This window comes from Pongo abelii, chromosome 19, assembly GCF_028885655.2.
Source record: "Pongo abelii isolate AG06213 chromosome 19, NHGRI_mPonAbe1-v2.0_pri, whole genome shotgun sequence".
NCBI lineage: Eukaryota > Metazoa > Chordata > Mammalia > Primates > Hominidae > Pongo > Pongo abelii.
Window position 1 is genome coordinate 47,024,292 of NC_072004.2, and position 550,923 is coordinate 47,575,214.

At 45.0% G+C, this 550,923-nt stretch overlaps 1 protein-coding gene and 1 long non-coding RNA gene across 5 annotated transcripts; both read right to left on the reverse strand.

The window, feature by feature from the left end:
* Nucleotides 1–969: 969 nt before the first annotated feature.
* On the reverse strand, nucleotides 970–278,156 carry LOC100450915 (acid-sensing ion channel 2). The gene is made up of 10 exons (XM_024235627.3): nucleotides 277,252–278,156; nucleotides 97,611–97,761; nucleotides 74,747–74,874; nucleotides 15,966–16,116; nucleotides 13,491–13,547; nucleotides 10,805–10,958; nucleotides 8,174–8,265; nucleotides 4,524–4,603; nucleotides 2,895–2,963; nucleotides 970–1,166 (listed from the first exon to the last, which is right to left on the reverse strand). The coding sequence occupies exons 1-10, from the start codon at nucleotides 277,957–277,959 to the stop codon at nucleotides 1,065–1,067; spliced, it is 1,692 nt and encodes a 563-aa protein (XP_024091395.2). The 5' UTR covers nucleotides 277,960–278,156; the 3' UTR covers nucleotides 970–1,064.
* Nucleotides 278,157–517,969: 239,813 nt separating this feature from the next.
* Nucleotides 517,970–536,197, reverse strand: LOC100937682 (uncharacterized). Of its 4 annotated transcripts, XR_151499.5 has the most exons (5): nucleotides 535,173–535,640; nucleotides 534,665–534,798; nucleotides 530,351–530,918; nucleotides 520,123–520,186; nucleotides 517,970–518,310 (listed from the first exon to the last, which is right to left on the reverse strand). It is a non-coding gene; the product is annotated as an uncharacterized LOC100937682 (long non-coding RNA). The 4 variants fall into 4 exon arrangements; XR_008515114.2 differs by lacking the exons at nucleotides 517,970–518,310; nucleotides 520,123–520,186 and having other exon boundaries at nucleotides 529,297–530,913; nucleotides 535,173–535,533; XR_008515113.2 differs by lacking the exons at nucleotides 517,970–518,310; nucleotides 520,123–520,186 and having other exon boundaries at nucleotides 529,302–530,918; nucleotides 535,173–535,530.
* Nucleotides 536,198–550,923: the final 14,726 nt, after the last annotated feature.

Sequence of the window (550,923 nt, forward strand, 5' to 3'; positions counted from 1 at the left end):
TTTAGAATAAACATATAGAGTATGCACATTTTGTAAAGGTAAGTGTTGTTGCGTAAAACTTTACAGATATACAGTCTGCAGTTTTGACCTGGCAGTTCCGACCCTTTCCTAGGCCCCGGAGGGAGAGAGACTTGGATGTGGAGAAAAGGTGGAAATAACTCAGCCATTTCCACAAGACCAGCTTTTAATATGACTGTGATTTGAAGCACGAATAAATAAACGCCAAAGAAAATGGAAAAACCAAACCAATCTCAGAACATCAAAACTAAAAAAAAAAAGCATAAAATGAAGCAAAACAAAACAAATCTTCATCGGACAAACATAAAAGACCCCTATCCCGGATAAAAAGAATCAGACTGTACAAGCTGTGTCAGAGGGAGGGAAGAACGACATGGGCACCATGGGTGAACACAGGAGGCCCCTGCCCGCTGGCTGCTGTGCCGCCGTCACAGGCGCTGGGGCGGGAGGGAGGTTGGCGCAGGTCACCTTTGGCGCCGAAGCCCCATGGGCCAGCTTGGGGAAAAGGGGGTTTGTGGGCAGGTTAAGAACCTTCACAAACGACACAAGAACTGAATGTAGCAGAGAGTCCCACGGGTTCCCTCTTGATTGTGCAGTTCTGATTCCGGGGTGGCCGTTCTGATTCCGGGGTGGCCTCATGGTGACTTTGGACCTGGAATCTGGTCCCACTGCACGGGCAGCAGTGTGGACACTGGAAACCACGTGGAGGAGTGTCATGTACAAGACAGACGTGGAGGTGGCGCCATAAGAAGTCTGAGCATGCAGGTGCTTTATACATCTGGCAGTGAGATGTGATGGCAGGTTCATTCTTGGACAGTTCCAGAGTGTGACTCATCTCTCCTAAGAGGGACGCACGGCGGGGCCCAAGGACGCGTCGTGTTGGACGTGGCCGGAGCGAGGTCTAGGCAGCTAGTCTGCAATGTGTGCATAGGGGGCTCTTGCTTCTTTCCAGCATCGGGGCCATCCCACCTGAGCTTGCTGTTCCTTGTCCTGGGTCTTGGGCCTCAAGGTCTGTTTGGAGGGGGTGCTGGGTGGCTCGAGGGGTGTCAGCAGGCAATCTCCTCCAAGGTCCCCAGGGTTGTCTGCAGGGGCACGTTCACAGTGTGGCTGATGGTTTCAGAGTGGTTTGGCATTGTGTCACAAGTACTCTGGAAGGGAAGGGTTGGTGGGACTTTATTATTCGCTCAGCAAAAATTCTTCGTGATGCCACCAGCGGCCCTGCCTAGGCCCTGGGGAAGGTGCTCCCCACTTGTGGGCTGCTTCTGCTCCAGACATCTGATAGGCTAGTTTACCATCTTGGGGGCATAAGGCTGAATGGAATCCTTACCACTGCACACCTGGGTGCCCCCTATGGCGGTGAGAAGGCTCCCTGGTTTGATCGGCAGCTGGTTTGATCCCTCCTAGAGGTGCCCCTCATGTAACTGGACCTATATCTGAGTGGGTCTCTAGCTTTGGGGCAGGATGGTCCTGAGTCCTGACCTCTTCCTTGGGGGCCTCCCTCGGGGCTATGGTGCAGGAAGTGCAGCCCATGGCTAGGCCCGGGGCAGGGAGGACCCATGGCTGAGGCCAAGCAGGAAGGGTAGAAGGCCTTAGAGCTCAGAACCAGAGCTGGTCAGAGCTGCCCCAAGGACTTTTAGGGTTAAGCTGGACCCAGGAGAAACAGGATGGAGAAGAGGCTGTGATGCCGAGTCCTTCTAAAGCAAGGAGGGCTCTGGGGGTGCAAAGGGAACCACTTTCTGAGCACTTACTATTAACTAGGTGCTGTGCTGACTGCTTTGCCGGCAGGATCTCACTTAACTCGGATGACAGCCCCCTGCAGTCTGATCTGATGCAGATGCTTAGAGAAGTTTAATATGTAACTTGCCCCCAGGCACACAGCCGGGAAGCCGGAGCCTTGGGATCCAGCCAGGCCAGATGAGGCCAGACCGTGGGCCCCTTCCACACTGCCTTCCCCTTCCCCTCTTCCGTTCCACAGAGGCTGCACGGGACCAGAGACTCAAAGCATGACTTGTAGACAGTGTGTGGAACAGAAATGGAATCCATTTAGGGGGAAGGGGCTGGGATCCATTTTGGATTTGTTGATATTAAGTGGGCGGTGGTCACTCAATGGGTACCATTTTCCAGGGTTGGAGGTGCTGATTTGGGGCCCAAGGCTGGATGGGGAAAGCTGGCGACACCTGCACCCATCAGTGAAGGCCTGAGCCCAGGAGTAGACTGAGTTTGGGAAGCAGAATGACCAACAGCCACAGAGGGGCTGCCCTGGGGCTATAGGAAAGAGAGGCAGAGTAGGGCAGTGGTTAGAAGTGCTTGGAGGGCAACTCTGACACTCAGCAGCTGTGGGACTTTGGTCTCGGGGCCTCAACTGCCTCAAATACAAAGTGCCTGATAGTGCCTGACACGTACCAGGCATACAATAGTCAGTAGCTATAACGGGCACTATTGCTACTACCAACTTCATGGGGCTCCATACTCTATCCCTTTCGAATGGGATGGAGGACCAGTGACTCTTTGCTCGTACTTTGCCACCACTGGGGAATAAGGGGGTAGATGTACAGAGCCTGTCCAGTTCTCCCCCTGCTGTGAGATGAGGGGAGCAGCTGTCTGCCCAGGAGAAGCTGGATTGGGCCAGGCAGGTCCTACGCTTGGAAGCACCTCCTGGTGTCTGCTGCATCCATACTGGCTTCTGGGATGAGTCTCAGAGAGAGGCTCGAGGCTCAGCTGGAGTGTCCTTGGATTTGGGAACTGACAGCATGTCCCAAGCCATGGAAAGGTGTGCAGTAAGTCACATCTTTCCTGCCCGGCCCCAGTGTCTGGTTTCGTACTGCCGGTACAAGCCAGAGCAGCAAAACAACTTCCAATCAGTGAGCTGCTCTTACCACATTCTCATCATGGCTCCCTTCGTCCTCCTCTTTGCCAAGCAGGTCTAATAGCTTCTCTTTGATCAGCTGCAAGAAAAGCAGGAAGGGGTTGGTCAGGCCGGGAGGAGGGGGCAGAGGTAGAAGGATCCTCCCTCCATTGGCCCCACTGGGGCTGGCAGCTGCTCGGGGTGTGGCTGGACATACTGTAGCACAAGCCCAGCCTGGCAGCCAGCTCCAGGTGCCTATCTGTCTCAACCCAGCCTTTTGGCTGAAATGGGATTTTGTTGCAGGAGATGGAGCTTGGAATAGGTAATGGAAGGCCCTGCTTCACAGTGTGGACTGCTGTCTTTGTGGCTGGCGAGTGTTAATAAGTGGTGTGTGCTGGTACGCTGGCTCCCTGTCTGTCCTCAGGAGCAGCCTGGGACCCCCTTTCTGTGGCTGGGGCTGGGGGACAAGATTATTATTCACTTTCTAGGCCTGACACTGTGCACAATTCAGAAGACCAGGACATGCCTGAGTTCATAACATTTTACTCCTAGCAGTAAAGGGTAGTTCTTAAATCTGTTACCTGGTGTGATTCAATTGGTATAACTGTGTACAGTTTTCCACAAAAGTCAATAAACAAAGCAGAATAAAATCTGGCCATGGGAACTGATGCGGTTTTGGGGTCACTGTGCTGAGAGGTATGAGATTCTCCAGAGAAGCCTGGTCACTGGGGCACGACAGGTCCCTACTGTGGTTCCGAGCAGCCTTTGGTCATGAACAGCCCCCTCCAAGAGGCAGAACATGGTTCTGCAGGCTCCTGTCTACTGCTCCTGTTTGGGGAACTTCATAGGTCCAGGCATTCTTTGGAAGTTCTGGAGCCGTTGCCATTTTCAGGGGCACACGTTGGAGGTGAAGTGCATTGCCCATCTCACAGCCAGGGGGATGGAGGCCTCCAAGGGAACACCGATCAAAACAGAGCCTGGGATAGTGGCATCCACAGGCTCGCTCTCAGAGAGAGATGCAGGTGAGAAGGCTGACCAGCTCCGGGAACCCTCAGTGTCAGAGAAGCTTTCAGAGGCCTCGTTCCAGCTGCCTCTTGAGGGAGACATCTCCCCAGACTGTCAGCAGCCGGGGCGGCTGGGTGCCCTGCTGTCTTCTCACTCAGGATTGGTGAGGACTGCTGGGAAGTGCCTCTTCCCTAAGACTGGCTGGGCCACAGAGGACATGGCTCAGGTGATGGGCCACCTAGAGGGCAGGTGTGTGTGGGTGGGGGGAGTATGCGTGCAGGTGTGGACATGCCCATGGATGAAGCCACCACCTCTAGCCCAGCTGCAGGAGGGGCTCGGAGCTGGCCTCAGCACAGTCTGGCCCCCTTCCCCTCATCCCTCCCCGTCCTTCCCTGCCAGTGTAGACGGCCCAGTGCTGTTCCAGCTCCCAGAGGATAGGCCTGTGCTTCTCTTACATCCACCGCCCCCCAAAAACCTCCCATCCCCTTGCCCCACGGAGCCTGGGCTTCAGTGATCGACTCTATTCGTGGACAGGAAGGGAAGCAGGCTCTGCATGGAGAGAGGCACTGCCTTCCCTCTACCATGATTCTGAACCTGGGGCACGATGAGGGCACCAGCATGCAGTCATTTCCCTGTGGGGAATCCCAAATCTTACCTCATAAATATAATCAAAGAGCTCTAGTATTGTAAGGATACTAGCACCAATGAACAATCCCATCTGACCACCAATATCACCTGGAGAGAGAGGGAAAAGACCAAAGCTTTGCTTTTATGCAGCTTCCAGGAAGGGTGAACAGACTGAGATGCAACCCAGACCTTCTGAATGGCGCCCCCTCCACGGGGAGCCTGGGCCTTGCTGTGGGAGGTCCAGGCCTTTGGCAGCTCCTTCCCTCACTGCAGAGCTCTGAGAGCTACTGTTTTTCAGCATTCAGTGGGGTCTGAGACTAAGCTGATGGCTTATTGGAAGGGCTTAGACTAGATCTCATGACCCACAGGGCTAATGGGGTTGTTTGGTTACATTCAAAACCACACTGATTGGGTCCTGCTTTGACTCTGGGCTGGGAGTAGGGAGAATAGAGAGCTAGGATGTGTGTGGACTGGTGACAGGTGCCCTGGGTGGGAGTCTTGGGAGGAGATGCTCCCCTAACCCAATCACGGCATGGGCTTCAGGGCCACCTTGGGGCACCTCCCACCCTTGGGATAAGGTCATAGGTGTCTCCTCTCTCCCCCATCCAAAAGTTAGTGTGCAATTTTGACTCTTTCTAGAGCTGAGGTTCTTACTCTGGGGTTTATAGGCCCACATTGTTCAAAGTTTTTCTGGATTTGTCTTCAGATACCCCTGCATCCAACTCTCCTGGAAGAATTGTAATTAGTGTTGCTGCCTGGATACACCTAGGCCAATAGAATCAGAGCCTCTGCGGTTGGGGTCTGGATGTCGGGATTTTTAAGTTCCTGCTGGGGGTAAGGTGCATTCTCAGGCCCACCAGAGTTTGAGAACCACTCTTCTAGGAGGACTTCAGATGGCTGGAGACTCTCCTGAAATTGAATGCAAAATGTGTGTGTGCCTGGGCATTTGTAGCAGGAGAGTCCACAGCTATTATCAGTTTTTAACAGGGGTTCTGAGTCCTCAAAAGCTTAAGATGCTTTGCTGCATAGGCAGTGTGGCAGGGCTGAGGGTTCTGAGGCTCTGAGTCCAGAGAGTGGCCACCAGCTGGTTGTGTGGATTTCATAAGCCCTGACCTTCTCAGGAGCTTTGTCTCCAAAGGATATTTGGTGGTGGCGGCAGGATGGAGGGGGTTGGATGAGATGAACTATGAAGTTCTTTGCAGCCCTAATCTCTAAGACTCTCAGTCTCTGGAAAGAGGGGTGGGAATTGGGGTTGGGGGGCACAGTTGGGGGTGGCTAGACAGTTCTCTTGGAGATGCCAGGTTGACCTCTTGGCCTGAGAACTCTCTGGTGGGCAGATCTGCCCCGCTCCTTCTCAGCTTATGGCTGGGTGGGGTCCAGCACCTACATGCCCAGGTGAACAACAGAGTTGGTGGGGAGAGGGCTCTTCCCAGTGGAACTTGGTGCTGGGCTCAAATTGGCTCTCCCTCATTCCTTTCCCATCACCGCTCCCTCTCATGTCTTTAATGGAGGCTTCTTGGGGACTGTGTTCTAATGGATATGTATGTCTGGGGAGGTGTGTGATGTATGTGTGCAGTGTGAGTCTGTAGTGGTATACTGCGGGGTATGTGCCAGGGTCTGGGGTCTGTGCATGTATTTGTATAAAAGCAGGCAGGGGGTCTGGCTGTCTATGGTTTTATGTAGGTGGCTTTCCCGGTCTAGTGTGTGTGACACACTCCCTGAGTGTGTCTAAGTGTGTGTGAGTGTGGATCTGTGGAGGTGAGCAGAGTGTGTCTGAGTGTGTAGAGCATGTGTAGTGTGGGTGTGCTTGTGTGTGTATATGGGGGTGTGTGGGGGCTGTGTGCATGGGTGTGTCTCTGCAGCTGTGTGATTGGCACGTGGGGCTGTAGAGGTGTGCATTTGTGTGTGTGGTCCTGGACCACTGTGGGTGCATGAACCTGTAGGTTTGGTGCATGTGTGTGCAGATTGGGGTGGGGTATGCTGTGGGTAGTGTGAGTGCTGTGTAGCGTGCACGTGCATGGACACCAGGAGGTGAGAAAGGGCCGCGCGGTGCTGAGAGAAGGGCCTGATGGGGCCTGATGGCCGAGGGTTTGCAAGCGGCACACACTTTCATCACAGGAGGTCCAGATGGCAGCATGAGCTCCTCAGCCAGCTATTCTGGGAGGGAACACGATCGATGCTGAACAAGCTCGTCCTCATATCTGATGCAGACATGACAAATTCAGAGCTCAGGCCCTTCTTTACTCTTTATGTCTCTCTCTCTCTCTCTGTGTGTGTGTGTGTGTGTGTGTGAGAGAGAGAGGGGTCTGTGAGAGAGAGAGAGAGAAAGAAAGAGATGCACATAGAGAGAGCAGAGAGACAGAGAAAGACTGTGAGCCTATGCTGGGGGAGGACAGGGGGTAGGAAGAGGCCTGTCCTGGGTCCTCTTTATGGAAATAAAGGGCAAGCCCAACACAGGGGTGAGTGAGGGGTCTATGTCTCTGGTGGGGCGAAGGGCATGAGTCTCTTGGCTCAGTACCTTTGGCCACAATGACTTCTGAGGCTGACTGACAGCCACTTTAACCCAGCTGGGACCGAGCTTTGGTGGGGAGTCCCCAGCCTCCTGGAGAAAGTGTAGAAATGCTTAGCCAGCCCCTGGACACACCAGCTGAGCCCTGGGTCCCTGGCATAGTGATTGTCCAGGTGCCAGAAACTACTATTTATGGACCTTTTCTGGGCTAGGGGCTTATCATGTTTAACCATCACAACAAGCTCATAAAGTGGGTTTTATTGAACCCATCTTGCAGATGAAGAACCTGAGGTTCAGCAAGGTAAAGCTACTTGTCTGTATTCTCATAGCTGGTGTGAGAAGCCAGGTAGGAGGCACCTGCCCCTTCCAAAATGCTAACGTCACCTGGTTCAGCTCAGGGAGACAACAGCTATTTCTTTCTCTTTCTGGGGCATAGGCATCAGATCCATTCTTGAGAGTGAGTGGGAGCTGAGAGAAGGGCTTTAGAGTCAAGTCCTTTAACTGTGCACTCTCAGGGGTCTTGTGAGTTTTGGGTTGGGCTGGGGTAGGATGGAAATTAGCTGCCTGTATCCACCATATGCCACTGGGGCTGGGGAGCTCATGTGAACTTGTGTGGGGTGGCAGCAGGTTTGTAGATACCTGGGGAGAGTGGCCCTTCATTTGTGTTTGACACAGGGGGCAACACCTGGCCTTCTGGATGCAGCAATGTTGCTTTTGGGGTGAAGCTCCATCAGGGCCCTCACCTCCCAGGTCCTGCCTGGGACCACCCACAGTTTAGCCTTCCGTCCTTCTCTCCTTCTGATACCTCTTCCCTCTCTCCATGGCCCCAGGATCCTGACTGCAAGTTGGGGCAGAAGACCATCAATTCCAACAGTGCAGGGCTAGAAAGGCCCAGAGAGACCTTTAGGCTGACCCTCCTCATTGCATAGATGGGGAAAATGAAGCCAAGATTGGGGAATAAATTGAGCCTGAAATTCCACCCCACTGGGGTTCTTTCCATTCTGGGAGAGGAGCAGTGCAAGGAAACAGGGAGTAATTATTAGTAAATCAAAAGGTTAGACTCCTCTGAGGCTATGTGTCTGTCTGCTTGCCTCCCATCCACCTGTGCATCCTCCCTCCCTCCCACCCTCTATGAGATGTGGAAATTTGTGCGATAGACACCGACTTACCAAGTAAGGCAGCAACTTCATACGCCTTCTTCTGTTCAATTGTCTCATAATTGAGAGCTTCAAAAAATATATCCAGAACAAGGATGTTCTCTCTGCAGAGAGAATAGTCAGTACCATACATGGTTAGAGCTATCAGCATTCACAGGGAGCATCTAATACAGCTTTCCCATGGAAAGATGGAGAAACGGAGGCCCAGGAAGCGAGGCAGCTTGCCCCAAGTTAGAGCTGGTTAGTGGCAGAGCTGCGGCTTCAAGCCAAGAAGCCTGACTCCCAGCCCAGGTCTGGAGGCCTACATCAGCTGCCTCCTTTTGTTGCTTATTTCTGTCTCCCTGCTTTCTCTTTGCACCCTTTGCAGGAGTCCTGCCTGGCTTCCAGGCCTCTGCGCCTCCAAAGGGCCTGCCTGGTCCTCAGCATGAAGGTGAGTTTCAGTAATCTTCTGACAAGGCTTGTCTTGGCTAGGGTGCCTGCTCCAGCTGACCTCATGGGCAGCCCCTGCCCACTCCTGAGGCCCCCTAAATTCCCACTGGTATTTATAACAAGCTCCTCCTGGTGGGAGGCCCTGCTCTGGCATTGCCAAGTCAATTGCTGAAGTCAGGGAAGGTTTGTAGGGAGCAAACTTACATCTGGATGGGGGGTGTTCTGGCAGAAGCACCGTGGCTTGCTTTGCTCCTTTGGGCAGGTGTGTGAGTGAGACACATCTTGGCAGTAAAAGTCATTACTGCCTGCAGACTGTCTGCCAAGCAGCAGGGCCTGGCATCCCCTACAATTCCCGTCTCCTCCAATGTGCTCACAATGCCTCCAGTGCCCCTTGTTCTCAACCCGCTGAGCAAAAGCTGGTCCAGGATGGGGTCTGGGGATGGTGTTGGCAAGAGGGAGGGGCTGGCGGAAGAGAGGAGCAGATTCTTCTTTCTGTGAGCAGGGCTCGCAGGGCAGCTGTTCAAAGTATCACCTTCTCTTGCTTGGCTTGCCACAGCTGCTTCCTAACAGTTCCCTTCTTCCCATCTGCCTTTCCCCGTCTTCTCTATCGCCGCCTGAAGGATCTTTCTAAAACTGCTAACTTGATTCAAATTAAATAAAACTACATTTCCACTCCCCAGTCACAGGCTGCATTTCAAATGCTCGTTGGCCACCTGTGGCTAGCAGCTACCCCGCTGGGCATTGCAGACACAGAACATTTCCATCATCGCACAGCATTTGTCCCATTGGGGAGCAGTGGGCGAAAATGCAAATTTGAGTCTGTCACTCACCTCTGAAAGCTCTTCAGTGGATCCCTATTCTGTTAGGATAAAGCCCACCCTCTGTACCCGCTCTGCTCAGCCTACAAGACCCTCTTGCTCTGACATATCCATGTTCCCCTTTGAAGTTTTCTCTTCTGCCCTGTGCTGATGGTCTCTGCTGGGCCTCTGCCTAGGACACCCACTTCTCCCATGCTTCCATTAATTTATTCTGTTAAAACACATTTTTTTGAGTACCAACTCTGTGCCATATGCTCCACTAGTACTTGGCAGACAACAGAGAACAAAAAAGAGAGTTTCCTGCCCTCAGGGGCTTTCAGTCTAGTGGGGCAGACAGGTAATAAACAAGGAAACACAGCATGAATATGTAATTACACACTGTGGTGTTATAAAGGAAAACACCACAGGACTTTGAGAGAAAAATAACAGGAGAGCACCTCATCTAGATGCCTGAGATAACCTCAATTTTATTTTTATTTTTATTTTTTATTTGTTTTAGAGACAGGGTCTAACCATATTGCCCAGGCTGAGCTTGAACTCCTGGCCTGAAGTAATCCTCCTGCCTTGGCCTCCCAAAGCATTGGGATTACAGGCATGAGCCACCATGTCTGGCTGGAGATGACATTTAAATGGAGACCTGCTTAAGGAGGAACCAGTTAGGTGGAGGGTGGGAGGAAAAGAATTCTAGGCAGAGGGAATAGAACGTGCAAGGTCTGCCTGGAAAACTATACATCCTTTAAAAAAATCTCTGGGCCAGGTGCGGTGGCTCACACCTGTAATCCCAGCACTTTAGGAGGCCGAGGTGGGTGGATCACGAGGTCAGGAGATTGAGACCATTCTGGCTAACACATGGTGAAACCCCGTCTCTACTAAAAATACAAAAAAACTAGCCGGGCGTGGTGGTGGGCGCCTGTAGTTCCAGCTGCTTGTGAAGCTGAGGCAGGAGAATGGCTTGAACCCGGGAGGTGGACCTTGCAGTGAGGCCGAGATTGTGCCACTGCACTCCAGCCTGGGCGTCAGAGCGAGACTCTGTCTCAAAAAAAAAAAAAAAATCTCTTAAACTTTCCCTGATGTCACCCCATTGCAAGCTGCAGCTAACCCATCATTCTCTCCTTCCCTATGCATCTCCCTGTGATAGCCAAAGTCACCCTATATACCATTCAGTGTGTGCTTGTCTCTCCATAAGACTGCAAGCTCCTTAAGGACGGGCTGTGTCTTACTCATCTTTGTCTTTGTATTCTGAGCATGGAGCACAGAGCGTGACACACAGAGGGTGCTCAATTAATGTTTGCTAACTTGAACCAAATGCTTATCTTTGCTTTCCTCCTTGATTGCCTCCAATTTCCTCCTTATCCATTTCCCCCTTCCCCCTGCACACCATGCCCACTAAACTTACGAGATGTATTTTTCTGATTTGTTAAATTTCTTCTCAAGGTACTTGGCTGATGTCTTGCTGGGGATCTTCACCATGGAGAGCTCTTTGTTGTAGCGGGTTAGGTTGCAGGGTGTCCTGCAGAGACAGTAATTGCTGTCCTTTTCCGCCAACAGACCTGGAGGGGAGAGTGAGGTGGGGCTTAGTCAGGTGTGGGGACTGGGATTTCTAAGGGTCCAGAGTAGCTGGATTCTAGCAGCTGAGAAGTGAGCTGGGAAGGGGCGCTGGTCTGGGGAAAGTGAGGGGCAGGGATTGTGGACAGAGGGGAACTGGGCTTTTGCTGTAGGTTGATCTTGTTTTCCTTCTGCTTCTTTTTATTATTATTATTATTATTATACTTTAGGTTTTAGGGTACATGTGCGCAATGTGCAGGTTAGTTACACATGTATACATGTGCCATGCTGGTGCACTGCACCCACTAACTCGTCATCTAGCATTAGGTATATCTCCCAGTGCTATCCCTCCCCCCTCCCCCCACCCCACAGCAGCCCCCAGAGTGTGATGATCCCCTTCCTGTGTCCATGTGTTCTCATTGTTCAATTCCCACCTATGAGTGAGAATATGCGATGTTTGGTTTTTTGTTCTTGCGATAGTTTACTGAGAACGATGATTTCCAATTTCATCCATGTCCCTACAAAGGACATGAACTCATCATTTTTTATGGCGGCATAGTATTCCATGGTGTATATGTGCCACATTTTCTTAATCCAGTCTATCATTGTTGGACATTTGGGTTGGTTCCAAGTCTTTGCTATTGTGAATAATGCCGCAATAAACATACGTGTGCATGTGTCTTTATAGCAGCATGATTTATAGTCCTTTGGGTATATACCTAGTAATGGGATGGCTGGGTCAAATGGAATTTCTAGTTCTAGATCCCCGAGGAATAGTTCAACCCTTGTGGAAGTCAGTGTGGCGATTCCTTCTGCTTCTTTTAACTGTCAAGTCACTCTTTAGAAATTGTTGAAATGGGATCACTTTTGCAGAGGTCTCCAAGAGAGTCCTGGTGTCCTCAGCTTCTCATGGCTTTCTTCCCTGCTCCTATCCTCAGTATTCTCATCCACAGAGAATGATCCACCATCAAAGCAAATGGGGGAGACCATTTTATCTGAAACCCAAGGCTCTGTGCTCTTCCTGCTGGGGCTCCCTCATAGCCAGTGCCTACCTTCTCTGCCTGGTGGGTTAGGATGCAGGCAAAGATCCTTCATTCCTTTTCCTGGAGGCAACTCCCTGCATCTGGAACCCTTCCTGCCCTCTCCTCTCTTCTTCCAATTATACATAAAGTTTAAGGCATCATTTCCCTCTGACAAAGACTTTCTCCCTGATCAAACTTAGCCAGGCTCTTCAGAGCCCTGGTCTCGACTAGGCCTTGACCTTGGCCCCCATCCATGCTAGGCCGGCCTAGCCCAGTTTTAGCAAGAATCCTGCTAAAGTCAGTTTAGAGAGAATCCCCCACCCTTGACATCTGATCACCCTGGCCTGCCTTCAGCAGATTTCCTCCTAACTTTGATGTTTTCTCTGGGTAATTTTCCATCTACTGAGCCCTTGCTCTGCTTGATGGCTATGAATCTCCAGCTGTCTTGGCTGAATTCTCAGTTGAGTCCCATCTGTTTCCCCTATTGTGATACTCTTGACACCTGTTGCAATTGCCCTGAATAAAGACTTCCTTACCATTTTAACTAGCGTCAGAGTGATTTTTTCTTTAACACCTCCCTCCCTTTTTCCTCTAGCCACCTCAGTGTTTCCAGCTACCCTGGGTTTTGCTGAGTCTTTGCACACATCAAAAGTCACTCCCTCTCCTCTCAGCCTGCCCTCCCTCTCTAGTCCTCCTTGAGGTATCTGGACCTGAGGCCAGCACTGCCTCACTTAGCTCCAGCAAGTGCAGATGCTGAACGAACTTGAGTGCACATTGTTTAAAAAGTCTGCTTGTCTTGATTATAAGCCATTTCCTGGGTCCAGAGAGAGGCGAGCATGCAGAGTGGGCCTAGCTTTGGGGCTGCAGCTTGTTTGTGCACTCTCCCTCCCTCCTAGTTTTCCAGCTGGGGAACCAGCAGAGTTATTCTAACTGGCAGACCCCCAGCAGGCCCCTCGGGCAGGAGGAAGAAGTGTGCTTTGTGTTTTCCATTTGCACGCATGGAATGCAAACCTGACTTTACCTCTCCAGCCCTCCTCCACCTCCCCTAGGCTCAATGGAGCAGAAGAAAGATGGGAATTCAGAATCACCTTGGCCTCCCCATGTAGACACCATCAGAGTGTGTGAGGGGAGGTATTGCCAAGCTCCTCTGATGCCTACCTGGCTGCCCACTGTCTATCCTCTCTCCACCTCTGTCCTCTCCCCTGCATTACTCAGCACCCTCTGTTTCCTCTGAAACCCACTCCTTCTCCATCTCCACCTTCCATATCTCTTTCTCTCCCCAGTCCCATTTCCAGCCCTCATCCTCTTGCACCAGTTCCCTTCCCAACTTTCTCTTCTTCCTCCTCTCCATCTCCCTCTCCCATCCCTGCAGCAACTCCACCCGACCAGCCCCTTTCTTCTCATCCTCTCTCCATTCCTTCTTCCACTTAATCTTTCCCCACACCCAGATGATCTCCGTGATCTCAGTCTCAGGCCCCCGGCCCCCACGATTCCATCTGTCCCCTGAGTACTGACCTAGGGCAGGCTCTGCACACTCCTTGTGCTGCTCAGGGGTACAGAAAGGGGCATCCCCTGCAAAGAAGAAACACCAGACAGAGTTACTCAGGCAGGAACATTCATGTCAGCAACATCTCTGCTTTGGGCTTAGGGAAGGGGGTGCCTCCTGGCAGTTGAAGGGGCAGCGGCCTGCCAGTGGGCAGTTCAAAGGGAGCCTTGGATCACAGTGCACCCCAGAGCTGGAAGGCTGGCTTCTGATCTGCTATGTAAGCTTGGGCAGGCTGTTCACCTCGCTGAGCAGGAGACAGTAGGATCTATATGGCTAACTTCTCCCATGTTTCTCTGTAGGTCCAGCCAGCTCCCATAGGTGACAGGTGAGCTCGCCTTGAGGATTGAGACTAGGGAGGTGGTGGTAAGCACCTTGTAAGCCTGGCTATACATCATCTTCTTTAACCCATACAGGCACCCTTTGAAGTCAGAAGTACTGTGTCTGTTTTACCCATGAGAATTTTGAGGCTTAAGCATCCTGCCTTCCCAGGACACCAAGGCTAGTAGTGATGGAAGTGGGCTTTGAATAGAGGTCAGTCTGATCCAGAGCCTAGAGCTCTTCTCAGCACAACCACACTGCTGTATGGGAACAAGGGTTGTTTTGTGTTTCTTCATTGCTTTGTTCATAATTCCACATTAGTAACTGAGATGTCAGTATTAGTGTTATGGGTGTGATTGACACCTCTACTGCTTGCCTTTGGCTAAGGGTTGGTGGGGAAAACCTCACTGGCTGGTGGCCTAGTCTGAGCATCAGGTGAGTAATATTCCCCAGTGCTGGATTCTCCTTGCTGGGATCTCTTTGTGGAAACCCAGGATCTTTTCTTTTCTTTTACCAAGCACTAAAGTTAAAGTCCACCATAATGTTTTCTTCCTTATCATTTTCCCCAAATCCTTTTTCAGAGCTGAAGAGTCAATATGCTTTCTCCTTTCCAAAAACAGCAGATTAAATGCATGTTTCCCTGTTTGCTCTGTTTTCTAGGAAGCTCAGAGGCCATTTTATTATTATTTGTATTTAAAACATACAAATTTATTATTATGTTACAGTTTAGCAGGTCAGAAGTTAGATATAGGTCTCACTGGTCCAGAATCAAGGTGTTGGGTGAGAGGCCGATGTTCTTTTTGAAGGCTGTAGGGGAGAATTCATTTCCTCGCCTTTCCCAGCTTCCAGAGGCCACCCCCACATTCATTAGCAACCCACATGCATCGACTACCCACATTCTTCCATCTTCAAAGTGAACAAGTTTGCATCTCTCTGACCCTTCTTTCATAGTCACATCTCCCTCTGACTCTGGCTGGAAAAGGGGGATTGATTTTGAGGACTCTGATTAGATTTGGGCCCACCTAGATAATCTCCCCCACTTAAAGTTGGTAACCTTAATCATTTTGGCAAAGTCCCTTTTGACAGAGGCATTTTTAAAGATCAGTAATTTAAATCTTAGGTTACTAAGGAAATTGCTGATAACTAATGAAATAATTCAGAATGTAGCAATGAGGATGTCCATTTCAGCACAGATTATCACAGAATACAATTGCTAAGGAACCAAATGTCCAGTATAAGGATTTAGTTAAGTAGAATTGAATAAAGTATGATACAACCATGAAATAACAGCTACTAAATATAATAACAACATTCCCGGCACATAGTAGGTCTTTAGTCAGCATGACTTTTGGTTTCCTCTTCCCATACGCTAAATAACAACCACTGACTTTTATAGTTTTCAAAACATTTTTATATCCTAGCCTAATTTTCATCTTATAACAGCTACTGATTGTGTTTTAAATATCATAAATGTGAGAACAGAGAGGTTTAGTAACCAGGTCATACAGTAAATGAGTGGAAGAGCCTGAATTAGAAACCAAGGCCCCACTCATGTGTCCTTGCTGCAACACCGCACTCTTCCTCCCCAGATCAGCTTTCCACTCTGCACTTCAGCCTCTGATATGCCAACTGTGTGAGATGGCCACATGTATTGTTAGTCTGACAACAGAGGTGTCATTACGTGCACATTTATTTGCTGGCTAATAGACTTTTGCCTCATTTGAAGGAGTGCTAGACATTTGGACACAAAAAGTGAAACATCTGGATGAAAGAAACATCTGGATGCTCAAACATGTACTACACGGGCTGCAAGAATGGCAAGCATCCAGTTATCTGGACGCTAAACTCTCAGAGGTAAGAACAGCAGACAATTGGCAAACATTGAACACTGGGATGAACATTCCCCAAACACTGGATGCTTCTGGATACCAGGATGCTGCCTTGGTTGCTGGACCAGAAATTTCCACCTGCCCTCTAAATAGGCACAAAATAACAGAGTCTTCCCAGAACATCATCCTTTTGGATCCCAGCGAAGTGGGTGAAGTGTTTCCCATTAGGATGAGAAATGCAAGGCGGGTCCCAGGGAGATCCCAGGGGCCCTGTGGCCACCCTGCCCTGGCACTGACCTGGCATGTGAACCATGCGGCAGTTGCAATTTTCCACAATGTAGCGGGTCTCACAGTCGATCCTACAGGCGGTGATGCTGTAAACAGGAAAAAAGTCGAGGCCCATCTCTGAGGATCGGCACTCACCCCACGGTGGGGGCAGGTATGTGAGCTGCAAGACAGGAAGGAGGGGGCGGCAGTCAGCCTCAACAGACTCAGTAACTCATTCATTTACTTACTCAATCAACAAACAATTATTGAACATTTAAATACCATTAACTTTATAGACCTTCAACATCTGGCTCCAATACTAGTTTTCTTACCTTACCTTAATTTTTTCTTTTTTCTCAGAGACAAAGTTTCACTATATTGCCCAGGCTGGTTTTGAACTCCTGGCTCAAGCCATCCCTCCTGTCTCGGCCTCTCTAGTAGCTGGGACTACAGGTGCGCACCATCAAGCCCACCCTGACTTATCTTTTATAATCTTCCCATAAATGCAGTTCTCCTCAGAGTCTCTTACCCCTACCATGTCTTCCCACTCCCACATTTTGCCATCTTGAATCTCTTGGAAAGACCCAACTAAATTCCCCCCTCTTGGTTTGAGGCATTGGAATCCCAGACCTAGACCTGGAGGACAAAACCCAGAGGAAGATTCAGAATGAAATGGCTCTAGGCACTATCCTTGTTATTTATAGTCCTGGGCCCGGACTAGAGAGACTTTCCAAGTCATGCTGTAGATGGCACCTTTTCCCTTTGAAGAAAATTACACTCCTATTTTCAGAGGTCCAGTGATCATAAATGCTCTTGTAGCATCTATGGTACTTGCCTAGTGGGAAGGGTGAAGGATGAGGGAACTAATGGTTGTTGAGCATTTTCTAGGTGTTGAGTCCTTTATATCCATTTTTCAAGATTAAAGAATAAAAACACAATACAGTGTACAAATATTAAGTGCACTATTCAATATATTCTAACAAATGTGTTCACCCGTGTAACCAGCACACCAACCAAGATAGAGGACATTTTAAAACACCCTAGAAAGTTCATTTCTGTCCCTGTCCAATCAGTCCCCAACCTACCTGGGTAATCACAGTTATGAATTCTCTCACCATAGGTTGTCTTTGCCTGTTCTCAAACTTCACATAAATGAAAGCTTACACTATGTGCTCTTTTGCATCTAGCTTCTTTCACTCAACATAATGTCTTTGAGGTTCATCTACATGGTTGTTTGCACCAGGAGTTCTTTCCTTTTAATTATTGAATAGTTTTCCAGCATTATGTATGACTACACTAAAATTTGCTTATCCATTCACTTGATGATGGGCATTTGGATTGTTTCCAGTTTTTGGTAATCATGAAAAAACTCCTATGAATATTTACACATAAGTCATTTTGTGGACATACGTTTTAATTTCTCTTGAGTAAATGGCTAGCAGTGGAACAGCTGGTTTGTAAGGTAGGTATAGGCACAACTTTATAAGAAACTGCCCAACTGTTATCCAAAGTGGTTCTTCTATTTTATATTTCCACCAGTAGTGTCTGAGAATTCTCATTACTTTACATCCATGCCAAATCTTGACTTCGTCCACCTTTTTGATTTTAGCCATTTTTGTAGGTATATAGTTGCGTCTCGTTTGTATTTGTGGTTCCCTGACGGATGATTTTGAGCACAATTTTATGTGTTTATTGGTCATTCATATATAATCTTTTGTGAAATGTCTGTTTGAGATTTTTGTCCATTAAAAATTATTATTTTTTAACTTTTACTTTTGGGTTGTAAGAGTTGTTCGTATATTCTGGATTCAAGTCCTTTGTCAGATACATGTATTGTAAATATTTTGTCTATACCGCCTATAGTCTGTGGCTTACTTTTTCATTTCCTTAATGGTATCTACTTTTAAAAATCAACTTCAGAAGATATAATTTATATACAATAAAATGCATCCATTTTAATGTTCAATTTAATAAATTTTTAGAAGTGTATACACCCTTGTAACAACTACCCTAATCAGATATAGAATATTTCCATGAACCCCCAGAATTTCCTATTTGCAGTCATTGCCTCCCTGCCAACCCTCAGGCAACCCCCAATATGCTTTCTGTTGTTATAAACTAGGTTTGCCTGTGTTAGTATTGTATATAAATAGAATCAGACAGTATGCATTATTTTGTGTTTGGCTTCTTTCTCTCAGCATAATGTTTTTGAGATTCATTCATGCTTTTGCACGTATCGGTAGTTCATTCTTTTTTATTGCCAAGTTTTACTTCTTCCTTTCTAGTCTTTATTATTATTTTTATTTCTTTTTCTTACCTTGCTGTATTAACTAGAAACTCCAGTATCATGTTGGAATAAAACTGGAGAGAGAGGATATCTTCCCTTGTTCCATCTTAGGAAGGAGGGTTCATTGTCACACCATAATATATTAGGAATATATTTTTCTTAGATGTGCTTGTCACATTGAGAAAGTTCTGTCTTATTTCTCATTTGCTGAGAGTTTTTATCATCAATGATATATATTTTGGCAAATATACTTTCTACTTCTATTGAGATGATCACATGATTTTTCTCCTTCATTCTATTAACACAGTGAATGGTATTAATTGATCTGAAGAAGCTGAACCCAACTTACATTCCTGGGATAAACTCCACTTAGTCATAATTTATTATCCTCCTTATATGTTGCTCTATTTAATTTGCTAATATCTTGTGGAGGTTTTTTGCATCTATGTTTATGAGGCATATTGTATTTAATTTACTTTTCTTATAACCTCCTTGTCAAGTTTTGGTATTGAGAGTGTGCTGACCTCATAAAATTAGTTATCAAGTGTTTCCTCTTTCTCAATTTTTTGAATTTGTATGGACTTGGTACCATTTCTAACTTAAATGTTTGATAGAATTTGCCAGTGAAGCCATCTGGACCTGGTGATTGTGTGTATGTGTGTGAAGACTTTAAATTATGAATTCAATTCCTTTAATAGATATAGAGACATTCAGATTTTCTATTTTTGTTCTTGTGCTAGTTTTGGTAAGTTGCGTTTTTTTCCCAAGGAATTTGTTCATTTCATCTAGATTTTTGAATTTGTGGGCATAAAGTTGTATATAATATTCTCATCATTTTTTAATGTCTGTAGGATCTACAGTTATGTCTTTTCATGCCTGATTATTGGTAATTTGCATTCTATTTTTCCTTATTGTTAATAATTTCTAATTTCATTATACTTTGGTCAGAAAACATCCTCCCCATGGTTTCATTTCTTAAACATTTATTGAGATGTTTTTATGATACTGGACAAGAAAAATAAATCAATGTTCGATTTTGTTGAATGTTCCACGTGCACCTGAAAAGTATATGCATTCTGTAACTGTTGGCGTACTGTTTTACAAAAGGCAATTAGGTTTAGTTGTTTAATAGTGTTGCTCGGATCTTCTATATCTTTACTAACTTTTTCGTCTGCTTATTCATCAGTTATGAGAGAGGAGTATTAAAATGTCTAACTATGACTATGTCTGTTTCTCCCTTTAGTTTTCTCAATTTTTGCTTTGGATATATCTGAAACTTATTAGGTATATACATATTTAGGATTGCTACATCTTCTGGATGACTTGATCCTGTCATCATTGTGAATAATCATCTCATACAAAGTCCCTGTTTTGAAGTTTACTTTGCACGATAACAGACATGGCAGCTTTATTCTCCTACTATTTATCTTTTTCCATCTATTATTTTGTTTTCATCCTTCTACTTTTAACTGTCAGAATCTTTATATATTTAAGGTACATCTCTTTTTGAGTGTGTTTTTAAGGTACAGCTATTTGAGTGTTGTATTTTATCCTGTCTGACAATCTCTCTGCCTTTTAATTGGAGGGTTTGATCTATTTACACTTAATGCAATTTTTGATATAGTTCAGTTGAAGTTATCATGTTGTTCTTTGTTTCCTATTTGTACCCATTTCTAGTTCTTCTTTTGTTCTCTCTCTTCTGACTCTTTTTGGGTTAACTGAATATTGTTTTAGTAGTTCATTCTGTTTTCTCCACTGAGTTTCAATTTATACCTCTGTATTATTATTCTTAGTTGTTGCTCTAGGATTTACAATATTCATCCTTAACATCACAATATACCTTAAATTAATATTATGCCAGTTCACATATAATTCTATTTATATTGCTTCTGTGTCATATATTCTACTTCTACATCTGTTATAAGCACTATAATACACTTTTTTTTTTTTTTTTTGAGACAAAGTCTCACTCTCTTACCCACGCTGGAGTGCAGTGGTACGATCTCTGCTCTCTGCAATCTCTGTCTCCAGGGTTTAAGCAATTCTCCAGCCTCAGCCTCCCGAGTAGCTGGGACTACAGGGATGCACCACCATGCCCAGCTAATTTTTGTATTTTTAGTAGAGCCAGACTTTCACCATGTTGTCCAGGCTGGTCTCAAACTCCTGACCTCAAATGACCTACCTGCCTTAGCCTCCCAAGTGCTGGGATTACAGGCATGAGCCACTGTGACTGGTCACACTGTTAATACTATTTTTGTCTTAAGCAGCCAGTTGACTTTTAAAGAAGAAAGAAAGTTACGTTTTATATTTATCCACATATATACCATTTTCATTGTTCATCATGCTTCTTACAGATCTGAATTTTCCATTTAATATCATTTCCCATCATGCTGAAGAATCTCTTTTAACTTTTTTTTTTTTAGAATGAGTTTACTTGTGGCAAAATTTCTCAGTTTTCATTTAAATATACAATGTTGGGCTGGGCATGGTGGCTCATGCCTGTAATCCCAACACTTTGGGAGGCAAGGCAGAAGGATTCCTTAAGGCGAGGAGTTCAAGACCAGCCTAGGCAACATAGTGATACCGATGGCAGTGGCTGCTTCCATTATGCCGGCTGCAGCTGTGCAGCTGGGGCTGCACACTCCGTGGAGCCAGTGGGAGCCCTGACCCTTCTGAGTTAAGACTGGAGCTCCCCATGCCACTGCACCCACAGCTGCAGACCCAGGTCTCCTGTAGCTCCTGGGCGGGGTTACAGCCGCCCAAACTGCAGCTGTGGATCTGAGCCTCCCTGTGCTCTTCTGGGAGCTGGCAACAGGCAGGATCTGCCTTCCTGGGGGTGCAGCTGCAACTGCAGCACCCACGGCTGCAGACCTGGGCCTCTCACTCCAGGAAGCAGGCAGGAGCAGGCGACAAGTGGGAGCCCTGCCCCTTCCAAGTTGGCAGGTGGGAGCTCCCAGGTACAGCTGCAGCTGCCCTCCCAGGCGCAGGACCTGGGCATCTTTGCAGCCTGCACCCTCAGTGGCCCCAGAAGGGACCACCCCAACCCATCCCTGCAGGCTGATGGGTGTCTGCTCCCATTGCCTGGCCTCTCTGTGCTCTTGGAGCCTCCTCTGAACTTGGAGCAGGGTTGGGGCCATGAATGATAGCAGGAGGCAGATTGATTCCTGGCAGGAAGGGGATGGGTCCCCAGTAAGGCCCCACCTTCAGACCAGGGAAGGCCTGAAGGCTGTAGGACGGACTGCCCGTCTTGCCCACTGGAGTTGGGACTCAGGGTGCCCCTTCTAGGCCCACCCATAGGTGCCCATGCATGAATTGGCACACACTTCCTCCCCTCTGAGGTCCATAAAAGCCCTGGGCTCAGCCAGAGCAGAACAGAAGATGGCCAGAGGACCAAGAGGTCAGAGAGACAAGGGGACAGGATGACCAGCTGCAGAGAGGAGTACTCTCTCTGCTGATAGCTGGAGATGATGGGATGATCAGCTGCAGAGAGGAGTACCCTCTCCACTGAGAGCTGCAGAGATGACCTGCCAGCAGAGAGGAGCTACCCTCCAGGGCCTCCTTGCTGCTGAGAGCTGAACACTTGATGGGGTGAGCTGCCTGCAGAGAGGAGATACCCACTTCTCTGAGCTGTTCTAACACTAAATAAAACTCCTCTCCTTCTCCTTCTTCTTCTTTTTCTTATTCTCCCTTCACTTGTCTGCATCCTTCATTCTTCCTGGATGCAGGATAAGAACTCAGGCAAAGGCACCATGGCCACAGAGGTTTCCAGCCAGAAAAATCGGCACCCTAGAGATGCTGTAACAACACCCTGTCTCTAGCAAGTAAAAAAAATAGTCAGGTGTGGTAGTGCACCCCTGTAGTATCAGCTACTCATGAGGCTGAGGTGGGAGGATCGCTTGAGCCCAGGAGTTCAAGGCTACAGTGAGCTATGATTGTGCCACTGCACTCCAGCCTGGGTGACAGAGAGTGAGACTCCTCTAAAACAAACAAACAAATAAACAAACACCCAAAACCAACTTAAAAAACCAATAATGTCTTAGTTTTTTTTGTTATTTTTGAAACATTTTGGCTGTAGATAGAATTCTAGGTTGATAAGTGTTTTCTTCCAGAATTTCAAAGGCGTTATTCCTCTGTCTTCTGGCCTCCATTGTTTCTGATGAAAATCAGTCATATTCTTTTTATTGTTCCCTGCAGGTATTATGCCCCCTTTTCTCCCTCTGGCTGCCTTTGTGCTTTTCTTGCCATCTTTGCTTCTCAGGATTTAAACTACATTATGCTTAAGTGTGGCTTTCTTTGTAGCTATCCTGCTTGGAGATTCTTGAGAATCCTGGATCTGTGAAATGATGCTTTTGAACAAATTTGAAAAAATATTAGCCAGTATTTCTTCAACTGTTTTTCTGCCTTATTCTGTCTCTCCTTTCAGGGATACCACATATATGCATGTTGGAATACTTGACACTGTTCACAAGTCATTGGCCCTCTATTCCCTTCCATTAGTCTTTTTTCTCTTTATGTATTATTTTAATAATTTTTATTAACCTGTGCTCAAGGTTGGCATTCATTTATTATTTTGTAACCAATCTTCTATTGATTCCATACAACAATTTGTAAATTTCAGATGGTATGTTTTTCAGTTCTAGGGCTTTCATTTTTTTTAAAGGTTTCCATATCTTGACTAAAAGTTTCTCATTATTTACATCTTTTTCTGCAATTATTTAATATGTTTATGATTGTTATTATAAAGTTGCTGTTTTCTAATTCTAACATTGGGGTTATATGTAGATCTATTTCTACTGGTGGTTTATTTTTCTTTTCATGTTTTCCCTCTTTCTTCATGTGTCTAGGAGTTTTTGATTATATACTAGGAGACAGTCATTTTTATTATATACTGAACATTTCAGATAACTATTTTTGGTGACTCTGGGTAGATTATCTTTCTCTGAATACTGTTGAGTTTTGTTCTAGTAGGTGGTTAAATTAATGGTGAACTACTTTGATTTCATGGAGACATTATTTAAGGCTTTGTTTAGAGATAGGTATATTTTAGTTTTGTCTTTAGTCTTGGGGTTTAGCCCCTGGTCTTGGGATGTGATCTTAACTCCTAAGGGACAACACTTCTGGGTTTAATGGAAAGGCTGAGTTGTTCATCAAGATTTTCTAATTTGGTGAGACTTATATTGTAGCCTATCTCCCCATGCAATGGCAGCAGCTGAAATTACTGCTCAGCTCTTTCAACTGTTGTCATCCCCCTGGGCTTTTTAGATTCTCTCCCTATCCACATACAGTTCAAAGTTCAACCTAGATTTGTGTAAAAATTTGAGGGCTGCCCCTCTGTGGGTTCCTCTTTTCTAGGATTTTCCCTTCCAATTTTCAGCCTTTCTGGCAACCCTGAATACTGATTTCTGGTTTCTTAATGCCTGCTGATTTCTGGTTGAGCTCCATCCCCAGTATTCCCTTAGAACTTTGAAATGCCCTCAAGGGAGAACTCAGGTAAATAAACGTGTGCTGTCCAGTTTGTGCCTGGTTTTGGTCTTTCTCCAGTGCTGTCAATTAGTAGTTTTAAAATATTTTGTCCACAGTTTATGATTGCTATTTCCAGGAGAGTTAGTCTGATATTAGCTTCTCCGCCATTACTGAAAACCAAAAGGCTTTATACTTACTTGAATATTTGCAGGGCTTTTTTTAAGGTAGATGTTCCTATTATCATGTTATTGATGAGGAAACTGAGTTTCAGGAAGGTTAAGTAGCCTGTGCAAGATCACATACCTTGTGAGGGGCAGTCAGCAGATTTCAGATCCTAAACTTGTGCTTGCTAGTGACCCAGTGCCACAATGCCCCATAGGTCAAGGAAATCGATGGTAGGGATGGGGAAACCCTCCATGGAGCACTTTTCAGACCTTACTTATTTATTTAATTAGTTAGTTTTAGAGACAGAGTCTTGCTTTATTGTCCAGGCTGGAGTGCAGTGCCATGATCATAGCTCACTGCAGCCTTGAACTCCCGGACTCAAGTGATCCTCCCGCCTCAGCCTCCCAAGGACTTAGGACTACAGGGATGTGCCACCACAGCCAGCTAATTTTTTGAACTTTTTTTTGGTAGAGATGGATTGTTGTTAGGGCCTCAATCCTCCTGCCTCTGCCTCCTAAAGCACTGGGGTTACAGGTGTGAGTCATCGTGCCCAGCCTTTCTTTTGTTTTTCTCTAACTGCCCTGTTCTTCCTTTCCCATGAAGCCTTGCTCTACTTTGTCACGTTCCTCTTTCTTTTCAGTTTGTGAGCTGAACAGGCTTTCACAGAGATTTCCTGTATGACCTTGAATAAGTCACTGCTCCCCCCTGGACCTTAGTTTCTCATCTGTAAATAAGAAGGAATTGGGGGCTAGACACCACCAAGTCCCATTCAAGTGTTGATATTCTATGATTTAGAATCAGAGGGAGAAGGGTGGGAGGAGGGAGAGGAGCAGAAAAGATAACTATTGGGTATTGAGCTTAATACTAGGTGATGTAATAACATGTGCAACAAACACCTGTGACATGTTTATCTATGTAACAAACCTTCATATGTACCCTCAAACCTCAAATTTAAAAAAATTAGCCAGTTGTGGTGGCAAAAAAAAAAAAAAAAGAATTGGTTGGGTCCCGTACATTGCTCAATATTCGATCCATGAACACACAATCTGGATTTTGGAAGGACTAATTAATCATGCCTTTTGGGCAGGGACTGGGGGTCTAAAATGATGTAGATTAACTTTGGGGGAAACTCGTTTCTTTCTCTTCTACTAAAATGGGTTCTTACAATGGGTGGACAATGAATGTAGCTGGTGAAGCTCTGGAGATGGGCCAAGGTTTGTTCAGAGTCAGCCACTTCTCCCACATTTTTTTTTCTTTTGCAGAGGTCATGATTCAGATACCCTGCCAGCCCTACTGTGGCTGGTTCATCATTTGCTCCATCAGCGTCTCTGAAGCCTCACACACAACAGCAGCTGGAAAATTACTGTGTGCACAGCACCAACTCTTGCTTACCAACGAGTGTCTGAAAGTGGGTTGGAGTATTTGTTTATCCGGGTAAGCAAAGCCTCAGGAGGACCCTGAAGCACCATCTTCAAATATCTGAAGAACTGTCTCAGGGAAGAATTAGATTTGTTTTCTGTCTATCCCAAGGGAAAGACAGACACAAGGATAGTTGTAATACGGAACGTGGGATGATGATAATGTTTATTTTTGTTGCAGGCACAGTGGTAGGCACATTATAAGCATTGGACACATTCTGGCTCAACATAAGGAAGAACTTTCTAATCCACTGGTATAATTCAATAATAAAATCACTGTCTTGGGAGTGAGTTCTTCATCACCAGGGCTGTTCAAGCAGAAACTATACAACTATTTGGCTGGGATGGGAAGAGAGAGAGATTCAAGCATTGGGTGTACAGTTAGATGACATGACTTCCACGATCTCTTAAGCCCCTGTGTCTAATCATAGACTTTAAATCTATTATTCTAATTTGAGAATCAGAGATAGCAGAATGACCCATGCAGAACCTTGAACTCCACTCTTTCATGAGACAGCTGCGTGACTTTGGGTAAGCTACATAGCCCCATCCCTCAGCCCCAACTTTTAGTTTCCTTATCTGATTAAATAAGTTCAGTGCCCAGATGCTAGTAGGTACTTGCCAAGACTTAGTTCTCATCACTTTCTCTTAATAAACTCCTTCATGTTTTTCTATCCTTTCATTTATGCAACAAATATCCTAGCTCCACCTTGGCTCTCTTTACAATTTGGCTAAACAGGCCAGCAAATCTCTGCCTTTTTGGCTTAAGTTATTTTGAGTTGAGTTTCTTGTGACTCCTGCCCAGTTCAGACATCCAAGTCAAGATGTCACCAGGAAGATGGATCTATGGGAGTGGAGCTTGGAGAGAGATCTGGGCTACAGACATGAATGTGGGAGTCATTAGTGTATAATGAAGATGTAGGGTGGATGAGCTAGCCCAGAGATCGAGGAGAGACACCTAGGATTGAGATGCTCTTGCATGTACTTGACAACTCATCCTCCGCCACTCTTTCTCCACTGTGCTATGGAACTGGAGGCTTTGATTATTGCTTAAATTTGCGAACAGAGCAGGAATGCAGAACTTTTGTGATTAAATACCCTGGTGCATGTCTTTCATGGTTCCACCGTCTGGAGCTTCCCTCAACTGTCGCTTTCATTTTGTAGAGAGAAGCTGATGTTTGCCCTTAACCTGCCTGGGGACTTCCTTATGCTGTTCTTCAATCATTGACTTTTCCAGCCTCTCCCAGACCAAAGATCCCAAGGCACAGCAGTAGGTGGCGCTGCAGCAAGCACAGCTGCCCAAGGCCCTCTCCGCAGCCCTCGCAGCCCTAAGGGGAGTCCAGCCAATCTCCCAGGACCTTGCTAAGCTCCCTGGGTCCTTCCCTCCTTTGTGTCTGCAGCCCACACTCTGAGGCTTTGACTCAGATGCTGCTGTGAGTGGATGCTGAGAAGATGATGAAACTGCCTAAGAGTATGTGGTTTCTGCTCCTGGAAAGGGCAGGAAAGCATGTATGAGGAGAGAGGAAAAAGGAGGGAGACAGGGAGAGATATCCACCCGGCTCACCTGATACCCACCTGGCTCTTCTGTTATGTCAGTCACTAGGCCTTCTGCAGCAGGGATTGGACACGGTGCTCACAGGGCTGTTCCATGGTGCTACAGGGATTGGACATTTGCTCACTTGGACCAAATTCCATTAGGCTTGGGGGTATCCCTGAGGGTTCCTGCCCAGGCAGAGGTCAGGATCTTCAGCCTTGCCTGGCCTGGCCTCCTCCCTTTCCTCACTGACGCGTGTGTCTGAGATCCTGGCTCGTCTTCTGCTGGGAATGACCATTTAAGAGCCTGTGCTCCGTGGTCAAGACTAAGCTGGCTTTGAATCTTGGCCCTGACACCACCTTAGCTGGGGGACATTGGACAAATGGTTGAGCCTCTCTGACCTTCCCTTCTGCATGAGATCAATCCTGAGATATTGGCTACTTCAGAAGATGCTGTGATTTTTGAACATGTTAAAGTATGTGTAACCCAGATGTTACCCTTGGCTGACATCTGCTCTCTGTTCTGCATAATAGGACCTGACATAAAAAGCAGCCCCTTGTTAAGTTGTATAGAATGCCCACTCACCCAAGGCATTAGAACATACAGAGGGAGTTGGAGGAGGGGGCTACCTCAGAGCAAAGCAAAACCTTTGACTGGAAGAGAGGATTCTACTCCTCCTTCACCTGCCTGATCCTGCTCCCTCCCCATCTTTTTCTCTCTTTCTTCTCCCTCCTCCTTTCTCTCTCACTCATGTGCTCTTACCCTTTTCCAGGAGCAGAATCAACATGTTCCTAAGCGGTTTCATCCTATTCTGAAGTCTTGGCACATGGCAACATCCTTTCCCACAGAGTCTCACTATATCATAGTATTTTCCCAAGGAAAGGAAGTTCCCTCCCTAAGAGGAATTCCAAGGCTAGATGTTAAGATATTTTTCTGCCTTGTTGTGTAACAAGATGGAACATCTCCAAGAGTGTCTGATGTATACAGATGGTGAATAAACGGCAGCCATGGTTTCACCATGAGTCAGTATTGCCCTTCTATCTCCCTAGTTAGGAGGTTGGCTCAGGGAGTGCAGTGAGCGATGGCTGGAGCCCACCTGGCCATGCCTTTGCATCAGTCATGAAGAGACACACTCCTATGACCTGTGGTTCCAATGAAGTCTCCTCTCTGGGATCTCTGTCTGTATATTATTGGCTGGGAAGTTAGCATCCAACAGTTTTGACCACTTCTTCACAATTGTGTCAGCAATGCAATGTAGTGGGTGATGGTGTGAGAAGAGCACTATTGGGGCAGGAATTATAACCTCTCAGCCTAACTTATCTGCTCCACTGAATCAGGGGTCTGGACCAGATAGTTGCTAAGCTCCAGGTTCTTCAAAGTCTTTGAGTCTACATATCTCACTTACTGCCATCCAGGACGGAGGGTGGTAGGTGGATGGGCTACTCTCAGATGATTAGAGTGGTCTAAATGTTTAGGTCAGAACATGTTTCCTTCCTTTTCTTTGTCTGGAGAAACTGATCAAGACGAGGCCAGCATGACCCTGGCTTAGAGCCAGCAGAAAGCCTTCTCTCTGGGAAAAACTCCCTTGGGAGTGGAGGCAAAAAGTCTCCTTTGAAATCTGTTTTTTAGACAGCATAGTCAAAAGGAGTGTTCAGCTTGCTCAGCAAGGCTCTATCATTGACAAAATAGGCTCAACCTGATGGATGTGTCCTTTGAGAGTGCGGGAGACAGGAGTGGGGGTGCGCCCTGGGCTGTTACCTTGTTGGGGGCCTCAGAAAGGCTTTTGTTAGCCCAACCAGCTGAGTGGTCCAACCTAATCGTATAAAGACTTCATTAATTCCTAGGATGTGTCAGGCACAGGGCCAGACACTGGGGCTACAGAGATGAGTAAAACAGGGTACTTGCTCTCAAGGGGCCCCTGTTTGCCTGAGCCCCTCCTGCTACCATCTTGAGGCACATCTCCAGAGCCCTGGAGCCTGTTCTCTCCCTCCTCCTCCTGCCCACATAGCTGAGGGGTGGTGGGAAGAACTGATGAGCTGTGTGGTCTTGGTCAAGTTACCTAACTACTCTGGGCCTCAGTTTCCTTATCTGTAAAACAGAGATAATAATTTGCAACTCCTAGGACTTCCTGAGAGTTAAATTAGACAATAGACATGGATGCACCTTGCACAGTGTTTACATGCGTTTGTTGGGTCTGAGTCTTTAGGTTAGGAAAGCACTTATGAAAGTCCTTCATTCAAGGTGGCAGTATGGTGGCTGGTCCGTTTGCCTGTCCTAATTGCCATCCTCCTCTCAGAACATCCCCATATCTCTTCTTGCTCACTGGATCTCAGACTTTGACACATAGTGGGTGCTTGATGCTTGCTTGTTGAATGAATGAATGAGCAAATGAATGAATTTCCCTATCCTACTTTCTCCCAGCCCCAGACCAGAGGATAAGTACAAGAGACTGCCTCCTCTAAGCCAGAACTCAGGTTCTAACCACTGGAATTGACAATGCCCCTTTGGCTAGGGCTGGCCTAAATGCTCCTTCTGTGGGTGTCTGCTGAGTTCTGCACTCTGCTGAACCAGTCTGAAGCCAGGCAGGAGCAGAATGTCCATGCTGGTCCTCATGGGCTCTACAATGAGGTAGGCTTAGCACCAAATCACATCTGAGTCCAGGACTAGCCGATGGTCAGGATTTCCAGTGTGATCTTGGGCATGACACTCAACCTTTCTGGGCCTCTGTGCCCCATCTGTAAGGGGCACTATGCTCCGAGAGGCCCTAGGTTCTAGGATCAGGTGGCCCTGCAAGGTCCCCCTGTTTCTAGCCTTGTGCCTTGTGAGCTCCCCTCTTTTTCCTGCCTCCCACTATAAGTGCAAATTTCTGTCTTGCCCACCCAGATGGAGGGCAAATCAGAGCCTGCTTTTTGAGCCACAATGTTCAGTTTGATGTTTTTATTGCATCCTGCTGCATGATTTAAGTGTGTTTGTATATGATTATTATTGTGCACCTTTTAAACAATTTGGAAATCAAATCAAATACTAAAATCAAATCCACCAATCAGCAGGTAACAGAGGCAGCAAAGGGGTATCAGGGGAGACATGTCCTTGTAGGCAGCACAGAAGCAGTGAGACACCCTCCTGCTGCCTCTGCCTGGCTTCAGTAAGGGTTCAACCCAGAAGGTCAAAGCAGAAAGGATGAGATCAAGAATAAGCAAAAGTCACTGTTAAGAGATGGAGCAATAACACCTGCCAGTTGGTGTCTGTGGATTAAAAGGGATTTAAGAATATTATCTCTTTTAATCCCCATAATAACCCTGTGAGACTGGGTACTACTTGCCCAAAAGACTGACTGTAGATTAACTGATGGTACAAATATAGCTGATATTTGTTGAATCTTTACCATGTGCCAGGCACTGTTCTAAGCATTTTACTAGAACCATCTTATTGCATCCTCATAACAGCCTTATGGAATTGAAACTTTGATTGTCTCTGTTGGATACCTGGTGAGACTGGAGCCCAGAGAGGTTAAATGACCTGGTCACATTGGACAGTAGGTGGCCTAGCTGGGATTGGAACCCAGCAGATCATACTTTTTGCAACCACCTGAGACTGCTTTGTCTAAAGAAAGAATATACCACAGCAGGGTGGGGTCCACAGGAAGCAGAGGTAATTACTGAGTGAGTGGCTGGAGGCCATTGCAGAGATTTTTGAGATAGGGATATGAGTTCTTCAGACCCCAATATGGGAAATATTGCATAGATGCATCAAACAGCTTAGTTCTCACAACAACCTTGCCAATTAAATATTATCCCCGTTTTTTTTTTTTCTTTTTGAGACGGAGTCTCTTCTGTCGCCCAGGCTGGAGTGCAGTGGCGCGATCTTGGCTCACCTCAAGCTCCGCCTCCCAAGTAGCTGGGACTACAGGCACCTGCCACCACGCCCGGCTAATTTTTGTATTTTTAGTAGAGACAGGGTTTCACCGTGTTAGCCAGAATGGCCTCGATCTCCTGACCTTGTGATCTGCCTGCCTCAACCTCCCAAAGTGCTGGGATTACAGGCGTGAGCCACCGCACCCGGCACATCTCCGTTTTACTGATGAGCAAACTTCAGTCACTTGCCACACTGCTAAGAAGTGGCAGAGGCAGGATTCAGAAGCAAGTTGGTGTGACCACAAGGCTACTGATTGGGAGTCAGGGGACATCCTAATCTTGGCTCTGCTATTAACCAGCTCTTGTCTCTAGGAGACTTAGCATTTTCATCTGCAGCATGTAGGTTCAGAATAGATAACCTGTTGTGTAGTACAGGTGGTGGGTGCTCTATAAGGCAAACCAGGTGACTGCTCCCCATTCCCTCCAATCCTGGGCATATGGCAGACATCACCAATCAATCACAGACACGGTCTTAGAACTTATCTAAACACTGCCATTTGATTGCAATTGGAACTGAGAGGAAATGTTCCATTTTGGGAGGCTTCATATGTAGAAACCATCAAACCACACATTGCTAAATATTCACAGAGAACAGACAAAACTTATTATGTATTATATAAAATACAGAATGTGCTCAGCATGACTTCCCCACAAGAACAGTAACCACAACCTGCCTGCTTGTGAAGAAGTGTCCCTGACTGGCGTTTGGACAATCAGACCACACAGGGAATCACCCCATCAGAATCTGGGGATGCCCTGCTCCTGCCCTGGAATCACACACAGCTGATTGTTGTGCTGGCTGGAAGCGAAGTTGCAGTAGTAGCTGATATAGCACTTTGATGAGCAACAAAAATCAATTTAAAAAGTGAACTACCCATGGTTTGTGATGAATAAAATAATAAGCTCATATCCATTGCAAAAATGTCTATGAGTGGGAGAGAATGTGATAAGAGCAGAAAATGTGAATTGGTTATGCAAAAAAGCAACAGGATTTTTTTTTGAAAGACTATAACTTGAATCATTCTAACACGGCTTTTATCTTGGGCCTTGCTGGCTCTAGATATGCCTCTGGAGCTCTGCGAGAATCCTTTAAGCTTTGATGTCATAAGAGCCTCTGCAGTTTTGTTTCCATCTGTCCATCCATCCACCCACCCACCCACCCATTATCTGTCCATCTGTTCATCCAGCCATCCAGCCATCCATCCATCCATCCATCCAACCATCCATCCATCCATCTTCCCATGCTCCCCACCCATCCACCTTCTATGTGCCCAATAAACATTTTTTATTTTTTTATTTTTTTTGAGAGTGAGCCTTGCTCTGTCACCCAGGCTGGAATGCAATGGCAAGATCTTGGCTCACTGCAACCTCCGCCTCCTGGCTTCAAGCGATTCTCCTGCCTCAACCTCCCAAGTAGCTGAGATTACAGGCACCCAAAACCACGCCCAGCTAATTTTTGTATTTTTGTAGAGATGGGGTTTCACCATGTTGGTCAGGCTGGCCTCAAACTCCTGACCTCAAATGATCTGTCTGCCTTGGCCTCCCAAAGGTTGGGATTACAGGCACGAACCACCACACCTGGCCCCAATAAACATTTATTAAGCACCTAATCTGTTCCAGAAACACTGCTAGGAATTGAGGCTATGAAGATGAATAAGATATGATTCCTACACCCATGGGGTTTAGTCTAAAAGAACAGACATGCACATAACCAAGCAAATGCTATAGTGGGGTCATAATGTCCAGGCACAGTGGGGGCACTGAGGAGGGCATGGTCCAACTAATTGGGGGTGCCATCCGGAAAAGACTTTATGGAGGGAGTGGTCACCTTTGAGCTGAGTCTAGAAAGACTATGGTTTTTTAGGCAGATCAGGAGTGGGAAGGGTGTTCTGGGTAGAGGATACTGCATGTGCAAAGACACAGAAGTATGAAGAGGTATAAAGAGGTAGGGAAGCCTCAGGCAATACAGCAAGGCCGGCACGTGGGTGAGTGTTGGGCAGGGGTGCAATGCTCGGTGCCTATGGAGCAGCCCCAACACTGTACCAGCCGAGGGCCTGAACAGTTCTCCATAATTGTTAATGTGAATCCTACACATGCACTAGAAGGTATCACCCCGTTAAATGATACTGTGAATCCTACGTAACACTAGCAGGTATCGCCCCTGTTAAATCCGTGCCCTCCCTTCCTCTCCCCAGCGTAAGAGCCGCCTCAGCAAGAAGAGTGTTTTCAGTGTGCCTGTGCATGCTGATGCACCATTATAATCACATCTTCATCGGGACACAATTTCTTGGGCGAGTGCTGTCAGCGGCGCCGGAAGCATGTTCCCAGCAAATTGCCTCTGTGTGTGATTTGTTGATTGAAACAGGGAGAGGAGAAGTGTTCTAGGGATGCGGGTGGGGAGGTGGACTCGCCCACAGGAAGGAGCCTGGGCTTTGGAGTTACGCAGGCGTGGCTTGGCTAATGGGGGGCTGGCCAGGGACTTTACCTCTCAGAGCTCAGCTTTTCTTCAGCCCCTCCAGCCACAGGATAGGCTATCAGCTTTGTCTTTTCTGGGCCAGGGTCATGGGGAGGGCCACCATCTGACCTGCCAGTGCTGTTGGGATCCTCAAGACATAGTACTGAGGGGGAGAGTACTGACTCCTCTGTAAGCTGGAAAGGGGCAATTTTCATTCCAGATTGCATCTCTGCCTGCATTTTCTCCCCACACTGCCTTCTCCTCCTCCGTTTCCTCTTTTTCTTTTTATGGTTGCATTTCCATCTTTCTAAGAAAATTCCTGAGTCCAACTTCCACCCTCAGCTGAAGAATCTGAAGAGGTCAGGAGAAGTGACCTTTCTCTATGTGAATTGGACTATCTCAGAGCTGCCGTGTACAGCTATGCAGAGCATGCACTGCGCAACTGCAAGAGGGTCTACTCACATGGACTAAGGTGTGAATGAAGCCTCCAGAGAGTGCACAGGCACAGCTGTGAACTGTTTGTTTCCCTGTACTGTGGTGCCATCTGGGGCTTGACTCTGCTCTTTAGCTAGTCATCCATCTTCAATTCCCATCATCCCACTCTTCCCCTTAACGTAGATTACACATATTACATTTACATGGCAATGGAGACATTCCTGGATAAGTGAGCAGGGCAGGGGATTGGGGTGGGGTCAGGAGTGTGCTTGTCAGGGTATAAATTGGCTTCCATTCACTATCTCTTTTGGAATAGCGGCCTTTTATTTCCTTGCTTTTTTTCAATGGGTGTATTTGAAATGGAAGTTGGATCCAGGTTGGAATATTTGCTTAATGGGTTTTCTTAAAGTAGAGCACACCTCAATGCATTTGCTGCAATTGTGGCTTTTGCCCTATTCAAAATCCACTTTCCCCCACCTGAGTGGGGAATGAAGGAGTTTCTCTTGTCCCAGGGTGGCTTTTGCCCAGGCTGGGAGTGTGAGTGAGTGGGTGCTGGGTGTGTGTGTGTGGGGAGCTGAATACAGGGGAAGCCTGCCCAGCTCTGGCCTCTGCAGCCCACCTGTCCTCCCCTCCAGCCATGCTCCCCAACCCCAACCTTAGCCCTCCATAGCCTCAGAACAGATTTGTTTTCAGCTGACCCAGCACCAAGCTTCAGGGCTTAGCCCTGAATAAAAAAGGAAGGGGATATCTGTTGAGCCCCTGCATGGGTGGCAACGTGTCAGGGTCTCTGTGTGTGCAGCCTCAGTTAATCCTCATTAATAATTCTCCCTTGAGTGGCAGCTGCAGCAGATTGACAACTCCACGCCCGACACTCCACCAGGGGGGCCGCTGGAGGCCGGGCAGAGGCGTCAGAATGAGCCCCAGTCACCTTCTCCTTTTGGGACACTACTGCAGGGGCAGGGGGCCCATAGGGCAGACCAAACCCCAGAGCCCAGGCTCAAGAGCTGGATGAGTTTCTTCCCTGCGCTCATGATGCCGCATGATTAAGGCTCTGCTGCATCCCTCAGCGCCTGAGATGGCCTCACAGGAAGCTCTGTGCGCACCAAGCAGTTGCCATAAAATTCATCTTTTATTGTCCTCTTTCTGGATCTTTTCAGTGGGGGAATAGTGGATGCTTACAGGCATAAAACATGTGTGGCTTTTACAGGATTCTGCCAGGGTGAAATGTGGGATCCAAACTTTATGTTCTTGACCCCCTTCCCTCTCAGAGGTGAGGGTGAATTCCCTGTCCTCATCCCTAGAAATGCTGCAATCCTTGGCATACTGGGGCACATGTCTCACATGGGGCGGAGCTACTGTACAGATCCCTCCCCCCACTTTTTGTTTTTTTTTAGAGACAGGGTCTCTCTGTCACCCAGGCTGTAGTGCAGCAGCACCATCATAGCTCACTGTACCCTCTGTCTCCTAGGCTCAAGCAACCCTCCCACCTCAGCCTCTGAGGTAGCTAGGACTACAGGCACATGCCACCCATGCCTGGCTAATTTTGTTATTTTTTGTAGAGACAGGGTCTCCCTGTATTGCTCAGGCTGGTCTCGAACTCCTGGGCTCAAGCAATTCTCCCACCTCAGCCTCCAAAGTGCTGGGATTACAGGCATGAGCCACTATGCCTGGCCTTACTTTACAGCAAGTAAAGTACTTTCTTTTCCACTAAGTGATTTCAGTTGTATATGGCTGAGCCAGTGGTCTGGCCAGCATTGGTTTTAAAGTCTCTGGGGTACATTATGAAAACTTTGAATGGGAATTGGGCAGATGCTGCCCTTCATAGATGTAATCTTGAATGCTTTGACAATTTGGAAGGACTGTGATGGAAAGATAAATACACCATCTACCTCAGGAGTTCAAAGTCATTTGTATTTGTGATGGACTGAATTGTCTGTCTATCCTCCCCAAAATTCATATATTGAAGCCCTAACCCTCAATGTCACAATTTTTGGAGACAGATCCTTTAAGGAGGTAATTAAGGTTAAGCGAGATGATAAGGTTGGAGTCCCTGGTGTCTGTTGAAGAGGAAGACATAGCAGAGCTCTTTCTCTCTCCACGTGAGCACTGAGGAAAGGCCATGTGAGGACACAGCAAGAAGGTGGCTGTTTGCAAGCCTGGAAGAGAGTCCTCACCAGAAACCAACTCTGGCACCCTGATCTCAGACTTTCAGCCTCCAGAAATAAGAGAAGGTAAGTGTCCGTTGTTTAAGGCACTCAACCTGTGGCATTTTGCTATGGCAACCCAAGCTGACTAAGACAGAATCTCTCATCTCTCTCATGGACAGGCACACTTCAGTTTGTGAACCAGTAAAGCCCCATAGCTTCTTGATCACTGCTCACTAGGGCCTCTCATCCCTGAGGATCATGCCTTAGGAAACTGGGGATGGCCAGCGAGCTCACACTTGAATGTATCTCTCAAGATCAACCTACAGCTAGGAAGAATTTTGATTGTAAAATCCAGGTAAGGGGCTCAATTTCTGGATGGGCCTTGTATGTCCTAATGCATGTTATGGTTATTACTCTCATTTTCCAGAAGAGGAAATTCAGTCAAGAGAGACCATGTCACCTGCTACAGATTACACAGGTAGTGCAGTCTAGTCCTTGAAATCTGCTCCAGGTCTGGAGACCTGGGCCTTAAAAACCTGACTAGTTTCCCCAGCACTCCCTGGATGGGAGTTCTCCCTGGGTCCTGTGGGCCCATCCCAGGGCCTGGAGTTCCAGGTTGGGTTTGGATCTTTGTCCCTGGTACAGGGGTCTCCCTATCTGCCTGGACTGTGGGGTGTGGCTGCAAAGAGTGGACTCCCTGTCAATTTCACATGATAGAGAGGGTCTGGTCTTACGTATTATTTTCTTCCAGGTGTCCCTGCCCTCCTTGCTGGTCCCCAAGAAGCACATGCACTCTCACCTTTTCATCAGGGGCTCAACAAGTGACATCAGTGTCCACACAGGATGCCATGTGGGCTTCCAGAAGAGGTCATTTGGGGATCACAGAGGCAGGAAGGGGCAGGTGGTGTACCATGTTGTGAAAAGAGCGTGGACTTCGGTATTGGGCAGGTCTGGATTCTAATTCTCAGCTGTCCCTTTGTCTGTAGAAGGGGGACAGCAGTACTGCCCCACAGATTTGCTGTTCAGACTGAATGGAATGTCCTAGGAGAGTGTCGGCACAATGGAACACAGTGAGTTCTTTGTCAATATTTGGGATAGCTGTGTGCCAAAGGTAGACAGTTTGGGGCTGGCTGTCTCATTTATTGGCCCAGTTTCCCTGTCTATAAGCTGGGAATAATAGCTCATATCTCACTGTTTGAGAATTTCTATGTTTCATCATTTTAAGATGCATAATTTTCTATATCCGAACATGTCTATAACCTCTTACCATTAATGGCCTCTTAGCATTGTGTTTAGTTTAATTAGTAGTGTTTTTCTTTCCTACTGTCACATGAAATAATATTGACTCTTACAGTTGTAGTTGTTACCTTAGATTTGATGAGATACACAGCAAATGGACTCATGATTACAAACGGCTCAGTACAGTGCCTGGAACACAGCCAGTGCTCAGTCAATGGCAGCTGTTGTTATTATTGCCTGTGGACCATGGGTAAGTTTTAAAAATGTTGTTGAGCCTCAGTTTCCTCATCTGTACAATGGGAATACTTAGCTTTACTTTACAGGGTTACAGGGAATATTAAATGAGATTAACATATAGACTGAGGCATCTACCACAGCATTTTGCATAAAACAGGTGCTCCAAAGTGTCCTCCTCTTCCCCAGGACTGCACCAAGAGAAATCCCCCATGCCCCTCACCATTTTGGAATTATGGCAAGGTGGGTGGGACAGGGAAGGGAGGAAGGGGAAAGAGACTCCTCATGCCTGTGCTCTTTTGTGCCACTGGACAATGCGTCTCTTGCTCACTGTTGCCCCCTAGTGGTCCCAATGATCAGGGCAAGGCTTTTTGAACCAGATGGGAATGTTAGGAAAGAAAATGCTGTCAGGTAAGCCTGCTCAGCCTGAGGAAGACCTCAACGGAAGACCTGAGCCCATCCTCAGGAACTTCAACTGAGACAATGTAACCTGCTGAGCCTTCTGCCTGAGGTTTTCTTTATACCTGAACGTGGCCGCTGGGAAAATTTTCCAGATCTCAGATCTAAACTGAGAGGTCATTCCTCAGCTCCCACCTGCGTCTCAAAACACACCTCTATGCTGGAGACGTAGTAACAGAGGGCAAGTTTGGTTGACAAAATGTATTGGCAGCACCCCTTCTCTTGTATGCCTAAGAGACCACAGTCTGGATTGGGATCAGTCAGCCCCAGTATCAAATCCTGGCTCTGGATGACCATGGCCTGTGACATCCTCTCTATAGGCCTCAGTGTCTTTATTGCAGGTACAGGGTCTGCCATATAGTCTGTGCTCGAAAATGTTAGGTTGCCTACCCCACTTCCCTCTTCCCTAACTCAGGGGCGTTGGAAAGAACATTGGAAGAAATCATAAGCAATATTGACTTTAACTACAAAATGCTCAATGTCTTTCCTGCTGCTCTGATGAAGTGGTCTTTGAAGTGAAACATCCCCTGCAAGTCTGTAACATCATAGATGAGCAGATGCAAACTGTTAGACCATGAAGAAATCCCGGGTGCTCACTTTTCAAAGAGGAACAAATAACCCTCATTCAAGCCTGGCTCCTTGAGATTGTTCCATGGCCCATGGCCCTCCTGCTTGGTGGTGGGGAGACTGGCATATGGAAACACCATGAGAAAGTGTGGGAGAGTAGGGGTGCAGGGATGGTTGGACTGACACCCTCTGGTCCTGGTGCTTTGCACAGATAGGTGTGAGGTAGGTACTGTTGTTACCCCAGCTATGCAGATGAAGAAACTAAGATGGAGACATGAAGAAACTTGCCCATGGTCTCACTGTTGGCTAGTCATGGAGTCAGGATTTAGATTTCAACAGTCTAATGTTGAAGCCCTGCACCGCTATCCTATAGTCCCCATACCAAGGTACCCCTCCTTGTCTAATACCAGTTGGTGCCCATTGCCGCTGTATAGACCTTCTTTTCAGAGACCCATTGAGAGATTTCTGTATGTCTCAGGATGATCTGCCTAGGGTCTCTTTCCCTTTCATTGGAGGACAAGCATATCATCACTATTTTACAGATTGAAGACAGACTCGCAAAGGCAAAGTGATTTTCTAGAGATAATTTAGCAGGTCAGAGGCACAGTCTGAATGAGAACCCAAGTCTTTTGAATCCTGGTCCTACCGCACACTGAACCAGCTGTCTCCCCATCCTGAGCCCTGCCCAACTCTCTTTCTGGGTTACCATGTGAGGAAGAAGATGATCCCATACACTGCAAGCTAGACCCCTGAATTGACAATTACACCATCCACAGCCCTGTGAATTCAAGTTTTGTCATTTCCTGGAAGCTTTACAAAATATTAATAAGCTGATTTACTCCCTGGCATCTTCTTGAGACTCCTGTAGGCAGGCACTTCATTTGGGGACTGGGTTGAGGTTGGAGTCAGACGTTCTAAGCTTGAAATTCATCCTTGCCACCTGCTAGCTTGGTGATCTTGGGCAACTTAGTGAACCTCTTTGAGTATCAGTTACCTGTGTGTGAAATAGGAATACCATTCTTCATCTTGGAGGGGTTATATGAGATATAAGAACAGAATCTAGTGCACTGCCTATATGACATATAGCAGGTGGTCAATATAGCAGAGATCCTCATTGGCAAAAGAGGACAGAAAAACTTTGTCTGCCTTAAGAAAATCCAGTCTGTAAAATTCACCCACCCTTGGGTCAGGGGAGACATTATTTCAATTATTCAAGGATCCATGATTTTCACAAAGGGTTTATCCAGGGCCCTTTACGTGGCAGCTACACGTGCAAGCTGCCATGCCTGTTTACGAATCGTTAGCTTCTTGACGGTGACGGTAGCGGGAAGAGAAAAAGAGCAAGGCCCACATTATGGAAAGCCAGTGCTAGGAGCCACTGACTGCTAGAAATCAAATGGGACTGCAGAAAAAATAGGTCTGAAAAGAGGAACCCATGGAAAAGATTTCATTTATAAATACCTATCTTACCCTTGTTCTCAGAAACCCATCTTTCAGTTGTTGAAAGCAAGATATAAACACACAGAGTCAGGCACCCCCAAATGCTTCCCCCTAAACTTTAAAAGCTCGGTGACAGGTGACTGGAATGAGCCTTCACAATGTAGGATGCCAAGGTTGTAATTGTTAATTCTTCTGGCTGTAATTTATCCTGCTATCCCTTTGGGTAGCTAAACAGCTTTGATCATGAGTTGCCCAATCAGCTTATAAGTCTTCTTGATGAATCACTCTCATTCTCCCAGTCCTTTCTCTGGGCTGCAGTAATTCTTGACAACTGCCTTAGAGCCTCTGTCTCCTGTGGATGCGAGAGGGAAGAGCCATCTATTATGAGGAGCATGTGGAGAACAGGAAGCTCCTGGCATTGAGGAGCTTAGCAGGTGGAGGGTAAAACTCTGTCTTCGGGATAGATAGGGCAGAGGACAGGATGACGGACACAGCCTCTGCCCAGTGACCTCCAGGGTATGAGGTTCCTGCTTATTTGGGGTCTTTGGGTTGCGGGTGGCTAGGCAAATCATGCCCACTGAGCTCTAGGGGGTATCCAGAGCATCTTCAGTAAGAAAATGCCATGTGCTAACTTGTGAGTTCACTGCACAGATAAATTAGGGCAGTTCTCCAGTATTGGAGTTCTCACCTTCTTCCTAGGCTGACTGCTTTTCCCAGCTCTCCTTGAATCTAGGAGAGGCACGTGACTAGTTCTCACCATTGAGATGCAGTAAAATAGAAGGGATGTGGGATCCCTTGACTGAGGCAGTCGAATAGATGTGCTCTCTCTTTTACCAGCTGATAGCTAAAGAGAGATGAGCCTGAAAACCTAGAGCGAGGACAGAGACACCAGTTGAGAGAAGGCTGGGTCCCTGAATGGCAGCATGGAGAACAGCCCCAATGCCAACTGCACTGGATTGCAACGTGAGTGAGAAACACATTCTTATTGCATTAGTGTTAAACCACTCAGAAATAAGGGTTGATTGTCACAACAGTTAGCCTCCCCTGCCTAATACAGGCATTTTTTTATTAGTTTTATTTGTAAACAATACTTTATTTAACAGAACTCAAATTATCCAACTCAACAAAATCCCAGGCGGCCGTCTGTTCTGAGTTAGCATGATGGCTTCTATTAACTAGATAGCACATTGCAATTCACCTCTGATATCTGTTGTACGGAAATTTAGCTTATAACTTGAAGAGCACTAACTACATGGATTCTTAATTTTTAGACCTGAAAAATTATTCTCGTTGGGGGTTGGAGGGAAGAACACAGTCTCTTTTAAAAAGGACCTTGGCCCCTTTTCCTTCTCCCTTAGCCTCCACTGGAGGTGTGAAAAGGACCTACAGATTCCATTTTCTCAAGTCAATGCAAGCATCCCTTCTTCTCTAAGTTGAGGCTCATCATTTCTCTCCAGGACTATTGCAAGAGCTTCTTAACTGGCCTCTGTCTCGCGTATACCCTCCTCCAATCTGACTCCCACCTGATCTTACTAAAATGCAGACTCAATTATATCATCATCCTCTCTGGTAAAATCCAAAATCCTTTTCTTCAGAAGACCCTCTCTGATGGGCCTTCCTACCTCCAGTCTCATCTTCCTGCAAACCATCAGGCTGTTGTAGCCGCTCTGCCTTTACTCTTTTTTTTTTTGCCTTTATAAGAGGAAGCTTTATTGTTAATTATTTACCTTAATAGTTTCAGAAGAAGGGACATATTAATTCAGTTCAACATGATTGGCAGTTAGCAAAATCTAGTGAAGCAAGTGTTTCTGATTGCTAGGATTTAATTTGGATGCTTTTAATACTTAGCCATCTAACACTTCAAACATCCAGAATAAACGCATCATCTCCTTCCCTTTCACCACAATGCCGTACCTACCTTTGCTCTCCTGTATCCCTGCCGGGATTGTTCTTTCTGCTTGTCAGCCTGCAACCATCTACCCAGCTTTCAAGGCTCAGTTTGTGCCCTTCTGCCAAGATGCCTTCTCCACCCATTCCCTCTGCTTTTGGATCTTGGTGTTCAGCCTGAGTTTTATCCCAGCACCTGCAACACCACATTGTATTTATTGCCTGACATGCCCATCTCCTGCCAGCCTTTAAGCTTTTTGGGGAGGTAGGTAGGTGACTGATTACTGTTTCCCAGGGCTGGCCCAAATCTGGGGCTCAAATGACTAGACTTCTGGACTCTGTCTCTGCCAAACCAGTTACCAAGGTAACTTTCCCTCCCTGGGCCTCAGTTTCCCCATAAGTAAAATTGGGAGCTTGCTTAGCAAGTGATAGTCCTTGATGGCCTGCCTCTAAAGACTTTTCCAGTTTCAGCATCCCAGGATTCTATGATTTTGCCACTAACATTGTGCAGTCATGTGAGGGAAATCGATACTCAGAGTTTTTCCTGTGTGCGAGCCACAATTCTTCAGAAGACTGTCCTTGGGGGTGCATGTGGCTCTCAGCTTTGCCTGACACCAGAGAGAATTTATCATTAGAGAAAAGCTTATGGTGCAGGTTTAGCAAATGTGGCGTCTCGGGCATTCCAGCACTTCATTTATCAAGTAAACACGGCTTCGTTATTTAGACTTCAGTCACTTGGCTCATAAACCATCACTCAGATATAAAAACTGGGGCAAGATGTCCTCTTTTATTGATCCTGATGAGAAATGGGCATGATCAGTTATGCCACGGCATGGGAAGAAAAGGCTTTTGCAGGCTTGCAACTTGTTACACGGTTGCTTTTATTTCAGGGCGTGATGTAGGGCGGGCAGGAGGAATTCTCAACACATTTCATGCCACGCCATTAGCAGGTTCAAGGAGCTCCATCACCATTGGCCACATGGCCTTGGGTCAGTTCTCTCCCCTCCCACTCAGCCCATGTCAGCTCCTGGGTCACAGCTCTCCTATATGCATTTCCCAGGGTTGACATTGGGGTGGTTTACCCCTTTCCCAGCACTCCAGGAATACAATGCAGGACAGTCTGTTGTATCTAATGGAGTTACATTCATAGGTTTCACAAGCTCAAAACAGTGAGAATTCATGGTTGTTATGATTCGGGCAACCCCTCCTTGCCAAATGCCTGGCCTGGGGTATGTTCAATTTGGCCCTGATGGCTGCATGTGCAGGAATTCCTTGGGTGTCCCCCACTCAGTGCTGGCCACCCAACTGACTCTGACTCCAGGGAAGCGCTTCACCTCTTAGCTCAGTTGCCACCTTTTCCTCTCCTGCTCCAGGACTCATCATTCCTCAACTGTCACTTCTGGTTACCAAGGGCCTCTGGGGTCAGCCAGCCTTCCGAGAACTTCCCGCTCCCCCGTCTGCTTCATATTCCTATGTTATGGCTGAATTTTCTGATGAGCCTCTCATGCTCTGCCTCTTCCCGGAAGCTTTTCTGACTTGTCCTTCCACTTGTCCTGCTCTGTCAGTCAGGCTGGAGTGTAGTGGCATGATCATAGCTCACTGTAAGCTCAAACTCCAGGGCTTACGCGATCTTTCCTTTGGCAGTGTATTTCTACTAAGAAACCTCGAGTCCAGGGCTTGGCGTCTGATTTTTGTATTCAGGACACCGTTTCTTTTTTTATTCAGGAAATTCGCAAGTTAAATTGAATCCCAGATGGCACCATTTGAGCCTTTCTGCCCTTGGCCTCTCTTCATGGGAATCATAAGAAAAGCGACTGTGCCATGTTCTCTTGGTCTTGTCTCCTCCGTGGTAAATGGTGGAATTAATTGAATAGCAGAGCTGGATCACCCAGGGCAGTGGTTCTCAACCACACTCTGCGTCAGAATCACCTGGGAATACTTTTGTAAATCACAGAAAGCCCTGGACTCAGCCCTAAGATTAGAATTCAGTTGTTTCTGGCATGGACTCCAAGTACTAGTATTTTTCGAAAACTCCCTAGAGGATTCTCATGCTGGAGCTAGGTTGAGAACCGTTCATCTAGTCCAACCTGTTTGACAGATGGGAAAACTGAGGTCCAGAAAAGCCAAGTGATTTGCCTCTGGTCATGCAGTTGGCTGCAGGGGTGGGGCTAGGCTTCAGTTTTCTGGGGTATCTTTGGATTCCTCATTCAAAGACCCAATCAGCCCACTCCACCGAGATTTTGCTGTAGCCACAGGTGGACACACCAACACACCCAAAGATACACAGCTGAGTGTGTGTGTATGAAATTCACTCTGTATTGGAAAATCCAGGCAGAAATTAACAATAGAACTTAGAAATGAATTGAAGTGAAAGTGTCCAAGTTAAAAATGGAAATGCATAATGCTGTTTGCCTGATCATAACCCCTGACGGTTTGGGGTGGGGGGAAGATAGCCCCTTCCTAGCCACCCCCCTCCCTGGCCCAATAGGATTCAGCCTTCTTTAGGGAATGGGCACAGGTTGAGCCATGTTGGGATTCTCTGTGAACCTTTTCCAAGCTCCTTATACCCTGATGTCAGAGAGCCTGACATCCCCACTGTAATGTGCTGGGTGTTCAGGGCTGGTCACCTAGGATGCTCTATAAAGTTTACTGGCCAATGAATGAATGACTTACCAGGAATCGATACAATTCCCATCTGGGATTGCTCTTAGAAAGACATTAATGAGCAGAATAGGCTATTAAATTATGTAGGAATGTAATACCCCATTGAACTGGTGTCTTCAAGCAGGTAAGCTGCTGTCATCAGAAGGAGCTGAGCACGTTTTCAGCTCTTCTCCAGCCACCCAGGGTTTCCTTCTGAAGCCAGAGAGGGGTTCACATATGCTGTCACTTGCATTATCTCCCAAAGCTACTGACCATCTGTTGAGAGGCCCAGGCCACATTGTACTTTGGTCTCTCTAGATTTTGAACTTGCCTATTTACTTCCACAACATCAACAGGCCCAGTGTGAATGGTGTGTGTATGTATGTGTGTGAGTGTGTGTGTTTAAGGAGATGGGAAGGGAGTGGAAGCTGCAGCATAGATGAGCTAAATTAGAGTTGTCTGCTATAATATTAGGGCCCTGGGCACTGAATGGCAAGAGGATCTGCATTACATGGAGGCTTGTTAGAAATGCAGATTCCTGGGCCTCACCTTGAGAGAGTCCCATGCAGTTGGTGTGGGGTGAGGTCCAGGGATGCATTTAACCTGCTTCCCGGCTGCCTCTAACACACACTGGAATTGGAGTATAACTAGCTTAGGAAAACTTCATTCTATACTTCAAATATTATTGTGGTAAGGAGCAGTGTGAACCTCCATACCTGAGCTATAAATCAAGGGGAAGGACTTGATGATCTTTAGGTCTCTTCTATCTCTATGTGCTTGTCATTTTCCTAACTGCCCAGGGAGGTGGACATGAACATGATGGCTGGAAGCCAGTGCAAGAGTTTTAAGACGCTGGATAACATCTTTGCAGGGCTGGCTTTGTTGTGACGACTGACTACCAAACCCCAGAGTCTTCCAAGGTTTTTCTGGGCAGAGGAACTGCCCTTTCTGGAACAACCCTCCAGAGAATGGAAGAAAGAACATTTCCAAGCAGAAGCCCAGTGATTCTGGGTTGAACCGCGTGGAATGGTTCTGGTTGAGGCTTTGCCTCCAGGGCTGACCTCCAGGGCAGGAAGTTCTGGGGAGGAGCTATGGCTGAGATCCTCAGTGGTTAAATCAGCCCAGTCACATAGAACAGTCATATAGTAATAGGCCAGCCCAACTCCAGAGGCCATCAGAGTCAGCACACTTCTACTGGCATTAGAGGTGGGGCATTTTGAAGGGCACAGAGGACTGAGGCTGAATCTGCACAGATTCTGGATGAAGTTGGGTGTGCCTCCCTTTACAAATTCGAGTTTCCCAGTAAAACTTAAGCATACATCTTTTTAATACATTGATGAAAGTCTATTTTCAGGGAACTACATATTAAAAAAAGGTATGTATGCCAGATGTCCTCTGTATAGCCATGAAAGTCCCTGTTCCATTCCATGGAATGGCAATTAACGAGGAAATTAATTTTGACCAGGAGATAATAGAAGTGATTGAACTTTTACAGAGTGTTTTCATATACACAAGCTTATTTATCCTGATAATAACCTCTGGGAGGTAGGTAAGGCAGGCTGGTAAACTGAGGCATAGCTGTTCAATGACAGACCTGAAATTGGAACTTGGGCCTCCTTTGTCAATGCTCAGAGGCGAGGCCGACTGGAAAAGGATGGGAGATTTGTTTGGTAAGAGTAGATTTCCATGGATTGTTATTTTGTAGCAAGCCAACTCTTAGAGTGATTGAAAATACCTTTACTTCATTAATCTACATGCAATTTTCTACCACTGTTTTTTCTCCCTTCTGAGAAGTCAAAAAAAAAAAAATGAAACCCCCAAAACAACAACAAAAAACACCAAACATCTTTTTGCTTCTTACCACTTCACTTTGACGGAGCTCAGCTCATAATACAGTTCTACTGCTGGCAGGCCCTGGTTTTTCTTGTCTATGGCTGTCAGCTGTCCAGTAACAATCTATCTTCCTTTTGGCCCCTACTCTCTCTTCTCTTTTTTACATGAAAATCTTTGGGAAAATACATTTGGCAATATTTTTTTCAAGAGCCTTGCAAATGCTCAGTACCCCTGATGCAGTCATCTCACCCTTCCAGAAACCAGTGTAAGGAAATAATTAAAATGAGCCTAAGAAAATAATCTCAAAGCTCTATGCACAAAGATGTTCAGCAGAATATTATTTATAATAGCAAAAACAGATAAAGCAATTAAAGTGTTCAACAATAGAGAGATGATAAGTAAATTATATGGCTGTTTGATAGAAATATTATGCAATCGTTAAAATGATGGATATGGAGAGTATGTTAGATCAAGGAAATGACACTTCCAACATAATGTTGAACAGAGAGGAGCACCTGCTTATACTGTATGGTTATGGCTCTAAAAAAACCAAAAACCAAAAACCAAACCCACAAAACTATATGCAGAAAAAGATAACTGAAAAACTGTTTCGAAGTATTAAACTCAGGATGTCTTTATATATATATATATTTTTAAATTATACTTTAAGTTCTAGGGTACATGTGCACAACGTGCAGGTTTGTTACATATGTATACATGTGCCATGTTGGCGTGCTGCACCCATTAACTTATCATTTATATTAGGTATCTCTCCTAATGCTATCCCTCGCTGCTCCCCCAACCCCACAACAGGCCCCGGTGTGTGATGTTCCCCTTCCTGTGTCCAAGTGTTCTCATTATTCAATTCCCACCTAAGATTGAGAACATGTGGTGTTTGGTTTTTTTGTCCTTGCAATAGTTTGCTGAGAATGATGGTTTCCAGCTTTATCCATGTCCCTACAAAGGACATGAACTCATCCTTTTTTATGGCTGCATAGTATTCCATGGTGTATATATGCCACATTTTCTTAATCCAGTCTACCATTGATGGACATTTGGGATGGTTCCAAGTCTTTGCTATTGTGAGTAGTGCCACAATAAACATATGTGTGCATGTATCTTTATAGCAGCATGATTTATATTCCTTTGGGTATATACCCAGTAATGGGATGGCTGGGTCAAATGGTATTTCTAGCTCTAGATCCCTGAGGAATCGCCACACTGTCTTCCACAATGGTTGAACTAGTTTACAGTCCCATCAACAGTGTAAAAGTGTTTCTATTTCTCCACATCCTCTCCAGCACCTGTTGTTTCCTGACTTTTTAATGATCACCATTCTAACTGGTGTGAGATGATATCTGATTGTGGTTTTGATTTGCATTTCTCTGATGGCCAGTGATGATGAGCATTTTTTCATGTGTCTGTTGGCAGCATCAATGTCTTCTTCTGAGAAGTGTCTGTTCATATCCTTTGCCTACTTTTTGATGGGTTTGTTTGTTTTTTTCTTGTAAATTTGTTTGAGTTCTTTATAGATTCTGAATATTAGCCCTTTGTCAGATGAGTAGATTGCAAAAATTTCCTCCCATTCTGTAGGTTGCCTGTTCACTCTGATGGTAGTTTCTTTTGCTGTGCAGAAGCTCTTTAGTTTAATTAGATCCCATTTGTCAATTTTGGCTTTTGTAGCCATTGCTTTTGGTGTTTTAGACATGAAGTCCTTGCCCATGCCTATGTCCTGAATGGTATTGCCTAGATTTTCTTCTAGGGTTTTTATGGTTTTAGGTCTAACATTTAAGTCTTTAATCCATCTTGAATTAATTTTGTATAAGGTGTAAGGAAGGGATCCAGTTTCAGCTTTCTACATAAGGCTAGCCAGTTTTCCCAGCACCATTTGTTAAATAGGGAATCCTTTTCCCATTTCTTGTTTTTGTCAGGTTTGTCAAAGATGAGATAGTCGTAGATGTGTGGTATTATTTCTGAGGGCTCTGTTCTGTTCCATTGGTCTATATGTCTGTTTTGGTAACAGTACCATGCTGTTTTGGTTACTGTAGCTTTGTAGTATAGTTTGAAGTCAGGTAGCGTGATGTCTCCAGCTTTGTTCTTTTGGTTTAGGATTGACTTGGCAATGCGGGCTCTTTTTTGGTTCCATATGAACTTTAAAGTAGTTTTTTCCAATTCTGTGAAGAAAGTCATTGGTAGCTTGATGGGGGTGGCAGTGAATCTATAAATTACCTTGGGCAGTATGGCCATTTTCACGATATTGATTCTTCCTATCCATGAGCATGGAATGTTCTTCCATTTGTTTTTGTCCTCTTTTATTTCATTGAGCAGTGGTTTGTAGTTCTCCCTGAAAAGGTCCTTCTCATCCCTTGTAAGTTGGATTCCTAGGTATTTTATTGTCTTTGAAGCAACTGTGAATGGGAGTTCATTCACGATCTGGCTCTCTGTTTGTCTGTTATTGGTGTATAAGAATGCTTGTGATTTTTGCACATTGATTTTGTATCCTGAGACTTTGCTGAAATTGCTTATCAGCTTAAGGAGATTTTGGTCAGAGACGATGGGGTTTTCTAGATATACAATCATGTCATCTGCAAACAGGGACAATTTGACTTCCTCTTTTCCTAATTGAATACCCTTTATTTCTTTATCTTGCCTGATTGCCCTGGCCAGAACTTCCAACACTATGTTGAATAGGAGTGGTGAGAGAGGGCATCCTTGTCTTGTGCCAGTTTTCAAAGGGAATGCTTCCAGTTTTTGCCCATTGAGTATGACATTGGCTGTGGGTTTGTCATAGATAGCTCTTTATTATTTTTAGACATGTCCCATCAATACCTAATTTATAGAGAATTTTTAGCATGAAGGTTGTTGAATTTTGTCAAAGGCCTTGTCTGCATCTATTGAGATAATCATGTGGTTTTTGTCTTTGGTTCTGTTTATATGCTGGATTACGTTTATTGATTTGTGTATGTTGAACCAGCCTTGCATCCCAGGGATGAAGCCAACTTGATCATGGTGGATAAGCCTTTTGATGTGCTGCTGGATTTGGTTTGCCAGTATTTTATTGAGGATTTTTGCACTGATGTTCATCAGGGATATTGGTCTAAAATTCTCTTTTTTTGTTGTGTCTCTGCCAGGCTTTGGTATCAGGATGATGCTGGCCTCATAAAATGAGTTAGGGAGGATTCCCTCTTTTCCTATTGATTGGAATAGTTTCAGAAGGAATGGTACCACCTCCTCCTTGTACTCTGGTAGATTTCGGCTGTGAATCCATCTGGTCTTGGACTTTTTTTGGTTGGTAAGCTATTAATTATTGCCTCAATTTCAGAGCCTGTTATTGGTTTATTCAGAGATTCAACTTCTTCCTGGTTTAGTCTCAGAAGGCTGTATGTATTGAGGAATTTATCCATTTCTTCTAGATTTTCTAGTTTATTTGCATAGAGGTGTTTATAGTATTCTCTGATGGTAGTTTGTATTTCTGTGGGATCAGTGGTGATATCCCCTTTATCATTTTTTATTGGGTCTATTTGATTCTTCTCTCTTTTCTTCTTTATTAGTCTTGCTAGTGGTCTATCCATTTTGTTGATCTTTTCAAAAAACCAGCGCCTGGATTCATTGATTTTTTGAAGGGTTTTTCTGTCTCTATCTCCTTCAGTTCTGCTCTGATCTTAGTTATTTCTTGCCTTCTGCTAACTTTTGAATGTGTTTGCTGTTGCTTCTCTAGTTCTTTTAATTGTGATGTTAGGGTGTCAATTTTAGATCTTTCCTGCTTTCTCTTGTGGGCATTTAGTGCTATAAATTTCCCTCTACACACTGCTTTAAATGTGTCCCAGAGATTCTGGTATGTTGTGTCTTTGTTCTCGTTGGTTTCAAAGAACATCTTTATTTCTGCCTTCATTTCATTACGTACCCAGTAGTCATTCAGGAGCAGGTTGTTCAGTTTCCATGTAGTTGAGCAGTTTTGAGTGAGTTTCTTAATCCTGAGTTCTAGTTTGATTGCACTGTGGTCTGAGAGACAGTTTGTTATAATTTCTGTTCTTTTACATTTGCTGAGGAGTGCTTTACTTCCAAGTATGTGGTCAATTTTGGAATAGGTGTGTTGTGGTGCTGAGAAGAATGTATATTCTGTTGATTTGGGGTGGAGAGTTCTGTAGATGTCTGTTAGGTCCACTTGGTGCAGAGCTGAATTCAATTCCTGGATATCCTTGTTAACTTTCTGTCTCGTTGATGTGTCTAATGTTGACAGTGGGGTGTTAAAGTTTCCCATTATTATTGTGTGGGAGTCTAAGTCTCTTTGTAGGTCTCTAAGGACTTGCTTTATGAATCTGGGTGCTCCTGTATTGGGTACATATATATTTAGGACAGTTAGCTCTTCTTGTTGAATTGATCCCTTTACCATTATGTAATGGCCTTATTTGTCTCTTTGGATCTTTGTTGGTTTAAAGTCTCTTTTATCAGAGACTAGGATTGCAACCCCTGCCTTTTTTTGTTTTCCATTTGCTTGGCAGATCTTTCTCCATCCCTTTATTTTGAGCCCACGTGTGTCTCTGCACATGAGATGGGTTTCCTGAATACAGCACACTGATGGGTCTTGACTCTTTATCCAATTTGCCAGTTTGTGTTTTTTAATTGGAGCATTTAGCACATTTACATTTAAGGTTAATAGTGTTATGTGTGAATTTGATCCTGTCATTATGATGTTAGCTGGTTATTTTGCTCGTTAGTTGATGCAGTTTCTTCCTAGCATCGATGGTCTTTACAATTTGGTATGTTTTTGCAGTGGCTGGTACCAGTTGTTCCTTTCCACGTTTAGTGCTTCCTTCAGGAGCTCTTGTAGGGTAGGCCTGGTGGTGACAAAATCTCTCAGCATTTGCTTGTCTGTAAAGTATTTTATTTCTCCTTCACTTATGAAGCTTAGTTTGGCTGGATATGAAATTCTGGGTTGAAAATTCTTTCCTTTAAGAATGTTGAATATTGGCACCCACTCTCTTCTGGCTTGTAGAGCTTCTGCTGAGAGATCAGCTATTAGTCTGATGGGCTTCCCTTTGTGGGTAACCCAACCTTTCTCTCTGGCTGCTCTTAACATTTTTTCCTCCATTTCAACTTTGGTGAGTCTGACAACTATGTGTCTTGGAGTTGCTCTTCTCAAGGAATATCTTTGTAACGTTCTCTGTATTTCCTGAATTTGAATGTTGGCCTGCCTTGCTAGGTTGGGGAAGTTCTCCTGAATAATATCCTGCAGAGTGTTTTCCAGCTTGGTTCCATTCTCCCCGTCACTTTCAGGTACACCAATCAGATGGAGATTTGGTCTTTTCACATAGTCCCATATTTCTTGGAGGCTTTGTTCGTTTCTTTTTATTCTTTTTTCTCTAAACGTCTCTTCTTGCTTCATTTCATTCATTCGAACTTCAATCACTGATACCCTTTCTTCCAGTTGATCGAATCGGTTACTGAAGCTTGTGCATTTGTCACGTAGTTCTCGAGCCATGGTTTTCAGCTCCATCAGGTCCTTTAAGGACTTCTCTGCATTGGTTATTCTAGTTAGCCATTCGTCTAGTATTTTTTCAAGGTTTTTAACTTCTTTGCAATGGGTTCAAACTTCCTCCTTTAGCTCGGAGAAGTTTGATCATCTGAAGCCTTCTTCTCTCAACTCGTCAAAGTCATTCTCTGTCCAGCTTTGTTCCGTTGCTGTTGAAGAGTTGCGTTCCTTTGGAGGAGGAGAGGTGCTCTGATTTTTAGAAATTTCAGTTTTTCTGTTCTGTTTTTTCCCCATCTTTGTGGTTTTATCTACCTTTGGTCTTTGATGATGGTGACGTACAGATGGGGTTTTGGTGTGGATGTCCTTTCTGTTTGTTAGTTTTCCTTCTAACTGTCAGGACCCTCAGCTGCAGGACCCTCAGTTGGAGTTTTCTGGAGGTCCACTCCAGACCCTGTTTGCCTGGGTAACAGCAGCGGAGGCTGCAGAACACCGAACATTGCTGAACAGCAAACGTTGCTGTCTGATCGTTCCTCTGGATGTTTCGTCTCAGAGGGTACCCGGCTGTGTGAGGTGTCAGTCTGCCCCTACTGGGGGGTGCCTCCCAGTTAGGCTACTCGGGCGTCAGGGACCCACTGAGAAGGCAGTCTGTCGGTTCTCAGATCTCAAACTCCGTGCTGGGAGAACCACTACTCTCTTCAAAGCTCAGTAGAAATGCAGAAATCACCCGTCTTTTGCGTCACTCATGCTGGGAGCTTTAGACTGGAGCTGTTCCTATTTGGCCATCTTGGAACCCCCAATTCAAACTCAGGATGTCTTTTGGTGGTCCACATTTTATTCTTAACTTTTCTGTGTTTTCCAAGTTTACAGTCATGCACATGCAGAGCTTCTGAAATGGAAAGATGATATGTCCTTTGCACAGTACTGTGGGGAATGATTAAGAACATGGAGTTACAGAGAGGCTTGGGCTTGAATTAGAACCCAGTCACGTAGAAGGTTTGTGGCTTGGGGAAGGTCATTAAATTCTCTTATTGTCAGTTTCCCCAGCTGGAAAATGGGGACATATCACACTTAATAAGCAGGTTTTTTTTTGAGAGTGTGTTTAATTTACTGAAATTAATGGCACATAATAGGGGCTCTGTATTTATTGAAAATGATTGAACATATATATTTTTTGAGACAAAGTCTTGGTCTGTCACCCAGGCTGGAGTGCAGTCGTATAGTCACAGCTAACTGCAGCCTCGAACTCCTGGGCACAAGTGATCCTCCCATCTCAGCCACCTGAGTAGCTGGGACTACAGCTGCTCAGTCACCACTTCCTGCTATTTTTTTTTTTTTTGAGAATTGGGGTCTCACTATGATGCCCAGGCAGTCCTCAGAATCCTGAGCTCAAGCAATTCTCCCACCTCAGCCTCTCAAATAGCTAGGACTACAGGTGCACACCACCACATCTGGCTAATTTTTATTTTTTATTTTGTTGTAGAGTTGGGGGTCTTGCTTTGTTGCCCAGGCTGGCCTTGAACTCCTGGCCTGAAGCCATCCTCCTGCCATGGCCTCCCAAATGATTGAATGGCCAAGCTTAGGCAAGGGTTGAAAGATGGGGATTCTGCTTTCAAGGAAGGATTGGAATCCGAGTCAAGAGACATCTGTGGATGAATAACTCGTGTACCAAGGGCCACAGACAAAGTTGATTCAGAGGAAAAGACCTCTGTGGGCATCTGAGAAGGCTTCCTGGAGGAGGTGGCATGGAAGGAAGTGTTGGATTTGTATATGAGTAGCTAGAGGAGATGGTAGCATGGAAGAAAGTGTTGGATTTGTATATGAGGAGCTAGAGGAGATGGAATTCTGAGAAAGATAAAAGGGCAGGCAAGGTTCAGAGACAAGAACCTGCAGGGCACACTGAGTAGCTCTTTTTGACAGAGCATCACATCAAGTATGAAACTGGATCACAGGAGGCCTTGAACTTTGGCTTCAAGAAACCACACTTTATTCTTTAGAGTGCAGTTCAGCCACTTCAGTAGGGAGCCACCAAGGGTGTCTAAGTGAGGGTGGAGCAGGTTTAGGGATGCCTGTAAAGTCTGACTTTCCAGAATGTCTCAATTGCCTGAAATATACCTGAACTCTCATCAAGGTAGAGAGAAACAGAAGCTTTACAAAGTTAAAAAAGAAGAGAAGTGAATCCTCATGGCTAATGAGAGGATGGAGGTGGGCCAGGATGAGGCGAATTGTTCCTTCAAAGCCACTTTGCCTTGGCTGTTGGGAATGATTTCTTTAATGCATCATTAAGCAACTTTTTCTGAGTAGTCCACAACCCCTGCAGAGCAGCCTGGGCCCAAAGCAAGGGGAGGATTAACTAGGTGTATTTGCTGCATGGGGCCCTAGAGAGAGAGGGTTCCATGCAAGACCTTGTCTCTGACCTGGGGGAGCCAGTACCGAGAGGAGGTCAAATAAAGATGCTTGCCCACTCAGACAACCCAGAGAGTGCAAGGGCAGGGGAAAACCTGGTAAGTAAGATCCCTTTGTGGGCTTCTAGGTGACTGGACTGGGGGGTGGAAGGGTGGAATTATCAGAGGGATGCAGGCCTAGGTTGACCAATAATTTCAGTTTTAGAATTGAAAGTCTCACTTCCCCAAAGACCCTCAGTCATGAGCAAGCCAGGATGGTTGGTCACTGTAGAGGCAACACCCAGAGGCAATAGAAAATAAGTGATTGTGCCTGAGGTCAGGAGTTCGAGACCATCCTGACCAACATGGAGAAACCATGTCTCTACTAAAAATACAAAATTAGCTGGGCGTGGTGGCGCATGCCTGTAATCTCAGCTGCTCGGGAGGCTGAGGCAGAATTGCTTGAACCTGGGAGGCAGAGGTTGCGGTGAGAAAGCCGAGACTGTGCTATTGCCTGGGCAACAAGAGCGAAACTCCGTCTCAAAACAAAACAAAACAAAACAAACCCAAAATAAGTGATTGTGAATTTAAGCAGTTGCAACTCAGTGCCAAGCCCTAAATTGGTAAATATATTGGCATACAGTTATTTATAGTTTTCTTATATCACCCTTTGTACACACGGAGTCTGCTGCGTTGCCTCTCACTTTTAATGATAACTTGTGTTTTTTCTTTTTCTGATCATTCTGGTTAGAAGTTTATCAATTTTATTCACAGCAAAAAAAATCTTTTGACCTCCTTGTTTTTCTATTTCATTGATTTCGGCTGGAATCATCATCATTTTCCTTGCCATGCTTAGTGTTGGTTCAATTTGCTCTTCTTTTTTTTTAGTTTTTTAATGCAGAAGCTGAGGTCATTGATTTAAGACTTTTCTTCTTTTCCTAATATAGGTATTTAATTCTGTAAATTTACCTCTTGGTATTGTGCTACTGGCATCCCATAAATTTTTATATGATAGGTTTTCATTTTAACCACTTCAAAATTCTTTTTAATTTCACTTTTGATTTCTTCTTTCACCCATGGATTATTTAGAAGTGTGTTATTTTGCTTCTGAATATTTGGAGATTTTCCAGCTATCTTTCTGTTATTGTTTTAATTTAATTTCATTATGATCACAGGACATACTTTCTATGACTTGAATCCTTTTAAATGTATTGAGGCTTGTTTTATGGCCCAGAATATGGTCTATGTTGGTAAGTGTGCTGTGTGTACTTGCAAAGAATGTGTATTTTGCTGTTGTTCTATGGAGTGCTGTATAAATGGTCATTGGGTCAACTTGGTTGACAGTGTTGTTCAAATCTTCTATATCCTTGCTGGTTTTCTGTCTACTTGTCCTATCAATTATTGAGAGAGGGGTTTTGAAGTCTCCAGCCATAATTGTGGATTTGTTGATTTTTTTTTTTTGCAGTTCTATCAGTTTTTGCTTTCTGTATTTTGAAACTCTGCTATTAGGTGCATAAATATTTAGGTTTGCTCTGTCCTCTTGGTGACTTGACCTTTTTATGATTATGAAATGACCTTCTTTATCCCTGGTGATATTACTTGTTCTGAAGCATACTTTGTCTGATACTAGCATAGCCATTTCAACTTTTTTTTTGATCACGGTAAGTATGGTATATATGTTTCCATCCTTTAAAAAAAACTATTTGTATCTTTATATTTAAAATACATTTTTTCTGGGTAATCAGCATATAGTTGAAACTTTCTTTTTTTTATCCAGTTTGGCAATTCCTTAAATTGTTGTGCTTAAACCATTTGCATTAAATGTGATTATTGATGTGTTAGATTTAAGCCTATTATTTTGTTATATGTATTCTACTAGTCCCATTTGTTCTCTTTCCTCCCTTCCATCATTTTCTGCCTCCAACTGGAGTAAATGAAGACAAAATATTTTTGGACTAAAATTGGACATTTTTGTGATTTCATTTATACCCTTTGTTGGACTATAAACTAAAACTTTTAGTTTGCTCTTTTAGTGGCTGTTGTAGAGTTTATAGTATAAATCTTTAACTCATCATAGTCTACCTTCAATTACAGCACTTCGGGCAGAGTAGAAGAATTTTCCAATGGTATTCTCCCATTTTTTCCCTCTTGTCCTTTATGATATTGCTGTCATTTATTTTACTTATACATATGTTTTAAAGTCCATAATATGTTGTTATTATTTAAGCATTCAACTACCTTTTAAGTAAATGTAAATAACAAGGAAAATATATTTACCATTGTAGTTATAGGTTGGTGCAAAAGTAACCACAGTTTTCGCCATTACTTTTTTTTTTTTTTTTTTTGAGACAGAGTCTCACTCTGTCACCCAGGCTGGAGTGCAGTGGCATGATCTCAGCTCACTGCAACCTCTGCCTCCTGGGTTCAAGCGATTCTTCTGCCTTAGCCTCCTGATAGCTGGGACTACAGGTGCACATCACCATGTCCAGCTAATTTTTACATTTTTAGTAGAGACAAAGTTTCACCATGTTGGCCAGGATAGTCTCGATCTCTTGACCTTGTGATCGATCCACCCACCTCAGCCTCCCAAAGTGCTGGGATTACAGGCATGAGCCACCATGCTCAGCCTTTCACCATTACTTTTAATGGCAAAAACCACAATTAATACAATTTCTGGTGCTCCTCATTCCTTTTGTGTGAACCCATATTTCCATCTGATGTCATTTTCCTTTTCCTTGAAGAAAAATCTCTTGGAATACAGATCTGCTGGTGATAGATATGCTGGAGTAAGGATCTGCTGGCTCTTCCACTTCTATATGTCTGAGAAGACTTCTTTTGCTTACTTTTTGGAGATATTTTTACTAGATACAGATTTCTAGACTGACAGCTTTTTTTCTTCTTCCAGTACTTGACAGATGTTGCTCCACTGTCTTCTCTGTTGCATTGTTTCTGGTGAGAAATCTACTGTCTTCCTTATCTTTATTCCTCTGTAGATAATAAGTTATTTTTCTCTGGATGCTTTTAACTTTTTCTTTTATTACTGGCTTTGAGCAATTTCGGTATGGCTTTGCTGTAGTTTTCTTCATGCTTCTTGTGCTTGTGGTTCTTTGAGCTTTTTTATGTGGATTTATAATTTTCATCAAATTTGGAAGGGATTTGGCCATCATTTTATAAAATTTTTGTTTCTGCCCTCCCACCTGCCCCATACGTCTTAAAAGACTCTAAACACCAGTATGTTAGGCCACTGGAAGTTGTCTCATTGCTACATTCTTCATTTTAAAAATCCTTCTTTTTCTATTTCATTTCCATTTCCTCAAGTTAACTAATCTTTTCCTCTGCAATGTTTAATTTGCTGTTAATCTTATCCAGTGTATTTTTAAAATCAAAGACATTGTAGTTTTTAATCTCTGGAAGTTCATCTTGGCTTTTTAACAAATGTATTCCATGTCCATCCTTTGAACTTATGAGATTTAGCTATAAATGTTTTAATGTCCTTGCTGGCAATTTCTATTATGTGTTCATTCTGGGTTATTTTAATTGATTAATTATTCTCATCATAGGTCATATTTTCCTGCTTCTTTGCATGCCTGGTAATATTTGATTGGATGCCAGACATTATGAATTTTAACATGTTGGGTATTGGATTTTTTATATCCCTATAAATATTCTTGAGCTTTGTTCTGGAACACATTTAAGTTACTTGGAAAGAGTTTGACCCATTTGGGTTTTGCTTGAAGATTTGTTAGGCAGAAACAAAGCAGCTTTTAGTTTAGGGCTAATTATTTCCTGTTACTTTTGCAAGACCCTTGTGGATACTTTACCAAGTGTTCCATGAATTATGAGGGTTTCCAGTTTGACTAGTAGGAATAGGCACTATTCCCAGCTCTGTGTGAGTACTGCCAGGCACTGTTTCCTCTCATCTTCTCAAATCACTCTTTCCCTGGTTTTGGGTAGTTTTCTCACATAACTACCCCAGTGAGGAATATGCTGAATTTTCAAGGTGGATTTTTCAGATCTCTGGAGTTCTGTCTCTGTGAAGTCCTCTCCTCTCTGGTGCTCTGTCCTGTGAACTCTGGTTGGCTTGGTCTTTCTGGATTCATAGCTCTGTGTCCTTGACTCAGGGAGTCACTGGGCTCAAGTTGGGTCCCCCTCCCTGTGCAGGGCTGGAAAGTCTCTCAAGGGCATAAGCTGGGACAATCATATTGCTCACCTTTGCTTGTTTCTCATCTCTCTGGGGTCACCATCCCTTGTTGCCTAATATTCAATGTCTTGAAAATTGTTTTTCATATATTTTGTTTTTGGTGTTACTGTTGAGGGTAAGTCCACAAGCTGTACCTACATCTTGGCTGGAAACAGAAGTCTCTGAAGTGGAAGCAGAAGGCTCCATTGCTATCACTGGTCCAGGCCATCTCAATAACAGGCTAATTTTAATACCAATAACAATAACAATAAATGCCAATGCCTAACACTAAATGTGTCAGGTGGCCCATCTCTATTATGTGTCATTGCTTCTCCATTCAGAAAAGAGTGACATAGCTACTTCACAACTGAAGTACTTTCATAGCTATTGCCAAATCTGATTCTCTCAACAGTCAGGTGACGTACGTAGGCAGGCATTCGGCCATTTGATGGGGAGAGAGTTTGAGGCCAAAAGAGGTATAGTGATCTGCTCATGGCTACCTAGACAGCAAATGGGAGTCAGAACTATAACCAGGGCCTCTGTCCTAGACTCTAGGGCTGGATTTGCTGCTTCCTCTCTCCTGCATATCAAGGCACCAGGCAGGGGCCTTAGCTTTCACTCCTGATCAGTAATGAGACATTCATTTCCCCACTGGGAAGAAGGAGGATGAATAATCCAGCCCCCCTGCTAGAAAACACATGGGGAAGTGATGCAACAATCAACGCCATCCCAGGCGAGCCTCTGTGCTGCCTGAATTCACGGCACGCAGGGCACAATGCTGTATTTTTCTGACCGTTGCCATGGTGTGTGGACAAAATATGAGCATGTTTCCTTGGAAAACTTCAACAGTGACTCACCCTCATTTCTACCGGGATCAACTGAAGAATGGGCAAGCTGGGAGTGGGGGGGGGGAAGGAATAGCCAGGAGCAAAATCAGGACACAGATAACAGCAATGTTTGCTACCTATCAGCAAGTGGGTTGCTAATGCAAAGTGGTTTCTTAAAAGCTTGGAAAATAAAAACAACAGCCATTACATTAGAAAAGAAGTTAGCATTAGAAAAAGATGTGTAGCTCCGAAGTGAATTCTCTTTAATCAAGGATCCCATTTCCTCTTAGTTACCAAAAGTTCTGTCCACATGGACTGGTCAGAAGGCTCTGGTCCCTTTGGTGGCCTGCGAGCTCAGAAGCAGCATGGGGTGGTGAAAAGAGCACAGGCTTTGGAATCTGAAAGGTCGGGGTTTGAATTGTATCTCTCCCTTACCAAGCCTTAGTTTCCCCATCTATAAGATGGGCACAGGGAAGCCTATCTTGCAAGGTGGCCGTGATGAGGCAGCCTGGATAAAGGAGCTGGTGCATGGTGCTCACTCATTGCGACCATCACACTGGGGATCCTAGGAGACTAAGAACAGGGAACAATGGGGTTGATATTGGCAGCTCCACTCAGTGAACTGTGATGGAATGCTAAGACTCATTTACAGAGACCTCATCATGGCGGGAGAAGATGTTTATGGGAAACAATGTTGAGGGACAAGTGGAGAAAACAATATCAAAGTCCAATGGACAAACTGGGTTAGAGATGATCATCGGAAGCTGCTTTACCCAGAACCCTACTGAGAGGGCCCAGCCGCTATGGGCTGTGGGTAAGGGGAGGTTTTGAGGAAGTGGAACCTTGTGTAAGCAGGGTTAGGAGACCTGCCAACAGAGGGACAGAGGAGGGAGAGGGGAGAGAGGACAAGGGAGAGGGACCTGAGGAGAGAGAACAACAGAGAGAATAGCTCCCTAGCTCTCAGTCTCAGTATCAGCAGGTGTGTGTGTTTGCTTTTCAGTGAGCTCTTCCCAGCCTTCAGTAACCATTGCCCTTGGCTGGCTCTAGCCTCTGAGGCTCTCTACTCCTTGTATCTCCAGGAGCCCTAACTGAGGCAGAAACAGAGAGAGTTATACAGAGAGAAAATTGCAAGGAAAGATACCAAAATCATAACCATTACTTTCAATAGATGGAGGTGCTACGGGTTATGTTTTTCTATTTTTCTGTTCCCTCCCTGGCATTTTCTACAGTAGCCATATAGTAAAATCTTCAAGGAAAAACAAAACAAAAGCATGGTCCACAGGCCTCTGGGGCTGCTGTTGCCCACCCTCCCTTCTGTGTTGGCCCTGCCCCTTGTCATGCCCTCTCCCTGCCTTTTTTGGAGGTGCTGTGTGCCTTTACTGGTTGCAGGTCTGCGTGGTCCTCCTCCCCTTTCCCCAGGCCTGGTAATTTCCACTTCCATTTGCTGAGCTGACCTTCCTTCCTGAGCACCTGGGGTTCCTCACAGCATCTGCCCAGGAAAAGGCCTTTGGGTTCCATGTCTAGGTTCCGCTATCTCTGAGTTCCTCAGAGCCTGCCTTGTTCTCCTGGGCAGAATAAAAGCAGAACACCTGAGGGCAACTGCAGGCAGTATTGCTCAATGGTTAGAGCCAGGCGTTGGTATCAAGCTGATTCCAGTTCTAGGCTGTACCACTTTCTAGCTGCGTGTCCTTTAGCAGGTTTCTTAACCTCTCAGTGCTCCAGTTGTATTTTCTGTAAGATGGTTTCCAGTCATTGCTACCTAATTAGATTTGGGAGGTACACCTGAGATACTGGGTATGCTGCATTTAGAAAGGTTCTGGACTTTATAGATAAGACTTTCAAGGAATTGTACCAGTTATGATGGTGAGCGTGGTGGCGCCACTCAATGAACTGTGATGGCATGCGAAGATGGATGTTACAGAGGCCTCCTCACGACAGGTCTGATACCAGTTATGATTCCTTGAAAGTCTTCTGCAGAGTGAGGTCACCTCCACTGCCATGTCCCCTCTGAGAGGTGGTAATATGGTTTGGCTGTGTCCCCACCCAAATTTAATCTTGAATTGTAACTCCCATAATTCCCACGTGTTGTGGGAGGGACCAGGTGGGAGGTAATTGAATCATGGGAGTGGTTTCCTCCATGCTGTTCTCATGGTAGTGAATAAGGCTCATGAGATCTGATGGTTTTATAAGGGGTTTCCCCTTTTGTTTGGCTCTCATTCTCTCTTGTCTGCTGCCACATAAGACGTGCCTTTCACCTTCTGTCATGATTGTGAGGCCTCCCTAGCCACATGGAACTGTGAGTCCATTAAACCTCTTTTTCTTTATAAAGTACCCAGTCTCGGGTATGTCTTTATCAGCAGTGAGAAATGGACTAATACAGGTGGGAAGCCCTGCTTGTCTTCCTCCTCACTGAGGTTCTGAATATAGCTAAGCCCAGATTCCTCTCCCCGCTCTGCCATCAGTAAGCACCAGAAATGTGTTCAGGAAAGGGGCGAGACAGTCTTCATTATCACCCCTTCAGGTCACAGAAGCAGCTGCCTCAGTGATGAGGCTGTTTTGATGCTTGACATCAGGGCAGCCTGACACCCCAGGTAAAATCCCCTCCCCTGCTGGTCTGCTCTTTCTGCTGGTTCCCATCAGGGCTTTTGGGAGAAACTTGGGGGCTCACTTCAATTCCACAAACACCAGCTGAGCCCCTACTATGTCCTGAGCACTGGGACAGGTGCTGGGCATGGATGAGAATAAGTCTCATTCCCAGTAACAGACACAGAACAAGCAAAAGGCATGGAAGTGAAGGACCCATTCTCTTTACAGTGGAGAAGGGAGATGTGACTTCCTAAAACCGAGAGCAGGACATCCCAGTGGTACAGCCCAGAAACTGAGGGCTCAGTTGAGTAGGGAAGAGGAGAATGTGATTTTAGGAGCTAAGGAACAGTTAAAAACGGCTGTCAATCTAATGCAACTAATCAATCCAATTCAAATTAATTGAATATCATTTAATCCACTGAGCTAATTAAATCCATCCTACACGGATGGAAGAATAGCATGGTGACTGGCACTGCTAGAACCTATGCCCTGCCCTCTTCAATGATTTGGGGGAACTGTGGTCTCTAATCCCAGGTAATTTTTAAAAAAAGTTCTAACTTCAAAAACAGACAAAAATCTTTCAAACGCTGCTTTTCCAAAAAGGGAAACTTCTGAGCCATAGGCCTCTTGCTATGTCCTTGCAAGTGCTGGGAGCAGAAGTGGGGTCTGATGGAGGCTGTCCACTAAGGAAGGTATTACAGGGGCAGTCCAGGTAGGAGGCTGTGCCTGGCTACACGGAGCAGGCCGGACCCCTCCTCCTTTATGTGAACTTGTCTGTCTATTAGGGGTCGGGTCCAAACCATAAAACATATTTGTAAGTAGCTGCACTATGCACATCCTTAAAAATTGCACAATTAATATATGAATACATAAATTCACACTTATAAATATGCCAGGGATCCAGTAAAAGTGAAGAGTCTTCCTGCACACTCAATTGTGTGCTCTTCCTCTGAGCAGCAATCAGTATGGTAGGCACCACTCTAGACTTCTTCTGTGTGCTGATATGCATACATGCGCATTTATATAGTTTAGGGTGTGGGAATTTGAAATTATATAGTTTAGGGTGTGGGTATTTTTAATACAAACGGGACCACCTTGTATGTATTGTTCCGCAACTTGCTTTTTTCACCTACCAATATGTCTTAGAAATTTTCCCCAAGGGATCTCCAAATCTTCCTTATCCAGTTTAACTGTTGCAGGGGGTGGGGGAAATGCATAGGCATCTTCTCTCCTTAGTGTAATCATCCTTCTATTGATGAACATTTAAGTTGTGTCTAAATTTCTGCTCATACAAACAGTGCTGCAGGAAAGATCTTTATCTATGTTGCTTGGTGTACATGAGTATGTATTTCTTTAGGGCAGATTCTAAGAAGTAAAACCACCAGGTTGAAGGGAATGCATGCTTTTTTATTTTATGGATGTGTTGTGCCACATCCCCACCCATCTCCCCAGCCCAGAGGCTCTACCAGTTTATATTCCCTTCAACGGCTGTCCCAGCTGCCCTCTCTAAGAGATGGGTGGCTTCTTTGCTGAGATGCAGCTCCCCTTCTGCTTGTCCCTTCTGTGGTCCCCTTGGCTCTCCTGCAGACCTTGGCCCAAGGCCATCTTCCTGTCCTTTGTCACCCAAATGCATCAAAGGCCCTATTTTAAGGACTCTGAGTGCTATTTCAAAACACACAGCACATAAATTGGGGAGTGATGACTCTCATTTCAGAATGATTTCTTCTTCCACAAGAGGATCTGCTTCAGGGTTTGGAGCAATCGATGAACCAGTATTGATTATGCCTGCCATTTATTCATTCATTGATTTACAATGTTAGGCTTGTGCTAGCTGCTGCAGAACACTTGCCTTCAAAGGGTATTCTCTCATTGGATGGAGCAAGACATGCAAATACCTTGTGTTATTAGGTAAATTTATATTAATAGACAATTGACTGCTATTAAAACATTTTAATTACTCAAAGAGGGAGAGAGAGAGGGAGAGAGATAGAAAGATCTCAGTAGGTGAGGGACCAGAGGTATTTTGGGGATGGAGCAGTCTAACAGATAAGCACTATGATTTACTAGCCCACAGAGAATGATTACCGGGGCTGTCCAGCCCGTTTGTCACAACATAAACAAATGCAGGGACTTCTCCAGTTGTGATGGCTGGGCAATAGTTGTTTTCAAGCCTGAAGGAGGAGGGGAGAACAGGAAAGAGATGTCTTTTTCAGACCCCTCCTTCCCTTACCCTTGTCAAGGGAGTGTGACAGTCAGTAAGACTGTTCATATTCAGTCATTCATTATAGTTGATATTTCTAAAAGACGTGTCGGTGATTCTTTAAACTTCTCAGTCGCCAAGAAAAAGATACAACAGCTTTTAGCCTATACATGGAAGTGTCCTCTACAGGCCATTTTTCCCCCTTTAAAAAAAAGTCAGAAACCAAGGCCACACCATTTGGAGTTCAGACAGTGAGCTGCCCATGAATCAAAAGATAATGTGACACTGGGCAGCAGGACCAACCAAAGCATGGTCTGATTTATTAACTTGTCCCTTGAGTAAGATAAAGTAGGTGAGTCCATAGACATTAGGGCTCCTTTCCTCTGCCTGGGTCCAAGGAGGAAATAAGCCACCGAGAGATAAGCAGCCGGCTTTTGATGTCAGATCCAGTGCCGAGTGGGTGCGGGAGCAGCCAGTTCTCTCTGGCGATGCTAGTGAGGGTGGGCACCACCAAGGGTCTGCACCATGGACCCAGGCTGGGGCTGCCATGTCAGCACCATTTCTAGCTTATCCTTTCTTCCAGGTCTCAATAAAAAGACTTATTTTTTAGTTCCTAGTGTTCAAAGAGTATTTAAGTTACACCATATTTGAAGGCTAAGAACTTAAATGGACTGTAAATTATTTAAGTTAGCCCTCAGAGATCATTGCACAATATTCAATCCATCCTTTGTTCCATCTAAGAATTGTAAGACCTAATCTTTTCCCTTAAGAGTTTACAGTATACTGGGGGCATACTACCAGACAAATAATAGTTCTTTTATTTGATTGATTGATTGTAGAAATGGTGTCTTGCTATGTTGCCCAGGCTGGTCTCCAACTCCTGATCCTCCCTCTTCAGCTTACCAAAGTGCTGGGATTATAAGTATGAGCCACCACACCCAGCCAGCTATGGCCCTTACTCCATGATTGATTGGTTGATTGATTGGCTACCTCTCCTGCTGGCCTGTAAGCTCTAAGAAGAACCAGGCTAGTCTTGTCCACTGGTAACCTAACACCTAACACAGTGCCTGGCACATAGTAGGTGATCAATAAATGTCAATATGAAATGATGAGAGAGTAGGACAAGAAGAAGGATCAAGGCCTAAGTGCGGCAGTGTGTAGATGAGAGGGGGCTGCGTGCTGGAGGGCAGTGAGATATAACCACTGGGAAAAGTGACGGCGGGAGCCAGGAGGTAGAATTTGGGCTTTATTTTATGGGTTGGGAAAGACATTAATGGGTCTCAAGCAGGCTGTGACATGATAAAGTCCTCTCTCTCACATTTATTTATTCATTCATTTCATCCAATGCAATTTATTGAACATCTTGTATATGTAAGGCACCACGTAAAATATAAAGAATAGAAGTATGATAGAATCATATCCCCAAAGAGTTCACAGTTTGGCAGGGGAGATAGATAAGTAAACAGACGGTTATAATGTGTACATTTTTTGCTGGAGATTTCCACATAATACTCTGGTATGGCCATGTTTGCACTGAATCTTGGAGGAAGGACACATACAAGTGAGGTGATGAAAGGGTGGGAAGGGTGTTGCTGGCAGAGGAAGCAAGGAAAGAGTGTGCGATGCTGGGAGGAGGGCTCTGTTTAATATGGCTGGGGTGTTGTGTGGGAGGCTGGGGGAGTAGAGTGAAAGGCCACTGAAAGAGAGGCAGGAGCCAGACTGGAGAGGTCTGTGAAGAGATTCTTGGACTTCATCCTGTGGTTCATGAGGGAGGAAGATGAGCAGGGCTATATTTTAGAATGGTCATGTTGATGCAGAGAATGGGTTGGGGAGGGACAGAGTGAGCACTAGGGAGGCCAGTGAGGCAGTTGTTGTTCTTATCTGGGTGAAAAAAACATAAGGAACTGAACTAAAGTAGTGTCTGGGGTGGGGGATAATAACAGCTAGCATCAATTGGGCACTTACGGTATGCCAACTGTTCTATGGGTATTACATGTATGAACCCACTTAGTTTTCCAATCCCCCTATGAGGTAGGAACCAGCATTATCCCCATTTTGTAGATGAAGAGAATGAGGAACAAGGTTCCACAACTAGCAAATGGGGATTTGCATTCTGGCCATTTAAAGAGTTTTGAATCTAGGGGAGCATCAATTATGGGGTGCAGGTGTGGGGACAGGGAGAAGATGAATTTAGTTTTGCCTGTTGATTTGGGATGCCCATGGGACTTTAAGCAAGGAGTTCAGCAGCCCCTGGAATGTTGGGTCTGGAGCTCAGGAAAGAGGTCCAGGCTGGGGTGGCAGTCTGGGAATTATGGGAAAGGATGCTGTAACCTGGGAGAGGACAATACAGCAACCTGGAGTGCCACTAGGTAAGGGGTGGCAGGGGAAGAATTGCTTATGAAGGGGGCCAAGGCAGAGTGGGCAGGGAGGTGAAAGGAAGCCAGGCAGGAGTGAAGAGGAGTGTTTCAGGGAGGGTGTGGTCCACAGTCCACATGCTGGTGAGAAACCAGGTGGTATAAAGACTGAGGAGTATCCCTGTCAACAAAGGCTGGGTTTAGCCAAAGAGATCTCATGAACAACCTTGACAAAGAAAAGTTTCAGCGGCATGCTGGAGGTGGACTGGCAAGAAAAAGGGAAATGAAGAAGCAGGGATAAGCGAGTACTGCGGGCCCCCCTTATCCACGGGGATACGTTCCAAGACCACCAGTGGATGCCTGAAACTGCAGATAGTACCCACCCCATATGTATCATGTTTTTTTTCCCTATACGTACATACATACATACCTCTGATAAAGTTTAATTTATAAATTAGGCACAGTAAGAGATAAACAAAAATAACTAATAACAAAATAGAACAATTATAACAATATGCCAGCATCATGACTCTTGCTCCTTGGGGCCATGATTAAGTAAAATAAGGGTGACTTGAACACAAGCACTGCCAAACCTTGATGGTAAATCTGATCACTGAGATGGCTGCTAAGTGACCAGCAGGCGGGCAGTGTATGTATGCAGCATGGATATGCTGGACAAAGGGCTGATTCACGTCCTGGGTGGGATGAAGTGGGATGGTGCGAGATTTCATCACGCTACTCAGAATGGTGCACAACTGAAAACTGATTATTTCTGGAATTTTCCATTTAATGTTTTCAGGTTGCAGTTGACTGTGTGTAACTGACATCGGGGACCGAGAACTTTTTGGTGACTCTTTGTCAGGAAGGCAAGGAGAGGAAGAGGCTGCAAGGTAGTGGGGAGGTAAAATAAAGAATAATTTTATCTCCTCCTAAGACTGGAGTATATTTTTATGGGATTCAGTTTTTGATTCCCTAACAGTGCTAAGCACAATACCTAGCTCATCCTAGCCAATCAGCAATTCTTTGAAGAATCCTTCTAATTCCTCCCCCATCCTCTGCTGTCAAGTCCACCTTGAGAAAATCAAGCTTATATTGTGCAGGAAAAAATGGTGAAAACTTGACTCTTGGCAAAATCGTCTAGGGATTTGAAGATATTTCTACTTTAGATGCTGAGTGGCAACAAGTGATTAAGTAGCTAAACTAGCAGATGCTTAATTGATTCTTACTCTTGGGCTGTTCATGGGAAACAGTGTACCCTGTTGATGGTGAAGGCAATGTCTACACAGCGGACCATCTCATCTAGTGGCACCTCTCCAGTGCTTTGATGGGGTGGAAATAGATGCTTCCATATTTATGTGGCTCCATCTTTGGCCATTTGGAAGTCACTAATGGCATGTGTAATAAATTCTCTCTTCTGCCTTGAAAAAAACCAACTGGGCAAGCTTCCATTTCTAATGGGGTCCGTGAAACATGGATATTAAGGACCATGGATCTGGCTGTCAGGTTGACAAATGAGTCTTCCCTATTGAAAGGCACTTAGGAAGTTATAATTGGAAGCTTGAGAGGAGTTGTCAAAAGCAGACAGTGGGCATCCCACCAAGCTGCTGGGCCTTTTTATTTAGGGGTGGGGTGAGGGATACCGTTTCTTCTTGTGAGCCATGGTGGGATTCCCTCCAAATGGTGGAAATGTGGCCAACTTACACCAGAGGCAGAGGCTTAGGCTTCTGTAGGAGCCAACTGGTCCTGCCAAAGACCAAACTAGGGCTGGCAAGACCTAAGTATTCTTATTTGCCATTATTATAGTCTAAACAGGCTAGAGAGGCAGTGGTTAGATGCAAGGTGTTGAGTGATGGTAGGCATTCTCAGGGCACTTTAGATACAGCTCAAGTGATATAAAGTCTAGGTTGTGGAATGGAAACCTTCTCATTCCTGATGGTTTCCAGCTGGTAGTGAAAGAGGTTCTTGGTGAGAGTGGGAAGTCTCTGGGAAGTGACACCTGGCTCCCCAAGGTGTTTCCGAGGCTGTCAAATATAAACCCAGGGCCATGATTTCCAGGAAATTTCCCGAACAATAATGTTGGTGGGCCAACTAATTGCCCAGAATCTCTAGATTCATTCCCAGGACCACCAAGAAGTACAAGCAAGGTGGTTGAATAAATATTTGATGAATACATGGATCAACACTTAGAAAACAAGAATCACTACCAGGCTCTTTGAGGAGAGGGTGGGAGATGATGAAAGGCTTCTGATATCAACTCATGACTTGGAAGTCCAGGCATGGTGGCTCACACCTATAATCCCAGCACTTTGGAAGGCAGATGTGGGTGGATCACTTGAGGCCAGGAGTTCGAGACCAGTCTGGTCAGAGTGGTGAAACCACATCTCTACTAAAAATACAAAAATTAGCCAGGCATGGTGGCACAAGCCTGTAATTCCAGCTACTCCAGAGGCTGAGGCACGAGATTTGCTTGAACTCAGGAGGTGGAGGTTGCAGTGAGTAGAGATCGCACCACTGCACTCCAGCCTGGGCGACAGAGTGAGACTCTGTCTCCAAAAATAAATAAATAAATAAATAATCATGATTTGAGCAAAGAGTCTGATTGGTGATGTCAATGTTGAAGACAGCTTAGTGCTGTCCCCATACCACATGAATATCCCAGCTTTGCAGTTTCACATATATTTACTCACTCATTTAATTTTTCCCGAATTCCAGAATTCTATGCTGGCTCTCTTATCTGTTCATCCACTCTTATCTACACAGATGGCTTCCAGATCTATATCCCTAGCCCTGACCCCTTTCATGAGCTTTTGCTTTGATTAGCTTGTCTAAGCCAGAAACGATATGAATATATCATCCATCACAGCCTGGCTTCATAACCTCAGGAAGAAGGGCTTTCAGGGCAGATTTTTAATGGGACAGTTGGCAGAGGTGAGTTGAGGAGGCAGCAGAGAGCATTAGAGTAGAACATTGGATTGATTATCCAGTTGTACTTCCAACAACTCACATTTATGGATCTTATCTATAAGCAAGGCACTGGGGCCACAGAATCCAAAAGACACAATCCTTGCTCTCAGAGGGCTCCCAGACTATAAGAGACAAGGGCTGAGAGAGGCAAAAGAAGGCAGTTCTGGAGAGGTAGGTGTCAGGAGCAGTGATCCACATGAAGTAAGCCTACATGGGAATGTTGTATCCTTAGGAGTGTGACAAAAAATGCCAAATCCCCCACTTCATTCTGTGAGTGCTCCAAGGCAGGGGCCAGGTCTTGCTTATCTTAATTTTTCCAGCACGTTCAGCGCTCAGGGAATATTTGCTGAGGGAATAAATGAATGTACAAAATATTGTATGGAGCAGCTAACTATTCCTAGGAAGGTGGCAGGATAAGACAGCAAAGGTCTTCTTAAAGGCCATGACCTTTGGGTGGTATCTGGAAGTGTGAATAGGCCTTTGCCAGGTAGATGAAACAAGGAAGGGCAGATAGAACAGAGGGAGCGATGCACAGAGGCAGCCATCAAAGAGCATGGGGTGTTTGGTGGATGGTTCTGCGTCATTGGGATGTAGGGTCCATGCTAGTCAACCACAGGCAGATGAGGAGGCTGGAGAGGTGAGCCGTGGCCAGGCTGGGCAGGGACTCCAGAGCCATTCTAAGGGGTTTAGATTTTTGTAAGTTACAGAAATCCCTGGAATGTAAGGGTGTTATGTTGGGTAGTGCTGTGACCACTGTGGATGTGGGTTGAGGAAGGGGTACTACCAAGGAGGGTGACCAGAGCCTCTCTCCTAGAGTTTTAGGCTACTCCACCCCAGCTCCCGCTTCTCACTAGCAGGAGCCCAGATTCTGCCTCCCAGAGCTGGGGAGAGCATTTATCTCACAACCTTATCATAATTTACCTTATAAGCATCCCATGCCAGCTGGCAGAGCAGGGAGTGGGTGCGGAACTGCTGTCAGCCAAACTTCCTGGTGATCCTTGTGTCCTTGAGTGAGCAGGGGCAGGGACTCCCAGGTGGTGAATGCTAGAGGTCATTTGAAGTCATCTCATGGAATCCTCTCATTTTACAGATGGAAAAACTGAGACCCAGAGAGGGCAGTGACGTATGCAAAGTCCCATGACACAGCAGGACTAGAATCCAGGCCTCTGGACTCCTAGGCTTATTTGTTCTCCACAGTACTGAGTAGCCTCATTTCTTTGGGCTCATGGTAGGAAAAGACCAGCTTGCCAGCCAGTCCCTCCCTGGATTAGCTCCCTGTGTGCTCTCTCCAGAGAGTCTTTCTGAGTTACAACTGTGTAGTGCGGCAGAGCAGAAAGAGCATGGGTGCGGGAACCTGGTAGATTCAGGCTTGAAGCCCAACCCTGCTGCTCCCCTAGCTACGCAACCTTGAACAAGTTACTTAACCACGCAGTTTTGTCATCTGCAAAGTGCAGATATCAGTACCTCCCTTGCAGGGTTGTTGTGGGAGATTAAATGAGATAATGTGCCTCAAGTGTCCCTACAGCATAATGCCTGGCAGATAGCATGTGCTCCATTGATAGGAACTGTTGTTATTCTTCTACCTCTCCAAGGGTTCTTTTTCTGCTTCCAGCATATTATCCCGCTGCCTGTCTCTGGTGGTCCTGGGATTGTGCAGAGGCTTTTACAGCAACTGAGTTAACCAGGGCACTTCTTAAGGTTGTCTAGGAAGGCAGCCAAGGCATATCTTGGCTTATTTGTTTTTAGGGCAAATGCAGGTTAAGAAAGCAATCCTTGGACTGGGTTGTAGCCAAAGAGTATATTCTTTAGGACAATAAAATAAAATTTAAAACATTTGGAAAGGCGTGGTGTGTGTGTAGTTATGCATGGGTGAGATAATTTTCACTATGCAAAAAGACTTTCCCATTTATACAAAGATTCATGGTAGGATTTCTCTAAGTCACTAGTTCCTCTTAGGGCTCTTACTCTGGAGTCAATTTTCCTAGCATAATTCACACCAACCTTCCAGGAAAGGACTTTCTACTTCCTACTACTTGTCCCCATGGCCTTCCTGCAAAGTTTCCTTAAACTTTGAGCCAAAGCAGCAGAATCTTGGATTGATAGCAATGTAGCTGCCACATTTTATGGATATACCATATACTATAAGATGCACCATGATTTTATGTATCACCAAGAAAGAAGAACAAACACTGCTTATTGTAATTTTAAGACTTAATTGATTGTAAAACAAATCCTTATTTCAGAAATGTTAAAATGTGAACACAAATATGCCTCTTAACAATCATGAAATGAAGTGTTTGAGGATCAGGATCAACTGGATAGATCTGCGTACTCGCAGAATGAGAGCATACAGCTGGGGCTAAATCCCCAAAATATACTTGGCTTAACATTATTTTTTCCTTTGTTAAAGAAACCACTAATCTACAGGCTTTGTGAGGGCAGAGACTGCGTCTCTTTTGTTTACCACTGTATCTCTACCACTTCACTCATAGTAGGTATTCAGCAAATATTTGCTGTATGAATTAATAGAACAAAGCCACAACATGAAAGAGATGGAAAGCCCACAGAAGAAAATAAATCATTCATAATTCCCCCAGTGTGGGTATTTTGGCTGATTTCCTTCAAGTCTTATTTCCTATGAATATGCTCTTTTATATACATGTAAATATAATGTATTATTAGATTTAGCTCTGGGATGTGTTTTTGTATTTCTCTATTAATATAAATGAAACGATGAAATGAGATGATGCGGAAATGCTTTGAAGACTGTAAAATGTTTAACAAATATCTTATTAGTTGTAATAATCATGAAAATACAGACATGAATGGGGCTGATTTTCTGAGAACACACTTTAAAGCTAACAGCAAATTTGCCCTCCAAAGCTGGGAATATGTTCTATTTCTCATCCTACTCACCATGGGGAGTCCTTCTGTTTCATATTGGGAAGGGAAACAGAAACTTAAGGCTTCCTAGAAGTCATAGCTCCAACTTTCCACCCAGCCCAGAAATTTCTTCCATCTTACTAATGGAAGATCAGCCAGGGCTAGGGGAGGAAAAAGCACATCTCTCAGGCTGATGAAAAATAGCAGCCTACAGAGAACTTCCTCCTCTCCACCCTTTACTAGCGGTGGGGAGAAGTTACACACTGTATTCCAAGGAATGTTGTTCACTTATTCTGCTGCTAATAACAATGTAGATAGCAAAGAGATGTCAACATAAGTAAGTAATTCATCATAGTAAGGGTAGGTACATTCAACAAGCCACAAAGTCAGATTTGCCACGGACAACTAATTAAAAATTTACTTTCAGAAAGTCACAGAATTTATACACATATTGATGAGTATAACCTGTGCCTTGTTCTTTGAAGGGATGTGGGTTTACTCATACAACAGAAGGGAGTGCTGACTGATTTTCTCTCCTTGACCAAACTCTAGCCAGGCTCTTCTGAGCCCTCTTCTCTTCTAAGCCTCGCCCTTAGTTGACCTATGAAGAGTTGAACAAACACTATCATAGTTTCTAACAGCTCAAGGTCACATCCCTAGAATGCCTCTATCCCCTCTTAAAGTGCCTGCCTGAGAAAACCCGAGGCTGCCAAGAGAATTTACTGTTTGCTCCAGCCAACACCTGAATATAGGGCCCCTGTCTCTCCGTCTCTGTGGGAGGGTAGGAGCCTAACTAACTTCAATAAGCACCAGTTAGCAAACCCAGATGCTTTTCACAGGGACCGGCACCCAAGCTCCTTCCTATTTTTTATGATTTTTTACTTCTCTGACTCTGCTGCTCAAGCCCTTGCTGTTCCCTCTGCCTACTCCCTCATTCTCTCTTTGAAACACCCAGGCCCTCTCTATGAATTGGGGTTGAGTTCAGTTCATGCTGCACCCTCTTCCCTACTGCAAAAGTAAATAATTGATTAAAATCTGCCCTCACCATGTCAACCCATGTCCAGCTTTGTTTATTTTTGACAGTACTCAGGAGCTCATCTAGTCTAGTAGCTCAGGCACTCAGCTCATCTAGGCTGCCGGTCAGTCTGCATGCCTTTACTGGATAATCCTTGTTCTCACTCTTCTTGACTCTCAAATCCTTAGCCTTGAACTTTGCCCCTGCCATCCTCATGCCCTCCTTTGTCCTCAAGGATATGTTTTCCTGGTTGCACCATTTGGTTTCTACCTTGCATACCCTTGGATATTCCCTTTTCTGCTTGCATCACTTGTCTCCGTCTCTGGGAGCCCATAGAGACCAGGCTAACCTTCCAGCACCTCCTGCTCCTGCATCAAAGCTGCAATCCCATTCCCTATGTGCTTCAGTGAAGGTTGACCTTGGCCTTCATTAACTGCCCAGGCATTGTGTACAGGGCACAGTTTGTGAGGCCTGTGCCATCAACACGTTCCCAGAGAGTAAAAAATAATATAGCTCACGTATAGATTTACAACCAGTGTTTTTTTTTTTTTTTTTTTTTGAGACAGGATCTAGCTCTGTCTCCTAGGCTTGAGGGCAGTGGTGCAATCTCAGCTCAGTCAGCTCAAGTGATCCTCCCACCTCCACTGCCCAAGTAGCTGGGATCACAGGCATGCACCACCATGCCTAATTTTTTTTTTTTTTTTTTGTAGAGATAAGGTCTCATGATGTTGTCCAGGCTGGTCTTGAATTTCTGGGCTCAGGCAATCCTCCTGCCTTGGCCTCTCAAAGTGCTGGGATTACAGGCGTGAACCACTGTGCCCGGCCCTACAACCAGTTTTTAATGTAGAATATCATTTTATAAAATGGCTAAACAGCTGTGATCAGTACCAGATGAAAGATGACAATTGAGCCAAATTTTAAAAGCAAGCTGAGCTCATCCATTACATGCATGTATCTTTCCTTGCTCTTCCGTCGTGGTTCTCCCTGAGTCTCCTTTTCCCACACCCCAGAGTGGGTGCCTTCGCTACTCACTGACTTAGCTATGCCTAAGGTCTTCCCCAGAAACTTGTCTTAGATGATCTGGTTTAGGATTCCCTCCCAGTCACTGTCTCTTCAGCTTTTATTCTGGGAAAACCAGGCAACAAGTATTCAGGAGATAAGAGAAAGAAATGGAGTCCGTGTCTCTCCGCAGTCCTGCTTTGAGACTGCCTCCCTACTGAGAGTTTGCGAAGGTCTCCCTTTTGAGATGTAAGACTCGCTTCAGACGTGAGGCTGTGCCTGTCCTCCCTCCACCCACAGACAGAATTGATGCAGCAGTCCCAGCTGGCCAGCTGAGGTCCCCTCCCCAGCGCTATATCAAAGAGAGCAGGCAGGAGCCTGTGTAACAAGGGCTCGCTCCACTTAAACTCTGTGATGGGAGAGGGACGCCTCCATCCCTTTTCTTTTTGTAGGCTGCTTTGAATTGTATTAACGCAAGTGATGAAACATATCAAACCCTGGTTAGCAGTTTCCCTTAGCATCCCCTGGCCAAAAAAAAAAATTTTTTTTAAATTAACTTGTACAAAAAGTCAACTGTAACAGAATGGTCTAGAAAAGAAAAAACCCAACCAGTTTGGCGAAAAGAAAAATGAGCTGGGTTTCCTTCATGACCAATTTTAGGGACCAACAGGTGGTACAGGAGAACTGGTGAAGAAGGTTAGCCAACATCTTTCTCTAGTTTCACAGTAAAGCCCTTGACCGAGTGGGAATTCCATTTCTCCTCCTTGTGCCTCTGCAGGGGGTCGGGGGAGGCTGAGGACCATCAATCCTGGGAGCCCAGGGAACTTACCCTCTGCTCCTGTGTGGCCACAAAGGTCTGGAACCCTGGAGCCACCCCAAAGCCCAGCTCTTGGATGAAAGGTGGCTCAGACTGACTGTGGATCTGAACTTTCACTCCTGCTTCAAATGTCGTTTCCTCTGAAAGAACAAAGACGGACAGAGCCATGGGTCAGTAACAACAGATGCTCACGGAGTCCTGGGATTGAAAAGCTCAAAGGGATGCTGAAAAGACCCTGTGATAAGCAGAATAATGGCCCCCAAAGGTGTCCACGTCCCCACCTCCGGAAACTGTGACTAGGTTGCCTTACATGGCAAAAGGGACATTGCAGGTGTGATTGAGTTAAAGTTCTTGAGATGGAGAGACTATCCTAAATTATGCAAGTAGGACCCAATGCAATCACAGAGGTTCCTATGAAAGGGAGGCAGGAGGATCAAGGTCAGAGAGAGAATGGAAAAATGCTATGCTGCTAGCTTTGAAGACAGAGGAAGGAGCCATGAGCCCAGGGATGCAGGTAGCTTCTAGAAGCAGGAAAAGGCGGGGGAATGAATTTTCCCCTAGAGCTGCCAAAAGGAACACAGCCCTGCCAACAACCTTGATTTTATTGAGCCTAGGGAAATCCATTTTGGACTTCTGACCTCCAGAATTTTAAGATAACGAATTTGTGTTGTTTTCAGCCACTAAATTTGTGGTAATCTGTTGCAGCAGCAATGGGAAACAAATTCAGGTCAGTTTGCCAGGTCAACTCTGCCTCAGTTGCCAAATCTGTAGAATGAGATTATAACATAAGTCAAACTCCTTTATTTTATTGACTAACTTTTCTTCTGGGTCATGAACTGAAGGTGAGGATATCAGGAGGAGGAAAACATGATGCAGCAGTGGAAATAAAAATGCAAGGCTTTCTTGTATGCCAAGGTGTTTGCCCCTCGGGGCTGCAATGGCCAAGTAGAAGAGAAGCTTCCCTCCTTTTTTCCTTTGGCAGAAGAAATGGGCCTTGGCAGTGGGAGGTTGGGGGCAGTGCAGAGCCATCATCTTAAATGTTTAGTGCTCACAGTCAGTGGAAAATGAACTTATGGGACTGTATAAGCCTTTACCAGATCCCCCCTCTGTCTTATCTTCTCCAAACAGTCTACAGAATGAGCTTTCCAAATGTAAACTGCGTAACTCCCTCCCATGTTTCCAAGGATCCCAGGCTCCTTACCCATCCCTTCCCTAGCCTTGTTCTGAGTAGCCTCTGCCTCGCAGCACCATGCGGGGCTGCCTGGATTGGGCATCACTGGTACCCACTCTGCAGAAATGCATCTCCTTCTGCCCAGAATGTCTTTCTACCTTGTCCACCTGACCATCTTCCCACTTGTCACTGAAGATTCAGCTCTCCATCCCCACCCAAAGCAACTCTTTCTCTTGCTCTGTTGTATCTTCCACATCTGCCTGCTGGAGCCCCTGCCATAGCACGTCGTGATGAGGCTTTAACTGTTTCCTCCAGCAGGCTGGAGTATCCTGAGGCCAAGTTCTGGGCTGTCTCTCTGGACCTCAAAGGTCCTGCACAGGGCTAGGCATACGCCAGGCACTCAGGAGATGCCTAATGAATGAATAAATGGGAGATTTGTGGGTCAAGCCTCAATCATTTATGAATGGACAAGGCCAACCTGGAGTCCAAATCAAGGAATGTTCTCAAATTAAAAAATGGACAGAGAATGAATAAATGCAGGAATGAGAGAAGATAATGATGGGGTTGGGGGTCAGGGATGGAGAGGGGGAGGACATGTCAGCACTCAGGCTGTGGCTTGGGGAGGGTTTGGGGACAAACTAAAGCTGGCACAGAAGAGAGTGGCTGGGAAGGAAGGGCTGGGTCCAGCCACAGGAAAGGCATGACCCATGGAAAATGTGGGGGCTATTGACTGAGGTAGGCCCAGGGGTCTGGAGCAGGGCAAGAATTCCAAGGCCAGGGGCTACGTGGAAAGAAAGGGCTAGCAGGCAGACAGGACCCCAGGGAAGGGTAGGCAGGGCTTTCATCATTTAGACAAGGAGACCCTCAGCCAGGAAGCCTTTTGGATATGGTTCATGGAGTGGGAGAGAGTCCAGGCAATCTACAAACACATCCCACTTCCCTCCAGTACAGTCATTGTTCTGTGGTTTCTGTACAGCATCACCCTGTCCAAACTCCTATCCATATGCTCCTGGAAGCCTGTGGCTTTGTGTCAATCTCTCCTATTGATGGTGAATTCCTCAAGAAAGGAGATCATATCTTATTCAGTCCAGGGCTCCATCACCTAACCCAGGGCCTGGCCCTCAGGTGGAGCCTCAAGGAAGGTTTTTAGATCTGGGAGGAGGACTTCAGGAAAGGGAGGACTGGATGGAACGAGGGGGTTGAATAGTCATCTTTCAGTGGCTGTGTTTTCAAAAGTCTGCCCAAGATGGGGTTGAGGAGAGAGTGTGGAGCCTGAGAAACAGACTCAGATGGGGAAGAAGGGTGAGTGTGGAGGGCTGTTGGGATGACAGGGATGCCCCTGCTGGGAGGAACTGAAGGCTCCTTCAGTGAGCCGTGGGAGGGAACAGGAGAGATGCCAGAACTTGTTTTCAAGAGCTAGCTGAAGCCGTGTGTGCCTGCTATACAATCGAGCTTAAGAAATCAAGACAGGCTCAAAGGAGAGGACCTGTGGTTTACAGGAGAAATGAGAAATGAAGGCTTCCTGTCAGAAATGCCATGAGTAATGGGCAAAACAGACAGGCCTGGTGTGCCTCTCTTAGTGAGAACCGCCCAAGGCTAATTGAACTGGGTTCGGATTTGGAAGAGGTGCTAGCTTATTCTGAAAGCAGCAGTAGCTGCAGCCAAGAGTAAAATCCTAAAGTAGCCTCAGTTTTTAAAAACATCCAGTGGCTGGATGGACATGAGCGGGAGCAGGTGATAGGTAAGGTTTCTGCTCTCTTTAGAGCACTGCGGACCAGTGGAACTTTCTGCAAAGATGGGAACGTGCTATTCCCTCTGCTGCTGCCCAACATGGTAGGCTCCAGTTACGAAAGGTGGCTTGTGTGACTGAGGAACTGAATTTTTCATTTTATTTAATGTTAATTAATTAAAACTTAAGTTTAAATAGCCCCACGTGGCTAGTGGAAACATTGCTGGATAGCACAGTTCTAGAATATCCAGCTATGAGCAGACTACAGCCCTCCCAGAGCTGAGGAGGTGACAAGAACTCCGCCATCTTGCCTTCCTAAGCAGGTGCTCTGGAGAGGCCCTTGTCTGGAGTCCTGGGTAGTTTGGGCAGGGTTCTGAGCAGCAGATCAGTGTGTCTTCATGGTCAAACCATGACCATAGTTCCAGATCCTCTACCCTGCTTTCCCCAAAGCCCTATTTGTACATCTACAGATGCATTTCTTTCTATTTCTTACCAGAATTGCCCTTGGCTTCCCTTTGAAGATTGCTTTCCAGGTTGGTAGTGAAGAGCAGCTCCCTCTAGTCCCTGCCCTCACTCTCTTCCCTTTCCTGGGCATGGTACAGTGTTGAGTTGAAGACCCAATTTGAGAGCTGAAGTTACCAAATGTAGACTATTAGGGCCAAGGCAACCTCACACCATCCACTTTGGAGGTTCCCAAGCTAGAATGCAAGTTAAAATTTCCTAGATGGCTTGGGTGATGCTTCCTGGGGTCCACTCCCAGAAATTCTGATTCAGTCACTCTGGAGTGGAGAGCAGGAATCTGCATTTCCAGAAATTCTGATATAGGTCTGAGGTCATCTACATTTGGGCAGTGATCTAGTCCAGGGAAGAGAAGTGACTTGCCCAAGGTCAGACAGCAAGTCAAGAGCAGAGCAGGGGCTAGAAGCCAGGTCTCCTGAGTTCTAATGTGGTACTCTTTCTACTCCACCAGGAGTGTGGTTTATTTAGTGTGAGCAGATGCCTTAATTCATAGCTCTGGAGTTCTGAATGGGGGCTGAGGGCATGGGATATCTTTTTCTTTGTAATCACCCCTAATGTCCCTAGCACAGTAGCTGGCACAAAGCAGGGCTCAATAAATGTTTGTTGAATGGAACAAATGAGTGAGGAAGTATCCCTTGCTTGTGTCTGCTGTTCCCTGCTGTATCTGGTCAGCTGTGAGTCTGCCTGGGTTCTGGAGGACACTGGTAAACGCCAGCACCGCATAATTCAGGAGGGCTCACCTGCTGGCATGCAGGTGGGGCTGCACACACAGCAACAACACAGCAACAATAACAGTAACAATAACTGGGACTGCACTCATAGTCTGTGGGTCCCAGTGCCAAATGAAAATGCAGGACCCCCTGTTAAAAAATGTTGTTAAAAATTTATAAAAGTAAGCATTGTTATTAAAAAATAAAAGAATTTCAAGACAGCAATCTCAAGAACATTAAACCAAGTGAGTGGCCCTTCTGATTGTGGGCCCTGTGTGACCGCCCTGATAGTAGCATCTCAAATTGGTGCTGGACAGAATTGTTCACATCCTCATATTTGTCTTATCGGCAACTGATTCAACGCTAAGCTCCTTCAAAGAGTGTAGGTCTCTGGACAGTGAATGATTTGTTTACACATCATGAACACCAGGATTCAAGGACAGAAAGAGAGAGAGAGAGAGAGACAGAGAGAGCACAGAGAGAAAGGGAAAGCTACTACACACATAGTATGTAGACAGTGTGTACATGGGAATTCTTGTTAATTGGCACCGAGCTGAAACCCAGACAGTGTAACATGAAAGATAATGCTGAACCAAGAGGAGTGTGGCAAGATGGAGTTCAGCCTGCAGAAGCCACAGTCTCCCAGCATTTTCCAAGAGCTTGGCCATAGATGGCACAGGTGAGATCAACCTGGCCAGGGAGGGAGTTGCATTTTCTGAATATGCAGAAAGGATATGGGAGCCCTGTAGAAGGAGGCAGGAGCAATAGGCAGAATGCATAATGGGGCAGGGAAAGTGCATCACGATAAAAGAAGCTAAAATCTTTCATCTTGGCAAATTACAGAAAACATGCCAAGGAAATAAACACTAGAGAGAAGTAGGAAGAAAAGTTTATCTGAATAGCTAGGGGGAGTTTCCAGAGCTCAGAAAGTGAACGTGCTGATACAAAGCAATCTTGCTTTGGACAAAAATTACTTTGTAACAGTGGCTGAGTGAGGGAACCCTAGCCCAGATAGCTTCAGAGGAGAGGGGGGACAAAGGCCAGCCATAGAAGGGGCATCTCACAGTGCAGCAAGAGCCTTGTGTGGGTATGGGATAGCTTCTGTTTGCACGTCCTTCCCCAGTGCTTCTCCACCCTGCTCTCTGTGCTATGGGTTTGAGTTGCAGAGACTGTGTTGATGGACTCCCTTGCCCTCTGGCTTGGGATCAGTTAATGGTGGGCCAGGTAGGAAACTGGAGGGAGAGAGGAGAGTCAGGCTGGGGTGTCCAGTCTCTCAACCCCATTTGCTGGGTCCCTGTGGGTTAGCTGCATGTCACTTTGGAAGGCCACAGCTCCGGACTGGGGGCTGGAGGGAGAGCTCTTCAGTGTCTCTCTCTGGGTTTTGACACCAGCTTCTTTCCTTCTTTCTGAGGGGTGGTAATGGCTCTCCCTGCTACCAGTCCCAGGATGCTGCACCCTCCTGTATTGCTTTCCCAAGCCTTGCCCATGCCTTTGTTAACAGTCCTTGATTAATTTCTCCTTTTAGTATTCAATTTGAGAGTGCTGTTGATTTCCCTGCTTGGGTCCTGATTGGTGGATCTCCCATGGGCTCTCACTTAACTCCTGATAGATAGCAGGAGTCCCCTCTGTGGTACCACACAGGGAAGGATGGCTATTGTGTTTGAGCGAGTGCATAGGGATGGAGACTTCACTCCCTGCAGGGGCAGCCCATGGTTTTGAAAGTTCACCTTTATTTTGGTTGAAAACTGCCTGCTTATAGATTTTGTCCCCTAGTCCTAGCTCCGCCCCTTCTACTCGACACCTCTTTAAAGATCTCCCCAGAGATAGAGGGCCTGTTTCCCAGACAAGTGAGTCGGACTTTCTGAGAGAGGCAGAAATGCAGACCTCTTGTACCTGGAGCGTCAGAACCAGAGAGCGCCTAGGACAAATTGATTAAATGCTTGGGGCTGCGGGGTCAGGCAAGTTGAAGTCTAGTTCAGTTCTGTGAACTATAACAAGTTATTTAATCTCTTAGAGCCTAATTTTTCTCATTTTTAAAATGGGTATGAACATAAAAATGGATTGTTCTTCATAGGGCTGTTGTGAGGCTTAAATGAGCCATTGCATGGAAAGTTCTTAGCACAGAGTTTAGCTTAAGAACTCAACAATTTGCAGTGTCATCATCACCATCATCATCAGGAATTCAGTATTTCTGGCTTTTTACAAGATCCAAGGGGATCAGTTGCTGTTTTATGTTCCTCTTTGATCATGCTAGTCTCTCCATGTAGACTGGCCCTTCCTCTTATCTTCCATTTGGTTACCCTCTACCCACCTTTGCACTCACCACCTCCTTGACATTTTCCCTCCATTCGGTGCCCCAATGTCTAGTACTTACCATGTTCACACTTGATCCCAACTCCCTCTCTATTAAGACTGAGAGATCTCTTGGGGACAGGGTCAATGTTCATTTATGTTTATAATCACAGTGCCTGGCATGCAGTAGGAACTCAAAAATGCTTGGTGAAGTGAACAAATGTGCACAACTCACCTCTGAGACACAGGATCCCACCCTCCTTGTTTTACAGATGTGCCACCGAGGTGCTGAAAGGTGGGTTGAACTGTGCGGATCTCACAGGGAGTTTGTGGCCAAGCTGGGTCCATATGAAACCTGAGCCAGCTCAGAACTCCTGCTGCAGTCCAGTGAGTGGGCAGCTGTGTAGGGACTTCAGGCCAGAGGCTGACAAGTGCATGGGGGCTGGGCAGGGGCAGCAAAGCCTGCCTGGGCCATCCCCTGAAGGGCCGTGGTTGGCAGTCCTGTCTTGGGTGGCTGATATCTTTCTGGTCTCTGCTGCTTATTTAATCATGTGGCTTAATCCCTGGGGACCTGTCTATTAAGGCCCATCCTTTGGGCCTCCCTGCTACCTATGATGAGACAAATGGGCCTGGAGTGTCCCTGAGTCACCCAGGCATGGGGAGCGGCTTGGCCCATCAGCAGCTGGGTCACTCACAGCCGGCAGTGGCATCTCTGGCTGCCATTGTCAAGCAGCTGCTGTGGCACTGCTCTGCATTACCCAGGGGACTGTAAAGTGTGTGTGTGCCTGTGTGTGTGCAGACGTGTACTAGTGTATGTGTGTGTGTGAGAGAGAAAGCAAGAAAGAGAGAAACTCTCTCTGAAATATAACATTGTTCTTATTTCTTCTTATTTTCCTAAAGCATTTCCTGAGATGCTGCTTTGGAGTTCAAAGAAACAGAAAGGAAGGACTGACTCTCTTAAGGACAAGACCCAGAGCTGGATGCTTCATAGCAGTCCACATTTGTTCCCTCACTCCCTGGACAGTTATGCATCGAATGCCTACCATGAGCACGTGCCACCGGCCTTGGACCCTTGCCTGGCTGGCTTGGAGTTTTAACTAGATCATGTATATTTTCTGCATCACACTTAGCCTGTGCATGAAGCACATCTTCCCAGAATGAAAAAGTCAGGCTGCTTCTAGCTGCTAAATGGATACCTGCCTCCAAGCATGTTTCTGATTTATGGCATCATTTCTCCAGAGTCCTCGGACAGCTGTGGAGACCCCTATCCAGCACAGTGAAACCAACAGCACGGTGAAGTCTCTGTCCTCCTGGAGCTCATGTTCTGATGGGGGAGGTGGATGACAACAAACAGGTACACGTGTGACATCAGGCTGGCGATGGAAAGTGCCAGGAGAAGTGACGCAGAGGAAGGGCAGGGCAGGTGTGGCTCTCTTGGTTGGGAGTCAGGAAAGGCCTGTTCAAGGTGATAATGTTTGTGTAGTAACCAGAATGAAGTGAGCAATGAGCCACAGGACCACCTGGGAGAAAGTATTCCAGGTGGAGGGAACAGCAAGTGCCAAGGCTCTGGAACAGGTGTACACTGGGCCCACTTCAAGAACAGCAAGGAGGCCAGAGTGGCAGGGACATGGTCAGAGGGCAGCTGACCATTTTGTTAACTCCTCACAGTTAACCTTAGAGGCAGGTGCCCCCATTTTACAGACAGGGAAACAGGCTCAGAGAGGTCAGCTGGCCCTAGCCGCACAAAATAGATCCAGAATCCAACCCTTGTCTGCTAGGCTCCGAGGCCTGTGCTTTTTGTCCCCTGCCATGTGGCCTCGCTCAAATACTTTGTGCCTTTCTAGCATCACTGATCGCATTCTTCATTGGTTTGGGTCCTGTGGAGCTTTGCAGGCTGGGACCCTGAGCTACTGAGCTTTGCATCCCCTCTGGGTCATGGTGAAAGACAATCTTGGCACATGTACGGTAAGCTTTGGGGTTTTCACAGACTTGATCCTGCTGGCTCCTCCCAGATGTCCTGAGGCAGGTGTCAATATCTCCATTGCATTACATTTTATTTTATTTTTTTACATCATGCTCATTTTTCAGATGAAGAAACCAAAGCTCACAGAAAGTAAAGAATAGACCCGGGGCCAATGACTCACAGCTGCGTAGAATTTTGGAGCCAGGAGACCCCTTGAAAATTTAGCTAACTTTTCACCTTTCAGATGAAAAAATGGAAGCTCGCAGAGAAGACAGTGGCCAAAGGCCACAAGGCAAGTGGCAGGTGGGCAGTGGCTGGGATCCAGGTCTCTAGATTCCTCACCCTCCCCTGCCTTTTGTTAGTGGGCTAGAAGCCACATTGGTGCCAGATGGCAAGCTGATAAATTTCCAAGCTGGACAGGGAAGGATGGGGAAGAAGAGTTTAATTTGCAGTAGGCTCAGCAGCCTTTGTTCTTTCATCTTAGAAGCTCAGTGAGTGTGGGACGGCGACAGTAACAGGGACCAGAGTTGCAGCCCCAGCCTTGAGATCCTGGTGGAAAGGGCATGCTGATGCTGTTTGAAATCAACCAGAGGTGTCATTTTAGACCCTGCTCCCCTGCTCACACCAGAGAAATCCAGGAAAGCCCAAGGCCAGGGAAGAGAGGCAGAGAAGTGCATCAAGAAAAACACGGGCTCTGAAATCACAGAGACCTGGGTTTGACTCTTAGTCCCACCACTTAATTGCCGGGTGACCTCAGGCACGTTAAATTGCCCCTCTGAGCTTTAGTTTCCTCTGTTCAAATGAAGTAGGGGCTGATCTCTCAGGTTACTTTTAGCTCTAAAATTCTACAAGCTGAGGGCCATGTGCAAATGTCTTTACCTCACTGCATCTCATTTTAATCTCCTGCAAAATAGATTATAAAAAAATAGATGTGGCTGTTCAGAGCTCACATCAAGTCAGAAGAGGCTGATTTTTCTAAAGACAGCACAAAGAATCCACAAATTGCTGCCTATCTAAAATTGGGCAATGTGTATCTTGTCCTTCCTCTCCAACCCTTCCCTGACAGATAGGCACTGTAAGGCAGCATCTCTAGCTAAGGAGATCTGAAATCAGCACAAAGACGGGCAAGCTCACGCTTGATTGCTCACAGGTGATATTTTGAAGCTAGGCAAGCTTCTGGAGGAAGAAAAAAATATCAACATTGTGTCCCCATGCGGGATGGGCTGCAATTACGTCTGTTCTGGGTGGCAGTGTGATGCAGCAGTGTTCTTACCAATGGCTGGTGATCCAGGAGCTGTTATCAAGTGTCCACAAGAGTTTGGCGAAGGCTGCAAACTTCAGCCCCTCCTGCAAAGCCATGGAGCACACTAGTATTTTAAAGACGCTATGACGTCCTGCAGCAAAAACATGTTATACTTTGTTGATCCGAGTGTTACCCAAAGCAATCTTTTTTTTTTCATTTTTCATTTTTAAGGAACACTAGCTCTGCGTGGAAAAAACCAAGGAGGACCAAACCAGAAGATGTGGATTCAAATCCTGTTCTAATACTTCTTAGCCATGAGGTTGTGGGAAAGTCACTCAATGTCTCTGCTTACAGTATATATATATTTACTTAGATGCAGTCTCACTTTGTCACCCAGGCGGGAGCGCAGTGGCGCGATCTTGGCTCACTGCAACCTCTGCCTCTCGGGTTCAAGCGACTCTCCTGCATCAACTGCCTGAGTAGCTGGGATTACAGGCATGCACCACCATGCCCGGCTAGTGTTTTTTTTTTTTTTGTTGTTTTGTTTTGTTTTGTTATTTTTAGTGGAGACGGGGTTTCTCCATGTTGGCCAGGCTGGTCTCGAACTCTTGACCTCAGGCGATCCACCTGCCTCAGCCTCCCAAAGTGCTGGGATTGTAGTCATGAGCCACCGCACCCAGCCGCTTACTGCATTTTAAAATGAGTTAATCTGTTAAACGACTAGAACTGCCTCGTCTACATCATAGGAGTGTATGAGGATCAGTGGATGGAATGTGGGAAAGCACCTTATACACTGTGGGGTGATGCGCCCATGTTGGAGAAGGAGATAGTTAATGTTAGGTCTTGGTTATGCAACTGAGAAATGTAGCTACACTTTCATTCCTGCTAAACAGAATATTTGCAAAACATATATTTATGAAAGCATCACATGTGTAGTTGGGACTAGTCTCATTACCAAAAGATTTATCTCAAGGATTCTTTAAATAATGAGTTTTCCTAGTGCATTCAGCCTCAGAGACTATAAATTACTTGATAAGAAGGCTGATGATTCTGGGTGGGTAACTGGTGTTCAGGAGATTATCACCCTTGAAATGCCATCAGAAAGTGTCTAAAATTATAGGGAAAGTTAGTGGATGATTAAGATTCCATTTGTAAAAATTCTGTTTACACACACCGATGGTGGAAGTTAGGTACAACCAGACTGCTGAGTGGCTCATGTATATAGATTGTGATGTGATTATAGAATTCAAAATCATCCAAAGCATTACTGGATTCATAGCAACTTTTTGTTATACAATATTCTCTCAGTGAATTAAAAAAGCACCAGAGCTTTCATGTGGGATACTGGCTGAGAAATATTTTGATGTTAAGAAGACATCCTCATTCTTCCAAATGGTGGGGAACAGTGGTCTGGATCAGAGCTTCTTACACTTGGATGTGCACACAAATCTCCCGGAGGATCCTGTTGCAACACAGACTTGGGGGTGGGGGAAGGCAGAGATCCTATGCATCTAACAAGCTCCCAGGTGATGCTGATGCTGCTGGTCAGAGGATTACACTTTAGCAGGACTCCCAAGAGAACATCTACATTTTTGCAGAACACATAGGCCCCTGGTGATCTGGCCTCTACCTATCTCTCCAACCCCAAGTCTCATCCTTAGATGCAGATGCCGTTGCACACTCTAGGCTGTTCTTGGCCTCTGGTCCTCATTCCCCTCCCTCTGCTCAGGACCTCAGCTCTCCAGGTCCTCAGATTTTCCTCTAACTCCCACACGCTGCCCAGCAACCTGGCAAACAGGCCTGAGACTAAAACCAAAGGTCAACTTCTCTCTAAAGCCTCCCTTTAGATACGCTTGTCCCCTCCCTTCTGGAACTGACTATCTCCTCCTAGATTCTCAATCTATCTTCTATCACAGCACTTGGTGACACTTAATAGTTGACACGTTCCCCAAACAGACTGAAAATGCTTGGCACTCCTTGGACACTTTACATGAAAGTTGTTGGGTGAATAAATTTCCATCTACCATCTAAAAAGAGCCCTTCAGATATTCCCTAGATTATAAACTTCGAAAACCTGGACTGGGCCCTTCATCTGTATCACTGAGATGCCTGGCACACAGTAGGTGTGCAGTTGAGATTTACTAAATTGGGGACATGAGGTCTGCGGTTGGGGCTGTCTCGTCTTCTTCCTAGCTGTTCTCCTCAGACCCTTGCACCATCTGGGAGTTTTAACTAGAACACATGTATTTTCTGCATCACACTTAGCAAGTGCATTAAGCACATCTTTCCAGAATGAAAAAGTCAGGCTGCTTCTGGTGCTAAATGGATACCTGCCTCCAGTGGTGTTTCTGATTTATGGCATCATTTCTTTAGAGTCCTCAGACACCTGTGGAGACCCTGTATCCAGCACAGAGGCCCAATCTGAGAGTGAGCCTAACATCTCAGCTGGCTACTGTAGGTCCCTGTGCCCTGGACACTCAGAATTCAGGCCAGAGCCTGCTCCTCTCATTCTGGGGAGGTCCTTAGGCCCTGGCACCATGACAAGAGGTTTTCCTAGGAGCAGAGATATCGGAGAAACCATAGCAACCATCATCACCCACTCTTGTTCTGCCCCATTTGTAAAGGGGGATAAGAAACGTGCTACCCATGATAGCTGCTCAGGCCTTCCAGCTATGCTAAAAATTTATGATGATTTTAAATTTAATTATTATTTTTATCAAAGCAATATATGTACATAATTTAAAAATCAAGTGGTATTGCAAGGCTTCTAATGAAAACCAGCAGTTTCCTGCTCCACCTCTTCCTACCCCCGAATCCTACTTCTCAGAAGCAGCAACTTTCAACTGTTTTAGCTGTTTCTTCTGGTATTTACTTTCATATTTCCATGAATGTCAACTGCTTGAGAGTTATTTCTTGGTTTTAAAAAATTTTAGATCCTGTCTACCAAATTCCTACCACGTAGGAATCATCTACAATCATATTATATTATCTGCACGATTCCTACCTAATCACAGAAGATGAAGATGTAGGCTTCTTAGATGATGTGTTCCACGATGCTGCCTTTCCTTTCACCCTCCAAATATAGTGATATGATATTTTGGTTAAATCAGTATCCAGCTTTTACATAACCATGACTCTGTAAATATTGTGCACAGCCCAGCCTTGCAGTATATAATGTTTTTGATCTCTTTCTTGCGAAATAAATATTTTGTTTTTCCTGTTTTTTTCCTTCCATTTTGTTTTGTTTTACCTTGCTTTTTCCTTGTTGGTTTGTATGGCTTGCTAGTACCCATCACTAGAAATCCCAGACTCTATGGCAGAGCTGTAAAATGCCTCTCAGGACAGCCAGCCAGACCCACAAGGGCCATCCCTTGTGGATCCAACATCTTCCTGCTCCAGTTTGGATGGAATGCTCTCTAGGCCTCCTGCGCAACTGTCATCCTGGTTCTTCTCTTCATCCTCATCAGGAAATTCTCTTAGGCCAGATCCTTGTCTCTGTAATCTTATGCAACCCTTGATTTAGCTTCTCATCCTCCAATAACTTCCTGAAAAAGTCTACATTTTTTGGGAAACCAAATTCTACTCTCACACTTCATTTGTAGTTTGCTGGGTATAGAATTCTATTTAGAAAAGAAAGTGTCTCCCTCCAGAAACCGGAAAACATTTTGCCATTGTCACTTTGCTTTGGCTGCTTCTGTTGAGAAGTCCTAGGCTGTTCTCATTCCGGATCTCAGGTATGTGACTGTTTTTCTCTCCAGAAACTGTAAAGATTTTTTTGTTTATTTCTGTTAGCCTGAATTTCACCAGGATGTGTCTTGGTCTGGTTTTTTGTTTTTGCCGCTATTGGGGACAGGACTTGGTGAGCTTTTTCCATCTGGACAATCATGTAGTTCAGTTGAGTATTATTGTTATATTAGTCCTTTGACAATGTCCTCTTCTCCATTCTCTTGGTTTTATTACTCTAAAACTCCTAGTAATAGGATGTTCTAGAATAGCTTCCTGGATGGACCCTCTGATTTTCTTATTTTTCTCTCACTTTCTACCTGTTTGTCTTTTTGTTTTACCTTTTTGGGAGATGTCCTCAGTTCCAATCCTTCTATGGATTAAAAAAAGTTTGCAATCATATTTTAAATTTATTTGTTTGTTTGTTTATTTATTTATTTGAGACGGAGTCTCACTCTGTCGCCCAGGCTGGAGTGCAATGGTATGATCTCGGCTCACTGCAAGCTCCGCCTTCCGGGTTCACACCATTCTCCTGCCTCAGCCTCCCGAGTAGCTAGGGCTACAGGCGCCCACCACCACGCCCAGCTAATTTTTTGTATTTTTAGTAGAGACAGTGTTCACCATGTTAGCTAGGATGGTCTTGATCTCCTGACCTTGTGATCCACCCGCCTTGGCCTCCCAAAGTGCTGGGATTACAGGCGTGAGCCACAGCACCCGGCCTAAACATATTTTAAATTTAATTTATTCTTCTCTGAAAGTTCCTTTTTAATAGCATCCTATGATTGTGGTTATGGATGCAGTATCATCTCTTATCTCTCTTGAGAATTTTAATTAACGTGTTTTGATGTTTTCTCCTGCTTCCTTCATTTATTTTTTATTTATCAAAAGGCTTATATGGTGTCTGATATTATCCAGGCACTTTTCTAAGCACTTCATAAATATTAACGCACTTCAATTCTCCCAACAACCCTATAAATGTAGATAATATTATTATTTTCATTTCAGAGGTAACACAGGTCACACAGCTGGTGTTACAGCTGGGATTTGAACCCAAGCAGCCTGGCTCTATATCTTATGCTGTTAGCCAATGTGTCTATTTCCTCAATATTTCTTTTTGGTTTGATTTGGGTTCATTGCCTTTTAGTGGGTCCCCTCAAATGCTTGGCTCTTTGGTGGCTCATTCAGGGGTAAAAGGTCCTTAAAGGCTTCCTTGTGTTGAGGGGGCACTCCTCAAGGGACTTCATTCTAGGGTGACCTAACTAGGCCTTTTAAGGCTTCCTGACTGTCATTGTCTGTGGATCTTTTATCTTGAGCTTGTCAGTCTCCAGGAAGGGATCGCCTCAAACTTCTGCTCAGGTGTGGGTGGGGTAAATTAGTCTGGCCGAGGGTCCCACCACTCAGGAAGTAGAATTTCCCTCACCTCCCTGTTTTTCTGCATAGCACCTCACCCATGCCCTCAGCTGTGCCTGATTTCCCCAAGTCCAGAGTCTGTAAGAGGGATATTTGTATGGCTGCTTCTGGCCATGGGAGGATGTGTGGGGGGCCTAATAGTTCCTTTTGTAGACTTTCAACTCTTCTTCCTAGTTTTACCTCCACCTCTCAAACCTGTCTTCAGCAGTATCTTATGCCTCTAATTCCTGATCTTGTCTGGGGGTTCTCAGATGATGTCTATTGGCCTTTGCTGGCTTCCTCAGTGCAGGCCCTCAGTTCTCAGCCTCGTGTAATCTGCCAAGTCGATTGCCACTCATCCATCTGCTTTACATCTTCCAAAAATTGGCTGGCATCTATTTACGGTTGTCTTTTCTCCCATCCTCTTTGTCCTGTGGGTTTACACTTACATATATTAAAAAAACCCTTTGATTGCCATTTAGGTGGGGTCTAGGAAGGGGGCCTCCCATAAACACATATGTTCAACCTACCATGTTTAATCAGAAGTCTAGAATGTCAGCTTCCCTGCAGTGCTGGTGTGCTGCAGAAAGGTCATGAGCTTCTTTCACCACCCCAGGAAAAGGGAGAGGGAGCTTCTTTCACCACCCCAGGAAAAGGGAGAGGTCTCTGGGATGGACACAACCATGGAACCAACCAGCACTTTTAATCCCAATGACATCTGCCTCCCATTCAGGGGTTTTCAAACAGGGCATCCTCAGTAGTGCCTCAGGGCTGGTCACAGGGACCAAGAGAGAAAGCAAACGGGGGTTTCCATCTCCAGTGGGACAAGAGCCATGCTGCTTTTGTCTGTTTTCTACGTGGGACTGTGCTAAAGCTCTCATTCAGTATAATGACTCTGCAAGAAAAGAGGAAAAAATAGACAAGGAGGATAGCAGCAGACCTATCATTATATGCCATTCTCTCTTCAGAGATGCTGCCTAAACCTCTTTCCCTGTGCTATTTTCATGGCAGGGCTTTTATGACCACATTGTGAACATTAAAGGAATTTAGTGGAGGGAGCATCCCTTTTGGGTGCGGATGTGGGTTTTAAGCTTGGTTCAACTGCTTAACTACGTATGTGCCCTTGGGAAGCTTACAACCTCTCTGGGCTCTGTGTCCTCATCCTGCAATGAGGATTATAATACCTTGTTAGCAAGTGATTGGGAAGGTTCATGGCACAGAGTAGCTAGTCACTAATGTGGGCTTCTCCCTCACCCTGGCCCTGCAGTGTACACAATTTCAGCATTGTATTTCCTCTCAACAAATATGTAGTGTCCTGATATACATCTGTGAGCCAGACAGTCCAAGGTCTCTGACTTCCTGGGACTTGTGTTTAGTGGAAGGGGCAGACAAGGAAATGAAGGTGATATAGTTTGGCTTTGTCCCCACCCAAATCTCATATTGAACTGTAGCTCCCATAATCCCCACGTGTCAAGGAAGGGACCCAGTGGGAGGTAACTGAATCATGGGGGTAGGTTTTACTGTGCTGTTTTTGTGATAGTGAATAAGTCTCATGAGATCTGATGGTTTCATGAAGGGGAGTTCCCCTGCACACACTCTCTTGCCTGCTGCCATGTAAGATGTGCCTTTGCTCCTCCTTTGCCTTCTGCCATGATTGTGAGGCCTCTCCAGCTATGTGGAACTGTGAGTCCATTAACCTTCTTTTTATTTATAAATTACCCAGTCTTGGTTATTTCTTCATAGCAGTATGAAAATGGACTAATACAGTAAATAGGTACCAGTAAAGTGGGATATTGCTATAAAGATACTTGAAAATGTGGAAAACACTTTGGAACTGGGTAACAGGCAGCAGTTGGACAAGTTTGGAGGGCTCAGAAGAAGACACGAAAATGTGGGAAAGTTTGGAACTTTCTAGAGACTTGAAGGGCTCAGAAGACAGGAAGATGTGGGAAGTTTGGAAATTCCTAGAGACTTGTTGAATGGCTTTGACCAAAATGCTGACAGTGACATGGACAATGAAGTCCAGGCTGAGGTGGTCTCAGATGGAGATGAGGAATTTGTTGAAAGCTGGAGCAAAGGTCACTCTTGCTAGGCTTTAGCAAAGAGACTGGTGGCATTTTGTCCCCACCCTAGAGATCTGTGGAACTTTGAACTTGAGAGAGATGATTTAGGGTATCTGGTGGAAGAAATTTCTAAGCAGCAAAGCATTCAAAGATGAGGGATGAAGAGCAGGGGTGAGGGTGGCAATTTTAAACAGGGTAGTCAGAGGAGACCTCATTGAGAAGGTAATATCTGAGCGAAGAGTGTATGCAGGGAGGCAGTGAGTCATGTGGATATGCGAGCAAGGAGAATTCTCATAGCGGTTAATAGCAAATGCAGATGCTCCAAAGTGAGGGTGTTCCTGGAATATTCAAGAAGCAGCAGGGAAGCCTGTGTGACTAGAGCCAGGTTAACAAGGTGAGGGGAGGGCAGTAGGAGCTGAGGAAGCTGGAGGGATAATGGGGTCCAAATCTTTACCCCTAGAACAGCATAGCTTTAAAAAAATTATTCCTAAGCATACTTGACATATTATCATGTTAACACTAATTAACACTAGGATTTGGGGAAATCAGGGCAGATTATATTTGATAAAGTGTTTTTCATTGGAGTGCATGAAGGATAGAAGGAGATGAGAAAGGGAGGTGCCTATTGTGGTCTTTCTGACACTCGAACCCTTTTAGAATTTGTTAGAAAACTCCCTGTACACGGATTCCGGTTTTCTCAGACGTAACCCACCCTCAATTCTCACCCTCACCCCCACTCACTCAGTGTGGCCATCCACAGGGCTGTCTGCCTAGCAGTTCTCTTGGGAGCGCCTTCCGCAACCACCATCGGCCCAACTTCTTTAGGACTATTACAGGGTCTCAGGTGAACTAACTCCCCTGCCCACTGCTGATTGGTCCAGGGGCGGGCACCTGACTGGAGCTGAGCCAATGATTCCCTTCCCTGTATTTTTTTTCCCCCCTAAACAGGACGTCTGTGAGAGTCAAAACAGTCTTTTGCCGGGGGCAGGATCTGTAAAATATAAAACTCAGGCTCTGTTGGGAGCCATGTGTGAAAAAATATGTGTGTGGGAAAAATAAGCCTGTTTCTAGTGAGAGAATGAAAAGAATTCAGAGAGAGGAGGAGTGAGAGATCTGAGGATTTAGGAGCCTTTGGTTCCACTCATTCCTGACGCTGTATCCCTGCCCCGCCTGCTGGCTGGTTGTCGAAGCTTGCCTTGGATTCTGAGAACAATATAATTTCTTTTATGCCTAAGCTTGTTTGATTCAGGTTTCTTATGTGCAACCTAGATAACCCACTGCCTATTCCTTTTATCTTTGAAGTTACTTAGAGGTATCTACACAGAATTTCATTTTTAACAACCTCCCCTTCTGCCTTCAATTTAATTTCCGTTAGAAAACCCTGGCCATGAAATCTGCACTTCTACAGTCTAGGACAGCTTTTTCAAGACTATATTTTGTGAGCTTTTCCATGAAAACGAAGGTTTCTGTGGTCAAAGGCATTTGGGAAATAAATGCTGCATGGGCTATTCCTATCTTGGAGATTCATGATGTATTATATTAAAGAATTCCTGCAACGAATAAATGTGTTTAATATTTTTTAACCAGAATTCCCTAAATTCTTTTTGGGCCCTGCATCCTTTTTGTTCATAAAACATGTTATATCCCAAACTCCTGATGTTCCATAGGGCTCATTTTGGGGCATACTCTCTAGGGCCACATGCAACTGAAACTCTTCCTTTAAAATGGCATATTACCAGGGTGCCCCACATGAAGATGCGTGACCAAGGGGAGCACCCTGGTGTGGGGCATTGTCAGCCTGGAGGAAGGGACATTTTTGATAATTTTCATAGAGTCACTGTCTACTCACTAAGCATGAGCCCATAGGGCTGGGTCTACTCAAAGAGGGTGTCTTTTGTTAACTTACTCTTTGGTGTTCTCTGTGTTTATGATGGTCAACACCATCACCACCTCCCCAAAAGGTCCTTCCTGTTAGTTAGAATTATCCCCAGAAGAGTGGTTCCCTCCCTGCTTCCTGACATTCCTGAGAAGTGGAGCCATCCACAAGGCAAGGCAAAAGTGTTCCAGAGGCTCTGCTTTGAGCCGAATGGGAGTTCCAGATGTTGAGGTGCTGCAGAGCTCTGTCTCAGGTGTGGGGTATTTGGAATAATCTCTGCCTCTGGAGTTTTTTTTTGACCATCTTCCCACCTGCTGGTGGGCATGATCACCCTCTCATTGCTTACAGTTTGCAGAGAACTCTCGTTTGAGCCCTTCAGCCCTCCTGTAAAGCCAGTGGGTTTTATTTGTCTGTATTTTACAAACGAGGAAACAGAGGCTCATTCACTTGGCCTGAATCACACAGTTAGGAAAGGAAGAGCTGGGATGGGGTCTTGGGTCTGCTTGACCTGGTCATGCCATTTGCTCTGTCTTCCTACACTGCCTCCATCATCAAACTGCTTGGGCACACATCAAACTGCCACAGGCACATTTCAATTCCTTTCCTCTCCATCACCACCCAAATATCTCCTGGCCTCCTGGGCCTGGCCTCCTTCCTCTGGGGATTGAGAGGTGGGAATGTTAAGGAAGGGAGATGGCATCTGTGGGGCCGCATGGTTCGGCAGGGCAGGAAGGCTGCTTCCTGATGACTGTGGCAGGGATAGGCCTGGCTGCGTCCATCATCCTTGGGATCAACGACCAAGCAGCCATGTGTGTCTGCGCCTCCTCAGGTGGCTTTACAGACAAGAATCTCTCACCTGCCAGAGCCCACCTCCCATCCTTCAACAGATGTGCTGGCTTCTCTCTCACCCACATGGGACTCACCTCCCACTGGCCTAGGAAATAAGCAGCTTTGAGGTGACCAGCATCTGCAAGAGGCAGCACATTGCTCAGGGCCTTCTCAGCCTGAAGAAAGGTACGATGGAGGGAGCCTTAATGCAGGAATTCAAGGGTCTGGCTGGGGGGTCTGGGGGAAGTGACCAAACCTCAGCTTCCTTTTCTAGAAAATGGGGACAAGGAGTTCTGCCTGACACTCAAGGTCATGGTGAGGGGATAGTCAGGAATATGGAATATTATGACCCCAGGAATAAGGGAGGTGGCTGCAAAAGCTAAAATCCATGAAGTCAACCAGAGTTGTCAGAAGCTGTTTTCAAATATACTACCTGTTCTCCAATATGGTAGCCACTAGCCCCCTGCAGCTAGCTAATTTAAATGAATAAAAATGAAATTATATTAAAAATTCAATTCCTCTGCAAAGGCATAAGGATGATACAATGGACTTTGGGGATTTGGGGAAAAGGGTGGGTATGGGGTGAGGGATAAAAGACTACACATTGGGTACAGTGTACACTGCTTGGGTGATGGGTGCAATAAAATCTCAGAAATCACCACTAAAGGACTTATTCATGTAAGCAAACACCACCTGTTCCCCAAAAATCTATTGAAATTATAAAAAAGTTCCATTCCTCATTATCCTAGCCACCTTGCAAATACTTGATTGCCAAAAGGGGTTAGTGACTAATGTATTGGACAGAGCAGACAGACAACATTTTCATCAGCCCAGAAGGGTCTATAGGACAGCACTGATCAGATTTTTCTCTAACCTGTTTCTTCTGCCCCATCCATCCCCTGCCCCTGCTTTAAACCCGTTCTTCACACGCCTGCTTCCCCAGGTCCCCAGTCTCAAAGGAAATCGTCTAAGTGAGTGTACTGGTCCATCTCCCAGGGATGACTCAAACTCTCGGCAGCAACGAGACTGGAGTTCTCTTGCAGAAACTGTGTGCACGTCTGGCGCCCCGAGTGAGATAATAAGATCCTGAAAGGTGGGGTCTTTTCTCATGCCTCCTGCACCCCTGATGATGATCTGCACAGTGTTAGCATGTGACAAGTCCTTAATCAAGATCATGAATTTTCTCCGAATTGGTATAGCTCATCGTCCAGTCATGTTGACTGAGGGTCCAAAAACTTGGGTCAGAACAGTCTTGGTTCAGCTATGAACTCACTGCATGACTTCAAAGACATCATTACTTCAAGCTAGGCCTCAGGGGAAAGAGAAGGTTGGCCTGGAAGAGATGACCTCAGAGGTTTCCTGCTCTGACCGTCTGTGGCTTTGGGTGGCAGAACACAGACTTTTTGGGTAGCCTTGTAGTCTGCAGCCAGTGCTCAGACCAAGGCCATAGCCCACAGGGAACTGTGCTGTGTGAAGATGTCTGTGATGGGGGCCTGGTACCGAGAGTGCGTGTGTGTGTCTGTGTGTGTGTGTACATGTGCTTTTGCTCCTGAATCAAGATAACAGGCTAGGAAACCTACCATTATCATGGAAGGACATAACTAACTTCTGTTTAGGCTTTGAGTGTGGGGTCTCCATGACTTATTTTATTTCCTTATTTCTCTCTTCTACCACACAGATTAGATAATCATATATGTTCTGGTGTCTGCAAGAAGGGCCTCTCTTTGGGGACCAAGACTCCACCCCCTGTACTCCTGGTTGTCTACAGGCCCCCATGATTCCAGGGCCTGGTTGGCCTCAATATGCCCTGTCCACCAGCCCTCAGGGATGCCAGAGATCAGAACGGACACAAACCTTTGTCCCTCTGCATCTGGAAGGGCATTGAGTTGAGAAAAGTACACAGGATCAACAAAGTGTCTCCTCAGCGAGTGGCTGATGGGGCTTGGGGTGCCCTGGTGCCTGAGGTGAGCTTCCAGATGGCACTGGCACAGTGACATGTGTGTGGCCATTTTATCTTTCAGTTGGAGAAGCAGAGGACTGGCTGTGATGGGAGGTAAATGGCCACACTCCCGTCCCTGCATCAGGGTGTTCTTGAGAGAGGGGTGGTGGGAGAGAGCCTGGAGTTTGCAGTCAGTCCTCCTGGGGTGGAAGCCCTTGCTGTCTCAGCAGCCTGATAAGCCTGGGTATGGTGAGTGCCAGACTCTAGAGTCCAAAGTCGATGAACTCAAGGCACAGGGGTGGCAAGAGGTAGGGGCTGGGCTGCTGGGGCTCCACCCCTTCCTCAGCCCCAACTTGAGGGCCCGAGGCCTCCCTCCTGCTGGAATCTTCCCTCCCCTCCCACTCCCCTTCAGGCTTCTCCCCACGCTCCTCTCTTGACCCACCTCTGCAGTCCTTCCCGTTATGCCCTGAACACAGCATTAATCTTACTTTGGGTCCCCCTTAAATCCATGGTTCCCAGTCTTGGTCACCTCTTTACTTTCTCTTCCTGGTGAAATTCTAGAGGCTGCCATCACTCCTTGGCTTGTGGCTGTATCACTCCAGTCTTTGCCTCCATCATCACACTGCCTTCTCCTCTGTCTGACCTTCCTGAGCCCCTCTTATGAAGACTTCTGTGATTACATCAGGCCCATCTGGATGATCCAAGACCATCTCAAGACCCTGCTCAAATACCCTTGGTGCTTTCCCTGACCCTGTCCTCTGTGATTGTGTCTCTTCCTCTGGGCTGTGATCAAGGACTTGATCTTTTTCATCATAATGTCCTTACTTGGGTGCAAAGCCTGAGATAGTATACATAGTTCACGAATAGTTTGCTGAAGAAATAAATTAATAAATGAATGCATGAAATAAGCTTTATGGTCTATACACATGGGTCTCCCAGGGGCTCACACAGGCACAGTGCCAGGTCCCTGAGCCCACGTCCTTTGGTATTCCAACACTTCCCAGCCCCTCCAGCTTCCCCCAGTGGGCGGCAGCCTGCTTTCCTTTCAGATCTTCTAATTGGGTCAGGATATTCAGGATGACTGAGAGAGAAAGAGGCTGGTCCATCTTTTCCGCCTCTCCTGAAATCAAGCCACTCACCTGACCAACCACACCTGCTACTTCAAACCTTCCCCCATACCTTCCCTCTCCCTACCTACCTTACCTCTCCAGTATTCCCATCCTCTGTCCCTCTCTCACATAGTAAAATGTGAGGAAACCCAAGGCATCCCAGCCCAAGCCAGGGACATCTTTATGATTTAGCAGCATGTCACCAACCCCCTGCTGGAGAGCAGTCCCTCACAGGGTGGGCCAAGAGAGCTCACCAGCCTTTCAGAGTCAGGCCTGCAGGCCTCCACCATCACCCAATGCCCGGTCCCTGTGCCCAGCTCACCTGTCTCTCCCCAGATGGGCAGGTACTCATCTTGCTGAATGTCCAGCATGATCTCCAGCCCGTTGCCTGTCCCCCCCTTGACCGTGGTGAGCAGAGGTTTGCCATCCTCGCCTGAGTTAAACATGTAACACTTCCCATATTTTGTAAACACCTGAAGGAGAGAAGAGAGAGAGAGAAGCACATGGGTAACTTCAGACGGGGGTCCAGAGATTGGCGAGACCCCAGAAATCTGACAGTAGTTCAGAGTCCCCACAGCCCATCACCATCATCCCTCTCGGGAACCAGTGGTTTTTCATCCTGGCTGTGGGCCTGACTTTTACCAAGTGAAATTTTGGCATCAAAGAGCAAATCTGGATGCCCTTTGGGGTTTGTTGCAGTAGGATCTGGTCTCTTCTTCCTCTGAGCACTACCTCTGGGAGGTCCTGTTCACTTCCAGGCATTAAATATCATCTGTAAACTCCTGACCCTTCAGTCCACACCTCCAGCCCTGGGCTCTCTTCTGGCCTCCAGACACACTGGTTTCACTCATTGTCTTATAAGCATACCTTTGAGGTGTGCTTCAAACAGACCCTGGGCACTCAGCTTGTCCAGAGGGAACTGATCTTCCTTAGCTTCCCCACCCCATTGGACAATTCTCTTGCACTTCTGTCCCAGGGAACAGCTTCGCCATCTGCCAAGGGGTTCAAGTCAGGCCCTCAGAGTTGCTGCCCACTCTTCTTATTCCTTACCCTGAGGACCAATCAGGCAGCAGAGCCTATCAATAACCTCTCTACATCTGTCCTGAATTTAGCCTTTTGTCTTCCTTAATGCTGAAATTTAGGACCCAAGCGTTTTTTGACTGCATCACTCTGGTTTCCCGGCTGGACTTCAGGATTCTAGGTGACCTTCTCCAGCCCATCCTCTAAGGTAACTGTGAGTCACTCTGGAATGCAAACCCTATCACATTAATCCTGTGCTGAAAACCCATCAGGACTCCCTACGCTCTCTAGGCTAGAATTCAGACTTGCCACGCCCAGTCTTTTGCAATGCCCTCCACCTATTTCTCTTGCCTTTCACTGTGCTGCTTCCCACCTGAGTCCAGCAGCATCCACTGGAAGGTAGATTCCAGGGGCTCAGGAACTACGTCTGCTTACTCATGCTTAGTACATTGCTGGCACACAATAGGGGCTCAGTCAACTTTTGCTTGATGAAAGTATGATTACAAAGAGGCAGCGTGATGGTGTAGAAAAAGCCCAGGGAAAGGAATGCAGAGACCTTGTCCAAGTTTTGACATTGCCACTTCTTAGTAGTGTGACTTTAAGTGAACCAAATAAACCCTCCCAGCCTCAATGTCTCCATCTATAAAATGGGGGTTCTGGTCTTTGGCTTTGCTACCTCTCAAGGTTATTGAGAGGATCAAATGAGGTAATGCATGCAAAAGTGCTTTAAAACTGTAAAAGCTTTATACAAATGCTATGGGTTGTGATGATTATATAACTGCTTTCAAACCTCAAGCTGAAGCCAAATTACATCTGGCAAAATTGGCTGGAAGAGAGCCAGGCTGACTGTATTGGATTCCTGCAGCCACAGAGATTTGGGTCTGGGCCACTTTCCTGAGCATGCTCCACTGCACTGTCCCATCTTACAGCATGGAGGCCACTGGCAGGCTCTTTGGCTTCCCAGCTTTCAGTGCATGGGCTAGTAAATAACAGAGGTGGCTGTTGCAGGCTGCCTTTCTTATGTAAATCTTTATGGCTAGTTAGACGAAAGGAAGAGGGGCTTCCGCCTTGTGCCAGGAACTGTGCTAGATGCTTATCTATGTTATCTCATTTAACTCTTACAACTGTGACCATTGGCAATTATTGCTTTACCTATTGTGCGGAGGAGGAAACCAAGGCCCAGAGAGGTTAAGTGACTTGCCTAAGGTCACATAGCTAGTAATAGAAAAACTGAGATTCAAATCTACATCTGTCTGATTCTAACACATGTGCCCTTTCTGCTGTGCTGTTCTGGGAGGGACATGAGGGTTTTCGTCATTGGGACACTTCCTAGCCACATACTGCTCTTTTCTGCCTTGCTTTTCTCATCAGTCCATCAATATTCATATGCATATATTCCTACTATGTGCAAGGATTATGGGGACTGCAAAAAAGTACAAGCTCTACTGTTCGCCTTGAAGACCTGTAGGAAGGGTTAGTGAAACATCCATGTTTTTCCTCACTATACGAAACAGCTCTGAGTCCCTGGCCAGCTGCACTATTTCAGGACAGCAAATCCCTACTCTTTCAGCTTCATGGTAGAGGAGAACAGCTGGAATTAATGCAAAGTCCAAAGCAAACATGCTTTTTCAAAGAACCAAGTTTTTTCATAACTATTGCATATAACAATCGAACTCGGCAAATGAACCTATCCCATGGAGACATGTTCTTGGGGATCACTGTAATGAACAGATAAGAGCATTTCACAGCACATCCATTGCAAGGCATTGAACACACCTGGAGTGAATTCTGGGGTGCTCCAATAGAGCTTTTCTTTGTAGACACTCTAAATATCCTCTCTGTCTCTTCAAAATTGCTTATAATATTCATTTGCCTATCTGTATGAAGGGATTTGCAAGCAAAAGTAAATTTCAGCTTAGCATCAGATTATTGCACATTCCAACTCCTTCACCTTTTAGTCCTTGAACTTCAGAATCTGGGCTGGGGTTAGAGAGTGGTGTGGACTTCTGAAATCAGCTGTGATCTTGGCCCTGCCAAAGCATGCCCTGTGCCATTGGTGAAGGTGTTGACCCTCCCTAAGCAACTGAAGATGATGACAAGGTGTAAGAACTGAAAAGGGTCTTAGAGATCATCTTGTTAATTCACCTTACTTTGCGTATTAGGAGACAGAGACCCAGGAGAGAGGAAATGACTTGCTAAATGTTACACAGCAAGAAAGTGTCCAACTGGGACCCTTTCCTTCCTTTATACCAGCCTCTCTCAGTTTTTCCACTTACAAAAAGAGGTGGAGGGTCAAGCAGGGTGCTAAGATCCCCCCATCTCTGAACTTCAATTGATCATTGACTGAGTGTCTGCTTTGAGCAGATACAGTGGGAACGGAAGCCTCATGAATTGAAGGCTTTCCCTGTCAAAGAGGGAGCAGAGAGGTCTTTATAGTGGGAGTGAGTAGAGACTTGTTCCCCATCCTTGACTGCCTCCTTGCTAGGGCTGGTACCCATCCTAGCCCAGGCAGCAGCTCCTGCAGCTGCCCTTGGTGTCAATGTAATCTTTCCTGCTCCTTCTTCTGGGGGCAGTGTGCTGGGGCAAGTTCGCAAACATGCCAGGTGTGAGCTGACATAGCTTAGAGCTTGGTCAAGGGTGGCGGTCACCAGAGTAGCAGGGGTGGGGAGCCAGAGGGAGACTGCAGCCAAATCAGAGAGGTGGCCAAGTGACAATCTATGACAGCTAAATTCTTTATCAAGTCAAGACCACCAGCAGAGGCCTAAAATCCTTGTGTGACTTCCTGTTGCATTTAGGATGAAGCCCCCAGTCCCCACTGGGGCCCTGTATAGTTGAGCCCCTGAAACACTTTCTCCCTGCTCTCACAGGCTTCAAACATACTGGCCTCTTCAGTCCCCAGGATGTGCAGCAAGCTCTTCCCTGCCAGGCATTTCCACATGCCTAGAGTGTTCTCTGCCTAGAATGTTCCGGTGCGCTTTGCCTGGCCAACTCCTCCTGATCAGGCCTCAGCTTGAAAGCCACTTTCTCAGAGAGGTGCTTGGCTTCTCCAGGCTCTCAGCCTTCATTCATATCGGGACTTCTTGTTTTACAACCTCATACCCCTTATATTTTTCCATTATAGTGTCTATCAAAGTGTGTAACTGGATGGTTATTTATGTGATTATTTGTTGGATGTGTTTTCTACCAGACTGTCACCTTTGAGAGGCCAGGAACTGTGTCTGTTTTATTGAATAAATGAGTGAATGAATGAATGAGAGTAAAGGTGCTGCTGCCACACATTTCCTTGTGCACCTCTAGGAAATGCCCTTCTGTGTTGGCTGGCCTCACTTCGTTCTGGCTGGAGCTCATGCTGTCATCTTGCCCAGCTCCCCTTCCCTCCCATTCTCTGCTGGAGCCTTCTCACTTCCCACCTAATTGGACCTAAGCGTTTTTGCTTGCATCTCCATGAAGGCATTAGAGGAAATAATCCTTTTGGGAACTAAGATGACTGGGGACAGTTTACCTTCCTAGGTGCCGGCGGAGAGGCTCAAGGAAAGCGAAGCGCCCGCTCCCTGGCTGCATGCCTTTGCTGGTCTCCCCGCCTGGGCTGCTGAGCCTCCCGCTCCTGCCTGGCTTTTTTCAGAGGATTATTTTCCTCTCTGCTCAACATCAAAAGCCAGAGAGCTATTTACACACAGCGCAATTTTGCTACAAACTTGGAACAAGATGCAGCTCTTTCTGCATTTTGGGGCATCATGACGTGTAAGAACACACGCTTCAAATTTATGCCTTATCGCCCCCAGCCAGAAAATATAATTTATTTAAGTCCAGACTGTCAGGTTGAGCTTTCTGCTTCTTCAGACCTGCTATTCTGCCAGGCATTTCTCTGCTTTCCTGGTAACTGCTGACAGGCCCACTGTGGATGGCAGGGCTGGATTTGCCGGGTTGCTGAGAGTCTAGAATTGCACTTAGTTGGATTGGTCTGTAAGAATTAATTATGAATTAAGAAAGATGCATGTTTCAAAGCTGGATCTCCAGGAATGGTGGGGGGAGGGGGCTCCTGAGATAAAAGTAAGTCCCACAACTATCATTTTCATTCCTAATGCTTGCACAGTGTGTTACTGTTTAGAGATTGAGATTGCATATACATAGAACTTCAACTTTCTCAATGGCCCTTTGAAGATGGAGGAAAGGAAACTAACAATTCCTTAGCTTCTACATTGTGCTGACCCCTGATTGGCACAGTCATAGTTTTATATAATTTTTTTTTTTTTTTTGAGACAGGGCCTTGCTTTGTCACCCAGGCTGGAATGCAGTGGCACGATCACAGCTCACTGTAATCTCAAACTCCTGGGCTCAAGCAATCCTCCCACCTCAGCCTCTTGAGTAGCTAGGAGTACAGGTGCACACCACCATGCCTGGCTCATTTTAAACATTTTCTTTGTGGAGATGAGGGTTTCACTATGTTGCCCAGGCTGGTCTCGAACTCCTGGGCTCAAGCAATCATCCCACCTTGGCTTCCTAAAACAGTGGGATTACAGGCATGAGCCACAGTGCCTGACCTCATTCCTCATTCTTCTTCTTCTTCTTTTTTTTTTTTTTGAGACAGAGTCTCACTTTGTCACCCAGGCTGGAGTGCAGTGGCATGATCTTGGCTCACTACAACCTCCGCCTCCTGGGGTCAAGCAATTCTCTTGCCTCAGCCTCCTGAGTAGTAGCTGGGATTACGGGCGTGCACCGCCATGCCCGCCTAATGTTTGTATTTTTAGTAGAGACAGGGTTTCACCATGTTGGCCAGGCTGGTCTCAAACTCCTGACCTCAGGGATTCATCTGCCTCAGCCTCCCAAAGTGCTGGGATTACAGGCATGAGCCACTGCACCTGGCCCTCCTCATTCTTGATTATGGTCCCAACCACCCGGAAGTAAAGGCATTTTATATTCACTTCCAGAAATGGAGAATCTGAGGCTGCTTAAGGCCACAGTGCCAAGGGGTAGCAGAGCTGAGACTCATGGGTGAGACTTTCCCATCAGAGACATTAAAAGGAAGGGACAGTAGGCTAAAGGCAGCTCACTGACAGCTAGTCAAGTCTGTGGCCATTCTCAATTCCAGTGTTCTCTTTTGCAAACTGGGCAAGGTAATCATGCCATGTAGTAGATTTGTTTGGGAGGTTACATAGTGGACATCTTTACTTCTATACTTGAAGGAAGTACTATGTGTCTGCTTTTCGGAGGAAGAGAGATGAGTTATTTAAGTTATGAAGATGGGGTCAGAGGTGAATTGAAAAATAGGGGTTTGGGGGTTCCTGTGCTCTCTGCTTATGTCCACACAATACCAAGCTCATCTTAAAGTAGTTAGAGGGGAAGAAAACAGCCACATGCCCCTGCTTATCTATTCTCTAATGATGTTAAGCCTGCTGCTGGAAGCCCAGGGTAGCCAATGGGATTACTGGGGGCCAAGAAGTTCTGTAGAGAGGGAGATGCTTCCATGCACACAGCCCACTTTGAAGATCTACATATGAGTTCCAGCAGCTGAATTGTAACTAGCTATTGGTACAGTGGATACCACCAATCTGAAGTTGGCACATTCTAAATCAAAGAAACATAGAATAAAGTGTAGAATAAGGAGAGAGTCTCATTGGTCCTCCAGTAACTCTTAAAGTAGCTCTGAAATCACAGGCTGGCTTTGCTACCCTCCCTGGAGTGCCTTCAGTGCTAGCCACTTTATATCTGCTGTCATTAACTTTTGCAACAGCCCTGTGAAGATAATATTATCATCCCCATTTTACAGATAAGGAAACTGAGGCACAGAGAGGCTGAGCCAGGTCACAGAGCTGGAGAAGCCAGGGCGAAATCACTCTTGGCCTAATTCCAAAGTCTATATTCTTTGCCTCCATCCCTCATAGCCACGACTCGTATCCTTACCCCTCTCCCAGCCTACTTTGTTCCTGGCAAACTAGTGAGGCTGGTGCTTTGCTGACATTAGAGCTCTCCCACCTGGTAGTGGGGGAGGCACATCTCAGAGTCAGAGGAATCCGAGCAAAGTGCCAGACACCAAAAATCTTCGCCTCCAAACTTCTTATTTTGCATCTGGGAAGTCTAAGGTTCAGAGGGGTGAAATGACTTGTCCCAGGTCACACAGCTAATCTGGAGGGAGAGTAGAGATCTGACCTGGGCTTCATGTCTTGAACCTCTGCTCTTCCTCGAAGCCTTCTGTTTGCACATGCCAGGGCTTGGAAATAATGGCTAGGATCCTTTCCCTGGAGCATTGCATCCAGGCATAAGAGTAAGATTGGCAGCTGCTGCCAAGCCTAGATGCCAGCCTCTGGGCTTGGTGTGATCTGTTGGGGCATTCCGTCTTGCAGAGTTTGGGAAATACAAAGTGGAGCCCTTGCTGAGAGGGGTTAGGAATAGCTAATACCCATGAAGACATGGTTTTCTGGTCCAATTAATAGTGCAAACAACATTTCTATGCTGTGTACCTACTTAAGAAAATAAATTATGTATAAGCCCCCTTAAGGACTGTTGAAACATCCACTTACCAGCACACAGTTCGTCCTGCAAGCATCAAACCTTCTAACCTATTCATTAATCCTGACCTTTAGGGCTTCTTCTGGGTGATGGGTTTCTCATCTCTTCTTGCTTATTATACTTGAAGGAAATGAAATTGCACTGCTCCAAAATGCCTCTAAAACTTAGCTGTTTTTTCTCTTCCCTGAGTCAATCTGCTTTCTTCTCAGTGAGTTACTGAAATTTCTCATTAGACTGTTTTCAAAATAATATGCTTGTTAAAGCCAGCCATTTAGTTTTGTTTGTTTTGTTTTTCCCTTTCAAACTCCTCAAATACATTTCACACAATTGGGAAGTGAGAAAGTCTGTCAAACAGGTTACCAGGCTTCCAGTAAACAAAATGAACCTGCCTCTTGTTTTCTGAAGTTGCAATTAAGGAACTTGTCAATTAAATGAAGCCAGAGGGATTTATTAGCAAGGAAGCTGCTGTAGATGTTTAGCTCTTTGAAGGTAAAGACTGGATCTTATTAAAAAACCTGCTTGCTCATTCACCTGTTCCTGAAACAGGAATTTTTTGACCACCTATCATGTTCTAAGAAGTGCTGCATGGCTGTGCTTTTTCTCACAACGAGTTTAAAAAAGTGATTTCAATAAACACTCATGTAAGCATCTCCATGTGGCAGGTACTGTTCCTGAAAATAAAGGAGATGAGGCGAATGTGACCACAATGCAGCCCCTTTGCTCTTCCCAATCAGGAGGCCACATGTTTTTCAGGACATCATTAATATCATCCTCCTTAGAGGCTGCTTTTTCTGGGGAGAAAGGGAAGGATAAGCAATCATGGAGCATGAGTGGGCACTGTGCTGAATGTTTTGAACACTCCGTCTGTTAAGGCTCACAAAGCCCTTGGAAGTAGATGTTATTCTTCCCAGCTTACAGCTGAGAAAACTGAGGCTCTGAGAGGCTACATACCTAGCCCAAGGTCCTACAGCTAAAGAGTAGTTTGCCTGATTTTTCCCTTCTTATGTAGGGGTTGTTGGAATAAGGTTTAGCATTATTTGAATGTATGATATGGTAATGTGACCCCCTTCTCCATGCTCTGGGGCCCATCTGCTGCGATGTGACATTTCCTGTGCTGCTTTCACTAACTGGCAGAGGCCTTCTAGTCTCCTGCCTCCAAGCCTGAAGCACAGCCAGGGCCTTTTCTGCTGGGCAGCTGTCCAGAGAGCTTCAGACCGTGCAGGAAGAGACGTGTGAATGTTATGCAGGAAAAAGAGCATCAAGCGCCTGCAAATCTGTCTGTTGGTTGGGAAAACAACAAGAAGGGGAACAACAGGCAAATCTTAGTGTTCTCCTTCAATTGTGTGGACAAATGTGTTCTTTTGGCAGATGACACAGAGGCAGAGGGGAAGGCTGAAGGCACACCAGTCGTTCACCTGGAAAGGCGTTCAAGATGCTGGGCCTCTGCTGGTGCATCCCTCCTGACAACTCATCTGAGAATCGCAAATTGGGTCTGACTTGAGATGATGAAGTGGAAGGTGGGGAAACCAGAGCCTTTCATGTTGGACCACAGCTCGGCTGGTTGGGGGAAGAAGGTTGACAGGCATTTCTGGGTTTGATGGAAATTTCAAATGGGACACAATGACAGGTTGCTTGCTCTTCCTTCTGAGGTCTCTACTGTCTGTCTCCTGTAGGTAGTAGGGGTTGTGTCATTTTCATCTCTGTGTTCCCAGGGCCTGGCCTGGTAGCTGGTGTATAGAATGGGAGGTTTGGGTGAAGGAAAAAAAGCTAATATGGAATTGGGGACCAGGCAGCCCTGGTTTCAAATCCTGGCTCTGCCACTGATTTGGGTTCTTCATCTTTTTGGTTCTTCATCTTTTTGGTTCTTGAACGTGCATCTCAGCAACGCTGGTAAGAATACCTTCCAATGGAGCTGTTGTAAACATCAAAAGGGGTATAACAGGCCTGAAAGTTCTCTGTAGAAAAACAAAAAGGCTCAGCCCAGGCAGGGAGTATTCCTGCTTATGGCTTGGATTGTGCATAAGCCCTGCAGGAGCGAGGGAGGAAAAGAGTTGCTATTTGGCTGTGGATGTTGAATCTTAGATGTTGTTCCATCCGAGACCATGCCTGTGGATCTCTTGTTCATTTACTTAGTGAGCATCTCTAGAACACCTCTTGTATTCCAGGAACCACATCAGGCCTTGGGGATACAGACATGAGCCACCCTTTAGGAATCACAGTGGGGAGGGTGGCCTGCAGACAGGTACTGGGTGGTGCCAGGCACTATGGGAGTGCACAGAAGGAAGGTGCCTGGTGGGCAGTGATGGGGGGATGGTGGTTTTGGGGGCATGGAGAAGTGTTGTGAAATTTTCCCTAGGGACAGTGGTGGCGACAGCAGTGGTATTTAGCAGGTTGAGACAGATCCCCTAGACTGGCTCCTTGTCTTAGCAGGGCCATGCTAATGCTTTCAGAAAGGCCAGTGGTGCCAGTCCATGCTTCTGGCTACCTGCTGAGCCCTGCCTATCTGCTCATCATTCCAGCTGTCTCCCACACTGGAGCCTCACACCCTCAGGTAGACAACTATGGGCTCTACTAAGAGGCAGGCAGAACTGTGGAAGAACACTGACTGTGGAGTCAGATTATACTGGCTGCATAACTACTATATGCCAGGCACTGTGCACAATGAATAATGGAGCTTAGCTTTCACAGAGTGGATAATTATTAAGACAGAGATGCAGTGACTGAGAGGAGTTAGCATTTGATTCTCCCCAAGAGAACCTCTCAGCCTCAGAGATCTCCCCAAGGCTGGTTCTCTGATCTGCCCACTGCCAACACATCACCAGACCACACCGAGGAACATACAGCCAAGACAAGTAGATTAAATAAGAGGAAGCACATTTGTAGTGAGCCAAGGCTAACTGTGATGAGCACCCACTTGGCTGCCACCAGATGTAGGGAGCAGAACCCAGGAGGAGTTCTCTGCTTTTAGGAGGGCAAGAACCCAGGGAAGAGTGAGGGAGAATGTGTGGCCACAAACCATCCACGGTCTGCTCCCATTCCCATCTCTGCTGTCCCTACTGCCTATTTCCAATCCTACTGGCATGCTTCCTGCAGCCCTGCCTGTTCTAGTTCCCAGGCACAGCAGACTGGAGTCAGGGGTGCTCACGGTACAGCAGCCCAGACACACTGGGATGTGGCCCCGAGGCTGCCACATTCGGTGGAGCACATCTTAGTCTATGTTCTGATCACCCATGACATGATGGATTTGAAGTGCCTGGCAGAGGGTACTCACTTGATAAAACTAGCTAATAATATTATTATTAATAGGGATTCTGCACCTGAACTCTGATATCTGAGCTCCTATAGGATGTGATTTCTGGGCTCATGGTTCCTGTTAGAAGTTTCTTTTTAATATTTGATGTTTTTTGGTTTCGTTTTTTAATTGACACATTTATGAGGTATAACATGATGTTTCAATACATGTATACATTCTGCAATGATCAAATCAGGCTAATTAACATTTCTACCACCTCACATACTTATCATGTCTTTGTGGTTTAAATATTCTAAATGGAGAACATTTGAAATCCCCTCTTTTAGCAAATTTGAAATATACACTCTTATTAACTATAGTCACCATGCTGTGCAACAGAATACCAGGACTTGTTCCTCCTGTCTAACTGAAACTTTGCACCCTTTGATCAACATCTCCCCATTCCCTGTTCATCCCCCTGCACTGCCCCAGCCTCTGACAACCAGCAGTACAAATGACCAACAGATATATAAAAAATGCCCAACATTACAAATCATCGGAGACATGCAAATTAAAGCCACAAGGAGATATCACCTCCCATCTGTTACAATGGCCATTACCGAAAAGATGAAAGATAACAAGTATTGGTGAAGATGTAGAGAAAAGGGAACACGTGTACACTGTTGGTGGGAATGTAAATTAGTACACTCATTTCAGAAAACAGTATGGCATGTTCTCAAAAAACTAAAAATAGAATTACCATATGATCCAGTAATCCCACTTTTGGGCTTATAGCTAAAGGAATTAAAATCAATATGTTGAAGAGATGTCTGCACTCCCACTTTCCTTGAAGCACTATTTACAATAGCCAAGGTACTGAAACAACCAGAGTGCCCATCAATGGGCACATGAACTTTAAAAGGTGGTATAGATATGCAATGAAATACTATTCAGCCTTTAAAAAGAAGACAGTTCTTTCATTTGCAACAACATAGATAAATCTAGATAAACAAGACATTATGCTAAGTGAAATATGCCAGGCACAGAAAGAGAAATACCACACGATGTCACTTATATATGTGGAATCTAAAAAAATTGAACTCAGAGATAGTAGAATGGTGGTTGCCATTAAAAGCTTTTTTTTTTTAAACAGTTGCTTGCCTAATCTTGTGATTACAACCCTATTCTTGCTTCCAACTGCTGCATGCTGAATTTATGGGAATACCTGCCTGCTTGGTTTTCCTGTGGCTGTGCCCAGATCCCTTCTGGAACATTTCTTGGGTATTCTTGCAAAAGTCTGCATTACTCTGACTGGCTATTTCTGCTCAGGTGAACTTCGCTTTCCCCCCGCCTTCCCAGCTCCTATCCCATGGGCTTGGGTGGGCTAATTCCTACCGCTGTGAGTGTGCTTTATGCCTGGATGACCAACCCTGAGATCAGACACATGTCACTCCTTGCACCTGCCTCATTACACACCTGCTGGGAATATCCCTTCTTTCGTGCAGGTGTGGAATGGGAGAAGGAAGAAGAGGGGATTAGAAGTGTGTTGTGTTGTGTTCCTGGTTAATTTTGCGTTATTCTACAGGGCTGCATTGAAAGCGATACACCAGTGGAAACCAAATGATAGTTTATGATGTTTACAGAAGAAAAGCAGATGTTTCCATTAATGGCAGGGTAGAAAACAATCCCAAGGCAGGCTGATTCTAAAAGCTGATCAAGAAAAGGTCAAATAGGTAACGACCCATATGGCACTAAAATCCTCATACCACATTCTTACTGAGTTCATGTTTTCTTATTAAAGTCATATTTCAGCTTTTCCAGGAACTGCTCGGAGAATGTCACTGTCTGCTAGTTTTCCCCACAGCTGGTCTTGGAGATTGAGTATCATGGAATTTTAGCAGCAAAGCTTACATTATGAATGTTCAAAGCCATCACAGATTCACAAATGCAGAGAGTTTTCTGTAGTTTAATCAGATTACTTTCCTGACATGTGAAATTAGGGCCTGGCTGGGAGATATACAGCATGCATGATGCCACTCTCCTTTCTAGATCTGTAACAGACATAATTGATTGATCACAATGCTCTTTCCCTCTGGGACTCACAATTGTTTTCAGCCCAATAATTTTGGCTGCCACTATGGGTCCTTTGGAGTTGGCATGTTAGATGAACCCTATTTGCCATTTTTGCACCAGAAGCATATGAGTTCTACTGGTGGTGCCAGTGTCTCTGTAGTAAAAAGCAATGCCTGAAAGTGGGGAAGGGTTTGAGCAGGTGCTACAGAGCAGTGGTCCCCAACCTTTTTGGCACCAGGGACTGGTTTCATGGGAGACAATTTTTACATGGACTGGGGAGAAGGGGGATGATGGTTTTGGGATGATTCAAGCACATGACATTTGTTGTGCACTTTATTTCTATTATTATTACATTTTAAAATATAAATAAATAATTAGATAACTCACCATAGTGTAGAATCAGTGGGAGCCTTGAGTTTGTTTTCCTGCAACTAGACAGTCCTATCTGGGGGTGATGGGAGACAGTGACAGATCATCAGGTATTAGATTCTCATAAGGGGGGCACAACCCACATCCCTCACATGTGCAGTTCACATTAGGGTTCACGGTCCTATGAGAATCTAGGTCCTATGCTGCTACTGATCTGAGAGGATGCTGAGTCAGGCAGTAATGCAAGCAATGGGGAGTGGCTGTAAACACAGATGAAGCTTGGCTGGCTTGCCTGCCGCTGACCTCCTGCTCTGTGGCCCAGTTCCCAACAAGCTGGGTTGGTAACAATCTGTGGCCTGGGGGTTGGGGACTCCTGCCATAGGGCAATATGAGGGTCACAATTTGAGGGCTTGGGTAGAAGGGACTCATGAGTGACAGAGGCAGAGGTGGTATCTTGCGTATTTGACAAATATTTCTTAGACTTGGCCCCTGTACCATAGAAGAGAGAGCATAGGCTTTGGAATCAAAGCATGATTTTGCCACTTACTAGCTTTTTAAGTTGGGCTAATATTTATTCAGTATCCTCATGCCTTACTGTCTCATCCTGGGGGACTAGAATCCCAGGGGAGTGTGGTTTTCATTGTGCCACAGTCCCTTGAGTTATGAACTAAATATCAAAGGACCTAAGATGATTAGAGGCTTTCACAATGAAAGACAAAACATTTTTAGTTCATTCGACATCTAATGAGCAACTATTACATGTCAAACACCGTGCTAGGTCCTGGGAATACAAAGATAAATAAGACATAGACACTACCCTCAGGTAGTTCATGAGCTATAAGAAATGAAGATAGAACAGCTTAAGATCATCAGGGAGATAAAGCAGCTGTAATATCATCATGGATTCATGCACATTAACTTACAGAATGCAACTCTCCAGCATAATTACATAAAGCAAGGTCCACCTGTTCCAGCCTATTGTTCTTGTCAAGCTGTGGGCATTCAAGGGCCTGTTTTCTGCTACTGCTTTCACATCAGTTCACCCTACAGCCTATCTTTCCTGTCCTCTTCACACCCCTACCTCCCGTCTAGATCCCTGGAACAGGACCAGGACTAGGACGGGGCAAGTGAAGACCTAAGGCATGAAATTTAAGGAAGCAATTACTTCGTGGGTTGCACTTGCATTAACCTGAGTGTGGGCGCCTCCTTAAATTTTGCGTCTTAGTCCAGCTCCTGCTCAGGACAAAGTCAGATGAAGACAGGAGGAGAGACAGATGTGATGAAGGGAAGTGACAACTTGTTCTCACAATAAACTCGCAAAATAGACCCTATTGTCCCATTTACAGATGAGGAAATTGGGGTTCAGGGAAGCTGAGTTACTTGCAGAGGCATCACGGACTCATGAAGTGCAAGCAGGAAGAGAGAAAGAGCACAGCTCTTCTTACTGGGACAGATCCAAGTGTGAAGCCCAGTTCTATGGGGCCTGAGTCACGTGACCTTGGGTCAGTTACTTGTTTTCTCTGACCTGTTTCCTCATCTGAAGAATGTGGATAATAATACTTCTCAGGGTTACACGGAAACGAAGTCCAGTCTCCTCCACTTTGGTCTCTGTGACTCTACTTTGTCATGTGTCGAATGGCCTGGCCACACCTGCCTCACAGAGTTGCCAGGGAGACCATGAGTTCTGAGGGGTTGTTTGAAGGATCAAATGTCAGTTCTGGCCAGGCGTGGCTCACGCCTATAATCCCAGCACTTTGGGAGGCTGAGGTGGGGAGATCACTTGGGGTCAAGAGTTCAAGACCAGCCTGGACAAGATGGCGAGACCCCCATCTCCACTAAAAATACAAAAAGTTAGTCAGGTGTGGTGGCGTGCATGAGTAGTCCCAGCTACTTAGGAGGCTGAGGCAGGAGAATCGCTTGAACCGGGGAGGCGGAGGTTGCTGTAAGCCGAGATTGCACCACTGCACTCCAGCCTGGTGACAGAGCAAGACTTATGCAAACTTTTCCAGAAGGATAAGTGAGACTTATGCCACATGTCAGGTGAACCTCCCAGCAACCCTACCATTACTCTTGTTGCTAGAGAAGCAGTGGCAGAATCCATGAGAGGCTAAACAACTCTCTCAATGTCATGCAGCAAGTCAGGGGCAGACGTGGGATCTTAACCCTGGTCTCTCTGATTAAGAAGCCCTGGGAACTCTGCCTCCCAGGATGCAGAATAGGGGACAGCAAGAAAAAATATTTCTCAGCAATGGAACAATACCTAAGATTTGCACTTGAGCGTGTTCCATTGTGCCTGAATATAAATTAGACAAAGTGCAAACCAGCATGTGAAACCTCTTGAGTATGAATTTCGTCCTAGGCATGGCAGAGGAATGCCTAGAGACTCTTCAGGGTGGTCTGGTGGTGCTGCCAATTAATGATATGAGTCTTTGCTCTATCCCCACATTCAACTGAAGTTTCACAACTCTTTTCCTCAAAGCCAGAGAACTGAGGGAGACAGGGTTGTGGCTTTCTGCAGGTTTAAGTCTTGGTTCTGTTTTTAAAAATGTCGCTCTAGTTAGTTTCCTCCTCTCAGTCCTGCCTACCTTCAGCCATGCAACCGAATGAGCTGCTCATCTCTTACCTGGTTAACTGCCATAGCCTCCTACAGAGTCTCCCGCCCCACTCCCTTCCTCCTCCATTCATTTTCCACATGGCAGTCAGGGAGATGTTTTTCAAAAGCAAACGCCCCTGCTTAAACCTCTGCAAGGCTGCAAACTTCTTGATTATGGGCTGGCAAATTCTTGGGAAATCGCAAGACCTGGGCCCCACTCAATTCCTTCTAGCCTCTTCTCTCCTGCACTACATGAGTCAGCTCTGCCCAGCCCTGCCTTTCACCAAAGACACCATGCTACTTCATAACTCTGTGCTTTCAGACATGCTGACACCTATGCTCAGAACATGTCCCTGCCTTCATTGAGTTAACTCTTACTCATTCTTCATACTCCAGCTAGGGAATACTTCCTCCAGAAAGCCTTCCCTGACAACCTACCCCCTGCTCGGAATGGCTGACATGCCCTCCTGGGGCTTTGGCAGCACCCTGTGCTCCCCTCCATCCCGTCACACTGGACAGTCTGCTCACTCCTACTTAAACTTCAAATCTCAGCTGGCTCTTCGAAACCAAGATCAAGTCTGATGAAGGGAGCCCTTTTCTTAGTACCACATACTTTTCCTTCAAGCCCCAATGGCTGCATATTTGTGTAATCATCTGATTGATGCTTGTCTCTCTACACTAGACTATAAGCTGTAGGCCATCTTGCTTTTGCTCACTTCCTGGGCTCACTGGGAAGCAGACTGGGGATGGAGACTTGCATGCAAGAGATTTACTGGGCAGTGTCCTTGGGCTCCACACCCACCAATCACACCCATGCAGGAAGGAAGTTGGCAGGAGAAGTTGAACTTCCATGTAGTTGTAACAGAGGCCTCAGCTGACCTGTGGGGAGGTTTGGAGTGGGGATGGCCCTTCAGAGCTGTCCTGGATTGAGGCAAGGTGCCAGAATTTGTATCCCCATTGGATTTGGGCTACCCCTGGGGAAAGAATGGAACTCTGGGTGAGGTACCTCTCTAATTTAGAGGGCAATTCCCAGGCTTGGAATTTCCAGAGTGAAGCAATGTCAGCTACCAACACTCCCAGTCGGTGAATGCATGAGTGCGTTAGTTTTTCAAAGGTGGCCATAGTATTCACCATATTTCCATAATTCCAGTATCTGCCCTTATTCCAGGGACACAGTGAGTATGCAACAAATGCTGAATAAGTGAATACGTCCATATATTTTTCTCTCTTTGCTCCATCCACAAAGAGTGGGACCATTTCTTATTTATCCAAATACTCTAGACACAGCTTAGCTTAGCATAGGCACTCAATAGAAATTTGTTGAATGACTGAATTAAAAAAGAATGCATGAAAGAGATAATGCTGCAATTTGGTTTATAAAGAAAGATAAATCTGGACACAGCTCAGCTGTTCAGAGGCTATGTAAAGTGAATACACCTGTGTGGCCCTGCCCTACAGAGCCAGCATCCCAGAAAGTAGAAAATTTGGCAGGTGGGCAACACCTCTCACAGCAAACCCCTTCCTGTCCTCAGGGCCCAAGTGGGATGTAGCTGGGAAGAGGTTTGGTAAAGAGGAAATCAGGTCTCCTTCTATCAATGTTGACAGTCAATTCTCTGTCTTCTGAAAATAAAAAAAGAAATGGCTGCAGGAACTAGGGGTATTTAGAATAGAAAACAGCCGATTTAGAGAGATTCATGACTGCTATCTGCAAATATTTGAAGGAATATCATTTGGAAAAAAGAACAGATATATTCTTTCTTGTACTGCCACGGAGAATAGTTCTAGGATTTGGGTTGGACATAGAGAAATGACATAACAATTAAAGTGTCCAACAATAACCTTTCTTGGGAGATGCACATATTCTGTCATGATAATGGTATGGGTTACAAAGGTGTATCCATTTGTGTAGGGTAAACATACCTGGGAACAATAACTTAAGCATGCCCTGAGGATGACCCTGTACGGCAGATGCATCTGAATGTGTGTTCTGAGCTAGAGAATTCAGGAATGGCCAACCTGGAGACTCATTCCTTGTCTATGAGGAACACCTGAGCCCCTGTCCTGTCCTGTGGAACATGGGCCATACAGGGGATTGGGGACCCAAGCTTTGGGTTAAATGGAGGTTGCTAGGTGGAGGTCATTAGTGGGAGGGTGTTAAGTGAAAATGCTATGTAAACTGCATGCTGTTTGCAAATGGTTGTGGTTTTCCTGCCCAGCCCACCACCACTGGGCTGTTCATAAGGCAGATCAGTTGCCCAGGCTCCCGCCACTGGGCTGTTTCTGTATGTAAGGCAGTTTTCCTGTATAGCCCGTCACACACTGGACTCTCTCCTGTATGTAAGCCCCTAATAAAACCCCATGTCTCATTTGTGGGCTCTGGGTGTCTTCTTTAGCCTCTTGAACCTGGTGCCTTCTCTACTGAAGTTAATAGGGGTTCAGCACAAAAATTTCCCAAAACAATACAGGCAAGGTTTATGCAGGTCAATGTACATAAATTTTTACAACAACAAAAAAGCGACGTTAAATTCTCCTCTTCTCCTCCTTCTCTTCCTGCTCCCCTTCCTCCCCCTCCTCATCTTCAGGTAAAGGATAGAAGTGGGCATAGGTACAGAGGAAACAAGAATGGCAAAATGTTAATATTGTAGGACTTGGGTGATAGGCACAAGGGGTTCATTATACTATTCGATCTAGCTTGTATATGTTTAAATATTTTTCATACCAAAACAGATACATGCTAATTATTAAATGAAGAAGCAACTACAAACAATTTTGATTGTCAGTTGAATGGGCTACATTAGAAGGTAGTGAGCTCCCTGTCACTAGAAGTATTTATGCAAACACTATCTGCATGCTCCTCAACTCTCCAACCCCCCAAGAGTCTGGGATATTGGAGGATATTGCCAAGAGCAGGGGACTAAGCGGATAACCTTGGCCTGGATCCTCACTTTTTCCTCCTGGAGGGGGGACTTGGCTGGAGTCTGGAAGAGACCTGGATTCTCCAGAGCCATGAACTGGAGCCCGAGCTCCTCATTCCAGACCACAGGAGGTGCTGAAGGTGGAGTCAGGGCAGACACCTACGGGCCCTAAGCCTGGGGAGAGGGGAGTGGAGCGAGATGGGAATCCAAGTCAGAATGAGGAATCACAGATTTGGAACACAGTCTGAGCCAGTGACAACATGAGATTTGGGGTTCAGGTCCACATGCCACTGCGTATTAGCTGTGTGTGTGAACCTGAGCAAGGGACTCAAACTCTATGAGCCTCAGTGTTTTCATCTGTAAAGTGGGAGATAGGATTACCTTTCAGGGTTGTTAGAGAATTAAATGAATGTGGGCACCTGGCATAGAGCCTGCTGTGCTTATTGTGGTTATTATTATTTACAAAGGGGAGATGAGCCCATGCAAAGACAAGATCCAATGGGCAGAACGGGATAGGACTTGAAGGCCTGCCTCAAACGCCAGCTACCACTGGAGGCTCATATTTCTGGGATGGCTAAGGGATGAGTGTCTGAATGGCTTAAACAGGAGGAAAAAAATCTACATAGACCCTTCTATTGATAAAATTCTAGGTTTCTAGAGGAATCCCAAGCAATTTTTAGGAGTAATTGCTGGGGCTCTCCATGCCCTGGATCCCTCCCCTCTCTCATAAAACTGCATGATGCTGGAGAGCTGTGTGTTCATATTGCTAGGACAGTCTCCCACAGCTACCCCCACGACCCCCAGAACCACTCAGCTACAGCCTTGGAGGCCTTGGCTTGTGACCCTATCCTAGCCCCTGAGCCAGTCCACACAGTGAATCCCACAAGGACAGGCAAGGCATCTTTTTCATCTCTCTCTCTGCAGCTCCTGTCACACCAAGGGTGTCTAATAGCTGCATGCAGGGTAAACAGACAGATGCATGAGCTATGTGTGAGGACAGGTGCTTCATGCTCCTGGGAGTCCTGTGAGGCTGGAGGAGGTCATTCTCTCTGGGGTAGCCTGTCCTCCCCAAGAGGACCATGAGTGGCCATTATTGGCAGGTGGTGGCCTCTTCATTTCCCTGGCCGGCTCAGGCTACTAGTGTGGCTGCCCCGCTGAACATGCCATATATCACACGCCTAATGGCGCGTTTTAGAACATAAGTGGTAACCACCAAATGGGACCCGAGAAGGGAATTAGAGCCAGACACACAGCGAGGAGGGAAAAAAAAATCAAGAGTAGCCTCAGAGGAAATGGGGCCAGATACAATCATCCTGAGACAGGAGAAAACCATCTCCCAAGTATTGAGAGGCCAGGAGAGTTCATTTTATTTAAAATGGGTGCCCTTTATGGAGAGCTGGCCTGGATGCTGGGCACAATCAATGCTACCTGCACTGGGTCTGCCTAGCCTGGCCTGGGCCACAGCTTTCTGAAATGCTCTGTGACCTCCTTCCAGCCACCTATTCAGGTTTTCATTCAACAAATATTTTGGCACACATACTATGTGGCTCAAGGTTATGTACTGTAACATTTAAACTTATGCAATCAGAGCTAAATAGCCTGTCTTTGAATGAAGATTCTGTCCCCAAACTGGGTAGTTAGTGAATTTCCCTTGCTTCAGTTCCTCCTGGTATTACCCTCCATCTTACAAAGGCTGTCATGATGTTAAGAAATAAAACCGGTTAAATGTTTAGAATGGCATTGAGTAGGTCCCCAAGGGTCCCTGTCCTCCTGGAACACACATTCTAACATTCAAGCAGAGTGAGGTGGCTGGGGGCCAGTTGTTTTCAGGTCCCCTGTGTCCAGTTCAAGGTCTGCACACAGTAGGCATTCAGGGCATTTTATGTGAACCAAGCACAGAGCGCACACACACAGACTCACGCGCATGCATGCGCATACATACAGATGCATGTGCACTCATGCACACTTGAGACCTAGAGCCTCTGGTAGAGTCCAATTTCCTGGGTAAGTAGGTGAAGTTTTCCAGACCAGTTTAATGAAAAGGCAGCTATTCCTGGGTCCTGGCTTTATGCAGGCATCTTGGTTCCAGGGCTCTCTCACGTCTGGACCTTGGAGTTTCCCTTTTTGTAGAGCTTGGCTTTGCCTTCAAAATTTTAAAAATTGTTACGTCCTGCTTTTCTATGTGCATGGAGTGGGAGATAACTTTGTGTTGGCTCAGTCCATTCTGGGGATGGAACTAGAAATCATGAGCTGAATTTTAATTTTACTTGCTCATCTCCTACCTTGTTTCTCAAAGTTTTTGAGGTCGTTTATATAGAGAGATGAACAATAAATGGTTTCTACCCTCAAGGATTGTATAGTCTCTTCTGGGGGTAAACTGTGTAAGCAAACGGCTACAATAAATAACAGCAGAAAGAAATGCATGGTAAATGGAGGAATCAGTTAAACATGGGGAGAGACAGAGTTGGGCTGAGCGATCAGCTCTCACCTGAGAGATAAGAAAAGGCTCGCGGAAGAGGTGAGATTTTCAGTGAGGTTTGATGGAGAAGGAGCATTTCAGGACATCAGAGGTGGGGAAGGGAAGAGGGCACAGCATGAGCAGAGGGCATAGCGTTGGCAGAGGCGCAGAGGCGGGGTGTGAGTGAATGCGAGGGGTGCTCTGGGAGCAGCGAGTGTGCTGGTGGAATTACAGGGAAGGCTGTGGAGGAGGTACTGGATGGGATGGGAAAGGTGGACTGAAGATGGTAAAGGTGGATTGAGTCAGATTCTGGGGAACTGAAGGCTGGGTAAAGGCCAGATGTTAGGCCAGACAGCTTATGCAGTTATGTATGTAATCCCCAGAGTTGCCTTACGCGTTATTATGCCTATTTTAGGGATGGGAAACTTAGACTCTCAGAAGTTACAAGATATTCTACCATAAACAAATGATTATCCCAAAGGATTCGATCTTAGATCTGTAAACTTTAAGTCTGTGTGACTCCAAACTTATGACACTGCTGCCAGGAGGCAGTTCAAGAAATAGTGAGGGAGGTTATGGAATGCAGCGGCGAGGTAGGTCCGTGGTGATCTCCCGGGTGAGGCGTTGGAGTGATGATGAACACTGTCCCTCCTCCTTCTACCCTGCCCCATCACTACCATCAAAAGGATAAAGGAAATGACAAGCTGAATGGAGGTTAAAAGTAGAAGAGAAGAAGGGCAGAGAGACATCAATGCAAGGACTTTGAGAAGGCTTAGCTGTGGAGGGCACAGGAAAAGGGATCAAATCTTCCACCCACAAAACGGAGTCTGGGAATTATGCCTCAGCTCACTTGACAGAACAGAGTCTGAGGTGCAGAGAAAGAAGCCCAACTTCTGCCTCTGTGCTTGATTGAGGGACTCATTCACTCACGCACTCAACATCCAATCTCCTACATGCCCAGCACTGAGGGTTATGGAGAGGCCAAAGACACAGAAGGTGAGTGGGAAGATATTGAGCAAGTAATATTACATATGCAAGTGCAACACCTTGTTTATTTTTCTAAGTGACTCGGTGTGGCAGATGTTACCATCCCCATTTTACATATAAGAAAGCCAATCTCAGAAAGGTTAAGTCAGTTGTCGAAGGTAGAGCTGGGATTCACACGCAGGTCAGTGCGCTACCAAAGCCCGTTCCTTTCCACCAGTGCTCTCTGCTTCCCTGCTGTAATACCTGCCCTCCAAAAGCTTACAGAGCAGAGGGATGGCAACATTGATTGCCCCAAGGAGGACACTTTGGAGAGTGAAAGCAAGGAGCCCACTCAGTATTATGCCAGATGGGAGGCAAAACCTGACACTGTCCCGGGCAAACTGGGATGTAGTCCCCTTATACTAAAAATGAGTTATTTATATTTGTGTGAGGCTTTCAAGTTCCTCAGAGCCTGTTCTTACTTTCAGTCATGTCTCATTTACATGGCAAAACAAGAAAGTTTCCCAGCTTGCTGAAGCTCATCCTTTCAAACACTTCCAGAGCCTGGATAATTCTGGATGGTAAGCATTGAAACGCAGCACTGGTTGTCCTGCCTGAGTAGAGAGCCCTCAACCTGGGTTGTACCCAGGCTGGCCTTGCTCTCCCACTTGGCTGGGGAGGGCTCCCATGGCTTGTGGTGTCAGGAGCAGAGCTCTGAGAAGGGGAACTCCATCATAGCCCTTGCCCCAATAGAGGGACGGAGACCAAAGGTTGCTCCACAAGACTGGCATTCTCGGACTCTAATAAGTTCTGTACTGGGCTTTCTGTGGCTGGCTTCCTTAAGAGAAACTCAAACCAGTGTCAACTAAGTCAGAGACTTAGGATAGCAGAGAAATATTAGCACAAGAAAGATGAGAAGGCCCTGGAGGTAAGAGGGGGTCTTTGAGCTCAGTGAGTTCAAACTCTTCACATTATAGATGAAGACACTGTGACTCGGAGAAGAAAGGTGACTTGCCCAATCGTATGCTAATAAGTGGTAAAATGGGACTGGAATGTGGGTTTTCTGACTTACAGGATGAAGTTCATTCCGTTTAGCCCTGCTGCCCTCATGAACGTCCTGCTCATCCTTCCTCCACCCCAGCCACCCAGGACCTCAGGAAAGTGCCCAGAACATGCCCCGCTGCCTCATCCCTCCATGCCTTTGCCGCTGCTCTTCTGCCTGCCTGGAATACCCTTTCCAGGAATACCCTGCCTAGAAAATACTTTCCCCTCTTCAAGAGGAAGTGGAAGCATCCCATCTGGGCAACCTTACTTGAATCACTGTGCCTTACTGTGCCTCTCTGGGTCTTGTTCCCGGATTAATTTTTGGAATCTATTACAGGGTGGAATTTATGTGTCCATCTCTCCATTTGAATCCAGGCACCCAGAGGGCAAAAATTTGCTCTTGTTCATCTCTGTATCCCAGTGCCCTGTGAGGGCATATAGTGAACTCTCAATCAATGTTACTGTATTGAATGGAATGAGAGGTATGACAAGAGGTTGGGAAGGGGCAAAGATGGAGCCAGGCAGGAGGAGACAGGCTCCAACGCTGACTTCCTCATGTCACCGTGTGGACAAGGGAGGCCCTGTGTAGAGAAGGGGTTTAGAACAGGTCTAAGGGAGCAGGGGTAGAGGCAAGGCGGGCTGGCAACCCTAGAGACTGCTCAACCCTGCCTCTGCCTATTGGAGTCAGTCTCTGGAAAAGTACTAGTGAATTAAAGCCCAATAAAAAAGTCAATTAAGTCCAAACTCATTTATGCCTTAAGATCCCCCAAGCCAGTGAGCTGGAATGCAAGCTGGGCCAATATTTCTCCATTTCCCTCCATGTGTACATTGGTCTCCAGTGAGGCAGCCGTGACACATTTTATTTCAACCATAAATGGGGCAGATAGACGGATAGCAAAGTAATGGCTGCTGGGGGCTCTCTGGATCTCATCCAAGAGATTCATGTCAGTGGGCGTAATGTTCATGCCCTGACCCTGGGCTCTGATAGAGCATAGGGAATCTGTGTGCTTGTGCATGTGTTCCCGTATGCACGTGTGTTTGCATACATGTACTGGGGGTGTGGATGTGTCTGTGTGTGTGCACTACTGTTTGCTATATATAAAAGTGCAATTTGCACATTTGTGTGTTGATTCATCCATTTATTCCTCACATATTTATGGAGCACCAGACACTGTGCTTGCCTCTGGTGTTCTCAAGATAGAGAAGGTTTCAGCTCTTACATTTATGGGATATACAGTCCAGAGGTCTAGAAAAATACACACAATAAAACAAGTAATGACAATAAAGAGTATAGAATGTTATATGAATGCAGGTATGCAGATGCATGCTTGAATATCTGAGTGCATGCATGCTTGGATATCTATGAATGTATGTGCATGAATCAAGTCTCTTCTGTGTGCATGTGTTGTATGTAAGCTGAAACCAGCTGACCCATGTCCTGGAAAACTTCTTCTGGAAGCCCTTGCAAACCAGTGATAGCTAAAGTGATGTGATTTGTGTGTGTGAGTTGGGGAAAGATGAGAAGAAAGAATTAAAGTTGCCAGTGGTATCTGAGTCAGAGGAAGGGGCAAAATACTTAAAGAGTATGCATAACCCATGGCTTCTCCACTTTCCTTTCATTTCCTCTTGAGCTCATATGACCATTGCTCACCCACGGAACCCTCAGGAGGCTAGGGCTGACCCTCATTGTTGGGATAGATGGAGAAAGTCTGGACTAGGATAACAGCACATGGATTCTATTCCCAGTCCTGCTGTTAAATAGGAAATTCATTGCAAAAAGGGATGTGGAGTTAGGAGTCCCAAACCTGCCTTTACCAGCTGTACAACCTTGGGCAAGTTTCTTAATCTCTCTGAGCCTCAGTTTCCTCATTTGTAAAGACAGTGTAATAATCCTGTCTCTATCTACCATCACAGGACTGCTATGACAGTCCTGTTCTAAAGCACCCATACAAAAGTGGAACGTAGCTAACATTTCTAACAGTTATTGTTCCTACACGGGACAGCTGCCTGCTGCTGGGCCTTTCTAAAGGAAGCTTTGAGTCCACTCACATCTGATTCTTTGCATAGCATTTTCCTAAGTATTGTCCCCAAAATACTACTTCTATGAGATGCTTAAAGGAAGAAAACAAGATGCTGTGGTCTAATAGGTTAGAAAACGCTGGGCTAGCTAGGGTTAAAGATGTTTATTTCTTACAGAACTTATCAGAGGCTTTATCATGCCAATGTGCATTGTGAATCTCCAAGTGGGTGGCAGAGCATTCACCATTTCTGTCTGAGATTGGATCCCTCCAGGGGCTAGAATTTAAGGGCAATGGTACATTTGAAGGTGACTTCAGGAAGACCTAGGAAAGGAGTGCAGAAATGAGGTGGGGAAGGGAAGACAAACAATATAGCATATATTCGGAGCCAGTTCCTGCTATGGATGACAGGGGCTTAGCCCTGCAGGGGACCTCTGAGAGATGGTGAAAACCACACTGCAGGGTTAGGGAGGAAGCTGGGCTCATTCCTGTTTATTGTTGGTTGAGAGCTACTCTTGGAGTGTTGACATCCCAGGAGTTTTGTCCTGCTCAGTGCTTGCACCCAGAGTGTTTCCATGGCTGGCAGATGTTCTTGGGCAGAAAGTCACTATTCTCAGGAAGTGCCTGACAGCAGGAATAGAGTACATGGAGGTGATATGGGACAGAGCACTGAAAGCATCTGCTGCAAGTTCCTCACCTGACTTGTTCTCCAAATGTACAAAATCCCTCCACAGATGAGCCCTAATTTATTTTTCAAATTGTAATCTTTCCCACTCCGTTTTAGCCTAAAAGACAGGCTGTGTGGATTGCTACAGTGGGAGTGGATTGCTGCAGTGGGAGGGGTGAACACAAACCATCTCTCTTCTAACTTGGATTTCCGGTGACCTTTAAAACTTCTGTCACTTGATGTACCTTATGGAATAGGGTCTATGGCTCACAGTAGGGCAGAGGAATCCAGCAGTGTGGGGGACAGAGGGTCCTGGGAGGTGGTTATTCAAGGGGTCTGGCACCAGGAAAGCCAGAATTCTTGCTGGAAAAGCCAAGATTGAGACTGGAAAGTCAGAGCTAAGCTTTAGATACAAAGTGCCAGCAACAAGCAATGGATGGGCTAAGGTGGGAGAGCCTATGTCAAATGTCCCTTCCATGAGTCACTGCTTCAGGAGTTGTCATGGTGTCTCAAGGGAGCTATGCCAGGCTGCACAAAGAGAACATCCGAGCTAGAAGCACAGGAACCCTGAGGATTATCTAACCTCAAACATTTAAATACAAGGAAAATTGAGGACTAGAGAGGTGAAAGGACTTCCCCAGAGATTGCACCCAGCAACTTAAGAGCAGGGCATGAATCAGAACACACATTCCTTGCTCACTATTGAGATCTTCACTTGGAAGTCCTTGACTAGTAGACTTCTTCCTGCCAAGAATTTGACCATTGCCCGTGGATTTTTTGATGAAGAAATAATCCAAGCAACATCCCTTTGCTCCAGCCCCTACCTGCCCCACCTTCCTGCGATCAGCCGTGGCACCAAAGCCCTCCCTTCACCTTTCCTCTTACTTCTTCATATTCCTCGGAGGGCTCCCTGCCACCTCAGGTAGTAATAATATGTTTGATTTTTAGACATGTCAGCAAGTTTTGCCAGGCAATGTGAGGGAGCACAAATGCTAATGCCTCCATCTGGGGATTATGTTAATATACTATCTTGAATTGACATTTTTAAAAAATGCATATTTTAACTGGATGCCTTTTCTGTTTCCAAGTCCAGGATCACAGTATTTAGTGGGATGGTAGAGGTGGTTAGAGAAAGGCCCTGGGTTGGGTTGGAAGTAGTGCCAGCCTGGGGATCAGAAGTCCTGGAGTTCAGTACCCTGGCGTGTGGCCTTGGGTGGGGCACTTCTCAGGTCTGGGCCTCATTTTCCTCAATTGTAAAGTGGGAGGGCAGGACTGGGCAATCCCTAAAGCCCCTTCCAGCTCTGACCATCCATGGCTTTTGACTGCCAGAGTCTCCTCAAAGCTCTTGCCTTCTTCCATCATCTTTGCCCTGGAATCTAGGGCTGCCAGAAACGTCACCTCTCCCTGACCTTGGGACTGTTGATTTATATGCTGGGGACAGACTCTTTCCTGCCTACCTGTTATCTCCCTTAGACTTACCTCCCTAAACTCTCAACCTGAGGCCAGCCCTCTCTTCTGACTGGAGTGAAACATGGTAAGGATGGAGCTGTTTCCAGTCCCTTCCCCAGATCTATTCTTTCTCTGATGCCCAAAGTAAATTTTCTTGGAAAAATCTTTCAGTCCATTCTGTGTTCAGAATGTTGCTAAATATGATTCCCTTTTTGCTTATCCAATAATTGGTGACTGTTGTGGGCAACATTGTTTTGGGCACAGCCCCCCAAAACCCTTTCCTTGATGTTGTCCCACACTTCAGTGACCACCTTGGCCAGGCCCCCAACATCTCTTATCTGGGCTACTGGGGTCCCCCTGGCTCTCAGCCTTGCTCTTTGCTGGTTTGTTGCTGATGCTGCCAAAGTCCCCTTCATTCCCTGCAGCAGCATGTCCCCTCCTGCTGGTCTCTCAGACTGGGCCCCTGGTTTCAAAGACTCACTCCCAGACACCCCTATCATGGGCCATGCCTTGAAGAGTACCTGTATACTTCCTCTCCCTTTTTTCCCCAGAGAGACAAGATTGCAAGCTTGGATAAGTGCAGAACTAGGAGGCAGGAAGAAATGAGTGTCAGCCTGGGCCCTGTCATTAGCTATTGTGTTCTAATGCTAGTCTCTTCACGGTACAGAAACTCAGTCTTCCCTAAAATGGGACTAACACGTTTTGCCCCATCTACCTGCCAGGGTTGTACATGGATTCGTAAACGATAATGTGCTATACAGAGGGGATTATTTGGGTGTTTTTTCAAATGTCTTCTGGGGGCCAGCTGCATCAGCACTACCTGGGGAAGAAGATACAGATTCCTGGGCCTGGCCCAGAGCTACTGAACCAGACTCTCTGATAATAAGGCCCAGGAATCTGGGCTTTAAATAAGCTTCTCAGGTGATTCTTTTGAGTCCTGAAGTCTAAGGCTCTCTGGCTTATTGTGATGATAGCTGGCACTCCCAGATTGTGCTCCCACCTCTCCCTTTGGCTGCTTGGACCCACTGCACATGCTCTGAAGACTTGATTTGTGCCTAGTGTATGGGCAGCTTCCCTCCCACTCCCCAGTGCTGGGATATTTTTTGAGTACATCGGAGAAGCATCATGGTGTAGTGGAAAAAGCAGGAACTTTGGAATTAGACCACTATTTGAACCCCAGCTCTGCTACTGATTATCCATGTGACTTTGGGTAAATTGCCTGACTCCCTGAGTCTTCATTGTTCTCCTCTCTATGATGGGAATTACAGCAATTATCTCAAGGCTGTGGTTAGCATTGCAGGAAATATATATACATAAAGTAGCTGCCACATTGTACAAGCCCATGAAAAGCTATTTCCTCCATCCAAGGGACCAGAGACCTGCCGTGGTTTGTTTAAGGTGGGTGTCACATCACATGGTGTGTTTGGACTGAAACCCACAGGGGACCTGATTTGGGAAGCCCGGCAGCAGCTGTAAGACTTTTGCTGAATTCCCCAGAGCCCAAGCCTTGTCCTGAGAGAGACCCACGGCTCCCTGTGCAGGACTATTAAAGTTAAATTAGCTCCTCTGTGAGACATGCATTATTAAAAGCATGCTGGACTAGCTGTTAAGCCCAGCCAGGGCTGCCCCAGTGAATGGGGCTCCCCTGGGGCACATTCCATCCAGGCCACAAGGCAGAACCACAAGGCAGAACCACAAGACATGGAGACAGCATGAGCACAGCCTTTGCCCTGGATGGGGCAGCTAAGCCTGAGCAGAGCAACACAGTGGGCTCCTGCAGAGCTCTGGGGGCTCTGAGTTGCAGCTTTTCATTTGCAAAGAAAGAGAGTCACCTGTCTCTCTCACTGGACTAGGGGCTTTCCAAGGACAGAGCTGTGTCTCTTGCATCAGAGAGTGATTCCTCTTATGGCACCCATCAGACTAGGTTTCTTGGGCAGGGCCATATCTCCATCACCAGACTGAAGGACTCCTCCCCAAGGGTGAAGGCTGCTTGTGGCCTTTGTCCCAGAAAGTATCTAGAGCATCCCTTTCTCCCAGCCTCTAGGCTCCTGCAGCCCTGAGGGCTCTGCCCCTTGCTTTGTAAGCAGTAAAAAAACAGAAGGCAACCAGCTTTCTTTTACAGGTTGTTGGGTTTTAAATAAAGATAGTTAAAATAATTTATATCCTGCTCAGGGTGAAAACTGGGGAGAGGAAGGAGGAGTAGGTTTTCCTGGCAAGGAAAAGCGGCATAAAATGTCCCACTAAATGCTCACTCAGCAGCCTCCATTCCTTCAAGCACAGAGCAAACACTTGTGATTTAAGCTACACCCAGGGACAGGTTAGTATCAGAACTGTGACTGTGGGTTTGACCCAAACACTTTAGTGTTGAAGTCAGGCTTCCCAGAAGATAAAGGGCAGAGAGGGAAGAGCTGATTCCAGGGTGAGAAGAAGGGGTTCCTGGAGGGATGGTGGTAGCTCCCAGCAGATATCATCCCCATTACATGGGCTTCAACTCTTGTTCAATAATTTATACTCTGAGCTCTAGGGCAAGAGCTTGAGTAGGAGGTTGACCTGAGCTTCTCCCAGCTCTGCTATTAACTCACCATGTTTCCATGCGTGAACCTCTTACCCTCATGAAACTTTAGTCGTTAGTGAATTGTCCTTTCTTAAAAACACCATCTGTAACTATACAGGGTGTCCATGAAGTCTGAAAACTTAGGTGAATATACAAAATATCAATAAAGACATCTTCAATTTGTTACAAAATGAAATCGTATCTATGTTTGCAGACCGTATTGGCATATATTTATGTGTGTAAGATTATTTTATAAATATCTGTCTTCTCCATTAGATCACAAACCCCTCAAAAGCAAAGACCAGGAGTTTGTTCTCTGTTGCTTTTTCAGTACTCTGCACAGTGCTTGGCACATTCTGAGAGCTCCATGCATAGTAATTAAATGAATTAATAAATAAATGAATGGCAAGGCTTACCTTGGGAATGGGGAAGGTAGTGAAATAAAGTAAGGACTCAAAAGTGGGCTTTGAGAGGATGTGCTCAGATATTTGAGACACCCAACTCATTAAGTGGACTCTTTATGGTATTGAGAGGTAGAATTTCTGTCCAGAGTATTTGGTTGTGATAAAAGAGGTAGTAGAGAGGTAAGATTCAGCATGCAGAGGTGAATCCACTCTTATCACCCAGCTGCTGCTGAACATTTATAGATCCCTTCTCTGTCTTCAAAGGATAGCTGTATTCTTTTATAAAGGATTAGACTCTTGCTCTGAGAATTTGAACTCATAGCAGGTCAATGCACACCCAGCCAGGGGTCCTCAGCAATGCAGAGCAGGTTCTCTCTCTCTGAAGAAGACAGAACAGAGAAAGCACAAAGAACAAGTGAGGCTGGTATGGGGCTCTGGGGCCCTCTTGGAGCCTTTGCACATATGCTTCTCTTGGCTGGAATGTTGAGTCCCTCACTAGTCCACTTAACTTTTCAGACTCAGTTCCATGACCACACCCTCTACTCAGGTAGAACTGACTGCCTTCTCCTTTGGGCCTCACTGGAAATATAGGTATTATTTTATCATGTGTCTGAATATACCAGCAATAAGCTATTTATTATGTATTTGTCAATGTTTCCAGATGTGGTGACCACCCTCTATACGTATCCCGTAGATGGTAAATTTCCTTGATTGGTTGGTGTGGCCAGATGAAAGGGTTGGTCACTGTCCATGGTCCTGAAGGCTAGGGCTGAGTGTCTTCCAGAACACTGAATCATGGATGTTTCCCTACCTTCTTCCACATATAAACCAAAAAGCTCAATAAGGGCTTAGTGATGAGCTAAGAGAAGAAAGCATGGGTCCCAGGGTGACCCAAAGGAGGACGTGATTAGTTCTACCTGTTGCATGTGACTCCAAAGCCTGCCAGCATGCTACCTGATGCTAGTCAATAATTGAGACAGCAGTGTAGGTAGGTTGCTTAGACCTCTGAGTCTTTCTTAGATCATGGATGCTAGCTTCAGGTGAAATGTAGATAACTTGACATGTAGATATCTCAGGTGGACCACATTTAGTGACAAATATAGTTTGGACTTGAGGTGTGCTAAAGTCTTTTGCATTCTAGGGAGCTAGGAATTGCTCATTTTCAATAGTATTAATCTCATGATGAAAAGTAATTATTACACCCTTTAAAGCATTTCACATGTAGTTTTAAAAGTGCAATTTATTGAACTCCTACTATGTGCCAGGTACCATGAGAGTTGCTTTTGTTTCTCATATATTATCCCTAATCCTCCAAATAACCCAGTTAGAAAAGCTATTATTAACCCCATATTGGGAAGAGTAGAAAATTGTCAGAATGGCCAAACAAGCAGCCCAAGGTCACAGAGCCAGTTAACAACTGAGTTAACTCCGGACTGTTGGTCTCTACAGACAGTCCATGTCTTTTTACTAGTCTATACTACCGAATCTTTTACCACCTGCCTAGCAACAGAAAAAATAGTTTCCATAGCAATGATAGTAAAATCAGTATTGGCATTTGGATAATCCATTTTTTCCAAAAAAAAACCCTCATAAAACAAAAAATCCAACCCTAAGCTAGTATTCCACATCTGGAAATGTAATTGAAGAAAACAATCTTAGCCATGGAAAAGATGTATGCATAAAGGAATGTACTGAAGCATTATCTACAATCTTTAAAAAAGTTGCAATAAGAAATGTCCAACAATAGGAGAATGATTAAATGCAGTTTGGTGCATCATTCAGTGTAGTAAACATGGTCTGGTATAATATGGTCCCACTTGATGCCCAACCCTTCTGTTTCTAGGAAACGCTTCCATTTTTCTGGGAACCAACTCCCCCTGGGCAATAGTCATATTATAAGACCCTACTTTCTTGAGCCATGTGATTGGTCCAGGGGTGGGCACCTCATCCAAGCTGGGCCAATCAGTTACTTTCCTGGAATTAAAAAACAAACAAACAAAAAAACAAAAAACAAAAACAAAAACAAAAAAAAACAGGTTTAGAGACTGCTCAGTTTCTTTTTGTGAACATGGAATGTACAGTAGCATCAGGAATATTGCTGGCCTTGTCTTGTCCCTGTGCAGTGAGGGCAGAAGAGGGGGCCCATGGTGAGAGAGAGAAAGAACAAGAATGGGGGAGAAAGAGAGAGAGGGGGTGGGATAGAGAAGGAGAAGGGGAGTGGAGGATGGGAAGGAGTTGGGTGCTTGTGAGCAGTAAAAGCAAAAGTGGAGTCCCTACAGCACTCCATCCTGCTTCCAAGTCTTCCAAGAGCTCAACAGCACTTGAACCCTGCGAGAGACCCTAGCACTCTTCCAAGAAACTCCTCCCTTTACCCAAGCCAGTTAGAATTAGATTTCTCTTATGTGTAAGTGAGAGGTCCTAATTTAAATAGTAGGGGTTTAATACCCTGTGTTTTTAGGAAGAAAATGTAGGGCTGCGTAGGGTGACTGATGCATAATTCCAAGGTGGAAAACCTCTGGGGTCACAAGAAGCGGCCTGGGGGAGAAACTTGACATAACCAGAGAAGAAAGTGTGGTGTGCACTGAACCCAGAGCTCATGAGGGCTGGGGAGGTGGGACACCCACTATATGGGTATCTATCATGACTTTAGGACATGTACCTAGACCGCTACCCTTCCAGAAAATGCACCCTCCTGAAGATACTATGGAAGTCAGACAAGTAGTGGATGAGTCTGATCTGAGGCATTCCTTCTTCATTTTCATTGGCCTGGAAGCTCCATGACAATCAGGGTTGTCTCCTATTCAGCTCTGCATTCCTAGAGCTAGTACAGGGCCTGGTGCAGAGCAGGTGCCACGTGAGTGCTTACTCTCCCCCAGGAGGTAGACTGGAGTTGCATTTCAGTTCCCTTCTTACTCAATATATAGGGTTGCTATTTATACATAGTCTCTCAGCTTCAAACCCTTCTATGTTCTTCTCTGATGGTGGGGCCAGGACTCTGCAAACTACATTTTCTGGTTCCCTCTTCCCAGGAGACTGGCAGGCCTGGGTGGACTGGAGAAGGCAGTCTCTACCAGCTTCCAGCTCAGGTCTGCACCCTTCTGGCATCAGGGGACATTGATGGTCCTAGACTCCAGTTTCTTTTGGCATTCTTGGCACAACTGCAGCACCAGCGTTGCCATGCACCTCATCCTCTGGGCTGCCATCCCTGCCTGTGGTCTGAGCAACTACTGGGCTACATGCCATAATCTCTTTAGCAACTGCCTGGCATCACCTCCTGACTAGATCCTAGTAACACCATTTCTTCCCTTTCCTTGCCCAGCCCTAGAGGGTGGCAATGGCTTCCAGCAGAGATTAATCTCCAGGTTACCTCACTGCTCTCTTTTTGCTTTTTCAGACTTCTAACACATGCATTAGATATTTCCAAGATTAAATAGCCTTTGTTTCAAATTCCTTACCTATTTCCGTATTTCTGACAATACGTAATTTATTTTAACTTTTTTTGAATCTCAATTTCTTCATCTATGAAAATGAGGGAATAATCCTTAACTCTTGAAGATGTTGGGAGAATTCAATGACATGACCATCACGTACCTGGAAGAATAGGTGCTTATAAATGCTGGTTACTCCCTTCGCCCCATGACCAAATAGTCAACCTGTCTATGCAGGGGGCTTTCTCCTCTTGTTGACTTGCTCAAAGAATTGGTGGCAAGGGCACAGGGCACAGGAATTGTGCCCTGAGCATCAAGAAGCCATGCTTAGTGGAGCTCCCTCACCCTCCCGCCACCGCTGACCCAGAGACATGGCCAGTGGAGATCCATGGTCAGGTGGAGGCAAAAGTGTTCAGAATGAATAGTGTCTTCAAAACATTTCCTGCTCTTAGCACCCGCTATCTTAGTCACTTGAGCAGATTCTAATTTAGTCTCAGAAATATTCTTCAATGGCCCCAGGCAGGTGCTATATTTCATGACAGAGATGAGAACAGGAAGCTCAACTTCCCACCTCCTCAGAGTCAATGACAAATCCCTGGAAGTCAGCAGAATGAGGAAAGGGGGAAAAGCTACCACCCACAGGACAGTTGAATGAATGAGCAACTAAATGAATACCACTGGATACTGGGCTCTAGCTTTGGGGCTTGGAAAGCATCTCCTCTCATTCAGTCTTCACAGCAACTTGCCTGTCCATGTTACAGATGAGGAAATTGACCCTCGGAGGGGTTAGGAAGGTAGCCCACATCCCAGAATCAAGGTGGCAGAATGGGGTTTGAAGCCCACTTGGCTGGCTGCAGACCTATTCTCTAGGTTCTCCCAGAAGGCACCTGGCTCTGACTCAGCTTCCTACTATCAAAAACTAGGAAATAGGTTGGCTCTGGAATCTGAATAGGTAACATTCAGATCGTATTTCTTAGAAACCAAGCTCCTAGTTGGCTCACAGCCAAACAGCCTGAACTGGGCTAAGACAAGAGCATCCTGTGGAGATCAGGCAGAAAGATCTGTGCCCAGCTCATGCCTCTGGAGCTGGGAGACTTCCGTGCCAGCAGAAGACAGCATCACACCTGTGTCCTTATCTGCTGGACCTTGGCTTTCAGCCGGCTGGTTTGCAAAGAACAGCCAAGATCTAGGCCAGAAGGAGAGAAGGAGGAGGATGCATTTGGAAGGACCTAGAAGTTACATGATAAATGCCAGAGGCCTGGGGCTATCTGCTTGGGAGCTCTTATTACTTCAGTCATTCTCAGGGGGGAAATCAGCTCATAGCAAACCCAACCTGAGCCACTTTCCTGTGCTAATGTCAATCAACGGGTCAAACTGAGTAATTCTATTTTTCACTGCTGCTGTTTCTATTTTGCTCCTTGATATCTTCTAAAGAACTATACTCCCCTACTTGGAAAATGTGCTTGCTTATTTTTATTCCACATCTGAAGTAAGACCTTAATAACTATCAAGTCTGGGTAAGGCTAGGTAAACTGGACAATATGACAAGAATAGGGTAGATGGGAGGAGTGCTATTATTTTTGTCACCGTAGAAACCTGTGAATATTTAAATATTTTAGAACATATAAAGTGAATGGTAAAAATTGCAAAAAAAGCAGACTTAAAAAGTAAATAAGAGAAGAGATAAACCAGTTGAAGCAAACATTTGAGATGAGCTAGTAACAGTATGTGCATTGTGGATTCAGATCCAAATATCCTGATAGCCAATGTCCAAAAAAGAGAAACAATTTTCATTGTTTGATAAAAGACATCATACAAGTTCAGCTGGTACTTAAGTCTAGAAAGACAGGTGGGCTGATGTTGTCTTACTCAATAGAAACAACTGCAACTTTGATAACATTAATATACACCAGTGTTTGGGCCAGAGGAAGTGTTGTGCTCTCTAACAAATTTCAATTCAGTATCTTTTTTTTTCTTACATTTAATTGGACACAGCAGGATTGTCCTAGAGGGACTACGGTGCAGCAGCACAGAGGAGGTAAAATAATCTTTCTGTGTTTCTACCATAGGAGGATCTGCTAATAATTTTTCTAATGAGCAAAAATGACCCCACACTACAGTGAAATCCCGGGCCAGTGCCAACTTAGACTCAGCTGGCATGCAGGGGAAGCAAGGAGACTAACATTTATTGACCATGGCACATCCATCACTTTTAAATGCTTTCAACAAGCCTGTGGACCCCAATTTAGCTCCTACTCAGGGGCTTCCCTCTCCAAGTTGGAGCTGCGTGCTGTGGGCGCTGGTTTTCATCACAGACTGGAGGACCAGGATGCATAGCTCGTATATTCACTTGGAATCCTGCAATATCCGAGCAGGTGAACTTTGGAGACAAGGACACTTCACGCTACTGAACAGATGCAGGAACTGAGGCCTGGAGAGGGGCAAAGACCAGAGTAGAACCAGGCTTTTCATTTAGGACAACAAGTCAAGCATCCCTAAAATGTAAAGTAATAATAACAACGCCTTGTCAGTGTATAGTAGAAGCACAGTTAGCAAGGTGCTTCACACCTTCTGTGCCATTTCATCTGTCCCACAGGTTGGCAGGGAGATAAGTAGACTTTATGCTTTTAGTGAATGCCATACTGCACAAAGAAACATTGACATGTACCATATGCTACCCACATAAGCCAGCAGTGATTAAACTCATTTCACAGGTAACTGAATTGGGGTTCAGGAAGGAGAAATGAACTGCCCAAGGTCACACAGGAAGTGGCAAAGCTAGGACTCAATCAAGGTCACCCAACTTCACATTTAAGGTTTGTTCAATCCTACCATGATTCTTTTCATATAAACATTAGGATAGACGAGAAGAAGCACACTTGGATATCAATGCACCATTTCCAAAGTGCACAGTGACTAAGATCCTAGGGCTGGAGGTCAAACTGCCTGGGTTCCAACCTCAGTTTTGCCATTACCATGGCTGTGCCATTTACTTAACCTTACTGTGTCTCAGTTTTCTTACCTGTAAAATGGAAAGAATGATAATAAATTCCATACTTCTTTATTATGAAAATTAAATGATCATGTGAGAAAGCATTCAGATGGATGTCCTGCTCAGACCTCAAAAAATATTAGCTCACAGTATTTTTTAATTATTAAAGTCATAATAAAACAGTTGTATCAAAGTAATAAGAAATAAAAAGTTGTTATAAAAAATAAAAACTTGAGGCCAGGTGCGCTAGCTCACACCTGTAATCCCAGTACTTTGGGAGGCCAAGGCAGGCGGATCACCTGAGGTCAGGAGTTCAAGACCAGCCTGGCCAATGTGGTGAAACCCCATCTCTATTAAAAATACAAAAATTAGCGGGGCATGGTGGCAAGCGCCTGTAGTCCCAGTTACTCAGGAGACTGAGGCAGGAGAATTGATTGAATTCAGGAGGTGGAGGTTGCAGTGAGCCGAGATCACGCTGCTGCACTCCAGCCTGGGTGACAGAGCAAGAGTCCGTCTTAAAAAAAAGAAACACAAACAAAAACAAAAAAACAGAAAACAAACTTGACACACATCTTTTCTGACATTTCAGTTTCAGATTTTTGTTTTCTTTTGTAGAAAAATGGGAAATATGGAAACATAAAGAAAACAAAAAATTATTGTAATCCCAACACATAGGAATAATCATGTTTTGGTGTTTTTCCAGCTGTCTTTTTTTCTAACATATGAACTACAAATTTTGTTTCTATAATGTGTTTTTTATTTGGCATTAAAACATGGGTATTTTTCTATGCCACTGAATAGTTTTTTAAAGTATAACTTTCAGCCATTATAAAAGTATGTTCTTCTGTAGGTGGACCATAATTTATGTACCCATTACATAATGTTTGAGTGAAGTTGACTATTCATTCATCATTGAGTGAAGAGGCTACATCAGATTTGCAGCTGCCTCTCTGACACTAACACAGTGACTTGTATATAGCAGATGCTTAATAAACATTCAGGTGACCGAAAACTCACGTTTTGATAGGTGCTTCCAGAAAGTTCATACCAATTTACATTCCTGCATTTATTGCATGAGTGTCTTTCACATAGTAATCTCAGCAGCATTTGACTTAAAAATTAAAAAAAAAATTGCCAATTTGTTAAGTAAAATATGGGACATCACTATTATTTTAGTTTTTAATTTATTTGATCAATAGTGAGGTTGAAAGCTTATTCATATTTTAATTAGCCATCTGTATTGTATTTTTCCCTTTTCCTTTTCTTCCTTTCTTATTTTCGTCTTTCCCACCTTCTTTTGAAAATACCATTCTTGAAGGAACAGGCAGCAGACTAGCAGTCCTGATACATTTCCTTGGATACCATCACATTTCCAGATAATTCATGAGGTTCATAACAATGAATTGGGTGCTTGCTAATTATTTTAAGATAATTGCATGAATAAGTTCAGATACTCATTAATTCTGAGAAAGCTGTGACAGCTCTCAGGTATTAATGAATTTCTTACTCAAGTTTAGGGAGTTGGCAGTTGACACACAGCTTTCCTGACATTTCAGCTTCAGATTGCCATTTTGTTTTCCCGTAATTCCATGCACACCTTATTAAAGTTCAATTATGGCTTGGAGGAACCTTCATCTAAGGCATTAGCATCCAGTTAATTACTGAGAAGTGATGACAATTGAAGACAAATGGATTTTATTTCCTATCATGACAACAGATTCCCTCCCACCACCTGCCCAGTACAGGTGCACATTTCTTTGGCACGGATGCCCTACTTGCTGTTCAGGGAATCACAGAACATTCTAGAACTACAGGAGTCAGAATATTTGATTTTTTTACCTCCAAAGGAAGACTCAAATCCTCCTGGAAAGATGTTGTCCATTCTCTTCTCGGAATAGCTTTGGAAACCAAAGGCTAGCTTCTACTAATAATCACTTATTCCAAGGTCTTATTATTGATAAGCAATAAGTTCTTTTTTTAATCATAGTGAAGTCTTTCTAGGGGGTGCGGGGGCTCATGCCTGTAATCCCAGCACTTTGGGAGGCTGAGGTGGGTGGATCACTTGAGGTCAGGAGTTTGAGACTAGCCTGGCTAACATGGAGAAACACTATCTCTACTAAAAATACAAAAATTAGCTTGGTGTGGTGTCAGGCGCCTGTAATCCCAGCTATTCAGGAGGCTGAGGTAGGAGAATTGCTTGAACCCAGGAGGTGGAGGTTGCAGTGATCTGAGATAGCACCACTGCACTCTAGCCTGGGTGACAGAGCGAGACTCCGTCTGGAGGAAAAAATAAAGAATGCTGGGTGCAGTGGCTCACACATATAATCCCAGCACTTTGGGAGACCAACAGATGGATCACTTGAGGTCAGGAGTTTGAGACCAGCCTGCCAACATGGTGAAACCCCGTCTCTACTAAAACACACACACACACACACACACACACACAATTAGCCAGGTTTGGTGGCCCACACCTCTAGTCTCAGCTACTCTGGAGGCTGAGGCAGAAGAATCGTTTGAACCTGGGAGGCTGAGGTTACAGTGAGCCGAGATCGTGCCACTGCACTCCAGCCTGGGCGACAGAGAGATACTTTGTCTCAAGAAAAAAAAAAAGGTTAAAAAAAAGAGTGAAGTCATTCATGCTTTAATTTCTGCCACTGATTCCTATGTGACCTTAGAAAGTTCTCTTGTTGTGGTTTCCTCATTTCTAGAATGATGGTCCTTGTGACGGTTTGAATGTGTACCCAGAAGTTCATTCGTTGGAAACTTAATCCCCAATGCAACAGTGTTGAGAGGTGGGACTTTTAAAGGGTGTTTAGGTCACAAGAGCTCTGCTCTCATGAACAAATTAATGAAGCTATTGTGGGAGTGGGTCAGTTATCACGGAGGTGGGTTCCTGATAAAAGGATGGGTTCACCCCACTTCCCTGCTCCCTTTCATGTGTGCTCTCTTGCCTGTCCTCCTTCTGCCATGGGATGACGCACCAAGAAAGGCCTTGCCAGATGCAGGCTCTTCAACCTCGGACTTCCCAGCCTCGGAACTGTAAGAAATAAATCTCTGTTCTTTATAATTACCAGGTATTCTGTTGTAGCAGCACAAAATGGGCTAAGACACTTCTGGAGTAATCACCCTGTGTTAAGTCATAATTCTAAAGTCCAAGATGTAAGTAAAGTGCTTCACATATGAGGGTTGCTTAATAAATGTTGTTTCCCCTTTGTGCAATGCCTTTTCTTGCAAAAAAAGTATAGGAGGGAGCTAACACTGATTAAGGGTCTACTATTTAATGTCATCTCCTCTGGAGACTTTCCCTCTACCATCTTAATTAGTACTCAGAACAATCCTGTGGAGTAGATAATATTATTATCTTTATTTTACAGATGAGGAACCAAAGTTCAAGGAGGTTCAAGGTCTTACAGATTTGGTGGTGCACTTGCTCTTCCCACTGCCCAGTGAAGCGCTACTCGATCATACTAGACACAATGGGGTTGGTCTATGGGAGGGGGTACCAGGAAGCATGAGGAGCCTACACTTCTATAAAAGGTCGAGATGCCATCACAAAGATGCCTAATGCTGCAAGGTCGTGAATGCCAAGTGCTCTAGTGTTTCAGAGGTGGATGAGATCCCTACAGATGAGGCACCAGGAAAAGCTTCAAGGTGGAGGCCAGTCTAAGTCTGGCCTCAAAGGATGAAATGATTCAGATAAACAGCAAAACAAAGCAAGAGGAAGGGAGAGATAACAACAAAGGCAGAGATGTAGAAGTGAGCAAGGGAGACTGAGTGAGCAGTCCCTGGAACAGAAGGCGTGCACAGGGAGGTGGGAGAGAGAGTGCTAGGAAGGGAGGCTGGCACATGGAACATGGAGGGTTTTCAGTGTCATGTTCAGGGCTTTGGACTTGTTCTTGAGACCTGGGTTTCCCAAAGGGAGTTCTGCTCCTGGGGAGAGCCTCAGAGGAAAGAATAAAACAGAATTCCCTGTACATCACCCCTTTCCTGGTGAGTTACAATGCACATTAGCATGTTACGTGGTCTGGGCAGTACTACGGAAAAGAAAGGCATAAAAGGTATTTATTTTTTTAACTTTCCACTGGGAAATTTCCAATTAAATAAGGTTGAAAAATCGAACCTAGCAGAGGAGCAATAGAAACCCTCCCCTCCCAGGCCGGAAGGTAATTCAGTCACCCTGGGTTTTCTCTTCCTGAGAAGAAATCTTGTGCCTGTGGCTTGGATGGCTGCAGCTACTTCCTCCCAGGAGGCTCCTTCCTGGCTTTCTTTTTCCTCTCAGTTTCCAGAGTTTGAGGCTCGTAAAGCTCTTTATTATGCGTAACTCACATAACACTCAGATGGGATGGTCATCCCCATTGTAGAGATGAGCAAACAGAGTCTCAGAATTGAAGCACCCTCCCAAGATCTCATAGCCAGTTGGGGGTAGAGCCAGGATGGGCACCCAGGGCCACCAGTGTGGGGTTCTCCCTGATGCTCTGCCGGCTAACTCTTCCCCTGTCCTTTCTGGGGTGACCAGGCTTCCACTCCACTTTAAGGAGCGATGGATGTAGATTGGCTTTATTTGCAGGGGTGAGAGTGCACTTGGGAAGGAAGATCTGGTTCCATGATTTGGGGGCAATATGATCACAGGCTAATAACTCAAGAGATACCTGAGGAAGTGGGGAATCTAGGGAAGTGCTTTACTTATTTTTTGAGTGCTTACTATGGTCTCTACCTCATGAACACATTCCAATCTTTGGAAAGTGGGAGGGAGGCATGGTGTCTGGATTTCTTGGGTGCAGTAATGGTGGTCTTTCGTTTACTATTTTGACAACAGTTTTGCAGGGTTTATGCTTTCACAATTTAAGTGATATATTTTTCCCAGGTATGCGGCTGATTTCATGTCTATGGTGAACACTGATGTCTCATCCCATCTCCCTTCAAGGAAAGACAGACCTATTGCCCTCTGCTATCAGCAGAGGTCTCTGACATCAGCTCCCTTAGGGACTGCTTTAAGCTAGAGAGAGGAGCTCCACCTAAGATCTTGTTCTTTCTAGAGACAGCCTACGTCCACTCTTGATCCATGTGAATTTGGGGGGCCAGGCCACCTTGGCCCAACTTGGGGTAACTCTGAAGGGCCACTGAGATCCGAGCTCCTGTGGGTTTGGCAAGGTTTCCTGTTGGGTCTTGCAAATCACTGTTTGACTTCTCCCCACTCTGCTTGTCCTGTTTCCTTCCCCTCTGGTCCCAAGGGTGCTCCTTCATGAACATCCTGCAGACTGAACTCTACCTCAGGGTCTGCTTCCTGGGAACTAGGGTGACCAGGCATCCCAGTTTGCCTGAGATGTGGGACCAAGACAGTCCTGGGTAACTAGGATCCTATAGCAAACCCAACCTCAGACAATGTACTTCTGTTTATTATTGTTATCTTTTTGAGAGGCAGGGTCTCACTATGTTGCCCAGGCTTGGGTGCAGTGGCTATTCACAGATGTGATCATAGCTTACTGCAACCTCAAACTCCTGTGCTCAAGAATCCTCCTGCCTCAGCTTCTTGAGTAGCTGGAACTATAGACATGTGCCACCATGCTATGCTGTGTCTATATATTCTAATACTTTCATGGCAACAAATTATTTCATTCTTTAAAAAGTTGGTAGCAGGGCATTTGCCATATCCCCGTTAATGCTTTCCCAACAATATCATGGGAATCTTGGGGAGATGGGTATTATGGTTATTATCTTCCCAATCTTGGTGAAGCAGGTATTAGCCCTAGGAAATTAGGGCTCAGATAAGTTAAGAAACTTTTCCCAGGCCACACAGCACAGTAGCCATGCAGGAATGAAACCTAGGCCTACTGAGTCCAATGCCTGTGCTCTATGCACCAGGCCTCTTTGGTTTTAAGACACGCACCTTGGCTGTGTGTTCCAAACACAGCTGTAGGTAACTAAGGAGGCAGAGAAGAGCAGTTGCTGAATCCCAAACATGCTTGGAGCTTTTGCAAAATAAAATCGCACTTTTTATTCAATGCCTAACTTCCCATGCAGGCCTAGTTTTAAGCTTCTGAACTTTCTGCTAATTACTGTCACATTAATTAAAAAATAAATCCTTTTTAATTTCCTAACAGGTGGTTTGTGAGGCTGGAAGAGGAGTTGAAACTTGTTTGTAATTATTGTGTGGTGTATTTGCATTTCTAATTGCGTTGAGGGACACCGAAGGCCAAGCTTCCAGTCTCTAGGCTGTCTTTCACCTGCGCCGCGGTGCTGAGTTGTTGGCGGCGGCGGCAGCGTCTTTTTCTCCAAGCAGCACCTGTGAGAGCAGCAGCTCCAGCTGGAGTCCCAAGACTTCCAATCAACATAGAGAGCCACAGGGCCTGTGCCTGCGTGGGTTTGCTGTAAGGAACCTGTAACGCATCGAGGAGCCCAGCGCCCAACCCCACACCTGGCATTGGCTGGGTGCTCAATAAATGCTGGCTGACCACGGCTGTTCCTGAACGAATCCTCATCTCGCTTATCTGACTGAAGCGCCGGGTGGGCGCACTGTGGGCTGGCAGCAAGGGTTCCTGATGCGAGGACTCTTGGATTTGCTCCGCAGGTGTCTGCGCATCCATCTGCAAACTGAGCGTCTGTGCAGGGAATCCATTTCCTCTTCTAACTTCTGAATTGCTTTAGATACTTCTGACTTCTGAACCCCTCTAGATGCATGCTGTCATTTACAGGGAACATCCTAACACTGATGATTGAGGCTTCTTTGGCCATTTCTGCCTCCATAAGCCTTTCTTTTTCTTTTTTCTCTTCTTTCTTTCTTTCTTTTTTTTTTTTGAGACGATGTCTAGCTCTGTCGCCAGGCTGGAGTGCAGTGGCAGGATCTCGGATCACTGCAACCTCAGCCTCCCGGGTTCAAGCAATTCTCCTGCCTCAGCCTCCCGAGTAGCTGGGATTACAGGCGCCTGCCACCACACCCAGCTAATTTTTGTATTTTTAGTAGAGATGGGGTTTCACTGTGTTGGCCAGGCTGGTCTCCAACTCCTGACTTCCAGTGAACTCAAAGTGCTGGTTACAGGTGTGGGCCACTGCACCTGGTCCTCCACAAGCCTTTCTGTAAAGGAGTTAATGAGCCACAGAGTACTACGTGAGTGCATTGTAAGCGCTTTTTACTTAAGGCCCCAATTTAATGTGGTGGAAGGATTACAGGCTTTGAGGTCAGACCTACCATGGTTTGAATTCTGGCTCTACCACTTAGCAGCTGAGAGACTGGAGAAATCATTTAACCGCTCTGGGCCTCACACAGCTTTTAAAATCCATCAAATGGACAAAATCATAACTTGGTTCTGAGTTTCTCAAATGAGATACACATCAAAATCACCTAGGGAGCTTTTTTTTTTTTTTTTTTTTTTTTTTTTAACGGAGTCTCACTCCATTGCCCAGGCTGGAGTGCAGTGGCATGATCTTGGCTCACTGCAACCTCTGCCCTGCCGGTTCAAGCGATTCTCCTGCCTCAGCCTCCCTAGTAGCTGGGATTACAGGCACCTGTCACTGCGACTGGCTAATTTTTGTATTTTTAGTAGAGACGGGGTTTCACCATCTTGGCCAGGCTGGTCTTGAACTCCTGACCTTGTAATCCACGCGCCTCAGCCTCCCAAAGTGCTGGGATTAGGCATGAGTCACCATGCCTGGCTTAGGGAGCTTTTAAAAATGATCAGCTTTTAAAAATGATCATCAGTAAATGCTGGCTCAGCGTGGTGGCTCACATCTGTAATCCCAGCACTTTGGGAGGCTGAAGTGGGCAGATCATGAGGTCAGGAGTTTGAGACCAGCCTGACCAACATGTTGAAATCCCGTCTCTACTAAAAATACAAAAATTAGCCAGGTGTGGTGGCGTGGGCCTGTAATCCCAGCTACTCAGGAGGCTGAAGCAGGAGAATTGCTTGAATCCAGGAGGCAGAGGTTGCAGTGAGCTGAGATCACGACACTGCACTCCAGCCTGGGCGACAGAGCAGACTCTGTTTCAAAAAAACCCACAAACAAACAAACAAACAAACAGATCAGTGCTTGGGTTAGGCTGCAGCCAGAACTGATTAAATCAGACTGGGGAGACAGGAGGAAGGGAATATTGGACATCATGATTTTAAAAAGCTATCTGGGTGATTCTGTTATGTAGTCAGGGCTGGGAACCACTGCCTGAGCCTCTTGAGATGCTGAGACAATGCTGGTTCAACCCTTTCCTTCTTTTGCCTTGGGAAATATAGCCTGGCTATAGTGGTTCTGGGAGCAGCGGGGGTCCCAGGCAGGTTACTGAGGCTGAGATCCAAGAGGGCAGGATGGGGACCCAGGGACTGCAACTAGCTCATGAGATGGCGCATGGTCAAGGCAAAAAAACCCCCAGCACTCCCCTCCTCAGTGTCCCTCTCCCTGGCCAGTGAAATGAGAGTTCATTACCTTGTTTGTCCAACTCTAGACACCCTCAGGGAAACCAACCAATCAGGGCTTCTGACAAAATGAAGGCCAAGAATGATGTCATAGAGGAAATCATGCTAAGTTTTATTTCAGGCCAGCCGTACATCCCTTATCTCTTTGATCTCATCACAACGCTGTAGGATAGGCACCGTGATGCCCATTTTACAGATGAATAAACTGAGGCTCTTTGAGGTTAAGTAACTATGTATCCTTTAAGTACTAGAGCCACAAGCCAAACCCAGTCTGTCTCAAATTCCAAAACTCTTCATCTGCCTCCTGTACATGTGGACTTCCTTACATCAGTAAATAGCTTATTATACGTAAACTACATCCTTATAGTTTCTTGGGTCAGACATCCTGGAGTCACCTTTGACTCCTCTCTTTCCCTCACACCCCACATCTAACCCATTGGGAAATCCCACTGGATCTATCTTTATGACATATCAAGAATGCAAGCAGGTTGCCACCTCCCTGCTCCCACCTTGGTCTGAGCACCTCCATATCTCACCTGAAATAATGATGGGTCTCACCACCTCTGCACTTACCCATGTTGTGTACTTGCAGCACAGCAGCTGGAGTGCTAATAACGTTTCCCCGACACTGCCCTCCCGTGGCTTCCATTCCACTCTAAGTCAAAGCCATATCCTCACCATGGCCTGTACTGCCCTGCAAAAGGTGGACTCTCTGAGCTCATCACTTACCACTTCTCCCCAGGGGCTCACACTGCTTTCCTGAAAGCTCTTCAAGTACAGGCTTCTGCCCTTGCTGTTCCCTCCTCCTGGAATGTTCCTGCCCCAGCATTGACATGGCTTTCTGCTCTCCCATCCTCGCGGTTTTCAGGGTGACTCTAATGTCACCTGTTTAAAATGGAAATGAACCCACCAGCACACCCTGTCCTCCTCTCGTGTTTTATTTTTTCTCCATAGTGCTCATCACCATCTGGTATCCTACAAGTGTAACCCTACTCATTTGTTTATTGTCTGTCTTCTGTGATTAGATCTTCATCAGTTTGGCTCACTGCTCCATTCCAGGTGCCTTGAACAATGCCTAGTGCATAGGAGGTGCTCAGCAATACTTGAGTGAATGAATGAATGAGTGAGTGAATCCTGCCACCCCCTCAAGGGAAAGGTGAGATGACCTCTGAGCAGCGGCTAGTGAAAAAACTTGGGAGACAAGGTTGGGGAGAGGTGTTCCCAGCAGGCTGCTGGATTTCCCCTACTGGTCTAGGGGGTGAATGAAGGGATGGCTCAGGAGGCCCCTGGAGTATTAACTGCTGGGTCCTGGTCTGTGGATCGCTGTGAATGCCAAAGATCTCCAGGTGGGCTCTGAACTAATCCAATAATGCAAATCCTCTGTCCTTTTAGGAGAATGATTGGCATGGCCAAATAATTTTTACCTGTTACCAAGTCTACTTCTCAGCAACCTATAAAACGCAGGCTGGAGCCAAACTGTCTGAGTTCAAAACCCGATATTACCACTTGTCACCCATGAGTGACTTCGGGCAAGCCGTTCAGTCCCTCTGCTCCACCTTTGTAAAATGAAGACAATCCTTATACCTATTTATAGCATCATGAAGATTCTGTGAGACGATGCCTGCAGAGAGCTTAATATAGGGACAGGCACGCGTTAGCATTCAATAAAGGTCAACTCTTGTAATTAAGTGAGATGTAGAGATTTACTAAACATTGATACTCACAAATGGAATTCGTGTGTTGCTGGAGTTTACTGAAGACTTTAATTTGGCATTCTAGCACAAAAGTCTGCATGCCAAGCAATTGGGCGGTACTGCCATGCCCCCACCACACCTGAGCCCAGCTGAGAGTTTGAGTTGGTGACTGGGGATGTGCGTGGTTACCAGCGAGAGCATCGGCAGTGTTGTCTTGAGTTGCTGCTGCTTTCCAGCTGCCACCGTTCTTGTTTTGTAATGATAAATTACCATTAGTTTAGTTTTATCATTACCCATTTAGTTTGTTGTGGGTTGTTTGCTTAACAACAGTAATTTGGGCTTATGATTTTTCAATGGTTGGGTTTTAAGGCATGTATGCATTGCACTTCAACGATGCATCATCTATCTCCCTTCCTAAGGCAAATCTTTCTCTAGTCTTTCCCCAAAATCGTCTGCCTGTAACACTTTCATGTTATCTCTGAGTTCTTTTTTTTTGCTAAAAAACTGGGACAGATGAGCAGGAGGCTGTGAGTGATTTTACTCTGGTGAAGCGGGCTGTGGTCAAAGAGGATGAGAGACACTGTTATAGATCAATCTCCCCTCTCCCTCCCGTTTTATTGATGGGAAAACTGAGGCTCCGAGAAGTAAAGGATCAGAGTTCATACACAGTTGCTAAAATCTAGTCCTCCTAGTTACCTGGTCTGGGCTTCTTCCATGCCACATGACCTGCCTAGGCCAGTTCCCTTTCTCCATGGAGGACTTTGGGTCCTAATGAAGGTGCCTTGAAATTGCCCACTCTTGGGTTAGAGTCTCCTCCTGGATCTTCCAATATGGGGCTGGTTTGAAGTAGATTTATGTAGTGCATAAGAGTTGTGGCTCTATAGTCAGACTACTATATTGAACTGTGTGACTTGGATGAGTTACTTAATCTTCTTGTGCCTCAATTTCCCCAGCTATAAAATGAGGATAATGATAGCACCGACCTCCTATATCTGGGAAAATTTGGTAAGACAGTTCACATAGCATGCACAATGCCTGGCACATAGAAAATGCTCAGTGAAAGGCTGGGTGCAGTGGCTCATGCCTGTAATCCCAGCACTTTGGGAGACTAAGGCGGGAGGATCGCGTGAGCTCAGAAGTTTGAGACCAGCCTGGGCAACGTGGCAAAACTTCGTCTCAGCAAAAAATAAAAAAATTAGCCAGGCGTGGTGGTGCACACCTGTAATCCCAGCCACTTGGGAGGCTGAGGTGGGAGGATTGCTTGAGCCCAGGAGGTGGAGGCTGCAGTGAGCCAAGATAGCACCACTGCTCTCCAGCCTGGGTGACAGAGAGAGATCCTGTTAAAAAAAAAAAAAAAAAAGAAAAGAAAAGAAAAGAAAATGCTCAGTGAATAATGATTATTGTTAATATTTTTAGGTTCCAGAGCTGATGTCCCACTCCCACCTGGAACCTCTCAGGGCATTATTATGCCCATTTAATAGATAAGAAAATGGAGTCTCAGAGTTGTAGAAACTCTGAACTCAAGACTTGTGGGCATATAGGCAGAGTCCTTCTATTCCCAACACCACTTTCAGGGCTAACCTCAGTGTCTCTGTGCTTAGGTTCTGCCTTGACACTCTTTTCCTCTTCATTTGTGCTCCACTGTGTAGTCGGGCAGTCCAAAGCAGCTTTCTACACATTTCTAGGCTACTTGGAGATCATTCTGTCTTTGTTCTGCATGGGCAGAGCCTCTCTCCCATTCCACTGCAAGTGGCTTGGCAGCAGAGACTGCTATTTCTTTAAAACACATCTGAGACAGGGTGGAACAGAGCAGGAATGCCCCTCTGATAGGTTCCACCTGCCTGGTTGATGGGAAGATGGCTGGGATGGGGTTTGGATGGGGAGGCACTGACAGGTTCCAAACAGACTGCAAGCTTCTCTGTGGCCTGTGGAGTGCTGTTCATGGGTGGGGAGAGGCCCTGGGGCATTTCATGCCCTGGTCCTCCACCTCAGCTCTTGCACCTCTGAGTTGTTCAGCAAGTGTGCTTAGGGTGGACAACTGGGGCAAAGACAGAAAACATCTTCCTTTGAAACTGAAGCTAGTAAATTCAACATAAAGGAGGTGAGATTAAGCCATCAGCAGCAGAGACCTGAAACAGCTTGGAGCTGGGTTGTTGCAGCATTGAAGGGGTTTCCTGAATCTCAACACAAGCTTAGAATACAATCACCATTAGAGAAGTAGCAACATTTATTGTTATAATAGACGATAAAGGCCTGCTCCAGGGTGAAAGAATCAGGAATTGGCTGTCTCCTGTGCTGAGAAAGGGTGGGGGAGATAGCTGACATGCATACCTTAGTCTTTCCTGCTGGAGTGAGAAAGAAGACCAAGGTTTATAGAGCACCTACTGTGTGCTAGGCAGTGTGCTAAGGATCTTGTCTTCCTTTATATGCTCCAGCCACACTAACCTTCTTTTCCTCTCAAACCTAATTTGTTCCCACTACAAAGCCTTTGCACGTGCTGCTCTTCCTGCTTCTTCTCCCTGCCCTTTGCATGTATGTCTGCTTAATACCATTCAAGCTTTAGCTCAAAGTTTGTCTTCTCTGAAAGGCCTTCTCCAACTCTAGTTAAAGCCATATCTCCACCCTGCCGCACCATCACACTCTTCCACATCACTGTATTTTATCTTCTTTAATGCACATATCCATTCTCAAATATTTTATTTATTTCCTTGCTTATTTTCTGCTTCCCACCAATATAATGTAAGCTCTTTGAGGGCTGGGATTCTTTCAGCTTTGTTCACAAAAATATACTTGAAGTCTAGAACAGTGCCTGGCACATAGTATATGTTCAACAAATATCTTTTACCATCTGGTGGCTGGGGTCTTTCCCCATGGCATTTTATGCAAACCTCACTAGGATCCCAGGAGGTGGTATAATGGTTCCATTCTGCACACAGGATCAGGGAGCATGAGGGACTTTCTCAGTGAATAAGTAATAAAGCCAGAATTCCTAGGTTTTTTTTTTTTTTTTTTACTTCAAAACTGTATTTTAAGTACACCACACTGCTTCACCAGGGGAGAGATAGGGACCTGAGATCAGTATAAGGTAAAGACACTAGCCATTTGCATAACCAAGATCCCTTCGGCTTCCATCAAGCAACCATCTGGTCTTAGGCTGGCTTTCTAAGGACATCTTGCTGAAAGAAGAAGGTGCCAACCACCTGACATGACTCTTTCATGTTGCCTAGCAGTCATCTCTTCCAAGGAAAGCTAATCACTGGGCATTCTATTTATCCTCCAGTCTTTTGTGAGGGCTTGGTTAATATGAGCCTCCACCCCATGCCTGCCCCTTGGAGGCTGTAACTCCTGGGGATACAGAAACAATGAGCTCCTGATCAGGCACAACTGAGAAGCAAATCCTGTGGCCACCCCATGAAGGTGAATAAGGGATGCTCAGATGGCCCTTGTTTCAGAGTTTCGGGCCAAAAAGCATTGCCACATAAATCTCCTCCAATGGAACATCTGCCCCACCCCAGAAAGGTGGCCCATTTCTTTCAAGTGATATCAGACAGGGCAAAATTCCTAAACAAGCAATGAATATGGATGTTGTCTGGAAGTCAGCTGTTGTAATGGCTTGCCTGGGTTCATGCTCCTCACAGCCCCCTCCTGTCTACAACTGAATCCCTGGCTTCACCCCACTCCCAGCTGTAGGCTGAGCCCTGATCCCCACTCCGGAATGCGTCTGCCCTCCTCCAGCCACTTCTCCTCAGGGCCAGCTCAGACCTGATGCTCCAGCTCTAGTTATTGGGTAAACTGTCTCACACTCGGACTTGGCTCACTACTGAATGTCAATTCCAGTGACTGGGAATGCATTTCACAAATTAATTGCTATTTTTGTGGGTGTCTAAAGGTGAGTGGAGTAGGTAGGGGGCCGTGGCTCCTGTTTCTCTTCTTTCCTGGTAGCAGCTCCCCTGGAGGGCAGCTTCTGTGGGTCACTCTGAGGTTCATCTGAAGACACAACCTGAAGCACACTCCTTCATCTTTTCTAGCAATTTTGTAAGCACTCAATTTCCTTTTATGAATCCCTTTTATGAATCCCTTTTATACCTAAAGTGACCATGGCTATTTCTCTTTCCTGCACTGAACTCTGACTGAGAGTCTACTGGCCTGTTCTTGGGCTAAGCTTTTGGGACAAAGAAGCAAGTCAGACACAGTCCTGTCCCCAGGGTCCTCATTCTGGTGGGGTGGGAGTAGGGGGTGGTCTGAGAACTTGAAGGGGACCACTGGATAGACTTGGTGGGGGAAAGCCCCAACTCTGTAGATCATGTAGAGGGAATCTGAGTGTTAGAAAGGACTCTCCTAGGCCGTCTCCAAGATAAGGAGCAGTTTTCAAGGCAAAGAAACAGCAGCATGACCTTCTAGGTGGAGAAGAATCATATAAGTTCTCCTCTTAGCTTCTCTCCTAGAGGTGGCCTCACTTCCTGCAGAGCGACTCTCTGACCTGCCTCTCTGTGGGCCTGGAGTGCCCCACACTGACGTCTCAGCATCTGCACCAGCCCCTGCCTGCACTCTGAACCCTTCTATGCTACCTCTGCTTGCCTCTCATGAGGCTGACCCCTTACCCAATGTCATCTACCCACCTCCTGCCACTGCTGATGGGGGAGGGGAAGGGACCCGACCTTCATTAGGCACTCATGTGTGCCAGGCATATGACGCCAAGTGATTTCCACACACACTATCACATTCACTCATCCATTCAACAAGTGTTTGTTGTACACTTATTAGATCCTGGGTACTATTCTAGCTCTAGGAGATACAGGATTGAATAAAACAGATGTAGGAATGTGGATCTCACATCCTAGCGAGGTAGACAACCAACAAGGAAACAAGTCCAATATGACATGTAATACATCCAATGATGTTAAGTGCTGTGGGGAAAAGTACCAAGACAAGGATGGGGACCAGGAAATGGCAGGACCTGTTGCAGTGTTCAATAGGTGGTTGGGGAGGTCTCACTGAGAAGCCGGCATTCAAGTAAAGATCTAAAGAGGGTGAAGGAGCATCTGTTCAAACATTTTTGAGGAAAGCCCAGGTACAGGTGGGAGGATCCTTGAGTCTTCACTGCAGGGACAGCTACTGCGGATGAACTCAATTCATAGGCGGGAAAATGAGAGCTCTGAGAGGCTGAGCATCTTGCTCAATGTCCCACAATTACGATCCCAAAGCACACATGTCCTGCCATGAAGCCCATACTGACACAGTTTGCTGCCTCTCCTGGTCCTGGGTTCCAAATTCCTGGCAAGCCTTCTTGCCCTACCTGGGGCTGGCCCAGGCCTGTCCAAGCTCCAAGGGTGCATCTGGTCAATGGATCCCCTCCCTTCTCTTCCTGGCCTGCCCCATGCTCTGTGCTGACAGCTGATACAGAGCTCACCTCACTTTTGGCAGGATGACAGTTTCTATATTTAGGCGACTCATGAATCTTTATGGGATTCTGATGAATTGCTGTTTTCCTGAGCTCTGGCTGGAGTTGCTCTTCCCTGTGATTCAAACATTAATGCTCCCCAAGGTCTTTCCTGCAGGAGTTACTGCTGGGGGGTAATTGGATGTGGCAGAGTTTCCTCCAGCCACTGATCCAATTCCTCTTGGCTCAAACCTCAGGCAGGAATGGAGGTGGCATTGGAGGGTAGAGAGCTCACCAGGCTCTCTGGAAACAGCTGTCCCAAAAGCACATGCACGTGCACGCACACACACACACACACACACACTTATACACACATGGTTATGCACACATGCAAACACGATTGTTGCAGGGGCTTGCTCAAGGCTTGCTTGCCAGCAGCTATGTCCTGTAATTGAGCCCTTTGGAATCATAACCCACTTGTCGAGAATCCCTTGGAGTCAGGCCCTGTCCTGGAACTGCCCGTGGGTGATCTTCCAAGGCAAAGGACTTCAGAATGCCCCTTGCCTTGCCCATATCTAAATTTCCCTAGTATCCCATTATCATTAGGAGCTGGTCACTTGGCCATACCTTCTCCCTGACACACTCCTAACCTCCAACATGACAATCTGGGCCCCACTCTCTCTTTGGCAAGCTCTCTCCACCCTTCCTTTGATTCACGTGCCTCCCTTCCTCTCTGCTTAGCGTGTACATCTTGGTTCTTCTTGCTATTTCTATCATCTTCAATGTATTAAAAGCTGTTTGAGGTGTAAGGACAACAGAGACTAAGTAAATCCCTAGCATAGAACCTGGATGCTGGCTCAGGAGGCCCCACATGGCCCTGGGATCCTGTTCTGGACCCAGAGTTTCTGGATGGGCACCCCTGTGCCAGGAGGTCTGTGCTAGATGTTTGTCTACCAATCCTGGTCATCTCTGGCCCAAGAACTGGGCTTTCCCTTTTGTGGACTCAGGCATCTAGGTAGGAGCAGGGAGGGACTAATAGTCATGCTGTGCCATGCTGAGATTTGCAGAATATTGAACTTTACGGGAGACTCTGACTTGGTAGAGTCTAAGTGTCTCAATGCTTATAAGAGAAAACTAAGGCCTCAGCTGGGTAGTCACAGAATGGCTCAGTCTTGGGTCGGGTTTTCTAAGCACTGGGCTGTCTTCTAAGGGTGTGTGTGTGTGCGCATGTGTGCATGTGTGTGTGTATGCATATATTTGTGAATATATAGGCTGTAGTTGTTTCAAAGGTTGGTTGAGAGGGGTTTGGTAAGGATAGGGGAATCTGATTATTCTCTAAATGGGCTCAGCCCACAAATAAGCCAAAAAAGCCTTTCTTTCTGGGTTCTTGGATTCCTGATGTCACTCTGACCAAGCACCTTGTCACCCATGTAAGAAGCCCAGTTCCAGAGACAGTAACAAGGACATAGCTAATTTGGTTCCCCTGCTAACATCTTCAGTTACCTTTTGAGGAGAGGAACAAGGAAAATGGTAAACGGTAATGGAGGATTTGCCTTTTCATGTAAGGACTTATTGAGGCATTCCCTGTAGACTACTTTTAGACTTCACTTTCACTTATTCATTCATACAACCAATCATTCACTCAGTAATTATTTATTGGAGACCAACTGACATATTCCAAACAGTGTGTGGAGGCATGGGAGGGTAAAAGATATAAATTAAAGAATAAAGGACTTACACCACAATTTGGTGAGCACCTTCTGTCTCAATGTAGTGGACACTGTAATACCCAGAGACATTAGGCATGTATGGACACTGTGCTCATTCCAACCTGGACTGAATTCCAGGCTGTGAGACCTTGTGCTATAATTTATAAAGTACTTCTGTCAGTCACTTGTCTAAGTACTTTCCTGAATTTCCTGAATTTACACAATTGCTCTAATCTTTTATTTCTTCATCTGGGGAATGGAGATGAGAATTCCTTCCTCACTGGTGGTGGTAAGGATTAAATAGGTAAATTAATGGTTATAAAGTTACCAACATATTGCTTGACCCATAATAGGTGCTTATTAAATGTTACTTCCTTTGCTGTCTTCTCTGCTGTCAAAAAGCTCATTGTCGGGTGGAGAAAAAGTCTATGAACAGAGACAATAAGCACAAAGTTGACAGCCAAGTTCCAAAGGACAGTTGGGACCAAGTACTGGCAGGGAAAGTGTCCAGGGCAGTGAGGAGTTCCCATTATCTGAGAAAATTAAGAAATGCTTGGTCCCACCTTGTTTCTGGAGTCCATGAACTCTGCCCCCTCCCTAACTGCAGGTGTTATTGAGGTCCTAGCATGCCTCATACCACAGGACCCCTGGGTGAAGGCAAGACTCACTCCCCTAGGGCATCAAATAAGGCCCTCCCCTCCTGGCCTCATCTTTGCAGTGACTGGAAGGAGGTGGGCTGCAGGCAAGTACAGTGAGAGTCCAGACCACAGGCAGAGCCCAGAACCTGGGCAAACAGAATCCCACTCCCACCGCACTGCAGGAACCGAATGGTATTGCGTAAAGGCTGGCTTTGCAGAATGCATCTCGACAACTCATCAGAGGATGTCAAATTCAGCTAAAGCTTTAGCAATGACAGTGATTTGTTTGTTTCCACTGAAGAGCTCAAAAAAGAGGCAGGATTTTAACTTGTTCCAAAGAAAAGAGCATCATTTGGTAACAGACTGGAATCATAGAATCACAGAATCACAATATCTTATGACTGGAAGAGCTAGCAATGTCTGTCTCACTGACAGATTGTAACAATTCTGTGAGTCAGTGTATATAAAGTGCCCCCTACAGAGCTTGGCACACAGTAGGTACACACTGACTGATCGTATGTTCCAAACCCCATGTTTTAAAGATGAAGCACCAGACCAACACATGACACTCAACATGTCCCAAGCCACATTAGCCCTCTGCACTTCCACCATCACCAGCCCCTGGTCCCATCAAATAGCACTGCTTCCTCCTACTTGCCATTTCTCTTGGTGGCACCACCCTCCCAAGTAGTGAGCCAGCCGTGACCAAAGCCCCTGAGGCAGTTGGGACTCCTCTGTTAACCTCTGTTCAGTCACTTGCTAAGTCACAGAGGTTCTGCCCCTATGGTGACTTCCAGTTCTGCTTCTAGCTTCTTAGTACTGCCACCATCACACTAGTTGAGTTCCTTGTCATTTCTCACCTGGATCATTGTCACAGCCTTTGAATTGTTCCTGTCCTGCCCCCCGCCCCCCACCCAGTTCCCTTCTCCAGTTTTTGTGTCTCTTCTCTCCAAATAATTTTACCCGTGATGCTAAATATATTTTTCCAAAGGCAGCTCTGCTGCTACCCCTCTATTTAAAAATCTTTAATGGCTCCCCACTGCCTACTGTATTAAGTAGAAACTCCTCACTCTGGCATTCAAGGTCTTAACCCAATAGTGCCATAGGCTGACTCTATGAGCCATGCTCAGCAAAACTAGATGATCTGCTATTTCCCAAACATGGACTATCTACCCCATTTGAAAATCCCAATCCCAAGACATGCCTTCCTCAGCCTCTATTTTCTTAAGGCCAACCCATCCTTTGGGGCCTTTCAAATACCATTTCCTGTAGGAAGTCATCCTTCCCATTTCTAACCAGATGCTATTGTCTGAATGTTCCCTCCAAAGCTCCTGTTGAAATTTAACTGCCATTGGAACAATATTAAGATGTGGAGCATTTAAGAGGTAATTACACTATGAGCGCTCTGCCCTCATTAAATGCAATAATGCCAATTTGTAGAATTGGGTTAGTTATTGAGGGAGTGGGCTCGTGATAAAATGATGAAGCTTGTCCTACTTTCTTTCTCTGTCTCACATGCCCACTTCCGCGTTCTGCCCTTCACCATGGGCACCTACACTTCCCAGATGCAGGTGCCATGATCTTGGACTTCCCAGCCTCAGAACTGGGAGCCAAATAAACTTTGGTTCTTTATAAATTATGCAGTCTTTGGCATTCTGTTAAGACAGAAAATTGGTGCCAAAGAGTGGCACTGTTGCTATATAACAAATACCTGAAAATATGGAAGTGGCTTTGGAACTGAGTAATGGGTAGAGGCTGAAATAATTTGGAAAAGCAGGCTAGAAAAAGCCTGTATTGCTATGAATGGAGCAGTAAGGAAGATTCTGGTGAGGCCCCAGAAGAGAGGAGCTATAAAGTTTGGAACTCTTAGAAATTACTTAAATGGTCATGGTAAGAATGCTGGTAGAAATATGGATGATAAAAGGCATTATGATAAGATCTCAGACAAAAATGAGGAACAAGGTATCAGAAACTGGAGGAAAGACCATTCTTGTTATACAGTTGCAAATAACTTGGTGGAATTGTGTCTGTGTCCTAGAGCTTTGTGGAAGGCAGAACTTAAGGGCAATGAATTAGGCCACCTGGCAGAAGAAATATCTAAGCAACAAAGCATTCAGGCTGCTGTGTGGCTACTTTTAACCACATATAGTAAGAAAAAATAGGAAATAAATTATTAATACTTAAAGATAAATTTACAAACAAAAGGAAAGCAGAGTGAAAAGATTTGAAAAACTCTCAGTGTGGTCATATAAAGAGCAAAAAAGCATTTTTAGAAGAGCAAACCAAGGGGGTGGCCAAGCAATAGTTTGCTAAAGAGACTAATACTGATAGAAGAAAGATAGGTGCTATTCATCAAGGCAATGGGAAAAAGACCCCAAAGGCATTTCAGAAATCTTCAAGGATGCCCTTCCCATCACAGGCCCAGAGCTCTAGGAGGGCAGAATGGTTGCAGGAGATGGGCCAGGGATGCTGTCCATGGGTTCACTGCCCAGAGCTGCCTTGGGACCCTGCACCCCACATTCTAGCACAGCATTTTTCTGCTGCCCCAGCTATGGCTCAAGTGGGCCCAGGTGTGGCTTGACCTGCTGGACGGTAGAAGCAATAAGCCTTGGTAGTGTCCATATGGTGTGAATTATACAGGAACAAAGAATGTAAGAGTTGTGGAGGCACAGCTTCCTCCACCCAGATTTCCTGCCCCACTCAGGGGAGTGGTTCAACCTCTGCTGTGTCTCTTTCCTTCCAACTGCCCTCCCATTGTCCATGGTGCTTAGACAGCGTTTGAACAAAACAATAAAATGGGGAAAGGCACTACCTCACTCAGAGATTCGCCGTGAAAATTCATTTAGATGAGACTGGTAAACCACTCAGCTCAGTGCCTTACAGACAGCAAGCCTTCACTAAAAGTTAGCAATTATGGTTACAAATGAGAAAACAGAAGCTCAGAAAGGCTGTACAACGTACCCAAATAAAACAACTAGTAAACAAAGGAGTTTGGCTTTGAACTCAAGTCTGTTTGCTTTCAGATCTCTCCTTTTCTCAAAATGCCACCCAGAGGTACACTGAAGATCCCTAGTGTCTCTTGCAGTGTTTGAGCTCATGGAGATGACTCTATGAAGCTCCAGAGTCAATGAAACCCCTGCTGAGTCTCACATCCTTCTCTGTCATATATAGCAGAGGGGGTTTCTGGAGAAGACGTCTAGGAAGGTGCCTCTCACCCACCTTCTGGTCTCAGTACATTCCCAGCCCTCATGGCTACCTCTGGTAGCTCCAATTCTCCTCCAGATTTCACTGTAATAACACCTTTAGGAATGATATTCTTTGTAGCCTTGGGTGAGCCTCTCGGGCGATGCCCTTTTGTACTTTAAAGTGCTGTGGGCCTCCAAGATGAGTACATTTATATCAGAGCCAATTGTGTCCTTTCTAGGAAGGCAGCAGAGGAGAGAGAGCTTTCTGGAAGCTAATGATGTGGAACCAACTGCCCTGGAAACATGCACAATCATTATGTGGGAATGTGGGAGCCCTTCCAAGGGAATCAAGTGTAGCCAAGCCATCCTTTTGGTAAATTTTTCTCAAGTTTTACTCACTTGAAATTATTTTCATGGAAATGTCTGGCAGGGCAAGCTAAACATGTTGCAGGGAGATTCGTGATCTAAGTGGCAGGACCCTGATTCACAAAGACTCAACATGGAGAAGTTTAGATATAAGAAAATCATCAGTGATTACTTATATTACAAAAAGATTCACCTCTAAATTCCCTTCAAATAGAAAATGACCTCTCATTGTCGTTTTTAAAACAGATCATTAACTATTTGACTAGCAGATGCGAGAGTGGGAGGTCAGACAAAGATAAAGGCACAAGTAGGAAAAAATCTACCCACTGATGGTCCTTTAGGAGAGCTCTGGAAAAATATCCAGGAGGGGAAGGGATTTCATCCTTATGGCCCTGTATCTGCAGCATTGCCCGTCCCCTTCATGCAGGCTTCACTGAGACATTTGCCCAGATGTTTGTGCAGCTCTCTCACGTAAATACCAAGAAGCCCTGTGCTTCCCAGATTTCAAAAACAAAAGGAAGGGCAAGAAGGGCTAGAAACCCAGCAGGACAGAGCATGAGAACTTCTTGCATCAAGGGCTTCAAAGATCTTACAGGTCATAAAAGACTAAAGACCAGGTTGCCCAAGCCCTCATCAGACACATTTCTACAACATTCTATAATATTCCCGTCAAATATTCACTCTACTTTTGCTGGAGATCAGGAGCTCTCTACTTCCTATAGCAATATACTTCAGTTTGCACAGCCCTGATCAATTGGAATTTGTTCTTGTTGAACCCAACATATGGCACCCCTTTCACTTGACTTAGGTCTGCCCTCTTCCCCTCTATAGGCCTTCAGATGTGTGATGTTGTGGGCCTCAACCAAGGTAAACTGATGTGAAGGCTGGAATTGGCTCCTCAGCCTCCAACATCTACATGTTCAAGAAGACATCAAACCCCTCGATGGACTGGTGATTTGATGCATCACCTCTGTGAGTTGGAGGGGTAGCAAGATGGTACTGGGAATTAGAAGATCTAAGTTCTCAATCTTACTCTGCCCCTGGCTTTCTCTAACAGCCAGTATATATTAATATTTTCTTCTACCCAGGAAATTTTATCAAAGCCATTGGTTTCAGTTGACTAGCAAATTCCTATCCCTAGCCCAAACTTCTCAGAATTCTAGACTTGTAAATCCCATTGCTTACTTAATATGTTTTAGTAGTCTCAGAGGCTCCTCAAACTCAACATGTCCACACTTGGTCTTCTTCTGGGGACCAATCCTACAGAACGGAGCCATCACGCATCCAGTTGCACAAGTGTTGTCTTTCAACCTTCTCTGTCAACACCCCCCCATCCAACACATTACCAAGTCCCATTGATTTCACCTTAATATAGCTCAATTCCACCTTCTTTTCTCCATCACCATTGTTATCATGTCTGTTATCCATTACTTGAACTCAGGCACCAGCCTCCTAACAGGTCTCCCTGCAGCTCCTCTGGCCTACCTCCAATGTGTTTTCCAAATCAGAGTGATTCCTTCAAAACACAAATCTGATCAAGTGCTCAAGGGCTTTCCATTGTCCTCAGAATAGAAATAGAATCCTTTAACCTGGGGTCATAACCCTGCAACATGGCCTGTGTTTGTTTTTAGCCATCTCCAACCTCATCTCACTCTGGGCTCTATCCCCTTGGGCCCCCTTTTAGTGACTGTGCTTGCTCCACTCCCTCTCACCACAAGGCCTTTGCAAACCTTGTTCTGTCTGCCTGGAAAGCCCTTCTCTGCCCTGCTAGCCCAGTTAAATTCTCATCCTTCAAATTTCAGCTTCCTGGCCAATTTCTCTCCTCACACACTGTCATATTACTGTGGCCCTTTCCCTTTTCACACTGGTCAGAACTGCGATGCTTATTTTCCCTCTTGTCTAATTATTTGATTAATGTCTGTGTCTTCCACCAAGTTTGAAACTGCATGATAGGAAAGAGCAGTGAATCTGTTTTTGCTCATGATTGCATCATGCCCCCTGATAGTATGAAACTTTCCCAATAACTAGTTGTGGATGGGATGAGTAATGTATCCTATACTCCCAAATGATCATGTCCTAAAGTTCAGCTTGTGAAGGTAAAGCCTGCATTTAAAATTCAGGCTTCTGGGGGCAATGGGTGAGTGGGTGCAATATTTTCCATGTATGGAGTGGCCTAGGGAGCCATGAAAATCCACAGTCCCCACCCCTGCCACAGGTAGCAGATGGCTATGCCAAAATTAAAGCCCAGTTCTGCCTTGGCAGATGGGCAGCTCACAAAATATGGTGGGAATGGCAGTGGTCTTCACTCCACAAATATCCTAGGTGTAGGGTGCAGGTCTTAGCCCCACATGCCTGTCCTTACCCCCTAGGAGACATGAACACAGCACAGGCCCTCTGGACAGCCACCTTGCCACTAGCAGAGATGCTAGTTACCCATCAAGAGGGAACTCTGTGGGAGCAATGTTTTCTCCCATGCACGGAACTTCAGAGTTCATGGGAACTTCTCAGCTATGAGCTCTTACAGTTCAGAGAACTCAGTAGTATGATGGAATGCAGTGGTTCTCAAAGTGTGGACCCCAGACTGGTAGCCTCAGCATCACCTGGGAACTAGGTAAAGATGAAGATTCTCAGGGCTTACCCTGGTTCTCCTGAATCAGAAACTGTGAGGTTGGGGTGTTTCAACAAGCCTTCCAGCTGTCACTTCACTTCATGCAAAAGTTTGAGATCTATGGATGTAGTGGAAGGAATATCAGCTTTGGAGAGAGGCAAACCAGAGCTAGAATCCTGGCTGCTCCTGTGCCTGGCTGTGGGCCCATGATCCCATTCCTTAATCAGTTTGGTCACAGTTTTCTCATCTGCCAGAGGGGACATTACTCATAACTCCCTTCCACATGGAGATACTCTGAGACTCAGCATGGAAGATGTCTGGCATACAGTACGTGCTCCATAGATTTCACTTTCCTTCCTTCTTTCTACAACCCCATCCTGCTTTATAGAAGATAAGGCAGACTCCCGAGTCTGATCATATAGAGAGTGAGGGGGAGCCAGGTTTGGGGCACATCCATCTGACTCCTTATTCCTTATTCCTTTTTCCTTAGACCACCCCTGAGAGGGAGATAGTCAGAAGCAGGCTATCTGGGGTGGCAGCATGTGTATGGAACAGCACAGCCTGACTGACTTGAGGCAGCAGAAAACATGGCCACCACAGACCCCAGGTACCTCGGTGCCAAGCTCACGGGGCCTGCTCCTCCACACTGCTGAAGAGGCTGAAGGCGCAAACAGAAAGTGAGACCTTGGGGATCGGTGAAGGCAGGAGGAGCTGAGTGGGAGACTGGAGGATGCATTTGTCATGGCCCCCTTCCTGCCTCCTGGAGGGTGAATAAAGAAAGTGCCACCCATGGCTGAAAGTTCATAAGGAAAACAAAATGCTCTGAAGCAGTGAGTGTGACTTGTTTGTAGAAGAGACAGCCAGCCCGATGATTAGAAGCACCAGCTTTGCACCAGACAGGTCTGGGTTCTAAGCCATTTAACAGCCGTGAGATCTTGGGTAAGTGTCTTAAGCTCCTTAAGCATAAGTTTTCTCATTGGTAAAAAGGCAGAAAGAACAGTACCTTCCTCATGGGACTGCCATGAGAATCACATTAGCAAACTTGGATGAAGCTACAGGCACTGTGCCTAACACAAAGTAAGAACACAATCGAAGCGATTCCCTTTCCCCAACCTCAGCCTCTGTTGGCTAATTCCTGTGTTCCAGGCAATCAGACGACAGTAGCCTTTGAAGTGTTGAGCTGCTCCATTAACCTGGTGCCATAGAGGCCTCACAGGTGCCTCTGCTGCCTCAGAGGTCTGCTCTGAAGCCAAGTACATTTGCTTCTGGTAGTCTAGAAAGCCTTGAAGACAACCAGGTGAAAGAATAGAGGCAGACTTCCCTGGACCTACTCATTTAGGAAAGTTCAACAAGTTCTGAAAATCAAGTCCATGGGGCCAGGCACGGTGGTTCACACCTGTAATCCCAGCACTTTGCGAGGCCCAGGCGAGTGGATTACTTGAGGTCAGGAGTTTGAGACTAGCTTGACCAACATGGTGAAACCCCATCTCTACTAAAAATACAAAATTAGCCAGGTGTGGTGGTGCGTGCCTGTAATCCCAGCTACTCAGGAGGCTGAAGTGGGAGAATCGCTTGAACCCGGGTGGTGGAGGTTGCAGTAAGCTGAGATCACACCCCTGCACTCCAGCCTGGGTGATGCAGCAAGACTCCATCTCAAAAAAAAAAAAAAAAAAATCAATGTATCCATCCATTCATTCATTCATAAAAAATTCACCATCACTTACTCTGTGAGAGATGCTGTGTACATGCTAGAGATACCAATTAACAAGACTTGGTTCTGGCCTTTGGGGAGCTCACATCCACATCTTAGTGGGGGCACGATGGGCTTGCAAGCCACAGATCTGCTCCTCCTCCCAGGCATACGGCAGGATGGCACTGCCCTGCAGTGTGACTTCTGGCCATAAGTGACTTGCTCTGCCCAATGAAAGGAAGAGGCATGTGTCTCTGCATAGAGGACACTTTCAGAGCCCGGTCCTGGTGACTATGAAAGCTCATATGGAGATGGAGCCTGGGTCCCTGAGTCACCTGTTGTTGATCTACATAGGACATGTAACATGAGCAAGAAATGAGCTTGTGTTGTATTAAGCCACTGAGATTTGGAGGTTGTTTCTTCTCGTGGCATAACTCATCCCGTTGTGACTGATCCAGCCACCAGATACCCTACCGGCCCTTGTGCCTCTGTCCTTGTGGATGGACCCTCCTCTCTCCCTGCCCCCTACTCCTGCCAAAAGTGGAGTTTCCTTTATCAAAATTTAAAACCCTGAGCAATTAAGATGCTATAAATTGAAAAGTTCTTTCCGACGAATAAAATTGCTCTTATTTCTAATGAATATGAGATGGCTTACATGAAGCTAAGTACTCTGGTGATTATAAAACAGCTGACATAAAATATCAACATTTCTTCTTCCACTGCTAATGTGGCCTATTAAATTAGTACTGATTAGGCATTTTTCTTTTGCAAAACTTCTTTTTCTGACATTGATTCTTTGCACAGTTTTCAACCCCAAGTTTGATCTGGCCTGAGATGCTTTTCTCCTTCTTATCTCTTTAGGGCGCATTCCGGGCACTTCTTCCAAGTAGCTGTTTCCAAAAAGCAAATCCCGTGGGTAGTTTGTGTCACCCAATGTCCAAAGATAGTTCTGAGTTTACATCACTTTATTTTTAAAAGCCCTTCATTCCCATTTATTATTTTATTGTTTTTTTTTTTCCTGTGTAGGACTAGAGAGAAAAAAAGGATTCACAAACAAGAAAAATACCCTACTTTTCTTTCCAACCAGAGTGTGTAGTATTGTGGCACTAGTGGCAGATAGAAACGACTTAATGTAGTTCCCACATTTACAGCAATGAACCTCTCTATCATTAAAGAGGCGACATTTCTCAGTTTGTAAAAGCTTTCCCATTCATTCATCAAGTCCAGCGGCTGCTGCCTCCCCTGTCTGTGCAATCTGCTCACTCCTCTCCCTCCTCGCTGCTCCCCCTTCCACTCAGACCTTCCCATCTCTTCCCCAGGAGGCTCCACTTGGCTCCTGACCAATCTCAGCGCTCTGTTCTTGCTTTTCCAGTGTATTCTCCACCTTGCGGCCAAGATCAACCTTTCTAAAATATAAATCTGAATTTGCCATGCCTCTGTTTGACATCCCTCCTCACTGTTCTCTGTGAAAAGCCTAATCTGGACATTCCTCTACAGTCCAGTGCCTGCTTTTGTCTCTGTGTCTTGTGCTGTACACCCAGCAAATGATGATCCCCACAAAGATGCTGTATTCTTATCCCCTGGCCTCTCTGCACAGGCTGTTTCCCCTTACTGGAATGTCCTTCATCTCCCCTTCTCTAGTGAACATTTCTTCATCCTTCAGACCCCTACTCCTCCTTGGAGAATCTCCACTCCCTAACCCTTCAGGGCTGGGCAGACAGCATCCTGTGGGCTTCCCTACAGTGCTGTAACACTGTCCATGCTGCCTTGAAATCTATTGCTTGTCTGTCTCCCGCATTGAACTGCAAAATCTTTGAGGGCCAGGAGTGTATGTCATTTCCCTTGATACCTCCAGAGCCTGGCACATCGTAGGGGCTTAAAGAATTGTTTTTCCCTTTTTTGAGTCAGGGTCTCACCTGCTTTGTTGACCAGGCTGGAGTACAGTGGCACGATCATGGCTCACTGCAGCCTTGACCTCCTGGGCTCAAGCAATTCTCCCATCTCAGCCTCTTGAGTAGCTGGGAGGCATACACCACCATGCCCAGCTAAGTTTTAAAAATTTTTTGTAGAGATGGGGTCTCACCACGTTGCCCAGGCTGGGGTCTTGAATTTCTGGGCTCAAGTGATTCTTCCTGCCTTGGCCTCCCAAAGTGCAGGGATTACAGGCATGAGCCACAATGCCCAGCCTAATAATTGTTGAATATGAGGGACTAAAACCATTCTTTCATTTGATTTTGATGACAATTCAGGGAAGTATGCAGAGGAAGAATTATCCCTAATTTCACAGGTGAGGAAACTGAGGCTCAGGGACACACAGCCCAAACACTATCTTTCAAAGACCTAATGCTGTCCCCAGAACCCTGGGTCTGGATGTCTCATCCCTGAGCACTGTAGAATGGCCACCAAGGAAAGGGTGAGCATGTGCCTCAGCCAGGCTCTTCCTGAAGGTACAGGGGCAGGGAGAAGAGAAGATAGTAGATGGATTTGCAGCAAGACCTGCACCTGTGTATCTGACCTGGTCAATGCTGAATTTGGATGGCTTTGTTCCATATCCAAGGCATGGGTGGCTGGGGACAACTTGTGTCCATAAGTGGAATAAGGTTTCCAGTGATAATCACCTTGTTTTCCCCTGCAATTCCTCTAGAGTAATCATGGGGCTAATTCAGGGGTGGGGAAGCTCTTCAATGGCTGCCCAAGTCTTGGGGGAAGGGAAGTCCCCTATCCTTGCAGAGGGATCCCCTATGTTCCACTGGCCTCTGACCTGCTTAATGAATCCAACTCATTGAAAACCAAGGAAGAGTTTATGTTGCATGTTATAGAGCTGATGGTCCTCCCAGAGCCCGAGACCCACCATTAAAGAGGAGCTCCTATATTACTGAGTAAAGATAGCAGTTACAATGAGCAAAGGAAACAGGAAAGAAGAAGTATGATGCTGAGAATCATGGACTTGGCCTTGGACAAAGGAAGGCAGAAAAATGGTCTTAGAGAGGAGGGATTGCCATCAGATAAGGGTGACACCAAACACAAGTCACAATTGGTGGACAAAGCCAGGAGAGGAAAGAGTGAGCTGGAGGTGGGTGCCCCAGCTTCATTCAGGAAGAGGAAGTAGGGATATATGACCCACATTCTGCTTCTGGCTTGCTAGGATGCAGCTGACACCCATCAGCTGACAGCCCAGTATGAGATAAGCACAGGGATACTGTCTGCTCACGAACTTATTTCTGAAATCTCAAACCCCTCAGTCTTAGGGGGTGGAGGAGGCTGTTCCTGGAGGAATCACTGCCTGGGAATCTGGTAATGGTGGAGACCCAGGCCAGGGACTAGAATCATTCTCTTACTTGCTTGCTGAAATAACATGTCTTGAACACCTACTGTGGGCCAGGTGTTGTGCCAGTCAGAGCCCTAGTCTCAAAGGTGGCTGGTCTAGTCCTCTGGAGACCAGTCTAGCTCCTGACCTTACTCTGGTCATGGTCTCTGTGTGACTTGATCAAAACTGAGGGCCTTTTCTCCAGGAAAAAAATAACCTAGTGTGCATGCATGTACATACACACAAACACACATGCTTGTGTTCTGTGTACAATTCAAGGGGGTTCCTAGCTTCCCCTGAAGGTTATCCATGGACCCTCAGTTAAGAATCCCTAGGTTACCATTAGTTGCATTGTATTATATTCCTGATAATTGCTAAGAGAATAGATTTTAGGTGTTCTTGCCATAAAAAGTTTGCAAGGTAATGCATATGTTCATTAGCTTGATTTAGCTACTCCACAGTGTGTATATATTTCAAAACAACATATTGTACATGATAAATACATATAACTTGCATCTGTCAATTAAAAAATTTTAAAATATGATTGTCATACAAAAAAAAATCCCTGGTTTAGATAGCGAGACAGACATGTAGACAACTGTGTGGTATGAAATGTGGGGCTGTGAAATTTGGAGTGATGTCATGCTCTTTAGGGATAACGTAAAGTCTTGGCTTGTTATTCAGTCAACAAATATTTATTTAGCACCTGCTATTTGTCATGCACAGTGCTAGGCACCAGGAACAAAATCATAAATAAAACCATAAAGTCCCTATGCTTTGGATCTTACAGTCCAGTTGATAAGGACGGTGGCATTTGAACTGAGTCTTGAGGTCAGGAAAGAAGATGGGGGTGGGCACCCAGGCAGAGAGAACAGTGTGCAGGGGGAGTGCCATCTGAGTTCTAGGCGCATGAGCTGATAGGCATCATCTCTACACTGAGTCCCTCCACCAACCTAGAGGATCAGTTTCCAATGTTCCTTTTTGAAGAGGACAGCCCAACAGAGGAGGGCCCCATGCAGGCAGGGGAAGCTCTGTGTGTGCACTCATACATAAGTATGAATGAGCTGGCTTACTGCCAAATAGGATCCTGCATCCCCGACAGCCTCCCTGTAGCAGTGCCCGGAGCCATCACCAGGGTTGGCACAGCCAAAGCACTGCTGAAGTTTCCTCCCTCATTGCAGCCCAGAACCCATCAGAGGGACAGCTGTCTTTCCCCACATTGGCCAGAATTCCAAGTGCATGAGAAATGGAAGCTCACTGGTGGCTCGGACACTGAAGGTTTCCTGGGGCCCAAGGCAACCTGGCACAGCTTTGGTGCCTTTAAGCACAGCCATTAATGGGGATTGATGGAGGAGAGCATGCATGCAGCTTCGAACTCAGCTTCCTCTTCTTTAGGCCCAAACACTATGTAGCCCACCTGGAAGACTTCACTCCATTTTAATGGAAGGAAACCAGCTCCTTCCATCCTTCCAGTTTCTTGGCATACTTAATTCCCCCTATGAGATTTCTGGCAGATTTGTGGCTGGCAGTTAGAGGACGTTTTGCAACTACCACAAAATAACTGTTAAATTAAAATAAATAAATAAAAAGAGATCCAGAAAAAGCATGCAGACACGTCTGGCTTTGTAAAATTACTGTCAGTCAGCCGGCATATGGATTCCTGAAAAGTTGGGCAGAAATCACATTGTTGTCAAAAGGATCCCTGAAACGGATCCCACTCTACCTGGCAGGGTTTTGTTCATCCTCAGAACCTGTTAAAATGTCCCCTGCTTTATATAAAGCCTTTTTGGGACTCTTTCTAGTATAAAGGAACAGACTTTTATTGCATCTCTACCATGTGCTAGGGACTGGGCTATATCCTACATTATCTCAAACCACCCTCCTTACAACCCCACAGGTAGGTATTAGTGCCATTTTACAGATGAAGAGTCTGAGATTACAAAGTTAGGAGACTTGTGCAAGGTTCTGCAGCTCACAGGTGATGAGGCCAGAAGTTGCATGGAGCTCTTACAAATGGCTGCAGAGTTAGCTCCTCTGCTCAAATGGACCTTTCGTTCTAACTTATCATTGTGGGTCACACCAATTTGTAATCATTTGTTGACAGGCTCTTCCCTTCCATTTGGTGGTCCTCCTTGATGCAGGGGTGCAGAAATGTTTGTGGAATGAAAGTAGAAATAGATTACAGATTCCGTCAGATACGTTTCATTTGCAGTTTCAATCTATCTGTAATTCCTTCTTAGATTCTTTGATTGCCTCTTAGGGCTCTCTACATAAACAGCAGAGCCACTCCCGCTTTAAGAAACCTAACCTCCCCTCAAATCATCCAAGGATAAAAACAACTGGAAAGGAATGGCCAGGAAACTATTGAAACATTTACTATAGGATCTTGACCTACACTCTTAACTCATTGAAAACAGGACTTGGCCAACAATGGTTCTATTTACTTCCACCTTTTAGAAATGTACCTGTTCAAACTAGAAATCCCTGAGCATTCCAGATGCATTCAGTTAAAGGAGGTAATTTGTTAGCTATGTTGTTAGTGACCAGAACTATCCCAGGCCTCACAATGAGGGGAAGGAGCATGGTCTGAATTAGGGTAACCAGACAGTGCCTTTAGGAGGCATCATGGAAGCAGGAGGAGTGCCTTGTACTTCTGCGCTACTGTCCCCTCAGCTGGGTCCCTCTGTTCCTAGCATGCTTTGAAGCCAGTCCCACACGGAGGAGCATCTGCCATCCCTTGCTGGTGAGGTGGGCGGAGGGAATAGCTTCATTGAACTCCCTCCTTACTCTACATTCCACCACCACCATCATCACCACCTTTCCACCATCTCCCACCTGCTGGGAATCCAGGAATCACCACCAGGCCTTGGCAGGGATTTGGGGATGCTGACTTACCGAAAAAAGTTCTACTGGGAACCTGGGCTGTGAGAACTGTCATCTATTTGGGGACCCTCTGACATCTAGAGATCGTGCTTCCTGATGCTTCCTATTGACCAGACTCCTAACTCCTGATGACATTAAGGTACATCCCCCATATCTGGAGCCTGTGTGTTTGGAGTTCTGTGGCATGTTCAGCTCAGACATATGTGTTCACTGGAAAGGTAGTGGCCCTACCAAGCAAGTCTGGTTGGTTCAGTGCTCTGCTCCTTCTGGTCTCTGTGGCAGGCAGAAGGGCCATGCAGCTGTGCTCTGCTTCACATTTTGATCATCTCCTTCGGCAATTCAGAGAATCTTTGGGGAGTTTCGGCTGGCTGAGGAAAAATAAAAACCTCTGTTGAAAAGCACTTGGCCAGTTCATAGGATACTAGGAGCTGGAAGAGACTTGATGACCGAGATTGCCATCCACCAGGGGTCATCTCTAGTCAAAATGTCAGGCAGCTGGGCAGGACCTGGAGCCATAATATTAGAGTTCTGACCTCAACCCTCCACTTAGCAGCTGTGAGCTCTTGGAGGAGTCCTTTACCCTCTCAGCACTTTGTTTTGTTGTGTGTAAAATAAGGATAAAACTAATAGCAAACACTTATAGAAAAACACAAAAGTATTTATAATAATAAACACTTTTAATAACACTCTTATTAAACACAATATAGCTCTTTCTTTATACAGACAAAAATCATTAAATCCTTTCAGCAACCCTAGTAATAAATTATGGCAAACGTGGTGGCTTAGAACAACAGAAATTTATTCTGTCACAGTTCTTGAGCACAGAAGTCAGAAATTGGGGTGTCAGCAGGGCCCCACTCCTAAGGGATCTAGGGAGAGTCCATCTTTACCTCTTCTGACTTCTGGTGGCTCCTGACATTCTTCGGCTTGTGGCAGCGTGACTCTGATCTCTGCTTCTGTGGCCTTCTGCCCTGCATCTCAAATCTGCCTTTCTTTTCTCTTAGTGACACCAGTCATTGGACCTGGGCATCACCCCCAATCCAGGATGATCTCATGCTGAGATCCTGAACTCAATTCCAGCGGTACATTCCATTTGTACTTAGTTCCAAATAAGGCCCTATTCACACACAGGTACCAGGGGCAAGGACTTGGAGATATCTTTTGGGGGGCACCCAATTTGAATCCCAAGAAACAAACAAACAAAAACCACACCCCCAGCCTGCTTGATGAAGGACAAGGAGGTCAGTATGCTTGAAGCAGAGTGAGGGAGTGTGTGGCAGGAGCTGGAGTCAGAAGGTAATAGTGGCCAGGGCCAGATTGTGTAGAACCCTGCAGTGACTTTGACGTTTAATTCAAATGACATGGGAAAGGGATATGGGACTTTGAGTGCAGACTGACAGGATCTGCTTTGTTTTAAAAAGGCTGCAGTGTGACAAGTAGGTTGAGAATTATTGTGGGTCGAAGGCATAAACAGGGAGACAGTCTGAAGGTTATTGCAATAATCTAGGGATGATATGGTGACAGCCTGGAGCAGGGAGGCAGGGGTGGAGGAGAAGTGGTCAGTGAATATTTGGAAGGAACAGCCAATAGGATTTGCTGACAAGTTGGATGTGGACTTTGTAAAAAAGAAGAATCAGGGATGATGTCAAAATTTTTGACCTGAGCACCTGGAAAGCTAGAGTTGCCACTGACTCTTACTTACCTCCCAGGGTTCTTATAAAGAACCAGTGAGATAATAAATGGAAAGCTTGTGTGAACCCCAAAGGTCTACCAAATGCTATTTGTTGTTGTTATCAGTATTATTGTTTTGTGATCTGAAACTTTCCAGCTCTAGGTTGCCAGAAGATGTCAGACTGGGTTGAACCACCATCAAGAAAATCAGTGTCTCAATTATGGGAGAACATAATTAGCTCATTATAATTTTGATTTGTTATTTTTTAGTACCTCGCTCTCTTCCCTGCCTGTGTTGAGTACATATTTGAGATTCAAGAAGCCTCTCTCTCTATCACAATGGACAAGGCAACATCAATATAGACAGCTACGGAGAAAACAGTGGCAATTTTGAAATTATCTCCTTGAGATCCTTGTCATTGTATTTTTCAGAGCCACTGTATTTAAATGGAGGAGTTGCAGGCTCTTCACTCTGCACAGTGTGAGTAAAGTACACAATAGTAGACTGCTGTTCCTAAAGAAGTAAATTCATTCCCGCCCAAACTCGCCCAGGTTTCCAGCAAAATCTTTATCACTATGACAGCTGCCTGTTGATTTTTCTTAAAAAAAGAGAGTAATGTTCCATATTGGATTCATGAGTGCACTGGTGAATTTTTATTACTTCTTTGGTTCATTTATTCAAACAGTACACAGCTTTCATTAACAGGAGGTAGCTATTGTTCTCATCTTCCCCATTTTACAGATAAAGAAAATGAGGTTTGGAGAGGTGAAACTGACATGTTCAAGGCCACACAGCTATTAAGAAGCAAAGCTAAGATTTGAAGCCCATCTGCCCCACTCCTAAGTGTAATCCCTCATACTCGAAAGTAAGTTCTCAAAGTATTGGTCTCACAGAAACTAACCTTTATTTTTGCCAAAACAGTTTTTATTAACCTCAGTGAAGAGCTGGAATCATAGGGTGACTTTAATGAAACGTAGTTTTATTACTTTCAAATGTTATATAAATTACCAACTAAGATATAAAAGAGTGCAAATAATGAATATGAGGGGAGTTAATGAAAAAATTACAATTCATAATAAGCCTGCAGAATGCAAGCGTGTATCATAAACATAAAAGACCTTTAACATTACAGTAATTAATTGCTGGACTCAGAAGTTGCTGATGCATGAAAAGAATGCTTAATTTGAGAGCCCTAAAGTTTAGAAAAAGGATACTGGTTTTAAAAGGATTTACCTTACCTGCTGAGACTCTCAAAGTTCTCAGTAGCAGAGGTTATTTCAAACTGTTTACTCAAAAAACACAGACACTGTATCTGCTTTTCTATCAAAATCTGGGTGAGTAGAACCCAAATTAAAAAGCACTTATTGTATCCATGATGCATTTATCGTATCTTTCATCAGCAGTTTTCAACTAAGCAGAAGTGGATCACCATCCACACCCTTTTGGTCTATTTTCCTGTGGTTTATATGAGATTTCAAGATCTGCATTCCAACTGTATATGCTCAATCATACTTTGCACCATAATAATTTGTTAGCAGTAGAAGGCAGCCTCTGGTTTTGAGTCAAGACATGCCACAGAGTCCTGGCTCTGTTACCTCCTAGCTGTGCAAATCTGGGCACATCCCTTAACGTCTCTGGGCTTCGGTTTCCTCTTTAGACAAATTAAGATAACAAAAATACTTATATCACGGGACTATTTTGAGGATTTGAGCATTGTATATGAAATGTCTATTATAGCAACTGGTACATTAAATAGTACTGAGTTAATGGAGGCTATTACTACAATTGAGCTACACAACCCAACCCCTTTACTTTAGAGAAGAGGAACTAATGTTTCAGGAGGTTAAAGCGACTTGCCCAAATTCACCTGGCTATTTAGAGACTCAGATGGTATAGTATAAAATCAGAATGAAGGTGTCCAGCCTGCAAGCTCAATACCTCATCAACCATTATGTTAACACTGAAGAACATCTCCTCCTACATAGCCACTCTGAAAACTCACCATCTGGAACATATCAGTCAAGAAAGGCACTGCCTGTGAGAGGACATGCTGAAATGGACAAAGTCATGAATGCCTGGAGTTCCCTGAAAACACTGCCACCTGAGACTTAGGGAGGGAAGGACCCAGCCCCCAGCCTTATGCATTTAAAACAGAACTTTCTCCATGACATGTGGTCAGCTCCCAAATGTACCAGACTCTGCGTCCTCTGTGTCCTTCATGATAAACTTTGCAAATGTGACTACTGAACCTGCTGGGGATCATCTGGTCAGAGCAGTGCCACGTTGCCTGCTTTGACCTGGTTTCATCTGAAGCCTGAAACTTCTCTAGAGGTCCAGCCCCTCAATTCCACTTCCATCCTTTGCTGCCCTATTTACACATCTCCCTGCATCCTGTTGGATACCTGCCTTTCAGGGGTAAGTACCTACCAATCCAAAGTAAGTGGCCTGGAAACCTGTGGCCTCACTGGGTTTGCTCCAATTCAACAGTAAATTTAGGGCAGTGAAAGACAGTCCTATATTACTAAACTTCCAGAACTTATCACCCCAGTAAGTAGTATAGATTTATATGGAATTTGGCATCAGCTTAATACAAGCAAATGCATTAAATTCATTAGACATTCATCATCAGACCTAAAACATCCTCTAAATATCTCAGGAATAATCAACCCTATCACTCCTTTGACAGCATTAATGAAAGAGAGAAATTTGCCTGAAAGATCTACTCAATTCTAGTCCTCTGAAACCTTCTCTGGAATCTCTTATTTAAACGAAACAAAACAACAATAGTAACAGAAGCGTCAATGGAACTCAGACTGACCATGCCTGGTCTGTGATGCTGCCCACCGGCATTCATAAGAATTAGACTCATCTATTTTAAAATATCCCTTTCTTAGAGCAATATGTTGTTTTTCACTTTTTGATTGGGCTTTGTTTGTTTGTCCTACTATTTCCTTTATGACATGCTATTCAGGGTTCAGGAGAATGATATATTCTCCTCAAAACCAGCACTCCAGCCTCTTGGGTGACTATTTTTGTTAGGAAGTTTCTGGCTACGCATAATGGAAAAAGCAACTTGGTGCGCACGGTAAAGAATTCTTAGCTCACATAAGAAACCTAACATGTTTTCCAGACATGGACAACAGGCAGTATGGGGCAATGCTCCCCGAGAGAAGAGAAACAAACAAATCGTAGGTGAGCCCTATGATCGCCCTGCCTTACTGCCAGGAGAGGTTCTAGGTTGTGGCGGAGGGAGGGAGAACCCTAGCTGAGCGGGCAGTCTTCCTGAGTTGAGGCAACAGAGTAAAAAATTCAGGCAGGCCAAAAAGCTAGAATTCACAAGATAGAGTACCCAAGAGGAAAGCACCAGAGATCTGCAGAAGGTCTCCCTTCATTCTTCATGGAGTACTGATCACTGCATATGTGAAGAAACCACTAAGGCCGAGGGAAGAGCCACCGTAGGTGGAACAATCTCCTCCAGATCCCACAAGGCTAGGAATACCATGTGTTCTATCAGCCAGAGTGGAACAGCTTCATAACAAACACTCCAGGCTTCGGGTAGAGTGCTCAAAGGGTATTGCTTCAGAAGTGGGGACAAATTCACCATAGGCAAGGGCTGTCCTGGCCCCACCTAATAAAGCATAAAACAAGGGTCTGAAGCAGAGGTCAGCAAACATTTTCTGTAAAGGGACAGAGAGTAAATATCTTATCAGGTGAGTGCAAAAGTAATTGCGGTTTTTGCATTGTTGAAATTTGCCGTTTGATATTTGGAATACATTCTTAAATAAATGTGGTTATGTTCTACATCATTTTTTTTTTCTTTGAGACAGAGTCTCGCTCTGTTGCTCAGGCTGGAGTGCAATGGCTTGATCTTGGCTCATTGCAACCTCCATCTCCAGAGTTCAAGTGATTCTCCTGCCTCAGACTCTCGAGTAGCTGGGATCACAGGCATGTGCCTCCACGCCTAGCTAATTTTTGTAATTTTAGTAGAGACGGGATTTCACCATGTTGTCCAGGCTGGTCTCGAATTCTTGACCTCAAATGATCTGCCTGACTCAGCCTCCCAAAGTGCTGGGATTACAGGTATGAACCACCGCCCCTGGCCTTATACATCATCTTAATGGGCATTTCTCACTTTATTTTTTGGCTAATGACTTATTACTTGCTGTTTATTTTATATTTATTTCAGACTGTGGAAATGATGTTAGACAAAAAGTAAATTCGAGAGATTTTCTTATTTAAGCTCAAAATGGGTCGTAAAGCATCAGAGACAACTTGCAACATCAACAACACATTTGGCCCAGGAACTGCTAATGAGCGTACAGTGCAGTGGTGGTTCAAGTAGTTTTGCAAAGGAGGCGAGAGCCTTGAACATGAGGGGCATAGTGGCCGGCCATCGGAAGTTGATCATCAAAGCTGATCCTCTTACAACTACACAAGAAGTTGCTGAATAACTCAATGTCAACCATTCTATGGTCGTTTGGCATTTGAAACAAATTGGAAAGGTGAAAAAGCTTGATAAGTAGGTGCTTCATGAGCTGAGCAAAAATTTTAAAAAATCATCATTTTGAAGTATTGTCTACTCTTTTTTCTATGCAACAACAATGAACCATTTCTAGATCAGATTGTGATGTGCGACGAAAAGTGGATTTTATACAACAACCGGTGATAACCAGCTCAGTGTTTGGACTGAGAAGAAGCTCCAAAGCACTTCCAAAAAGCCAAACTTCCACCAAAAAAGGTCACGGTCACTATTTAGTGGTCTGCTGCCAGTCTGATCCATACAGCTTTCTGAATCCCAGCGAAACCATTACAAGTGAGAAGTATGCTCAGCAAGTCTATGAGATGCAGCAAAAACTGCAATACCTGCAGCTAGCTTTGGTCAACAGAAAGGGCTCAGTTCTTCTCCATGACAACACCTGACCACATGTCGAACAACCAATGCTTCAAAAGTTGAATGAATTGGATTATGAAGTTTTGCCTCATCTGCCATATTCACCTGACCTCTCACCAACCAACTAATGCTTCTTTAAGCAACTTGACAACTTATTGCAGGGAAAATGCTTCCACAATGAACAGGATGCAGAAAATGCTTTCCCGAAGCATGGATTTTTACACTATAAGAACAAACAAGTTTATTTCTCATTGGCAAAAAATGTGTTGATTGTAATGGTTCCTATTTTGCTTAATAAAGATGTGTTTGAGCCTAGTTATAATGATTTAAAATTCACAGTCCAAAACCACAACTACCTGCAACTAATAGAATGTATGGGCCACATGGCTTCTGTCTCAACTGTTTAAGTCTTCTGTGGTAATGCAAAAATTGCCACAGACAATATGTAAAAGAATGGCTGTGGCTGGTGACTGTGTTCCATTAAAACTTCATTTACAAAAACAGAAGTGGGCTGGATTTGTCCTGCAGAGTATAGTTTGTTGATCCTTGAAAGAACCCAAATTGTTTCTAAGTAACTTAATTGCATCCCAGGACAAGGCTCCCGAACATTTAAAGGAACTGAAAAAATCATAACATCCAACAACATGACATTCATAATGCCTGATAGCCAATCAAAAATGGTCAGGGATGCAAAAAAAAAAAAAAAAAGAAAACAGAGAAAAAAGAAAAAAACAGAAAACTATGACCTGCAATGAGGGAAAAAAATCAATCCACAGAAATAGACATCAAAATGACACAAATAATCAGTTCAGTAGTCAAGAACATTAAAACAGCTGCTATAATCATATATTATTTGCTCAAGAAGATAGAGAAAAATGTGTGTGAGCATGCTAAGGAGACAATGGAAGACATAAAAAGGACCCAAAGAAAAATTTTAGAGATGAAAAATATATCTCAGATTAAAAAATGCACTGGTTGGAATTAACAGCGGATTACACACTACAAAAGAAAGGATCAGTGACATTAAAGACACAGTGATAAAAACTATCCAGAATGATACACAAAGTTAAAAGACAAAATAAAAATAATGGAGTATCTGTGAGCTGTGAGACAATATAAAAAGACCTAATATTCATGTGGTCGGAGTCCTGGAAGAAGGGAAGGGAGAGAAAAATATTTGAAGAAACAATAGCCAGCATTTTTGAAAATTTGATAAAAATTTAAACCCATAAAGATACAAAGAAATCAATGAACTGCAAATATAAAAAACATGTAGAAAATAACATCAAAGCATATCAAAACCAAATTGCTGAAAAGTAGTGATAAAGAGAAAAACTTAAATGAAGCCAGAAACCAAGACACATTATATGCAGAGGAACAAGATAAAAACGAAAGCAGACGTCTCAGAAATGAAAGCCAGAAAACAGTGGAGTGATAGCTTTAAAGTACTGAGAGAAAGTAACTGTTAACCTAAAATTATATATCTGGTAAAAATATATTTCAATAACAAAAGTAAAGATTTTTTTCAAACATACTAATGATGACAGAATTCATCACCAGAAAACAATTACCACATGAAATACTGAAATAAGTCTTTTAAGCATAAAATAAAATGATACCAGATGGAAGTTTGAATTTACATAAAGAATATGTGAGTAAATATAAAATATTTTTTCTTATTTTTAAAGTCTCTTTAAAAGATTATTTTAAAAAGTAGAAATAACAATGTGTTGTGGGGTTTACAGCATATGTAGAAGAAAAATATATGACAAAAAAGATGGGGTGTGGGAGAGGGAAGTACACTTTTGTAAGTTTCTGATACTATACGTACAGTCGTATAACATTTGCTTGATAAGTTAAAGATTTATGCTGTAAGCCTTAGAGCTGTAGTTTTAGGGGTGCTCCCTGGGGATATCTGTCACAATGTGTGGATGGGTATTACCCATATCTAGTGGGTAGATGCCAAGGATGCTGCTAAACACTCTGCAATACACAGGAGAACCCCCCACCCCCCAACAAAGAATTATCTGGCTCAAAATACCAGTAGTGCCAGAGCTGAGAAACCCTGTTCTACAACAACCACTAAAACAGAAAGCGAAGAGATGGGACGAAGAAGTCAACAAAGGAGATACAATGGAATCATAAAAAATAGTTCATTAATCTGAAAGAAGGCAGGACAAGTAAGTGGAAAAGGCAACAAAGACCAGATGGGCCAAAAGGAAAACAAATGAGTTGGCAGGTTTAAACTCAATGACATTAATAATCACATTAGATACAGTGGTCTGCACATCCCAATTAAGGGCAGAGACTGTTAGATTGTACTGAAAAATGCGAGACCCAACTATAGGCAAGATCTAACTTTAGGCATAAAGATAAAGATAAAAGTGAAAGGATGCTAACACTTAAAAAAGAAGCCTGGAGTGGCTTTGTTAATATCAGACGAAGTAGATTTCAGAGCAAAGAATATGTGTATTACAGGTAGAAAGAGGTTCATCTCATAATGATAAAGAGGTCAATTCACCAAAAAGATATAATAATAATAATAAACCTGTATACACTTAACAACAGAGCTTCCAAATATGTGAAGCAAAAGCTGATAAACTGAAAGGAAAAATAGACAAATCTACAATTATAGTTGGGGACACCCCTCTCTCTACAATGTTTATAATACATAGGCAGAAAATCAGTGAGGACATAGAAGACTTGGATAATACTCAATGGTGAAAGGGTGAATGATCTTCCCCTAAGATCAAGGCAAGGCAAGGATGAGACAAAGTGTCTGCTCTCACCACGTGTTCAGCATTGTAGCAAAGGTCCTAGCTAGTGTAGTAAGACAAGAAAAACAAACAGAAGGCATATAAATTGGAAAGGAGGAAGTAAAACTGACTTTGTTCACAGATAAAATAATCATCTACATAAAAAATCCTAAAGAACGTATTTAAAAGTTACCAAAACTAATAAATGTGTTTAGCAAGGCTGAATAATACGCAATTGAAATATAAAAATCAATTGTGTTTCAATATAGTATAATGGGTTCACTATATAAATGATTGGAAATTAAAATAAAAAACCATTTACAATAGTATTATATTAAAAATATGAAACAGGGATACATTTTGACAAAATATATGTAAGAGTCATACACTAAAAACTATAAAACATTGCTGAGAGAAATTAAAGATCACATATGTAAATACACAGATATGCCATGCTATTGACAGGAAGATTAAATATTGTTACAACATCAATTCTTACCAAATTGATTTATAGATTAAATGAAACCCAATGAAAATCTCAGCAGGATTTTAAAAAATAGAAATTGACAAGCTGCTACTAAAAATTATATGGAAATGTGAAGGACCTAGAATAGTCAATTTTGAAAAAGAACAATGTTGAAGGACTTACACTGTCTAAGAAACTTAGTGTAAACTATAATAACCAAGACTTTGTGGTATTATTATAAATATAGATATATAGATCAATGGAACAGAAAGTCCAGAAGTTGATCTACATGAATAACATCAGAAGTCATTAAGGAAATGCAAATTAAGACCACAATGAGATGCCACTACACTAAGCACCATTATAATGGCTAAAATGATAAAGACTGACCATCCCAAGGGTCAGGGAAGATGCAGAGCAGAGCATTTAGAACTTTTGCACATGCTGGCAGGGATGTAAAATGGAACAGTCACTTTGGAAAACAGTTTGGCAATTTCTTTAAAAGTTAAGTGCACACGTACCAAAGGACCTACCCATTCCACTTGTTAAGTATTTACCCAAGGGAAAGAAATCATAAATTCATGCAAAGGCTTGTACATGGATGTTTATAGCAGCTTTATTTGTAGGAGCCCTGAACTGGAAACAACCCATATTTCCATCAACAGCCTAAAAGATTTTTTTAAAGTGGTATACTTACACAATAGAAGTATGTCCTAGCAATAAAAAGGAATAAACAACTGACACATGCAACAACATGGAGAGGTCTAAAAATCATTATCCTCAGTTAAAGAAGTCAGATAAGAGAGAGACAACATTGTATGATTCCATTCATATAACATTCTAGAAATTGCCAACTAATCTACACTGACAGAGACAGATCAGTAGTTTCCTTGGTGTGGAGACGGAAGGAAGAATTAATTACAAAGGGACATGGGGAAACTTTGTTGGGTGGAGGGTAATGGAATTTTTTTCTTTTTGGATTGTGTTGGTGGGTTCACAGGTATATGTATTTGTCACAACTCATCAGATTAAACACTTTAAATATGTGCATATCATTGTATGGTGATCATACCTCAATACAGCCATAAAATGTTAAAATAAGAAGAAGGGATAGAAGGAGGAGGAGGAGGAGAAAGAGAGGGAGGAGAAGGAGGAGAAGAGGAGAACAAGAGGTAGGAGAATGAGGAGGAGGAGGAGGAGGTGGAGGAGGAGGAGGAGGAGGAGAAATAGCCACCAGTAGGGTGGCAACAGGATCCATGGCCCTCTACACCCTGTTATTCACAGTGCTGGATTTCTCCTAATAGCTATTCACAATCTGTCTTACAAACTTCCTTGTTCACATCGGTAGGAAGGAAGGAGAGACAGACTTCACAAAGCTCCCTCTTAAGACAGAAACCAATCCCCCAGAATCATCCGGCAAACTTCTCTTCCTATCTCATTGGCCAGAATTGGGCTACATGCCTTTTCCTCAATCCTCCATTAATCAGATCTACCCCATTATTCAGTGGAAGAGGGTGCTTGGATGTTGGAGAATTTAACTGAAGCTGTTTTTCACTACACCATGAAAACTGAGATCTTTTTCTTTTCTACTCCTTCCCCACTTCCTCCATTCCTCTTTCTTCTCTCTCTCCCTCCATTTTCTTCTTAATAAAAATATATTATAAGTAGAAGCTATACATGGATTCAAAAAAGTGTTTGGACACTTATGAAAGATGGAGCTGTAAATGGAGACAAGATCCTTGAGGTCAGGAGCTCAAGACCAGCCTGGCCAACATGGTGAAACCCCATGTCTCTACTGAAAATACAAAAATTAGCCAGGTGTGTTGGTGGGTGCCTGTAATCCCAGCTACTTGGGAGGCTGAGGCAGGAGAATCGCTTGAACCCAGGAGGCAGAGGTTGCAGTGGGCCAAGACCATGCCATTGCACTCCAGCCTGGGCAAGAAGAGCAAAACTCAGTCTCAAAAACAAAACAAAACAAAACAAAACAAAACAAAACACAACAAAAAAAAACCAAGACAGAGTTTGCTCTGCTATCTGCTATTAATGGTGACGTTTATGAAGGACTATTGACATCCCCTGCTGGACAGGCAGGGAGCAAGGAGGTGTGGCTGCTCTAAGATCCCTCACCTCCTAACGTCAGCCATTCACGAATTCAAATCTTGTGAAGAAGCAACCATGGGTCAGGCAAAAGTTGACTTCTTTATTGTGTAGCAAACTCATACTCTATCCAGCTCCATGACATGGTCTGTGACTTGATTTTGAGAGGAGAAATCGGAAAGCTGCCTCTCTGATGCAATTTCTCATAAGTGCCCAGATATTAGTTAATATTTTATAGGCTAAAAAGTAGTATCCAATTTTCTAATTAACATTTTCTTAAATAATAAAGCTGATATATTGTTTTAAAAATACACGTTTTTTTCTACCATGTGATTAAATATAGCTATTTTTGGATTGAATGGAAGAAATACCTCTGGCCATACATATTTTTACTTTTCCTGAATTGGCCATTATTCAAGAAGGTTTGCTCACCACCTGTGGTCTGGAGGGCAGAAGCTTGCTAAGCAACTGAATTGTTCACCCTGGGTTTCGGAGAAATGTTTAACCTACTTGATAGAACTAACGGATTTGAAAGTCCTTTAATGGCACCATTTACATGTTAATGTTCTAATGACAAAGGCGTTTTATCTGTTCATTTGAAGCAGGGAAACCCTACTTAACTCAACTTAGAAGCCTTTGTTAACACATGGTAAGTGTCAGGAAGTGATACAGCTTTCCCCAGGATGAACCCAGAGATTAGGGACTTAGTTTGCAGTAGGTCCCTTTCTCCAAGGCCTCGCCACCCTCTCCCAGTTGACTGCCTGAGAGATTTGTGCCCACAGGTCTTGGGCTGAATAAAGAATGTGGAAAGGAGTCTGTGCTGCCATCAGGCTGCCTGGGTGGTCAGAGTCTATATACAGCGCTCTGCTCATATCCCTCTGGAGGCTTTACCATTTTCCGGTAAATGGCTCCAGGACTGGTGCTTTCATACCTAATGGCCAGCTTCTCTGTTGGAGGCCTGTCCTCTGTCTGCTGGAATCTGCACCCACCATGCAGAAAGCTGGAAGTACCTGGGAATTTACATCCCCCTGGGGAGCAGTCCTGAACCCATGACTGACAGGTACAGCATGTGGAAGTACTCCAGCTCCCTCGCCACTTATTGGGACAACTCTGAGATCTGATCCAGGCCTGGGGATCTTGTTATGATGCAGATTCTAATTCAGAGAGTCCAGGCTGGAGAGGAGGCTCTGCAATTCCGACAAGCTCCAGGGTGGTCGCTGATGTTACTGATCTAGGACCACACTTGGAGTCCCCTGGGTCTACACTGTCTTGGGAACATCCCTGTGGGATTATGTAGTTTCTGCCGCTGGTACCTTGCTTGGTTGCCTTCCTTGGCTTGGCCATCTTCCAGGTCTCAATTCACTACTGGCCATCTCTGGGAATACTTTCTAGTACATTACTTTCACACGATTCCTTGTCTCAGGGTATTCTTCTGGGGAGCCTACCCTAAGACACCAGATCTGCAGCACCTTGGCAGGGGGAGGGCTGTATTCGAGATGCACTGTAACTGGGCACCAGCCTCCAGGGACCATACATGCTCATCTGCCACTGCCTTCTCAAATCATTCTAGGTGCCAGTCCCATCTGATTATCCATGAACTTCCCAAGCCTACTGACTTTTTGCTCCTGCTTTTCCACGAATCTGAAATTATTGCTTTCACTTTTCTGCACACTAAAAAGCTCCTTGTTTTTCAAGGCTTGTTTCCAATGCCATTCTGACCAAGAGGCCATTGCTGATCTCCACATTCAAAAGCAGCTCCTCCTCTCTTGTGTTTTCCTAGCATGTTGCTTATGTCTTGGTTTCCCTGTCCAAATAATGGGTACACCAGTAGTTGCCCTTGTCACTCTCAGAGTTGTTGTGATGATCAAATGACAGGATAGATAGGAAATTGCTCACTAAGCCAATATGATGATGATGATCATCATGGAGGAAAAATACAGCACCTGTGAACTTCCATATGTAGAATTTTTCTAAAATAAGGAATTACTTCTTCTTTTTAAAGATCTATACATGAAATCTTGGATTTGCAGCACTGGAATGTAGGGAACATATTGATTATGTACAACCCTAAGCCATTACATTTCCAGATTGGGATATCAATCTGTTATTCCCAGATTGGGAATCTCTTGCTGTTAACTTACAATACTGCAGCTCAACTCTATTACACCCTGTAAAACCAAGACCACTGGCAAAGAAGGTCAATGTCATTGTTCTGACGCTAAGACACGTGGTGAAATCCAACTTCTGGGATACTCAGAGGCACCCGCAGGGCCATCAGTTTCCCTCACCAGCACAGTGAGCTGCAAAGCCTGTCACAATAGGCGGAGTGGGAAACTTTGGGGAAAGACAACAAGTTTAATGTTTGCCACTTCTTAGGGAATGGTGACAGCACCAAGGCAGAAATATCTGGAGCTCAGCAGGATGTGTGAAGACTGGACTGAGAGAGGTAGGAGGTAGAAAGACGGGTGTGGGAACAAGCTAAGTCGGGCTCCTGGCTTGACAAATTATTATTCAGCTGGCTTGCCTGAATTGTGACATATTATTTATTAAAATGGAAAGAAAATTTAAAAAGTGAGATGTCAGCCCCAACCCCAATCTCCCTGAGCACAGGCAGCCGGCACAAAGCAGCCTCTGCACAGCCTAAAAACTCAACATGACAGCAGTGTGGGGAAGAGAAAGTCATCCCACTTATTTAGAATCATACAGACTCAGGGGAAAGCACTCCATATCTGCATGACCTTGAACAAGTCCTCTACCCGCTTTACACCTCAGAATTCTTACTGTAAAGCAGAGATAATCATATATTAGAGGGTCATTGTCAGGATTATGGGTGGAAAAGCATTTTCACAAAATTCGATTGTGTTATAACTATTATTGTGAATGAGGATCATGATAGTGATTGGGTTGAAATTGTACAATTTTTTATTTAATTTTATTTTTTGATCATGTATAGTAAACGGTTACTGGCCATCAACTTTTTTACATTAAGAAATAAACCCTGTCCTCAGGAAGTTAGCATGTTATCAGAGTAGATAGACTTATAATCCAATAATTAAAACATATTACTTTGGGTCAGAGGATACACACGATCATCTTCACTGTACAGACAGGGAAACTGAGGATCAGAAGGTCAAATGGCTTGCCGAAGGTCATGCAGCTAGGAAGCAGGGTCATAGCTCTGGCCTGGTTTTCTGACCCTTCATTCTACCTCCAGAATGACTGCCCTCCCCTCCTCACTCTCCTGGGTCATGGAGTGGGTTGTGGCACTCCTGCTTACCTGTTGGGTGAGTCTGGACAGTCAAGGAATTCCTCTAAGCCTCAGTTTCCTCCTTTTGCCATTAAACCACAATAACTTTTGCACCAACCTAATAAAAATGTGGCATTTACACATGCCCTGTCTTACCTCACAAATCGCATGCCTGCTGTGTGCCGGATACCCCGCCAGTCACTTTACATATATCAAAGAGATTAAGGAAGCAATGCTTACATGCCAGATACCTGGCACAGAGTGAGCATTCAGTGAAAGGTCTGAGCAGGTTGAGTAGCTCATTTCATTGTTCCTAAAATTCCTTGTTAGCCCTATTTTGCAAGTGGAACTTGGAGAGGTTAAACAATTGAATGGAGGTCACATAGCTATTAAAAGGTGGAACTGACACACAAATCCTGATTTTAAAACTGTGCCCTTTCCACCTTTTAAAAGTACATGAGATGATGATGATGATGATGATGATGATGATGATGATGATGATGATCACTTCTAGAAGAATGTCAAGGTAACCTACAGCAAAAGATGCTCCAGCCTCCTTCGGCCACCAAGAAGCATAAAAATACATGGGGTTACCTGTGAGGCGTCCTTGCAGTTATCTGCTGGGAACCTCCCAAAAGTCCAGACAGGAAGGTGTAGCCAGCTGAAGAGCATACATAGAATTACAATGGCCTCTCCTGGTGGAAGCAACTTGCCATTGTCCGAGGCATGAAGCTCCAAGTGCAGGGCCATGGAGCCTGGGTCACGGCAATGGCACCATTCACCTGCTTACGTCTGATTAGGAAACACTGTGGCGGTGGCAGTGCCTCATGTCAGGAACAGCTCAAGTGCTAGGCATTCCCCTCTGGGCTTGAGACAGAGAGGAACTGTGGAAGAGGCTAAAATTCAATTCTAGCAGGTGGGAAGTGGCTGGATATAAATATTTTAAGACAACAAATATGATTCAGAAAGCTAATTGGAACTCGCTGACACCACCAAGGGCTCCTGGCGGCATGACACACAGATGGGAGTAGGAATCTCCGCCTCGGCATTAGAATACATACTGTAAATACCATGGAGGAAGCTGTCTGTCCCCTCCAGGGACACACGTCTAAGTCCTCAATAGAAAGCTGGTACATGGGACAGGGAGAGGAAAGGTGGAGAAGATAGGCACTGAACAGCAGCCTGGCTTTTTGTCTTGGATTTGTCTAATTTCCTGAGAAAGTCACTTAACCTTTCTGAGCCTCAGTTTCCTCATCTATAAAATGGGTAGAGAGTGAAGGTGGTAGTGGGCAGGGATTAGACTCAAAGATCTTTAAATTGCCTAGCTCTCTCCCTGCTCTGGCATTGTGAGATTCCAGGAATCTATAGCCACCTCTTGGATTTCATGTTTGGTTGTTGAGCAGCAAGATAGCTTAGGGGGTTTAGCACCTGGACTCTGGAGCCGGACAGCCTGAGTTCAAACATCAGCTCTGCCACTTATTGCATGGTACTGGCAATATTACCCGTATACTTAGGTAAGAGGGGCCCTGCTCTGGGCCCCACACTTTCCGGGGTGTTTCTCTGATCCTCTTCCATCTATACCCTTCCCTACAGGGAGCAAGAGGACATGCCCACCAGGAACTCATATTCTCAAACTAGACCACACTCTGGGTCCCTGGAATTCTCTGGCTAAATGACTCCAAGCCAGCTGACAGGACCCAGATGGGCCTCATCTTTGGGTCTATCCTCTCTAGGGTGGACCATGGCATTGATGAATGCACCCTCTCCTCCCAAGGGGTTGTGGTTTGACGTGGAGTGTCCAGGGGTTGGATGTGTGGACTGGGGTATCCATGTGCATGCACAAAAAGTCCCTTACAGTTTAAGACACAGCTAAAATAGAAGGACAATTGAGGGGAGCTGTGGGTCAGGGACCCCTCTCCCTGGGTACTGGTTCTAGTCTGGGATTCCTAAGAGTTGCAGAATTCTAAATTCAAACCAGGCTTTGTAGTCATTATAAAGGTCTATTTTTCAAGCAGAATGATAGCATGTATTTAATTAACTAGTTGTTGGCTGGATTCAAAACTTGCAGATATTTAGATACGTGTTACATGGGCTTCCACTGGCACTCTCGTCCTGGGCCTCACAGATGTTAGTGGGGAACCTGGCTCCTGGGAACATTATTTAACCTTGTAATACTGGGTTTCCTCCCCTGTAAACTGGAAATAATATTAAAACTAACATCGTAGGCTTGGCCTGGTGGCTCATGCCTGTAATCCCAGCACTTTGGGAGGCCAAGGCAGGTGGATCACTTGAGCTCAGGAGCTCGAGACCAGCCTGGGCAAACTGGTGAAACCCCATCTCTACAAAAGATACTAAAAAAATTAGCTGGGCGTAGTGGCATGCACCTGTAGTTCCAGCTACTAGGGGGCTGAGGTGGGAGGATCCCTTGAACTCGGGAGGTCCAGACTGCAGAGAGCCATGTTTGCACCACTGCACTCCAGTCTGGGTGACCATTTGAGACCCTGTTTCAAAACAAAACAAAAAACAAACCTAACATCATAAAATTGTTGCATGGGTCAATCAGTTGACTCATGTAAACTAGTCCTATGCTCAATTCAGTAGGGCACTAGCTGTTGTTATTTTTCTGTCATCCAGACCTGGGATTATACCCACAAATGCCCTGCAGACTTCTTGGTCTCCCACTGTAATGGTTTCAACCTGTCCTGCCACCCTGCACATGGTGACTGATCCAGGTAGCCTGACTACAACACTGCCTGGCATACTGTTACCTTTTGAGGTCACCTTCAGCCTGTGTAGCACCCCCAGCCTCTGTCCTCTGCTGGGAGATCTCCACCCTGGGGAAAAAAAGGACTCATTACCTGTGTGGCTAAAGCCAGCAAATGAGACATGTGCAGTGAGCTGTTTAGAGCAAAAGGAAATAGGCAAATAAAGGTTTCTTCAAATGTCACCATCCCAGCTAGGGTAAGATGCATGGGAGCTAAAATACACAATCTTCTCTGTAGCAAAAAAATAAGTTTGAATTCAGGGATCAGGCCTTGACCATGTCATTAACCGTCCTGCTTGGAGACCCTGGCTCATGGTAACAAGCCAGTGGGAAGAATTGCTCTTTCGATTTAACCTTGCTATCTGTCATTAAACAGCCTTCTGTAGTTTCTCTGATATGCTTATTTTATATTTCCAGCATCATGCCAGTTAAAAGTAGGATAAATGATAAGTCTGTTAACGAATACCTCAGTTAATTTTATGGCAGAGACTGCAGAGCAGGGAGCAGGTGAGACTATTCCTGCACTGTGGGCTGATAACCATTTCGGGCATCAAATATTTATTAAGGACCAATAATAAAAGCCCTTGTGATGGTGTAATGGCTCATTCTAAATGCTTCCTGCTAATAAAATGAGCATTGATTTGAAAGGCAATATTTAAATTCTATCCACAGCATGTCAAGGAAAGGACAACTGTGTCTGAGGCGTGAGAAGCACTTAGCCAACTTGTTTAATCATCAGATGCTCTGCAAATTGTGTGTGCTCTTGGCAGGTGGGAAAATGTTCCCTAGGAAATGCTTCATTAGGGGAGGTAACCACAGAGCAGGGTTCAAATCCTAGCTCCCTACATTTGGGCTGGGTGACTTTGGACTGGGTACACAAACTCTCTTAGCTTTTACTGGCTCCTGCATAAAATAGAGATATTCATAACTTTCATGTGCTGTGGCTTGGGGAGTTAAAGAAGTGATTACATAAAGTGATACAGCAGCATCAATACATTTTAAGCTCCTTTCCCCTTTCCCTTAAGCTTGAACATGGCCCTGCTCTGGGTAAACACATTTCTAGCTTCAGGTAAATTACTGTGCCATGAACAAAGTAATAGGCTCAGAAATCGATGGGCTCCTCTCTCGTATAGACTACTTCTTATGTGTACCTTGATCGCCATTCCAACCTGGATATATGTCACATGTCCATGCTAATCTTCTGATTGCTAATATAGCAAACTTGATCATGACATTCACATGAGAACAGTCTTTCAGTGGTCCTGAGGACAAAATCCACACAAACCAGCACTGCCTCTGAGACCTGCCTCCTGCCTCCTTGTGCTCCCTATCCCCTGGAGCCTCACTGTGCCCCCTTGCTGTTCCATGGGCACTTACCATTCCAGTCCCATGCTCTGTCCCAGCTTCCTGCCTTTGCACATGCTGTTCCCCCTTCCTGGAGTATCTTCCACCACTTCTTCCTGAATAGCTCCTTTTACCCTTAGGGGAAGCTGAGGGGTCCTCTCTAGAAGGACTTCAGGATTAGCTTTCTCTAACCCCCAAGCTTCTCTCTGCTAGCAATAACTGCATTGCACTGAAATGGCTTTTTCTTCTTCTTTCTTGGACTGAAGGCAAGTCTCACATCTGTCTGTCAAGCAGCCATCACAGTGCCTGGCATCGAGTCAACATTTTATGAGTTTGTTGACTCAGCTCTCATTCCTTAGGAATGCTCATCCAGTCTCAGAGATTTAAAAACAATCTGTATGCTGAGGACTCATGAATAAATCTGGCTCAGCCCACTCCCCTAACCTCTACACACAGACACCCAACTGCCCACTTACAAATCTCACTCGGATGTTCAAGCCTGTCCAAAACTGAGATCCTGATGATCCTTCCCAAACCGGCTCCTCCTCCAGTCCTTCTCTTCATTGCAGATGGAAGCTTTATCTTTCATTGTTCAGACCAAAAAATCTGGTGTTGTCCCTGTTACTTCCCTTACATCCTATATCTGGTCTGGCTGTGATTCTGTTGGCTCTAGCCTCAAAACAGATTCAGAATATGGCCCCTTCTCATCACCCCCATTTTCACCTTGATTATTGCAGTAGCTGCATATGGGCTATCTCCCTGTTTGCTTCCACCCTTGCCCCCTGCAGTTTATTCCCAGCACAGCAGTCAGAGTGATCCTGTGAAATGACGTCACTCCTCTGCTCACAACCCTCCAATGACTCTCCATCACCCTCAGAGTAATGCTAGATTCCTTAGCACTGTGATAAGGGCCTACAGTCTGGCTCGTTCTACCTGCCAAGCTCACCGCCACTGTTCTTTGGGAACCCCAAGCAAGCCCCTGCTGCAGGGCCTTTGCACTGGCTATTCCCTCTACCTGAAATGCTCCTTCCCCAGAGCCACTTGGCTAGCTTCCTTCCTCCAGGTCTTTCCCAGATGCCACCTTCTCAGAGAGACCGCCTCTGGCCACTTTACCTAAAATTTCACCTCCTAACACATATTCCCTTCTCTGGATTTATTTTTCTTCTTAGCACTTGTTCATCATGCTATATGTTTTACTTATGTATTTTGTTTATTTTCTATCTCCTCCAAGCAGTGAGGACATGGATTTGGTCTGTGTGTTAAGTTCTGTGTCCTCTGTTCCTACAGCAGTGCTCGATCTACAGTCCATTAAACACTAGTTTGTTGGCTGAATGAATGAATGAATGAATGAATGTCTTCTTCAGGGGAGAAGCCAACTCCAGCAGCCCTCCAGTAGCCTGGAACTGAGGGGGAGGTGGGACTCGACTCTGGAGGCAGGGACTTGACTCTAGACCAGATTGAAGACTAGCTGAAACAGCAAACAGGCAAAAGCACCTCTCCATGAGACATGCCCACCAATGCCATGTCAGTTTACTGTTGCCATGGCAACACCTAAAAGTTACCATCCCCTTTCATGGCAATGACCTAGAAGTTACCACCCCTTTTCTAGACATTTCTGAATAACTCACCCTTTAATTTGCATGTAATTAAAATGAGTACAAATATGACTGCAGCCCTGCCTCTGAGCTTCTACTCTGGGCACACTGCCTATAGAGTAGCCCTGCTCGGTAAGGAGCAGTACATCTGCTGCTGCTGTACATGGCCACTTCAATAAAAGCTGCTGTCTAGGCTGGGCACGGTGGCTCACACCTGTAATTCCAGCACTTTGGGAAACTGAGGCAGGCAGATCACTTGAGCCCAGAAGTTTGAGACCAGCCTGGGGAACATGGTGAAACCCTGTCTTTGAAAAATTATAAAAACAATTAGCTGGGCATGGTGATGCATGCCTGTGGTCCCACCTACTCAGGAGTCTGAGCTGGGAGGGTTGCTTGAGCCCAGGAGGTGGGGATTGCAGTGGACCAAGATCATGCCACTTGGCGACATGGCGAGACTGTCTCAAAAAAAAAAAAAAGAAAAAAAAGGAAAAATAAAAGGTGCTGTCTAACACTACTGGCTTGCCCTTGATTCCTTGAATTCTTTCCTGGGTAAAGCCAAGAACCCATCCTGGGCTAAGCCCCAGTTTTGAGGCTCACCTGTCCTGCCTGCATCAGAACCAGCAGGTGGCACAAACACCAATGATGCAGATGGGCTTCACAGTGAGCAGCAAGTAGTCTTTGGCCACATGAGCAATAATGGAGCTAACTCCCCACAGGGACAGCTGCGGGTTCATTATGCATGATGAGTCTGGGAGGGAGAAAATGGGCTGTATGGGGTCACTGGGCTGCTAGAAGAAGGAATGGTTTTCTCTCTAGAGGAGATTTTGAATAGGATTTCAGAGCAGGAAGATATTAAGTGTGAGATGGGAAGCAGTGTGTGTAGGGCTCAGAGACCTCATCCCCCTAGAGATTGTCTGCCCCATCTGGGTGCACAGTGTGGCCAGCAGGTCAGCATCTCCCATGGGGGTCCATCACGGGGTGCAGCAGGGCTCTTGCTGGACTTGGCAGCTGGACTAGGACTTTGCACAAAATGTAAAGCAAAGTATGCACCCAGAAGCCCATTCTTCCATTAACTTATAGATATATTTAAAAACTAGATAAGAGTTGCTATGGAGAGAAAACGTGACTTTAAGACATAATTGCAGTACATTGTTATTTTCCTAAATAATGCGGGTGTCTACATGGCTCCTTCCTGCTTTATTTAGCTTCATCTTTCCAGCTGGAGCTTGCTCCTGGATGGGTGGGGGTGACCTTCATTGGCCTCTCTCTACCCTGGGGGATGGTCATGTCCTTCAGGAATGGGTGATGGATAGGCTCTGTCTTTGTTTTTCTCCGGGGACCCACCCTGCTCCATGGACACATAGGATAGAGCTGGGCACTCACTCCTCTGCATCCTGCTCACACAGCACTTCAAAGACCAGAGAGAAAAAAAGCAACAGGATAGCCCTTTGATTCAGTGAGAAAGGGGGCACGTGGTGTCTGCTCCAGTGAGCTCAGAAAATTTGAAGGTGCTAAACCAGAGACACACTGGCCCCTTTTGGCTAAAGACCTAAGAGCCCACGGCCCCTTCCTTCCTTACCCATAGCTCCACTAGTGCCTGTGTTATGTTGTGTTAGAATCCACGTCTGTCTCAGAAGCAGCCCGAAGGCAGAGATCACATCCAGTGGATTTTTATAGCCCCAAAGCTTAGTCCTGCCTCTGGCGCATAATAATGCATCTCTGTGTAAAACCATGTGCTTTTTCAAAGCTTATTTTTTTAGGCATTCCGGGTAGCAATTCTTCTGATCCAGCCAGTCTGGGGTTCCACCCTGAGTCCAGCCCACACAGTTGGAGGATTGACTGGAGCCCTCATAAGAAGAAACTGGACCTCTGTAGAATGATGTGAAGAAATGTTTTCCTTCTCTCCCCATGTGCCCACTCCCATTAATAAAGAAGGGAACTTCCTCCAGCACTTCTGTCCTCTTGAAGTGCTGAGGCTGGAGTATCTACTCCTCTGCCCGCCTTTTTATTCCACTCAACTGAGGCGAGATGCTAATAATATGATGGGGGAATGACCATCACTGGCCTCTTTATTCTGGGGGTTGGCAATGTCATTAAGGAGTGGGTGATGGACTCTACCTTTATTATTTTTCTGGGACCTGCCCTGCACATAGTACAGGCTCATTCCTCAGGTCCCTGCTCATACAGGGTGAGCACACTAGAGTGGGATCCTGGCTGCGGGTGGCTTGCCACTCTCTCTCTGAGTATGTGGGGCAGGCCAGTGTCTAGCTGAGTACGGTTTTGACAATGTGACTGCCCCAAGCAAAGTCCAAGTTCTAAGTTAGGGGAGAAGGTTATTAGATACCTATTTCGGCCTTAGGTAAGTCATGTTCCCTAATCCGGCTCATGCCAAAGTCCTGCATTTTGGGAGGTATTAAACATACACCTGGCCGGGAATCAAGCTGCTATTTGGTTGGCATCTAGCTTGTGATCCTTGTGTCTATTTTCTAATGGTGAGACCTGGAGGAGTGGTGGAGTGAGGCTTAGGTTCCCCTTACCTCTGAGAGTTGGGCTTTCAGAAAGGCCTGCACTCAGTCATGTTTTCCCTCACCAATGTGGGGTCTTTCTCTTAAGTCTGGTTATTGTCTGGTCTTTTGTCTCATGAATATCAAAATCCCCTAGAAAAATGTAGCCTGTCATTTTCCCAGGCAGGCCCTACTTGTCTCTCCCTTGTCCAGCTCTGGTCACTACGTTCTTGTTACCTGCAGGCTCAGCCCATGTCCAGCTGCTAATTCAGTGAGAGGCCAGCCTGGCAGAGTATGAGGAGCCCTTCATGCCATCTGGGCAGGATGAGAAGATCAGCTGCTGCCACCCCCAGGAGTCAGGCAGGGAGACAGCCTGTTGTGGACATTTGTTGTGTCTACTGCTTGATATCCATTTCACCCTGCTGGTAACTAGTCCCCAGTTTTCCTCTTGAGGGCTCGCCTGCCCCACCTCCACCCATCTCATGTGCTTCAGATAAAGTTGACTCTACCCAGACTCCAAAAGTGGCACCTATGAGTAAGCCACACGGACCAGTGCATTTCATCCTCCAGCCAAGTTGGGTCAGACATGAGCACATGACCCAAGTGAGGCCAATTACAGCCAGTGAAACTCAATTCTAGCACACGTGTGTGTGCATGTGTGCATATGTGTGTGAACATGTACATGTCCACTATTAGAGAAGTGGGCTTTCATTTCCACTGGATGTGAAGCTGAAAGGATGCAGAATTGGGAATTTTTAGCAGCCATCATGAAGAGACAGAAGGGCCATGAATGAAGCCAACACTGAGGAAGCAGAGCCAGATGGAGAGAGACAAACCTTATCCAGATGACAGCATTTGATCCCTGGGTTGAGCCATGCCTGAAGGCAGAGCAGTCTACTTGAAGGGACTATTCAGTTACATGACCTGATAAGGTCTCTTGTTTACTTAAGAAAGTTTGACTGGCATTTTCTCACTTGCAACCAAAAGTGCCCTCACCGATACAGAGCCTTTTGTTGCCACCTGATCACCATGCAGTAGCCTCTCTAATCCTTGCTCTGTGGAGTCTACAGTTTCCTCTCTCTGTCTTCAGTTAGCCAGAGCCCCTGCTGGAAAGAGAGCCTGGCCCCACAGGCCAGATGCTTGGCTGGGCTCTCTTGTCAGTCCTCAAAGCCACCCTGTGTGCCCTTTGCATCACCTGATTCTGAGAACAGTACAGCCAATAAGCCCCTGCCTTGTGCCCCTTGGAAATGCTGCCAGCCTGGATCAGTAATTCCAAAAATATGTTCTGGGGAACACTGGTCCTTTTGGATGCTCTTTGGGAGGACAAAAAGGTTTTCAGTTTTAGAAATTGACAAAGCCAAAAAAAAAAAAAAAAAAAAAAGAAATTGACAAAGCCCTGTACATATATATGTACCCTTCTTGGAGATCCACCAGCAAATTTACTTAACAAAGGTTCTAATAAGCACTGCCATAAAATGCAGTGTTCAACATATCATAATTTAGCATTTGAAAACAGATTTCACTACGGAACAAACACTTTTTTTGGTTGTAGGTATAATACCTATAACAACCTGAACATACTTGGGGAAATGCTTGACTAGAATTTGCAGGAGTTCCTTGAACCTGGCAATTTGTACAACTGGCCTCTTTCTGGAGGCAGCCGGCCGTTCAGTTCTGGTCAGGTCCTGACACCTTTATCTTGGCTTGGTGATGTGACATCATTTCTTCCCTCCAGAGCTCCCGGCATGCCGCAGGGCTGGGACTGTGCTGACTGTGCTGTTTCTTGGCGTACAGTTCCCATGCTGGTGGTAGTAGGAGATAATTTGATTGGGCTGACAACACTCATTCTTCTCTGGGCCACACAGACCCCCTAATACCCCATTCTGAGGCCACAGTTCAGATCTGGCAACAAGAATGCACATAGTTACATGTAAACAGAAAGCTCAACACTAAATTATGATTGATGTTTCAAATCAAACGCTCTCAGGGTCAGGACGGGAGATGAGTTTCCAGGAAGTAGTGCCTGTAATGAAACCCACCAGAGTCATAAAAATGCAGGACGGCCACAGGAGGCCGCCTGGAGACTCAAACCTAGATGACGGGAAGAGAGCTAAATTTTAATATTTGTTTGCTTTCAAAACAGCAGCATCATACTTCCCACGAAACAGAAATGCTTGCTTGGTATCATATTGCCTCATAAATCCTCGGGACCCATTGGGTCACGAGGTTGAAGGAGCCAGCTGGCCCAGGTGTGATTACTTCTGGGATTGGAGAGAGGGAGGGAGAGGGAAGGCCACCACTTGTTGGCTGCTCTGCATTCATGATCCTTTTCAATCTTCCTAAAATCCAGTGATGTAAGCAGTGTTTCTGTTTAGCTGGGGAGGAAACCAAGATCCAGAAAGGTGAAGCCTTTGGACTAACGGAGGCACTGGGATTTGAACCAAGGTCAACCCAAGGTCAAGCCAAGCCCAAAGCCACGCCCAAGAAGGGATTTCTTACTGATGAATTATGAGTATAGGCCTCTCAGATGTGGTTGGTGGTGTCCCGTGACTCTGCTTGGATGGGGCTGTCTTCCGCTTTCTATCCCCAGACAAGCACTCAGCTGTGTGTCCAAACCAAGGCAGAGTATCCCTCCATGGGCGTGGTCTCTGATTGGGGAAGGGAGGCTCTGAGGGGATACAAATAAAGTGGCTACAGGGTGAAGTTCCAGGGTTACCCAGACACCCCTAGATTGGAGAAGCTGTTTTTAAACTGATCCTGGATGAGTTACTGGAGATCAGAATTGCCAGAAGATCAGCAGGCTGGTTTGCCCCTAGGAAACATCAATATTTTTGTTCGATTTTTGAGTGTCCCCACAATGGTCATTCCAAGGTGGTAGTGGAGAGCTCACGGGATGGGGAGCCATAGGATCCTCCTTCTGGCTCTGTCCCTTTCTAGCAGCATCACTCCCCTGTCCTCTCTCTGAGCCTTGGTTTCCTCATCTGTCAATTGTGTTTAATAATTCCCGCCCTGCCCATTTCACAATGACAATGGATGTGGGTTTTGATTAAATGCAACCAGGATTTACTGAGCATTAACTATATGCCAGGCACCCTACTCAGTCTGAGGAGAGGGGCTTATAAAGGAGAATCGCACAATATCCCTGTCCTTAAGCGATTCATTTAGTGCAAAGAGGACGGATGGAAGTGGTGAATGGCGCTTTATCCTAGCGCTTTCTCATTCTTTGTTTCATTTAAAGCATTGATGACGCTCTGAAGTAAGCAGAACAAATATTCTTATTCTCATTTGACAGATAGAAGAAACTAAGGTTGTGGCAAGTAAAGTCACTTGCTGAGTGATGATAATAACATCTAAAGTCTGTACCCACAATTCATTTGCACAGGGTTTTCATATGTGTCATGTCATCAAATCTTCAAAACATCCCTGCGTGGTAGGCCTTATTACTATTAGACCTGTATTGTAGACAAGAAAAGAAACAGGGCCAGATTGTCGGTTCCTGGAGAGAACAAACCAGACCATCTTCATCTATGTATTCTTAGCACCAAGAATGGCATGAAGCAATAAAGGCGGCTTGTAGCAGATGCTTTCGGTGTCCTGCCCATACTGCCTTGGACTTAACCATTTTAGTGCACAATGGCCCCGTTTCCAACCATTGGCACCTGCATTTCTTTATCCAAGGGCTCTCTCTGACAGCCAAGAGCCCTTGTTGGCCAGAAGTGCTAGAAAGTAGGTGCCTCTCAGGAGTTGCCCTCCACCAAAGACTCCCTCACCCTTCAGGTGGGATAACTCCAAGTGTGTGCTCCACCCTGGCTCCTGGAGATTCCAGTGGGATTAAGTCCCAATGGCCCATGGTGCCAACTTGATTAATAATGTACCTGGTTTTGGTTGTTTTTCTTACCTGTCTTATTTCCCTGTTTCCCTATCTGTGTTTCTTGGGATCATCTCCCAAATAAACTACTTGTCCTTTTTTCAGAGCCTGCTTCTAGAGGAGCCAGACTAAGACTGGCTTCAGTGATGGCTTATGGGGTGAGTGGATGAGTGAATGGAGAAGTGAGAGACTGTGTCCTATCCCCTGACCCCCTGACTGGGGGAGGTAAAGGGAAGGGTGTTGGTTATAACCTTGATGTGTTTGTTTCATGGGGACTGAGGTGGGTTTGGGAAGGTGCATCTTACCTGCTGGTGTTGGTGTGAAGATGCAGAGGAAAAATACTACAAATCTGTTACTGAAGGTTAAAGTCAACAACATGATTCCAGGTGGGGTAATCAATCTAGGATGCTTAAATCCCCTCCCCTGGCCATCTAGTTCTTTTAGAACAGAATGCAAGCTCCTTACTCAGGGCTTGCCACCCTCTCCAACCCATCCCAGACTCGGTGCCGCAGTCCTACATCTTCTGCTCCCTGAACACCTGCAGCACTTCCCTCCCTTGGGACACCTTCATTCTCGCTGGCACTTTGCCTGGAATGCTCTTTCCCTCAGAGCTTTGCTTGGCTTGCTTTTTCTGTTTCCTTTAGGTTTCAGCTTCAAAGTGACTTCCTCAGAGGTTGGTTTGCTGACCAACAAAGTCAGTCACTCCCTATCTAATCACTTTATTCTATTTTTATCATAAAATTTGTATTTGCAGAATATTTGCTTATTATTATTGTTATATTTATTATTATTATTAACTTGTTCTCTATGTAAAACGCAGGATCTATGAAAGACATGGTCAGTCTTGTTGACTGATGTAGTCTCAGCCCTCAGAACAGGGCCTGGCACATAGCAGATGCTCAGTAAATATCTGTTGAATGGAAAAAATGAAGGATAAGCTAAGGAGATGATAGTGGTGGGCAGAGGTGTGGAGGAGTTCCAATTGCCCATGGTGCTGACTTGATTCATAGTGTACTTGTTTTTGGTTGCTTTCCTTTCCTGTCTCATTTCCTGGCCTTCTCTATATGTTTCCAGGGCCAGTGCATTTGGCTGCCTTCTAATGCTCTGGTGTGTATTTATTTGGATCAGCTGCTTGTCTTTATGAGTTGGTGGCAGGTTATGTGAATGGCCCAAGGTCACTCTTAAGGGTAGAAGAGCCAGAACTCAAGCCTCAAAGCCCAGGAAGCCCATGCTCTTAACTACCATCCTACATGACATCCGTTAGGGTTTACTCACTAACCCTGAAATAAGACTTTCCGACCATTTCCCCCAGTCTTCTGCCATGTCACAGAGCTAGAGGCTATTATTCTGGTTGCTGGGATATTTAAAACTTTATTTATAAATTGTTCCAGTTTTGTCTTTTGTCAACTTATGAGCAAGTCTATAGGTCAGCCATAGAAATAATTTGTCCTTGTGGGGAAAAAAAACCCCATGTTGCATAAAAACGAATGTCCACCTTAAAGTCTCTAGACTATGGTTTTTCAGTCTCAGCACTATTGACATTTACAGCCAGATAACTCTTTGTGACGGGGGACAGTCCTGTGCATTTTAGGATGTTTAGCAGCATCCCTGACCTCTATCCACCAGATGAGAGTAGCTTCCTCTACTTATGACAAGCAAAAATGTCTCCAGGCACTGCCAATTGTCCCGTGGGGGCCAAAACTGCCACCACCTAAGAACAACTGCCTTGAGCTACAGGAGGTCAGGTGCCATGTTTGTTTTGCTTACGATCGTATCCTTAGTGCCTGTCCCAAGTTAAGTGCCCCATAAATATTTGTCGGGCAACAGCATGAATACATGAGTGAATGGTGAATGAATAAATGAATGCATGAACATAGCCAGTGTCCTTGGACTGAGTTTCCTGAATCCCCTGACCTCATCAGCTGCTCACTTCCTCTGTTTTCCAACATCACGTCATCTGCTGACCTAACTGACCAGTCACAGCTCTGGTGTAATTATTCACCTGGCTTCCCATAAACTATGTCCAAATAGGGAACAACTCCTGACTTGGTCCATTTTGGCCTTGAGCACAGAATCCAGAAACCTCTAACTTTAACCCTGAAGTGGAAGAGGGAAAAGAGACAGAGTGCAGGAGTGTAAGCAGCAAGTGCCCCCACCCACTGGGGGTCATTTACAGTCTCTGGGATCCAATTAACAAAGAAAGTTTCTGAGTGGCCACTTTCCCCACGTCTCCCATGTTTCTCCATCTCACAGACACTGGTGGAGCCAGTACCCATTAGGCAGCATTACTCTGCATAATGAAACAACTGTACTCAAATCCAAAATAAGAAAATGGGAGGCTTCTATGAAGACTTTAAGCTGCTCAAATTCACTCAGCTTCGGCTAATGAAAATATGAGCTGCCTCTGAGCTGAGCCTACTTCCTCATGTGGTCCAGTAAATATCTTAATATCTCCAGATTCCTTCCTGCCTTCTAAATTGTGTGCATCACATCTGACATTTGCAAGTTATCTATGATGTCTGCAAGATTAAACTAGCATGAAAACTCTCCATCTGCACTCTCATCCCCTCCACCCCCCAACCCAGGCTGCCAGGCTGAGCTGGAATGCCTGAGACTGTGAAAGCTCAGCCCATATGGGTGAGACTGGAGGCCAGCTGCAGACCTTTGAGGGTGCAATTCCCCACCATCTCTATTTGCATCGCACATGCTGAGGGATTTAATTTCAAGTCCTGGCTGAGTGAGCACCTTCTACTTAGCAGGGAATATGTGGGCAGACAATGAGGAGGGAGGCTTGGCCCTGCCCTCCAAGGGAAAGCCTCACTCTTCATAACAAAGGGCACACCCGTCGTGTGCAGGACCCTGCCTAGATGCTCCCTATATACCCTCCCAGGAATTCCTCAAAAGAAAACAGGCATGGGTGGCTACCCTTGTTTCCCACTTGAAAAACTAGTGGGCTTTGAGTCAGTCATGAAGCTACTACTTAGAGGGAGTTGACTCAGGCTAGACTCTTCCCAGAGCCAGTATGTGGCTTTCAGTCTTTGACCAGGAAGACAGACATTTGATGACTTAGCTGTCTACAGCAAGGCAGGATGAAAGAAATGCCAAATAAAGGTATAAGCAATGCCCTGTCAGGTACAGAGAAAGAGGGGATTAATTCACGTGGAGGACTTAATGAGTCCAGGCTTGAAGAACAAAGAGGATTTTCAGCAGTGGAAAATGGGACAGTTCCAGGGGTGACGGATAGCATGTGTGACAGCGCAGAAGTGTGTGGCCCTTCCGCAGACCAAGTGGTTTGTGGAGAGAGTAGTTAGTAGAGGGATGAGGCTGAAGGTGATGCAGCTGTGTATTGGACCCAGCTTGCATAAGCTCAGGTGAGCTGTGCTCACCTTTCCCAAATTGGTGTTTGGTGATATCATGTTGATGGCTTCAAGTCAGCCATGGAGGGGGAATTTACACCACGGAAATGGGCACTCAGGACTCCTCCCCTCCCTGAAAGCTGGCTGTTAAACATTAACCAGCACACGCTAGGTATTGGAGGACATCACCACCAAGGTGACCCCAGGGATCTGAATCTCAAGCAACAGCAGGTTAATAACACTATTGATGAAGACAAGGGCTCCAGGAATTTGAGGCTGGTGGTTAGAAATTCAGATCTGTAGTTCAGAAAACTAGAGATGACTGGTTCCCTTCCCTTTTCTTTTTATCCCAGGAAAGTAAAAATGCCCTATCTGAGTAAAGATAGGATAAAGTAAACATCTCTTTAAATGAAAAAAAAAAAAAATCAAAGTGAAGATCTGACCTGCCTGCAGAGCAGGCAGCCCCATTCATCTATTCCCAATATTGCATTATCTCAGACTCACTTATTCAGAATTCTCTCACCGCAGATCAGCACTTTGCCTCCTCCATTACCAGCTAATCCAGATGGACCTGGTGCTAACTTAATTTCCAGGACAATGGAGTCCTGATCTGTTTGCACAATTGGCTCTTGCATCCCGACAGTATTTGCTGAATCCTTAAAATCAGTGAGGCTGCGCTAGACCACCATACCCTCCTTCCCAGTGAAGACGGGTTCCACGATCCCCCTAGTGCCTGGCTGCCTATATTGAACACCTGCAGTACACCAGCTCCATGCTGGGTGCCTGGTGTGGATCCTATCTGATCCTCACTATGGCGCAGGAAGGGTGACTTCCATTTTACAGAAGACGAAACAGGAGTCTCAGGAAGGGTAGAACTTTGCCCAAAGTTACACAGGTAGCAAGCGCCAGAGCTAGGATGGCACTCCCTGTCTGTCTCTAAGGCTCCCAATCTTTGAATTACATTTTGTTACTATGTGTGGTAGGCTGGATAACTGTCCACAAAGATATCCACATCCTAATCCGTGAAATCTGTGAATATTACCTTATAAGGCAAAAGGAACCTGGGAAATGTGATTAAGGTAAGCTCCTTGAGATAAGGAGATTATCCTGGATTATCTGGGTGATCCCAATGTTGTCCCGAGGGTCCTTGTAAGAGAGAGGCAGAAGGAGATGTGACCACAGAAGAGGAGATGGCACCTGATGATGGAAGCAAAGATTGGAGTGATGTGGCCACAAACCAAGGAATGTGGCGGTCCCTAGAAGCTGGAAGAGGAAGGAATGAATTCTCCCAGGGAGCCTTCAGAAGGGGCCAGCCCTGCTCACACCTTGATTTGAGCCCTGCAAGACTCCTTTCAGACTTCTGGCCTTCAGAACTGTAAGAGAATAAGTTTCTGTTGTTTTAAGCCACTAAGTTCGTGAGAGCAGCGATAGGAAACTCACACACTTTCCAAAGCAAGAGGAAGAGAAATGAATGAAGACATCAGTGTGAGAAAGGAATGGGGTTTGAGACACATGTGTCAACGGCAAGAAAGGAATGGGCTGGCCTGCAGGTGTCCCTGGCTCTCTCTAAGCACAGGAGGTCTGAGCAGGGGCCTCTGCTCCCTCCCCTTTCCCTTATCCTACTCCTCCTAGCCACATTGACTTCAATTTGAACCAATGCATTCTATAATTAGGACAAGCATTCCTTTGCCCCCTGATGAAAGAAAAGGAGGCAACTGAGTGATAGAGGCCAGCGCAGGCTCGAGCACTCGAGTTCTGTCTCAGCTCTGCCAGCCACTTGCTCCGTGATCTTGGATAAAACACTTTATTTCTCTGAACTGCTGCAAGTGTCGTGACTTCTCAGATCCCGCCCCCAGATTTTTATATCTATGTGCTAAGCAAACTAATCATATAAACACAGTTTGGGTAGAATATTGAGCCCATTAAAAGAGCATCCAAAACACACTCTGTGCAGACTATTTTCATTCAGCTTTTATGAAAGCAGGTCTTGAGGCTCCTTGTGTTGGCCTCTCAAAGCTGCAGGCTGGATAACCATCCCACAGGGGGAAGCTCCAATGCACACTAATATGGGAAGATTTCTCTGACTGCCAGGGCCAGGAGGTGGGCATAGACTGGTCCTAAGAACTGAAGATGGAAAAAAAAACCTTGCTTGGAAAGACCAGAAACAAGCCCTGGAGGTCTGCAGATCTGAAGGCTCTGAAGATGAGCTTGCAGGAACAAGAGGGGCTGGCAATTCCAGGGAAGGGAAGGAAATGATGATGGGTTCAGCATCATTTCTGGTGTGGTGTGTTAAGTGGTGGATGGGTGTGTTAAGTGTCCAGAACTGTCAGAATTATCATGGGCCTGTTCTTTTAGCCATTGGAAGCTGGGCCTTGCAACAGTGATGAGATAAGGCCTGGGGGTGAAGCTCAGTGGCTATAGCATGGCTTAACTGAAAGACCATGACCTAGGTTTCTGATGGCTTATTCCCTAGTTCAAGTCCCGTTACCATCATCCTGGGGTCTCTAAGTATCTTAAATGTTTCAACTTTAGCTTTCTGATCTGCCAACTGGGTGAGTGATAATAGCTCTGTGGAGCTGGCGAGCTCCCCTTCTTTCCCCCTTTCCCCTTCTTTCCACCCAGGCTGGATGTTCCAGCTGCCAATCTCACCGATTCTTAGTTTGTGTCTCTGGAAAATGGGGTTGCTCATCAGAAGGTTGATGGAAGGTTAATGAGACAGGATAGGTAGGTGGTCCAAGCCCTGGAATACTGATTCTCTCCCTGGCCCCTCTGGGCCTTCTCACAAGTTGAGAGAATAACAAGATACGATCAATAACCCAGAGATATGACACCCAGAGGTGATTGTGCTGCTGCTATTCTTTCTGAGGGGGGCTGAGCCTATGTGGCAGGTGATCCTTGATGGGATAATGTGCCACCTCCCTGAGCCCACCTGGTTGTTCTGCCAAGTGTGGGGTCAAGTTCTTGTCCATCTCTCGTGCCCAGGGTAGCATGGCATGCACAGTGACTGGGACCTAAATGGCAAAAAGCCTGCTATCCAAGCTCAGAAACATCCCTGGCTCCCATCTGAGGCCTCTGCCAGCAGCTCCAGGAACCCAGCAATAAATTAGAATGTCAGCATGATATGGGGTCAGGTGCGACATCCCACCAAGACTACACCCTCTTACTTGCACTCTTGGCTGTCTCCTCCCCAAGACACTCCTCTTTTTCAGACACATAATACAACATTGGGCTGATGGCCTGAAGGCTGACTTCTCAGTGGCTGCAGCCTCCTGGGCTGACTTCTAAGGGAATAGGTGAATCTGCTCATCCTCTCTGTCCTCTGGGGCTGGCAGACATTGTGTATGTGTGGATGGGGTGGTATATTAGAACTCTCTGGCACCAGGCTCCTAAATTTACCCCTTTATCCTTCAGTTGGTGCTGGTTATTGTGTCTGGGAAGAATACCATCATCTTCATTCTCAAAGCCTAAATCAGAGTGCCTCAAACTTTACATATGAGCTACTTGGAGATCTTGTTGAAATGCAGATTCTGATGTGATAGGTCTGGGGTGGCCTGAAACTCTGCCTTTATAACAAGTTCCCAGGTGATGCCGATACTGTTGATCTCAGAGTCGCAGGGACCTAAGGGGTCACCTGGAGGGAATGACAGAAACCGCAGGGCTCAAGAAGAAGGAAACTAAAATTGCATGTCTGCTGCATGCCAGCTGCTGTGCTAGGTGGGTGAAAGTAGCCACCTTCTTAATCCTCCCAACAGACTTGCAAGGAAAGGATTAGGATTCTAATTTCACAGACCAGAGAACAGAAGCTCAGGAGCTACAGACATACACCCAGAGTCACACAGCTGGCAAAAGGAGGCAAGGGTTGAGTTCTTGCGTCTGGCTCATGCTCACTTTCTCTACTAAGAGGCTTCCCTATACATGAAGACGAAGCCTTGTCACAATTCACAAATGAGGACATACACTGAGAAGTAAACATATGGAAGACGCTTGGTCTCATACTCTTCATCCAAAATGAAAAGCAAAACAGTGTGAAATGATCTCTTACCAGTCAAAATAGAATAGATACTTTAAAAGAATGATTGCATGTGGGGAAAGGTATTGTAAAATGGGGATTCTCATACGATTCTGGGGAGAGGGTACATTTGGGCAACTGATGGGAAAACAGATGGCACCTATCAAACGCCTTAAAAATGTTCCTGTTCAGTAATTATGCTTTTGGGAATCTATCCTAAAAAGTCTTGAAATTATGTATCCCAGCACTATCCAGGATAAAGAAGTAGTAGAAACAATTTAAATATCTGACAGAAGAATGAGCTGTAATTTATGAAACATCCACACAATGGAGTTTTATGTAGTCATTGAATTATGGGTATGTAATACCATGAAAATGTTAATGCTATAAAGGAAAAAAGTGGCTTGCAAAATGATACACACAGAATAATCTAAAATTGATATTTAAAAAATCTAAAACATTAAGCCTAGACAGAGAAAAAAGCCTGAAAGAAATTAAACCAGTATATTAGTGGTTAGGTTTTGTTTCTGGAATTATGAATTATCTTTTAAATGTATTTTCCCAAATATTTTAAATATACATGTGGCTTTTATAGTGATTTAAAAATAATGTCCCTTCAGATAAACTTAGGTCTACAGCACTTAATCCAATGACCTAAAATTAAAATGTACACTAAAATTCCATAAACTATTCCTATTTTCTTATTGAATCACATGATAATTTCAGGAGACAAGTGACCTTCACTTCTGATTGACCATTGATGGGCAGTAGTTTCAGTTTCTCTGTCCTCAGCTTCTATGATTATTAGGTTGGCGCATCAACCTAATAAATATGTCATGATGTCTAAGCAAAAACTCTAACGTCATCTAGAGAGTGATACATTAACGAAACCATATGAGGGATAATCCGTTCATTCAACTGGCTGTGCTCTATGGATGCTGAGATGGAAGGCAGTTTGCAAGTGGCCCACAGTCTGGAAGGGGAGAGAAACCAATCAACTCCTGCTGTCTGGAGTGAGCAGAGGCTTTCAAGGCTGATCAGCACAGAGTATGCTGAAGTGGACTTAGAAAATAAGATGTCCTGAATGACGAGGAGGTGTTAGGCAAGGAAGGGACAGGAAGCTGCTCCAAGCAGGGTTTGCAAAGACTTGAAGGGGAGACATTGACATTGAGAGCATGGTGGTTTCAAAGAGCCACCCCAAAGTGTGGCCTGGCATGAGGGTGCTATGCTTGGGGGAGGGAAGAAATGAGTTGGGAATGGCTGGGATCATCAGGGACTATAGATGCCATGTGGCAGGGTTTTCATTTTATTTGAAAGGTGATGGGGAGCCCCAAGAGGGTTTTAAAGAGGAGAGGATCATGACAGAATTAGACTTTAATGAAGATCACTCTGGCTGCAGAGTGGAAGTGAGACGGTGGGTGGTTCAATTGATAGTGTGGGTGAGCATAGAGAGAACTAGTCAGGGGGTTGTTTGAATAATTGAGGTGAGAAACAATGAAGGGGTGGCCATGGGGAGAGGGAGGCAGTTGGGAGGGAGATTTAGGTGGTAAATCAGTAGCTACAGGTCTTGAAAATTAATTGGATTTGGAGGGTTAGGGAGAGGGAGGAACTCTCAGTGACTGTCAGAATATTTGTAATTGCTAATTTACGTGTTTTTGCAGGCTTGAATGTTACAGTAAATTAAAGGGTAGTTTGAGTGAACAAAATATAATTTAGACACAACCTTTCAGGAGACTATATATATTACTATATATATATACACACACACACAATGTAAGTGCATCCACTGACCAAATGCCCATATCTTATCCATAAGCAATTGTAAAGATGTAGAGGCCGACTCCTTTCTGGAGCCTCTGGAAGGCTCCCAGCTAGCATTTAGTGCCTTTCCATTAGAGAGAGCAAAGTCAAGACTTTGGCTTTGTGTGATGAGAGCCCCTGCTCTTGGATAGCAAAAGGCACTGTTTCCTAGAGGCATTTCCTTCTGATGTATGGTTACCCCAAATGGATGTGGGATATGAAGGGTGGCAAGTGAGAGAGCTACAGAAGTTCAGTGGTTTCTGGGAAGCTCTCAGGGATGTAAGGCTGAACGTCTTTCTGCAGGAGACCTTCCCTCAAAAGACAGAAGAGAATCGTGATATTGTGATTTGCTTTTGTATATTTGTGAAATGCACACACACACAAACACACATGCACGCGCTCATTTTGCAGATGAGGCTCTGCACGATTGCGTAGTCTATTTCTCATCATGACACTTGTTATGGCTGAGCGAGCCCAGAGCCTGAGTCTTTGGCTCTTGAGTACTTGCCCTTTCCCATAGGCTGTGCTGAATGCCTTTAAACATTCTGTGTCCACCACCCCACCGGAGTAGCACCTTGTAAACCAAAGAAAGGAACTGACAGCTTGGGTTGTAGAAAGAGCCCAGAATAACTCCAGTCAGAGCTGACTCCAGGTTCCCTCTCATCCTGGTGACTCTGGGCTTGTCCTGTTTAAACTTCAGGTTTCTTCTCTATAAATCAGAGATAACAGCATCACCTTGTAAGCCTGGGAGGATTAAATGAGATAATGCAGGTAAAGTATCAAGTACATGGTAGGTACTCCATGCCTGTTTCTTCTTTTCTTTCTCTGTGAGACTTTTAGAGCAGTGAGGCTCCCCCTCTGGCTTATGGGTGTGCTAAGTAGCAGTTCCCCTCTGGGTCTTGAGAAAAGGGACCCAAAAAGACAGGTCCAGCTCTGACTGGCATTCCACACTGTGCACAGAAGCCCTCTTGGTGTAACCCAGCCCTGTGATATTTCTGTATAGTAGTATGGTAATTTCTGCAGCAAAACCTCCTGTAATGGCAAAGACAAAGTCTTCTTTGCACGTAATGCAATTCATGCTTTTAAATGTTTTTATTTAAAATAAATTGGCCGTGCTGTTGACTCTGGCACAGAACCGTGGGCTGTGTTCTCAGTCTGCCCCTCTGCAGTGCAACGGCTGCCTCGGAGTGAAGTTCACATCCCATCCCTGGGAATCTAGAAGCCTGGATGGGGCTGGGCTGGAAGTGGCTTCCTGATGCTGTGGGGCAGGCCCAGGTCTGGGGTGCAGAGAATTGGGCTCGACATGTGCTCTCTCCTGCTTTTCGGAAAGCCCTCTGACTATTCTGCTCAGCTGACAGCCTGTGTTCTATTCATCTGAGCATTCTCAAGTCGAGCCCAGTGCTTGGCACAGTGGAACTCAAAGTCTGTTGGGTGAATAAGTCTCCGCTTCACCTTCCCTAAGAGGTGGGTAATAACTCCTGCCTTGAAGGACTGCAATAGAGATGCAGAAGAGAATATGCCAAAGGCTGTGCCTGGTTCATAGTAGATGCCTATTAAGTGGGAGCATCCATTATCATTCTTGTCATTATTATAAGTTGAGCACTGCTGGGGTGGGGGTGGGAGCAGGAGCATGACTCTATCCTATGGTTTGTGGCAGCAGCATGCCTCACACACAGTAGGTGTTTAGTCAATGAGAGTGGACTTAAAAACCCATTTTCCCTTTTGCCTCCAGCAGGGACGGTAAATCCGATCAGTTGTTGCTCGGGGCATCTCTCCTCCCTCCTCCCTCCTTCCACTCTCCTCTCCTCACCACTTCACCCCTTCAGGGGACACAGTGATAACGGGGCGGGGGGGCTACTGTATTTGATGACTCAGGATCTGCCACGCATGTTTTCCAACCACGCCCGTGGAAGGGACAGCCGAACTGGGCTGGGCGAATTATTTTTGGTATTTTCTCCAGCTATTCTGATCTCTAACATTTTGCAGTGGGTGGTTAGAGCTGGTGATTTTCCTTTCTTTTGTGCAAACGAGACCAGAATAAACAGCATAGGGTGAGTCACTTCAGATTCTTAGCGCTTCAATTACTTAAAAACTCCAGGGCCTGATGAAGCTTAGAATGTCACCTTCTCCAGAACAGCCACAAGCAGATGGGAAATGTTCCATATTCTAAGTAGTTGATGGCTTCCCGGCACAGGAAATCTGCTACTAGCTAGCTACTAGTGCCCAGAGAGGCGAGGCAGAAAGGCAAACCAGCATTCAGAAGGCAGCCCCCCTCGACGCCAAGCACTTTACACACATTACTTCATATCTGACTTCATTTAATCTTCACGATCACCTGATGAAGTAATACGCTTAATGCCTATGAGGTAATAAATAACAGCCCCGATACATATTTCCTGCCTCCTTGGTAGACATCAGGTCCACTCTCAGCATGTTATATCCATTATCTCCTTGAAGCCTTCCAACAACCCTAAGACAGTCATTGCTATCTCCCCTTCATAGATGAGAACACCGAAGCTCAGACCAGCAAATGAGAAAACCAAAAATTGAACCTGAGTCCTTCTGCCTTTAAAGCCCGTAGTCTTAAGCCCCTGCATTTCCCAAACTGTGTCCCGAGGGACTCTGGGGTCTTCTGAGATGCTCATGGGTATTATCAGAGATGGGGGAAAAGGTTCGGTGGTTCAAATGTCATGGGAATTTTGGCTTGCATAAAATCCCGCTACCAGAGTGGGCACACAAGTTCCTTTTGAAGGGCCCTGGGTGGTCTATGTTAGAGAAAATCATTGGCTCTGTTGAGCCTAGTCAAGTCTCTGACTTGCTAGATCATGCAAGCCATTTGTTCATTCTCAGAATGTTCTCAGGGTCCCCTGGGCTCTGTGGAGCAGGGTCGTGGACACGCCACACTGTTCCCTGCCAGAGGACGCACAGAACAGTGCAGATGTCCCATGGGTGTTAAGTCTCCAGGGGAAATATTCAATCAATAAAAAGCAGCATTTAAAAAACTATTGTCATGAAAAAGGAACACCATTTTCTTGACTACCCCTGCTAACGTCTCATATGGCACTGTTAGTGGAAGAGACACGAAGAAATCCCCTAGTTTAACTCTAGAATAGAGACCAGAGCCTTTGCGCCACTCCTGGCCTCCCCAGCTGATCTTCCAGCCTGTGTTTACATGCCTCCAGGGATAGGGAGCTGGCTACCTCACAAAGCATTCTGTGCTACATAGAAAACAGCTGTTGGAAAGGCCTTCCTTCTATTGACATGAAGTATACTTCCAGCAGTTTTTGCACAGTGACCCCTTTTGCCTCTGAGAGCTCTAAAAAAGTGTGAAGGCCACTGTCATTTCCCCTAGAGTCTCCTGTTCTCCTTGCTAAACATCCCCACTTCCCCATTGACGTGGTTTCCAGCCCCTTGGGAGAAGTGAATACACCTGGAAAGGACAGGGGCCTCGAGGCTTTGGGTCCAAATCCTGGATCTCCTAACTATTATAGCATCTGTATGACCTTGGGCAATTCATTTAATTTCTCTAGGTTTCAGTGTCTTTATCTATGGAAAAATATATAACTGGGTAGAATTTTTTGAGGATTAAATAAGCTAATGTGTACAAAGCACCCGGCCTAATTCCTGGTCAATACATGTTATTGATCTTGCCTCTCCATCTCTCCACTTCCTCCACCTTTCTAGTACTCTCCTCTGTAGAAGCGTGTTACTATCCCCCATGAGATGCTTAAAGAATTCCAGATGTAGGGCTGGGCGCCATGGCTCATGCCTGTAATCCCAGTACTTTGGGGGGCCGAGGTGGGAAAATTGCTTGATCCCAGGAGTTTGAGACCAGGCTGGGCAATATGATGACACCTTGTCTCTAAAAACAAAAAATTCAAAAATTAGCTGGGTGTGGTGGTGCACGCCTGTAGCCTCAGCTACTCTGGAGGCTGAGGTAGGAGGATCACTTGAGCCCAGGAGGAAAAGTTTGCAGTGAGCTGACTTACGCCACTGCACTCCATCCTGGGCCACAGAGAGAGAACTTGTCTAAAAAAAAAAAATAATAAAATAAAATAAAGAATTCCAGGTGTAGGCAGACCCCTGGAGTGGACAGCGGCTTTAATTCTCTCATTCTAGAAGCCAGTTCTAGGCCTGGCTCTGCTGTAAATCCAAATGAGATCTGGGCCAAGTCACTTTCCCACTCTGGGTTTCTGTTTCCTACATCTGAGGAACAACTCTGCCATTCTGGGGTGCTTGTGAATGTTCAAACACCCTTCCATATTACCGAAAAATAAAAAATTAAAAATCCAGCAAATGATCTGGCTTTCAGAAACAATGGCATAAGACATTTTTACCCCAAACAAAAGACGTAGAATCTTCAAGGACCAGGAACCAATATGACTGTTCTTTTTGTTTCCTGACTGACTTGAACATTTGAGTTTATCTTCAATTGACCTCAGAATAATAAGAAATCTAACTGACGAGAGTTCGTGTGAAGATTTTAGGCTTCTAAATTCTGCTCCTACCTGGCACTGACAAGAAAAACAAAGTTATTTAAGATGCTTATTTTAAAGAGGACCCAATGAAATGAATTCACTCCTTTCAGATTTGACTTCGTAAAAGAGCCATAATGCGCATTATGAAAAATTTACTAATTGGGCTTTTTGTAGACCAAATAATTTAATTTTTGTTTGAGCTTTAAAATACGTTTATTGTACAGGAAAATCAAAAGATACTTTTTTTTTTTTTTTCTGAAAGGTCATCTTAAAGGTAATTATTTAGAATTTAGATTTAGTTTATTCATGAAAACAAAATTATAAATGGTGATCAGATTCCCCTGCTAGCCCGATAGATGTTTATTTAAACCATTCATAGCTATTGATCATTTATATTTCACCTATGATTGATTTGTATTTTCTTATTGTCACTGCCTCCTGTGGTCCTCCCATCATGCTTCAGGGCTCTATTTTGAATCGAGTGTGTTTGGGAAGGCTATCCTGGAAACTTAACTATTCCCTGGGATTAGGTGGGTTCTCTGTAGTGCAACAGAGAGAGAGTATGGTGGCTTGATACCTGGGATGCTTTTTGTAGTTAAAAGGGAACATAGTGACTGGGGGAATTCTTGTGTCTTTAGTCACAACTCATGGCTTTCCATCCACCGCAGCAACAGTTAAGCAACAAAACTGATGAATAGTTAAATAAAATGTAATATATCCATATAGTGGAATATTATTTAACAATGAAAAATGAAGTACTGATATATGCTACAACATGGATGAACCTTGAAAATGTTATAAGTGAAAGAAGTCAGACACAAAAGGTCACAGGTTGTATGATTCTTCTTATAGGAAATGTCCAGAAAAGGCAAATCCACAGAGACAGAAAGTAGATTAATGAATACTTAGGGCTGCAGAGAATGGGCAGTGACAGTAATGAGCATGGGTTTATTTAGCAGGGGGTTGTTCTAAAATTCTGTTCCTGTGATAGATGCATGTCCTTGTGTATGTTACTACAAAACATTGAATTGCACACTTTAAATGGGTGAATTGACATGCAAATTATATCTCAATAAAGCTTTCTTAAAAACAGAATTAAGCAGAGCAATTGAAAGGATATTTGTCTCTTGCCTCTGCTCCAACAAGAGCTTTGTCCACTCCCCTGGCTTAATGCTGGCCTGCTGTTCACATAAATAAACAGGAATGTTTGTAGCATGGGGATTTGTAATCTAGTCAATATATTTATATGTTTCTTAAGAGAGAGCATCTTGTGCAAAATACTATTCAATAAAACTACAGTCTAGCAGTACTCAATCAATCAGTTAATCAATCAGCCATTCATTCATTTCTACAACAAACTTTTCCTGACCAGCTAGTCTATACTAGACAGCCAGTTCACATCAGGAATCCAGGATCGCACAAGGGAAAACAATTCTAACCAGAAGCCCAGTTTCTTACCAGGTAGCCGTGTTCTCACTAGGGAATCAGGTTCACATCACGGAGCCGGGTTCATACTAGGAAATCAGATTCTCACCAGAGAGCCATGTTCAGAAAAACGCTTTGATGTACTAAAAGGCCTAATTAACCCTATTTTAGATGCCAACCTGTTCTCACAGAACTGAACCAAAACATAGACGATCATCCCCTTCCCTCTTTTCTTTTTTTCTTTCTTTCTTTCTTTTCTTTTTCTTTTTTCTTTTTTAGAAGGAGTCTCTCTCTGTCACTAGGCTGGAGTACAGTGGCATGATCTCGGCTCACTGCAACCTCCGCCTCCCGGGTTCAAGTGATTCTCCTGCCTCAGCCTCCCAAGTAGCTGGGATTACAGATGTGCGCAACTATGCCTGGCTAATTTTTGTATTTTTAGTAGGGATGGGGGTTTCACCACGTTGGCCAGGCTGGTCTCAAACTCCTGACCTCAAATGATCCGCCCGCCTCGGCCTCCCAAAGTGCTGGGATTACAGGCGTGAGCCACCATGCCCAGCCCCCCTTTTCTAATGTATGTCCCTTAAGAGCAGATTAGTTATTTTTAAAGGAAAAGTCAACAAGCATCCAAACATTTGAGGTTATCAACCAAATTAATTAGTGTACTTTGTGAAAAGAGTTCCAGCATGGCTTCAAAAAGGGAATCTGACTGGTGCATTTAAATATTTCCTTATAGAATATTTGGTATCAAGCCAAAGAGCTTTGAGACAAAGGAGCCTAAAATGGAAGTGTTAAGGTCACCACCATTAGGGCTCTCTTAGAAATGGGGTGGCAACATTGCAGAGAAGACAGACAGTGGGAGTGAAGCGCAGCACCCCAAATCTTACTAGGAGCCTCCTCCATGCCAGATGCTTTGCTAGGACCTACATGGGGCTGAGATCACAGATAGTAGAGACCTAGACTCTGTCTTAGAGGGACAGAGTTTGCTGGGAAGAAGATAAGTCAAAGGGCAATGAAGTCCTGGTCACAGACACCAGATTTTTGCACATGACATTAGAAAGGACAGGGATCTGCAGGCACCTCCATTTGATTTCTTTTCAAGGATTTTACTAATAGACCAGCTTCTGGGAAAGGGCTCCCATTGTGGACTACATGAGGCTTGGACACGTTGTCTCAATATGGAAAACAACTTCAGATGCAAGCCAAGAACACAGGGTCAGGTGTTGTGCATGTAAGCTTGGCAAATCCTATCATAAAACCAATGGGGCTGTGTTAGAATTGGCGTTCTCCCTGTCTTGAGTTAATTATTATGCACTTGCTTTCTGGGCTTTGAATTATTCATGAGGCCAGATATAAAATATGATGATTATTGGTAATCTCCAGCTGTGGCACCTGAATGTGCAGAGATGCCACATCTGTTTCTGAAAACTATGGCCTGGGCTAAGGAACTTAGTGCGCTTTGGGGGAGCAGAAGGTGGCAGGGAGGGGAGGAGAGTGGTCAGAGGAGTGAGATCAACAGGAGAAAGGTAAAGTGATGTTGCTCTCAGAGAAGGTGGAAGTGTGTCGATCAACAAATTGGCTAAAATACAGGGAGCAAGAATACGGATCTAACTAGAAGGAAGAGCTGGAACAATATCGAATGAATGAATAAATGAATGAATGTATGCATGCAGAAACAGGGAGGAGGGGAGGAAAGTGCCTCCTTTGAGCCATTTTATCGAATTCTCACTGCCATTCAATGAGGCAAGGAGGAAATGGACGCACACTTTGTTTCATTTAATCCTCATGACTTATGATATGGGCATTTGCATCAGTGCTTGACAGTGTTGGAAGCTGGGGTTGCAGAAGAGGCCTGCAGTTGCTCAGTTATTAATGGGGACTTCAGATCATGTTGCCCTATACCCACTGGCCAGACATGATTTGGGGGATAGGTGGGCAAAGCTATAAGTATCAGGTACTACTGGTGGTAGGAAGTGATCCAATGCCTTCCTTCCCTGGGAGAAGGAGTAACTCTACAGAGAATGCTGCCAGACTGAGTGCCCAGTCCCTTGGACAGAGTCTGATGGGGAGCTGATAGATGCCTCTTGTCTCTCCACCCACTACCATCTCTGCTGCTCTTAATGGGAGACCTGGCATAGAAAAGGCACCTCCTGAATATGAATTGGTCAGCCTTTTTGGGAGGGCAGACCAGCATTCTATCAAAATGAAAAACACTTCATGGCTTTAATTCAGCAATCCTGGGGAAATCGTTGCATATGTTGAAAACCAAGCCTGTGCTGTGGCAATGTTTGTTACAGCAAGAAACTGAAAACAGCCCAAGAGTGCATCAACAGGGGATGGTTCAGTACAATGCCCTGTACAGAGAGGCGAAATATTGATCTCAGCTCTGCCATTTACTGTCTGCGTGATTGGAGTAAGTTACTAACATTTCTGAGTCTCAGTTTTCTCATCTGTAAAATGGGGATGATAACAGTAACTTCCTCACAGGGTTATTGCAAGGATTAGTACATGTAAAGTGCTTAGAACAGTACCTGGCATCTAGTCAGAAGTTAGTAAATGTGAGTAATTAACAATGCCCCACAAATACAAAATCATTAATAAGAGTAAGCCCTCTGATACCTAGGTTTTGCCCTCTGGCCCAGTGGCTATCTAGTCATTTCTGTTCCCAAGGGCTCGCTGACCCCATGGAGGTTAGGGGGGCTGGGACTATGCCCTAATCTTATAGCTCAGAAAGTGAAAAGGGTCGCCAGATCAGTACAGCTCTGAGCAGCCAGCCAAGGCCTGGGTGGGAGCCAAACTATGCAGGCAGCCTGACCTGGCTCCTGGGGCTAAGGCCACACTGGCCATAGTCTTTGGTCTCAGCCACCAGCAGCCAGGGAAGGTGAGAAGATATTGGAATTTGTGTTCCCTGTCACCAAAGGAGGCCACGGAGAAGACATTTCCTTAGCCTAGTCACTAATATGGTTACCCAAAACCTTCCCACCATCATCACATTAGACTTTCTTTCCTCTCTCATTTTTTTCATTCATTTATCAAAAATTGTTAGCTCTCCTACCATGTGCAAGGCAGTATCATAAAGATTCTAGGCACTCAGAGACAAAGATGTCTCCCATCTTTTGAAGCACTTGTGGTCTACTAGGAAAAACAGGCAAGTAAACAAATAATTACTTGCCTGTCTGAACCCCACACAACAAAGACATATCCCCTTTGTTATTGGTTTGTTATTGGTTCCCAGCCTTAGAAAGTGCCTAATAACAAACCCAATTGGTTTGTTATTGGTTTGTTACTTGTTATTGGTTTGTTATTGGTTTTCAGCCTTAGAAAGTGCCTAGTAAGTAGTAAGCTCATGCTAATATTTGTGGAATAGATATGCACAATAACATAATCTGTACAAGGTACAGAAGTACTACACACCAACTCTGTTATGAAGGCAAGAAAGTCTTAGAAAGTGATGTATAAATAGGGTTTTGGAAGATGAATAGGAGTTTGTTAGGTTAACACAGCCTGCAGTTTAAGATGTCTATAACATAGCTAAAATTATAATTTTGAGGCCACAGAAAATCACTATGGTGCTTGTTCTCAAATTAATGAAGGCAGAAGCCAGCAAGGAAAAGAGGTTATGAATATCTCTCCTTTTCTTGACCCCCCAGTCACTCTGGTCATTTTTTTCGTAAACCTTGGCCCAATTATATATAATCTACTTATCTGTTTATGTGTTGTCTGGGTCTCTGTCTCTCCAGCTCTTATAATGGTGTTTGGCTTATAGTTAGTGCTCAATAAATTCTCACTGAGTAAATGAATAAATGGGAAAAGGAAGAGAAGGAAAGAGTGGGCCCTAAGTATCCACAGCCAGGGGCTCTTTCCTTGTCTGGGTAGATCTGAGACGGTGCTGTCCAATAGAAATATAAAGAGTCTCATGTGTAATTTCAAATTTTCTAGTAGTCCTTAAGAAAAGTAAAAAGAAATGATAAAATTAATTAATATTGTATTTTTTCACTCATTACATCCAAAGGAATGTAACTTCAACACGTAATCAATATACAAAAATTATTGAGATTCATATCTCAAAAATATTATTGAAAAAAAGGTCAATAATTTTTTTTTCAAGCCTTTCAAGCATTTGAAATGCAGTGGGTGTTTTATATTTAGAGCATATCTCAGTTAGGATTGGACACAGTTCAAGTATTCAGTAGCCACATGTGGCCAGTGGCTGCTTGGCAGCGAGGCCCAAGGCCTCCTCCACTCTGTTGCCCAGCATAGACTGTCAGTGGGGCAGGCCTGGGCTTAGCACAGAACTTGCCACTCTAGTTGGAGGGGCACTGGAGGATGTCTGATGAAATGGGAATAAAGGTTTTTAGAATTGTGTCATTTACCCTTTTGCCCCCTCTCCATGTGGCCACCCCGGTATGCCACCTTTTCTTGTCCCTGGCATATGGAGATATTCCCAGGCCCCTCCTGCCTGCAGCTCCAGTACCTATGTTTCTCTTTTGTGCTCTCCCCTTCAGCTTGGGGAGAATTTAGCATTTCCACAGGCATTTGCATTGATCAAATGTGACAGTGAGACCCAGTTACCTTGGACATTTAAAATATCGGGACAAAGGAGAGTGAGGAACTGGGCTGTAACTGTGAAGCCAAGGACACCTGGATCCTGTTAGACCTCTTCAACTGTCCTTTCCAAAGCGACCCTGACCTCCAGGCCCTGTGGTTAAGGAACAGGTGGAAAGTACCACAGGCCACAGTACTTAAGCCATCCCAGGCATTGTTCTAAGAGCTTTGCATATATTACCTCATAGAAGCCACACAACAACCCAATCTGATAAGTGCTCTTATTGACCCCATTTAACAGATAAACTGAAGCACAAAGGTGTTAGACAATTTGCTCCAGGATTCACAGCTGGTAAGAGGCCAGCCCAGGATTTGAGCTCAGACTATCTTGCTCCAGAGTCTGGCCCTTACCTGCTGTGCTCTAGGAAAGGTGCGTATGTGACTCTCCGGGAACTAGGAAGAGACAGAGATCACTTCTTACTGTAGGGGGAGAAGGAAGTAGAGAGATGAGAGAAGAGAGATGAGAGAGGATGGGGTCCAGCAGATAGGAACTTTGAGCAGGGACTTGAAGGAATCTACAGAGATGACAGGGACAGTATACTCCACGTGGGGTCTTTGCTTTTCTCCTCTGAGGCACTCTTAGTGTTGTCAGCACTTGGACAGAGCTAGAAAGCCCCCTGTGCTGTCCTATTGTTTGGGTGTCATTTCAAAACCCAGATGGAATGAGAGCTTAACAGGTATGAAGTCTCCTTTTGGGATGATAAAATGCTCTGGAACTAGACAGTGGTGATGGTTGCAGAACACTGTGAATATACTAAGGGCTACTGAATCGAACACTTGAAAAAGGATGGTGAATTTTATGCAATGTAAATGTTATCACAATTGAAAAAAAAAGAAGCGGGGGGCGGTAAGAGAATATGCAACTTTCTCCAGGAAGAAGGAAGAAAGCAGAGCCCATGAGAAGATGAGGTTGCAGGTCCTCCCGAGGAGGCAGGCCCATCTGCACGAGGGTGTGTCACATCCACATGCACATGGAACGTCCACGTGGTGTGAGTGCGTGACATCCATGAGACACGTGATAGCCACACAATATGTCTCCCACTCATGAGTGTGTAGCACCCACCATCCCAATGAGAAGTCAAGTCAGTCTGAAAACTTCTAGCATGTGAGAGTGATTGTGTATCACTCGGAAGAGAACATGGGTGACAACTCAGCCAGGCTGCGTCACGTGTGAATTAGCTGGAGTCAAATGTTGACATCAGCCTCCTGCCAGTTACAATCTACATGCACTTCTACTATCCTTCCCGGTACTGGAGCCAAGGCCTGTTGGGTCCACCAGCTCTTGACATTCCCCCCGCCCAGCCTCATGCCTCCATCCTTCCAGGAGAAAACAAGGACACAAAGGTGGCACACCGGCATCCCATGTTCCTCCCTGTCCTCCAGGAGCTGGATCTCAGAGCTGCTAAGGCAGAAGCCAAGACACTTGCATGGGGATCCCGAGCTGAGGTTGGGGAAGAGAAATGTACCCAGATATGCTCAGTAAGTTAGGCAGAGACTGAGAAGTTTCATCCAGAGGAGGAGCCATTCAGGAAGTGGGCACAACTAGCCTCGACATTTTCCTGGAGACTGGAAATACAGGAACACGTGAGACTGTTTAAAGTGGGGTGGTTTGGACAAATCACCTAGCTTCTCTGAGATGGAAAGAGGTTGTACCAAGCAAGAGGAGAGCTGAGATGCAGGAGGGGATAGGAAAGGCGGGGGGAAAGTGGAATGAAAATGGAACAGAGCTGATAAGCCCTATGGAAATTACAAATAGCCTTCCTGGCTTATCCAGGGTTCATTCGTTCAATCATTCATTTGTGTATTTATTCAACAAACACCACTGTGCTGAGAGCTGGGGAAGGGTCTGAGGACAGATATGAGGAATGTGGTCTGAGTATGGGGACAGGTAGAATCCAGGGTGACAGGTGCCCTAGCCGATGTCTGCACAGGCTACACGCAGGGCAGAGAGGAGGGCAAGTGTTTCCACCTGTGGCAGGACGCTCTTGGGCAACATTTCAGGGAAGAGAAAATGCCTGAGCTGGACCTTGAAAGGCAGATGTGTTTTTCCATGCAAAAGTGAGAGGGAAGGTACATTGTGAAGAGCATTCTGGGAGGGGAACAGGGTGGGCACACACATGGAGACATGAAATGGTACAGCTGATTTTGGAAATTGAAATATGGCTGGAGCCTGGGACGCGTGGGATCCAATAAATAGACGTCTCCTTGTTGCTGGTCTAGCTGGCTGACCTTGGAACAAGCTGCTTTTCCAGTTTTGAGCATGTCTCCATCTGTACAATGAGTGAATCAGATTAAATGTTTCTCAGGGGACTTTCCAGCCCTGGCTGCTCCTGGAGGGAGTGAGCTTCCCATCAACCAATATATTCAAGTGGAGAGTAGGCAACCACTGGTGGGATTCTAGCCTTTGATGGACATTTGAACTACATGACCTTGAAGGTCCTTTCCAGACCTGAGTTGCCCTGATTCTGGGATTCTGGAGCCCAGATGGGGCCTGTGAACTGTGCCAGGCAGCCAAGGATGGTTGTGCAGGACATCTGTTCCCTCCCCTGCATCCCAGGTGAGACCCCTGCTGTTTCATGAAAGTCGGATGTACACACACGGGCTGGCCGTTGAATGATTCATTTTCTGGGGTGAGGCAAAGGACTACCTTCCACTCTGCCTAATAAATGGTCAGAAGCCCCCACGGGGCTGAAAGCTGGCAGCTGGCCACTCTAAAGCGATAGAAGCCAGCTGTGGCTCTGACTTTTGCTATATTAACTCAGTTAATTTGCTGGGCTCAGAAGTTGCTCTGGTGAGACTGTCACTCTTTGGCAGAAGCTGATGCTCAGTGACAGGTAATGAACTATCCAGGACAAAAGGAAGGTGACCTGCCCACCAGTCAGAGACCATGACCAAGGGCAACACCTGCCACCCCTTTTGTCTTGGTCACTGCTCACTCTGGCTGCAGAACCAGAGGCAAGTGGTGTGAAGGTACAGAGCAGGGGTGTGGACTCAGGGGGCCGGACTTCCAGCTCAGCTCTGCCACTTCCTCAGCTTGGGTATGTGGGAGAACCATGTCTTCTCCATAAGCCTCTGTTTTCCTTGCTGTAAAATAGGGATAATCATGACTGTATGTACCAAATAAAATAATGGGGTCAGTATTGTGTAAGCTGTCACACACAGTGTGGTGGGGGTAAGAAGGGAGGTAAGAGAGGGGGGTAAGAGAAGGGGGTAAGAAGGAGGGTAAGAGAAGAAGGGGGGTAAGAGAAGATGCAACTTTCTCCAGGAAGAAGGAAGAAAGCAAAGTCACGAGAAGATGAGGTTGCAGGTCCTCCCAAGGAGGCAGGCCCATCTGCGCAAGGTTAATGCTGGGCTGGGGTTAATGCTGAGGTTCCCACTTCTAGGTGATATGCAACAAAAATATGTTCTATATGTTTCAATATAGGGGTCTTTTAAAATTATTGATTTAAAAATTATTGATTTGTGAATGACTTTGCAGGAATATACCTCTTGTATCTTGTGCTTGGGAGAGAGAAACAGAGAACCTTTTTCTGTTAAACGGAGGAAGAACTAATAAGCTGCCCAGCTGTGGGAACCTAAGACAGGGCTCTCTTGTCCTTAGGGAGCTGATCATCGAGGTGCAAAGAGCTGGACACAGGAGTTGTCTCAGGATCAGATGTCAACCTGTGTGCTATCTATGCTGCCCAGCATGAGGGGAGAGGAGTGGCACCAGGCATGTTCTTGCTATCAGGGTCAGGACATGGCATCAGCTGGCTAGGTGTTCCTCTTCCCTGCCTTTCAGAGTAAATGTATCTCCATGCCTTCCAGGCCTAGTCCTAACATCTGTGGGAGTTGGCACCCCTTGGAGAGGGAATTCCAGATTGCGGGTACCTGGAGTCTGGTCTGGGGAAGGGGGAATGCTCATGGGCATGGCTCAAAGACTGCTCACGCTATACAGAGGTGCATGGCTGGATGGGGGCCAGAATGGGGCGCTCTGAAGCATGGGGTCTGGGTCCTAGGGTGTCTGGTTGCCCCTAGCTTGTGACAGCTTTCTCTCCTCATGGCTGGACCCTGTTGCCCTGTTCCCAAGGCATTTGCTGAAGTCCCATCCCAGACTTGATGGGCCATCACTGCTGATCCCCACCTCCAAACTGACCCTTAGGTGCTGAGTTTGAGACCCATCAGATCGAGGCCTGATGGGTCACTGTGATCAGGGTCCTGGAACTGCCCCCTGACCCCATTATTTCTCAGGCCTGCAGAAACAGGCCTGGGCAGAGGAGTGGCTTCCCAGCCTGCTTCTCTGGTTAGGATCAAGTCTTGCTTCAGCATTTCTCAACAATGGGGTCTTATGCTTTGCTGGCATCACTCTGCCAGCAAAACAATGTTTGCTCAAAATTGAGATGAGAAATGGGGAGGGGGTGAGCAGGGAGCCTGGGGTAGAAGTTAGGATACCTGGGTGATATCCAACTCTGCCACTTATTTTTTTTTTATCGTGATAAAACACGTCAATTTAAATGTACAATTTTAACTGTTTTTAAATGTACAGTTAAGTGTCACTTTTTTTTAAGAGACCCCATTTTGCTTCGTCACCAAAGCTAGAGTGGCACAATCATGGCTCACTGCAGCTCTGAACTCTTGGGCTCAAGTGATCCTCCCACCTCAGTGTCCTGAGTAGCTAGGACTACAGGTATGAGTATGGAGACAGGTAGAATCCAGGGTGACCACCATGCCTGGCTAATTTATTTATCTTATTTTTTGTAGAGATGGGGGTCTTGCTACATTTTCCAGGCTGGTCTGGAACCTCTGGATTCAAGTGATACTCCTGTCTCAACAACCCAAGTATCTGGGATTATAGGGGTGAGCCATCATGCCTGGCTAGTGCCACTTATTTTTTCTAAAAATAACTCTAGTGTCCTCTGCAGCATCTGTCCTCTCCTTTATATTCATTCATTCCTTTTCTTTTTATCCAACAAATATTTATTGTCTGTGGTATCTCCAGCACTATGTTAGATACTTGATCTGTGCTCTTCACAGTTTATGCTAACACACTCCTAAATAAATTTGGAACCTCGGGATGAACTGAATGTTTGCCTCTTCCCCTTCAATTAATATGTTGAATTCCTAGCTCCAGAAGTGATGGTATTTGGAGGTGGAGGCCTTGGGGGATAATTAAGTTTAGGTCAGGTCATGAGGGTGGAACTATCATGATAGGATTAGTTTCTTTATAAGAGGAGGGAGAGAGAAACTTCCTTTTCCCGTGCCATGCAAGGACACAGTGAGAAGGAGGCCCTCTGCAAGCCAGGAGAAGAGCCCTCACCAGGAACTGAATTGGCCAAAATGGATTCTTAATCTTAGTCTTCCCAGTCTCCAGATCTGTGAGAAAACAAATTTCTGTAGGTAAGATGTCCAGTCTATGGTATGGCAGCCTATATGGTATGGAATGGTATGGTATTGTATGGTATGGTATGGAATGGTATGGTATGGTATGGTATGGTACAGTATGGTATGGTATGGTATGGCAGCCCAAGAAAACTAAGACACACCTCAAACATTTATAAACAGCATCTAAATATACTTTGTTTTGTATTTGTGCTTTAAAAATATTTTCACTACAACTTCGGGCTCTAAATTTCCCTTGTTGAGTTTATGTAAATTGTCAATCCTACAATCTAAATGGCAAAGCCATCGTCATTGTCAGGCCAATCAGCCAATTCAGAATCTTTTTCAGCCAAAAAGTCCGACATTTTTTCAATTCAAATAAACCCATTAATATGCATCTCTCTGGCCACTTCTGAACGCTAAGAGAGGAGAGAGATGGACACAGGGAACGCAGAGTCCTTGACACCTGGCTGCCCCCTTCAGTGGTGCTTGTATTGTGCTTTGTCCTGGGGGTCTTCTTCCTCTGGAGCAATGCATTCTTGTATGGCCCCTTTGGTGGGCACCAGGAGATGCCCACCCCTCAGGGCAATGTCTCCTAGAGGGAGTGAGGCCTGTCTTTCACTTGTGAAGTGGGGGAAGGGGGCGTTGGAAGGGAGACCTGAGAAGGCCTGTCCTGGCAGACTCCAGCTACGTGCCCTGGAGACCATGTGGAAACTGACAGTCTGGGAATGGATTCTTTTACCACTTTCTGTGCCTGTGCACCCCTTGGAAATTCCTCACGTTACCCTCAGCGGTCTGGGTAAGCCGTCAACTTCATCAGTTGAAGACAGCTACACTAGATGATTCCCAAAGCTCCCTTCTAACATTCTAGGATTTGACATCTTGAGCCAAAGCCTATGTTGAGGCTCCACCTAAATCCCAAATCCTCCTTTTCCCAACCCCCGCACTGCCTGGCTGTGTGACAGTGCCCTCACGCGCTAGGAGGTTTTCCCTCTAGCAACAGAAAACTCACACACTACACCACCGTGTGTGTCACTCTCTCCTGAGTTGAATTCTACTATCTGACCCAATTCACATACACATGAACTCTTTCCAGAATTTAAAAACTGAAATGACACTTGAGGCCACGGAATTGGAAATTCACACACACACACACACACACACACACACGGCATAAGCAGCCATTCAGGTATTCTCTACACAAACATCTCCACATCTGCCTTTCAACTGGTTTTTTTTTCTGAACGGCATCAGGCTGGGTGGATGTAGGCCACACATGCTGTGTAGGCTGACGTTGCTTTCACAATAACAATTAGAAGGTCTCAAATTCCAATGTCAGATGACTTGAGGTGCTAGCTCTTTAAAAAGAACCCCTCATTCTAAAGAAAACACACACACAGACACATAAACAGACACACACACAGATACACACACTTATTTTATTTTATGAAGCAGATTGTCAAGAGAAACCCCCGGTGCACACGCTTACCAAGTGCTGCTTCTGTACTCTTGGTTTTCTTTAGGCGGGACAGCCCTGCTGAGCCCTGGATGCTGTATTATAAAAGGGAAAGTAGGTCATGGCCACAGGCTGTCAGTCCTCAGCATAAATCAGTTGCAGGGAGATAAAACCTGTCACCCACAAGAAAGTAGGCATGTGGGCACCCACATGGCCACCGTGTCTTCTTCTCTCAGGCTGAGACAACCCGTGTTCCTGGGGAATGCATTTTATTACAACCACCAGAATGCCTGGAGCGATTTTTTTTCTTTGAAGTTAGCAGCTTTTTAAAGGAAAGGTGAAGTTCGTAAAAAGCCATGGATGTTATATAACTACACCATCCATCTTTTATGAGGTTCAGGGCAGGCTGAACACCTCCTTGTAATTTACTAAAAGTGGGGACCCCAGAGGCTTTTACTAGGTTTCTCAGCTTCTCTGTGCCTTAGGAAAAGCCGTGGCTATGTGGCCCTGGCTGGGCCCCTGTAGCGTCCGTCTTGGTGGCAGGCTGGCATGGTGGCTTGTGGGTGATGAGTGGAAGTGCAGCAGCAGACCCTGTGGTGGGAGGTGAGTGGTTTCAGAGTGGCCCTCTTCTCTGCCCACAGGCACTCATCTCCCTCATCTCCAGGGTATGAGGAGGGATCCAGTCTTGGATTCTAATTGTCTTGCAGTTCATTCAGGCTGCAATAACAAAAGCACCTTAGACTGTGTGGCTTAAACAACAAACATTTAGTGCCCACGGTTCTGAAGGTGGGGAAGTCCAAGATCAAGGCACCAGCAGGTTGGAAGAGGGACTGCTTCCCAGTTCCTAAATGGCACCTTCTTGCTGTATCCTCACATGGTGTAAATGGGAAAAGGAACTCTCTGATGTCTCTTTTATAAGGGTAATAATCCTAGTTGTGATGGCTCCACCCCATGACCTAATCACCTCCCAAAATCTTCCACCTTCCAATGCCATCACATTGGGGGTTAGGATTTCAACATATACATCTTGGGGAGGGGGACAACAAACATTCAGACCATAACACTATGCATGCCCCTGAGTTCCTCTGTGAGTTCCCCTGTGGGATCTGGCTGAGGCCAGACACAAAACTGCAGTTGCATCCTTTCTGGTCTTCTCCTGCTTCCTTCCCTCCCTCTCTCCCACAGGCATGTGGCTCTGGTCCCTTCTTTTACTTCTTCTCCACTGCACTTGCCTATAGCCCTCTGTTCTGGAAAGCAAGGTTCACTGCTGGACCCTGGGGGCATGAGACGTTAAGACACACACAGCCAGAGATGCAGGCAGCCACAGTGGCTTATACATCTTCATTCATAGAAATAACCATATACAAAAGCAAAACCAAACTAGGTCAGTGTGTACCTTCTCCCTCCCCCTTCCCAGGGTCAAGTAGTCCATTTTAACAGGGGCAACCCACACACAGGGCTCCACTCCTGGCCTCCCTCCCTGTGCGGGCTGATGTGGGAGGGAGTTCTCTGGTGCTGGCAGTGTTCTAGACCAGGCCAGAGGAGAGCCGAGCCAGGATGAGTCATGCATGGGCTGGGAATTGGTGCCTTCTAGCTCTGAGAGTCCCTGCTCTAATTCCACCTCAAATTATTTTTGTAATGAGCCACAGTATAAGTACAAATTATTTAAACGTGAGTGGTTATGGGAGGAGTGACGTGCAGACTAGGAAAGCCCGTGGGTGACCATAGCTCAGCTCCCTCAGGGAACAGATACCAGCCGGGCTTCTCAGTGAGTGTTCAGAGGAGCCCTCTGTGCTGCCCTGTCTACATCTCTGCAAAAGGAACCTACCCTGGACAGGCCCAGCCTTGGCCTCCATGGAGACAGCCCTGAACTCTTCTTTGGTGCCAGATTAAGATGAATTTTGCCCCAGGATGGATCAGACCCAGAGTCACACCCATAACTCATTCATTCAGTGATGAGATTTGGGGCTTTTTGAGCTGATGATATATTATTATTATTTTGAGACAGAGTTTCACTCTTGTTGCCCAGGCTAGAGTGCAATGGTGCAATCTCAGCTCACTGCAACCTCCTCCTCCCGGGTTCAAGCAATTCTCCTGCCTCAGCCTCCTGAGTAGCTGGAACTACAGGTGCGCACCATCACACCCAGCTAATTTTTTTTTATTTTTAGTAGAGACAGGGTTTCACCATGTTGGCCAGGATGGTCTTGATTTCTTGACCACATGATCTGCCTGCCTCGGCCTCCCAGAGGGCTGGGATTACAGGGAGTTGATGATATTTAGACAAGATTTTAGACTTAGAGGTGATGGGTGCTAGAATGGGTTAAGACTTCTGGGGATGTCAGTATGGGGTGAATGTATTTTGCATGAAGGAAGGGTGTGAAATTTTGGTAGGCAAAAGGGTTGGCTGTAATGGGTTCAATGGTGTCTCTTCAAAATTGATGTCCACCTGGAACCTTGAAATGTGACCCTATTTAAAATTAGGGTCTCTCTCTCTCTTTTATTTATTTATTTTTTGGAACAGGATCTTCCTCTGTGTTGCCCAGGCTGGAGTGCAGTGGCACAACCACAGCTCACTGCAACCTTGAACTCCTGGGCTCAAGTTATCCACTAGCCTCAGCCTTCCAAGTAGCTGGGACTACAGGTGCACGCTACCACACCCAGCTAATTTTTGTTTTTGTAGGCATGAGGTCTTGCTATGTTGCCCAGGTTGATCTTGAACACCTGGGCCCACGTGATCCGCCTGCCTCAGCCTCCCAAAGTACTTGGATTACAGGTGCATGCCACCATGCTTGGCTTGAAAATAGGGTCTTTAGAGATATAATTAGTTAAGGATTTTGAGACAAAATCACCCTGGATTTAGAGTGGGCTCTAAATTCAATCATGGGTATCTTTATAAGAGAAAACAGAGGGATATTTGGACACAGAGAGAAATGGGCCATGTGTCGATGGAGGGAGAAATTGCAGTTATACTGCCTTGTACAACTCAAGGAACTCCTGCAGCCACCAGAAGCTGGAAATCTTCCTTAGAGCCTTCAGAGGAAGCATGAGTCTGCCAACACCACGATTTTGGACTCCTGGAACCAAAATGTGAGACAATAAATTTCTGTTGTTTGAAGCCACATGTTTTGTGGTAATTTGTTATAGCAGCCCTAAGACAGCAGTTGAAGGGTTCACTGGCATGCCAAGGACATGATGCAGGGACATGTGAGTGTGTGGTAGTGTGTACCTTTAGTCTCATTTTGATACAGGGATATGAGGAGTTCACAGTCATGTTGAGGACAGTGCTGCTGAGAAGTCCATCATCCGGGCAGGCCACAGAGCACCATCAGAGCCAGAAGAAGTTATTGTTGGCTTCCAAAAAAGTCAACACACAGCGGGTGTGGTGACCCATGCCTGTAATCCTATTAGTGAGGCACAGAATGAGTGCCATCTAGGGCTGGGTCTGAGGCTGCAGAGTGGAGGCCACAGCAGGGTTTGTGGTGGGGGAAGGTATTGGTCTCTGCAATTAGGTAGACCTGACATTCCCACTTAGTAGATTTTTTTTTATACGGAGTTCTGCTCTTGTTGCCCAGGCTGGAGTGCAATGGCATGATGTCGGCTCACCACAACTTCCGCCTCCCGGGTTCAAGTGATTCTCCTGCCTCAGCTTCCCAAGTAGCTGGGATTACAGGCATATACCACCACACTCAGGTAATTTTGTATTTTTAGTAGAGATGGGGTTTCTCCATGTTGGTCAGGCTGGTCTCGAACTCCCGACCTCGGCCTCCCAAAGTGCTGGGATTACAGGTGTGAGCCACCATGCCCGGCCTTAGTAGATGTTTGACCCTGGGCAAATTCTTTGCTTAGCTTCAGTTTTCATATCTCTGCAATAAATGCAATCTATCTACGTGGCAGGGTTGAGGCAGGATTAAATGAGGTATGCAAGTGGCACAGGGTGGATACTGCACTATTAGTCTCAGCCCATCATTTGGTGTCTCTATTGCTAATGCTAACTGACATGGCTGGGGTAAGTCCACACCTTCTGGGAGTCTCAGTCTCCTATGTAGCCATCACTCTTGCTCCATCTCTCACTAACCACCAATGAGCACTTTCCCTGTGCCTCACACTGTGGTCAAGGACTTCTCATACACTATCTCACTAAATCCTTCCCATGGAACTGGGAGCTATTGTTATCTCATTTTACAAATGACGAAACAGGATTCAAACCCGGTAGGCCTGTGTGGTTCCCAAGCCAGAGCCACTCAGCATTGTAATAAAGGCGGCTGTTGTTTTCATGGTTACAGGTTTTGTTTTCATTTTTGTTGAAAGCACCATTTCTCTACCTGATTTCATTACCACTCGGGCCTGAAGTCACGTGCTGGTGAAGGATCCCACAGGTGAAATCGCAGAGGCTGTGCTGGAGAAACCCTGTGAGAGCTGCACGACGGCACTGCAAGATTTTTGGACTACGAGGCTGCTCCTTGGACTCACTCACCCGGAGAGACGAGGAGGCTCTGGGACTCCAGGGAGGCTGGCACTGTGGCCCAGGGCAATGTTGAGGCTTTGGCTGCAGGGAGCTGCTTCCTTACTGGTCTCCTGCTTCCTCTGTTGCTGCCCTCTGGGCTATTCTTGACATTAGAGCCAGCAAAGGCAACATGCTGCTGCTCTGCTCAAAACTTGCCAGAATGTCCCCATTTCATGCCTAGTAAAGCTGCATGCCTACAACGGCCTGCCATCTCTGTGAGATTTGACCTCACCTCCTTTTCCATCTCCTGCCCTGTCAGCCCTGGCCAGACTCTCTTCCCTGTTGTTGCTGAACACACCGGGCCCACTCCTGCCTCAGGGCCTTTGCATTTGCTGTTCCCTCTGCCTGGAATATTTTCCGCAACACGGCTCCCCCAACCAATATCCACAAGGCTCACTAATTCCCTTTATTAAAGTCTTTGCTCGGCTGGGAGCGGTACCTTATGCTTGTAATCACTTGAAATCAGGAGTTTGAGACCAGCCTGGCCAACATGGTGAAACCCCACCTCCACTGAAAATACAAAAATTAGCCAGGCATGGTGGTGCGTGCCTGTAATCTTAGCTACTCAGGAGGCTGAAGCGGGAAAATCACTTGAACCTGGGAGGCGGAGATTGCAGCGAGCCAAGATTGCACCAGTGTACTCCAGCCTGAATGACAGAGAGAGACTTGGTCTCAAAAAAAAGTCTTAGTCCCAGAACTTTGGGAGGCCGAGGTGGGCGGATCACAAGGTCAGGAGTTGAAGACCAGCCTGACCAACATGTGAAACCCCGTCTCTACTAAAAATACAAAAATTAGCTGGGCGTGGTGGTGTGCACCTGTAATCCCAGGTACTCAGGAGGCTGAGGCAAGATAATTGCTTGAACCCGGGAGGCGGAGGTTGCAGTCAGACAAGATCGCACCACTGCACTCCAGCCTGGGCAACAGAGTGAGAGTCCGTCTCAAAAAAAAAAGTCTTTGCTCAAATATGAACCCTCTCCTAAGAGCTCTGATTAAAATTGTAATCCCCTGGCCCCAGAAATCCCTGCTCCCATTTCCTGCGTTTGTTTTCTACATAACACTGATTCCATCTGATAGTCTGTATGTTTCACTCATATATTTGTTTACCCTTATACTCCTATAAGGAGTATAAGGCTTAAGTGAAAACTCTGCAGGACAGAGAATTTGTTTTTTGTCTCTTTTGCTATCTGCTATACACTCTGGTGCCTAGAATACTGGCACACAGTAAGAGTTCAATAACTGTTTGTCAAATGAATGAATGAATAAATAAATGAGGATTCTTAAGATCATACAGGGTAACTGGCCTGGGTGCTCAGTGAGTGTTGTTAGCCTTCCCACCCCACCCCCCACACAAAAGTGATTACAAATTTAGAAGAAGGTTTGCTGAGATCTGGGGAGAGCCATAGAGACATTTGCAAACCATCCCAGATTCAAATATTGGGTGGTATTCAGTGTCTACTTACAGTCAGCACTGTGCTTGCTCCCTCCATAAGTTTTCTTCTTTCTAGACTCCAGGCCTTTGCACATGCTGTTCTTAAATGTTCCTTCCTCCAGGAAGCCTGCCCTGACTTCCCAAGACTAGGTTAGGCCTCCCTTATCCTTACTTCCCCCCACCCTGCCCCAGCACAGCATTGTTCTGTATCTGCCAGTTGACTTGCCTGTCAATCCTACTAGACTGTAGCATAAAAGTGAGATCTAAATCTGCCACATAGTAGGTACACAGTAAAGGCTTGTTGGATGAGTCTGCAACCCAGGAGCCAAAAACCTTCCCAAATGGACACAGCCTAAGATAGTTGATCTGGATGCTTTGGGCTTATGAGTGCTAGTCCCATCCCTGCCCTGACTTGAGTCTACAGAGTGAGGGATGCCCCCAAGTTGTTTTGGTGGAGCACAGATGGCTATCACAAAACAGTGCTTCCCCTACTTCATTCCCAAGATAGAGGTCCCAGGCCAGAGCAGCTTCACACATCAGACCTGTGTGAACCTACAGGTTTTTTTTTTTGGATCTCAGCTCATTCCAGAGGAGTTCTTTCAAGCCTGAAATTGCTAATGCTCCTCCTTCCAGACCCTCCAGCCAGTGGCTGCCTTTTGTTGAGGTTGGATAGAGAAAAGCTTCTCTATGAAAGCAGCCTGCCAGAGAGATGGGAGATGCTTGGATGCTAGGCAACTGGTCAGAAAGCAAATATTGGCCTCATCTCCAGGGACCCTGCCGGGCACTGTGCAGCTCAGACCTGGAGTTCTTTGTCTGGATGAGAGTTTGCCATTTAATTAGATTCCCCACCTGATCTGCCTGTGGGGCCATAACAGGCAACGAGAGGCTGTCAGCATCCCTACCCCAGGCAGCCAGGAGCGGGAAGGAGCTGTAGCACTGGAGGGTAGGATGGGTCTCCCATCTCCCACTCCTGCGGGGTCCGTGCCCTGCTGGTTCTTGCTCCACTCCCTCTGGGTGTCTTCCTCCATAAATCAAGATGTTCTTAGGGACATATTCCCTGTCCTCTCCACAGCCAACCCTTCCAAACAAGGCAAAACAAACAAACAAACAAACAAACAAACAAAAACACCTCAAAGGCAGGATCGTGGCATGCCAATATCTGGTGTTTTTAGCTCTTCAGAGAATTTTACCATTTATGGAGTGCCTATTCCATACTACAAATGAGGCATTGGCATGTACATTATCTCACGTATCACCTAGACCTACCCTGTAACATAAAAATCATAGATCTCCTTTCATAGATCAGGACACTGAAGCCCAGGCAGCATGAAAGCAGCGTTCATCGTCACACAGCTAGTCAGGGGCAGAACTGTATTAAATCCATGTCTCCTTCATTCCAGTTTCTTCAGAATCAAACCATGCTGTTTCTCTTAAATGCCACTCTGTTTTATGAATGGGTTAACTGAGTATTGGGTACTTTATTAAGACTTACAGGATATTGGTTCTTGAACAGAGGTAGATCCAGGAAAACACAAGCAAACCAATAAGTAAGCTGACTCTAGTGAAGGAGATGCTACCTCTTTTCCTTTGCTATTTCATTCACGTGGTGGGAGTTCCATTCATGCAATATTCAGCTTTTCTCCTTAACCCCCTTCCTTCTCTGCTCTCACCACACGGGGAGGGCTGTTCCAGCCTTGTGCTGCCTATGATTGCAGGGGGAGTCCACAGAATTCTGGCATTCACTATTAGGTTAGGAAGATCATTTCCTCATAGATACAAACCATGTCTCATAGAGACCTTATTAGTCATAAAGATAACATTTTGGCCTATATCCCATTTTATCTTTTCTTATTTTTCAAATGGTTCCAAACCTGGGCAGGAAAGAGGACTGTATTTATGGGACATTCTTGAAGACTGTAACAATCCTGTGGTCTAATTCCACTGGATTCTACCCAGGACACAGGCTCTATGAGCCCACCATGCACACAGATTGTGCCTCTGCCAGGGGAGATATCTAAGGAATGCATGGTCCCCGTCCTCCTGGGCTTCACAACCAAGCTGGGGAGACACAGCCAAGCCGCAAGATGCACCTGGCAATTCTAAGGCAGCCTACTGGAACACCTTCATGATGCCAGCAGGCAATCGTGGAGGGATCCGCTTAAATCAATATTCTAGTTGAGATTTGCTATATATAAATGGAAAACCCAATCTCAAAACACTGGAGTACAGTAATTAGTATTCTCCACTTTAACTCTGAACCTACACAAAATCAGATTTATTCTGGCCAGGCGCAGTGGCTCACGCCTGTAATCCCAGCACTTTGGGAGGCCGAGGTGGGCAGATCACGAGGTTGGGAGATCGAGACCATTCTGGCTAACACAGTGAAACCCCATCTCTACTAAAAATACAAAAAATTAGCCAGGCATGGTGGTGGGTGCCTGTAGTCCCAGCTACTCGGGAGGCTGAGGCAGGAGAATGGCGTGAACCTGGGAGGCGGAGCTTGCAGTGATCCGAGATCTCGCCACTGCACTCCAGCCTGGGGACAGAGCGAGACTCTGTCTAAAAAAAAAAAAAAAAAAAAATTATTCTCTTTTCAATGAATCAGAAAGTCTTCCATGATCTTTCAGAAATTTAGGAAAGTCACAACTGCTTGTGTTTTATAGGCCAGCACTATGCCCAGTTCTTTCCTAGTTAATCTTCAACGCAACCCTGGATAGAGGATATTATTATCCCCATTTCACAGATAAAGAAAATGAGACTCCAAGGACTTAAACAACTTCTCAGGATGACTTAAATAGGATTTAAACCCAGTCTGTGTGGTTCCACAGCCAAGTCCATCCTAGCACTCCTTGCTGCCTCTCAATAAACATAAGAGCCTTAAGCCCTTGACATCCATGAGAGTAATCCTGAGACGTCTGGGAGTTTTCAATTTACAAATTCCACTTTAGTGTATAATCGCCTCCATAAAACACCTATTTTTCTTGCTGAGGCCCATCCCTTCTCTGTCCTCCTTACACTTCACCTACTTCTGTTTCCAGCAATGGTGGTTAAGGTTCTTTCCAGGGCACTTTGCTTATTTTGTGGGGGTGGTTGTGCAGGGAAGGTGGGCAGCGAGTAAGAGGTCTGGATCAAGAGGTGATTGCTGGACTGCCTGCTTGGTTTACCTGCAAGCCACACCCTCACTCCTGCACACCAGCCCAGCTCGCTGGAGCACCCGGCAGAAATCAGAAGCACATGCCATTTCTGTTGCTGTGGTCAGATGGACATGATCCACTGATGAAAACACACATGTGTGTGCACACATCTTCCACACTCACACACCCCTGCATTTGAGGCAGAGATACTATGCAGGGCTCTTCCCAGGAAACCAGCAGCTGATGACAGAGTTTCCTAGAGCATGAAGTTGTACATTGATGGACACAATGTTTTCTTAATAACTATGCATTTTATAATGATTATTAGAATACGTGTAACTAGTACATCAAACCCAGATTTCACAGATAATATGACTGATCTTCCATCAATAGCAATGACATGCAGTTTTCCCTGAAAATAGATTGAAGTAAACAAAATGAGTCAGCTCAAAGGAAAATATTTAGTAAATCGTAGGACTGCAGTACTTGGCAAGGGCAAAAACCCTGAGGTGGTCTGTGGGTGAATGAGGTTGGAGGCACCATGGCTGCCAGGGTATGGCATAGGTAGGAGATGGGGAAATGTGGGTAGAGAGGAAACCCGAGGCCAGTTCCCAGGGGTACTTGGAGCTTCAAAGAAGGGAAATCTTGTGTTCTGGCTGGTAGACAGAAGGAAAAAAAATCCAGGCCTGTTTTGCCATTAGTAATTATGTGTGGAATAGACTGTGTGTGATGTTGAAGGAATTCAACATACAGGAATGATCCCTCCGGGAAGATTTAAACACATCTTCTTTGAAGACGTGAATATAAAAACAGGACCCATTCTTGCTATGATCAAATACACTTCCAGGGCTTTTTTCACATAAAAATGCTTTTTAGTAAGAAAAATTTCAAACAAGTACAAGTATAGAAAATTGCATGAAGAATTCCATATACCCATCTCCAGCTTTTCCCTGATCATTTTTAATCCTCTGAAAGAAGGACCATCTAACTGGGAATTGGGAAAAGCAAGTGCTAGTCTGGCTTTGCCACAAATTGGCTGTGTGACCTTGGGCAAGTCACTTAACCTCTCTGAGCCTCTGTTTTCCCTTTTTTCATCCTGGGATGAACTCAATCTCCCAGAAACCCCTTGTCCCCCAGCCCGCTTCTATATGCTCATGAGATAACAATAAATGCACATTGCTAGGCTAACTGTGGTGCTGAGGGAATTAAACTGATAAGGTTTTCTATTCTTTCCTTCTTTGCATAACATTTCCTATGGAGACAGCCTAAGGAAGTGTGGGGACATGCTAAGCGATCCTGTTAGATTAGATGAGATCAAATACTTCGAGATACGTCCCCATCTGAAACACTTTGCATTGGCAGTATTTGGAGACAACTGTGTATTTGCCTGCTATTTACACTGAAAAGGCAGGTTAGGTGATCATCCATTGACTGGAGAAAACGATGTAGACAACCAGACTGGAAAATGAGGCCTCTAGGAAGTGCATGAAATCCTGATTTACAACATTTGGTGATCTTTTTGGTCGAATTAATCAGATCACTGTTTATATGAAGCAAAACATAAAATGCTTAGCAAAGTGCCTAGAATAATACGGATTAGATATAACTTTTATGATTTCTATTTTCCATGCAGATGTTTGACTAAAAGGTTTATGCAGACACAAAGCTCACACACAATCAGCTTTGGTAACAAAGGCATGATAGTCTACTTTACCACGAGAATCTATGCTCCTAATCAGCACCCACTCAGCAGCTGTCATTCCCTAAGAGTGGCTTGTCCTGGCCACACCTTGCCCCACCACGAGACCCTTGGCTCTTAGAGGATCCTTGCATATAGGGTCTTGTGCTTTCAACACACAGCCTTCCGCATTGAGGACAAGGCATGGTCTGACCACTAACCCTGCCTTTTTCACTCGTTCAGCATCTCTGCTCAGGTGAGAATGCAGAGGAAAGAAACTCCCCACGCACCTGTTGAAACAAGGTGGTACATGTTGGCAGTAAGAAGAACAGGATAGGGAGTGAGTAGCTCTGAGTTCTGCTCTTGGGTCTGCCACTGTGTGATCTTGGGCAAGACCCTCCTCTCAGCACTCTTGGTCTCACCCACATAACAAAAGCGTTAAACTGGGTCACGTGGGGGTGTTTTTTAGCATTAACATAGTCTATTCTGTAGTAACAATCACATAATAATTATACTAATATAGATCATAACATCATCATTATAACTGTATAACAACCATCACAGGCATTATAAAGACTCCCTAGTGGCCATGGCTCCTGGGACTGCTCATCATAGTTCTAGTTACTCCTTAAACACATTTTCACAGGGACATGGCTGCTGTCTTTGAGAAACTCATAATGGAATGGAAGAGACGAGGAAAAGATCAATTAAAGTGCAGTAGGAGCTATTACAGAAATAGGAACAGGTGCTTGGGGAGTCCAGAGGAGGCTGCTAGGATCCTAAAGGGGCTGGAATTTCAGCTCATCTTTGGGTTAAACATCTGCTCTCCCATCTTGAGTCAATATGGAATTTTCATTCATTCAACAACTGTTTGTTGAGCATCCATTGAGCCCCGGGCACTGTGCTGGCTGTCTATGAGGGCTGAGCACACAAAGTCCATGGCCTCTTGGAATTGCTTGCTATGAAGAGGCAGACAATGCACAAATAAACTAAAATGTGGGTTGCAAATTCTGTACAGAGCTATGAAGGAAGCTCAGGAATGATGTTCAGGAACGACAGGGACTGATATGCCTTAGAGATCTGGGGGTCCTCCTTGAGGCAGTGGCTGCTGAGCTGGGGTCCTCTATGTGAGGAGCTGGAAGAGCATCAGAGGGTAACATGAAAAAAGGGGCAAAGAGCCTGGTGGGCTCCTCAAGAAACTGGGAGGAGGTCAAGTGCCAGGAGCACTGAGAGTGAGAGATGAGGCCATAGGCTAAGACAGGTGCCACAGCCTGCAGGCCCCGTAAGGGGTTTGGGAGGAAGCACTAATGGAGGAAGGCAGAGAGTGAACTGATTTACCAATTTTAAAAGCACTCTGGGCCAGGCACAATAGCTCGTGCCTGTAATCCCAGCACTTTGGGAGGCCAAGACAGGAGAATTGCTTGAGGCCAGGAGTTCAACAGTCTGGACAATATAGTGAGACTTTCCCTATCTCTACTAAAAAAAAAAAAAAAAGTCACTCTGGATTCCTGGTAGAAGATGAAACACAGGAAACCCTGTGAATTTAGAAATGCCAGTTTGGAGGTGTACCATCCAGGCAAGAAGTCAAGTAGCAGTCATGATGGAGCTAGGTCTGTGGGTTCAGGATAGGTATTGATGGTGGAGTTGGCCTAATTGGCTGGGGGATAAGATGTGGTGGTGGGGGGAAGGGAGAGGGAGAAATAAAGACCGACTCCCAGGTTCCTGGCTCAAGGTATGGGGCAGATGGAGTTGCTGTTTACAGAGATGGCAAAGGCAGGGAGAGAAACAGAACACTTCTGGGATCACAGGCTTCCCTGAGGATGAAACGCCACGTGTAAAGAGCGCCTAACACACTGTGCTCTCCATAAATGCCAACCCCTTCATCCCCTTCCTGTATTTAAAACGAACTTCAGTGCAGTAGGGCAACTTTAATAAAGCCCAGGTAGGCCTGGCAACCAGATCAGTAGAAAGAATGGGGTAGGGGAACTTCTGGGCAAACAGGCGCTATGCCAGAGAGCCTTGCAAGGGTGCGGTGGGGCTCACCCCTGCTCAGGAGGAAATAAGGAATCCCTCCTGAGCTGAGTGCAAGTGAATTCATCCAGCAAGGCTGTTAAAAACAATTGCCTAAATGAGCAAGTGCATAGTGCCTTACTGTTTACAAAGCACTTTTGACATACGTTATCCCATTTGATTCCTATAGTCACATAGAAGCAGAGCCATAATCCCAATTTCAGAGAGAGGGAAGCTCAGGCTTAGAGTGCATTAGGGACTTGCTCAAGCTCACACAGTGAGTCGGTGGTTGCCCCCAGCCTTTCTGATTCTCATTGAGGGTTCCCCAGCACAGCCAGTTTGTCCATCAGCCACCACTGACAAAGGCCCTAGGACCTCGGAGGTTTTTAAGAGCCAACAACAAGAAAATTGGATTTGAAAAAAGATGTAGTTAGCTCCAAAATACAAAAAGAAAAGAGCAGGAATGAAATGAATAAATGTTTATCTACATTTCCACCACATGTCAACTTCTTGCCATAGCACCTTCATTCATTGTTCGATAGAGCATTTATTAAGGTTTCATTACATTTGAAAATAATGTGTGAGCCACATTCTCCTCACTTTGCAAGAATTCCAGAGTACATGGGGCGGGTGTTCAGAAATCACAGCCAGTGGTGAGTTAGGTGGTGAGCCACTTTCTAGTCAAATAACCACAAAGGCAGGATTTTAAAATCCTTTCAAAGTATTTTACAACAAAAAATTATATATTTTGTGAAATAAGTTCTTTTTAGTGTGTTTGATACAAAGTGAGGTGTGGTTTCAAATACAAATGTTGAGGGCCTGAGAGATCTTAGGTGTCCAGCTGGCAGCTCTTCAGCTCTCCTTTGGATCTCCTTTCTAAGTTTATTTGGTTTTCATGAAACTTTGTGAATCCAAAAAGAAAAAAAAAGAAAGCCACCTAAAATTGTCTCTAGTTTTGAACCTACCAGTATTTTTGGAGGAAGCATTTCCAGGGAACAGAGACAATGGACAAAGAGAACAGGGTAGCTTTCAGAAAATCAAGGTAGAGAGAGCCTACCCGTGTCTACTCTCAGCCAGGAGGCCAGTAGAGAACTGACCCAGCAGAAGGAGCTTCCTGGAGCAGGAGTCAGTTGGCTAAGCCAAGAGTAGGTTCCCCAGTGGCTGTGTAAGGACAGGAGGGCGAGTCTTCCCTAAGAACAAAGGTGGGTAAGTTTTGGTTTTATAGCTCATGCATGCACTCATTTTTCTGAGCATCTCCTCTGTGCCAGGTGCCGCTTTAGGTACTTGGAATAAATCAGTGGGCACAAGAGACAGAGGTCCTTGTGTCTCAGGGAGCTTAGACTCTGAAGTATATGTGTGTGTACGGGACAGGCAGAAAACAATGAACATAATAAATAAGAATATATTTGATATATATTCGAACACAATACAGCATGTTCGAAGGTGACAGAAGACTATGAAATAGCAGAGGTAGATGAGTAGAATGGGGATGCCAAGGGAAGAGGGGGTGTGGTTTGCAGCTGAAACTGGGTTGGCCATGCTTGGTCTCACTGAGAAGGTGAGATTGGACTTGACTCTCAACTTTCAAGACTGCAAAGTGGTGAAGGAGAGAACCTTGTGGCTACCTCAGGAAAGAGCATTCCAGGCAGAGGGACCAGCAAATGCAAAGGCCCTGAGGTAGGTGTATGCCTGGCCTGTTCAAGGAATAGTGAGGAGGCCAGTGTGGGTGGAGTGGCTGAGTACGTGATAGTGAAATAGATCAGGGCAGTAATGTGGGCAAGAGCATTTAGCCACTGAGATGCCTGCAGCTTTTCGTTGAATGAGAGAGGCAGCCACTGGGTGTTTTTGAGCAAATGATTAATGTGATCTTATGGATGTTTAAAATAATGCAGTAAGAATAGACTGTAGGGGAGTGCATTAGTTTCTTGTGGCTGCCGTAACAAATTACTATAAACTGGATGGCTGAAAACAACAGGAATTTATTCTCTCAAAGTTCTAGAGGCCACAGATCCAGAATTTGTTTCACTGAGCTGGAACCAGTGTGTCAGGAGGTCCACACAACCTCTGCAGGCTCCAAAGGAGAATCTGTTCCTTGCCTCTTCCAGCCTCTGGTGGCTCCAGCATTCTTGGCTTGAGGCCACATGACTCTCATCAATCTCTATCTCCATGGTCACATCCTCCTCCTCTCTGTTATGTGTCAGTTCCCCCTCTGCCGCTGATATAAACATTTATGGTGATATTTAGGGCCTTTCAGTTCCCCCTCTGCCGCTGATATAAACATTTATGGTGATATTTAGGGCCTACCTGGATAATCCTAGATGGTTTCTCCATCTCAAGTTCCTTGACTTAATCATTCCTGCAAAGAGTCTTTTTTTCCAAGCAAGGCAACATTTACAGCTTCCTGGGGTTGGTACCTGGTATTTTTGGGGTCCATGACCCAGCCTTCTACAGGAGAAAGGGTAGATGTAGAAAGTCCTGCTAGGGGGCTTCTGGAGTCATCCAGGTAATGCATGGTGATGGTTTAGATGGGATGGGAACAGTGCAGGCTGTGAGACATGGCTGGTTTCTCAACATATTTGAAAGGTAAGGCCAACAGGATTTCCTGACAGACTGGAGGTGGGGTGAGAGAGAAAGAGAAGGGTGAAGACTGACCACAAGGTTTTTCACTTGAACAACTGGAAGGATGAAGGTGTCCTCACCGAGATACAGAAGACTGTGGGTGGAACAGGTTTTGGGAGTAAGAACAGGAGCTCAGTTTTAGAAATGGGGGCGCAGTGAGATGTCTAAACATCCACAGGGAGATGTTGAGTAGGTAGCTGGGGAGAAGAGCCCAGGGTTTGGGAGGAAAGGCTGGGCTGGAGATTTCAATAGTGGAGCATAGGCATGGAGACAGTACTTACAGCCATGGGACTGGAGGAGATGAGCAAGGGAGCAAGGGTAGAGAAAGAAGGGAACTGAGGACTGAGCCCTGAGTTCCTCCGACACTAGGAGGTTGGGGAGAAGAGGAGTCTCCGCAGGAGTGAGCCCTGAGACAAAAGAAGGACCAGGACAGGGTCCTGTCTAGGAATCCAAGTCAATAAACACGTCAGTGCTGGGTGGTATAATATGGCCTTCACGCCAAGACCGAAATCTCAGCCAGGGCTGCAGCCCTGCCTTCTACCTATCCTTCCCTCTGGGCAAATCTGGCAGGTGTCTGCTCACTCTGGAGGCCTCTTGGAGCTCCCAGGCTCCAAAGCATAACTTTATGCAGTGGTTGCATAAACCTTAGTTCCACCAAAGGCAGGGCGGGTGGGGAAACCATTCACTCTGTAGGTCGGGGAAGCTGCTGAACACCTCCAGGCTCTCAGGATTCATGCGCCATAGGCTTGGGACTTACTGGCCTGTTAGCTTGTAGCTAGGGAGTTGGGATCATGGCGGGAGGAGAAGGTGGTCTCTGAAAAGTGAGTGGGGCCAATCCAAAATGTATGGGGTCTGACTTCACAGGCCAGGAGATCAGGAAACAAAGAGGCCATTGGGAATCAGGGATTCTTGGGGCCAGACACTTCTAGGGAGTAATCCTGCCTCTAACAGTTCTACCTGTGTCGATCTTAGGCAAACTGATTCTCTCTAAGCCTCAGTTTCCTTATTTGTAAAATGGGGCTATAAATACTTGCTTCCCAGGAAAGTAATAATATACTGTGTTTAAGCTACCAGGCACATCGTAGGTGCTCAAAGAATTTTGGTCATTTTCCTTGTGTTGATTTGAAACTATTTGAGTTAGTCCTGACATAACACTCACCCAAAGGGAGATGCCCCTTTTTAGAGGAGCCGGGGGTGTGGGTGGCCAGCCCATGGCCCTGGAGGCCACAGCTGGGAGCCTGCTCCTAGTGTGGGGCCATAGCCCAGCCCAGCACTTCGCTACCATCTTGTAAATGTGTGTCCAGCAGGGCCAGGGGAGATCATGCCACCAGCTCCCAGAAAACATTACCTGTAGACTCAAAAAATGTTCTCTGAGTAGAACAAGAAGAGGCCTTGGCTGCGAGTTCTGCCCCCAGTCCTGCCTCACTTATCCCATGTGCCATGTTCTTGGGCAAGTCACTGCTCCCCTATAAGCTTTATTAATTCAATTTGTAAGATGAGTGGTTTGAACCACACTAGTCATTTCCATATTTTTGTTTTATAGGAAAATATTCTTATTAAAGAGAAAAGCCTTGCATGGAACCCCAGTGTTTTAAACAAATGAAAGATGCCCTGGTTATAGTGGGGAGGGGAGTCCTGGGCACTGAGGCTTCCTTATCTCCCCCAAGGGAGCCCAGGGACCCTCTATGGAACCCTACAACTCTAAGGAATAGGCTTAGAAAAATTCTGACTAAAGGCAAAAATTGTGCCTCTGAGTTTAAAGCTATATGTAATCGGCGTTAGATGGCTTGATGCTGATGAATATGTATTTCAAACAGTTATGTGCAAAAACATATTTGTGTGTATACTTTATTTCCATTTTAAACCTGCAGATAGCAGGCCAAATTCTTAATGTTTTATGCCTACTTGTTACTTTCCTGATGTCAAATTCTCTGCATAGTTATATTCAAAGAAGGAATTGACTTAGTATTTGTAGTAAATGAAAACTGCTTTGACTATGAGAGAGAGACAGACAGATCCTGGGCTAAATATTTCTGAGTTCTCTTACAGCTCAGAAAAATCTCAAAATTATAACTTTTTCTTGCAGTCGATCTCTACAATTTCATGAAGTGGGTTCTAGGTTACCACAAAATTAAGACACATGTTGTTGTTCAATAGGGTAGGAAAGAGTTAAAACCAGCTTTAGTTGAACACCTATTATGTATCAGCTACCAACTTTTTTTTTTTTTTTTTGAGACAGGGTCTTGCACTGTCACGCAGGCTGGAGTGCAGTGGCACAATCATAGCTCACTGCAACCTCGAACTCCTAGGCTCAAGTTATCTTCCCACCTCAGCCTCCCAAGTAACTGAGACTACAGGTGTATGCCACCATGCTCGTCTAATTTTTTATTTTTGTGGAAACAGGGTCTTGCTGTGTGGACTAGGCTGATCTTGAACTCCTGGCCTCAAATGATCCTACTGCCGTGGCCTCCTAAAGTGCGGGGATTACAAGCATGAGCCACCACACTGGCCCCAGGTACCATCTTGTAGTTTATTTTAGTTAACTTTTAGACCAATGTAATGAGGGTGCAAGTACCATTTTTCCCACTTTGCATATGGGGAAACTGAGGCTCAGAGAGGTTAAAGTGGCCTACTCAATGTCATACAGCTAATAGATGATAGTTTCAGGATTCAAACTCAGATCTGTATTCAAAGACTGCACTCTTCCCATCCCAAGTTGTTTCTAAAGGCAAAAAATCCCTTTGATTTCAGGAGACAGTCCTTGAATTGTGCTAAGAATGATCCCTTGTATTGATCGGTAAGTTCTTGGTTTAGCTCCAGCTTTCCCATCTACATTACTCGTGCTGCTCTCCCATGAACCCTGTGAGGTAAGCAGGCCAGGTACTATCATGTCTGTTTTTCAGATAGGAGAATTGAGGTTTTCAGAGATGGAGTGACTTGCCTAAGGTTGTGCAGAGCATGAAGAACTGGGGTCTTGCTATTCCCTCCTGAACCTTCTCCCAATCAAGAGTGTGAGCCTTATACCATAAGGCTATCTTGCTCAGATAGTTCATGCCCCACCCTCTTTAGGAGAACTCATTTCATTTTCAAACTGCACCGAGTTCTTTCATCATTGCAGCTTTTTCATTTATTAGGCATTCAATTTCCCTTACATTCATCATTTATTTGCTGCTGCTTTTCATTTTTTAAGAGGTGAAGGAAATGCAAATTAGCAAATCAATGTCATGCATAATACAGCCGGCCCTGCTACAACAGGTTTTGCTACAGTCTGCTCTGTTCTAGGACAAATTGGTCTACAAGGACCTGATACACCTCTCTGGATGTGTTGACAGAGACCCAGCCTGCCAGGAAAGGACAATGGCAAAAGCGTGCTTTTGTTTGGTCTGCCATTCCCAGGGTTAATATGTTGGGTAATATCTTCAGCATTGTTTCCCCGAGCCATAGAAAAGTGTGTGCCCAGCCCTGCGATGGGTGCACAGATGCTCCAGTGCTGTTCACGTAGTGCAACTTGGTGCAGCCCCCTCATTCTTGGCCTTAGTTCTTGAACTACCTGACCTCGTGTGTCCCTTGCACTTGACTCTGTTTCTTGGCAATTCTCGCTGGAGTTCTGCCACTCACCCTTCTCTTATGCCTTTGCCCAGCATCTTTGGCGTATTATGTGTTCTCTTCCCCTCATCCAAGAACTTGGCTTTTCATTGAGCTATGGCCACATCTCTCCATTTTAACAACATACTCACAGACTGCCTTGGCCTCTTAGATTTATGGAGTACTGTCCTATCCTCTATCCTGTGTCTCTATCAGGTCTGATTTGTTCTTGTGGGTGGAACCCAGATCCACCTGGATCCCCAGGGGTGAAATGTATTAATACATGAGCTTAACATTTGTATGTTAAGCTCCAACAGAAATAACATTTACCATTCATTGCATGCTGGACACCGTGTTAATGCCTTTGTTTGCTAGGTATCATCTCAGTCAGTACTCACATTCCTATAAGATAGTTATCACAGTAGTCCCACTTTATAGATGAAGAAACAGAGAAGGTATACAACTTCCCAAGATCACACAGCTCACAGGAGACAGAGCTGGAGTTCAAATGCAGGTCCACGTGTTTTCAGCTATGTGCAACACTGCCTCCCAGCTAGTATGAACAGCTTCAGGAGCTCAAGACCAAACAGATATATTACTGACTGTGGTTTTGAGCTAGATTTTAGTCATGAGTGTACACAAACACAATCATGTATGCATGCACATATATGCACACCATGCCTCATTTGTCTCGCTGGGAGTTATAGGAGCTAGACCAGAGCTGAAAATGAAAAATTACCGCTAGGTCAGTATTATTAATGCTTCATGGAAAACATTCCACTTCCAAACAATTAGGTAGATGGATTTTCTTGCATTTCTTTTCTTTTTCCTACTTATTACTACAGATGTTTACAAGAAGAAACAAAGGTTTCTGCCTCTGCAGCATTGACTAGCATTTGCTGGCAGATAGGATCCTCTTTGGATGGCCCAGGTAGCCAGAGGCAGAAGGAGGATTTGCGGGTATGAGTGACCAACTAACTCCTGAGACTCTGGTTTTCACGAAAAGAAGAGGAAAGTGAGGATCTGATTTTAAAAAGAGGATTTTTAAAATAAAGGCCATTTGCAAGGCTTTGAAGAGCCTTGGATTTTCCAAGTATAAAATGTGGAAGTGGCCTGATCTTGGTGGATGTTCCAGCCCCATGATGCCGAGACCATCAGACTGGGGATAATTAGGTGAGGAAGCACCTTCCAACCCACCCAGGCTCTCTACAATTAAACCATCTGTTGAGTTCTATAATTTTGTGGGTTCCCAGGATCTTGTTTTCTCTGAATATTTTTTGTTTTGTGAACTACAGGTCACAGGGGACAGCTGTAGAAGAGAGGAACCTATTTCTTGATGCAAGTTTTCCAAAACCATTTCCATCAATTGCTAATGGTTTCATTAACATGCACTCTGGGGCTTGGAGGTGAAGTCCACCAGCTAAGAACATCAGAACTGCCAAGGAGGCTCAGGCAACTATTCCAGAGGTGGCTCTGGGCTGCTGAGGAGAGCTGGGTGGATTTTTAGGATGTTAATCTCAAAAGGTCAGGGAACACCGGTCCAGAACTTTCTATCAAACCTATAATCCTCTCTCTACCTCCAGTTGTGCCTCCCCTGTCCCTGTCCTCATATTGTCACCAATGTGATCATCTTAAAATGTATATCTCAGACATGAACATACCATCTTGCCTTCCCTTCTTGGATGAAGTCCTTCAGTAGGGACAAAAGTGAAGTTCTTTAATCTGGCTGAAGCCTTTCCAATAACTATATACCTCTGCTACCCCAAACCAATAGGCTAGCACCGTCAAGCCTCATGCAGGCTTTGGATGCACCCAGCTTCCTCTTACCCCCAGGTTTTTGCCCATATAGTTTTTGCCCATAGCCTGGTAGACCTATTTCCCCTCTTCTCCATCTAGTTGACCTCTATTCATCCTTCAGAAGGTATCAACTCCTTCATGAAGTCTTCCCTGATTGTCTCTCCCACTTTGTAGGCATGTAAAACCTAACCTAACTTAAAATTTTTAAAATTACCTTCAAACTTCATATTTTAAAAGGATATTTGATCCATAGGAATAATGCTCACATTGTAATAGTAAGTCAAGAAAGCAGGATGGAAGAAAACATGCTAAACATCCTCATTTTTGTTAACTAATCCCCACACAGACACGTGCATGGGTGCACAGCAGACAGAGCCAAAGAAAATATACCAGCGTGCTAAAAGTGGTTACCACTGGTTGGGGAGTTACATGGAATTTTTATTTTCTTCTTTTATGTTTACAAATTATGTACATTTTATATGATTATCTAATTAAAAATTAGACAAAATGGTATTTAGAAAGAAGTCTTTTTTTTTTTTTTTTTTTTGAGACAGAGCCTCGCTCTGTTTGTTGCCCAGGCTGGAGTGCAGTGGCATGATCTCGGCTCACTGAAACCTCCACCTCCTGGATTCAAGCAATTCTCCTGCCTCAGCCTCCCGAGTAGCTGGGACTACAGGTGTGCACCACCACTCTTGGCTAATTTTTGTATATTTAGTACTAGCAGGGTTTCACCATGTTGGCCAGGCTGGTCTCAAACCCCTGACCTCAAATGATCCACTCACTTCGGCCTCCCAAAGTGCTGGAATTATAGGTGTGAGCCACCATGCCTGGCCAGAAAGAAATAGTTTTGCTAAATATTGTATGTGAATGTAAAGAAATTGGAAAAAAAGAGAGTGGTTAGATCTCTATCTGTTGACACATAATAAGGTAAAAAGTGTAAGCTTTAGACTAATGCGCATAGTTTCTGATTAAAAACACACAAACAGGTGACTATATGCTTACATGTGTGTGTGTCAACAAGGAGTATGCTGTGGAAATGTTTGCATCAGGCTGGTAACACTGGTTACATCAAGAGGAGGGGGGATCAGAGGGACAGGCGGGGTGGAGGAGTCAGATAATTTATTTTGCCTTTATTGATCTTTGTAGTGTTTTATTTCACTTCCCATTGTAAGCATGTGCCACTACTGTAAATTCTCAAAAATCAAATAGAAAACGAAAGGCTCTAAATAGCAGGATGGACTAAGGTGTTTATAATTAATAATATAAGATTTCAGGCATGTCAAAATGTTATCCTCAAACTTGATTTTCTGGATGCTTCACTAGAGTAACTTATTAACTCTTTTAATTTGGAAATTATCTTAAATTTAGGGAAAAGCTGCAAGAATGCTACAAATAATGGGACAAAGAACACCAATATACCCTCTACCTAAGTTGCCTCTTATTAATATTTTCCTCCATTTGCTTTATTATTTGTTCTTCAGCACAGTAATGTTTAATTCACACTAGGAAAAAAACGCATTACAGATTCATACATCACTATTTACACCAGACTAATCGCCATGGATTTGAGTGGTCACTTAAAAAAATACTTGCTATTTCTTAAGCTACAGATATGCTGCATGTGTACAAAAAATCATATAGACAAGATCGTTCTTTGAAAACTGAATACCACCAAAGGGTCTGGCCACAGAGATTAGTAAAATACATGATAGTGAGCCTATATAAGGGCTTGTTATAGAGCAATCAAAAAAACAATATGGATTCGTGTGAGATGACAAGAAATAGGTTTGAGATACATTAAGTAAAAGATACAGAACAAAATGTGTAGAATATGAGCCTAGTGTGCAAAGAAAAAAAAGATATGCTAGAAAGAGACACAAGAAATGATTGGTTTACTTTTAGGAAGAGTGCTGGGGTCTTTTTATTATACTTCCTATTATTTTTTTTTACACTCTGCATTTTTGAAAACCATGTGCACGTATGACTTTCATGATAATAAAGAAATGAATTGGCATAAAAAATTTTACTGTAGGGCTGGGCGCAGTGGCTCACACCTGTGATCCCAGCACTCACACCTGTGATCCCAGCACCGAGGTGGTGTATCACATGAGGTCAGGAGTTCAAGGCCAGCCTGGCCAACATGGCAAAACCCCATCTCTACTAAAAATACAGAAATTAGCCAGGCATGGTGGCACATGCTATAATCCCAGCTACTAGGGCGGCTGAGGCAGGAGGATCACTTGAACCTGGGAGGCGGAGGTTGCAGTGAGCCAAGATCATGCCACGGCACTCCAGCCTGGGCAACAGAGTGAGACTCCATCTCCAAAAAAAAAAAAAAAAATTACTGTAAGCAAAAAGCTGTTTACCAGTTCCTCTTGGTTTTGGAATATGGGAGGAGGCCATTTCCCCTCCCCATTGGGTTCGCTGAGAGGTGATAGACTTAAGCCTCCTAAGGAGTCATCTCCCTAGCAGCAGCTCTCCCTATTCCCGACAGCAGGTGCAGGTGCAGAGATGGTGGACTGCCAGGCCCCTGGGTCTAATCTATCCCACAGATGTGCTACCTCCCATCCCAGAGTGCTCTGAAATTTGTGTCAACATTGAAAAAAATGGAGTGATTTTACATAACAAATTCAGATTCCCAGTCTATCTGCAGAAATCTGGCAAAACCAGGGCTGCGTTTGTAAGCACAACCGTGGGCAGCAGCCAGGTATGGGCTGTCTTTAGCAAGTGAGGAGGCCTCACTGACCAGGTGCCCTCATTTACAAAGCCCATTAGAAATTGACTCCCCTGCTCCGATGTCTCGTGGGTGAGGCCCTGCCCCCCGATGGAAGGGGGATTTGAACATCTCTCCATTGCTGTCTCTCAATCAAGCAATATTTTCTACTGGAGCCTGTCCAAGCATATTCTAAGAAATTCCGCAGTGAGAGGAGGGCTGTTATCTCACACTTTTAGTATATAGGCGAAGTGTCTGTGGCTCAGAAAAGTGAGGTAACTTATCTAAGGTCACACAGCATGTTAGTTTCAGGGGCAGGACAAGAGCCCAGAGTGGCAAACTCCCACCCCAGTGCACGTTCTTCTGCCTTATGAGGCCTTCCACAGACTAGCTCCCAGATTGGATGACGGCTGAGAGTTGAGGGCTGGGCTCTCCATGCACACAACCTAGCCCTTCCTTCTCAGGCACCATCTCCTGAGTAAGGCAGGTGTGTGGTATCAAGGTCCTGTGACATTCAGAGAACATAGGTACAACAGCAATGACAACCACGTCTTCCTTCACAGCACACATGTCCCAAGAGGCAGGATAGGCTAGAGGCTGAGAGGGAAGCTTAGAACTGTGGCTTTAGTATTTCCTAGCTGGGTAACCTTAGGCAAGTTATTTGTCTCTCTGTTCTTATGTTTCCTTGCTTGCTAGGTGGAGATTACATTATAATATTAGCTTATACCTCATAGGATTGTTTTCAGCATTAACTACGTTAGTGTGTGCAAGGTGCTTAAATCATGTCTGGCACATCGTAAGTGCTTGATAAACAAGTTATATGATTTTTATGTGACAGGAACCATGCTGAGTATTTTGCATGCTTTATCTTAGTCTTCCCAACTGTAATCAGGTAGGTGTCATTCACATGCATTCACTAATTCATGGGATTCACAGCATTTATTACATGCATTCATTAATCCACTTGTTCACAGCATCATTAATTCAATGGATCTTTAGGAGTATCTAGTTACACTGGGTGCTGCCCTTGATGTTGGGGATATGGGGTCAAGAATGCAGAAAGCTTACATTTCTGCCTTTATGAAGCTTACATTCTACTGAGGGCTGGGTGGACACAGACATTAATCCATTAGTTAATCAAGAGTCAGGAGTGATCCATACTGTGGAGTAAAATAACACAGGGTAAGGGACAGAGAAGGAGGATGGGTAGAGAGTTGAGTGAATAATTTGGGGACCATGAGGTAAGGGAAGGCTGCTCCCAGGAAGTGCACTGGAGCAGAGATCTAAATGAAGTGAGGGAGTGAGGAGGCAGATGAACACAGGAGGAGTGTTCCTGGCAGAAGGAAAGAAAAGTACAGCGGTCCTGAGGTGGAAGTAGAGGTGAGTTTGTTGCCTAGAATGTTTGTGGAACCCAGAGGAGGTCTTAGTGGCTGCAACCATGAGCAAGAGGGCGTAGAGCCCAGACATGGGTCAGGGAGGAAGCCAAAAGTCAAGACATATACAATGTTCTCTGATTTGTAGAAGAAGAAACTAAAGCTCAGTGAAGTTAAATAACTTCCCAGAAGTGGCCCAGCTGGTAAGTGGTAGAACAAGGGATTTGAACCCAAGACCATCTGGCTTCAAGGCATATGCTCCTAACCACTAGGATACGTTGCTTTGAACAAGCACAGTGGAGGCCGGGACATGCACACATAGCTATCCCAGGTGGTCCTGCTCCAAACTGTCTGCTGGGAAATTAGACAAAGAGTGAGGAGTAAGGCATAGTGAGAGAGCGAGGGTGTGTGTGGGGTGAGGAGTGGGGAAGAGCAGAAAGGAAGGGGTTCCTTTTGTCCTGGCACACTCATATTTGCCTTAGCAGGTTCAGGCAGCCATTCCGGGTAATGGTGAGGGCTCAGGGTTGATATGAAAAGTGGCATTTGTCTAAAACTTGTCAGTTCTTGGGGCATCTCGGAATGGACAGTTTTAAAACACCAAAGGCACTTTAAAAAAATAAAAATAGCACATTTCTAAATGCAACATCCTCTTTGGTAATGATATAATGATATATTAGGCCTCCATCGCTGGTGGCATTATCTTGTACAGCAATATATTGCACTGTCACAATTCACGCCATCAGTCTGCAAAACCAGGATCATAAAACCCTGTAATTTATAACAGAATCTTGTAAACCTATGTATTATACATGTGTAGATATCATTGCCTGGCATTCTATATGCAGTAACCACTTGGTTCAGAAGTCAGGGCCAAAGCACCTCCCACCACCCATTCCTCAAACGTAGGGCTCACCAGACAAGGCAAGGCGTGCATATCATTGCCAGGCCCCCTTTACTGAGCAGTAAATTAAGCAACAGGCTGTGTCTTGGTGGTAGAGGAAAACAAAGATACCAAAACAGCAAGATGTGATGCAAAGAGGAGACAGTGACAGCCTGAAGACTTGGTCATTTATTTTATGATGCTCCTTGCTCGTATGATCACACGATCCCTAGTAGGTGTCATGCACCCAGCTGGGAATAGGGATGGAAGTAAGACGCAATCCTCCTTCTGGTCTCATGTTTCTTAAACCTTAATGTGTATTCACATCAACTGGGAATATTGTTGGATCACAGATGCTGGGCTCTAACCTGAGAATGCTCTGGTTTGTGGGTCTGGAGCCTGAGACTTTGCATGCCTAATGAGTTCCCAGGGGATGCTGATGCTGCTGGTCCTGGGGCCCCGCTTTGAGTCATTCTGCTCCAAGTGACTTTGGGATGCTCTATATTAAAGATGCTGAGGGATTTTGGCTGAGTGCGGTGGCACACGCTGGCAGTCCCAGCTACTTGGGAAGCTGAGGTAGGAGGATCGCTTGAGCCCAGGGAGTTCAAAGCTGCAGTGAGCTATGATCATACCACTGCACTCCAGCCTGGGCAGCAAAGTGAGACCCTGCCTCTAAAAAAGAAAAATGCAGAGGGAGAAATGAGCCGCCCCAGTGAACACAGGCAGGGGCAGATCTGTGGATAAAGCCTGGCCTCCTGGCCCCTGAATCCAGGACTCTTCCGTTGGGCCACACTGCCCGTTTCCTGGCTTTGTCTCCAAATGCTCTCCAACCACAAAAGCAGCAACAGGGAGAGGGGTGCCAGAAAGATGGCAACCAGACGCATGCAGCTCACAGAAGAATCTGCGGGCACATTAACTCTGCAGGGGCCAGTTGGTGCACTCAGCAGAGGCCACTCTGAGCTTCCTAGGGCTCCCCCAAAGGTCAGACAGAATCATCTAATAGCTTCTTGAAGGGAAAATGATGGTCTGGTGGTTTTTTTCCCTGCTGAACCTCATCACCTCCAACGGCCACACTATGGATCGCTGCCGCCAGGGGGGCGGGGAATACGAGGTCTTTGCTGTATTGCAAGGCAGAACGCTTTTTCTCGAGAGGTCTTAATGACTTATGGGATGAAAGGTGGCAAGTGGGGATGCCATGCCCGGCTGAGCCCTGCAGGCCAGAGATGCCGTGATAGTCACCTCTCTCCAACCCAGTGCTGGGGCCCCATACCTGCTTCCTTGGGACAGCCCCCGTCCCTTCCCAGGGGTGACCTTCTCACCACCACCCCTTGCTGACTGGCTCCTCACACTGTGCAGGTGCAGCCCCAGTGCGTCTGCATGTAAATGAGCTTGGGCCGACCAAACGCTGGCCTCCTGCTGCCACGTAGCATGATTGCAGACACTTTATTGCCAGGCGATTGCTCTTTGATAGGAATCACCTCTTCAGAACCCTTTTAAGCCTCTCCAACAAACATTTTGATTTCATTCCTTATTGCCCTGATCCAGCTGCAGACCCTTGCACTCCTGATTTGACTGCAGACTTAGAAATAAATATCCCAGTGTGCCTGTCCTAACCAAAGGACTATTGATAGCAAGTAGCAAATCCATTTGCCACCCAAATAGTATCCTGGTTTGCCATCACTAATTTCAGAAATGTGGTTTCCAGCATTACGCCCCCTCCAAACTAGCTTTTTGCCTCTTATTTCCTAGCTTGGTTATCAGAATTTCCACCTACCCTCTTGAGCAAGATGGGACACTCACAATAAACACTGTCTCCCATCTTCCCCTGATCACCCACTCACAACATCATTAATTCTAATCCTCCTGTTGTTTGTGGATTCAACAGCTGTTTTCTGAGCTGCTATGTGTCCCTGGTGCTATGTGCTGGGTCCTTGTCCTCATGGAGCTTCCAGGGAAATAGGGGAAACTGCAAGGAAGCAGAGAACTATGCTTTGTCATATGCCTCTGGTGACCTGGAGAAAGTCAATTAACTTTTGATGAGTGACATGTCTGGTTTCTATCCCCAAGGAGTTCATGTGAGAAGGGGAGACAGTCACACATCCAGTTCTTTGCAGTAATCATAACAGCTGAGATGCACACAGCACTGATTGTGTCTAAGAGCTGTGTATATGCCAGCTTATTTAGGACTCATAACTGTCCTTTGAGGCAAATACTATGATTATATGAGCCACACAACAGAGGAGGAAACTGAGGCACAGATAAGTGACTTGCAAGCAGTGGATCTGGGATTTGAACTCAGAAAGTCTGCTCCAGAATCCGTGCTTTCAACCCTGGAATCCTAGTCACGACGAGGTGAATGTGGGGGTGCTGGCTGCCTTCACTCCAGAGGTGTCTCCTATCCCAGAGGAGGCCAGCTGGCCTGCTTAGTCCCTCTTGGCCTCCATCTGGGTGCCGTGGCCTCTTGCTGTCACTGAAGTGTGTGACTACCAGGGCCAGAAGATGCTTCTGTAGGGCTTGGGGCCCGCTCCAGGGCAGCATCTGGAGACAGGAGTAATGAAGGGTAGCTGGCGCGCGACCAGCTTGTCAGGCTGGGGACTGAAGGGTGCTTCCTTTGAACAGTCTGTGCTCGGCGCTGGCCATGTAGGCTCCACTGAGCCATGAAAATGTCTGGCCCTCCCAGTGCTGCTTCAAAAGACTGCCCGGATGACCACCTGTCCCTGGAAACAGGCTTACCAAAACTCACCTGCTTGCTTCAAAATTCACCACCCCTCCACACCCCAAGGATCTCTTTCCTTTTCTTTCTCTAATCTTCCTATGCATAGGAGGGAGAGAAAATAGGGAAGGGAATGGGGAGAGGGAGAAAGGGAGGGAGGGGGAGAAAAGGAGGAAGAGGGAGGGAGGGAGAGAGGGAAGAAGAAAGGAAGAAAGGAGGGAGGAAGAGAAGGAGGGAAGGAGAGGAGGAAGGGAGGTAGGAAGGGAGGGAGGGAGGCAAGGTACGGAAGGGAGGGAAAAGGAAGGGAAGGATGAATATATAGTCTGTAATTGCTCAAATGCCTATAGTATGATTCTCTCAGACTGTTATTCCAGGCCCACTGTATTCTGGGCCCCAAGCACTTTCCAAACTTACCTATCAAAATATCCCAAAGGGTCATTCACACATAATCTATGTGTCCAATAAGGGACAGATACTCTGCTAGACTGTGGTTAAACCTTGTTGAGTGTGACAGATGGTTCTTATCCTCTTAGGGCTGATCAACATTAAAGTAATAAATAACACAAATAAACATGTAATCACACATTGTGCTGAGTGCTATAAGGGAAAAGAATAAAGTACTATGAGAGGGAAAAGGAGGGTCAGAATGGGGTGACCATCCCCAAGCCACAGGAGAAAGCCTCGCCCATGTGTAGATGAGGAATGTTGAAGTGAGGGCTTAAGGCTGCCATGGAATGAGGGGTAGACAGACCATATCTCAGCCAGGCAGGTGGTGCCCAGGGCTAATGCAAAAAGACACGAGAAGACTTGAAAGAAATTCATGGATGTTTGCTCTGTAAATGAGCTCTTTAGAGGAATGTAATGGATGCTGCTTCATTCATTAACTGGACTGTGAGCTCCCTGAGGGAAGGGCATCTGTTTGTTATTCATCTGGGCATTTTCCGGCCCTAGCTGAGAGCTTAGTATTAATTTATTTATATGTACACTGCCTGGTTGCATAAAGACAAGCCGGGGACCTCTACAGTGGCAGATGCTGGAGGAACTGTGTTTATGCTACATGATTCACCTGCTGTTTCTCTAAGCTGTGAGGACAATGCATCTCAGAAAGGACCACTATCGGCTCACCCTCACCATGGGCTGTGGCTACTGGCTGTGACTCCACGGGCCTATTGCAGGCTGCAATTGTGGGTTTTTTATGTTTTGATTAGTAAACCAAGCTTTTCTCCCAAGAAAATGTTGGGCATAAATTCTCAATGTGAAACTGACAAAAGCAGAGATGCTGGCTGGTGCTGAGCAGGGGAGGAGGCGCTAGAGCCCCATCCATATATAGCAGCTGCTCCTCCCACTAGGTGCTTCTGACAAACCCTGACTTTGACCTTCTCTGGGGATGGTGCCTCCCCTCTGCGGCCCCATGAAGACTGCTGTGCTTGCTCCTGCTCTGCCTGGGCTCTGGCCTTCAGTGAAGGCCGTTTCAGAATGAAGAGTTGGTGTTCTGCAGCAGGAGCAAGTATGCCTTCATTACCCGGCCTGGGCGTGTCTGGGCTGCACAGATCTGGGCATATGAAAGGGGGGCCCACCCGCTGCAGAGCTTGGTCTTTCCCCATTCTGCTTACAAGAAGAATTCCTAAAGCACGGTGCCCGGTTCCTCTCCATGCTCCTCTTCTGCATGGGACAGAGGGTGGAGCCTCGTGAGTCTCACATGATACCGGCTAAGTATCAATAGGTCCCCAAGTCGCAGGGCAGGGAGCCTGGGAATGGATGAGTGGTGGTAAGTGGAGGGGAGGGCAAGCGCTTTGGGCCGGCATCTCAGTCTGCCTCCTGCCAGCTGTGTGACCTTGGACAAGTGACTGAATCAACCTGGGCCAGCCTTTCTGCATCTATAAAGCCCACCTCACAAGGTTATTGTGATGGTTGAGTGACACGATGTGAGTGCAATCAATCTACAGAGGCACAAGGTATATGCCAGGCAGCATGACATCTGCCAAACACTTTACAAGCCATGATGTCACTACCACACACAGATGTAGAGAAGTGCCCAGGATGGTGCCTAGCACAATGTGGGCACTTCCATGGCAGCTCTTACAGGGCCTAGAGATGAATGCTGTGGCCCTACTCAGAGCCATGAATCAAGCACTCACTATGTGCATGGCATGACTGTAAGTACTTTGCATGGATTGTCTCAGTGAATCCTCACAATAATCTTGTGGAGCAAGTATGACTATTCTCATTTTACAGATGAGAAAACCAAGACACAGAGAGGTGAAGCAACTTGCCCAGAGCCACACAGCTAGTAAACAGTGGCACAGGGAATGAAATGCAAGCTGCCTGACTCCTTTCCTGTGATCAGAACCACTGCATCCTATACCAGGCCACATGCATCTCTCACAATGTAAAGTAAGGGCGGCTGCTGAATTTCTCCCATCCCACTCCTGATGAAGAACTGTTTCCCAGAACAATGTCAGGTCAAGAGCCAAGCGATCAGTGCTTTGGTCCCCCTGTTTCCACCTGAAAGCTCTGTGGGTTGGGCTAACTCAGTTCTCCTCTCTGGGCTCAGGTTTCCCCAACTCTAAGACTGTTGGCAGGCGTGAGGGTGCTGATAGCATGAAATCTGGATCATCTTGGCTTTAGGGTGTGAGTCTGGGGTTCAAACAGTTACTGGGAAGGAAAATAGTTGGGAAAAAGCAGGAAATGAGTCAGAACCACATGTATTGGGGGAAAACAAATATTCCTGGCCCAGCTGGATATAAACTCTGCCAGGTCCTAGCATCAGCCTAGCTAACAGTTAAGGGGCTTTGCCCCTGACTATATGACTGTGGCCACCTTCACTGGTGGAGAATAAAGAAGGAGCTAAGGGTGAAGAACCATATGCTGTGTGGCCTTCACTGAGTTTCTTGGCCTCTCTGGGTCACATGACTCCAGTTCCAATACACTCCCTGTATTCCCAGATGGGCCATTTTCTTACAGGGCTCCTTTGCCTAGGTTGTTTTCACTGCCTGGAATGTTCTCTTCTGCATCGCCTTATCTGCCTCAAGATTTAGTGTGGGGCAATAGCAAAGGCATGGAATCAACCCAAATGACCATCAGTGATAGACTGGATAAAGAAAATGTGGTACATATACACCATGGAATACTATGCAGCCATAAAAAGGAAAGAGATCATGTCCTTTACAAGGACATGGATGGAGCTGGACGCCATAATCCTCAGCAAACTAACATAGGAACAGGAAACCAAACACCGCCATGTCCTCACTTACAAGTGGGAGCTGAACAATGAGAACACATGGACACGAGGGGAACAACACACACTGGGGCCTGTTGGGGGAGTGGTGGGAGGGAGAGCATCAGGATAAATAGCTAATGCATGTGGGGCTTAATACCTAGGTGATGGGTTGATAGGTGCAGCAAACCACCATGGCACATATTTACCTATGTAACAAAACCGCACGTCCTGCACATGAACCCCGGAACTTAAAATAAAATAAAATTAAAGAAAAGAAAAAGATTCAGTGTGGGAGCCACCTCTCCTAGAAAGCCTTCCTGGATTGGGTGTCTTCACTCTGGCTCTCCCAGTCCTGGGCTTCCTTCTACCCCTGGGTATTTTTCACTAGATGGCCATTGTCTATTGATTGTTTTGTCTTCCCTATGTGGCAGGGAAGATCTCTGTGTTCAAAGTATATTGTCCCTCTTCTCAACCTCATCTTCAGTTTCTCATAACATGGAAACTGAAATCCAAACTCCTGACCTTGGCCTGTGAAGCCCACCTGAGCTGGCCCCACTCCTCAGCTCACTTCCTGTCCCATGGCCATGGTGGTCTTGCTGCCCCTTGAACACATCCAGTTCCTTCCCACCCAGAGCCTTTTCACTAACTGTCCTCACTGACAGAGTGTTCTCCCAGGAAACTTTTCCTGTTTGACACCTTGCCATTCAGACCCCACAATGCTATTCTCCAAAGACACCTACCTTGACCATAAAACTTAACATAGTCACTCAATCACCCTTCTGCTACAACCCCCGTTTGAGTCCTGTATACAACACACATGTGTTTTTATCCTCCCCCCTCCAGAACATAAGCCCCAGAGAGCAGCAACTGCTGTGATGATCTTCTTCCCTGCCATATCCACAGCACCAAGAGCAATGCCTGACTCAGGGAAGGCATTCAGTAAATATCTGCCTGATGAAAGAATGAAAACTAAGTTCCATTTTGGCACAAACTATTTGTGATGAATGAAAAACAACAGATTCCCAGTTTTTCTTGGGTCAAAAAGAATGTCTGCCCCTGCATTTAGTTTTAAAAAGCAAAAGAGAGTAGAAAACCTTTCTTTTTCTTCTTCTTCAGGAGCTACCTTCCCATCCCCACCCCCCACCCCCCAGTTGCAGCACATGTGGCAGACCCTGCTGTCCAGTGGTCTGAGCTGTGACCTAGCTTTGAACTAGTCCCCCAACCGCACAACCGTGGCTGCCCCCTTACACGTGCATCCCTGACGTTTGGAACCAGACACTAAGTGGATGATCGCTATGATTAAGCTGCCTTTTAATTATTCAATGAGATGTCAATGGTGCATGCCATTGTGACATTATAATGGACTACAACTCCCTCGCAGATGTCAAGAAAGGCAGGGGGCCATTACCTTGTCAAAATGTTGGCTCCCTGTGACTTTATTTCCAGTACACCAACTAATTTTTCACGTAGCACAGAACAGCAGAGTGAGGTGGGGTGCTTGACAAGGTAGCCTGCTTGGAGCGATTTGGGTGACACAACGATTTGGTTAATTCTGTATTAACTCAACAAATTCTCCACTTTTTGAAATTCACTGACTCTCAAAATTAATGAAATTTTAGGGGTAATCAGTTGACATTTCTTGGCTGTTCACTGGGCAAAGGACTTTAACATGGGTAGAAGTTTGGCTAAGGATGGGGCAGGAACAAGAAAAAGAACATATTGGTGACATCCTGGCAGGCCTTTGTTTCATTAAACAACCACTGACTGCACTCACACACATGCCCACATACACACACATGCATGGACACACTTACATGCACCCCTCATCCCCCGAGGAAGCAAGGAGTGTTGGTTTCCATTGGGAATAGTAAAAGCTGGCTTTCTAGAGTTGTCTTTAACTAGTTGTGCAACTTTGAATAAGTCAGCCCTGTGGGTTCCAGTTGATTCACCTCTTAAAGAATGCCAGGCTTGAATCATTTCTAAGGTATGATGACACAGCTGATGACTGAATCTGATATAATCTGACTGTATTAGACTGATGACTGTAATGATTCATGCCACACACTCTCAAGGATCATTAATTGCCTTGTATTCATCTGTCACTGACTCTGAACCCAACACTGTGCTAGGACAGAAGCTAAGTTTGACAAGGTTTCTGCCTTTAGGAAACTTACAGCAGAGCCCAAATCCCAAAGGTGAACAGTAAACAGGCTGCAGTTAAGAATAATTCTGGCATTGTGCTGATGGCAAGGGCAACTGGAGTTCAGGGAAAGGAGAGATGAGCGTGGGCTTGGAAAGCTGCACAGGCATCCTGCAGGAGGTAGGAAGTGACGGTGCTCCGGGGAGGGACAGGATACCCAGAAGTGGAGGGGACAGGAGAATGTGGGGTGAGTAGAGCATGAGGGAGGTGGCAAGGGGCAAATGAAGACACAGTCCCTGGTGTTTCCTTGAGGGAACTGAAGATTTACCCATTCCCTCTGATGTGGGTGGTGGTTGGGTTCTGAGCACCTAGCAGCTATTCTCTCTTCTTTTGGTCACAAGATCTTAAATTCTTTTGGGAAATTATCGGTTCCTCACCGTGCATGCGTAAAGGGCTTATGAATCAAGGGACATGTGACCCGAGACACACTGACAAAGGACTTCAACTTTTGAAGGCAGTTAGTCCTGTGCATGATAAATGCCTGGTGTTCATTCATTCCAGGGACAGTGCCCTGACCTGACAGAGAAGTGATTATTGCCACTGTATATCATTTCCTACTTTTTTCAGTCTCATTTTCCAGCCTTTCTATTGATTCTGTGAGCAATCTGATATCTTTCCAATGTAATCCCTTTTGCTTAATTTAGCCAAGATCAGCTTCTATTGTTTACAACCAGCAAACCCTAACTCATATCCACCCATCATTTATCCACCCATCATCCGTCCATCTTTCCATCATCCATCCATCCATCCATCCATCCATCCATCCATCCATCCATCCATCCATCCATTCCATCCATCATCCATTTGCTCATCCATCTGCCATCTATTCATCCATCCATCCATCCATCCATCCATCCATCCATCCATCCATCCATCCATCTATACATTTATCCATTCATCTATTCACTCATCCATCCATTCCCCAGACTACTGGAGTATTGAGGACGAGTAGGAAATAAGTAAGGACAATCAAAATACACAAAGTTAAATGAAACTTCAAAAGCCAGGATTTGGAGTTAAAAAATTAACTCTATAACAATAAGAAATTTAGTGCTAAGTAACACAACACAGGTGTTCCAGTAGATAAGTCATCAAGGTCAACTGGTACTTGAGTGGGCACTTTGGAGGGGATTTTTTTAAGAGCAAAGTTTGAAGGACACTAACACATATAGAGCACCTAGCACCATCCCAAGCACTTTTACCGGAGACATCTACCTTATTTCCCAACCATCCTACAAAGCAGATGTCCATGATTCCATTTTGTGGATGGGGAAACTGAAGCTCAGAAAGTTTATGCCGCTTCACCTAGGTCACAGCTACTAAATGACAGGACAGAGATTCAGAATCAGGTCTTACCACCCCCAACACCCTTGCTCTTTCCTCCAGCCCACACTTCCTAACACAAATACATTGTGTGACCTTGGGAAAGTCAATGCCTCTCCTTGGGACTTCATTTCCATCTTTACAGAAGGAGGGGGTTGGATGAGACAGGTGCATTCTAGCACTACATTTAATGAGCATAGGAACAGGTGTGACGTTGATATGTCTTTCTTCTGTGCCTGCAGGAAGTGCATTGTGACGAGTGCCCTAAAAGAACTATTCTGGCTACTTGCTTTCCTGGGGTCCCATATTTCACCAGATTCAGACCAGTTTTTGTGTTTATTTTTTGACTTGAGATTCTTATGCCACATGGGTAGAATAATAAATCCAGATCCTACACTCGCACATGATGCAGGCTTGCAGACTCTAGTTATTGTTGGAGATTTGTCTCCCTGACCCCCCACCTAGAACCCCTGGGAGACACCTAGCTTCCTTGGGCTTCTGGATGGAGTTTTCTACTCTTAACAGAAATGATGTATCAAGTGGCGTCTCATGGGGGGGAAACACAAAAATGACACCCTCGTCAATAGTCCTTTATGCAAGGACCCTGTCTTGGGGCTTCAGGTGATCATCACCCTCCACCATCCCCAAAACACACCAGCCTCCTGGCCTGGAGCCTAGGACCTGGTCCCACAGGCCCCCAGGAAGCCAGCTGTGTGTTGAACACCATGGTTTTTAAGGTCTTTCCTTGTTTCTGGAACCTAACGGCTCCTTCCCTTCCTTCCTTCCTTCCTTCCCTCCCTCCTTCCTTCCTTTCCTTCCTTCCTTCCTTCCTGCCTGCCTGCCTGCCTTTCCTCCCTCCCTCTCTCCCTCCCTCCTTCCTTCCCTCCCTCCCTCCTTCCTTCCTTCCCTCCCTCCCTCCTTCCTTCCTGCCTGCCTGCCTTTCCTCCCTCCCTCCCTCCCTCCTTCTTTCCTTCCTTCCTTCCTTCCTTTTTCTAGTTTGTGCATTTGAAAACACTAGAAATGGTAGTAAAACTAGTTTCTGTGTTTGGTCAGCTTAGATCACCTCATTGCTTAAAGTTCAATCACTTCTTTAGGGAGAGCAGAGGAATAGTTTCATATCTGAGCCCACTGCCTCCAGCCATGTGCCTGGTTCCAGCAAGGCTCTGTGGGCCAGCCCAGATGCCTCTCTGCTCCATCCATGCAAGACTTCTCTTCAGTCAAATGAGGGAAGCCTCCTGGGCCCCTTCACTTAGCATTCACTCTAACCAGACACTAATCTCATTTATAACTTTTACTGTCTACAGTGAGTGATTTTTTTGAATCAATAAACTAATTCATTGCAAAGTCAATTGGTTAAAAATTAATACCTTACTTTTTCTCCAACCACCCACCTAGTAAACCCCCAGGTTGGCAAGTTATTTCCATTAAAAGGAAAAAAGCCTTTAATCATATAATCATCTTTACATTTTGAAATGATAAGCCTGCATACTGATTATAGAGCTAATTATGTTATAATCAGCCCATTTCCTCATCCCGGTCCCCTCTCACCTGAGCACAGAGTTCCCTGGCTTCTCTCCTTGCCTTGGGCTAGACCTGCACCCCCTTCTATCCTCTCCCTGCCTTGCTGCCAGAGTGGTCTTTCTGAAATGCAAATTTGATACTGTCAATCCCATACACCCTGTTTAAAATTCTTCTCTGGTCTACCATCATCTAAATAGAGTCCCAAATGCATGCGAGCTGTTCTGGGCCTGAGAATGGGTTTCATCCAGCCTGCATGGGGCTTTAAACATTTTAACCTAGGATGCCTCTAGGCTGGGTGTGTGTGGTCCAGCTGGCCAGTGGTGTTACTGCCCCTATCCACTTCCACCTGTCTACTTCTTACATCACCTGTCTGAACCTTAAAGACAACTTCATTTCTAACCCTGACAAAGGCTGGATTGCCCAAATGAAATCTTCCCTTCCTAAACTTAGCCCTTCTGCAGTGTGTCTTACTGACAATGACTCTACTCACCTGAACAGTTTCAGGAAGAATAGAAATAGCTTCTGTTTATTGAGCACCTACTCTATGCCAGGCCCAGTGCTAAGCACTTTAAAGACAACATCTTGGATAAACTGCACAATAATGCTATGCAGAGGAGGAAGCTAAGGATCCAGGATGGTTAGAGCTTGGTCAAAGTCAGAAAGCCAAGAAATGGCACCACCAGGACCTGGGTTTAAGTGCATTTGGTTCCAAAACCTATGCTTCCAACCTCTACACTGCACAGCCTCCTGCTTCTAAATAGGGGAGAAGCCTGTCCTTTGTTGGCAGCTTGCTGTTGCACAGAGCTGACCACGCCCTGTTTGTACCCCTTTCCCTTGGGTCAGTGCCCTCTAGATTTCCCTCCTACCTCTCTGACTGTTCCCTCTCACCCTCCTTTGCCTGCTTCTCTACTTCCAGACCCCTAAATGTTGGCGAATCCAGGGCCCAGTGCTCAGCCTGCTGCTCTTCTTTGTCAACACACTCCACTTATGCGATCCCACCCAGTCCCACAGACTAAATGCCACTATTCCACCATGACTTCCAAATCCCAATCTCCTGTCCTGACCTCCTCTGGAGATCCAGGATTATGTGTCCAACTACCTACTAGGATACCTAATAGTTACGTCAATCTCAACAGGCCCCAAACGTTGAATTTGCCTTCCACCTCTCTCAACACCCGTAGCTAATCTCCCCCAGCCTTCCATTCTCAATTCATGTTACCAGGATCAGCCTAATGGCTCAGGCCCACAACCTGGGAGTTATTCTTGAGCCCTGCTTATATCACCCTCTACTACCAATCCACCATGAAGTCTCACTGGACCCACCTTCAATATACGCCAAATTGGACCATGCTTACCACCTCCATCACCAAAACCCTAGTCCAGTCCACCAGCATCTCTCATCCCAAGTATTGTATCTGCTTCCTAACTTGTCATCCAGCCTCCATTCTTATCCATGTTCATCCAGTCTCTGAAGCCAGAATGATATTCTTGCAGGGTATATTAACTCATGGCACTTTCATTCCTAAGCCCTCCAATGGCTTCTCACTGCACTGGGAGTCATCTCCAAGTTCAGCCCAGCCTACAAGCCTTGGCATTTGGCCTGCACCTACCTCTGCAACTTCAGCTCATATCACTCTCTTCCTCTTCTATTCTGCTCAAGACATACAGGTCTTCTTTCTATTTTTTGAACAAACCAAGTTCATTTTTATCTCAGAGACTTGGCACTGTATGTCTTCTGCCCAGAGCACCTTGCCTCTAGGTCTTCCCTTGATTGCATCCCCCTATCATTTTGGCCTTGGCTCAAATGCCACCTCTTCATGCAGGGCTTCCTGACTACATGAGCTAATGAGCTAAAGCATCTTACAAACATCCATTTCCATTTCTGTCTATCCTATCATCCTATTTTGTTGTCTTCAGAGCGCTCATTATCATCTGAAATTATGGCATTTGTTTATATGTTTACCATCTACCTTTACCATCCCATTCCATCTCATTGTCTTCTAAACTATAAGCCTCATGAAGGCAAGGACTGTGTCTGTGTTGTTTGTTTGCTGTGGTCCAGGGCTAACAGGAGCTAGCACACAGTAGGCACTCAATTAACTCTTACTGAATAAATGACCTAAACCTCTGAGAGGTAAACTGAATTCTGAAATAGATTTTAGGTGAACAATTCTTTACTGAGCACCTATTTTGTGTACATAGAGATATACAAGGCTCTGAGGAAAACCTTCCTTATCACATAAACCCATAAGCCCTGCCCTGCACATGGTTGTATTGTCATCATCATCATCATCACCATCCCTCCATCATCATCATCGTCAGCATCATCACCATCACCAACATTGTCATCACTATCATCATCCACCATCATCACCATCATCATCATTGTCAGTAGTAGCAATAATCTCCAACATGCTTATGATGCTTTACATTGAACAAAACAATTTTTTATACATTATTTCTTTGGTTTCTCAGAACATCCCAGTTAGGGAGATTTGTCACTATTTTTTCATCAACTTTTTACAAATGAGAAAACTGAGCCCTGGGAGGAGAGAGAGACACTTGCCTGAGATAATTCAGCTCCAAGATACCCTTGCAGAGTATCTTTTTCTTTTGACTGAACTGCCTTTCTCCACACCAGCCTCCTTTTCCACCTGGAGACAGGTGATGCAAACAGAGTCTAGGACTCACTCCTGTTTCAACAACACTTAGTTAAGAAATTGCCCTGAGTTTGTACATTTTCATTCTGGCAGTGTAGGAGAAGAGATAGCTTTTAAATTGTAATCCATGGCCAAATTTTATGACTGCTAAGGGGGGAGAAATAAAAGCTTAAGGTGAGTTTAGGAGGACTTTTTTTGGTTGGTTAAAGAAAAAAAATTACAAAATTAAAAGTAGAAAAAAATAAATTACTAGTGACTGTTTTTACTGCATGAGCTTACAAGCTGGAGTGGAGAATTAAAAAGTTATATAGCTGGGGTTTCTAACCATGACTTATTACAGATGAATCCTCCATATTTATAGCTTTTTCTGTTTTTCCCATCTCAAGATAGTAAGCAATCCCCTGATATAGGGTTGTTACTCTCTGCCCAGGAACCCTGGAGGCTGCGTGTACTCAGCAGAGCTGTCACAGCTGACAACACAGGAAGGACCTGGCAGGGGGGCTTGTTTATTGTCCCTCTGCCTGGAGGGATCCCTCCCTTGTTCACTCAACAACCACTGAAGTGGGTGGAGGTGGGGAGTACTCCTTCATGCCAGGACCCAGTGAGGAGAAGGAAGGCCTTAAAGAAGCAGAACAATAACAGCCAAAGTTCCACGCCAGAAGCCATCCTCTCAATTCATTTAGCCCTCACAACTGCAAATACCACCATTATCCCCATTTTACAGATGGGGAAACTGAGGCACAGAAGGATTAAACAACTTGCCCAAGGTCACGCTCAGTGAACTGCCTCTCAAAGTGCCAGTCCTTGAAAAGTTTAAAAAGTTGGGGGGCCAGAGGGGGGCAGGGAGAAGAAAGATTAAAGGCAGAATGGGAGAAATGACTGGGGGAGGGGGAGGAAGGAAATATTAATTGAGCCTCTGCTTTGTGCCAGGCTCCACAAGTTCTGCCTGGTCATCATTTTTCTTCCTCGCAATCACTCTGTGGGAACGCAATGGGTGGCATTTATGTCCATTTTACAGATAAGAAACTAAGGTTCAGAAACCTTAATGAACTAGTCAAAGTTAATTTGGAAGTGACATTGATAGGATCTGAACTGACATCTGTCTGTTTCCATTTCATACTGTCTGGATGGCCTTGGGCAAGTGATCTGACCACATTGAGCATCTGTTTTCTCATCTATGAAAATGGAATAGTACTCTCTACTCTCAAGCTTATCTCAGGCTCTGGATGGGAAAATGCTTTGTAAACCAGGCAGCATTGTGAAACCAACTCTGCTCCAACACCTGCTTGCAGGTAGGCAAGGGCCAGCTGCTTTCTCATTAGCTGGGGATGAGGAAATTGAGGCCCAGGGAGCCGACATTGACTTGCCCATGCCACAGAGCTAATACAAAAAAGACCAGAAGTGAAACCTCCTGTCTCCTAGTGTAGAGTTCTCCAACATTCACTGATAAGAGGAAACTTAACTGGGGAGAGATAGTACAAATAATCCAGCAAGTACAAATAATTGATAGCAAAAATCTAAACATGGAAACACGTGACCCTGGATCTCAAGGTCACTGACTTGTTACTTTTTCTGACAACACAGACTCCTAGAATGTCCATCCTAAGAAAGACTGCATAGATCAGTGACTCCAGCTAAAGAATATCCATGCTTTGTTTTGACCCCAAGCCAATGAAATCAGAATCTCTGGGGGCTGAGCTTGGGCTTCAGTAATTAAAAAACAAAATTTCCCCAGATGATTCTAATGTGCAGCTAGAGTTGAAAAATCCTGACTTATGATCTCCCTTATTTTCTGGATGGGCACTAGAGGCCCAGAGAGGGGCAGCTAAGGATCCAGGGTTGTCCAGGAGTTAGTGGTAGAGTGCGACTCTGGTCTCCTGGTTTCCTAGCTTGGGACTCTTATTCCACTCTCGTCACTCTGCAGTTGTGGTCAAAGTGACCAGATGATCCTGGTGCCCCCTAGTACCTGAGGACAGACACCACCCCTCCTCATTTCTCCCACTCCCCATGCCTCCTCACCAGCACCTCATGCCCCTAGAGAGAGTCCTGGGTACGTGGGAGGCCCAGGCTGAAAAATGGCCTGCAAGTCTGCACCTGGGCTGGTCTACACACTGCAAAATGAAGTGGTGAACTGAGGCAATTATCCAATGTATTAGCAAGCCTGTTCCTGCGGCACTCCTGCGAGCCAAAGTAATAAATACAAAATGGTAATTTCTCTCTGGAAGCCTGACTCCCGCCTCCCACACAATTCCCCTCCCACCCAGAAGTCATATACCACCGCCTGGTTGTCCTCTCCTGGATGGGGCAGCAGTAACTGAGTTATTTAAATATCTTATGCAAAACCTGCTTTTTCGAAAATCTGAATCTTCACACAACAACCTCAGTTCTCCTCTGCAGCTTACTTGTCTGGCCACAGCAGATCCTTCTAGACTTCACTGGAAAGTAATAAAAATGCCTACAGGTATCAATTAATGACTCCTAGTGGCTAACGTCTTCTTTGTGTGTGTCGTAAACTAGCATCAGCTCTGGAAAGGGAGTGAGAAGAGCTAGGTTGTAGCTTAGACCTGGACTCTTGCTAGCTTCGTGACCTTGAGCAAGTCACTCCACTTGCCTGGGATTTGGAACTCTTTTGTTACCTTTCCCTAGAGTTGTGCAAATCCAAATGGAGAATGGACATGAAACTGCTTGCACAGACTTCCATAAAATCTGTCTATGGGAAAGTGAAGACTTGAACTCAGGTGCCCTTACCCTTACCCACTCCATGGTAATCTCGCAGGGTATCAGTGGCTGTATGCAGCACAGGGAAGACCACGGGGTTACAGGACATTCCAGACTGAGGGAACAGCATATGGAAAGGCTGGGAAGAACATGGTAGATACAGTGAATCCAGGCAGCTCAACATGGAGGACTGCATGTGTGGGGGTGACAGTCGAGATTACCTGGGTGCTTGGCCTTATCTTGTAGGCAACAGGGAACCACATGATAATTTTAGGCAGGGAAGATTTTCAGGCAAAAGATAAATGGCTGGTCCAGTGTTTCAGCACCAGACTGGAGAGGCCATTGAGGGGTCTAGTTTGTTGACTGGATATAGGATACTATGGGAGCAGGGGAGATTGACTTGATGACTTGGAGTATATTCACTTTGATTCCTTAGAGGCTGGCACAGTGCCTGGTATATAGAAGGTACTCAATAAATGTATGCATTAGTAAATGAAGCTGTCAATCAGTGAATGAATAAAAGAGTGAGCAAAGGAATGAATGGCTGAAAAAACAAATGAGGGTATGAATGACTTAATTGAATGAATAAGCTAAGGCATGGTTTGCAAACAGCCTTAGCAATTCTAACTAAAGGCCTTGTAGCAACAAAAGTGAAACTTCTAGCTGCATTACCTAGAAACGCCCTGTTATTGGCACGGCTCCCTTAATTGAAGACTTTCTCGCCCCTAAGTAGCAACATGCTGCTCAAAGACAAAAACTGATTACTGTGATCAAGCCAGAGGCTCTCCTTGGATTCTCACCTGTCATTGTCACATTTACTGATATCCACAAAATCAGAAAAGGGAGAAGAAATACCTAGCAGTTCATCTTCGCAGGAACTAACTCCTTTTGGAGGTATGTGACTCCGTTGCCATTTCTCCATTCACATGGACTCCCTCAATGGCTTGTCATTTCGGTATCATATAAAGACAAAGCAAAGAGTTATCCTTAATAGAAACTTACCAATTGCTGTGCTGTCTGCACATCTAAGCAGCAGCAGCCTGACGGTCTAGCCTGGGAGAAGCAGCTTTGCTTCTCAGAGCAGGATTCAGGACAAGGTGGGCTTTGAACTCTGTCCAAAGGATGATTTATTGTAACAGAATAAAATGGCAGGGTTGATATGCACTCAGGTCTGTCTGGGGACAGAGGCCCTTCTTTCTCTTTTATTCCATCCTGCTTTTGCCTCCAGCCTTGCAGATCCTTGCTACATATAATGTGGTCCATGTACCCGTGGTATTGGTGTCATTTAGGAGCTTGACAGGAATGCAGAACCTCAGGCTCCACCTACTAAGCCAGAATCCACATTTTTGCAATATTCCCAGGTGACTCTCATGCACATAAAAGTTATTGAAGTTTGAGAAATTCTGTCTATAGGTGACCCAGGTGGCACTATGGACCCTCCCAGCCAAGTATTCAATTCCCTGTGACCAGGTTTCACAGTGCTCTCCATTGGGATCAGGGAAGACTTCCCCTGGGAGGTGACACTGACTTTGAGACTTGGAGAAGGACACATATTTAAACTCTCAGTGGCGATTCACCACCATGAGTCAGGGAAGTTCTGAAATAGGAGTCAGAACTGACCTGGCTTTGGTACCAGCTGGGTAACCTTGGGCAAGTCAATTCTCTTCTCTGGGCCTTAGCTGCCCCATCTGCAAAACAGGAACATTCGATTTGCTTTACTGCACCACGTGGTTATCGCAAAGATAACAGAAGTGAAAGATTTGCAAGTTCTCTGCAGAACACAATGCCAGGGAAAGGGTCTGTTTTTGCTGTGGGCAACCAGCCATCCTGACCTAACATTTTGGAGGCTGAACGAGGAAACTCTATCTGAACATCAGAGGCTTAAGACCTTTGCCCTGGTGAAGATTAATCAGCAGAGGAACGTGGTGCTAATTACCCAGAATGGAATACTCCAAAGAAAAGGGCCTGGCTCAGTCAGTCTCATCGAGCTGCCCTTAGACAGGGATTTGTGATTGGATTTCTCCTGCTGCAGTTTTTTTCCATTCACTTGGAGTTATTTTTTAAAGGAAAGTTCGGCCTAAGGACCTAAAGCTATGTTACATTAGCATTCCAGAGGTCAATATTTCCAAAGCTGCTAGAATCAGGCTGTTCTTTCATACTGTGTGGGTGAGAGAGGCAGCCACATCTTGGAAGGAGCCAGATGTACCCACAGTACAAAGAACAAGCAATTGAGTGACTGGAATTGGGTTTTCCAGTGTGGGAAGGAAGAAGACAGATCCTTCCCCAACTCGGGGCCTTTGGTTGGCTGTTACCCTGTTTGGAATCCTTTTTCGGATCCCTGCATAGTTTCCCCTTCTCATCTTCCTGATCTCAGTGAAGATGTCACTTCCTCAGAGAATCAATCCTCCCCTGCTCCCTGGCTTCAGGCAGCCCCTGCTGTTCCCTATCAGATGCCCTTATTCATTTTTTTTTTTTTGCCTTCACAGCATTTATTAATATTGGAAGGAGTCTTGTTCATTTATTTGTTAACTTACATATTATCTGCTCCTCTACCCCCCAACATACAATGTTTTTCTAAAATCTTTAATCACCTGGGGGTGTCTGTTAAAAATAGACTGATGGAAAATCAGTTAGGCATGGTGGTGCGTGTCTGTAGTCCCAGCTACTTGAGAGGCTGAGGCAGGAGGATCACCTGAGCTGAGATCATGTCCCTGTCCTCCAGCCTGGGTGACAGAGCCAGACCCTGTCTCAGAAAAAAAAAAAATTGATGGGCTTCTCCCCTATAAATTCTGATTCAATAGTTCTGGTTTGGAGCGAGGGATTTTTTAAATCAGCCCTTCCCATCGTTCTGATCTTTGGGGAGACTTGGAAAGCACAGATCAGGATGAGAGCTCTGTGAGGGGAGGATCAGCTCCATTTCCCTCTGTATCCCATATTCCCTGGGATCCCTGGCCTATGATCATTTGCCATAACTCTTTATTGAATGAATGAATGAACGAACTAATGAGTCCACATATTTTTTGTTTTTTTTTGGTGGAACTATCCTTTTTCCTGTTTCAACAATTCAATATTCAGACAGGGAACTTGTCACTTACAAGTTACAGCATTAGGTGCTGGGACAGCTACAGGATAAAGCCAGACATGGCCCTTGCCCTCAAGGAGATGACAGCTGAGGAAGGGGAACCTGAGTCAATGCACGGGATTGCAATAAAAGACCGAGAAAGGAAAGGGTCATCAGAGGGGCATAAACAAAGTGAGTTTTGTGTGGTTGAAAGGGTGGAAAGCGTCCCTTTGCCTACAGATGATTTATATGGAAGAGTGGCCTGAGATAACCACAGAAGAGATGAGATTTTTAGAAACAGTATTTTTCTTTTGTCTTATGTGTTGATTTGTTGTAGGTTATACACACATGTGGCTAAAAATATTCAGGTCATAGATAAGGGTGAAGAGTGAGAAGTAGGGCTCCCTCTCTCTTTCTGCACCCCATCTTCCAGGCCTCTCCTCAGAGACAGCCTGCTATCAGATCTCAGGCATCCTTCCAGGCATATTCTGGGCATATCTAAGCACCCAGTTGTCTAGAATAGACAGGGCATCAGAGGCAGAGATGGTGAATCAGGGCCTCCAGGGCAAAGGAAACAAGGACGTGGAAGCTGGAAAATTCTTTGGAATAGAGATAAGCAGCTCATCAGTGACTTAGCTTTGTGACTTTGGGCCATGAACTCATAAATCCAGGAGGATGGGAAGAGGGAGGTCGGTCAAGGTAGTAGGTGCTTTCCTGGCTTGTTGGCTGGTTAAAATTCTTGGAACATGGAGCACGAGAGAGAGGCAATGGGAGTGAGGTAGCCAGGGGTCAACATAAATTAAAAATTCCAGTCTGTCATGGTGGCTCACACCTGCAATCCCAACACTTTGGGAGGTTGAGGCGGGAGGACTGCTTGAGCTCAGGAGTTCTAGACCTGCCTAGGTAACGTAGCAAGACCCCAACTCTATAATTTTTTTAAAAATTAGACAGTTGTGATGGTGTGCACTGTATATTCCAAATGCTATATTTTAAGAGTGTGAGATGCAGGTCCTCATCACCACTTTTCCTACTAACCTTCTGAGCTTCAGTTTCCTCACTGGTAAAATGGGTATAGCCCCAGAGTGTTGTCCTGAGGATTAAAGAAGATAACAAATGGGAGGCACAGAGCCACGTATATAGTAGCCTTCCTTTATCCCTCTCCCATGCCCCACGTCCTGGCAACCCATTCCACCTAAGTTGCCAGACTTGCCTTTGTAGAGATCTCAGCTACATCATTTATTAGCAAGGCCACTTTCGGTGAGCTGACCCCTCCTCACTCCTGGCGCATAGTGGGTGCCTACACGTTCCTGCTCCATTTTTGTCTTTCCCCAGCATCATAGCCCACCTAAGAGCGTAGGAGACATTGCTCTTGCTGTTCCAAAGACGTGGCAAAAGATGAAAGCCCGAAACACTCATCCCCGGCCGGAATTATAAAAACAAAACTACTTGGATGTGAAAAATGCGGTCATGTTTCCCTGGCTGGTTAAAATATTTGATGCTCATAGAATATTCAACAACAACAAAAAAGGCTCTCACTCCATGCACCATCAAAAATGTAATGTAATTATAGTGATGTTAAATATCCCCAGCTGTTCTGAGATATTTGAATCTTAAATCAAGCCTGCCTGTATACATCCTGCGGTTGCAGCTGGAGATCCACACCAAGTACCATACAAACATAGAGCTGGGAAAGTTCAGACAAGAACTCTGGGCTAGAGTCTCCACATCTGTTTGTTAGAGGTTGGGCCTGACCCCCAAAACTGGTATGAGGATCCCCCAACCTGAGGTGTTGGCAGCCATGTGCCTCAACAGGGCTATGCAATCTGACAGGTCATAAGCGTTTATCCAAATCATCTTTCAAATCCATGTGCAGGGAGCGCAAAGAGATAGTGTAAAATAAATGGTAATAAAGTGAATAAACACGCGTCTCACTCCAGAGCCTTTGAGGTGGTTCTATATATCAAATTCTTTCCATAATTTTCTCTGTGAGACTGTGCTGAGAAGCAGAATCAAACGTCATCTGCTTTCCTGAGCAGTAGACTTAGATTTATGGATGTGAGCTCACAGTAGATGCTCGCGCGATTTCAAAGTGGGAAAATAATTTTCATTGGGAGGGGTTCCAAAAGAAGATTAAACCCTTCACTTTCAAAGATCAGAGTATCAACAAGTTTCAGATTAGATATGCCATCAGAATCAGATGGGGATGGCCAGAATACATATTTTGGAAGAAGAGAGAGTTTACAGAGGAACAAACTGTTATTGCTGTGATACAAAAGTGTCATCTGTAGGCTTAAGAATGAATCTCCTTACAGTCTATTTCAAGCTTCCCAGTGACCTGCGGTGTGACCTCGAGCAACTCAATCTCCCTCTCTGATTTTTAATTTTGATCAGAGTACTGAATGGTGAAGAAACACAAAAGGGCTCTGACCTACTCAGAGAGGTGTGATATGAAAATGACATAACGTTTCTTGGCTAGAATTGTAACAATATACAGAAGGCCATTGAAGTCTACTTTTCTACGGCCTTAAAAGTCTTTCTTGGAAGAATTGGGGGGAATCACCTATTTTAATGATGATAAGGATGATGAAGATAATAGTGATAGCTCACATTTATTTAGGACCTACACACCTGTGCTGTGCTTTTACACACAAGGGAGTAGGAACAGTTTCTGTATTTACACTCAACATTTATCCACAAACACTAGCCTAAGGCTGGCTCTCAATAATGTTTAAAGGGATTAACATATGATTTTTAAGTTTTGAAACAGCTCTACACGAAAAGTAAGGTCTGTGTTTTGCAAATGAGGAAACAAAAGCTTATACTAAAACATATCTTGGATTTGAACTCAAGTCCTCATGACTGCAAACGTGCATGCTCTTTCTGTAGCTACATGAGGAAGGAACGCATTGGTGGGAGGCAGGGTGTGTCTTGGGAAGTCCAGTCCACCCTCCTCTTTGCCTTGAATGGCTGGGTGACTTTGGCCTCAGGATCCTCCTCTGTAATATGAGAGCATGAGCCAAATGAGTCTCAGTAAGGGTAAGCAGCTCTCTAACGGCCACCCAGCCAACACAATACCTGGCAAAGCTGGGATTTGAACTTGAGTCTCTCTGACTCCTGAGGCAATCTCCTTTCTACTCCCCCTAACCACCTCCTTTCTAAGTTTCTGGAGTCCAAATTCCCAATCTTGCATTATGTAAGTGTGGTTAAAATACTCCCAAGCTATTTCTGAAACTAGATGTGTGTTTGTTACAAATTCTTTTATGTTTTTGAATTTTGGACAGATCCTGCTTCAAAATTACCCAGCCTCTTTCACTAATGTGGATTCAGGTCTGTAATAGAAAGTGTTTTGTACATCAGAAACAAATGGGGCCTCTATTAATTTCCAATTCTTGCTGTAACAAATTACACAAACCTTACTGGCTTCAAACAACATACATTTATTATCTTATAGTTCTGGAGGTCAGAAGTCTGAAATGAGTCTTACCAGCTAAAATCAAAGTGCCGGCAAGGCTGTGTTCCTTCTGGAGGCTTTAGGCAGAATCTGTTTCCTTGGCTTTTCCAGCATCTAGAGGCCATCCATCTTCCCTAACTTGTGCCCCCTCTTCCATTTTCAAAGCCATCAGTGTAACACTTTCAAATCTCTCTCCTTTTCTCCAACTCTGTATGTGTGTGTGTGTGTGCTTGTGTGTGTGTGTGTGTGTGTGTGTGTGAGACAGATCCTTGCCATGTTGTCCAGGCTGGAGTGTAGTGGTACAATCTTGGCTCATTATAACCTCCACCTCCCAGGTTCAGGTGATTCTCCTGCCTCAGCCTCCCTGGTAGCTGGGACTACAGGTGCCTGCCATCAGACCTGACTAATTTTTGAATTTTTAGTAGAGATGGGGTTTCACCATGTTGGCCAGACTGGTCTTGAACTCCTGACCTCAAGTGATCTGCCGCCTCAGCTTCCCATAGTGCTGGGATTACAGGCGTGAGCCACCACGTCCGGCCTCTTTCTCTCTGACTTCTGCTTCCGCAGTTCCATCTCCTCTCACTCTGATTCTCCCACCTCCTTTTGTCACTTTTAAGGACCCATGATTACACTGGGCCCATCCGGATAACCCAGGATATTCTCCCTATCTCAAAATCCTTAACTTAAAAATCGCATCTGCGAAGTTCCTTTTCTACATAGGGAAATGTATTAACAGATTCTAGGGATGAGGTCATGGGCATCTTTAAGGGGCCATCATTCAGCCTACACATGGCCTTTGCACTTTGGTTTGACTGACACCCCAGCTAGGCCCTGGCCCTCTGTTAAACCTGCTCTGGTGTGGCAGAGGGTTTCCCCCAGAGCACTGATGCTTCTGATATTGCACATTCTCTTGGGTTCACTGGGGAGCCCAGCACCTCTCCCCAGGCACACTTATTTGCTTCACTCTAGGATGTTCATCCCACATGCACTTTTATAGATCCAATAAATCGGTATGGCTGAACCACAGGGATCCCTCCTTATCAGCATTCACAGGGCTTCCAGGAGCCCACAGCCCTGTCTCTCAAAGCGAGTGTGGTTCATGGACCAGCAGCATCTGTACCACCTGGGAGCTTGTTAGAAATGCAAATCTCAGGCCTTGCCCCAACCTACTGAATCAGGGTCTCTGTTGAGGGCCTAGTAACCCGGACATGCTCAAGTTTGAGAAGCATAGCCCCCTTAAGGACTTTGCATCCGTCCATTGCCAACTGGAGTGTGGTGCAACAGTTTAGTACCAGTTCTTTTCTGCAAAGTACTCACAAGCCCATCACTTTTTCCCTAAGAACATCTTCCAGGGCAGGTGAAATCTCAAACCCACACTGACCAGCAACAGAGGTGCTGGAGGAAGAAAAGGTATATGGGGCCTTAAGAGACCTTAATTCAAATGCTGGCTCTTCTTGTATTCCTGTGCTGAGTGACCTCAGGCAAGTCACTCCTACCTCTGGAGTTAGGCAGGCAATAGAGTGTAATCAGCATCCTCCATTGCTGCAGAGATAGTAATGCACATTATCACATCCTATCCAGGTATAATAAATTAAGCTTCTGCTGATTACAAATGCAGGTTTGTCTGGCCAAAGCTGCATCAAGATCTTTTTGTGGGAACAATTGTGATGCAGTGCATTGACTTTGGAACCCTAAGGTCAGGGCTTCTGTGGCCTTGACCAAGGTACTGAACCACACAGTGCCTCAGTTTTCTTTTTGGTATCAGGGACAAAAGAATACGTTTTTCTCTGCTCTGTTGTCAGCTGAAATAAAATAATGAATGTAAAAGTGTCTGGCAGAAAGAAGGAGCTCAATAAATGTGTGTGGAATCGGAGGAAACAATTTACAAGGCAAATTAATAGTATAAACAATGGTGTCAGGGGAGATATTTGACATGCTCAGGAGAACAAACTTCCTGAGTACGTTAGCAGCCTCTATTTGTTTTACCAACAATTCATGTTCCAATTATGAGTGAGTCATCTATTTGTTAGCACAGGCCCGAGCTGGAACTCAATTTGGCACCATTTCCTCATGCAGGACTTCAAGTTACCAGTGTCCTTGAAAGAATGAAAATAGTAATTTAGTTGAGGTTGTGGCACAATTAAAACTTTTTTTCACAACTCCTGGGCAGATTGTCCTCCATAGATCTACTTCTCTTTTGTTTGTCTGAGGGCAGAGGAGGATGCAAATTCATTACTGATCTTGTCCTCTTACGAACTGTTTTTCCTTCTCAGGGTTGCAGGTCCTGGAACCCAGGATGACTCTCCAAAGCCTACAGCAACCTGCAGTGAAAAAAACTTCAAGGCTTGGAAGATTGTGAGTGGTACCCTCTATGAAAGGATTTGTTCTTATCAGCATCTCTGAGTGTTGGCAGAATGGAGCCATAGGAAAGAACATGGGCTTTGAAGCTGGACTGATCTTTGGTTGAATCTTGACTCTACTACTTCCCAGATGCATGACTTTGTACCTCCTTGAGCCTCAGCTTTCTCATCTGTAAGCAGGGTTCCATGACACTCATTCATGCTGTTAAAATTGAATGTGACTGTTTATGTAACAGGTACCCAATACAAATCCTAGGCTGTTGCATTCCAGCCCCACTCCCTGTATATCAGGAAGCTCCTTTTGGACTCAGTCACTCCAATGAGGTACATTGACTGTTGCAAGCCTGTTTACCAGAAACAGATCAGACTTATGGTCATCTTGGCGGCTCAGTGCCTGGCACACAGTAGGTGCTTAATGTGCATTGACTCCAATTGACACCCAATTGAGTCAATGAAATTGACTCAATTTCTGAGTAGTTCATCCAAGCAAATCACTTAGGAGAATGAAGGCAACTGACACACGAAGCAAATGTCCTGGCTATTCCTCCAGCCCTTCTCCATTGGGCAGACATCTGATTGATGCCTTCATGACTGGCCAAAGTGGCCCCAAAATAGCCACTATCAGAATCATCCTGACGTTGGTCAATTTGGATATCCGCAGACCTGAGTGGAGTTTGCATTTGATTCCCTAAACTAATTTCCTGAAGTCAAATAACTGGTGGAGGTCTTTTCATGTTCCTTGTATAAATGTCTATTTAATCACCATCCTGTCTCTAGCACTTCAATAATTTGTACATTTCCCCCCTTAATTACTGTTTCAGCTCTGCAAAGAAAAGAAATGGTTGGCTGAAAAACTCACGCCATCTGCACTATTTGAGCTCTCTGTTCCCCAGACTGCCCACTTGAATAGAGAACTTTACAGCTAAATCCCGTTGATCATTTGGCTCACGCCCTCATATTAAACAGGAGAATCCTGAGACCAAAGTCACTTAACTAGCCAGGGCAAAGCTGAGGTTGGGCTGGACTTCCCAGGACACACCCTGCCTCCTACTGATGGACTCCTTCCTCATGCAGCTGCAGAACGTGCATGTACCTTTGCAGTCAGGAGGACTTGGGTTCAAATCCAAGCTTTGTTACCTGCTGAGTCTGTGACTTTAGGTGGATTACAGATGGTCTCAGCACTGCAGTTCCCCCATTTATAAAATGTAGATTTTCACACAGTCTTCCAGGGTTATTGCACAGAATTGAGATGACATGAAACATGCCCAGCCAGAGTCTGGCACATCACAGCTGCCCAATGCTATTTGCCTTTGTCCTTCACTCAAAATGCTCACCGCAAGTCGTAATAATGGAAATAGCTCACATTTCTTGAGTGCTTACTTAGGGCCAGGAATGGGTCTAAGCACCTCACATGTATTAGCTCACTTATTCCTCTTTCTCTAAAGACAAAAGTATCTTTCTTGATTCCCTAAAGCTATCCATCCTCCCAACTACTGGACTGCCTGGCCTAGTGCCATTTCAAAAGAGTTAGCTGATTTTAAACAATATGTTGCTGAAATGATTTCTTGCTTTCTGTCCTGGCAAGTAGCAGCCAGCTTGTCTGATGTGACAAAATGTGATGAAACTAAATGCTGTTTTCTTCGCTTTCAGTACATATGAGTGGCCCAAAATCTGAACTCAAGGTTAACTCTTGCAGAGGATGTTGGACAATAGGGAAGGGTGCAGGGAGGAGTGGCCTCCCACAGAGTTAGGAACAGGGTGGCAGCTGGGGTGTTTGGGACATAGATGAGGTCTCTCTCCACAGTCTAACAACCAGTAGTGAAAGAAGTCAGAGTTTTGCTGCAAAGTTCAAAAACTTTAGTTTGGTCTCCAGGCGCCCACTACACAATTGCTTCATCACCCCTCAGCCCAGCTCCCATCTCAGCACATCCAGACCCTCCCTCCAGCCACCCTGAACTAGGCGCGGGGCCTAGAATGCATGCGTTCAATCTCATTATTTCATGTCTCTGAACTCCCGCATTTGGACTCCTGTCCTCTCACCTTGAAGTCCTCTTTCTCTCCTTTTCTACTTTGGAGCTTCTACTTATCCTTCAAGATTCAGCTGAGACACCACCTCCTCCAATAAACCATCGAAGATCCCCAGTCTGATCCTTGGAGCCCACACAGCACCTCTGTACGCTCCTGGTATCTATTTACACATCTCTGTCCTCAACATCACGGAGAGCTCCCAAAGGGCATGTACCAAGCTTTATTTAATTTTATACCCACCAGCAGCTAGTACAGAACTTAGTATATAGTTGACCTTCAAGAGACATTGGTGGATTGAATGAATGAACTAGAAAATGAGAAAATGAGCATATACCTCTACTCAGGTAAGTGGTCATAATATGATATGATAATTATATGAATAGTAATTAGTAACTGCTACCATCAGATGTCAAGACACTGAGCTGAGCACTTTATCCACATTATGACAATGGCTCTTGAATATTGAGCACCTACTGCTGTCCAGGCATGTGCCAGTTACTGCTCATATGTTATCTTCACCCCAGATCTCCGAGGCAGGAATTATTACCAGAGGCTCATGGAGCAAAGTGTCTGTCCAAGGCACAGAGCTAGGAAATGGCAGCACCAAAGACCCACGCTGAGGTCTGCCTGGCACTCTCCCCTGAACCATGCCATCTGCCAGAGAGAGAGCCATTGCTCCTTGTTCCTGCAGTGGACCTCAGATTGGCCTCTGCTGGTTTCTGTTCCAACCTCCTGGTTCTTCTTCCAAAGCCCCAGTGCTCAGATAGCTCAGCCTCACTGTTTTGCATCCCACCCAATTACTGGGAAGGCTCCCTTCTTCTGGCCCAGGAAACCCCAGAAGGGCCAGAGTGTGCAGAGCTCGAGTCCACAGCTGATGCCAGGGAAACAACACAGGCATTCAGAAGCCAAGCTGCTTTATCTGACTGCTGAGAGATTAACTCTTGCACAGCTGCAACAAAGAGAGGAGCTGCAACTAAACACATCTCGAGTGGGCCTAGAGGATAAGACCCAACAGACACCCCCCTCCCCTGCCAGGTTTATTTCCAGACCATGGGACTAACTGGTTGAAATGGGACTTAGGGACAGCTGGCACATCCCCCCAAAGGCCTCCTCTAGAACTCCATCTCTCACCTGTTGCTCTAGTCCTCTTAGGATTGGGGAGCACAGGTTTCTGGGGAGTACTTGGCATCTTGTTTTCTACTTTCCCTTCTCTGTTCCCAAAAGGAATAAATGCCCAGAAGTGGCCTGGTTCTCACTGAAATACATTTCACTGGTGTTCTCTAGAGGAATTAAACCAGGAGCCTTGTTGCACGCAACACAGGACAACAGGGAATGTTGGGGGTACCTGATGGAGGTATGCATTCCCCAGTCCTTTCCTGTCACTACTTGTCAAGCTGTCTGTTGGGTGCCGGAGACAGCAAGTACATCAGATATGATTCCTACTCTGGTTTGGAGGGGGAGACAGGCACAGTCTAACAAGTGCGATGACATGTGCCTGTGTGAGGATCGACATCTAAACAGGGTGGAAGAGGGGCAAGAAGGGGAAGGCATCAGTTGTTTGGTGATGTGGCATAGATGCAGCAGGTGGTCAGGAAAGGCTCCAAAGCAGGAGAAACCCCAGAGCTGCCTGTTGAGCAGGCAGTTGTCCCCCAGGCAGACAAAGCAGCATGAAAGGGGAGTTACAGCAGCAGCGCAAACCAAACCAAGCAGAGGGGCTTGAGGAGCAGGGATTCAGCTGTTGGGAGCTGTTCTGTAGACCTTGAGTATATGGTATGAGGGAGGGTGTGGCAAGAAATAAAGCAGGACCAGGTGGAGGGTCTGAGGAGCTCAGGCCTTAATCTGACGACAGCTGAACCACTGAAAGGTTTGAAGAAGGGAAACCATATGCTTTGAGCAGTGCTTTAGAAAGACTACTCTGGCTGTAAAGCAGATGATGGGATGCAGGGTGTTGGCTGGGACAGAGCTTGAGGCCAAAAGACCAGTTAGGAGACTGATGTGATTGAAAGGAAGCATTTCTATAGGGGCTCAGCAGAGTTTTCAGAGCTCTCTCTGACACACACACACACACACACACATACAACTAATATGGTGTATACAGTATTGTTATCTCCATTAGATGATTTAGGAAACTCAAGAATAGAGAGATTAAGTCACTTGCCCAAGGGCACATGGTAAGTGGTAGACTCTGAATTTGAGCCCAGTCAGTGCAGCTTGAGAGTTCATGTTCTGTCACTACACTTTGGTGCCACTCCATCAAAGATGACAAAGGCTAGAGAAAAGGCAGTGTGGTTAGAGGAAAATATTCCTGACAGGCCTGCTGTATATTTGGGGCTTCCTGAAATAGCTTCTGGCTTCTACAGATAGAGGGGTGAAGCCTTTAATTCTGAGGTCCTTTGAAAAACCTACAGCATGCAACTTTAAGGGGCTGGATACTCCCAGGACTGGGCCATGATAGGAAGCCACTAGGGGTCACCTGAGTCTCCAGGAACACATACCTTTGGGAAATGGAGGTAATACTTTTGCTTGGGTGTGTGTGTGCCTGCAAACTCTTCAAACGCAGGGACTCAGAGTACAGGGAGGTAAGAGAAGGGTGTGCCCCAGTGGGAAGGACCTTACTCTCTTCAACTCCCTAACAATTGACCCACACAACTCATGGCCATGCCTGCTGCAGAGGTTGAAGTCAGGTGGCTCCTGAAGGGACTGTGTCCTCTGCATGCCGCAGGGACATGTTGCCAAGACTCTGACAACCTGGGCCACCTGGGGTGACTCCACTTTCCACTCTCCCAGCTCCTAGGAGGGACAGGATTCCTAGCAGTAGAGGTGGGGGAGAGGGCAAGAGTCCTGTGTAAGTCCTCTGAGAGAAGAGGCCCAAGGTCAGAGAGGAAGGGTACATGTGGTCTGTGTAATGCAATTAGTGGTATGCAAAGTTGGACTTTGAACTTGCTGGCTCTGAGCATTGGACAGCTTTTTAGAGCTTCATTTTTCTTATTTTAAAAATGGGAATAAAACTCATTAACGCAGGGCTGCGGTGAATATCAAAAGTGCATAGTGGCTGTTAGAATGCAATTCCACACACTTTGCAAAGCAATAGTCAGATTTTCAGAATTACATTTGATGGGCCATGCTGTAAAACTTGGAGCTGGAGCGAGGGCCTGTTGCTACTTGGATGTAACCTTGAACTTTAATCTAACTCTTGAGGCTGCTAATTAGTGATCAGCAAAAAAAAAAAAAAAAAAACAAAACAATAAACAACAAGAGATTGCTGCCCTCATTCCTTCACCTTCGTGGAACTCAGAATTGTGCTTGGAGTCCTGGAAGAAATCACTTAGAAGCATGTGTTAACAGCAACTCCTACTTGCCAAAGCAGGGAGCCATCAGGTACATTTTCTTTAAAAGACAGCTGAAAATCTCAAGAAATAAGGAATGTTTTCGGAGTGGATAATTCAGTGCTACTAAATATACAAGCTTAAAGCAAAGCCAGCAGGACAAGATTGAAGCCAGGATTGCCTTCCTAGACAAGGAATAATCCAATCAGCCAATGAGAGACCTGGTATGACCGGCATCATGCCAACACTTGTTGGAACTGTGGCATCTCTTTACCATCCCAAAAAAAGCTTTGTCAGAAATGAGGATCTCAGGAGTGATGAATCAGATCTGGTAAAATCACCATCATAGCACTACCAATAAACACACACACCAACCTTCCCTGCACTAGTGGAAAAGCCCAAACCCACCTAAGGGACATTTACACACGAATGGCTGGACAGGCGTGCATCATGCTGGGGCCTGGCACCAGAACTCCTCCAAGGCAGACTGCACAAGGCAGATACCTTCTGTCCAACAGCTGCGTTATCCAGACCCACAGCGTGAGGGTACCGGCACGGCAAATGGTTTACAAACCCTGAGCACAGCTTCTCCTGGCCGCGGCTGTTTGCATCCACATCCCTGCTAGGATGCTTTCTCAACTCCAGAGCAATCCTCCAGACCAGAAGACCCACACTTACGTTTTATGGGGGACGGAGGCCAGGTGAAGGGCCCAACCCTGGCCCACCACTGCTCAGTTCCGCTGGATGCTCAAGACTCCTGCACTTTGAAAAAGTAGCCAAAGCATGCTGCTGCCTCTCCCACCAAACTGCCTACAGCTTCAGGGTTGGTTTTCTGGGCGTTTCCTCTCAAGTTCTCCTAGATTCTAAGTGTTTGGGAACTTTGAAGACATAAGCTGCTCAGGATCGTAGGCCTGCTTAGGGACTCTGCGTGATCCCCCTGATGGTCCATTTTTGAAGCGCTTCCTTTTTTTTTTTTTTTTTTTTTTTTTTTTTTAAGAGCCATCTATTGGTTTTCCCAAAGACAAGAAGTCCGCACTTAAGAGATCTACACTCCAAACACAGAGCAGTTTTTTTGGAGTCCTGAGGGCCTGGAGCTGAGGTCGGGAAGAAGGAGGCTGACTAATATTCACAGACGGGACCATAAGGAGTAGAATGAGGGCTTTGGGGGCTGACACTGGAAGGAGGGGCTGGGACAGGGGAGCTCCCACTGGTGGGAGGCGACTCCTCCTACAGTTAAGTCCAAGTTCCCACAACCTGCAGGAGAAGACTCAGGGGACCCAAGAGTGGGTTCTGCCTTGGCATCGTGGAGTGGTAACACTGCAAGAAGCCTGGGGACAGCCCCGAGGGGGCGGAACACCAGGCCTCCTGACTCCCGGGGAGTGGGGCGCAGAGGGAGCGGGTTCGCGCGGAGGGCAACTCACGGAGGAGAAGTTGTGCGGCCCGCAGAGCTCGCCGCGGTACTTGCAGGAGAGCAGCATGTCCTCCAACTGGTGGCCCAGGCGGTCCATGAAGGCGGCGCTGATTCCCTCGAAGTGGCGCGGCGGCAGGAAGAGGCGGAAGTCCGCCAGCTTGCGGAACCACTGGCGGCGCGGCTCGTCGCCCCGCAGCAGCTCGCTGACGAGCGGGCGCGCGGTGCGGTTGGGCAGCAGCAGCCCGAGCCAGTGGCCGGCATAGTAGAGGTCCCCCTTGGAGAGGCGCGGGAAGCGCAGCGGGTTGTTGTTGCACACGGTGACGGCGGGGAAGGGTAACTGGCGGCTCCACTCGCGGTGCACCCGCGTGTGTGACGGAAAGCTGAGCCAGTAGAGCAAGCGGTTCGAGGACCAGGACAGCAGCAAGCCGAGGGATGTACAGAAGGCCAGCACCCACAGCGCCCGGCGCTGGAAGGAGCCCCCAGCCGCCGTGCGCCCGGCACACATGTGCCGCAGCCCGTGCAGTTTAGCGCGGCTCAGCGACGGCCGCCCCCTGCGGGCGACCCCTGGCCCCTGCAGCGCCCGCTCGCTGCCTCTGCCGCCCCCGGGCTGCCCGGCAGCCGCCAACGCCGCGGGCGCCGGCTCCTCGCGGGCCATGCGGAAGCGTCCCGGTCCGGTGAGCGCGGCCGCGGGCAGCCCGGCTCCGCCGCTCCGGCTCATTCATTCAGCCCGCGGCTGGCAGCAGCGGCGGCGGCCCCGGCCGGGCGGAGCCGCCATGGGAGTCCGCAGCAGCAGTGGAAGCAGCAGCAGCGGCAGCCGCGCGCAGCCGGCGCCAGGGAAGCGTGCGCCCGAAAGGAGCTCCGGTGGCGCGGCATGCCCGCCCGGCGCCGCCGCTGCCGCCTTCGCGGGCGCCCGCCCGAGGCTCAGCGCCGCCTCAGCCCGCAGCCCCTGGCAGTGGCCTCTCCCGAGCGCCTCCCAGGATCTCCCGGCACCTGGTCTTCCTGGAGGATGCCCGGCGCCGGGCACTACTTCTGGAGGGGTCCCACTGGGAGCCGCCTCTCCAGTCCCTGGGTGCTGCGCCCGCCTCCCCTCGTCCTGGACCTCGGGGGACCCTGAGCCGAGTCCCCCCTGCCCCGCCTAACCCCAGCTTTTACGCTGGTCCTGGGAGAAGGGCCACTCGGCCACCATGCCTGATCTGGACATCCCCAGGGACCCCACCAGCCCGGCCCGTTGCCCAGCGGTGCTGGGACACGGGAGAGAAGGCGCCAAGGAACGAGCGCCCCCAGAGGCGCACCGCGGCTCCTGGCTGGGCGGGCGGGGTGGGTGTGTACGGGGGTGAGTGGTCGCCTTGCCGTCTGCCGCCTTCTTTCCCTTCCCCTCCAGGACCCTTCCTTGTCACTGCTCCCCGGGCTGCGCTCCGCAGAGACCCGCTTAGGCTTCCCCAAGTCCTGCGACTAAGTCCTGCCAGGCTCCCGCTCTCGCCTGGGGCTGAGAGCTTCTCAGGGCGTCCTGCGGGAGGCTGTTCGCCGCCGGGCCCCTTCAAGGATGCTAGCCGCAGGGAAGTGTCGCTTCTCGCCTCGGCTCTCCCAGGTGCCTCGCGTCTCCAGAAAAGCCCGGCCTTGCTGTCTCTCGCCTCTTCTCTGCCCCGGCGGCGACAAGAGCTGGGGACTGCGGAGACCCGCCAACACCTCCCGAGGGTGACCCGGACTCGCTGCTCCGCGCGCCCTTCTCCTCTCGAGACTCCGAGCTCGCGGTGGCCGTGACGCCGGCTAAACTCCTTCCCCGGTTGCCCGGGAGAACCCTCTTTGGGCCCCAGGCGAACTTGGGCAGCGGCCGCGCGACGCTGGCGCGGCTGGGCTCCGAGCACCTGCTCCTCCGCTCGCTGGCCCCGCGGCTCCGGGCGGGCGGGGCGGCGGCGACCGTGAGCGCCGTGCGCTCCTGGAGACGCGGTGCTGACGCGCCCGGCTCCTCCTCGCTGCATTTTAATTCCTGGCCACTGTGGCCGCTGCACACCGAGCGAAGCCTCTTGCTGGAGTCTGCTGGGTGCGGGGGTGGGGTGTGATGGGGAGCGGGATGGGGATGCGCTGTACAGATGTGCTCAGGTGTATGGGCTTGTGGGAGAGATAAGTAGTATAACCATTGTGCTGATGTGGCCCCAGTGTAGACAGGGGTGAGAGGACTCCTGAGGGTGTGAGATGGGCTGCAGAGAGAGCGAGTTGCTGTGTAGTGTGGGCATTTGAACACGATTGCGAGTGTGGTGCCAAGTATTGGGTGTGCGTAGGATGTGCATTGTGTATGTGTGAATGGGCATTTCTGTGAAACTCTTGAGTGTGAGCATGTCTGCGGGTGGCGTGCTGTGGCCATTAGAGTGTGGTGCATGCAGGATGTAGTGTCTATGGTGACATGTATGTTCCGTGTGTGTATGTGTGCACTTAGTGAGTCCTGTGTTTGAAATGGATGTGTTGATGTGTGGATGGATATCAGGGTTTCTAGATGTGGTGTGTGGTTGGTGTGTTTTGTGCGTGTGTGTGTATGTGCATGTGTTGTATGTAATGAGTATGTGTGTTGAGGCATTGTGAGCAGGGTAGGCTCAGTGGGACAATCCTCCCCTCAGCCTCTTAGGGACATCCCATGTGTGTCCCAGCCCCTTCCCTGGAAGTCCTACTGCTCAGCCCTGGCCCAGTCTGCCAAGCGCAGCTCTCCAAGAGGGTGGGAAAGGGGAGTAGGACTTCCAGGGACAGGAGACTCCATCTTTCCCATTCCCCTCGCTAGGACAGGGAACACTTGGAGCCCCATTACTCCATGAGATAAAGGGGTTTTCCAGACATTATCCAGAGAGTAGAATTTGGTGGTGGAGGCAGTGTGAAGGGACTCCAAGGGTGGGAGGATGCTCCAGTGGAAGAAGGACCAAAGTGTGTATCCTTTGGGGAGAGGAGGCTTGGGGAAGCAGAGATTTGGGTGTGGAGAGGAGTTTTACCGTCTTTGTAATGATGAATTAGGGGCAGTTTGGCCAGACCTGTTGAATGAGCTGTGGGTTTCCAAGCAGGAGAGAAGCAGTGCTGGGGTGGGCTTTCCCTCCCAACTGACCTGAGGGCACCCTTGCAGTGTGATGACTCCCTGCATCTGGTCTCTGGAGAAGAGGACCTCTGAGCCCCTCATTTCCCACTCACCCACATACATACATCCACACAGTCACACATGTACAAGCACACATATACACACACACACTACACACAACACACATATACATGAACATACATGTATTCCAACATATACACTTAAATGCACATATACCCAATGCATACTGCATACATACATACACACAACACACATACATATACACAGCACACACACACACACACACACACACACCTGGAAACCCTTCTCACTCATCTGGGGAAAAACCTATTGCAGTTGCGCATTGATGACAGTTTGCTTTGGGTTTGGTTGCTTGAAGATGTCTGTTGCTGGCTTTGAGGGGAGGGTTCTGAAGCTGCTTGCTGTACTAGGGCCTCTACCAAAGGCCAATACTCCAGTGCTCCCAGCCTGGTCTCAAGGGTCCTGGAAATGCCACAGTGACCCTTGTCTTGGCCAAGGTGGGGTGACCTAGTGACCTCAGTGCAGTTACTGATGAAGCAACCAGGACAAGCATGTGCCATCTTCCAGCGTCATAAGTCTAGAGTGGCATGAAGCTTTATTTTATAAAAGCCTTTAAAACATTTTAGGTTTCTGATGTGTTCAGCTTTTGTGGGCTTGCTCTTTCCTAGCTATTTCCCTCTTGAAATGTACATGTGCTACTTTTGATTGACCAAGTGTCTTCTCTGCCATGGGATTTCCTGTGAATTCTCCAGATGGTAGCTCTTTCAGGGAGAGGAGGGGTATCCTGCTTAGGCCTCAAGGGGCCTTGACACAGAAATCTGGAGAAAGACACACGGGCAGCTAGTGACTCCAAGCAGTGATTGATGGCTCTCTTTATAGCACATGTATGCAGCACATTCTCTATGCAACTTGAAATACTCCCGCCCTCTTCTCTGAGCAGTTCTTTGATCAGCCCCGTGAAATTCTGTTCTTTCTTCAAATCTCAGCTTATGCATTGCCTCCTAGGTCAAGGTTTCCTTGATTCTCCCAGACAAACTTGGGTCATGTTTTTCCTATGATCCCAGCACACCTTGGAAGATTGATACCTCTAGGATAGTCCTTATCATTGTTTGTGTCCAAGCCTTTCTGCCGGACTATGACCCCTTTGCAGACAGGGACTACACGTCATTCATATTTGTATCCCTACCTCTTAGCACAGTGACCTAGCACATTGATGAAACACTGTTACCAGGGAACAGGAAAAAGGAACTATTATTTCTTGAACAACTACTATATGCCAGGTACAGAACTAGGCACATAAGCAAATGTTATTTGATTTCTCACTCCAACTCTGCGGGGGAGGTATTTTGGCCTTTTTTATACACTGTTTGTTTTTTAGGGATGAGGGTCTTGTTATGTTGCCCAGGCTGGTCTTGAACTCCTGGGCTTAAGCAGTCCTCCTGCCTCAGCCTCAAAGTGCTGGGATTACAGGAGTGTGCTACCATGCCTGGCTATTTTTACCATTGTTGATGCAAAGGCTTGGTGCACAGGATTTGAATCCAACTCTAACTCATTTCAAAGTGCAGGGCTTCCCCCCCCATCATACTTCCTTACAAAATTATATTATTATGATAATAATATAAATGTGGGACTTCCTAAGTGCTAGGGCCTCCTCTAAGTGTTTTACACTAAAAACAAGTATCATACATGCTCTAAGTGTTTAATCCTCAAAATAAGGAGGCAAATGCCATTTTTGCTCTACTTTAAAGAGGAGGAATCTTTAACCACAGGGAGGTTAAATTACTCACTTTAAGCCACACAGCTACCAATCAGGAGAGCAGGCTTTGCCCAGGTAGTCACTCCATCCCTGTGTTCTCCAGCCCTGGTCCATGCTGCCTCAGTTCTCAGAGGTACTTGGACATAACAGCTCCTGTGGATTAGTGTTACCATCTGGCTGAGGGAAGACTCCCTCGGCCAGAAAAACAAATTCATGAGGCAGAACAGGGGTGACCCACATAACCTCTCCACCAAGAAATTAGCATTTAGCATTGTGATGTGCTAATCCTAAGTTTTTAAGAAAATTTCCCTTGTTTATCTCTGAAACATCTGTTCACCACACCTGGTGTTCTGGCATTCTGTGTGATGTTGTGCACAGTGGCAGGAAAGTCTTCTGGCCAGTCTGCCCTCATTCTGGGGTATAGCCACCACCACCACCACTGATAAGCTGTTTTCTCTCATTAAATAAATCTGTTGGGAGGGGAGATCAATGTCAGTGAACACGGTTTTCTGTTTTTGTAACACAATTTTCAGAGCTGACGCTTGTGTGGCTTGATCAGGTTTCACTGGAGCCCTCAGTGTTCCTGTTTACCTGCTACCCAGAGGCTCAGAATTGGAAAGCATCTGAGATACCACCTAGGCCTCCTTCCTGCCCACTGTAGGAATCCCTTCAATACATTCCTTAGTGACAGTGTAATCAATTCTATTCTGGAACATCTTGCTGTGTTTAGAGCTTCTTCCTTTCATCAGATTGAAATCTGTCTCCATGTGAATTTCTCCCATTTCTCCTAATTTATCCCTGGGGACCCACACAAAAATAACTTTGGTATTTCTTTCACATGGAAACTCTTCAAACTCTTTATAGAATCAGAGCACGTTGATGCTGAAAGGGGTCTAGCAGTCCACCTGCTAGTGAAGTCCTCAAGACCATCCTTTCTTCTCCAGGCTAAATGTCACCAGTTCCTTCAACTCTTTCTCCTGTAGTTTTTGCTCTTGAGATAGGCTCTTGGGTGTAAATCTCCTCACAATGTGATCCTCCAGCCCTGTGGAGTATAAGCCTACCAACCCTTTTACTCTTGACCTGTTACTTCTAGCTCCTGATATTTCTGCGGGTGGTTGGGGGCTCTTGTTTGTCCCCTTGCCTCAGGGATTTCATGGAGGTGGTGGGTGGAGAGATGAAACAGCAATGATGGGTTCTTGGTGTGCTGCTTAGAATGCTGAATGCACTTTCCTTTAGGACTGTTCTGCAAATGGTGATAAGAGCCAACATTACTTTTAATATTAAAATTCACTGGCCAGGTGCAGTGGCTCATGCCTGTAATCCAGCACTTTGGGAGGCCAAGATGGGCAGATTGCTTGAGCTCAGGAGTTTGAGACCAGCTTGGGCAACATGGCAAAACCCTGTCTCTACAAAAAATACAAAAAATTACCTGGATGTGATGGTGCACGTCTGTAGTCCTAGCAACTCAGGAGGCTGAAGTGGGGGGATCACCTGAGCCTGCAAGGTTGAGACTGCAGTGAACTGTGATCATGCCACTGTACTCCTGCCTCGGGCATCAGAGTGAGACCCTGTCTCAAAATAAATAAATAAATAAATAATAAAGTTTATTGATGTTATGAGGCACATGTGCTTTTGTGGGGGTAACTGTGATCCTAAATCAATCTCTTTTTTTCCCCTTTCTCTGCCTTTTTTTTTTTTTTGATCTTATTTCTGTAGTGTTCGTGGCTCTGTGTCAGTCTGCCTCCCTCTCCCCTCCTCTCTTTCCCTTCTCTTCTTCTCTTCTCTTTTTCTCTCTCCAACTCTGCCTGAAGCTAGGGGTGCTCTCTGATACCTTTTTATTATTTATTTATTTATATTATACTTTAAGTTCTAGGGTACATGTGTACGACGTGCAGGTTTGTTACATATGTATACATGTGCCATGTTGGTGTGCTGCACCCATTAACTTGTCATTTACATTAGGTATATCTCCTAATGCTATCCCTCCCCCCTCCCCCCATCCCACAACAAGCCCTTCCTGTGCCCAAGTGTTCTCATTGTTCAGTTCCCATCTATGAGTGAGAACATGCAGTGTTTGGTTTTCTGTCCTTGTGATAGTTTGCTGAGAATGATGGTTTCCAGCTTCATCCATGTCCCTACAAAGGACGTGAACTCATCATTTTTTATGGCTACATAGTATTCCATGGTGTATATGTGCCACATTTTCTTAATCCAGTCTATCATTGTTGGACATCTGGGTTGGTTCCAAGTCTTTGCTATTGTGAGTAGTGCCGCAATAAACACACATGTGCATGTGACTTTATAGCAGCATGATTTATATTCCTTTGGGTATATACCCAGTAATGGTATGGCTGGGTCAAATGGTATTTCTAGCTCTAGATCCCTGAGGAATCGCCACACTGTCTTCCACAATAGTTGACTAGTTTACAGTCCCACCAACAGTGTAAAAGTGTTCCTATTTCTCCATATCCTCTCCAGCACCTGTTGTTTCCTGACTTTCTAATGATCGCCATTCTAACTGGTGTGAGATGGTATCCAAATCATGAGTGAACTCCCATTCACAACTGCTTCAAAGAGAATAAAATACCTAGGAATCCAACTTACAAGGGATGTGAAGGACCTCTTCAAGGAGAACTACAAACCACTGCTCAATGAAATAAAAGAGGACACAAACAAATGGAAGAACATTCCATGCTCATGGATAAGAAGAATCAATATTGTGAAAATGGCCATACTGCCCAAGGTAATTTATAGATTCAATGCCATCCCCATCAAGCGACCAATGACTTTCTTCACAGAATTGGAAAAAACTACTTTAAAATTCATATGGAACCAAAAAAGAGCCTGCATCCCAAGTCAATCCTAAGCCAAAAGAACAAAGCTGGAGGCATCACATGACCTGACTTCAAACTATACTACAAGGCTACAGTAACCAAAACAGCATAGTACTGGTACCAAAACAGAGATATAGACCAACGGAACAGAACAGAGCCATCTGATACCTTTTTAGTCAATGCTATTGGTGGCATGTGGGGCCCTAGAGGTGGCCAGTGTTATAGCATCTAAGCAAATGTCCAGGAATCATGATGGGGACTCCTGTGCTGGTGGAAGGAGAGAGAGGACTTCTCCCCTGCAGTTTTACTCATTGCACATGGATATTTCTCCACCCTTCCCTTCCTTCCACCATGGAACTGGCACTGGAGTTGCTGTTCCTTCCTTCCTTTCACGTGCTTCAGCATCTCCACTGCCTTTCTCCCTCACTCTGTTTTTTTTTTTGTTGTTTGTTTGTTTGTTTTTTGTACACGCTTGGCCTCACCTAATTCTCTCTTTTTCTGGGGTCTTTCTTAGATGCACCAAGTGGTTTTTTGCCCTTTTAGTCATTCTCATTTCACTTGACTTCAAGCTCTCAGCTACCTTTCTTCTATCACAAGCAATTCCCAGGTATAAGAGGTCAAAGAAGGGGCCATGACCACCAAAAGAAAGAACGTGGGCTAGAAGGACCAGGTCCAGAGTAAAAGGAGCTAGGAGGCTCATGCTCCACAGGGCTGGAGGAAGCTTGGCTGAAGCATTGTGGTCCCTGCTTAATGGAGAACCCTGTGAAGTGGGAGCTGGGTATAAAATATAATTTAACCCTTTCACTTTCAGCAGAGGAAGTCAAGGTCCAGAGTTGGGAGAGACTTGCCGTAAATCACACCAGTTGATACTGATAAAGGGGCACAACCAGAATCCAGGTTCCAACTTCCAACTCATTCTCTGCTCACCCTATGAGAGGATCTTTAAAAAGAATCCATTTTGAAATTGGTAACATATTCACATGTTTCAAAAAACACAAAAGAGTATCTAGTAAAAAGTTTCTCCACCCCATCCCCAGCCCCCACAGCCACCCAGTTTTCCTCCCTGGAGGCTACCAAAGCCATCAATTTCTTGCGTGGTCTTTTAGAGATACTTTATGAATATACATAAGTGTACATAGTCTTTATATGCCCTTTTTTCTACACAAATGGTTGCAATCAGTGAATGTTGTTGACTAAAGTAATTGTATTTCATGTTCTTCACACCTTTTTTTTTTTCAGTATTTTCAGCTAGTTTATGGTTGCCTTCCTTTGGCATCTCATTTCAACTTCTGTTATTTTCCTTAACTTCTCATTTCCCATTATCCTGCTTTCCCATCCAAAAAGGACAGCAGGTCCTATGATAAGGTGGTACACAAGCTTGTCATCTTATGATCAGATTTTCCCTTAACCCTTTGCTAGATACCCTAATGGATGAAAGCTCTCATGTGGATAATCTTAAACAGCAGGTTATACAGATATTTCTGTTTGCCTCTGAAGTGCATTATGTTGTGTATTTGCATAAGATTTAATTTTCTTGTCATATTTTTCTCAGGCTAATTATAACACACGCAATTGAATGTCCTAAGCACACAGCTCTTCTTGGTCTAGGAAGATGGTCCAAACATGCCTTGGTTGGCAGAGAGATACAGTTTAGGATTCAGAAGTTTCTGTAACTAACATTTAGAGTGAGTAAAACATAACAGGGAGAGAACCAGAAGGTGTTAGTGCAAAAAGTCATCTTAACGAGCATGCAGTTGAACTAGGATAGGAAATTGAGGTAAGTTTAGTGACTTGTCCCTGGTCACCAAGAAGTTGACATAATGAAGATGATGATGATGATGATAATGATATTTGATAGTTGACATTGATTGAGCATTATCTGTAAGGCACTGTGCTCAATGAACATGATTTAACTCATTCTTTTTATTTATTTGTTTATTTATTTATTTATTTATTTATTTATTTATTTATTTATTTTTAGAAAAAAAAATGATGTCTCACTCTGTTGCCCAGGCTGGAGTGTAGTGGTGGTGATCTTGACTCATGGCAACCTCTGCCTCCTCAGTTCAGGAGATCCTCACACCTCAGCCTCCCAAGTTGCTGGGACCACAGGTGTGCACCACCATGCCTGGCTAATTTTTTTTTTTTTTTTGGTATTTTTTGGTAGAGATAGGGTTTCACCATGTCATCGAGGCTGGTCTTGAACTCCTGAGTTCAAGCAACCCGCCTGCCTTGATCTCCCAAAGTGCTAGGATTGCAGGTGTGAACCACCACGCCTGGCCAGACTTAACTCATTTTATCTTCACAGCAACTCTATGAAGTATGTCCCACCATTATAGCTCTTTAACATGAAAGGAAACTGAGGCAGAATGTGGCCAAGTGACTTGTCTAGTCTGTGGCTGGGATTCAAACTCAAATAGTTTGGCTCTAGAGCATGAGACCTTAATTAAGGTGGCTGAAATTAGCTGAAAGTAATGACTATAGTGGTTATTTATCGAGCACTTAATGGATGTTGGGCACTGTCTTTGATATTGAGAATACAAAGTCCACTTAGATGTGGTCCTTGCTTTAGCTCTCAGTTTAGTGGGGGACATGGGAAAGAAAATATTAAATATTCATATGAAATGTTAATTATTAAAAGGCAATTTAAATAAAGCATGATAAATGCTTTATCAGGGATGAGCACAGCATGCTGGGAGAGTCCCAAGGAGAGGTCTTTTTCCCTCAACTGGTCTGAGAGCCATCGCCATGCAATTTCTGTTTTCTCCTGAGTTTCTCCATTCATTCCCATGTTCTCACCTCCACTCACAGAGAATCCTGTTACCTCTGCCCACAAGGCTCACCTGGGAGCCAGGATCTGAGACAGGCAGAGGCAACAGCAGCACAGCCTCTCCTTCAGATGCCCAGACCCTCTTTTTCTTTGACAATGTCCATGTCCTTCTCCTCACAGGGGTTTAGTGTTCCTGAAGGTGTCTTGTTGACTGGTGGCATCTACTTTCTAAGTTCGGGCCACCTTCATAATTAATGTCTCCTTCTCTCAGCATCCCTTGCGTATCATTGCTTTATTCTCAGTTTAGATAACTCAGTTTTGGTTGCCACATTGGCTGTGGTCATAACGTTAGCAGAGAAATGGAGTCTTTCTTGCACACTTTTCTACCCAATTTGCTGTCCCATACACATAACAAAACTCTTGTTAAAATAGTTAAGCGTAATAACCTTCTCCAGCAGTAACCATCCACTCATGTGATGAAAAGACATGCAGCTAAAATAGGATTTAATGAAATATAAAACCCAAGGTAGAATGAGGCATTTTATTCACAATTCCTTTACTGTCTCCTTAACTGTCTTCAGTCATGACTTAATCATGGCTCTCACCTGGCTCTCACCTCTGCTTCAGGGAGCACTAACTAACCAGCTTCTAATCTGTTTTGCATACAGGCCCTCTGCAGTGGCTTAGAGATTTAAGGCCAGGCTGATGTGTCAAAAGCCTCCATTCAGGCTGGCTGCATTTCCTCCTAGCCACAGCTCTCCTGTCTCACCCACTAAGGGGTTGTTTACTTTCTTTCCTTTGTAAAAGACCTGGCCAAACCACTTCCTCTGGTTTCTCTACTCCTAGTTTATCTTCCCTGTCTACCCACAAGAAGAGCAGAAAGGAAGAGTTAATATATTCTTCTGCAGGCCTGTGGACCTGTGTGATTATCCAAACAGAAGAAAGGAAGAGAAGGGAAGGGAAAGAGAAGGCAGGATAGGGAAGGAAGTTAACACAGAGTACAACCAGGTATCTACCAGGTACTATTATGTGCACCTTGGAGTGGTTTCTCAGGACAACACTGTCAGGTGAATAATATTATCCCTGTTTTACAGATGAGGACACAGAAGCTTTGTCTTTCCAATTCTATTCTCTCTGATGCTGGTTTGAACATAGATTAAATCGTAATGACCATAATCCCATACTCTAACCATTCACTAAGCACTTACTAGAATCTGGCACTGAATTAACCCTAATTTTTCAGGTGAAGGAAATGAGTCTCAGAGAGGTAAAGTTAACCACGTGGGGTCACACAGAATGTGCCACCTTGGTGGCAGAGCCAGGATTCCAACTCAGGTGTGACTCCAACATATTGGTAATTATTAGAAAAGCAGAACAACCAGAGTTTAGAAAGAGAAAAGATAAAATGGGTGGTGGCATAGTTCAGAGTTTTGCAAAAACCCTTGGGGGAGATGAAGAAAGTGAAAGCAGAATTTTTGGGGGCCTGAAGTGGGTTCTCAGTAATCTGCTGTAGATCTGGGAGCTATGTTTATCCCAGCTTGAGTGTGATGTCACCATTGGGACAGAACTAAAACTATACGAGCCCACTTGTAGGGAAGAGGTTCAGGGAGGTACCTATAGGTTCAAGTCTCAGGCTAGGCTAAGTAAATTGCAGAAGGCCACACAAAAATATTTCCTCTTTCAACATCCAAGTGACATTACACACCGACAGCAACCACATGGCCACAAAGTAGGAACACATCTTTACAAACCACAGGGTTTCAACCTAGGCCCCTTTGTCTGCCTTCCTCCATCCCTTTCTTTTCCTTCTCCCTCTCACTTTTCTCTTTCCTTCCTTGTCTCCCTTCCTTTCAGTTCTTCCTCCCTTTTTCCCTCTTATTTTCCCATCTACCCTCCCTCCCTTCCTTTCTTCCTTCTTTCCTTCTTCTAGACTTCAACCTTGCTTTCTCCTTTTAAATCAATACTTTCCTTTGCCCAGCAGTGCTTATGTTTATTCATTTAATATTTCTCAGCAGCCTATGGCATTAAGACATAACATTAGATTCAAAATGGTTTTCTGAAAATTCTTGGAGTTATAAAGGCAAGTGCCTAAGATTGCTGAGTAATAAGAGCTATAAAAAAAACAGTTCATACCCTTTGACCTAGTGATTCCATACCCTAGGGTTCCCCAAGGAAATAACCTCAAAGCAAAGTAAAAGCACAAAATAATTCACAGTAGAGCTTTTCATAATAGAGGGAAAAAATAACAAATTAAAAACAAAACATTTCACAGGTCCAATAATAGAGGAATGGCCAGGCAAATGATGGTGATACCACATCATCTGGAAATTATGACATTTTAAGAAAAGAACATGACAAGGATGCCAGTGTTTTGCATTACATATAAAAAGTACTGAGTAAAAAAAGATCTGAGTCCAAAGAGCACACCCACCCCGATCACAACTTCAGAGAAACATTTCTTTGAACATGAACAATGGTCAGAAGAGAATTTAGGCAAGACAGGGTTTAGTTACAAATAGGTTCTTTGGGTAAAGTTATTAAAATTTTAGACAAACAAACCAAAACCCAAGAAAGCTTACCAGTACCAAGTTAGGAAAGGTACTTTGGAATTAGAAGATTTTTCTGTCTCTATAAAGTGTTCTCACTGTAATAGGGGCCACTGCATCCTCGGACCTTTTGGTTGACCTGACTGTCCTCCCCACCCTGGCACTGCCCACCAACCAGTAAAAGTGAGCCACAGATGCTGCTGCCTGATGTGGCTGACCTCATTCCCCCTGGCCTGTGCCCACTCTAGTATGTTTCCTCCTGGCTTTTGACTCCTGGATGCCCCTGCCTTATGAAGCTGCACCAGGATCCCCACCTTAGTCTCCATCCGTTTTAAACACAAAACCCAGCAATGGGTCACATGGTAGATATGTGACCAGAGAGTGACCCATAATAAAAACAAACTCAGATGCGAAACTGTCCCCAATCAGGTGGTGTTCCCTTGTGTCCTTTCTGCTTGCAGTGCCTCTGCCGTCTGTTCTTAGTCTCTGCCTGGAGACCTGGTTTGGTGCCCTTGACCCTTGGCTGGATCTCCATAGCTTGAAGGGCCTGAGCATTTTCTCCAGTTACAACTGTGCTTCCATCTTTAACTACGGTTCGAATTTTCTTTGGTGTTAGCACCCGTGATGTGTTTTATTTTCAGTTGAGCAGCAGTATAAAGAGATAAGGAAAAATACCCTTTGAGGAATCAAAATGCATGTCACAAAATCCATACTATTAATAGCTTTAATTAATTGAGGCTAGTAACATGGCAGGCATGGTGCTAGGAACTTTGCCTGCATTATTTCATTTAACTCCCAAGATATCCCTAACAAAGTAGATGTTGTTTTTATTTGTACCAAGGAAGAATCAGGCTCAGAGATATCAAATGGTTTATTTAAGATTAAACGCAGATTTTGCTGATGTCAAATCCTCTTCCCCTGGACTCCTGCATTACATGATACAGCCTTCCAGGCACCAGGGATTCCATAGCATGGTTTAAGCATGAGTGAGCCCTTGTCTTTTCATGGAGCCTACTTATGCTTACTTTATGCACAATCATGATAACATGCTTGGTTATTTGTTTTTCACGCTCTCAGCAGAATAGAAATACTATGTTATGAAAACAAAAAGGCTTAAGACGTAAGAGTACTGGTAGCTAGAATGTATAGCCAACACCTGACAACAAAGAAGAAGGCAAAACAACTAAAAAACATAAAAAAGATGTTTAAAAGATGTCATTTAATGTTGGGGCAAACTCCACACATTTCAAATAGTCCCGAATCTTTTAGCCCCAAACAATAGCTGAAACTCACAATGATGATCTTGGGCCATCAAGATTACATTTTGTTCTGTATAATCCGCGTAAGGATATAGGAAAGGACGGGATCTATTGCAGAAGGAGTTTCAGCCAAATGGTTTCATTAAAAAAAAGTTGTGATGCTTAAAGGAATAAATAAATTCTTAACTCTTGGACACATTGGCTATTCAGAAAAATGACACTTCTTTGTAAGAGAGTCTAAACAACAATTTCATTCTCTCATTGGCCAATTGTTTCAGCCATCACCATAGATAAAAGCTTCCCTATAGCCATTTTTTCTAATGAGTAAACAGTTATTATTCGATACATGGCTCAACATTTCAGAACTGGTTACATTGCAGCCAGTTGGGTTATGTTGTTGGTATTTAGTCATTCTATAAAAGGGAATTTCGTGGCATTTAAATGTTTCTCTCTCTTTCCTGTTTCTTAAACTAAAAACAATGACAGACCAGTTTTTACCACATTTTTTTCCCTGAAGGAAAAAACGATAAAAGAGAAATGGAATTCTATTTGAGAAAACAGTTCTAACATTCATGCCTCTATCAGAAACATTTTAGGGTTTTGTTCCATAGGACTTGGAAGTCTCAGGCGGTAAGTGACAGCAGCATTCTGACTTATAGAGGATGTCAGAAGCTAATGTGTCCTGTCTATTAGCTTCCTGAATGCAAACTTCTCTTGGAGTGTTTTTTCCCCCAGCCTGTTTTTTTCCATTTCACATACCCACTCATTAATACAGAGAAATGTGAAATGTCTGCCCTGCTTTGTGGAGTATTGACAATGTATCCTTTTAAATTTGGAACTGCAGTTTTACTCGTGGGAAGAGGTATTTTGGTCATGAATTTGAAGTCTCTTTTTTATCTAGAAACCTTGGACTTATCCTCAACTAAGCCCTCACTTCTACCACATTCCATCCATCATCAAGGGCTGTCGATGCTCCCTCCTAAATCATTCTCAAGTGCATGGCCTGAGATCCATTCTCATCGCTACTACCTTGGTTCAGCTCTTGTGGTCTACAGCCTAGAGCTTACCATGTTATTATAGCTCTTAACTGGGCTCCTTGCCTTTGATTTCCTTCCTCTCCAATCCATTCCCCACTCTGCCATCCTAATTATGTCATTGCTCTGCTTAAAATCTGTCAATGGCCCTTCATTTCTTACTGTACACATTCATAATCTGTGTGCTGTATCACACAGTGGGTTACAGGAAATGTAGGTATTGATCCTCACAGCTTTTGGGGCAACGAGGCAGGCTTGGGGCATCAGGAGCCCCAGAGACTACTCAAGATTGTAGCCCTGTCCTTTTGCCCCAGTGTACTGTGTATATATATATATATATATATATATATATATATATATATATAATATTTTCTTCTTGAAAAAACTCCAGGAAGTTCTGGGAAAGGCTAGCTTATAAAGCCCTTCTCACCCTGGCCCCATCCACCTACAAGACTCTCATGAGACTTCCTACCCTACAAACCCTTTGCCTCAGCTAGTAAAGCCTCTTGCTTTCCCAACTTAAATCCACATCACATTTTTACAACACTATGACTTTGAACTTGAGGCCTGGATAGTGTTCTCCTTATTTCTTTACCTGGTGGTCTTCTCCTTCTTCTTCTTCCTCCTCCTCCTTCTCCTCCTCCTCCTCTTCCTTCTTCTTCTTTTTCTTCTTCCTCTTCTTTTGATGGAGTCTCACTCTGTTGCTCAGGCTGGAGTGCAGTGGCATGATCTTGGCTCATCACTGCAACCTCCACCTCCCACATTGAAATCATTCTCCTGCTTAAGCTTCCTGAGTAGCTGGGATTATAGGCACTCACCACCAAGCCTGGCTAATTTTTGTATTTTTAGTAGAGACAGGATTTCACCATGTTGGCCAGACTAGTCTCGAACTCCTGACTTCAGGTGATCCACCCGCCTCAGCCTCCCAAAGTGCTGGGATTACAGGCGTAAGTCAGCATGCCCGAACTTCTACTCATCTTCTTAGACCTTGCTCAACATTCCGCCTCTCTAAAACTCTTCCTTGCTTCTGCAGACAGGATTAATCACTCCTTCTTTTCTTTTCCACTGCAAGCCAGTGGGGGAACTTGAGGAAGATATTGAAACTCTCTGAGTCTTAGTTTCCTTATTTGAAAAATGGAGATAATAATACCTGCCTTGCAGGGTTAGCATAAAGATTAAATAAAATAACACATGTAAAACATAAAGCACAGAGCTTGACATATAGTAAGCATTCAGTAAATATTTGTTGAATAATAAATCGTGGTTGTTAATATTCACTACCAAACTCTTGCCAGTGCACTTATCTCATAATCGTGCAATGGTTGTTAGCTCCTGTTTTAAGATTTTCTTATTCATCTCAGTGCCATAGGTTCTGCTCTGGTAGAATGTCTTCTCCATGAAGGAAAGGATCTTGAGTTTGTACGCTGGTATATTCTAAATACCTCAAACAGTGCCTGGCACATAATAGTTCTTTTATAAACAAATTTATAACAGAATTGATAACAGATTTCTTGCCTGGGATAGAGAACTAAGCTAATTAAGGAGAGTGATTCAATGGCCTTCAGCTTATTATTTCAGAAATCTCTAAATTTATGTTTTCTTTCATTGATGGCAAATCTCAATGACCATGCGTGATTCCTTTAAGCCACTACATCTTCCTCCTCCCCTCTTTTCAAGGGGAAGAAAACCCTCCCTGAAATTCAAGGCCTAGGTTCTATATAGTGGACTTGCTTCATCCTGCTTCCAAGACTCTCTGTGTTATGCTCCTTGCTCTTCTACGTCTTCTCTTGCCTTAACCAAATCATTTGGACTCATGGTGGAATCAATGAATCAATCCCTGCTGTACTGTCTTACTGTCCTCTCCTCATCTTGCCTAAGATCAGCTCAGCCAGAAACAAAATTCTTGTTCTAGAGCCTTGTTCAGTGCATGGAATACTGTAGGTATTCAATAACTTTGTGTCATCACCGAACAAACAAATGAATGAATGAAAGATGAATGAAAAAAAGGAAGGGAGGTAGGAGGATAGACAAAATAGAAAAGAACAACTCTATTCTTCTGATAGATTTAACCTAGATGACACACACAAAAAATTGGTTGAGCTGGTTTATTTCCGGCAAAAGGCAGTACCGCCTACATACCAACAACATTATGAATCACTTTCATAATTAAGGTAAAGTGCCCTTTTTTGTGAAAAAAAAAAAAGATGGAATAGGTCACTTCATGGAACTTGTCAATCCGTTCAATAACTATCGATCTCCTTTGTCAGGTAGACAGGGTTTGAACTGGCTGCCATATAGGGGTTTGGCATTGAGGTAGCCATGTTCTATGTATGTTGAACAGATTTCTCTGATTCCGGGCTGATAAATTCTTGCCACACTGCAACTAGGGATAATGAAGTGGCAACGGACGAATTCTGTTTGATTAAAAAGCTTTCTTCTATTCCCAACGTTTCCTGATTCTTCTGCTACAACTTGGATCTTTTTTCAGTTCCTTTTTCTGCCACCAACTCCTTTTTTTTCTTCTTTCTTCTCTTCCTCTTTATCTTCCTCCTCTTTCTCTTCTGCTTCTAGCTCAGATATTGACTTTCAAAATTCTTGGTCAGATGCCATAGATTGTCTGCAGACACACATCTCTTTTTCTTCATATACCCCATTAAAATGATAGTAAAAGAAGAAAAAGGAGGATTCTTTTAAAGACAAAGATGAGACATCAGTAGATTCAATATTTCAATCCATTTTTGAAAAGCAGAACATAAATGGCAGAAGAGAGGAGCTATGCATTAAAGTGCTGCCCAAGGGAGGTTCCTACAAAACTGAGCCTGAGCCGGTTCACATAACAGAATCCACATACCTAAGATGCTTTCTAGGCTGTCGAACTTAGTCTGTCCCAAACTGAATTCATCATCTTCCTCCTTATCCTCCTCTACCATCACCACCACCTTCACCTTCACCTCTACCTCCACTGTCCCATTCCTCCTCTCTTCTCCTAATGTGTCTTCTCCTCTTGTGGCCTTTATTCCAAAGGATGGCAATACTCTCCACAAAGCTGAAGTACATCCCCATGTCCACCCCTTAAAACCCATTGTGTAGACTTCTATTGTGGTACACATCATTTCACAGTGCAAACATGTGCTCCTATATCTGTGTCCCCAGCAGACAGTGTGATCTTAGAGCACATTTTATTCTTGACAGTAATCTTAAAGTTGAACACAGTGCTTGGCAGGTGGTAGGCATTAATTAAATAAAGATTTGATGAAGAAGCTCTTCTATCTGGAGGATGTTTTGTATCTAGAATGCCATGACTCCTCCCCTCCACACCATGGAGTCAAGCAAGATGATGCATTTATCAGTCAAAAATGGTTTCAAAGTTGAGTAATAGAATAATATTACTACCATGGTATCCTATACTATTAAAGTATATTGTATCCCTGTAATATTAATACTCTGTATTATTGTTATACCATTATTTGATGCTTGTTCATTGAAGTCTGGGTGTTTTGATATCTCTATGCTACCTCTTAATCCCTTTGATATCCATTTGTATGGCCAGTCTGTGATGATAAGAGATGACATTTATGCTTGGGAGCAGGGCAAAGTGGTACTTAGAATGCCATCTGGCCTGGGTATCAGGATCTCTAGGGTCATCCCTTTGATATCCATTTGTATGGCCAGTCTGTCGTGATAAGAGATGACATTTATGCTTGGGGGCAGGGCAAAGTGGTACTTAGAATGCCATCTGGCCTGGGTATCATGATCTCTAGGGCATGCCACTAACTTACTCTGTGCCTTTGTCTCTCCAGGAATAGGTCCCTCATCTTTAAGATGACATGATTTGACTAGATGACCTCTAGGGTTTGTGTTTCTCTAAGACTTATACACATCTAGGCTGATCATTAACCTCAAACTAGAGCAGCCCCAGCCTCGTCTTCAGAGAGACCTTGAGTGCCAAGGTTGCCTCCTTAATTCAGGAGATGAATGTGCATTGACGAGGACAAAGGTTAGGGACTGTGGTGCTGATCTGAGGGAATAGCCTGGACTTTGATCCTTAGGCTCAGAACCAAGTAAAAAATGCCTCTGAAGAAGTTGGACACTGACTGTGCAAGGGTTTGATCCTTACCTTGTGTCTTCTGCTGTTCTCTCTTTTAATGTTTTTTTCTAGAAGGGGAAAATTACTCATATAGAGTCCAAGACACAGCGTCTTCTCTTGGAACATGCACCTGCTGATTTCAGTGATGTTTGCGGTACACAAGACTGCTTGGGGCCCGGGAGGAAAACTTTTCTTATCCAAAAATATAGATAGATATAGGTAAGAGATAGAGATACATAAATGTATATCTATGTGTATCTATATCTGCCTCTATATCTATCTACATATAGTTGCATTTTTATCTCAGCATAATCTGGTTCAAGGGCTGGAGCTTTCTTGGGAATCACAAAGCCTGATTTTACAGCTCTGGTTAGAGATGCAGACCTAGGTAAACACAGACCTGCCAGAGCCCCTCTGGGTTCAAACGCCCTGAGGAGGAACGGTACAAAGCTCAGACTCTCTGCAAGACTCCAGTTCCATCTTAGGCTGGAAAGAGGAAGAGAGGGAGGCAGCACTTCCTTAGTTGGGCACCTGCTGTGTGCAAGGTGCCACCCTGGCTGCTTTGCATCTCATCTGATTTTTTCAACCATGCTTCTAGGTCTCTAGGTATGACTGGCCCATTTCATAGATTGGGGGAGTGACATTTAGAGAGTTGAAATAACTTGTTTAACATTCCACATTAAACCTGGGATTTGAATTCAGGTCTACCTGACTCCAAAGACTGTGTTCTTTCTATTAGATAATGTACCACCCCATGTACATTCTGGTTGCTCCTAGCAATTGTGTGTGTGTGTGTGTGTGTGTGTCTGTCTGTCTGTCTATCTCTGTGTGTGTGTGTGTGTATGTAGGTGTGTGTAGGTGGTGGAGGAATAGTCAGGGTAGGGGAATGCAGGGCAGCCAAGTTTCTTCTGAGCATATATTCAAATCACAGGTAGGAAACTGCTGATTCTTCATGTACCTGTTTGCTCTGCTAGGAGCTGAGACTCTAGGAGTTTGGGAGATGGAGAGAGAAGTTCTTCTCATCCATGCTTGGGAAGCACAACTCTATTTAGCAGCCCAAAGTGCAGGTAGGAGCGGGGTAGCAGGTGTCCCAGAAGGAAAGCTAGAGGTCTTCCTTTGAACACAGAGAGGAGACTCTTCTTGCCATCAACTCATCCCTAGGCTTCTTTCTTCACCCTGCTTCTTATTTCACGTATTTTCTCTGGAGAATCATCTATTTCCCTGGTTTTGACTCTCATCTTTTTCTCCCAAACACCTTCCTCTTGAGTTTCTCAGCAAATGGCTCCACCATCAGCAAATGGCTCCACCATCTCCCCAGCTTTATGTTGCTGCCACATTGAAACACTAAAGCAGTCTTTTCAAGTTCCCCTTGGCCTTCAGAATAAAGTTCCAACCCTGCAGTGGTCTCCGGGAGTGCTGTCAAGCATATAAGGACCTAGGTTTGAATATCGATTGTGCAACTTATTGCATATGTGACCTTGGGTGAGCCATGCAATCTCTCCTGCTTTGTCTCCTTATCTTTAATGTGGCATTAATAATATTGATACTGTAGATTTCTGTAAATAATGAAATAAGTGAGAACAATATAGGTAACCTGTTAAACCAGTGCCTGGTGTGTAGTAAACAAGCTTTGAATGCTAGCCACACTTAAATGGCAGTATTCTAAACTGTTATTGGGACTTTTAGTGGGGTGACACAGGAAGCGTCATGGTGTCCAGGTTTCTCTCTAATGAGAGAATTTCATTTCACCATGGATCCAAGTTAGGAAGTGACCTTTCTGCCAAATGTAGTCTGCTGTTCTTCTCTCAAAGCACGGTAGAGAAAGCATCGTGGAACCCACCCTTAGAGCCAATATGGCAGACATCAGAGAGGACTCAGATGCATATCACTTAAGGTCCGCAAGATCAAGCACAGCAGAACTGGCCAGCCATGCTATGAATAAGAAGAGGGATGAGTGGCAAGGGCTGCACCTACTTAGCTTTTTGGAGAGAAGTAAATATATCCATAAAGATCACCAAGAAAGAGTCAGTGTGGGCCAGGTGTGGTGGCTCATGCCTGTAATCCCAGCACTTGGGGAAGTTGAGGCGGGTGGCTTACCTGAGGTCGGGAGTTCAAGACCAGCCTGACCAACATGGAGAAACCCTGTCTCTACTAAAAAATACAAAAATTAGCCGGGCATAGTGGCACAGGCCTGTAATCCCGGCTCTTCGGGAAGCTGAGGCAGGAGAATCGCTTGAACCCAGGAGGCAGAGGTTGCAGTGAGCTGAGATTGCACCATTGCACTCCAGGCTGTGCAATACAAGTGAAATTCCTTCTCAAAAAAAGAGTCAGTGTGGAAGCAAAAACTCATGATCTTCCATATTGGTGAACAAGAACCTAAGGTGAACAGTTAGCATAAGAGCAGCCCTGGGCTGGTTACAGTGACTCACACTTATAATCCTAGTACTTTGGGAGACCAAGGTGGGGGGATTCCTTGAGCCCAAGAGTTCAAGACCAGCCTGGGCAATGCTGGGCAATATAGTGAGAGCCCCCATCTCTACAACATTTTTTAAAAAAAAAATTAGCCAGGCATAGTGGTGTGTACCTGTAGTCTCAACTACTCAGGAGGCTGAGGTGGGCAGGGTTGCTTGAGCCCAAGAGTTTGTGGTTTCAGTGAGCTATGATTGCCATCACTGCACTCTGCCCTGGGCAACAGAGCAAAACCCTGTTTGAAAAAAAAAAAAAAAAAGAAGGAGAAGAAGATGAGTAGCTCTGCACACTCTGGGAAGAATCCTGATAGGACTCAAAATCTTTCTGTAACCACAGTGTTTAAGAGTTATTCTTTTCTTACCCTTTAGAGGAATTGGTTGTTCCATCATCTGGTGTCATCATCCTTTGTGTGGTTTATTATATATAATTAGGTCCAATAAATGTCTGTCTTTTTCATCACAGGAATGTGGACTTTATCATTCTCTACAAATTCCTGTGTTTTCTCCACAAAGTTCAGAGCTAAAAACTCCTCTGGTTATTATGACATTTGAATAACTGAGTGACGGTCTCCTGTGTGACATTTGCTAAGAAATCCCTTCTCTGGAAAGCTGATTGAATCTCTGCTCTCATATTTTCTCTCTTGTACTTGCCCATTACACATGCCGTTTGAAGAATTCCAATTGTTCCCTGGCGGAATCGAAGTAGAAAGGGACTCTTCCCTATCTGGACTAGAATAGCTAAGTGAGGAAGGGCCATCCAGAGAAGCCAGAAGTGATGGTGGCAGAGACTTGGCCTGACAGAGATGGGAAAGTTCAGACAAGCAGAAGGTAGGGACAGATGTCATTGGTGACCCCCTTCTTCGTGGAGTTCTCTCACAGAGGATGTGTTATTTTTTGTTTCCTTAAGGTTGATTAACCTTGATTATACTTTGATTACTCAAGGTTTTGCTTCCTCTGTGGTTATGTGTGGGTGGCACTATGGTTATGTGTGAGTGGCACTATCACAGAGAGGAAAAGCAATGGGGTCTGGAGCTAGAGACGTGGGCTTGCCTTTGTGTCTGTACTCTTTGTTATCTGTCAGGACCTTGGGCCAAGCATGGGACAACTCAGACCCTCTGTCTTTTCTTTGAAACCTTGCTGAAAGGCTGCAGGGAGGATTAAGGGAGCTAGCATAGGAAATTCTCTGTACTGTTTTTAACATGATACTATTAATTTCCTTCTTCCTTTCTCTTTCTTTCAATACCAGACCATGAGGTGGGGACTCCCTAAGTGCTATTATTTAAGACTGCTGAGCTTTCTCAGGACACAATTCCTTGTTGGCTGAGCATGTATATTTCCAAGAACTTGGGTATTCTTGAGATGTGGATTCCAGCAAAAGAATCCATCATTCCATCCCTGGTGGACAGGGAGAAAGTGAGAGGTACATGACTGTACAGAAGAATTCCTAGTACTTCAGTTCTGAAATGTTCTCACTGAAGTCTGCCCTTCTGGAGACGGCTGGGAAAGTGGGGGTTTATTATGTAACATGGATTTGATGTTAGGATTTGCACATTGAGTTTTCATTACCAGGCCTCATAAAAAGCAGAAGAGCTCAGTGTAAAAGGTTTAAAAAAATATTTTTTTACAGAGATAGGCAAGTCAGGGGCTCTGACACATCCTTCACTCTGTGGTTCTTAAGAACAAAGACAAATGGAAAAGAACGATTCTATTTTTATGCTTTGAAAGCACTTACTTTAGGTCAGGAAAATAGCCAGTGTGGATGTTTAGTCTTGTCAATATAGCTTGGACCAGACCTTTCTGTTTCTTCTTCTTCTTTTAATTAATTGGGAAGCTGGCAATGTAGGGAGGTAGGGAGGCTGCATGAGACACACAGTCTTGCCTCATTTCAAAGGGATTAAGGAAATTGGACCTCTTGTGGCAGAGAAAAAAGTAAATAGGCTTTGGCATCAGAGAAACTTCAGTTCAAATTTCATTTCCATTCCTTATAATCTGTGTGACCCCAGGCAAGTCATTTAAGTCATTTAAGACTCCGAGCTTCAGTCTTTTCATCTGTATAATGGGGGTAACACAAACTACCTTGCATATTAGAGCAATTAAATGTGATGTGGTATGTCACAACAGTGTCTGGTATCTAGTGGGTACTGAACGCACAATTAAACAAATAGCTAAAGCATGTACCAAAAATGTGCAGAAGAATAATGTTGCTCTCTGCGAGCACATCTCAAACAGAACCTAGGGAGGGAGGAAACATGGGCCTGCCCGCTATGGCTATTATTCTGAGATTTATTCAGAATAAAGACATGAAAGAAGAATCAAGTAAGTAGAAAGCACATTTTGTGTGATTATTCTTATAAATCCTGCATTTGTATTCCAAAACGCTTTGGGATATCTTAAAATAAAATATATGGATAAAATCAAAAAGGAAGCTCAAAGATGGGAAAGTACATATCGTGATTGGGCTAACAGAGTTACTGAGTTTAGAGCTTTCTGGTAAACAAGTCAAGTGGAGAAAAGAATGGGTTAAATGATTCTCATTATCTGAGAAAGCACATGATCCTGCTGTTTAAGGGAGGAAATTTTTTCTTGGCATTACATTCCCAAAGGAATTTATTACAAACTCTTAAGAAATGTATAATGCTTCACTTGATACTTGATGCATATCATATACAACACAGGGAATGATGTCTTCCACAATGACCCTCTTACAAGTATGTTTCATTTGACCTTTGCCATATTGACCCTTGAAGAAAGCCAATGAGGATCACAAACCACAGTGGAGTACTGGCTTTGACATCAAATAGACTTGGGTTCAAATCCTGGTTCAATCACTTTCTAGTTGCAAGACCTTGTGAATCCATTGACTCTCACTGAGCCTTATTTTCCTCCTCTGCAACATGGGACTGATAATAGTGCCCTCCCCCTTCTGTGGTATTTCTGTGTGCATTGAGTGAGCACACAGGTGTAAAACACCAAGCTTGGAGCCTGGTACAAAGTAGATGCTTAATAAGTTGGATCAATTTTATTCCCCTTCTTTTTGCTAGAAATGTAACCTCACGTGGGTTTTTCCTGGGAGTGTCTAAACTAATGAGCTAATTTACTTTCAGCCTTACTATGTTTAGTTTCATACTCTCTAATCCTCCACTGGCACCAGAGAGATGGTTCTGAAATACAGACCTGAACATGTCTCTCCTTTGCTGAACACGCTACAGTGTCTCTCTGTTGTCTACAAAATGAAGGGCAGATTGCTTGGCTGGAAGTTCAGATCTCTTCACCCCAACTCTCTCTGCTGTCTACAGTCACTGCTCTCCAACAAGTGCTCTGCATTCTAGGCATTGCAAACTATTGACCTGTCCATGCATATATAATGCCTTTGCACCACGCCAGGCTAATTTTTGTATTTTTAGTAGAGATGAGGTTTCGCCATGTTGGCCAGGCTGGTCTCGAACTCCTGACCTCAAGTTGTCTGCCCACCTTGGTCTCCCAAAGTGCTGGGATTACAGGCATGAGACACCACGCCTGGCCATCTTCATGTTTTAAGAAAGCCTTTTCTTCCATCCTACTCAGTCTGTTAGCCCCAGTGAACTAGAAATTAAAGATTTATGTTACTAATTACTATTTTTAAATAAAATTTTGAGGGCAAAGCTTTGCTGGAAATATACACAGTAATTGTGTTTACTGATCATCGCCACTCCCAAACAGCAATTCACGGTATAAAACTCAAGTAATTAGAACAATAAGCCCAGGTTAATTAAAATACTGGGTAACATTTGGGCAAGAATAAAATCCACTTTGGAGATTTTCCAGACACACATTCATTTTGTAGGCACTTAATTCACCCTGGGAGCTGGTGCTGACAAGGTACGACACTCCGTGCTAATCAGCACCAGTGTGCCTTTGATCACGCCCTGCACATTTCTCTTTCCTGGCTCCAGGACCAGCTTCAGAGACCTGGGTCCAGTTGCTGGGAGAACAGTGCTGCAGTTGCTTAGGCCCAATCTTGGGTACCATTCTTGTCTTATTACTATCCATGCCACTTGCCTTAATAGTTACAGGCTGGATAATTAAAGCAATTAATCAAGTCCCCAAGAAGTTTGCATGCTGTTTGGAGTTTCTTCTGCCTTTGCCCCTACATCTGGTGCCGGAGGCCTGCTTCCCTTGCAGTGCTGTGATTCCCATGCTTTGACAGAGTACCAGGCATGCTGTGAGCAGTTCTTCCTGCTGCAATCAAGGGTTCATGTGAGCTCTGAGGGTAGAACTTAAAGGGCAACCCTCCAAAATGCTCTCCTGCACAGCCTCTGCCCCCAGGTTGGGTGAGCATCTCCTGTGCCATTCTTCGTTGCTTATACTTGCATTGCCAACATCCTAATAGATGCCTTTGAACTCTGTATGGTCAGACTTGTGTTTTTCACTTTGTATTTTCAAAGCTCTGTCCAAGACCTTCATCTAAGGGACACCCAATGAAAATTCCTTTTCCTCTTTACAATTCCTTTCCACCCAAATGACTTTCAGCTTAGGAGAATAATAAAAAGTCAACAGATGTTTTTGAAGGCCAGGTACTGTGCTGAGTACCATGTGGAATCAGAGATAAATAAGACCTCACTCTTGTAGGCAAGAAGTTTACAATCTAGTAGGGAGATAAAACACATTCACCGATGACAGTAAGACAAGAATCCCATAAAAGAAGGTCAAAGAAGATACCACAAGCTCTCAGAGCAAGAGAAAAACACAGCTGACTAGGAAATCCAACAGGACTTCATGGAGGAGGTGGGATTTCAGCTGGGCTTTTGATTTTTGTGAAATGGATTTGGACGTGTGGAGATGAGTGTGTGTGTGTGTGTGTGTGTGTGTGTGTGTAGGATATGTTTATATATGAGCTTGTAGGTGGGGCAAGGAGAAAAGATTGAGAAGCTCCTAGGGAATGAAACCTCCAGCATAAGCAAAGTCACCGTCTTTAGGAAAGAGCTGATGGTCGCATTTGGGTAGAGTCTGACATTCATTACAGAGATTAAACATCGTTGAGGCAGCAGCTGGCAGCCTCCAGCGACATTGTAGGGTGGGTGGATTTGGAATTCAGCTTCCCCTTACTGCCTTCCTCTTTCTCTTCAAGGGGGCTTGCCCTCCTCTCCTTCCTTCCCATTTCCAGACATGCTCTTTGAGTTTCCAGGGCCTTCTTGCTTTCTTCTCTTGTCTTTAACAAAGCCTATTCTTAGGAAGAGATATAATCTTCTCCATTTGCATGTGAGTTTGGGTTCCAGGCTGCCTGCTACCACTGAGCCTGTCTTACCATGGAACTGATTTCGCCTACTGCAGAGCTGTGATGAGGATCTGGTGCCAAAATAAGGTCCTAATCTGCACTCAGCTTTCTTTCGCTCCTAGAAATTGATGACAGTAAGTGGGCTGCCTCCCGCTGCCCTCCCTCGTTTGGGTGACACATCACAATTGCACAGCCAAATAGTTTTCCAGGGGAGAAGCTTTCTAAGCTCCTGCCCACTGAGCAACAGGTTTTGTTTCTCATGACTTTAATTAAGGGAGTAAATAAATATAGCAGGATGACTTGCTGAAGATCTGACTTGCTTTTATTTTCCTTCTTTGCTCTAATGAGAGTTCTCACCGTGAGGAAGGTAAATCCCCTGAGTTCCTGGAGGTTCCCTGAGGAGGGTCGTGTGTGTAAGGCACCCTGGGGATAAATGGTAGCTTCCCATCCCTTACAATGGTTGGGGACAGCTGCATTGAGCAGGAAAGAGGACATAAGAGGGCCCTTTTGGTTTTGAAGTTTGAGTGGGAAAAAGCTGTTCCTTTTCTGGAGAGGGCTGATGATTAGGGAAGGAAAGTGATTCCAGGTCCTCAAAGAATGGTCACCAGGAGCAAAACTGGGCAGCCAGAAAGATGGAGAAAGTCTGTGGGAAGGACTAAAATGGCAGGCCATTAAAAACTATGCTTTGGGCAGGTGCGGTGGCTCATGCCTGTAATCCCAGCACTTTCGGAAGCTGAGCAGATCACTTGAGATCAAGAGTTTGAGACCAGCCTGACCAACATGGCCAGGTGTGGTGGCACATGCCTGTAGTCCCAGCTACTCAGGAGGCTGAGGCATGAGAATCACTTGAACCCGGGATGCGGAGCTTGCAGCAAACCACAGTCACGCCACTGCACTCCAGTCTGGGTCACAGAGCGAGACTCCATCTCAAAAAAATAAACCCCCAAAAACTAGACATTCATGCATCCAGTGGGGGTAGTTCTGGACACGCTCAGCACCGAGGGTGCTTCCCTGCTTCAAGGGTCCATAGTATCCCACATCAGGATTGGGACACGTAGCTGCCCAGGACAATCTATTGGTCTGAGAAGGACCAGCTGATCACAACCATACCCCAGGGCAGCCAGTGATGGATGGGGAAGAGTTTGTGTTTTCCCTGTGTTCATGTGGGATTCAGACCACACCCTTTTAAAAAATTTTTAATTTTTAATTTTTATGGGTACATAATAGATGCATATATTTATGGGTTACATGAGATATTTTGATACAATCATACAATGTGTAATAATTATATCGGGGTAAATGGGGTATTCACTACCTCAAGCATTTATCCTTTCTTTGTATTATAAACAATCCAGAAGTAGCTTGGACTACAGGTGCACACCAGCACACCTAGCTAATTCTTGTATTTTTTGTAGAGATGGGGTTTCACCATGTTGCCCTAGCTAGTCTTGAACTTCTGGGCCCAAGCAATTTACCCTCCTCGGCCTCCCAAAGTGCTGGGATTAGAGGCATGAGCCACTGCGCCAGATCTCTGTTAATTATTTTTAAATGTATAGTAAATTATTGTTGACTATAGTCACTCTGTTGTACTATCAAATACTACATCTTATTCATCCCTTTCTTGGTCTATGAAAACTCTAGGATTTGGGGGAAAAATCTTTGGGGAAGGAGCTAAGAACCACCAAGCAAACTCAGGGCCTCCAGAGGAAGTAATTCATGTGCAACCTGGGATGAATCCCTGGGATGAGTCTAATAAGGAGCTCATGGAGCAGTAAAAAGCAGGAGTTAATAGAAGCCACACCAGCCTCAGCAGCATCTGACACCCATACCAGCCCTGCGTGTGAGAAAATATTTGGATAAAATCAGAAGTTGAGCATCTTCCAAACAGACATTTCCTCCCTTCTAAGAGGGCTCTCTATAAAATCCTCTTGTAAATTTTGAGGTATTTTTTTAAGGAGGAGCTCTGTTACTGTCTTTTTTATTAATGTTATTTGTTGAGGCATTCTTATTTCAGCTGGTGGGCTTAGCACAGCCTGAGTCTTTCAAGTTTTAAAGGGTTTCATTTTTATTGTGATAGCTCTTGGTGCCTCACTCTTACAGAAGTAGTTAACGGGCTTCCCACACTATCTCAGCCCACCCTCTGGTTCTATAGACAGCAAAACAGACCTAGGGAAGGTGATGGGATTGCCCGAAGTCAGGGAGCCAGTTGGAGACAGAGCTGGTGCCAGTGCCAGGTTAGTATGGAGTTGAGGTGGACAGTATCCTGTTTGAGGGTTTTGTTGTTATTGTTGGTTGCAAACACATCACTCGTCGGCTCATTCTGAGTTTAGAGTTGGTTGGATTCCATAAGTGATTTGCTTTCCTATGTGGAACTCTTAAGCCATGATGTGTCTGTTCTCTATTGGAGCTAAAAACACCCATCTTTTCTCTCCTTGCTTTTCCTGGAAATGCAGACTTCATGACCACTCAAGTTTCTGTCCCCTGAAAATCCTATCCTGTCACCCCAGGGAGTTGGTGGCTCTCTGTGCCCACTGCACTCTTATAACTGATTTTTTTGTGGGTGTCATAAAGTGCTTGTCATCCTTACTCTACCCGGAGGTCCTGTAGGCAGTACCATTCGTTCTTACTGTTGTATAGTATTCTACACCACAATTTATTTATTCATTCTGCATGGAACGTCACCTCAGCACTTTTCAGTCTGTGGCTACTAGGAATAGTGCTGCTGTGAATATCCTTGTACAAGGCTTTCGGTGAACATATGTATCCACTTCCATTGAAAATATACCTGGGAGCAGAATGGTTATGTCATAGGGTAGCGTATGTTTCACTTTAGCAGGGTCAGTGCTTGTATGTCTGTATCTCAGCACCTAGCACATAGCAGGCATAAAGTAACTATTAGTTAAATAAATACATGTGCCATTATTTCCTCGAGCCTAAGTGTAATACTTTACATTTAATAGATGGATGATTAGCTTTTGCTACAGAGCTACAAAAACCTTAGTCTTGCACACTCTTAGCATGTTAAAGATAGAGGGGACCATTTAAGTTCACGCATTCATTTTTACAAATGCGAAACCCGAGGCTCAGAAAGGAAATCAACTTACCCAGGAATGCACAGCATTTTTGTGTCAGAATTAAAACAGAAACCAAGCCTCTGTAAAAATATAAAGGCCTGCTTATCGCTTCTGTGCCATAGTTTAAAATATTTATCATTTAGTTGCATTAAAATACTTATTCCTATATAGTACCTCTGGGCACATAAAAGATGAAAGATTATATTTCTAGCATTTATTATTATTATTATTATTATTATTTTGCTTCTTCCTAGAGGGAACCATTTTGCTTCTTGCTGGAGGTAAGGATTAAAAACAGCTTTTTTTAGTCATCAGAGGAAACAGGTTGTGATTACTCTGTATCAAATTTTTGGTAGAAATGATTCCTTCTTACATGGATCAAAGATACATACTAAACTTTCATTATGCATTTTCTTTTTGCTGAGTTTACAACCCCTTAATGTGAAGCGTGCTGCCAGCTTAACTAGAGCATTGAAAATGTGCAGCTCTCCTTCAAGCCATTGGCAGATCGCAGGCAGGATAGTTTGGACCAGACATTTCACAGCATTAGAAGTTAAACTGTAGTAGGAACAGTGATGGCAACATCCAGTCTCAGTCTACCCGAGACGCCATGGCTTCCCTGTCAGCTGTCTGGATCCTGGGAAGGACCACAGTGAATCCATGGCTCTGTGTTCCACCCCTAGAGAGTGACACATAACAGTGGTGGAACCGGTCCAGAATGAATGAACCCTCTTGTGCATCTGCTCTTGAACACGTGGGAGTGGAGAAGGTGGGTTTGTCTTCATTTCCATCCCCACTATCCTAGCTCTTGAACTTCAGATCTTGGGAGATCAGAGACTGGGCAGGCTGAAAGTGGAGCAAAGCCAGCTCTGTGTGTGGGTGAGCAATGAGTCTGAATCACCCCACTCTGCCTTCCGAGTGACAGTAGCAAAGCCAGTGGGAAGGAAGATCCAAATATTGCCAAAATCCAGCCGGATGAGAGCCTTGTTTTCACGGCCCTGCTCTGGTGGTTTGCCAGAAGAGTCTTCCCTTGAGCAAGTGGAGGTGGTGATTTGTAATTCCCATCAGTTCATTGCAGCAAGCTTCTATTAAGTGCCTGCTGTGTGCCCAATTAATCCACCGATTGGTACAAGAGAATTAGAATTCTTGACCTCTGCCTTCAATGAACTTAACAACCAGTAGGAAGATTCATTCATTCATTCATTCATCCATAATTTTCTGAAAGCCTACCTTGAGCTGTATACAGAATCAAGTACTGAAAACAGAGACGGTTCAGACCCAATACCTCCTTCCAACAATGTCACTGTCTAATATACTGATAGGGGAGATGGGTGCCAACAAAATGAATATGATGGACTGGGAGAGCAGGAAGAGCAGAGGGAGCAAACAGAAGGAGCATCTCACCCAGGCTGGGCACGAGTTGGAGGAGGCTTCTCAGAGGAGGCTTCTCAGAGGAGGTAGTACTTGAATAGCATCATGAAAGATGAGCAAAGGTTAGTGGGAAAATGAGCTGATGTGTGTACAGTGCGCTTTTAGGAGTCAGAGGTATCTGAACAATTAGAATTTAGTACATGGTATGATAATTCAAGAGAACAAGGGACTGGAGTATTTGAGACTGTGACTATCTCTTGTACTTTCTGAACATACTCACAAATAACCAGAGAATAATTTAGCAAACAAGATATAACTGAACTCTCACATGCTGCTGGTAGGAGTGCAAATTAGTACAACTGTTTTGGAAAGCTGGCAGTATTTGCTAAAGTGAAACATATGGCTACCCTATGACATAACCATTCTGCTCCCAGGTATATATTCAACGGAAGTGGATGCATATGTTCACCGAAAGCCTTGTACAAGGATATTCACAGCAGCACTATTCCTAGTAGCCACAGACTGGAAAGTGCTGAGGTGACCTTCCATGCAGATGAATAAATAAATTGTGGTATAATCATATAGTAGAGTACTATACAACAGTGAGAATGAATGATCCACGACTACAGGCAACAATGTGGAAGAGTCTCACAAATCTAAGGTTGAGTGAAAGAAGCCAGACACAGGCGGGCACGGTGCCTCACGCCTATAATCCCAACACTTTGGGAGGCCAAGGTGGATGGATCACTTGAGGTCAGGAGTTCAAGACCAACCTGGCCAACTTTGTGAAACCCCTGTCTCTACTAAAAATACAAAAATTAGGCAGGTGTGGTGGCAGACACCTGTAATCCCAGCTACTTGGGAGGCTGAGGCAGGAGAATCACTTGAACCTGGGAGGTGGAGGTTGCAGTGAGCCAAGATTGTGCCACTGCACTCCAGCCTGGGTGACAGAGTGAGACTTCTCTCCTCACCCACCCCCCAAAAAAAGAAAGAAGCCAGACACAAAAGTGTGTGTACTATATGATTCCATCTTTATATAAGGTACAAAAACAGGCAAAGCTGATCTATGCTATTATAAGTCAGAACGGTAATTATAGTTGTAGTTGGCAGTGGGAGTTACTAGAAACAAGCGTGGAAAGTGTTTCATTGGTGCTGGTAATGTTCTTGTTTTTGCTTTGGGCATTAGTAACATGAAGGTGTTCACTTGGTGAGAATTCAGTGAGCAGTGTACTCTCTTATGTATATATTATACAGCAATCAAAAGTCAAAAACCTTCTGTAATCTTGGGTGAGACTCTGGGTCAGAGGCAGATTGTAAGGGCTGTAGGAATTTGGAGTATGTAAAAGGTCTCAATGGTGAACTAGGTCCTCCTGTGTTAACCATCTCTCACAGAGAAAAGTGGGGGCTCCTGAGAGGTTTGGTGTCCTTATGTCATTAAATCAAGTACTCTATTTTCCCTCAGAGAAGACCTCTTCTCATTCATTAGGCTTTTGCAATGGATGTTACTATTTCAGAAGCAGAACAAGGTTATGGACAGAGCAAGGGTTTTTTTTCACATGGCTAAGTGTCTGTGCATTATCACTGGGCAACTTGACTCTCTGCCCCTCAATTTCCACATCAGGTGAATGAGGATAATGGTCTGGTGCTGGCGTTCTGACAGTGCTGTTCTTATGATTCACTCCTAACCCCGTTCATTGCCTGCCTGCTGGACTGTAGCAGGATACAGAATATGACAGAGCCCTGCAAATATGAGGTGGCGTTGTATTCTGACCTGGGGCTGGGAGGCAAGGGATTCCCTAACCTACCTAGATCTGTGTGTACAGAATCAAGACACCAAGCCTGGGTGCCTGCTGCTTCCCGAGGAAGACTTCCAGTGGGATATCATTGCTCTCATCTCAGCATTTCCTGTCATCCCTTGGCCAAGTCACTGAACCCACCTTTGTGTTCTCTTCTCCCCATTAAGAGAGGAGCCCAGGGATCAGTGGTTCTAACAGCATCCTTGACAGCACAAAGACTGTTTCTGTCTCCCAAAGAAAGAAACCATGGGAAAGGAGATATGAAGCCCATGCTAATCATTCCTACAGACTTCCAGCCTGCCTGCTGCCCTTCTCACTCCATTCACCAGGAATATCACAAGAGAACCACCCTGAAAAGAGATGTGACATAACTTGCCATTGTCCCTGACAGCCTGGGATTCCTGCCCAGTCCAGAGCCACAACAGAGAGAGGAGAGGGGAGGGAAGAAGAGGGGGTGAATGCTGACTTCATTCCAGGCTCTGTGCTTGATGCTTTCTGCCTGACATGCTTTTCATCATCAGGCAAGTATCTATTGAGTATCTATTAGGGTCTGAGCACTGGTGATGCCACAAGAAACAAACAAACAAACAAACAAACAAACAAGAAAACTAGATCTTGGCTCTGTGGAGCTCATAGTCCAGTGAGGAAAGCAGACAATAAGCAGATGTTCACACAAATAACTCAAAAAATGAACCTGTGATAACTGATAGGGAGAAGGAGAGGAAGGATGTCTCAGAGCACATCACAAGGTGACCTAAACTGGTTTGGGATAGTAAGAGAAGGCTCTGCAGAGGAGACAACTTTAAAGATGGTACCTGCAGGCTGAACAGAAGCTGTTGGATGGAGAATATCAGGGAAACATTCTAGGAAGAGAGGATGGCTTACATGGAGATCTTGAGGCAGAAAGGACAATGGTGTTCAGAGGAACTAAAAGAAGGCCAGACTGGCTGAAGGGTGGTGCATGGGAATGGAGAATGCCCTGAGAGCAAGACAGGAGTGCAGTCAACATCAAGATCACAGAAGGCCTTGGGGGTGCGAAGATTTAGAAAGTGATTTTAGGAGTGATGGGTGGCGATTTAACTAGGATAATGGTGCCTTATACTTGTGGTTTTAAAAAGGTTACTCTGACCTCTCAGTGGAGGACAGAGCAGGAAGTGGGTATGAGAAAGATTGGTAGAAGATCATGGCTATAATACAAGCAAAGGATATGATGGAGTGGATTGAAGGAGGGACAGTAGTGATGGGAAACAGTGGAGAGATTTGAACTATATTTTGGTGGTACAATGAATAGGATTTGATGATGGAAGGAATGGGTGATTATGACTGCTAGGTTTTGGCCAGTGCAGTTGGGGGGCTGGTAACATCACTACTGAGATCATCCATTTCTGAGATGGAGAAAACAAGGAAAAGCTGATAGGTAGAGAATATTATAAATTCTGTTTTATCCTACTTAATTCTCAGGAGAGCCCTTCCTCTGTAGATAAGAAAATTGAGATCCAGAGAGGTTAAGAAACTTGGTCAAGGTCACAGAGCAAGTGGTCCAAATCTTGGCAGCAAGGCATTTTTTGGTCATTTCAGAGATTGTGTCTGTTGTGCATTCCTGCAGCATGTCACCATTTACAGAATGATTTCAAATATGTCATCCCATTTTGATTTTTACCAGTAAAGCCCTATGAGGTAAACAGAGTAATCACCATTATACCCATTTTATGAGCAAGGAAATTGAGGTCATTAACTTGACCAGTATCAGAGATCTATAGCTAATGTGAATAGGATCGAAACTCTGGGCTCTGTGACCCCCAGTTCATGCATCTTTCCCAGCTATCCCTCATTGTTATGTTTGTGAAATAGTGGAGTCAGATAAAATGCTTGACTGGCTAATGACAGGCAATTTATTTAACCTCTCTGAGCCTCAAATTCTTCACTTATAAATTGGAGAAAATAATATCTGCCTCCATGGCTTGTCATGAGAATTCAGTGAAGAGCTGGATGTAAAGCCCTTAGTACCTGACACAAGCAAGCACTCAGTTATCTAGCTTTGAAGCCACTGCTGAATATGCACTTCTCAACCCAAACACCCCTTTTCCCTTGGGGAAAACCAGCAGCTCCCAGAGCTGGGGAGGGCCTGGAGAATTGCTGATGAACTTTTTCCCCAAAGGGCCTCCTATTATCTTTATTCGTGTTCAATTAGGACTTTTAGCACAGTTTTCCCTGTCTCACTGCCTTGTCCCCGTTTCCAAAATTAGTCCATTGCTGACTTTTGGCAATTATTCGTGTGTAATTTCTTTTACTTTGTTCCTTTCTTCCACACCCACAACACTGCTCAGTGTAGATCCCATTCCATTCTTCCCGACCCATCACAGTAACCTTTAAATGTTTAACTCATCTCCCAAGTGCTTGCCCAATTTGAGCATGTACAAATACTTCCCCGTATTTTCTCATTTTCTATATAAGAAAGCCTAGACCTCTTAGTCAATGAGTCAGGTATTGTCACAGTCACCTATCAGTTTCTCTCAAACTCACCTCCCAGTGCTATTCAACAGGGAGCCTTCTCTTCAACCAAAAAATCCAACCCATCATCTTCCTTGTATCACCCTCAATCCCTTCACCACACTTCTGGCCGTATTGTTCCTCACTCTCAGAATATCAGCCCCCTTCCTTTCCGATTATCTTCCCATTTCTTCAAGGCCCCACTCAAGTCTTGCCTTCTTTCTGAAGCCTCCATTAATTTTCCAGACTTGAAATGTCTTCCTCCATTGATTCTCAAAGCGCTTAGTACAGTTTCCAAGGCTTGAGATTTGGGATGGTCTTTTATTCTCTGTTGCAGCCAGAGTGCCCAGCACAGCATCCTATGCATTGGATAGTCATAAATATGCAGTAGTCACCTGGTATATACTTTAAGTCGATGAAAATCCAAGAAATGCATTTATATATTATTGGTTTGTTTGATTAACCACAATGAAATGGATTTTCCACCTATCATGTGCTCTGCACTGCACTGGGGATGTCAGAATGAATGTGACCAATTCCCTACCCTCAAGGAGCTAGTGTATTAGAAGACATGGTGTGTAAATGGACATGTATATTCAATGTAATACATGTTGTAGAAGTATAGGATGCTAAAGTCATTCATTAGAAGAGACTCCTACTTCAGACTGAGGCAAAGCCAGGGGTGACATGAGTATAATTGTGCTCCCTGGAAACATATGTTGAAGTCCTAACTTCCAGTAGCTGCGAATGTGACCTGATTTGGAAATAGGGCCGTTGCAGATGTTATCAAGTTAAGATAAAGTCATACTGGATTAGGGTAGGCCCTAATGTCTGGTATTCTTATAAGTGGAGAGAGGCTTGGAGATACACAGCATATAGGGAAGAAGGCCACGTGACAATAGAGGCAGAGAATGAACTGGTGCAACTCCAAGCCAAAGAAGACTGAGGATGGCCAGCAACCACCAGAAGCAAAGGAAGAAGCAATTCCTTATTTCTTAGGGCTTTCAGAGGAAATATAGCCCTGCTAACATTTTGATTTTTAGATTTCTATCTCCAGAACTGTGGGAGAAGACATTTGTTTTAAGTCACTCAGTTTGCAACACTTTGTTACAGCAGCTCTACTAGGAAATAAGTGCTGATGGTGACTGAAGAGGAGAATCCTGAGTTGAGGAAAGCCCCTTGAAATGACATCCATCGTGTTACAAAAAGTACCTGTTGTTCTGGGCACAGTGAGTTAGGAAAGTGAGAAGTCTGGGTTCAGCCAACAGGGGAGAATGGAGGGTGCTGGCCATGGTGCTGATGGAGCCATTGGGTTGGCAAAGGTAGCTGGGCAAAGTTGATAATCATGAGCTGGATCAAAGCTACCCAGAATTCGGAGGGAGCTGGATGATCCTCACACTTCCTCCTTCTCTCTCTAAATTCTCTCTCTTCCATTCTCCTCTTCCCTCTTCTAAACAGAATGCTGTAGATCCTGATGCCCATCCCCCATCACCTGTAATCTATTTCTGCCTCTGGTGACCACGTTTCTGTGATAGAGACACAACCTCTTCAGGGGGTACATGCGATACTTGCTTTCTCCTTCATCCACCCTTTAAAGAACTTTAAAATTGCCTTCTCTCAGGATTTCCTCTCATCCACTATCTTTTGCTTCCTCTTTCCCCTTTCTCATGCTGCAAGAAAATCAGGCCAAAAAACTGAAAAATAAAACCCTCATCTCCATTTTATCTTTTCTTCAGCACAGTTGTTGTTTATGAAGTTTTTAAAATAGAAATTCAGCAAACCCCATGATACTAACCAGATACTATATATACATACATGTGTAAATTAAATTAGTCTCCAGGGGATACCCTGCTAAATATAGTGATTATGTGAATCTGAATGTTTTCAAACACCTTTCTCCTTTTGCTATATTTTTCCCCTTTCCTGGATCTGGAGATGGTTCTGCTGGAAAATCTCGGTGGAACCTTGGCTGACTGGCTAAAAGCCTTCCTTATTAAAGAATACACTTCTATAAGAGGCAGGAAAAAAGCTCAGAATTCTAAGGGAAATAATGGCAGGAATGGCTAGGTGATAAGGTCAGAGACAGCATGGAGTAGTTGATAGAGTAGCTGCAGGTTCAAATCCCAGCATCATTACTTATTGATTGTGTGATGGTGTTAAAATCCTTTACCTTCTTACAGTCTCAGCATTCTCGTCTGTGAAATGGAGGTATTAGGGTTCACTTTGAAGGATATTTTAGGACCAGGGATACATATATGCATAGGAGATAGTAGGTGCTTGTAAAGTGGTAGCCATTAGTGTGATTAGACTGTGAATTCCTCCTTGGCTGGGAAGTTCATGACCTATAATTCTGTTGGGTTAATGAGGATAGCAGCCTGCAGGGGATAAGGAGGCCTGAGCTAATGGGTGGAGGACCCAGACTCCGTGTTACAGTGGGTCAGACCTCCTTTTTCACAAATGAGAAAATTCATGCTCAAATTTCAGAAGTGGCTTGGCTAAGGTCAAGGTCATCACACAGCCAAGATATCCGGTTTGCCAGTACAAGTCCCCATAGGGTCACCAGTTGTATGGTGGCATTGTGTAACCTCTCTCTGAGGAGTATTTACATTTTACATACAAACTTGGATCAAGTTCAAGCCTTGGGTCTGTCCTTGACCTCTGTCCCTTAACCTTAAACAAATCACTTATCCTCTTTCAGTTCCAGTTTTTTTTTTCCTTCGCCTTCACAAGGGGGACTGTCATTATTGCCATGAATGTTTGTGAGGATCAGAGACAATGTGTCTGTGGGGATCAGAGACAATGTGTCTGTGGAACTATCAAGAACTATACCCAGGTAGGTCATTGGATCTGTCCTTTTCTCCTAGGAGGAGAATGTCTTCAGCAGTGAGAAGGAGGAACCTACTTGGGGCAAGAGGGGAATGGGCTGTCCTCTCACCCCCTATAGTTTAGGCATGAATGTGCATTCCTAGATATCCTACCTGTCCCTGTAGGAAAAGGGTTGTGTTATCATCATGGCTCTGCATCTGGCTTGCTTTGTGGTCTGAAGTCACTTTCCCTCTCCTGTGTTTCTATGCATTTATTTTTAATATATGAAGGGTAGTGATGGTGGGATCAGATGATCTCTAAAGTTGTGAGCATACTCTCCTGCTGCTGAAGTCAGTGCTGCTCATTCTAAGGGAAGGGACTTTATCTTCTTGGGATTGAGACACTTAGGCTTATTCTAGACTCCTCACCCCATCTGCTTGGTGAGTCTACTAGAAGGGGTGTCTGAAGCTAGACACCTACTCTCTCTCAAGTTTCCCAACTCACTCTGTGCTTCTCAAGTAGCTGGACCTCTGGTCTCTTGCAGGACTGCAGGCAGGCTACTGGGGATCAGCATCCCACAGAGTCAGTGACAAACCAGAACCAGAAGAATAAAGTCTGCATGTATTGAGCCAGACTCTGTACACAGACATTCACCACAATGAGTCCTCATGACACCTTCGGGCTCAGTCACATTGGCTTCATTTTATAGACAAGGAAACTGGAGCCCATGCCATCACATTATTGGACCAGACCACACAGCTCCTAAATAAGAGGCTAGGCCAGCATGCAGACCTGTCTCTACGACTGTAAGTCCATGCTCTTTCTAATACTCCTTTTGCCTATCCTTGCTGCTGGCCTGTCCTGCATTGTGCTCTTGCTGCTTCTAGTCCTCTTTCTCTGAACTGTCAGTTCTTTCTTTCTTCATGGATTGGTTTATTCTATTTCATAAAGATTGGCTTATAAGAATAGACCTGCAAAGGACCTGTGGGGTTGACGTCTTCATTTTACCAATGAGGATCCTGAGGTCTAGAGAAATCCCGACTGGCCCAGGGTTCACAGGCAGTTCAGGACAGAAACAAACATTAATTGAGCTCCCATTAAGTTCCAGGTCCAGGTATTGTGCTCGGTGTGTTTAATGGACTATCTTAGGTAATCCCTTAGACCAGGGGTCCCCAACCCCTGGGCTACAGACTGGTGCCTGTTATGAAACAGGCTGCACAGGAGGAGATGAGTGGCGGGCAAGTGAACCTTACCATCTGAGTGCCACCTCCTGTCAGATCAGCAGCGGTGTTAGATTCTTATAGGAGCGTGAACCCTATTGTGAACTGCACATTCGAGGGATCTAGGTTAAGCACTCTTTATGAGAATCTAATGCCTGATGATCCGAGGTGGAACCGTTTCATCCCGCAACCACCCACCCTGCCAACCCAGTCCATGGAAAAATTCTCTTCCACAAAACTTGTCCCTGGTGCCAAAATGGTTGGGGATCGCTGCTTTGGACAATAGTACTAAAGTAGATGCTATTACTAACATTGTCCACATAAAGAAACTGAGGCTTAAAGATGTTAAGATGTTACATTTAAGGCTGCACAGGCTTAATTCTGCAGTCAGAATTTTAGTCTGTTTGCTTTTGCTCTTAAAATCACAGGTATTTCATGCTTTTAAAATCATAGCTATTTCTTGTTTACTCTGTGGGCTGCTGCCTCAGTTTCTTCTGAATAATTAGTTTCTGAAACACTAAAAGCATAGAATTGAAAGGCACAGATGAAAGCAGGCACAGGTTTTATTCTGCTACATTTTTTGGGCCTGCACTTCTGCACAGGTCTGTGTTGATTCATGAGTAAAATATAACCCTTTGTTATGCCACATAGTAGTAAGCCAAACCCATATGTTAAAAAGAGTAGCTAATATTTATTATGCATTTTCTATATACCTGATAGTGTGCTAGGTACTTCTACATGGATAATATCATTTAGTTCTTACATCAACCTATTGTTATCCCTATTCTACAGATGAGAAAATGAAGGTTTAGAAAAAGTAGGCAACTGCCTGTAGTCATTCTGCTAGAAGCAGTAGAGCCAGGGTCCAAACTAGGCAACTGCAAATAGGACAAAACTTTCTTAACATTGACTGCACATGAACAGCACCTGCAGAGCTTTTGAAAAATAGAACATCATCCCCTTCCCTGGACCAACTGAATCAGGGCCCCTGGGGCATAGAGCATAGAACATCAGTGTTTTTTCAAGCTGATCAATTGGTTCTGATTTTAACAGTGAAGGCTAAAAGCTACTGCTTTACCTGCAGAGGATTCTTTACATCTAAATGATGATGCCTAGTTGACCAAGCGGTGCCTGCATTCCATATACCCCTTGGTGTTATGAAGATTACCTTGGCCTCTGACACCCCTCTTGGTGCCACGGAGGCTAATACTAGAGCTACTTGCTACCAGTGCTGCCTTACAGAAATACAATGTGAGACACACATGCAATTTTACATTTTCTAGTAACCCTATTTTTAAAAAAGTTGAAAGAAACAAACAAAATTAATTTTTAAAACATATTTTATCTAACCCAATATAGACAAAATAATAACATTTCAATGTGTAATAAACAAAAAAAGAATCACTAGGACCCTTTACATTTTTATTTTTTGGTATCGAATCTTGGCGATCTGTTATGTGTGTTGTATCCTCACAGCATGTCTTATTTCGGACCAGTCACATTTTCAAGTGCTCAAGAGACACACGTGCTAGTGGCTATTGGATTGGACAAGGCTGCTTTAGATGACTATCTCTGGCTTTTGTTTCTTCTTCTAAAGTCTCAGATTCATGGCCAGGCACAGTGGCTCACGCCTGTAATCCTGGCACTTTGGGAGGCCGAGGCAGGTGGATCACCTGAGGTCAGGAGTTCAAGAGTAGTCTGGCCAACATGGTGAAACCCCATCTCTACTAAAAATACAAAAATTAGCTGGGTGGGCATGGTGGTACATGTCTGTAGTTCCAGCTACTCAGGAGGCTGAGGCAGGAGAATCACTTGAACCCAGGAGGTGGAGGCTGCAGTGAGCTGAGATTGCGCCACTGCACTCCAGCCTGGGTGACAGTGTGAAACTCCGTCTCAAAACAAAACAAATAATAATAAAAAAAAGTCTTCAGATTCATATAGAAATTATAGCGGCATGCCCAGGAGGGGCCTTCTCTCATTGAATTTTTGTGGCCTTCTAGGTGCCAAACTATCTTGTAATGTATATGTAGCATGTTCAATCTACAATAATCAATCTCTGGTCTCCCAAAGGCCCATTGCCTCCTGAGGAAGGAAGTGGCCATGGGGAACCTTACTTTGGCAGGGTGATTGGAGGCTGGCCATTCTTCTTCATGCTCCTGCCTTTGTTTGTTTGTTTTTAAAAGTAAAATGTCTTGAAGAAGCAATTTGATGATATAAATCAGGAGATATAAAAAAATCCATTCACTTTGACCAAGTAATTTCACAAGGAAATAATCTGAAATATGGAGGAAGTTTCAGGCCTAGAGGTGCTTATCGCGGCCTTATTTATACTATAAAATAATTGGATACAATCCAGATGTCCAGTGTTCATATGATGATTCCAAAGGCTGTGGGAAATCATGCACCCATTCAAAATAACATCAGAGAGTTATCATAAAGAGAATTTCTTATGTTAAAATATGTGAAGAAAAGAGCAAGCACCAAATTGTTTGTGCAGAATTATAAGTATGTAAAAATATCTCAACTCAGAATAACAGCAAGAAAATACACCAAGGAGTTTAAAGTAGTTATCTTTTGGTGGTATGGTGATGAGGAATTTTTCCCTTCTTTTTTTCTACTTCTCTGTGTTTTTTGAAATACAGTGAGCACATATTTCTTTCATAATAAAATAAGCTTTATTATAATAAATAAACAATGTTAAGAACAAAAAAAAGCAATTAAAAAGTTTCCACTCTTGCGTGTTATTAGAAAATCATCTGCCTGTGCCTATAGGCTCCAAGGGGAGGAGAAAGGGAGAGGAAAGAGGAGGATTATGGGTATAAAGGCTCCTGTCCTGCCAGGGACAGATTTGCATTTTGCACACTGATACATCATTTCTGACAATTTGGAAAGTCTTTCCCCAGACCCCTGGACTGGGGCTGCTCCTTAAACAAAAAGCCAGTTTGTGAGGAAGATGCCTCTTCAGTGGTGTTGGCACAACAAACTCTTTCTTCAGCCTGGGGCTGCAAAATGGATGCATTCAATGCCCTCAGGAAGGGACTGGACAAGGAAGCTGCTCAGTTGCTCAAAGTCTAAAATTAGGTGTCCCAGAAGCACAACTATTTTCTCTTCCCCTAAGGCAGCAGAATCCTTGTCTTAGGGGACTGAGTTTGAAACCTTCAGGACTTCCAGAGTCTACATGTTCCAAAAGGGGGCCTTCAATCTCTATTTCACAATAAGATTGGAGGAGGAAGCTTTCACTGAAGCACCTTATGAAAGAGGTGCTAGTGTACCCATTTCATAGATAATGAAACTGAGGCTCAGAGAGGTTAAGAAAGTCACTAAAGGAGTGAGGGGCATCTGTGGGATTCAAATTCAGGTCTGCCTGGATCCAGAGCTCATGCATGTCCATTGTGTGACACTGTTTGCCCCCTCTTCTCCTACCTCTCTCTGCAGGGGCTACAGGTGTGGGAAGAGCATCCTAGAAGATAGAAAACTTTGCTGTTGAGCTGGCTTCCAGCTTGGACCAACTGTCCTTTTGTGACCACAGCCATCTAGCCTGTCCCAAAGAGACCCTATCAGTAATGTGTCATCCTCAAGTTGAGAGGAAGTTTAACCAAAGAGGGCATTCTTACAGAAAGGGAGTATCTTTAGCTCTCACAGAAGAGGGGAGATGGGCAATGCAATTGGTCAGGGTTATTTAGAATGCAAGCAACTGCTCCTCCTTCCAAGATGAGCAACCCAACCCAAGACCACATGATGGCTCATGTGTCATCCTCTCTTGACAAGTACTGACAAAGGGTCCCATGTATTCCGCAGGTGATGGGGGTCGTCTTTTTGCAGGCAAGCACAAGACTAATGATGCTTTCAGCAGAAGATGGAGGAATGACTAAGGCATGCTGCAAACATGCAAGCTGTCAGTGTGATTCACGGAGTAATTACAGAATAATACAGTGTAAACTATTAGGAGATAATAACAATAAGTCAGGATTGACTTGTCGCTTTGAAAACTTGGGGCTGATGAGCCTGCCAGTTATTTGCTAGTTCTCAAAGTCTGTAAATCAGTGTCATGTGAGCCAATCCTGGCAGCTGGATTCAAAAGAGACAGGTCTATTATCCCTTTTTACATTAAATTGTGAGAATGCAGCAATGGGAAAATAGAAATGCAAGCAGTTAGGATAACATTAGCGCTAGCGTCCAGGTAAAACGATAATTGTCAGGCACTTAAAATCCCCAGAAATGATATGCTCCCAGTCCACTGAAAGCTGCAAACAAACCCAAGGCATAATGATGGACTTGCCTTGTTCTAACCAGAAGGAAAACAAAAGTAATAGTAATAATGAAGGCTAGAATTGCTGAAGTGCCTACTATGTGTCAGGTAACTTACATATATTCCATTCCAGCTAATCCTCATAAAATAGTGGGTGGGAAAGTTTAGTCTCATTTTGGGTTGAAGAAACTGTGCTTTAGATCATCTAAGCAGCACAGGGAATGTAGCAGAGATTGTAAGTGTGGGAGATGGGTTTCAAACCCAAATACAATGGGCTTCAAAGTATAGGCATATTCTACCACTCCAGACTGAATCTTAGGAGGTAGAAGAGTGGGTCAATAAATCCATATGCCTGGGGACTTACAGGAGAACCTACACTTGTGAGGGCCTGCAAAAGGAAGCATTCCCTGTGGCTACCACCAGGGTCACCAAGTGGATGGCAGAAGCAGGTCTAAGCAGTGGTACCACAGCTGAGATGCTGTAGCCACATAGTCATGAACGTGAGGATGTCCGAGGTCAGAATCATTGCTCACACACTTGAGGAGCACTTACACCATGTTAGGACTTGGGGCCACAGCGGTGAATAAGACTCAGTCCTTACACTCCAGGAGCCCAGAGTTCAGCTTTCCAGCTCCAATTGCAGACACACAAGTGCTAATAGACTCACAGAAGGGGAAGGGATTAAGCCACAGATTCTCCTTTGAATAGGGGTGATATTTGAGTCTCCATGCTTGATTTCTCTCACCCTCCCCCTTCTCCCTCTGTCCTTGTGTTCAGCAACCCCAACCCTGTGGAGGGGTGAGGGGCTGGGGCAGAAGTGGTCTTGGAGAGTCACAGACCTGGGTCTGCCTCCTGGGTCTGCCTCCCAGATCTGCTGCTTGTTCTGGTTGGGACTTTGAATGCTCCCCTCACCTCAGGATCTCTGAATTATTTTAAAACTTTAAAAAGGGGGTTTAGACTCTCAGTATCTCTAGGCCAGTCATTTATTCCATGACTCTCTTTAGCCTTCCTTCAGAGGGAAGAGGAAAGGGCAGTGTCAAGCCATATGGGAACCTGAAGCAAAAGGAGAAATCACTCATACTGATCCCGTCTCTATTTAAAATTTGGATGACCATGTTCATCATGCATTTCTTAACAGATTATTTTGTTTTTTTGAAAAAGTACTGCACTAAAATGTTATTTATTTTCGTTGCTGAAATTTTTGGCACCCCTGAAATTTTGCATCTGAGACAAGTGCCTTCCTCGTCTCACACTTCTTCCAGTCCTGGGGAAGGAAACTGAAATAGATGAGCACCTACTGTATGCAAGGTAATTTACAGAGATTCCCCAGTGCCCTGTTGATCCTCACGACAGCTGTGTGGGGAGGGTATCGTTTAGTCCCATTCCACAGGTGAAAATAGTGAAGTTCAGAGAGGGTAGGCGAGTTGCGCAAGGCTGCCTGTGTCTGGCAGTGATCAGCATTTTCCAAGGCTCTGTAAGAAAGTTGAACACTTTCTCTCTCTATCTCTGTCTTTCTCTCTGGCTAGACTCTGACTGATTCTACAAAGCCCGGCCCACTTTTGATTATAGCTTAACCTGTCAGAGAGGAGGTGGTGGGGCTTCTGTTAACTGATACCAAAGGAGCTGGAGGGTCAGCTTTGTCAGTGTGCTCGTGGCAGAGGACCCAGAGGCTCTGAATCTACACAAATGGCCTTGGTTCTTGAGGCAGAAATATTCCTAGAGCAGATAAGGGGGATTCATCAGGGTGCCTGGGCTGTGTGGAAATATCTCCAGAGAATGTCCAGCTCCCTTTCTCCTAACTTGGGCTCTCCAAGCACCCTCCAGAGCTGGCTTTGTGCTCCTGAGGGGTCCTGCCCCCTCACAGAGGGCCTTGGAGATAAGTGGCCCCAGGGTGTCTGCTTGGTTCTGACTCCATTTCCACTGTGTGGGAGCACACTGGCATTCCAGTGAGGTAGCACTGACAGAACCAAAAAGTGCTTGGACTCTGCATCTAAAAGACCTAGTTTCAAATCCCAGCTCTACCAATTAATAGATTAATAATGGCTACCATTCATTGAGTCCTGCCTGAGCCACTTTATATACATCAGCTCATTGATCCTCACCAGGATCCTACCTTTTACAGATGTGGAAACTGAGGCCCTGAGGAATGTTGTTGCCCAAAGGCATGTAATAGTGATGACAGGATGCAGATTTTAACCTTGCGTGGTCTGAATCCAAAGCCCTTGCTGTGCTTCCTCCAAGCCCTGTGACCTGGTGCCATTTCCTTTACTTCTTTGAGCCTCAGTTTGCTCAACTGTTCAAAGGGCATAGTAATGCTTTTAGCATTCTTGTAAAGATGTAACGAGATAATTTGTTTGGCAAACATTCATTAGGTCTGCCACTGGCACTGTGCTAGGCAAAGAGGGTGGAGATGTTCTGGAGGGGCAAGGAGGATGGAGATGTTTCTCTGAGATGTTCTGGAAGGGCAAAGAGGGTGGAGATGTTCTGGAGGGGCAAGGAGGATGGAGATGTTTCTCTGAGATGTTCTGGAAGGGCAAAGAGGGTGGAAGTGTTCCTTCTGAGGTGTTCTGGAAGGGCAAAGAGGATGGAGATGTTCCTTCTGAGGAGTTCTGGAAGGGCAAAGAGGATGGAGATGTTTCTCTGAGGTGTTCTGGAAGGGCAAAGAAGGTGGAAGTGTTCCTTCTAAGGTGTTCTGGAAGGGCAAAGAGGATGGAGATGTTCCTTCTGAGGTGTTCTGGCAGGGCAGGGAGGATGGAGAGGTTTCTCTGAGGTGCTCTGGAATGGCAAGGAGGCTGTAAATGTTCCTTCTGAGATGTTCTGTAAGGGCAAGGAGATGGAAATGTTCCTTCTGAGGTGTTCTGGAAGGGAAACGAAGATGGAGAGGTTTCTCTGAGGTGTTCTGGAAGGGCAAGGAGGCTGGAAATGTTCCTTCTGAGGTGCTCTGGAAAGGCAAAGAGAATGGAGATGTTCCTTTCCATTGGCCTCTCATGGAGTATTGGGTAAGACAGGGGAGACTGTAGAATTCTGGAATAAGTGTATGGCAGAGGTGAGTGCTGGGCATGGGGGAGGAAGGACAGAAGTGGGAGAATCAGGGGTGGCTTCCTGGAGGAGGTGATATCCAGCTTGGATTTTGAAGAAATGAGGAGAAGGTAATTCCAGGCAGATGGAGCAGCATGCAAATCACAGAGGGAAGAAGGAACAAGATGTGTGCATGCATGAATGATCAGAGGTGGAATGGCTAGAGCGTGCATTCCCAGCAGGAGGGAGAGCTGTTAGCAGGACAAAAAAATTGTCTTTTGGGGTGAGAAGGTAAACGATCTTAGACATTCAGTGATTTGTGGGTCTCCAAAGGGTTACAGTACACAAATGGATAAGTAGTATATCTGTGACATTAAAATTTCTTGGGTGGATAAAACGAAAAAACTATCTAAAAAGACTATAATATGGATGAACCTTAAGAACACTGTGATAAGTGGGAATAAGCCAGTCGTAGAAAGAAAAGCACTGTGTGATTCCACTTATATGTAGCATCTAGAGTAGTTGAACTCATAGAAATGGAAAGTTGCCAGGGGCTGGAGGGACGGATCAATGGGAAGCTATCCTTTAATGGATACAGAGTTTCAGTTTGTGATGATAAAAAAGTTATGGGGGTTGGTTGTACGACAATATGAATATATTTAACACTACTGAACTGTACATTGATAAATGGTCAAGATGGTAAATTTTATGTCTTGTGTTTTTTAACATGATAAAAATTAAGTTAAAAAAAAGGAAAGAAAAAATAAAGCCTTTGCAGGGGGCAACAATGAAGAAAAGGTTGAGAAACACAGGGCTGGAGCACAGGGTGTTGGGGAAGGTTGGCTTCACCCTCAGATGAGCTTGGGAAGGAGATTGAGGCAAAGCCCTGCAAGATGTTGCCTCTCATGCTCAATAGACTGAAGTTTCAGTTCTACAGGTCTGGGGGCAGCAAACTTTTTATGCAGATATTTTTGGCTTTGTGGTCCATATGTTCTACTTAACTCTCCTGTTGTAGAGCAACAGCAGCCCTTGGCAATATGCAAATGATGGGCGAGGCTGTGTTCCAATAAAGCTTTATTTACAAAGACAGATGTAGCTGCATTTGGCCTGTGGATCATAGGTTGCCAATCCCTGCTATTCCCTAGGAAAATTTCACTCAGGGAAGTTTGTTTATATTTAAAAAGTCACTTTGGCAATTTATGCAAAGACTAGATTGGAGAAAGGAGTGCACAGAAAGGGCCCGGCACGGTGTGTTGCCCTCAGAAAAGTGGGGTTCCTTTTCTTCCCTCATGCCAGGCAGTGCCTTCTAAGTGGGAGTAGAATAAAGTTGTCTCTCTGAGGCTGCCTCCCCTTTCTGACCTTGCACAAACCAAGGGCTGTGATGACTCCCTAACTCCCGACATCCCAGGAAAGTAGGAGCTGTATCACTTTGACATCTTTTTAGTTGCAGCAAAAAGAGATAAAACCAGATTTGGCAGTGGTGACACTTGGTTGGGTATCTGATACTTTGCTGTAGGTCATTTGTTAGCAAAATCCATCACCCGCCTCCAACTGCTACCTCTGACCCTGAGTCACCTCCCACACACCCCTGCATTTCATAGCTTTGATTCATTAACTCCAACTGCTGGAATTACAGGTAACACTCAGAGTTGCATTCTAAGCGGGCAAGGATGACTGCTTTGAAAGTGGCCCTTCTAGAAAGGTTAATATTATAAATACATCTTAAATGCCTAATACATAACCAATTGCCACAAATATGGAAATGTCAGCAGCGTTAAAACTCAGAAAGCAAGAAAGAAACAGGTCACCTTTGCTCTTGGTATATTGTATTTTCAACTGGGCTGGAGAAATGCCTTTAGTCTCTGGGAGCAGTGGGACACTCCTGGAAGCTGGAGTGGGCCAGGAAAGAAAAGACCCCTGTGGGTGATGGGGAGTGGGAGCATGATGAGAGACCAGTCTTTTAAGCTGCCAGAGTGTTAGTTTCCTCAGATGCAAAGTAGGGATGATAATTATAATAAGGTCCAGAAAGTTCTTAATTAACTACAAATCTACCATAAATGTTGGATACTGCTCTCTTTTTTTTCTAGCAACTAGGCCAGTGCTTGGCACATAGCAAGTGCTCAATAAATGCTCTTTCCTATCGTTTTTCTTCCCATAAGCATTGAGGTTGGCTAACATTAGTTTAGACAGATATGAAAATATCAGATATGACCTTTCTCAGGTGTACTTGGGTTTTCTGGGAGATGATGTTAAAGAGAAACTTTTCTGAGATTTGAAGGAGAACTTTGAGTGTATCAGTGGTTTAGGGAGGGAGGTGCTTATAATCCTCAAATTAGACCACAGAGGGGACTCCTGCATCATCAAACGGGCTCTGTATATGTGTGTCTCTGTGTGTGTTGGGGCAGCAGGTTGTGTGAGCAAGTGCTGTGTGTGAACGAATATGTGCACGTGTGTATGGATGGATATGCCAGGGCTAGTGTGAGGCCTGCGAGGTGTCCAGGGTACATCATTTAGGGAGGAACTCACTCTCAGGGACTGACCCTGTACTTGCATGAGCCCAAGAGTTACTGCCTCCTGGAATGTAGTATCTTGCACACCTCACCCTAGTCTCAGACTTGAGATAGTCATGTGTGGATACAGAAGGGATATCATTTAAAATGCAGCTGACAAGGAAGAGCCAATCCTCTTGTCCTAAAGAGCCTTCCAAAACAAGGATGAATTTCCTTAAGTTTTGGATTTGTAGGGATCTTTAAGGTATCCAATCCAGTGGTAATCAAATGTTAGTGTGCATCAGAATCAACCGAGGAGAGCTTGTGAAACCTTCACATTCCCAGACCCCATCTCCAAGATTCTGATTTGGTCAGTCAAGGCTAAGGGACTTGGGATCTGCATGTTTAACATGAATGCTTTCCCCATTCCAGGTAATTTTGACGTGGGCTGTCCAGGACCAACCATGGAGAAACTCTTAGAATTGGAGTGACCACATAATTCGTCATCCAATCCAAGCCACTTTGGAGAGTGAAATAAATTTGTTGTAGTTTAAATCAGGAGTTGGCAAACCGTGACTGTTTTTGTGAATAACATTTTATTGGAACACAGCCACGCTCATTCGTTTAGGCATTGTCTACGGTTGCTTTTAAACTATAATGCTAGAGTTGAGTGGTTACAACAGAGACCCCATGACTTGCAAAGCATAACATATTTATTATCTGGTCCTTTACAAAAACAGGTGTCAATCTCTGATTTGGATTATTATTCAGTAAATATTTACCCCTATACCTAGGTAGCTACCTTAACTATAGTTTAATTTTCCTTTCACTTAGAAGGATGGTGAAGCCCAGAGTGGTTAGAGTTTGAGCAAGCGTGTCTTGGACAATACTTGGATGTCTCATTCTAAGTTGGGTTGTGGATACACAGCTGAGAAACCTCTAAAAAGATGCCTAGTGGCTGTTGGGATAAACTGGATGCCTAGTGGCTGTTGGGATAAACTCATGCCTAGTGGCTCTGAGGAAGGTTGGGTTAAGTTGAAGTTTGCCCTGGCTGCTGATGCCCCTTTATCATTCTCCGACTGGCACTCAGACCTACCTTAGACTGACATCTCTTGAGATGAATGCTCCCCACCCACTCCTGAACAAATAAACAGTAAGAAAATGCAACCAGAGGGAAGTCGCATCAAGAATAATTACAGAGTAGTCACATATTTTGATTTAAACTTGATGTTGCTTAGCAAAAGAGAATGTGCTGTGAACAAACAGAGATCAATTCACACCACTATCAAGTGGCAGGTGGTATTAGTAGAAGATGGCCTTAAACCTCTCTGGGAGCCTCAACAATACCACTCGCATGGTGCAGAAGGATAAGGTCCCTCCCAGGAGGCTCCTCATAAGGAAGTTAGCAAAGGGGAAGCGGCCACCTGTGAAATTCTTACTCATTGTTAGGGCTTTGAACTGCAAATTGGCTTTTTGTGGAGAGCCGAGTGTGTGTGTGTGTACATGTGTGTGTAAGTGTGTGCTGACAGACACATTTGTGCAGGTTTATGTGTGTGTGTGTTTTGTAAGCATGTGGTTCTTGTGTGTTTGTAAGTCTATATGTGTTCACATGTACATACATGCAAGTGGTATGTATATGATTATGTACATGTGTGTTTTCTATTACCTGATGTTGCTAGGGCCTCCCTTCTTGCCTGCTGTGCTCCCAATAGCCTGACCATTCCTGGGGGAATCACATGATGGTCCTACTATCCATTGACTAAGTCCACATTATGACATGACTGATTAGTCACTCTCAATCCAGTCTGCTTAGCCCCCAACTCTGGTTTGGGGGCTTGCAAGATATGGAGGTCACCTTCCTTGATGCATGCAGCCTCATCGGATCACTTTTGCTTATCTGAGGATGGCAGAGTTTCTGGGCAAAGCTCAGATCTTCTCCACAGCTCCCCCCTCCACACCTCCTCATTCATTCCAGATTGAGTTTGCCTTGGTGGTTAATCCCCATGATGCTGTTCCATCATCCCCTTCAGGAATGGCCAGGATAGAGCCAGGTAGGCAGGACAGGCTCTAGGGACTCGGTTGGATGGTCCTCCAATGCTACTCAGGTGGACCAGAAGCATGCACATCCAAGGGGCATATGTGAACTTTAGCCAAATAGGTGAGCTGAGGTCAGCATTCAGAAGTAGCTTCAAGCAACAGGTCTGAAGGATAAGAGGAAGGCTAAGTCTGGTCAGGGAATAGGAGTGAGAAATCCTTAATCCAAATTGTGGCAGGAGAGAGGCAAAGCAGACAAAGACAAAAAGCTGTGAGCCCCTTGGAGAGTCTGGGAGCTCAGATGGGTCCTGCCCAGGTGATCCAGGGCCAGGACCACCCACTTACACGTTCAGGGCTAGACCAGGCTGACCTAAAAGGCTCTCCTCCAGGAAGCTTCCCCTAACAAGGTCCCTTTATTCTTCTACACTCAGAGGACTTCTGCTCCCTCTCCTAATCCTCTCTGATGTAGTTCTGTGATTCTTAATAGATGCCACTGGCTTCCCCAAGAATTTGCCTAACTTCCTTGGACACTTCCTCTCCTCTGGACATTAGCTGCTTATGGTCTAATCCACCCCCTGATGCCTGTCATTGACTTCCTCACTTTATTACTGGTTTTCGCATGTGTCCAAATCTTACCTCTCTAGCCAGATTAAAAGCTCCCCTGACATGGGGGGAGTCTACGGCTTGTTTTTTCCTATGCCATTCGCTTGTATGTACTCAAGCCATCTCTTCTAACTGGTAGGTTGACATGGCTTTGGGTATCATAAAGCCTTTCATACATGAGAGACTTTCAGCCTCAGCCTTATTTTCTTCCCTCTGCATTTTCCAGTCTGTGTTCACTTCTGTGTTCACTTCCACTCCATGGCCCCCAGGCTCAGCCCTGCCTAATTCTTGAACCAACTCTGGCTCCTCTCATTATCACCACCAACTCTGCAACCCCCAATCTGATCATCAAAATGAAATCCGATCTCTTCTCTGTGTGAAAGTTGTGGGGGAATCCCCACAGAAGCCCCTGAAAAGCCACTGTGCCTTTGCCCAGACTTTGTCCCATGTACCTGGACCGCCCTGTGTCTTGCAAATATTCACCATTTGTCAAGGCTTGAGTTCATCACCTCCTCTTCGAAGCCTTCCCAGATACCTCCAGGCTGAGTTGTGTGTTCCAGCAACTGTCCTGCCCTGACGTGAGTCTCAGCTTCACAAAAGCACTTAGCACAACATGGCGTCAAAATTGGGTTAATGTCCAACTTCCCCAGCAGATAATTGTTTATTTGAGGGCAGGGATCATGCTTCAACCATCTTTGTAATTCTCTGTCATGCATTCCCCAGTGCCCAATACAGGGTGGATGCTCAGTAAATATTTTGAATGACTCCCAGGACTGGTTGCTAGAGGAGGCCGGCCTTTCTCTGAAGCAGGGGGAGTAGGTGCCTGTTGTCAGGTGGTCATTGGCAGGGACGTGCAGATTTGGAAAATGAAGACTCTTCCTGCAGCAGCATCCAGGCACATGCAGGCCAGCTGGCTGTCATTTTTACCTGGCAGGGAGGGGGGCACCAGGAATGTCTGGAGCAGATAGTAGCTTCCTGGGACACGACAGGTGGAATCAGCTTCTAGTGAAGGAAGAACCTGGTCAGAACAACCGAGTTATAATCCTGACCTGGCCACTTACCACTGCATAGCCCCAAGCCAAGGATTTACTCTCCCTGGGCTTCAGTTTCCTTGTCTGTAAACTGAGGCTAAAAAGTCCCTGTCTTGCAGGGTGGGAATGAAAGTTAAATGAGATAGTGTGTTGAATCAGTGTTCACAGGGCTTCCTTGTCTATAGTAGATCTCTCTGTGGTCTGTCCTCCCACTTAACCCTGTTCACATATTTTTTCAGGTTATTAACCCATTACTCTAAGAATGTATATGTTTATTTGCATCTGGGAGACAGGCCACTCTTTGGGGACAGAGACCATGTCTTAGCTCTGTATTCTTGGTGTCTGGCACATATAGGGGCCAACATCTACTCTTGAATGAATGAATATAAATGGCTAGTTGGGAGAGTCATGCCACTATATATGCAACAAAATCTTGTTTTTTTTTAGCTGAGGACAGCGGCTTGAATTAACAAACCAAAAGAACATTGCTAAAGCAAAACAAACAAAGTTTAAAAAGAACTTTCCAATTTATAAGCCGCCACCGGAACTCCTGACTACCAAAGTGTTTCCAGATAGAGGTCTTGCCAAGAAGGCTGTCATGTGCAGATAAGGCTCATTTGTAATTAGTAAGTGTCCATTTGCATTCAAATGCAGTAAGGGGCTCCAGTTCTTAAAAAGAATCTGTTCTTCAGAGTAGTCTAAACATGACCCATGCAATGTCAGAGATTAGCAGTTTTTCCCCTTAGTAACATTCTTTGGTGCATTTCTCCAATAAATATTTATTGAGCTCTTTCTGAGTGTCAGGTATGATTCGAGGCACTGAGAAAGTACCGATGAGCAAGGCAAGATCCCCATCCTCACATATGTTATGATTCAGTGACAGGAGATGGTCAATAAACAAATAAGTAAGAAAAATGTGAATGGAAAATATGGGGGGCCTATGCCTCTTCTTGGAGGCTGGGCTCCCTTAAGAAAAAAAAGATAATATGGAGCAGAGATTTAAAACAGGGTGACGTGCTTGAATTATTGGGTGGCTGCTTTTGATTGGGTGGTCAGACCAGGAGGAGAGGAAATCCCGAACAGAGAGAAAATCTGGTACAAATGCTGTGAGGTGGAAAGAGGTTTACACATTCAAGTTGTGAACAAGGAAGAAGACAAACGCAAATCAAACTGGCAAGGAAAGCAAAGACTGAATCATACAGGGCATTATCATTCCTGGGGAAGAGATTCTGGATATAGTTCCAAGGGCAACAGGTAGGTTTAAATGGGAGTGACATGATCTGACACATCTTTCAAAAGATCTCTTGGGTGCTTGCATGGAGACCAGGAATGAAAGGCACCAAAAATGAAAGCCAGAGACCAGTTAGGAGGTAATTCCAGTAGAATGATGAGAAATGATGGTGGCTTGGAGTAAGGTGTTGACAGCAGAGACAGAAACAAGGAGGCCAGGCGTGGTGGCTAAACACCTGAAATCCCAGCACTGTGTGAGGCCAAGGTGGGTGAATGATTTAAGGTCAGAAGCTCAAGACCAGCCTGGGAAACATGGCAAAACCCCATCTCTACTAAAAATACAAAAATTAGTCAGGCATGGTGGTGGGCATCTGTAATCTCAGCTACTTGAGAGGCTGAGGCACTAGAATTGCTTGAACCTGGGAGGCGGAGGTTGCAATGAACTGAGATTGTGCCACTGCACTCCACCCTGGGTGACAGAGAGAGACTCCCTCTCAAAAAAAAAAAAAAAAAAAAAAAAGAGAGAGAGAGAGAGAGAGAAAAGGAACATAAAGACACCTGTGTACATTTTCCAATGTATTTTGGAAGCAGAATCAAGAGCCTTTGGTGATTGGTTGGCTGGAGGAGAGGGCAGTGAGTCAGAGAGGAGTAAAAGGGAACTTCAAGATATTTAATTTAGCTTGTGTCAGTGTAACAGTAGTGATATTCTCTGAGATAGAATCTCAGGTGGGGTGGATATTTGGGATTTTCTATGTGTATATGAAAATACATGAGTATGCACACCTGTGCATGTGTGTGCACATGCTCGTGCACGTGTGCCTGTGTGGTAGAAACTGGAGTATTCTGGGATCAAGAGTTTTGCTCTGGCCACGTCAAGTTTGGGATACCTGTTAGGCATCCATGCAAAGATATCAAGCAGGCCACCGGATATTTGCAACTTGAGCTCAGATAAGAGATCAAAGCTGAAGATATAGATCTGGGAGTTGTTTGCATGTAGATTACTAAGGGAAATGAATATAGATAGGAAAGAGAAAGAGCCCCAGACTGAGCCCTGAGGTGCTTCAATATTTGGAGTTTCAGCAAAGAAGGAAGAACTTACAAAGAAGAGCAAGACCGAGGAGCCAGTGAAGTGGGGATGAGACCTGAAAGTCACCAAAGCCAAGAGCAGAAAGTGTTCCAGGAAAGAGCAATAGGAGGGGGAAATGTGGACAGTACAGACACCTTTTCAAAAAAGTTTTGCTGTGAAGAGAAATAGACATGGAGCAGCTGCTGAAGAGTTTGATGGGGTGTGTGTGCTTCATACAGATGATTTGGAAAGACCTTTGTACACCAAAGGAAATGATGCTAGAGGAAAGGAGGAATGGACGGTGAGTGGGAGGTGGAATTATGAAGCAAGCTCTTAGGAAGGAAAGATGAATGGGAACCAAAACACAAGAGGAGGGGTGGCCTTTGAAGGAGTGAGGACATTTCATTCATAGAGACACGAGGAAAGGCAGAGAAGATGGATTCACATGAGCGTCTTTTCAGTATGGAAATCTTAGACAGCATCTGTCTAATTGCATTCAAGTATGTGATAAGGATCATTGCTGTTGCCTCTGAGTATGTGTGTAAGCATTTTTGGGGAAAGGGTGCAGGAGTTTTTGAGTAGAATAAAAGGTATGAAAGAGTCATTACAAAGAATAGGCAAGTGAACCTACTAGGAGAGTGTGTAGGATTGCCAGGCAACACCGAGTGCCGGTTTGAGTCTTCTGGCCATAAATTTAAAGTTAGACAAATAAATGTGTGTGGGAAAGAAATTCAAAGTGTTTGGTAGAGAGTGGGTGTTAGGACAAAGCATATGATCAAAGAAAGATTCTAAGAAGTGTCCTGGGGGTGAGATCTATAGGATCACTAATTTAAAAGCCCCGATGAGGTCTCAGAATTGCTGGAACAGAAACATCGAAGGAGGGTAGGGGCTGGTAGGATATGAAGTTGTCATCAGAGCAGATACTTAAGTCAACATTTTTCAAAGGTGATGCAGTCATTGGCAATGACAAGGTCAAAATTATGACCATGGGTAGCTAAGGCAGGGTGGGTAAAAATGGATTGTTAAGCTGGGCATGGTGGTTCATGCCTGTAATCTCAGCACTTTGGGAGCCCGAGGTGGGTGGATCACTTGAGGCCGGGAGTTCAAGACCAGCCTGGCCAACATGGTGAAACCCTGTCTGTACTAAAAATACAAAAGTTAGCCGGGCATGGTGGTGCACACCTGTAGTCCCAGCTACTCGGGAGGCTGAGGTAGAAGAATTGCTTGAACCCAGGAAGTAGAGGTTGCAGTGAGCCGAGATGGCACTGCTGCACTCCAGCCTGTGTGACAGTGAGGCTCTGTCTCAAACAAACAAACAAACAAAAATGGATTGTTGGAGGAAATAAGGTCAACAAACTGAGAGGCCAAAGCATGGATGGACTTTCTACATGGATTTAGCAGTCACTGTGAATGATGATAGAAATATTAAGACCCAATGAGACTGGTGAAGGGGGCTTTGATCCAGGTAGAAGCAACAAGGAGTTCTAGGTGGTAGAAAACAAAGGCTGATGACACTAACTTCCAAAGAACTCTGCATGTGTATGTGTGTGTGTGGAGGAGATATATGGTTAGGAGGCCACAAATGGGAGCAAGAAGCAGAACAGCAAACCCTCTTTAGCCCTAAATTACAGGCACATGAGAGAAAAAAATCTCCACTCATGAGTTGCAGGTGATGCTGTTGTCTGGAATGGGCTTAGGACAAGAACATGAAAGGAATATTCAGGGAAGGGTGGTAGTTGTTGGGGTATTTGCTGCCCGCAGATCATGAGCTTCAGAGGGCACAACAGCAGCGTGAGAGGGTTAGGAAATCGGGTGAGATTAGGGTGCATGGAGCAGTGAGGGGATGAGGCTTCATGATGATGGACACTGAGGGGGCATGGGATGTAGTGGGGATCTCAGCTGAACAGAGGTGTGGGACTGATAGGATTGGGTCTGTGAGTCCCTTGGGAGAAGATGGGTTCAAGCTGGTCTCTTCTCTCCTGAGGTTGCACAGTGGTGGTCAAAGGGGTGGGGTTTAGGTGGTACCTTGTGCAAAAGTTACCACCTAACCTAGAGCAGGGATCTCATGTGTCCCCAGGCCAGACCACCGAGGTCAATAAGCAAAGCAGGCTGGGCCAGGACTGTGGGAAACCTGATGGGTGCTTCCCAATCTCCAACAGGCAAACAAATCCACTAGGGATCCTGTTTGAATGCAGTGTCTCATTCAGTAGCTCTTGGATTGAGCCCGAGATTCTGTGTTTCTGAAAGTGCTGGGTGACACTCTTATTATTGATCTACAGACCACACTTTGAGTAGCAAAGACTGGAGAGTCTGCAGTCTGCTAAAAGGAGCAGCTGCTTCTCACCTGTACCTATTGTTGTCATATGAGAGAGAAGGCTCACTATGGTCTTCTCTTCTGATTTCCGAAGAGAAGCCAGAAATCTGGATTTTTATGTAAAATCATCCCATTTAAGAATATTGGCAAATAATTAAAAATGTAAAACACTCTGTGGACCAAACAAAACATGTGTGAGGGTTGAATTCTGCTTATAACACCACTGTTTGTGATTTCTGATGGAGAGGAATCCAGGCAGAGTGAGGATCAGGGGAACACTGGACCGGGGTCAGTTATTATGGGTCACAGAGTCAGCTTGGCCTTTGGCACTAGACGTCACCATTCGTGAAGCACCTTGATGTTGAAAAGCAGTTTTCCAGGCATCTGGGCTGATGTCCTGCCAGGCCGCCTTCATTCTTACCTCTCCAAGAACGTTGTTCTTCCTGCTCCCCTCATCCCGAATGCCCTCCAGCTCCACCCAACTCCGAATCTATCCCACTGACTTTCAAAGTGGTTTAGGTGGCAGAGTGCCTGGAAGCTTCAGTTTTCTTTGTGAAATGCCATGAAATATTGACATATTTAATTCCATCACTCATACCAGAAATGATTTTTCTAGCAGGAAATACAGCTGTATTATATGTACACAAGTCTCTGCAACTCAAAAAGAAAACAATCACACGTAAAATATTTTGAAGAAAACACATTCCTGGTTTCCCATTAGCATTTATTCCCTCTTGTTTCATTCTTTGTGTCACTTCCAGCACTGACTAGTAGACAAGTGGTAGCCAGCACTCAAAATTAAAGAACAATTTATGAAAAAAAAAGCCATGATATAGAGAAAGTATCTATTCATTAAGCTAATGTGTTCTGGGAATTGGAACTTCTTTTATTCTATTTGGTGGTGGAAACTCTCAGTCTTCCCTGTGGGATGGTAGTGTTCCAAGAAAGACTGGGCCAACAATTTGCCCATGTCTTATCCGTTCTTCACAGTCGGTGGAGACCCACCTTCCCTATTGAGTCTCCTTGGATTCTACCTGCTCCTTTTTATCATCCATATGACTGAGGTGCTATGCCCCAAACATATATTTATTTCCTGATTACATGTCATCTTAGGTCAGTGTGGCATGTGTCTATGTCTTGCTGCCCAGACATAAGCTCATGCAGGCTGGGACTCTGTCTTGCCTCTCTGCTGAGCCAGCAAAGGACAAATAGCAGCCTCAAGACTAGCACCCTGTGTTCATGATCCTTGGGCATTTTAGAGCTTTTCTGAATCACTTAATTTACTTAATCACTGGCCAGGCACGGTGGCTCACACCTGTAATCCTAGCACTTTGGGAGGCTGAGGTGGGTGGATCATCTGAGGTCAGGAGTTTGAGACCAGCCTGGCCTCTACTAAAAATACAAAAATTAGCTGGGCATCGTGGTGTGCACACCTGTAGTCCCAGCTACTCAGGAGGCTGAGGCAGGAGCATGGCTTGAACCCGGGAAGCAGAGGTTGCAGTGAGCCAAGATTGCACCACTGCACTCCAGTCTGGGCAACAGAGCGAGACTCTGTAAAAAAAAAAAAAAAAAAAAAAAAGAAAGAAAGAAAGAAATATTTAACCACTAACTTCTCTCTGCATCTCAGGACCTCAGCAACACCTAACCTTCTACGAGTCACAGAAAAACTAAGAATCTGATGATCTTTTAGTTTCTTGTTGCAAAAAAAGAAAAAAAAAAAAAGCCCATTCACAGAAGATAGCATCATAGTATCAGTTAAAAAAATCTCTGAATCTCTCTTTCCTTAGAATGATTTCCAGGAAATGTGATCTCTTTCTATTCTAACATTTTGGGATTCCACAGAATTTCCTCATTTCCTTTCGTGTTCCACCTCTGTCCTGTCTTACCTCTCAGGGAGAATCAGCTAATTCTTTTTCTCTGACAAAGGGCTAATATCCAGAATCTACAATGAACTCCAACAAATTTACAAGAAAAAAACAAACAACCCCACCAAAAAGTGGGTAAAGGATATGAACAGACACTTCTCAAAAGAAGACTTTTATGCAGCCAAAAGACACATGAAAAAATGCTCATCATCACTGGCCATCAGAGAAATGCAAATCAAAACCACAATGCGATACCATCTCACACCAGTTAGAATAGCAATCATTAAAAAGTCAGGAAACAACAGGTGCTGGAGAGGATGTGGAGAAATAGGAATACTTTTACACTGTTGGTGGGACTGTAAACTAGTTCAACCATTGTGGAAGTCAGTGTGGTGATTCCTCAGGGATCTAGAACTAGAAATACCATTTGACCCAGCCATCCCATTACTGGGTATATACCCAAAGGATATAAATCATGCTGCTATAAAGACACACGCATGTGTATGATTATTGTGGCACTATTCACAATAGCAAAGACTTGGAACCAACCCAAATGTCCAACAATGATAGACTGGATTAAGAAAATGTGGCACATATACACCATGGAATACTATGCAGCCATAAAAAGTGATGAGTTCGTGTCCTTTGTAGGGACATGGAAAAATTGGAAATCATCATTCTCAGTAAACTATCGCAAGGACAAAAAACCAAACACTGCATGTTCTCACTCACAGATAGGAATTGAACAATGAGAACACATGGACACAGGAAGGGGAACATCACACTCTGGGGACAGTTGTGGGGTGGGGGGAGGGGGGAGGGATAGCATTAGGAGATACACCTAATGCTAAATGACGAGTTAATGGGTGCAGCACACCAGCATGGCACATGTATATATATGTAACTAACCTGCACATTGTGCACATGTACCCTAAAACTTAAAATATGAAAAAAAAAAATCCCTGAATCTCTCTTTCCTTAGAATGATCTCCAGGAAATGTGATCTCTTTCTATTCTAACATTTTGGGATTCCACAGCATTTCCTCATTTCCTTTCATGTTCCATCTCTGTCCTGTCTTACCTCTCAGGGAGAATCAGCTAATTCTTTTTCTCCTTGATGTTCTTAGTATAAGGACTATCTAGCCTTTGGTGTCAGAAAGCCCTTGAGTTGCTTATCAAATATGTGACTTAACAAGGTACTTGAATTCTTTAAGCCTCAGTATCTATGTCAGGAAAATGAGGATAATACTAAGATCTACATCATAGAATGAATCTGAAGGATTCAATGGTATTTGGCCCCCCTCCTCCCCTCCTCCTCTCTGACTGCCCCTCCCTACTTCCAAAGGCCCCCTTTCTGTTTGGAGGCTAACTTGGTATTGGCACAGTTCCAAGTCTAAGCACCATGAGCAGCCCCACTGTGAATGGATGGACAAGAGGTCCAAGTTGGCCTTAGGCCAGACGTTCATCTCTTCTCATGCTGCCATATTAAGCCATTCAGGAAACATTAGCTCCCAGGTTGAGATGTTTCCCCACAGGTCTAATGATTTCCCATCTTCTCTCATCAGATGTGTCCCTATTTACATAGCCCCCAGGTACAGAGCCCACTGGGCACTTTTCTCCATGGGATACTCCCTCAAAGTGAATCCCTACCTCTCAGCAGCATGCTCCTCTCACACATACTGTATTTAGGTCTCATGTTTCCCTACCTCCAAGCTGTACTCATGATTATGAAATGCTTGATTGTGGTGCCTGTCGAAATGCATTCATAATGCAACTTTAAGTCTCACAGAAAATTTCCAGGGGAAATTAAAGCCTTGGGAAGACTAGCACCCTGTGTTTATGATCCTTGGGCATTTTAGAGCTTTTCTGAAGGTTTTCTTTATCCTTGCACTCAGAACAGGGAAGGAAGAGACATGAAGATGTGGCATGAGGTGCTGGGGGATGAGGATGGGGAAGTCGGAACCTCTTGGATCTGGCCTTGCCACTCCCCAGATGAGATTGTGTGAGCAGCAGCAAGTCTAATGACAGCTCAGGTTTTTAGCTGTCTTCTTCATTCTGCACGCTCAGGACTCACCGCCTGTCTGATGTCTGCTCCTCAGCCTCCTAGATGGTCCTCCCCTTGAGTGTTTTGTCTCGTGTCTTCATCTCTTTGCTTCCTACTCCCTGGGTTAGCACCTCCACTCCCACAGCTACAAATGCCACCCCTCTGAGCATGGTTCCTCAGTCTCTATCTGTAGCTAAAATCTCCAACTTCCTCCATCTGAATCTCAGCTTTACCTGGATACCTGGCAGGGACTTCAAAATCAACATGCCCAGAACTGAACTCACACTGTATCCCACTCCTTCCAGGTCACCCATCTTGGTGACTAGCCCTGTTCTCTCCTCAGGCACAATAATCCAGAAATCTCAGAAGTGCCCAGTGAGCCCCCTCCATGAGATGCCCTTGATGCCAGCCCATTACCCCCCACAGCTGCCACCCCCTACATGGGAGGCCCTTCTTACCTTGTGCTTGCACCTCTTACTAATGATGAGGCCTGGGCTGACTAACATGGCTCTCCCTGCTTCTGTAAAATGAGAAGCTTTAGAGAAGATGATCTCTAAACCCTTCTGACTCTATCTGTCTTTATTTCAGTTATCATCCATCGAACTCTGTGGCTCAAAACCTTGCAAAAGTCTTGACCCTGGATTGTCCAAACCACCCTCCCAGCTTTGCAAGACTGGAGAAAATCCTGTGATGTTCTCCATGACTGACTCCTGCTGCCTTCCTTGCTGGCCTCCACACCACCCTCGTGCTTTCAGTTTCAGTGTGCAAGGTGCATGCACCTCAACACTCAGCAGGTCCTCACGCACACCTGCTGCCTCTCAGGCTCCATCCTGTGCAGTTTCTCTTTGGCTGTTAGAGTTTCTCTCCCTCTTTCCCTTCCTGGCCTTCTCTCATGCCCCTTACCTTCTCTTTCCCATGGTCTGTCTGGTGAACCCTCCCTCATTCTTCAAGGTTCAGATCAAGCCTCACTCTTCACAATACCCCATCCCAGAGCTAATATCTGTAGCACTGTTTCAGTGGAGATGTATCAATAACATTTACACATCTGCCTCTCCCCTGGATTCTGAACTCCTTAAGTGTCCTGACTTTGCATTCCCAGAGCCCAGCACAATACTTGCACAAAATTCAGGTTCAATAATTGTACTGTGATTGAATGGCTCCCTAAATCTATAACATTCAATTTCTTTAATTTGGCATTTTTAAGACTCTTTCCATTCCAGATCCACCAAACTGTTAGCTGTTTCCCTTAAAGTGCATTTTACTTAGGCATTCACCCTTTCATAATCATGCACTGAACATGCCCATGGCAGTGGTGGGAACTTTTGCTCCTCGACCTCTACCCGTCTCATGTCCATAAGTCTCTATCTATTCTTTTTTGTTTGTTTTTGAGACAGGGTCTTGCTCTGTCACCCAGGCTGGAGTGCAGTGGTGCAATCACTGCTCACTGCACCCTCGATCTTCTGGGTTCAAGCAATTCTTCCACCTCAGCCTCCCGATTTTTTTTTAATTTTGTAGAAACAGGGTTTCACTATGTTGCCAGGACTGGTCTGAAACTCCTGGACTCAAGTGATCCTCCTACCTCAGACTCCCAAATTTTGGGATTACAAGCATGAGCCACCATGCCTAACCTTACCTTATTTATTCTTTAAGGCCCAGCCAAATGTCACTTTTTCCTCTTCCTATTCTGGATCCAGGAGTGACCTCTTCTTCCTAGGAGTCCCATAGGTCTTTGAACCATTTTTATGATCCTCAGTTCTTTGGGTGTTATAATAGAGTGATTCAGTCAATTAATTCATCTTTAAATACATGTTCTTCAGGGCTGCTCTGATCAAGCACAGGGTCTCCATCAAGGTTATACTTGCCATGTGTATCATAGAGTATTAGCCCATTCTCTTGCTGCGAATAAAAACATACCTAAGACTGGGTAATTTATCAATGAAATAGGTTTAATGGACTCACAGTTCCACATGGCTGGGGAGGCCTCACAATCACGTTGGAAGGCAAAAGAGGAGCAAAGGCATGTCTTACATGGTGCAGGCAAGAGGACATATGCAGGGGAACTCACGTTTATAAAACCATCAGATTTGGTGAGACTTATTCACTATCATGAGAACATCATGGAAAAGACCTGCCTCTATGATTCAATTACCTCCCACTGAGTCTGTCCCACAACATGTGGGAATTATCACAATTCAAGATGACATTTGGTTGGGGACACAGAGCCAAACCATATCACATGGGTCTCCTCAAGATCTCTACCAATGGTGGTTCATGATGGTCTTTAAATCCATTCATCTTCATGCTTTCCATCCCCACTATCAACCCCCTGGAGGAGATCCCTCATCTCTCACCTGGACCAGAGCAATAGCTTCCTAACTGGTCTTCTCACCTCCATTGCAGCCAGCATGAAATATAACTATGCAAATGTGACCAAGCTATCCCCCACATAAGATCCTTCAGTGACTTCCCACTGCTCTTGGGATAAAGGCCTAAACCCTCAGCCAGGTCTATTCCACCAGCTGTCCCTGCAGCCCCACCCCTATGGCTTCCTGCTTGCTCTCTGCTCTCCAGCAGTGTGGTCCTTCTATGTGCTCTGGGTTCCTTCCCATTCCAGCCTGGGCCCAGGCTGTTCCTCTACTGGGAACATTCTCTCTTCAGCTTTCCCGGGGATCTGATGGGCCCCTACTCATCCTTCCAGTCTCAACTCAACATCACTTTTTCTCCTGGTTTCCACTCCTATGGCAGCTCCCCTGTTTATACGCTCAGCATTTATCCCAGTTTGTCAGCCTCCTAGGATGATTACTTGAAGGCAGAGCTCGTGTCCTTTTATTTACCATTGCCCTCTCCCCTCTGCCTCTGTCCCCACACATGTGCACCTATTTCCATGTCCAGCAGAGAGCAGGCACCCAGTATACATCTGCTGAATGGGTGCTGACATTCATGGGCTGCCCTTAACAGACTAGGAGCAGCCTGTAGGCAGGAGATGCAGCTTATTAATCTTGGTTGGAAACAGCAAGTTGTGTTGTGTCCATGTGTGTATGTGTGGGTATGTGTATATTCGGAGTGCTAATTGGTGCCAGATAAAACAAAAAGCAATGTGGATCACCTGAGATCAAGAGTTTGAGACCAGCCTGGCTAACATGGTGAAACCCCATCTCTACTAAAAATACAAAAATTAGCTGGGTGTGGTGGCACATGCTTGTAGTCCCAACTACTCGGGAAGCTGAGGCAGGACAATCACTTGAATCCAGGAAAGGCAGAGGTTGAAGTGAGCCAAGATTGTGCCACTGCACTCCAGCACGGACAACACAAGCCTCCATCTCAAAAAAAAAAAAAAAAAAAAAAAGCAATGAAGCCCATGTACAGGAATGTGAGAATGTGAGAAACAGATTCAGAGAACCAGTTTGGGGGTCAAAGCCCATCCGAGCAAAAAACAGTAAAGCAGTGCCTAAGTTTCCATTGCATAGTGTCCTGAGAAATTTTCTGGAGCAGGATTTGGCATGGGGGTGTTTAGATGGAGGGGGGGCTTTAAAGACCCAGGCTTCTTCCTCCCTTTTGCATTTCTTAAAGGCACAGCTTTTAAGATTGTAAATTATTTGATTGTAAGGAGCATATTTTATCTATCTTGGTTTCCTCTGTTCCCATAACAACCCTTGATAAACAGTAGAAGTTTCATAAATGTTTGCTGAATTGGATTGACTTTATCCCAATCATAGCCTGAGCCCTGGTAAGATCCATTTATTCATTCAACATTTACTGTTCATCTACTATTCATTCCTTCTTTCAACAATTTTTGCATACCTACTAATTTCTAGGCAATGGGGCTACAGCTGTGAACAAGGCAAAGTTTCTTGTTTGCTCAGAGCTTACAGTGTAAGGGGAATTGAGACAGTATAATCAGTACTGAAGTAGGAATGACTGGGGGAAAGGGGATCCCAGAGAAGGGTAAACTAACCTAGACCTGGAGCTAGGGGTAGTGGTCAGGGAAGGCTTCCTGGAGGAAGTGACTTCCAAGATGAGGCCTGACAAATAAGGAGACAACCCGGAGTAGGGGATAAGCGTGAAGAGTATTTAAGTCAGAGAAACAGCATGTGTGAAAGTTAGAGAACTCTACATCATTCACTGATTCACCAAGGCAGGTGTGAAAGATAGGGGTAGGGTAGTGGTGAGTGATGAGGCCGGCCCCTTTGTGACACCTGGCCTGATTATAGAAAGTCCTGGGCCAGGTACTTTAATTAATTCTTCTCTATTAAGGCTCCAGGACAACGCTATAAGGCATGGATCATCATTCCATTTTATTCAGATAGAACTCAAGAAAATTCAGGGGCTCAAGGAAGTTCTCCCAGTTGGTTAGCAGTGGGGCCAGGCTTCAGATCTACATTCCAGGGCTTTCCCACCACTGAACCACCTCCAGATTCTGAGGCTATGCAAGAGGAAAGGCATTCATGCTGGGCTGACATTGGACCAGAAACACAAGCACACCCCTCCCTGATGATGTGGGTGCAATCTGCATTCCTAGGCTCACTGGCTGGTCTCCACCATAATTACTATCTTCTATGTGCCACCTGGATGGAGCAGGAAGGGGAACTAGAAAGGCCACCACTACAGACAGCACTTTTAACACGGAGCGTGTTAACCTCTTGTCTTAATAGTATTCAAATGAGACTCCCAATCCAGTGCACTCAGGGCCAACACCTGGCTGCACAATTTGGATGGAGTGCCTCAGTCCCAAGGAGCATGAAGACCTCATTATGTAATTAGGTCTTTGGAAAATGAGCTATTATTCTTTGGCACTGCAATCAAGGGCTTGATGCAGCTTAGGGATCCAAGGGGATGCTGGGGGTGTGTGTCTGTTGCTCACTGCCGCTGCTGCATGAAGACTGTCACAGAGCAAGACATCTCTAGAACATCCCAGCCTCTGGGAGGAAGGAAGCGGGACTTCTTTCCTCATCTTCCAACAGGGAACAGCTTAGGGATTAGGGACAGTCTAGATCAGTGGTTCTCAAACTTCATTGAGCATCAGAATCCCCTGGAGGAATTGTTAAAGCATAAAGCATAGGTTGCTGGGCTCTACCTCCAGAATTTCAGATTCCATTGGTCTGGGCTGGGGCCCGAGAGTTTGCCTTTCTAACAGGTTCCCTGGAGGTGCTGATGGGAACTTGTTAGACCTCAGCCCAGACCAACTGAATCTGAAATTCTGGAGGTAGAGCCCAGCAACCTATGCTTTAACAGTTCCTCCAGGGAGTTTACTTCAGAAGATCGTAATTATGGTAGAGACCAGCCAGTGATCTGGGGACTGCACGTTGAGAACGGGGCCCTCTGGAGTAAACTGAGGCACCATCTACTCCCCAGCTTCCTCAGGAAGTCCCTCCAAGTCCTCACCATCAAATTTGAACTCCTCATCGTTCACATATGCACAGGGGGTACGATTGAGCTTCAAAGTTTAGTGAGGGAGAGAAGAAGGACAGGTGTTATTCCTATTTTTCATATCAGGAAGCTGAAGCCCAGGTTCCAATGACTTAGAATTGGTAGAACCGGTAATAGAATCTAAGTCTTCTGTTAGCCATTGCAACAACTGACCAGACTTAAATTTGCTCCAGTAGATCTTAGGCAGTTAGTTATTTCTTTGAGCTCAGGGCAGTTGGGACCACTATCTAGGCACCCACATCTATATGCTTATCTTCTCCCTGGGCACCCAGCTAGACCACCTTTCCTGCCTTCTTTCTAGTTGGGTAAGGACATGTCACCAATCTCTCTCCTTTGGAATGCAGTGGGAGTGATGAGTTCTTCCAGGCCTGGTCCATATAAATCTCCCACATGTACTACTCCTGATGCTTGATGGAATGTCAACTTCCAGGGTGACTTTGGAATTTGTGAGAACCTGGAGCCCTGAGTATGTATGTGGAGGAGAGTCATCTGTGAGTGGAACAACTATCTAGAACTTTATATAATAAACTTCCATTGTGCTAAGCCTCCTAAATTCTGGGGTCTATTTGCTATGGTGGCCTAACCTGCTGTAATTAATATGGTTAGTTTCTTAAAGTATGATCTCAGGATGACTTGCATCAGAGTCACTTGCTTTCTAAAAAGTGATATGCCCAGGCTTCATCCCATCCCTACTGAAATGGAGTCCTTGGCTGCAGAATCTGGAAAAGCTGTATTTTAACAAGTATCCCAGGTAGTTGTTATGCACACTAAAGTTTGACAATCATATATTCTGGATCTGGGGGTTGGCACACTATAGCCCACAGCCAAATGTGGCTAGCCACCTGTTTTTGTACAGTCTGTGAGCTAAGAATGGGTTTTGGTTAAACAAAAAAATCAAAAGGATAATTGTGTTTTCTAAAGTGTGAAGAGTGTTTTGGACTATAGCCATGTTCATTTGTTTGTATATACTTTTGGCTGCCTTTTCACTCCAATGGCAGAAGAATAGTTGAGTCAGAGACGATATGGTCTGTGGAGTCTAAAATATTTACTATCTGCTCCTTTACAGAAAAAGTTTGCTGACCAGTGTTCTAGATCCTAAAATTTTACTTTGTAAAATGCCTCCTGATGGATAGTAATGTGTAGCAATGACATCATGACCTACGGATTTAGAGTCCCTTGTGACATGGACATGAGAGAACAAATATTATCATTCATTCATTCATGTATTCATTTTTGTAGTGGACATAAAGTGCTGGGCATTGAGTTGCAAAAGGGGATACGATGAGTGCACAATACATAAACTTGGCAATTATGCTTTTTCCATGACAATGAAACTCATTATTAAATAAGAGACTACACAATCACTAATCTCTAATTACTGTATAACAATATCACTTGTTATTTCACAGGGACTTTTGTAGAAGGTGTTAACAGAAAGGTTCATGCTAGGAGACAACTGCTTCTATTGAAGAGCCTTCATTTTATAGTAATGGGAAATAGTAAAGGCTGAACTCAAAGCAATTACAGAGAGTTAGAGACCTCTTTGTATTTTCTTTCTTTTAACATGGAATGATGTGAACCAGTAGAAGAGGCAAAAATTTCCCAAAAGACAACGCCTCCCTTAAAGCTAGGTATAGCCAGTCATCTACAAAGTTCTAGCCAAAAGAAACAAGAGAAATCATGTGGAGAACTTTTAGAAAAGTTCCTTAAATAGCGTGGACTTAAGAAGGTGGGGAGCCTCTTTGCCCCCTCTTTCTCTTCCTGCAACAATGGAAGAGAAAGAAGGTTCGGAACTCCCTGAGATGACAGTTGGGAGAGAGATGATCTAGATATGCTTGAACATCATGGCCTTGGCCACCTAGCAAGCTCTAGGCAGGCGGAACAGGTGATCCAGCCAGAGCAAGTTGAAAAGATGCTAATGGGAAGGCCAAAGGGACATAGCTAACTCTCACATGATCCAAACACAAATTAATCTCTGAGAATTTGGGTCCAAGGTTGAAATGTAGGTAAGTTGCAAGGGGTTTCTAGGTAGCACTGATTCTCAGTATTGGGTACCGTCTAGCTTTTAGGTCAAGGAGATATATCCAAGTCAATGAAATGAATTCCTGAAGAAGGATTCGATCTTAGAAGAAAGAGTCAATTGAACACGAATCCATGGTATGAGGCCACTATTATCTACTTGGTCAGGGGTTCAGGGCCAAGCTCCAGTTCTGGTAGAAGCAGCTAAAAGTCAGTAGCAGAACCAGAGCAAAAGGTCAGACAATCAATGAGGCCAAGTAGCAATGCTCAGGGCTCAAGAGGTACCTAGAACTTAATTATCATCCATGTACCAAAAACTTCTCACCTAAAGCTAAATATAGCCAGCCTTCTAAAAGCTCTAGCCAAAAGAAATAAGAGAAATCATTTGGGGAACTTGTAGCAAAGTTCCTTAAAGGGCACTAACTTAAGAAAGTAGGGCACCTTTTTGCCTTCCCTTCCCTTCCTGTTGCCTCCCAGAATACAGATGTGATGGGTGATGCTCCAGCAGGCATCTTGGGCTATGAAGTGACTTTGAGACAGGAAGTACACGCTGGGATGGTGGGACTGAATTCCATGGGAGTCTGCATCTCTGTTAAGCCTGAAGCAGCCATGAGGCAGTCTTCGGTTTGCTTGTCTCCAGACTTCTTTTATATTCTATAAAAATAACTTTTTATCTTGTTTAAGCCAGTTATTTGGGGTTTTCTGTTACATAAAGCTGAACTTACTCCTACCCAATACACCCCCTATCCAGGAGCATTTCCTAGTATGGAGTACATGTGTCACTGATAGTAGACAAGCCATCTTTAGATAGCATTAACTCAGACGAGCATGGATCTATGATTATGTATTTATTTTAATATATACTAGAGAAAATATAGCCAGCACTTGAAACTTGTGATTTCATGGATAAGGCTCATGCTGGCATTTACATTTAAAAAGAAAGTCAATTTAAAATAAATGGTTGAATAAACAATAGAACAACCAGCTTGCAAGAACGGCAACTGTAGTGAAGGTAGAATTTGAATGACTGAATGTTTGCAAGCAGTGCCATAGGGAATGAAGGTGAAACAGGACCTGCCTTGTTGGGAGACCCAGTGCTTACCTTGCCTACAGCAGGGGCTCAGTAAATGTCTGTGGAATGAATGACAATGTATACAGCTTTCTCCCTGAATGGCCTCCAGCTTCTCTCTGAACATCCTTGCCTCTGCCTGTAGCCCACCTCCCCCCTGCCTCTGGATAAAAGATCCTAAGCTCTTTCTTTGTGTATTTTTCTAATCTTCTAATATGAAATTGCTGTTTTCAAAGCACAAGGCAGTTACCTGCTCTTAGGGCTTTTACTTTTCGGGTTTTCTTAAATGGAACTTTTGGCCTTGGCCATTTCACAATTCTGTGTTGATTTCTTTCTCATACTGGCTCATTGGTTGGGCCCCATTTTGTGTCGCTGAAATAAAAACAGAAACTGCCTCCCATACAGAAGATCTATGGCTACTTGTTTCTCTAGAGTATTAATATATTTTTCACTTGTGGCCACATGGAGCCCTAACCAGAACCTGTCTCCTAGGGATGGGAGGAAAGACGAATTCCCTTGCTTTTAACCAGCTCAGCTACAGCAGGGACTTCCCACTGCAGAACCTCCCTTAATCTCAGCATTGTTCCAGAACCCATCAAAAGAACAGTGAGCCTGCCCTGGATTTGCAGACCACTTTACAGAGCTTGGAGTGCTTTCACATCTCTAATCTGAGTTTCTGCCTGTACAAGGAGACCTGGAACCCTTGTTGGTCTTCAGTCCTTTGGGCTCACTCGCTATTGCAAAAATCTGGAAAAGGCTGGGAGGAGCATGTAGATAAGGAGGACCCAACCTTGAATGAAGGATAAATGAAATGCCTAAGGAGGAATAATGATGTGCTGTGTTCCCATTAAGATGAACCATGACATTATGGGAACTGGGCTCAGGGAACAAAGGGGAAGCCCACCTGGGAATTCATGTGGGATGGTGGAGAGAAAGAGAAATGGAGAGAAAGAGAAATGGTATAAGGGACGCCCAAATGTCTTGGAGAGCATTGAGAACCACCTGAGGCAGTGACGAGAAGTGGCTTGTGCAATGTGGACCTGATGGTGAGAGGTGGATCTGTGGCTAGGAGAGTAATAACCAAATAGCCTTATGCACCTGCAGCCTCTGGTTAGCTCCATTGATATACAGAAGTAGGAAATATTAACAAGAACTAACTTCTGGAAGTCTGGTTTTTAAATGTTGGTATCTGTCAGCACGATCTGTGTTGGTGGTAACTGCCCTACCTGTTGTAATAATACCCAGCATCCTATGTAAGCTTTATGATAACAGTCAAGGAAGCAGGGCCAGGATGATATCCCCATTTTATAGTAAAATAACTGAGGTTTGGAGAGTCTTACCAAAGGTCATACTGATGATGGGTAGCAGAATTTAGTCTAGATGCCAGGACTCCAGTTTCCTTTCCATCACCCCAGTGACTCTGCACTTTGTGATTCACAAAGTAAGACATATGGAACAGTTCCTGCCCTTGCTAATGTAATAATATCCTTTTCCTTCTAACTACTGCCACTTCAGCCTTCCTCTGTGTAGCTGGCATCTCCAGTCGGTCTATATCTACTTGATTCTTCTCTCCTCCTTTACCTTCGCTTGGTTTTATGGTCTCTCCAATGACTTGTTTATTTCTCTTTTTTTTCTCTTCCAGAGGAATTTAATTAAAAGAAAAATTTAGGGGTTGGCACTAGTTTCTGCTGTGTGTTATACCTCGGGTAGAACTAGTTGGGAGTGGTGGACACTCAACTTTTCTTCCATCCTTTCCTCCTACATAGATTGGCTGGGTGCCACGCTCTGCGGGGGAAGCAAGAGGAAACAGGAACAACTAGGGGAAACCTTACTTGGGCTCTAGACCTCTTGGAGAATCTGATGAACAATTTAGCCTCTCTCCCCTTAAAATGTACTTGTCCCCACTTGACCAAGGTTTTTGCTTGAAATTATAGGGTTCTTGAATGCCTTGAAGCCTACCTGTAAATGCCAGAGACGTGTGGTTAAGTAGGAGTGGGGGATGGTGCAGCTCTTGATGGGCAAATGGCTGGTGACACTGTAATACAGTCAGTGTAGAGAGGAAGACAAGTAAAGAGCCGGAGGAGTGCCTGGATACTGCCAGTCTGAAACCAGGAAGGTCAGGTCTGCAGAATAAGCTTTGGATGATGTTGGGGAATACAGCTTGGGGCAGAGGCCAGAAGTTTAAACTGGATCAAAGCAGAGATCTTGCAGGTAAGAGGGCATTTAACTGGGGAGTGTCAGTGTCTCCCTCTGGAAATGGTGGTGACAACATCTTTCTCACAGGATTCTTGGAACTGTGAAAAGATAATGGATAGGAGAGCCCTTACTCCTGCATTGTCTCCACTGACCCTTGTGCCTCTCCAGGGCAGGGACCTTGTGTTTTCACGAAATCCCTAAGATCTAGAACAGTGCCTGATATGAAACAGATGCTCTTCAAATGTATTTGTATTACAATCACCAGAGCAGGCATTGTTTGAGCATCTACTGAATAAGCAAACGAATGGAGGGAGGCAGACATGGAGAAAATGGTTTGATTCTAACCCAAGGGGGTGATATTTCAGCTTTGGAATTTCCGATCTTACACAAATAAGTGTCGTCCTAAAACTATATGTGTGTAAATTGAAGTCTGATAAGAAAAATCCTCTTAATGACTTTGATAATAATTTCAGAGAAGCTTTGCTTCTATTTCCTCTTGATTTAAAATTGGCAGTTGCCTAATATATGGGCCCCAACAGCATTTTTTTCTATAAAGGAAGAAATGCCCAGAAAGTCAGCTCTTAAGTGCACCAATAATGAGGGGGGAGAAAAAGAGGTCACTAGTAAACCTTTACATTTCAAAAGACTGCCATTTTCCAAGCAGAAACTCTTTAAATGTCTCAATTGACTCACCCACAGAACCAGGGGGCAGGGGGAAGAGCAGAAGAGAGCCCACACCCAGACTCTCAGAATTAAATTATTAGCTCCATTTTACACTTTAGAAAAGCATGGCTTAGAAAGGTTAAGTGACCTGCAAAAGCAAGTTCAAGGTGGAATAAGAGGCAGTGACTTTTCCATTGGTTGCTGCAAATGAACGTTAGAGAAAAACTGGAGATTTTAAAAAACTGGGGTGACTCATAATGTAAAAAATCATCCTCTCTGCTCCTACCTCTTTCCAAGCTTTGTTCATGAGGCAGTGTTTGCACAGGAAGGACAGCAACAGCTGGACATACCTGGGTCAGAAACCTCGCCCTGCGTTCCAAGCTGCGTGGCCTCTGCCACTGAACACCAGTGCGCATGTCCATTTACCACCCACCCTGCTCTGTCTGGTCCTCATTCTTAGGTCAGTTGGGCCCAGCTCTGGGGGCTGAGTGTTGGGAAATGAGGAGAATCCTGAGAAAAGTTGCCACGGCAACAGGGGAGCAGTGGCGGCTGCTCTCTAAGGTGATCTATGGCTCCACACACGTCAGAGGGTTTGCTTGTTTGCTTTCCATCTGGACCCTCCAAACTTCCGGGCACACTGGGAGAATATTAATGGCACTCCCTCCCTCCTCTCACCCTTTCCTGGGGCAGCCACCTGGGCTTTGGGTACCACCTGCAGCCAGCCTCCCGGAGACAGTCTGGAAAGCTGCTTTGGTTGCTAGTCTTCTTTCCTCACTGCATAACGGACACATCATGTCTCAGAGCTGGAAGTGATCACAGAGATCTTTCTAGCCCGATGCTCTTGTTTGATGTGTGGGGAAACTGAGGCTCAGGGAGGTACAGTGACGTGTTCAAAGACACCCTGTGAATAAGGAGAAGGGTCACAACTGGAACTCACAGTCTAGGGCTCTTTCTGCAGCACCTTCTTGCTTCTCTGGGGCTAGGCAGAAAGGCTACTTAGAGGCAAGTTACCATAACCAACTGACTTTGGCCAAGGCACATCCCTTCCCTGGGCCACAGTTTCTCATTCTGACCAATAAGAATTGGAATTTGTGGTTGATGATTCTCTGCACTGTTTATAGAAATGACATAACCTTTTTGAAGACTCAAAAATGGGTCAAAATGGGACTTACAAACCAACTTCTGACTCCACTAATTTTTCTTCGTGTCTGATATGGTTTAGCTCTGCATCCCCAACCAAATCTCATGTTGAATTATAATCCCCAGTGTTAGGGAAGGGACCTGGTGAGAGGTGATTGGATCCTGGGGGTGGATTCCCCCTTGCTCTTCTCATGATAGTGAGTGAGTTCTCATGAGATCTGGTTGTTTAAAAGTGTGCAGCACTTCCCTCTTCTCTCTCTCTCCTTCTGGCCATGTGAAGATGTGCTTGCTTCCTCTCTGCCTTCCACCATGATCGTGAGTTTCCTGAGGCCTCCCCAGCCATGCTTCCAGTACAGCCTGTGGAACCATGAGCCGATTAAACCTCTTTTCTTTATAAATTACCCAGTCTCAGGTAGTTCTTTATAGCAACGTGAGAATGGACTAATATAGTGTCTTTACAGAAGTCACGTCAGTTTCCAGGAGCTAACCAATAGCTTAGCCATGAATTCCCCTTCATTACTGTGTCTGAGTACTGCACAGCCCTCCTAATAAGTTTCCCTGCTTCCAGTCCAACTCCCCAGTCAAGTATCTAGGTTGATCATCCTGAAACCCACATCTGGCCAGGCCATCCTCCTTTTCTTGCTTAAAACCCAGTCATGGGCCTTCAGGGTCAACATCAAGCTCTTTAGCCGGATATGAGGCCTTTCCTGAACACAGCATTATGCCAGAGTCCTTTATCATTACCCCTCTGCTTCTGTGTGACCACAATGTTTCCTAAACATGCTTGTATGTCTCCAACTTCATACATACAGAACCCTCTGCCTTTGCCCACCTCACCCCCTTTTTGCTCCACTTGTCCTAACTCCAATTCACTCTTCAAGATCCAGCTTGGGTATTGCCCTGACACTCTTAAATGTTCCTCTGTGCTCCCTCGGCACCTGGTACTTATCCCTATTAGAGTTCTTCTCATGCTGCATAAATATTGTATTTGTTATCTGCCTCTTTCATGAGGATGCAAGCTCCTCGGGTAGGAACTGGGTCTTGTTTTTCTTTGGTTCCCTAGTGTTTCCTGTAGAGTCTGACATGTAGGAGGTACTCAGGTTATACTTCCTGAATGGCTGGATAAATCTCACTTTAGAAGATTCGTTCATTATCAAGTTATAGGGAGTTGTCTAAAATTAATTCCAAGTTTAAGTCGTGAGTACCTGTTACTCACTGTGTTTGTCAGCCTGTCAATTCCTTTTACCAAAAGAGGTCATCCATAAAATGTTCCCTGGCTTGAGTGTCAGAAGACCCTTAAACAAGTCTTTATTCCTGGGGATGTCACTTCTTCTTCCTGGCCATTAGCTATATAACAACAGGTAGGGCCTGATGATTTAAAAAAACCTTACTTTATCCCCTTTTTCTTTCATTTCCCATAATTCCAAGATACCCAATCAGCAGTCAACAGATAGCAAGTGTAGTAGCTGAGGTCAGAACGGGAAGAAAAAAGTCTTATTTATTTAAAGTTTAATTATAGCTGAATTTGGGGAACATGGACATTGGCAAGGTAGGACTTGCCCAGGGGGCCCCAAATAACTGTCCAGTTGAGCAGGAAGGAGTAGACAGATACTACAGATACAGCTTAGGTTGGTAAGTTAAGGCAGGTTGGAATAGCCAGGTGGTGCCTGGGGTCAGGATCAGTGCCTGGGGTCAGGATCAGTGACTAGGTTGGCAAGGCTGCTCTAAGAGTAGAGGCTGTTTGCTTCTGACTGATGACCCTCTCGTGATGCTATGAGTGGGGACCAAAGGCTAGCAGTGGAGCCCTGCTCTTGACTGGCACAAGGTCAAATTCATCATCATTGATTCTTAGAGATGATCTTAGTAACTGTCAATTCACTGACTTTATCTGAATAAAATCTCAAGTTTTAAGCTAGTTTTATGGTTGTATAATTCTGGAGAAAGACCAAACTCTTGGAGACAGCATTCAAAGTTCTTCACTGTGTTTCTCTCCGGTCTCATCTCCTTCCTCTTATACTCTCTTCCTCTCACTCTCTCTAGATACTCTCAGCTCTTTGGAGGCACTCTACTTTCCCATGCCTTGCCTTGGTACCTGCACATGCACTGCCTTCCTCTTCTCTCGTCGTATTCTCCTGGACAGCTTCTACTCATGACTCAAAACTCAGCTCAGCTGTCACCTTCTCCAGAGAGCCTTCTTTGACACTTCCTTCTTCAAATCTAGATCAAGGATCCTTTCTTATCCTCCCATAGCTTACAGTGTTCTCTCTTATAACCCTCACTAAAATATTTGTTTATTTAATTACTTTCCCACTAAGAACATGAGTTCCTTGAGGGCGGAGATTCTTACTGCTGTATCTACAGGGCATAGCAGAGTGCAATAGTCAATGATTTTTTGAGTGAATAACTGCATTATAATTTTTTCAAAAAAGGAACTATAACCATCTAAGTCCATCTTATAACCATCTAAGTTATAGTATTTCTATCAGCATTGGACAAAACTGAAATTGGGCTTTAAGTCTGTGAGAACTTTGTATACCTTGTTAATAAATAATAATAAGAAATGTTTGCAATGAGCATACACTTTGTTAGGTGGCAAATAGGTTCACTGTCAGTGTTTCGTGGACTAAGCATTCCCCTTGCTTATAAAACTTTGCAAAAATTATGCGTGTTCTGTGTGCTAGGTGCTATGGAATAACTAGAATTCAGCCAGACAAAGGATGTGTACCAGGCCCTGCTGAATTAGCATCTTTGTATGGTAATGAAGCGTGAAGAGTGACCTTTTGCTGTTTCTTTGTGACTCTGTTCCTTCTGCTGGTGCTTCCAGTGGCATTTCCTTCAGGGAACTCTATTAGGAAGTAGATTCTTCAGGAGGTGGATTGAGCTGGGAGGGAACCAGAGGCTCAGAGGTGAGTGTATAGGGCAGGCCTAGAAGAGGCACAGAGAGTGAAAGTGTGTAACATACAAAGTACTAAACTCCACGAACTCCCTTAAGGAACTCTGGTGTATGGAAGACAATTGCTCAAGTGCTGGTGGCACTAACCCTCTGGCGTTTCACCTCTCCCTCGAGGTACTCCTAATTTGATCTTTCCACTGCTTCTCTCTGTAAAAGAATCTCACTAAAGAAAGATACAAAATGCTCCACAGCTAAGACAAGCTCCCCGGAGAAAGTTGCCAAGGGAGGGGCAACTGCACCTTTGCTGCCCAAAGTCTGCCTCCCCATGGGGGCTTACTCTGATACCTGCCTCCCTTCATGCCTGCTGTCAGGGGTACTCACTCTTTTTTTGTTTCTAGTTCTGTTATGAGAAAAATCAGAGCCTTCCTTTGGTTCTTCTCAGCATCGCTAACAGGCTTGCTTTTCAGAAAAATCTTTAGTAAAAACTCAGGGCAATTGATAAAGATAAGATTGCCACCATTGTTAACAACAACCACAAAACAAAACAATAACCTAGCTGAGATAGAAGAGTGCAGAGCTCTTGTCCATTATAACGAGGCCCCTGGAACTTGCTTTATTTTTCTCTAAAGGAATATGCCAAGCACCTTCTTTGATCAAGCTTAGGTATTCTCTTCTGAAGTCTACTTTCTTTTGAGAAGAGGCCCAGTATTTATACCTTTATACTTCCACACAAACTGACCACAGTAGCATGGGACAGTACCACAGAGAGAAGTTGGACAAGATGGTAGATTATATTTTCCGAAATGGACTCATGGATATGTATCCCATTCCACAAGTTCTTACAGTGTGGCATGACACTCCTCCATCAAGAAGTTAAATCTATGTTCTCTCTTCTTGAACCCAGTGAGCCATTGTAACAGCTTTGATCAATGGGATACGGTGGAAGGGTACTGTATGGCTTCTGAGTCTAGGTCATAAAAAGTGAAATGGTTTCCACCTGGTGTCAGCATGCACCTTGGGAGCTGACATGTAAGAAGTCTGGTTACCCTAAAGCTGCCATGTTGGAGAGGTGGGATAGAGAGACCACATGCAGACAGAAAGAGATGTCCATGGAGTTTGTTGTTGGAGTTTTCCCAGCCTTAACCACCAATGGGTGAAACTTCAGATAATTCCAGCCCCAAGCCCTGGAGGTTTCTAGCTGAGGGCCCAGACTTCAGGGATCAGAGAACAGCCTTCCCTGTGGAGTCTTATTTGAATTCCTGACCCAAAGAGGGCATGAGTTTAATAAATGGTTGCCTTACCCCACTGGATTTTGGGGAAATTTCTTATGCAGCATTAGATAATCAGAACAAACAAGGAGAGCATTTTCCCAAAGTTAGCACTGAGTTGCGTGACTTAACCTCCACCACTTTCTACTTTCCATGTTACCACTGACCCTTGGCACTTTTCCCCTCTTGATTTCTCCCCCATTTAAGGCTTCATCTTGACCCTTTATGTGGATGTTGCTTCTTTGGCCACCATCTTTCCTCTCTCCTCACCAATGATGGAGGTTCTGCTGCTTCTGCTGGCTTTCTTTCTCTGCCCTCCTTTCACCTGTCTTAGCTCAGGATCCTCTCCCACGCCACAAACTTTCCACAGGGAGGCCCTGGAGAGGGACATGGGTACCAGGTGCTGGATGGCTAGGGAAGGCAATGTCCTTGCTGGGAACTTCACTTCTCAGGTGACATTTACTCAGATATAAACCCTCCAGACACAACTCTGCCGCCTTCCTGTTCTTCAAGATGGAGAAAGCAAGATGGAGATGAACATGATAAAGGCCCTCTGCTTCCCCATGAAGATTATCCTTGGTGGTGAATAAAACAATGGGAGCAAATGCAAAAAGATCCCAGACAACTAAAATATCAAAGGGCACTGAGTGTCCCAACCAAAGATCTCAAATTGCTGAGAGGATTTCCAGGAGGGTCACCAAGAACCTGCCATAGACCCCACTTCCCTAAGAATAGCAGACTCTGCCACATGGAGAGCCAGTAAGAGTTAAAAGCAAAGTATTTCTCTAGTACCTGAATCCACTTTGAGAATGAGCTGGATGCCTTGAGAAGGTGATTTGTGAGCCTGAGTCACCCAATTGGAAGAAGCCCAGAGGTAGCAATTAGACAATGTCAAGTCCTTGCTCTTCTCTTACTTGTTGTGTGCCTGCATACAAGCCACTTTACTTTTTTGAGGCTTCCTTTCCCTTTTTGTAAATGGGAATAATTCCAGCCTGCCTTGCCTCCTCCCAGGACTGCCATGAGGATAACATAGCATGATGCACAGGAAGACACTTTAATTGAAAGCGTAGCACATGCCATGCTGGGTACTGGGCACTCTATTGGTGTCATGTCACCTATTCTTTGTAACAATCCTGCAAGGTAGGAATGATTACCCCATGATACAGAGGAGGAAACAGAGGGGCAGAGGGACTATATAACTCCCCAAGAGCACACGGCTAGTAAGAGGCAGAGCTGGCATTCCAACTCAGATTTTTCTGGTGCTGAAGCCAATATTCTTTCCATTAGCGCATGATTACTATTACTGCTGTTGTTGTTGTTGAGTTATGCCTCTTCTGTGATCCATTTCGAGAGCATATTCTTAGTATAAGGAACACGATGAGGTATTTGGGTCTCATGGAAGGGTACCTGCTTGTCCCCAAATTCTCTCACTTTTAACCTCATAAGCAATACTCCAACTAAATTAATCAGATTTCTGCAGCATTGTCTCCCAAAGAGGTCCTCGGGGCATGCAGCGAGAGAAATGATGCCACCAATGATGTGGCTGAGAAGATGACTATTTCCAGTGCCTGCTGATGGCATAAGGGAGGCCAGGAGGCATTCCACAGGACAGCCACTTTAGGGACAGGCTGACGGGAGGTTCAGTTTCTGCAACCTACAGGGAGCAAAAATCTGAGCCCGCAATGCAGGCAAATCTAGCCTGGACAAGCTACCTGAATTGGAGTGAGCAGGAGAATTTCAGCATGTTCTCCTCACAATGCTCCCTAAATGACTTTTCTGATCAAAGAACACCACCCCAAACCCCAACAAATGGGCAACCTTGCAGTGCTGGGAAAATGAGCAGCTAGGCATGCAGACCACGCTCTGCTTTCCAACAAATTAGCCTAGAACATGTGTATTCTGCCTATGGAGAATCAACATAAGGGGAAATGTAAATGCAAGTGCAAGGCCTTCGTTAAAGACAGCTCTCCTGCAAGCAAAGGCTGGAGGGGAGGGGTCTGGTTCTTTAGCAGTCAAAACCAAAGCAAAGTCTGTTACTCAAAGACCCTGGCTGTCTCTGGAAGCAGGGTGGAGGGAGGGGTGAGGAATTCCACACCTCCCAGATAGAGGAAAGCTCAAAATGTACCATGCAAATTCTTTGATTAGCATTGGGAAATCATCTCCAGAAACTAGTTGATTCCCACTGGGATTCTCTCCAGCACAGCAGGGTACAGTAGAAAAGCAGGACTTGGAAAAGACTCCCAGCTGTGCCATTTATGAGCCTGCCACTTGGGCAAGTTCCTGGCTCTGAGCATGTAAACGTGTTACCGGAAAGCGGTCCCAATCCAGACCCCAAGTTCTTGGATCTCACGCAAGAAAGAATTCCAAGCAAGTCCGCAGTGCAAAGCAAAAGCAAGTTTATTAAGAAAATAAAGTGGTGAAAGAATAGCTACTCCGTAGACAGCGTAGGGTGTTCACGAAAGTAAGAGGAGGAACACGCCCACTCTAGGTATAATGCTTCTTTATACACAGGATAACAAAAAATCATGGGGAGATGTGCTCTGCTATATCACAAGGGTTTGTGATGAAAGATTAGTTTTCTTTATTACTATATTTTGCAAGAATAGATATTATTTTCTTTAAAGCAAAATTAAGAATGCTTCTGTTCTCAAGATAGTGGGATATCAGGATATTCCTGAGTCTGGGTCTGTTTAGTAAATGTTATGAATCTGTCCCCTTAACCGTAAACATCTAGAGGCTAGGAATAGCTAACTTGCTGGGAATGTAGCCCAGCAAGTCCCAGCCTCATTTTTCCTAGCCCTCACTCAAGATGGAGTTGCTCTGGTTAAAATGCCTCTGACACACGTGTGTGCTTGTGTGAGCCAGAAGAAAGCATTGCTGAAAGCAAGAGGCTTACAGGGAGAGGTCACACAACACATTGCCCAGGAAGCCACTGAAAAACTACGACAAAAAATAGTTGAGCTCTTTGAGGCCTGATGGGAATCTTACTAAAACCTTCCTTTCCTCCTTGAGGCTTGATTTTCACATCTTCACTCTGCCACTTACTCATCTGTGTGACGTAGTCTTGTTCACTTTCCCTTCACCTGTAGGATGGACATACTGGTGCTCATCAGGGCCGGCAGAGGAATCCAAATGATGTGACATGTCTGAAAAGCACTCGCAAACTATAAATGTACTTTAGGATTTTTTTTTTAACAGAGAGAGAGTGAAAATAAAAGAGAAAAGCAAATTTCAAAGCAGTGTGTGCTTCCTCTTTGTGTGAATGAGGTCTATTGGGACTCTAATCCTTAGAGATTGTTCTTTAGGGCTCTGAGAAGATTGGCTCCAGAGCCTTTAAAATGATTTGGAAATTGAAAAGAGAAAGTTAAAGCCATTGTATGTATTTGTTTGTGCAGGGCATAGGAGCAGACGGTGAGGACAGGGGTATGTAGAAGATCACCACGTCTTCCCAGGTGGAGGTGAGCTGGGGAGGCAGTGAGGGTGGTCACACCACTGAGTGTGAAGGCTCTAGCCCCAAAGGAATTCAGATAGGAATAACACTCTTAGGAAGAACTCCCCCAGACCCTCTTTGCCTCTCCTGAAGCCGGAGCTGCACTAGATGAAACGGCATAGGGGCTGAGCCAGCTCAAATACTTCCTGCTGCGAGTGTCCATGTTTTTAAGAACTATAGGAGGGCTGGGCTCTCAGGGGGATCAGGGTGTGGGAAGTGGCAATCAAAAGGCATACAGGTGTTAAGGAGGAGTGATAGATAGCTGGTGTTAGCACAGAAGTACAGTGGGGCTTCTGGTTCTGCTGGCAGTGAAAAAGCAAGATCAGAAGGTGCTACACTGTCCTTGAGTGATCTCCTCTGTGGGTGGCCTGTGTTTCCTCACCTAGGACATAGGATCAAAGCTCTGCCTACCCCTTGGGGCCTGGGGGAATGAGACAAAGCAGCAGGTAAGAAAGGGTTTAGGGGCATGAAGCCAGCTGCATGGGTGAGGGGCTGGTGGCCACCATCTGCAGGTGACCTTCCGGAACCACCGCCCTTCTCAGCATCTTCTCCCTACTTGGCTGCTGGGACGTCATTTGGACCTCACCTTGGTCTCCACACAGGCCCTCTGGGCTCTGTAATGTTACTCTCCCACCTCCCATACTCTGGCCTCTCATGCTCTCTTCCTGAGTCCCCAGCCACAGTCCCACCCCCTTGGAACCGCTGGCCGTTGGGATCTGGGCAGCCTATAGCCACCTGGGAGGTAACAGCTCCCAGTGGTGAAACAGCTGTGACGGGGCTTCCACGCATTGTCTGCACCTTAGGATGGGAGGTCCGTCCTGGCTGAGGGTAGCTGCCCCTCATCGTGGTCTCAGCAGTGGAAGGACAGGCTTGGCCAGGCCCAGGAGGCAGGAGGGGATCTGTTGTCTATTACAGGAGAGTTCTCTTTTCTCTCTCTACACTTTTCTCTGATCTCACATGTAATTTGGGTTAGGGCCTGGGAGCACCTCCATCAGTGATGCCCCTGGGGTTCTGATGCTTTGGGCAAGGGTGGGGACTTAGGATCAGCAGAAAGGGAATGGCTTTGAAGCTTTCAAGGCAGAGCTAAGAAATACTGTGAGTAAATCTGTTCCATGCCAAGAAGATAACCCAGGAGGAAGGATAATATGTCCCTAGATCTTATGGCACTTATTTGAAATGGGTTCCATAGGGCATGTAATCGACCTGGTCAGAAATGCAGAGAAATAATATTTCAGATGCTAGGTGGGGACAGGGTGTTCTGAAACCACCTTTGCAAAATTATGACAGTAAGAGAAATCTGACATAGTTGACTCCATCTTGCTTCTGACCTCCAAGCTGTCCTTGGTCATTCCTGGGCATAGGCCCATTCCTGGGCATAGGCCAAGCTAACTTTGAAATGAATTTAGTTTACAGTTTAACTTAGTTAAACAAGGATGATAATAGCTGCTTTCTAACAGTATCCCCCTCCCTGTTTGAGGGCTGTAACTGCCTTTGTGAAAATAATGAGGGACCACAAGATTAGGATTCTGAGAGAGGCCTGAACTCTGCTAGATGTAGGTGCAGTTTCTATAATCTCTTATTGCTCAGGAGTCATGTGGCCAGAGGTCACAAGATTTGTAACTTCCCCAATTGCTTCTGTAGATCACTATTATAAAACCTAAGATTGGTCTTTTTTTTTTTTCTTTTCTCAGATGGAGTCTTGCTCTGTTGCCCAGGCTGGAGTACAGTGGTGTGATCTTGGCTCACTGCAATCTCCGCCTCCTGGGTTCAAGCGATATTCCCTGCCTCAGCTTCCCAAGTAGCTGGGATTACAAGTGCCCACCACCATGTTGGCTAATTTTTGTATTTTTAGTAGAGATGGGGTTTTGCCATGTTGGCCAGACTGCTCTCGAACTCCTGACCTCAGGTGATCTGCCCACCTTGGCCTCCCAAAGTGCTGGGATTACAGGCATGAACCACTGCGCCCTGCTATTCTTTATTATTTATTTATTTACTTACTTATTTTGAGATGGAGTTTCACTCTTGCAGCCCAGGCTGCAGTGCAGTAGCATGATCTTGGCTCACTGCAACCACTGCCTCCTGGGCTCAAGTGATTCACCTGCCTCAATTTCTTGAGTAGCTGGGATTACAGGTGCACACCACCATGCCAAGCTAATTTTTGTATTTTTAGTAGAGACAGGGTTTCACCGTGTTAGCCAGGGAGGTCTTGAACTCCTGACCTCAGGTGATCCCGCCTGCCTCCGCCTCTCAAAGTGCTGGGATTACAGGTGTGAGCCACTGCACCCGACCTGATTGGTCTTTTGAGACTCTTTTTAGACTTGTATTTTGGCAATTGTCTGACCTCATCTAGACCGGTGACTCATGACTCAGCGGGTCCCGTGGCACCCCCAAGAGGTGGATTCAGTGCACGAGGATGGTTTTCCACACCCCTATGATTTCATCCACAACCAACCAGCAGCACCTATTTCCCAGCCCCTCTGCCCACCAAATTGTCCTTAAAAACCCTAAGCTCTGAGCTTTTGGGAAGACTAATTTGAGTAATAACTCCCTCTCCTACATGATTGGCCTTATGTCAATTAAACTCTTTCTTTACTGCAATGCTGTGGTCTCAGCGAATTGATTTTGTCTGTGCAGTGGGCAGGAAGAACCCAACGGGTAATTACAGTTCTCTCAGCTAGTAGACAGAGAAAGTGTGAGCGTGAGGTTACGCAGCCCAGACCAGGAGTCCAGGGAACAGGGTTCTTGCCTCAATGTTCCCACTCGGCACCCACGGGACCCTGAGCCTATTTTTCTCTGATGAAGGAGGAGTGTCTGAATGGTTAAGTACCTTCTATATGCTTGACAAAGCACTAAGCACCTTTGTAGAGAGATGATCTTGTTTAGTTTGAACCACAGCCATGAGAGTTATGGAGAATAACCTCTATTTTACAGACAAGGAAACAGAAGCCTAGAGAGGTTGGGACAGTCAGAGATTCTGCTTCACTAGGTCTCTACTGAGCCCAAGAATCTATTTTTTAAAGAAATCTGAGTTTTTAAAATGCTCCTTAGGTAATCCTGAGCCAGGATTATTAATTAATTATTTATTCATTACATAGTAAATACATAGTATGTCAGAGGATGATAAGTGTTACATTGAAAATTAGGCAGGTTAGGCAGGCAGAGAGCCCTGTGGTGGGGGTGTTTGCTCTCTTATCAAGGTTGGTCAGATAAGGCCCCACTGATGAGGTGATATTTGAGCAGAGACCTGGAAGAAACAAAGAAGTGAGCCATGTGGCTCTCTGAAGGAAGAATCTCCCGGCAGAGGAAACAGCACATGACAGGCTCTCAGGCAGGCCGTGCCTAGCATGTTCAAGAAGAGTAGAGAGGCAGTGTGGTGGGGGCAGAGAGCGAGCGGGAGAGTGGCAGGAGAAGAGGTCAGGGAGGTGCAGGGACATGCCATGAAGATTCTTGCAGGCCTTTGTAAAGACTTTAATTTTGATTATGAAGTTTATGGCAAGCTGTTAAAAGGCAGTGAGCAGATACGTGCCAGGATATGGCTTGCGTTTTAAAAGGATCGTTCTGGCTGCTGTGTGGACTGACTGTAGGGGCTGACAGTGGACTGACTACGGGGGCTGCAAGGGAAGAAGCAGACAGACCAGTTTGGAGGCTCCAAAGTCATCCAAGGGAAGGTCACAGTGGCTTGAACCCTGGTGGATGCAGTGGAGGTGGTGAGAAGTAGTCAAAGTCTGGAAATATTTCTGAGGGTAGAGCTATTTGCTAATGGAGGTAGCAATGCAAGTTATCAAAAAGGACAGGAGCCAAAGATGAATTCCAAGTTTTGTCCTGAGTAACTGAAAGTGCTCAGGAAACCTGTTGCCTGAAAGTAAGTGAGTAGCAGCTTACTAAGGTGGGGAAGAAGGAAGGACATGTTGGTTTTGGGGGTGGAGATAAGAACTCAGTTATCGACACAACGAGTTTAATATGTCTGTTAGACATCTGAATGGAGATGTTGAATAGGCAGTTAAGTTTATGAGTGTGGAGCTCGGACGATGTGTGGACTAAATATATAAACTAGGGAATTGTTAGTATACATTTGGTATTTAAAACCAATAGACTGGAATACATACCCTAAGGATTAAGAAAAGATGTCTGTGCCTTGGGACCCTCCAGTATTTAGAGGTTGGAGAGATAAGGAGAATCAATATGATAGAGAAGGAGTGGCCAGTGAGTAAAAAGAGAGTCAAAAAAGAATAAAAATACAATACAGAGTCAGGAAAGAAAAATACAGCTGGGTGAGAAATGAGCTAATAGGGTGCTCCTTTGAATCACATTTTTTTCCCATCAAATTGTAGAAGTCATCCCCAAATTGTCCATTTCAAGCTGCTTTTCAAAGTGCATGGAATAATCAATCGTATCTTAAACTTATTGAGAACTAATTCTGTGCTGGGCATTCTTTAGGTGTTTTATGCATATTAACTCATTCAATCCATCACAACTCCGAGAAGCAGGCACTGTTACTACCCCCGAAATAAAAGCAAGAAAGTTGGCAAAAAAAGAAGCTAAGCTACCGCTGAAGTTCACACAGCTCCAGAATCCATGATCTTGACCATTTCACTACCCTTCCTCTATAAGCAGAATTCTTTAACCACCTCATCTGAGCAATTATCTTTCTCTTCCTGCTCCTCTGCCATTGCTGCCACTTCTTCCTTTTCTTCCTCATCACATTATCATCATCATCATCTCGTGTAGCAGTTGTTGGGCACTAACCATGGCCTTGGGCACTCTTCTACATATTCTATACAAATTATTTTTCAATTCTCACCATCACCCCGGAGAGAGGTTTGAGGATCCCCATTTTGTAGATGAAGAAATTAAGAATCAAAGAGGCTAAGTAATTCATTCATTCCCTATAATCTTTACGAAGAAAAGCTGGGTTTCAAATTCAGATCTGCTAGGATAGAAAGTTTTTTTGGGGGGGGCGGGGGTGGAGATGGAGTCATGCTCTGTAACCTAGGCTGGAAGTGCAGTGGCTCGATGTCTGCTCACTGCAGCCTCCTCCTCCTGGGTTCAAGTGATTCTCCTGAGTAGCTGGGACTACAGACGCTTGCTACCGCATCCAGCTAATTTTTGTATTTTTAGTAGAGATGGGGTTTCACCATGTTTGCCAGACTAGTCTCAAACTCCTGACCTCAAGTGATCCACCTGCCTCAGCCTCCCAAAGTGCTGCAATTACAGGCGTGAGCCACTGTGCCCAGCTAGGAAGTTCTTTATTTAGATAAATACAGCTGGAGAATACTTCTCACAAGTGAAAGACTTTTTTAAATGGCTGTAATGGCTCCTTGAGAATTTCTCTCTTCTAAACCTAGCTCTCACTGGCTTCTCATTGCCAACATTTTATGTCCAATTTCACAATGGCTTTGACCCAACCGCATTCACCTTGTACTGTCCCTTCTCTCTGCCTTACCCTCCAGGCAAAGAGGAGTACTTGTGATTTCCCCAATATAATTCTCATCTTCTGCAATTTGTCCATTTTCTTTTCTCCTCCTGGTCCCTAGTCCTTTTCCATGCATTCTGCAATCTGGATGACATCACACCATTCTTCTAGGCTTAGCTCAAACAATTTTTTCTCTGTGAAGACTTTTTATGTCTTCTCAACCCTTAGCTCCTCTGACCTTCATCTCCTGTTTCTGATTGTGGAGCACATATGACTCAGCCAGTTCAGATGCTAGCACCCTGGTCAAGTCATTGCCCCTCTCTGAGCCTCAATGCAAGAGTATGAAAGAATCCAGAGATCACTGCATGTTATTTTATCAAAATATGAGAATAGGACAGAGTGCGGCTCCAGAAGGCCACTGAGCAATACCAGTTCAGCAGCCAAATGGGTTGCCCTGAATAACAGGTCCCCTCTCACCACGACTGCTCAGCAGATACCCCCTGGTAGGCACAAGGTGGCACTGGATAGCACTCTCTGCTCTATGCATGGCATAGAGGCTGTGGAGCCGGTAGATCTGGGACTCAAGTGCACTTACAGCTGCGTGATCTTGAGCATGTCACTTTTTCCAGTGACTCAGTTTTCTTCTCCCTTTCTAAATTTTGAATGATAGCTTCATCAGAGATTGTTGTGATCATGTGCATGACACATATACATGTTCTACACGTGCTTCTTCATTGCCTTCTCTGCTAGCTAAACATTGTGGCCACCAGCTTTGCTTGAAAGGCAGGGAAGCCCCCTGTTCCTCTAATATTTAGTGAATTCCTAGACAGTGAGCATCTGGACTCTAAACCCCAGAGGCTTCCTCAGCTGGTTCAGAGGGCTAGCAACTGCAGGCCCTGTCATGAATGATGGGTTTGTCTGCAGGCCCAGGGAAGTGGGCTGTCCCTGCATGGCCTCCCCTCCACCTCACCCATCCTTCCTGCTGGCTCCATTCTGGGTGGTTCATGCTTTGCCCCTTGACACTCTCTGATTCCTCAATGTGGGTAGAACTGCCTCAAGAAGCAGGGTGGTCAAACTGACAAAATGTGTAGCAATTTGGATTATGCAGCAGCCTCTTGGTGAGAGGTGATTTTAAAGTTGCCAGTGATTGGGAATGAACTGGCAGGAAGGCAGCAAACCTCAGAAAAATGTTAGGTGGTGGGGATTCTTCATATCAGTGGATGTTTCTACTTAACTGTGGCTGTGCCACGGTGTCATTTCTTAGGCCTTGATGTTGTCCATCTGAAATGGAGCTGACCTTTGGCTCTCGACGGGAACAGCAATGGAGGAAGGCAGTTGGAATCTGACATAGCAGAATGAACTTGAGATTTGGAGGGCAGAAATCCTTGTTAGTGACCTGGGGCAAGTGACCTAACCTCTCTGGGTCTTATTTTGCCAACTACTTTCCATGGTTAGTATCTTGATTAAGTGACAGCCAATATATAGGGAGCATACTTTGTAACTAAAAATTATCCACAGATATTAGCACTTGAGAGTTATTGGAGCATTAAATGAGATAACTTATGGAAAGCATGCAGCTGGTGACTGGAGCAGAGGAAAGGACACATAGTCGGTGGCTGTCATGGGTAGTGATGGTGATGGTTTGAGGAGGTGACATGGTGTAGCCCTGCCTTCAAATGCAAGCTCTGTCACTTACTTGCTGTGTCAGAGGCTGAACAAGTTACTTACTCCTCCTAAGCCTTGTTTTTCTCATCTGTAAAAGGGGGCTGATGATATCTTACACTCTGGCAGTTGTGAAGCTCGGATAAGCTCAGCAACGAAAGCATTCAATGCAATGCCTGGGGCACACACATAAGTTATTTCCTCCTTTGTCAGAAATCAGAAAACTGTTTGGTTCTAAGCACTTTATCCACAACTGGTCTCCCACATACCCAGATTCTACAGGACTCTAGCTCCTGGGACCTTTTAAGGGGATGAGAATTCCCGTGGATGCCCCAATCCCTTCTGAGGGCTTCTGTTTCGCTCTTCAAACCTCGCGCTCCCACCTTTTGCCTCCCTCTCTCACCTTGTGCTGATCCTTTTGGGCACCCTCTACAATGCAGGCAATAGACCAGCTCCATTTTCTTCCTGGGAATGTGGCGAGGACCATCAAGGTGATCTACATCACCTTTAGATGATCAGAGCACACATTAGTTACTGCTCTTATTAATTTTACTGTTGCTAATAGAGGGCATTGGTGGTGAGGCCAAGGTACTGCCTGGCTCTCAAGGTGAAGATGAATCTTAAAGAGAACAAACCAAGCTCACCCTATTCCATGTATATCTCTTTTATTATCATTTAAACTTAATTTCAGTGTCTGGCACTGAGTAGGAATTGAGTGTCTTGCACAGAATAGGTCCATAGTAGGAATTTGTTAAGAACTGGTTGCAATTGCTGGGCACGGTGGCTCATGCCTCTAATCCCAGCACTTTGGGAGGCTGAGGTGGGCAGATCACTTGAAGTCAGGAGTTGGAGGCCAGCCTGGCCAATATAGTAAAACCCCATCTCTACTAAAAATAGTAAAATTGGCCGGGCATGCTGGCACACGCCTGTAATCCCAGCTATTTGGGAGGCTGAGGCAGTAGAATCGCTTGAACCAGGGCGGAAGAGGTTGCAGTGAGGTGGCATTGCGCCACTGCACTACAGCCCAAGCAACAGGGGAAAACTCTGTCTCAAAAAAAAAAAAAGAAAAGAAAAAAGAAAAAAAAAACAAAAGAAATGGTTACACTGACTCTCATCATGTGCATGATAATGATGCATAAACATTGACTAAGTGCCTACTGTATGCTAGGCACTCTGTGTGCATGCTATTTAAATTCTATCTTTGAGGTAGAAAGTGTTACCTTCATCTTATGCCGGAGAAAAACCAGCAAGATCAGGGAGGTCAGGGAGTGACTGGCTCCCATCACACAACAGCCCATGACAGATACCAATCTGTGTCCAGATGTTTTACATCCAGAATCTATATTCTTTTCCTCAGGGTCTAGGCCAAGCTGTTGCTGGAAAGTGGTCATCAGCTTTTCAGTGGTTGATCCCTGTGCTGCCTTGGACAGCACAGTCATGGGCTGTGAGGCTGCCTCCTTTGTCCCTCATCAAGGATGCAAACATTCCCCAAACAGCCCTTGAACTGCAGGAGGCCTGAGTATGGGTCTGCATTTTTAAAAGGTGGAGGGTCCTTCTCAAGTGCCTCATAATTGCTGTTATTCCACAGATTGGCAGCCCTGATGTTCCTTTGGCTTCTGAAAGGTCCAGTCTCTCTGTGTGAAATCAATGGAGTGGCACCTGGGTGGCTAACCTTCTCCAGACTACACTCCTTACTGTGCACCCTCTGCACACTTGCCTAGAATTGCCCCAGTGAGAAAAAAGTGGACCAAAGAGGCCCTTGGAGGGATTTGTATTTTAAAGAAGAGCTGGAATCTCTGCTCACAGTTCGAGATGGCAGGGTTTGGGCCAGGCGAAGGAGAACTGTGGCTTTTCCCAGCAGGAGCTTGTAACACTTGGCGGGTGGCTGTGCTTGCTTTGTCCATAGAGAACAAAGTGAAGAACTCTTATTCCATCTCCAGCAGGCATTAATGTTGTTCAGACAGGATTTATTGGCTCTGAAACCAAAGCTAGCTGTGTTATTTACTGGAAATGCCATGGCAGGAACTCTCCTTTTTAATAAACCAGAGGAAAACCTGACTTGTTTGGAGCAGGCTGGTTCACACCCATCCTGGGCTGAGGCACCAAGAGCATGGGGGGAGGAACTTTCTTTGCCCAGGCGCTGCCGCCTCTGCATCTCACAGCTGGAACCAGCTGCTTTCATGGCCGGCAGGTCCAGCCCAGCCACAGGCTTCCTTCACATAGCTTGCTGGTCTGGGCTTCTGGCAGCATCTGCCTGTGTGCTCTTATCCAGGAGGACAGGGAAAATGCTGGCCCTGGAGTCAGATAGTTCCAACTCAACTCTGCTGCCAGCAGTATGTGCCCCAGCGTGGGCACTGAAACTCTCTTTGTGAGGTGTGGCTAGTGATGATAACACCCACTTGGGAAGTTCATTCGGAGAAGAAAATGAGAAAAAGTATAGAAAGAGCTGCTCATGGTATCTGACACGGGGTAGGTAGCTATTCCTATGATCATAAAGGATATTAAAGCATAGGTCATGGCAAAGTCAGGCCCAGCCTCAAATCCCAACTCCTCCATTACTAGCTGAATGGCCTATAGCAAGTTCCATAAAATTCTCTGAATCTTGGATTCCTTTGCAGAAATAGAAACTGTACTCAGTTCCTAGGGTTACTGTAAAGAGGAACCGAAGTGAGGGATACACACTGGCACTGTTTTTGATGCATAAGAACTCAAGAAATGCGTAGTAATATATATTTAATTGCTGCATGGTGGGTGTTCAATGCCCCTCAATTCTTTGTTGTAGGACCCCATGTTAGTCCCACGTTGGATCTCCCTGGTGCTGAAGGGTTGTACTGTGCTCATATTGTTGTGGGTCACCTGCTCTGCCAGACACTGGGCCCTGTCTCTGCACTTGACTTCCTTCCAGGACTCAAGTGGGAGAAATATTCTCAGTAGGTGGGCCTAATTCCTGTTCCAATACCTTTCAGAATCCATCTGAACTTAGGGCAGGAATCTGGGCCATGCGGAGCTCAGATTCAAAACAGGATGCAAACAGACACAGATTAAAAATGAGAACCCTTTTTTCAGTTGAAAGGAAGAATCGATGATGCTGAAGTTTTAGACCAAATTTGTTCTTTTCCAGAGACACTACACTATGGGTAGGGTGGGAGGCCTCTCTATCAGAAGGCTGGTGAAAGATGTGTCTCCGGACCCCAAAATGGCCTTCTTCACAGCAGGGGGCTGCATTAAAAGCTGTATCTCTTATGCTACAAACACAAGTGATGGATCCATGAAGCTTCAGCCCCATACTATGTGAAGTCACATAAGGAAAATAGGAAGGTGCCCATCATGGGTTTGCCCTGCAGACCTATTACATGTCAGACACTGTGCTGCATAATCCACAAACAGCTCATTCGATTCCCTGTAACATGAGTTTGACTATCCTTGTTTCATAGAGGAGGATATTGAGGATCAGAGAGGCTAAGGAGCTTGTGCAGATTTCACAACTAGTAAGTTCTCTGAGGCAGGGAATGCGTCATCTTCATCCGTTCATGCACCAGTGGTAAACAAAATACTCAGTACACGTTAGGAGCTTGATAAGTGTTGTAGCAAAAGAGGACAAATAAATTTTCTAGCCTTGTTTTCTACTTACCCCATACTCCCAAATTTCTTACTGTTTCCCAGACTTGCCATGTCTCTTTCTGGTCCATGTTTTCAGGTCTGCCGTTTCCTGTGCCTACAAGATCTTTCTCCTGTCTTCACCTAGAAAACTCATTCCCTGCCCACAGAATGAGTTCAGGGAATAGAAAAAACAAACAAACAAACAAAAACCACACACAAAAAAACAAAGAAAAAACCTCCCATTCCTTCTTCAAGACCTACCTCAGATGTCAGCTTTTCTGTGAAAAATTTTTAAAGTCCTTTCAGTAGAGTTAGTATCTCCTATGTTGGGTCCCATAGCAATTTGAGTACCCCTCTCTTAGAGCACTTATTACGTGGATTTCAAAATGTGATTTTATACCCTTTCCTTTCATTAAATCATGAGTGGTTTGAGGGTGAAGCCATGTTGGGATTGCCTTTGTGCCTGGGTGTCTATATCTTGGAGGGAAAACCATGCCTTGTCTTCATGGAAATATCCCTTAAACAGATTCACTTCTTTTTTAATTTGAAAGTAGCGTGTTCGGCTCCTACCTCCTGGGAGTGGAAGGTATTTCCCAGGTTGTTGATACCAAGAAATGGATACGCAGAAAATTATCATGAAGTGACTGGCAATTCCAGGCTTTGTGGCAGAAACTCATCCCAATATCAATAGTAAATTGACCTTTTGACTCATACTTTGCTCTTCTGTGAGTTTGACACACGTGGATCAATTCCTCCACGTCTCACTGTCTAGACATCTAGAGACAGAGTCAGGTTAGCCCCCACCAGGGCCCCACCCTGGGCCTCTGCTCTTGGCCTGACAAATTCAATGTTTCTGTCAATGACTCAGACAAATACAATGAGCTTTTGCTCATCACATTTTCAGATGACAAGACAGTGGCAGGGATGGTGATTATGTCAGATGACAGAATCAGGATCCAAAATGATCGCAATAAGCTGGAACAAAGGGTCAACCAATTTAGCAGGGATTAATATTCGGTCCAGAAACCAACTGCACAGGGAGGGATTGGATGGGGGTGGCGTGACTTAGCAGAAGCATCAAAGGCTTATTTACTCAGGAGTGAGTTAAACCAGAGAGTGGTGTGGCTGTTAGGAGTGGAAGCTGAGCATGCATTATTAAAAGTAGAGGAACTAGAAGAAAGGGATTTTCTCCCTGGACTTGGCTGTTGTCTGTCAGCACCTGGAATGGGATACTCACTTCTGGCCCCCACCTGTTAAGTAGGGCTTTGTCCCAAAGTGGTTCATGTCCCTAGGAAAGTGACCTGATACTGAGACATCTCAAATCCAAGAAACTTAGGGAATGTTACCCTGTAGAACAGGCGCTTAAGAAGGAAAATGATCGCCCTTTCCAAATACCCAAGATTTTGTCACGTTGAAGGGTGATTTTGTAAGGCTAATGGACAGATTTAATATTAATTGGTAAAAGGGTCAGCCAGACATATCTCTGCTCTATATAAGAAAGAATGCTCTAATAAGTCAGTGCTGTTCACTAGGGGAATGAGCTGCCCTGTGATGCTAGGATCTCTCTTTTATTTGAACTGATTGTCAGGAGTGTTATGGGAGGGATTATGATGCTGGAGGGAAGTATCAACTTCCAGGTGCCATCCACATTTGAGAGGCTAAAATTCCAAGTTGTATCTGTTTACCTGTTACTTTAACACTGTGAGTTTCCCTAGGCTCCCCCAGTCCAGTGAGGAGGAGAATGGAAAAGTGGGCATTATTAGAGATGCACTCCATGCTCTATCTGTTCTGCAAAGGGCAGATTATTGACCTTGGAAGAAGGACGTGTCCTTCAGTCCACTCTGTGCTCAGATAGAATTCTTTCTGTAAGGTTCCTCCTTTTCCTTTGCAAATACACTTAGCCCTCTAGGCCAGCCCAAGCCAATGTGAGTCCCTAGAACATGAGCCCAAGTCCCTTTAGCTGGTACTCACACTCCTTGATAACTATGTTGTTTACATTTCATATCCATGTGTCTTATATGCCCAATGCCATCATAAATACCCAGAAGGCAGGGCCATCTCTTCTGATGTGAAGCACATCCCCCATAATGCAAGGATTAGGAGTGCATGCTCTAAAGTCAGACAGACATGGGTCCAAATTCCAAATTCCATTTCTCTCCTTTATTAGCTGCATGGGCTTGAGCAAGACATTAACCTCTCTGGGGCTCCTTGTCTGTAAAATGGGAGTGATAACAATAACTGCCTCATACTTTGTTGTAAGAATTAAATAAAATGTACAAGTGAAGAACTTAGCAAAATGTTAACACAGGTCAAGTGCTCAACATGCATTAGCCACTAATACTCTGCTGTGAATATAAGACTGAATAGACTATCTTTGGCTGCTGCCCACTCTTCAGCCTGGGTTTTTCCTGGGCTTTTCACTCCGGCCTCCCTCCCCAGCCCCTGAACCCCTCCCTCTGGGTTTCACCAGGAGCTTATCTTTTCAGCACCCTGCTTTCTCCTGAGTGAACCCCACCATTTAAGCTGTGGCCACTGTTACTGCATCCCACCATCTTCAGGGTACATCACTCTCTCTTTCCTCCCACATAAAACCGTTCCAATTCTAACTCAGATTTTTCTTATTTCAGGGGTAAGCTGTTCTCTCACATGCCTTGCATTTTAACAACTTTCATTACTATTGCTCATTTTGATCTGTTTAATAACATGTTTTAAACTAATCTCTTATAATAAAAGGATTTCATTACTAATGGAGACAGCTGCGTAATGCAGAAAGTTCATTAGTTTTACTTTTCTGATGAGGCCTGCCGGAGTCAAAAGTTCTGCAACTCTGCTGAGTTTTGGCAGGAAGCGTTGCCTGGGGAAGCTGAGAAGAAAGAAGTGTCCAGTGTGAGGACAGATCCATAGGCTGCAGAGAGAAAAGACACAAACTGCAGAGTTTGTGTCTGCAAAGACTGGGTGGAATGGGCAGAGGAATCCCTGTCTGGAGGCCAGGTGATAACTGTGAGGAGGAATGGCAAAGCCTTGATGGAGACAAGATAGCGTACTGTGAGCCAGGGGCTCCTATGATGGTGACCAGCCAACGTTTACAGGCCCCACCTGCCTGTCTGCTCCCTCGCAGAGATAATGACACCTACCTCTCTACCTTGGCAGTTGTCTGTTACTATACACATTACGTGATATTTACTTATCTAACAGACTGAAGGCACTATGTCTTATTCACCTCTGTATTCCTAGTATCTATCCAGACTGGTACAAGGAGATGTTTGCCAAACTGAAACAAATTCTTTTCTCTATTTTCTCTTGATGTGCTCTCTCCCATATACATGCAGCTTCAACAGCCAAGTCTAGGCTGATGACAGAAACTTCTATCTCCACCCTTGACCTCTAGAGACCCACCCGTATCTCTAGGTGTCCACTTTGCTTCTCCATGTGACTGTCTGTCTCATATTCACCTTCTACTTCATCTATCTAAAAGCTGGATTTCTCACTTTCCCCTATATTCCACCTCTCTTACCACCCCTGAAGTTTTCCAAGAGTTATGCATTCCAGTGAATGGCACCACTGTATACTCAGTTGAAAACCTGGGAGTTATCCTTGCCATCTCTCTCTGCCTTACTGCTGTGATCCAATTAGTCACTAGGCTATATTGATTTTACCTCTTAAATAGAGTTTGAAACCATCCACTTCTCTCTCAGTGACTTTACCGCCACCTCTCTGAGCTGCAGCCATCCCTCACCTGGACTCTAATTTATACCTAATGCCACATCATTCTCCAACCAGGAGCAAGAGTGATCTGTTGGGTCACATCATGCCCCTGCTGTATGGCTTTTAACCTAAGAGCAATCCCATTAACATCCTTAATGTGGTCCATGGGTCCCTGGAAAGAGTGGCCCCTTCTGATCTCTCGACTTCATTTAGTATCATTTACTGTGTGACTCTCAGACTTCCTGCGCGCCTTTTATTTTAGTTCCTCCAACACATCAAGCTGCTTCCCTCAGAGCCTTGGCCTTTGCATTTCCATTAAGTCCTCTGAGTGGCTCTTGTGTGACTGATACTATGCTAAGCATTTACATAAATTCTTTGGGGTGTGTGTGTGTGTTTTGTTTTTTTTTTTGACAGAGTTTTGCTGGGATTTTAGCTGCTTTAGAGTTTAGCTGGGATTACAGGCCCCTGCCACCATGCCCGGCTAATTTTTGTATTTTTAGTAGAGATGGGGTTTCACCATGTTGGCCAGGCTGGTCTTGAAATCCTGACCTCAAGTGATCCCTCAGCCTCAGCCTCCCAAACTGGTGGAATTACAGGTGTGAGCCACTGCACCTGGTCATTTACATGCATTCTTTCATTTAAAAATCACAACAAAGCTAGAAAACAAGCACTCTTCTATCTTCATTTTATAGATGAAGAAATTGAGGCTCAGAAAGATTAAGGCACTCATCAAAGGATTCAAACCCAGCTGTGACCCAGTCCTTGCCGAGCAAGCCAAGTGCTAACAGGAGTATTTGTCAGCTCTTTTCTCAATCAGATGTCCAAGTCAGCAGAGGGGACTTCCTTCTCAACCAGGGAGTTAGTCCTGGACCAACAGGGAAATGGTTATGGACCTTTATCATTTTTCTCTTTCTGCAACCTCTTTCTCATTCTTCTGGCAAGACACAGACCCTCTCTCACCTAGCCAGATGCAGTAGGCTGAGCAATTCCACGTGCCTGCGCCACTCCCACTTTCCGCTGCCCTGGAACAAATCAGATCATAATCTCTGGAACCTGTAAATGTCACCTAATATGGCAAAGACTCTGCAGCTGTGATTAACTTAAGACTCTTAAGCTGGGGCCATTACCCTGGCCTGGAAAGCAATCTTCTAAGAGAGAGGTACATACAACAATGTAACTATAGTTAACAATACTTTATTGTATACTTGAAATTTGCTAAGAGGGGAGATCTTAAATTTTTTCACCTAGGAAAAAAAGGGGAGGCAGAGGAAGGTTTGAGCACAGACAGAAGAAAAGGCAATGTGACTTTGAGACCAGCCTGGCCAACATGATGAAATCCCGTCTCTACTAAAAATACAAAAATTAGCCGGGAGTAGTGGTGTGCACCTGTAATCCCAGGAGGGATTACTCAGGAGGGAGAGGCAGGAGAATTGCTTGAACCCGGGACGCAGAGGTTGCAGTGAGCTGAGATTGAGCTACTGCACTCCAGCCTGGACAATAGAGAGAGACTCCATCTCAAAAAAACAAAGCAAAGCAAAACAAAACAAAACAACAAAACAAACAAACAAAAAACAAGGCAATGTAATCACTGAGGCAGATTGAAGTGATGTGGCCACTGGCCACAAGCCAAGAAATGCCAGCAGCCAGCAGAAGCTGAAAGAGGCATGGAATGGACTCTTCCCCAGAGCCTCTGGAGGGGGTACAGCCCTGCTGATGCCTTAACTTCAGCCTAGCAATACATATTTTGGACTTTTGACTTCCAGAACTCTGACAGAATAAATATCTGTTGTTCTAAGCCCCTCACTACATGTAAGAATGGGCCCAGGACTGCTGGCCACACAGTTTTCACCTTTGTAGAAAAGTTGATCTGATCAAAGTACACCCATACCACAGAGAATGAAGGTGGGTGGAAGTTCCAGCCATCCCAGAGGCTGGCTGCTTACCCTCTACCCCACTCCTCACGTGTGCATATTCATGGATGGTCTTTTTCCCTTTCTTAAGGATACAGACTTTTATCAGCGGTGATCACTCATTCACCAGGATGGCTCTGGCTGCATTTCTAGGAATAATTTGGTCCAGACCTGCCTCTCATGGTAATTGGCTAGTTCACCACATGGCATAGACTACTGCTGTGAGCCCAGGGGTCTTAGTATAACCTAGGCTCTGCTGTGGTAATCAATACCTGCCCCACAATTTCAGTGACTTAATATAGCAAATGTTCACTTCTTGCTCACACAAAGTCCAAGGTAGTGTGGCTGCACTCCCTGTGGTAACTCAGCAATCCAGGCTGCTTCCAACTTGCAAGACCTACATCTCAATTCATGGCCTCTGCGGGCACATCAGCACCCCTGAGCTCAGGAGCTCATGAAGAAGTTACTCCCACTCTTTGTTTGTTTGTTTGTTTTTGAGACAGAGTCTCACTCTGTCTCCCAGGCTGGAGTGCAGTGGCACAATCTTGGCTCAGTGCAACCTCTGCCTCCCAGGTTCAAGCAATACTCATGCCTCAGCTTCCCAAATAGCTGGGATTACAGGCACAAGCCACCACACCTGGCTAATCTTCGTATTTTTTGTAGAGACAGGATCTTGTTGTGTTGCCCTGGCTGGTCTCGAAATCCTGAGCTCCAGGCAATCCACCCGACTCAGTCTCTCAAAGTGCCGGGATTACAGGCATGAGCCACTGTGCCTGGCTCACTCCCACTCTTAACTGCACTCAAACAGATGGCACAATGTATGCCTTCTGTTTACAGTTCATTGACTGCAACGAGTCACCTGAGTCTGAACTTAACTGCAAAGGAGGCTGAGGAATATTGATATGAACACTAGAAGAGGAAAATGGATATAGTAAGACTTACAAATCAATACTACAGGGAGGTCACCCCAATTCTGCTAGTGGATTCTAGGCTCAAAGGGAAATCTCATCATATATGAAAAATTGCTGGGCAGGGTTTCAGCAAATATGTCAGCAGAGCAAAGACAACATGAAGAAACTATGAGGCTAGCTGTTATAAGTGAGGCTGGGTAGGAAATTAGTGATGACTCACTCAGGCCTAAGACATCTAGCCCATTAGTTAAATCTGTCTGCAGAGGAAAGATCAAGGAAGAGGTTTGGAAAGCACTTATCACAATAGCTGCTGACAAGAATATTCTGTCTGTCTTCATGCATGTGAATCTGTAGGCAGGCAAGCATTCCTAAAAATCCTGAGATACTTGGGAAACTATTTATGAACAGGAATAATGATAAGATGAGTTTGGGGAAATGAGGCTTGAGCACAAAAAACATTTTCCAAGGGCTGTGGGTAAGTAACAGTGACGAGTGAAACACAATACACTTCATCAAGCAAGTACAAATGACCAACTCTGTGCGGGGCTCCATGTGGAGCCTCAAGAATCACGGCCTGCTGAGGCCCAGCCTGAGACTGGCACATGCTGCTCCTTCTGCTTGAAATGTCTCTTTCTGGCTGGGTGTGGTGGCTCGCGCCTGTAATTCCAGTACTTTGGGAGGCTGAGGCAGGTGGATCACTTGAGGTCAGGAGTTTGAGACCAGCCTGGCTAGCATGGCAAAACCCTGTCGCTACTAAAAAGACAAAAATTAGCCAGGCGTTGTGGCCAACGCCTGTAATCCCAGCTACTCAGGAGGGTGAGGCAGGACGATCGCTTGAACCCAGGAGCTGGAGGTTGCAGTGAGCTGAGATCACACCACTGCACTTCAGCCTGGGCCACAGAGCGAGACTTGGTCCCCACCCCCCCAAAAAAGAAGCCCCTTTCCTTTTTCTCTTTTCTTCCTTTAATGAACTCTTCTCTTTCTTTAGAAGTGCAGCTCAATTGTTTTGTTTGTATTCGTGTAGTTAGTAATTATACATTGCTATGCAACAAATAGCCCCAAAATGTGGCTTAAAACACCATGTATTATCTCACAGTTTCTGTGCAATCCAGGAATCCAGAAATGGCTTAGTTTCGTGCCTCTGCCTCAAGGTCTCTCACAAGGCTGTAGAGTGTCTCCCAGGGCTGAAGGCTCAACCGGGGACTTCTGTGGTTGTTAGTGGGATTCAGTTTCTTGAGGACTGTTGAAATCCTCACTCGTTGGCTGGGAGCCAACAAGTCCTCTGCTGCTAGGACCTCTCCATAGGGCACCTCATAAAAGGACAACTGGCTTTACTCAGAATGTGTGAGAGCGCACGAGACAGCATGCAAGGTGAGAGCCTCAGTCTCTTTGGAACACAGAGACAGGTTCTTTGAGTCTGTTTGTCATCTCAGAGTTGATACCTATCACTTTTGCCATATTTTCTTCATTAGAAGCATGGCACTCAAGGCTAACCCACAGTCAAGGGGCAGGGATTACATAAGTGCTTGAATACAGGAGGAAGAGACCACTGGGGCTGTCTGAGAGGCTGCCTGCTGCATGCTGCTTCCTCCAGGATAGAGCAGCTGGCAGATAGAGAAAGAGGGAGGAAATTGTATAGCCTCCACAACATCTCTAACAAGTCTTCCCTAATCTTCTCCCAACAATGTCCCAGATTCTGATTTGCTGCTCAGAATATGAGAGCTGAAATGGACTTTAGAAGTTATCTTGTCCACTACCCTTATTTTATAGATGATGAAAAAGACATAGAAGGGGTGTATGACCTTCCAGAAGGGATAGGATTATTTGCAGAATGCGACCTAGAACTCAGGTCACCTGCTTTTTCCAAGTGGACTTCATCCTTCTACTCTCTCCCACCTGCTGTCTTCCTGATCTTTTACAACTCGATCAGCATTTGTCATTTTATAGAAATTATTCTCTCAAAGGTCACCTAAAAACATCTTGGTCAAGCATTCAATCATGAGTTACTTCTTGAGTTCTCACCTCTTTTTGCTTCCATGAGACCACACAGGTCTGGTCCTAGCTTCTCTTAGTCCTCACCCTGTACTAAGCAAAAAGTTTTGTACAATATCCCAGAGACTCAGTTCTTTGCCTTTGCCCTTTTCCTGACACCTAAGTCCTTGATGGACTTATGTGGTCTCAGGGCTTTGACGATCACCTCTCCTTGCCTTGACCTTGAGTTGCACTCAATTCCCTCAATATCTAAGTGCCTGTTGGGCGTGTTCACTGACATGTCAATGTTAATCACATATAAACTCATCCATGTTAGTATGAACACCTCCAACTATCATTTATTGAACTCATATATGTGCCAGGTCCTATGTTAAGTGCTTTAATTATATTTTCTTATTTAATCCTTCCAAGAACACTCTACAGTAAATAATAAATAATAATCACATTTTGTAGATGAGAAAACTAGGCTTAGAGAGGTTAAAGTGACTTGTAGGATATCCTATAACTTACAACTGATCCATGTTCTTTTGATTCCAAAATTTTTGTTTTTAAGCATTGTACTCATGATCTCCCTGAAACCGCTCCTTCTGGTCTGTCTTATTTCTGTTTCTGTTTTGCCCTTTGCCAATGGATTCAAAATCTTGGAGTTTAAAACATGCTATCATGTGGAAAACCTCTATCACCTCTATGTCTTTGTATGTGTTCTTTCTGCCTGAAAGGCCCCTTTTTCTTTCTTTTCCTTTCTTCCTTCCTTCCTTCCTTCCCTCCCTCCCTCCCTCTCTTCTTTCTTTCTTTCTTTCTTTCTTTCTTTCTTTCTTTCTTTCTTTCTTTCTCTTTCTTTCTTTCTTTCTTTCTTTCTTTCTTTCTTTCTTTCTTTCTTTCTTTCTTTCTTTCTTTCTTTCTTTCTTTCTTTCTTTCTTTCTTTCTTTCTTTCTTTCTTTCTTTCTTTCTTTCTTTCTCTTTCTCTCTCTCTCTCTCTCTTTGACAGAGTCTTGCTCTGTTACCCAGGCTGGAGTGCAGTGGTGCGATCTTGGCCCACTGCAACCTCCACTGTCTCCTGAGTTGAATAGATTCTTATGCCTCAGCTTCCCAAGTAACTGGGACTACAGGTGCCCACCACCACACCCAGCTAATTTATTGTATTTTTAGTAGAGATGGGGTTTTGCCATGTTGCCCTGGCTGGTCACAAACTCCTGAACTCAGGCAATCTGCCTGCTTTGGCTTCTCAAAGTGCTAGGATTAGGGGTGTGAGCCACTGCACCCGGCCCCTTATCCTAATCATCAGTATGCATCTCCTCCCCTGACTTCCTCCCCTGTCTCCTATCACCACACTGCCAAGATTATTACTTCTTCCATGGTGTCACATGGTCAAGTCACAGTGAGCTTGAAATTTGCCTCATTGGCTAGGTCTTTGCACAGGAACCAAGGCATCCTAATGTTGAAATGGTGCCAGAGAATGCCCCTATGACAGTAGCTAATCCCTGAGCTATAATGGCTTGGATATCTATAGGCATCCCTCTGAATGCTATACTTTATAGAAGCAGAAACCATAAATGTTCACCTTTGCAGCTCCTGTCCTGGCAGCAGACACATGGTAACCTAGTCATCTTTGATGCATCTCATTCCTTTAATTCCCACAGCTAATTAGTAGATAAGCCCTGCAGACTGTTCTTTGTTAGATTTTTCATATCTCTTTCTCAATTTCAATTTCTCTAGCCCCCACCCCAAGTCTATGTCTCCTGCCTCTCATGCAGCCCATTGCAATCACTTCCAAACTCACCTCCTGGCCAGCTCCTTGCTTCCTTGTCCAGTTCATTCTGATGATTTCTATTCTATTAACATTTATTTGTACACATTGCTTGCCTGCTCAATGGCTCCCTGGTGCCTACATAATAAAGCCCAAGCTCCTGATCTTGGCTTTCAATAATCTTCCCAATGCACCTTAATGACTTATCGCACCCTGCAGTCTCAGAGGTCTCAGAGTCACTGTGGCACTATATGAATGACCTGTTGTAGCCATTCACCATGGCTTTAATGCTCCTCTGAGTTCCACCTCCATGTCATTGCTCATGCTCTTCCTTCTGCTTGGAATGCTCTTCCTTCTCCCGTCCACATACCTGAACTGTACCCTGTCTTCACATCCCAGCTTAATCCGCACTTCTCCACCAGCCTTCTCTAACCACCTGAGCCATAGCAACTTTCCTCATCCAGTGTAGGAGAAAAAGCTTGAACCACACTATTTGAGAGCTATGGATCAACGTTTCAACCATTGACTGGTTGTGCTGCCTTGGGAAAGTTATATAACTTCTTAGGCTTAGCAAAATGGGAATAATAGAACCTATTTCATAGGGCTGTGGAGAGGATGAAGTAGGGGAATATATGTGCTGAAAGGAAGTGCCAGTTGGTGATCTAAGGTATGGCATCCTAAGATTCAGATGGAACCAGCCACATCTGGGGGTCCATGGAGTAGACTCACAATGCCATTCTGCACCAAGAGGAAGAACTCATCATCCATGATGTCTAAGAGTCCAAGTCACTGGGCTTGACTGAGGCCATATGTTGGTGACAAGGACCAAGCATGGAATGAAGCGTCTGAGCCAGGGGACCATGCTTCTCAATTTAAACTCCAACACTTCTACTTAGCCATGTAATCTTGGGCAAGTTTATTCATCTCTTTATGTCTCTCTTCCCTTGTTTCCAAAGTGGGGATTAAATATGGAATCCATTTGATAGGATTAATGTGACAATAAGTGAAACATGCATAAAGAGTTTAGCACACCTCTGGCAGACTGTAAGCTTTTAATGAATGCTAACTATTATGTTTTATATTGTTATTCTCCAGCCTAGTCTCTATGGAGTTGGCTTCATCCCAGGGTGACAGGGCTATAAGTAAAAATGGAAAGAGATGTTTCACTAATCATCCCTGGGAGAGCCCAGTGGGAGCAGAGGGAAGCCTGCTCCTAGCATCTGTTTTAGAGGGTAGTGTAGCTGAGAATGGTGCCACAGAAAACATCCTAAAACTGGGTCACCCATCAGAAGGGGTAGAACATCAGCTCTCAGCCCTGGCTGCAAGTTGGAATTTGGTGCTTTCAACAAATGCTGATACTTGGGCCTCACCACCAGAGTTTCAGATTCAAATTACTGGGCTGGGCCCACATATGGGTATTTTTTGAAAGCCTCTCAGGTGATTCTATTGTGTAGCTAGGGTTGGAAAACACTTGGTCAAGGAAAGACAGTGGTCACATTAGAATAATGTGAGCAGGATATGAGGGACAGAGAGAGAAGAGGTTCAGAGACTAGAGCAGAGCTGAGGGGACATGATCCCAGAGACAGGGCTGGGACTAGGGTGAGCCAAGTGAGGACCAGGGAGGCAAAATTTGTGGAGAGTGAGCACCTCCTTAAGTTTTGTACCTTAGACTCCTAACTTGCTTCACCTTAGAACAGTCCTGCCTGGAAACATTCCTGGGGGCTTGCAGCAATCTCTTAAATGTTTCCCATGGATGCTGCTATTGGTTGGTCACGTCTTTTTTGAATCATATATACAAAAAGGGAAAAGACTAAATTTCTACTCTCATTGATCATACATCCATCCACCTACCCATCTGCCCATTCATCCTTTCATCCACCTACACACCCATTCATTCATTCACCCACCCATCCACCCATCCATCCATCTTTCCATTCACCCATCCATCCATCCATCCATCCATCCCTCCCTCCCTCCCTCCACCGTCCATCCACCTATCTATCCAACCTTCCATCCACCTACCCTTCCATCCACTCATCCATCATTTATAATTTCATTCATCTTTCTATCCACCCATCAATCATCCATTCTTCCACTCACCCTCCCATTCCCCCCCACCCACTCACCCACCCATTCACCCATCCACCCTTCCATCAATCCATCCATCCATCCATCCATCCATCCATCCATCCATCCATCCATCTTTCCATCTGCATTAGTCCATTTTCACACTGCTGATAAAGACATAACTGAGACGGGCAATTTACAAAAGAAAAATGTTTAATTGGACTTACAGTTCCACATGGCTGGGGAAGCCTCACAATCATGGTGGAAGGCAAGGAGGAGCAAGTCATATCTTACATGAATGGCAGCAGGCAGAAAGATCTTGTGCAGGAAAACTCCCCCTTATAAAAATCATCAGATTTTGTGAGACTTACTCATTATCACAAGAACAGCATAGGAAAGACCTGCCCCATGATTCAATTACCTCCCACTGGGTCCCTCCCACAACACGTGGGAATTCAAGACAAGATTTGGGTGGGGACACAGCCAAACCATATCACCATCCATCTGTCCATCCATCTATTTGTCCATCCAGTCACTCCTCATTCACCCGTTTATTCATTGAATAAAAATATATTGAGAGCCTATTATATGTAGACACCTTTGTGGTCATGTTGGGAATTCTGTCTCTGGCCTTATGATGGGGAAGACCAGAAACTTTGGAGCCAGGGTCTGGGATAGAGGAGCAAGGCAAGTGTGATTTTCCCATGAGACGCCTGGTAATTTGGAGGAAAGAGCAATGACTTTGGCACTTACCAGTTGTCGGATTTTGACCATACTTCTTAATCGCCCCAGAACGCACTTTCAAAATTTATGAAATGAGAACATTAGGTAGTGGGGATGATTAAATAAACACCTAATCATATAAAGCTTGATTCACAGTAGATGTTTATAACAAAGGCCAGAGAAGCTGTAAATGGAATTGGAAGAACTGTCAGACTCTTGTCTTTCACTTTTTAATCAATTGGAGGAGAACATCAGATTTTCCCTACCTAAACAGACCTCGTCATAACCAGAGAAACTTAAAACTTGAGATTAGAAGGAATGGTTATTTAGTCTGATTCCCTCATTTTATAAATAAAGAAACAGACCCAGAGAGGGGCAGTGCCTTGGCCAAGGATGTGTAGCAAGTGACTGACTCATGGCATTGGAAGAAGCTCAGGATACTCAGTCCAAGTTCTCACTGCAGCATCCAGGAGTAGATGCACCTCTGGCTTCTGCTAAATAGAAAATCAACCTTTATAACAGTTGTGGTTCTGAAACTGGAATCATCACAATAGAGACAAGGATCAAAATATCACATTTCCTGAATATCTACTATGTACTAGGCATACATATGCATGTTATCTCACTCAACCTTTATAAGAACGCATGAAATGAAGTATTATGATTATTTCCTTTATTTTACAGATGTGGGAAACTGAGGCTCAAATAAATTCAGTGATTTTCTCAGGAACTTATTGCAGGGAAGTGGAGGTGCTGGGCTGGGACCTAGGTCTTTGTGACGTCAAAGCTCATACTCTCTGGGCTTTACCTCATTGCCTCACTTATAGAAGTTTCCCCCAAATAATTTATAAACATCTATGTGCCTAGGACTGTCCCTGAATCACTCATTTGAGGCTAAGTTAGAGGACTGATAGCATTTTTCATCATGGGGATATAGTTAGATCACTTGTCTAACAGTTTTTCATATAATCCTGAAAATATATCAGAAGGAACTTCAGTGATGGAGACAGGCATTGGAAAATTTACCTAGCCCACTTCTCTGCCTCCTCAAGTACCTGAAATTCTGCCATTAGCAGTTCATTTCCTTGGCTGATTTGTGGCTCTCATCTCCTGAATAGCTAGAAGTAGGGATGAAGGCACTGTAGGTCATAATAGCTAGGCACAAGTGAGTTTATTCTTCCCTCCCCTACCTGTTGAATTCTGACTCATCTTTCAAGGCCCAGCACAAATTTCATCAAACACAAGAACTTACAACATATTCCGAGTCATCCCTCTGTGCTGTGGGGTAGGAACACAAGGATTATTAAGGAAGCACAGGTCCTGCCTAGATTGCTCACTGCCTGGTGGGAGGCCAGCTGAGAAAACGCACAATTACAATGCAAGGTGGAAAAGACAACAGTGGACACAAACACAGAGGTGTTCAGAGGGGACTCCCAACCCTAAAGAGGGTGGGGTCAGAGACTATGCCTGTTGCAAAATTCCCCTGGAATATAGTTTCTCCACCCTTAGTGCTCACCTAGCACTTTGCATGACCCTGTCAAAGCACTTATCTAGGCTGGCCATTTGTGAAGGTCCATTTCTTTTTCTGTCTTAGGATGTGAGTTCCTTTGGTAGAAATCACTCTGCTCTGTAGTCCCTGTAACTAGCAGGGGAGCTTACATGCAGCAGGTGCTCAGTAAATGACAATTGAAGGAAATAATTAGTGGAAATATGGGATGGTCTAAAGAGAAGAGATTGGTGGCAGGATGAGGAAACTTAGAGGAATGATATAGACATGTGAGGGTAGAGAAGCTAGTGGCAGCAGGTTCCTCTAAAGAACATTGAATCAACTTTTCATTTTTACTAGAACTGTCCTTGGGGATCTGGGACAGGATAGAGGCCAAGAGATAGCCCTTGGAACCCTAGAGAAAGAGATTCATCAGCCTCCAATCACCCCATCAGCACAAAGTCAGTGCAACAAGAAAGCTCAGGGCATAGCTCAAGGCCTAGCTGGAGGAGCCCTATTAGGCATTTTCCATCTTCCACTTCTACAACACTTTGATTTGCTCTTCATGTTGATTGAGATCCTAGTTTTATTGTAAATAATTAACTGCATCATATTTTAAAATCATTCTTTAGTTGAATCTTATTCTTTTTGAGTCACAGTGATTTATATTTGCCAAATAATGACCTTCTTAATCAGGATCATAGTGGAAAAAAATCTTAGAGTGTGAAGTTTCACATGATGGTGGGAGCAGTGCAGGGGATGGAGGAACCACAGGGAGATGTCTCTGTCTATTCTCTTTCCTTGGGGTCCTGACATTAACTGACTCTATGTTTTTGTTTTTCCTTGGCTTGACCACCTTCTAACATACCATATAGTTTACTTGTATACTGTGTGTATTCTTTATTGTTTATCTTCCCCTTCTACATTAGAACAAAAGCTCCAAGAAGTTAAGAATCTTTTCTATTTTGTTCACTGATGTATCTCCAGCATTTAGAATGGGCCCTGGAATATAGTAGGTGCCCAATAAATACTTGTTGAGTGAATTAATAAATAAAAGAGCACGGATTAACACAATCTAAGTTTCAGAAGCCTCCCTGGATAAAGGGAGGAGATAACTTACAAAATTTCAAGCCCATGACTTTTGGAAACCAGTTGGAACCAAGACAGCATTGGGCCTCTTGGTGATGATGGTAGCAGTCATTGTGGTTATGATGCTGACGATAATAGTAAAGGTGATTATGTGATGATGGTGATGATTATAATAATGATGATGGGGATGATGGCAGTGATGATGATGGTGATGGTGGTGGTGACGATGTTGATGATGATGATGGTGATTATGGTGATGATGGTGTTGGTGATGATGAAGAGAGAATGAACACCCTCAACCTTGAACCTCAGAGTCTACGGAGTTTTTTCACATCCTTTTCACTTTGGTCTTCACAAAATCCTTCAGAGCTAGCAGCAGCCAACAAGACTGCCACCTCTTTCAGAAACCACTAGGATTTAAAGTGATGAAGTGACTTGCCCAGGGCTACACAGCCATTGAAGACAGAACCAAGATGGCAACTCAAAACTTATTGTCCAGAAGAAGCTACCATTTACTGATTTCCTCTTGTGTGCTAGGCATGCTGTGAAGGACCTTGTTTTCCTCTTTTCTGGGAATTTGGGAGTCATAGACTGAGACATATCACCACAGATGCCTTGCAGGTGATTTAGGTTCAGATAGTGATGCTGACATTTTGTGGTGGCCATTTTCTACTCTGTATCCAGAGAAGCAGAGAAAAGAAGGCTGGAGGGAGAGAGGAGAATACCACACAGAGATGAGTGAAGATGAAGGATCAGATGGTCCCAGGGAAAGAAATATGGGGTTGGAGGTGCTGTGGTTCCTGCTGGTTTCCTAGGCCTTGAGCTCTGTCCTTCATGAGGCCCTTCTTTCTCTACTGCCCCTGGGCTCTACTTATAAATCCAACTTTAGCCAAGATGGCATTACAAAGAATATGTTCACTTCAAACAAAGGATCTCTGACAACCTGTTTGCTTAGCCCTTAAGAAATCAACCAGACAAGACTCCTTTACTGGAGGACAGCCAAAGGCACACTGGGGTGAGGGGGGATCAGGAGGAGGGCTGGTCCTTGCAATTCCCAGTGATTACATCCCTCTTCCCCCTCTGTCTCCCTCTTCTACACTCTCTCCTGACCCAAACCAACCCACTCTTCATCCTTGGGTGGTGTTGGGAACAGCAACAAAAAGTCTCCGATGAACCATCTAAATCCCAGTATGGCCTGTTCCCCACTGCATGCTGGCCACCATATTCAGGCATAGTGTCCAGACCTCATCAGTGACTATGAATCAGCTTCTGCTTTCAGTGTGGTCACAGTTTTGTGATGCCCCTTCCCCTAATCTCATCATAAGCATCCTTTTCCCAGCCTCCTGGCATTTCTGATGGGAGAGAAAGCCACAGGCAGAAAGCCTTGCCCAATAGTTAGCTCTCCTAAAGGGAGCATGTGTGTGTATGTGTGTGTGTGCACCATGATAGTGGTGGGCAGGACCACACCCTCCCTGGGTTCAGTGTGGCCACCATTCCACCCTACACAGCACTTAAAACCTCATTTCTTTGGGGAATAGAAAAGTGAACTCTGCAGACAAGTCTGGGACCCTATCTGCCTCATTAGTTAACTTCCCAAGAAATTTCTCTGAGAAGGTAACAAAATAAGCAGACCTGGGTTACCATAGAGACTGTCTGCACAGGTCTGGGCCAGATGTCTGTTCTAGACCATACATTATTAATTTCTTCCTTGCCAGTGAGGAGGCTGGTCTGGGTTAAGACTGCAAACCACTAAATTTGGTTTCCCCACCAATTTCTCTCTTTTCTCCTCAAACTGCAAAGTCATCTTGAGGTAGGATATATGGAAGGGACCTGAGAGATGGGGGACAACTGATTGGCTGAGGTTCTCTGTGTGTGAGCTGCCAGGCTCCATGTTCCACCTATGTGTCCTTGTTGAAGATATCATTATAAGGAAGCAGCAGTGCTCAGGGAATCTGTCAGGGTCTAAAATTTCAACAATGTGGACTGTCTTCAGACCAGTCTTCTGGTATGGGAAGACCAAGCAAAAAGAAGTGAGCTTAGAGGACAGTAGAAATGAGTTTGAGGGGAAGGAGCTAAAGACAAATGTGGAGGGTGAATATTGGCTGGAGTAGATTTGTGTCATTTGTGAGTGTTGGTGACCTCTCCGACTCTACTCCCTTCTTGAAATATACCTGATAATAGGGAGATTTATGAGCCAGAAATCTCTCTTTTGGGAAAAACTGGAGCTTCTATTCTGAGAGCTGAAAATGATCTAGCATCTTCTTAGAACCATGCAAGCAGCACACAATCAAGACTTAAAAAAAGATCATTTATTACCATTTGATTCCATTCCAAGGCCTATTCTATGCAAACCACTGTCCAGGGGCTGAGAATTCAAGTTGTTCATATCTTCCCTTTCACCTGTCCTCACTGTTAACTCTTTCTGATTCCTACCTGCCCCCCATCCCTGCCACCCCTGCCACCCCTGCCAGCCTCTCTCTATTACAAACAGGAGTCTCTGTTTTCAAACTGCCTATAGGTTGAGTTATGATGGTTTGGCAGCAGTTTGGTGACAAACACTTCCAAAATCTCAGTGGATTCTCAGTGGATTAAAACAACACAGATTTATTTCTCACACTACACATCTAAAGCAGGTCACTGGAGGGATGCCATATCGTCGTCACTCAGGGGCCCAGGCTGACAGAGATTGGCCATGTGAATGACATCGCCATCTCAACACTCTAACAGAGGAGAACACAAGGGGAATCACATGCCAGCCTTGAAGTGCTTCCATCCGGGAGAGCCACCTGTCACTTCCACTCTTATTTAACTGGCCAAAGGAAGTCACACAGACATGCCTAACTCCATAAGGCTAAAAAAGCATAATCTTCCCTTGTGTTGGAAGAAGAAGAGAACCAGAACTACTGGTAAGCACTGCCAATGTGTGCTTCGCCATCTATAATCTACCTCCCTAATTCCTTTCTCCCCCTCTTCCCTCTCTGATCATCTATCTGAACTCCATTCCTTGATCCCTTGCCATTCTAGTGCTAACCTCTTCCATCCCTTCCTTTGTCTCCATGCCCTTCTCCCTAACTCTGCCACCTGCTGGCTCCCCTCCTGCCCTCCTTCGTCTGTTTCCCGCCCAGCCCCTGATGGTCATGCCTCCATTGCTTGGCTGCACTGGATAGATGTGATAGAATACAACCTCAGCTCTAACTCTGCAAGTTTCTCTTGCCCCTAATTGAGCTTAATGATTTATGTCTTGTAATGGACACAAATGGGCAAGAATTCTTGGGTCTCATTAATAATTTTAAGTATGCCAGAAGTAGGATTTTAAATCCTAAGCAGAAATTAAATGACCATAAAATCTTTGTTGGCTTCCCAGGAGACAATCCTGTTCCAACTTGACAGCTTAATTAAATGCTGGGTAAATCGGACACAACACTTTTAATAAACAGGACTTGGCAGGCCAGGAAAGGAGACAGCAGAGAGGTGAGGATGGGAGAAAATGAAGCTCACAAAGTAACAAAAGGAAATTAAGTTATGAGAGGTCTCTCTCCCATAGTGTGACCTTTCTGGGAGCTTCAGATATGTTTAAATGACACGAATGACCCAGAAGATTGTGAAAGAATTGATTCTCTTCTTTGATTCCATTTCCCTCCAGGGCCATATTGTTCCACAAGGCAAGAAAGCTGTTGTCTAGAAATATTCTTGGAGGTCTTTGCAAGATTTCCTTTGGGTCTACGTTTGACTCCTCCTGGACCAAGTTTCTTGCAAGCCTCAAGCCCACTGGGAAAGCTGCTGGTAGGCTGGAGCTGGGGGGTTAGATCTGAGGGGCCACACTGTATGGAGGTCTCCATGCACAGGCTCATATCTTAGTCTCCATATTTTCTTCTACTTTATGGTCTTGCCTTATCCTGGATAAGGCTTTTTGATCATGACTTTGTTTATTTTATTTTATTTTTTAAGTTCCAGGGTGCCTGTGCAGAATGTGAAGGTTTTTTACATAAGTAAACGTGTGCCATGGTGGTTTGCTGCACCTACCAACCCACCACCTAGGTATTAAGCCCAGCATCCATTAGCTGTTTTCCCTAATGCTCTTCCTGCTACTGTCCCCCAACAGGCCCTAGTGTGTATTGTTCGGCTCCTTGTGTCCATGTGTTCTCATTGTTCACCTTTCACTTATAAGTGAGAATATGTGGTGTTTTGTTTTCTGTTCCTGTGTTAGTTTGCTGAGGATAATGGCTTCCAGCTTCATCCATGTCCCTGAAAAGGACATGATCTCATTCCTTTTTATGGCTGTATGGTATTCCATGGTGTATATGTACCACATTGTCTTTATCCAGTCTATCATTGATGGGCATTTGAGTTGATTCCCTGTCTTTGCTATTGTGACTAGTGCTGCAATGAACATACGTGTGCACGTATCTTTATAATAGAATGATTTATATTCCTTTGGGTATATACTCAGAAATGGGATTTCTGCATCAAGTGGCATTTCCAGTTCTAAATCTTTGAGGAATCACCACACTGTCTTCACTGATCATTAGAGAAATGCAAATCAAAATCACAGGGAGATACAATCTCATGCCAGTCAGAATGGTGATGATTAAGAACTCAAGAAACAGCAGATGCTGCTGAGATTGTGGAGAAATAGGAATGCTTTTATACTGTTGGTGGGATCGATCATGACTTTGTGTGGTCAAAATATTTCCACCTCTACTAATAGTCACATTCTTTAGATTCTGCTGCCTCTGTCATAAATATAGGCTCTGCCTGGGTTCTGGCTGCACACCTCCATTGCTAGTGACCATGCAGGGCTCACCAAGAGTTCATGAGTGCACTTGGGCAGAGCCTGTGAGAGCCTTTGGTTACTATTCTCTTTAGCATCTTTAGCAGAATACAGGTGTCTCATCAAATAAATACACTCACAATATATTAATAGAATATGAAGATTTAGAGGTGGGCACACAGCTTCCTACCTCCACTTCCTTCTTCCCTTCTGCCTTCTCCTCAGTCAGAATTACTTTTCCATTAACATTTGGGAAGATCATATCTCTTCTCCATCAGTTGTCTAGTTGGGTTGAGCTTATCTTGCATTTGAAGTAATTTACTTGTGGGCAGCTGCCACGTGCTGCTTTAGTTAAATTAAGTCTGTCTATCTTACTTGCACAGAAAAAATGTTTTAAACAAGTCAAAAAATTAAAATGTGTTTAAAAGTATTTTATTATTCAGTGAAAAGCCTTGTTTGGTGGAATTGGCTACAAGTCCCTGAGTAAGTGAAAATGATCGCTCAGACAGGTGTGGGATTTGCTGTACTTTGAACAAGAAACAAACCTTCCTTCATCATCAGGGAAGAAACCAGCCTTCCTCATCAAGTAACCAACCTCCATCATCATTTGTCATTACCCTTTTACTTCTATTAAAGAATCTTGTAAACCTAAAGCTAGCAGAAACCTTGGCAATCATCTGGGTGAACAGTTTACAGGTGAAGAAGCCAAGCCCCAGATAGAGGAAATGACTTTTCCAAGCCCCACAGTGAATTGCAGCTGGGACATCAGAAAGATGGCTTCATGAGTCAGTGAATGATAGTAACTTACAGAGAGACCCATGGACTTGTTAATTGTGGCTACTGGGATTTCTAGCTTAGTGCAACGCTTAACTTTTGTTAAGTCACCTGCTACATGAAAACAAGTTTCATTTCTTTTGCACTGACTTCCATAAAACATAGAGAGATATTCGTGTTTAAAAGACCTCAGCAGCTTGAGTTGCCAAGTTTGGGAAAGGAAAGGTTTAAATGATAGAGTAAAAGACTAGGCATGCTTAGTGGTTGCCTAGAACTGGAGGTGGGGACTAGGACTGACTGCAAATTAATGAACATGGGATTTGATTCAGGGGTGACGGAAAAGTGCTAATTGATTATGGTGATGATTGCACAACTCTGTAAGTTTACTAAAAATTGTTGAATTGCACACTTGAATGAATTTTGTAGTATGTAAATTGTATCTCAATAAAGCCATCCAAAAAACAAACAAACAAACAAAAACAAAGTAATACGAAATAAATACAAGACTAAGAGCCAGGGCTCAGACAACACTTTCAGGACAAAAGCAAGGTAGAGGATCAATCCTAGGCCTCCAGATTAGTTTGCTTTTAGCCTCTCAAAGGCTGTCTACTTCTGGACAGAGGAGCAACATCTGAAGCAGATGGCTCAACTTCCAATCAGTTGCACTCCAGACCCTTGCCTAAGAGCTCAGTTTTGACCTGACAGCTCATCAGCTCCTGTCAAATGCATGTTGAGTTGAGTGACATTAAGAGGGACAACATATGCATCCTGTTACCACACACTCTTCTGGGCTGTGCAAATCCCAGAGAGCAGAATGTTTGCACTTTCTTTAGCCTAGATACACAAAGAAATGCTTTCGCCACTGTCATCATAATATTGCTTCAGTTTTATCAAAGTCCAATGAATGAAATGACCATATAAAGATGATATAGGTATTTCTGGCTATTATATTACCCATTGTATTACTACTTGATGTCTTTTCCATGTAACCCAATATAGCAAATACCCTATAGAATTTAGTACCAAGAAAAAAAGTTTCTGTCCTAAAAAACTTGAATGACTTATTTGATAAGCAGTGGGAGCTACTGAACCCATGTGGCTTCTTTTTTTTTTTTTCTTTTTTGTCTTGAACACCAGGACACTCTGGGCTAATGTTAGAGTAGAGGGACAAGCATGTGCTTGTCTCTGATACAACTGTTTTCCGTGCTGTCTGCTCAGCTGCATGCCTCTCTCTCACATTCATTCATTCAGTCATCAAATGTTTCTCAAGGGCATCATATCTCCAGAGTTGGAATGATGAATAAGACCTGGTCTTTGTCCCCATGGAGGAGGCAGATATGGGAATAATTGCAAATAGAATTGCATGGTAGGGGCCTGCTTTGGATGCTATGGGTTTAGAAAAAAGAGACAATAGGAATAGAGAAATGAGGTACAACTTTCCAAAGTAGTGTATTAACTATTTTTTCTTACTTTCTGTATTATTGATGCTCTGGCATTTGTGACCTCACTAACTGAAGAGAGATCATCCCTCCCAGGACTAGCCAAATCTTAGAGATAGCACTCCTTTCTTTCTTTTTCTTTTTTCTTTTCTTTCTTTCTTTCTTTTTTTTTGAGACAGAGTCTTGCTCTTTTGCCCAGGCTGCAGTGCAGTGGTGCTATCTTGGCTCACTGCAACCTCCGCCTCCTGGGTTCAAGCAATTCTCCCGCCTCAGCCTCCTGAGTAGCTGGGATTACAGGTGCCCGCCACCACACCCAGCTAATTTTTGTATTTTTAGTAGAGACGGGGTTTCAACATGTTGGTCAGGCTGGTCTCAAACCCCTGACCTGGTGATCCACCTGCCTTGGCCTCCCAAAGTGCTGGGATTACAGGCTTGAGCCACCACGCCCGGCCGAGACAGCACTCCTTTCATATGTAAACTAACCAGTTTAGAGCCCATACCCTGAACCATCTTCTCTTTCTGGCTCTTACACCCCAGGAGACAATATTCCTCTGCTCCAATCACCCAGGGGCCAGGTACCAGACAGTTAGAGACGACCCTGCCAGCCCGAGCCTGCCAGCATTATTTACACTAGCCAATCACAAACTTTCCCCTGCCTTGCCTTTCCCATGGAAAATGCAAAACAGGCTCTTTCCATGAAAAAAACCTGGGCCAGGCTTTCCCCTGGCTCCTTCTGCCTCCTGACCCAACCTGTTGTTTTCCACTGTGGCTCTGTGTGGAGTGGTGCGCCCCTTCCTCTTGGGAAATGTAAGTAATAAAAATATTTCAATGTCATTGGCCTCTCTGTGTCATTAAAATATGTGAGTATAATTGATATAGGTAAAGCTTGATGAGCAATTGGGAATTTTTCAGGGGTAAGAATATTCCAAAAGCAGAGCTCACTTGTGCATCAGCCCACAGACTTGATATGAGAACATTAAGGTGCTATGTCTGATGCACATTTTCAGCTCTTTCAAGGCAGTCTGCGAACATTCCTCTTTCAATGCGGATGGGGCATAAATTATAAATAATGATGTGTGGGCCAAGTCTTATCTCTACAAGACTGAGTTTTCCTCAAGGTTCTGATTGCTCTTTCTTTTGTTCTGTCAAACACAGAACACAGCACCATGCAGAGTTGGAATCCCGGCTTGCTCTCTTATTAGCTGTGTGTCCCTGTACAAGTTTTTAAGCTTTCTGTGTTTCTGTTTCCTTGATTATAAGATGAGAATAACACCAGTAGCCTCCTCAGAGAGCTGCTGTGAGGGTTAAATAGATTGAAATGTGTAAAACATTTAGAACAGTGGCCAGCAGATGGTAAGGGCTATGCAAGCATTTGCTAAATTATATTCTGAATCCTGCAATGTGAGGAGTACTTATTAAGACCATGGAATCCATAAAGATGTGGAAGGTATATTCCTACCCGTAAAGAGTTTACAAGTATAATGAGAGCCTAGAGAATTCTGGAAAATCAAAGGACTGTTCAGGAAACTGTATTTGCAGAAGACGTTGAAAATGATGAAAGTCATAATAGACTAATGTTTTGGCCTTTCTCCAGTCTCAAATAGAGAAGGAAGTAGAGAAAGTGAAACATTGTGGAAAGAATGCCAGATTCTGAGTCTGAAAGACTTGAGTTCAAGGTCAAGGAAAGCTGGCTTCCTAGATCTACCATTTTCTAGCCATGTAATTCAGTTATTTAGTTTCTCTGAGTCTTAATTTTTTTCACTTGTATAATGTAGATAATATTACCTACTTTAGCAGGTGGGAGGAAAAGAGACAATGATAGCAATAGCTGACATTTATTGAGCATTTGCCTATATGTTGGGCATTGAACTAAGAGTTCTCTAAGAAAATCATCTTGGAGAAAAGGACAATGTCTCAGTGCCCAAGGTCCCTCAATAATAAGTGGCTGATCTGGGATTTGAACTCAGACAGTTTGATTCCAGGGTTTGTTCTAATAACCGTTATTTTACACTAAATCTCTCAGAACTGTACTAGAGCTAGCAGGCACTCATATAATAACAACCATTGTTATTAACTGTGTAGTATCTTTGATCCATTCGGCTAATGCCTCTTGATCATTTTAAGACTCCCTTCAAGTGCTGTATTTTCTTCCCATCCCCAGAACCATCCTCCTGATACTCCCATAATGCATCACTCAGGGCAAGTATGGGCCCAATTCTCTAAAATTCTCAACTTTATATTTTCTTCAAGTGATAGAGAAAAGAGGAAAAGTTCTATGGGATCCCAGGTACATTAATAAAAAATTAATAAAATAAAGTTAGTAATGAAACAGTCTGATTAGAGAAATAATTTGAGCTTCAGGCCTCTGCAGATGGGGAAAATTAGATTGGATAAATGATTTACTCTAAATAGATTTAATGCAAAAACATTAGGACCTGCAAGCCAAGCAAGCCCAAGGAATTCTTGGAACCAGGTTGGGATTGGCTTGGCTTGGTAGCAATCCTATAGTCTCTAGCCAGGTCAACTTAGGTATTGGATCAAAATGCCAGACCAGGACAAGGAGTGTATTGGTTGGCAACCCAGCCAATGGGAAGGTGCCTAATGGCTTCCAAACATCAGCATGATGATGTCACTTCCAAATCCTTCCTGTTCATGGTGGGGAGGCCTTTGGGGCCACCAAGACCACACCAGTTCCAAATCTGTGGCTTCCCTGCCCTTTAGAAGAAGTGTGCCACATGTACCCGACAGCCTTGGGGAATGACTTCCCATGAGTTTACTTTCTTGCTCAGATCCTGGGCAGAGTTTGACATGCAGGAGATGCTGGTGGGACCTATGCACATTAATCAATTTGGCTGAATTATCTTTTAAAAAGAGAGAAACTAGCTTAATTCAATAACCAACCTTTGTTGCATTTGGTGGCTTTCCTTTTCTGTTCTGATTTTCACTCACCAACAAATGTCATGTCCATGTGATGCAGTGGTGAGAACACCAGGAACAGGCAGACTTGGTTCCATCTCTTCCATGCTGGGCTATAGTTGTAGGTGAAGGGTAGTAGGGAGGGCTGGATACTTCAGTACAATGTAGTGAAAAGAGGCCAGACGTGGGTGTGAATATGTCTCTGGTACTTAGCTATGTGAGCTCAGTTTGTGCATCTTTAAAACACAGGATAAACATTAACTTACAAATACAAGGCATATGTAAAATGACGCTATAGTAGGTAACTCAATTTTTAAAAAGTTATTCAGTATTTATTAGATGCTTGAAAACACACACAATAACTGTCCTCCCTTTTCTCCCCTTTCTCCACTGAGTAATAACACCTTTATCCTCCGCTGCCTGGATGAAAATTGATGATAAACAAATGAACAAACAAACAGTAGATTTGGAGAAGAGGTCCAGAAACCACAGAGCACCAATCTGATCTTTGCAAAACAATCAAGAAAACCTTGACGTCTCAGGGGTAAGGCAGTGGAGTGGAAAAGCTACACAAGTGGGGAAGGAGGGGAGCCACAGAGTGAAGGATGAGAGACGACAGGGTAAATAAATGCTCAAGCAATGCTCAGAGAGCCCAGGGAAGAGGGTGTGTACAGAATGTTCCAGTCCTAGCTGGGCGTGATGGCCTATGCCTGTAATCCCAGCCCCTTGGGAGGCTGAGGCAGGTGGATCATTTGAGCTCAGGAGTTCGAGACCAGCCTGGCTAACACGGAGAAACTCTGTCTCTATCAAAAATACAAAAAATTAGCCAGGAGTGGTGGTGCGCGCCTGTAGTCCCAGCTGCTAAGGAGGCTGAGGCAGGAGAATTGATTGATCCTGGGAGGCAGAGGTTGTAGTGAGCTGAGATCATGACACTGCACTCCAGCCTGGGTGACAGAGTGAGACTCTGTCTAAAAAACACAATTTTTTTTTTTTTTAAAGTTCCACTCCTGCATTTCCTCCAGAGGTCATCAACTCCAATATTCAAGGCATGAGTTCCCAAAGTGAGGTGAGAGGCATCTGCAGTGGGGCATCAGCACAGAAACTGGAGTGACCTTCAAACAGCCAGGTGCTCTATGTAGAGCCCTTCCTTCCCACCTTTGGGAGAGACTAGGGATCAGACCTAACACCTTGTCTGAGAAAACTCCAAGGGGAGCCCTACAATAACCCTAATACTAATGTTAGGAGTTTGGCCAGAACTGGAGAGAATGATAGAGATGTTTGAAGTTGGCATCAGCCTTGTCTCAGCCATGGTTATTGTACTCCTATTCTCTTGTTCCCTCACCCCTCCACCACCAATTAATTCATCCAGATCAAATAGAATCGTGGTTAGGAGAGGAGCATTCACAGCAGGCAGCAGTATCTTCGAAGTTCTGGTAAAAGAGAGTCTGTGGAGGAGGAGGCTGAGGGAGCTGGACCATTTGTCTTATGCCTGGGGGAGGAGCATGAATACAGCTAGAATAGAGCCTCAGAAACGAATTTGAGCCTGGCTTTAGGAACAACTGATCCTCCAGGATCCCAGCCCAGTTTGGGTGGCCTCTTGGCCAAGTTTTGTTCTATTCTAGCACTGTTTGGCTTGATTCAGCCCACCCCCAGTTTCCACTTGTCCAAATCTGCCCAGTTGATCCAGTTCAGACCAACATACACCAGTACAAACCAGCTCAGGGCAGCTCATTCCACCACCCCTCAGCAGGACTGTGTCTGTTCCATTCGGTTACAGTGGCTTTAGACTTACAGTTCATACCATTGAGGATGTATGGAAATTGGCAGATGGTCAGCCTAGGAGCCAGCTTCAAAGATGATGATGTGATATGTTGTAGCCACCTGAGACAGGTAGCAATGAGGCTCTAAACGCTGACTCTTCTAAGCCTGGCCACTCTAGACATCTTCTTACCAGATACCATTTCCAGCAACAGTGGGCAAAATGATGAGGGGCCACAGCACCCAGAAATCACAGCCCTGGAACATGCTGCTCTAAATAAAAAATATGTGTTTTGTGTTGAATTGGACACCCTCTTATAGTAGACTTTCGTCTAGATGAGTAAGGGGCACTAAGGGTTTAGAAACATATATGAGAGAAAAACATATCAATTGCAAGAAACCTATCCTTTAGCTTATTATTTCTCTCTTTGAATTGGGAAAAAAATTAATAATCCAGCTTAGGTCAAAAACATATCCTTCTGCAGATCAGGGCTTGAGAACTACCGCTTCTGGAGGGACTCAAGCCCCCTTGGTAAGCTACCCTCAGCCCCATGCCTGTGGCTCGTCTCCAGCCTCCCAGCGCATCCCATCAGATCAGGCTGTAGTCTCAGTGCTTGTCCTTGTCATGAGGCCCTCGTGCCCATTCTTCTCCCCATCTGCTGCCTCCTTTCTGTTAGTCTCGGACTCTCGTATTCGTCAAAGCCCTTCCCTAAGTTTGTTGCCCTCAAGTCACTCCTCTCTTCATCCATGACTGTTGTACTGTATCATCTTTGTGAGACAGGTAAAGTTGTCCAGCATAGTACTTTTTCCTCTGTAGCTCTTCGTGGGATAGGGATGGTTTTGTAAACTCTGCAAAAGCAGATGTTCGTATCCAGCTGGAGATGTCTAGGATTGAAGTGGATGCCAGTAGATGCTTATTGGAACTCTGTCTGGCACATAGAAGACAGCATAACATATTTGTCGGATGAATGGATATGTGGTGAGTAAATGAGAGAACAGGAGATTGAATAAATGGATGAAGGATAAGCCAATGAAAGCAAAAGAAAGTGAAAGCATGACTAGGAAATGGTGAAAGAATATGTGAATTATGAGTGAATGAACGAATGGCCATGATGCATGAATGGCCACAGTCAAGTTGGTGCTACAGACCACAATAAACATAGGCTGCTACTCCAGGCTGGCCAACTCCGTCTGGGCTAGTGCGTGTGGTCTTCCTGGCAGCCCTCCTCAGAATCCTCATTAGAACAGCAATTTTCTACCCTATTGTTTTGAGTTTGGATTATATGCTTGTTACCATTTGTCCTCCAGTGATTAGAAAAACTTTGAGATGGTTAAAAAAAAGAAAAAGAGCTTCTCCATTTGTGAACCCCCAAATGAATATCATTGCAACTCAGGCCAGATTTCCAGAGCAGGACTGTCATTATGTCAATCTGATGTTAATTAAAATGGTAATTGGATGAGAGTTTTCAAACAGCCTCCCTTACTGGGCAGGTGAGCCTTCCTGCTGGGCTGATTTTGGAGGAAGAGAAGCTGGCAGGGAAGGGAAAGGAAGGTATTATGGATTCTTTTAGGCCTGGAGTGCACCCATTCATCTATCTGCTCCAGTGGGGGTACAGATAGCAGTTTGATATTGTAGTTTTATTCTAATTCAGTGGTTTAAGAACCAGAGGGGCAATAGGAAGGAAAAATGAAGTCTTGGCATTTACAGACCCAGGCTTAAGGACCAGTTTTACGATAGACTCACTGTGTGATTATGAACAAGTGATTGAGCAAGGTATCTTTGGCCAGACCATGATGAGTCTCAGCTTCCTCATTGTGAAATGGGATAATCACATCCACCTTACATTGCAGCATCACTGTGAGGGTCAAATGAGATAAAAGTGACATGGCTTCACCAACTTTAGGGTGTCATAAATAAGAGAGATCACAATCTCATGAGTAGCCATCCGAAAATATTTGGTTAGGGTTTGAACAAATCTGTGAGTGCTATGGTTTGAGTGAAAGCTCAAGAAAGATGCAAACAAAACAAAACAAAACAAAACAAAAACAACCAAAAAAACAAAAACCTTGAAGCTACATCATTTGGGCACTGGCTCCTCCTGCTTATTATTTTTGATTTGTTCAGTCTGAGCCTTCGTTGGGCCAGTTTTCATCCCTCCTTGATCCTATTGCTTTTTCTCTGGCTAAAAAGAAAGGAGAGAAGAGTTTATTGTATGACTGCCCAGCACAACTGTCTAGCAGCTCAGGCCCTATCATCTTTGTACCAACCCACGTGGTTCTTAGAATGCTGTTGATCACCAGGATGTCATGAATTATGATGGTCCCTGATCTGCCTTCATGTGGTTCATGGTAACTGCAGAGGGGTACAGAGGGGGTGCTGACTTACTGTGAGCCTTCATGGGTGAGGCACTGGGCTAAGCATTTCACATGTGTGGCCTCCTGTCCTCCCTATGCAACAGTCCTTGAGGTCCACATTAATCTTCCTTTGCAGAGAGGAAGCTCAGAGAAGTCAAATCATTTGCCCAAGATCAGACAGAGAAGGAGAGGCAGAGTCAGAATTAAAATCCTGGTCTTGGTGAGGCAAAGTTGACTATGAAATAGTCATGATGAGGCAAATGTTCTCTGTTTTTTCTGTGGCCTTTGGGCTGGATATAGGCCTATATCTGGGGTTGAGTGGATAAACATAGGCATAGAGGAAGGCTGCCTGGATCATCTTTCCTGCTTCTGAGAGTGTGAGAGGAGCAATGAGAAGTGGAGAGTCGTTGGTGCCCTATGATAGGTCCAAGGCCAGAGAGATAAAAGGAATTGTGAATTTGCACGCAAAGAAGGAGCTCTGTGCAACTAGCAGTAGGTCAGGAACTGGAGCTGTGAGGGAGCTGGGGGCTGAGAGCAGCTATTGGCTAAACCAGATGAGAAGAGTGTGCAAAGAACCCCCCACCTGCTGCCCACAGCAAAGCTAAGGTGCTATGGACAAGCCGCTCTGTGTTCTTACTTGTTCCCAATGAGGGGCTACTGTCTCTGTGCCTTAAAGGCACTTGGCCTGTGAGGACTGAGGCTGATGAGCAGGGCTTTCCAGAGATGGGGGCATAGGGGGTGCCATTGGGGAGCATCATGCTTTCCCCCGAGATGTGTTTCCAAGATTCTTGGGGTCAAGTGAAGTGTGACACAGCCCCCAAATCATGAGCTCTGACTCAGGGATAAGGTCTTAAGTGTTCTGTTCCAAGACTGAAAGCTCAGCAGGGAATTAGCAAATTCATTCATTAATGGCCCATTGACATTTCTATTATAAAGACTAATCATTTGTTTTTATTGAGATCTTTTTCCTTGATTAAAGCCATTAGCACCAATGAGTAACCATCGATCAATCAACAAGCTTTCTTAAATGTTCCCAACTTGGTCCTGATTGCAGCCTGAATACAGTCAATTTTACCTAACTATCTCTCCAAGCTGCCCACTTCTCTCCCTCTCTGTTGCTGCCACTCTGGTCCAAGCCACTGCCGTTTCTCACCAGGACTACGCTGATAGCCTCCTGCCTGGCTCTCTTGGCCAACAAGACCTCGCCTGGGCCCTTTTTTTTAAATCCCCAGCATCATATCCTGCCACGCCCATTCTCCCAGTAGCCTTTTGCATCTTCATATTGTCTACTCCTTTCTGCAGATTTTCACATGTTCAGCCTTGGCCCATCCTTTTCCCAGCCTTGGCTTCATTAGATCCCACTCACTCTTTAGCTCTCAGCTCAAATATTCTTTCTCAGAGAAACCTTCTATGACCCCCTGAGACTGGATCAGGCCCACCTGTGCCCTCTCTCTCCCAGCACTCTGCCCTGCTCCTTCTGGCACTGGCTCAGGTTGTTTTAGGGGTTTGTTCATTTGATTCTTAGGTTTCTCCCTGACATGCAAGCTCTGCAGGGGCAAAGATCACTCTATTTTATCTTATCTTGGTTTTAGGGCCAGGACTTGGGGGAGGCAGGCGAGGTGCCTAAGGAGCATCATTTGAGGAGACCTTCACTCCCAGACATTGGCCCTGAGCTTGCAGTAGCCTGAGAGTAGGTCCTCCTTAAGTCTTGTTCCCGCAGCAGCCCAGTGGCCTACTCTCGTCCCACCCCTGCGAGGCTCTCCAACTTAAGACCAACACAAGGAAGGTACATGCCATAGGTACTTGTTGAGTGCATACATTGGAGGCAGGATGATTAAGAAAAGGAGCTAGTTAGGAGGCTGCACCCGAAGAGGAGGGGAGAGTGGAAGAGGTTAGACCATGCAGGGACGGCGAGGAGGCTGGAGGGAGCAGAGAGAATCCAGTAGGTAGAGAAGAGAGGATGCAGTGATGGTTTGGGTGTGGTGGAACGAGGAAGGGGATGTTCTAGGTTGGAAGGTTGGTAATGCCCATTGGCCAGGGGAGAAGGAAGTAGAGGGGAGGAGGACTGGAGCAGTGGGAGGATGAAGCTGAGCAGGCTATCTATTGGCTAGTTGGCTGGGCAGTTCTTCATTATTCCTACCATGGAAGCTGCTGACTGGGCTTTACCTGGACATCTCTGGAGGGGGTCCAGGCCTGCCATGGTGGGGCTCTCCTCTTTCTCAGTTACCCCTGGGCTCACGTGCCCACTGAGGCCATTGGGAATCTGAGGGCAGGTGCTCCAGAGTTTTCCAGGACTCTGGGAGAGGGAGCAAACCCTGGTCCTTAACAAGGTCCATCTTCACTGAGAATGCTGAACACGTTTTATTTCTCTTTTAAATTTTAATTTGGTTCTGTCACTGAAATCACATTAGGCCCCACTCTGCTCTTCAGATGACGTATTTTAATGTTCCCCAGATATGCAAATCAAACAGGTTCCAAAGAGCCTCTTCCTCTCCCCTGACCCCGCTTCTCCATGGCTCCTCTTTCTCCGTCTCCTTTCTTCTAATCAGGACATGCAGTTTGGTTTCCCAACCAGGCTACTGCTAGTTCAGATACCCTCCTCACATGTCAGTGGGACTGACCATCTCACTGTGGTATTCAGATGTGCAGTCCAGGCACTGTCCTCACACTAGTGGAGGGCAGTCATCCACCCTGTGGGGACGTGGATAGAATCTCAGCCTTCCCTTTGGCTGCACTGATTGACTCTGTGACTTTAGGCAAGTCACTTACCCTCTCTGAGGCTTGGTTAAAACATGACACACTTGGACAAGAAGATTTGACAGCTTTACCATAGAGTCATCCCTTGGAATCTACACAGTATTGGCCCAGGACACCTCAGGGACATCAAAATCTGTCGATGCTCGAATCTGATATGGAATAACATTGTATTTTCATGTAACCTACACATATCCTCCCATGTACTCTAAATCATCTCTAGATTGCTTATAATAACTGATACAATGGAAAGCTATGTAAATAGTTGTTATATTTTTTGTTTGTGTTGTTTTTATTGAGTTGTTATTTTTATTATTTTTGAATATTTTAATCTGAGGTTAGTTAATTATGTAGAACCCATGGGCATGTAGAGCCCATTGTATTTTCATTTGAGAGTCTTCGGATTTTTCTGAGAGAGAGAGAGAGAATTCATTTAGTTCAAGATGGTCCAAATCCCTTGCTGCCCACTGACTTCAAGCCTGCAGCAGCCAGTCAGTATGCTGGGAACATCCGGGGCCTCATGTTACATACCAGAGCTAAACACAAGATGGGGATCAAGAAGGAGAGACAGAGAAAGAGAGAGAGCTGGAGGGGGGAGAGAGAGAGAGAGAGAGATTAAAAGAATAAGATAGCAGAGAGAGCAAAGTGGATGAAAGAGAAAGGATTCTGATCATGTTTTTTTTGTCCCTGTGATGTTGAGATGCTGCAGTTAGACATTTTCTTGAGAATTGATTGAAAAACCCAGGATACTTGAGGAGAAGGCTGTACTCCCCTCTGTTCCTCCTGGAACCTGTGTGGGCCTGGTGGAGGCAGTGGCATTGAGCTGCATTCAATAAAGAAATTATTTCCATGGCAGTGTGAGGCCAGCTGCAGCCTATGCTCAGAGCTGGGAGCAGTAGTTCATGCCATTCTATTAGGCAGCACCTCTGGGCTCAGTGCTCATTTGCTGAAGTGTGTTGGGGATGGTTCTGCCTTGCATTTGCTGTTAGCACATGAAAGTTGGCTGAGCCTGGCTCCCTGGTATCAGTCATGAACATGTTCTGAGATGTCACTATGCTGGAGGTCACTCACACACCCACTTCACACACCCATTTTATGAGGCCAGAATCAAGGCTGAAGCTAAAACCACATGGATTTGGAAATCTTAACAGAAGCACAGTTCATTAATTTTATCATTGTCTTCTCTCACTGAACAAATTGACCAAGCTTGCACCATTCATCATGGCAGTCGACATCCACACTTCCTCTTTTTTCCATTTGCACTCCAGGGTCCTTGCCAGTGAATAACTAGCTCGTGGCATCACCAATCTTCTCCGCCTCCTCCCATGGGCCTTCATCTTTGCTGACTGGTTACTGGTTTTAATTTTGAGGGTCTCATGATGCCTGGAGGGCAGTCCCTGATAGGAGTGGTGGGGGTAAAGAAGTAAGCCTGGGATGAGCTGCTAACCAGGGCAGGTGTCTGTCTGTGCACCCGCTGAGTGCCCACAGTGGCAGCTGAGGGAGGATGGGTGATGCCGTTGTGGGAAGATGGCAATGGCTTTTTAATAGCTGGGGGCGCCCCTCATTCATCTGCACATGCTGAGTTTATTTTGCCATTTGTCAAATTCTGACTCTAGGGGACCTAGGTTTGGAGTGGTTCAGGCTTCAAGATTGATAACCCGAGTGGAATAACAAGTCCCCCTTCTCCTCTAAACAGGCGGCACTGCCAAGAGGAAGCTCCATGGCCCGCTCATCTCTGAAAGGTCCATTTCTCTACCTCTGTAGAGGCTGGAGATGAAATATTTATTTGGGATCTCACCAATATGCCACAGCCTGCCTCCCTGTCCATGCTATAGACAGTGAGCAAGCTTCTAAATGAGCATGAGGCTTAATGGCTTAACCCAGGTTCCACTTTGTTAAAGAAAGGAAGGGGAAAAAAAAAAGGTTCCAGTCCTCCTCTATTTGGAGAATGGATATTCCTCAGATAAAAGCAACTCTTTACTGAGGCTTGTGTTCCTCTAGCTGCTGCAGACAGGCCTCGAACACACACAGACTCGAGTAGAATGCTAGAGGACTAAGGTGTTGAATGGAAGCAAGCACAATTTTCTTAAGCAGGAAGGGACATTTCATAGAATCTTTAATTCCCAGGGGTTATAAAATCTTAAAAATCCACCCAGTTCAAGCCCCTAATCCTTAAAACCCTGCTAGAACACGTCTGTCTATAATTGAATGCTTCCAGTGATGGCAAAATCAAGACTTCCTGAAGCAGATTATTCCTTACATGGAATAATCTATTGCAAGCATTTCTTAAATAGGATTGAAATCTGTCTGTCTGTAGCTTCTACCTACCCGGCCAAGACTACCCTGGAAACGCACAGAATACATTCATTGCTCTTCTTCTTAATGCCTTTCTGTAAAAAGACAGTGATCTTGTCCTCTTTGAGGCTTCTTTCTTCCAAATCAAGTCCTCAGTGGGCTCTTTCATGCTAGGCACTGGGGATGTGAAAACAATGGTGTCGAGTGAGAGATGAGGTCCCTGCCTCAGAAAACACACTTTCCTTTGCCATGCTGGTTGTTGAGGAGGACATCTGCTCATGCCCCTTCCAATGTTTCCGCCCCTCTGTGCATTCCCCTCCTAACTCACCCCCAAGAGAGGACAGTTGCCACTTTACGATCCAGGACAGTCATTGGGCCATGTTTTACTAATGAGGAAGGCCTCCGTGAGTGAAGAGTCCACAACATCTGTGTGATGTCCCCTTTGCTGTCTGGCTGCTGTGAAGTGAGGAGGCCAGGCAGGACTGGAGTCCTTAAGGCAGGCTCAACTAGGCTTTCTCTGTTCTACCCCTTCTGTGCTTGCAGCCCAGTCAGCCCTATTTTGTTGACCCAGCTATCTTGGAATCGGGAGCCAGAGGCCACACTCTGGCTCTCAGCATATGAGTATGTGTGTGTGTGTGTGTGTGTGTGTGTGTGTGTGTGTGTGTGTGTGTGTGTGCAGCCATACTCCAGTGTGACTGTCAAGCACATTAAGGACTCATCCAGCTGTGAAAAGAATATCCTTGTTTATCTTGCCAATCATCTTTGGGAATAACTTCCTAGTTTGAAACTCCACAGTGCAGAGTAGATATTAGAAGGGTAGGATTCAGGAATTTATGGGTTTATGACTTAATACCACCTGTGTAGCACCAAACCCCATCCTAATCTTCAGTTTCCCTGTGCCTCTTGAAGTGTGACATGCAGAATTAAACTGAAAACCTACCTTGAAAAATAAAGTTGTGCTCTCTGTTAAAAAAAAAATCCTATTTGTCAATTTTGGCTTTTGTTGCCATTGCTTTTGGTGTTTTAGTCGTGAAGTCTTTGCCCATGCCTATGTCCTGAATGGTATTGCCTAGGTTCTCTTCTAGGGTTTTTATGGTTCTGGGTCTTATGTTTAAGTCTTTAATCCATCTTGAGTTAATTTTTGTATAAGGTGTAAGGAAGGGACCCAGTTTCAGCTTTCTGCATATGGCTAGCCAGTTTTCCCAACACCATTTATTAAATAGGGGATCTTTTCCCCATTGCTTATTTTTGTCAGGTTTGTCAAAGATCAGATGGTTATAGATGTGTAGTTATTTCTGAGGCCTCTGTTCTGTTCCATTGGTCTATATATCTGTTTTCGTACCAGTACCATGCTGTTTTGATTACTGTAGCCATAAAAAAGTATGAGTTAATGTCCTTTGCAGGGACCCGGATGAAGTTGGAAACCGTCATTCTCAGTAAACTAACAGAAGAGCAGAAAACCAAACACCGCATGTTCTCACTCATAAGTGGGAGTTGAATAATGAGAACACGCGGACACAGGGGAGGGGGGCCTGTCAGGGGTGGGGGGCTGGGGAAGGGATAGCATTAGGAGAAATACCTAATGTAGATGATGGGTTGATGGGTGCAGCAAACCACCATGGCACGTATATGCCTATGTAAGAAACTTGCGTGTCCTACACATGTACCCCATAACTTAAAGTATAGTAATAAAAAAAATCAGAGACAGAGAAAGAGGGAGCCCATGCCTTGTCTGCCAGAGACAGATGGGGAAGTGTTGTTGCACCCATTGGTGCCCCTCTTCCTTGCCCCAGAGGGAGCAGCTAAGGTGACTCATAAATGTGTGCTGGGTCTCCTATCTTGGCTGTTGATCTATGGGCAATGATGAGAAGCAGCTTAGAGAAAATGAACTGAATGTGTTTAAAGAAATAATGTCAAGAGGTACGCCCGTTGAGGCTCATTTGAGGGATGAGGGATTTGACCAACCCCATTCCATGGTGGCACAAAGCTTGTCAGTTCTGTGACTTTCTGGGCGTTTCTGGAACTATTGTTAATGTAATGACAGTAGCTTCTAATGCCAGAAAGGGTGAAAGTGAGCAATAGGTAAGAATGAAGAAGAAGATAAAGATTGCTGGATGGATACCAGCATTTCAGGTCTCTATGTGTTTGGCAGAAAATACAGCAATAGCTATTGAAATTAAAAACGTATTACTCTTTGATGCAGCAATTCTTTTTTAAAGTATGTTTTTCACAGATATACTTGTACATGTGGGCAAAGATGGATGTGCAGGGATAGTAATTGTAGCATTTTTGGTAATATCCAACATAGGAAGCAACTTAAATTTCCATCAGTAGAGGACTGGTCACATAAAATATGATTCATCAAAAAGATGGACTAACATATAACCTTGAAAAAGAATGAGGTTCATCTAGTTGTGTTGATGAAACTATCTTTGAGACATATTAAGGAAGAAAAAAACTACAGACAGTGTGGTTCCATTTGTGCAAAATAAAATGGTCCATTCACAGACACAGGTGTCTACATATGTTTAGACTCTTTCTGGAAGGATACTCATAGAACTGGTAATACTGTTTACCTGAAGTTGGGAGTGGTGATGAGGGAATAAGGAATGGGGAGAGAGGAGGCTTTCTTTTTTTCATATGCTGTTTCATTATGTAAATGCATTATCATAAGCTGCGCTATATTTCCAACAAAAGTAGTTCATAATAAAAAGAAAGCATATGCCTTCTGCACATCTGCTAGCTGCTGAGCTTCTCATTGCCCCAGATATTTATTGAACACTCATTGTTTGCAGGATATTTTGTTAGTCCATTTTGGGGAGGAAGTGGGAAAGCTATGGTTCATGCTTTCAGGAAATCTACTGTCCAGATGGAGAAAGAAATGTGTGCATGCAGTTATTCTACAAGTCTGAGCAGGGAAAATGCTGGAATCTTGATTAGGGAACTGATGAAGATTTTATGAAGATGGCTTGTAAAATTTTGATAGTGGAATTTTAAGCCTCACAAATGGATGAACGGCGCACAGAATTCCAGTTGGAGAGAAAAATATGAACTAAAGATATGGAGTGGTAAATGAAAAGCCATGTGGTGTCACCTTAAGTGTACCTTCTCATCTACTTATGGTACTACCAGAAATACCACTTTCTTTTGGGTTAAGATATTGTTTGCTTTCAAGAGTCTTTGTGAGAATATGGATATCTGCTTTTGATTGACATATAAGAGAATAGATTCAGGGAGGGTGCTAGTAAGCCAGTCCACCCTCCTCCAAAATAGTTTGAATTTGTAGCATTTGCCTATTTCCAAGGGGTAAATATTGCTCCCATGGCTGACTTCAAGCTACCAACACAGAATGGGAGTTGGGACGAGATGTGCATAAGTGTTCCTTTAAGCCCAAAATAGCTCACTCCAGCCTGCCATGCCACAGGATGAATTAGAATCCCAGAGTCTCGGAAATAAAAGGGGCATTAAAGAGAGTTTAACATAAATCTTAGCTACACAAGAAGAAATTAATGTGTTTGCACAACGTCCGAGGAAGTGGTAGAGTTCTTGGTTTAGTGAAGTTTCTACTTTTCCTTGGAAAGCACTCATGTAATGGAGGGAATGGAACATGGAGCAGTGTAGTTTTGATAGAACAAAAAAGGTCATGAGGAGAAGCCGGAGCCTTTCTCAGAAAGAGCAGGGTAGGGTCCTAGAATAGAATAGGTCTCTGTCACCAGGAAGGTTCCGTGAGCTGGGGAGCTGGGGAGCAAGAGAAAGGACCACAGCAGGGAGGAGGGGGCACAGTCAGGAGAGGCCTTAGGGGAAGGGCTTGGAAGACAAGATTTCCAGCTGCGCAGTTTTGTTCAGGACTAACGTTTCTTCCCAAAACAGGGATGTAATGAGCTGACCTGAAATATGCGAAAGAAAAACTGGGCGAGTCCCATCCATATCCTTGATGATCTGTGCGCACTTGGGGAAGTCAGTTCTCTTCTGTAAGCGTCAGAGCTTTCCTCCTTAAAGTGGGCCCCGGGAAAAGGGGCTAGTAGATGGCTTCCAAGAACCTTCCAGTGTGACAGTCTTCGTGGCTGTGAATCTGGTTGTTCAGTGAAGAAGCCCCAACAACCATCTCGGTAAGGAGTTGGGGAGAATGGGTGCAGCAAGGTGCATTGACTTATTTTTTTATTTATACCCAGTATGGGGTAGACAAAGAGAAATCAGAGCAGCGGAAGGCAAAAGTGAGGTTTGTTTTTGAGTTTATGGTAGGGCCAGGAAGTAGAAAATGGATCAGGGAAGAACAGGACAGAGAATCCCCTTTGTTATGTCACGCATTTAAAAAATGTGACAGCCCATGCTGTTCTTCAGTGGAAAGCCACTGCCTTCAGGGCAAGGTCCAGATTCCTTTGCATGGTCATAGAGCTCTCCATTTTCTGCCCTTGCCTACCTTCCCGGTCTCCTCTCCTGGGTCCCTGACTCCTACCTCCCTGTCACCTAGCCAACACTAACCAAGCACACGTTGCTTGCTAACAGCCTGAAGGTTTGGGGTGCCAGCCTTTGCACAGACCTCTACTTGGAATGCTTTTCCGAACAGTATCTGCTGGGCAAACTTCTATTCATTCTTCAAAATCCTGTTCTAGCACTTCAACATCTTTCTTAAGCCTTTCTTACATGACAGCCTCTTCCCTGACCTGCCTCCAGATGGAGAAAATCACTTGCTTCCTGAGCAGCTGCTTCTGTAGGCATGCCATTTTAACGGCAATACTGCAATTTCATTGCAAGTTCTGTTTTTATCTCCCCCATTTCCCTGTGAACTTCTCAAGGGCAGGAAACTTCTATCTTGGCTCCTGAGGATGAAATGAGCTGAATGGTAACTGGCTCCCAGATGCTGGCAGAATAAAGCGGAGAAGACTGCTCCTGTAGCAACCCCCGTCCCCACAGCTCCACCCTGGGAAAGATAGAGTAGGGCATGCCAGGCGATGCAAAGACTTGTATAAAGGCTGACTGGGAGTGCTGGTCTGCCAAGTTCCTCAAACTGTTTTTAGCTGAGCCCCTAAGGGAACTTGAGTGAAGCTCTGGGTGGGCAGGAGGGTGGCAACGCCATCGTAGAGTGAGGTAGTTGACAGTCCTGCCCATGGTGGCTCCATGCTGTGCTCCAGTAGAGTCTCTCCAACTCTCTGGAAATGAGGGTCTTTCCTGGGATCCCACACAAATTTAGATCTCTGTTAAGGGCTGATGCGGATGCTGTGGTACATCACTCAGATACCCCTTCAACACAGAGAGACTTACTCCTAATGCCTCTTTTTTCCTTTCACATGTGCTGATCTCCACACCAGGATCTAATCAACTGTTTGCATGCTAATCTCCAGCCCAGACTCAACCTACAAGGATGTCAGTCTGCTGCTAAGGGCTGCTAAGATTAGTGGACTGGTCAGAGTTGGTATACGCGGGTGATGATCTCTAGGGACAGTGGTAGGAACTGAGACTAAAGGCAGGAAGGTGATGTCAGCAGAGCAACCAAGAGAGTCACAAGGAGAACTGGGATCAACAGAGGTCATTAGAGTGCTGCACAGCCCTGGCCACCAAGCATCAGCCTGCCATGGCCATCTGAGATGCTTTTAGCTATAGTGGGGAGGTGGTGGGTCACACTTCAGATATCATACTGTTGGGGGCTCTCACCATCATGGATGTTGTGATGCACGTTGGCCTCGGTCATGTCCATACATTAGACTCACTTAAAAATACTGATTCCAGGACCATGCCTTGAGAGATACTGATGTAATTGATCTGTGGTAAGGCCTAGGTCTTGGTATGTTTTAAATGTTCACTGGGGATTTCTAACATGCAACTAGAATTGAGAACTACTGGTATGGTGAAAACATGATGAGTGCTGGAATCAGAGTTGGGTTTGAATCTGGTCCTATCAGTGACTGGGGAACTACAGGCTGTGATTAATTATTCTGAGCTTCCATTTCCTCATCTGTAAAAATCATGTAAATAATGTGTATTTCATAGAAATGTCATAAGGGTGACATGTTACTAGTAATAACACTGATGGTGATAACAGCTTTCAGTCCATGGAGCTTTTCATGATCAACATTGTTACTATTTGTGTTCAGACTTAGCTTTTTGTCCTTCCTTCTCCAGGGTGTAGCACCCTATGGTAGACTTGCCTTCCTTAGCCCCTACTCTGCTGTGAGGGAGTCCTCTCTCCTTGCCCTGGTTTCAGCTACTCAGGGTTCAGCAAATTGGCTGCTGCAGCTCAGTGGAAAACCAGTGACTCTCTTGGGGTTGACCAGATGATCAAACATTGGCACCCATGATCACACTCTTGTTCATATCCAGAATAACTCAGGCAGCAGCTCAGCCCTTCAGGATGACACTGGTCAGTGTGTGGCTGCTATGTGGAAAACCAGGCAGGGCAGGGGCTGCTCATTCACAGGGGCAGCAAGAAGGTTCAGGAAGCTTAGAGGACTTCCTCAGAATTGTACCAGTTGCTGTGTGGCTTTGGACAAGCCCTTTTTCCTCTCTGTGCCTCAGTTTCTTGCTCTGTAAAACACAGATGGCTGATCTGGACAAACAACAATTCTATTCAGTTTGATGCTGCTCGTTCTGCGACTCCCCCTCTACCCCAGGAGATGCCTTGGGAGGCTGGCATCATCTCTGCCTTCTTCCACAGAGACTCTGATGCTACAGGGTGGGGCTCTGAGAAATGCCACTTCAGAGCAGGGCCCTGAGGGTCTGTTCTGGTCACTGCCCACACTGGCTTTCCTCATTCCTGCCCCCAAGGGTTATACGTTTCCCCATTTCTCCTCCTGCCACCTAGAACTTTAAATAGCCTCCAGCACACTATGTGGCTGCCAGAAGTTGTAATTAAATAATGTCCAGCTGTCAGAAAAGCTGTTATAAATGGTCCTTTTGTCTGCACCACTGTCTGGGAAACCAGGAAGGAGAGAAACTAGGGGGTTATAAATATGAAGGGCTGAAGTTCAGTGGGGAGTCCGGGGAAAGCAGCTTTTAGGGACCCTGAAAACACTGGAGGAATTAAAAGAAAAAGTGTAATTAGTCTATGGCAGAGGCCCTAGCTCTGGCTGTGTGACTGGATTTGTACATTGGGTAGCCTGAAAATAATTTGGGAAGCTAATGTCTTTATCTGGAGCTGCAATTAACATCTCCTTTTAAAATCCAGACAGGAAAGCAAAAAGGGCACAGGGAGTGCTGGCAATCCAGAGAAAGTTCTCGGATCAACTTTCATTATTTTTCACCTCCTTTTCTTCCTTCCTTTAGTCCTTCCTTCCTCTCTTTCAACAAACACACTTAAATCCCTGCCCTTACTAGCTCCTCTACCTCTAGAGTTTCTGCACTTCACCTTCTACCCCCACAGCCACCTTTGTTGGTGCCATACCTGACCCTGTCTCCTAGGGGCAGGCCAGGATCTCAGTCCTCTCTCCATCAAAATACGCCCATCCTGGGAGCCACTTGCACCTTCTTTTTGTGCTGCAGAATCTGTCAGTGGATCTCTTGGAGTGCCCAGAGATTTTTCTCTAAATGAGGAATAGGGAGAGGAAATGCACATTTATTAACCATGTATTAAGTATTAAATAATTTGTGCACATTATTCCACTTAAATTTCCCAACACTCCTAGGAGAAAATTATTATGAAGCCCAGTATTGTAAATGAGGAAACTGAGGCTCTTTGAGATGAAACAACTTTTCCAAGTTACACAGCCAGTAATTAAAGGACTGGAGATTAGAAAACTCAGTGTCTAAACTCCAAGAGGGCAGAGGCTGTGTGTGTTTTGTGCCTTGTCTTGCTAGGGCACTGCATGGTGCCTGGCACATAGAGACCTTGAGAAATATTCACAGAAGAAAGAAATGAAAGAGAAGGAGAAAAAGGGAAAACAACTCAGCTCTGTCAGACGCCAAAGCCAGTGATCTTTCTATCATGGCATATTGTCTCTGTAGCGTACAGACAGGCAATTATGAATTAGAGAGATGTATATAATAGTTGGGGGAAAGTGATTGTTAAAATATGTGCAAAAATAACATGATTAGAAAGCAGAAGATTGGTTTCAAGGATCATTGGGGAGGTGGAGTGAGAGTGCCATGGGGGTTCAGAGGATGGAGGGATTGCATGCAGCTGCAGGAATGGGCAGACTTCATGAGGGAGGCAGAGTTTGAGCCTCGAAGGATGAGTAGGATTTGGACACAGAGAGTTGGTGGTCAGGGAAGGTTGAGAAGACTGAAGGGATGGGGAGAAACATAAATTATCTGTCCGGAAGGGGATAGACCAGTGGTTAGGCATTTGAGTCTCCATGGTGTCCTTGCGTGGCTAGTAGGGATGAATCTGGCTGTGAAGTCCTCCATCTGGGCATTCCGAGACATTCACTGACAGATTCTACAACACAGAAAATGTGTGGGTGACTCCCAGGATGTGCATATTTTGCTAGGGAGAGGACTTAGATCCTGGCCTGCCCCTAGGAGACCCGGTCAGGTGCAGCACCAACAAAAATGGCTGTAGGGGTGGAAAGTGAAGGGCAGGGACTCTGGAGAGAGAGGGGCTAGTAAGGGCGAGGGCTTTGACTTCACTTCTGCTCCTCCTGTGTTCCTCAGCATTCTGCAACCTGCCACCCAGCCACCCAGGGCACCTGACTAGTGCCCAGGGACAATGAAGGGTTGTTGAGGCTGTTGTTGAACTATTTGGTTTTGTTGTTGTTGTTGTTGTTGTTGTTTTTTTTTTTTTTTTTTTTTTTTTTTTGCTGTGCTGGACATGCTCTGAGAGCAGCAGGAACACAGATCATGGAAGAAACAGCTCAGTGGTTTGGGGGATTATTAAATAACCATAGCCAGGGCACTTTACCTTTATGGACAGGCTGCCTGGCAGCATCCTCAAAGGCCAGATGGGAACTCATACGACCATTTTAAGAGACGTGAATGCTCATAATGAGAAGGTCTGCAGTAGAATGATTCAAGGTTACTCGATAAGAGCCCTCTGTACCAAAACGCAAGAGCCCAGTCATCCCTTTCTGGGGCTGAGGCAAACTCTTGACCACCACAAAACTTTGGCCATTTCGTTGGTGGAAAGACATTAAAGCCAGCTTTAGAGCAGGTGTTATAGACACTTCTCCACATGAGGGATTCCAGGACAGGATGGATACCAGGCATGAATGGGGATTCTGAATGTAATATATTTGCCATAAGGGCTAGGCAGGTGTCCTGCTACCTGGACAGGCAGCCTTGAGTACATCTCTAAATTCTTCTGGGCCCTGGTTTTCTATTCACAAACATTCATTCAAGAAGTCCCTTGTGAGGACCTGCTGTATGCCAGGTAGGCTCTGGGGGTAGGCAGCAAACAAAAGTCCATGATCTCTGTCCTCATGGAGCTTCTAGTCTAGTGGAAATAAACAAGTAATCACACAAATGAACACATTATTGCAGTTTGCAATAAATGTTATGATGGGAAAAAACAAGGTGCTATGGGAGAAACTTTTAGGGTGGGGAATCAGGGAAGACCTCTTTGAGGAAGTGACTTATAGCTTATACCTGAAGGATAAGTTATCTGAGTCATATTCGAAGGAAGAGCTCTTGCAAAGGCCCTGTGGATGGGAATAGATTTGTATACTCGAGGAGCTGCAGTGAAGCCTGCATGGCCAGAAACAGTGATCAAGGTGCAAAATAGAGTGGCATGAGGCTGGGGTGGAGGACAAGAGAAGGGCCAGTGATGCATCAGCCCATCGATCAGAAGGATTTGGGACTTACACCCATGATTGTTGGGAGACCATCGCTCAATTTTAAACAGGAGTGTAATGATTGGATTCACATGCTAAAAATAAAATAAACAATAAGAGATGGAAAAAAAACAACCAAACTGCAAAAATACTTGAGCCTCTGTACAGGGGAAAACAAAGATTTGAACAAGTATTTTCACGTTGCAGAAGCTACCCCATGGGAATAATCTGCTAGCAGAACAAAGAATTATGTATGAAAGTATCCATTATAGTTAAAAAGACCAAAACCATTTTGGCTGCTGTGTGAAGAGAATAAATGCTAATAAGTCTTGCCTACTTCAGAATCAAATGAGAGAAAACTATGAAAGGGCTTTGTAAGTGGTAATATGGGTACACATTTAAGAGTGACCCAAAAGCTCCCCATCCTCCAACTCTCCATCCTCCCCCAATAAAATGCTGATTATCCCAGGAGCTTAAGGCTTTAAATCTATTAAAGGGGAAATGTCCCAGGGAGGCTCACTCTTTGAGCTAAGCAAGACAAAGGCAGAGCCTCAGCCCCAAAGGGACTAGAAGCAGTGATTCTCAACCCTGGCTGTACATTAGAGATACCTGGTATGGAGCTAGCCTTGAAAATGGCCCCCAAAGAACCTTAATCCCTTCTGTACCAGCCCTTGTGTAGTCCCTCCTAAACTGAATATGACTATCCTATGTAACCAAGAGGACATTGTGGAAATGGTGGAGTGTGACTTTCAAGGCTGGGCCATAAAACACATTGTGGCTCTGTCTTGCTGTCTCTTTCTTGGATTATTTGCTGTGGAAAAAGCCAGCAGCCATGTTGTCAGGATGCTCAATCAACCTTGTGGAGGGGTCCATGTGGCAAGTAATTGAGGTCTCCTAACAACAGCCATATGAAAGAACCTGGTGGAAAGAGATCTTCCAGTCCCCAGCTGACATCTTACCTGCAACCTCATTGGATATCCTAAGCCTAAACTACCTAGCTACACCATTTCCTAGCTTCCTGATCCACAGAGATGGTGAGACAACACATACTTTTTGTTTTAAGTCATTTTTTTGGAGTAATTTGCTATATAATATTAGATAACCAATGCTTCTGGGGAGCTTTAAAAAATCTCTATGCACAAGTCATATCCCCAGAAATTCTGATTCATTTGGTCTGGGGTGAAGTCTAGGCATTGGTATGTTTAAAAGCCCTCAGATGACTCTAATTTGCATCCAGGATTGAGAACCACTGGACTAGAGAATCGAGTGAGTAGGTCAACAAAGCAGGGATTAGGTATAGGGTATTGCCTCAATTTCCAGGGCTAAAACTTGGTTTACGCTGCGAGTTCTACTTTGGGATAAGTCTAAAGCCTAGTGTGGATCAGAGCCCAGGGTGACAGTGGGCTGATAGTCAGTTGTCTTAGTGTCCACAGCTTCTGTGGATCCCTAAACTTCCCTGAGGACACAGGGAAGGAAATCAAGTGGCCTCATTGGAGGGAAGAAGAGAGGTCCAGAGCCAGTCAGGTAAATCCACTTTCCACAGTCCATAGCTTTGACCCACGAACACTCCCTGCAGTCCTCCACCTTTGGAATGCAGGTGTGCCGGATGCCCACTTCTCCACTGACGGACAACCCTCCACCTTCCTCCCACCCACCACTGTTTTCTGTCCAGATCACGTTCCTGTCTCTGAATGTTCTCTTTGTAACTTATGAGCAATGATGACAGCTGATTCTGAAAACCTTTGTCTGTCCTCAAATTTCCATGACTAATGAGACATTGTTCCCATCTCTGCACAATAACTCAGGTGGCTCGGCTGTCCCTTTGTACTCCCTCATGTTATCATCCTGATGAAACCTGCAATAAAGTAATTAAAGTGATTAGAAAGGGAGTCCTAGCAGATGAAGATGCTGAGGAGATGGTCAGATATTGTGAGCTCACCCAGGTGATCTCAGTCCTATGTGTCAGGGTAAGGTGTCTGGTCTCCTGGGACTCTCTTGTGAATGGGTGCTAGTACCAACTTGCATCTGTGGGGTACCAATGATTTCAGAAGCATTTTAGACATTTTTTTTAGCACTTGTAACATAGTAGGTGTAGAAGATACAGAATTTAATAAAACCCTCTTCTTGTTCTCAAGGAGCTTTTGGCTTAGTAGAGACAAATAAGAGATAAGATAAGACTATGACGAATACTTTCCTTGGGGGCTGAGAGAGCACAGAGGAGAAGCACCTTGTTCAGCCTAGGTAGTTTTTTGTTTTGTTTCGTTTTGTCTTTTTTTGTTTTTTTGAGACAGAATCTCACTCTGTCGCCCAGGCTGGAGTGCAGTGGCGTGATCTCGGCTCACTGCAAGCTCCACCTCCTGGGTTCACGCCATTCTCCTGCCTCAGCCTCCCGAGTAGCTGGGACTACAGGTCCCTGCCACCATGCCCAGCTAATTGTTTGTATTTTTAGTAGAGACGGGGTTTCACCGTGTTAGCCAGGATGGTCTCGATCTCCTGACCTCGTGATCTGCCCGCCTCGGCCTCCCAAAGTGCTGGGATTACAGGTGTGAGCCACTGCGCCCAGCCCAGCCTAGGTAGTTTTGAACAAAATGAGATCTGAGGCATTTTGTTGCCTGAGCAAAGACAGAGAGGGGCATATGAGAGAAACAGTAGGTATAATGTACAGATATAAGAGCATAGGGCTTTCCAGGGAATCATAAGCAACCCCTTGTATGTCTAAATATGTTCCTAGAAACCACGGCTAAGGGGGGTGGCCCAATGGCAATTGGTGAAAAGCAACCTGCTTAAGTTGAACACCAGCCTATGCACAAAAGGGATCCAGTGCACAGGAATCACTACCTGCAAAATACATCCTTGACCCAACCCAACACCATATCCAGATCCTACTCATTTCACAGACTATAGAACCCTTCCCTTTTGTTGTACTAGCCTAGTGTTTTCTCCAGTCCCATCCCCAGAACCAGGGCTTTGATTTGCATTCTTCTTGGCTGCATGACCCACTGAAACCCTGGCTCCTCGCTGGTCTTGTCCTCTTGTCTGCTTAGGCCATGTTAAAACTGGCCTCCATTACCTTTCTGACTCTCACCTGGGCCTCAGTGCCTTCTCTTATGAACTGCATCCACAGGCAGTCTTAACACCTTCAAGGGTTTTATGGGACCAGGAGCTGGAAGGAGGAGGACTGGGAAGGTAGAAACCCAAATGCCTGATGGGACTCCTGGGGGAAAATCTAGAAGAGGCAGAGGCATCAAGAGTAAGGCACCAAGGATGCAGAATGAAGGAAATAAAGTTGGGGGCATACAGCATTAAAAACTGATTACATAGGTAAGGGGCTCCTGGATACCCTACTTCACGTCACTGACCCTACAATAGGAGTCATAATTGTCGATGCCTTCATCTAGATGTAGGGCTGGGAATAATAATGTAAATGTCAAGTGGTCAGTGAAGTAATGCACGGTGCTGGGGCCACAGCAACCTGGAAAGCCCATGGTCCATCTAATTGTGAATGCAGCTACTCAGTTCCAACCCGCAGCTGCCATGTGGAAATGTGGTCCAGTGTAACCAGACATTGTAACTTCTCAAGATAAGCCAATAATCTGTATTTTAATGGAAAATAGTTGGCAGTTAGAATAAAAACAAACAATTAAAAAACTGTACATAGATAAGATGAAGGCAGTATGGTTTTTGAATTTCATTCTCTACATAAAAACAAACAGAACAACTAGAGACCAAAGCTCCTAAACCCATGGACATTTATTAAATGTCCATGCACATTGGGTAATGAGGTCCAGCATACTGGGTAATGAAGTATCCCCATGAGCCCTAAATACAAGCAGGTGAGGACAAACCACTAATGACCACAGGCCCTGCCTGGTCTCAGCATCTATGTGAGAGGATGCAGAGGGAGGCAGCAAGGTATCTGATAGACCTGAGAAAAAGAGAATCCCCAAATAGCCAGCATGTCCTCACTGAAAAGCACAGGGGGCAATTTGATAACATTAGGTAAAACTGGAAAGGGGTCTGCCTACTCTATTCGTGGGTCTGTGGCAACATCTAAAAGGATGAAGCAGTCCAGACCCTATAAATGTTCAAAATTGACCAGCCAGGAGTCCCCCATCCAGAGTCCACATACTGATGAGAAACTGCAGGGTGTGGAATCAAAGTTGAGTACAATAGGGATGATAGAATCAGAAGAAAGAGGTCAGGAGTGGTGGCTCACGCCTGTAATCCCAGCACTTTGAGAGGTCGAGACGGGCAGATCACTTGAGCTCAGGAGTTTGAGAATAGCCTGGCCATGATGAAACCCTGTCTCTACTAAAAATACAAAAATTACCCAGTCATGGTGGCGCACACCTGTAATCCCAGCTACTCAGGGAGGCTGAGGCACGAGATCACTTGAACCCGGGAGGCGGAGGTTGCTGTGAGCTGAGATTGCAGCACTGTACTCCAGCCTGGGTGACAGAGTCATATAAAAACTGGATAGAGGAAGAGAGTCAGGAAATCACAGAAGAAAAGATACCATATTTTAAAATATTGCACAAAAACAACAAAAGAAGGGGCTCTGCGAAGTTAGAAAAGCTAACCTGAACCAGGCCTCCTTCACAAAGCCCAGGAAAACTATGATTGCATTAAAATAAACATCATAAAAATATTGAGGGCAAAACCCACACAAAATCATCATAAGAATAAAGAGAATAAGGTACAGAACAACTTCTCTATAGACAGTGAAAGTACACCAGTAAGATATGCCCACAAAAGAGTATAACTATAACGCACTATATTCCAAAATAACTGAAAAGACATTAAGAAAATGATGCAAGGACAACACAAATGAGAATGTAAAAAATACTCAAAGACTTATGGCAAATCACAGGCAAGAATGAGAAACAAAAGAAAAAGGTCACTTCAGAAATGAAGACCAAACTAGAAGGATCACAAGAGTAAATTAATACAATTGACCCTTGAACAACATGAGGTTGAACTGCGTGGGTCCACTAATGTGTAGATTTTCTTCTGCCTCTGCCACCCCTGAGACAGCAAGACCTCCTCTTCCTCCTCCTCCACAGTCTACTCAATGTGAAGACAACAAGAATGAAGACTTTTATAATGGCTGGGTGTCGTGGCTCATGCCCATAATCCTAGCACTTTGGGAGGCCCAGGTGGGAGGATTGCTTGGGCTCAGGATTTCGAGACCAGCCTTGGGAACATAATGAGACCTTGTCTCTACAAAAAATACAAAAATTGGCTGGGCATGGTGGCATATACATGTAGTCCCAGCTACTCGGGAGACTGAGTGGGAGGATCCCTTTGGGAGGATCACTTGAGCCCAGGAGGTTGAAGCTGCCGTGAGCCGTGATCCCTACACTGCCTTCCAGCCTGGGCAAAAAAAGACTTCATGATGATTCACCTCCACTTAATGAATAGGAAGTATATTTCCTTTTCCTTAGGACTTTCTTAACAACCTTTTCTCTAGCTTACTTTATTGTAGGAGTACAGTATATAATGCATACAACATACAAACCATATTCATCAACTGTTCATGTTGTCAGTAAGTCTTCTGGCTAACAGTAGACTATTACTAGTTAAGTTTTGGGGGAGTCCATTAAAAAGTGGGCAAAAGACATGAACAGACACTTTTCAAAAGAAGATATACACGTGACCAACAAGCATATGAAAAAAAGCTCAACATCTCTGATCATCAGAGAAATGCAAATCAAAGCCACAATGAGATACCATCTCACACCAGTTAGAATGGCTATGATAAGAAGTCAAAAAATAACTGATGTTGGCAAGGTTGCAGAGACAAAGGAACACTTATGCACCGTTGGTGGGAGTGTAAACTAGCTCAACCATTGTGGAAAACGGCGTGGTGATTCCTCAAAGACCTAAAAACAGAACTACCATTCAACCCAGCAATCCCATTACTGAGTATATAGACAAAAGAATAGAAATCGTTCTATCATAAATACATGCACGTGTATGGTCGCTGCAGCACTAGTCACAATAGCAAATACATGGAATCAACCTAAATGCCCATCAATAGTAGACTGGATAAAGAAAATGTGCTACATATATACCATGGAATACTATGTAGCCATTAAAAAAATGAGATCATGTCCTTTGCAGGAACATGGATGGAGCTGGAGGCCATCATCCTTAGCAAACTAACACAGGAACAGAAACCAAATACCACATGTTCTTACTTATAAGTGGGAGCTAAATGATGAGAACACATGGACACATAGAGGGGAACGCTAGACACTGGGCCTATCAGAGGGTGGAAGGTGGGAGGAGGGAGAGGATCAGGAAAAAATAACCAGTGGGTATGAGGCTTAATACCTTGATGACTGGCCAGGCACAGTGGCTCACGCCTGTAATCCCAGCACTTTGGGAGGCCAAGGCGGGTGGATCACTTGAGGTCAGGAGTTCAAGACCAGCCTGGCTAACATGGTGAAACCCCGTCTAAAATACAAAAATTAGTGGGGTGTGGCGGCGTGTACTTGTAGTCCCAGCTACTTGGGAGGCTGAGACAGGAGAATCGCTTGAACTTGGAGGCAGAGGTTGCAGTGAGCCTAGATCATGCCAGTGCACTCCAGCCTGGGTGACAGAGCAGGATTCTGTCTCAAAAAACAAAACAAAACAAAAACAAAAAAAGCCCTAGGTGACGAAATAATCTGTACAAAAAATCTCCGTGACACAAGTTTACCTAGTTTACCTACGTAACAAACCTGCACATGTACTCCTGAACGTAAAAGTTAAAAAAACAATGGCTTAGGGAGTCAAAAAGTATATGCAGATTTCCACTACGTGAGGTGGGGGTGGGGCACAGAGAAACAAAAGGTAAGAGAAACAGAAGTTAAAAAGGAGAAAATTTTTAAAAATCAAAAAGAAGTAAGCTGGACGGGGTGGTAAGCACTATAGTCCCTGAGGCAGAAGGTTTGTTAGTATCCAAGAGTTCAAGACCAGCCTGGGCAACATTGTGAGACCTCCGCTCAAAAAAAAAAAAAATAAATAAATAAATAAATAAATAAAATAAATAGAAAAAAAAGACAAATGGTATTTGAGAGAAAATGAAAATACTGAACAGTGGCATAGAATATCTATTACATAATAATAGAAGTCCCTGAAAAAGAAAACCAAAGTAAGGAAATGGAGCAAATACTAGACATTATAATTCAAGGCTTTCCTGAAATAATGATATAGATAATAACAAATCCAAATCTACATATAGAAAGAACACAAACACAGTGTACCTGAAAAATTGTGCTTGAGTGACCAACACCAAAATATATTCTGGTAAAATTACTGCACTTGAAGAAGAAAAAATTATTTAGGCATCTAGCCAAAAATGGAAATAGCTTATAAAGGAAAGGAAAATTAGGTTATTACCAGACTTTTTGACAACAATGCTTTATGCTAGCAGGAAACAAAGTAATATTTTTAAGATACTTAAAGAAAGAAAATACAATGCAAGGATTTTTTATCCAGAAAAACTGACTTTTATGTACAAAGGACATAGGTAACTCATCGATACGCAAGAACTCAAGAAAATGAACACTTCTTGAGGGATTTACTAGAGAATAAGCTTTAGATAAGCAAAATAACCAAAGAGCCATTGATAGTAAGGGTTTGGCAGTGAGCGTTAAGTGCATAGCCTTATGAAACTAAGACCGAATGAAGGTTAGAATGGAGAGTAAGGTATGCAATGGCTGTCTGATTTGAAAATGTAGATATAATACAACTACAAAAATTCAGAGGACAATGTAGAGAATATATGCAGATTTTTTTCTAATTTTTTCCAGTAGTCATATTTGTGGTGGTAGTATTTATATTGTCTTTCTGAGACTGTTGAGTAGGTAATATGAGATAAAACAAATGATTAATCATAGGCTATTCTAATCTTATCTCCTAAGTACTCAAGAAACTAGGACACTCACTTTGAAGGGACGGAGATACAGACAAACTAGGAAAGAGATTGAGTAAAACCTGGTAGTTCTGAATTCAAATTAGAACTATCAGTATGAATACAGTGTATAAATTTTCCAGCTCTGTTTGCTGAAAAGGCCTAGAAATAATGACTGAACACTAGAGGGAATCAGGACTTCCTGAGACATGGCAGATTTCAGGTCTGAGGACAGAAATGCACAATAAGTCTGGGATATCTTGTCATAGTAAATAGCGAATAAATCACCAAAAACCACCATAATCTAAAGGATACAGGTACCAACTAAAAAAGCATCCACTAGCCAAAGATGAGTCCATTTGAGTATCAATAAGAATAATAATTAAAATGAATTAAAATGCATCACACATATTAATATTTAAATATATGCATTCATAATTAGCCAGGCCCTCCTACCCCCACTGCCACCATACACATATATGTCAGCTTGGGGAATGAGGGAGCCAGTCATTATCTTGAAATCTGGTAAATAAAGGGGATGGATCAAGCATTTATTCTGCCTTTCCTGTATCAACTATAGGGGAATTGTCTCTTTATAGAAGCAGTTCTACTAATAAATTAAAAAAGAAACCAGATTGAATGAGGATCCACCATTTATATCTCCTAACAAATTATTGAATCTAGGCACTGAGCATCCATGGCTGCTAACAGCATGGAAGGAAAACGAACATCAGTTGCCTCCTGATGTACCACTTGTGGTCTGGCCAAAGTGGTCAAACCTGAGTCTGATCAGACCTCTAGACCCAGCAGCCCATTTGCAGGAAATACAGATGACAAGGGAATGTGCTGAGCTGCACCACAAGTGAGCAATTAGCAAAACCCGGGAGAAATCAGGTCAGATGACTCAGGTTCCTCAACAGATAAATTGTGAAGAAAAATAAAGAGAAAAGAATGATAGACTACTTTTGCAAAGATGATGACAGTGAGAAAAATCTAGCATGGCTGACTCCATCTTGCTTCTAGCCTCACAGTCTGGCTGTCTTCACTCATGCCTGGGCATAGGCCAGGCTATTTAGTTTATAGTTTAACCTTGAAGCAAGGATGATAATAGCCCCTCTCTAAAACTGATCCCTTCCCTGTTTGGACACTGAAACTGCCTTTGTAAGACTAATGAAAGCCCACAGGCTTAGGATTCTGAATTAGGGACCTAAATTCTGCTAAAATGTAGGTATAGTGTCTATAAACTCTTGCTGCTCAGGAGTTATGTGGCCAGAGGTCACAAGATTTGTGGCTTCCTCAATTGTTTCTATAGATAAGATCACCATTACAGAACTGAAGATTGGTCATTTGAGATGTTTTTCAGACTTTTGCATTCTGGCAACCAACTGACCCCACCCAGACTTGTGACTCATGGCTCAACTGGTCCTGTGGCCTCCACCCAGAGAAGGACTCGGCACATGAGGACCGTTTTCCACATCCTGATGATTTCATCCCCAACCAATCAGCAGCACCCATTTCCTAGCCCTCTGTCCACCAAATTATGCATAAAAATCCAGCCTCTGAGTTCTCAGGGAGACTGACTTGAATGATGTCAGTCCTTTCACTCAGCTGCTCTGCATTAATTAAACCCTTTCTTTACGGCAATACCACAGTCTCAGTGAATTGGTTTTGTCTGTACAAGGGTGATGGGGGTGGGAGCAGTAAGAACCTGCTGGGTGATTACAATAGCAACCTGTAAGGAACATGCAATGCCTTAAAACACATTCCAACTTCTTTTGAGACAGGGTCTCAGGCTGGAATGCAGTGGCAAGATCATAGCTCACTGCAACCTTGAACTCTTAGGCTCAAGCAATCCTCCTGCCTCAGCCTCCCGAGGAGCTGGAACCACAACATACCAACATTTTTAAATGGGCAAGACTAAACTATAGTCACTATGCACACTTGAGTGATAAAACTATAAAGAAAACACAAAGAACTGTTTACTATAAACATCATTATATAGTTAATGCTATTTGTTTTATATTAAAATGGAAAGATTTTTTTAAAACCCATATATTTATCCAGGCTGAAGAAAACATATCTGTCAGGCCACCTTGATCAATAAGACCTCCAGGTTTAAGGGCCAGGTGTGGTAGCTCATGCCCGTAATCCCAGCACTCTGGGAGGCTGAGGTGGGCGGATCACTTGAGGTCAGGAGCTCAAGACCAGCCTGAGAGTGAAACCTCGTCTCTACTAAAAATACAAACATTAGCTGGGTGTGGTGGCACGCACCTGTAGTCCCAGCTACTTGGGAGGCTGAGGCACAAGAATCGTTTGAACCCAGGATGTGGAGGTTGCAGTGAGCTGAGATCACACCACTGCACTCCAGCCTGGGTGAAAGAGTGAGACTCCATGCCAAAAAAACAAAAACAAACCAAAAAAACTTCCAGATTTAAATTCTGCTTGGAGGATCGAGCTTTGGATATCATATGGACTCCCACCTTCCTGCTCCCTCTGGCCTCTAGACATTTGAAGAGATTATCCAATGACTAGGTAAAGGTCATGAGAGTAAACTACAGGCTTACAGACTTTTATTAGGCAACCAAGAAAGAGCTAAGTAATAAAATATAACTTGTCCCTGAGTAGAGGTCTCCTTGTGTTTGACATTTCTATTTTATTTCTAACCAGAAGCCCTCTGGGGTCATACAGAGTCTCAGAAAATGTCATGAGCAATGTATATTTATGATGGTGGCTCCATAGTTTTAGGCAAATTCTACTTTAACAATACCCAATATGCAAAATTTCAGCGTAATTGTGATATTTTCACCACAAAAAGACTCTTCCCTTTAAAGAAGGGTTCAGCTTCAAGCTTCCTTTAAATAGTAGCTTGGAGGATAAGGTAAGCATTTGTTTACAGAACAGTAATTGCTTCACAGGGTGGAGGGAAGTGTGGGCTGTTCAATGATTACGCAAGCCCATGGGCCAACAAAGCTTCCTTACATAGACAGTCCAAGGTTGGGAGGGCCATGATGTGCATAATGAAGCAAAGAGTTGAAGAACATCAATCACTTCACACTCTCCAGGCCCAACTTGCAAATTTTCTTCTTTATAAGCTGGAATCTTCGCATAGTAAGACAAAGCATGTGCTAAGAAAATCAGTTCAGAATTTCTGAATCATTTTATTGAACACATTGAGCGACCCATTTGTTTCGGTGATTATTTTAATTAGTCATAAAAGCAGTTTCTGATACCTTGGGGTTTCTTAACATCTGAGTTTCCTTCCTATGTTTCCTCTGTGATATGAATTTTTGTGAAAAGAGACTATTTTTCACTATAAAAGCTGAACAGGACAATTACTCATTTTCACAGGCTCCTTTGTCCTTAGAGAGCAGGCACATGAGGCACATGACCTGGCCCAACCAATCAGAAGCACTCACTTCTGCCTCTGGGCTTCTGGGGTGGAGAAACAATGATGGCAGGGGAACCTTGTTTGTTTTTTTTTTTTTTTTGAGACAGGGTCATGCTCTGTTACACAGGCCAGTGGCACAATAATGGCTCCCTGCAGCCTCAACCTTCTGGTGCTCAAAAAATCCTCCCACCTCAGCCTCCCAAGTAGCTGGGACTATAGGCACTTGCCACAATGCCCAGCTAATTTTTGTATTTTTAGTAGAGAAGAGGTCTTGCTATGTTGTCCAGGCTGGTCTCAAAATCCTGGGTTCAGGTAATCTTGCCTCCTTGGCCTCCCAAAGTGCTGGGATTCCAGGCATGAGCCATCACACCTGGCCAATGGTGGGGAATTCTTGCAGTGTTGTGGCAGAGGGCTCCAGCAGCCTTGTGTGTGACTTTCAATTTAGACAACTGGCTGATACCATGATCTAAGTCAATGTCATTATAAGCCACTTGGAGTGAAAGGGGACAAGGCCTCAAAGAAGATAGTCTTAAACTGTCTTAACTTAAACTGGTCTTAAAAAGAAAATAAGAGCAATATTTTCATTTCAGACTGGGGGAGGAGTGAAGGCTGGGAAGAAGAAAGAAGAGACTATATGGAGTGAAACAGTGTAGGGGGAAGGGCCCGTGAGAATTCCCTGAGAGGGCTTAAGAGCATGTTAAGAATAGGGATATCATAGGGGTTCCATGCAAAGTTGTTTTAAGTGCTGTCATGTAAATTACCCCCCCCATTCCCTGCTTCTTCAGCTCCCCAAGGTGTCTAAAGTGTACTCCATACTCATTGGTGCTTTATTTGAGTGGGGTTTGAGGTGTATTGAAATCAAGGAGAGGCTGAGTTTCACAAATGGGTCATCTGAAGTCAGACAGAGGAGAGAGGAGAGAGAAGAAAAACCAGAAGCCCAGAGCCAAAGGAGAGCTGAAGACAATTGAAGTCCACTGGACATTTGTAAACATCTTTGGGAGGAGATTCTACAGAATAATAAAGACGATTCGACACGTTGCAAAACCTTGGCTGGCCTCTGCACCCACTCCGGAGCAATGGAGGAAGCATCGGCTCCAGTCTGCGAGGCAAGGAAAAGGCAGAGGGTGATGAACTCTAGAGATGCGAGCGTGGATGCAAGTCAAAGGTGACCTGGTAAAGGCAATGTGGCTTTGTAGAGCAGGACGACTGTATTTAGGGAGGCTTTAGTCTTCTTATTTTTAAACAGATATTTTGAGGTATAATTTACATGCCATAAACTTCACCCCTTGTAAATGCATACTTCAATGATTTTTGAATAGTGCAATCATCATAATCCAGCCTTAGAACATTTTCGTCCCCTCAAAATGCTCTCTTGTGCCCATTTGCGGTCAATCCACATTTCCACCCCCAGCCTTAGGCAAACACTGACCAGCTAGCAGTCTCTGTAAATTTACCTTTTCTAGAAATGCCATACACATGAAAGTCTTTTGGATCTGGCCTCTTTTGCTTAGCCTGATGTTTTCCAGGTTGGATGTAGCATGTACCAGTGCTTCACTCTTTTTATTGCTGGATACTGTTCCATTACATGTATACACCACGTTTTGTTTATTAAACAGCTGACAATTGGATTATTTCCACATTTTGATTATTAAGCATAGTGCTGTTATAAACAATTGAATACAAGTCTTTGTAGACATGTTTTCATTTCCCTTGGGTAGATACTTAGAAATTGCTGAGTCACATGGTAACTGTGTTTAAACTTCCAAGGAAGTGCCATATTGTTTTATAAAGTGGCAGTGCCACTTCACATTTCCACCAGCAAAGAAAGAGGGTTCCACTTTCTTCACATCCTCATCAACACGAAGTATATCGTTGGTCTTTCTGATTAGAACCATTTTAGTAGATGCGTAGTGATATCTCACTGTGGTTTCAATCTGCACTTCCCTAATGACTAATGATGTAGAATATATTTTCATATGCTTATTAACTATTCATGTATTTTCTTGGGTGAAACGTGTACTCAAATCTTTTACTCATTTAAAAAAGTAGGTCATTTGTTTTCTTGTAATCGAGTTATAAGAGTTCTTCACATATTCTGGATACAAGTGCTTTATATTACTTTCAAATATTTATATTATTTGCAATATTTTTATTACTTGCAAATATTTCTTCCTAGTCTGTGGCTTATGTTTTCCTTTCTTTCTTTTTCTTTTCTTTTTTTTTTTTAAAGGCAGAGCCTTGCTCTGTCACCCAGACTGGAATGGAGTGGTGTGATCACAGCTCACTGTAGGCTTGACCTCCTGGGCTTGAGTGATCCTCCCACCTCAGCCTCCCAAGTAGCTGAAACTACAACCATGTGCTACCATGCCTGGCTAATTTATTTACTTATATTTTTTTGTAGGGATGGGGTCTAGCTATGTTGCCTAGTTTGGTCTTGAATTCCTGGACTCAAGTGGTCCTCCCACCTCAGCCTTTCCTGGGATTACAGGCATGAGCCACTGCACCGGACTCATTTTCTTAATGATGCCTCTTGAAAAACACTTTTGTCCAATTTATCAATTTTTTTCTTTTATGGACTATCTTTTTGGTGTTATATCTAAGAAGTCTTTGCCTAATACAATGTCAAAAAGATTTTCTCCGATAAAAATATTTTATAGTTTTAGTTCTTGCATTTAGGTCTATGTTCCAGTTTGAATTGATTTTTGTGTATGCTAAAATGTGAGGGTGTAAGTTTATTGTTTTGTATTGATGGGGCTTCAGGACATGCTGCCCCAAAATATGACACCATGAACATTTGAGAAAACAGCAGAAGGAGAAGGTCATTCTCACCTCCTTCCTTCTCCTTCTCCCATGAAGCAGGTCATAAGGACCTCATTTCAGTGGTGCCCTCTCTCTACCTGGAAGAAAGGATGTTTGTTATCTCTGAAGACACAGAGAAGAATCTGAATAAATAGACCTTGCAAAGTTCCCCCCCAGTTTATTATTAATCATTAGATTATACCCCTTTTGTCCAATCATACTTCTGCACAACTGTCTACTTTTCATCAATCTTATGCATAGAAACTTGGGTCTTCATTTCTGAAGCCTCCTCTGTCACATAAAACTTACATTAAATAAATTTGTTATGCTTTTTTAAATCCATCCTTATTTTGGGTGACTCAGGCGTGAACACAGCAATGAGTGAGAAAATATATTTCTTTTCAACACCTACAGTATATTGATATCCAGTGGTCCTAGCATTGCTTGTTGAACAACCCATACTTCCCCCACTAAATTGATTTAGCACAAATAGTATTTGTCAAATATTAATTAACAAAAATGAAAGGATTAATTTGGGGGCTCCTGGGTCTGTTCCATTGATCTATATGTCTATTCTTGTCATTACCATACTTTCTTGAGTTCTGTGGATTTATAGTATGTTTTGAAATTGCATAGTTTAAGTCCTCCAACTTTGTTCCTCTGTTACAGAATAGTTTTGGCTATCTTATATCCTTTAAATTTGCATATAAATTTTATGATCAGCTTGTTAATCTTCTAAAGAAGCCTGATGAGAAATTCTTTGGGATTGAGTTGAATTTATAGATCTATTTGGAGAGAATATTGAGTCCTTTAATCCATGAGCATGAACTGTGTCTTCATTTATTTTGATACTCTTTAATTTATCTCAGAAATGTTTTATAGTTTTCAGTGATTGGCTTTTGCATGTCTTTTGTTAAATTTATTCTTAAGTATTTTACTCTTTTTGATGACATTGTAAATGGAATCATTTTCCTAATTTTATTTTTGGATTATTCATTACTAGCATATAGACATACAATTTATTTTGAAAAGATGATCTTATATCATGCACCTTTGCTAAATTTGTTCACTAGTTATAGTAGTTTCTGGGGTTTTTTTTTCTTTCTTGGTGGATTCCACAGGCTTTCTAAAGGATCATGTTTTCTGAGAATAAAGACAGTTTTTTTTTCTCTGTTTCCTATCTGTGCACTGTTAATTTCTTTTTCTTGCCTTATTGCACTGGTTAGAACCTCCAGTATGATGTTAAGTAGGATTAATGACAGTTGACATTCTTGCATTTTCTCTGATTGTGGGGGAAACATTTAATCTTTCATCATTAACATCAGGCAAATGGCAGGGTTTTCATAGATGTCTTTATTCCAACCAAGAAAGTTCTCTACTATTCTTAGTTTATTGGAAAAAATTTTATCATCAGCAGTGTTTGGTTTTATGAAATGTTTTTTTCTGCACTTATTGTGATTGTATGGTTTTTGATATTTATTCTATTAATATGATGTATTACATGAATTAACCAATCTTGTATTGCTGGAGCAAATGCCACTGTGTCATGGTATATAATCCTTCTTATATGTTGATGAATTCAGTTTGCTAATATTTAGAAAATTTTGCATCTAAGTTTGTACAGGATATTGGTCTGCAGGTTTCCTTGCTCGTGATGTCTTTGTCCTTGACATCAGGGTAATACTGGTCTTATAATAGGAGTTGGGAAGTATCCTCGCCTCCATTTCTGGAGCTTATGTAGGATTAGGTATTGTTTCTTCTTTAAAAATGTGATAGAAGTCACCAGTAAAATCATCTGGGCCTGAACTTTTTTATGTATGGTGGAGGGTAAGATTTTTAATATTAATTCAATTTCTTTACTTGTTAGAGAGAGGCCTATTCAGATTTTCTATTTTTTTTTCTTGAATCAGTTTGGTAATCTGTGTTCATTTGCTTGGACTTAATCTGCAGAACCTTTGACTCTGTGCTATGCAGCTGCTTATGTCTCTGCTCAGTTTCTTAAAATATTATTTATATTTTAGCCTACCTTCCTGGGAGCCACTCCCATTCCTACCCAGCTCAGTGGTCATCCAATGATTGGGCAGTACTTGTGTTCAAACACCTCTAGCCAATAAGGCTTCCATCTGCAGGTAGATGGGGGAATGCTTGAGAAGTCCAGGTAGTTTTCAAACCGGACGGCCTTGGTCCTTACCTTTCATTGGGCTCTCTCAGTTCTCCCTACATGTTTGACCTCCTGGTCAGGGAGAGATGTGTGGAGAGCTTATCAAGCCCCCTGCAGTCTCTCATTTCTGGGATATTCTTGTTAAATTTCTGGCTAGGCCTCTGGTCTGTGGCTTGCCTTAGCTGGGATCTCATCCTAAGGCTAGGAGAGCTGCAGGCTACCTGTTCACTGCTGGGCATGGTTTTGCTTTCTGCTCCCAATCAAGCCAGCCCCCTCTGGCAGTGAAGCTGTTGGTTTTCATGGGCAGCAAAAATGCCCTAGACTCCCTCTGTTCTTAACCTGAAATTCAGAAGTTTATCATAAATAAACTATTTTCAATTTGTTGTTTGCCTTTGGCCAATTTCTGGAGCTCCAAAGTGGTTGTTTTTGACAGTTTTGTCTAGTTTTATAGTTGTTTTGGAGAAAGGATTTATCAACTTCTTCACTCCCCTACAGCCGAAAGTTCTCTCAGTCTTTTAAAACTGCTGGGTGTGTGACCTGTCAGCTAAGCTTCTCCTTGTTTTCAAGTTGTCATTGTGCATTTGAAAGTCAAAGAGTAAAAGCTCTTTTGAAAAAGTCAGGACTAGAAATGATGCCAGGGAATGTGTGGTTGGTGCAATGGAGGGGCGTAGAGTGGGTAACCAAGAGGTCATAGAAATAGTGAGGAGTGAGTCAGGGATGCAGAGCAGTGGAGCTAAGAATGAAATACATGGTCTACTAGAAAATACAAACACAAATGGAAAGGCTGCCTTACATCTCGTAACGTCACCAATCTAACAGCCGCCATTTCCATGAATAGTTCATCCCAGGCCCGCTCCCCTGGTTGGGATTTCCAGTTGTCTGGGGAGTGGGCAAGTGTTAGGGTAGTGTAGGGATAGGACAGGTTAGGACAGGAATGGGACTGCACTGGCCGCAGAGAAGGGAATGCAGTAGGAGCCATGTGCCCTATGAACTGGATACAGCCTTCATGTCAGCCTCTGGAAGACAGCTACTAAGCAGTGATCACAGCTCACTCCTAGCTGCCCTCTAGCTTAGCCCTAACTTGACCATAAATAACCATAAAGACTTGATCCTAATACTTAAAAGTCGAGGGTTGGCAGGTTATAGCCTGCAGGTCAAATACAGCTCATCACTTGCTTTTGTAAATAAAGTTTTATTGATACTCAGCCACATTCATTTGTTTACACACTTCTATGGATGCTTTCCTGCTACATGGACGGCACTGAGTAGTTGTGACAGAAACTGTTTGACCTATAAGGTCTAAAGTATTTACTAACTGGCCCTTTGCAGAAAACGTTTTCCAATCCCTGTTTTAAATGAAAACTACAGTAGCCAAACCTCCTAAAGCATGATAATGTGGATAGACCATGATACATGCAATCAGAAGACATGGGCTGGGTGCAGTGGCTCACACCTAGCACTTTGGGAGGCCAAGGCGGTCTGATCATTTGAGGTCAGGAGTTCGAGACCAGCCTGGCCAACATGACAAAACCCTGTCTCTACTAAAAATACAAAAAAAATTAACTGGGCGTGGTGGCACAAGTTTATAATTCCAAATACTTTGGAGGCTAAGGCACAATAATTGCTTGAACTTGGGAGGCAGATGTTGCAGTGAGCTGAGATCATGCCACTGCACTCCAGCCTGGGTGACAGAACGAGACTCTGTCTCTAAAATAAAATAAAATAAAATAAATTAAAATAAAATCAGAAGATATGGGAACAAGACTGATCTGCTACATACCAGCAGTGGCACTCAGTACAAACCATTGGTTCTCTGTGGGCACAAGGTCACTATAAAATGGGGATCAGGTGGATCACTTGAGATCGGGAGTTCGAGACCAGCCTGACCAACATGGAGAAACCCCGTCTCTACTAAAAATACAAAATTAGCTGGGCGTGGTGGCGCATGCCTGTAATCCCAGCTACTCGAGAGGCTGAGGCAGGAGAATCACTTGAACTCAGGAGGTGGAGTTTGTGGTGAGCCAAGATCACACCATTGGACTCCAGTCTGGGCAACAAGAGTGAAATTCCATCTCAAAAAAAAAAAAAATGGGGATCAGATGATCTATTCTGTCATTTGGGGTTGTGGTTCAAACAAAACTACTGTATGTGAAATCATGTTGCAAACTATGCAGCAACAAACATATACTATTCCTGTTTGCAGAACACCCACTTTGACTTCCTAAACCACCTATTTAGACCCTCTCTGCTTGTGGACAACTGTCACCTCTGTGAAGTACCATTTCCATAGGGACTTTTTTCCTTGACTGGAAGATGGAGTAGGAGACCATGTCTATCACACCGCTGAGAGAAATGGATGGGACGAGGGAACTCTTAAGAAACTGAACTTACCCCAGCCCCGTGGAAGTAGGCATGTTGACCAGTAGCGAATAAATGGTGTGAGAAAGCTATTTTTCTTCCCAAGAACATCCCTGGTGGAGAAAAGCATCATCTGAGTTTTGATCTTATGAATTATTTCTTTTCTCTTTAAGAATCTGAACATAGTAAACCCTGTTACAATAGCAAGGATAATTTAGTGGTTGACATGAAACTAAAATTTGGGTAAGAGTTATAACTTAGAGTCTGGAATTTCCAACCTCTGTGGCTCATTTCTATAGCAAAGCTACATGAATCCTCAGGCCGTTAGCTAAATTTGAGAGAAAGTCTCTGGCCAGCTGAAATCAGAATGTTCAACGTGGATTATCTACTACCATGCTGAAAGCATCTGTAATCTTCCTGCAAGACTTCTCAGTGGGAGAGGTTTCAGTCTCCAGGTGCAGGGGAACAGAAGCACCATCATCTCCCACATGGAGAAGAAAAGTAGTGATGTTCTGTTTATAAAACACTTTCCTATCCATCCTGTTATTGACTATAGAGGCTATAGGTTCCTACAGGTAGGAACCATGTCTTTTCATCCTAGTACCTTGCACAGACCCAGAATGGACTAGGCATGCAATAAATGGTTATTGAATGAATGAATCCTCTGGAAGGGAAATCTCTGAACCTAGTCAAAAGAACACAAATCAGGAGACCTGTGTCAATTCTTGGCGCTGCCTCTTAGTCATGGCATGGTCTTGAAGAATTCACTTTACCTCTTAGTACCTCACTTTTCACTCCTGTAAAATTAAACAATAATTATCTGCCTAAGGTATCATTTGGTAGATTAAATGAGATAATGGATAGGAAAGTGTTTTATAAACTGAACGTCACTATTTTTCTCCTGCATCCTGCCTGGCCCTTCCTGCTGCAGACGCTTTGAGCCTGAGAATAACAGCTAAACAAATTTATGGTGTTTGCAGTTGGATTAGCCACAGAATGAGCTGTGATCCCTATTTGTTTTCTGCCTGCCTTGGTGAGTTTAGGTGCTGGTACATGAGTGCAAGGGATCCGGGAAGTGTTGATTACACGTAGTTGTCTGCAATTGAACGGTAGTGGGGGTTGACATGGGTGGCGGACCTGATGGCCAGAAAGGTTAAGGCTAAATGCATCTGAAGAAAAGCAGAGCCAGAGTCTGTCTCTGGTGGCAAGTGTGTCCCAGGTGACCTGCCTATAGATACCACTAATCAGGAGGAGAAGCCAAGGGGGCCTGTCAAAGAGGGTGTTTTTATGAGGATAACTTTGTTGAAGTACTGCTAGAAAAGGATACGTCAGGAGATGGGAACTAAAACACTACAGGCATGAGTGAGTGATCAGATCTTATAACGAGAGGGGCTAGGCCTTCTCTAAGGAAGGCTGAGAGATGAGTGAGGCTTAGCAAGGGAGAGGAAAGCAATAGACCCAGCTGTAAAAGTGTAAAGCAGGATCTTTCAGAGTCAGGCCTAGAACACTGGGTGTGATTAGCTAGTTCTCTTTTAGTTGAAAATTACAGAAACTGATTCTGGATAGCGTCAAGAGAGATACAAAAGAGGTTAGGGAGTCAGTTACTGAAAGGATAACTGATGTATCTTGTAGAATCAGAGGACTGAGATGCTTGCCAGGGATAAACTAGAATCGGAGATGAATCAATAGGGTGACTATAGCTTACAATCATCTATTGTACACTTCAAAATAGCTAGAAGAGAATAATTCAAATGTTTCTAGCATAAAGAAAAGACAACCAGCCTGGGCAACAGAGCAAGACTCAGTCTCAAAAAAAAAAAAAAAAAAAGCCACAAATATTTAAGGCAATGAATATCCCAAGTATACTGATTTGATCTTCACTAATTATATGAATGTTTTATATTATCACACGTACCCTGAAAGCATGTACATCTTTATGCATAATAAAATAAAATAAAACTAGAATTGGGACTTAGGTTACTGTGGAGAAACCAGGCCATTTGTCCTCTCTGACTCTTGCCTCCTACGTCTCTTTATGTTTCCTTTATTTTTAATTTTTACTGCCAAATGCCATTTTTTGGCTAATCAGGCTGTGGCTGGGCTCCATTATATTTCAATTGCTCATCTGGCCACTGCTACTTTCATTAGAATGTGAATACTTGACGGCTGTGTAGTGGGCTGAATGGAGGCCCCAAATATATCAGGTCTAATCCTTGGAACCTTAAATGTTACCTTATATGGGAAAGATTTTGCAGATACAAGTAAATTAAGGATCTCGAGATAAGGAAATTATCCTGGATTGGCCCTATGTGTCTTAGATTCCATCATAAGTGTCCTTATAAGAGAGAGGCAGAGGGAGACTAGACACTCAGAAGAGAGGACAATGTGAGGATGGAGGCAGATACTGGAGTGATGTGGCTACAAGCCAAGGCATGCTGGCAGCTGCCAGAAGTTGGAAGAAGCAAAGAATGTATTTTTCCCTATAGCCCCTGGAGGGATATGGTCCTGTGAGTCCTATGACACCTTGACTTCACCCACTGAAACAGGCTTCAGACTTCTCGCCTCCAGAACTGTGAAATACTATATTTCTGTTGTTTAAGCCACTAAATTTGTGGTAATTGACTGTAGAGGCTATAGGACACTAATAACAGTAAGGGGCCATCTCTTTTCATCCCAGTACCTTGCATAGATGCAGAATGGACTAGGTGTGCAATAAATGGTTATTGAATGAATGGATCACCTGGAGGGAAAACTTTGAATCTCGTCAAAAGAACGCAGATCAGGAGACTTGTATCAATTCTTGGTGCTGCCTCTTAGTTATAGCATGGTCTTGAAGAATTTACCTCTTAGACCTCAGTTTTCACCCCTGTAAAATGAAATAATAATATCTGCCCAAGGGTACCATTTGGTGGATTAAATGAGATGATGGATAGGAAACTGTTTTATAAACAGAACGCCACTATTTTTCTCCTCTATCCTGCCTGGCCCTTTCTGCTGCAGACCCTTTGAGGCTGAGAATAACAGGGAAACTATCACTGTATCTATGTCTAAGCCCCAGTGTAGCAAGATGAGGAAGAGATTGATGGCTTCCTGAGCTTGGTCTCATCATTATCTCCCCAGAACCAGCTGCTTCCTTCCTCCCCTCTAGCCTTAGACATTTTTGCCAGTCAGGGGTTAAGACCTACTCTCAGGCAGTCAAGATCTGCAGCCTTGTGGGCTGTAGCTACCTGCTACCTTTCCTGTATTTTTCCATTCTCTCTTCTTTGTAGCTTCTCCACCAAGATGTCATTATCACCTGTTTGCTTCTTGTCCTCTGGGTAGCATACTTTTGGCCCAGGTGCCTCAAGGGACCTCATTCCTGTTCAGCATACCTGTTGCAAATACCTGGACATAAATGTTCTCAAAGCAACTCCCTCTATCAACTTCCCAGGGAAATATAGTGCTCCATATGAATTAATGTTCTAGGTAACTGAAAACCACCCTTTAGTATAAAAAAATCAGGATTGCTTATTCTAATGGAAAATTTCCTATACATAAAGCATTGTAGACCTTGTTATCTTTTGACTCAGGAATTTCACACCTGGGTTCCAAAGCTACACAAAGGATTCACAAAATAACTTTCTTTTTTGTTTTCTTTTTTTTTTTTTAATTGAGACAGAGTCTTGCTCTGTCACCTGGGCTGAAGTGCAGTGGCACAATCTTGGCTCACTGTAACCTCTGCTTCCCAGGTTCAAGCGATTCTCCTGCTTCCCAAGTAGATAGGGTTACAGGCATGTGCCACCACACCCAACTAATTTTTATATCTTTAGTAGAGATGGGGTTTCACTATGTTGGCCAGGCTGGTCTCAAACTCCTGACCTCAAGTGATCCTCCTGCCTCAACCTCCCAAAGTGCTGGGATTACAGGCGTGAACCACCATGCCCGGCCATCACAAAATAACTTTTATTGCAGCATTATCTGGATAAGCTCAAACTTAAAAATGGTGGAAACATCCAAAACAAAAGGCTAGTTTAATAAATTGTGGCAAGTAACTATGTACCTGTTTTGAAGACACTGGAACTTATGTTTAGGCACGCTCCGTATACATGCGGAAAATACAACATTAAGTGAGGAGCCATTGTTGTAAAATGGTAGTATACAGACACTATTATTTTCTTACCCAGAATGCATTTTCCTCTTCTTTCTGGTTAATGAACCCTGGTTTTATTTAGGTATAACCTCCCTCATGGGAGGTGAGCCTACCTTCAGTAAAGCCTGACTTGCCTGAGCCTGTCATGGTTGTTCTGTTTCCACTTTTCACTGATTGGTTTAGGGGTGGTCACGTAATCCAGTGGTGGCCAATGGCTAACTGAGGGGAAGTCTTATTCTGGGAGATTCTGGGATACTTTTCTCTGTTTCTGAAAGAGGTGCACAGAAAGATGAAAAAATTCTGGAGATGGTTGGTGTTGATGGTTGCACAACAATAAACAATATGAGTGTACTTAATACTATTGAACTGTAGAGTTAAATTAGTTGAGATAGTAAATTTTATGTCATATATTTTGTTACAATAAAACCTTGTAATCAAGAGGAATGCACAGGAAGAGACTGCCTCCACGACTTTGTCTTCCTCTGTGGCAGGGGTAGGGAGTAATTGTGTCTAGATGTGGAAATAATTATGTACTGATACAACGTACCCCTCAGTCATCACTGTCCCTGGGTAATCTCATCAGCTTTCGCAGTTTCTGTGCATCTGTATGCAGATGTATATGTATACAGGGACTGCCACACAGCCTTGTGGGCAGAGCTCCATGCCAACATATCCAACTGCTATCCTGAAATGTTCTCTTAGCTGTCTTACCACAGAGATCTCAAAATTAATGTGCCCCAAATGTATATTTCTGTATTTTGGAAAACTCAAACTTGTAGAAAATTTGTCAGAGGCATACAATGTACTTTTTTTTTTCTTCTGAGATGGAGTCTCACTCTGTCACCCAGGCTGGAGTGCAGTGGTGCAGTCTCAGCTCACTGCAACCTCTGCCTCCTGAGTTCATGGGATTCTCCTGCCTCAGCCACCCAAGTAGCTGGGATTACAGGCACCCACCACTACACCTGGCTAATTTTTGTATTTTTTACAAAGTTTTGTATTTTGCATGTTGCCCAGGCTGGTCTCTAACTCCTGACCTCAAATGATCTGCCTGTCTCGGTCTCCCAAAGTGCTGGGATTACAGGCATGAGCCACCATACCCGGCTGTACAATGAACTCTTGAATACCTTTCTCAATGACTCACCAGTTGTTAACTTTTTGCCTTAACACATGAAAAGTTTGACCTTCTCTGACCCCTTCTTCCCTGAAATCCTCTTTTCCAGGCTCCCCATCTCAGTACTCAGCACTGTTACAAACCTGTTGCTTTTGCCAGACACCGGAAGTTGTTCTTGATGTCTCCATCTTCCTTTTCCCGTGGCACAAAACTAACTACCCAGTCCTGTGAATTCTATCTCTTTTTTCAACCATTGCAATTGCCTTCTAACTACGTCCCTTGTGCCCTCTCTTTCATCCACTTTTATTCAGAATAACTAGTTATAAGTTTGAAACACACCCAGTCATATCAGTTCCTTGCTTAACATCCTCAGTGGCATATCCTCAATGGTGTATTGGCTTCTCTCCTTAGTCTCTTTCATTAGGACCTGACCTAGTTTGTTCTATACCCCATAGCACCCTACGTTTTTCCTTGTTTGTACTTTTCATAATTATAATCGTTAAGTAATTTGTGTGCACATTTGTTGACTATTATTCTCCCTTATATGTCTATGACGGTAGGGACTTTGAGGGTATTTCTCATTGCTGTATCCTCAGAACCTATTCTCAGTTAGTTACATGATAGGCACTCAGTACACATTCACCAGATAAGTAAATACATGAATGAATTAATGCATCACCTCCACTGAGCAGATTTTTATCTGCTGTGAAATGAAAACTTGGAATACCAAGTTAGAGCTTCATGTAAATTAAAAGCAAAAAAGCACCGACTGCCAACCTAAGGTGAGTATCTACCTGTTAGTATTCGGATTGTGTATCTTCTACCTGCTTAGAGGTAGTGGAGACTAAAGGAAGGAACCTAAACTTGGCTGTCATGCAGATCTTGATGCTGGCTCTGGCCCTGGCCTTGGTTGCTCTTGGCCTCTTTGAACCTCAGTTTCCAAATCTACAAGATGGGTATGGTAATATCTATCTCAAAGGGCTGTTGGGAGGCTTAAATCAGATAGCTTTGGCTTTCTTTCCATCACCTCTCTGCCTGGCAGCATAGTCAGGAGTGCTTAGGCCTCATTCCTCCACCTTCCCCTAAAATTTGACCTGCTTGAAAGCAATGGAAAAGGAAAGCTTATTATCACAGCCTCAGTCTTGCCTTTGAGTAGCAGCTGAGAGGTAGTCGTTAAGTGGGTAGACAGTCACTGTTTCTCATGTGCTTCCTGGGCCCACGACATAGTCTGAAGACAGAATGGGAACAAAGTGGACTTTCTAGTGCTTTGCATAATGATGCCATGCGCTACCTCTATTCTGTACCAATGATGGTGGAGTTAGGATTTAGATGCTACTGTCTCTAAAGATTGATGTTTTCTTTGTTTGGAACAGAGTGGTGTGTGTGTGTGTGTGTGTGTGTGTGTGTGAGCCTTTAAAAAGCAAGGAAGAAACAAAGGTTTATGTGCAGGGTATACTTGTCAGGGGCTCAGTCTTGCAGGGCTGGAACCCAGCTGAAACTTTTGTCAAAGCCATCAGGCTCTTTGTTAATGAAGCTCCTCCGAATCAGACTGCTCTTCATGCCAGTATTTAGCACAAGGAAGGTAAAGACTCATGAAATGACAGGGCCTTAATGTCTTTCTGCACAGGCACTGAGATTCCTTTCAAATGAATGTTGTTAGCACCCTTTCAAACAGCCTCTCTGAAGGTTGCTGACTTATGCCTATGAGTTCTGCCTTCCTTCCCTGCTGAACATCACATGGTCTTCTCTTCCTCCTCTGCAGTTCTCACAGTGTGTGTACATGTTTGTGGGGTCTGAGATTATATTTGCGTATTAGAGAAAGCTTGTGTTTTTGGATGTATTGGGGAGCTGGGGTATCGGTGCTTCCCAGACCATGGTTGGGGACACTCCTCTTCCTTTCTACAAAGCAGGTAAAAAAAAAAAAAAAAAGAAAAAAGAAACTGATTTTACACTCTGAGTCTATGGTCTTACTTTTCCATAATCTTTTATACGTTGGGAAATTTTCCTTTCCTACATATTTTTCTGAGGGAGGGTGATGGACTCTAGGGCCAGAAACCTCTTACAGATGGGGGAAGCTTTTTGAAAAGAGGCGGGGAGGCCATGTAGGGATGCGAAGCGGAAGATGTTCTCAGAGGAAAAGAGGGCGGAGTGTGTACCTGCAAGAACACCCTCAATTCCCATGAAGGTTTTACAATTTTATATTTTCCCCTTGGTTTATGAGGACAATCATAAACCATACATAGATTATGTATGGTTTTAAAAATTAGCTTTATTGAGGAATAATTGTTTTATAATTAGCTGTGTATTTTTAAGGGTACGACTTAATATGTTTGACCTATCTACGTACCTGTGGGACCAGCGCCACAATCAAAATAATATCTATCATCTCCCCAAATTTACTTTGTTTCTTTGTTCCTTTGTAATTCATCTCTCTCCCCATGCCATACCCAGACAGCCACCGATCTGCTTCCTGTCACTGTGGATTAGTTTGCATTTTCTAGAATTTTATATAAATGGCATCATACAGTGTGTGCTTTTTTCGGTCTGTCTTCTTTCACTCGAGGTAATTATTCTGAAGTTCATTTATATTGCTGCATGAATCAATAGTTCATTCCTTTTATTTTTCCTGTATGGTTGTAACACAGTATGTTTACCCATTCACCTGTTGATGGACATTTTTGTTATTTACTGTTGTTGGCTATTCCAAAGAAATCTGTGATGTGCATTTGCCTACAAGCACTCATAAGCTGAAGTATACAGTCTTAAGCATTTCCTTTTCTCTCATAGTGACATTTCTTTTACTTGTCCCTAGCCTCTGTAAAGACCAACACTGCCATCCAGTCTTACATGGTGATGTTGTGGGAAGTAAAGAGGAAGAGGCAGTGTGGCCTGCCCCTTGTTCACTGTCCACTGTGTTGATCTGTGTGGTGACCAGTAGTACAGTGGACGGTGGTCTATAGCAGAACCAGAAATAGCCCAGAGAAGCAGTTACACCAAGGACTCAACTCAGAAACAGCTATGAGGCAAAGGCCCTTTACTCCAAGACAGACTTGGTGGAGGCAGGCTGACATTTGAGATGCACGTAAAACATCATGCCTGTTGTAGGCACCCAATACTTCTGAATTCCCTTTCTGCTATGTATACTTTCTCAACTGCTTTGTTTGTAAGTTCTAGGTTATCTTCTTAACAATTGTGGTTTGTAGGTAAATAACCTTTGGGTAAGAGAGGCTGTATTCTGTTATTCTTTAAAAATCTTAGACAGCACATAAATATAGCAATTGTCTCAGTCCATTCCTGCTACTGTAACAACATACCTTAGATTGCATAATTTATACACAATAGAAATGTGTTGCCTACAATTCTGGAGGCTGAGAATTCCAAGATCAAGGCACCAGCAGATTTGGTGTCTGGTGAGGGATCTCAGCTTCCAAGATGGCTCTGTGTTATTGTTTCCTCACGTGGTGGAAGGAGCAGAGGGGCAAAAGGGGGGTTCAGGCACTCCCTGCAACCTCTTTTCTAAAGGCACTAATCCCATTCACTAAAGTGGAGTGCTCATGACTTAATCACTTCCTTAAAGGCCTCACCTTCTAATACTATCTAATTGGGTATTGGATTCCAACACACGAATTTTGGAGGAACACATACATTCAAACAATAGCAGCGATATACACAGATCCTGTGTCTGAGGTGTCCCGAGGTATCCCTCTAACTCATAAGCCCTCTTCGGAGAGGAGGCTTTTGTTGTATACAGGTATCCTAATGTGTCTTACAGGACTAGCGCTGTGCTGCCTTTATTTTTTTCTTTATAATTGTGTAATTTATTATTATTTTTTCATTTTTCCAACTTTTATTTTAGACTCAGAAGGCGCATTTGCAGGTTTGTTACCTGGTTGTATTGCATGATGCTGAAATTTGGGGTGTGAATGATCCCCTCACCCAGGTTCTGCATAGTATCCAATAGTTAGTTTTTCAACCCTTGCACTCCTCCCTTTCTCTCCCTCCAGTAGTCCCGTGTCTATTGTTCCAGTCTTTACATCCATGAGTGCCCAACATTTAGCTCCCACTTATAAAGGAGAACATGCAATATTTGGTTTTCTGTTTCTTTGTTAATTTACCTGGGGTAATAACCTCCAGCTGCATCCACGTTGCTGCAAAGGACATGATTTTGCTATCTTTTTATGGCTGCATAATATTCCATGGTGAATATGCACCACATTTACTTTATCCAGTTCCATCATTGATGGGCACCTAGTCTGCATCCTTTTAGATATGTTATCAGCACTGCTTCCAAATAGCTTCTTTGATGGTCGCTAACTTATGCCTGTGAGTTTTCTTCATCATCAATTTCAGAACTACCCCAAAAGCTAAAGAACAGTGAAATACAAGTAAATGGGGTTTCATTTACATCTCACAAGCCCCAGATAGCTGGGAATATCTGAAGGACTGACTAGATGATGTCCTGACGATGTCCCTACTTGCATGTAATTGCTTAGAACTATGTGAATCAAAGATTTTGCACAGTTCTTTATCACAGACTGACAGAGCAGGAGGGGGCTTTACAGGCCATGTTGTCCAATGGTGTCATTTTTAAGAGGAGCCAGGACAGCTCAGGGAGGTGAGGTGCCCCACCCAGAGTCACAGAGCTTGTTAGCAGCTAAGCTGGATGAGGAACTCAGCCCTCCAGGCTTCCGGTCCACAGCTCTCTCCATCCCAACTCCCCCCAACCCCCAGCTCTCATTTAGTTTTTCTGTGCTTTATATGTTTTCCTTGAATTGATTTTTCTCCTCTGCCTCATCCATTACCTTCAAGGTTATTTTTGGTGCTCTTCTCTGCTTCTTTCATTTTGCAGATTGATTTCCCAGGCTTTGCTGAGTTTGGTGGCACTTCCCACCCCAGGGTCTTTGGCTTCATTATTGTTCTGTTTCCTACCCCCTTTATTGTCTTCCTGGGGCTTATAAAACAGACCAGCCCCCAATATCCCTTAGCCTACCTTCCCTCCTCGCTTCCTCCCAAATAGCCCCCAGGATGCTGCTATTTCCCATCATGCACTATCCCCATCCCCCCTTCAGTCTATTCTCAGATTGCAAAATCTGCTCATAATGACAACCCTTGGAGCTCATCCTTCAGTGATAATTCAAGGCTGCACCAGCTACTGGGTAGTGACTACTGATACATCTTTCTGATGGCATGTCTTTTCTCCACTGGGTTTTCATTGTGTGGAGATGTGTCTGTTTGGAATGATTCCTTCTCTTTTAACTATGTGGTGGGTGGGTCATCTGCCAAGTGCTTAGCAGGTGATGGTTGCTAGAGTAAGGAGGGTTTGTTGTGTGTGGAGACGGTAAAAGCTGGAGTGAGCACCATTCAGGGCACCAGAGTTATAGTTCCAGCACTGGAGTATTGTAGAAAAATGGAGAGGGCTTTAGATAGAGTCGGACAAACCTCCTTTCAAAGCCCAGCCTTAGCATTGATTGAGTTTGTGATATAAACAGGCCTGAGTTGCCTCATCTGTAAAATGGGGATAGTACTAGTACTCAACAACTGTCAGATTGAAAGGCAGTCCTAAATGTGGCAAAGTGTCTAAATTGCTTAGCTCAGAGCGAGACACTTTCTTCTGGAGTCAGAAGAGGATGGGTTTCAATCCTGGGCTCCCTGCATAGTAGCTGTCCTGCACAAGCTAATTAATTTCTTTAAGCTTCAGTTTTCTTAACTATAATATGAGAAGAATGAATCATATCTAATAAATTAGCTTGATGATTATTACACAGGAGTATATAAAGTACGTAGCACAGTACCTGGCATGAAGTAAGAACTTAATAAATGTTAGCTATTGTTAGGTGTTCAATAAATGTTACTTTCTTTTCCTTTGTAAATTTAGCCTTTTTTTTTTTTTTACAAAAGGTGAATGTACATCTTGAGAATCCTATGAACTTTGAGAAGTTAAGCATTCATCAAATACTTTTCTAAGTATTTAGTCTGTTTACTGAGTGTATGATCTGTAGAGAGAAATGTCAACTTCTGTGGAGCTCAAAACTTAATTGGGTGGCAAGCAACTAGGCAAATGATTTCAAGACAATTTATCATCAGAGCCAAAATAATAAATTGCCAATTGAACAACTGCTTCAACAATTCAATTTTATATCCACTTATTAAGTACATACTAAAGGCCAGGCATAAAAATGAACAAGAAAAAGTCCCTGCCCTCTAAGAGTTTAGTCTATAAAGGTAATAGTATTAGTATACACTAATGATGCTGCTGCTGCTGCTGCTGCTGATGATGATGATGATGGCAATGGTGGTGGTGGTGACGTCAACACCTCAACACTAATAGCTAAGATGTATAGACAGCTTAGTAAAAGACAGGTGCTGGCCAAGGGCTTTGCATGCATTGTCTTATTTAATTCTTACTGGAGCCTTTTGAGATCAGTAATGTTATTCTCTTATGGAGGAAGAAAAGGAGGCTCAGAGAGTTAAGCAATTTGCTCATGCCGCTTAATTCCTGGCAGCAGAGTTAGATCTCATACTCAGGTCTGATTCTGGTCAAAGACCTTGCACCCAGCTGCTACACTGCACTACCGTTCCATTTCCAGTTACAATGGAGGAAATAATCACATAAATGCTGTGGTAGAGGAACAAAGTGCTGTGGGGGAAGGGGATTCTGATTCTGACAGGGGCGATTACTGAAGTCGTCATAGCTGAGGCGTCTTTGGGGCTGGGTCTTAAGGATAAGTAGTAGATCAATGGTAGGTTATGGAGTAGAAGGGGTTCCAGATGGAGGAAACAGCCTGATAGATGGAAAGAAGCCTTGAATCTCTAGGTGTGGTTGGGGAACAAGAAACTAAGAAACTAAGAGGTGTGGTAGGAGGAGAGAGGTCTTGCCAAGAGCTTTCGAGTCAAGAGAGGTCAGAGTAGATTGAGGATCACTGGAGGCTGTACTTGTGAGATGCAGCACAAAGGCTAGGGAGCCTCATACTACTTGTTTGGGTAACTTAAGTAATTTATTCCAGGATCTGTATGGAAAGATTTTTAAAATTTTTATGTTTGGAGTTTTTTCACATGTTTGACTGGGGAGCCAGGAGAGTTGGGTTTTAGTGAAAGGCCAGAACCATAATGGGCTCTGAAGTTGGACCGTTGGGTTTGAATCCCACCTCTATCACTTTCTGACTGTATGACTTTGGCCATTGTTAACACCTCTGTGCCTCAGTTTCCTCCTCTGCACAATGGGTTGTTGGGAGCTGCAAATAGATTAATGTTTATAAAGCAGTTAGAACAGTCCCTAGCACAAAACAAGCACTCATAAAATGATTATTGGTCATGGTTCAAGTACTGGTGGGCCATATGACTTTCTCTATCTGGGCTTCAGAATCCTTATCTATTAATGAAGAGATTGAATAATAATTTCTATGATCTCTTCCAGTCTAAAATGGTCCAAATGACACCTTTGGTGAGGAAGTATAAGAACATAATATCTTTAATTTTCTTTTCCTTCATTTCTAGTAAAATGAAGAACTAGAGTAATTCAGGGATGCCAAGCTATGCTGCACAGGGTTTCTGTCCAACTGAACCTTCTTGGAGCCGATAATGTTATCAAGACTGATGGTCTCATTACTGGAGAACCTCCACGTTGTCAATAGAGGTAGACAACGGGGCTCTCCTGGTTGAAATACTAAAACAAACTGTCAATTCTGGTGACCGCATTGCCTTTGCTTTTTTGTTTTTTGTGTTTTCTTTTTTTTAATGACCCAGAGGCCCCACCATTACTCAAGTGTTTTGATCATCGTCACATAGTTTCGTCTGTGCTAAGTCTGTTGCCTGCTTGGCTAGCCATGAGGGCAGCAGTGAGTGATTCAGCACCTGCTACCTGTCCACGACGGGGTCGGTCTGTGCTCTTGCTGAGTATCTGGCCTGTTTGTCAGGCAGGCTGTGTGGTTGCTGAGTACTGTGTCCAAGGCACATCTTGTCCCTGAGAGGCTGCCTCCCAGGAGACGCGTGCAGGATCAGTGTATCTAATTCATCCAATGGATATTTACCTCATTAAACAGCAATACATTCAAACAGAAAAATGAAACCACACACATCATTAAAGCTAAATATGTTTCCTTTCTTTGTCTTAGTTTTATTTTCTGAAGGGAAATGCAAGTAGCTCTGCATAACGAGAGGCTCATTGCTGTAGCAGGGCGAGAAGCTGAAAGCATCGAGGCAAAGAGAGATAAAAGGATATTGGCTCCCAGCAATATCCCTCCTTGCAGGAAGTAAGCGGTGGCAAATTCATATTTCTACATAATAAGCTGTTCTGTCGGGGCGGGAGCACCCCTTCGTCAGTGCAGGGGAGAATGTCGGCAGGGCTGGCCATGCCTGTGGGGATGAAGTATCTGTCCCTGCCAGCCCAGGAGCGGCAGCTGGCCCTCGAGTGTGGTCTCTCTAGGTGGTTTCCCCTTGCCCTTTCCAGGCTGAGCTCAGACCACATTGTGGGGCAATTGCCAGAAGTGATTGTCTTTAGTGAATGGAGCACCTCTTCTTTAGAGTGTTAAGGATATTAGGTGGCACCAAGTTCATTTAGTCTTTGGTTTGTAGTTAAATCCGTTATGACCCCATAATCTTCTTGGGATTGTGAAATGGTTAAAAAAAAAAAAAAAAAACCCAGACTTTTCACTCTCTTTCAGGATTTTACTCAGATTTGTGTGTTTGTCAAACCAGCTAGTAGTTTATGCTCTATAGCAGACATTTTTGCTTGCCTCCAACACATCTATTTCTTCCTTTATCCTGACCTCGATGTCCAGATTTGCTTTGGAGGAACCATCTCCTGCTAGGGTTAGCTTTGAGTATTGACCCCACTCTTAATTCTAGAGATGAGTTGGATTGGCTTGAGCCGATTAGTATGTCCTGTTTCCAGGCATGTGACACAGTTTGAGCAAATGAGACACAAGGTGCCGAGGAGGGGATGGGGTGGGTGGGCTGCCATTCTCACAGGCAGGAGCTGGTGGATGGCATGCAACGAAGCCGGGAGGTGGGAATTAGTGCGGCCCTTTATTTGTATCCTGAGGATGAGGGACATCCTGAGGATGAGCCTGGCACACAAAGGAGGCCAGAATAGAGAGGACAAGGGCTGGCTCCGCCATGACAAAATGAACTTCTGGAAGAAGCCATAAGTGAGGCCAGTTTCTCTCTGGGTTGCAAAGGGAAGTTTGCATAATCCTATCCACCACAGAAATGGGGAAAACTAATGGCCAAAGATATTTATTTAGTCTCATCAACAAAGGAATGCTTTCTGTTTCAAAATGACAGATTCTGTAGGAGCTAATGTTTACAGAGAGCATGTGTCAGGCGTGAGCTTTTATGTCATGACTTGTTTAAGCCCTCAGATGACCCAGTGAGGTGCATACTGTTATAAATCCATTTTACAGGTGAGGAAACTGAGGCACAGAGAGGTTAAGTAATTCTCTAAGTCACAGAATAAGTTAAGTGGCAGAGCCAGGATTCAATCTGACATCAGATTTCTCACCATCCTGTGCAACTGTAGTATTCTACAACTCTACGATTTCCAGAAACAGAGCCAATGACTCTTCCCACTGGGAACTATCAACCATCCAGCCAATTTCATTGCCCAGAGCTTTTCAGCTTTTCTCAATTCCATCTCCTTTGCCCAGATGATAATAGTCTGTTGCATTCTTAAATCATCTCGCCTCCTCCTCCACATCTGACACTCCGGTTTCTGTAATGTGCATCTCCCTAGCTCTATATAAGAAATGTAACCAACCCACTTCCACCTGCTCCTCAGCACCTGCTTTTCTGCAATAGTCCCAAATGCAAAGTTCACCCACCCAAGGAAGCACTCAGTGGGATTAGATTTCGGAGGAATGAACACTTAACATTCCTTTAGGTTTAGATAAAAGTTTTGAAACTTTATTCACCCTGTGACATACTGGTCTTGCCCAGGTCCTGGGGGAGCGCAGAGCTGTGGAATGTTTTCCCATTGCCCTTCTCTATCCTCTGGTCAATTCTATCATGCAGGCACATTGTTGGGCATATTCTCCAAATTCTCCACGCAAGGAGCCCTCCAGATTTTCACACTCAATCTCCTTACACTTTGATATTTCCCAGGGCCCTGCTTCTTGGTGCTGTCCAAGCTCTACTTGCTGTGTGACACGGTGGAAAGATTTGAGATGGGAGCTGCCTGGCATGATCAGGGGCACTTAGAGAACAGTGAAAAAGAGCACATAATGACAAGCAGTGAACAAGTCATCATAGCATCAGTGATCTAAGAGGTGACTGATACCTAAGCTTTCCAAATGCTACCACTCTAGAATCTCTTGTTAAGTACATGAGAAGGGTGTGTTTATGTATCTACAGGGGTAATACCCACCCCTTCCACAACCATTCTCTACCCCTTCCACATCAAGCAGTCATTGGCTTATCTGTTTGAATAAGCACATACACATGACTAGATATTAAAGGGTAATTTTTATAAATCAAATCAGAAAACCTTGAGGCTGGACCAGGTATGACCCAGTTCCATTCACTTTGCAACTGAACCATCTATTGATCCATCCGCCTAGCCATTCATCTAACAGAACTTTATTGAGTACCTACATGTGCCACTGTGTCAGGCATTGGGGATACAAAGATGAAAAAACACATATTTTCTGCCCTTGGATCTTGCACTTTAGTGGAAGAGAGACAGAGTATTTCATGATACTCAGGCAAGCATTTTGACAGAGTTAATCACAGGGTGTCACAGAAGCACAGAAGAGGGGCCAGGCTTTGGGAACCAGAAAAGCCTTCCTAGTGAAGGTGACAGCTGGGATTAACTGCTATGAATCACTGTGGCAGATACTAATTATTCCCGGGTACTTGTCCTCTTTCTTCCTTCTGGTAATAGAACCTACAAGGTTTTAGCTGGGCCCAGTGACCAAAGATCCATTTTCCAGCCTCTTTTACATCTAGATGTAGCCATGGGACTAAATTCTAGTCAAAATAGGATATGAGTGGAAAAGATGTTTGATTATATTTTTCACAAAGGTATTTTGCTCTCTGCTTCCTTGTTCCTATGTGGATAAGGTGGAGGTGATCTGACTCTGACTATGTGGATAATACCCTAGGGGATGACAGAGATGTAAGATACAAGGAAATGGGGCCCCAGGATGACTCTGTGGAGCAGAGGCACCTACCAGCCCTGGACCTTCCACCCATGTCTCACTGCAGCTGCCGTATGTGGGTGCCACTTTGTAACAGCAGCTTAACCTGTACCTTTACAAAATAGCTGACCACCTTCAGGCTCATATCTGCCGAGAAATACAACCAGATAAGATATTACAATGTCCCCTCCCTTTTGGTAAGTATGATCTATAAGTAGTTGATGGTCACCCTACTTTGATATTCAGAAGGATCTGGAGGTAAATGAAACATTGAATTCTGGTGAGAACTTTGAGCCCCAGTGAATGTCCATATGATATGTAGTTAGTGTTTCCCTGCTAGGCCTTCTATTAGGTTTCTACTTTGCGGCTGGATGTTTGGAGACAGAGTCATTTACAGTGATGAGAGAGGTGATAGAGTCTTGTTCTCAGCCTATGATTTGGGCCACCTGTCCCTCCCACTTACTTCCTGCCAATCTCTTCCCCCTGGGCTTGCCACTGCCCTTGGTAAAGCTATATATCATCTTCTCCAATTCAAAGATACATTCCTGTTCTTATTTCTGAGATTTTCTAAGACACAGTACTTTTGAAGTTGTATCCCACTCACTCCTCTTGAATTATAGTCTCAGATTGTGGATCCTTTCTAATGGCATCTTCATTTGGTTCATATTTTTAGAACCTGCCATTGGTCCCAGTATTACCCTCAGTCCTCCTGTTCAACTTAAACCAATGGGGTAGGTTAGTTTGACCCAGTATCTATCTTTCTGCATTGGTTCTCACTCAGTGCTCTGTTGGCATCATCCCCAGAGGAAGTTTCTGGCGTGCTTTATAGTTGGAGCTATATAACTGTCTTAATGCATCATGATGATTCTCCTTCTCCTTCTTCTTCCTCTTTGTCACATGACCAAGACCACATCTAAAAACTACTCTTTGGACTAAATATTAGAGAATGAAGAATGCCAAGGACAAAGGGATACCTTCACTACCCTCCAATATTTCCAGTGTCTGTCAGTCAGTGAATTAGAAGGCAGTTGGCTGTGTCTCCCCCAGAATATATCTACAGGCAATGGGGCAGGTAAGGTAGCATCTCCAGGGGATTCCCTACTCCATGCAATCTGCCTACATGAGCCCCAGCCCTTATGGACCAAAAAGGAAACAACTGCGGGAGTCATGGGAAATCATCTGTGGCACTAAAGATAGACTCTCAGACTCCTGCCCTCCTATGATTAGTGTCCCTAAGTCCTGGATGGCCTGCGGCTCCCAGCCCAGTCGATCTCTCTCTCCTCTGCCCCCAGCTGCAGTGCATGCCTCTGTGATACCACTGCTCATACTGTACTGTTGTATTTGAGAATGTGTCTCTCCCTCCTTCAAAATGAATTATGTATCTTCGTGTCTCCAAAACTAGTACAGCACCTGGCACATAGGACGGGCTTGGGAAGGGTTTGTAACATGACTGAATCCTCAGAAAGCTCAGCTGACACATTGGTTGCATACCCTTATGAGTGGCATCTGAACACCAAATCACAAAACAATCCAGTTTTGAAATTCTGGATGCGTGTGGCATTCCATTATTCATCTTCTCATATCACACCACAGTGTATGTGGTCCACTGCCCTGTTACCTGTCATTGCTCATTTTCCCAGTCCTAAGAGTCTGAGACCTGCCTTTCCTCTTTGTATCCTTTGCTTGCCAACAGGTCTTTAGCTAGCTCTTGACCCTGCCTGCTCAGTGGTTTCTTAGCTGAGGTGCTCCCTATTTCTGGTCGGATTCTATGAAGCCTCTCACTAGTCCCAGGCTCCCTTGGTCGGAGGGAGTGTGCAGGGGTTTGGATAATATAGTGTGTGAACCAAATTGGAAAGCTGGTTGACTGACATTTGAGGAAGACATCAGAATAAGAAATTTCAATTAAAAGACACTCCTCCTTAATTCCAGACTTCTACATGATTCTACGCATGCCTCTTTTTTTTTCTTTCTTCCTTTCTTTCTCTTTCTTTCTTTCTTTCTTTCTTTCTTTCTTTCTTTCTTTCTTTCTTTCTTTCTTTCTTTCTTTCTTTCTTCTTTCTTTCTTTCTTCTCTTTCTCTCTCTTTCTTTCTTTTCTCTCTTTCTCTCTCTTTCTTTCTTTCTTTCTCTCTTTCTTCCTTTCTTTTTTCTTTCTTTCTTTCTTCTTCTCTTTCTTTTTCTTTCTTCCTTTCTTCCTTCTCTCTCTCTCTCTCTATATATATGTATATAACATTATCAAATAAGTGCCTGGAAATTGACCCTCCTACTGAGCTCATTACCTGGATACCTGGAACTTTACACTGAATGTTCAGACACCCCCATAAGCATTTGGACAAATCTCACCATAGCATCTCTAGGCCCCCCGAGTCATAGGATTCCTTGACTCAGGACTTTTCAGTTTACAAGTACCAACAAGGCACTTTTTTTTCTGCTTAGGAAGAACATTTTCCCTTTAAATATTTTGTTTGCCTTCAAGTCCATTTGAATACAAAAATACTATGGAATTCCATTAAGATAATGTCTGGGGCATAAGACACCAGGATAAAAGGCAGGAAATTGCTCTATTCTTTATGCAGAGCTCCACGAGGAGTTGACAGTTCCTGGATAACTTCGGGAAGCAGACTGTCAAGAAAACAAGTGGGCCATATTTCATGCTGGCTTCTAGCTTCCCCTGGCTGTTTTTGCTAGGAGCTTAAGGGATTGTTAGAGCAATAATACACCAGGCTGGTTTCTAATGCTTTCCTCCAAATGCTGAAGTTTCCTAATTGTTCAACAGGAAAATTGTTCCTTGGGCTGAAAATACATTCTTAAGTCCCTTCAGGTAAGTTAATGAAATGAGTAGAAGATTTTTGAGTGTGGGCCCTTTTTTTTCTTTTTTTCTTTTTTTTTTTTTTTTTGAGATGGAGTCTCACTCTGTCTCCCAGGCTGGAGTACAGTGGCATGATCTTGGCTCACTACAATCTCCGCCTCCTGGGTTCAAGCCGATTCTCCTGCCTCAGCCTCCCTAGTAGCTGGGATTACAGGCGCATGCCACCACACCCAGCTGAATTTTGTATTTTTAGTAGATACAGAGTTTCACCATGTTGGCCAGGCTGGTCTTGAACTCCTGACCTCGGGTGATCCACCCACCTTGGCCTCCCAAAGTGTTGGGATTACAGACATCAGCCACCACGCCTGGCCTGAGTGTGGGCTTTGATGATGGTTAACTTATTCAGAACAGGAAAGGTCTGTCCCTTTTCCTTGAAGAATGAATGATTTGGAACTTGGAGAGGGGAAGAGATTAATGCCTAGCCACACAGGGAGACTCCTGATTTTTGGTCCTCCAGCTTTCTCCCATCTTTTGTGCCCAACTTATGTGGAGATGTGTAGAAAAGTTCTCTACCAGAGTATTTTTCTTGGTAGCTGTTGGATTCAAGTCTTAAAAACTGTAAGGACCAGCTTGAGAAAGTTTCCTCAGGATAAAGCCAGAGAGAGTGCAGTCAGACTTAGAAAAGAACTTCTTGATATCAGGGCACTGGGATTCTGGGATGGGAGATTTAAGTAGGATATGGATTATTTGCACTAACTGGATTGTATTTTTAAAAGAATGCTTAAAAATATTTTTTAAAATTAAAATCTCCTTAAGCTGATAAGCAACTTCAGCAAAGTCTCAGGATACAAAATCAGTGTGCAAAAGTTACAAGCATTCTTATACACCAATAACAGACAAACAGAGAGCCAAATCATGAGTGAACTCCCATTCACAATTGCTACAAAGGGAATAAAATACCTAGGAATCCAACTTAACAAGGTATGTGAAGGACCTCTTCAAGGAGAACTACAAACCACTACTCAACGAAATAAAAGAGGACACAAACAAATGGAAGAACATTCCATGCTCATGGATTGGAAGAATCAACATAGTGAAAATGGCCATACTGCCCAAGGTAATTTATAGATTCAATGTCATCCCCGTCAAGCTACCAATGATTTTCTCCACAGAATTGGAAAAAAAAAAAAACTACTTTCAAGTTCACATGGAACCAAAAAAGAGCCCACACTGCCAAGACAATCTTATGGAAAAAGAACACACCTGGAGGAATCACACTACCTCACTTGAAACTATACTACAAGGCTACAGTAACCAAAACAGCATGGTACTGGTACCAAAACAGAGATATAGACCAATGGAACAGAACAGAGGCCTCAGAAATAACACCACACATCTACAACCATCTGATCTTTGAAAACCTGACAAGAATAAGAAATGGGGAAAGGATTCCCTATTTAATAAATGGTTCTGAGAAAAGGCTAGCCATGTGTAGAAAGCTGAAACTGGATCCCTTCCTTACACTTTATACAAAAATTAATTCACAATGGATTAAAGACATAAATTTTAGACCTAAAACCATAAAAACCCTAGAAGAAAACCTAGGCAATACCATTCAAAACATAGGCATGGGCAAGGACTTCATGACTAAAACACAAAAAGCAATGGCAACAAAATCCAAAATAGACAAATGGGATCTAATTAAACTAAAGTGCTTCTGCACGGCAAAAGAAACTACCATCAGAGTGAACAGGCAACCTACAGAATGGGAGAAAATTTTTGCAATCTACCTATCTGACAAAGGGTAGATTGTATTTTTAGTAGATACAGGGTTTTGCCATGTTGGCCAGGCTGGTCTCAAACTCCTGAGCTCAAGTGATTCGCCTGCCTCAGCCTCCCAAAGTGTTGGGATTACAGGCGTAAGCCACTGTGCCTGGCCTTGAAAATATTTTTTTTTAAGTTTAAAAATATGGGTGAATTCAGAGACAGTTATCAAAGTGAAGAAATAGGTGGAGAATTGGGAACATGAAGTTTATTTTCCCAAAGGCTTTAAAAGGTGAGAAAATTATGAGCTGTCTTGGGATGGGTTATGTAAACCAAAAACAAAATTCTAAGTCCCCCAACCATCTGAATGGATCCCTCCTCTTGGCAAAGGGCATTCCAAAGTTAACCTAAAAAACTAGTTCAGGCTATGATGGGAAGGAGGGGGTAGGACAGGTCTCATTATACCCTCCTCCCTTTTAGAATTACTGCTAGAACAGACTCTTTATGTCTGATAAGAAACATTTATAATCTATTCTCTCTGAAGCCCTTGCTACCTGGGGGCTTCACCTGCATGATAAAACCTTGGTCTCCACAACCACTTGTCTTAACCCAGATATTTCTTTCTCTTGATTCTAAGTCTTTAGAGAATAACTTAGTTATCTCAATCAATTGCCAATCAGAAATCTCTGAATCTACCTATGACATGGAAGCAGGTCCCCCACCTTCCAGCTGTCCCACATTTCCGGACAAAACCAATGCACATCTTACATGTATTGACTGATGTCTAAAATGTAAAAGACCAAGTTGTGGCCTGACCACCTTGGACACATGTTCTCAGGATCCCCTGAGGGCTGTGCATTGGCCATGGTCACTCACATTTGGCTCAGAATAAATCTCTTCAAATATTTTACAGCATTTGACCCTTTTCATTGACAGTTATATGCCCTCAGTGGTGGGGAGACTGGGCCAGAGAGCTGGACAGATCTCATCCAGGACTAAGATGCTCAGACCAGCAGGCTTCTAGACATATCAGATGGCTCTTCCTTGGTTCCCAAGACTGAAGACTCAAAGATATAAATTACAGAGACACTACTGGAGAGAAGCAGAGGAACTCATAAATAGCTGTACCCTCTATTCCACTCCCCAGCCATGGTGGATTCCAAGATTCCAGAATATTATTGGCCAAATGAATAAATAAATCAGCCATCAAAGCACAATGGAAATGGGAGATGATGGCGGTGGTTGAGGAGGCAAAGACCATCTCCATGTTCTCCCCTTTGTATTCTAGAAGGAAGAAGATAGTAATAAGCAGTGTATCCAGGGATGAAGATTCTGAAAAGGATTAATCTTCCAGGTTAAATAAAAATTAGCTCCTTTAAGCATAAAAACATTTTGTTTTTGTTCCTTTGATTTGAAAACATTTTAACCATATTATATACTTCCAAAACACAATTTAATAAAAGAAAAATTATATTTTTCTCTGCTTCAGAACAATAATATAGTAATTTCGTGATACTTTTTTCCAGGATGCTTTATAATTATGATGTAACTCTTCACATATTATCTCATTTAATCCTCACCACAACTTTATAATATAAATTATATATATTTGTATATATGTATACCCCCCCCACATATATATATATATATACTTCTCACTTAAACAGGTGAAGAAAAACTGAGGGTTAAAAAAATAAGAAGCAATGTTCTTTAAGGGCACACAGCTGGTAAAAGTTAAAGTCAGGTGTCAAATTCAAGTTTTTTTATTGCAAATTCATTGCTGAGCTTGCAGAGTGAAGGGCTCTTGACTTTCTCTCAGGGTATGGCTAATGGCAGGATCAGGAATCTGCTAAAAACATGGACACTGCGGACTGGAGAATGGGGAATGCTGGGCGTATGCAACAAATTAGTGAATAAGGGAAGGAGGTCAGAGTAGTTTACGGAAAGAGCCTGGCGGAGGCCTGGGCCCCAGAGGAGGGAAGCAGCCAACAGTTGTTTGCAATACCTAAGTGGGTATGCAAAGTTGGCAGGATGCTTTCTGGCATTGCCAACCCAGAAGGGCCTGAGCAGTGGGTAAGATGTGGTGGAAGGAAGCACTTGGCAAAGACAGGTGCTATGGAGTGCCTTAGAACCAGGCCACAGCTAGAGACAGGGCTGCAGTGCAAGGAGCAGGGTTGAGCCCCAAGGAGCACAGACTGGGGTGGACAAAGCCCATTGTGTGGGCTTAGGTCAGGCAGGCTGTGCTTCAGGGCAGGGAGCCAGGCCAACCCAAGGGCAGAGACCATGAGGAATGGGGCAGTGGGCAGGGGTCCTGACCTGGCCTGTGCAGCTGGGCCTAAGGCCCTGCAGGTTCCACAGCACACAAGAACCTGGACACAGACCACCATGGGATTCTTGTTAGGCCCACCCTCTAGCTTCCAGTTACTCCTAGAGCTGCAGGAAGAGGAACACGGAGGTACAGGCAGGAACTCCAGCAGACACCGTGACCATCATGAGTAATCCTTGCATGGACCCTCTGGAGCCAGCAGAGAATCAAGACACAATGGCAAAGAGTCTCGGCTGTGGACTCGACTCTCACTCATTAGCTGTGTCCCTGAACAGAGGAACAAGAGCTCCTGGAATGACATTGTCATAATAATGGCACCCATACTTCCCTTGAGGGTTAGCTGAGGGAGCTGATGTGATACCATATTAAAAAGTATACAGGGAAGCCCATACTTCACTCTTGAAGAGGAAATATAGTCAATTCCCTGATATCTACTTAACCTCGAGGATAGAGAGTGAAGAATTTGGATTTTGCAATAATTTCAATATAGCAGCTAAGGTATTGTGGACCTGCAATGTGCCAGGCATTATGGTAGGTGTTATAGGAAAACAAGATGAATAACAGCTTGGACTTTGGGGGTCAGGGCGGGCAGCTAACATCTAGTCAGGGGGACAAATGCACAACCAGTAATAATGCATAATACAAAGCAGAATGGAATGTACACTGAAATGGGGAACATGCATGGAGCAGCTGCAGGGACTCAGAGCTGGGAATGACTCATGTGGACTAGTGAGGTCAGGAAGGGATTCACAGAGCAGCTGGTGTCTGAACTAGGCCATGTAGGAGAGTTGTAATTGAGGGTAATAGCAGACTCCAGCCAGGACACCATAAACTGTGGGCGTGGGTCTTAAACCAATGGACAAGGCTCTAAACTAATGCTCGGAAACTTAGTCTGCACTTCTAAAGCACCAAGGAAACATTTAATTTGCCTGTGACCAGATCCCTTTTAGACCCTCTGTTTCAGGAGCCCTGGGCATGGGACCTGCATGCTTGCATAGTGATAAAGCCCCCCCAGGTGAGTCTGATGAGCATTTTTGGTTAAGAGCCAAATATACTAAACCATTTCCTCGCTTTAGCAAGCTTAAAAAATCTCCTGGAGATCTTGTTAAAATACAGATTCCTGGACTTTTCCCTCAAACATTCTGATTCAGGGGTCTGGAGTGAGGCCTGAGATTCTGCATTTCTAATACCTTCTCAGGTGATGCTGATGCTATGAGTCTGTGGATCACTGTGATCACTAAAGCCATCACCTGCTCTTCAGTTCTTGCTGGGATAGTGGGACTCAGAGCTAAGAGGTGCCCTTAATTGGAAATGCTTTTGAAAACAAATGCATGCTTCTCTATCCTGGACCTTTCAGAAATCACACACACCCAATCACCTTGAAACTACCTGCCCACACAGGTGAAATAAGGACATGCCAGAGGAGTTCACAGCATTCACCTGTAGTCTCTGTACTTGCTTCTACCTGACTCTACTTCCCCTGTGGGTCCTGCTTCTCAGTTATGTTTCTGTTTCTACATCAAATCTGTATAACTCTCCTGAATCTTGTACATCATTTCCCCTGCCTAGGGGTTTTCAGGAATGTATTCTGGATTTTTTTATCTTCTGCCTCTGAGTCTAACCCCTGGCAAATCCACCTGTGCTCAGCAAAGATATGGTTTGGTCACAAAAGGCCAGGTAGCTCAGAGAACAATGGAGGTCTGAGCATGTTCTGTGTAATTCTCTCCAATACTCACTGTGGATAGATTCAAACAATGGCTTTGGCTCACGTTTGTCCTTTACGTGTTTTTGGTCAGCTTCATTTTTGAAAAAAAAATATTGCCCACAGGAGCAATTTGTGATCGTTAGTGTGAGAGAACTCTTCTAAGACCTTTTTATGTTAGGAGAAATTACCTAGCTGGGATTGTTGAGCTCACTGACTGGCCATGGGACTTGGTCATTTGAATGGGTTAGCTGTCGACTGATGACACCTGCTTTTTAGAAACTCAGCAACATAGGCCTTATATTGTGGGTTTTCATTAATTATTTCTTTTCTTCTTTTTTTTTAAGTCAAATCATTTGTGTTAGAAATAGTAAGAAGTGAGATGCTAGAAATGAAGAGATAAATTGGATTTGATCACCTGTACTCAAATTGCTCACAGTTATTGGCAGAGGAGACACACATACTGTAAATAGCTATACTACAATACTATGTTGTTAGTATTGTACAATGACAGTGCAGAGGGGGGAGTAATCATTTTTGGCTACTGGAAAAAAGGAATCTTTATGGAAGGAGATACTGCCTTTTCTCCACAGGAATGGCCAGACTTTGAGAGAATAACAATATCTAAGTATAACACAAGAAATATGTGTTAATTAAGAGGGTGCAAATGTGTCACATTTCTTATTTAACCACAATGAAGATTTTGATAATATTAATAATATCAATAACAGATATCTACTGAATAGTTTCTGTATACCAACCACTGTGTTAAACCATTTATATGCATTATCTAATTTAATGAAATGCTTTCAACAGGTGTATGAAGTGATAGTATTTCCTCATTTTACAAATGAGGAAACTGAGGCTTAGAAAGATTAAGCAACTCACTCAAGATCTTACAGAGCTGAAATTTGAGCCCAGGAATTTACACCAGGGACTTTTTTTTTTTTTTTTTTTGATATGGAGTTTTGCTCTTGTCATCCAGGCTGGAGTGCAATGGTGTGATCTTGGCTCACTGCAACCTCCACCTCCTGGATTCAAGCGATTCTCCCACCTCAGCCTCCCAAGTAGTTGGGATTTCAGGTGCTCACCACCATGCCCAGCTAATTTCTGTATTTTTAGTAGAGATGGGGGTTTCATCATGTTGGCCAGGCTGGTCTCGAACTCCTGACCTCAGGTGATCCACCCACCTTGGCCTCCCAAAGTGCTGGGATTACAGGTGTGAGCCATTGTCCCTGACCACACCAGGGACTTTTAACAGGGATTGCTTGCTAAACACCCACCATGCGCTGGGCACATTGTGTAAGTTACCATTTTAATCTTTAAAACAACCCTAGAAAGTAGGGATTATGGCACCATCTTACAGAGGAGGATGCACATGCTGAGAGGTGACTTTTGCAATTTTATACAGTCATTACACAGCTAGGAGCAGAAACCAGGTCTGTCTGAGCTCTAAAACTCATCTTCCTTTGACCTCGCCAGATTCTTGCCTCTTAATGGAATCCTTTGATCTCTTCACTCAAAGTGGAGATGATAACCATGGGCGATCCAGACAGGCTGCCTGGGGATAGCCTGCAGAACATCTTGGCAATGGAATGATTACTCTACGTTGGCTTCTGGCTGGATGGAGGTGCTTGTCTAGAGAAGGAAGGAAACAAGAAAACATGGGGCACACAGGGGCCAGGAAGGAGGTGAGATGTTGAAGCCACTCTGGTAACTGACAAGGGATGAGTTTGGTGGGGTGGTGGGGTTTTGGCTGGGGGTTTGGAGTCCAGGAATTCTGGGCCCTAATCTTGACTTCTAATCCTGGCCTCAAAACTGTGGTAATCTTGGCCTATTTGATGTACTTTTCAAGCAAACAGCTCAGCAAATGAGCTCAGTTTTCTCAGCTGTAAAATGGGAATACTAATAGCTTCCTGGTATGGTTGCCATGAGGAATAAATGAGTCAGCCTGGAGCACAGAGTCTGGCCATAGGCATGCAATAATCAACAAGTACCATCTTGCTGCCTGTTTACTTTGGCTCCTGCTGGCTTTGATCAGGCTGTAAAGAAAAAGAGGCTAATTTCTTGAGCAGGAAGGATCTGATTCTAGCCAAGGAGGCCCTGGGGCAGGGACTGGCATGGGGGACTATGGCATAATATCCATCTGTTCCGTTCCTTCTCCAGGCAAGAATGTTGGTTTCTGCAGCCTTCATCCAAGCACTAAATCCACCTAATTGGTTTGAAAAGCACTGGGTGGATAAACATCCCGTCAGCTTACCACTGTAATAATGCCAGTGACATTTATTCCTGAGATGAAGGATGCAGAATGAATGGAGATCAGACCCCAGGTACCCTGCTATAAATGACAGCCTAGACAAGGCACCCCCTGAGCCAAGAAATGCCAGCCTTTGGAGGCGGTGACTTGGGGATGCATCAAGCAGGAATGAGTACCACGTGGGGCTTCCGGACACTGAATGAAGAGCTTGCAGGCTGAGTTAGGAAGTAGATCAGATTTGCCCATGACATGGAGAGGTGGAATGAACACGAGAACACTGTGCTGGGCAAGTTACTGAATCTCTCTGAAACTCTGGTTCCTGTCTATGGGATGAGTACCTCATGATGTTCTGGACATGAATGAGAAATAAATGAGGAACCTAGCCCTGTTCCTGCCAAGCTCCAGGTGTTCCAGTATTGTGAGGTTTTCTTTTTATCCTTTCACATTTTTTCTTTCTCCAGATCTTCTTTCTCCTGAAACCACCTTTTACTTTGCTCCAAAGATCCCAAGACCTGTCCACCCCCAATCACATACCCATGAAGGCACCCCCTTCACCCATTCATTCATTAATACCATTTTAAAATTCATTCATCAATTATGTTCTGGTCAGGCAAAATGTGCCAGATTTCTAGCCAGGTACCCAGTATACAAAGATAAATCAGACCTCTACTCTGTCCTTGAGTTGTTCAGAGGTTAATGGAGGATAGGACTTTGAGTCAGACAGAGTCCTAACAAGAAACAGAGGGCATGCTGGATGTGGTGGCTTACGCCTGTAATCCCAGCACTTTGGGAGGCTGAGGAAAGCGAATCATCTGAGGTCAGGAGTTCAAGACCAGCCTGGACTACATGGTGAAACCCCATCTCTACTAAAAATACAAAAATTAGCTGGGTGTGGTGGCACACACCTGTAGTCTCAGCTACTTGGGAGGCTGAGACAGGAGAATCGCTTGAACCCAGGAGGTGGAGGTTGCAGTGAGCTGAGACTGCGCCACTGCACTGCAGCCTGGGTCACAGAGCAAGACTCCTTGCATCCCCCCACCAAAGAAAAAAAGAAAAGAAAGAGATGGCATACTAAGAGTAAGGTAATTTAAGCAAGGCCTCTTTACAAAGGGACTAGTGAGAAAGGAATGGGTGTAACCAGCAGCAGCATGGCTGTCACCACCTCTAAGGCCAGGGGTTCAAGGGGGAAGGGAAGAGAACTGATCCTGGAACCCAGCAACAGAGGGCTGTGCACAGCAGGCCACCTTGAGAGGGGCAGGGACACAACCAGCCCAAGGTAACCTCCCAAGAAGGAAGCCTGACTTTGCCCTTTCTTCCCTCCGACCTTTTTGGGTGCTCCCTGTTGTCTGGCCTGACCAGAAGCTCAAGGGCAAGGGGGCCTGTTGATTTAGTCCACAAAGGCCAGCCCGGCACTGGGCAAGGTGACAGAGGGTGGAGAGTGGGTTTGGAGGGACAAATGCAGTATGTACAGTGTGTGGGGTATAACTAATTATGGTTGCATGTGACCTTAGAATGGTTAGAGGTAGGACTAGGGAGCCCTAGCTGGAAGTGAGCAATTCCCACCAGTCCTTTCTATCTCACCTGATTGCACCGCACTCTCCAATTCAAAGGGCTGGAGTTGATCGTCCTGCCTCCAGGCTGTCCACCTCCAATCCTCTCCAGGATGGTTTTTCGTTACTCTCCTACCTCCGCCAATGCTAGGAACTGCACATTTTCCTAAATACTCAACACCCTCTTCTTTTGGGCCTTTGAACTGCTATCTTTTATCTCCACTTCCCAACCCAGCCTGAGACACTCTTTCTCCTCCTCTTTTCCTGGAACTCTCTGCTGCCCTTCGAAATTTCAGATGCCCTTCCTAAATGCCCTTCCTAAACATTCAGAAACTTACAGAGAGTAAAAATTAGACACCCACATCCCCATCCCCAGTATTTAACACAGTATTTAACAAATGTTGAAATTTTACCATATTTGTTTCAGGTCTTTTTTAAAAAAAATAGAAATAAAATATTGCAGATACAATGGAATCATATGTTGTACTTCTACACCTCCTTGTAACACTATTTTGAAGTTAGTGAGTGTTCACCTATCTGTGTTTTTTACACTTTTCCTAGATATCACTGCTTTAAAATTTTTTTTAAATAGTTACCATTATATTATAAATATCCTTTTAAAAGCTTGCTTTTTGCACTCAACGTTATGTGAATGTTTTGTTGTTTTGGCTTTGTTGGTTGGACATAGTCTTAGGACTTTTTATTGACTTCCTTCTAATGATGGGGGTTAAGTAATGATGTCTGGTTCACTCTTGATTTAAGAAGAGTGGCTTTCAGTGAAATTTCATAAGCACCCAAAATTGCAGTAATTGCAAAGTCTTTTGCAGCTCCTCACTTTTTCAGTGCAACAGCGTGACTGCGCGCATCCCTGTAATCTTGCCGTGAGGGAAAGCAAGCAGCTTTATCAGAAACAGAAGCAAAGGTGGCTGCTGCTGCAGCCTTCCCCGATCCCCATCCCCTGGCGGTCTCCTCCTCCCTTCCTGGGGTGAATGCTTGCCATCTGATGATCTCCAGCCGCTGCCCATAAACTCTGGCAATTCTCTTGCAATTTTGACCCATTCTCCACGTCTAGCATCATTATAATTATCAAAATTTCCAGACTTACACCGACATCATGAGAGGAAAAGTGAAAGGCTGGGAGGTTATTATTTGGTAGCCCTGTTCACTAAGTAAGGAAAAGCATGAAACTGTCACCAGACATCACTGAATTCTGGAGCAGCTTTGACTTTAGACTTCATAGTCCACACGTTTAAGTATGTGACCAAGAACACTGTGCCAGTTTCATAGAAACCATTCTAGCAAGGACCTAACCAGAGGACCTATGGTATAAACATGTCAGGAGGGTTTCTCCTATTCTCAGTCCCAGAGAACTTAGGAATACGTGACCACCATCACTACCACCTCCAGCATCCCATTTATAATCAACATTATGCTTTTGAGCTAAACTATGGTGACATGTCTAGCTCTATTTCAGTAATTATGGTTGCTAAATCTTATTCCATTGTATGACTGTATCACAACTTATTTATCCACTTCCTTATCGATGGACATTTAAACTTTTCAGTCTTTGCTATTATTAGCAATGCTGCCATTTAAAAAAATCCTTCAGCTCATATAGAAAACCTTCTGCAGAGTGTGTGTGTGTGTGTGTGTGTGTGTGTGTGTGTGTGTGCATATATATATATATATATATGCATGTACAGGTGTGTGTGTGTGTGTGTGTGTGTGTCAGTTCTTGGACTGAGCACCAATGGCAGAGAGCTACCCTCAAGGGAGGTGGATGACAGAACTTCCAAGAGGGGGCGCAGCTGAGAGCTGTCCAAATGGTGAGAGTGCTTGCTACCCTTAGGGACAAATTGTTCATGTGTCCCTGTGGGAGGCCCAGATGAAAAGAGTAGGCTCTGGCAGACCAATCTAATTTTCTCCCAAAGGACTGTGCACAGAAACTGTGCAAATAAGAGATGCAACCTCTCATGCCACCCAGAAGGCTTTCCAGTCAGTCTCGTGTGGCATGCCCGTTCATGAGCAAAAGCAGAAATGGTTTGCATATAGGGCTTTTCAGCCTCCGCAGTTGGGGAGACCTCTATGTTATTTTTGGAGACCAAAAACAGTAGTCCAAGAACAAGCCTATACTTCTATATAATCTCAGTGTGTGTATACTGTGTATATATGTGTATATATATACTATATATACTATACATCTATCTATCTGGCTCTATTTCATTAACTTTGGTTGCTAAATCTTATTCCATTGTATAGCTTTATCACAACTTGTTTATCCACTTCCTTATTGATGGACATTTAAACTTAAATATATATATACTCAGAATTGCTGGGTCACATGCTGTGTGCTATCTATCCATGTAAAATATCACCAAATTTCTCCCCAAAATTGATGTCTATTTACACTCCTGCCAGTAACATCTAAGAATTCCTATTAGAACTTCATTTTTTAAAATTTCTAGACTTCAAATTTCAGGACAGTATAAATACATTGAGAAGCAACATGGTGTGGTAGAAATAGCCCTGAATCAGTGAGGCGAAATTCTAGCTCTGACTGTGTCCCTGCCTGGCTATGGGGCTTGTACAAACATGCCTTCCTCTCTGGGCCTCACTGTCTTCATACTATAAATGAAGGCATAGGATTAAGATGTCTCTTAAGTTTCTTCCTGCCTTCACCTTCTGTAGTCTGTGCTTTAAATAGTGGCTGACTTAAGAGGGCAAAGGGGATTCATTCATTTATGCATGTGCTCCTTCTTTCGCTAGATCCTTACCATGTCGCTACTGCCTCCTAGACACTGAGTGTCCACATGAACATGGCCAGGTCCCTGCCCTCAAGCACCTCACTCTTGAACGGGGAAGACAGCCATTCACATGGAGAAGCTCAGGCCATGGTGTCCCACACTAGGGATGGTCAGGGAAGGCTTCGTGTTGTAGGCTGTGCATTGTCTTAAGGATGAGTTATAGTCAGCCAAGCAAAGTATAAGGAATGTCATTCCAGGCAGAGAAAGACATAGAGGCTGGAGGCAGCTCAGGGCATTTGAGGATGTGCCAAGTAATCCAGACTGTTTACTCTACAGGGTTGTGGTTGGAAAAGTAGCCTGGGATGAAGCAGGAGTAGCTAGTCAGAGGCCAAACTGCAGGTAACTTTGTGATGCTTTTCCTGATGCCACCAAGAATCTTTTGCCAAATGCCTACTGACCGAAGGGGAACAAGGTAGCTCATTAGGTAGGTGAGGGCTCAGAGTCAGGCATGGCAGCCTAGCTGGGCAATATCCCAATGACAGCACCAATGGCGGAGAGCTACCTTCAAGGGAGGTGGATGACAGAGCTTCCAAGAGGGGACACAGCTGACAGCTGGCCAAACTGTGAGAGCTCTTGCTCCCCTTAGGGGAAAACTGTTCATGTCCCTTTGGGCACCCAGGGGCCAGTGGGGCTTAAGGGGCATCTGGGGAATCCAAGTTTAACTTCCCTTTATTTTTCACTTCAATGTAGCATCAAATGTGAACTACTGTTCTTGGTCTCCGTAAATAGCACAGAGGTCTCCCCAATTGCTAAGGCTGAAAAGTCCTATGTGCAAACCATTTCTGCCTTTGCTCATGAATGAACATGCTATCTGAGACGGACTGGAAAGGCTTCTAGGTGGCCTGAGAGGTCGCTTCTCTTATTTGCACAGTTTCTGTCAGTCCTTTGGGAGAAAATTAGATTGGTCTGCCAGGGCCAGCTGTTTTCAAAGCCAGGGTGGCTCTAGAATGATTCCATGGGAGCCATTTTACTGGAGACCAGAGAGTCTCAGCATGTGAGAGCTGGAAGAGTCCCTGGGTCCCCTAGTTCTACCATTTTATTTTCTGATGGGGAAACTGAGGCCCAGCTAGGAGAATTGATTTGCCCAAGGTTCTGCAATCAGTTGATAGGGTTGTGGAGAGAGATCATAATTAAAATCTTTGTTTTCTACTCTGTGTTCCTAGATGCTTCTGCTAAACAGAATTCTTTTGAAAGTTATTCTCAAACCACTAATGAAAATGGACTTCATTAGAAGAAAACTTTCATGTTCACGTTGCATGTCAAGATAATACTGTTAGGAAGTACATGGATGGATTGCTGTTCACCGTGATTTCCAGGAGCCTTTATTTTATTTTATTTTATTTTATTTTATTTTGAGACGGAGTCTTGCTCTGTTGCTAGGCTGGAGTGCAGTGGTGTGATCTCGGCTCACTGCAACCTCCGCCTCCCGGGTTCAAGCCATTCTCCTGCCTCAGCCTCCCGAGTAGCTGGAACTACAGGTGTGCACCATCACGCCCAGCTAATTTTTGTGTTTTTAATAGAGATGGGGTTTCTCCATATTGGTCAGGCTGGTCTCAAACTCTCGACCTCAGGTGATCCGCCCACCTCAGCCTCCCAAAGTGCTGGGATTACAGGCATGAGCCACCACGCCCGCCCCCAGGAGCTTTTAAAACCATATGTTGAGCTGTTTCTATATTTGTTGAGGGAAAGAGAGTTTTTTTAAGAGCCTAAATGATAAGATTTGGTGATGTTTTGGTGAATGTTCTGGGTTTCTTGTGGCCATGTGTGGCCCCAGTCTCTGGAGATGTTTGCCAGACCTTGTTTGGACTCAGTTGGTTAGAAAGAAATTGTTTGTCTTGCACCCAACAATGTTCAGCTAAGTTTCTTTGCTGTGTTTGCAGGAGCTGGAGGAATTGCAGGGAGCACTGGATGGAGGTGTTTATTCACCAGCGGGCCTTCTGGGGTGCTTCCCAGGGCCAAATACCTTCCACATTCACAAAAGCCATGCAGTCAAAGCCCTGGGCATAACCCATGCTGGGGCTTCCTTGCCCAGCCGGATGGTGTAGGCCTGGCTAGGACCATGATTGATTAGGCTGTGACCAGGCCTTCGCAAGGAGACAAGGAACCCTCTCCTAAGCTTTCATCTGAGCAGGGCCCTGTGCCCCCACTCCCCAATCCACCCTTTGCCTGTGGGCCTCCTTTCCAATCTTTAAAACTGTGTGCTCCCGGAACCTTGGTTCATGGTAAACATCCCCTCCATATCTTCAACCTCTTTCTCCCCTTTGCTTCCTTGTGCTAAATAATAGGGGTGATCCCCTGAGGCCCTTCCTTCCCATGGTGAACGCTTTGCCTTCATACCCCAGAAATCTCCAGGTTCTAAAGCATGCTCCTCACTCCCGGAGCCATTCCCAGACCATAAATCCACCCATGTCTAAAACAAATCTCAATCCTTTGAGGCATATGCCATCTTCCCATTCCATTTTAAAATTCATTCAACAAATTTGTACTCGGCATCATTGTGTGCCAGGCACTTTGCAAGGAGCTGGGGATATAAGGACAAAAATGTCATGGTTCCTGCCCATGTGGGGTTTCCTTTCTCGTGGGGGAGACAGACACTAAATAGACAAAGAAATAAACATAAAGAAAAAGAACAGGGTGCTGTGAGCAATAGTAACATAAGGAACAGATTTGGAGGGGTGGGGCTCAGTCTTCTCCAAGGAGGTAACAATTCCAGTTGAGACTTGAAGGACAGGAAGGAGCCACACATGAGAAGAGACTGGGGTGGAGTCTGCAGGGAAGCAAACTGCATGGCAGCCTGGAGAAAGGAGCCTTCATAAACGAGGAACTGGAAAAAGTCCATGAGGTGGTGGAGCAGAGAAATAGGGAAGCCAGAAAGCAAGAAATAGGCTGGAGAGGGAGGCTGGGCACAGGTCATATCTCCAAGACCAGGAGAGGAGCTGGGCTTTTCCTGAGTGCAAGGGGAAGGGGGGACCATTGACCATCTCCTTGCTTTCTATAAAGACCTGCTCGCCAGGTGGTATGGAGAGTTTAGGCATCCGATTCATTCTGGCTCCTTATCCCCACCCCAGCCATCCTCCTGAAGGACTGTAGAAACCCTCTACCCCAAAGACTTCCCTCTACTCTGCTTCAGCCACCCACTCTGAAGCCACACCTTGGACCTGACCATCACCAGGAGAGGCTCCACCTGCAGCATCTAACACCCAAGCCTCCTTCTCTTCCACTGCAACCATACTTCCTTTCCCTCGTGGTCCCTCACTTAGTTCTCCAGGGTTGCTCTTTGACCTCATTAAGATGCTCAGTTCTTGACCTCTCAACTGTCTTCTGTCACCCAGTTTTTAATTCCTCCCCTCTCTGTCTTGGACACCACTAGTCATCATCAGGCACCAACCTTTCCTTGTTCTTGTCTTCATCTCTCTTGTGCCTGTCCTGCAAAGTGCCTATCTTGCACAATTCATTGAACACCTTTCACCTTTTCTGGTGCCTGAGTTGCTGAGGGTAAATGCTGCAGGTGTGTCCCTTTGTGAATTCATGATTTCCAATGCCTCCTAAGCCTGAAATGCTGCCTGTTTGAGGTTACCCTGGCCATCTCTTTTTCTCATGCGTGCTTACTCTTCATAGTGGTTATTTCAAATCTTCACAACTCTCTTCCAAACTTCTCTCTTCCTGTCCTCCCACCTGAGTCTCAACAGATGAGTTAGCAGATCATCAGAAAGAAACTCCCTTAACTGCCTGGCACAACACCTACAAATTAACCTGCATTTGTGCTCTTTTTCACCTTCGTCTTTGTTGACCTGTGCTCTGAATCCCAATGTTTCCTCCCTCTGTGAGGAGGTTGCTCCATTGATCATCCATTCACAAGAAGATAGAGTCCACAAATCTTTGTCCTTGCTGTGTCTCCAGTGCCTAAAACAGTACTGAGCACACACGAGGTGTTTGAGAAATAATCATTGAATAATTTCTCCCTTCCTTCAACCTCTACACCTCTATTGATTCATTGCACTTGCATTTAAACCTGCTCAAGGTTTTTTTAAACCATTTAAAACAAAAACAAAGCAAAACCACAGTGAAAACCTCTTGACCTGGTGCACCTTTCCCTTGGGCTAGAGTTCTGTGCCTCATCTCCCTTATCCACATGGCCTTGAACGAGCTGCCTCAGCCTTGTCACCTCTCCATTACCTCCCATTCATGCCTCGATCCCCTGCCACTTGGCTTCACCCTTCCATGGAAATTGCCCTTCCCTTCATAACCTCATTTTTGCCAAGTACAGTGCATACATTTTATGCTGATAGCACCTGTCCTCTTGGCAATGACTGACCTGCTGCCCTCTCCTTTCTTTGGAAAACACTCTTCTTCTGATATCCATGACCACATTCCCTAAATTCTCTGCTGCTCTGGTCTCTCCTCTCATGTGGTTTCCTCCTCCAGTCCTCTCTTTGCTCCAGTCAGCCAGATTGCTCTGATGCAAATTGGATCATGTCACCCACCTTGAACCCTCTGCCATGACTCTCTTGTCCATGGATGATGTCCAGATTTTTTCCATATGGTTGTTGAGACTCAGCCTGCTGGGCCTCTGAAGCCTCATCTCAGCCATTGTACGCTCTGCTCTACTGCAGGATGCGTGGTATTCACTTGCCTCTAGTCAAACATGGGCAAAAACCCATGCTGTTCCCTCTGTTTATATGACCTTCTGCCACTTTGCTCCTAACAGCTCACTTGATTTCTGCACCACAACCCTAACTCAACCCTAAGTGTTTCAGATCTTCTGCTAACCAGGCCTAATCTTAGACTTGGACTGGATTTGCTTCCCCTATCTTGTGCCAACTCCCAGTAATATCCCATATTCTTGAGAAGTCGTTTGTCATTCAAAAAATATGTTCACCTTCATTTTCTCATCTGATTCTCTCAGCAGCCCTGGGAGATGGGGATATCTGCTGTTATCTCCATTCCACAGACAAGGAGACTGAGGGTCAGGATTTCAGTGACTTGTCCAAGGTCACACAGTGAATAGACACTGGGTCTAGGACTTGAACCCAGGTCCTCTAACTCCTAACTCCAGCTGTGCCCTTGTTCTGCATCCTTTTCCCACACTCCCCCATCACCCCCAATGCCAACCTTCCCAGGCAGGCCCTGAGAGGGCCGCTTGCCAGCCTCCTCTCCGACACACCTGTTCAAGACAGGCCTGGAAATGAGAATTGAGAGTGAACAGATGGTGGAAACACACCGCAACAAAATCTCCTTGTTCCTTAAAATGAAGTGTTTTCTTTTCCTTGACTCCATTTCCACAGTGAATGGGGAATCATCTGCTGACATGACTAAAAATAAGTGACTAGGAAGGACAGAGATGAATGAGGTGGAGAGACTGGGGAGAGATGGCAAAGAGGCAGAAGCGGGAGGGAAGTCTTTAGGCTGAAAAAAGACCTGTTAGAGAAGAAAAACTGCGGCTGAGCGGGCCTCCTGCATTGCCACACCACACAGATCTACACTGCCTCCTGACTCTTCCAGCCCAAGTTACTTCCTTCCGTCCCTGATTAATAAAACCAGCATCACTGGCCCTGGCATGTTGTGAATTGCAGTGTGGGCTCTATCAAGCCCAACATCTGCTTTTAATCAGTCTTCCATTGCTCCTTTGATTGCGGTTTTGCCCGAGTCTTGTCACAATGGGTCCCCCGATACAGCCACACATCTGGACTGCTTCCGAAGGAGCTGGAGTGCCATCAACCTGAAGATGGTCTTAGCGAGTGGGCTGTATCCTCCGACAAGGTCACAGAGGATTGCTCTTTACAAAGAAGGGAAGGAGGCAGAACTGCCTTGCCTCACTCGGCGGGGCTCTGCACTGGTAGGTGGGGTGAGGTTTCTCCCCATTGTGGGCCGTTCTTAGCTGTGTGAGCTCATACACGTTAGTAAACCTCTTTGGGCCTCTGTTGTCTCCTCTGCACAAAGATTGGGATTATAGGACTTATAATTATATATAAGTCCCAATCAGGCTTAGGCACCTATAATCCCTGATTGGGACTATAGAAAGTCCTGAAGTCAGGAGAAAGACTGGATGACTCCCTCACTTTCCTTCCCAGGGCCATGACTTATCCTGCTGTGGTTTGGTGACTATTCATGCTCTGTCTTATGGCCTATAAATTGGAAGCTGGATGAAATCAGCAAGTGTGGTAGGCTGAATAATAGCCCACAAATTGTCCACATATTAGTCCTCAGAACCAACGGATATTACTTTACATGACAAAAGGGCTCTTGCAGGTGTCATTACATTAAAGATCTTGCCATGGGGAAATTAGCCTAGGTTATCCAGGTGGGCCCAATGGTATCACAGGGGTCCTTGGAAGAGGGAGACAGGAGGTCAGAGAGAAGGCAAAGTGATGATGTGAGCAGAGATGAGAGACAGAAGTGACGAGCCAAGGAATGAGGGCAACCGGGAGAAGCTGAAAAAGGCAAAGAAACACATTCTCTTCTCAGAACTTCTAGGAAGAAACAGCCCTGCTAATGATGTCTTAACTTTAGCCCAGTTAATCTGATTTCAGGCTTCTGACCTCCAGAACTACAACAGAATACATTTGTGTTGTTTTAAGACATTAAGTTTGTGGTGATTTGTTACAGCAGCAAAAGGAAACTAATATAGTCGGACACATTTTATTCATAAGTAAAAAGAGCAACATATTATACAGCTCAATTCAAGACATATAGGGAAGTTCCCGTGTCCAAAAGCCACACTCTGGGAGATGCCCCCATTTAAGACACTTCTATGGGCAAGAATAATGATATCCCCATTGAAATGCATTTTCCTGCAGCAGCACTGGCCAGTATAAATATGACATAAGCTACAAAGATAATTTTATCTAGTAGCCACATGAAAAAGACTACAAATTAACAGGTGAAATTAATTTGAATATATTTTCTTCAATCCAATATATTCAAAATACTGTTATTTCAACTAGTTACCAATAAAACAAATTTACGGAGATATTGTACATTTTTCTGGACCAAGTATTTGAAATTGTGTATTTAACATTTACAGCACATCTCAGCTCAGACCAACTGAGGTAGGAGGTGGGACTGGACTCTGGAAGTGGTGCTTGGACACCGGACCAAATTGAGGACTAGCTAAGGCAGGGACAGGGTAGAAGCAGCTTTCCACAAGAAATGCCCATGAGTGTGTCATGTCAGTTTACCATTGCCATGGCAACACCCAGGAGTTACTGCCCCTGTCCATAGCAATGACACAAAAGCTATCACCCTTTTCCTAGAAATTCTGCATAATACACCCCTACGTGTAATTAAAAGTAGGTATAAATATGACTGCAAAACTGCCCTGAGCTGCCACTCTCAGCACACCACCTATGAGGTAGCCCTGCTCTGCAGTAGCAATCATGGAGCTGTAACACTGCTGCTTCAAGAAAGCTGTTTTCTTCTACTCTACCACCGGCTCACCCTTCAATTCTTTCCTGGGTGAAGCCAAGAACCCTCTTGGGCTAAGCCCCACTTTGGGGCCCACCTGCCCTGCAACATATTCACATGGGGCTATGATTTGATCTTAGGTCCAAGCAGCATAGTTCTAAAAGCTTAAGACTGTTGGCTCCTAAGAGTTCATCATCAGTTCATCAGACTCTTTCTAACTGACCTTGAGTGGATAAAGGGCCCAGGGAATGTAGCGGCCATGGAAGCCCCGCGTAAAGTGCAAAGCAGACATGGTTAGGAATGGCTGCCCAGGGTCAAGCCAATAGCCAGTGAGAATCAGGGCTAGAATCCAAGGGCACTGCCTCCCTGGCCAGGCCAAGAAGGGGAGGCTGAGAGTTCAGAGCAGTGAAGCTCCCACTGGACACACTGTCCTGTAACTTACTTTTTATCCACTTAGCAATGTATACAGTTAGTAGGCTCCATGTGCTTCAATATCCTTCAAGTACTTAAGCTTAAATGACATCAAACCCATACACTGTGAGATGCTGACACAATCATTTCCTTTAGGCCACTCCACCTTTCTTCACAGCGAGTGAGACTCCGGGCCCCCTGTCACCTCCCCTAAACTCAATGAAGTGGGATCCAGTCTCCCAATTGCTGCCTTCTTGCCTGCCTCTCAGAGGGCCTCATCATTTCAAGGAATTTGCTTCAATCTGGGAGACAGATTGAGTACAAGAGAACTCAGGAACTTGGGGGATATTTTGGAGTTTAAATAAAATACTCAGTGTGAAATGTCTGACACAGAGCTTGGCGTATAATGGTGCACCCCAGTCCCGAGAGAACCTGCTAATTCACAGCTGCTAATAAACAGCTGAAGTGACCAGACTTGAGCCTTCCCAGTTCATGCTCAGAACTGGCCCTGCTCTGTCTGGTCCACTGTGTCAGGGCGGACATGCCCCTTCCTGCCTCTGCTTTGCTGCCACCCTGCCCCCGGCTCACGGCTGTGACTATAGCTCATTGCTTCGCCTGCCAACCCAGAGCTCATCCCCTCTCTCCCTTCCTGATTTGCTGTAGCTTGCACTGACTCAGACTGACTACCTGTCCATTGGCTCCTAGAACGTCTGTCATCATCTTTGCCCCTCACCGTGACCCAGGAATCCCCAGACATAATAAAGATGATGGTTGACACCTGACTAGTGCTGACACCTATGGGTAGTGTCTTCTTGGCTTTGCCTAGATTAGCTCTATGTTGTGGGCATTTGCATGATCCCCGTTTTATGTATAGATGCCCCCAAAGTTCAGAGATGTTAAGTAACTTCTGCAAGGTCACACAGCTGTTGTGAGAGAGTTAGCTTTTGAACCAAGGCAATCTGGCTTCAGAGTCCATCAGCTTACTCACTGCATCAAACTGCCTCTACTCACGTTTTTTCCTGGAGCCTGGTACAGCACCTGGCATACGGTTTGAGCTCCATAAAAGCTGGTTGAATGAAAGCATGGACGAATCACTTTTACAGCCCTGGCTCCAATGGTCAAGAGACTTCATCAGTGCTTGTTGGGGATTCCTCTACAGGGACAGGACTGGGGAGTGTACTGCTCCACCCCCCAAGATGACAACTTACACCTCATTAAAGCCTTGTTGTGGAGGAATGTCTTAATATATCACAGGGCCTGAGGAGACATAAACAGCCTGAAGGGCTCCCTGGTTGACCTGTGGGCCTTGGACACTGACTTCTTAGTGTCTTGAGCAGTGACACAGGATGGGGGAATGTGCTGCTGCTGTTCCTCTCACTTCTCGCTGGCCAGTTTTCCCCTCATTCAGACCTTGGCATGTTGTTCTGAAGACAGGAGGGAGAACCACCAAGTGAGAAGGACAAGGGCAGTGCTGAGTTTTCTCTCTGAGGGCAGGTGTCAGGGTGGAGATGCGCAGTGCCCAACCACAGCCCGGTCCTAGGTGGAGGTGTGGCAGGAAAGAGAGGGGCAGATGCAGAAAGGCTGGCTTTGGAAATCATCCTGCGGCAGTAGAAGAGGTTCTTGTTTTTAATTATTCCTATAAGATTTTTACAAACACCATCTGATATGATTTTGTGAGGCTTTCTTTGAAAGCCACTTCCAGACAAGCATTCCAGGTGAAGCAGAATTTTTTTTCTGGGACCAAGAAGAATTTTTAAAAACTAAGTACTAGAACCTGCAATGGTTCCCTTTTGCCGAATAGGTTAAATTCAGAGCCTTCTGCTGCGCATCCCGAGTCCTCCAGTAATCATCATCCATCCATCATCATCACCTGTTATATCCCAGCAAGATGACTAGGAAAGCCAGAGCCAGGAGGGGCCCCACATTGATACTGATGAAATCAAGACTCAGAGAGGTTAAGAAATCTACTTAAGGTTGCACAGTTAAGAGCACTGGCTTTGGAGTCAGAGGAACTGACTTTCAACCCTGGCCCTTCCATTTATGAGCCATGTGACCTAGTGCAAGTGACAACCTTGCTAAGCTTTGGCCTCCTCATTTGTAAAATGTGGACAATCACAGCAGCTCCTATAGGGTTGTTGTGGTGGTTAATACTGAGTATCAACTTGATTGGATTGAAGGATGCAAAGCATTATTCCTGGGTGTGTCTGTGAGGTTGTTGCCAAAGGAGATTAACATTTGAGTCACTCACGGGGAGAGGCAGACCGACCTTCAATCTGGATGGGCACCATCTAACCAGCTGCCAGCGTGGCTAGAATAAAACAGGCAGAAGATGGAAGAGCAGGCTTGCTGAGTCTTCCAGCCTTCATCTTTCTACCGTGCTGGATGCTTCCTGCCCTAGAACATCAGATTCCAAGTTCCTCAGCTTTTGGACTCTTGGACCTACATCAGTGGTTTGCCAGGGGCTCTTGGGCCTTTGGCAAAAGACTGAAGGATGCACTGTTGGCTTCCCTACTTCGGAGGTTTTGGGGACTCAGACTGATCCACCACTGGCTTCCTTGCTCCTCATCTTGCCTATTATGGGACTTTACCTTGTGATAAACTCCCTTTCATATATACATAGATCCTCTTAATTCTGTCCCTCTAGAGAACCTTGACTAATACAGTTGTTGTGGACAATGATTGAGAAAATGCATCTATTTTTCTACAGAGCTGAGCTATGAGTTAGAAAGCTCAGTATCAGTTTACCAAGTGAGAGGCAGAGGCAGTATTAGAAACGAGGTCACTGTCCACCACCGCCCCCCCCCCACCCCCGCCGTTTGCTTTCCGTTGTGCCCCTTTGCCTCCCTGCCATGCCTCTATTCCAGACAGACTGCTCTTCTATGTAGGGACTTCCTCACCTCCACACCTTCGCACAGGCCATCCCCCAGTGTTAGGAAACTCATTTCTTCTCTGCTGGCCGACCAACATTACAAAAACATTTTTCAAATCACATTGCGTATCCTTTATTATTAGCATTCACATCAGGGTCACCTCTATCAAATTCTGTGAAAGATTCTTTTTTATTTTTAAGTTCAGAAATGTGTTTATTTTGGATGCTTTTTATTTGCAAGTCCTAAAATGTGTTTATTTTGGTACTTGTGTTCTTTTGCTATGTTTGGTGAATATATAGTTGGATTTTATGTTCATTTCTAATCATGGTAAAACACACACAGCATAAAATGTATCATCTTAACTATTTCTAAGTGTCACAGTAAAAGATTCTCCTGTAAAGAATTCTTTTATGACCCTACCACATCCCTAAAACTCACACCCTACCTCATCCTGAGCCTTTAGCTCAGAACAGCCCCACCTACCCACATTAAGAAGGAGTTTTAGGCATCTCCCACCTCCACAGTGGACTTCCCAGGCCCTCCAGCCTTGCTCTTTTTTCAGTCCCAGTGACACGCTCCATCCCCATGATGGTACAACTTTGGCACAGAGTTGGCCTCTCTGATGGGGTCTTCTTGGGTCTGATGCTGAGTTCCCCAAGTCTCTTCACCTGGTCTGACCTAGTAGCATGGGTCACAGTCCCAACCCCTCCCTGATGAGATGATCCCCTTGGCCACTGTGTCTTCAATGGTCTGCCTTCAAAGTCCCTGCCCTTCCAGCCTAAGAGAAGAGACCACATACCATTCCTGATGGTCCAGAAGTCCAGAGTGAGAATCCTGCAAGGAAACCATCTGGCTGTCCCTGGCTGATCCTTGGACATGGGCATCTTGGTTTGGCATAGCCCTATCATTCTGACTCCTGCCCACCCCTGTATAACTAAAAGCCACCATTACTGAGGGCTTCCTCTGAGCCAGACACTGTGCTGAGAGTTTTACACACATGGTCTCACTTCATGCTTATGACAACCCAAACGGGTGGGTATTATCAGCCCCATTATATAACCAGGAACCTGAGGCTCAAAGAAGTGAATGGGTATGTCCATAGATGCAGAGGAGCTGAGAGTCAAGCCCAGTACTGCCTGATTCCAAAGCCAGTGCTCGCAGCCAGAATGGAACTGGCTCTGCTTTGCTCTCTTCAGTCTCCTCACCTCTGTCATCTCCTTGGACACTTCCTTTTCAGTGCATGATCACCAGCCCCCACCCAAGTCTGCTCACTGGCCCTGGACACTGGAGCTGTCAGTTTCCCATCTGGAGACTCCATCTCTAAGACCTCAGATTCCAGGCCAGGGCCACTTCCTCTACTAAAAGGGATGAAGCCACAGACCCAGTCTCCAGCTGAAACTAGATTTGCTCTACCTGCAGACAAAAATGAACTTCCAGGTCAAGCTTTTGGCCAAGTCTGACAAAGTACTGTGAAGACCAGCCTTCCTGAGTGTTCACTCATTCACCAAGCATTCACTGAGAATTCCCCAGGACTGTACCATGTTTGGGACATGGGAATTTGGGCCCCTTTATGCTCAGTCCTTGGAGGGTGTATCTTAGTCCTGAGTACCCAGGCAATCAGAAAGTCTTGGCCTTACCTTGAAATAAGAACGTGAGCCCACTTTATTCCATTATCTTAAACTGAACTACCTATTCCTGATTTAAACATTTCTTTCTGGACTATTTGCATTTATATTTTATATAGTTGCAACACAATGAATAGACAATTTTGTGTTTTGCTTTTATCATTTAGAACAGCCAAATCCAGCCTACTACCTGCTTTTGTAAATAAAGTTTTATTAGAATACAGTCATGTACATTCATTTACATACTATCTATGGTGACTTTCACATTATAAGGTAGAGTTAGGTCATTGCTATAGAGACTGTATGGCCTACAAGGCCCAAAATATTTACTATCTGGCTCATTACTTAAATAGTTTGCTAACCCTTGATTTAGAGCGTTGGAAAAATGTTAATAGTCTTTCTGGTTATAATAATTAATGGCTACATAATACCCCGTTAGGTGGCCTGTGATTTTTAACTCATCACTTTCCATGTGGTCAGATAAATTTGCTGGTCTGGATAACTGCAATGAAGATTGATATGGTTTGGCTGTGTTCCCACCCAAATCTCACCTTGAATTGTAATAGTCACTACCTGTCAAGGGTGGGGCCAGGTGGAGATAATTGAATCACGGGAGCAAGTGTTTCCCATGCTGTTCCATTGATAGTGAATAAGTCTCACGAGATCTGATGATTTTATAAAGCGGGGTCTCCTTCATAAACTCTCTCTTGCCTGGCGCCATCTAAGATGTGACTTTGCTTCTCTTTTGCCTTCCGCCACGATTGTGAGGCCTTCCCAGCCATGTGGAACTGTGAGTCAATTAAACCTGTTTCCTTTATAAATTACCCAGTCTTGGGTACGTCTTTATTAGCAGTGTGAGAACAGACTAATACAAAGATTTTTGTGTGTTTGTTGAATTATTTCCTTAGGAAAAATTTCCACATGGAGTCTTAGGTCAAATCATCTGGCATTTTTGCCGGGGATGGTCAAAATTCTGTCCCTGTTGTGTTTGTCTTGGTCCTATTTTATGAATTGACCTTCCTGAGCCTTGGCCAACTGATACCTCCACCTGAATTCAGAATACCTTTGTTGAATTTCTGTTCTAGGGGACCTTTCTGCTCAGTTCACTGAGGTCGCTCTTCCCCACTTGCCTTGACCTGCCCTGCATCTCCCCTGCTCCTCTTCCTCCGTGGCTTGGGTTTGCACCTACTTCCACTCCTCCAGTCCTCCTCTGCCAACCCCACTCCACACAATGGTTCTATTTTCTGTCATTTTCCTGCTTATCTCTCATTTGCAATTCCCACACCCACAGGACATCAAGCATCCAGAATAGATCTTTTAGTGTACAACAAAGTGGGGTTCAGGCCAGAACACACACACAGACAATGGGGAAGGGAGGGATGCATCACAGGATTCTTCCCCTCAGCTCTAACATGATGCTGGGCACCCGGGCCCAAGGGCTACTTGTCAAGAGGATTTACCAGTCCCTGCCTTTGACCTCGCTGTTGTCCCTGCCTGCAATTCATTTCTACATATCCTACAGTTTCTGGCTCCTCGAAAACTTTCCATATATTGGCTTCTGATTTACTGCATGCATAGACTATTTCTATGGGAGAGCGGCTAATAAAATAGGAAAAACTCTAAAAAAGGATTTTTGCCGAACACTGCATGCCAATGAGTTTCCTTAATTGCAGCATTAGGAACATATGCAATTACTTTCATCGAGTTGATCTAACATAGCCATTTGGACCCTAGAAGAAGCCTAATCATTCTGGGAGGCCAGGCCCCTGTGTTAGAAGCTGTTGGCTGAACGATGTCATCCCTCTTAGTGACCGATGAACAAGTTCCTCTCTCAGAAGCCTGGCCTGAAACTAGAGGCTAGAGGGTCTCTGTCTGATGCTTCACTCCCCTGAGAACATCTCTGCCATGGTCAGCCTGCTGTGCCTAAGAGGGAAAGGCAAGAGGGAGTCAGTATTTAGGGAGTTTATTCATTAGACATGTCTCTCTTGTGAGAAGCTTAAATCTCATGCCTTATATTTTCTCCTCGTGGCCCTAATTTTGCTTTCCAGGAAAGAGCTGAGCAAGTCTAATCTTTTTCATAGCGGCTTTTTGGACATTTAAGGATTAAGATCCTGTCTCCCTCTAATCTTCTCCCTGGCAGCTGAAATATCTCCAATTCCTTTAACCACTTTGCGTTTGCCATTAGTCCTAGATCTCTTGCCAAAATAGGGCCTTGCTAGAAGTTGCAATACCCGTAATGTAATAACACAGCTAGCGTGTATTAAGTGTGTGTTATGCAGCAGGTTCTAAGTGTTTTACATCTGGGAATTCATTTAATCTGCACAGCAATTCCATGCGGTGAGGACTATTACTGTTCCCATTTCACGGATGAGGGAACTGAGCACAGGCCATGATTGTTAAACTGTGAATTGAGTCCTGGTGCTGCTACTCACAAGTTGTGGTGCTTTCATCAAGTTACTTAGCCTCACTTTCTTCAACCATAAATGGGAATGATGAGCTCCATGTCATGGAGATGTGAGGATTCTAAGAGGAAGTGTGTACAAAGTCAGCATAGGTTTTCTTCAGTCCTTTCTTGGGGAAGGCTGTCCTTCAGTTTGACATTACCCTTCCCACATAGAAACTCAGAAAATGACACTCTGAATCTTTGGTCTCCTTCCTCTCGCCCAAGGTCATACCGCCTCGTTGAGTGAACATACCTTTCCTCCCTTTGCCCCATTTAAAACAGCTGGCCCTGAGTAATTGAAGTCCTGCACAATCCAGAGTGACGATTCTGGGGATTGTGGGCCTACGACGTGGGCTGGCTTCTAACATTGGCACTGGTGAGATGGGGGGACACATCTCTACCATCTGTGATCCATGTACACATGTGACAGTGAACTACTCCCAGCCTCTTTTCCTCTGTTCTCAGCTCTTTCAGAAGAGGGTCGTTGCTTTGTGGAATGGGGGAAAGCTGCCCAGATAGCTGCTTGGTGCACTTTCCTCTCTGTACATAGCCTGTGTGGATGTGGGTCAAGGGCCCCCATGCAGCCCTGCCCTCTAAGCCACAGAGGTTTCCAGCTGTAGGCAGCTGAAATCTCTCCAGAACCTTGGTTCTTTTTATGTCAGGGCTATAGTCAGTCCAGTTTTCCAAATGAGCAGTTATAGAAATACAAAACAGGCTGCTAATTTAGTAGCTACAGACTTCTTTAAACAAACACTTGAAGCATAAATACAGATGAGAAGATTTTGGAAACACTTGTGGTCACTGGGCCCAGCAAACAAAGGGGAGTTATGGTTTCTTCAGGCTCCAGGGTATGTGCTGGGCTCAGCCACACCGAAGGCTGGGCTTAGTCTTCACCTTTGCTCTGTACTGGGCTGTACATCCTCAGAGGGGAATGTAGCTTCCTTTGAATTTCCTGTCCTTCTTTTCATGTATCTTCCCTTTAAAAGTTTTGTTTTGAAATGATGCTGTTGTAAGAAATAATATGGAGAGATCTGAGATACGTTTCACCCAGTTTCCCCCAAGGGCATCCCCTGTCTTGGATAACTATAGTACAATATCTCAGCCAGCAAACAGATTTGACCGTGGGTACTTTTTGACCCTCTGTAGCTTCCATAGCTTTTCCTTTCTCTTCTAACTTCCCTTGCTTTCTTTCTCTCATTCTTTCTTGCCCCTATCAGTCAGCCAAGGTTCTCTTACTGGCTGCTTTCCTCTTCCATTTTCTCCTCTTTTTTACAGTCCTTTCCTCCTGTGTTACTAGGACTAGTGCTCTGTTAACGTTTCTATTTTAGCTGTGTCCTTGGGGAGAACCCAGAATGGGTCTGCCCTTGCCTTGCTGGGAACCTGCCATCCTTCCCCCAAGATAGCATTCTTACTCTCCCCTCCCTCCACCCTGTGCTGGGATCTTAGCTGGAGAGACACTTCCAGGCCAGCTGCATTCAAGCCCACAAAACTCAAAAAGGATGAGTCGCTCCAGGATTGGGTTTACCCATCTGATTAGTATCAACAGTGCTGACCCAAATGTACCCTATACAATGCTGTCCTGGCTCCCACTGACTATCCTCTGTAGAAGTCATTATAGTTAAGATACTCCTCTCAAAGGTGGGAGACTCTTACTGCCAACCTGATTCAATTTTCCCTTGTAGTTTGGAAAATTGAGACTCTGAAGGGACAGGTTTGTCTAGATCCCATAGCCTATGGCTAGGAAATGGTAAGCTGGGCCAGGACCTGCCCTTCTGATTTCTCATCCAGTGCCCCTCTCAATCACCAGGAACCACTGCCTTTCCCCAGACAGCAAAGGAGGGGGAAGCCCAAGCCAACTGCTTTAGAGGTCTTCTGAGTGCTTGTTGTTTGGGGATAAGTAGGAAGGTCTTGGCCTTGTCTTTTCCCATGCTTAATTTTTCTTTGTTCCCTAGAGACAGTGACTTCTGAGATGAGGGCCTGTTAATAGGTGACTCCTCCATCGTGCATGGGTTGTTGCCATGGTGATGAAGAGCTCATGTTTGGAGCCAAGACTAATGATCCTAGACTCTTATAGATTGTGGCCTTGGGTGAGTCACTTTCTTTCCAAGCCACATAGTCCTCCTCTTGCAAAAGGAGCATAACAAGACATTCTTCACATGAGTATTGAGATAGGTCAATGGAATAAGGTGCACTGGGTTTGGCTCAGGGATGGAGTCGCAGGAAGTGCACCTAGAACAGCAATGAAGACCATTCAGAAAACCTCATGGCTGGGAAGCAGCATACACTGCAGCACACACTGTGGGGTCACACTGAGGTAGGAGCAATGGGGCTGGGGCTTAAAGCTGGACTGGACAGGACTTCCCCGAAAACTTAAGCCTGTGAAAACAGCAGGTAGCCCACACTGCCCACTTCGGAGCATTCTGAACTCCGCTTTCTTTTGATGAAACTTTTTCTCTCGCTAGCTCATTATTAGCTCACATGAGCTCTGCAGGTTAGATATGGAGATAGAAAATGATGATGCCCTGTGTCTAGGGCATCACCCTGCTCACTCACAGGAAATCTTCCTCACTGATCCTGGTGGCCTCTGACCTGCTATGCTCCAGGGTCTCTCTCTACACTCTTGTTCTCTCAGAATTTCCCTAGCTAAGTGATTCCTAAGTCTGACTGTGCATCAGAACCACCTGCAAAGAAGAAGTGAATTGAATTAAAGGTTTCTGGAGTGAGGTTGTGGTTTCTACATAAAGCTGGAATGAGAGGGAGAGAAGTGAGGGGTCCAGGGTGCAAAATTTAGGGAGGCATCTGCTATCAGGATTGTCACAATGCAAGTTCTGCCCCTGAGAGTGAGTGCCTCCTTAAATTTTGTGCCCTGGGGGGCTAGCTTGGTCCCTAGTTCTGTCCCTGTCTCTAGACCCAAATTTTAAAAATCTTGCCAGGGATTCTGATGGGTACCCAGGGGATAACACCAACCTGCTGCCTTGTTTGGCCCCTGATCATAACTGCTTTCAGTGCAGGCAGCATTGGTCCTGGTCCTGGGCAAAGAAGCCATGTCCAAGTGCCATGGCCAACTCCCATCGTTATTCTCATCTTCTCGGAAACCAAGAAGGAAAATGATCCCAAGTCTCGAGTCTCCTCTTTGACTTTATTTTTCTCAGTTGCTAAACCAAATCAACTCCCTTCACCCCAACTGGAAGTATGGCTCTATGGGAACTCAGATTGATCTTGTGTGCCTGTTTCCTATTGAGTTGGGGGACCACAGTGCCCGTTCCTGCTTCAATTCCTTCAGTAAGTAGGAGGGAGCATTTCCTAGGCTGGGTCCTGTGGCTAATGGTGCCAAAGACCAGGCCCCCCGCCCTCCTGAAGCTAACAGGGTAATGGGGGAGACACCATTAAGTACACATCCATTCCTGTGAACTGTGGGGAGGCCTGCCATGGAGAAGCATAGGGAGCCAGGCCAGTGTAGAGAAAGGCACAACCACCACCAGCCTTAGGGATCCAAGAGCAAAGTCACTCCTGAGAAAGTGACATTGAGCAGAGTTCTCAGGATGGATTTACTTGGCTGAAGGCAGATGGGAACATTCCTGGTACAAGGAAAAGCACAGACAAAGGCCCTAGACAGGTGAAGACACAGAGAAGGGAAGGAGACCATCAATGTAGCCATAGAGGCAGATTGAACCCAGACTGCATGAACACCACACCACAGTCTTTCCCTACAAGCATTGGCCAAGTTTTGTGGAACTTTGGGCTGATGAATGATGCCATCTGATTGGCTTTATAAGGACATCAGACAGCATTGTGCAAATTGATGTAAGGGTAGGAAAGGCAGAAGAACAGAAAGCCATGGGTATTGTCTAGGAAAGACAGGATGAGGGCTTGGACCAGGCTATTGGAAGTAAACATGAAGAGAAAGGATGGCAAAAGTCTTCTCAGTCAATTTCTCCAAGCAGTTTTTCCCTCCTCCCCTCAAGGCTGGAATAGTGACCACTTCTCTGCTTCTATAGCACCCTTTGCTTTCCTGGATCAGGGCTCCTCTCCCACTGCAGTTATCTTCCTCAGGATAGAAACTATGTCTTATTTTTAATTCTCACCACCAGTTCCTGCTATGTAGCAGTGCTCAGTCCACATCTAATGTTATAAAGTTTAGGGACTTGGCATGACTGAGGCTTCCGAGCCGTCACCTGACAATTCAAATGCCCTCACCTTCTGAGCAGCTTCCAGTACATGGCTTGGAACGGGGGACAATTGCAGAAAAGGAAATAGTTATTGTAGGCTTTTTTTTTTTTTAGATGGAGTCTCACTCTGTCGCCCAGGCTGGAGTGCAGTGGTGCGAACTCAGCTCATTGCAACCTCTGCCTCCTGGGTTCAAGTAATTCTCATACCTCAGCTCCCCAAGTAGCTGGGATTAAAAGTGTGCACCACCATTCCCAGCTAATTGTTCTATTTTTAGTAGAGACAGGGTTTCACCATGTTGGCCAGGCTGGTCTCAAACTCCTGACCTCAAGTGATCTGCCCACATCAGCCTCCCAAAGTGCTGGGATTACAGGTGTGAGCCACCATGCCCGGCCTATTTTAGGCTTTTTAAGTGTTTTTCCTGGTGCTCTGTAAGTCTCCTGAGAATGGGACCATAGCTGTTTGTTCACCATGGTACCCTCAGTGTCCAGCACTTTGCCTAGCCCCCAGTGGATGCTCACTGAACACACTGGATGTGATGGGGGGAAAGGCAGGGATACTGCTTAGGCCATTGCTGGCTGCAAGTGTCAGAAACCCAAGTCAAAATAGGTAGTGGGCATGTGTGATTTGCCTCCACAGCATCCATGTCCCCTTCTTCAATGAATGAATGAATGGACAGCTTCCCTAGCCTTCCTTAAAATGCTGTCTTGCTCTGGGTCAAACCTTCTTGTTCTAGGTCACGAATCCAAGAAGGCCCTTACCTCCCTGGGTCCCAGATGGGCATTTGGAGAAAGGGCCCATAGGGCTGTTTCCAATCAGCTGCCTCCTTTATCTTCTTCCATGTAGGGTTCACCTTGGGATATATAAATAGCAGGCAATTTTCTTGATGCAACTTTTTTTTCATTTTATCAAGAATAGGTCAGAGGAAGGGCCCTGAGGGGAAGGTTGAAGGACCTCGAAGGAAAGAGCTGGCAAACAGTCAGTGAAAGCAGACTTTCCTGAGATTCATTAGTTCCCTGAAGCAGTGGAAAGAACGCAGAGAAGTCCAGTTCTTATCTAAAATAATCCCTGCTTCCCTTCTCCTGAGGATCCTGCCCCACCTAGGGCAGGGGGAGTGAAGAGGGGAGGGCAGGAAGGTGCCATTGTGCTGGCCTATCACCCACTTCACAAACCCATTCCACACACCTTACAATAGCCCTGAGGGAAGGATACTCAACTTACTTTTTTTTCAGATAAAGAAAAGGAGGCTCAGAGAGGTTAAGTCACTTGCCTAAGGCCACACAGCTTGTCAGAGAAAGTCACTAGAAAGCCAGATATAGGCACCTAGAGAGCGTCACTAGAAGGCCAGATATACGCACCTCTCTTCCCCACAAGCTCTGAATTAAAGAAAGTGGTAAGTGATCCTACTGGAATAAAAACAAGAGGACAATCACAGTGGGTGGCTATAGCCAAGGGAAGTTCCTCAGAGGAGGCCAGGCTCAAAAGCAATTCTCATGGAGCAAGGAGCATGATACCGAGGGAGATGAAGAAGGATGTGTGCTGTGTCTTTTGTCCACAAAGCACTTCTGGAGACGGATAGAATCATCCCCATGTTTCAGATGAGAAAATTGAGGCCCAGAGACTTGAGTAATATGCTCACAGTTGCTTCACTCATGTGTCTGTTGTGCCCATGTGATCCGGGGTCCCTGCCCTCTGGGCTAGGAATGCTTCCACCAGGAACTGTTGAGCAACAATCCAAAGCTGGTTGTGATTCTGAGGCAACTCAAGCAGCACAGACAGTGATTTCATCCCCAAAGAGCTAAACATCAAAACAGTTCAGAACAAGACAGGGAGTCAGGAAGTGTGGAGCGTGGCTGCTGTAGGTGGGAGACCAAAGAGCAGGGGAGTTTGGAGGCTCTTGGGTGAGTGAGTGTTATGCCCAGAGAGACTCATGACTATTCAGGAGGCATTGAAGCCTGTTTAGGAGCACTGCCCTGGGTGAGGGAAGAGCAGAGGAGCCAGGGCTGACAAACACTTGTGAGGAAAGAAGGCAGCCTGGGGGAAAGAGTGCAGAGGGTCAGGCTTGAATGCACGGAGCTGCTCAGGTGAAGACTCAAGGAGCCCTTGCTCTGGTCCAGGCACTGCACTGGGCTCTGGGATGTGGGAAGCATAAGGCACAGAGCCTTTCTCAGGGGCTCACAGGCCGTGGAAGTACAGGATGATACTGTGTGGAAAGTGCTGCAATGGATGCTCTTCCCAACATTGTGGAAGCAAAGAGGAATCAGTGTGTGTGTGTGTCATGGTGTTGGGAAGAGGCTTCCAGAGAAGGTGCCATTGGACAGGGAATGAGAGGATGTGCATGGAGTATGTTAGAGATGCAGGGAACGGACATTTCCCGAAGAGAAAAGACATCATGACTAAAGCAAGTGCATGGTTTTACCGGGTTCTGAATCATAGAACTGTCTGGAAGACAAGGAGTTGGGGTGATAGGTGAAAGACAGGGGTACTGCCTAGGCCATTGTTGGGTGCAAGTGTTGAAAACCCAAGTGAAAATAGGTAGTGGGCATGTGTGGTTTGCCTCCCCAGCATCCATGTCCCCTTCTTCCAGCCACAGCTGGTTCCTTTTGTGTTTGTTTGAAGCGGGGGTGTCTACATCTCCTCTACCCTCAGTCCCTCTGGTCCAGCTGGGACTTTCACAAGCAGCTCCAGGCTGAAGCACAGGATTCATGCCTAAGTCAACTGGCAAAACATTTCCCCTTGTGTTGCAAGTTGAATTATATCACCTAAAAGTTTATATGTTGCAGTGCTAACTCCCTGTCTGTCGGAATGTGACCTTATTTGGAAATAGGGGTCTTTGCAGATGTAATTAGGTCATTCTAGAGCATGGGGGGTGCTAATGAAAGAACACCATGTGAGACATAGACTCACAAACACAGGGAGAAGGCCACGTAAACATGAAGGCAGAGATCAAGGTGATGCATCTATAAAGCCAAAGAGGGAGGCATGGAAACTATTCTTCCTCACAACCCTCAGAAGGAACTGCCAACACCCTGATCTTGAACTTTGTCCTCCAGAACTGTGAGATAATACGTTTCTGTTGTTGAAGCCACCCAGTCTGTGGTACTTTGTTACGGAGACCCTGGAGAATGAAAACACCTGATGATACTGACTGGTTCTGTGTTGGGCAGCAGACCTAAGCTGGTTCAACCAGAGTGACACATAACTTTTGCAGGTGTCACCTGCCATGCCTTTGGCCACTTTCTGTTGGATTGCACCTGAAGTTAGAGCAGCTGCCACCATAAGGGCAAGCCTTTGAGAATGGAGGCCACGGAGAGGAAGCATTGCCGAGACAGAGAGAAAGAACCCAGGTCCTGATGATGGTGTTAGCTAGCTCTGGCCATGGCCAGATACAGGTATGCCGTCCTTCTAGACTGTGAAGTCATAGGAGCCAACAAGTTAACTTTTTGCATAAGCCAGTGTGGGTAAGTTTTCTTTAATTTTTGACAGAGTTTTGACTTACAGAGTTTAATTAAAAAAAAAAAAGAAAGAAAAGGGGGAAAAGGATTTCCTAGAGAGAGGCTGAGACTACATGCAGAAAAAAAATAAAATAGGAAGGAAAAGCTATAATAATCACAGCAGCTGCAGAAATCTTGGGAACTGTAAGTAGGAATACATTCGGCTGGCGCATTCTCTTTTTTTCTCCTCCTTTTTTGAAGGGAGTGAGGGGCGGGGGGTTTCCACGTGTGACAGCAGCATAGCAGCACAGTCATATCACACCAACATGATGTGACAGGCCAAAGCAGCAACTGCCAACTCTGGGATCACACCCGGAGAGTCTCAGTCTAGGTTCCAGAGATAGTTCAGGAAGTCCCAGGGGAGGGTTTTGATTGGCCCACTCAAGATCATCACAATGGCTCATGGAATGGATCCTCCTTATCTGAGGCATGGGACCAGCCTAAAAGCTGCCATTGGGTCCACTCCAGGTCTGACACATGATTCTCATTGTAGGAAACAATAATTCTACTATCTGTTAGGAGAGGTTCAGATAGAAGAGTTGCATGGTCAAATAGACGTGGGTGACCTTGGATTCCCCAGTTACGTAGCTTGACCTCAGACTTCTCAGAGCCTTTAACATATTGTGTATGTTGAGGATTTCCAGGGGGCAGGGAATATGTGGGCAACGTTCTGAAATTTATCCGATGATAAAACACCTTTATCCCAGAGTGTCTAAAGGATTATACCTTTTAACGGTAAGATGTGTGTTTTCTTCATGTTTGTTTTCTCCTGTATATCTAGACTAGTAGATTGCACACAGAAGGCACCCAGAGGAATCCCAGAAGCCCAGTGCTGGAAAGGGTGTCACAATTCAGCTGGCCTGGTGTTCCTCGTACGTGAATGTGTTTATAGCGTCCCCCTACAACTCTCTCTGATATTACCATGTCTACCCTAACTTAGTTGTTTTAGTATCGACGTGGTGCCTTCCAGGCAACGCAGTGTCCTGGATGAGAACGGGATCTCTGATGCCTCCATGCTTCTGAGCACTCCCTGGTCTGCAGGGACCATGGGTGGCATCTGAATCCGCAGTGAAATTCCCTGAGCCTCACAATCCCAATGGGCCTTGTCTGTCACTGAGTTACAAGCCACGCTCAATCCCTGGAGATGCTGAGTGCCATTAATGGACACGTGATGCCGGCTAAATAAAAATGATTTTCAACCTACAGAAAGTATCTCAGCAACTCACAAAGTCATCCACTGTGTCTCATTGTATGCACGTCTTGTTAGCTCCATGCTGTTCTCGATCTATAGCATCTCTGCTGCCTGTGTGTTGGGAGGCAGACATGTGTCAGAAAATACAGACGGGGGAACTGGAAAATGCCAGTGCCAGCGGGGGCTCCAGTGAGCATCCTGCCCAACCCCTACCTTGCTTTTATTTGTTTTTACTCATGTGAACACTGGCACAGAAAGGTAAAACAACTCGCTTGAAGTCACACAGCAAATAAGTGGCAGTGTTGAAACTTGTTAGTGCTAAGGTCCAGAAAAGAGTTAAATAAATGTTTCCTAAAATGTATTTCTAGAGAGCACTGCTGTTTAGGTATGGTCGAATCCGTGTTGGAAACACTATTTTATATGATGTGCTTGGAGGGGGCACACTGCCTATCAGTGTGGTAGAGGCTCTGAGAACCCTGCAGTAAGGGATCCTGTGGCATTCTGTTTAACTAGTGTTTTCCAAATTCATGTGACCAGGTAACTTGCCCTTCCTTTTCGTAAAAGGCCATCCTAAAGAATTAGTTCCTCAGTACCTATACTTGAAGTAAGAGCTAGCCTTTGGTTTTGTCTGTATACTTGTGGCATTGTGGAGGGCTGGGGTAAGGGGCCAGGTAGGGCAGGAGTGGAGAGCAGGGAGGAGGCTTGGAGGGCTTAGAGGGCCAGTGGCAAGAAAATCAACACTGGGGAAGCCTGGGCCTGAGCGTTTTCTTGATCAATGGCTTTGCCTGTTTGCAGATGGATAAGAGTGCCAGGCCAGAGGAGGTGGTTTCAGGGTGGACACTGACACCTGAAGGTGAAATCTAGTGTGTTCCAGGCTACTGTCAAGATCTAGGGGAAGGGATGGGGTATCCAAAGGGGATGGGCAAGGTAGGGCTATGACTTCAAGGGGCAGGCAGTTGACATTATGTGGACAGTGATTCTCTATAAAAAGGGGATGGCAGAGCATAGAAACAGGACTGAACTCCCACAAAACAGGGTAGTGGCAACAGTAAGGGGGCGTGCCCTCTAGGAAGGCAGTGGGGACACTAGGGAGATGTTCCTGCTGTGTCTGAACACCAGTGCCCTGGGGGACAAAGACATCCCAAGTACCTGGGGTTCTGGGCAGATATGGAGCAATTGGATGCTCAACTTCTCCTGGGTTACACCTCTGGGGTTATTCCCGCACATGGGGCATAACAACCTGCAGGCCCAGTAGAGCTGGCCGCTAGCTTGGAGCAAAGAGGGCTTCCAAACTCCAGGGAGAGGGCAAGGGCAATTAACCAGTCCATCTGTGCTTCTAGGAGAATGGCAGATTATAGCTGACAGATTCCTGAATACTCATTGTCAACGACTAGAGTGGACCAGTGTCCAGGCTCACGTCAGGGCAGGAACCCAGAAATCTGGGTTACAATCCCAACCATGCCACCAAACAGCTCTATTTTCCCATGAAATGAGTTCTTCTTTTTCTGGGTCCCAGTGTCCACATCCTTAAAATGGGTTAGTCTCAATTATTTCTTGATTTCCTTCGATAACTTTTAAATTCTCTGGCCATGCAAGTCACCCCTCAACTGATCTTCTGTCTGCTTGTGTTACAGGTTCCACACATCACTGTTCCTTCTTCTTTTGTAGATCTAAAATGAGACTCTCACCCTAGAATTATAAAAGAGAAAAGTTTTTACAGGAAGGCGCATTTAAGAAAATTTTCAAGGAAGGCACATTTGAGAAATACAGCTTGCCTAAGGAAGCAAAATTGATAATACCTTGTGATTCAGCCACACTTGGCTTGAGCTCAGCAAGTCATGATGCCTCCCTGGGCATGAGCTTTCCCATGAGCAACCGTACAAGGTAATTGGAAACGTCAAGGAAGACAATGGGCGTGGGAGTGATTTATAAAGCATATACCCTATGTTGTGCTGTGCACATGGAATGGCATTGGGGATGAGAGAATGGTGATGAAGATGATAAAATTGCTGGATTTTTAGGTTAAAAGTTGTGATAAACAGACAAGTGGGGTTATTAAAGGCAAAATGCTACTTTCTCTATTTAATACCTGTCCTGGGGCTATTGCTGCTGGAAATCAAAGCAATACTACTGTCCCACCCCCTTGCAAGAAGGAATCAAGGAAGGGGTTAAGATTATCCTGATGTCAGGTAAGTTGTATCGTATTCCCCAGGCAGCAGTGAGTGAATCAAGGATTTTCCTGGGAGTCAGGGTTCCCCAGGAAAATTAACCAGGATATTGGCTCACTTTACTCCAGTAACAAAGGCAACCCTGTCGATAAAAGATGGAGCCTTGGGGTCTAGTCTTCTCAATCTCATGCACTCTGTTGCTTGCCTTCTCCCTTGCATCTTGCCTTCTACATCTTGCCTTCTCCCTCTCCTCCTCCTCCTCCAAATCAAAACCTCTTAGAGCTCAGTGAGTGGTTGGATTAGGAGGAAAGGGACCAGAAGGCAGTTCAAAAACGGCACTGAACTGACTGCAGTTCTGATCGTAGCTCTGCCACCAAAGAACTCCAGGACCTTGAGAAAGCCATAGTCTTTTTCTGAATCAGTTTTTTCATCTATAAAACACAGGATTCAGCCCTAGGGACACCTACGAACTCCACATTCCAGGATTAGGATGAGGAATGAGGAGAGACATTACACCAGACCCATAATATTGATCTGAGTTCAGAGAGCTTGAGATGGAAGGACACATTGCAGACACACCAGCAACATGAAGAGAATGGGAAGGGGCAAATGAGGAAATGCAGCTGGAGCTGGGGAGGAGACATTTATGCTTTTCAAGAGGCAGACCCTCAGCCTCAGGACAATCCCCTAGGAACTGGGCAACCAGGGAAATGGGGAAATAATAACAGTAGCTAGCATTAACTGAACACCAGGTTCTGACATCCATCTTTCCAGTTCCTCTCCCTGTGAGTTTTCAGAATTTGTATCTAGATATTCATCACCTCTTTCTTCTCTCCTGGGCATACTTGTATGCTACTGCCCATAGCCAAACACTATTTCAGTTGGAGTCTAAACAATCCTGACTGTCAGATTGCTATGTTTCTATACCTGGACACTCTACTATTGACTTAGCCTCAAATTGTGTTAGTATCTTTTTTGTTGTTGTTGAGATGGAGTCTTACTCTGTTGCCCAGGCTGGAATGCAGTAATGCAATCTCGGTTCACTGCAACCTCCACCTCCTAGGACCAAGAGATTCTTGTGCCTCAGCCTCCCAAGTAGCTAGGATTACAGGTGCGCCACCACCACACCCAGCTAATTTTTATATTTTTAGTAGAGATGGGGTTTCACAGTGTTGGCCAGACTGGTCTCGAAATCCTGACCTTAGGTGATCAGCCTGCCTTGGCCTCCTAAAGTGCTGGGATTACAGGCGTGAGCCACTGTACCTGGCCTGACCTGTAAAGAGAGTATCTCTTTAATGTACTTGTTGCCGCACACTCCTGGTGACTGTTCAGCTTCTGGACAGCTACTCAGCCACTCCTCTCAGATGTTTCTTTATCATTACTGCACATCAGCTCTTTCCATCCTGTCCCTGTGATTGATTCCTGGGCTCAGTATGTAGAACTTGACATTTATCTCTGCTAAATTTCATCCTGTTGGTTCAGGTCCATTGTTCCTAGCTGTCAGAGTTTAAATCTACCCCATCAGCCTTCTCTTCCAGCTTTGTGTGGGGCTATGGGGGTGAGGGAGTGGAGCTGGCTGTGGCAGAACTGAGATGGGTGGCTGCTGCTACAAGGCACGGCTCAGTAAAGTGAAGAAAGTTGGATGGAGATGAATGGAGTTTATGGAATGGGTCTGGCTCAGGGCTGGTACAGAGCATGGCAAATAGCACAATAGATAACATTTATTATGGGTTGGTAAATTTGAGTTTGGTGATAGTGTACAAGGCAGTTCAATATGGTGGGCGGGGCACGTGAGCAGTAGTCCTAGGCAGGTGTAATACCAGAGGGGCACAGCACTGAGATTCCAGAGGGTCAGAGCAACAAGAGTGAGACCCAATCAGTGACTGGGAGAACAGAGGCAAGAGTCCAGTGCTCTGGAAGAGAAAGAGCATTTTCAAGGACTAGGCAGGGAGTTAACTTAGACCCCTTTCTCTCCTTCACCTCTCACACCCAATAGACCACCAAGACCTGCTGATGCTACCATCCAACTATCTTGCAGTTAATTTTCTTTCTATACTTTGTTTTACCTCCAGTTTAAACATTATTGTTTATTGCCAAATCTATAGATTACTAACTGATCTTGCATTCTCAATCCCTCCCACTGTATAACGCACAGGATCTTTGAAATTTATGTCTGACCTAAACCTTTTTAATGGTTCCCCATCATCGGTAGCATGAGGTACAGACTCCTCCCCATATTGCAAAGACCCTCTGTGATCTGGCTTCTGCTATATCCTCAGATTCAACTTAAGCTTAATCTATTCCAAGTGAGTTGCAGACATCAAATCTTCTAGCCTCCTAGTCTTAGCAAGTCCCGATCTCTCTGCCCGGATCGCCTACTAGCCCTGCACTTTCTCATCTGTGAACTCTCAACCTTGCTATCCTAGTCCTGACGTAGCCCCTTAAGGGTAGCCTTTCAGGAGCTCAAGTTCCAAAGCCTGGCTACCCCAGCACCAGGGTGAGCAGCTCTCATAACTCATTATTGTGCATTTTATTAGAGAGTTTGTGTACCTCCCTTACTGGACTTCAAGCTCCTTGAAAAAAGGGATTGTTTTTTAAAAATCTCTGCATATAATATATGATCTGCAGGTTTTGATGAGATGGAAATGAATATCAAGGTTTCCAGCTCTGGGGTTAGGGCAGAGTCCTAGGATACTGGGATATAGGAGTAAAAGACAGAAATGAGGTTGGACAGGCTGGGCGCGGTGGGTCACGCCTGTAATCCCAGCACTTTGGGAGGCCGAGGTGGGCAGATCACGAGGTCAGGAGATCGAGACTGTCCTGGCTAACATGGTGAAACCCCGTCTCTACTAAAAATACAAAAAAAAAAAAAAAAAATTAGCTGGACGTGGTGGTGGGCGCCTGTAGTCCCAGCTACTCAGGAGGCTGAGGCCGGGGAATGGTGTGAACCCAGGAGGCAGAGCTTGCAGCGAGCCAAGGTCGCGCCACTGCACTCCAGCCTGGGTGACAAAGCAAGACTCCATCTCAAAAAAAAAAAAAGACTGGACAAAGACCTAAGTCATTAGGGTGTGTCAGTGTGTATGTGTGTGACAGAGAGGAAGAGAGAGAATATACCTTGATCTCTAGGCCTGCCCTAGACATCAATGAAAAAATATGAACTCCCTTGATTAGCACTAATTATGGGGGGGTGTGTGTGTGTGTGTGTGTGTGTACTGTGTGCATGCACACAATCTGTAGTGTAGCATTATGAGAAGAATCAGGCTTTTAGAATCAGGTTTATTGAAAAGAATCACTAAACCAGAGTATACTGTTTCTGCTACTTTGCAGCCATGTGCCTTTGGATAAGCTCATCGATCTCTCGGATCCTCAGTTTTCTCATATGTAAAATGGGGCTAATCATGTCTGTCTCTGAGTCAACGTAAATAAAAAAACATCTCACCCCGTGCCTGGCAAGCGGCAGATGCTCAATAAATAGCATGCACTTGGTTATCGTGGTTGTTCCACTGAGGAAATGTACACCAGCACACCAGCTGGACTAAACATGGTCTTCGCTGCAGGGAGGCTGAATGTCATCAAAGGGCTCTTCAGGAAATAAGAACAGAGGAGGAGACAGGATGTTAACAGCCTGACCCATTAAGAACTCTTCCTGTAGTCTTCACTGGAGCAGGGTCAAGGGGCTGGGAACACTTGGACAAGTTGCTCAGCACATCCTCTTCTGCCACAGGCTGGAGTCTCACTCCCAATACCTGATGCTCTATCTTCCCCCTCAGGACAATGATTCTATTAGTCCCTAAAAACAGCTCTCTTTACAATGCCGCCTCATGACAGGCAGGAGGGCTTCCAAGATTTCAGTTTATCTTCCATTAGCTGCTTTTTAAATTTATGCCTTCCTCCCAGAGAGGCCCACAGACTCTATGCTGAGATAGAGAGACAGCCGCAGCTTGGCCTTATCGGCAAGCACACCGATAAATCGTTGCTCTGGTGGTTTCGACCTGGGGAAGTGACACATCTCATCTCATTGGCTTAAGTTTCCAAGGCTGATATTTTCTGATTTCCTACCTAGACTCTGAGGTTTATTCTATTTGGAGTTTGCATCCTCTTATGCCAAGGATCAGCAAACGATTTCTGTAAAAGGCCAGAGAGTAAATATTTTAGGCTTTGGGACACCTATGGTCTCTGTCATATATTCTTTCATTCTCATTGTTTTCTTTTTTTTTTTGTTGCAACCCTTTAAAAATATAAAATGGCTGGGCATGGTGGCTCACGCCTGTAATACCAGCAGTTTGGGAGGCAGAGGCAGGTGGATCACAAGGTCAGGAGTTCGAGACCAGCTTGGCTAACATGGTGAAACCCCATCTCTACTAAAAATACAAAAACTTAGCTGGGCGTGGTGGCACGTATGCCTGTAATCCCAGCTACTCAGGAGGCTGAGGCAGGAGAATTGCTTGAACCCAGCAGGCAGAGGTTGCAGTCAGCCAAGATCGTGCCACTGCACTCCAGCCTGGGCAACAGAGCTAGACTCTGTCTCAAAAAATATATATATGACATTTTTAGTTGGGATTGTGAGTAAAAATATGCCATAGTCTGAATATTGCCCCAAATCAGAGGGCCATAGTTTGCTGACTCCTCACATCATTTACTAAATAAATGCAATCACAAATTTATTCCCCCTCCTCCACCTTTTGCCCCATTTCCTGACTCTTCCTCCCTCTCCTCCCTTTTCCATCTTTTCTCTTCCTGCCCTCCCTTCCCCGCTTCCTCCTCCCCTTCTTTTACTTCCCTCCTCTTCCCTCCATGCCCCTCCTCCCTTGCTCCCTTCTTCCTTTTCTTCTTTCCTCCTTCAGCATTTGCAGAGCATTTACTAGGTTTGGGGGTGCTGTGCTGTGGCTCAGGGATATAAAGATGAATACAACAAGACCCTTCTTCTCAAGGATGTTCCAGTATTTGAGGAGATGAAGCCTGCAACTGTAGACGGTCAAGTGTACTAACAGGAATCGCAACCTGTCTGTCTTGACACTGTGTGGGCAGTGTGACAGCGTTATCTCGGGCCACTGCCTGCAGGCCATGGAAGCCCAGTGGAGAGAGAAGACTGAGCCTGCCTACCTAGGGAGGGTGGTGGCCATCCCAGGGAGGTGGGGCCAGTCCAAGTTGGACCTCAAGCAAGAGTTTACCTCATAGTGCTTTCCATGCAGTGGAAACATTTAAGCAAAAGGGTAAAGGCAGGAGAGCACATTTGAGAAAGGCATTCCTGAGAAGTCAGGTGGGGTACACGGCACACCTGAAAGTGGAATGATGTGGCAGGTAGGAGCTTGAAGAGCATTTACTAGGTTTGCTCAAGCTTGAAGCTGCCCCAGGCTGCCTTCAGTTTCTGGGTTTATCCTTCCAACCTGGCACTGCCTCCCGTGCAAACCTCCTATAATGCAGACCCCTGGAATAGCTCCCATCACTCACCAGCACCATCATCTCCAGAAAAAGCCCTGTCAATATTTACCCATGGAAGGGTGACCTCTTACTTCTGAGGAGTTTTGGACCTGAATGGAGTTCAGTTGACAAACTGTCAGAGCCAACCTCTAGAGCTGGAGTTGGTTCCAATCTCAATCCTTTACTCATGTTTGGGGATCTTTGGGTCAGCTCCTTAAGCTTCCCAAGCTGGTTTTTGTTAAGTTATAATAGTGCCTCCCATAGGAATGTTGGGAGAAAGGTGTGAGTTAACGAATGTAAAGTGCTTAGCACAGTGTCTGGCACAGGGTAAGTGTCTGGTAAATGTCAGTTGTTTCTATCAAGAGAGGGGAGGAAGGTAGGACGGAGGGAGGGTGGGACAGGATGCTGGGGTCAGATCACACCTGCCTGGAACTGACTTTGGACTTTAGCATGTAGATAATGGGGACCATTTAAAGGTTATAAGCCAAGGCCTCAGATTTCATCCCCTTTAGGCTCTAACCCCCTTTTAGACTATGGACATTGGCAAAACCTATGGGGCAAGCTTCATAATGTCCACTTCACAGATGAGTCAAGTGAGGCTTAGGGAGCTTAACCTCTTCCTCAAGGCCAATTGGCTCATCTGCTGCAATCCCAAGTCTGGTTTCCTGAACTCTGTGTTCTGTGCTCTTCCCTCCCACACTGCTCGCTAACAGACTGACAGACGGCATCATGCCAGCCTTGCCCAGGCTCCAATTAGCAGACAAATCAGAACTGGCTGGCGGGGCTGCGTGCCTGCTGCAGTTGTGTTTATCATTCATCAGAGAAGAGAAGCAATCTGCCAGGCCGGCAAGTCAGGCCCCGTGGAGAGAAGATTTAAGGTGATGTAGCCTATGGGGCTGGTCCTGGGGATGAAAATTTGGATTGTTGGATATGCTTAGGAAAAGAATATTTCAGCAATTCACTGCAAGCTGAATATAGCCCTTGCCCAGGGAGTGCTTTGAGTATTTAAGGAACTGGTGAAAGCAAGGCTAGATTGGGAGCTGAGAGGCCTGGGTTCTGCCCTAGCCTTGCCATTACAATAAGGGAGAAAGCACATCTTGTTTTAATTTCTGGGTTTCAGAGTCCTACTGTGTAAAAAGAAGAATTTGGGAAAATTCAGCTTAAGAGTAGATAGTATTGTAGTGGGGTTATGGAAAAATTCTGTTCCCTTCTCTTTAAATAGCCCTCCAGAGGGAGGTAGTAGCTGTGGGGTAGCACAGAGCAGTGAAATGAGCATCTATCTGCATTTGAGTCTGGACTTTGCCCGTAACTCACTGTGTGACCTGGGGTTTTCCAGCCCTGTCTCAGAACCTGAGTTCTTGCATCTGTACAGCAGGTGGGTTGGGCCAGAGCAGAGATCTCTAACTGATGACCTGTGAGCTAAATCTGACCTGTGGATGAGACTCATTTAGTTCCCAGACAGATTCATCTTTCTAATCATTACCCATTTTTTAAAGTGACCCAACATTTAAAAATCAGAAGAATTCACATACAATTCTGGATTCTTAAGTTTTCTTGAAAAAGCAGAGGGTAGCCTGGCATGGTGGCTCATGCCTGTAATCCCAGTACTTGGGGATGCTAAAGGTGGGAGGATGGCTTGAGAATAGGAGTTTGAGGCCAGTATAGTGAGACCCCATCTCTATAAAAACTAAACAGAATTAGTTGGGTGTGGTGGTGCATGCCACACCCAACTAATGGGTGGGAGGATTGCCTGAGCCCAGGAGGTCGAGTCTGCAGTGAGCTGTGGTGGTGCCACTGCACTCCAGCCTGGGCAATAGAGTGAGATCTTGTCTCAAAATAAAATTAAACATTAAATTTTTTTTAAAAAAAGAAACAAAGGGCTTAATCATACCTAGCCCCTATTCACACTGGGAGCACACACTGGCATTGTTCCTTTGGACTGGTGGCCACTGCCAGTTCCCACCATTACCACCCAGTACACTGGGCTCATTCATGCCACCGGCTTGTGGAAGCATCTGAGAGTGCAACCCCTGCACAAGGCCTTGTGAACCCACATTCTTTGCCCGTAGACATGAACATGTCACCCTGCTCTCTAAGACAGAGACCCAGCTCCTCCTGGGAGTCATGCACCCTCCGCAGTAAGGCCATAGAGTCTGTTGTCTGCATCTCCACACTTGCTTAGATGACTGTATTACAACACACAGCAATTATTACAGATTTTCGCATGTACATTTATATTAGTATAGTGAACATGCTTTTTCAAGCTACTACACCCTTTTGGAGATGCTGAGCCTTTTCACAGACGGGTGCCCACCCCACTCACCCCATCCATGCCCCCTCCAGCTCTATGACTCTAAGACTCTGTGGCTGTCACCCTAATTCTTGGTTCATCGGCCATACCCAGAGTGTTCAGTCACCACATAAAAGCAGGATGAGGACACACCAAACTGACAAGCAATGACTCTCCAATAGAGGGTAGTTCCTTTCCTGGATGCTGCTTTTATTTCTGTCTTCTGCTCAGTCTCTTTTGGCTTTAGACACACACCCATGTTCTTGGAAACTCCTTTGGATAATGGCTGCCACCTCCAACTCAGCATGTCCCATCTAGACTCATCGTCACTTCCCCTACCTCTATCCTTGCTCCTTTTCCCTAGTTCTTTATTTCAATGACTGGGCACCACCCAGTTGCCCTAGCCAGAAAATGGGGAGTCATCTTCTATTTCTCCCTTTCACTCATACTCTAAAGCCCATTAAAACCAAGCTTTGGTGATTCCACCTTTTCGAAGGTGCCCACTTCCTCCCTGTCTCACCGCCCACATCCAAGTCAAGGCCATTGCTGCCTCTGGCCTGGACTCCTGCAATAGCCAGAGAACTTGGGATCCCATTATTCACACTCACTCTACTACCCTCCAATCCCATTGCAAAAGCCACCATGGTCTTTGAAAAACCCAAATCTGATCATGGCAGCCTCTATTTAAAACCTTTTCAACACTTAGGATAAAGACCTAAGTCCCTAACAAGGCAGGATGTGGGTGCTCTGTGTACAGTAGGTTTGGAGGCATCCTCACTTGCCACGAAACCCACAGTCACCAAAAGAACCAAGCCTGGGGCTTCCAGGAAGCAGCTCATGTGGTAATGCAAACCATAGAGGTCAAGAGGGCTCTTAGACACCCTCACCTAGGGCTGCCCAGCCCTTGTCATTGCAATAAGGGGAAAGCACAACTTATTTTTATTTCTGGGTTTCAGTGTCCTGTGTAAAAGGAGGAGTTTGGGAAAATTCAGCTTAATAGTAGGTAGTATTGTAGTGAGGTTATGGAAAAAATCAGATCACTTTTCTTTAAACAGACCTCCAAAGGGAGGTCTTAGTGGTTCCAGGAGCTCAGTCGGACCAAGATCAGGGTGAAACTCTGCAGTCACTATCTATGCTGAAAGAGAAGCATCTTTCAGTGCTCCTCAAGATTTCTTAAAAAGTCACCTCCAGAGGCTAGAGCCTGGAAGAACTGGCAAAACATGAGTCATCATTATTTTGACTTGAAAGCAGGGACAGAAGCTTCTCCATGGACCAGGTTCCAAGGCTAGTTGGTCATAGCCATAGGCAGCCTGTCCCTTAGCATCAGTTGTCCTTGATCTTAGAAACTTAAGACTGAGAGGAGAACACTTCTTTCCACTTATTATTACTGCTCCCACTGAGTACTGAGCCTGCAGAGTTATAGTGTGAAGAGAGATGAGCATTTAGAAAAATAAAAGGAGAATGAGAAGATGAATCAGTCTCAGAAGGGAGTGAATCCACCAGATTTAAAAAAAGACCAGGGGAAAGACCCTAGTACCATCATGTCTACACTCCTGCTTACTCTAGCTAGGCCCAAGCTTGAAGCTGCTCCAGGCTGCCTTCAGTTTCTGGGTTTATCCTTCCAACTTGGCACTGCCTCCCATGCCAGCCTCTTATGGTGCAGACCCCTGGAATAGCTCCCATCACTCACCAGCACCATCATCTCCAGAAAAAGGCCTGTCAATATTTACCCATGAGAGGGTGACTTCTTGCTTCTGAGGAGTTTTGGCCATGAATGGAGTTCGGCTGACAAACTGTCAGTGCCAGCTGGTAGCCCCAGCCTCTGTGCAAACTGGAAACCTGAAGGCCAGGGAAGGGAAGTGACTTGGCCAAGGTGAACATGGTGAACTTGGCTCCAGGACCATGTATCCTATTGTCCAGTCTTGTGCTCTTTGCATTATACGGAATAGTTTTATTGATCATTCTACAAAGTAACGGAATTTTCAAGGTAAATTTTAGCATGGGATTCTTGGTGATGGGTATAAATGATGAGGGTGCTGGCATGGCAGGACTGCTGTAGGGAGAAGAGAAACTAATAAGAGTAAGAGTAGAATACTTCTGTTGTTCTCAATTGCACTAATTTTAGCTTTTATTTTCATTAAATCACTCTCCTGTGTTGTTTTGCATTTATTTTATGATTCTTTATCTAAATTCTTAGGTTGACTACTTAGTGCAATTATTTTCAGCTTTTCACAAGAAATAATAGAGGCATTGAGTGCTATAAAATGTCCTCTGAGCACAGCTTTAGCTGTGTCCCATAGGCTTTGATGTGGAGTGTTCTCCTTTTCGTTACTTTCTAGATAATGCATAACTTCTGTTTTTATTTCTTCTTTGAGCCCAGAATTACTTAGGAAAGTATCTCTTAATTTCAAAGTAGTTAAGAGTTTCGGGGCCATTGGAGACAGAATGAAGAAGAGTTGGCCCAAAGAAGAGAAAAGCAATTAAAGCCAACTTCCCAACTTCTGTCTGGTGCCAGCTAGACTGGGCATTTTTGTCCTATCTTCACTGATTTGGGGCAGTAAGAGGTGAGAGGAAGTTGGGGAACAAAACCCCATGATGTCCTCAGTTTAGTGTCTGTTCTCCTTCCTGCCACTCAGGCTTGACCAAGGGGACTGCTTCCTGCTCTGTCCCCTACACTTGGCTCCTGTCCTTGCCCAGGTTCAAAGGCGTTACCTTCCCAGAAGGCTCCCTCCCATCTGTAGCTGGAAGTCACATCTGCTCAGGGCTGTTTGGAGGCTGCCTTCCCTTAGGCACAGACCTGTGCCCCTTCCAGCCCCCACCTCAGGGGTGACCGTAGATGCCATCATAGGTGTAGGGAGGGAACCAACACTGTCCTCACATAATGGGATCAATGAATATGAGCACCAGCTGTGCCAGACACACTGCTGGGGGCTTGACACATGGAACCTCGTGTATCTCGTGGGTAGACATCACTCCCATTTGGCAGGGATGGGAGACAAGTCCCAGCTGTAGGCAGTTTTCTCAGGTACACAGCTGGGAACTGGATGCAAACACAGGTTTCTCTGGCTCCGAACCTTCGCCTTCATGCTGCATGCTCTAGCCTAATCTTGACCACCTGCCACTCCTCACTCAGAATTTTCAGATGAGAGAACTGAGGCCCTGAATTTCAAGGGACTTAGCTGTGCATGACACAGCAAGGCCCCAATGAACTGAAATGAAATGCACCACTGAGAAGCACACGTTCATGGCCCTGCCTTGCTGATCCTCTCCTTCCTCCATCTCCCCATCCTCTCTTCCACATCCCCCTCAACCTCATCGTGGTCCTTGCCTTCCTAACTGGTAAAATGGAGAAATTTGGGGGGGATGTGGGAGGAATTAGGAGCAGGCCAAAGGGGAGGGGATTGTAGAGGGAAAGCATTGTTTTTGGACAGGAGGCCAATAAGACAAATGGACTCCTACTTTCTGAGCATTTCAGAGCCACCTGTTTGGACTTCTGTCCTGCCCTTATTGATCTTTCCAGGGCATTTCCCCAGTGACCAAGAATTACGGATCTTTTTCTGGAATGGGATCCCATACCATTACAATAGATCATTTAAGGAGTTTTATGACCATGCTGCTAGGAACTAGAATTCTAAAGTTTAAAAAGGTCACGTGGTCTTGGAAAGGCAGCCTTGTCTGTCCCCTACCTGGTGGGCTACTCTACCTTCTTCCCTGATTCATGGCTTTGCTCACTCCCTAAATCACTGACTTTCTTGGCCCCTTGGCTGTGTGGTCATAGAGAAGCTGCTGGGCCTTTAGGAGTCATCCCGTGTTATCCCCTGGAAGCAGGACCTCGGTCCTTTCTCCCAGATGTTCCTTCTCACCTTCTGCCAACCTCTGTGCCAGCCCTCAGCACCACAGCCTGAAAAGTCATGCTTTCTTTTGTACTGTATTCACAGATGTGTGCCCAGCCTGTCATAGGTGCCAGTAAGTATTTAATGAATAAAGGAGTAAAGGAATGAATGGATCCATCATGAATTATAGCTGCCTAGCTGGCACTTGGTGGATGGGGCAAGGAGGGAAGTACACAGGGCTGAGGAATTGCTCTGTCGCTGTTCCTGAAGCTCTGGGGTTGGGAGGGGATGGAGGAGGAGAGCACATTCTGTCCCAAACCCCTCTAGATTCCCAGGACATACCCATACACTCTAGCCCTGCCTAGTCTCTCCCAATCAGCCTTGGCTGGCTCTGGATCTTCCTATGGGGCGCTCAGGTGGGCCTCAGAAGTAGACCCTGAGGCAGCCATGGGCATTCACAGCCTGGTTTATTCAGCATAGCTCTGGCACCAAACTCACTCCATGGCCTATGGGTATTTCAGGCCCATGGGTTTAACCTCTTTCAGTCCTGTTTTCTCCTCTGTAGAATGGAGATGAGAATACCCACGTGTTCTAGTAGGAATAACTCAAGACACGGAATGTGAAGTGTTAGCAGAGTGTCCAGTGCCTTTGAGTGCCTCTCTCCTCCCTTCTATTTATTTTTAAGGCCACTCATCCTCTTCCAGGCCTTGTCTGACCCACGGCTTCTGCTTCCTCCCCCCATGGCTGGGGCTACTGGATCCTTAGCTGCAAACTTAGCCCTGCCCGTGGCTCCTAGGACCAATCCTGAGGCTTCAATAGTCCCAGATGCCCACTCTCGGACTTGGCTTGCTATTCCTGTCCTAATCTCCGCCCTGTTCTGAAGAATGCAGAGGCCGGGTGCAGTGGCTCATGCCTATAATCCTGGCACTTTGGGAGGCTGAGATGGATGGATTGCTCGACCTCATAAGTTTGAGACCAGCCTGGGCAACATGGCAAAACCCGGTCTCTAAAAAAAAATACAAAAATTAGCTGGGTGTGGTGGTGTGCGCCTGTAGTCCCAGCTACTTGGGGCGGGGGGTGGCTGAAGTAGGAGGGTAGCTTGAGTTGGAGAGGTTGAGGCTGCAGTGAGCCAAGATCCTGCCACTGCACTCCAGCCTGGGCGACAGAGCAAGATTCTGTCTCCAAAACAAAACAAAACAAGAACGCAGAGCGCAGTGTCCAGCTGGGTGGAGCCCAGAACTGCAGAGCTGTGCTGAAAGATACTCCCGAGGCCACCACCACTCTCACGGTGCCTTCCTTCTTCACACACACCCAGAACGTGCAGTTTGCATCACTCATGCAGAAATTACCAAAGTTATTAATCACAGCGTATGAGTGTGTGTATGTGAGTGTGTGTGTGTGTGTGTGAGTGTGTATGTGTGAATGGTGTGTTTGTGTGTGTGTGAGAGTGAGTGTGTGTGTGTGTATGGAGGAGGGGTGGTGATGCTCTTGTTGCTCCTTCAGTTACAGTAATGGCACTCAACCTAACTACACATTAGATTCTCCTAGAAAGACTTTTGAAAATGCCGATATTCAGGCAGAAGCTTTGATTTCATTGGTCTGGAGTGGACCCTGGACATTGGGAATTTTATTAGTGCTATTAACACTTCCAGGTAAGTCTAGTGTGCAACTGGTGTTGGGAACTGATATGAGCTCCCTTTTTGTCTCCTTGGAAGTGCCTGGCTTAGTACTCAGTGCATGTAAATGGATCAGGAGTCCCTGTCTCTGGGACACTTTGCCTGACCACCCTCCTCCCTCCCATGCCTGGGCTAGGTGTTGTGCTCTTATTACACTGGGTTTGATTTCCTGTTTACTGTCTGTCTTTTTCAATAGACAATGTACTGCCCTAGGGCAGGATCCAGATTTTCATCTCTGGCTCCTTTGTCAAAACCCTCACACATCAGAATGTATCGGTGCCACATGGGTCTGAGGACATCTTATCCCTTCTTTTCAGGCTCCCTGGTAGTTAACGAAGCCTCTCTTTTCTTCTAGACATTGTTTCTTTGCTTTGGGAAATGGTTCTCAAACCCTCATAACCTCTATCTTAGTTATACCTTTTGCTGCATATAATTATTATTATTATTATTATTTTGAGATAGAGTCTCACTCTGTTGCCCAGGCTGGAGTGCAGTGGCGCGATCTCAGATCACTGCAACCTCTGTCTCCCAGGTTCAAGTGATTCTCCTGCTTCAGCCTCCTGCATAGCTAGGATTACAGGCATGCACCACCATGCCTGGCTAATTTTTGTATTTTTAGTAGAGATGGAGTTTCACCATGTTGGCCAGGCTGGTCTCAAACTCCTGACCTCAAGTGATCGACCCATCTCTGCCTCCCAAAGTGTTGGGATTACAGGCGTGAGCCATGGCATCTGGCCTTTTGCTGTGTATTAAATTACCCTATACCTTAGCAATTTATAACAAATGGTTTCTGTGGGTCAGGAGTTGGGAGTAGCTTAGTGGAGTGATTTTAGCGGAGGTCTCTTGTGAGGTTGCAGTCAAGATGCCAGCTGGGGGCTGCAGTATTTGAAGACTTAACTGGGGTTGGAGAATCTACTCTGAGGGTCAGTGCACACAAGTGAGAGAGCACTGAAGCCAGAGGCCACAATCTTTTAAAATGCATAATACAGGAAGGGGAACATCACACACTGGGGCCTGTTGTGGGGTTGGGGGAGGGGGGAGGGATAGCATTAGGAGATATACCTAATGTTAAATGATGAGTTAATGGGTGCAGCACACCAACATGGCACATGTATACATATGTAACAAACCTGCACGCTGTGCACATGTACCCTAAAACTTAAAGTATAATAAAAAAATACATAATAATCATTTCATAGGTCACCTAGACCAAGCCTGTTGCAACGTGGGTGGGAACTACACAAGGAGGAAGAACCATGTGTTGGAGTCTGACGACTGCAGGCTGCATGCTGGGAGCTGGCCTGGAAGTCCAGAGAGGGCACCCGGTCCTGATCCCAGCCTCTGGTCATCATCCTCTTGAACACAAATATCTATTTGCCCCTCTGATGTGCAAGAACAGTGCAAGAGGTGAGTGTCATCCTGGCCTCTTTTTGATTTTTTTGGAGAAGGGCTAATAGAAAACGTCCTCTTGGCTATCAGTCCTGAGCTCCTTAATAACGCCTGAACTCTGTAGAAATTTGGAAATTGAAACCTAAGAGTACACTCTAGAAACAAATACCTCCAGGATGTGAGCTTATTTTTGATAGCCATGGCGTTTGAAGCCAATGAAAGTGCGGGCGAAGGAGAGACTGAGAAATGCTGCCCACATGGGCTCTGAAAAAGGCTCAGGTTGGTAGAGTCCCAGCCCCTGCTGATGTGGCAGGGGGCAAGGCCAACCTTGCCATCAGCTGGAGCTGACTTCCCAAGGGAGGCAGCAGGTGCAGTGGGCTGGGGCGCCATGAGCACTAAGCTCCAACAGATCTGGGTGGGTTCCTTTCCTGCTTCCATTTGCCGTGTGGCCTCCACCAGCTGTTCTCTCCCTGGGGCCTCAGTTTACCCATCCATAAAATGAATTGGTTGGACTGATACACAACTTATGAGGCTTTTAAAAAAACAATGGCACCTTCATTTTCCAAATTACACCTTACAACAAATAAAATGAATACAATGTTACTGCCTCGTTACAATATATGAGATAATATTATGAAAGCTAATATGCAAGAATAAATGCTTAGTGTGTTCCTAAAGCTGTTCTTAAATGCTTTGGACACATTAACTGATTTAATCCCACAGTGGCCCTGTGAGATAACTACTCTTTTTTTTTTTTTTTTTTTTTTTTTGAGATGGAGTCTCGCTCTGTTACCCAGGCTGGAGTACAGTGGCGTGATCTCTGCTCACTGCAAGCTCCGCCTTCTGGGTTCATGCCATTCTCCTGCCTCAGCCTCCTGAGTAGCTGGGACTACAGGCGCCCGCCACCGTGCCCAGCTAATTTTTTGTATTTTTAGTGGAGACGGGGTTTCACCATGGTCTCAATCTCCTGACCTCGTGATCCGCCCGCCTCGGCCTCCCAAAGTGCTGGGATTACAGGCGTGAGCCACCGCGCCTGGCCGATAACTACTCTTTTAATCATCATCCCATTTTACAGAAGAGGCAGCCACAGCACAGAGAGGTGAAGTAGCTTACCCAAGGTCACACAGCTTGTAAGTGACTTGAACTCATGGAGGGAGGCCATAAGGCCTTGCTCTTGGCCCTTCTGCTATACAAATAGAAGCAGAGCGGCTCTGGTGGAAGTGAGGGAGGAATGCTGGAAGCCGCCCAGCTTGTTACCCTTCTCCTTTCCTCTTTTTCCACTGAGCACCCCCTTAAACACAGTTGGCCTCTTGGGCTTGTGGAGCAGCTTTTGAGCTCTGACATTTGACGAGCTATGACTCCCGTATTTCTCTACATAGGCTCTGCAAACACATGCACCTGAACCATCTGGGATGCTTTATTCAAATCTGGATTTCTATGCCGCTTTCCAGGTTCATGGGATCAGACTCTCTGGGTAGAGTCCAGGAGTCTCCATGTTAATCAGCGCACAAGTGGGCCTCGGCTCACTGTCATGGAAAAACTGCTGCATTTTGAGCAGGTAGGCAGCTTAATCACCACCATTGGGCTTGGAAAGGACTGGGTTTAGCACTTTCCTTAGGGAGGAGGAGGCCTCCTTAAGGAAGGTCTTTTTAAGGAGAGTGGGAATAATCTCTGTGCCCAGGCACTGCTAGACCGTCTGTCAAACTTGACCTCACTTCAGGCCACCCACTCAGGTTGTTGTAACCGAGAGTGAGCCAGGAACAACTGCCTAAGAGCAAAGCCTGGGTCGTGGTCATTGTGACATTCCAGGCCACAGTTAATCAGCACATCTGTGAATGCACCAGGTGATTTCAGAACATTTTTTATACTTCAGAGAGAAAACAATTTTTATGACTGTTCAGTACAGCCCAGGAATCAGAGAAACAAACGCTGTTAAACATTCATGTGTTAATTATTGCCATTCCTTGCTATTCCTACCACCCAAGAGCTGATTATGAGCAGAGGGTATCTTTGCAACAAGAATTCTGGCTTATTGCGGCCCCTCCCCAGGGGCCTCTTTGGCTGTTAGATTTGGGGGAGGGTCATTAATAAAGGCATTGCAAACACAGGGTAATAATCCTGTTGTGATTAGAAATATAGCTGTTCTACTTGAAGAAACACTGTCCAAGCAGAAAGGAATGAACAAGGATATGGGACAGAAAGACAGGGTCAGTGGGGAAGCATGAAAATCACTCGCGAGTTCATTCTTGTGTCTGCACCTGCAGAACATACTCTCTTTGGCCAGTGTTTGAGTCACAGCTACACCATGCTCTAGCATTTACTCAGAGGGATACCTGGTCCAGTGGTTAACTGGGAGGTTGTATTAATTAGTATGCCTAACTATGTCCAACACACGAGGAACTGGAAGAATAGTTTGGTGAATGGCCACCTAGGATTAATCACCCAGTCCAGTACAGTCGTATTGATTTGTTGCCCAGCAATGTTCAGCACACAAGGAGCCCCAGGAGGGACAGTTCGGAGAGAGACCACGAGAGGGCGGCAGTGAGTCCACAGTCTGGCTGATCTCCTCATCCATGGACAGGGCCCCTCTCAGGGCTATGAAGGGCGGAGGAGCAAGTGAGCGGCCCCAAAGCTTAAAACTTTATTTGCTTCACAGCAAATGTATCCCTGGGCCTCACCTGTGTTCCTGTTTTGGAGTTCTGAGATAGCAGGGAGTTCTGTTTCTGGGAATCTGCCTCTTCCCCAGCGGGGAAATGACACAGGGTATTTTGAAATTGACATTCAGGCCCTGGGGTTAAGCCTGTGGAACCAGCAGGCTAGAGGATGCTTGCCTCACCTGTCTGGGTGTGTGGGTGCTGGAATCATGTTGGACTACTTTGGAAAAGCAAAAACTTCGAAGAGAAGGTGCTGATGTTGGCATTGCTGGCTTATGGCAGCCAGGAGTCTGAATAATAAGAATAATGATTATTATTTCATAACAGGCAGGCAGGAATTCTACAGACAAGGTTCAATAACTTCAACGCAGTCTCATGGTGAACTGGCAGATTAGGTCTCAGGACTTGGGACTCAGGCTGGGCTGGGTCCACACAGCACTTTGCCTCTTGGGGGAGAAGTAGCAAATAAAGGCCTCTGGAGCTGGGTAAGCAGGGGCTCAACACTGTAGTCGGCCAAGGGATATCTTTTGAAGGATGCAAATTAGCTGGAATTGAATGAATTATTTGGTTCTGCATGGGGAGGTGGGAGGTAAAGAAGGCCCCTGGATAATGCGCCTGCCACTCGGGGCCAGCCTTGCTGACAGTTATTCATTCTGAGTGTGGCACACAGGGACACAAGAGGTACAGTAGCCATGGTGACTGTAGGGCAGGGATGGCCCAGTTCTGATGTGGCCAAGGCCCCCAAAGTCCTGGAGACAGAAGTAGCCACACGACCAAGGAGTCGGTCTCTCCCAGTGGGTACACAGAGCAGGGTGCACAGCCCAGCAGGGGTCCCGTGAGAACCTGCTAAAAGGCTGGCAGAGATGGGCAAGGAAGACGTTGGATCCGACTGGCAGAACTGGAGGGACTGTTGAGAATCTTCTAGTCTACAGTGCGGGTGGATTTGAGTTCTGGGAGGGGAAGGAATTGCTCAAGTCACGTAACCTGATGGCACTGCTAGGACTGGAGCCCAGCATTCATGCCCCACGGTCATCATCTACCCTCAAAGGCCATACCTTGCAAAACCTCATCCCCACTCCTCAGAGCCCTGATGTGGGGCCTTTGAAGACACCTGACAAGAGGGGACCCAGGCTGTTCCTCTGGGTGTGCATGGCAGGCAGGCCCCTTCCCCCATCACCTGGCACCTGGGCGGGCAGGGAGGCCCTCTGGCAACTGCAGGCAGTGTGGTTCAGCCAGGGCTAGGGGGCCCTCTGCTGGGCAGCCGCTGCCTGGCCTGTGGGATGGCTGAGCAAAGCCTGCTGGCTGGGTGGGTTCCAGGGCTGCATAGAGGAGCATCCTTTCAGGAAGGGTCAGGGATGGCAAAATTCTGACCCATGGCACCTCTTTCTCAGTCCCCCCACTCCTTCCTGTCATTGCTGTCCCTACCAGGCGGCCTTGTGCCCTCTGCTCAGTACCCCCTCATGGGCTCCCCACCAGTCCCCCAAACCTCCAGTTCTACCTGCTCCCCATTCTAGCTCCTGCTAATATGACATTGAATCTTAAAGGGTCAATGAATTATTTCCCCCGTTCCTGAAGGCCTACATTTGCAGAGCATTAGGACTCCTCTGAGAAACCGAGTCTTTCCTGCAGGAGTGACCTGAAGGCCCATCGGCTCCTGCTGTGGGCTGAGGCCCACCCGTGGGGGGCCCTGAGGTGTCTTTGTAGGGGCAGCGGCTTGGCAGTAGTTCTGACCATGGTTGGAATCCTGCCCCTTTCTAGTTCTTTGACTTTGAGCAACTCATTAAACTTCTCTGACCCTCTGTTTCCTCATCTGTGAAATAGGAACAATAATTCCCGTCTCCCAGAATTGCCTTGGGTGCTAAGTGAGAGGACACAGTAAAGAGTCCCTCACAGGACTCAGTGACTATCAGTTTCTTTCATTGAGATTTTCAGTTTTCTCATCTGTGGAATAAGAATTCTTGTCTGCCCTAGATTATAGCTTTGAAAATCCAAGTGTTTTGAAAATCCAAGTGTTAGTTTTATTTGTGGTGCCATGAATTCCCACAAGAACAGACACACGAGAGCGCCACCTCCAGTGCAGACGCAGACACTGAAGCCGTGTGGCATCGCAGTATCCCTAAAAACTGCCTCCCGCTCTGCACCGTGCAGTCCTGGGGCTGCTCAGAACAAAGGCCAGGGCAACCCCTGGCTCCCCCTACCCCACCCACCGCAAGCCCAAGAGAGATCAGCGCACGATCAAGCCAGGTTGCAGGAAGGAAAGTGATCTACACAGCAAGTGGGTGACAAGAAGTGTCAGGACACCCATCTTCTGAGCTGGGCCTCAATCTTCTTTTTGTAGATTCTTCTCTTTTCTCTTAAGGAAAAGATCCTTCTCTTTTCTCTTCGTTCTGTGATGAAGGACCCTAGCTCTGAGGTCAAATTCCAGCAATGGACTCACTGTCTTTGTCATCTTGGTGAAGTACTCAGCCCCTCTGAAACTTTGTTTCTTGATTTCTAAAACGAGGATCACAAAGCCATCTTTATTTTTTATGTATTTATTTTTTGAGATGGAGTCTCACTCTGTTGCCTAGGCTGGAGTGCAGTGACACCATCTGGGCTCACTGCAACCTCCTACTCCCAGATTTAAGCAATTCTCGTGCCTTAGCCTCCCGAGTAGCTGGAATTACAGGCACCTACCACCACATCCAGCTAATTGTTTTGTATCTGTAGTAGAGATAGGGTTTCACCATATTGCCCAGGCTAGTCTCGAACTCCTGGCCTCAAGTGATCCACCCACCGGGACTCCCAAAGTACTGGGATTACAGGTGTGAACCACCATGCCCGGCTAGGATCATAAAACCTTCTGCAGAGGGTTGTTTAGAGGTTTAAGTAGCATAATGTATTCCTGGCTCCTAGCACAGGGCTTGGCTTCTGGCAGGTTCCCCTTCCCATGTGAACACTGACTCAGAGAATGACACTTTCCCGTTGTTATAAATAATCTCGAAGACACCCAGTTCTGTGCTCTGTCTCTGTGCTTGGAAAGGCCCTCTGTGCTCACTCTACCAACTAGTCATCTACTCATGGCTGATGTAGCTCCAGGGAGGGGAAGCTCACCCTTCACTGGGCTGCAATCTCAGAACAGCTGGGACGGAGGGGAAGTTCCTGCTCTCATGATGTAAGTGCTGTCTCCATGCAGTTCTCATCCATAGTACAGCCTCAGGAAATTGATCTAATCTTTCTTTCTCTAAATCAACTCTTCGGATGACCCCTGGGCCTTCTTGTTTCTGTTAGTCGTACACTCAGGAGTCAGCCTCAACCTTCTCCAGCTCCTCTCAGCTTTGAGCAGGTATCTTTCACTTTCAGGAGCAACTCAGCATGCCTCTGGGCCAATGCTGGTGTCCTAGTCCGGCTGGGTTCAGGAGTTTCTCTCACCATCCCCAGGCTCAGCCTCTGAGATTCTGCCCAGTTCTTGCTAATCCCTTCCTCCAAAATCTTTGCCCTCTAGTCAGAATGTGCTGATATACCATTGTTGGGTTCCTTATATAGAGACATGGTGCATGGAATCCCCATTTTAGCCTTCCCAGTACATCGTCAGGGTAAGTATTATTATTCCCATTTCACAGAGGAGGAAATGAAGCCTCTGAGAGATTGGCTGACTTGCCCAAGATTGTACAGCCAGCAAATTGTGAACCAGAAGTGGGAGCTTGGTCTGTTTGATTGGAGATGAGAGAATGAGTTCTCTCCATACAGGTATGATGGAAATGAGAATTTATATAAAACAAGAAAGGTGGTCTTTTACCAGTATTGTTTCTGTAGGTTCTGGGTGAAGTGCAGACTCATTAGGAGGTGTGCATTGGGAGGGGGTGTCACAGCTTGTTAGGTGTATACACATATGGCTAACGAGGATGGTGGGGAGGTGCTGGCTTGGTGTGGCAGCTTAGCTGAGTTGGCTCACGCTGCTGCTCACAAGAATGAGGTCCCCAGTTTGAGTCCCTCCACCTCCATCCACTCACCTGCCTCCCAAGTGTTATTTGTTTGTTTATTTAGAGACAGGATCTCATTATGTTGCCCAGACTGGCCTTGAACTCTTGTCCTCAAGTGATCCTCCTGCCTCACCCTCCCAAGTAGTAGAGACTACAGGTGCATACTACAGCGCTGGGCTTCCTCCCAGATGTATTTAACTCAGTCATAAGTGAGTCCAGCTGAGAGTGTAGACAGTGCCTAGAGAGCCCAGCAGCTCCCCTGGGAATGTGATTCCAGGGCACAAGAAAGGCCAAAGGTCCTTGTGACCTTCAAAGTCTATCTTCATTATACCTACAATATGAACCCCAGTCTCTTCTGTTCCCCCGTCACCGATACCTGTGTCATTCCTGTCTCTGTGCTCTTATTCTTGACATTCCCTCTACTTGGGCTGCCTTCCCCTCACTGAGTCCTGTAGTCAGCCTCAGTCATGTGCATGGAACAGGAGGGCATGCTGGCTGAGTTATGTGCCTACGTGGCTAGACTGTGCAACACTTTCTAGCATTCCCTGCCACCAGGTCTTTCTGAGTAGGGCGGACACAAGACAGTCATGTGGGAGGTGTGGAGGGAAGACTGAAGCAGCCCCTTTGTAGCTCACATATCTTGTCACTTAGCTGCTGGCTGTTTGTGTGAGGCTACCACTCCACCACCCCTCGGAAATATCTACAGCTTCTCTGCCTCCTGGCCAGATGAGTGAGCTTTGTTCTGTGATGAAGGACCCTATCTTCTGCAGGAAACCCTCACCGTCAAGGTCAGAGCAATAAAACTGACAGGGGTCTTAGTACAACCTGGTGTAATTCCAGCTTGGGCTCACGGGTTCTGGCTTATCCTTGTTATCCCTCACTTTATCTCCATCTTCCCCTCCCTACCTCCTGCCTTGCAGACATGGAGATCCAGCATCAAATGCAAATACCTGCCTTACCTAGGCGGACTGACCAACTCCCACAATGGCAGAAGGTCAAGTCTCTGTAACAAATCCCTTATTATTTATGTATCTTAGCAGCTTTGCTTTTCTAATTGAACTTGAATTGTGGTATCAACATGGGTGATGGCTGATGGTGGCCTATGACTCCTATCCATCCTTTGGAGCCCAGCTTAAGACTCACCTCCTCCAGGAAGCTTTCCCAGATCCCACTAGTCATCAGTGGTCACTTCTGACTGAGCTATTACAGCATTTACTGCCTGTCCTGCTTTAGGTTGTAAGTTATCTTTCCACTCATGGGTATCTTCTTGTCCTAGATCAAAATTTCCTGCACTTCACAGATACAAATCTCTAGTCTCTTCCTGAAGATTCTGATTCTGCGAGCCTTCACCTAGAATAATATGGTGACCAAAAAGTGTGACGAACTCAGCCCCAAGTAAACTGTGAGCCCTAAGATGACAGGAACCAACTCCCTGTTTTATGTGTCAGGGACTGCACATATCCAGCAAAAATAGTAGAGTTGAAAGTGGAGGGTACACAACCAGCCTTTTCTGGAGCAACATCCTGGCTTAGAATTCCCATTAAGTGAGATCTCTCAGATGCTTTTCTTTCTTCTTGCAGGGCAGCAGAGGATGAAACCCCAAGCAGTCAGGTGCTGGGGACGTCACTCATCCTGATGATCCTGATGGGGTTAATTCTTACTAGTCATGTCTTCCCTCACTCTGATCAAGCCACCCTAGGACTCCTTCTCCTCTATTTCTTTGGAAGGAGGACTGTTCTTTCTGGCTCCAGGAGTCCACCTCCCAATCTCCCAGCATGTCCCCCGGAGCTGAGTCTGACAGATCCAGGCTCTTCTGCTTTTTCTTTGGGGCATTCTCTCCACTTGTTTCTCTTATACATTCTAGCTCAAACCTGTGCCCAACACACAGTAGGCACTCAATAAGAATGGGTGCTGGATTGTCCATCATCAGGGCCAGGTTGGCCCTGGCTGTATAAGGGCCTGATGAGGGCAGCAAAGGGGTGGGCATTGGTGGTACTCTGGGCAGGCTATGAGACCCTTCTTGCCTAGCGTCTGAGAGATGCAAAGTCCATCAACCAGACCTGGGCTGCCCACCTCTTCTCCTCCCCTCCCCAGAAAACCCCAGATTCCCCACTGTAAACAGTTCTGTGACTGTGTCTCCTGGAAAGGTCAGATCTGATGTCCATGAGGGAAGCTTTTGTAAGAATTCCTCATGGTCGAATGCATCTGTTCCCTAATCAAAACACAGGCAGATTCCTCATGCTGGGCCTTAATATGCTGAACTTGCACATAATTGAGACAGATTATCTCTATTTTCCAGCTAGTCATTTTATATTTCGGGGGTGATGCTGGGCTGGCTCAGGATGTTTCTGGTTGGAGCCCCCATCTGCTACCTGTGCAGGAGGGCTGGGCACCCTGTGTGCCTACTTCCTTCTATGATCTAACAATAGAGAATGCAGGTGGATGCCTGGTGCAGGAAGGAAGGAGAAATACTGTTCTTCTGCAGATGTGTGTGCCAGGGATGGACAGTAGGGTGCACTGTCCAGTGGGCAGATCTTAGGAAGGAGAATTTCTTACCTGAGTCCTCAAGGAAAGCCAGAATCAGGGCCCTAAACCCATGCAAAGACCAAGGAACAGCTAAAGCCTTTATGTTCCAAACTGGACTCTCAGAAGTAGCTGAAACCAAGTGACTCTTACCAGAAGCCAACTCTGGAGTAGTTGCCTTGCTAGAAGCCTAATCAACTCTGGGCTGAGAGCTACAGCCAGGGTGGCAGAGGAGAGTGCTGCAGTGGGTGAAAAATGACCAGGAGTGGGGTGTTGTGTGTCCCACTTTATGGAAATCATACTTGGAAAAACTGAATCAAAACCAACAAACTCTGACAAAGAGGGTCATCGTGAACAATGGGAATATCAGGAATATCCCTTTAAAGAGAACCCCCTGACACATGTGTGGTATCTGTGGGCTTACCAGAGTTGCATTTACATACTCATTTTAGGGACACGTGCCTAAAATGAAGTACATCTGTTAATCAGGGTACAGAGAGGCTTTGTGGTGAGGGGGAAAGAACTGGATAGGGGGTCATGGAGCCTGGTTCTGCCACTTTCTCACTGAGAGACCTGGAGCAAGTCACTGTCCCAATCCAGGCCTCTGACTCCCATTGGACAGAGAGTAGGACTGGATTAGATGATCTTTAAGGCCACTTTTGGCTTTGACATTTTCTGTAGGAAGAGGAGGAAGAAGACAGAGCTTCATGGAGGCCCTCCTGTATTGCAGATGCTCATTTGACCCAATGCCTTGGTAACCCCAAGAGGAAGTGATGCTCAAACAGTTAAGCAGTGCATCCAAGGTGAGAAGGTGTCAGGGCCAGTAAATGTCATTACCACACCCTCGTAGGAGGTGGCAGGGAGGATTCGAACCTGGGCCTGGCCGACCCGCGTATGTGGTATGTGTGTGTACGTGTGTGTGTGGTTTCCAGCTGTGATCCTATAGGACAGGTGAGGCAGGGAGCCAGTGGACTTGCAGTACTGCTTCTGTTTTAAATCGAGACAAAGCTTGGGGCCATCACATGGGCTTCCTGTGGGGAAAAAGGGAGGGCAATCCATTTAATTAACACCCCACCAGACCCCTGGAACTCTCCCTCCAGCCAGAGCACCAGCAACCCTGATAGCAACTAGGCTGCCCCACCACAAACCTTTAATCAATTCATTTTCTACACTTACAATAAATAAGTCAATGAAAAAAATGTTCGACATAATTTCCCCAGAGAATGGAAGAAAGAAGCAGCATGAATTGGAAGCTCCTATTATCTTCTGTTGTCTTGTCTCTGATGACAGATAATGGTGGCTGGTGAGGGGGATTGGTTGGCAGGGAGAATAATGCTTGGGTAAAGGTGGCCTTTAGAATATATCATCCTGCATCCAACTCAAAAAGGGAAGAAAAAAGCTAAAGACAAAGCAAGGCTAGCCGTGCTGCTCTCTTCAGGCCTCCCTTCCATCTACATCTAGCCAAGTTGCAGCCCCTTTTACTATTAGAAGCCATTGCATGAATCACCCTATTTGCTGTTGCTTCTCCCCTGTGCTTTCGGAGAGCTGATTAATTGGTCCAATACCAGCAACTCGTCACGAAGGTCTTAATTAAGAAAGAAATAGCCACCTTGTGAATTCCCTGGGCATCGATAGCCCTGGGGATGTCTCTTCTGCCTTTCTGCCTGCTGCTCAGGGAATGGTGAGGAGAAGAGGACAGAGGCAGGCTCCGATTCAATGGGATTACAATATTGGAGGGAGTAAGAGAGCCGAGTGGCCAGGAAACTCCAGGACAGTTCAGGAAGAAAGAATAATAGAGAGTTTGGCCAAATGAGTCAGCTTCCAAGGCTGAATCCAACTGGCTGGGGGCTCCCACAAGGGGAGTGAACTTTGCGGACATCTTGGGTTTGGACTAAATTTTTAAGATTAGCTTTAAAAATGACAGTTAAAAGTATAGCAATTATTTTCAACCCTGACTGCCCTGTAGGGGAGCTTTTAAAATACAGTGATGCCCAAGCCCCACTTCACTCCAATCCAATCAGAATCTCCAGGGGGTAGGAACCAAACACTGATGTATTTTAAGAGCTCCCTGGCTGATTCTGTGGTGCACCTGGGGCTGAGAACCACCAAGGATGGTACAGAGCGCGTTTCTTCACGTGTGCTCCCTGGGCCAGAGGCATCAGCATCAACATCACCTGGAAGCTTGTCAGAACTGCAGAATCTCAGACACCACCTCAGAACTACTCAAGTAGAATCTGCAAGATCACTAGCTCATTCTCATTCACCTCCAAATTTGAGAAGCAATAGTTTAGACAACAGATTGTTTGGGGTTTTATTTGGACTCCAGCATTGAGGCACATTACTCAACTTCCCTGAAACTCAGTTTCACTGTATGTAAAATGGGACTAATGATATGTATATGTCACAGTTATCAAGAGAAGAAGACAGAATCATTTCTGCAAAGCTTTTAACACAGTGCTTAGAACAGTCACTTCTCAGTAGACACACGTGGTTCCTTTCCCTTCCACATGAGGATTAAATGAGATACATCATGTAAGGCATTTAATAGAGTGCTTGCTTGTACTGTGTGCTTAATAAATGTGGGCTATTCTTATTTCTTCAAGCATTCCCTAGGAAGACAGTGGGACTCCTGCCTTTGTGCTCCTCCGGCTGGCTACTCATCCATCTCTTCCAGCCCTTGGAGTATTGAATTTCAATAAGCCATTTTTATGTCTCTCAACCCTGCTGGGTCTTATTCAGCTCACTTCCCTTGGCCTAGTACAAAGTAGGTCCAGGAAATACATAAATAAATGCGAAGGCCATAAAGCGTTCCTTAGCTGGAGAACAGAGAGGCTGGGGGTCACGTGCCTGGGGCTTCCAAGTCCTTAGATGTCCTGTTTCTTGGCCCTTGTGTAAGAACGAGGTTCTCTGAAGGAGGAAGGGGCCCCTTCCAGTGTCTGTGAGTAGAAAGCAGGAGCAAAATATGTCATGGAATATTTTGTGTGTTGGGTCAATTTCAACCAACACAGAACCTAAATGCTTTGTAGACCTAATTAAACTGTGAGCTTCTAGAAAAATAAAACCGACTTTGAGATTGTCTCTAGACTTCCTTATTCCTAGCATGCTCGGGCTGGAAGAAAAAAAAAAGAGAGAGAGGTCAGTCCCCTTTGTCTGTTACGCCCCATGGCAAGCAAGGGGAAGTCTTGGCAGATGGCAGCAATGCCCTCCTAATTCATGGGTCACCCTGGAGCTGCCCACAGACACTGCCAGACCTTTTAATGAAACCACTTAATTGGCATGAACATAGGCGAGTGTACAGGTCACCTTTGCTCAGGTCAGGGGCTCAGATGGGAGCATGAGCCCTCTTGGGCCTGTACTAAGCCCTTTTTTCAAGAAGACTGTGTTGTTGCCAGTCTCGAGAGAGAAGGTTGGAACCTAAAATACTGATAAACAGCTCATAGTCCTGCCTAGGGAGCCAGAGGTAGGCCAGCTTTGCCAGGTCATGTAGGACCAACCTCACAGGTACCAAGGGGTTGGAGACTGCCTCTCATAACTTTGATAAAAGTCAATCATTTCTATTAGTTTATGCATTCACTCATTTAACAAAAGGTTTTTGAGTTCCTGCTCTGTGTTAGGTATATAAAGTGCTTTTCTGTACATTGTTCCATTTGATTTCATTTAATTAGACAAGAACTTGCTGAGTTAGCTACTATCTTCCCATTTTACCAGTAGACAAGCAGAGGCTTAAATAAGTTAAAGAAAAAAATATTTAACTTAAAAATTATTTATTAAAAATTAATTACTAATTTTTAACTTAATTTATTAACTTATTAACTAACTTAGCTCAAAATCACACAGCTTGACAAGATTTGAACCATAGACTCTGTGATTCAGGACTCAATCAGTAGAAAGAGTTTACAGGCATGGCCTCCTGGCCCTTTAAGGCAAACGTTCCAGAAAGGCTTAGGACAAGATCATAGAACTCCTGGCAGAACCAGGTGCCACCAAGAAGGAGTGTGCTTTGTTTCCGTAGTCTTGGGGTACATAAAACTGGGCAGGGGGCAGGGGGCAGTGGGTGGGGGTTACACCAAATCTGAGCTGCCTTTATCTGTGCCGACCTGACATCTTGAGCAGACCAAGCCCCAGGCAGTAAAAGTGCTGGAAAGTCAAGACACGTGGGCCTCAGTCCTCTCTGCTTCTTGAGAGACGTTCGACCTTGCAGAGGCCCTTGCTCTTGCCATCTGGGGGTTTAGGGCCAGATGGCTGCCCGGGTCTCTTAGAATTAGGTTGGCCTGATTCCTTGAGCTGTGGGGTTGGTGTTCCTGGAGTCACGGCTAAAAATTCTGTAAATTGCAGGGAAGCCAATGTTTAAAGACTTCTCCATTGCACTTGTGGTTGCATACATCCACACACCTCCCAGTGGGTCACGACTTCCTAGGGCTTATCCCACTGCCAAGGAGAGAGGCCCTTCTTTCCTCCATCCTCTACGTCCCCAACTCCCAGCTTCTTTTCCTATGACCTGGGGGTGCCCATAATCTGTCTCAAGTTTCTGATGGTGAGGTGCTTGAGGTTGCGAAGCGTTTCCCTGACTGTCTCGTGAGCAGGAATGATCACACTGTGTTCCCAGCCCTTTGTTCTCCCCGTAGCCTCCCACTTGGTTTTCCAGGTGAGGACAAGGGCCACATGGAAAGGGAAAAGGTATTATAATGGAAGGGATGCCCAAGAGGAGTGTGTATGGGAAGGGTTGAGCGATCATACTGGACACTTTCAGGTCTTTTTTATTGGCCATCTGTCCTCCACTTTCTTCTTGCTTCCAGGGAGGTGGGTCTGTGTCTGTGGCTGGATGCAGTGAGAGGAGCCAGAACCAACACCCAGTCTGTTCTTCAGCCAGAGGGGTAAGGCTGAGTCCACTAAGCTTGCACCTCCACGGTTTGCCCTCGGCAAGCACCTGATGCCTAACCAACCTCACCCATGAAGTCAAGGGTCATTCATCAAACCCATTTTCCTAAGCATCTGCTACATATCAGGCACTGTGCCAGGCTGTGGGAATGCATGATCCAGATGGTCCCTGCTCACAGAATTTACAATCTTGTGCCAGAAACTATTAAACTAATAATGACACGAGTAATTATAAAATAAAATTGCAGGAAGTGCTGCATGTGTCAGCTCCTGACCTTCCTTCTACTTCCAGGACTGGGTGTGATTAAAAGTGAGGCTACTATGACGGGCCACTAGAAGATCTGGGAGGTGAAATCCAGTCCCAAGTCTCCTCTCACCCTCTGACTCTTGGGACAGCAGAGCAAGTGAATAGGAAAGAAAAAGAAAGAAGATGCTATAAAAAGGTGGCTTGGAGATGGCAGGTGCTAGTGCAATGGATGGGGGAAACCACATAATCTGTCATTTCCATCTCTTCCATGTCACTGACATTGGTCCTCTTGACCCTGTCTCAGCTCAGACCTGCATCATCTTTTCTCGAGATGATTGTGGCAGCCTTCTGCCGCCAGTCTTGCCTCTCACCCAGCCCAAGATAGCCTCGATAGAAGTCTGCAGAGAACCTCTCCTCTTTCTGCCTAGAGCAGTATTTCTCAGCCTTGGGACTAGTGGCAATTTGGGGCTAGATAACTCTTTGTTGGCTGGGGCTCTCCTGTGCATTGTAGAATGTTTAACAACATCCTTATTAGTAGTGACAACCAAAAATACATCCAAAGATTGCCATATGCCATATGATTTGGGAACCACTGGCTCAGAGATATTATGCCCTTGAACTTGATATTCAGAGCTCTCCATGATCTGATTCTAAGCTGTATTTCAGGCCGAGTGCAGTGGCTCATGCCTGTAATCCCAGCACTTTGGGAGGCTGAGGCAGGCAGATTGCCTGAGGTCAGGAGTTCAAGACCAGCCTGGCCAACATGGTGAAACCCTGCCTCTACTAAAAATACAAAAATTAGCCTGGTGTGGTGCCACATGCCTGTAATCCCAGCTACTCAGGAGGCTGAGGCAGAGGTGGCAGTGAGCCAAAAAGAGTAAAGAAAGCGAGAAAGAAAGAAAGAAAGAAAAAATAAGCTTTGTTTCAGTATGCTCTTCCTCTGTCCTGTCTCTCACATTCTATTATGTAGCCATAATCAAGTACATGAAATTTTCTTAAAGTGCCCTACCTTTTTCTTCTTGCCTTTGGCCATCCTGTTCTCTTGACTTACAGGGCAATGACATCTTCTCTATCTATTAAAAGAAATCTACTTGTGTCACAAGATTCAAATAAAAGGCCTTGTCTGAGAAGCTTTTCCAGATTTCTGGAATTTAGTTATCTTACCTGTCAAATAAGGATAAAAAGTCTGCCCCATGGATTGCCCGGAATCAAAATTTCAGAGTTGTAGGAGAACTGGGGAATCACCAATGTCTTCTTTCAGGGAGACAGACGGAAATGCAAAGAAGTGGATTGTCTTGCGGAAATCATAGCCAGATGGAAAATAAGCTGCGCCTAGAACTTGGTGTTCTAAACTCCGAGATCAATATTCTAAACCCACCTGTCAGCTTTTGCAAGATGAAGACACTATCTAATCAACAGGAAAGTTAACTTTATGGCCACAAGGTCACAAAAGCTCTCTGCACCTCCTCAATGTTTCTCTGTAAGGTGAAGGGCTAAACCAGCTGTTCCCCAAAAATCATTCCAGGCTGCTTTGTGCCACTATGATTCTAATTTTCTTTTGAGAAGACTGTCATTTAATCATAAGCTATTCTTATGGGGCGGTATTCATAATACTTCCCAGTCCATCTCATTGTGGGGGCTGGAAATTTCTGCCCTTGCTATGACGCTGTCAAAATTGAACCCCAGAGCTCAGCTCCCAAGAAGGTTAACATAATGGTTTTGCTGCTCATCGTAATAACACCTCACATCATGCCTTCAGATCACTCCCCAGCATCATTCTTCAAATTCAAACGTGAACCAGAAGTGACAAATGATTCTTGTAATACGCTCTTTGACACAAATCATTTCTGATTGCTCGGGACCCCAGACAACCTTGAGCATGCAGAATCAAGCTGAGAGGGAGAAGTCTTAGAAAATGAACAGCTTCAACTTCTTGCCGATGAGAACCCTCTGCTCACGAGGCAGGAGCAGTATGTGCTGATTGCCAAACAGATCATTTTTAAAATGATGCAGATCTGTGGGGTATTGGTCCGTGTGGTGATGTGTCTCATCTTGCAATGTCCTATGCAGCCTTCAAAGCATTTTTAGATCCTGGCAAGGAAACAGACATTCATGTGCGTAGGGTTTGCAAGGCCCTCTGCATTATGATGTTGCTCTTCATCCTCCCAGCAAGCTCGGGTATGTATTGTTATCCATCACCCCACAAAGGAGGAAAGGGAGCCTCAAAGAATTCCTAGAGCATTGCCAAATGACCTAACATGTTGCTGTTAGATCTAAGACTAGAATTCAGGTCCTGTGGCTCCAAAGCCAGTGCTCTATACCGAGGGGCACCTCTAAGGTACAAATCCCTTTCAAAGTGCTCTTATTATTTGGCCTCATTCTCTGTGTATGAATGCTTAGAATTGAGGGAAGAAGTGCACATTGATGTGAGGTGGGCTTATCTGGAAAATCAGGAGGTTGGAATGGATCACAAATAATACTCCTGGTTCAAATGCATTGGCAGACCAGTCTAAGTGCATTATGAGTATCATTTCCTTTCCTTTCCTTAGCAGCGCAGAAATCCTGTGGGATAAGTATTAGGATTGTTCCCATTTTTCAGAGATGGAACTGAGACTCAGAATAGTTAAGCAACTTGCTCAAGGCAGAGCTGGGGTGGGGCCAGAGGCAGAGATGAATGGCCATCCACCAAGGATTCCTGCTCCCTTGCAAAGACTGAAGCTGTGTAGCGAAGTGGTTGCCTGGTCAAAACCTGCATTTCTCAGGTTGCCTGCATTAGAAGAGGCCATGTTGACCAGTTCTTAGAAATGGATATGGTGGGAATAAAAATGTCACTTCTTTTTTTTTTTTTTTTGAGATGGAATATCACTCAGTCGCCCAGGCCGGAGTGCAGTGGTGTGATCTCGGCTCACCGCAAGCTCCGCCTCCCGGGTTCATGCCATTCTCCTGCCTCAGCCTCCTGAGTAGCTGGGACTACAGGTGCCCGCCACCACGCCCGGCTAAGTTTTTTTTTTTTGTATTTTTAGTAGAGATGGGGTTTCACCGTGTTAGCCAGGATGGTCTCAATCTCCTGACCTCGTGATCTGCCCGTCTCGGCCTCCCAAAGTGCTGGGATTACAGGTGTGAGCCACCGTGCCTGGCCCCAAAAATGTCACTTCTTAGTGGAAGTAGTTATGAAGCTGATGTGCCTTCTCCTCTCTCTATCGCCTCCTGCCAATAGACATTAATCCCTAGACTGACTTCAGAAGCTATGTGTGGTGTTGAAATCTTACAAACTTATTCTGAAATGCTTCTAAAAAGCAGAACAAAGAAAGATAAAATTGAAATTAAAAATAAAAAAAGAAGCCGTTTAAGGAGGAGGACAGTGTCCATCAGCATGGATCCCTGAATGACCACGTGGAACAGTTCCCACCTCTACTCCAGCCTCCCCACACACTGCTAATTGCACGATGCATAAAAGAGACATCACCTTAAATTGGACTAAGTCGTTGATATTTCAGGAGGTATTTGATATAGCAGCCAGCCTTACCCTGACTAATACAGAAGAGTCTTGTTTCCGAGGTGCATTCTCTTCACTGCTACACCACAAAGTGGCCTCGGGATTGTTTAGATTTACGGAGATAGTAGAAAATGTTCTCCTTATTCCCTAGCCCAAGAGCAAAAGTGTGTTGGTATTTTTTCCCCCTGTGAAGGCTGGGGAGTATATGGGAGTGACGTTCATGTGCTTCTGAGCCGCTTCCAAAATTGACCACTACCTTCAGTCTTCTCATCTCAGTAAATGGCACTAGCATATACTCAATGGCTTGGCAGTCATTTTGGATTTCTGTCTTTCCTTTGCCCCCACATCCTAACTTTCAACAAGTCCTGTAGACTCTACCTCAAAAATAAACTCAGTAGGGTGCTGGAACTGGCTCAAGCCAACTTGTGAGAGCTGACTGTCAAATTGTTAGAAATATTGCAAGCCAGTTGATGTCATATTGAAAGTTTTAGGCGGCCCATGGTGGAGGTATTTGCACTATGGAAATTGACAAATGCTACAAAATAAGGTCACCCTGCTCCCAACAGAGCAGATTGTTAAATGCCTACCGACACACCCACTGAATGTTTTCCAAGTTTCACCTTTTCTTACCACTTCCACTGCTACCCGCCAAGTCATAGCATCAGCATCTCACCTTATCTTGCATATATGACTGTAGTAGGCTCCTAACTGGTCTTCCTGTAATTTTCTGCTCTTTCCCAGTTAACTCCTCACACAGTAGCCAAAGTGATCTTTTAAAAGTATAAGTGAGGCCAGGTGTGGTGGCTCATGCCTGTAATCCCAGCTCTTTGGGAGGCCTAGGCAGGTGGATTACTTGAGCCAAGGAGTTCAAGTCCAACCTGGGCAACATGGCGAAACCCTGTCTCTACAAAAAATTAGCCAGGTGTGGTAGCACTCACCTGTAGTTCCAGCTACTTGGGGCAGGGGGAGGGGTGCTGAGGTGGAAGAATCACCCAAGCCTGGGGATACTGAGGCTACAATGAGCCATGATCATGCCACTGCACTCCAGCCTGGGCAACAGAGTGAGACCTTGTCTCAAAAAAATAAATAAAAATAAAAATAAAAATAAAATGTAAGTGACACCACATCACTTCCCTGCCCAAACCTCTCTGAGCCTTCCCATTGCCCTTAGAGTAAAATTAAAATTTCTTTCTGTAGTTTACAGAACTTTACACATCTGGCATCTGCCCACCTTTCTGACTCAGCCTCTGCCACTCCTTTCTCACTCGTCGCTCTGCAGCTGGGGTGGTGGTGTTTCTGTTCCACAAGCATAGTGAGCTTGTTCTAGTGTCAGGGTCTCTGTGTTTGCTGATCCCTTTGCCTCAAATGCTCTTCCCCTTGATCTTCATATAGTTTGCTGTTTTACATCATATAGGTCTCTGCTAAAATATCACCTCCTCCTAGAGGCCTTCCTTGAGCTATCTAAAATAGTCACCTCCCGCCCACCCTGCCACAGCACGTGCTTCCTGAAGTTATGTTATGCATGTGTTTACTTGTTTACAAGTGAAATCTGCTGCTTCTATTGAAATGCACTTTCTGAGGGTGGGAATCTTTCTTTGTTCACTGTATTCTCAGTGCACGAACTGGTGTCTGGCACCAGAAGATGCTCAATATGCCTACTGTTAAATGGACAAACATGTACCTGATCTTCAATATGACATGATTGAATGTAGCCAAGTCAAGTCAGCAGATGCTCAGATCATAATGTGGGTGGAGGTTCTGGAAGGCAGGGCCTGCAGGATAGTTGGAAAGTTGGATGGGCTGACTATGTCCAAGGAACACAGGGCAAAGGGGGAAACGAAGGGAAGAATAAAAACAGAACAGAAAGGTTGATAGGGTACCTGGAGGAAGAGTGTATGCTAAGCCTCAGGTCAGTATCTGTCAATGAAGCGTCAGAGTGTGTGTCTAGAAGGGGCAATAGGAACAGGATCTGGATAGATTTAGCCTAAAGCCTCTTTGTTAGGGCACCAGAGAAAGCTAATCCCTATCTGTAACTTTTTCACTATGTGACTTTGGGCAAGTTACTTAACCTCTCTGATTCTCAGTTTTCTCTGTAGAAAAGGGTTAATGATATCCTCCTATGGCTGGTGGGAGCACTAAAGGAATAGAAGATTAAAAGCCTCAAGTAAAATGCTTGGCATGCAGTAAGTGTTCAATAAATGCTTAGTAACTGCAAATTTCCATACTCTTTTTAACCTTCCTGCCTGTAAATGATCACTCTTTTTATTGTCAATATCCTTTAGTTGGATCTTAGAGACAGGAAAGGCAGGGTGTGGAAGCTAAACAGGACTTAGAGGTGAAAATGGTGAATGATTAGGTCTCATCGCATGCCCCTGTAGGCAGAGTTGGGATGACTAATGAAAAGAGGGTAGGAGGTATCAAAGCCTCCATACAGACATGGCCAGCGGGAGGACCTGGGGACAGTCCTCATTCCCCATGGCATCCACAATGGGATCCCCAATTTGTTCTCTGAAGTGGCATCTTCTACCTGGAGGCCTTTTTTATTGAGACTTACAGCATGGAGGAGAACACCAAGAAGGACTGAGAGGGATGCAGTGGAGACTTACCAAGGTCACAAGGCCAGTGCTTGGCAAAGCCGGGATAGAAACCCAGTTCCTCTGACTCAGCCCAGAACTGTCTATTCCACCTTCTACTCTGTATCACCTCACATAGGAGCTGCTTTTCCAAAGGGGCATCAGCTGCTCCACAGCATGATCTATTATCCCCTCTTTGTATATCCACATTAACAGTTGTTTAACCAATGCCTATGGAATGGAATTAATTCAAGTGCAGGTTTTTTCTACAAGGTAGATCCATGCTCTCTTTTGAAGAGGCGTGCCCATGGCATGAGGCTGTGAGGATGAGATACTTGGAGGCTCAGGTAGATTTAGAAATAGAACTGTGAAATTTGAGTCTAGTAATGAATACTTATGAGGAATAGGATAACAATCTTCTAAATCTATAAAGTGCATTTTAGCCCATAAAACCCATTCAGACTCTTATTTTCCCCTACTTCTCCCAGCAAGCAAGCCTGTGGGTGGACTCAGAAGAGGTTAATGTCCCATTTGCAGTTGAAGAGACTGAGGCACAGACAGGGAACACAATCGCCTCTGATGAGCCACGTGGCCTTAGGCTAGAGTCTGAGAAGGGGTGACTATTGGCTACTGTAGTACACACTCCTATCACCTGCAGATGGAGCCTGCAGTGCCCCCAAAGAGGTTAATTTCTCACTAGCAGATTCTTTCTCAGACATCCAGCAGGTGCCTTGCATTTTAATGGATCCCAGATGCTTATTGCTTGCAAAGAGGTCAAGTTTCTAAATGGACAGCCAGATGGAGAGCCCTTCTGGACTTTCCCTGGGGCCAGTCAAGGCTGCGCCTGCCATTGGCGCCTGCTTTTCTTGCCCTACAATGGTTCTAGCATGTTCCATGCTAATAGCTTCCTCCTTCTGAGCCCTTTTCAGGGCTCTAGGCTGGATTCCAATGTGGAGGGCAGGAAAGCTGGAAGCATAGGCAGGGCAGCTCCAAATGCAAAGATCTGAAGACCCAAATGCACATTCTTTCCTGTTTGCCAGGGAAACATGTAGACAACTTTAACATTCAATGCCTTGTAGAAGTGCAACCATGGTGCATCACCACATATACAGTACAGACACCAATAATTAAAACCCAGCCCCTGTGTCTGGGGCCTCATGGCTTGCACAGCACGTTCACAATTGCTCTCTCATTTGATTCTCATAGGAAGCTCAGCTCAATCCTTGACTAGTTCAGGTGTTTACTGGCTGCCAACTGTGCCAGGTGCTGACCTTCGGGAGCTCACAGTCCAGATGGGAGACAGGCACATAGCAGGGAATTACATGGGAGAGTGCAGGGAACAACACTGCGGTGAGTGCGGAGAGTGTGGTGTCATGGGAATGAGTGACAAGGGACTTCTGTTGAAAAGGTGCTATCCAGGCTGAGGAGTTAGCCAGGTGAAGGGACAGGAACAGAGGAGTGTTCTGGGCCAAGAAACAGCATTTGTAAGAGCCTAGGACTGAAAGAACTCAGCACTTGTGTTCATTTCCTCGGGCTGCCATAACAAAGTACCCCAGGTTGGGCACCTTCAACAACAGACAGGGATTATCTCACAGTTCTGGAGGCTGGAATGCCAATATTGAGGTGTCGGTAGAGTTGGTTTTTCTGCAGCCTCTGAGGGAGCATCTGTTCCAGGCCTTTCTTCTAGCTTTTGGTAGCTCCAGGTGTTCCTTGGGTTGTGGATGTCATTTTCTGTGTATCTTTGTATCCTCTTCCCTCTCTACATGTCTGTCTCTATAACCGTATTTCTCCCTTTTCTCTAATGACACAAATCATATTGAATTAGGATTCACTCTAATGACCTCATTTTAATTTGATCATCAGCTAAGATCCTATTTCCAAATAAGGTCACACTCAGCATAGGTAGTAGGAGTTAGGACTTCAACATATTTTGGAGGGGGGCACAATTCAACTCATCACAGCACTTTCCAAAGAATAGGAGGTAGCATAAAGATTGAGGGGAAGGACAACAAGGGGAGGTCAGGCTAGCTGGTCTACCTGGACCCTCTTAGGGAGGGTTCATCAGCCATGATGAAGACTTTGCAATTTATTATAAGGGCAAGGAGTGACCCATTTTCGTTGCCCTCACATAGAGTTAGTTAGTCACTCCTGTGAGTTCTTGGACTCACTCCTGTGAGTCTCTCAAGAGTACTTTCCTAGGTGGGCGGGTGTAGGTTTCCCTACTCGATGGCGCATTCATTGAGCATAGGGACCAGGTCTTCCAAGTCTTATTATTCACTGGGACCTACCAGCACAGAGGTCAGCACACAGGACACACTTAATAAGTGTTTGTGAATCTAACACATTTAGGTCAGTTACTGCATCAGCTGACTGAAGAGCTGTCCCTTCATTTATATGTGCTTTTCATACATTTCACATCGTTGTTGCAATAGACACAATCCCTTTTGCACATCTTCATGTATATTCTTGATTTCTCAGGTTGAAACGTTATTTTCATCTTCTTAAAAAGAGAATCCTTCATTACATTCACCCAGACTCCTGTGTCTTATGTGGTTTACAAAAGAGATCTGACAGGGCATGTTGGTTTTTTTTCTTAGGGAAAAAAATCAATGACTTATTTGTGTGTCTTTAATGTAGAGGGAAGTAATAGAATTGGTTTTGCCATCTTAAGGTTGACAAGTTTAATACTTAAGACAGGGTTTATTCAATCCCAACATTGTTAGAGCTTGTAAAAGTTTAATGATCTACTTCCAGGATTTAAGATTTGCCTGAGTCTCTCTCTCTCTCTTAAATTTTACTCCGACAGGTTTGCTCTGAGAAAAGCAGGATTTTGTAGCCCTGGCCCCAATCTTTGGACTTCTGCAAAACAGGAGATCAGAAACCCCACAATGTCCCCCCCAACAGAGTGATTGAGTGGCTGATGAATCTGTTGACATGTGAAAATCAACTGCAGCTTGCTATATTATAGAATCCAAACTGCAGGGGAGCCAACAAACATCTAACTCTGCCCACTCATTTTACCGCTGGGGCAAACGAGGTTCAGGGAGGAGCAGGGACTCACCTGAGCCCAGGAATAGGGAGGCTCAATGGAAACTCAGGCCATTGTTGCAAAGCACATCCTATCTGCAGTAAGGTGAGGATTGTATTATTAGGGCTTCCACTTTCTCAGGACTTTGGAGATTTCTGGCTCCACAGAAGCCTCATGGAAAGGAGTGAGCCACCTTCATGCATTTACCTACTCCCAGAGACTCTAATGCAAGTGCCCCTTCCCAAGCTGCCACTTCTCAAGCACATCACTATTACAGGTACTCCATCTCCAGGTGTGGATCCCAGGTGCTCTGCTTCCATGCATCCTTCACCTGGTTTCCCAGGTCCTTTGCTTGGTCTAGTGCAGGGTTAAGAACCACTGGACAAGAGTTTGGGAGCTCTGCCCTTACAAGCTGTGATCTTAGGCAAGCTTCTTTGTCTCTCTAAGTTTGTTTCCTCATCAATTTCATGGGAATAATGAAAGTTTCTATCTCATAAGGTTCTAACAAAGACAACAAGACCAATGAATGCAAAATGCTGAACACATTCTCTGTTGTATACTTAAATACTTGATTCCTTTGGTTGTGTGTGTAGATTCCAATTAGTGGGAAGCAAAAGTCACTTCAAATCAATCTTCAGTTTGTGTGCCAGGGACTGTGCCCAGACTCCCAAGTGTCTTTGGGGCCTCTATGCAAAATAACATTCCCTCAGCACTCTCTCCCTTTCACGTGAGAGGTAGTGTCAGAAGCAACAGTGAAAGCTTGAAAGCATAGACTGTAAATGGCTCAAGTTGCATCTCCCTGGAGCCCCTATTTCAACATTGTTTTGACCAGAATGTTGGTTTCAGCCGCAAGCAATTGATTGGCCTATACAATTCTGTGACCCCAACAACTGATTAATTCATCAGTAATGAAACTGTCTGTGGTCCCTGCTAGCATGCGAGCTACCATTATTGAGCATTTATTCTTTGTCAAGTTCCCCAAGTACTTTACATACATTACCTCACTTAGTACTCTCAATAAATTCTTATTACACAAGCCTTGTTATTCTGCTCTAAGCATGAGGAGCCTGGAGGGGGGTCAGTTCAGAGAGGTTAAGGAAGCTGCCCAGGGCACAGAGCTAGTAAAAGGAAAAGCTGGGATTTGAACCCAGGTGTGTTTCAGTCTTTCAGCCACATTTTTAAATAGGCTTACAGGGGAATAATTTATATACAGTAAAGTTTACATTTTTTGAGAGGAGAGTATAGTACATTTTGAGAAAGTATACAGTTGCGTAAGCACCATACAGTAAAGCTAGAGAACCTTTCCCTAACCCAGGAGTTCCCTTTTGGCCCTTTGCAGTCAATCTGTTCCTTTCAACCCCAACCCCTGGGAGCCTACAGTCAATGATTTGTTTTCTGTGACTATGCTTTTGGCCTTTTCTAGGGTGATGTATGAATGGAATCTTGTAGTTTGTAGTCTTTCGTATTTGACTTCTTTCCCTTATCAGAATGGTTTTGAGATTCATCCATGTGGTTACCTGTGTCACCAGTCTGTTCCTTTTCAGTGCTGAGTAGTAGACCATTGTGTGAATAAGGTATACCCCACTTTGTTCGTCCACGCACCAGCTGATGGACATTTGGATTGTTTTTAGTTTGTGGCTATTATGAATGAAGCTACCATGAACATTCGTGTACAAGTCTTTGCGTAACATATGTTTTCATTTCTCCTGGGTAAATACCCACGAGTGGAAATTCCTGGGTCTCAGGTTAAGTGTATGTTTAACTTTGCAAGAACCTACTGAACCATTTTCCAAACTTTCTGTACTTTTTAAATTCTCATCAGCATTGCACTAAAGGTTTTGTTCAGCTACATTTAAAAATGTTAGACTCAACATCTACCTCATTCTGAGCCGGGAGGTTGAGAATAATGAATGCTACATTTCATTGACTCTAAGATGCCATCAATTTTAAGATGCACCATTATTTTACATACTGCTAAGAAAGAAAAGCATTTCACAAATGATGACACAATGCTTTTATATCACTTAGAAAAAATTTTGCATACTTATTAAAATAGCCCATATATCACCCTTATACGTACATAAAATGGAAAATACAAATGAAAAAAAATAGGTCGGGTATTCCTAGAACGTGTATTCACCTTTAGAATCTTCTGATTTTTTTTTGACTCCAGTCCTCAGTATTTATATTTTTGTCCCCCGGAGTTTCCCTGTGTGCCATCAGCCTGTTGATGGTGCAGCATTTTTAAAAGAGTGCTCTGTTACTGTCTCCAAGAATCATTTTCAAGCAAATCTCAGTGCTGGGAACTGTCTTACTTGACTACACTCATATTTTACACCCCTATACCCACCCAGTTGAATTATGTATCACAAGAAGTTAAGTAGCTTCTGTTCAAATTTAGTAAAATGTTTTTTGGCAAATTGATATTTGTTGCCTTAAAGATAGCCCTGCTCCATAGATAAATCAGTCCCACCAGCCTCTATTGCTTTACAATTCATTAATCTTTTTTTAAAGAAATATGACAATTTATCCTGCCTTCAGTAGCTGTTGGTTCTATATGTTAAGCAATGCATACAACCCAACTGAAGTTTTGACAACATTCATGGCCGGGAGACCCAGTCCACACATGTATGGGCTGTGATGACTTCCTCGTGACTTGCTGTCTGACAGTGATTGAAAGATGTCTTCATTTGTAGAGACAGTCTGATCTTAGGGACATTAAAATTGAAAAAAAATGTGCATCTTAGAGCTCATTAAATGCAGCATATTTTACCCGAGACGTGGATTTCTACTGTGCTCTATTTTTCAATATCCCCCAAATTCCCATAATAGACAAGAGAAACATCTGCTTCATTTTTGGCAACTTCTTCCTCCCCAACCACCTCTAATCACAATGATTCTCCTCTTCTTAACCACTTCTGTCACCTTCATTCAATGCCCATTCTCTTTACCACAGCTATTGCAAAAAACCTCTTCACTTCTCTAATTGCCTTCTAGAAATTTCTTCTCCTTCAATCAGTCCTATTTATTATTCCCAGAGTAATCTTGCTCCTATACAAATCCAAACATGTAATTATTCTTCCTAAAACTCTTTCTTGGATACTCATTATTTAAAGAATAAAGTATAACCTCCTTAGCATGACATTCAATTTATTTTACATTCTGGGTCCTACATTTTGCCCCAGCATTATTCTCCACCATTTCCCATTCTAGGCACACCCAACTATTTGGTGTTCTCCAAACGTGCCTTGGACTTTCCCTTGCTGGGACTTTTCCATTCTGGAATTCTGTTTATGCTTTTGTCTAGAATTCCTTCTCTTTCTTGTTCCTATTGAAGGCTGTTCATAGAAATGAAGCATAATGCTCATTCTGGTTGTATTAGCATGATGCATTTATGGGTGAAGTCTTCTCATATATATGTGCATATATATGTAAATATATATATGCACATATATATTTGTAAATATATATGTGCATATATATTTGTAAATATATATATGCATATATTTGTAAATATATATATGCATATATATTTGTAAATATATATACTTATATATGTAAATATATATGCATATATATGTAAATATATACATGTATGTAAATATATATGCATATATGTAAATATATATGCATATATATGTATATGTATGTATACACACATATGCACAAATAGACACAATCACATATATTCATCTTATTCGTTCTTAGTTGCTATGTCCTCTATGGAATTTTCTTTGTGCTCTTTGATTGGATTCCTTCCTTCATGTTTTCTCAACACCTGCTTGTACCTTCAATTGCAGCATCTTTTGCTGTAAAATGGAGATAGAAGAGATGCATAGCCCTATTTCAACAATTAATTCAATTACATAGACTAAGAGTGCTAGAATTTTGGAGGCACCTGAGTATGATGAAAGACATCTAGAACTTGGCATTGGGCAATAGTGAGACAAAGCTGCAGCCCTGTCACTTTCTACTTATGCGACCTTGGGCACATAATGTAACCTCCTTGACTTGTGTTTCCTGAAGTTCCTGAGCCAATGTGAGCCCTCCAGACACCTTGTAGAACCCCTTCTCCATAGAGAAGAAATGCTGGGAAAACTGCCAAGTGCCTTCCTGAGTCCTCATGGGTAGGGCAATTCTGTCCCTCACCTTATCTCCTCAGCCCTTGGTTCATGTTTTGTGGAAGAGATGGGGCTTGAAACATTTCTCTCTCCTCTTCCAGATTATATACGTGTAGCTGGCACAGGACCTTGATAGCACAGGACCTCGCTAGCACAGGACCTCACTCCCAGCTCCTCCTGCAGCTCAACATGGCCAGGTGACTGGTTCTCACTAAAGCAACATGAGTGGAAGTGACAGGTGCTACCTTGGGGTCAAGGCTTTTAATTTGCAAGTACCTCTCCAGGCTCTCCTATTTCATTTGCTGGCTGAGTGCAGATGACAACTAGGACCTAGGCTAGTGCTTCTCAAACTTGAGGATGCATCAGAACCACCTGGAAGGCTTGTTAAAACAGGTTGCCAGGCCCTACCTCCAATATTTCTGATCTGGTAGTCCCAGAGAGGGGCCTGAGCACGTGCATTTCTAACAAGTTCCAGGGTGACACTGCTGCTGTTGGTATGGGGACTACAGTTTGAGAAGCACTGTCCTAGGAGACAGCACAGTCACAACATGGAAAGGGCTTGGGTACCTAATGACCATGGATGGGGCAGCAGAGGGGGTGGGTCTGTCAATCGGGTATATTCATCTACCACTATTAAATGATCAAGAAATAAACTTTTACTGAGTTTGAGAATTTATAGATCTTGGTGAGTCTATACGCATTATAGTGGGTTAATCTATCCTTCAAAGCACTATCCCAGCTATTCATGAGGCTAGAGTCCAGACCCATTGGATTGTCCATTTGCTGGCTGTCTTTCCTCCTGGTCTGGACCCAGCTTTGGAGTCCCTCATACCCTCCCAGGTATCCGATCACAACAGTCTCTGGGCCATCACTCAGAGACTGAGTGAGAGTCCTAATCTCCTACAAGCCTTCCTGCTCTCTGCCATTGAACCTATGGATAGTCGCCCCATCCTGCAGAAGCCTAGAGTGACCTCCAACCCACTGGACTTGGTAATGAGGACTTTTGGCCTCTCCCTGGCTGGGACAACTCATCCCCCCATCCTAATTAATTGTCCCTGGTAGCTGCCCTCGCCAGCTTCTGCCCATGCTACACCTGCATCTGAGAACCCCCAGTCCCCTTGCAGAATGCTAGAATGCTAGGAGACAGAATGCTAGACCAGTCTCCCCACCTCATACCCAGTTCCTCAGTTCCAGCAAGGCCCAGGCACACAGTAGGTGCTCAATGCCTAAAATCAAAACTGCAGTGACCAATTCTGAGGAAGAGGTCAGGACAAGAGGAATGACAGATGGCAGCTGATACAGCCAGCCATCACAGCCAGGCACAAGATACAGGTTCAGTGTCACTCCAGCAAAGTTCTTGAGCTTATCAGAATGCAGTCTCTCAGACAGGGAAATTGTGTGATAATTATATATTAAAAAGTTTAGCAAGTATTAAGAGATCACTAGTTCAATAAGCATATGAAAGCTCAAAGCGGGATTCATGCCATTAACTCAAATTACATGAGCTGAGTCTGCTGTCGTCTCCCTTTTAAGCAGCACATCAAGGAAAAGAGGTGCTTTCATTGGATTATTAAAAGGATTTAATTAACATGGAATACTTCACAGGCAGACAACCTATGACAGAATAATTAAAATATAGTTTGTTAAAATGCACATTAATTGGCTACTAATTATCACATTTCGTTCCCCTTTATGGGCTAAAGATATGCTCAGGAGGAGACACGGCTCTGTGCAAAAGTACATTTCCTTGCTTGTTCTGCTCAGTGTTTAATTAGAAGAAAGGACAAAGTCCTTCACTCTGCAATTCTAGAAAACTAGAATGGAAGTCAGAGCGAGCATATGAGGGGTATTATTGCACACTGGCCATGCATTGTAGTGGGAGAGAGCATTGGACTGGGAGTCTACAGGCCTGGGTGTTCCTCTCCTGCTCTACTCTCCATTCGCCGTGGGTATTTACCATGCTTAAAACAGTTCACGACTGCCCTTACCACTGCATAAATTCCAAATCCCTACTATCTGGTCAGTTATGGTCAGACCCTCAACTATTTTTCCAAGATTCCCCACCTTGCCCATTCCACTCTAGCCATGCTGACCTTGCTGTACCTTAAGCAAATCAAGGTCATTACCACCACAGGACCTTTGCACTGGCCATTTTCTCAGCCTGGAGTCTCTTCCCCTGAAGCTTCATATGGGACTTCTTCCCGTCATTCACAACTTAGTTCAAATGACTTCTCAGAGGGCTTCCCTGACCATCTAATCTAGTGTTGCCTTCTTTATTCTCTATCACATCACAATGCTTTATTTTACCCCCAGATGTAACACCATGGGATTACCTTGAGTATTTATTTGTTCACTTGTTTTGTCTGTTTCTTGTATTGTCTGTTTCCTCCACTTGAACATATATGCTATGAAGGCTGGAACTGTATGTTTCCTTGATGCATTGCAGCTCCAGCACCTAGAACAGTGCCTGGGACATGGCAGGCATGCAATAAATATTTGTTGATTAAATGAATAAAAATGGCAGTGGAGCGAGAAGACCTCTGAAGGTTCTCTTAGCGCCAACACTTTAGGATACTTTGAACATGCAGAGAACCAAGAGAGACACAAAGGCTGCAGAAGACAGAGTGCATCTTAACTCGTTTTAGGAACCCCCTACTGGCCCTCAGCAAAGCTTTGCTAATGATGACCTTTCAGAAAGCTTTTGTGGATTGGGGTCCGTGCAGGTCTGCAATTCTAGGGTTCTCAAGAATCATCAGGATTCCTGTCCATCTCTTCTTTTCAAAGCTATAATCATGGGGTCATCACTTTAAAAACTCACCTCCTCCGTTAATTTTTTCTTACCTGCTTCATCAACCTGCTTCATGCGATTCTAGCAAGACCAAGACCTTCCTTTCAAGGCTCATTTTGCAAATTAGCCTAGATTGTAGCTGACAGATGCTGCCTATGGCTGCTGAGTGGGCAAGCTTGTTTTTCAAATGAAGAGTTCAGATCCTTGGCATTATGAAAGTACTTTCCTGGGTTCTAAATCTACAGTCCTGTTCTTTCCTCCTTTAGGGAAATCTGTGAAACACAACGGATGATAGACCAGGTTTTAAATCTTCCCCAAAAGAGGTGGTCATCCTCCTCCCTAATGCTTAAGCCTGCCTCACTCCATGGTGTCTGGTCACTTCTTCCTCCTCCACCTCAGTGACTTGGGTGACAATGGGCTTTATCACCTCCCTGTCCTTTGTGAACTATCGCCTTCTCATGGGGCGGCTAAACCTAGGGACACTGAGACAGGCTTGAGCCAGAGGCCTGGACCAGCTTCACCTCCAGCATTTTGCCAGATGCTTTCTTTGGCTCTGTGTTTCTGGTTTTTCATCTCTGAACAACTCCTTATCCCAGCAGAGTGGAAATTCAAATTTCAGAGTTGTAGGTGAGAGCTGAGATAAATCAGGCCCTCCATGAAGTCCAGTCCAGCTCAGTGGAATTCTGCACAGTCATTTGGGGCCAGAGGTCCAGATAGTAATAAAGCATTGCTTTGTCTACTCTGTGAATACATTGTAGAAATAGTTTATGGAGGAGCACAAATACTGGAATGATCTCAAGCAGTGTTGTTCTAAAGTCAACTTTTAAGGCAATATCTCCTTTGCAAGTTTGCAATCACAGTAACTGCTGTGGTCTGCTATATGAGTGCTGGTGGGCTCTGCCGGGCGACAATGACTGGCAGGCGATATCACAGGAAGAAACGGCTCACATGTGTGACGTTAACAGGGTGGGACAAATCACAGTAAACAGCTGCAGTGATGTCACAGGACCCTCATAGCTAATTCACATACTGGGATAGCTCTTGTTTATATTCTGGGACAGCAGCAACTGCTTTAAAGCTCTATTGTGTAGTAGTTAAACAGCAGAAGCTGAAAAGCCAGACACTTTAGGTTTGGTCCTGGCTATATCACCTACTGGCTACTACTGGGCTTTGGTTTCCTCATTTAGAGAAGGGATAATTGCATCACTTGTAATCTAATGGAGAGAATATTAGCAAGAGGTATGATGAGCCCAGAGTGGAGAAAACAATAACTGCTGAGTAAAGAGATTATGGTTTCTAGAAAAGGTACATTTGCAGTGGCCCTCTGTGCATGACTAGGAGTTTTATAAGCAAAAAAAGCCATGGCGAAGACAGGAATATAAGCATAGGGAAAGTGACAGTAGTGATGGTGGAGAGGAGACTACATTTTAGGTAGGAAACAGCTTTTGTGTGACTGACCTGTGAATTGTAGTGGAACAAGAACATGAAAAGATATGTTGAAGCTCTCGGTGGGCTTAATGCAAAGCTAAGAAATTTGGACTTTGTTCTGTGCAGGATTTCTTTTATTTTTTCTGGATGATATTTTTATGCCTAGAAAATAAACAATATTTATCTTAAGCTCACTGCAGAAAACTTGAATACCAAGAAAGTGTAAAGAAAAAACAATCATATGCAAACCTACTACACAAAATAATTGCTGTTAACATTTGGTTGGATGTCTTTTTGGTGCTTTTTCGATGAATATGTATGCTGATCTAGCATTACGAAAATGTTATCTAGAGAATATTTTTGAGCAGGAGAGTGTTGTGCAATTAGGTTTGCATTCCGGAAAGATTCTAGTGGTGGTGGCTGTAGGAAGGAGGGCTAGATGAGGTTGCAGCCAGAGGTCAGGACGCTGTTAGGACTCATTCTAGTCCAGGGGAGGAATGATGAGGGCATGGGCCAAGGCAGCACCTGTGGGGCTGTGGAGAAGTGACACCTTCACCGGAAGAGACATCAAAGACAAAAAACTGCTACCTTTGTCAAGTCAAACTTGAAGTCAATGGCTGTACCAATGACCAATCAATGGCCACTAAGAATATCTTCTCTAGGATTCTGGTCTACTCCCAATCAGATGCCCATAGCTTGGTCTTCCATCCTAGAAAATGCTCCTCTCCTTATGAATAATTAGATTATAGACATCCTTCCCTTAGGACCCCCAGCTGTCTCCAAAAACTTCACTGTGCTTCCTTCAAAACTCAGTAGGAGTGATTTTTAGACTGTTGTTCTGAGATGCCATAGCCATCGGGATCCCTTTGATGTAAAAGCCAGGTATTGTCTTCACAAGGGAACTTCAGCACGGCTCTTCTGACTCTGCAGGTGCGATGCCACTCACCTCTCTAACCTCAGCTATTGTTCTCCTCCCTTCCACATCCCTCCCCAAACCAGCTGCCACCAAGCTGTGCCCAGAAAATGAAGGTTGTCACAAAGAAGCCTGAGGCTGGGTCTGAGAAATGAGATGTGTTGTCTGTGATGGGGGAAGATTGAGAAACTGAATAATTGGGGGCCTGAGAACAAGGCTCTTCAGACAGTCAGGATGGGATCACAGCATGGAACACATTAAAATCTCATCGTCCACCACTTCCCAGTAGCCTCTGCTGCCTCGCTTCAAGTGCTGTTTTATAAGCAGTGTTTGCAGAGAGTTAACGAATTTGTAGGGGCCCTGAAAGGTAAAGGGCCTCTGTTGAATAGCTTCTCTGTTACTAGAGAAAATGAGAAATGGTTTTCCTTATAACCCAATTTCCAAAGCCTTTTATTACAGAGCATCAGGAAGATTTGCCTCCTGCCAAGCTGAGTGGGGCTGGGCCAGCTCCCTAGGAGAGCTTAGAGATGGTTGGATGGCTGCTGGAGGCATAGAGGGTGGTCAAACTGATAGAATCAATACCCTTTTCCCTCAGTAACACAAAAGGCATTTGCCAACTCATGCTTTTTGCACTGATTTTTCTCTCCTGAAACCACGAAATGGGAGGTAGCATGTAGCATGATGGAAAAGTAACAACAGGGGCTTGGTGTCCAGCAGATGTGGGTTCCAGTTCCAGCTCTCGCACTTTCTGACATGACTGCAGTTTCCAACTTTGCAAAAGGAAAGACAGTATCTGCCTGAAAGGCTGCCATGAGTGAGGGTGAGACAATATGTAAAGTCCTGGTATATTTAAACTCTCAACATCCCTTCTTGTTCATCATAGATACTTTGAATATTTCTCAGCCAAAGATCAACCAGTGGGATTTGTGCATTTTTTGAGGTAACAAATTTAGGGCAGTGATTTGTCGAAAGTTACATACTGAGTTCCGGACAAAGCTGGAAGCCGGATGGTCAGTGGAACACTCTCGTCAGGTATTCTGTTAGTGCAATGGGCGTGGCTGTTAATGGTGGAAATGTTTCCCCAGGGAAGTGCTGCTGGGCTCTCTTGCACCGCCCTGGAGCTGGGAGGGGAGATGCATTTGCAGTGGGTCTCTTCTGCCTCCCTACTGAACACTGGGCCCACTGGACAATGTCTGTAGAAGAGGGGCTCTGAGCAGCAGGGACATTCGAGTCACTTGTTCTTTGGGGCTTAGGACTGGTCAAGAGAAAGGGACTCTAGAGCTCTGGCAATCCTCCCCTACCCTGGAGTGACAGAGGCCCTGATGGAATTGGACTCCTTCAAGGAAACACCAAATCAATGCAGTGGAGGCACTGCATAGAATCTGAAGGGTAGGGGTCTTCTCTGGGGCCAGTGAAGGTGTTGCTAAGAGGGTGGGTTGAGATAGCACTAAGCTGACATGTGAACAGGTGGTAACTGAATATGTGGTTTATTTTGGGCTTTAGAATAATGAGTCATACTCATAATAACCAATTGAATGTTTCTTGCTTCAGAGCTTCCAGAGACCCCAAGACAACAGGTGTCACAACTTAAATAAAGGGGTGAGACTTGCAAAGAGAGGTGGAATAAACAGCTTTATGTTTCATAACCTCTTCAGCTCTGATAAAGGAGATTGTTTGGGAGGCAGATCCTTTATCATTACTATTATTATTATTATTATTATTATTATTTTGAGATGGGGGTCTCTCTATGTTGCCTTGGCTGGCCTTGAACTCCTGGGCTTGAGCAATCCTCCCACCTCAGCCTCCCCAAGTAGCTGGGACTACAGGCATGAGCCACTGTGCCCAGCTGAGAAAGCTCCTTTAATACCAGATAACCTTTATTGAGTTCTTTCCATGTGCCAGGCATGGTACTATGTGCTTTCCATCTTTGACCCAATTCATTCTCACAACATTCAGTTATGTGGTAGTAGATATTATTATTATTATTATACCTATTTGGTGATGGAGAAGCTTAGGCTAAGAGAGATAAAATAACTTATTCTAACGTCTCACACACTAATGAGGCTTAAATGACTGTATGAAGCACTTTGTAAAGCAGAAGGACCCAGAAAAGAACTTTTATTGTTCTGCATGAGGCAGGTAGACGTGAATCTGAGTCCTTCGTTTTTTTCCCTGCAGTTGAATTCTCTTCCCAGGTGCGATTCAAGCATCCAGAAACAGCAGAACTGCTTAGGATCAATAAATTGGGTGGCAGTGCTGTTAAGCAGTAAACTTAGGGGAGAATTACACAGGGCAACCATGAAGACCCAGTTCTCTAATGCCTGGGGAAACACTTTGCAAATTGGAAGGTGATGTTTTTAACTGCCTTGGATGGTTTCCTATGAGTGAAATTGTTCTGTTTGGAAAGTGGCTTTAGTTAGAGACAGTGTTATTTGATTGTGTTGAATTCAGTTTGAGTCTACACAAATATGACACAGAGTTTCTGTCCTGAGTTGGTTTGAAGTTTAAGTGGGGGAAGGGAGAGAGAGAGTAGTGGAGTTAGACTATTTTAGCATCGCTGCTTATGCATATGTGTGTGTGTGTGTGTGTGTGTGCATGTGCGCACGTGTGGTGGATGGGGATCAATTGAAGGGAGTGACCGTGGAAGGGCTATTGTAAAATAAATGAATCTCTACTATGTCAATAAGATAGGCTTAGGGGAAGGGGTATTTCAAGATGTGGGAAGAGCCCATGCAAGGATCCAAAAGGGCCTGGGGTTGCCAGTTCAAAGACCATCAACCTATGTACCAAGCCCTGCTAGTGTCTGTGGCTAGGATCATTTTCAAGTGGTTCTTCTGTCTTTTGTGCTTTTTGTGGAAGGAGTTGACAGGCAAGGGAGGTGGGTCTGAAAGGAAGGAATGGCCAACCTGGCTTCAAAAGAAGCACCACCAGAGGGTACAGACAGTCCTCACCACCAGGGAGGATCTATGCCTGAGGCTGGCCGGGACTGAGCTGGGGGAAGTAAGGCTGAGTGATATTTCATATCTTTCCTTACTGAGAAGTGACTCTCAGTGAGACTTTTAAGACTGAAACACATCTGAAATGCACTCCCAGCCACACTAGACCATAAACAAAAGGGAAGGAGCCTCTCACAAATCAAGGTGAGGCTGAGGGTTTTAAACAAATTTGTATCCCAGTACTCTCAATGACTCTGCAAGATACTCATCATTATCTCCATTTCTAGGTGATCAGTAAAAAGTAGATTTGAAGATCAAATCCAGATCTGTCTGGCTCCAATGTCTATGTCTCAAATGCTCATCCTCTCCATGTCTCTTCCAGGTTTCACAATGGTCAGACGTCTCAGAAAGTTGTGGGCATGCGGGTAACAGAACGGTCCGTGGCTACCTAACCTACTATTCCCTGAGTTATGCCTGGAGCACCCTCCTAGCTAGGTCCCACTTATGCTTTTGGTCCGCTGTTGATTAAATGAATGGATTTAGAAGGTACTTGTTCTCCAATGTAGACGGAGTAGTCCAAATTCTCGTGAAATAAGGACAATACGTGTCCTATTAACAGCTGACACCAAAATATCTTTTAAGAATGATACTATTTGTTTAGAATATAACACATTCTTGGGGGTGCAAAGTGAGACCCCCCAGCAACATGTGTATGAAGATAACTCTTCTTTGAGAGGCAAGGTAAAAATCTGCTTGCTACTCTAGAAAGAGAGGAAATGAAAAGAGGAAAAATAAGAGGTGATGAGGAGAGAGAGATGGTGAAAAGCTGAGAGGTGCAGGATGTGACAGCCCAAACTTTGAGCTCATGAGTTTACCCAACTCATGAAATTCTTGGTCCAAATGACACTGTCATAAACCTATGAAAGGATGGAGCTTATGCTCAGGTTACCATGGAGTAGAAATTGGACCTCAGGTGTGAAGATCAGGAACTGAGATAAGGAAGTCCAAGAGGATGTCAGCAGTCAGGAATTCAAAGCAATCATGGAAAGAACCCTGGACTCCCACAGGCCTTGATTTCAGGGTTTGAGCTGGTTTAAGTACATTTTCAAGGGATACAGGGACTGTAGCTGAGTTCTACCAAATTGAACTTCTAGCACTCTCCAGAGCAAGATGAGATTCAGCTCAGATAAAAGCATTCTGTTTTCCAAGACCTTAGAATCCAGGTATATAGCGAAGGCTACCAGGAAGGATCTGTTGATCATAGTCCAAGACGCCTCTTGGAAAAGATACTTATTTGAATATCTTAAAGATGACAGCTGCCCATTCCTGCAATGTGATCCCACAGCAATGTGGACACTGGTTTCCCAGCAGCTTCATCATGAGGTAGACAAGTGTAATGGCTGAGAGTAAAGGTCAGAGCCAGAGATTAAGGGTCTGTGGGTGCATCATGGTGTTACCACCCTCAGGCTATCAACCCACCTTGGACTTCTGCCAAGGGGAGAGGGGACGTGGGGAGAAGAGACAATCTTAAAGAGCAAGTTACATAATGAACTGAGTAACTGGAGTTCCTAGAGGGGCCTAAGGCGTAAAGCAGAGATGCCTTGGAGTTTAAGAGCCCTGACAAGATGTGGCATAGCTGCCTCTCCACTCACCTTGGCTTGAGAATGACAGCACGTGGGAAAATCTGAGAGCTGGGATGATGTTACAGTTGATTTCTTTCCTGTCTCTATGACCTTGTAATGCCAAGGAGCCACTGGATGACAATTATTTACTTCAAGCTTAAATACATTTACATTCAGAAAATTAAGCACAGCTCTCTTCTAGGTGCTTCAGCAAAATTTTAAACTTTTGTGAAGCATAATGAAATAGATTCTGCTAATCTAAAGGTTTGTGGCCGCATCAGACACCCAAGTTTGGTAATGAGTGAGGCCTCTGGAGCTAGAAAGTCACAATCATCTTTGAGGGAAGAACTTTGTGGAATTTGGAGGTATATGTATTAGTGTTTACAGGTAAGTTAGCCAGTGATGACTATGATGATTTTTCTTTCCATCTGCCCTTTAGTTACCTAAATAAAAAGAAGACATTGTTCCCCTCAGCATATTTCCAGTTCCCATACTCCCCTAAGTTATTCCCATAAGCATATCTTAGCAAATTCTGCTAGCAGTAGAACATGTCTTGGTCTGTGAGAGGTGCCTTAAGTGTAAGCACAGGTGAGGGAGGAATGGTGGAAGACTTTCTTGCAATTAGCTCTTCCTGTTCTGTGCAAGAGCCCTTCTTGGACAGCTGCTTTTGCAGCATCTGTCTTTTTGTCATCATCATCACATTAGCTAGTATTTATGGAGCATCTTAAGTGGAGCAAGCACTATCCTGACCACTTTCCAAGAATATTTCCACCTTATTTCCTATAACATGGTAAATATTCCCACCTTATTCAGTATAAGGTGGCCTTTTTCCTTTTTGGTCTCCATTTTACAAATGTTAAGTAACTTATCTAGTCACTAGCAAGTAAGTGAAAAACCAAGTATAGTCTCAGGTCTGTATTACTCTAAAGTCCCTGCCCTTAATCTCAGAAATTGTTTCCTAGTCACTATCCTCAGAGAAGAAAATCATTGAAATAATTGTATTCATTCATTCAGCATCAACTAAATACCTACTATGTGCTAAATGCAATGTTAACAGTCAAGACTACAAAGATGAACATGGCATGGTCCCTGACTTTAGGAAGCTCATGGTCTAGGCATGTAAGTAGATGTTATAAAAGAGAATAATAGGATAATTGCAAGCATCTCAACAGAGCATTGTGGGAATACTAAAGAGGCACCATTCTGCATTGGTGGAAGGAGGAGTGTTAGAGTTGAGAAAGAAGATGAGCCTTAGAATTCTTGAGATTAAAAACTAAAAATGAAACTCAGCTTGTCCAAAACATATTTCTGCAGGGTTTGCCATCTGACTGTATGATATCACCAACTATCTCATTTTTCAAGACAAAAAATCTAAGCATTTTATTTACACATCCCACTCTATTATTCTCCATATCCAACTCATCACTATATTATACTAAATATCCCTCCTAAAAATCTTTTGAAAACATCTACTTATCTCCAGAGGCATAGCTACCATCCTAGCATAATCTATCTTATTATCTCTCACTTGAATCTTGGCAGTAACCTTCCAACTGGTCTTCCCATTTTCACTCTTTCTTTGAGCTTCCTTTTCTCTGCAAAGACTAATCTGTTACTCATTGGGCCCATATTTTTTCTAGTAGAAAATTTATATTTATAATATATATTTTAAAGTCTTTACTAAACCCAACATTTGGGCCTTCTTGGTATCTATTTCTATTTCTAAACCCAACATTTAGGCCTTCTTGGTATCTATTTCTATTAAAGATTTTTTTCTTGCCTATGTGTAGGGTCCAGCCTCACAGGGTCGGTGGGTTTCTCCCTGTGTGCGGAGACGAGAGAGCGTAGAAATAAAGACACAAAGAGATAAAAGAAAAGACAGCTGGGCCCGGGGGGCCACTTCCAGTCCAACCCTGTGGGGCTGGACCCTATACTATGGATCAGATTTTTCTGTTTTTATTCATGTTTAGTAATTTTTGTTGTATCCTGGACATTATGGATGATATGGTATAAATATTCTGGGTTATGTTATCTTCCTCTGAAGAGTGTTCAGTTTTGTTCCAGCAAATTGTTCAGTTTCTGGCTGATGACCTTGAACTTTTAGAGATTTGGTTTTATGTTTTGTTGGTGGAGGAGGAATTCTGTGGTGTTCTCTAATCTCCTCTAACTTCATAGTACTAAAATTTCAAAAATTCCCAGTGAATCTGGTTGAGGATTGTTTTTAGACTTTATTAGAATAGGTCTAGTGTAGTCCTTACTCAAGGACCAAGATCAGCAAACTTCCTCTTGAGGGCCAGATAGTAAACATTTTAGGGTTGTGAACCATATGGTCTCTGTAGCAAATAATCAGCTCTACTACTGTAACCTGAATGTAAGTGAATGGGCAGGATGTGTTCTAACAAAACTTTGCTTATAAACATTGGTAGCTGAACCAACAGCCATAATTTGTTGACCCTGCCTGAGGACATGATCCTTACTGTTTTTTTTTTTTTTTTAGACGGAGTCTGGCTCAATCTCGGCCTAATGCAACCTCTGCCTCCCAGATTCACACAATACTCCTGCCTCAGCATTCCAAGTAGCTGGAACTACAGGTTGTGCACCACCATGCCCGATTAATTTTTGGATTTTTAGTGGAGATGGGGTTTCACCATGTTGGTCAGGCTGGTCTCAAACTCCTGACCTCAAGTGGTCTACTTGCCATGGGCTCCCAAAGTGCTCAGATTATAGGCATGAGCCACCATGCCTGGCTGACATGGTCCTTATTCTTAAGGCATGGCTTTCTGAAGTCTTAACTGGATCTCCAGGTGTTAACAAGGCCTCTACATTCTGACTGAGCAAGAACTCCAGTATCTTCTAGCATTACTTGACTTCTAGTATTTTTGCTCCACTCTCAACCTCATAACAGCCCTTCCTGGTAAGCTTTTATGCCTTCTCCCTGTGTCTGTGCTGTCCATGACTCCTACCACAAAGATGTCTGGGGCCCCCTTCGTCACAGCTCCCTACTTTATCATGACCTACCCCACAGAATCCAGTCCCTTCAGTAGTCTCAAAATCTGATTCCTGCTTCTGGTCAGTGGGAATGTCATGCTCTATATGGGCTCTGCCTCTCTACATCACAGCTAGAAAATTGTCCCTAAATAAAGAACTGAAAAAAATGAGACCTCACTTCATAATTTTCTTTTCTGTCAAAGGTCATGGTCTTGCCATTGCCATTGCCAGAAAGCAGTTTCCTTATATATTCTGCCTAGTTTTGTAGTTACTTATAGCAGAGGGCTAGCACAGTGCCAGTGTCTCCATTATTGTCAAAAGCAGAGATCCCCACATTCATACCTGCCTTTTTCAATGTATTTTCTACTCTGCAGCCAGAATGATATTTCCATCTGATCATATCCAGTGCCCTCTTTAAGATTATTCAATGACCCCTTATTGCTTTGAAGATGACATGTAAGGGACAGTATGGGGTTTTGCCCATCAGTAAATTCCCAACACACAGTGTAGTACCTGCCTTATGATAGCTATGTCTATGATATAACTATTTTTGAGTAAGTGAATGAACAAGAAATAACATTTTTGGCTGACAGAACAACATAAGTAAAGGCAGGGTAGCATAAAATAGTATGGGGAATAGTGAATTATTTGGTGAAATTCCAACTCAGGATGCTGACTACAAATTACTCAAAGGCCTCATGTGCAGAAAATGTAACAATTGAAGCCCATGTTACCATACTGCCAATTTTTTTCAATCACCAAAGGCCTTAAACCATTTGCTCAGCATGAAGCTCTGAAGATGAATACAGCTGTCTAGGCAAGGCAAGGAAAGCTTTCTTGGACCTCAGTGGGCTGTGTTCACAGACAGACAGATGGACATGTGCGCAGGCAGAGGGAATCATCAATTTGCTAAAAATAACACCTCAATCCGTTTTTCACAGAAACCCTAAAGGAAGAGAAAACAGATCGATAGCAAGCATACTACTTGTGTAATGTTGACGTCCTCCCTGATCAGAGAAAGTGAAATCACCTTGGAGACCAAGTTCTTTCCCAGACAGTAGAGGAAATGACTAAGGCAACTGCTACTTTGGAACCAAGGGAGGCCCCAAAGGACTTATGAGTTGATTAAATAAATTTGACAGGAAATTTTAGATAAGGAAAATTGGCATTTATGATATTCAGGGAAGGGAAAAACAGGATTTGGGCAGCAATGTATCCAGGACCTTTTTGAAGGAAGATTTTTTTAAACGTTCAGAGGAAAGCGAGGTGTGGGTCTGTGGTTTGAGACTCTGGAAAGAACTCAAATGAGGTCAAAAGTTCTCCAAAATGTAGTTTCAAAACTGTGCCCTAGAAAATACTCCCAAGGTGAAAGAAGCAACGAATGTGACAATGGAGGTTAGCAAGCGACAGAAATTCACATTTATTGGGTATCCTCTGGGTGAGGGCAAACTGCTTGGGGCTTTCCATGAGTTAGCTCATGTTATCTTTATAGTAACTCCATATGTTAAGATCTATTATTCTCATCTTAGAAGTGAAAAACTGAAGCTTAGATAAGTTACAGTATCTGACTGAAGTCACACAACTAATACACAGCAGAACTTCAATTCATATCCAGATTTATCTAATTGCAAAGCCCATAGACCTTCCAAAATACCACATCGCCTCCCTGGTGTGCATCCTGTTTTTTTGTATGCGGTAGTAGTTGGCATACTTCTGGGCAGTCTAAATTTTCGGAGATCAAGCCTTTCTGTTTCCTGGGCCATAGGGTAATGAATGCAGTGTTACAGAGAAAAGGGAGCTTCATTATAACGAAAAGGGAGATTCTCATTTCAGAAATGAGAATGTTAGGGCCACTCATTACTGGTGAGAATTATTTCCACTTCCCCACTCATGAAGGCCAACACTAGAATTTATGGATATATGTATGCATATATGTCATGGCCAAAGGTCAAATTCCAGCTTTATCCTGGAGTTCAGAAGGCACAGGTATAACATCCATGCTTGTGTGCTTGGCTTGACATGCTTGGGTTTTAAAAATCAATTAAAAAGAGGCTTTGATCTAACATAGAACTGATAGCACTGGCAGGTGCTCTCTAAGCTAGTTTCTTGCTATGCAATGCAACATTTTTAAAATTCATTCCCACCTGTAGCAAGGCAACCCCACTTTACATTTGTGAAGGGTCTTCAGGAAGGCAAATAATTTGCTTCAGTGATAGAAACAGAAGACTGAACAGAAATAAAACACAGAAACTCTTGTTTGTGGACTCTTCTTCCACTGTCTGCATCATTTGGAGTGCTGCAATTTGTAGAACATCATCCATTTTCTCATACACTTTGGTGTTTTTATTCAGACAGTCATAGAGGGTGTGAGCTAGAACATATGCTGGTGTGAGTTTGGATGTGTGTATTGAGAGAAGAGCAGGCAGGAGCCTGGAAAAAAATATGTGCAAATGTGGCAAGGAGCAGAAAGCCCAGCGGGAATTGCTGGTTTCCTAGCAATCAATGACCAATTTCCCTTTGGGGCTATTCCCAGAAGTGCAGATCACTTCCAAAATAGATGCATGTCTTAGTTCAGTGATTGACGTTTTTCTACCAAGGACCGTGTGCACAAGCATCCCTCTAGTGAGATCTTAAGATCTTGGATTTGAGTATTCACATTCCTAAGACTCCTCTTCGAAGTTCCCTCCTCACTTCCCAGACTTCTCGGGTTTTATCTCAGGATAGCTGTTCCAATCCGGAGTGATGAAAGGATTTCTTGCAGGGAATCAGTTAGTGGCAGTTGTTGTTCTCAGGACAGTCAGAACCATCCTCCAAGACTCAGCTCAAAGGCCGCTTCCTTTGTGAAACCCTCTTCAACCTGTCTGAGCCAAATGCCCCTTTCACCTTTCTCTGCACTTTCAAATTTGACATTTCTTATAGCACATTTTTTTTTCTAAATGGCTGTTTTTATGCAGGGGCTATCTTTCCCAATACAGTAGAAGCTTCTTGGTTCCATCTATCTCTGTCACTTTCTGGTGCCAAGCACAGACCTAGTGTACGCTAGGTGCTTGGGAATGCTTGTTAAATGATTGAACAAATATACAGAGCCTCAGAGATTTCTTATGTGCCTTCAAGTTGCCATTTCCATTCCTAATCATCAGCCTTGTATTCCCAGCTTGGAAAAAAGCAGAGGAATCACTGTCTAGGACTGATGGATGTCATTGCTCCATCAGTGTAGGACATGACGTGCTACCTGTCCTGGAGGGCCACCACCAGAAGAGAGCATGTCACACTCTTGTGCATCGGAGTGAGTCTTGCCTGATAAGGGAAGTCACTCTTGGCACCTATCACTTGGGAAAAAGGAGCGTCTCAGACCAGAGCTAGCATGTGATAGGCTTGGGGGCTTCCTACAGGAATGGGACTCTAAGGCTTAGCCTCCAGAGGGTTGAAATGTGAGGCAGCTCCTGGATAAGATGGCACCAACTACTTGGAGTGGACCCAGCAGCTAGCTCGGAGGTAGGGGTATCAAGCAAGGGGCCGGATAGGTGGCTGCCTCTGATGACATGTGGATCCCACACTCAGACCACAGGATAAACTGGGCCTGAGTGTCACCCTCTTGATTCATTTTCTGCACTCCCTTAGTATTTAGGCAACTTCCCTGCATACCACAGCCAGTTGCAGCTGCTCCACAGGAGAACCACAGGATTCATGGGCTTAGGCCAGTGGGCTCTAGGAGGAGCTGTTGCAGGGAGATTGCTCAAGGGAATGGGAACTCTTGGGCCAAAGGAACCACGATGGCACAGCCAGTCCCCCATCAAACTGGGGAAGCTTCCCTCTAAAGCTTAAATCTCCAGAGCTTTGCTACTTAAAATGATGAGGCTTTCTGCTCAGACCTTCTGCTAAGTGGGAAGACAGTGATACTTCAGTTAGCACAGGACGAGAAGGGAAATGACATTTGCACAGTATTTGTCCTGTACCAGACACTTTACATATCTGCTAATCCAATCTGCCCAGCAGCCTAATGATGTAGGTATTATTTTTCCTGTGTTATGGTGGATGAAACTGAAGCCTAGACAGAAGTGACTGCTCACAGGATAAACTGGGAATTAAATCCAGGCTTCCTCATTCCCAATCCTGGCTCCTTCTGATTCTTGCATTTGAGGCATCTGTAAAAATGTATAGCTCTACCTCCTCCTGCTCCCCATCCCCAGGGCACCACTGGAGCATTTTTCACTAAATGCTGAAGGTACTCTTGGCCTTTACCTACTTCTTATTTTTCTAAGCTGCATGGCCCCAGGTCTGCTCCTTGGTGATTCCACCTGAAACTTCTGGAGTGCATCAGGCTGAATGAGAAAAAGCATTCAGCCAGATCCAATCTTGTAGCCACTGCTCCCAGTTAAACAACCAGTGAGGGGCCAGACTGGAAATGACCTCAGAGACCATCTGGTAGAACCCCATAGCTTTTAATATGGCGAATCCAAGGCCACATGGGGAATGACTTATCCAAGGCCATCTGTAGCAAAGGAGATGGGTGGGATGCTAGAGCCAGGTTTCTCCTGGCCACCTGCCTTATTTCTTGGATGCTTTGACCAACAGGATGGGGCTTCCTTTCACTATTGCCATCTGGAGAGCCAAGTCTGCATTTGACTACAGACATGCATCTCTAACTCTGGTACTCGAATGTTTCTTATGAGATTAGATGGCTAAAGTAGAAATCAGGGCCATAGTTCTGACACTGGAACCAGGAGCTCCCTGCAGGAAGTCACATATTCCTGTGGTGGGAGGAGCACCGCGGCAGCCCCCCTGAGGAGGTGAGGCTGAGCTGATGCCCTGCACGGTCTTGCACGGCTGAGATGAACCAGATAAAGGCACATTGCTCTGAGACACACAGACACACTGCCTTGTCTCTGTCTGTCTTCCTCTGTTTTAAAGTCTGCATCCCTATCTCCAAGTCAGCAATCCAATTAGTGGAGATTTTTAAAGAAAACCTCAATATTGAAAAACAGAAGTCTCAGTTAAGGAGGCCTGCCCTGACTCGTTAATCCACCGGTCAGTTTGCAATGGATCAGGTGGAAGTTGGCTTTCCCCATCACCTCCAGGAGTGCTGATTTAAGGGGATCAAGCCCTTAATCCCAGAGATTAGGATCTTTGCCAGCAGCACCAGCACAGTCCCTGGGTCAGTGGAAAGTCACATAAAGTACAAAACTCTCTTTGGGTTTCCTGAGTTAATTATCCTTTTTATTTGTTGTCTTTCTGCAAATAGGAATATCCAAATATTGCAGAGGCTATCCATGCCCCTGAGGAGCAGTGTAATGGCACTGCCTGCCATGCATACCTCGAAGTGCCAGCAAGCCACCCCTAGCCTGTTGGGAGCAAGCCCCCCAAAATCTGGCCATAAACTGGCCCTAAAACTGGCCCTAAACAGAATCTCTGCAGCACTGTAACAAAAACTGGCCTTAAACAGAATCTCTGCAGCACTGTAACATGTTCATAATGGCCCTAACGCCCACGTTGGAAGGTTGTGGGTTTATGGGAATGAGGGCAAGGAACACCTGGCCCGCCCAGGGTGGAAAACCGCTTAAACGCAGTCTTAAGCTACAAACAATAGCATGGGTGATCTGTGCCTTAAGGACATGCTCCTGCTGCAGTTAACTAGCCCAACCTATTCTTTTAATTCGGCCCATCCCTTCGTTTCCCATAAGTGATACTTTTATTTAATTTAACATCTATAGAAACAATGCTAATGACTGGTTTGCTGTTAATAAATACGTGGGTAAATCTCTGTTCGGGGCTCTCAGCTCTGAAGGCTGTGACCCTGATTTCCCACTTCACACCTATGTATTTGTGTGTGTGTGTCTTTAATTCCTCTAGCACTGCTGGGTTAGGGTCTCCCTGACTGAGTTGGTGTTGGCACTAGTCTTTGTCCCTGGCTTGCCCT

Excerpts from the sequence above, each read along its gene's own strand:
- LOC100450915 (XM_024235627.3), bottom strand. The coding sequence starts at position 277,959 with ATGAGCCGGAGCGGCGGAGCCGGGCTGCCCGCGGCCGCGCTCACCGGA. Across the intron at positions 97,762-277,251 it reads GGCCGCACAACTTCTCCTCC|GTGTTTACAAAATATGGGAA; the intron begins GTGAGTTGCCCT and ends TCTCTCCTTCAG. Across the intron at positions 1,167-2,894 it reads GGAGCCATGATGAGAATGTG|AGTACTTGTGACACAATGCC; the intron begins GTAAGAGCAGCT and ends CTTCCCTTCCAG.